At 36.6% G+C, this 576716-nt stretch overlaps 13 protein-coding genes and 8 long non-coding RNA genes across 22 annotated transcripts; 13 read left to right on the forward strand and 8 right to left on the reverse strand.

The window, feature by feature from the left end:
* Nucleotides 1-12328: 12328 nt before the first annotated feature.
* Nucleotides 12329-16267, reverse strand: LOC123315912. The gene is made up of 2 exons (XM_044901817.1): nucleotides 14695-16267; nucleotides 12329-12684 (listed from the first exon to the last, which is right to left on the reverse strand). The coding sequence occupies exons 1-2, from the start codon at nucleotides 16265-16267 to the stop codon at nucleotides 12329-12331; spliced, it is 1929 nt and encodes a 642-aa protein (XP_044757752.1).
* Nucleotides 16268-28434: 12167 nt separating this feature from the next.
* Nucleotides 28435-29227, forward strand: LOC123315913. The gene is made up of 2 exons (XM_044901818.1): nucleotides 28435-28482; nucleotides 28556-29227. Exon 2 carries the CDS (start codon nucleotides 28679-28681, stop codon nucleotides 29225-29227), a length of 549 nt encoding a protein of 182 aa, XP_044757753.1. The 5' UTR covers nucleotides 28435-28482; nucleotides 28556-28678.
* Nucleotides 29228-66273: 37046 nt separating this feature from the next.
* Nucleotides 66274-66737, reverse strand: LOC123315592. The gene is made up of 2 exons (XR_006537968.1): nucleotides 66533-66737; nucleotides 66274-66410 (listed from the first exon to the last, which is right to left on the reverse strand). It is a non-coding gene; the product is annotated as an uncharacterized LOC123315592 (long non-coding RNA).
* Nucleotides 66738-69082: 2345 nt separating this feature from the next.
* Nucleotides 69083-69469, forward strand: LOC123315779. Its single transcript, XR_006537996.1, has 2 exons — nucleotides 69083-69288; nucleotides 69407-69469. It is a non-coding gene; the product is annotated as an uncharacterized LOC123315779 (long non-coding RNA).
* Nucleotides 69470-88852: 19383 nt separating this feature from the next.
* Nucleotides 88853-91676, forward strand: LOC123314871. The gene is made up of 2 exons (XR_006537876.1): nucleotides 88853-89703; nucleotides 89758-91676. It is a non-coding gene; the product is annotated as an uncharacterized LOC123314871 (long non-coding RNA).
* On the reverse strand, nucleotides 90842-95053 carry LOC123314870 (very low-density lipoprotein receptor-like). The gene is made up of 2 exons (XM_044900265.1): nucleotides 94670-95053; nucleotides 90842-94614 (listed from the first exon to the last, which is right to left on the reverse strand). Exon 2 carries the CDS (start codon nucleotides 94468-94470, stop codon nucleotides 91786-91788), a length of 2685 nt encoding a protein of 894 aa, XP_044756200.1. The 5' UTR covers nucleotides 94471-94614; nucleotides 94670-95053; the 3' UTR covers nucleotides 90842-91785.
* Nucleotides 95054-96550: 1497 nt separating this feature from the next.
* Nucleotides 96551-98066, reverse strand: LOC123315760. The gene is made up of 2 exons (XM_044901597.1): nucleotides 96790-98066; nucleotides 96551-96588 (listed from the first exon to the last, which is right to left on the reverse strand). The coding sequence occupies exon 1, from the start codon at nucleotides 98037-98039 to the stop codon at nucleotides 97032-97034; it is 1008 nt and encodes a 335-aa protein (XP_044757532.1). The 5' UTR covers nucleotides 98040-98066; the 3' UTR covers nucleotides 96551-96588; nucleotides 96790-97031.
* A 1858-nt stretch (nucleotides 98067-99924) lies between these two features.
* LOC123315759 lies at nucleotides 99925-101534 on the forward strand. Its single transcript, XM_044901596.1, has 2 exons — nucleotides 99925-101201; nucleotides 101414-101534. Exon 1 carries the CDS (start codon nucleotides 99952-99954, stop codon nucleotides 100957-100959), a length of 1008 nt encoding a protein of 335 aa, XP_044757531.1. The 5' UTR covers nucleotides 99925-99951; the 3' UTR covers nucleotides 100960-101201; nucleotides 101414-101534.
* An 11626-nt stretch (nucleotides 101535-113160) lies between these two features.
* Nucleotides 113161-340297, forward strand: LOC123315471 (unextended protein). Its single transcript, XM_044901167.1, has 10 exons — nucleotides 113161-113690; nucleotides 171717-171963; nucleotides 198136-198810; nucleotides 265786-265957; nucleotides 292525-292716; nucleotides 292774-292920; nucleotides 297208-297348; nucleotides 297414-297680; nucleotides 318999-319231; nucleotides 338571-340297. Exons 1-10 carry the CDS (start codon nucleotides 113191-113193, stop codon nucleotides 338811-338813), a joined length of 2817 nt encoding a protein of 938 aa, XP_044757102.1. The 5' UTR covers nucleotides 113161-113190; the 3' UTR covers nucleotides 338814-340297.
* LOC123315472 lies at nucleotides 202732-205864 on the forward strand. The gene is made up of 2 exons (XM_044901168.1): nucleotides 202732-204187; nucleotides 205052-205864. Exons 1-2 carry the CDS (start codon nucleotides 203035-203037, stop codon nucleotides 205825-205827), a joined length of 1929 nt encoding a protein of 642 aa, XP_044757103.1. The 5' UTR covers nucleotides 202732-203034; the 3' UTR covers nucleotides 205828-205864.
* Nucleotides 340298-357150: 16853 nt separating the features above from the next.
* Nucleotides 357151-358013, forward strand: LOC123315651. The gene is made up of 3 exons (XR_006537974.1): nucleotides 357151-357169; nucleotides 357225-357749; nucleotides 357835-358013. It is a non-coding gene; the product is annotated as an uncharacterized LOC123315651 (long non-coding RNA).
* Nucleotides 358014-366351: 8338 nt separating this feature from the next.
* LOC123315176 lies at nucleotides 366352-367214 on the forward strand. The gene is made up of 3 exons (XR_006537924.1): nucleotides 366352-366370; nucleotides 366426-366950; nucleotides 367036-367214. It is a non-coding gene; the product is annotated as an uncharacterized LOC123315176 (long non-coding RNA).
* Nucleotides 367215-368279: 1065 nt separating this feature from the next.
* LOC123315593 lies at nucleotides 368280-369401 on the forward strand. Its single transcript, XR_006537969.1, has 2 exons — nucleotides 368280-368563; nucleotides 368682-369401. It is a non-coding gene; the product is annotated as an uncharacterized LOC123315593 (long non-coding RNA).
* Nucleotides 369402-370453: 1052 nt separating this feature from the next.
* On the forward strand, nucleotides 370454-371089 carry LOC123315915 (craniofacial development protein 2-like). The gene has a single exon (XM_044901820.1). The coding sequence runs from the start codon at nucleotides 370454-370456 to the stop codon at nucleotides 371087-371089; it is 636 nt and encodes a 211-aa protein (XP_044757755.1).
* A 6590-nt stretch (nucleotides 371090-377679) lies between these two features.
* LOC123315183 lies at nucleotides 377680-378541 on the reverse strand. Its single transcript, XR_006537925.1, has 3 exons — nucleotides 378524-378541; nucleotides 377944-378468; nucleotides 377680-377858 (listed from the first exon to the last, which is right to left on the reverse strand). It is a non-coding gene; the product is annotated as an uncharacterized LOC123315183 (long non-coding RNA).
* Nucleotides 378542-379654: 1113 nt separating this feature from the next.
* Nucleotides 379655-380290, forward strand: LOC123315916 (craniofacial development protein 2-like). Its single transcript, XM_044901821.1, has one exon. The coding sequence runs from the start codon at nucleotides 379655-379657 to the stop codon at nucleotides 380288-380290; it is 636 nt and encodes a 211-aa protein (XP_044757756.1).
* Nucleotides 380291-386880: 6590 nt separating this feature from the next.
* LOC123315620 lies at nucleotides 386881-387742 on the reverse strand. Its single transcript, XR_006537971.1, has 3 exons — nucleotides 387725-387742; nucleotides 387145-387669; nucleotides 386881-387059 (listed from the first exon to the last, which is right to left on the reverse strand). It is a non-coding gene; the product is annotated as an uncharacterized LOC123315620 (long non-coding RNA).
* A 1113-nt stretch (nucleotides 387743-388855) lies between these two features.
* On the forward strand, nucleotides 388856-389491 carry LOC123315917 (craniofacial development protein 2-like). Its single transcript, XM_044901822.1, has one exon. The coding sequence runs from the start codon at nucleotides 388856-388858 to the stop codon at nucleotides 389489-389491; it is 636 nt and encodes a 211-aa protein (XP_044757757.1).
* Nucleotides 389492-469706: 80215 nt separating this feature from the next.
* Nucleotides 469707-471206, reverse strand: LOC123315919 (uncharacterized protein K02A2.6-like). Its single transcript, XM_044901824.1, has one exon. It carries the CDS (start codon nucleotides 471204-471206, stop codon nucleotides 469707-469709), a length of 1500 nt encoding a protein of 499 aa, XP_044757759.1.
* A 31863-nt stretch (nucleotides 471207-503069) lies between these two features.
* Nucleotides 503070-505969, forward strand: LOC123315814. 2 transcript variants are annotated; one of them, XM_044901676.1, is made up of 6 exons: nucleotides 503070-503300; nucleotides 503438-503535; nucleotides 503585-503721; nucleotides 503873-504018; nucleotides 505649-505768; nucleotides 505823-505969. In XM_044901676.1, exons 1-4 carry the CDS (start codon nucleotides 503178-503180, stop codon nucleotides 503938-503940), a joined length of 426 nt encoding a protein of 141 aa, XP_044757611.1. In that variant the 5' UTR covers nucleotides 503070-503177; the 3' UTR covers nucleotides 503941-504018; nucleotides 505649-505768; nucleotides 505823-505969. The 2 variants fall into 2 exon arrangements, with proteins under 2 accessions (XP_044757611.1, XP_044757610.1); XM_044901675.1 differs by having other exon boundaries at nucleotides 505649-505752.
* A 10283-nt stretch (nucleotides 505970-516252) lies between these two features.
* LOC123315920 lies at nucleotides 516253-517500 on the reverse strand. The gene has a single exon (XM_044901826.1). It carries the CDS (start codon nucleotides 517498-517500, stop codon nucleotides 516253-516255), a length of 1248 nt encoding a protein of 415 aa, XP_044757761.1.
* Between the last annotated feature and the right edge of the window lie 59216 nt (nucleotides 517501-576716).

A 576716-nucleotide genomic window follows, 5' to 3' on the forward strand; every position in this document is an offset into this window, starting at 1 on the left:
ACCAGTCCACTTCTATAAAGCAACCTGCTGACAACTAATATTATGTTCGGCCTAATGCGCAAGCGCAACTAAGTTAGGTACACGTGCTATTAATGGTGCAGAAGCCAGTTCTGTCGGGAATGCGAATAGATAAAGGCTACTCTCACTATTAATAGTTTCAAGCGACCATCGGCCATTTTGTATTATTCACCAGTGGGTTAAATAGATCTTTAAATAAACTTTGTTAAAACCGTCTCATCAGTTTCAAAAGTATCCACCCTCACAAAATAAATCTTCTTTATTTCAAATCTTACAAAGATGTTAATATAAGAAATGAAATTACGTCAAAAAAAGTCTAATTTCTACAAATGCAGACTAATGGAATTGAAATATTCATCTTAATTATATGGTTCCAATCGAACCAGCATTTTTCTTATCAAGTTCTTAAAAAAATTCCTACATGATTACATCTCTTAACGTTGTCAGGCAGTTTATTGAACAGTTTAATACACATATAGTATGGACCCTTCTCTGTCATAGTTAATCTGTGTTGTGGAAAAAGAAGATCTAGATTTTTTGTATTATGATTACGTTCCCTATTGAATTCAAAAACATCCTTATTATTGAAAACAAAAACTAAGCACTTATAAATGTATAAACCATAAATGGTAAATAAATTCTTTTGACGAAACTTTCCTCTACAAGATTCTCTAAGGTATAATCTGTACATACATCTGAAAGTTCTTTTCTGAATAAAAAATATTGAATTAATTTTTACATTACGACCCCAGAAAATAATTCCATACCTCAAAACTGATTCGAAATTAGCATGATACATTATTTTTACAATATTCTCATCCAAGTGATTGGACAGAATCTTTATTTCATAGCCAATACTGGACAACTTCAGACAGACCTTATCTATATTAGTTTCCCAATTGAGGAATTCATCAATATGAACACCCAGAAATTTGGTTCCTGATTAAAGTGGAACACTGTTGTCATCCAGAGTAATGCTATCAAGGGAAGCATTGGGAGCCTGTCTAGTATGAAAGAGTACCAGATTGGTTTTGGTCTCATTTATTACCAATTTATCAAACCAATACTGCAGCTTAAAGAATACATCTCTTGTTCTGCAAACAATCTGATTCAAATCACCCCCCTCAATTAAAATATTCGTGTCATCAACATAATTTACATTTAAGTACTCATCTATTGCCTGTGGTAGATCGTTAATATAAACTAAAAATAAAATAGGACCAGCTATAGTACCCTGACCAACTCCAAATCCAACATTTCGAATATCTGATTTTACATCATCACTCAAGCCTTTGAAAACAACTTGCTGCTTCCTACAGGACAAAGAGGATCTGATCCAATTATTTGCTTTTCCCCTTATTCCACACTTATCCAGCTTCTGAAGAAGAAGCTCACGGTCAACACCAAAAGCTTTGCTTAAATCAAGAAAAAGCCCCAATGCAAAATCCTTATTCTCCAAAGAATGTAAAACTGCATTCATAAATTGAAAAATAGCAGTGTAGATCTGCCCTTTAGATATCCATGTTGAAATTTTGAGAATAAAGTATTTTCATTCATGAAACTTAATAGCCTAGTGATCATAACTAATTCAAAAATCTTACTCAAGTCGAGTGGATCCTTAGAACATATTCTAAGAGTGGATCCCCTTTCTTGACGATTTAGAAATACAATTTCATAATTTTCATACTTCCAAATGAATGCTTTATCTCATCTGTAGAACTTGTTCCATGAGCTGAATCATATTTATGTCTCTTGAGATTTCAGTATGAGGAATACCTATATCATAACATGGAATTGAAATATTTTAAATAGAAACTTTAAAACGCTTGGCTCCTGTTTACTTAAGCGCCCACCTTGGATATTTGTCTTCGATTCTTTCATCAATTTCAATGAATTCGAATGTTAGCATTAAGAGAACTCGATGAGTTAATGTTTTCAGTTAGTTTATTCTGAAAAATGCTTCATTTATCAAGATTTTTAGCTTCTACCTCCTTCACAAAGTTAGTATATGCTATCTCAACATTATTACCCAGGTTTACTTCAAGAGAGAATATGTGAAATAATAGAAATTTGTGTCTAGGTACAGTGGATCACCAATATATCGTCGCTCGATTTTATTCCACAATTCATCCCTTTTAAATGAAGTCTTTCCAAATAATGTTTTTCTTTCTTTACGAAACTAAATTCACTTCCGATAAATATCTTGATTTACTTGAAAACCTCTGTTAGGCCGTTCAATCTCGAAAAGAGTACTGACTGTCTATGGTACTGACAAACGTCAAAGTTTGTTTACATTTCGAGTTTTATGTTTAAGGATTTTCCGATTGCGTGGATGCCGCCAATTGGGTATTTCTGTGTTGCCAAGGAAAGTTACACAAGCGTTTTAACAGCGTACGCTTGAACTCGTGGTCCAAAATTGCCTGAATGAGTTGCCAACGCCTGACTACGCTTATACAATCAACATTGCGAAAACACCCTGTCTAACATTGGTTGATTCATTTTCAAAGCATGGACAGTGTTTCATTCTGAAAAGCAAAACGGCAGCAGAAATCGTAGAATGTTGTATTCGCTGTATCTCTAATCACAGTAATCACGGAACTCCTAGGAAAATTATGACAGACAACGAAACGGAATTCAAGAATGCTTTATTCCAAGAATTCGCGTCCATTCATAATATCGAAATTCACTACGTGACCAACTACAATCCTACATCAAATTCCATTGTTGAGAGATTTCACTCAACATTAATTGAACAAAAATCAAGGTCATTGAAGATAAAAATTTGAGTTTGAGAGAAAAATTGAATAGAGCACAAGTAACAATAATTCCACTCATTCTACTCTCAAATATAGTCCCATACAAATTATTAAATGTCAGAATAATGTCAAATAATCAGATTTGAATTATAGTCTGCCTGTTGAATACACCGATAATGAAAAAGTTTCCAATTATATCGATCAATATAATCAAAATCTCAAAGAAATTTCTGAAGTTCTATCAGATAACAACAAGAAAAATGATAATAGAAGGCAGAAAGTAAATGAAAATAGAGCTGAGGATGTTAGTTTAGACGAAGATCGAAAAGCGTGTTTCAAATTACCGGCAGATGCGAAATTAAAACCGAGATTCAGAGAGTCCAAGATTAAAATTTTGGATAATATTCTCATTAAAGAAGCCAATAAAGGGCACATTTACCATAAAGGTAAGATTAAACAAAGGATAAAGTAATTATCGTCTCTTTCAGGATGGTCTACCTTCACCTAGGAATCATCTTAATTGCTCTCACAACCACATTTTGTATGAAAACAAAAGAAATAAGAAATAATATAATCACCTTCAGTGGTCCCAAAACATATATTATAGAAAATAATCATATCCTCATGAATCATTATAACCTTGATTCAATTCAATGAACAAACATGAAGAAATTTCAAGTGACATAATTAATAAAAATGAAACAAGGTATACTACGACGCAATACTTCTATGAGTTGACATTAAATCAGATTTTTGCAAATAAGCATGTCTTGCATGAATTAATTCCATATCAAGGAATAAAAGAGGCCTTGTTTATAGGAGGAAAAATTTCATTGGCTTTTTAGATGATGAAGATGAAACTCTTTATTAAGAATATTTTCGAACATTACTAGATAATGTAGGTACCATCAAAACAAATCAAGATAGAATTATAACAATAATTAATTCAATATTTGATAGATTTCACAATCAACCACTATCATGATGAATCAAGTAGATGAATTCCTGAAAATACAGCAGGTTCTTGATAAAATCATACTTCTACAATTTGAACAAATTAAAATATCTAAAATGCTTTCAGAAATAAATACAGCCGTCCAGTTTTGCTACATGAGTCTATTTTACTCCTCAATTACTTCTGAAATTATATTCGAAATAATGATTTATTGAAACATCTAGTCTACTTGAAAGATATTTTGTCAGTATGTTTCACGCATATATCTATTATACCAATATTGATAACACGCGTTCTAGACTACGACAAAAAATGAAGCCAAATCGTTGGGAGGAATCCACTTGTACGCATGCGCGAATTATAGAAGTTCGAAAATGACAATCAAAATATTGGTTAGGTTGTTTTCATATTTGACGTTGAATGATTGAATGAATTCGAATGATGATTTATTTCAAATTGTTGTACAAATTTTGAGAGAAATTTAATGTGAGGCGAGTTAATGAATATTAAATTCATCGAGTATGTATCCGTTTTTTTTCAACTTTCTCAGTAAACTTTACTCAGTAAACTCAAGAGTGACATAATAACAAGTGCGTTTTATATTACTGTTTCATACCAGTTTCAATTATTGCGTGTACGTGTAAACATCATACTTATCTCACCTGAATTTCCCCTCTTGTAAATCTACTCAATACTCAATAAAAAATATTTTTGGGTCAACATTTAATGTAATATGTAGTTATATTATATATAAAAGTACAGAGTGCTCATTAAAAGAGCCATGCTTTAATAGGATCAATACAATAATCAATTTGGCAATAAGAACATTTAGAAGATGAGAAATTGGCAGATATTAGTAACTACAGTTGAGCTTTATAGATATAGATGTCGGTTTAGATGGTTCACTATTTCAGTGCCGAAAAAAACAATCATAAATTGAACTAGAATTATTACCTCAACTCCCAACTGAATTTCAAGACAATAACAGACTTATCTAGATACAATGCAGATAATATACAACAGTGAACAACCTAGAAAAATGTATTCACATTCCTACAATTTTGTTGATTCAACATAACTTTTGTTAATCTCCTCACTCCGCATTTCTGTGGAAAACACATAATATTTCACTATTGTTATGAATCCGAGCGTCTAGTGCTGCAAAATGATGAAGTTTCATGAATTTTGACTTCTAATTATTAGAAATCAACGATGAAATACAAATTACTACGTAATGCAAACCTGAGTTTTAACCTGATTCAAATTATTATCAATCAAAGATTATAGAGTAGAAAGATGGGAAACGAGGCGACTGAAGCGATTTAAGCGCCATCTGTGTGTCACGCGTGTTTTTAAGACGCTGGGACTGGTTAAAATATAAATTTGAGTGCCATTTGCAGAAATATATGAAATTTTTTAAGATTTCAGACGTCAATTTTGATCAAAGAGGTTTTGAATGTTTTGATTCTCATTCCGCTTTTTGTTTATCTGGCTCGTTCTAGTTGCTGATTTTTGAATTTTTTTGTCTTATTTCTTGGTGGAAACATCAAAATATTGTTCGAAAATTATTGAATGGTGAAGAACGGTGGATCAAATAATAAAATGTATTTTATGTGATTAAGAGTTTCACTCAACTAAGGAAAATGGAAGCGTAAGTATTAAAAGTCGTAACATGTGAATCGGTCATTCATTGGTTTTAATTTCCAGTGCTCCGAAGTGTATAAAATTCTCAGAGCTTGAAGACAATTAATTCAGCAAACACTACTAACTACACATGTGCAATGAAAATTTTACTGCAGGTGAAGTGAGAACTGTTCATCGACGTAAATTGTTGTATGCAGAAAGCATCCCTTGTATGAACGGCCTATTGAGGGGAAATTATGATCTTTAAGGTCGATTCAATGATTCTCAATTGCTACTCTTTCAATATATTCAGAAATGCAGAGGTTTTATTGATTTCCATTTGGAAACCGAGTGACTGTCAAATTGTTGTTTAGGAAGTCAAAGTTTTATGAAACCTGCTGTGAGTGTTTTGTTCATTCATTAATCAATTTGTATATTGTGTCATGAAGAGACCATATCATGAGGAAATTATAAAAAAGCACCAAGAAACTATACTGACATACAGGTCTTGCATATGTCTGTAAGGTTTTTTTTTAAGCGTGGTTCTGATAATTCTTTAAATAATACCTACATATGTAAGTAACTGGAATATGTATGCTATGATGGTATGTTGAATATTGGTTCATATTGATTTCTGATATATGTATATTTTACAAATTCAACTAAGTTCATTAATTCAGAACAACCTGTTATACAGAAACAACACCTTCGACGTATAGCAGATCACCATATACTTTAGTGCCCTAGTTAAAGCTTCATTTATTGCCCACTATTTCAATTTTTGTAAATTTTTTATGTATTGCAAATAAACATATAGCACATCCAACCGCGTTTTTCGTAGTTATCAATCGATTTCAAACAATGTTTAGATGAAAACTAACATCCTGATCACAAAGCAAAACCATACTTTTGTTTTGTGGCTCAGGATGTTTGTTTTCTGATAGAAACAAAGTCAATATTGGAATGCAATACGAGAAATAGAATTCGAATTTCTCGCCCCTCGATTAAAAACAGAAAACAGTTATAAAAATGTTTTCCTGTATTGACAGTGCGTTTTTAGCGCCATCTCATTGTCACGCGTGTTTTCACTGGCCAAAATGTAGTCGGTTTTTAGTACTAGCGATATGAGGGCGTTTCCAATCTTTCTACTCTATAATTTTTGATTATCAATATATTGTAAGGTTAAGGTCGAAAATATTCGAATGGTTGTGAAGTAAAATCATTTTATTCCTGTCAGTTCATAAATCGATGTATCAGAAAGAGACAGAGCTAATCAGGTATTTTTATCCTTAATATTTCTGCACATGCGCAGAAGTCGATTCCGGCCACGCGCTGGCTTCAATTTTCGAAGTCCCATTATCGATATAGAATATAATAGATATATGGTTTCACGTCAGTGAAAGTAGAGGAATCACAGATTATAATCGTAATAAAAGTACCTTTGGTAAATTCCATCCTTTATAATTCTTTCGAGTTGAAATTTGTTCCTAAATACCCACCTGATAGATCAACCTAAGTATTTGCTCATACAACAAGAAGAAATCATATGGTCCCTGTATGAAGAATGCCAGAAAGTGGAAAAATGGATGCTTTGTTCACAAGATAAACTAGCGAAACCACCTTTGCGTTTGAGTGCATTTGTGCGTGAAAAACGTGAAAATTGTACGAGGAAACGTACCCCAATTTTCAAAGACTTACGAGCCCTACCAAATGGACAATATTTATCCCTATTCAATGATTTTTTGAGAGAAAACTGTTCAGGCCATTTAACATATGAACATGAACCAAAGAAAATTCTCCTAATAGAAAGTGATTGTATAATTTCTAATGGTTTTAAAACTTTTCAATCCTTCAAAACTGATCATTTGTACTATGAATTTCACCTTGATAACTTGAATATTTCACAGATTAAAGATTTAACTATGGACCCTTTGAATGTAACGCATTTTTCAGACTTAAAATTATACGAATGGAATTTGCATCCCAACCACATTTCAACCCTCTATTTTATTTTCCTGATGATGTGTTTACTCATAATTGTTCTTGTAATGTATAAAATTTTCATAATGAAATTTCGTAAAATTGTGAATAAACATTCAAAATGAACTCAGTTCAACAAAAGGGGGAGATAATATGTAAGCCGATCCGGCACATCCCGTAAATAAAGAAGCACTGACCGCCAACTGCTGATCAGGCATAATTGGTCTATTTAAGGAGGTAAGGTGTAAAAATAAGATAGAGTTTAGTAGATAAGATTCATTGTTAAGTCTTTGAATAAACCGCTTGTAAAAGTTCTTCCTGATTTTTTTTAAAAACGTGTTGACGAGTTGAGAAAATATATCTATATCTTTAGTTAGACCTATGTTGTAGTTCTCATCTGTCGTGTGGTCCCCATACTCATCGGTTGAGGTTTCTTTGCTGGAGATGAGAGTTCAAAAAAGGTTACTTAGGTGTGTTGCAGTTAGGATGGGTACTTTTTCAATCTATATTCTCTCAGCTAGTCAAATGCGCGACCGTCTTGGACTCTCCTCCTTGAGGACGAGGAGATTTCATGCGGATGTGATATTCATAGCTAAGCTCTTTCAAGATCTTTTGTACTCTCCTGACTTGTTATCGCAATTCAATTTATACGTTCCTCCTAGACCCATCCGAAGATTTGATCTATTTCGACTCGCCCATTCCAGAACTAACGGCCGGTTTCCTAATCAAACCTAAGTAAATAAGTAAGTAAGTAAGCATTTATTTTGCCATAAAAAACTACAAAAGTAGCATTGACTACATTGTCAAAAAAATAATACAAATTGTTGTATAAGAACATCTCACAATACAAAAAAACATCCTTAATGCTATCTTTAAAAAACATAAATTGTTGGAGTCATTTTAAAATTCCCTTTCCCAAGTCGGGCCAAGAAGTCGGAACAAGCAAGTCATCCACTGAAGCTCCCTTCCTTAAAGTATTGAATAAAATCAGAGATCGAGTAGAAAGCATTTTCACACAATATAGATTTTAATTTACTCTTGAACACTCTCAGGGCCACAGTACTCTTCAATAACTTTGGTAGTGAATTATAAATAGATACGCCAGCATAATAGGGTGATTTCTTGAATTTTTCTCGATTTTGTTTCACCAGATCTGAGTTATCCTTATTTCTTGTCTCATAACTATGAATATCCGATCTTTTTTGGAATCTATTCTTATCATTATGAACACGGTAACACAACTTATAGATATAAATGCATGGAACAGTGAGAATCCGATTATCCTTGAAAGTTTCCCTGCAACTCTGTCTATAGCTCAAGCCATAGATTATTCTCAATGCTCGCTTCTGTCCAACAAATATGCGATGAGCATGACTCGAATTTCCCCATACGCAAATTGCGTAACCAACAATTGAGTATACATAAGCATAATATATGTCGATATATAAAGTCGCTCTAATTTCAAAGCTTCCTCTTTAACCCTACTATTTACAAAAATTACATTAAAAGTGACTGTTACTAGGAACTTTCAATTTTATTGTAAATAAGTTATTTGTTGCTATGATTCCTGTTAGAATCGAGTGTGTATGTTAAAAAAAAAGAAGATTGTCAAAAAAATAAAACTCTTGTCCAGACGCTAAAATTATTCTTCCTAAAATTATAAAAAATCTAAATAACAGAACGGCTTTATGGACATAAACATATAGACATGGACTGTGCCTTCCCTTTCTATCTATGCATGAAATACGGTCAAAAAAAGTGACAGAGAGAAACGCACGTCGGGAATGCAGTTGTCTCTTTCTAGAATTTTGATTGGTCTACACTCACCTCTATGTGAACAAAAAAGAGACAGGTAAATTCCCGACGATCATTTCTCTCTTTCTATAAAAAAAGCCAATTTCATGTTGACATTGCTCAGTTCATGTCTCTATACTTCATTCAATTTTATTTTAGCAGTCGGTTGGCCATAGAAATTTGACACATTTCACTCTGTATAGTACGAAAATGTGGGGTTATGAAGCTTGTCAAAACATTTTTGGGTTTTAAATCAACGCTATGTTGCCCGTTCTACGTAAAAGTTTCTGTTATTACGTATTTTATCACAATGTCGAATCTCTTCGGAAAATATGTGACGAACATAATTGAAGTTTATACAAAATGTTTGAAGGCATACCAAATCCAGTTATTTGCATGGAAAATATAAGAGGTCAGTATAATATCATAATATGCACTAGCTTGAGGAGAGGTAATGTTCGTTATCTTCTTTGGCTTACATCATTTGTAGATTTCGAAAATATTAACCCGACGATGAAATGCATATGATGCAGTGGTTGAGAATGGGTATCTCCCGAAGGTAATAACAGATAATTACAAAATGTTAAATTCTTCAACAAAAATCATCTTGCATCAATATATAAGTAAAAGGAATTAAAGAAAGTTTCAAGTTAAGATGCAACTTCACCGTTGAACAAAAATTTCACATGAATAAACAAGTAACAGGGCAACTTGCGCGTATTTGTGGCTATTCATCTTAATACATTGATGTAATAATAATGATTATAGGTATTTATTAGTACCTTGAGACATTTATATTGTATAGGACAAGTCAAATGAAAAATAGAATAATCCATTTTAGGGAACTTATTCTCCGATGACATTCATCGAAAATCCTATAGTAAACTTTTCGCATTAATTCACTCAAACATAAAATTCTCAAATGCCACCACTTTTTTGGGTCTCCCAATAGAAGGAAATTCTTTGTCATCCTCTTCATTCACAATCTTTCTGTGGAAATATTCAGCTGAAATATAAGTCTTTTAGATTCAGATGAAACATTATATAAATTCTCTTACATTGAATATGTTCGCTACCGTCTGACGTATTGTGGATTTTAGAATATCAGGGTATAACTATTTGAATGAGCGGACCTGAATTCTGACCTGAATTCCTGAAACCCTGTCTCTTTTTTCAATCACTTTCGACATTTTCGAATTTTCGTAATAAAAATTGATATTAGTTGTGGGTTGTGGCAACGGCGTTATGACATTAACGACATTTCATTTGTGCCAACCTAACTTCTAACGTTCTAGTTACAAAAACTTCCGAAAATTATTTCATGGCCAACCGACTGCTAAAATAAATTTGAATGAAGTATATGTCTATGTTTATGGAGAACAAATCTGCGAAGTCCTTACCTGTAAGAAAAAGCATACGAAATAATAAAGGCAGACCTCCAAGTAGATATGGATATGAAAAATCTGACTTTGACAACGTCAGGAGGAATGAAAATGAAAAAGGAGTTTTCATAAGGTCGGAAAAAGAAATGGATGAGACCTCCCAAAACAAGTCAGTCACAACCCGGAAAAGCAGCAAAGTTTCGAGTAGCAAATCCCAAAGATGTCAGATATTAGAAATAGAACTCGAAAGAGAACGGAAATTGGCAGAAATCGAAAAGAAATTATTGGATAAAGAAACTGAATTGAAAATGGCACAACTGAAATATAGAAACTCTAGCGATCTCTCATACGACGAAGAAATAAAATCTGTGACCAGCAAGTCCTGTTTTGTAGAAAAATGGGTGAATACGTACGATTCCAATCCAGAATACAAAGATGTAGTAAATTCTCAAAAACCTAAATATTCTAATAATCCTGAAAATATGGCGGAAGAGATGACGATAAAACAATTTATGGCTCGACAATCTTTCAGCAAAGAACTTCCAGTATTTTCCGGAAACCCAGGGGAGTGGATGAACTTCATTCATCAATTCAGGGAAACTACTAAGATTTGCGGATTTTCAACAGCAGAAAACATGATACGGTTACAAAAAAGCCTCGAAGGTAAGGCTAAAAAATTTGCAAGTGCTCTACTTACATTCACACAAGAAGTAGACAGAATAATTGGGACCCTTGAGATGAGATATGGTAGACCAGAAGTAATTATTCAAGATCTCATTGACTCTGTGAGAAAAATTCCTGATATGAAAGAAGAAAAATTAGACACTGTTTTGGATTTCTCAAATGAAGTTCAAAATTTAACAGTAACTATCCAAAGCCTCAACTGCGAGGAGCACTCCTCAAATCCTGTGTGTGTGCTTACGTTTCAAGAGAGGTTGCCGACTCTTTTACTCTTACGATTTCGGGTCTCGATTCACCAGGAATTGACAATCTATTTATTGACCTTTCGAAGGGCAGATCTTGCGTTTTCACCATCGGTTGTATTTATAGACCACGTCCCTGTCAATCTGATGAAGCAATGGCAGTTCACCTAGGCGAACTTTCCAACTCTAAGCGCAACCTAGTTATAGCTGGTGACTTCAATATGCCCGATGTTCATTGGCCTATTGCATCGATAACGCGCAATTCGCCATCCAATCCTTACATTCACTGCATCCATGAAAATAATTTGTTTCAGTTGATCGATTTCCCAACTCGCTTTCGTGGTACGCAAAATCCTTCTCTTTTAGATCTAATTTTGACAAACGATGCCAATCTTGTTTCCAAAATCGAACAATGTCCACCATTGGGAAGATCAGATCACATCATCCTGATGGCTTCTCTTCAACTGCATTTTCCGACAACTAGAAGATTAAGTAAAACTGTGAAGGTTACTGACTATCAACTCCTCAATCGTAAACTTGGTGAGGTCAACTGGAGCACACATATAACGCCCACTTGCGATGTTGAAGAGGGCTGGACCTCGTTCTCATCAATCCTCCAGAAATTATTCAAGTTCCATCCAAACCTTGGATTGATCGACACATTCTGCAGTTAATACACCATAAGAAGTCAATATGGCGTTTCCAGCGCCGAAAACGCGTGGAGGACTACAGCGAACATCGGAGATTCTCTAATTTTCTCTCTTCTTTTATGAGAAATGCTAAAAAGCTCTATGAATCCAAGTTGATTCATTCTAAGAACAGAAAAAAGTTCTTCAAATATGTTCGATCCACCCTCAATTCTAAAGTTGACATCCCACTAGTTACAAACTCCACCAGTCAACCGTCCACCGGCCCCGAAGAATCCGCTAATGTACTGGCGGATTGTTTTGCCTCCTCCTTCACCAGGGGATCTACCAATCTACCTAAACCTATTGGTCCATACAATTCTTCGGAGATCGCAGAAATAATAAGTTTTACTCCCTCTGTCGTTGAAGCACACCTCTCTGCCCTAGATGTCAACTCTTCGCCGGGTCCTGATGGTTTCTCTGCCAAACTTTTGAAGGAATGTGCTGAATCCCTTTCATACCCTCTCTCCCTATTGTTCACACGATCGTTTGAGACTTCTCGCTTGCCTTCAACTTGGCGAAGTGCACTGGTGACGCCCATATTCAAAAAAGGAGACAAGAGTAATGCTGCCAATTATCGCCCCATCAGTTTGGTTCCGATCATATCCAAGGTGTGTGAGAAGATCATTCATGAGAAAGTCCTCCAATTCGCCGTTGAAAACTGCCTTATACCGGACAGTCAACATGGTTTCCTGCCAGGTCGTTCAGTCATTACCAACCTTCTCGACTGCATCAATTCCTGGTCTAAGTCCCTAGATAAGTCCCATCCAGTTGACGTTATCTATCTAGATTTCTCACGAGCATTTGACCGCGTACCTCATAAGCTCCTCCTTCACAAGATAAAGCATTTGGGAATTCGTGGCCGTCTACTCCGTTGGATCGAGGCATTTCTCACTGACAGAGTTTTCCAAGTTCGGGTTGGCAAATCTTTGTCTTCTCCGAGGCCAGTTTTAAGCGGCGTTCCGCAAGGATCCGTATTAGGGCCTCTTCTATTTCTTCTTTTTATATCTGATTTGCCTAAGATCCTCAAATCAAAGTGCTCCCAATTTGCTGATAATAATAATAATAATAAATCGACTTTATTGGCACTACTTAACAAGAAAAAAAAGAACTATACAACTTACATAAATCGAGAAGAATCGCCGGAGCGAAGTTTAGTCTCAAAGACTACTCTTACACTTAACTCCGCCGACTCCCCTATGGTAAATTACAATATAAAAATGAAATATAGAGTGCACACATAGCAAATAGACAACCAGCAGCCTCAAAGAAAGAGAATAACAATCTCCATGCAAAAAAAAAATAGCATTCTACATTAATTAAACATAAAGGAAAATATGAGCACTACCACCGACTAAAATATAAAAAAAAAATCTGAAAAAATACATATCTATTCTCTGGTAAGCAGAAAAGATTTGAGCTGAGACTTAAATGCAAAAAACGATGTGAAATTTCTAACATCGGTGTCAAATGTATTCATTACTTTTGCAGCATTAAAGGAAAAACACCTACGAAACCCAGCTGTTCGATGAGCGGGAACTGTCAACCTGTATGGGTATCTAATGTTGACGGAGTGAACATCAGATCTAGGAACCAAATGATCCATGATCCTATTTTCTATGGGACTCTTCATAAGTTTGAACACAAAACATCCCATGTGCAGCTTCACCCTGCTTTCCATCCTCAGCCAACCCAAATCCTTGATCCTACCAGACACATGATCAAACTTACGAAGACCAAAAACAAATCTGCAACACCAATTCTGCACAAGCTGAATTCTTCTTTTATGAAAAACATCCAAACAAGGGCCATAAATTATGTCGCAATAGTTGAAAGTTGACAAAACTAGTACCTCTGATAAATTTTTTCTCATCTGAAAAGTCAAATATTTACGTGCAGAATAGAGAATTCTAAGCTCATAGAACGCCGACCTAACTAAAGTGGAAACATGCTTCCGAAATCTCAAGTCTTCATCAAATAAGACTCCCAGATTCCTGGCGCTATTACTTATATCCAACTTATCCCCGTTCAGACTGAGATCCAAACCGGCTCTGATTTTATCCCTATCCTTCCTTTTACAATAAACAATGCATTTGGTCTTCGACGAGTTAATGGAAAGATTATGAGATTTACACATTTGTAGAATCGTTTCAAGGTCCTGGTTGACTCTAGCCGAAGCCAAATTCAATTCACTCCCCCTAAACCGGAACATCAACTGAACATCGTCCGCAAATGCCTCAGCAATGCAGTGGTCTAAGCAAGAGAAAAGATCAGCCACATAAATAATAAACAACAATGGCCCCAATATGGAACCCTGCGGAACGCCTGCCCGGATTGATTTCGGTGTCGCGTACCTGCCGTCCACCAGCACCCTTAAACTTCGGAATGTTAGGAAAGATCTTATCATAGAAACAGCTGAGGCAGAGAAACCAAAATATTTTAGCTTGGCATACAGAAGGGAATGATTAATCGTGTCGAATGCCTTCGAAAAATCAAGCAAAATATGAAGTACAGAATAACCCCGATCAAGATCATGGAATATTTTATTTGTGACCGATGCCAGAGTAGTAGCAGTACTGTGATTCCTGCGAAAGCCAGACTGGTACGATGGTAGCAAATTGAAGTCATTGACGTACTCCGAAATCTGATCAGACAAAACCTTCTCCAACACCTTAGACAAAAGTGGCAGAATACTGATGATCCTCAAATCCGAACAAGAAGTAGGCTCCACTGTTTTCGGAAGCGGTATACCAATAGCGCACTTCCACTGTACAGGAAACACACCGGCCACTATGCAGCTATTGACCAGATGCTGAACATACGACTCTATTACTGGAAACGCATGAACGAGCATATCCAGCGTTACATCATCGTCGCCCACGGCTTTAGTTCGAATTCCAGTCATGATGGTCCTTATCTGTTCCAACGAAGCAATTTTGAAATGGAATGATGGCTCAGTTCTATTACTATTGCTGTTATAATACGAAATCTTATCAGTACACGCATCATCACCTGCAACACCATTGAATGCTGAGAAAAAATCACTAATAGATTCCGCATCCTTTAAGCAATCTGGAATAGCCCTTGCATTAACCTTAGCAACATTCAGAGACTTCAAAGCCTTCCAGACAGCTTCATTACCATCAGAACTAGCAGCCAAGAGATATGACTTCTTGCTACGTCTAATCTCAGCCAGAGTACCATTTCTCATTCTCTTATACTCATTCCAATCGTCCGCTGAACCAGACCGCCTGAATGTAGCAAAAGCTCGGTCCCGCTTCCTCATCAACCCCCTGAGCCGTTCAGTCAACCAGGTCGCTCTAGGCTTAGAGATTCTCCTTCGTCTAACAGGAGCATAGCGGTCATAAACGCTCAGTAAGATGTCATTGAAGATTTGCACTTTTTTATTTATATTAGGTTCGCGGGTGAATGAGTGCCACCTTTCCGATCTCAAGTCTGAAAGGAAAGCTTCACAATCAAAATCATCGAAGTCCCTATAAGTTATAAACTTTTGCACCCTCTTCGAACCAGGTACGTAGCACTCACAGAACGCTAAGCGATGATCGCTAATATGACACATGTTCTTAACTCCACTCACTCCCATGAAGTTGGCCGGACATTTCACAAAAATCGGATCCAATAGCGTACTCGATGTTAGAGTAACTCTTGTTGGCTCCTGGATGATTTGATCAAATCCATAGGAGGAAAAACATTCAGACAGAGGGTTTGATGAATTCAGCAGGTTGACGTTGACGTCACCAATACAAAAAACACAATCAGCCATAGGACACACATAATTCAACATCAGATCAACGTCGTTAACGAAAGAACTAAACTTGGACTTACGCTTTCTACGATTTGGAGGTCTATATACTACACCAATCACAATACTCAATTTTCGAATACTCAGCTGTATCCAAAGACATTCCACAGGACTCTCGGATTCGAAGTCCATATCAATTACTTTGATCTTATAATGCTCTCTCACAAACACACATACACCACCACCCCTACCTACCCTATCATTGCGGATCAACTTAAAACCAGGTAGTGACACATCAGCCGAATTCACGTCATCGTTAAACCAGGTTTCCGTAACGCCGACAATATCAAAATTATTAGAATCTACTATCTCAGCAAAATCCCCCATCTTTGAGAACAAAGAACCTGCATTCAAGTTAGCAATAATCATGATCCAGAAATACACAAAAGTTCAAAAAAAAATCAAAAAAAAAATTAATATAATAAAATCAAAATGAATGAAAAACTTTCAGAGAAATGAAAAGCAAAAACTAATCAAAAATTTTTCTTCCTACCAGCTTTTGGTATTGCTCCCGCCCCAGTTGGCACTGGTTTGAGTTTAGACCTCAACTGCCTGGTTATGTCTTCAGTGTTCCGTAGTATGTTCTCAACCTCCGCGTTCTCCCTCTGCAATCTTCCACCCTCTTCAACCTCAAGGTGTTCATATTTCTCAGCCAATTGCTTAAAACGAGATACTGGAACCGGTGTGTCCGGGGCACTCCTGGATTTTTCTTCCTCAGACAGCTCAACGTTGTCCTTATCTAGGATCTCATTATGTGGTATGTTCGTTAAGTCCTCAGTTAGAGTGGCTTTCCCATTGATGAACAAATTCCCGTCTTTTATATAGGCATTCAGCTTCTTCGATTTAGCCAGGTGGAGATGCTTTCTCAGCAGTTTTAATCGCTCTCGATCCTCAGGGCATAAATCATCATTGATGAAAATTTTTGTAGCCTTGAGCTTGTTCTTATTTTTCATCACCTTAAGTTTGTACCGGTAAGATGAAAATTCAACCTTGATAGGAGGATTGATACTTTTACTCAATCTATAAATGTCATTAATTGCATGCTCAGGCAGATCTATATTGAGCAGGTTCCTCATGTTCTGGACGAATGAGGATGCGATATCATCTCCAACCTCTAGGCCGGAGACAATTATGTTGTTTTTTCTCAAACAACGCTTCAGCGACAGTACTTCAGCTTCAACAGATGCGATTCTGCTCTCCAAAGTAGAAATCCTTCCAATCGTCGTATTGAGGCTTCTTTTAATTTCCTGCGAGAGGTTGTCGAAATCGGCCCTCAAAGCAGCAGTCTGCATCGAAAACTCCTTTTTCATGAGTCCGACGAGTTCTTGGAAGTTTTCCATGCCTGTGACGAAACTTGGAGGGTATGGAAGCCTTAGCAGTACGGGGAACGGAATACACAAGATGTTCAATCTCACTGAGATAAGCGTATAAATATAATATGGTCAAAAAAATTCTGTGGTGAATGAAACTAGTCCAATACGATTAATTATATCGACTACAATCACTCGAAAATCGGGAACGTATATATTTACGTACTATTTGAAGTCACTTTCCTCAGATAGAATCAGAAAAAATTAGAATGAAATCAACAAAAATATCGAAATTTTATCAGTGATGACACGAAATTGTTCGGAAACCCTTCAGGAGCTTCAGGAGGACCTGGAGGCGCTGACCCATTGGTGCCGAGAGTGGCAACTGCCCCTCAACCAGGAGAAATGTGCTGTCTTACACCTAGGTTCCCTCAATCCCCGTCTCCAGTACTATCTGAACGATGTACCCATCAACACCTGTAGCAGTCATTCTGATCTCGGTGTGATTATTACCGAGAATCTCAGCTGGTCCGATCATATAATTTCCATTGTGAATAAGGCTAAAAGATCTCTGTTCATGATACAGAAGGCCTTCAACGGATGCGACCCCTCAACATGTGCGGTCCTGTTCAAGACTTATGTCCGCCCCATCTTGGAGTTTGCTGGCCCTGTATGGTGTCCGGTACTGAACAGGGATTTGGCTTTGTTGGAGGGTATCCAGCGCCGAGCGACGCGTCTGCCATATGGGATTTTGCGACCAAGTTATGAAGAGAGGCTATCTCTCATGAATTTACCGTCCTTTGCTGACAGGAGGATTCGAGGAGACCTAATCACAACTTACCGTGCTCTTCACAATCTCTTTGGAGCTGACCTAAGCAGCCTTTTCACTTTGAACTCCGATGGTCGTCTACGTGGTCATGCATATAAACTGTCTAAGGAAAATTTTAGATCGTCGCAGAGGCAAAATTTCATCTCCAACCGGGTTTTTAGTGCGTGGAATAGTTTGCCGTCGGCAGTTGTGAACTCAGAGTCTGTCAATGCGTTCAAAAACAACTATGACAATTTGTGCCGTCGCGTACGTCGGTGACACTCGTGATAGTGGATTTTTGTTTTTTTTTTCTCTATTTTGATTCACACTTTTTCATTCTCATGTACACACAATGTATTCTTGATTCTATGTAGAACGTCAGTTACTGTGCGATGTCGTGAGAAAACTAAGTCCGAACCTGAAATTGGAATGGGGGAGGAAAGTTGTGGAGCTAAAAAAAGAACTCAAGAAGGTTTCTATAATGGAGTTCTCCCAATGGTTAGCTGAAACTAGCGAAGCTGTCATGTATGTTGTACCAGAACATGATCAAGAGAAAAGGAAGAAATATGTGTGTTCTACATCTATCCAACAGGAGAAAACAGTTTATGAATGTAAATATTGCAAGAAAGACGGACATAAGGTTGAAAAATGCAATTCCTTCAGGAAAATTGAAATCGATAATGTAATCGTTGGAATTGGGCCAGAGAAAATAAAGTATGTTTCACCTGCCTTTCGTCCTCCCATCATACAAAATTCTGTAAAAGTAAAAAGAAGTGCGACGTGAATGGTTGTCTCTTCAAACACAATCTTTTACTTCATAAAGAACCAGAAAGAAATTCTTATTTGGAAGAGCGAGTCAATCACCACATCAAGGGAAGAGAGAAGAACGAAGTTCTTTTAAGGGTAGCCCCCGTTGAACTCACTGGTCCTAAAGGAAAAGTTCTAACATATGCACTTTTCGACGAAGCTTCCACCATTACTATGATCGACGCCAAGTTAGCAGATGAAATTGGTGCGACCGGACCTTGTGAAGCATTGAAGATAAAATGGACAAACAGTATGACCTCTGAGGAGACAGATTCGAAAAGGGTTAATATGCAAATAAGCGGAAAAAATGAAGGAACTAATTATCTTCTGAACAATGTCAGAACAGTCAAAAATCTATGTCTTCCGGTTCAGTCAGTTGATATGAAAAGTATGTCACAAAAATTTCGATTCCTGCAGAACTTAAAATTATCATCTTTAGTCAATGGAGAACCAAGAATTCTTATTGGACAGGATAATACCTCGACCTGCATTATCTGCCAGCTCAAGAACTATAGTAAATTACGATTCACTTCGAATTCGTCTTTCCAATATAGATTGGGCTCTCCTCCTGGACACCACTGATGATGTCAATGTTGCCTGGGATCGGTTTCACGGAAGATTACTTGAGGAGATCTCCAGTTGTTCGCGAAACATAATTGTGAGGACTATACCTGGAAGGCCCTGGCTCTCAAGAAATATTTTGGATATGCTCAAAAGAAAGCGTGGTCTTTGGCAGCGATATCTCCGTCATAGGTCGAATGAAAACTATTTTGCCCATCGCTCCTTCTCCAATAGAGTCTTTGTTGCCATTCGTGAAGCCAGGAAGTCGTATGAAGAGTCACTAGTAACTTCTAGAAACCGTAAACGGTTTTACAAGCATGTGCGATCGGCACTCAGCTCTAGAGTTTGCACTCCTGTTGTTAAAACACCTGATGGATTGTTGTGTGGGGACGATGACGAGACGGCTGCAGTGCTGGGTGATGTGTTCTCGGGAGTATTTAGTTCCCAACGTGATGATATTCTGCCAACCATTGGTGTCCCCCGTTCTTCAACCAACTTGGTGAATGTGGAGATTACTGAGGAGGAGGTGGTTTGTCATTTGAGGCATCTAGATCCGTCCACTGCTCCTGGTCCAGATGGGATTGCTGCTGAAGTGCTTCAGAAGTGTGCTGATTGTCTTGCCTCTCCTTTGACGAAAATAATGCAATTATCATTGAGGACGTCTGTGGTACCTAAGTCCTGGAAAGTTGCGAATGTAACACTGATTTTTAAGAAGGGTGATAGAACTCTTCCAACTAATTACAGACCTATCAGTATGTTGCCAATTGTCTCTAGAATAGCTGAAAGGATCGTCTCCGACAAGATGTCGCGCTTCTTCTGCAGCAACGGAGCCCTACCAGGCGAACAACATAGCTTTCTGAAGGGCAGATCTGTCATCACTTATCTGCTACAATGTGTGGACGAATGGACTAAGCGGATCGACGCCAAAATACCAATACCAAATGTAATTTATTTAGATTTTGCCAGTGCTTTCGACCGTGTTCCGAAAAAACATCTGCTACACAAGCTTGAGCATTTTGGTGTTCGAGGTCCCCTACTGAAATGAATTGAGTCATTTCTGAGTTCACGTCAGTTCTCTGTCAAGGTCGGCAATTCCCTGTCCTCCCTCTTTGATGTAAGCAGTGGTGTTCCCCAGGGGTCTGTGCTCGGACCACTGCTGTTTTTGTTGTATGTTGCTGACCTTGCATCGTCCCTGAGGAGTGCATGCCATTGCTACGCCGATGACATTAAATTCTATTCGGATTCCTCGAACCTAGATCAATTGCCGAGCGATCTCGACGCTGCGTGTATAGATGGTCGTGTGAATGGTTACTACCTTTGAACGTACAAAAGTGTAAATTGCTCCATCTTGGCAAGAACAATCCATGGCATCAATATTTCCTGAACGGTGTACAGATCGAATCTGTTAGACAGCATTGTGACCTTGGTGTGACTATTTCACATGACTTGAGCTGGTCGGCCCATATTCAGAATATCTGTGCACGAGCAAATAAAACCGTGTATCTACTACGGAAGTCATTTCCCCGTTGTTCGGTGAGGACCTGTAAAATTTTATATAAAACATACATTCGACCTCATCTGGAGTACGCTGGACCTGTCTGGTATCCTTCCCTAGTTCGAGATCAACAACTTTTAAAACGTGTTCAACGTAGGGCTACCAGAATTCCTTATGGCTTCCGACGTCCTTCTTATGAAGACAGACTGCGACTTTTCGACCTACCCTCTTTTATGCAGCGTTTCGAGCGTGGTGATTTAATAGTGACATTTCGGGCGGTGCACAACTTCTTCGGTAGTGATCTCAGTGCTCTGTTAACTCTTAACAATAATAACCTGCGCGGTCATCGGTATAAACTGAAACATGAAGTGTTCCGGTCGAAATGCAGGCAGGAGTTCCTGTGTAACCGTGTTTTCGGTGTGTGGAACTCTCTTCCTGAAGAGGTGGTTGATTCTCCGTCGGTCAACATATTTAAGAACCGATCGGACAGATATTTACTCGGGTGATGTGTGTGCTCGAAATGTGAGGAAGGTAACTTTATTCAGGGTTTGATTCTTTTCGATTTGTTTTCTTTTCATATTTTTGTTTTTTGGTATCCTTGTTAATATGTTTTTCTTTTTTGTATCACCTTATTTTTTCGTTCTTTTTTTTTGTACTTTGAAAGTTTATAGGCAATTTGCCTCCTTTCTTATTTAAATAAATAATAATAATAATAATGAGCAAGTGACCCTGAACACCAGGACGATAGGGAAGAGCTCCACCGACAAGTTGACTCTGACATGAGGAGATACTTTGCCGAACTGGAAGGAACAGATCCTCTTCATCGAGTAGCACCTCCAAGACTCAATACATCCAAGAAACTGTCACTTATAATCGACATCTTGAATAAGGACGTTTTACCTGAATACCTGCAGAACGGAGGTTCATTGGAATATCTGCATCTAGTTTTTCACTGTGCAGCGCTAACGACAGCGAAAACCATGGGGGCAAAAATTCGCCGAACGAACAATGATGGTCCAAAATTACACAAATTACACGCGCCAGCATGGCAGAAACGTCTTCAACACAAAACAGAAAGGCTAAGAAGAGACATTGGACGACTGACGGAGTACTTGAACGGGAATCGAGGAAGAAAGGTTGTGAAAGCTGCCAAAGAGATCATGGATAGAAACAGGACACACACAGAACGAGAGACGGAGAATGCTACAGCTCACCACTGCCTCGACACTCTGAAGCAAAAATTAAGTCTGTATGCAGAACGCCTGAGGAGATATAAAAGCAATTATAGCCGCAAAAGAGACAAAAATTCATTCGAAAAGTCGGAAGAATCTTTCTACCGGTCACTCACATCGTCGGATGGAGAAAATGGAAAGTTACCACCAAAGGAAGCCATTGAACAATTCTGGACCGAACAATTATCAACGAAACCTCAGTTCAATGGAGATACCGGATGGATTGAAGATGAAAAATCTGAAGCTATAAAATATGAGCCGATGCAGCATAACATGATCACAATTGAAGAAGTAAAATCAGCTATCAGAGGACTGCACAACTGGAAAACACCTGGGCCTGATGGATTACAGAACTTCTGGATCAAGAAACTTTGGATCATGCATGACAAATTGACCTCCGCAATAAATGATGTCATTGAAAATCTTGAAAGAATACCAATATTCCTTACACATGGCACAACGTACCTGTTACCTAAAGACCAAAGGAATACAGAAGACCCATCCGAATACCGACCAATCACATGTCTTCCAACGATGTACAAATTAATCACATCGTGCATTTCAAATCGAATTCACAACCATTGCGAAAGGAATAACATCATCGCCATGCAACAGAAAGGATGCACCAAAGACAGCCGAGGGTGCAAAGAACAGCTAATTATTGATTCAGTTATCTGCAATCAAGCGTTCTCCAAGCGGAGGAATCTCTACGCTGCGTACATAGACTACAAAAAAGCATTCGATTCTATACCCCACGAATGGCTCTTGACGATCTTGAAGATTTACAAGGTGGATCCCAATATTATTGAGTTCCTAAAAAACGCCATGTCAACCTGGCGTACTAGTCTTCAAATGAAAGCAGGAGATTGCTCCATTACAACAGGACCTATTCCAATAAGACGCGGAATTTTCCAAGGAGACTCGCTGAGCCCTCTGTGGTTCTGCATGGCCCTGAATCCCTTGTCTCATAGATTGAGACTACGGACTACGGATTTTCCATCAAAAGCGGCAGTAGAACTATGATGAAACTTTACATGGACGATTTGAAACTCTTCGCATCTACCAAAAAACAAATGCAAATGCTCGGCACTGAGCTATTCATTCGGTATCATCTCTTGGACGACCACCGATTTAGCAGCACTACAGAGAAAAATAATGACGATGCTGACTAAACACAATAAACATCACCCCAAAAGCTCAATAGAACGGACAGAGCTGCCACGACATCTTGGGGGTAGAGGAATTGTTGATTTGTCCAACCGTATGTCCCAGGAAATTGAAGGACTTCGAAAATATTTCCTGAGCAAGGCTGCTTCGTCAGAACTCCATCAAGTAGTTTGTGTTGCTGATAGTTCTACACCGTTAAAGCTACAACAGGATCAATTGGAAACCGTCGAACATTCTGCAGAAAGTAAAATGCAGAAACTGATTGGCAAACCTTTGCATGGAAGGCACCAGAACGAGGTCAACCATGATTACGTCGACATATCTGCGTCGAACTACTCGTTGACTTCCGGAAGGTTGTTTCCTGAGACAGAGGGCTTCATGCTCGCCATCCAGGATCAGGTGATTCCAACAAGAAATTACATGAAATATATCGCCAAGGATGCCTCAGTGGCGGACGATAGCTGTCGTTATGACTGTGCGACACATGAAACTATCCAGCACATCACCGGGGGATGTCAGAAGTTCGCAGGCACGGAGTACAAAAATAGACATGATGCTGTTGCCAAGATTCTTCACCAAGAATTGGCACTAAAACACCAACTTCTAAGTTCAAAAGAGGTTCCTTATTACAATTACCATCCGGATGCTGTATTGGAAAATGAACATCACAAGCTCTACTGGGATCGCAAGGTGACCGGAAAATAACGCAGAAAAGACCAGACCTCATATTACTCTATAAGGATGAGGACAGAGCACTTTTCATCGATGTGGCGATTCCAAATAATAACAATCTTCTAGATAGGCACACTGAAAAAATTTCAAAATACAGAGATCTCGAGGAACAAACCAGAAGACAGTGGAAGCTGAAAGATATCAAGACCATCCCTTGTCATTTCATCTACAGGCCTGATACCGAAGAAACTACTGGAGAACTTGAGGAAACTTCAGTTGGACGAAAATATCTATAGAATCATGCAGAAGGCGGTACTGCTCGGAACGGCGAGAACTGTACGCAAGTACATGGGGAATGCAGAGGAACGCCGTCTGCGACGACAGGAAGTGCGGGTGGAGCAGGAATCCAACCTACAGCAGGGAGGCGAGGAGCGACCCGGACCCGACCACCACCACGAGCCCGAAAACCTGGAAAGGGCTGCAACAGAGCTTAATCCTTTTAATATCTAAGATATCTGGGATAAGTGAATTTTCCTCTGGAGAGGAGTGTGAAAGCCGCAAGGCTTAAGTCATAATATTTATTCCTTACACATGGCTAAACATACCTGTTACCTAAAGACCAAAGGAATACAGAAGACCCATCCAAGTACCGACCAATCACATGTCTTCCAACGATGTACAAATTAATCACATCGTGCATTTCAAACCGAATTTACAACCATTGTGAAAGGAATAACATCATCGCCATGCAACAGAAAGGATGCATCAAAGACAGCCGAGGGTGCAAAGAACAACTAATAATAGATTCAGTTATCTGCAATCAAGCGTTCTCCAAGCGGAGGAATCTTTACGCTGCGTACATAGACTACAAAAAAGCATTCGATTCTATACCTCACGAATGGCTCTTGACGATCTTGATGATTTACAAGGTGGATCCCAATATTGTTGAGTTCCTGAAAAACGCCATGTCTACCTGGCGTCCTAGTCTTCAAATGAAAGCAGCAGATTGCTCTATTACAACAGGACCAATTCCAATAAGACGCGGAATTTTCCAAGGAGACTCGCTGAGCCCTCTGTGGTTCTGCATGGCCCTGAATCCCTTGTCTCATAGATTGAATTCTACGGACTACGGATTTTCCATCAAGAGCAGCAGTAGAACTATGATGAAAATAAATCATCTCCTTTACATGGACGATTTGAAACTCTTCGCATCTACCAAAAAACAAATGCAACGGATGCTGAAAATGGTGGAAGTATTCTGGGAAGACATCAAAATGAAGTTTGGACTAGAAAAATGTCGACTGCTGAACATAACGAGAGGGAAAATAGAAGATGGTACGTTCAAACTCAAGGAAGGTGTAGAAATTGAAGCATTAAAGGAAGGAGACACATACAAGTATCTAGACATAAAACAGACAAGAAAAATCAATCAGACCCAGATGAAGAAAGAATTAACGGAGGAGTTCACCCGAAGATTGAGAATAAGGATAATGAGAACTGGTCTTAACAGCAAGAATCTGATAAAATAGATTAACACTTACGCTTGCTCGGCGCTGAGCTATTCATTTGGTATCATCTTTTGGACGACCACCGATTAAGCAGCTTTACAGAGAAAAATAAGGACGATGCTGACTCAACACAATAAACATCACCCCAAAAGCTCAATAGAACGGACAGAGCTGCCACGACATCTTGGGGGTAGAGGAATTGTTGATTTGTCCAACCGTATGTCCCAGGAAATTGAAGGACTTCGAAAATATTTCCTGAGCAAGGCTGCTTCGTCAGAACTCCATCGAGTAGTTTGTGTTGCTGATAGTTCTACACCCTTAAAGCTACAACAGGATCACTTGGAAACCGTCGAACACTCTGCAGAAAGTAAAATGCAGAAACTGATTGGCAAACCTTTGCATGAGAGGCACCAGAACGAGGTCAACCATGATTACGTCGACATATCTGCGTCGAACTACTGGTTGACTTCCGGAAGGTTGTTTCCTGAGACAGAGGGCTTCATGCTCGCCATCCTGGATCAGTTGATTCCAACAAGAAATTACATGAAATATAGCGCCAAGAATGCCTCAGTGGCGGACGATAGCTGTCGTTATGGCTGTGCAACACATGAAACTATCCAGCACATCACCGGGGGATGTCAGAAGTTCGCGGGCACGGAGTACAAAAATAGACATGATACTGTTGCCAAGATTCTTCACCAAGAATTGGCACTAAAACACCAACTTCTAAGTTCGAAAAAGGTTCCTTATTACAATTACCATCCGGATGCTGTGTTGGAAAATGAACATCACAAGCTCTACCGGGATCGCACAGTTCTCACAGACCGGAAAATAACCCACAATAGACCAGATCTCATATTGATCAATAAGGATGAGGACAGAGCACTATTCATCGACGTGGCAATTCCAAATAATAACAATCTTCTAGATAGGCACACTGAAAAAATCTCAAAATACAGAGATCTCGAGGAACAGACCAGAAGACAGTGGAAGCTGAAAGATATCAAGACCATCCCTATTGTCATTTCATCTACAGGCCTGATACCGAATAAACTACTAGAGAACTTGAGGAAACTTCAGTTGGACGAAAATATCAATAGAGTCATGCAGAAGGCGGTACTGCTCGGAACGGCGAGAACTGTACGCAAGTACATGGGGAATGCAGAGGAACACAGTTTGTCTATGGGAACACCGTCTGCTCCGACAGGAAGTGCGGGGGAGCAGGAATCCAACCTACAACAGGGAGCCGAGGAGCGACCCGGACCCGACCACCACCACGAGCCCGAAAACCTGGAAAAGGCTCCAACAGAGCTTAATCCTTTTGATATCTGAGATATCTGGGATAAGTGAATTTTCCTCGGGAGAGGAGTGCGAAAGCCGCAAGGCTAAAGTCATAATAATAATATAGACCTAATTATTGCCAGAGAAGTTCACGAAGGAGGAAAAAATGATCCAGTTCTATCAAAGTCAAAATTAGGATGGGTTTTACACGGAAATATCGGCAAAAATTATTTAGGGCGAGTAGACGAAGAATTTTCCTTCTTTGTTATGCATCAATATGAAGAATTGGAAGAACTTGTGAAAAATTCATTCAAAATTTACCGTTTAGGAGTGAAATATTATAATAAAGAACAAAATCCGGACGTAATTCGAGCTGAAGCAATTCTAGAAAAAACCACGAGAAGAATTGGTCCAAACTAAGATGTCTAAAACTCTGGTGTATTCACTGATTCGATTTTGTTTTTAATTTCGTGGAGATATGGGATCAGTTTCGTTTTTCCCACTGTAGGTAGCGCTGTTTAGAATTTGACAAACCAAATTATATTTGAAAATAATTTGAATACAAGTATTCAAGAATACGACTCACGAATATGAATATGTTGTATTTATAAGCGATTATTGGTGTGTGAAAATGTATTAGTTTCGAAAAAAGGATGTAGAACATTCATTTATTCAACATGTCGTTCAGTTTTCTGTATGGACAATCAAGAACTACAGCTAAGAATTCGGTGTTGTTGGAATTTGAGGCAGAACGCAGAACCAAATCAGATGAACGAACATTCGGGACGGATATTGCTTAGTTTTATGGTAACTTCAGCAATAATTCAAAGCAACTGTATTGGAAATACGTAATGTGAATTGCGAACATGTATTGAGAATCAGAAATACATCCATCTATTCGAGTCTGCTCTTCAAATATTCTGCATGAGTAGATACGGTGAAAATTCCTTTTCCGTCAACTGTGTTTTATTAAAATCATATTGAATAACCCACCTCACGAATTCAATTTGTCAAACGGAAATTATCTTGAAGAAGAGTAGTAAATACCCCTTCGAACCCTTATTCGATAGTGTTGAAATATTAACAGATTTGTTTTTACAAAGAACAATAAACTGTAAATCACAAATAATCCTTAAGCCGGCCACAGACACAGAAAGAATACGGCGTGCAACATGCAACATGCAAATGTAATAAATATCGTTTCTTGGTATTGAGGACTTAATTATATGAGACTTGACGAATTATTATTTTATTAAATGACTATTAGATGCGTACTGGTTTATTCCCAAGAACATACTGGCTTCAGTGTACATATTCAATATTCATTATGCGCATATGTTGAAATTCCTTATCTAACATCCCTTTTCTTAAGAGAGTAAGCTTAAAATTATCAAAGTAGAAAATTACAATATTTACATTTAAAATTTTTAACTATTCCAATATTCCCTTTTAGAAATTTTTATTGTACATTTTACAGCTAGCTATATACACTATCCAAATATTTCTTCTTGACAATATATATGTAAAAATGAACAGTGTCATTTTCTTTAAAAGACAACTTTCTATTTTCCTTTCTATGTTTTATTTAATTTCAACTTAGAGAATGCCTTGATTTGTCAATTATTAATTCATGTCAATTCATATTTCAAATACTGTTCATTGAAAACCTAAAGGAATAGCATTGTTTTTGATTTCTTTCAGGTTAGTAAGTTATTCTTAAGAGTTATCAGAGTTTATTTGTTATATTTCCAACTAAAGATAATAAATCTTTCAGATTGAAGACATCAAATCGTCTATTTCTTGAAGTGAGAAATTGAATTGATTTCCATTCTTATAAATCAAAAACTTAAGCTATCTGGTTGATATTCGAAGGACTGCACTGGGATTTCGAGCTATAATGACCACATCCATGAAAATTTGCATAGCTTTTGAAACATCAAATACTAAAGCGAAGAAAAATATATTCAAGTTCAAATGGATTCAGACTACAGGAACGGAAACATATTATGAGATTCCAGAAGACAAACAGAATCCACATGACCATCATGAACTTTTTGCTCTACCGAAGGTGAAAAATATCTTGAAATCCATGAAAACAAGAGGTTCATTTCGTACGTGTGTTATTTCATTGACTCCGGAATTGAAAGGAATATATTTTGATGCCGAAGAAGATGTGATGTTTAGGGATGAGTATTTACAAATGACTTATTCACCTGCATACGTGAAAACAGAATTTGGAGGAGAACTAGCAGAATCACGAAATACAACAGAACTGTCCTCAGGCAAGACCAAGGAGAATAAAAAGGATGTCAAGAAGATAAAGGACAATTTTGTGCTGAATAATTTTGATGGGAAGAATGTTTCCGTGTCTTTATGGTTGAAGAAATTTGAGTCGGAATGCATGCGTTGTGGAGTGGAAGAAGATATGGACAAAATTTTGATTTAACGTTTGTTTATTTGTTATATTTCCAACTAAAGATAATGAGCTCAAAAAAAAAGTAAACAAACCAGAGAAGATCGCCGATACAGTTCAATCAGGTGGAAATAAATCTCACATGAAGAGACTGCAACTGCCTGCTGCAACTAGTGCTCCAATTGTTCATGTTACTGAACAAACCGATGATCTCACAGTTACAGTTCCCCGTACATTCGGCAGTGTTACAAATAAACAAGCGATCGAGAATAACATAACCCCTTGCTTGTTAGATAATTCAGAAATCTCAGCTACAAAGCCTAGTGTTGGAAATGGTAAATTAGCTAATGAAAATTCAATTAATTTGGCTACTGAATGGAAAACTGTTTCAAATAAAAACCGTAAAAGAAGTCCACGTAAACCCCTAGTTGTTGGGAATTTTACTGGATCGGCTGCTGTTGAAGGAATCGTGAAATACAAGGCCCTACATGTTACTAATTTAAAACCCTCCACTAGTGTGACAGACCTCAAAGAGTTTCTTCAAAGTAATTTCACTGATGTGAGGTGTGAAGCACTCAAGTCCCGCTATCCAGAAAGTTATACTTCTTTCAAAGTTCTCATCCCGCATGATGAATATGATAAAATAAAAATAGACTCAAATTGGCCAAAGGGATGCACTGTTCATAATTTTTACCAACGCAAGAAAACATACCAAAACAGTTGATACAGGCAGTGGCGGCTGGTCTGTGAGGGCTATAGGGCTACAGCCCCCCATACAAGAAATCACAAGAAATCAACCCTTTTATGCTATTTACCTTCCCATACGATTTTCAATGAAAATATTACTTTCCACGGTTATTTATATAATTTATTAATGTAAAACTTTCATGCGACTCCTGCAGTTTTGTTTATTTCAATCATAATCTAGCAGTTCGTCCCTGCATGGGCGATGAATCGTGTAGCCCCGAATTCTTGCATTCGGACAGTCATTCGGCTCCATCCGCAACTCTTCGTGTCGGTCGTTTTAAGGAGTAAAAGGGCTACGATAAAAGTCGCCCCTATCCGCTTCATTCTAGCCGCTGCCGGCTAGCGTATAGACATCTTAGCGTGCGTTCGTATTTGTTTACGTTTTCAAATCACGGCGGATAATAGTGTTCAAAATATTTTAAAAACTGATTTCGCGAGGCTTTCGCTGGCGGAAAAAAGCCGTATTCAACTGCTGGGTAGACCGACTCCCGATTTAAATTCAACCCAGGCAGATAAAACTCCAAAAACTTCTCAAGACAAGTGTATAAAAATTGATAACGTATGGGCAAGGGCAGGATTTAGAGATTTGAAGCACCTTAATGAAAAAATTAAGAAGCATGAGCTATCTGCCAAGCATGTAAATTGTTCGACAGAATTAGCTTTTCTGGTTACGACTGCTCAATTAGAATACCGGAATAATATTATTAAGCACAACGAGCAAGTAGATAAGAACAGGTATGTTTCAAAAAGAATTATAAATTGCATAAAATTTTGCGGAAAACTGGTTTTAAAATTTCATATTTTTATTATTATTCTAAAAGTAGCCCCCTAGTGAAATAGATCACGAGCCGCCACTGGATACAGGATCAGTCAATAGTGAAAAGAGATCATGGGTTGAAGATTTTACAACTGAATGTTCAATCTTTGTCGAATAAAATTAACAGACTAGCGCTATTATGTGACGAAAAATTACCTGATATCGTCAGTATTGCTGAACATTGGTGTGGTATCAACAGTATCTCATCTATGGTCATTCCAGGCTATAAATTGGTTTCATCGTTCTACAGACCTGCTAGACAGCATGGTGGATCAGCGATATATGCCAGGATTGGACTACATATAAGTGATTTGCGAGTTTCTGATTTTTCGGATGAAATGGAATGTGAGTTATGTGCAGTGAAGTGTGTTCTTGGAGGTATTAAGGTGGGTCTAATCAGTGTCTATAGACCTCCCTCAGGAAGTATTCACGTCTTCTTGGATAAAATTTCCTATGTTTTACAACACTGCTTAAAATTGGTCGACTACATATTTCTCTGTGGAGATTTGAATATTGACTTTCTCGATAATGGTTGCAGACTCAAACTGCTCCTCTTGGAATTATTGGATTGTTACAATCTGAATGTTACCAATCTTGAACCAACCAGAGTATTCGTTAATAGAAATGGTCATCTTTCGTCAACAAAAGTTGATTATATACTTACAAATTATGACCTTAGTTTTTGTGATACAAAAGTTTTTGTTACCCACATTGGCGATCATAAGGCATTATTATTTGAGGGCAGATTTTCAGATATGTCTGGCTTACCGAAATCCAATACAATAATCAACAAATTATGTAGAAACATTTCATCACATAACTTGTGTGAATTCAGTTTATTAGTGTCTAACGCATGTTTTGACTCTGGTTAATTATATAGTGATGTAAATTTGACTTATAATTGTTTCATCGATATTATTAAGTACTGTTTAGACACAGCTTGTCCGTTAAGATACCGCAGCATTTACGTCCATGTCTCCAGCCCCCCCAAATTTGAATATTTCACTTTTTTTGACGCTAAAGTTTTGTACTAGTTTTGTACCGAAATGTACCGTTGAAAAAAAGTTTTGTACCCCTAATTAAAGTGACGAAAATACGGTTTTCAGTTTGGGGGGGCCGTAGACATGTTCACCCCCCACTTTTGAAATTGCAATTTTTTTGTATTTCAAAGTTTTGTACTAGTTTTGTACCGAAATGTACCGTCAAGAAAAAGTTTTGTACCCCAAGATTAAGGGGTCTTAGGAGGGTTTGAAATTGGGGGGGCTGGAGACATGTTTTCGAAATAATGAGATTTCTGTTTTCGAAACAAGCTAAAACATGAGTATTAGTTTTGTACCGAAATGTACCGTTGAGAAAAAGTTTTGTACCCTAATTAAAATGAAGAAAATACAGTTTTCTGTTTGGGGGTACTGTAGACATGCTCAACCCTCACTTTTGAAAATGCAATTTTTATTTATTTCAAACTTTTGTACCAGTTTTGTACCGAAATGTACCGTCAAGAAAAAGTTTTGTACCCCAAGATTAAGGGGTCTTAGGAGGGTTCGAAATTGGGGGGGCTGGAGACATGTTTTCGAAATAATGGGATTTCTGTTTTCGAAACAAGCTAAAACATGAGTACTAGTTTTGTATCGAAATGTAAAGTTGAGAAAAAGTTTTGTACCCTAATTAAAATGAAGAAAATACAGTTTTCTGTTTGGGGGTACTGTAGACATGCTCAACCCTCACTTTTGAAAATGCAACTTTTTTTTATTTCAAAGTTTTGTACTAGTTTTGTACCGCAGTGTACCGTCAAGAAAAAGTTTTCGTACCCTAAGATTAAGGGGACTTTGAAGGGTTTGAAATTGGGGGGCTGGGGACATGTTTTCGTAATAATGAGATTTCAGTTTTCGAAACAAGCTAAAACATGTGTACTAGTTTCGAACCGAAATGTACCGTCACAAAAACGTCACTTTTCTTGCAATGGTAAATTTCGGTATGAAACTAGTGCACATGTTCCACCTGGTTTCGGAAACCGAAATTTCAATATTTCGAAAACATGTCTTTGGCCCTCCTAATTTCAAACACTCCTAAGAAGACTCCTCAATCTTAGGGTACAAAATTTTTTCTTGACAGTAGATTTCGGTACAAAACTAGTACAAAACTTTGAAATTAAAAAAAAATTGCATTTTCAAAAGTGAGGGTTGAGCATTTCTACAGTACCCCAAACAGAAAAATGTATTTTCTTCATTTAAATTAGGGTACAAAACTTTTTCCCAACAGTACATTTCGGTACAAAACTAGTACTCATGTTTCACCTTGTTTCGAAAACCGAAATCTCAATATTTCGAAAACATGTCATTGGCCCCCCAATTTCAAACCCTCCTAAGACTCCTCAATCTTAGGGTACAAAACTTTTTCTTGACAGAGTACATTTCGGTACAAAACTAGTACAAAAGTTTGAAATAAATAAAAATTGCATTTTCAAAAGTGAGGGTTGAGCATGTCTACAGTACCCCCAAACAGAAAACTGTATTTTCTTCATTTTAATTAGGGTACAGAACTTTTTCTCAACGGTACATTTCGGTACAAAACTAATACTCATGTTTTAGCTTGTTTCGAAAACAGAAATCTCATTATTTCGAAAACATGTCTCCAGCCCCCCCAATTTCAAACCCTCCTAAGACCCCTTAATCTTGGGGTACAAAACTTTTTCTTGACGGTACATTTCGGTACAAAACTAGTACAAAACTTTGAAATACAAAAAAATTGCTATTTCAAAAGTGGGGGGTGAGCATGTCTACGGCCCCCCCAAACTGAAAACCGTATTTTCGTCACTTTAATTAGGGGTACAAAACTTTTTTTCAACGGTACATTTCGGTACAAAACTAGTACAAAACTTTAGCGTCAAAAAAAGTGAAATATTCAAATTTGGGGGGGCTGGAGACATAGACCTGCAGCATTTCAAGCTCTTCAAAATTAGGATGGGTAACTTTGGAGGTAAAAATGGCTAGTGAGAGCTTGAAGAATTTATATTGGCTCCATATGAATATCAAAACCCAACAAACGTTTGATATGTACAAGAACGCGAAAAAACAATATAATATGCTACTTCAAAATTCTAAACTTGCATATCATACAAAACTCATATGCTCATCCGACAACCAGAGCAGAGCAGTCTGGAACATTGTCAATCAGGAGACCGGCAGGAAGCTCAGCGCTCGGGATCATGTTACTAATTTGAACGTCGATGGCGTACTGGTGTCTGATGGTGTTCTTGTGGCTGAGACATTTGCTGATTATTTCTCATCCATAGCACAAAAGTGCCTTGAGGCTAAATACGGCCGTTTCTTGTCTCTCATGTGTACAACTTCATCCCTGCATGATGATTCGTTTTTCTTTCATCCAGTTGATAAAAAAGAAGTAATTGACACAATTAAGTCATTGAAAAATAAAAAAAAAGTCGGTGCCGACTACATCTCTGTCAAGATCTTAAACTCAATATCTGAGTTCATTGCTGAACCTTTTTCTCACATAATAAATCTCTCAATTTCTACTGGTATCTTCCCTGAGAAGCTGAAGTTTGCGACAATTATTCCAGTGCATAAGAGAAATGATGTGGAGGATGTCTCAAATTATAGACCTATCTCTATTCTTAGTGTTCTCTCCAAAGTTATTGAAAGAATAGTCCTAAATCGCATGACCAATTTTCTTAATAAATTCAACCTATTAACTAGTTGTCAACATGGCTTCAGAACACAGAGATCTACTCAGAGCGCTGCGATTGACTTCTTTGAATATGTCTATGAGTCCTTGGATAGGGGTCTTTATGTGGCGGGTCTTTTTTTCGACCTCTCCCGTGCCTTTGACTGCATTACATTCAAGTTCATATTGAATAAACTTTATCACCTTGGTTTCCGGGGAGTCTTCCTCGACTGGTTATCCAGTTTCATAACGAATCGTGTTATGTCAGTGAAGGTGGGTGGCTGTTGGTCGTCTAGTCGCATAAATGAGCTAGGTGTTCCTCAGGGCTCAATATTAGGGCCGCTACTCTTCCTTCTTTTTGTCAATGACCTACCCAAACATCTGGTCCTGACTCTAGTTCGTTTAGTCATTTTTGTTGACGATTTATCTATTGCTGTGTCCGCACAGACGATTGATGAACTCAAGAGTGTATGTGAATCTCTTATAGGACAGTTTGAGAACTGGTGCAGAATGAATGCCTTAATCATAAACATCGATAAGACTGAGAGTCTTCTCTTCACATTACGTAACTCTACTGTATGCTCATTTGACTTATACCATGGGAATGAGACCTTGAAATCAAAGAAAATTGTTAAATTCTTGGGAGTGTTCGTGGATGACAGGTTGAGGTGGTGTCATCATGTAGATCAAATTTGTAAAAAGATGAGCACTGCTTACTATGCTATCAGCCGTATAAAAGATACTCTTCCTCAACAATCAGTAATTAGTGTATATTATAGCTTAGTCTATAGTCATATGTCCTATTGCATACTTGTTTGGGGTAACTCAATTGATTTTGATAGAATTTTACTTTCTCAAAAACGCATAATACGTTTGATTTTTGGCCTTCATCCTCGTACATCTTGCCGGCCTGTGTTTGTTGCCCAGAATATACTTACTGCACCTTGTATATATATCTTCAATGCCCTAATGTACGTCAAAAGTAATCAAAGCAGATTCGACAGACTTTCAAGTTTTCATAGCTACTCCACCAGAAATACTGAGACCTTTTCTATTCCATTGCACAGAACCACAAAATTCCAATCATCTATCCTATATAGTGGAATTAAACTTTACAATCATTTGCCATTCAAGGTACGGGCAATGGGTGGACGAGGGTTCAGAACGACGGTGAGGAATTTTTTGATAAAAAAGGCTTATTACAGTATCAATGAGTATTTATGTGATTCCATTATTGTGTAGTTAACAAACTTGATGTAAAGCTGACTTGTCCTATACATTGAATGTCGAACAGGATCAATAAATTATTTTTTTTTTTTTTTTTTTTTTTTTTTTTTTCCTTCGTGTGAGGGGAAAACCCTTTATGGGCACCCAGAGGGTCCGCACTCTAGGTAGTGTGAGACTCCGAGATCTTGTTTGGCTACTCACTAAAAACCCCTCACACTTTCGACGGAGAAGTTCTTCGTCCGGCCCTTGCAGCGTCCCTTAACAAAAGAGATGAGCTGCAAGTGGCATCTAGAGTTCATGGGATCTGATGATATGCAGTGACCCAAGCAACACCGCCTTCTGCATTCTGTGCGCTAGTATCTCGGCCCAAGATCTGCAGGCCGGAATAATCTTCAATTCTTCCACGTAGTTGGCTCTCATTCCTCCGAGACATCCTATGATCAGTACAACCATCCTAACTTTATGACCCGGGTACGTAGTTCCAAGCTCGAAAACAAGATCTTTGTATTTTTGCCTTTTCTGCTCTTCCTTCATCACCATGTTGTTTTCTGCAGGGGATGAGAATTCCACGACGAACAATTCCTTCAGCTCTGGATTTGCAGTTTGCGTATATTGGGTGTGCATATTCAATCAATGTCCTACAAATGGTCTTATATATTTTTGCTGCATTGTAGATGTTGATTCCTTGTTTCTTATATGTCAATTTAGCAAAATATGTGGCTCTGGAGATAGTCTTTTTCTTTATCATCTTTGTGTGGGCATTAAAATTGTATCTATTGTCAATTTGAACACCCAAATATTTTATAGTCGGCGAAGGTCTTATGAACTCCATTGATATTAATAGATGGTGAATTTGGGTTGATTATGTGATCAAAGATGATAAACTGAGAATTTTTTGGATTTGGTTTCAACCTCCATTTGTGGAACCATAGTGTGACGGTATTTACTTGTTCTTGCAGGCTTTGTATGCAACTTTGCAATGATTTTTCATGTACTATCAGTGCTGTGTCGTCAGCAAATTGTAGTACATATTGTTTCCTAGATAGGTTGATGGACATATCATAACAGTAAAATTTATATATTGATGTTGATAGTGGAGATCCTTGAGCCGTGCCCTGCTCTGGACTGAAGTGATAGAAACAGCATTATTTACTTTAACTGTTAGTTTTCTGTTTTCTAGAAATTGCTGACATAGCTTAATTAGGTAGTTTGGGCAATTAGTTTCATTCAGTTTATATAAAAGTCCTCTGTGCCACATACTGTCAAAAGTTTTTTTGATATCCAAGCATAACGCAGCAGACTTATCTTTTCCCAACGTCGCATTCTGAACATTAGATATAAGAATTGACAGTGGGTGGTTTGTTGAGTTTTTTTCCGTGAATCCGAACTGAAAATTTGGTATGTATTTGTTTATATGTAGATCAAGCAATTTCTTTATTAATTTTTCATAAAATTTCCCTAGAACTGGAAGCAGGGTGATAGGTCGGTAATTTTCGACTCTTCTACTATCTGTATTTGGTTTATGTATGTTTATTATGGTACCTATTTTCCAAATTTTTGGGAATATGCTGTTATATATATTCTTTTGAAAAAGAGTGTTACAAACTTTTACAATCTGAAAATAACAATGAAGCGGGTGTAAAGAAATGGAACAAGAGACAGATCCTAAAAACCTGTTTCTCGTTCCAGATCTCAGTGTAAGCAGAGGAAAAATGTCAACGGGGTACCATACATATCTTCGTATGATACATGAAAAAAACAGAGATAAAAACTCGTATATTTCTATCAGTTTCTTGTGGATGCTCTCATTCAGGACTTTGACAATGGACCATGGGATGTTGTCTGCTCCAGGTGTGGTGTTTTTAAATTTATGAAGAATTTCATAGTAATCTTCCTCATTAATTTCAATTATCTCATTATTTGTGTTTCTGATCTTGTTAAAGTGATTATCATACCATGCATTCACCCTGTCAAAATGATTCTTATTAAAGTTGGCATCTTCATTCAGTTTGAAAGCATTATGGTAATGACTTGCAAATAATTCGCATTTTTCCTTATCGGTCTGATATTTTTTCACATTATCTTCTAATGTGGGAATTTGGCGTGACTGTTTGTATCTGGACAGTTTGTTAACTTCTTGGAAAAATATTTTACCTTTGGAATCGTTGATCTTATTACAAACAGTTATCCAGTTATGTTCTTTATATTGTTGTATCATTTTTTGAATGTTTCTGTTGTATTCATTCAGATTTTTTTTGAAAATAGGGTCTCCACTTTTTCGATATTCCCTGTACATTTTTCTTTTATATTTGATCATTCTAATGATATATGGAGGAAGTTCGTGAATGAATTGATGTCTCGAGATCATGGGTGTGTGTTTTTTAATACTTTCAGATAAAGCATTATTGAATTTTTCTATATACTCTTCATTTATAAGTTCATTTTTGTTCACTTCAATGAAAGCTTCCATTTCCTTGTTTACTTTTTCTGTATTGCATTTGCTGTAATTAGGTATAATCTTCTTCTGTTCTTCAGTTGGTTTCACAGTCAGGTCTACTTCCACAACCATTGCCAGATGATTTGAGCCCAAATCGGGGGTTAATTCAATTTGTTTAATATTCTGTTTTATAGTGTTTGTATAGAATATTAAATCAGGAGTACTATCTTCGTTCTCGTTGCTCAAAAATGTTGGTGGAGTTTCCGCTTTGGTAAACTGTTTGCTTCTCAAAAAGTTGTTGATCTGTTGGTTCTTGGCTTTGTTTACGTTGAAGTCTCCTATTATGATAGCATATTTGCAGAGAGACGCTCTTATGAAAATACTTTCTTCTATCTTTGATGCAGGATGAATGTATACAAGGAAAATATGTAATTTTTCATTTTTGAATGGGACAGAGAAATGGGTTACTTCATTCAAGGGGTTGTTGACTGCTGGTGCATTGGCTTTTCCACATTTTATGCCTGGATGACACTGTACAAGGCTGCCACCTCTCGTGTTCTGTATTTGGTGTCCAAACTTTTGTAGTTGTGTCCAATTTCGGTATTGCGTGTTGTCTGAACTTTTTATTTTCGCCTCAACAAACATTGTACATGATATATTGTTATGTTCTATGAAATGATTGATCAAGTGTTTTTTTGGGATGTAACTGTTTATGTTGTTGTACAAAAATTTAATTGTCGACATGAACTTGACTATTATTTTTGCTGTTGATAGGTTCAGTTGGGGAGGGCTCTTCTGGATCATCCATATCAAACATTTGCACATAAAATCTATTCCCTGTAAACACCACTGTTGTATCTACATTATATTGACTTATGAACTTCTTCTTGATCTTGAGTAAGAGTTCATTTCTATTGGTGTTTTTTGGTTTGTTGAGTTTACGACAATATGTATGTACTATATCATCGTGTATTGCTATAGGGGAGTGTACTCTGTTCATCTTCTTTGTAAGATCCTCTATTTCTCTAGTTTTTTTATTTATAGTTTTAAGATTGACGTTTGGGATGCCTTCGATTGGTTTCTTCGGATGGTTGGGACATTTTATGGACCATGCTAAATGGTCTTCAGCATTGCAAGCAGTACATTTTGGTGTATTGGTTGACCTACAATGGGACATTTTGTGAGTTCCCTGACATTTTGAGCATTTTGGTGGACTTTTGCAATTTTCAGTTGTATGATCAAATAGTAAGCACAAGGTATCGGTGTTGGTTCTGGTGCATGACTGGGGAACACCATGTAGTGACGATTCATATAAAATAGACCATTGTTAAGTAGTGTCTCGAACGCATTTACTTCTCCTGTAATTATTCGTATATAACCTGTTGGACAAGAGTGTATTCTTGATACAATTCTTTTACAGTACCGATGTTTTATTCCTAATGAAGTTAATCGTTGACTTATTTCATCGTCCTTGATATTCTTTTCAACTGATGCAATAACTACCGAATAGGTTTGTTGAGGTTCTTTTCTCTCGCTTCTTTGTTTTTGGTTTTTAGTTTCTTTGTAGCTTGTTATTCTTTTTTCTGCTTTTAGTTCGTTTAGGGCTTTTTCTAGTTGTATTTTATCAGTATTTGACTTCAAAAGAAATCCTAATTTAGTTTTCAGAATAATATATTCTGTATTCGGGAATTTGGAGTTCCAAATAATCGCCATTTGAATTCTATCTATTTCATTACTTTCAGGAATGATGTAAAATAAATTGGTGTATTCTGTGAATTTAATTTCATTCATTTTTGGAGAAAAGTATTTGTTTATGTTTTCTGTTGGGTTATTATTTATTTGTTGTTGTGTGTTTATTGTTTTTTGAGTTGTTCCTGTAGCAGATGTTGATGGTGCACTATTCGTCTCATCTATTTCCATGCGTTCAGGTTCATTTGATTTCTTTCCTTTAATTAATTGTGGTTGTTTGAAAATGATATCTGGAGATTTGTTTTCATTTTTCATCTTCGCAGTCGCAGTCTTAACATTTTTTCTCCCTCGTTTCCTTTTAGAAGCGACCTCTTTCAGATCTTCTTCTTCTCCCTCCGAAGTCCCGTAGGAAGTGTAAATCAATACAAGGAGAAGAGGCGTATTGATACCATTTTTCATTGCTTGTCAGATAGGTATTTTTGAGAATAATAATAGTGTTGTTTTTAGTTGGGATTGAAAATAAATGGTAATGAGAAAAAGGTTCGGGGTGTACAATAGGAAAATGAAGAACGAAAACAATTCTGAATTCAACAAAATATGCATCTACTTTTATCAATTCATAAAATCTGTGATATTCTCTCTCGTCGACGAATATCAGATTACTTGAACCATATAGATTTTTTGTTTTATTGATAATTGAATATAATTCGGAAAATTTAATAATGCTATGATGCAATATTCCGAGTCTGGAAAAACTAATGGCGTTTTCAATTTCATCGATTAATTCTATAATAATATTGATAGATATTCCGATTTGGTCCATGAGATTTTTAATCTGAATATATGTACATATAAAAGTTATCACTTAATTGATCAAATTTTCCTGAAATTCCTTCAAGTTGGGAAGCAATTGTTTTTTGATTATTTCTGAGGACAGAAATAGTTTTATTGAAATTTTCGATTACTTCACCGGTTAATGAAATACCTGCATTTAAATTGAACATAATATCCTTCTGATTATTTTGAAGTTCTTTTAATGCCGATTCATAATGTAATGCGTCATTTGCATCTAAATCACCAGTAATACTTTTTATTATGGTTCCCAATCCATCAATAATTCCTCTTTTTGATCTTCCTATTGGTATCAAACTTTTCAATTTTTGTTTTGATCAGCTTAATTGATATTCATAAAACTTTTTATGATTTTCCAATTCTGTACGAAACATGGAGCTTGAAGTATTTAAAATAGTACTAGATACTGTCTTATAATGAAATTCTAAATATCCTAACTGTGTGGAGATGGGTTGAAGGTCATAGTAATGTATGAAACTGTGAAATTTGCTTCTAACTTTCGCTTTCCCTAGGAGAATTAGAAGGACTCCCGGATTGTCCTTCAGGTTTATTATTTGAATATCCTGTGCTGTCACCAGAATCATTAGGATTAGCATAAAAAAGTTTCTTAGATTTAGTTTGAGGTTTTTTGAGGTTTTGTTTGTGCAAAATTTTCTTATCACTATCTATTTTAATTTTCCGATTACGTAGTACTCTCTCTTTCGAAAATTTAGGAGAAAGCTTATTTCTCATGTTGGATTTAATTTTTCTAGTACCAGGTTTATACGTTAAAGGATCATGTCTATTTTGATTTTGCTTTTCTATGATGTTCTGCTTCCTCTCCCCCATCAGTTAATTCAGTCTTTTGTAAATTTCTCTAGTTTTTTGTTTATGGTTTTCTACATAGTTATTAATAATGGCTTTGTTTACATCTATATTGAGGGGATCCTTACTATTCAAATGGCCGTTAATTATGTCAATAGGTTTCTGCTTCGTTAAGGAATGAATAGAATTATTATATCCAAATATTGCGTAGGGCATTAAGTCTTCAATATTTGATGAATCATTGTTTTTACTTTTTAAAATTCTCAAATGTTCTAATATAGTAGAATGAAATCTTTCGATGATACCATTGGATTGTGAATTATTTACCGTGATATAATGAGGAGAAATTTGGTGTAGTTCAAGAAATTCAGATACAATACTATTTTTGAACTCTGTTCCATTATCCATCACTTCTGTTGACGGTGAACCGTGATGCGTCATGAAAATTACCAGAGATCTCACTATTTCTATAGCTGTAAGAGAAATTAATGGATATATGCTTGGGCGTATTTCGAAAAGGCATCGACAATTGTAAGAAATTTCTTGTTTTGTGCTTGAAAAGTGTCAATGTGCACAATTTCGAAGGGTTTACATGGCGTGGATGTAAGCATTAATTTTTGATTTGGAGGGTCTCTATCATATTTATTAATTTGACATAATTCGCAATTATTAATATATTCCGTTACATCATTTTGGATACCAGGCCAATAATATGTTCTCTTTACTCTAGAAATAGTTTCAGAAATTTCTCTGTGGTTTGTTTTTCCCTCATGCATATTTTTAACAATTCTAACCTGCTCGTCTTTTTCTTCCACGTCTTCTAAGATTTCATTGCACTTCAATAATTTGAAAGCGGATTGTTTAAATGTTTGTCTGAGAATTTCGCATATTTCTTTATAATAATTATCTTTTTTGAAAAACAAAGCGTAAAGAATATTAGGTCTTAAGTATGTTTTGAAAAAGTCAATAATTTCCCTTTTCAAATTGTTAGTAGATATTTGAACGAAAATTCTTTGTTTGCTCGAAAATTTTTTTTTTATTCTAACCTCCGCCGGGGAATGAAAAACAAATTCAAAAACTATTTGATTGTCAAAAATATTTAAAATTTTCTCAGAAATGGGGACTTCTTGAATTGGATTTTCGTGATTGGAATGTATAGTATTACCATCCGATTCATACTGATTTTCAATATTCTTGGAATTGATTAAATCGTCTTTAGATAAGTAATAAATGTTAATATTTATGGTGGAATTTGCAAAAATATAGTTGATCATGCTGAATATTTTTCTCCATTCTAGTCCATCCAAACCACACGAAATTGTTGGTAATGCTAAGGAATTAACATTTTCTTTTTGACAGAATTCTTTGAGATTGGAAAGTGATTCGAATACTGTTTCATATCGTGGTTTATGGTAATAAAATTCCTTAGTTATTAAGTAATAAATTTTTCTTTTGTTGTGTGAAATTTTAGCCACTTCTCCAGTTCTTTTATTCTGAGATTTGAGTTCTTGAACTTTACCGAATTTTTCTTTGAAATCAAGTGCAATACCCTTATTCATATAAAAATCTTCAGATACACAATGAGCAAGGGAGTAGGATTCCGGAGCATCAAATAAATTGCCAATTTTTTCGGTCACAGTTGAACAATAATATATTTCATTTGCATTAAAAAGCTTCTCAAATTTCTCGAATGATATCTCCTCAACGTCTGCTTCTTCCAAATTAACAATCATCGACTCGTTATCGTTATTCGTATTTTTCTCGGAAAATTCTTTATTGAATTTCTCCATATAATCAAAAAAATCTTTGTTGTGAATCTCGACTCTCGATAGAGCATCTGCATTTGTGTTAGAACTACCTTTTTTGTAAACAATTTCGAAATCAAATTCCTCGAGTTTCAATCTCCATCTTAAAAGCTTACTATTAGGCTCCTTAAGTGACATAAGCCATTGTAATGGTTTATGATCTGTTACGATTTTAAATTTTCTGCCAAAAATGTAAGGTCTAAAGTATTTAGTTGCCCAAACGATAGAGAGTAATTCCTTTTCAATTTTACTGTAATTTTGCTCATTATCATTGAGAGTTCTTGATGCATATGCGACCGGCTTATCGTTACCAATTTTTCCTTGTGATAGAACTGCACCAATGGCAAAATTACAAGCGTCTGTAGTTATAATAAATTCTTTTGAAAAGTCCGGATATTGAAGAATAGGTTCGTTCATTAACAAATTTTTACAGTATTCAAAACAGTTGATAAACGATGTGGTGTGCTCGATTTTTGCACCTTTTTTTAAACAGGCTGTTAAAGGTTTGGTAATTCTCGCGAAGTCACGGATAAATTTTCTATAATATCCTAATAACCCTAAAAATCCTTTAATTTCTTTTGTTGTTTTAGGTATTGGGTAATTTTTGATAGCTTGAATTTTGTCTGGATTTGGTTTGACTCCATCTGTTGTTACAATATGCCCCAAATAAGCTACTTCCTTTTTTAGAAATTCTGATTGATCTAACTGAATTTTGAAATTGGCTTCTCTGAGCCTTTTGGAAACTTTTGAAAGATTAACAATATGTTCTTGTAATGATGTTGAAAAGACAATTATGTCATTTCAAATGGAGGTCAATCTCGGTTTAAGGAACTGAATAAAACAATGTGATTTCAGAGCGACGTTTCGGCGTTATATTTCGCCTTCCTCAGGCTACAAAGAAATTAATAACGATAATTAAGTAAATGTCAACATAGTGGCATAATATAAATAAATCTAAAACTTCAGTAAAACAATACAAAAAGAGATCTAACAGATCAACAAATCACGCTACAACACAATTCTCTGTTTGGAGACTGACTAGACTGTATATTATTTGTATAAAGTTTCAACCCGCAGCATCTCACCTTTAAAATCCCATATTCCTCAAAAGAAGAACTTGTCAGTGACAAAGTCATTAAATAAAAATCGAAATGATGAACAAAAAATGCTTGGAGGGCTCAACTTTGGAGTACTTGATAGATTTTCTTGGTTTCGATACATTGCACATTGGAATCTCGATTTTACTGATGGATAAAGGGAATGAATGAACGCCAACGCCGCAACATATGAAACATCAACACAAAAACCGGGAACAGAAAAACAGAAACAATGAAGAGGTATATCATAACTATCTGTTAATTGTTCTCTTGATGTACACCATTTCTTTAAAAATTCTCTTTTCAAAACTAGATTCTCTTGATAAAATTTCTGGTTCACCGAAATTGAAAGTGTGACCAGTATCCCTATGGTGGAAAGATAGACCAGTAGAAAAGTTACCACTTTTACAATCGTTTTCGTGTTGTTTCATTCTATTTTTAAGGTATTGTTTGGTTTGACCCACGTAAGATGACTGACAATCATTACAATTAACTTTATATATTAAATTGGATTGTAACAATTTGGGAATTTGATCTTTCAATCTGGAAAATAAGGACTTCATTGTCTTTTTGTAATAACAGACAATACGTGTGCTGTTATTTGATAAAGCATTGACGAGTTGTTTTGTAAGAATCGGAACGAACACAATTTTGAAAATTTTCACCGATGGTGTAGTATCATTGTTATCGACTGGAGTAATACTGGGATTGTTAGAAGATGAAGAGTAAAATATATTATTCACCAATTGTTTGGGGTAACCGTTCTCTTGCAACATTTTCGCGAAATAATCGAAATTTTTGCCGTGGAAACTGGGATGACTGAGCGTTAGGATTTTCTTTTTGATGTTTTTTATTATTGATATTTTGTATTTGAACTCATGAAATGACTTGAAATTCAGTAATCTTCCAGAAGCTGTTGGTTTTTGGTACATATCGAAAATTATTTTATTATCCTTTTTTATGAGTAACAAATCTAAAAAAGGAATGGTACCATTGTTCTCCAATTCGTGTGTGAATTCCAAGTCTTCATGAAAAGAATTGAACAAATCTAACATAATTTGGATCTTATCTTTGAGTAGGGCAGTGATAATGTCATCCACGTAGATGTACATGAAGGGGACAAGAAAATCTATCTTAGAAAACACAAATGATATAAGTGTGTCCATGATTATTTCAGCAAAAATTGGTGAAGCAGGATTTCCCATGGCAGATCCTTTTCTTTTTCTATAGAAATGTCCCTTGTATTGACAGTAACTATTATCAAATATGAAATTGACTAACTCCATAAACTGATTCATTGATAACACTGTGAATGCGCTGATTTCACTCCAACGGCTCTCAATGATACGTAGACGATTGTCCGTGGGTATACTTGTGAACAGGGAAACAACATCAAAGCTTACCAGCACGTAATCATTGTTAGGTAATGTGGCATCCTTTAATTTCGAAACTAAATCGATAGAATTTTTAACTATATATTTCAACGATGGACGTAATTTCACCAAAATATTTGTAACGAATTTAGAGATCTTGAGTGTGGGAGAGTTAATACAAGAAACTATGGGTCTAATAGGTCTATTATCTTTGTGTACCTTCACAAGTCCGTATAATTTAGGAGCAACAGAATTGTATGTGTGAAGGGCCTTGGATTCCAATTCAGTGACAAAGGACCTAGTTTTCATTATTTTAACTATGTTGTTGCATTTAGTTTGAATTGAGTTAGTAGGGTCATGTTTTAATTTTATGTATGTAGATGAATCCGATAATAGCTGTTCCATCTTAGCATCGTACTCGTCCTTATTCACTATCACAACTTTATTTCCCTTATCTGCACTAGTAACTGATATTCTATCCTTGTAAGTCTTGAGAAATTGTCTGGTATAAGCTGTCAATTGTAAAAAGTATTTTGTCAAAAGATTTTTACTTTCAGTGTGTTGAAGTTTGTTAAGGAAGCTGTGAATGATATTACAAGTTCTTGCTCTCAAACTGTTTTTTTGGTCATTGCTGAGATGAGTTTGAGATTTTACAATGTGCTTATCCATCAGTAAAATCGAGATTCCAATGTGCAATGTATCGAAACCAAGAAAATCTATCAAGTACTCCAAAGTTGAGCCCTCCAAGCATTTTTTGTTCATCATTTCGATTTTTATTTAATGACTTTGTCACTGACAAGTTCTTCCTTTGAGGAATATGGGATTTTAAAGGTGAGATGCTGCGGGTTGAAATTTTATACAAATAATATACAGTCTAGTCAGTCTCCAAACAGAGAATTGTGTTGTAGCGTGATTTGTTGATCTGTTAGATCTCTTTTTGTATTGTTTTACTGAAGTTTTAGATTTATTTATATTATGCCACTATGTTCACATTTACTTAATTATCGTTATTAATTTCTTTGTAGCCTGAGGAAGGCGAAATATAACGCCGAAACGTCGCTCTGAAATCACATTGTTTTATTCAGTTCCTTAAACCGAGATTGGTCTCCATTTGAAATTTCTGGAAGGAACGAGAATAGTTCATCAACACATCTAGATAGACTAAACAATTTTCAAGTCCTCTGAGTACATTATCCATTACCCTTTGAAAGGTAGAACCCGCATTTTTTAATCCGAATGGCATACGTAGAAATTCGTAGTGGCCATTCTCTACATTAAAAGCTGTTTTAGGAATATCAGCAGGATCCATCTCTTTTTGGTGAAATCCGCTAGCTAAATCTAGTGTTGTAAAATATTGACATTTGCCGATTTTATCAAGAACATCATTTATATTAGGTATAGGATATTTATCGTCAATAGTTTTCTCATTGAGTTTTCGGAAATCTATGACAACTCTCCATTTTTGTTAACCAGATTCATCAGCTTTTTTTGGTACTACCCAAATCGGCGATGACCAAGGTGACTGGCTGGGTCTGATAATACCTTGTTCTAACATAGAATTTATTTGATTTTTAACTTCCTCTTTATGAATAAAAGGATATCTATAAGATTTTGTGTAGACAGGGATATCGTCGTTAGTTTTAATAGAGTGTTTTATCTGATTTGAAAAAGAAAGGGGTTGATTTTCTAACTTAAAGATATCTGGATATTTTCGACATAATTTTAAAATATGAAATTTTTCTTCTTCATTCATATGATTGGTTCTAATTAATTCTTCTACGTTTATATATTCTGAATTATTATTAGTTTCCATTTGAAAGATTTCGAAATTATTCTGTATAGAAATTGATTCAATCGGTTTATTTAAAATGAGGATAACATCTTCAGTGGTTTCATTACAAATTTCTACGTTTGCTAGGCCATTTTAGAACAAGTTACAATCTCAGAAATTTCACAAGATTGAATAATTTGTTTCGGTATTATCACGTCACCAGATAGGTGTTTGATTGGAATTTTAGCAATGATTCTAGAATTCGCATCAATTTTAATTTTGAATGGAGCTTTATTTGCTGGTTCTTGATATTTTATTGGCATTGTTGAAAAAGGAGTGTTGAGCTTAGAACTATGAAAATCAAGAGACGCGTTCAATAGTTTTAGATTATCTAATCCAATTAAACCGTCATAAATATTATGAAACTTGAATAGATAGAATTTGAAATTTTCATTATGTCTATTAAACTCAGCAAATATAGGAATATTGGCACAAAATTGATGATGAGAGGTTTGATGGACTGTTGAGGCAGTGAATGGTTCTTTGAATATGAAATTTGAATAATATTTTTTAGCTAAATCTGGATTAATAAAAGATTTTGTTGATCCTGTATCGATTAGTAATTTAAGAGGGGGATTTTTAATTTCAATATAAGGTAATTCGCGTTTACCATTAGAAACATGAAATTCTATTATGTGCTGTGGGTCTGAAATTGAACGTTCCAAAAATTTTGTTCGTAATCTTCAGCAATTTCGTCATTTTTTAATTCTTCATTAGAGCTGTGAGGATTATTATGATACTCGGTATTTAAAAGCTCTTCACTTATAAAATTTGGTTTCTGAGGAAAGGATTGATTTTGCCTGTTTGTAAAATATCTATTATTTGTTGAGGTACTCATTGGTTGAGTTCTCTGTTTGGTATGATTAGTAGATATTCTCATTGGAGTAGGTGCAGGTTGTTGCTGCTTTCCGAAAACTTGAGCGTTACTGAAATATTTCGGCTCTTTATAACCTATATTTCTTTGAATAGTAATGGGTCTGCTAGGAAATTGCTGATTCGTAACAAAATTTTGTCGTTCGATGGGTACCATTGTGGAAAAGTTTTGACGAAATTTTGAAAAATTATTTGAATTATTTCTGTGATTACTATAATTCATGAATTTTCTGGAATTTTTGATTACCGTTTGATTAGATTTTTGGCAATGTTTTATATTGTCTTCTTCAATTATGAATTGTAGTGCTTGAGATAAAGAATTAGGCCTCATAGCCCTAATAATAGGACCCAAAGGATCTCTTAAACTGGCTAAAAAGGTTTTTAAAGCTTGTTTTTGGAAAAAATCTCTTTTACTTGCTCTAAATCCAACTTCACATTTCAAATCAATATAATTACAAATTGTATTTAATAATGTAATAACTTTTTCATAGAAGTCATGAGGAGATTGTCCGAAGTTTTGCCTCAGATTAACTAGATCCTGATTGACAATTCTCATCTCGTTGATCACCGAAATGTAATAAAAGTGAATTTTTTATGTCGTTCCAATTACTGGTAGCTCCATGAATTGCGACAACTTCTTCCGCTTCGCCGTGAAGCTTATTCAAAATACCATTCAATATCAACACATTTTGGAAGTTATTTTGATTTTCAACATCAAAATAGTGATTCAAAATTGCTTCCGAAGCTTGAATGAACCTATGTAATTTATTCGGATTCCCATCGAAATCGGGAATGATGCTTAAATTTTTGATATCAAAGTTTTCAGGTGCGTTAGGCATATTCAAAGTTGTATTATTACTATTAAGTGAAAGATTACTAAATAATTCTAACAAATCTGTCTCTAATTCAGAATTGGTTTCCGCTACAGAATCAATACTAGGATTAGAGGAGTCTGACATCAACGAATAAAAATACGCTCACCACCTTGTTATGATTATCCACAACTGCATTATCTTCTTCCTCCTAGATGGATTTTTGACTGTAACTGCTGTGGGTAGGTTCTCGTTTCACCAAAAAGAGGGTAGAACTCTAAAGTTTTTCACAATGAAAACTCCGTGAAACTCCGTCGACTGCGCCAGTTATATTTATTAAGGCAGGAAAAGCGTTTTTAAAAAGCTATATTTCGTACAATACGTTTATACAGTGAAAGTTTAAGTTTGGAGGGAGATGATATATTGTTGGGGTATTTCATTGACTTCTCCAAGGCTTTTGACTCGGGTATTCATGAGGTACTCATAACGAAGCTCGAAATCTATGGCATTAGAGATAGACAGCTGGATTTAATTAAAAGTTATTTGAGGGGACGCTTTCAATATGTTGAGTTGAACGTAAATGGAATCGACTATAGATCTACCATAACGGAAATAATAAGAGGTGTGATTCAGGGCAGCATCCTGGGTCCATTATTTTACCTTATTTATGTAAATGATATGCCAGAAGTAATTCCTCGATTGTATGATTTCTTCTTTAATTACGCGGATGACACCAATATCATACTTCGCCAGAAAATTCTGGCGGCCCTACAGGAACTTCTAAATGCCACATCCGAGTCAATTGAGCGATGGTGTCTGTCGCATAATCTTATCCTCAATGATAACAAAACCGAGTTGGTCCTTTTTTCTCACAAACTAAGAAAATCCGAAAACTTATCGATTACTCTCAATGGTAAGCCAGTTGAGCTGAAAGATCATACCAAATTCCTTGGTATAACCATCTACAAACACCTTGAGTGGACCGAACACATTCGTGAACTTCAGGGAGAACTGAACAAGGTAGTATACACACTGCGTGTACTGCGTACTGAGTTTACTGTCGAATTTCCTATGGCAGTATATTTTTCCAATTTCCAGTCCCTTTTAAGTTATGGTGTGCGAAGTTGAGAGTATATAAAATAAGAATGAGCGTACCCTCCTTCGAGAGCGACCGGGGAGAAAACTGGACGTATATGGCCAAGGTGGTTTTTCTGGAACTTTTCCGCTTTGCGTGATCTATAGGTGATGTTTGTACTGAATGAAGTAACAAGGCAGGAATAATAATTGGGCCAAAAGAAGCGCACTTACCTTGGTGGTATCCTGTACAAGGTGGAAGAGGGCCCTCTGAGCTGCCAGTTGTAGCGCGGGAATTTCCCAATCTTCTTAATCTCCAGAAATAACTAGGCCGTTGGAAATCACTCCGGTCCAAATACTCCTAAATTAATTGAACTTTCGCGGTCGCAACGAAACGTGTCACCCGTCGATACGTGAATTCAACTGACTTCTTATCGGAAGAATAATTTTCAGTTGTAAACCATATGGAGTGCGATTCTGTTTATCGCCCTCACTGCCAACAAAGTGAAAAATGCAAAACCATAGATCACGCAATAAAAAAAAGACAAATAAAATTCCAATTTTATGAATTCAAAACATACTCCCCCCCACACAAAGACACACCAAAAAACGTGGCCTTAAAAAATAAAAAACCGATGCTACCCCATATCCCTTAACAGATATGGTGAATCAAAAAAGAAAACGAGCGCTCAAAAGTGTGAAGTTAATCAACCAGAAACTTTGCTTAAAAAAAAATATAAGAAATGGAAGGAAAATTAATTGAAACTAACGCTTTCAAGCTTCAACCGGTAAGGGACATAACTTGACTAAAGGTCTGGTTATGGTGCCTCGCTGCACCTTGACAGTGGCCACTCTTATCACTTTATCCAAACCGGGATGGACTTGCAACTTGCAAGATTCGTCCCCTCTCCCACTTCAAAGGGGGTGCATTATCGTTTTTAATAAGTACTAAAGTCCCTATAGTCGGTGCGTCAGTATCACTTAACCATTTACTCCTTTGTTGGCGCGTATGTAGATATTCGCGTTTCCATCTTTGCCAGAAATCTTGTTGCAATCGCTGGATTAATTGCCATCTTTTGAGACGAGACATAGGGACATCAGTAACATCCTGATCCGGTATAGCGTGCAATGGCTCGAGTGTTAAAAAATGGCCTGCTGTCAAAACTGACAGATCATTAACGTCAGAACTCATTGGAGTCAAAGGCCGCGAGTTCAAAACCGCTTCGATCTGAACCAAGACGGTATAAAATTCCTCATATGTAAGGATTTGTTCGCCTATAACCCGTTTCAGATGAGTTTTCACGGATTTTATACCCGCTTCCCACAACCTCCCAAGGTGAGGGGCATTTCCTGGTAGGAAATGATGTTCGATATTGTCAGCGCCCGCAACATTTTCCAACATGTTACGAATTTCTTTGCGAGATCCTACGAAGTTGGTACCCTGATCCGAGTAAAGGTGAGCGCACCTTCCTCGTCGCGAAACAAACCGTCTCAAACAAGCCATAAATGCGTCAGTGCTCAGGTCAGATGCCAATTCCAAATGCAAGGCTTTAGTTGCCATGCATACAAATAGGCAGATATATGCTTTGCATGTTTTGGCACCTCTGTATCTATTCATATAAATTGAAAAGGGACCTCCATAATCAACGCCTGAATGTAAAAACGGCTTAACTTGCGATATACGAGGCAATGGTAGATTACCCATTTTTGGTTGCCAAGGAGTGGGATTGGTTTTCCAGCATTTCATACAACTCGACAACACCGATCTTATTGCTCGACGAGCGGCCAAAATCCAAAACTTTTGAGATATCAAGAATTGCGTTGTTTGTCTACCGGCGTGCATATTCTTGATATGGTAAAACTCTATTAATGACTGGACGAAACGTCCTTTTCTAGGAAGCAAAATAGGGTGCTTCCTATCGTAAGAAAGATCAGAGTATGTCAATCTTCCCCCTACCCGTATTATGTTGTCTTCGTCAAAAAAAGCATTTAATTTTCGAAGAGGTTTTGAAAACTTATTATCAGAAATTTCCGAGGCAAAGGCAACCGACTGAGTGCGTTTCAAAGCGTTGCTTAATTCGAATGAGGTAAAAAAGCCAACATTTTTTTGAAGGGGATTAATTCCTACAGTTGAAAATGAAGCGTAATATTATCAGAATAATATGCTGAAGGCGAGAAAAAGATGATATATTATTCATCAAATTATCCAAGATATTTGATTCCTGGATCGCAAAAAAAACATTTTTCCGTTCTTCCTCATTAGTTTGTAAATCAATCCCAACTGACTCCCAACTAGATTATTGTAAAAATGCAGGGCCTCGAAACCAAATTTCACAATTTAAGAGTTCCGACGGATCGAGTCCACGAGATGCCGCGTCTGCGGGATTATGTTGAGATTTCACGTAACTCCAACAGGAACAATCTACATTTTCCTGAATGTATGCAACACGATTGGACACAAAAGTTTGCCACCGATTCGGATTTGCGTTTAACCAAGCAAGAACTATCTGTGAATCAGTATATGCGTGAAGGCTACGAATCTTTACTTTATTTTCTAAAACAGACTGAACCCAACGAACCACTTTTGTAAGTAAAACGGCTCCGCAAAGTTCCATCCGAGCTATAGAAATCTTTTTTGAACAAGAAGCTACCTTTGATTCTGCGCACAAAAGAAAAGTGTTGATTTTATCAGCTTTTATGACTCTAAGATAAACCGCAGTACCATAGCCGCGTTCCGAGGCGTCAGTGAAGGCGTGCAATTCAATCACATTATCGGCGTCAAAATCAAAATATCGAGGAATTTTAACTGAGGATAACAAACGTAATTCCTCTTTGAATTTCAGCCAAATTCTGGAAATTTCCTGATCTGGGGTCTCGTCCCAGTCGAGTCCTAAAAGCCATAACTTTTGTATTAGGTACTTACACAAAAATGTAACAGGTGCAAGAAATCCCGAAGGATCGAAAATTCTCGCTCGGAGAGAAGATTCCGCTTAGTAATAGGGCGGTCAATTGGATTGACATTATAGAAGAAACAATCACTAATTGAATCCCAGTAAAGACCCAAAATTTTGATGGAAGCATTTTGTTGTAACTCAAAAGGCATAGGATTAAATGAGATCGAATCTTCTGTTAAATCTTCCAATAATCTTGGCTCATTACTCGCCCATTTGCGTAATTCAAAACCCCCTTTTGCCAGCAATGCGATGAGTTCGTCGCGTAAATTCTTCGCTTCATGTAAAGAATCACCTCCGCTGCATATATCATCAATATACGTATCCTCCACTAGGATGGTCGAAGCCAAAGGAAAAGATTCCTTTTCATCTATCGCGAGTTGTCGTAAGGTCCGCAACGCAAGGTAAGGCGCACAATTCAATCCAAAAGTCACCGTATTTATTCGTAAATCCATTAACTTATTTGAGGATGAAAAGCGGAAAATAAGACGTTGATAATCTCTGAATTCGGGAGCTACCAAAATTTGTCGGTACATTTGCTTAATGTCCGCGGTAAAACAAATTCTATTCAATCGAAAACGAATCAAAATTGATGATATATCTGTTTGAAGCTTTGGACCAACATGAAGAAAATCATTCAAGGTCATCGAATCATTGGAAATCTTTGCAGAGGCGTTGAATACAACTCTAAGTTTAGTACTCGATTTATCAGGTCGTAACACGGCATGATGGGGTAAATAAAAGCTATGCATAGTCTCCGCAGGTTCGACAATTTCCATATGAGACAAAGTTAAGTATTCCCTTATCACAGAACAATACTCTTCATATAACTGGGGACTTCTCAACAAACGACGTTCAAGACTCATGAATCGTTGCACGGCTAAATCCCGACTATTAGGAAACAGAGGAAAGGTTTCCTTGAACGGAAGAGGAACAACATATCTACCTTCATGAGTTCTATAAAAATTATTTATAAAAATATCCTCGCAAATATCCCTCTCCGAACCCCCTTCAACAATTGGTACCGATTCTAAATCGAAAACTTTATTCATTGAATCATTCAGATCATTCAAACAATGTGTTTGGCAAATTAAAGAATGAACCGAGCGAGAAGAAACAGTATTGTTATAAATTTTTCCCATCAAAACATATCCGAAAACCGTGTTAAGTGCATCTGGACCACCGTTTCGACCTTGAATACGCTCGCCCATCAAAATTCTTGAAAACACATCCGCACCTAAAAGAACGTCGATATCTCCGGGATGATAATATTTGCGATCTGCCAACTTTAAATTATCTAAATAATTCCACGATTGCGGAAGTAATTTGCGTGAAGGAAGTCTCTCACATATTTTTGGAAGTATTGTGGCGTTAATAACAAATGTTGGATCGCTTAATCCAACCGGTTTCACAAAAATTTCAACATTACCTAAATTTTCTAATTGCGTTTGATTACCTATTCCGTTTATCACGGTATTACACGATGAACTACGAAGGTACAGAGCGGAGAAACATTTCTGAGAAATTATCGAAATTTCCGAACCGGAATCCAAAACTGCGCGAAATTGCTTGAAATGTCCTTTTCCCGTTTGAATTTCAACCAGTGCAGTACATAACAAGACTTGAGGTCTCGATGAGACCGGGAAATTTCGAGCGCACATGATCATCCGTGTCGGGGACAGACCGCGTCCGCCTCTCGCGGTTTCTGAAGTAGAAGCAGTGGCGTCGACCGTGTTACATTCGCGGTCGAAATGTAAAGTGGTGTGATGAGTTTTACTATTACATTTTCGGCAGGATGACGACGATTTACAATTCTTAAGGTCGTGAAAATTACTTAAACAGCTAAAGCATAAATGATGAGTTCTACAAAGAAGGTGCCGCTCTCGGGGCGATTTCTCTAAATATTTGTAACAATTATAAGTTGGATGATCTAATTGACATATAACACATTTAGGACTTCGCGCTTTTGTTTGCGCCATAAAGGAGTTTCTTTTACGGTTATCATTAAGTGGCGTAGATTTACTCGGGGAGTTCCTCGCACACACTGTGCTATTCAAACTGATCAAACCGTTACAGTATTCTTCTAAAAACTGGAATACCGTGGCATATGCGGGTATAGCAGTTGATCCATGTTCTCTTTCAAAAGCTCGGGATGTGTCAGGATCTAATCGCGAAAGTAACATATGTGTCAAAATAAAATCGCAGTGATCTGCGACGTTCATGTTTTTAAGACTTTCTAAATTAATGGCGAAAGTATCTAATAATTTTCGTAATTGTGTAGGATTCTCAGATTTTAAGCTCGGAAAATTCTCTATTTCCAACCAATGTGCGCGAGCTTGCGCTCGAGGATTTGTGTAGCGCTTCACCAAGGTTTCGTAGGCGATCTGATAATTATCTGATGATAGATGATGCGTTAAGTCTTTTAATCAAATCCAAAGGTGTACCTTCTAGAGATGATCGTAGATAATTGAACTTTTCTACTGGCGGAATGCTATTATTAGAATGCACTACAGCATCAAACATATCTTTAAAACTGGGAAAATCACGAATATCACCGGAAAATTTGTTCAGTTGAATTTTGGGCAATTTAACATGAGCTGTATCTGAATGAGCTGGTGCGTCGGACTGAGATTTAACTGTAGTGTTGAAAGGATCTTGGTGAAATAATGATGTGTAAATAGATCTGATATCATAATAACTTTCCAAAAATGCAACCTTAATAGCGTCTTCATCTCCTAAATTATAATCTTTGTCAGCTGCCAAAGCTAGCAAGAGCGCATTATGACACTTAAAGAACTCATCCTTAATATCTTCGATAGTAGTATATCGTACCTTGAACTTAATAAAAAAAGTTTTATCCTTCTGAGCATCGAGGGCTAACTGTTTGAGGGTGTTTATTTCGTTCAAAGAACTCTGTCTTAAGGCGGAATTACGGCGTGTTTTATCGGACATTTTTTTTGAAAAAAATTAATTGCGTGTACAAGTGAGCCAATATGAAGTGAGAAAAATAGAGAATGTGCGCCTATGGGCTAGCACCTAAATACTTGATACCAGAATAGCGACCAGATGGAGCGTGAAAACGTACGTGCGACAATGCGTTTTTATGATGTGATATATTTTATCTGGTTGATTATCTTCGAAATTTATGAAGAAAAACAAGAAAACAACAAAATTGAATTTTCCTTCGCGGAAAATTTTCCCAAAATATATTCGGATAATTGAAATATATAATTTGAACTTGCACCAATAAAGCAGTTCGCGAACTTTGTAAAGTTAGACAACTGAAGAGAAAAAAAAAATTTTTTTTTATCCCCTTTTTTTTGAAAATTACCAAAATTTTAAGAAAATTCCAGAAAAACCCAGTTATTCATCCGGCCCGAAGGACCATGTGCGAAGTTGAGGGTATATAAAATAAGAATGAGCGTACCCTCCTTCGAGAGCGACCGGGGAGAAAACTGGACGTATATGGCCAAGGTGGTTTTTCTGGAACTTTTCCGCTTTGCGTGATCTATAGGTGATGTTTGTACTGAATGAAGTAACAAGGCAGGAATAATAATTGGGCCAAAAGAAGCGCACTTACCTTGGTGGTATCCTGTACAAGGTGGAAGAGGGCCCTCTGAGCTGCCAGTTGTAGCGCGGGAATTTCCCAATCTTCTTAATCTCCAGAAATAACTAGGCCGTTGGAAATCACTCCGGTACAAATACTCCTAAATTAATTGAACTTTCGAAAAAACAGCGTGAAAGGCGGTCGCAACGAAACGTGTCACCCGTGGATGAGTGAATTCAACTGACTTCTTATCGGAAGAATAATTTTCAGTTGTAAACCATATGGAGTGCGATTCTGTTTATCGCCCTCACTGCCAACAAAGTGAAAAATGCAAAACCATAGATCACGAAATAAAAAAAAGACAAATAAAATTCCAATTTTATGAATTCAAAACATTTGGCGTTATGTTCTGGGGAAATAGCCCACACGCTTTATCTATATTCAGAATACAGAAATTCGCCATTAGAAGTATATAAATATAATAATATATAATTACATAATCCTAACCCTTATTAACTTAAATTAGACTTTTGTTTGTTTCCTATTTGAATCTACATATAGCCATACAATATTAATATTACGCAATAGTGCACCTGCATCCTTATCTCTTTTAAGATAACCCATTGTTATAAATATCAATTCATTCAGGATGCAAGGGGAGAATTAATTCAGAAGTCAATCAGTTACTTTGCTTGTCTCATTACCTAGAGTAGCCTCTAGTCATTGTTGTAAATTTCCAAAATAAAGTTTGTGTTTTTAAAAACGGAATTTTCATCGTAAAAAATATAATTGGCGACGAGGATGGGATTGTGCCGATTTGTGTGAAAAGCAGAAAACCTGGAATTGTGCCTGAGAAGCCGAGAATCCAGAGCGTCCACAATTGTCAGTTTCAACTGTCCAGCACAACCAAAGAACAAGGTGAAACCCCGTAGGAGTTCGATTGATCGAGTAGCGCCCTTCGACGACTTCAAAAGACAACTTTAAGGAATACAACGTGGTGAGCAAGTCCTGAATTTTTTCCCCCAGTCTAATAACCTGGCCCAAAGTTATCATTCTTTTTCCCAGTTTTGAGCGTAAAACCGGTACCAAAGTTTTTTCTAGGTTTCTTCTAAAAAACCGATTATCAAAGTTTTTCCTAGGTTTTTCTTTATTAAAACCGATTTCAAATAGTTTTTTCTAGGTTTCTTTCAAAAAACCGATAATAACGTAAATTTATAATATTGAATAATCATTTAAAATAACGAAATCTCAAGATTACTTCAATTAAGCATTTTTCCTTCAAAAAGAATAAAAAAGTAAATAAATTTAAAATGGCTACGGAAAGAATAGATTTGTCTATTGCAGAAAAATTTGGCATGCTATTACCTCAATTTTCAGGTGTAGAAAATGAGTTGCATTCGTTCATTCAAAATGCTGAAGATTATTTAATGATGTTCGCTAATGAGAACCAAATTGTAAAAAATTATTGCTTTGCTGTTGTAAAATCGAAATTAATTGATAGAGCTCGTGCTGAAGTATTTACCTCCGATATTCCTAATAATTGGGAACTTCTCAAACAATTTCTCTATACTAAATTTGGAGATCTTATCAACCTAGACGTATTAATCCACCAGTTACAATTTTTAAATAAAAAGCCACATGAAGATTTATTAAATTTTATAGAACGTATAATTGCTTTAAAAATACGAATTAATTATCGAATTGATGCAGACCCAATGACTGATCCAGAAAAATTACTGTATAAAACGAATATTCTAAAAATTTGCAAAACAGTGTTAATTTCAAATTCACCCTCCGAATTAAGAACGCATTTAATTATGCATAATGATTATAGCTTTGATGATACTGTAAATGCTGTAAAAGATTATATTTCTAATTTAGAACAATATGAATTACTCGATAGAAGCAGACGGAATAAGCCTCAACCAATTAAGAATAACTATTCTAATAATTTTAACCAAAATAATCGAAAAATGAATTTTACACATTTTAATCGCCCAGCAAATAATTACAATCGCCCCGCAAATAATTATAATCGTCCTGCTAATAATTTCAATAATTTTAATCATTTTAATCAAAATAATCAAAGAAATGCGCAATTTCCTTCGCAACCGATACACTTCAATCAACGTCCAGTAAAATATAATTATCCGACAAATCAGCAAGTATTTGGAAATCGATATAATAATCAAAATGTTTTTAAACCAAATCCTAATTATCGAAATAATAGTCCTCCAGAAAGAATGTCCATTCAAAGTAGAAATTATCCTCAAAAACGTCCAAATTATTCTTCACAATATGATGTAAATCCTCAAAGAAGATTCGTAAATGAGAATCCTAAACCTAATTTTACGTTTGAAGAATTAACACATGTACAATCTACTTCTAAAGATCCTGATCGTTATCCTAGTAATGAAAATTTTTACGAAACGCCTCAAGAAGAGCCATTGACTTAAATAATTCATTAGATCACTCTAATCAATTACCTTATATTGAATTTTCAAATCCAAAATGTAAATTATTAATTGATAGCGGATGTTCAGTTTGTTTAATAGATCCAAAATTTGCATACAATAATTTCCCTAAAAATATTTTCAAAGAATCGACTACATTAACTGCTTGTTTTAGAAAGCAAACTTCTGATGAAAAAGTTTTACTACCATTATTTTCAGAATTTAGAACAGATGATTTTCATCCTTTTATTTTGTATAAATTTCATAAAAATTATGATGGTTTAATTGGTGCAGATTTCTTGAATAAATATGGACTTAACTTAGATTTCAAAAATCAAATTATTTTTAATGATAATTGTCAAATACCTTTTTACTACCAACAAGTTTGTCAAAATCAAACGGAGATTCCAATCGATTTAAGTCATTTAGAACCGAAATTAAATAGTCAATTAATGAAAATACTTCAAACAAATGAAGAAGTACTTCAACTCCCTGGTCAACCCCTTAATTTTTCAAACAGAGTAAAACATAAAATTCGTACGACTGATGATGTTCCAGTTCATTGTAAAATTTATAGATATCCTGAAATTCATCGCGAAGAAGTGAAAAGTCAAATTAAAGACATGTTAGATAAAAAGATTATTCGACCGAGTATTTCCCCATGGTCTTTTCCAGTTGTTATTGTTCCAAAGAAAAAAGACTTATCAGGTAAAACAAAATGGCGTATGGCAATTGATTATAGAAAATTAAACGATAAAACAATTGACGATAAATATCCTCTACCTCAAATTGAAAGCATATTGGACAAATTAGGAAATAAAAAATATTTTACCGTACTTGATTTAGCGTCCGGATTTCATCAAATAGAAGTTGATGAAGATTCAATTGAAAAAACAGCTTTTACTGTTGAAGATGGTCACTATGAATTTCTAAGAATGCCTTTCGGTTTAAAAAATGCCCCAGCATCTTTTCAAAGATTAATGAATGACGTTTTGAAAAAATATATTGGAAAAATTTGCTATATTTACATGGATGATGTTATTATATTTTCTGATACACCCGAACAACACCTAGCTGACATTCATACTATTCTTGAAGCTTTAAAGAAAGATAATTTGAAAATACAATTAGACAAATGTCATTTTTTCAAAAATGAAATTGAATTTTTAGGACATATTATTACCCCTGAAGGAATTAAACCCAATCCAAATAAATTAAAAGCGGTTAAGCATTTCCCTATTCCTAGAACACAAAAAGAAATTAAGTCATTTCTTGGTTTAGTTGGTTATTATAGAAAATTCATTCCTAATTTCGCGAAAATTACGAAACCATTAACGGCATGTTTGAAAAAAGACGCAAAAATTAATGTTATAGATCCGAAATATATTGAAGCCTTTGAAGTATGCAAAAGAAATTTATTGAATCACCCTATATTGCGATATCCGAATTTCAATGAGCCCTTTGTGCTTAGTACCGATGCATCAGGTTTTGCAATTGGAAGTATTTCATCTCAAGGTAATCCTCCGAATGACCTACCAATAGCTTATGCAAGTAGAACATTGAACCCTGCAGAAACGAGATATAGTACAATTGAAAAAGAACTCCTCGCAATAGTTTGGTCATGTAAGCATTTTAGACCCTATCTATACGGAAGAAAATTTACGATATACACGGATCATAAACCTTTGACATGGTTATTCTCTTTAAAGGAACCAAATTCACGCTTAATGCGATGGCGTATTAAATTAGAAGAATATGATTATGAAATTAAATATAAGAAAGGTTCAAATAATAATGCCGATGCCCTTAGTAGAATTGTTTTGAATTCAACTGATCATTTGAATTACGAAGAATTTTTGAAACTTTACGATAAGAAAGAAATTGAAGAAAATTTTTATGTTCAAGAAAAAGAAGGTAATTTATTTAAAGCCCCTAAGAAATACGCGTTAGCCCATTGTGTATCAAAAGATTTTCATATGAATAAAGGTATTGCTTCAACGTTTAAACAAAAATATGAAGGAATCCATGAATTAAAATCGCAAAATAAGTCAACAGGAGAAGTTGCTTTTATTAACCGAGATAATAGAAATATTTACTATTTAATTACGAAAGAATTTTATTATGAAAAACCGAAGTATGAAACAGTTTTTAAAGCGTTAATAGATTTACGGAAATTATGTGAAAATAATAATGAGAAATATTTAGCGTTACCACGAATTGCGTGTGGTCTAGACCAATTGGAATGGTCTATAATTCTCAAAATGATACAATTCATTTTTATGCATTCAAATATAAATATAATGATATATAATATTCGAAGTAAAAAGAAAAAGGAAATAAATAATAAAAATATTGATTTTAATGGTATTGAATATGAAGAATTTATGAAATTGATTAAAGAAGCTACTTATGAAGAAGTAGATGAAGACGAATTAGCGTCAATGATTAATCAAGTTACTGAAGAGGAATTAGATGAATGTTTAGAGCTCTTGAATGCTCATGATAAAAATACTAATAATCCCAATCAGAATATTAATAATGATAATAATGAAGGAACTCACTTAAATGAAAATTATAATAATGATGATAATAATGAAGATAATATTGAAGATGATTTGAATCAAGATAATAATGATGAAAATGATGATTTTACTGTCCATAGTAACGTAGAAAATCCAATTTTAGAGTTACCATATACGGAACGATGTTTAAATGCATATCCTTTGCAACGAAGTTATTTGGAGATAAAATAAGATTTCGCGTTTCGATAAATTCAATTGATAATGATTTATTTAAATTCATTAAAGAATATGTTCGTCCTGAAAAACCTTACACGATATATTTTCAATCCGAAGAGTTAGAAGAATCCCTTATTAGAATCCTACAAGATAAATTTGATTATAAAACTATTAAATTTAAAATTTCTAAAATATTTGTTGAAGATAAAGAAGAACAAATTTTACGAATCCAACAATATCATGAAACTAAAACTAGACATCGTGGTGTAAGCGAAAATTTAATTAGTTTAAGACGAAAATATTATTGGCCTAATATGAATAAAGATGTACGAAATTATATTAACTCATGCGAAATATGTCAAAAGAGTAAATACGAAAGAACTCCTATACAACTTCAATACCCTATAGGATCAAAACCCTTTACACATGTTTACTGTGATACCATAAGATTTGGTCAAACATATTGTTTAAGCATAGTAGATTCATTTTCAAGATTAGGACAATGTTATCTTCTAATTCAGAAAACAGGAACGGAAATAATTGATAAATTAATAATGTATTTTAGTCATTATGGTGTACCCTCTAAAATCACGTGTGACAACGGATTAGAATTCAAAAATAGTGTCGTTCAAGATTTTTGTAAAGTACATAAAATCGAAATTCATTATATCACAAATTACAATCCAAATTCAAATGCAATTGTAGAAAGATTTCATTCAACATTAATTGAGCAATTACGTACTATTGATGATAAAAATTCTACTTTTCAAAATAAATTAGCTCTTGCTTTATTAAGTTATAATAATTCTAATCATTCGAGTCTAGAAATGACTCCAATGCAAATAGTCAAAGCCGATTTAAATTATTCATTACCCATTGAAAAAACTCATAATGAACAAATACAAGATTATGTTGAAAATTATGTGGAAAATCTCAATGATATTTCGAAAGAATTTGAAAAAAGAAAGCATAAAAATATTAATCGTTTAGAAAACATAAATCAGAAAAGGTCCGCTGAAGAAGACCATCCATTAAATGATAATCCTACTTATATTAAAAATCCTATTACAAGAAAGTTAGATCCGGTATTTAAAAAGATAGATGCTCGAGAAATTGATTCACATCGTATTCAAGATAAAAAGAATAAGCATATTTATCATAAAAGAATTCTTAAACAACGAAAGAAAAAATAGTTTATTTTGTTTCAGACATAATGCTCCTGAAAACGAGCTTCCTTCTTATATTATGCGAAATGATAATTTTGATCACTCCCTTTGAAATAATTCCAATAGAAAATAATATTTTGCCTATTTTGCTAGGAAAGGCTTATGTTACAAGAAAGAATTTGCAATTAATCTATCATATTGATTTAAAAAAGATACAAGATATAATTTTTAAATATCAAGTAGAATTGAAGCATTGAAGCATCAACAGTTGGGTTTTGCAGCTACAGCTAATTACGAGTATTTATTACATTCTAATGAAATTAATACTAATACGTTCGAGGAACTTTTAAATGAAAAAACTAGAATTAAGAGAGGATTAATTAACATTGGTGGCAAGATTTCTAAAATACTATTTGGAACATTAGATTCTGATGATGAAGAACTTTATAGAACTTATTTTAATAGCATAGAGAAAAATGAGAAGACACTCATGAGGAATCAAAAACAGATCGCGACTATTGTAAATGACCTTAAAGATAAATATAATGATAAATTTAAAAAATTGAATGATAATCTTAAATTACTGCAAATTGTGCCAGCATTGAGGGATGTTCAACAAATGCATCTCATGACATTTGAAATCAAAGACATAAAGAATACATTAGATGAAATTCAAACAGCAGTTAGTTTTGCCAGATTACATCTCTTACATGAATCTATTCTACCGTACACAAAATTCATAGAATTAGTCAAAAATGTCACTATTATTCCAATGCATCATATAAAAGATTACTATCAATTATGTCATACCAAAGTTATTTTCAAAGACAAGATCTTACTATTTCTAATATCAATTCCAACAATTTATGAAGATAGTTTTGATTTACATAAATTTTACTATTTGCCTCAAAACAATCTTACCCTTCCCTTTACCTATCCTTATTTGCTCTCACAAGAAGAGACATTAAAATGGTCAACAAGTGAATGTCATCCAGTCGAAGATGATTTCCTCTGCGATCAAGACTCATTATCCAAGCCTCCAATATGTATGGAAAATATCTTGAAAACCCACTTCGAAAATTGTACAAGACGAAAAATGGTTCCTACGTCAAACCTCAAGTTATTAGAAGATGGAAATATCCTCTCCGTGGAAAACACAAAAATTAAAGAAGATTGCCCTCATCAAACAAAATGGCATTTTGTTCCTCCAATCGCTATTATACGCACAAGTTGTGTCGTCAGTAATGGTCAAAAAGAAATTTCCCCAACTGCAGTTATTAGTGAAGAAAAATACATCGTTTTACCCAAGATGGTACCTAAATTCAAATACTCCAAGAGAGAAGACGATGCTACAGAGGATGAAGAAATCCCTGATATACATTTAGAAGAGTTGGAAGGATGGAACTTCCAAAATAATAATCATACATTTTTAATAATTCTAATATTGATAATTTTAGCAATAATTGCATTTTCAGCTTTTAAATATTTTAATAATCATTTTAATTGTAAAGCTACTCCTTTGGGAGATACCTTTATCCAAGGTGGGGAGGAATTACATAATCCTAACCCTTATTAACTTAAATTAGACTTTTGTTTGTTTCCTATTTGAATCTACATATAGCCATACAATATTAATATTACGCAATAGTGCACCTGCATCCTTATCTCTTTTAAGATAACCCATTGTTATAAATATCAATTCATTCAGGATGCAAGGGGAGAATTAATTCAGAAGTCAATCAGTTACTTTGCTTGTCTCATTACCTAGAGTAGCCTCTAGTCATTGTTGTAAATTTCCAAAATAAAGTTTGTGTTTTTAAAAACGGAATTTTCATCGTAAAAAATATAATTATATATATAATAAACCTTATTATTATTCAAGATGAAGTATAGGGAGACCCGAGGGGGTAACCACTTCCGAAATCGATGTACTTTTTTAGTCCGAAATCCCGAAATCATCATCCGAAATCCCGAAATCATCATCGAAATCCCGAAATCATCATCCGAAATCCCGAAATCATCGCCGAAATCCCGAAATCATCATCCGAAATCCCGAAATCATCATCCGAAATCCCGAAATCATCACCGAAATCCTGCAATCATCACCGGACCTTTACAATAATTGTAATAGTAAGGATACATTCCACTTAAGGAAAGAATACATAATTAATTTAAAGAATTCTTTTAAAAAATCAAAAAAACTAATCAAGATACTGAAGTATACCTAAAGTAAAGTATGCTTTATAGAGGGTGAGTCACGAGGTACTGTATATATTCCGAGACATATTCCTACTCAGGTGCACAATTTAAAAAGGCCTTCTCTTCATACGTTTTATCGAGCGTTTTATACAGGCTGATTTTCGGTTTTCACAAAAATCTTTAATCCGTCTAACTTTTGAACGGTTATCTCTTATCTTATCATTTTTTGGGAAATTCATTTTTTAATACCTTTAGGAACCAACATATTAAAAATTCTGATAATCCAGGTTGTTTTATCTTTACCAAATTCATTCGAGGTATGATAATCGTTCAAAAGTTATGAAGGATCGAAGTTTTTGGTAAAAACAGAAAAATACCCTGTATAAAACTTATGGAGAGTAAAAGGCACTTGGTAGATAGTAATATTTCTCACTGTATTTTTTTACAGAAGATCCATTTTAGTTTTTCATAAATTTTCAAATTCTAATACTTTTTATTACTATGAAAGTTTCGACGGCATGCAGATAGGAATTTAATCCTGAAAAAAGTACCACCCAGAGCAGGAGTCGAACCTATTACCCCCTGATTACCTGTCAGGTACTCTCCCAACTGAGGCAGTAATCAGGGGGTCGTAGGTTCGAATCCTGCTCTGGGTGGTACTTTATTTAGAATTAAATTCCTGTCTGCATGCCGTCAAAATTTTCATAATATTTAATTTCAGAGATTAAACTATCTTCTCACTTTTTATTACCTCTTCAACATTTACGTTTTCGAATAAATTGAGTTGTTTGTCAGGGGTTCACTCATTTTGATAATAATATAATATTTTCTCTCCGTTGAATGATTTAAGGAAAACAAATATTTCAAAATAATCCGGAAGGATTGTATCTATCGTATCTGACACAAATTTGAAATTTTACTAATAAATTCTTCCATCAGTGTGTATGGTATTTAAAGGATGGGTGGAAAAACACACTATATGATTTATATATTTATACTTCGGCGATCGATTTCGGTTTACAGTGGAACCATCATCAGGCCAGCTGAAATTATCATTGATTAGGAATGCAAATTCTGGTATTTTTTACATTTTAGAAGTATTAAAAGTGAGGTTAAGTAATGACAACAAAAGAAGGAAGAAACAGATGCGTGCAAGCGGACATACCGTTTAGTAATTCAGCTGAAGTAACAACCATGAAAAATTCTTGTTCATAATTAAAAAGACAATTGATCCTTAATTCCAATTTGTTGGCGATATTTAATGTATTTTTTGGAGCAGGCATTCAGTCTAGAAACCAGAAAGATGTTTGAACGGAAACAGAGGTGCGAGATTACGGTAAGGAAAGGAGTGTCAAGGTTTGGCGGGTAAATTTAAATTAATTGCAGGGAGTTATCAGCTTAAAAATGTTCTTGGATGTTCGGAAATCTGATATGTCATTTAGGAGGTTCGAGTCATTCTTTTTTCTCAATATCTCGTATTGTTCTAACAGGGTTATTTTGTGGTAGTTTGTTTCTTTATGTAAAATCTCGAGGTTATCGAAATTGGTGCTGTGATCTTTTTCCTTTAGATGTTCTCCAAGAGCAGATATGGGTCTATTTTTTAAATGTTCGTTAAATCTCTTTTTCATATTTCGAGTTGTCATTCCTATGTAAAAGGATTCGCAGTCTCTGCAGGAGATTTTGTAGACACCACTCATTTCTTCTTTCTCTCTTCTCTTCTTACAGTTAATTAATAAATTTTCTAGGGTTGCATGTCTTCTGTAAGAAAGGGTGTAGTTATATTTCTTGAGAGTTGAAATTAATTTAATTAATTTAATTTAATTAATTTTGGATTTAAGTCTCTATAAAAGGGTATTGATATGAAACGATCGTTTGTTGATGTATGTGGGTATATCTTATCAATAATAATCTTTCTTTTAATGGAATTAAATATTGTATCCATGTATCTGTCAGAGTATTGATTATTTTCTCCGATCTGGTAAATGGTTTTTATTTCTTTTTTATAATTTTCTGTAGACATTAGAACGTTGAGGAGTCTCCTGAATAGAAATGAGAAGGCGGCTTTCTTTGCTGAAGGTGCGTGATATGAGTCGTGAGGAATTATTAAGTCAGTTTGAGTAGGTTTTCTGTAGATGTTATATGAGAAAATATTACCTTCTTCTAAGGATATTGTCAGGTCAAGAAAATTAATACAATTGGACACTGACTTTTCTAGAGAAAATTTGATTTTAAATTTTGAATTCATGAGGTCGAAGAATTCTGACAGCTCTTGTTCGGTGCCTGACCAGATAACAAAGATATCGTCTACGTATCTTCTCCAAAGGATAATTTTGTCACTATTTTGTAGTTGCATAATTTGTTTTTCTGCCTTGTCCACGTATGCGTCAGCTATGAGTCCACTGGATGGCAGGCCCATTGGTAGACCATCTTTCATCAGGTATATTGTGTTGTCGAAAATGAAAAAATTTTGTTCAGTAATCACTTCACATAGTTTACTAATGTTTTCTACGTCCGTATTATCTAGGTTTAAAACATCATCGGAGTTTATGTATTCCTCCAAGTATTCTTTAAGCACAATGAGGGATTCGTCTACGGGAACGTTGGTGTACAAATTTACGATGTCAAATGAAGCTATGATGTAATTTTTATCGGGATCTAATTCTGTCATCTCAATGTTCTTTATCAATTCAGAAGAGTTTTTAATTGAGAAAGTAGAACTGTATTTTAGTTTTTTAACATAGAAGCTGTTGACAAAATTATCCTTTGGAGAAGATACGTAGACGATATCTTTGTTATCTGGTCAGGCACCGAACAAGAGCTGTCAGAATTCTTCGACCTCATGAATTCAAAATTTAAAATCAAATTTTCTCTAGAAAAGTCAGTGTCCAATTGTATTAATTTTCTTGACCTGACAATATCCTTAGAAGAAGGTAATATTTTCTCATATAACATCTACAGAAAACCTACTCAAACTGACTTAATATAATTCCTCACGACTCATATCACGCACCTTCAGCAAAGAAAGCCGCCTTCTCATTTCTATTCAGGAGACTCCTCAACGTTCCAATGTCTACAGAAAATTATAAAAAAGAAATAAAAACCATTTACCAGATCGGAGAAAATAATCAATACTCTGACAGATACATGGATACAATATTTAATTCCATTAAAAGAAAGATTATTATTGATAAGATATACCCACATACATCAACAAACGATCGTTTCATATCAATACCCTTTTATAGAGACTTAAATCCAAAATTAATTAAATTAAATTAATTAAATTAATTTCAACTCTCAATAAATATAACTACACCCTTTCTTACAGAAGACATGCAACCCTAGAAAATTTATTAATTAACTGTAAGAAGAGAAGAGAGAAAGAAGAAATGAGTGGTGTCTACAAAATCTCCTGCAGAGACTGCGAATCCTTTTACATAGGAATGACAACTCGAAATATGAAAAAGAGATTTAACGAACATTTAAAAAATAGACCCATATCTGCTCTTGGAGAACATCTAAAGGAAAAAGATCACAGCACCAATTTCGATAACCTCGAGATTTTACATAAAGAAACAAACTACCACAAAATAACCCTGTTAGAACAATACGAGATATTGAGAAAAAAGAATGACTCGAACCTCCTAAATGACATATCAGATTTCCGAACATCCAAGAACATTTTTAAGCTGATAACTCCCTGCAATTAATTTAAATTTACCCGCCAAACCTTGACACTCCTTTCCTTACCGTAATCTCGCACCTCTGTTTCCGTTCAAACATCTTTCTGGTTTCTAGACTGAATGCCTGCTCCAAAAAATACATTAAATATCGCCAACAAATTGGAATTAAGGATCAATTGTCTTTTTAATTATGAACAAGAATTTTTCATGGTTGTTACTTCAGCTGAATTACTAAACGGTATGTCCGCACGCTTCTGTTTCTTCCTTCTTTTGTTGTTATTACTTAACCTCACTTTTAATACTTCTAAAATGTAAAAAATACCAGAATTTGCATTCCTAATCAATGATAATTTCAGCTGGCCTGATGATGGTTCCACTGTAAACCGAAATCGATCGCCGAAGTATAAATATATAAATCATATAGTGTGTTTTTCCACCCATCCTTTACAAATTTGAAAATTGAGTTACGTTTCTCTAATTAAATTTTGTTGAATTTTTCCTAACTCTCGTAATATAAATGATATTATAAAATTTGTAAATGTCAGTTACGATACATTGTCTAGAGGACGACGAAATATACACCTACAAACTTGAAAAGATTGAAGGACTTGTAGGATAGGAAAATATAAGGAACTTTTTTCACAGAAAATCTATATGTTCAAATTTCAAAACGTTTTTCAGTATTTCAATATTTTCGAAGAAGCAATTAATACTTCCCAAATAAATTGAGCTGTTTGTCGATGTTTTCCCTTTCAAAGATATGATATTTTTCCTCATCCCCAAAAGCATTCAAAGTGAGAACAAATCGTTTGGACTAATCCTAAATTTCTTGCCGAAATCATTCGCAGTCGTTCGAAATCATTCGAAATCATCCGAAATCATTCGCAATCATTCGAAATCTCCCGAAATCATTCGCAATCATCCGAAATCTCCGAAATCATCCGAAATCATCTTGATTTCCGAAATCGATGTACATTTTTCACAGAGTGTGGTTACCCCCTCCGGGGAGACCTGTAGAGGTGCATTCAAAAAAAACAATATACTTACTTTACCTGCCCTTTATATATTTAAATGCCTACAATTTGTTTATAAACAGCCTCAATACTTCACAAAGTTCGAGAAGACCAGTTCATATAACACAAGGAACGACTACTTCATTTATCCTCAGCATAACCTCTCTTCCATAGAAAAATCTTGTACTTATATGTGTATCAAACTGTACAACGCAAACGCACTGCCAAGACGCATAAGGGAGATTGATAAATTCAAAAAATGTCGCAGAGAGATTCATGAACTCTTAATACAGCAGGAACCCTACACCATACTTGATTTTTTGTCAGGTAATAAAGTTTATTATTATTATTATATTATTATTATTATTATTTAATTATCAATTCATTCAAGATATCGTAAAAATGATCTACATTCTTGTTTATATCCGACGAGGACAAATAACTCATCCAATCAATAGAAGAAATCTCCTCAACCAATCTATCATGATTTGCTTTCTTAAAATTATATTTAAACACATCTGGTGTTTTTAAATAATGTCGAGCACCTATGTCAAATGAAAATTCAAGACATGGATGGTGAGCGTCCTCTACTACAAGTGGTCATCGCATCTGGTGACACTCCTTTATTCTTGTTTTATTGCATAATAACAATAAATCTAAAATCCTTTTATTTTTATTTTTTATAGTTTTTAATAAACATAAACATAAACATAACTTTATTCTCATAATCAGTGTACAAAACAAAGGAAGAGAGAAAGCGTCAAGAATACAAATTCGAGAAATCACTGAAAGGGATATTCCATAAATTCCTTGATTCAATATGGTTCAACCATCACAATGAGCTTAGTTACTTCAGTTCTGAATTTTTTTAGATCTGACAATATGACAATTTTTTTCGGAAGTATATTGAAAATCCTTATGCACATATATTTTGTGTTTTTTTCAGTAAGTGCCAAGGAATGCCTCGGAAAGTGATATGGATCTGTGCGCCTTGTATTGTTTTTATTTAAGAAATCTTCAAAATATTCAGGATGTTTTTTTACAAATAGTAGACATTCCAGTATATACAGACCTGGAAGAGTGAGCATAGAATTGTCTCTGAAATAACCTCTACAAGATTCCCTATATTTTAAACCTAGTATTGCCCTTAAGGCGTATTTTTGTAATATAAACAATCTATTCAACTCGCTGCTTCCACCCCATATAACCAGTCCGTACCTAAGAACTGAAATAAAATTTGAGTAGTAAACAACCTTCAGTAGTTCCACGTCCACTCTAAGAGACAATACTCTGATCATGTACAGCACTTTATTTAATTTTTTGCTGACCTGATTCACATGATCATACCACCTCAGATGACAGTCTAACGAAACTCCAAGAAATTTTGTAGAAGTCAGAAATTTAACTGAGGTGTGATCCAAAGTTGTCATCTGAGGATAGATTTTCTTTGACTGGATCGTCCTAAAAATCACGCACTCAGTTTTACTGACATTGAGCGTTAATTCATTCTCAGTGCACCACAGCTGCACCGAATTGAAAACTGACTGAACTTGTTCAACACATGAATTCATATTTTTACTGCGTAATAAAGCATTCGCATCATCAACAAACATCAAAAGATCAAGATCATTGACGTAAATCAGGAATGAAAAGGGTCCCAGATTACTTCCCTGACAGACTCCTACATTGATAATTTTATCCCGTGACATGAAAACTTGTTCTCCGTTGTCAATGCAAACTCTCTGAATTCTATCAGTCAAGTAGCTCCTGAACAATTCTAATTGACAGTCGCGTATACCACAAAAAGAGAGCTTCGTTAGAAGCATAGACCTAATAAAATATGGACAGGCCCTGAGAGAGAGAGGTCACGAGTAGTACGTTAGAAAGAGATGGACATATGGTAGAAAACGTCAAAATCATATGTTTATTGTTTACTCTTCAGCTACTGTGTTTTCAATCGATATTTCATTCTCCTCACAAGCAATTTAGCAGAAAACTAGGTTTTTAGAATCGACTGCTACATGCTAATAAAGCGAAAGAGATTTATTTTTGGAAATAATAGACCAATAAAGGAGTTTCTTTGTTATTTCATGTACATATAAGACATGATTTACAAACAATCACAAGGAATATACCTAATCTACTTCTTATATTTCATAAGGCCACAGCAAGAATTTGTAGAGGTGACTTGAATTTCGAGATAGTATATATTATTGAATATTATAAAGAATGTTGTTCTAAACGAAGTAGTTACATATCTACCATCACATTCTATTTCAAGGCATGTCCGAAGAAAATACTAAACTCCAATCTGGACTTTTAATATTAGAAAGAGAAGAGATGTTGATATTCAGTAAACCCTGTGACATCGGCAAACTCAAAACTCAATATTTTCTGTTGATCAGTGTCACAGAAATATAACACTGTAAAGCCACACGATAAAGAAACAGGAGCAGTAAAATATTAATGCCAGGAGTGCCAGAGAAGAGCAACTAAACCACCTGATGGAGAACCTATCAAAATAATTGAAAAAAAATTGTGAATGATTAATCATCATATAAATATTTCCTCAGCAGGAAATTTTATATTATTTGTGAAAGTATCAATAAACATACTTAAAATTATTGCCCTTTTCTCTATACCACACATGTTTTTGCTCAAGGAAGGTGAAATGCTTAAAAAAATTCACTTCAACGATTAATTTTTCTCTGTGTAGCCAGAACCCAAAGCAGGGTCCTTTTATCTTTCCAAACCACGAGTAATTTCAGTGTATATAAAATCAGACCCTGGCGAATGAGATAATATTGTTGTTTTATCCAACTCTCAAGTTTTTCTACATCAATAAAAATAAAAAAAAAATTTCAGTTAGTATTTTTTTTTAATAAACTTTTTAGGGTTTTCACTAGCAATCTCTGAACTATTATTTTATCAGCACATGAAAGTTACAATACGAGAAAAATATAGTTGATTTGATAACATTTTCGAAGTTGATTTCAGTACAAAAATTGCTACAAATAAATAGAAAATCTATAAATCTACCGACAACCACCCAAAAATGCAACATGGAGGATCAGCGTACTGGTAGAATTCCCGAGTTTACTCGATAACTTGGTTGAAGCGGCAACGTTGATTTATTCTCTACCAGCAACCAGCTTGACGTTTACTACCAGGGACTGCTGTTATCTCTCTTTTCTACCACCCCCCTCTCTCTCGTGGGTATTCCTCGATACGAGGAGCTAAATGCTCATACCCGAACCGACGTTGCCACGTCTGTCGTCTACTTTTTAAGCCACAGAACATTTGAAAACTGTCAACTGTTCATCTCTGACAGCCTGTCAACTCATTTCACTTGTCTTATTTATTTTTATTTTGTTATCAAAGACGCAAAGACCGTTTATTATTTACATTTTTCACAGGGGCTTGACACTTCCTTACCCCCACCCCAAATACGGTTTTTAGTTATGCAATCAATCGCTATGTGGCACTGCATACGAAAATATATATCATATTCTCCACAGATTACTGTATTCTGACATATTGGATTTGTGAACGCCAACAGTGTCAATGTCAATATTGTCAATATGCTTTAATGCAAATTCTTGTTTACAAACGAGATCTTATACGAGAGTAAATTAAAAATACCCATTTATTGAACTCGACAGTTTTATCAGGAAATCAATTTTCTTGTAAGAAATATTTGATTCAAAGAACCACGTAATTATAACATTAATTGTTTATACTTAAACCAATCCAACCAAACCCTTTAGAAATTGTGTTAATGGAAATGAAAGTCAAACTGTGTAGTCTAGTCAGTTATTAAGCCACTCCGTGGGGTCAATGATGAAGCTCATTTCTCAATGGGGTAAGTATTTTTTGAAACATAATAATACCAAAATTTACTATTTTCCTTTTTAGAAATCAAGCATCCGCTTCAGCTTCACAGAGAGGCTATCGACACTGCTGACGTTATAACTATTCTTGGATGAGTTATTTGATTCGTTGAATGTATCCAGAGCTTGGACATCCACTGCGAAACTCTTAAAGAAGACGGTTAGTATTCAAACAGAACACAATGTTGTTTGGGAGCAGGCGATACAAATTTTCAACAGTATTTCATTTTATTGCCCTCGAAAGAAAAGATCCATTGTGGTGCCCACTTTGAAGAATATAGTGACAACATTGAACGCATTCCTTTACCTTACTCAAAAACTGTTCAATAAGATAAGATAAGATAATATTTAAGATAAGATAATATTTATTTCAGATAAAAGTTACAATGTTACTAAAGTAAACTTTGAAATGAAATTACGTCAAAAAAGAAAAATCAAAAGCACAGAGTCTGCTATCCAGCTGTATTATCCTTCCAATCTTTAGCCGCGTTGAAAAATTCTTCAACATTATAGGGTTCTATGTTGAGCAGCATCTTGTATATTTGTTTCTTATAATTCTTTGGTCTAGTTTCATTCTTTATTGTGTCTGGCATTATGTTGAAATATTTTATACATTTGTATTTGGGTCCTTTCTCTGTAGATGTTCTTCTGTGAATTGGATATTTTAGATTTGTTTTCCTTGTGTTATATATGTTGGATGAGTTCAATTCAAAAAGGTTCTTGTTTTTGAATACAAAAATCAGACATTCCTGTATGTGCATTGCTGTGATAGTCAAAATTCCATTTTCTCTAAATTTTCCTCTGCATGATTCTCTGTATCCCAGTTTGAGAATAATTCGGAGTGCTCTTTTCTGGAGGATGGATATTTGCATTGATTTAGATGCATGGCCATAAAACATGATTCCATACCTTGCTTTTGACTCAAATACCGCATGATAGATGGTTTTCATGGAGAAGTTATCCAGATATCTCGCCAGTACACTTAAAGAGTAGCAGACTGAGGCCAGGCTGCTTCCCAGGTTTGAAATATGTTCCTCCCACCTCAGTGTATCATCCACGTAAATTCCTAAAAACTTCGTGAATGAAGTTAGTTCTTGTGTTCTTGCTGTTATGTTATCATAACCTCCTTTGGGGTCTCAAAAGTTGAATGTGTAGACTTGAACAGTATTGCATTAGTTTTCCCTTCATTCATATGCAGTTTATTTTTTAAAAACCATTCTTTGATGTTTTCCACCACTTCTGATGTCCTCTGTATCAATTCATTATATTCTTTTGCTTTGATAAGAATATTTGTGTCATCTGCATAATTTGTCAAAGATGTGAAGTTCTTATTCCTGATACAATCTTCAATATCATTGAGATAGATAATGAATAATAGTGGCCCCAAAATACTTCCTTGTGGTACTCCTAGTTTCAGTTCTTCAGCATCTGATAAAGCTTGCCCTTCAGGTTTCTCTATGTAAACGTATTGTTTTCTATTTTGTAGATATGAATTTATCAGATCAGATGACTTGTCTCTCACCCCAAGTTGTTCCATTTTATGCACTAGATGTTGATGTGATAGGCTATCAAAAGCTTTTGATAGGTCTAGGAAAATGCCCATGGTCAGATCTTTTTCTTCAAATGCCTCCACTATCTCTACTATGAAATCATAAATGGCAGTATTTGTTGATTTTCCTTTAATATAGGCATGTTGTGAGGATGCTAATATATCTTTCTCCAAGAGAAATTCCAGAAGTTGATCTGCAATTATCAATTCAAATATTTTCGAAAAGGATGGTAATATACTAACCGGCCTATAATTAGACATTTCATTAGCATCTCCTTTCTTATAAATCGGTATTACCTTTGCTTCTTTTAATTGCTGTGGGAATATTCCATAGGTTAGCATATTGTTGATAATATATGTTAGTGGTTGAAGTATTAAGTCTATGGAGCTCTTGATAACTCTATTAGAAATACCATCTATGCCACAACTATCTTTATTTTTTAACTTGGAACAAGCCAATAGCACCTCATTCTCAGTTATTTGTCTGAAGATGAGTTTTTCAGTTACACGTTCAATATTATGTGTGAAAGGAACATCCCTCATTCTGTTTATGAGTTCTAATGCCGCTGTAGAGAAATGATGATTGAAATCAGTTGCTATTTGTTTTGGATTTCCCTCTAACCGTATTGACTCTCTGCTTTCCGCTCCTTTGATATCCTTCACACATTGCCATAGACTTTTGCTTTTATTATCTGAAGTAAGTATTTTTCCTTTGTATACTTGGCATTTCTGTTTTCTCAAGATAGAGTCATATTCCCTTTTCACTTTTTTGTAATCCTCATTATAGCTTTGATTGAAAGTCTTGAGGGTATAAAGTATGTCAAGCTTTTTCTTACAATTAATCTGCTCCTCATTAGGTTTCATTTTCAATAGTTTCTTTGTATTGTGTGCCTTATCAATTTTTTTCAATGGACAAGCATATTTGAAGTGTTCTGTGTAGCTTTCCAAAAAAGAGTTCCATTGCTCATTGACATTTTCTTGTGGAATTTCCCAAATTCCATCCCAATTTTCTTCTTTAAGTTCTTCTTTGAGGACTGACAGTGTATACTCATTTAAAACTCTTTTATATATGTAATTCCGACTTATTTCAGTACTTCTCCATTTTAAAGTAATGGTTTGGGTGGTATTATGATCTGACATATGGTTTGGAAATGTCCCCGCTTCATATTCTGTATAATTCGTCAAGATGTTATCGATACAAGTTTTTGTAGTTGCTGTAATTCTTGTAGGTTCCATAATCGTTGGAGTTACACCATATGAGTACAAGAGTTGCTTGAATATTTGTGTATTGCTGTGATTTTGATTCAGCATGTTTATGTTGAAATCACCCGTTATAATAATTCTCTTGTTTCCACTCAAAACATTTAATATTTTTTCAAGTGTATCGAAAAAAATGTCTGCTTCACCTGATGGCCGATAAATTGCTAATACTAAAGATGCTTCTGTACCTAAGATAATTTCAATTGCTGATATTTCCACTACCATCTTAATTGACATCCTCATTATATCCTCTCTCACCTTAAATCTGATATCATTTTTGACATAAATAGCACTACCACCATGTTCATTTTTGTTTCGACAAAATGCAGTTGCTAGTCTAAAATTTGGTATAGCATAATTTCTTAACTGATCATAAGTTTTCCAGTGCTCTGTTAAGCACAGAACACCCAGTTTTTTCCTATCTTTTGTCATCAACTCCAGTTGATCTCTGGCATTTCCTATTGATTGTAAATTTTGATGGATTATTTCCAATTCATGTTGTACTTTTATATCTAATTTTTTAGGTTTGTTTGCTCCAAAAAATGATGTCCTCTTCTGAAGTCAAAACGACTTCATCACTTTAAATATATTCTCACTGGGGCTTTCAATCAAGATTGTTTAGTAAACTTTTTTGGGTACATTAGAGCACATGGAGTAAGGAATACTAACCCAAATGTTGAACACTTTATTTCATTCAAAACTTTAGTTATTAATAATTTCATGTCGGTGCATTCCTGGTGATCTAACTGTGAGGAAGATAAAACAGGGAGTCGTTGTTTAGAGACTTTGGAATCTTTCCTGCAGGAAAATATAAATTCCACATAGGTCTTTGGGCAACTAATTTTTTCTTTTCCGAATTATTCATGCATTCTAAGCTTTGGCATGCTGTTTTTGATTTCTACTGCCGACTCCCAACAAAGATTGTGTCCTTTTTGGATAATGTTGAAGATTTCTGAACATATAATAATTTCAACCTCATTTCCTATGAACAATATTATTACTGATGAGGATAAATTCAGATGCATACCACCCGACAATATGAATATCGACAAGTGTTACGATCTGAATTGAGCTAGCCAGCTTGTCGATATTCATATCGTCGGGTGGTATGCATCTGAATTTATCCTCATTATTTTATTGATTGCCTCCCTGTTTAGGCGTGATCATTCTTTATTAATATTATTACTGTTTATTATAATTATTGTCTTACGAAGATATGTGACCCTATTGACATTTTACCTCTGCTCATATATTCATTGTCATAATTATAGCTTATGTATTTCCATTTTTTTTTTTCCTGTGCTGGGTATATCAATATATGTATATTTTTCATGACAAGTTTTATTTCTCCTTAAAATTCGCCCTAATAATCCATATTATACTATCGACGTCTAAAATACCAGTGAATGGGCTAATTTAAATTTCGCGCCATGCGATTGCAGTTTCCAGTTATACCGACATTTCTCCCGGTTAGTTGGGTGGCAGCCGCATGGGGGCGCTGAGGGCGGGATAAACTGTATTTTGCATCGTAGAACGTGAGTGTCAGATCTATTCTACTCTGTAATCTGTGCATTTTTCATTAATATTTTGTGTGAAATTGTGGTAATAGTTATATCAGAAAATCTGTATTGAATAGATGACCAATGCAACACAAATAACAGGGTTGCAATCACTTACAACATGATTAACAACACTAACAACAAGAAGTTTTGAGCGGAACGTTAAATTAAACTGATATATCTACATATAACAACATAAGGGTCCTGTAACGTTCCTCGAACAACTGAAGAACATTAGAATCATTATTTGGAAGACTGAACCTGGTCGAAAGACCCTCTCGGTCAAAACAAAGATTTGGACCGTTATAGGCCCCTCCAACCTTCTAGCCTCACAAAAATTGTGGAGGCAAGCAAAAGCGTCATTACAAGTAAAACTCCTCACTTGACGAATATTTTCGTTGTTCCAAGGTATAAAGTATTTAACTTCATCTAGAACTCTAAGAATATTTATTTGGCAATCTGTAATAGATAAATAGATATATGAAAAGTAAGTTGATATTAAACTTTTGATATGATAACTATCATCATCATATATCAAGATTTCTGAATTAACAATAAATTTTCTTTCAGTGAATACAGAATACCTAATTTATTGAAATTTTGAAAAACAAATCAAGAAGTGGCGGATTTTATTCCCAGAAGATAAGCCGGATGTACGAAAGCATTCAGAGCGTAGCAGCCTACAAATACTTTTTAATTGGCCTTTTACCTAGGTTACTCTATAAAATATTTGGAACAAAATATTCCAGGAAAGTATTTCACAAAAGGGTTAGCACAGATGAATTGATGTATATGCAGATAAAGGAATGATGACCAACCTGTAATAAAATACTGCCATGGGGATTGTGAAACCGTGGATCCATATGGATCACCATAGTAGACCATTGTTCCTGGCCTTTATTTCTACAGCGTTTGTACGGGTAATAAGAGATGGAATGAATATTTTCTCAAAATGTAAATACATAGTTTTGTGTAATTTAGTTGTATTAAATATTCTTGAAAAGATGCACCGTTTCATTGAAAAGGTGTATTCACTATAGGTATATATAACACAGGAACACGATAGTAGAAGTAATAAACTTTATTGAAACAATGTTTCCAAGCGCTAACAACTCAGGTCTTCCTGCCCAGGAACAGTATAAAAATATAATCGATACAAAATAGAACTAGTAAGAAAAACAGCATAAATATAATGAGTATAAATAAATAACTGAAATCATTAACTCATCGAGTTCTCTTAATGCCAACATTCGAATTCATTGAAATTGATGAAAAAATCGAAGACAAACATCCAAGGTGGGCGCTAAAGTAAACAGGAGCCAGAAAGGTAAACCAGTATAAGTCAGCTTTCTTAATAATAGCATTTTTGTTGTCTCCTCGTCAAGTAATTTAAGTGAAGCTTCTTATGCTAAAATACAGAAATTTCTTCCGGAATAGGAAAAAAACTTAACACTGTTTCCTCAGCCTCCACATCCAACAACACAACGAGAAAATGGCATAATTATTCACTTCCTGCTAAAATACTGTGTGACTTTCCCAAGATATTGAATACTTTCATTACCATTACTGGCATTAATAACGCACATTTAACACTGTTGGCTAAAGAATCACTAGGATTAACACCACCATCAAATTAAAAACAAAAATAATGCATTTCAATGTACGTATTTTAACTAGAAGTAAAATAATATTCCAAATTATGTGTTATTTTTGCCTACACAACACCTCCACAATTTTATTTTGACGTCTATCTGACAGCTGGTTGAAGTTTCAGTACCGAAGTTGACAGTTTCAGAATGAGAGGTAGACGTGGCAACGTCGGTACGGGTATGAGCATTTAGCTCCTCGTATTCCTCGATTCGGTGAACGGGAAAACCACGTGAAGGCCTGTCCATGTATTAGTAGGTCTATGGTTAGAAGTCGTTCATCATCTACTAGGGATGTGTAGTTCGTTCAATTTCGAGGAACCAGATCGATCTAGATCCATTGCTGAGAAGACCCGGTTCAAAAGACCCGTTCAATTGACCCATTGGTTCTTTTAGGTAGTTGGGTTTTGGGTTGTGATCCAAACATTGCGCATGGTTCGAATTCGGATCCGTAGTCCTGTCTCGATCAGTTCACTGTTCTGTTAGGAATTTCACTTCAGTTTAGTTCAGTTGAATTAAATTTTGATAGAATGGAATATGGATGCTTCTTTAGTTGCAAACAGCTGTGTTTTGTGGGCCATAATATTTTTGATCGGCTGAAAATAGTTAGTTGAGGTCAAATTCGTGAGAGAACCGAGAGAAATATTGACCCCAGTGTAGAAAAAATTCAAAAACCAAAAGTCTTTCGAAAGGAAATGGATATCGGACGATTCAAATTTTGAAATGGAGACGTCAATCATTGATTTACAGGTTCGAAATTCGTGAGATCTAGTCTCATTAATTTCGTCAAAAACTGAAATTTTTGAAATCAAGATTATGTTATTGCTGCGAATCCAAATATTTTCCTCAAATTAATCTGAAAAAAAGTTGTAGAATTGACCAATCACTTAAAATTTACTTTCATCAATATAGCCATAATAACAGAAATATAAACTTGTAATTTCTACTAGTCCTAGTTCCTAAATCTATCATACTTTCTTCAACAAAGAGCCGTTGATTCACTTGCGAAATGCAAGTAATATAAGTTCATTTTATTACGACTACCATCTGTTTCTTTTGGGTCAGTCTGAAACCCGTCTAACTATTCGGGTACCTGGGTAATGACGAGACGGAATTATGAATCATTCTTTCGATTCCAGATCTTCCGATCTCCAGATCCCATATCGATTTTGTGGGTCGCATGGAGCCGTTTGGCTCATTCGACCCAGTTGAACGAACGGGTCATTTTTCGGGTGAAGAACTGAACGAACCATTGGTTCTAACGAACCGGGTCTTTTGATTCGTTCGTTCGTGAACGACACATCCCTATCATCTACTCTGTAATCACAGATTACAGAGTAGAGTCTGTAATCTGTGTCGTTCATGATTAACGCTGTCAAATGCCTTTGACAAATCTAGAAAAAGCCCAATAGGGACTTCATCATTTTCCAGAGCGTCAACAATATCAGTGACAAGTTCAAACATCGCTGTAGTAGTACTCCTGTTCTTCAGGTAACCATGTTGCCTGTTAGAGAATATTTTAAACTTATACATGAAAGAACAAAGCCTCTCGACCAAAAGTCTTTCGAATATTTTAGCGAATGAACTGAGTAAACTAATTGGGCGAAAATTTTTGACGTCTTGTATATTCCCTTTCTTATGCAGGGGTTTGATTAGGGCGATTTTGAGTGCAGATGGAAACACTCCTTCAGTAAATGAACGGTACATAATATGAGCCAAGGGCTTCGCTATTACATGTATAGTTTTTTTTATTACTGTTATTATGGTATACCATCATACCCACAAGAGTTGGTGTTTTTCATTTTCCTTACGATGTTGATGAGCTCTGTCTCAGTAATAGGGAATATGTAAAATGAATTGCTATTCACATCATTCACAAATTGATTACGATTTGTTTTTTCTCTATCCCGTATAAGGTTTGCATTCCCAAAGAATTCACTGAAAGTATTTGCCAAGTTCTCAAGATCTTTAGTTTTTTCGAAAATATTCTTACCAGAATTACCTCTTCCAGTCAATCTATTGAGAATGCTCCGAGTGGTTTTACTTCTATTGTTACTATTATTAATTAATGTTCTGAAGTAGTTTTGATTCATTTCTCGTAGTTTCTTATCATATAAATATTTGATTCTTTTATACTCCTTCACATATTTAGAATTATGAGACGATATAGTGAACAAAGCATCCAAATGCTGTTTAATTTTCTGAACTTCAGGTGTTATAGGAATTTTGTGCCTTTTATTTTCTCGAATAAACTTAAACGGAAAAACTTCATCGAAAATGTTCTTATAAACTTCATGAAATGTGTCCCATAAGGAATCAACACTAGTGGAAAAATCGCTCACAATGAAACTGAAATCCATCCTTGATAAAGATAACACGAATGCTAAAATAGTTGACTCGTTAATCAACCGAATTTTTCTTCTTATACCCGTATTTTTTGACAATGCAGAGAAAGTAAATACCTGAGACCTATGGTCAGAAAGAAATTCATTTTTCACACACGCCGTAGTGTCATCCGTTATATTTGTTATTATGTTATCAAGGCAAGTCGCAGACGAAGAAGTCACCCTTGTTGGTTCATGAATCATTAACTCAGCACCGAAACTTTCAAGAATAGATATAAACTTGTCAGAAAAATTATTTTGTGAGAGAACATCGATGTTGAAATCACCTGAAATTATGTATTTAGTCGATTCTCTTGTGAGTTTATCAAGTATGTTGTGCAAATTCTCGAAGAAAATTTCAACGTCAGATGCTCTACCAGTACATGGGCGATATATGCAAACAATAACAACCTTGAAACTGTCAAAAAATGCTTCAATCGCGCTACACTCGAATACATATGGGACAGAATCGACAAGCCCAGCTCGCAACTTGCAATTAATACCTTTCCTACTGAAGATCGCACATCCTCCATGAGCACCACTCACACGATTGAACGCCGATATTAGTTCATAATTTTGTAGCCTATAATGGGGTAGTTCTTCTTCACTCCTCCAATGTTCCGTAACTGTCACAAACGAAGCGTCAACACTGTCTGCAAACATTTCCAATTTATTGAAGGAATTTCCTATGGATTGCAAATTTTGGTGTATCAGGGTGTATATATTTTTACTTAAGTTATTTTTTCCTTCCTCTCTAGACGAAATAAAAAATCATAAAAAATCAGCAATGTTAATTGCTTCAATTCAAGAAAAGTCAGTGCATCTACAAAACTAACAAATTTACTCTCAACATTGAGTGGGTCCAAATATTGATCAGACGTAAAATCCCCGCATACTAGCATCAAACCATCACCAATTCTCGTTCTGTTCACTTCGAGTTTATTTACGAAAGATGCTGCGGCGGCAGGTGGCAAATATTCGCAACACACGTAAATATTTACGCCGCTCACAGATAAAAACCCACACATCTTCAGCATCGCTATTGAACCACAGCCGTCTATAGAGATATCTATATACAGGGTGTCCCAGTCGTTGACGTCAAGCCGGAAAAAGCTGATAGACCAAGTCATGATAGTTATCAGAAAAATATTAAAAAAAATCTAAATTATGTATTTTAAAAATTATTCCCATATTAAAAAAAAACGAGAAAATCTACACACTGTGATGGTTTTTTAACTCCCGTTACTACAAATCTTTATTTATTTACAATTTTATTTTTATTATGTAATCTTGACTAGTGCTTCTGTAAGTTGTCGCCAAAAATTCAAAGGTAACTACGCCAGCTTGGAAGAAAATGACACTTTTCGCCCAACTAAGTATGCAAAATTAATACTTCGCCACATTTAAACTGGCTGTACTGAAAAAAAAATGTACTACGCTAGTTGGGCAAGTTACCTTAAAAGTTGGCGCATTTAATAAGGATTCCAAAATATTATGACATTTGCTAGAAAATTTGACAATTAGACTTGGACAATTTTTTTTGTAAAAAAACCCAATTTCAAACAAAATTGTATTACTAGATTTGACTACTAGATTCTAGTTTGAGTGACACGGAGAAGTGTAAGCGAGACAGAAATCGTATTTCCAGGTAGTTCAAGGCACCGCAGGCCAATCAATGACTCATTCTTATTTGCTTTAAGTTAAGGATTGGTTTTGGTTGGTTGGAAGCAAATAAGAATGAGTCATTGATTGGCCTGCGGTGCCCTGAACTACCTGGAAATACGATTTCTGTCTCGCTTACACTTCTCCGTGTCACTCAAACTAGAATCTAGTAGTCAAATCTAATAATAAAATTTTGTTTGAAATTGGGTTTTTTTACAAAAAAAAATTGTCCAAGTCTAATTGGCAAATTTTCTAGCAAATGTCATAATATTTTGGAATCCTTATTAAATGTGCCAACTTTTAAGGTAACTTGCCCAACTAGCGTAGTACATTTTTTTTTCAGTACAGCCAGTTCAAATGTGGCGAAGTATTAATTTTGCATACTTAGTTGGGCAAAAAGTGTCATTTTCTTCCAAGCTGGCGTAGTTACCTTTGAATTTTTGGCGACAGCTTACAGAAGCACTAGTCAAGATTACATAATAAAAATAAAATTGTAAATAAATAAAGATTTGTAGTAACGGGAGTTAAAAAACCATCACAGTGTGTAGATTTTCTCGTTTTTTTTTAATATGGCAATAATTTTTAAAATACATAATTTAGATTTTTTTTAATATTTTTCTGATAACTATCATGACTTGGTCTATCAGCTTTTTTCGGCTTGACGTCGGCGTCTGGGACACCCTGTATATCCTTAAATCTATATATATAGATATCCTTGAAGACGGCTGTGATTGAACTCAGCACACAGATTACAGGTTATTGCGTACCGCCACAAAGACACCACCACCGCCCTTTCTAGTCGATCTCGTCGATTCACGATCTCTACGAAAAATCGAATAGTCGTCTACGTTCAGTAATTCAAAATTAAAAATGTCTCTATTTAACCAAGATTCGGTGACAAATATCAAATCATATCTCGATGCTTGAGTTGTTGAATTCATGGAAGATAATTTAGTTCTCAAACCCCTCACATTCTGATACACAATGTGTAGAGCCATTGCTCTGATAGAGACACGAATAAAAGTTTATGACAGCGGAATCACTTTATGTTAATTTATTCAGATCAGACTCACTTCTAACCTGGATAATTTTTGCCGTCTCCGTCTTCCTCGCAAGTATAGCACAGTTCTGTGTCCACACGAAATTATAGCCTTTTTCTCTTGCTATATTTCTAGCCGCTTTAAACAATATTTTGTTGCCAGTGGTGAGATGCTCATTAATATAGAATCTGTCGGACACTCCAACTATGCTAAACCCCCTCACACCAAGCAAGGTCCGCTTAGCTTTCATCGAAGTCATAAACGCGTCCCTTTTCATCTTCGAAGTAAATTTCATGACTATATTTTTGGGTTTGTTATCAACCTTCGTCGGAACGCGTGCAATTGAGTTAATCGAAGTGGACTCGACCTCACATCCAACAAACTTTCCTATTTTCTTAACAACATCGCATAGATTCTCGTTTTTCAATTCCGGTACATCCATAATTTCCACATTATTAGCCCTTGCATTCTGCTCGATGTTGTTCAATCTGATCTGCGTTAAAGCGAGCTCTCTCTAGTCTCTCTTGAGGGTTGCGTTCTCAGCTTCTAGTTTTTTGGCAACTTTTATTATTTCTTATAAACTGCCAAGTTATTTGCTCTCAAAGACAGAGATCTTAGCTGAGCAAAAATTGACGGAATTATGTAGCTCACCGACTTCCTTTCTGACAGCGTAGACTTCGTGTCGTACTGAGCGAATTAAATTTGATAATCCAGCAATCTCATTAGCGTCGCTATCATTTCCCGTGTCGTCGTCCACCGCAGGTACCCAGGTAGCAAAGGTACGTCAAAATAACGTACTTTTTAGGTCATTTCTGACGTTAGACGTCAGTGACCATAAAATGACGTCTCTTAGAACGTCATTACGTCACTATCACGTTTTTAGAATGACGCCATTTCGACGTCATTATTTTGCCATTTTATGACGGAATAACAGAGTAGATTATTTTTCTTAACAAAATTATGTTATTCATGTAAATACCTACACGAATATTAAAATTTAAAAAAACTAAAACAGAAAGCTAACTAAATAAATTTTTTTTTTCTTTTGAAATTTTCGCTACTATGCCTATATCAGAGTTCATGCCAGAAAATAATTTCGTTTTTTCTGAATAATTTTTTCGCTTACAAACAAGGCCTGAAGGGCCTTGTGTATGGGCGGAAAAATAGATTAGAAAATATCAGAAGTATTTAATTATTTCGATATTATTTTGTCCTTGTTATATCGAAAGCGTACGACAAGGACATTACATATTTCCATTCGATTTTGCCGACTGAAGCCGAAGCAAGCCGAAGTGCAACGCGTCGCGCAGTCGCAGTTCGCACGCAACAATTTCATTTCCCGCTCGTTTCGAGTTTCGACTTGTTGCTTGTTGTTATGTGCTTGTTTTGTAGTCCCAAGTAGCCGGCGGTCTCCATACTTGTCGTCGTTGTTGGTTTGTGTGTCGCATATCCCGTATATCGTTTTATTGGAATTTTTGGTCGCCGTTTGAATAAATCTTAAACATTTAAATTTAAAAGATGTTTTCCGTGGTTGGGTTCACTGAGGAGTTTGGTGACACTCTTGCCGTTGTCCATTCAAAATGGCTCACACCATTGAAAAAGGAAGTGTTTTGGCCTCCTTATAAGGACACGAAAGTCTTTAATAAAGCGGTTCTAAGAGGAGAGGAAGTTTCCGATAAATGGAAATTGTATTCAATTTCAAAGTGTTATTACACAGCAGGTATATATGTAACTCTAACAGGTATCAGGTAGCAGGTATCTCACTCTTATCAATGTATAATATAATATTTTACTGCCATTTGATTTAAGTACTGTTTGAAAATTTTAAAAGCCCTTTACAAACATATGTTTTTAACTTTCAGACAATTTTGAGTTAGCACAGAAGGAATTAAAACTTGCTGAACTAACTTCAGATTTACAAACAGATAGTGAAGACAGTGAATCCATCACTTTGAAATCCAAGAGAAAAGTTACTCGACCAATTCGATTTGATAGCGATGAAGAATATTCAGAAAATAATATTCCTCGGCCGCCAAGCCTTAACAATCTGAGGCCAAATATTGAAGGTATTTATTATTATATATTATTATTTATGATATAACGAATAATTATTGGTTTTAACTCATTTCTTTCTAGCACCAAATGATCATCGATATGAAGCAGGTAGTGCTAGTGCTGGCACCAGTAGTAATTATTCATCAAAGGCTATCAACATTGGTAAAGTGAGAGAGCTCACTCACGATTCCATACGACCAGCTAAAGAACTAATAATTAATGGTTCAGAAGCAATTTCGAAATCAGGTATATAAAGTTTAAAAATCTACCTATATCTACGTATTTTAATAATAAATAAAAAATGTAAAATAGTAAAAAGTAACAATATTACTTCTATTTTCACTTGATTCTGTTTTATAATTTATGGGCAAGCATAATATTGAATTATTTTTTCAAGCATTTGAAATCCTTTTGACGAACCTGTTGGAAATAAAGCAACAAAACAAGAAAATTTTAAATTTATTGAATCAAAAAGAGAGCTTAGCAAAATCAGTAATACCGGATGATCTTCCAGTTACATTTTCTCTAAAGAATTTGGATGATCTTGTTTCTTTTGAAGGTTACCTAACATCAAAATCTGAAGGTGCACATGCCATTGTAAGTATTTGATTTATGAACATTTTATGTTGTTGCATTCTGGAATATCAATTTTATTGTCTCAGAGAAATTTGGAAAAACTAGGGTGTGATTTAGCTCACAGATTATTACGAACTTTTGTTTTACATTGTAAAAAAATATATGGTGTGGATTTTCTTGTTCATAATATACACGCTTTAATTCACATTGCAGATGATGCACGAAAATATGGAGTTTTAGATAATATCTCAGCATTTCCTTTTGAAAACCATTTGGGTGCGATAAAAAAATTGCCCGTCACTAAGACGTCATTCTGACGTCATAATATAGGTGAACCAGACGTCTGCAATGACGTTTCTTGTACGTCCGTTGTACGTCTTATGCTACCTGGGTAGGTACCGCGATAGGGCTCGTCGACTTCGCGTCGGCGACATCGGATGGTCCCCGGCATTCCGAGCATACCCATGTTCCTCCCGGCGTATTACACGACTCTACAAAAAAATTTTTGTTCTTTGTCCTAACTTTTATACTAGGATTTTCCGGTTAATTATGCACAAAAACGAGAAGAAAATAACTTTTTTTGATATAAAGTTTGCTTTTGTGATAGTTATAGTATTAATAGTCGTTCTTAATTTTTTTTTATAATTTTTAATATTTCAAAAAGATCGTCCGATGAGAGTGGGGTGTTTACGTTTACAAGGTGCCACTAGAGGGCATTCGAGTCATAAACAATGATCAGGTGTTGTTTACTAGCCCAGACAAACTTCAAATATCGTCAAGAAAATGTAAATACGATGCTGATGCATTTTGTTTTATATTTGGTCAATTTATTATAATTCGTGACGTGAAATACGAATTAAAGACATCTCACGGTCTCTCTGAAGCCTATGAAGCATATTTTGATTTTCCTGCTTGAAATCAAGACAAGCCATGGGCTCCACATGCTGCTTGTTTTTATTGTAAATGCTATCGTTGAATCAGTCTCCTAAACACAGAAGCAAACTTTTTCATGCCATATATTTTTTTTTCGTCTGATTAGGATCTAAACTATCGAAATTTTATGCTTTGCAGTCAAAGTCAAATTTGGTGTTGACCCGTGTTATTGATCATCTGAATTTGACTTTTTATCGCTTCGCAGCATCTGCCATTCATCAACACAGATTACAGATTACTCTGTAATCTGTGTTCATTCATGATAAAATCCTCTACATTTAATGCATTTTGTAAGGATGGTGATCTTTTGCTTATTGTATTTTTGCAAATCACGCAAGCAGGCATCTTCTCGGGGTATTTTTTCACACACAAGAGTATCGCCAACAAAATTACACACAAAATGATATCAATTTAACGTTTTTATTGATTAATGTACGGTGAAAATTTGCAAATTGTAGAGAGCAATACAGAACATCCGATACTCTCCACAACCAACACAATATGCTGAATTGTTTTGTATTCACTTATTTTTTGTATATTTTTCTTGTTGAAAAGGTCATGTACCGTTAATGAATAAATAAATAAATATTAGAAGTTTAATTTATTGTAATTTTTTCTTTATAGCCCCTGTAGTTCCCGTACACAAACCTCAAGGTTCTTGAGATATTCATTCATTGTCTCGAATTTGATGTCCTGAGTGGATAGGTAACTTTCAACTGTAAATTGTTTCGAGTTGAAAATTGTCTATCGTCTGAGAATAATCTGTAGATTCCACTTGTGGTCTTCTTGGGGAAATTCGAAATTGATTCAGACTAATATACTCCATGTAATAAGAGTGACTGTTAAGCACGAAAAAGTCAAATACAATGTGTTGTATTTTATTAGACATTTATGTGAAATGCAGAAATCTCCATCTAAAAATGTTATTCCTAAATTCAAAGATTTTTAGAAGTCGCAATAATTAATTCAAAAGTATCTTGATATCAAATTGGGGACAAATTAATTAATTATGTCCAGAATCTTGTGATTTGGACATGGAAAAGTTCGAACAAACCGTATTTAAAATTTTGTGAAGTATCCAAAAATGTAATAAAACTTGTAATAAATCCCGGCAATTCATTATAATTTACCAATTTTCAGAAAAAATCTCATTTCGTTCTCTAGACACTCCAAGTGGTCACTTTGCGCGAAATTCACTGAATATCAATGTAGATTTATGAGAGGAGGAGACAGAACTACCCTTGCTTTAAGACTGATTGAAAATATGTAAGCATTGCCTCCTTACAATATAAAAGTTAGAAATGCTTCTTTCATAATAATTTATTTTAATTCTCTAATTAATCTAATAATTGGTGCATTCATGGACATTGGACATATTTTGTTGATTTGTGGTGTATAATGTGGTGGGGTTTAGACTTCACCGCATCGATTTTCATTTGTTTCATGTATTCATTTGATTTCAATAAAGCAATTTCAAAAATGAACCATTTTTTTCATTGAGAGGGCTTACAGACATCAAATTAATTGAACTAAACACAGAATTACATGATTTTTACTATTATGTGTGTAAAAATGAAACTCACACTTCCTTAGATGAGAAGTCTGAGTGAACATGTTTCATTTTTATGACTTTTTTTTGACAGTTTTGTTTATTTAGATTTTCCGTAATTATGAGTAGTATTTAGAAGCTAATAGCATTAATTTCCAATTTATAAGATGGTTTTCTCTTCTTTTGTACATTGGAAGTTAATAACAGTAATTTGATGCCCGTCTCTATAAACAGGTTTTATTTATACAAGTTCCAACAAAATGTTACGAGAAATATCTTACCTATAAACAGAAATCGGAAATTAATGATATTAGCTTCTAAATACTACTTATAATTACGGAAAATCTAAATAAATAAAACTGTCAAAGAAAAATCATAAAAATGAAACATATTCACCCAGACTTCTCGTCTAAGGAAATGTGAGATTCATTTTTACATGTGTTTCGCTATCATCTCAAGTATCATCACCTTGGATAGAGAAACATGTATCATGGTTAAATAACTCATGTTAGCGAAAATTACGTAATTCAGTTATGGATTATCATCAATTAACTATTAAACTAATATCCACACACAAATGTCAACAGAATAACATATCTACCTCAATGAAATATTCTTTAATGAAATTCATGCAGAATTTCAGATTGATGTTTTCAGGAATATGAAACTTTAAAGTCATTTTTTACATGTATTTGCACACATTACAAATAAAATGATTTGGGAAAGTACATGAAATGTGGATAACTTATTATTATATACACTAAAAAGAAAAGGGCATTTACCTAGGCAAGAACTTTAAAATAATACTAGTGTATCACTAATGATTATGTAAAAAAGTCAGAATAAGTTTAATGAAAACAAATTGCCAACTAAATGGCTCTAAAAATTCAACAATGATGTTTATAAATTACTGATTTGACTTAAACAATAATCACAGTTACCATAGAGTTCTTATTAACAAATCTTAACCACATTAGATATGATTGAGCTTCTTATATTTTGTGATAAAAACTTAGTATAGTAAAATATCCTAGATAACAAGTTCAATGGAAATGTAGGAACCTGAAAAACTAATTAATATTAGAAAGACATAAGTTCATTTTTCATTTTCCTGATTATTGACTAACACTTTTATCCATAACCACTGGGTACCAAAAAACTAAATATTTCGAGGAAAACAACATTTTTGATTGAAAACTTTCAAATACATGTAATTTAATGACTAATTGAATGTAGTTCTATTCATGCACTGGATTTTCAAATATCACAGAGAAAGCATAATAAAACAATTTTTTCAACTATTGCTGCAAAATAATAAATTTTAACTTCAACTACCAATAATAAATTAGATAAATTATAAAAATCACAACTACTACTACGTTAATTCTTTGGGCTGAAACTCTTAACTTGAGCCTGATACAATTAAACATTGACAAATATATGCTTCAGTATATCCTTAAAAATTGATACACACTTAGTACGTTTTTTGGCAACAACCATAGAAGAAAAATCTTATCCAAAAAAAGCTATATATAAGAGAGATATTGAAGATGTACTCATCTTCAAATTCACTGCTAGAATACTTTTTGGTAAAAATTTGGACTCTTGTAACAAATGAACTAATAAGGAAGGTCGTTTGTGTTGGCACTGGTAAGGGGGTGTTGAGCTTCTTCCCCAACTGTACTAAGATATGGTCTCGTTGGCTGAAATTTACCCTTCTCTAAGGAAAATTGATCTTCTGTAGTTTTTCGATAAACAGGATTATCGAAATTCATGGACGTTATATTTCTATCTGCATAATGTTTGTATATGCAGTAAAGAATAATACCAAGAATAGTCAAAGCTACCAAGGAGATTGCTATTACAATTCCAGCAATAACTCCAGAGTTATCAGGTACTGCACTGTGTTCTTGAGTCTTATTGGTACTTTTCGGAATATAATTGTTTGTTTGAATCGTTCTGTTAGTAACTTTTTCATGATCTGTAGTAGTAGATATTTCGTCTTGTACACAAGTAAGGCTATCTGATAACATTCTCAATCCCTCTGGACAAGCACATGAGATCTTAGGAGAATGTTTGTTGATCTGAGGAGCAGGTAAGCATAAATGTGAACAGTGACCATTGACTGCTTGGCAGTGATTTTCACCATCTGGTTGTCGATATGGGTGATAAACATGGATTACCATCGGATTTTGAACCTGCAATGAGGACGTCACCGACTGGACTTCTTGACCTGTGAATTTATTAGCTTTGAATACTGCAGCCTTATCCCAGTCAGTCCAATAGACCCAATCCTCAAATGTTGTGATAGAAAATGGGTGTCTCAAATACTCTGCAGTCTTTAAAATGATTCGTCTATTATTTCCATTATAATCGCAAGATGATATGATGTTTAATTTTGCATCTACCCAATAAATACGTTTCTTCATCAAATCCAACGTTAAACCATTTGGCCACTTAACATCATAAGAAACTATAGTTTGACGATGGGATCCATCCATACCAGCTCTTTCAATCTTGGGCTTGAGACCCCAATCTGTCCAGTACATCCAACCATCAATTGGATTCAGAGCAATTGCTCTAGGTTCATCTAGTTCATCGTGAATCAATACTTTTCTCATTTTTCCATCAAAATTGGCTAATTCAATACTATTTTTTCCTGTATCTGTCCAATATATATGATCATATATCCAATCTACAGCCAAACCATCACATGTAGTGATGTCTTGGGTAATAACAGCTGATCGATCATTACCTTCATCAATTGGAGCTTTATAAATCTTTTTATCAGTAACATCACTCCAAAAAATCATTCCTGTGCGAAATACAAAATCCAAAGCTGTTGCCGAATTAGTGTCATCTACTATACTAGTCATTTCGTGATGATCAAGTGATATTTTACGGATGTCTCTTCGTCTTGCAAATAATAAAGAAGCGTGACCTTCTATGGCCTTACATTTTGTAAGATTTCTTGGATCTCGTAGATAGCCCTTCTCACAATCACATTTAAAACTTCCATTCTCATTTATGCATATTTGTGAACAGCTTCCTGGTAACTCACATTCATTTATATCTCGACAAGTTGTGTTATCAACCAATTTATAGCCTGATTTACATTCACAACGAAAGCCAATCGGCATATCTACACAGATCTGGGAGCATCCCCCTTTGTTGATCAAGCATTCATTCACACCACATTTATCTGTGGGTTCATCTTCCCATTTAGGGCAATCTTGCTGATTATTACATACTTGAGATAATGGAATACAACTACCACCACCACAATCAAAATGGGTTTTCGGATTACATTTGGTAACTGTCAAATCACATTCTAGTTCATCACTTCCATCTACACAATCTGGATGACCTGAACAATGTAAATGACCATTGATGCAAGTCTTATCACTACATTGAAACTGATCTGCGCGACATGTGATATTTGGGCAAATTTTTGAAGATTCATCTGTTCCATCCAAACAGTCTTTTCTACCATCACACAACCATTTTTTCTTAATGCAGGTTATTTTATCACTGCACTGAAACTCATCATGACCACAAATACGTAATGTACTTTCGCCAGTACAATTCATCTCATCTTTGCCATCAACACAATCTTTCTCACCATCACATTTCCATTTTAAATTAATACAATGACTTTCATCACACTGTAACTCTGTTTTAGGATCGCAAGTTCTTAATGGACAATCATTTTCATCAGACCCGTCCCCGCAATCATCCACAGAATCACATATCCATTTTTTTTGTATGCAGTCACCATTGGCACATGTGAATTCATCCGACCTACAAGTTTCATTACAAGTCCACTCGTCACTTCCATCATTACAATCCTTATGACCATCACACATCCATATTAGAGGAACACATTCACCAGAGCCCGAACGGCAAGTGAATTGATCTGGACCACAACTCCTCTTTAGGCAAACCTGCTCGTCTTCATCACTACCATCACTACAGTCTTTATCTCCATCACAATGCCAATGAATTGGCACACAGGTTCCATTGGTAACACATTTGAACTCATCATCTGCACAAGTGGAATTTTTAGAGTTGGAGCAAACCACTGGATCCTCATCAGAGCCATCAACACAGTCTTTTTCACCATCACAAAGAAACGACATTGCTATACATTCCTTATTCTCACATGTAAATTGTCGTAGGGAACATGGTATCAGATTGTTAGTAACAGATTGTGTAGTGAGATCTGCATTCCCATCTGCCAAATATATCATGCAACCAAACGCAACCACAAGAATTGCTTTTATGTCCATTGTTTTCAACATCATACCTAAGTATTCTCAAACTAGTTTCAAAACCTTATACTCTTTGACCACCTCCATGAATATCGCCTTTTTAATAAAACTTGTTTTCCAAGTATTGAAATTTCCTCATGCAAATTTCAGCAATCCTTTCGTTATGCCATTAGAATACTAGAAATAAAAATATTAAAATTTACGTTTTTGGTAATTTTTCATACATCCTTACATCATAACTTGTCCAAGAAACCTTTAAGGTAACAGAATTAGAAATTCTTGTTATATTTCAGGATCCTGATCAGCGAACTTCGTAGTATACTGCGATATTTACCAGCAAGAACAAAACCTTGAACACCAATAATTAAATATCATCATATAACGTCAATCAGGTGATGTGAATTCCTGCTTAAACCCAGCCTATTGGTAGCGCTGTAATTAATAGAAAACTGTCAATATAGTGTTATCAGTACCAATTATTATTGTATTAGTTATTTTTTTCATTTAAGAATTCAATATTTGGTCTGCGCAGATATATTTTTTGATCGGGAAAGCTTTTACTAATTATAAACATTCTATGTTTTGAAGTGACGCATAGAAAAAAGTATCAGGCACACCCATCCCATACGCTAATTGCGGCCAGTAAACACCGGTCGATCATATCTCTGTTTCTATAAAAAAGCCAATTTCATGCTGACATTGCTCAGTCCGTGTCTCTATGCCTGAGCATTCATCATTTACAACTATGGAGAGTAGAGAGAAGGAGAACGATCGACGTACTAAAGCCATATTTTGGCGATTAAGCGTCTAAAGCTGCATTCACAATCAATTCGCGGGCCGAAGTGCACTTCGGCACGAAATTTACCATTCGCAATAATCTTGGAACCAAATACTCAAATGAATCAAAAATGTAACTGATCAAAACATAAGCATCAGCATCATCTATAGCCGGCACGAAATTCCTTGCCGAAGTGATAGTTTGCAACTTGCAAGAAATTTTGTCTTGAATTTCATTGTGAAAGGTAACGGAGAACGCCATCTGCTAAGCTTCCGTGCCGAAGTGCACTTCGGCCCGTGAATTGATTGTGAATGCAGCTTTAATCGATGTCTTAAAGCGTCTTTAAGCGTGACGTCATTAATTTTGTTGTCGCAAAAATAGAATATCGCTGATGGTTGAGTCATCTGTCGTTGTCATTAGACAGCGAATCGAATTGTGAATTTTTCAATTTCTGTTCTTTGGCTATTATTTGAAAAATATTTATTTATTCTAAATGATAATGCAGAAACTGCATTATTAGCAATAAAAGCACTCTTCCCTAGTAGGAATTCAAATCAAATTCGATATAAACAACATATTCTCCCTTCTTCTTTATATTACCTCTTTCCGCTTAAGACGACACAGGCCAGAGACAAGATGACTCTATGACACAGGCGCTCTCCACAGACCGCCAGGTTCCGCTTAAAGCGTCTTAAAGACTGACGTCATGACTTATTCGCTCGAATACATTGAACTAAAGAAAGAAATGGAAGGGACCCGCACAGAACAGACTTGACTTACTTTATGGGGACCCGCAGTTCAGCAAATCGGTCGAAAGTGTGTCCAAAAGTGTGGGAGAGAGAAAGACTATTGGTGGGTATCCCTTCTCTCTCTTTTAGATGTTTTGTTTACATCAATCAGCTGACGGTTTTGTTGATTATTCAGTTTAAATTAGTTTTTGGGATGATTTCGGTTGTGTTCAATTGGAAAGAGATCTAAAAGTGTTCAGAATGCTAAAACTCACGATTAATATTCGCTTGAAACTTGAAAAAACTCAAATAAATCGGGGAATCTCTGAATCCCACTCGAAAACCTTTAAGTATCTGGATTTTCGGTTTCTGAGAAATATGGATCTAGTGAAGGGACAGATTACCTTTACCTGGCCACCCGAGGGAATTAAAAGGGTTGAAACTGTCTGAAAAGACCTCTTTCGATATTAACTGGACAGTTAAAAAAAAATCAAAGTAAGTAATCTTCAGAATTGAAGTTGTTTGTAAATTTGTGGTATAAAGTTTTAGAGAAAGTAATTGATAACTTCTCGGTTTAAGGAACTGGATGAAAACACTTTGGACTCTTAGAGCGACGTTTCGGCGTTATATTTCGCCTTCCTCAGGCTACAATTATAAAAGAAATCAAAAAAACATCAATACATGGACGATTATGTGGCTAGATCGATATCTACATAAACAGATTACAGGAACTATTACAAATTTTTTAAAATTTAGGTTGTTTAATCAACTTTACAAAAAATTCAATGTTAGGAGACTGACTAGATTGTATTGAAATCAAAAACATCATCGCCCATAATCTCTTACCTAAGAAATCCTTTATTCTTCAAGGAAGAACCAGTCAATGGAAAAGTCATAAAAAATAAAACATAATAGCAATAAATGCTTAGAGGGCTCGGTAAATACTTGAGATTTTCTTGGTAATCTATTCATAGTAAATCCAACAATCAACTAAACAGAGAGACCGGCGGGCGAGTTATCACATTGAACATATGAAATTCTTACTACCAAAACACAATTAGGAAACACTACACAGGGGTATTCATCGACTATCTAACGAGGTTTATATATATATTATTAAGGGTGGAAGTATCAGATTGAACATTGACGTTGTCTGTTGTTTTCTTGATGAAGATCATCTCTTTGAAAATTCTCTTGTCCAAATTATTTTCTCTAGATAGAATCTCAGGTTCCTCAAAATCGAAAATATGACCTGTATCTCTATGATGAAATGACAAACCCGTACTAAAATTGCCACTCTTGCAATCGTTTTCATGTTGCTTCATTCTATTTTTGAGATATTGTTTAGTTTGACCCACATATGAAGACTGACAACTTTTGCAGTTAACTTTATAAATTAAATTAGATTGTAACATTTTAGGGGTGAGGTCTTTTAACTTAGAAAAAAAGTTCTTAATTGTTTTCCTGTAATAGCAAACAATACGGACACCGCTGCTAGACAGTGCATGGATAAGTTGCTTCGTCAACATCGGGATAAAAATAAGTTTAAATGTTTTTTTAGATGGTGTAGCTTCATTGTTTTCTGGAGCGTTAACTGGATTATTGACGGATGAGGCGTAAAAAATATTATTGATTAAAGATTTGGGGTAACCGTTCTCACGTAACATTTTTGAGAAAAAATTAAAATTCTTCATGTGGAAACTGGGATGGCTGAGATTCAAGATTTTTTGCCTGATGTTTTTTATTATTGATATTTTATGCTTAAATTCATGAAACGACTTGTAGTGAAGTATTCTTCCAGAAGCTGTTGGCTTTTGATAAATGTCAAAAATAACTTTGTTGTTTTCTTTAATAAGTATTAAATCCAAAAAGGGTATGGTACCGTTGTTCTCTACTTCGTATGTAAATCTTAAATCTTGATGAAATGAATTGAACAATTCTAACATTACTTGAATCTTATCACCAGGTATGGCCATGATAATGTCATCTACGTAAATGTATAGAAACGGGATAAGGAAATCTACCTGAGAACAGACATACAAAAGAAGTGCGTTCATGATTATCTCAGCAAAAATCGGCGAGGCAGGGTTACCCATAGCAGATCCTTTATTTTGTGCAAAGAATTGTCCACCGTATTGGAAATAACTGTTGTGGAATATGAAATCAACAATATCAGTTAGCTGATTCTTTGATAACACTGTAAATGTGCTTAATTCACTCCAACTGTTCTCTATGATCTCAAGGAGTTTTTCCCTTGGAATACTCGTGAATAGGGAAACTACATCAAAGCTTACCAGTATGTACCCACTAGGTATTGTGACGTCTTTCAATTTCGAAACTAAATCTGAAGAGTTTTGTATTATGAACTTAAATGATGGTCGTAGTTTTGCTAAAATATCTGCCACAAACCTAGAGATTTTTAGTGTGGGTGAATTAATGCATGAAACTATGGGTCTCAGAGGTCTGCAGTCTTTATGTATCTTGACGAGACCATAAAATTTTGGAGCAACTGAATTGTAAGTGTGAAGGGCTTTAGATTGTACCTCTGTGATAAAGGAGTTGGATTTCATCTTTTTGACGATGTTATTGCATTTCGTCTGTATTGAACTGGTAGGATCATGTCGTAATTTAGTGTAAGTGGATGAATCTGACAACAACTCTTCCATTTTAGTATTGTACTCGTCTTTATTAATTATTACCACCTTGTTTCCTTTATCTGAATTAGTAACCAACATCCTATCTCTATAAGTGTTAAGGAAATGTTTGGTGTAAGAACTTAACTTCAGAAAATATTTGGTAAAATAATTTATGTTTGTTGTGTGTTGGAGTTTGTTAAGAAAATTGTGGATAATGTTACATGTTCTTGCTCTTAGGCCGTTTTTTTGATCGTTGTTGAGGTGGGATTGAGACTTTATAATATATTCTGTATCGGTAAGAATTTCAACCACTGGAAGGTCTCTTGAACTATATGGAAGGGAAAACTTTGGACCTAGCGATAAGAACCGCTGTATATCATCAGGAATAGTTACATCAGAACAATTGACCAACCAAGATGGTTGTGTCAATTGTTCTGATGTAACTATTCCTGATGATATACAGCGGTTCTTATCGCTAGGTCCAAAGTTTTCCCTTCCATATAGTTCAAGAGACCTTCCAGTGGTTGAAATTCTTACCGATACAGAATATATTATAAAGTCTCAATCCCACCTCAACAACGATCAAAAAAACGGCCTAAGAGCAAGAACATGTAACATTATCCACAATTTTCTTAACAAACTCCAACACACAACAAACATAAATTATTTTACCAAATATTTTCTGAAGTTAAGTTCTTACACCAAACATTTCCTTAACACTTATAGAGATAGGATGTTGGTTACTAATTCAGATAAAGGAAACAAGGTGGTAATAATTAATAAAGACGAGTACAATACTAAAATGGAAGAGTTGTTGTCAGATTCATCCACTTACACTAAATTACGACATGATCCTACCAGTTCAATACAGACGAAATGCAATAACATCGTCAAAAAGATGAAATCCAACTCCTTTATCACAGAGGTACAATCTAAAGCCCTTCACACTTACAATTCAGTTGCTCCAAAATTTTATGGTCTCGTCAAGATACATAAAGACTGCAGACCTCTGAGACCCATAGTTTCATGCATTAATTCACCCACACTAAAAATCTCTAGGTTTGTGGCAGATATTTTAGCAAAACTACGACCATCATTTAAGTTCATAATACAAAACTCTTCAGATTTAGTTTCGAAATTGAAAGACGTCACAATACCTAGTGGGTACATACTGGTAAGCTTTGATGTAGTTTCCCTATTCACGAGTATTCCAAGGGAAAAACTCCTTGAGATCATAGAGAACAGTTGGAGTGAATTAAGCACATTTACAGTGTTATCAAAGAATCAGCTAACTGATATTGTTGATTTCATATTCCACAACAGTTATTTCCAATACGGTGGACAATTCTTTGCACAAAATAAAGGATCTGCTATGGGTAACCCTGCCTCGCCGATTTTTGCTGAGATAATCATGAACGCACTTCTTTTGTATGTCTGTTCTCAGGTAGATTTCCTTATCCCGTTTCTATACATTTACGTAGATGACATTATCATGGCCATACCTGGTGATAAGATTCAAGTAATGTTAGAATTGTTCAATTCATTTCATCAAGATTTAAGATTTACATACGAAGTAGAGAACAACGGTACCATACCCTTTTTGGATTTAATACTTATTAAAGAAAACAACAAAGTTATTTTTGACATTTATCAAAAGCCAACAGCTTCTGGAAGAATACTTCACTACAAGTCGTTTCATGAATTTAAGCATAAAATATCAATAATAAAAAACATCAGGCAAAAAATCTTGAATCTCAGCCATCCCAGTTTCCACATGAAGAATTTTAATTTTTTCTCAAAAATGTTACGTGAGAACGGTTACCCCAAATCTTTAATCAATAATATTTTTTACGCCTCATCCGTCAATAATCCAGTTAACGCTCCAGAAAACAATGAAGCTACACCATCTAAAAAAACATTTAAACTTATTTTTATCCCGATGTTGACGAAGCAACTTATCCATGCACTGTCTAGCAGCGGTGTCCGTATTGTTTGCTATTACAGGAAAACAATTAAGAACTTTTTTTCTAAGTTAAAAGACCTCACCCCTAAAATGTTACAATCTAATTTAATTTATAAAGTTAACTGCAAAAGTTGTCAGTCTTCATATGTGGGTCAAACTAAACAATATCTCAAAAATAGAATGAAGCAACATGAAAACGATTGCAAGAGTGGCAATTTTAGTACGGGTTTGTCATTTCATCATAGAGATACAGGTCATATTTTCGATTTTGAGGAACCTGAGATTCTATCTAGAGAAAATAATTTGGACAAGAGAATTTTCAAAGAGATGATCTTCATCAAGAAAACAACAGACAACGTCAATGTTCAATCTGATACTTCCACCCTTAATAATATATATATAAACCTCGTTAGATAGTCGATGAATACCCCTGTGTAGTGTTTCCTAATTGTGTTTTGGTAGTAAGAATTTCATATGTTCAATGTGATAACTCGCCCGCCGGTCTCTCTGTTTAGTTGATTGTTGGATTTACTATGAATAGATTACCAAGAAAATCTCAAGTATTTACCGAGCCCTCTAAGCATTTATTGCTATTATGTTTTATTTTTTATGACTTTTCCATTGACTGGTTCTTCCTTGAAGAATAAAGGATTTCTTAGGTAAGAGATTATGGGCGATGATGTTTTTGATTTCAATACAATCTAGTCAGTCTCCAAACATTGAATTTTTTGTAAAGTTGATTAAAAAACCTAAATTTTAAAAAATTTGTAATAGTTCCTGTAATCTGTTTATGTAGATATCGATATAAGTTTGTTCTAGCCACATAATCGTCCATGTATTGATGTTTTTTTGATTTCTTTTATAATTGTAGCCTGAGGAAGGCGAAATATAACGCCGAAACGTCGCTCTAAGAGTCCAAAGTGTTTTCATCCAGTTCCTTAAACCGAGAAGTTATCAATTACTGAATTCTGGAAGGAACGAGAACTATCCACAAACATTTTAGAGAAAGTATTTTATAGGTTTTTGTGTTTCTCAAATCATTGTTGTCCCCATCAATATCAGTACTGTTTGCAGTCACGCAAAATTGGTAAATTTCAGACTCTTGTTACAACGATGGTTGTAACAAGTTGCTAAAGGATGCTCCAATGAGCCGAACAAAAATGAGCCAAAGAGTTTCCACAGGTAGGTCTATTTTAAATATTTTCATTATGAGATCCCTTTTTGCGACTTCTAAAGCATTATATGTTACTTTATTTTAGGTTTCCTTTTAAACGCCCAGATATTTTGGAACTTTGGATTACTGCTGTAGGAAGGGAAAATTGGTATCCCTCAAAGTATAGTAGAATATGTGAAGATTACCTTCATAATCCAAGTTATACAAGAAAAATATTGAAACTTGATGCTGTACCAAGTGTATTCAATAATATCCCAAGACATTCAAGGATCATGGAATACTTACAGTTTCATCACTCTTCATATACAACTCACTGTGTTATGTGCATCAGAACTGGAAGAACTTTCCGACCAATTCTATAAATCATGCATATGAAACAAGAAATAAAGACTCCTTGCAGATTCCAGTGCACCATCTGAAGCGCATACACCAGGGCATGGACTTCTGCGGCCCCAAACTATATAATAAATTTTCTTCTGAGTTTCATGACAAGTCCTAGATGAACTTTAGGAGAGAAGTGAAAAGGTTGCTTTTAAATGAAACTATATATTCTATAGAAGTTCTTATCTAGAAAGAATATGTGATGAGATTTGTTTTTTATTTTTATTGTGTTTGTATGCATGTTGTTACCACTGTGATATTTTATATTTGTTTATTACTGTCGGCACCATTTGTAATATTAATTGCAAACGAAGATCCCTCTAACCTAATCTAATCCGATGAGAAGCAGAGCACATGTAAGTTTTCGAGTGAATTTAAATTATTTGAAATCAATAATTTTCTTTTTCATTGTAGACTATTACTGAAGATATATGTAAACTATTTTATATATTGTATATAATAAAAATATAGAAAGAATTGACACTTGTTTTTTTTTGGACAACGCTCCTTAATTAACTTAAAATTCATTATAGTAGAAGGAAAATATGTATGTTCAACATGTAGATTAAAACCTTGATGAATTCCACATGATTACATTCTTTCATAATATACTAATCTAGTTAAAATGAACAAATTTCTGTTCTTTTCATACAAAAAAAGACTTATTAAATTCCGTCTACACTGCTCTGAAAAATATGATCAACGTCGCAAAATTAACTCAGAAAACGTCTTGAATTGATGAAAAATATGATTCCAATCATCACAGTTCGAGAAACGGGTCCAAAATTTCAGATATCCCCATCTCATTGTTGCAGGTGTTTGGCAAAAAAATTATTAAATTCCTTCTACAATAATATGAAAAATATAATTCACATCGCATAGAGGTTATCTATAATCGCATAATCAACTCAGAAAAAGTCCTGATTTGATAAAAAATACGATTCAAATCAGAAAAACGAAACGTCAAAAATTTAAATTCAAACTTTAATAGGTTATCTCCCCTTGCGCAAGAACAGAGAGAGAAAGATATACATCCAATTGTCTATTTCAGTCGGCCTCACTTTTGCTGACCCGAGAGTCCCTTCCATTTCTTTCTTTAGTTCAATGCTCGAATAGCACCGCTTAAAGACGCTTCACGCGTCTTAATCGCGAAAGTATGGCTTAAATGTGTCCCCGAAAACGGGAAACGTAGGATAGGTGTCGCTGCGATTGCAGCGGGTATCGATAAGGGGTGGGGATTCAAGCTTCAATTTGAAATGAACAGCCTTCATTTTATTTTAGGTTATGTGTCATCGTGGTTTTTCTGATGATTTTTCAAATACTTTTCTTCAAATCTATATTAAATATGAGTTCTCTGAATTATATGCAATAAAATGCAAGTCGAAATCAATGAAATTCAAAAGAAATCACTGATCAAAAAAATTTTACCTACTTTTGTTTATCATTGTTTATTGAAAGCAGCTATGTTAGTTGGTTTACCGTAATCTTCAAAATTATATAAATCCGTAGTGAGGAGTACTACACATCAAGACAACAAAAGGTTGCAATCTCAGATTTATCACTTAGGTATTAGAGTAGATTCTGTTTCCAATACTCAGCTGAGAACCGATATAAACCATATATTATGTTATGCCAACAAAATTCTTCAAGAATATTTACTTCTGAACCATGTAGTTTTATTGGTTAGATTTTCTTAATCAGAAGAGTCAACTTCTCACGAGGGATGACAATTTCTATTTCGTTTATAATGAATCCATCATCTTTTTGATATCTTCATCTCAAAAGTGCTCTTGACACACGAATTGATTCGGAGTCGATTCTTGGGGTAAGGTTTTTTTTCCAATTTTCTCTCAAAAATGCTCTCGGAAATTTTATCTCTTCTCCTTTTCTTTCCGATGCCAAAACACTCTTACACTAGCGCACGCTTCAACATTTCACCATGGTCATATGTTGTTCTCTTATCAAAAATCGAAAATAATAATAGTCCTATCATCTGTCACCAGGGAAACAGTTCACTCAGCCAACTACAATTTGTTTAAATTAAAATTGATGGCCAGCGCGCCTGTTGGCAAAAGCATATTGGTACATATTTTAGGGGACAAAAAATCTGTGGTCTCAAAGCAGCGATCGTTCTCCTTCTCTCTACTCTCCATAGACAGTGTGTCTAAGAGGGCTGTGGCTAAGATGTCTAAAACAGTTTTAGACATCTTAGCTGTGGCTCTACGAACCAAAGATATTATCAGAGTCTCTGATATTATTATATATTGTGTAATCATAGACAAAGAATCACTCTAGACCGCCAACTAGCGGTGAATTTCTGGTTTCGGTTTTTTAGTTCGGCATACAAACGCCAGGATATAATTTGGCAGGTCGATCGTTGCTTTTCTCTCATATTTGATGTTTACAAAGAGGTTTCCATGGATGTTTACTTTTAAGGCCATTTTGACCATAGATAAACACTATAGATGGGAAACTCTCAGATAAATATTTTGTTACGAAGAAAAGCGCCATCTCTTAAACGTTAGCAAACTAATCTCGATTAATTTGCCGAGAGCGCTCTTCACGCTTTGATAAGGTAATTTTATTTTATTGTATTTGGAGACAACTATATAACAAATAATACTCTGAGTTCATACATACAATTTATTAGATGAAATGTTCACATATGATAATTGAAAAATAATAGAATATATGATTGATAAATAAACAAAAATCAGTTAAATGAAACTTATCTATCTTTTATGAGCTGAAATACCTCAAATTTGGACAAGATTTCAAGCGCTTCATGAGAAAATCATACCTCTTCTTTGGTACTACATCCTACGTAATCAGAAAAGATTTATTCTTCGAATTCCTAATAGTCCGGCTTCTGAAGAATTATGCCAACCATAACTCTATAAGGAACCATAAGAACAGGCAATTTTTTCTCTCTTCTTTCACTTTTACTCGTTGCTCTTGAATTTAGGTACACAACAATATTTCTTCCCAACGAAAACTTGTAATAAAATGAACAAACAAACTTGAAATCGAATGTTGATCATTTGACATATCAATTTCACACACAAGCGCAGAATCAAAGATTAAATTAGTCTATGCTACAAAGTCACTCTAGTTTATGCGCAGAATTATCAGCGTAGGAAACCAACATTTTTTCATATTAATTCGCTGACCTTTCAGAGATGGCAGCAGTTCATTTGGTTCGCGTCATTACTGAGGGAGTTTCACCCCCCTGATTTTGACGTACATAAAATAGAATTTTTATCTTCGGCAATTCCTGTCTGATGAATCAATAAAAGAAAATTGAATATTATTCGGATTTGTAATTTTTTTTCATTATGACTAATAATGAAACCGATAAAAGTAGAGGATTCAGTATGTAAATGAATGAGCTAGGTGAGTACCTAATATATTTATTAATAGTTGATAGTTTATGCCAATCCGAAATTGAACTCTCGAAGTGTTTGAAATATGAAGAATCAATCCATATCCTTTAAAAATTCTTATTGGAGTGTAATATTTTTAGGTACTAATGCTGGATGTCAGGAACCATGGCACTGTATAACAGATTTTAACCAAATGTTCCCGATGTCAACCAAATGTATCTATCTGATTTCGACAAAATGTAACAGAAAGTGATGCCCCATTACTTATTAATGCTCAATGTTACGACAGTTACGCTTAGTGTTGCTGGGATCTCATTAACTATTGTGGTTAAGCTTTGAACACCATAATTTTGCCGATTCCTTGTATAAGGATATTATGTAAATGAATTTGTCCATTTTCTGCTATAATTACATTGTTCAAAGAAATTTTCACCAATTTTAATTGACAAAATTTGGATTGCTACTTCTTCAATTATGCCTATAGAAAATATTGTGTGAAAGTATATAGATTTCATCTTGTCTATCCAATGTTGAATGCGACACTGAATTTATTTTCATAATTATTCCACTTTTTTTCCATAATACATATTTCTGTACCTTATATCATTGTGGTAAATAAATCTTTCATTATATTGAATATGCTCTATTTCTTCACCCAAAATACGTTTTGTATGAATTCTAGAATAATTTTTCGGGCTAATTCCATCATTTAAATTATTTTCTAGAGAAAATGATCCAAAATGATGGAAATAGCCAAATAAAATAAAATCAATCCTGCCGTCGACAATGATTTGAATTCCTGCCAAATTACGATTAGTTCAGCATACAAACACAAGAGGCGCTGGTGTTAGCGCGACCAGGCTTTAGTACGTACGTTGGCCATCTAGAGGGATTAGTTTATCTATGTGTGTAATATCTTTGCTACGAATGGCAATCAGAGATATCTATATCTCTGACGGCAATTTGGCGGCGTTTTGCCGCCAAATTTTGAATATAAGCCCAGACAAACTTCAAATGTCGTCAAGAAAATGTAAATACGATGCTGATGCATTTTGTTTAATGTGTAATCAGTTTATTAAAAATTCGAGACGTGAGACGAATTAAAGACATCTCACCAAAGATATTAGAGAGATATGGAAGCATCCTTAACGTCATGCGGTAATAACGTCAAGCGCTAATAACGTTACGACGCATGCGTATTTCCATTTTCAGAATAGCGGGCGGTATTAGAGAGGTGAAGTGCAGCCATGAACGTAAACGTTAACGTTATAATTGACATCTACGCATGCTCATTCGTCCGTTTTTAACGTTAACGTTAGCGTCATCTTTACGGCCTACGTAAACTAGCGGTCACCCACGTATACCTTAAACATCGACGTACGTTAACCGAACGTTAAACGAGTAGCACCGATGACTTGCGAATGGCCGAATTTGTACTGTTGAATGCAATTCTCGATAACCTCAAACGGTCATTGTTTACATTTCCCGTGTATTTTCTGATAATTAACGAAAATTATAGGAAATCAGCAGTTCAGAGTACGTTCAGTACATAAGGAAATGGCTGAAACTCCACTGCGATTCTCATGTCCCTAACACTTGAACATTTCATTGATAATAAAATACTTCCAAGTTGAAAATTCTCTTTATTAGAATTAGATTTTCATTAGAACATCAATATTCCAAATATTATTTCAGCTGTCGAGGCTCAATATTGGATAAAAGAGAGTTCACGCGAAACAAAAGCAAAATACAAATAGAAAGGTTATTTTTAACGTCTGACGTTTCGTTATGGCAGCACTTCAACTCAAATTTCATCACAACCCGTAAACGTTATATCGGACGTTATTTCTCACGTTAACGTTTACGTTCAGACTAACGTACTGTGCGCACTTCAACTCTCTATTAGGGAGTTGAAGTGTGCACAATACGTTAGTCTGAACGTTACCGCATGCCGTAATAGAGAGATATGGAAGCATCCTTAACCATAAAGTAAGTCAAGGGGCGTGTTCTGTGTCCTTAACGTCATGCGGTAATAACGTCAAGCGCGAATCCAACTACCGATGAGGGCGCTGCGACTTGTCAACAAACATGGCGGAAGATGAGTAATCATCGTGAAAACTCTATTGTGAAAGCAATGTTATCGTAGATTTTATTCGATTAAAGAGATATTTGTGAAGGTAGTGAATAATTATGGGATTATTGATTGTGCTCGGGTTCCTCCAGAACTTTCCTGAACATGTTGGTGTCGTTTGATGAAGATTTTACAAGAACTTATATCCAGAAGATTTCATTCTATCATCACACTCACATGAATTATGTAATTTGTGGAAATAAATTAATGTAAATATTTGAGATAATTTATTTGGATGAAAACATATTATGCAGTTCAAAATGCCAACACAGAAATTATTTTCCAGCAATTACAACCAACTCAACAAGACCGCCTGAAAATTAATTCTACAGTTGTAATTTCATTAACGAAATTTGAAATTCTTGTCGAACGGTTTAATTATTGATCACTTTCAACTGCTTGCAAAATTCCAAGTCAAATCACTACTTTTCATTTGAAATGTTCCCAACATATCATCTCTTGAAGATTGCAAGTCCAGTAATGCATGTACAACTTCAGTTTTGTTAGAAATTTAATCTCATATACTTTCTTCTGCTCAGATTTCTCGGCACTATTGAAATCATGGAAATGAAAATTCGCATTGCCTTTCTTAATCGTCCAACACTAGAAAATTCATCTAGAACAAAGATATCTCCTAACCTAAAATTATAGTGAAAATTGGTAAATAGTTTCTCAACTGAATGACACTGATATAAATACTCGCTAAATTATTTTAATACCTATTTTTCTAGTCAGACATCCAAAAAATTTTGTAAATATAGTTCACTGGTAACCGAATATGTATTGAAAATATCTAACCCAAAGAAGTTAAACTCAAGTTCAAAGATTATAGAGTTAGGTTAGCTATAATCTTTGCTCAAGTTATTACTCACTTTCTAGGTTAGTGATTTGGCCGCTAGGCGGCGTTTAGATTTTTGGATTCGCCAATAGAGAGTTGAAGTGCAGCCATGAACGTAAACGTTATCGTTATAATCGACATCTACGCATGCTCATTCGTCCGTTTTAAACGTTAACGTTAGCGTCAGCTTTACGGCCTACGTAAACTAGCGGTCTCCCACGTATACCTTTACAGAGAGTTGAAGTGCGCACAGAACGTTAGCCTGAACGTAAACGTTAACGTGACAAATAACGTCAAATATAACGTTTACGTGTTGAAATGAAATTTGAGTTGAAGTGCTGCTATCATGAAACGTCAGACGTTAATCATAATCTATCAATTTGGATTTTGATTTTATTTTGCTGGAACTCTCTTTTATCTAATATCTATAATATTGAGCCTCGACAGCTGGAATAATACTTGAAATATTGATGTTCTAATGATTATATGCATAATAAAGAGAATTTTCAACTTGAAAGTATTTTATTATCAATGAAATATTCATGTGTGAAGAGACATGAGAATTGCAGTGTAGTTTCAGCTATTTCCTTATGTACTGAATGTAATCTGATAACACAGTACTTTAACTTAACCCTTTTGATAACTTTCAAATCACTGCTGATTACCTATAATTTTCGTTCATTATGAGAAAATACACAGGAAATGTAAACAATGACAGTTTGAGGTTATCGAGAATTGCATTCAACAATCAAAATTCGGCCATTCGCAAGTCATCGGTGCTACTCGTTTAACGTTCGGTTAACGTACATCGATGTTTAAGGTATACGTGGGACTCGTGGGAGACCGCTAGTTTACGTAGGCCGTAAAGCTGACGCTTACGTTAACGCTAATAGAGAGTTGAAGTGCAGCCATGAACGTAAACGTTAACGTTATAATTGACATCTACGCATGCTCATTCGTCAGTTTTTAACGTTAACGTTAGCGTCAGCTTTACGGCCTACGTAAACTAGCGGTCTCCCACGTATACCTTAAACATCGACGTACGTTAACCGAACGTTAAACGAGTAGCACCGATGACTTGCGAATGGCCGAATTTTGATTGTTAAATGCAATTCTCGATAACCTCAAACTGTCATTGTTTACATTTCCTGTGTATTTTCTCATAATGAACGAAAATTATAGGAAATCAGCAGTGATTTGAAAGTTATCAAAAGGATTAAGTTAAATTACTGTGTTATCAGATTACATTCAGTACATAAGGAAATAGCTGAAACTACACTGCAATTCTGATGTCTCTAACACTTGAACATTTCATTGATAATAAAATACTTTCAAGCTAAAAATTCTCTTTATTAGGCATATAAATCATTAGAACATCAATATTCCAAATGTTATTTAAGCTGTCGGAGCTCAATATTAGATAAAAGAGAGTTCACGCGAAACGAAAGCAAAATCAAATTGATAGGTTATGTTTAACGTCTGACGTTTCATGATGACAGCACTTCAACTCAAATTTCATTACAACACGTAAACGTTATATCTGACGTTATTTCTCACGTTAACGTTTACGTTCAGGCTAACGTTCTGTGCGCACTTCAACTCTCTATTAGAGAGTTGAAGTGCGCACAGAACGTTAGCCTGAACGTAAACGTTAACGTGACAAATAACGTCAAATATAACGTTTACGTGTTGTAATGAAATTTCAGTTGAAGTGCTGCCATCATGAAACGTCAGACGTTAAACATAACCTATCAATTTGATTTTGCTTTCGTTTCGCGTGAACTCTCTTTTATCTGATATTGAGCTTCGAAAGCTGGAATAACATTTGGAATTTTGATGTTCTAATGATTTATATGCCTAATAAAGAGAATTTTCAGCTTGGAAGTATTTTATTATCAATGAAATATTCATGTGAGATGACATGAGAATTGCAGTGTAGTTTCAACCATTTCCTTATGTACTGAATGTAATCTGATAACACAGTAATTTAACTTAATCCTTTTGATAACTTTCAAATCACTGCTGATTTCCTATAATTTTCGTTCATTATGAGAAAATACACAGGAAATGTAAACAATGACAGTTTGAGGTTATCGAGAATTGCATATAAAAATCAAAATTCGGCCATTCGCAAGTCATCGGTGCTACTCGTTTAACGTTCGGTTAACGTACGTCGATGTTTAAGGTATACGTGGGAGACCGCTAGTTTACGTAGGCCGTAAAGCTGACGCTAACGTTAACGTTAAAAACTGACGAATGAGCATGCGTAGATGTCAATTATAACGTTAACGTTTACGTTCATGGCTGCACTTCAACTCTCTATTAGAGAGTTGAAGTGCGCACAGAACGTTAGCCTGAACGTAAACGTTAACGTGGCAAATAACGTCAAATATAACGTTAACGTGTTGTAATGAAATTTGAGTTGAAGTGCTGCCATCATGAAACGTCAGACGTTAAACATAACCTATCAATTTGGAATTTGATTTCGTTTTGCTGGAACTCTCTTTTATCTAATATTGAGCCTCGACTGCTGGAATAATATTTGGAATATTGGTGTTCTAATGATCATATGCATAATAAAGAGAATTTTCAACTTGAAAGTATTTTATTATCAATGAAATGTTTAAGTGTTAGAGACATGAGAATCGCAGATGAGTTTCAGCCATTTCCTTACTGAATGTAATCTGATAACGAAGTTTCATAACTAAATCCTTTTGATAACTTTAAAATCAATGCTGATTTCCTATAACTTTCATTCATTATGAGAAAATACATATACATATGAGAATGGGGAATCAGATTTTGTCTATCTCCTCTGGTTCAAAAGCTGTAGTCAGAGACTCTCTATGGCTGTAGTGCTGAAACATCGAAATTTGCCCACCCTGTACATTATTTGCTGCAAGAATTTACGCTTTCTTTTTGACCGTTTGAGCAGCTCCTGGGCAGCTCCGGTGCATCTCGCTCGAGCACCGACGCCTTCTTTATTCTTTTTGATTGGGGCGTGAAGCACCGGAGCAGCTCGCGTTCCCTTCCCCTGCCCCCTCTTGCACCAACCGAAATGCTGGTGCACGTCGGGGGCTTGAAGCCCGTAAACAAACTTTTTGGTTATGTTTACATGTCATCTACTCTGTATATTCGTGTTCTGTGCTCTGTAATCTGTGCATGTCAACAAATATTAGAAGACTTGTATTGTTGAAATTTGTGGATTAATACTATAAAAAGGCTGTAATACATTAACCACCTAAGATTGATTTTTTCGTCAATTGAAGCTGTCAGTTAATTTTTTTATTGAATAAATGAATAAAGAATCAATGTTAGATGGAATTAGAACTGAATGATTTTGAATGAAGATAGGATTCGTTCTTTCAGGTTTGAAGAGTGAACTAATCATTTTTTTCATGAATGCATAATTTTTAGAGATCGATCAAATGAATAAACGACAAGCTTCAGTTAAGTAGCGCCCATCAGTGAAAATGTAGCATTTCATTTCAAATAAGTTGATATTTCACGTCCTTGAATGCAATTTTCGTAAAATCAGAACACTCTTTACCTTCTTTTACCAAAGAGGATTATAAACGAAGCTTTAAGAGATTAAATCATTGTTAAATAATTTTTTTAAGTTTTATATCTACAGACATATCCAGTATTTCGTATATTTTTACTCTCCATAGCAAAGAAAGGGTAATGTTTACCCGGTAAATCAAGTTTTTCAACCGAATATATTGCAGTAGATTTCGGAAAAATAGTGAAATTTATTAATAATCAACGACTTTAACGTCAAACTTATAACAAATAATCCAAAGAACCGCGAATCCGGACTCTTGTCATTTTGCTCAACAGCTGATCATCCAACTCGCTGCGCGCAGTTGGCGCACTAATAACCGTTTTATTTGGGAACAGCTCAGGGGCGAGAAGCCCGGAGCTGTACAGGTGCATGAAGCACCAAAAAGAAAGCGCCTAATGATATTCTGAATTCTCATGATTAACTTCTTATGGATTGAAAATATCCGTCTTCAATATTGATCAAGCTTCGTGGAAACAGGTTATATATTATTCGTTTCTTATCAATTAACATTGATTTCCAATATTGTCAAATTTGTCTTTGTTGACAATAAATGCAGTTGAATCATGAACCATGAACGAATCGATGAAATTTGTAGAATAATGTCATGATTCTTCTATATATTCAAAAAAGGCGCGAACACTGTGCATCTCTGTCAACATTGAACTCTATGGGAGTTCAATGTCTGTCAATACATCTTCTATCCTTCTCTCCTTCATTGCTTCACAGCGCCACCTGGCGTATTTACGGTTTCTTGCGGACACATTTCGTTACACTAGTTTGTTCTCCTTCTCTCTACCCTCCATAAATACACTGCACTTAACGCCTGCGCCATTAGCCCTTTCACTTCGACAACTCGTACAGAAAACCCTCTCTAACATTTCATTTCTTACTGGTGGTCTTTGATCGAGTCCACTAGAGGGCAGTCGTTATGGAAATAGCAGTCCACTACAGTAAATACTAATAATAACCAGTAAAAGTAACTCGCTTGAAATCGACTGGTGTTTGAACCAGTGAACTGAATAAAGAGTTCACCAAAGATTATAGAGATAGGTCTCTATAATCTTTGGAGTTCACTAGTTAGAAAAAAAAGAGAGCAAATATTCTGTGGGCAATCAAATGTCAAGTATAGGTTAGGTTTCTCCAGTCATTTCTTTGTTTATTTCAGTCGCGAATAATATGGCAGTGGGGCCATATCACCTAGCACAACTATGTTTTATTTTGTTTTTGACAAATAGTGCTAATGCGGAATTCAATAGTGCTTTCACCCCGGAATTCAATTCATTGAAAGTGGTGACAATAAAACCATTAAGTCACAATGCTGATTACAACAAAGTGGTGTTTGAAGTACAAGGTAGAAATATAGTCAATGGAATACGCATTAAGGCAACCAAAATTCCATCTGAAAGGAACGATTTGTGCACAGAAAACTTAGATGTGTCTTATAACATTAGTGATGTAGCAACTAGTGAATTAAAGTCACCCAGATACGTACTCATAGTGCCGAAAAGTGTCGAAGGAAAGATTTATCTATGTTTACCGCACGATATTCGCTCTGAAAAAGGAGATAAAATTCCACCTTCTATTTTTAAGAGCACAATATACAGATGGTATCATCAAGGAAATGATATTAGCATAGATCTTCCAAAAGTTTCAAATGTGAAAAGCAATCAAAATGCGTAAGTTACTCTCAAAACCATTTTCTGAGTATAATGGGGAACAAAATATGGATTAAGATTTCTGAATATATGTTCATTACATTTTCTTTATATTTATCAATCATTTCATAACTAGTAGCAGCCGGATCGATCAGGTCCAGAGAGAGATCCTAATCGCTATGGTTTCAAATCTCATTTCCTAATGGTTCTCACTCTAAAACCCTATTAATATCCCTTTTAATTTGTAGCAAATTCTATATTCTGCGTACATAATAGAGAAGCTGGACGCTACGATTCTCTCATGTCTGGCGAATATTTCATTTTGACCTTGTTTCTCTACTCTCCACTTACCTTATAGCGCCACAAGAGGAAACTAATCGATGAGTTCATTTGGATATAAGTGGCGATTTCAAGATGTATCAGAAATTGGAATCGATCAATTCAGAATGTACTTGTACGTGTAAAAACCCTGGTAAAAACTTCCATCTTGACGGGTGTGAAGACGGGTGTGAAGGCAGCAACGGTTTCCAGCAACAGTTTTTTCATTTTCGCTTTTACCATACAGAATGTAAAAATACCCGTTGTTCGGGGTTTTTCGATACAAATGGGTTATTAAGAACATAATAAACACAGTCTATAGGGTGAAATAATTTGTGCATCGAAAACTACCCCCACCAACCCCCCGGAATTGAACTATCTTGATACACAGTGAAAAAACCCCGTTGCTGGGAGTTTTTCTATGAAAATGGTTTCTTACCCACATAGTGAACACGATCTATAGGGTGAAATAATTTCTGCATCAAAAACTACCCTCTCTCCAACCCTCTGATGTTGAACTATCTTGATACAGTAAAAAGTGTGAAAAACAACCGTTGCTCGGGCTTTTTTGATGGAAATGGGTTGTTACCATTATACTGAACATGACCTATAGGGTGAAATAATTTGTGCATCAAAAACTACCCCTCCTCCAACCCTCTGAAGTTGAACTAACTTGATAGAGTAAAAAGAGCGAAAAAAACCCGTTGCTCGGAGTTTTTTTATGGAAATGGGTTGTTACCAACATACTCAACACGATCTATAGGGTGAAATAATTTGTGCATCAAAAACTACCCCTCCTCCAACCCTCTGAAGTTGAACTAACTTGATATAGTAAAAAGTGTGAAAAAAACCCGTTGCTCGGTGTTTTGATGGAAATGAGTTGTTACCATTATACTGAACACGACTTATAGGGTGAAATAATTTGTGCATCAAAAACTACCCCTCCTCCAACCCTATGAAGTTGAACTAACTTGATATAGTAAAAAGTGTAAAAAAAACCGTTGCTCGGGGTTTTTTGATGGAAATGAGTTGTTACCAACATACTGGACACGATCTGTAGGGTGAAATAATTTGTGCATTAAAAACTACCCCCTCCAAGCCTCTGAAGTTGAACTGAAGTGATGCAGTAACAAGTGTAAAAAAACCGTTGCTCCGGTTTTTTTGATGGAAATGGGTTATTACCATTATACTGAACACGAACTATAGGGTGAAATAATTTGTGCATCAAAAACTACCCCTCCTCCAACCCTCTGAAGTTGAACTAACTTGATACAGTAAAAAGTGTAAAAAAAACCGTTGCTCGGAGTTTTTTGATGGCAATGAGTTGTTACCAACCTACTGAACACGATCTATAGGGTGAAATAATTTGTGCATCAAAAACTACCCCTCCTTCAACCCTCTGAAGTTGAACTAACTTGATAGAGTAAAAAGTGTAAAAAAAAACCGTTGCTCAGAGTTTTTTGATGGAAATGGGTTGTTACCAACATACTCAACACGATCTATAGGGTGAAATAATTTGTGCATCAAAAACTACCCCTCCTCCAACCCTCTGAAGTTGAACTAACTTGATAGAGTAAAAAGTGTAAAAAAAAACCGTTTCTCGGAGTTTTTTTATGGAAATGGGTTGTTACGAACATCCTGAACACGATCTATAGGGTGAAATAATTTGTGCAGCAAAAACTACCCCCTCCAACCCTCTGATGTTGAACTATGTTGATGCAGTAACAAGTAACAAGTGTTTTTTGATGGAAATGAGTTGTTACCAACATACTGAACACGATCTATAGGGTGAAATAATTTGTGCATCGAAAACTACCCCTCCTTCAACCCTCTGATGTTGAACTATCTTAATGCAGTATAAGTGTAGAAAAAACCGCCGTTCGGTGTTTTTTGAAGGAAATAGGTTGTTACCATTATACTGAACACGACCTTAAGGGTTAAATAATTTGTGCATCAAAAACTACCCCCTCCAACCCTCTGATGTTGAACTATTTTGATGCAGTAACAAGTAACAAGTGTTTTTTGATGGAAATGAGTTGTTACCAACATACTGAACACGATCTATAGGGTGAAATAATTTGTGCATCGAAAACTACCCCTCCTTCAACCCTCTGATGTTGAACTATCTTAATGCAGTATAAGTGTAGAAAAAACCGCCGTTCGGTGTTTTTTGAAGGAAATAGGTTGTTACCATTATACTGGACACGACCTTTAGGGTTAAATAATTTGTGCATCAAAAACTACCCCTCCTTGAACCCTCTGATGTTGAACTATCTTGATGCAGTAACAAGTGTAAAGAAACCGCTGTTCGGTGTTTTTTGAAGGAAATGGGTTGTTACCATTATACTGAACACGACCTATGGTGGTGATGTTTTGGCGCCCTGAAAACATCATAAACCTAGTACCTAACAGATGCCATCCAGACCTACCCGAGTAGCGACTGTATTGTCCCTATCTAGAGAGCCAGCTTGAGGTACCAGAATCAGAAAATAATTAGCAAGCAAATCTTCGCACTCACCTTCATTATGCGCCGTATTGAGGATGTTCGGAATGATTAATTCCCGTCAAAAAACCCCGAGCAATTTTTTTTTACACTTGTTACTGCATCAATACAGTTCAACTTCAGAGGGTTGAAGGGGGGTAGTTTTTGATGCACAAATTATTTCATACTATAGGTCGTGTTCAGTATAATGGTAACAACTAATTTCCATCAAAAAACCCCGAGCAACAGTTTTTTTCTTCTCACTTCTTACTCTATCAAGTTAGTTCAACTTCAGAGGGTTGGAGGGGTAGTTGTTTTTGATGCACAAATTATTTCACCCTATACATCGTGATTAGTATGTTGGTAACAACCCATTTCCATCAAAAAACTCCGAGCAGTGGTTTTCTTACACTTTTTACTCTATCAACTTAGTTCAACTTCAGAGGGTTGGAGGAGGGGTAGTTTTTGATGCACAAATTATTTCACCCTATAGATCGTGTTGAGTATGTTGGTAACAACCCATTTCCATCAAAAAAACTCCCACCAACGGTTTTTTTTTACACTTTTTACTCTATCAAGATAGTTCAACATCAGAGGGTTGAAGGAGGGGTAGTTTTTGATGCACAAATTACTTTACACTATAAGTCGTGTTCAGTATAATGGTAACAACCCATTTCTATCAAAAAACTCCTAGCATCGGTTTTTTTTTACACTTTTTACTGTATCGAGTTAGTTCAACTTCAGAGTGTTGGAGGAGGGGTAGTTTTTGATGCACAAATTATTTCACCCTACAGATCGTCTTCAGTATGTTGGTAACAACCCATTTCCTTCAAAAAACACCGCGCAACGGTTTTTTTCCTCACTTCTTACTCTATCAAGTTAGTTCAACATCAGAGGGTTGAAGGAGGGGTAGTTTTTGATTCACAAATTATTTCACCCTATAGGGTGAAATCTATAGATCGTGTTGGGTATGTTGGTAACAACCTATTTCCATCAAAAAACTCACAGCAACGGTTTTTTTTTTCACACTTTTTACTCTATCAAGTTAGTACAAATTCAGATGGTTGGAGAAGGGATAGTTTTTGATGCACAAGTTATTTCATCCTATAGATCGTGTTGAGTATGTTGGTAACAACCCATTTCCGTCAAAAAACACCGAGCAACGGTTTTTTTTTCACACTTTTTACTTTATCAAGTTAGTTCAACTTCAGGGGTCCGTGAAGTTAGCGGAAAGTTGAAAGCACTAATTCTGAAACAATGTTGAATATTTAGTGCTTAATTAGTGCCTATTAGTGCCGTATAAATCTTTGACAGCACCATTGTAGTTTTTGAGAAATTGATAATTCAAGTTCTTGGTGCTGACTTCACGCTCAGCACCAACATTTTCGAATTGCCATGAAATTATTATTTGAAATTAGGAGTAAAATTGATGGGATAAGGCCAGAAGAAAGGACAATCAATCCGATACCACGCCGACGTTTCGGTTTATTTAAAACCTTCCTCAGCGCTCTGGAAGAGCGATACAAAATTCACATTAATTGAGGAGCTATTATTGTTTTGTCTTGAGTTGAACAATGACAACATAATATGATACAAACTAACAAGAGTCACAACATTTCAGTTAATAACAACAACGATGAAAATAGAAGGCAGATTTGTGCGATTTCTGAGGGTGTGAGAGAACACCTTCTCTCACACCCTTCCAGAGCTCTGAGGAAGGTTTTAAATAAACCGAAACGTCGGCGTGGTATCGAATTGATTGTCCTTTCTGCTGGCCTTATCCCGAGCCTTATCCCATCTCTTAATTTCAAATATAAACAGAAGGCCGTGAATATATCCTTCATGAAATTATTATACTTGTATTTAGTGCTTAATTAGTGCCTATTAGTGCTTTTGAAACCAATGAATAAAAATGAACGGTTTTCATATTATCACAGATTATTTCCTTTGGTGCTGACTTCACGACCAGCACCAACATATTGGAATTTCGTGAAAACTTTTGTTGCAATAATTAGTGCTTAATTAGTGCCTATTAGTGCTTTTAAAACAGATGCGATATCATTTTTAGTTTTACAGTAATTGCCTGTCGCTTTTCGAACAAGTCTGAAGTTAGCGAAAATTTGGAAGCACTAATTCTGAAATTATGTCAAATATTTAGTAGTGAGTTCGTGTCGAACAGTGAACGGGAGTACACGTGCGATACCAGCGATACACATTATCACTTCCGTACCATCTGCTTCAAACGAACGTAAACAAGTATTTTATTTTCATTCGGAAATTAATCAAATTCCGAATAAGTTTTCCATATAAATCGGTTGTCCTTAGGGCAACTAAATAATCGAAATCATGGCTAACACCAATCCATGGCAAACTATGAAAAAACCAAAATTTTCAAATCTTTCACCAGAAATTATCGAAAGTCCACCAACTGAAATCAGCAATAGATTTCAATATTTAGAAAAGAATGCAGACACCGATGAAACCTCACAAATCACACCAATTATACCCAAACCTCCACCCATCTTTATACACGGATTAACAAACTATCAGGAAATGAGAAAGAAATTATTAACAGTAATTGACGATGAACAATATTATTCAAAAGCACTCTCAAACAACTGCATCAAGATAAACGTCAGAATACCAGATATCTACAGACAATTAGTAAGATTTTTACGTGATGAAAACATTATTTTTCATACTTACCAGATCAAACAAGATAGAGCATACAGGGTGGTTATACGAAATCTTCACTACAGCGTCGCAATAGATGAAATAAAATCAGAGTTACAAAAATTAGGACACACAGTTAGAAACATCAGTAACATAAAAGACCGAATGAAAAATCCACTTCCACTATTTTTTGTCGACTTAGAACCAAAAACAAACAACAAATACGATGTTAAATTCATATTAAATCAAAAAATAGATATCGAACCACCAAAAAGAAAACGCGAAATCATCCAATGTACCAGATGTCAAGAATATGGACATTCTATGTAACAGACCATATATGTGCGTTAAATGCGGCCAACAACACGATTCTAAAACTTGTACAAAACCAAAAACAACTCCTGCAAGATGCGCCTTATGTGATGGTGATCACCCATCCAATTACAAAGGATGCCAAGTTTACAAACTTCTGACAAAAACGAAGAACCACAACCAAACCCTGAGACAACCTGTCAGACTACAAGACGTTCCAGAAACTACACATGAAGTAGACCATAATGCTGCTAAACTAATAAATGAACCAAAAAGACTGATTTATGCCCAAGCACTTCAACAAACCAAGGCGCAAGAAGATTATCTTCCACATAATCAAGAAGCTACCCTAGAAACCGCGATGACATCCTTTCTCTCAGACCTCAAATCAATGATTATGCAAATGATGAACCAGAATCAGATTATTCTTAATCTCTTAACAACACTCGTTAATAAATTGAAATAGCAACAAAAATGGCGGAGTTTATACGTATCGCTTCATGGAACGCCAATGGCCTTCCAAACCACAAAAATGAATTAGCAGCTTTCATGAATATTTATAAAATAGATATTATGTTGGTATCGAAAACTCATTTCACAGACAGAACCTACTTCAATCTCCCACAATATAAAATATATTCTGCTGAACATCCAAACGGCAGAGCACATGAAGGCTCAGCTATTCTTATTCGTAGCAACCTTAAACACCATGCGTTGCCCAACTATATTACTGACGAGATACAAGCAACAATTATCAGAGTATATACAACTACATGGAGCTTCGAGGTATAATCTATCTACTCCCCGCCACGACATAACATCACAGAAAATAAATACTTGGAATTCTTCAATAAATTCGAACAAAAATTCATAGTAGGAGGAGACTGGAATGCCAAGCATACTCACTGGGGATCACGACTTATAACTCCTAAAGGACGCAATGTATTGAAGGTCATAGTGAACAAAAATTTAGAAGCAGTTTCTTCAGGAACACCAACATATTGGCCGACTGATTCAAACAAAATCCCTGATCTTTTAGACTTTTTCGTCACTAAAGGATTTGCAAATGGCCACCTACAAACAGAAGCAACACCGGATCTATCATCAGATCACTCGCCCATTTTACTGAACCTAAGTACAACCCCTATATTCAGGAAGAATAAACCTACTCTCACAACACATGAGACAAACTGGAACTCTAAACAAATCCTAAGTGACAACATCAAACTGGACATTAAACTCAAAGATCATCAAGATTTGGAAGAAGCCTCCAAATTTATTGTAGAAATGATTCAGAAAGCAGCCTGGGAAAGCACAACAGCGAACTCTAAACAAGATGAAAAAACGAAATTACCTCTGTATATTCGAGAAATGGTTACCGCAAAACGACAAGCGAGAGGAAGATGGCAGAGATCTCGTAATGCGACAGATAAAAAAGAATATAACTATCTGGATAGAAAACAACATAAGATCCTACAAGAGTATTCCAATTCACAATTTCAGCACCACATAGAGAGCATCGACAATAACGGTGAATACAACATCTGGAAAGCTACGAAAAAGTACAAAAGACCTATAAAGCGGAATCCTCCGATCAGAAAACTAAATGGAGAGTGGGCTAGCTCTGATGAGGATAAAATAACTCTATTCGCAACACATTTATCGCAAGTATTTACCCCAGATGAACCCCAACCAGGAATCAATGATGCAGAAGTTGAGTCATTCTTGGATGTTGCCTGTCAAATGTCGCCCCCTGTTAAACCATTCAAGCCCAAAGAAGTTTTTTATGAAATAAAGAGGTTGAAAAATAAGAAAGCTCCTGGATACGACCTGATAACAGCAGAAATTCTGAAACAACTGCCACAAAAAGCAATCATATACATCAATACTCTATTCAATCGAATGATGAGCCTATCATACTTTCCCACAATCTGGAAATATGCAGAAATGATTATGATATCCAAACCGAACAAACCTGAACATGATGTGAAATCCTATAGACCCATAAGTCTCCTACCAATCCTAGGAAAACTGTTCGAGAAATTACTACTCAAAAGATTGAAGAAGGACATAAATATGAACGGACTCATACCCAATCATCAACTTGGTTTTAGGGAACACCACTCTGCAGCTCATCAAATACATCGTGTAGTGAACACTATTTCCACAAGCCTAGAAGAGAACAAATATTGTACTGCTGTATTCTTGGATTCATCTCAAGCTTTCGATAAAGTATGGCATAAAGGACTTTTATACAAACTGAAGAAACTACTCACTCAGCCATATTACCTAATCTTGAAATCCTATCTTACGAATCGATACTTCGCCGCAAGATATGGTGATGCTATATCAAGTCCAACTGAAATAAAAGCAGTTCCACAAGGAAGTATATTGGGTCCACTGCTCTATTTGATCTATACATCCGACGTACCAGAAAATCCAAATACAACATTAGCTTCATTTGCAGACGATATAGCAACGCTTACATCTCACGAAAATGCTGATGTGGCCTCCAAACACCTTCAAGAACATCTGACAGAATTAGGACAATGGTATCGAAAATGGCGACTTACTATCAATGAAACGAAGTCAGTACAAGTTACCTTCACCAATAAAAGAAGTATCTGCCCTCCTGTACAAATCCATGATACTCAAGTACCAGTGAGAACAGAAGCAAAATATCTTGGTATTCATCTAGACCAACGCCTCACTTGGAAACCACACATCCTAGCCAAAAAAACACAAATAAACATGAAAATCAGACAAATGTATTGGCTCATAGGAAGAAAATCCAAATTATCACTTCAGAATAAGATACTGGTCTACAAGGCGATAATTAAACCGATCTGGACATATGGCATACAATTTTGGGGATGTGCTAAAAGATCCAATATTCAAATATTACAGAGACTCCAATCCAAAATACTACGCTCGATAACAGATGCGCCGTGGTATTTATCTAACTACATTATCCATAACGATCTAATGATACCATTTATCGATGACGAAATCAAAAAACGCGCAGCAAAGTACCATCAGAACCTTGAAGGACATGAAAACATCCTCATAGACCAACTGGCACGAGATCCCTACAACATAAGAAGACTACAAAGAACTTGGCCAACTGACTTTAGTTAAAGTTTTGTACAGAAGTATCAATATTGTTTGATAACTTCTTCATGTCAATTAATAGTTCAACATATTTACTTAATACTTAAGAATAGTAGATTGTAAATTTCAATAAAGAGTTATAAAAAAAAAATATTTAGTGCTTCATTAGTGCCGTATAAATCTACGACAGCACCATTGTAGTTTTTGAGTTACACGAAAATATCTGTTTTGATACCGCGTAGCCATCTATGGAGAGGTATGCGAGTCATTCTCTGCAATAGATTCGTCGTCAGTGCGTCATTTTATTATCACCTAAAGCGGCTCACACATACAGGGTGTTTCATCATAAACTGGACAAACTCATATGACGTGTAGAGAACATCGGGAGAATCATTTTGAGAATCATTTTTTTCTTATGAAATATTTCCCGTTTTCGAAGCATAAGGGAGATACACGGTGTTAAATGTCATTTTCGAGCGTTATTATATTGAGTGTGGTCGGTTATGTATAAGACTGGAAGTAATGGTTTCTTGTCATATCGTAGTATTTTTGGATGCTTCATTCAGAAATGGTGTAAAGCACCGAAAAAAAAATTACAAAATGGCGGAAAACCTGCAATGTTCGTGATTTTTTTTTTCGGTTGCCAAATTGATTTTCATTTCCTAAATTAACACAATTTTTAAAGCATAATAGTGAAAAAAAATTTTCAGAAATCGAACACAACTTTTTTTTTACATGTCTACAGCGAAAAAAAAATTTCACTCGAAATTGATGAAATTTTTCACGATTGTACTTACTTTCATACCTAACACGAATATCAAAACAGAATCGAAAAATATCAAACGGTTTCGTTTTTACAGCCATTCAAATGTCCCGTTCGAATATCTGAAATAATAAAAAAACATGACGCAGCTTGTGTTCTTAGGCCCATAGTTTTTGAATTTGTATGTCGAAACATTTCAGATTATAAAATGAATTTAAAAAAAATCAGTGAAACTTCATTGAGAGTCGAACTCCCTACTCTGAGTTAAGTATTAATGTGAAATATGAGTCTGTTCTAAGGTTCTGAGTATACATATTAATTTTCGTTGCCGAGCAACAGTAGCTGATATAATTTGACAGGGTATTTGAATTTTACAGAATAATTCGAGTATATTGAAACGATTTGTATGCAAACGAAAATGAAATATTCACTTTTAGAAAAAAATGATATGGTTCAGGCTTATTATGAAGCGAATTCCTCAGGGAGAAAAGCAAGGGAAATTTACGCTCGCAGATTTCCAAGCCGAAACGTTCCTAATTTTAAAACTTTCATAGAAACAGTGCGTAAATTACGTGAAGAAGGTATTCTTCACCGCAAGAAGAAGGAAACAATCCGAAATAACGAAGAACGTATCCTGGATTTAGTGATAACTAAAATCCGATGGTATCAACGAGAACTCTAACAAATCATCCAAGTGTGAATAAGAGTAAATCCACTGTATGGATTTGAGAGTTTTGAAAAGAAATCGCTACCATCCGTACCATTTCCATTCATGTCAAACCTTAGAAGAAGGTGATTTTGAGAAGAGGAAAGAATTCTGTGAATTTATTTTAAGAAGGACACGTGAGAATAGGAATTTCCTACGTCTCATACTGTTTACGGATGAAGCAACATTCCACAGAGATGGTTTCTTCAACAACAAAAATAATATAATATGGCAAAGGGAAAATGCACATGCAACAGTAGCAAAAAATAGCCAGAAGAGATTTTCTGTCAATGTTTGGGCGGGAATGAAGGATGGATTCATTATAGGACCGTACATTCTTCCTGAAACATTGACTGGAAATGGCTATAATCAATTTTTGAGGGAAACTCTGCCCGATCTATTGGAAGATATTCCTTTGAGTCACTTTCAAGGAATATGGTACCAGCATGATGGTTGCCCTGCTCACACAGTGAGGAGTGTACGAGAATTTTTAGGCCTGCCGCAGACATGCAACTTTTCAGTTGCGCAACAGTTTGATTGCAAGCGGTTCGAGGGCGCACACAAAGGCAATCGCTGCAACTTTTCAGTTGCATGTCTGCGCGGCCCCATATAAATTCATTGTGCTCAATTCTGCAACTAAACAGTTGCAAAACTGAAAAGTTGCATGTCTGCGGCAGGCCTTAGACTCTCAATATCCTCGCCGATGGATCGGCCGATTGGGACCTGTCGCATGGCCTCCTCGTTCTCCAGATCTTACACCTATGGATTTTTATTTCTGGGGTCATATGAAGAGTCTTGTTTATGATAAGCGAGCTCCAGTGACTTCGAGAGAAGAACTGATTCAAAGAATCGAATCAGCCGCCGAAGAGATTCGCCGAAACCCGGAAATGGTTCGTTCAGCGGTGGATAGTGTGGCGAAAAGGGCGAGAAAGTGTATCCTGAAAAATGGCAATATTTTTGAGAACGAATTATGAATAAATTTTATACTTATAGGTTTTTTTTGTTGCGTTTGTGAAATTGTGGAATTATTCGTAGAAATTTCCGCAATAATGCCATGCCATTAATATCTGGGAAGTATTAACCGCCAATTTCTACTCAAACTGCATAAATTGGTTTCAAGATAGTTGCAATATTATATTCAGTTAAATTCAAATACTCTGTCAAATTCTATGAGCTGCCATTGCTTGGCAACGAAAATTAAAAACCTTTGAACAGTCTCAATTCAGATTCCACATTTATTTTAATAGGTACTTAACTCAGAGCAGGGAGTTCGACTCTCAATGAAGTTTCACTGATTTTTTTTAAATTCATTTTATAATCTGAAATGTTTCGACATACAAATTCAAAAATTATGGGCCTAAGAACACAAGCTGTGTCATGTTTTTTTATTATTTCAGATATTCGAACGGGACATTTGAATGGCTGTAAAAACGAAACCGTTTAATATTTTTCGATTCTGTTTTGATATTCGTGTTAGGTATGAAAGTAAGTACAATCGTGAAAAATTTCATCAATTTCGAGTGAAATTTTTTTTTCGCTGTAGACATGTAAAAAAAAAGTTGTGTTCGATTTCTGAAAAATTTTTTTCACTATTATGCTTTAAAAATTGTGTTAATTTAGGAAATGAAAATCAATTTGGCAACCGAAAAAAAAAATTACGAACATTGCAGGTTTTCCGCCATTTTGTAATTTTTTTTTCGGTGCTCTACACCATTTCTGAATGAAGCATCCAAAAATACTACGATATGACAAGAAACCATTACTTCCAGTCTTATACATAACCGACCACACTCAATATAATAACGCTCGAAAATGACATTAAACACCGTGTATCTCCCTTATGCTTCGAAAACGGGAAATATTTCATAAGAAAAAAATGATTCTCCCGATGTTCTCTACACGTCATATGAGTTTGTGTCCAGTTTAAGATGAAACACCCTGTATACGACTTGGGGCGTATATCGAAGAATAATTGTACTATTGATTTAAGGGAACACAAAACTATTTTCTGAATTATTCAGATAATGTTTATATGAAGTAAAGGTTCTTTTTCTCAGATACTGCCTAAACTCTTTTTCCTTTTGTAATAATAATAATACTTTTTGGGTCATCGAGATGAAAGAAGAATATATAGTGTATTATATGCTTAAAAAAATATTAGAAGAACCGTATTACTTTTTCAATATGGAAGTTCGAAAATTCTAACAGAAAAATGTATAGTGTTATGAAAATGGGCATTTTATCCCATTATCTCCTATAATGGGGATAATAGTAAAATTTATTTTCATGTATATCTAACCAGACATATGAAAATAAAAATGTCTTAATACGTAGGTACATAACGAAACATATAGCAATATTTTGACAAAAAAATTCTCAAACATAAACGATGCAACAACAAACTCGAAAAAACGCAAAATTTTCAATATGTAATACAACAAAAAATTGATGACTAGAAGGCAGAATCACATATCCATTTGAAAAGCAGTTTACAAAAATTTCAGCTTCATTCAAATTATGAATGTGTGTAATTTCATGCTACATATCAATCTTTTAATAGGTATACCTATATATATTCTTCCCATTGACCCTAATATTTTCTCTAAAATTAGCTGTCTCGTAAAATATGAGTTTCATTATGAATGATTGAAATAATTTCGATTCCATAAAGATAAATAGCTTATCTATCACAGACGATAAAGAAAGAGTATATTTTTGGAGTTTCGATTAATGTGATAATCGTGAGATGAGTTTCCTCTTCATTTTCTAGTTTGCTTAACATGATCAAGTATCTTTGAATATTGAAGGTTGAAGATCACGCAAATCAGTACCAGTGTGAACTTAGCAGCCACTTTCCAGCAGCCACTTCAGATCTAGCGGCCGTTTGACCAGTGGCGTCGGGTACTTTTTTTTTTCGCGTACTGTGCTTACTGAAATCGGTATTAGGTCTCGGAAATGAATGAATTCTTTCAAAACTATAGTGTTTATTCATAAGAAGATGATAAATACTATTTGAAAGATTTTTTATTCCAAGAATGTTGAAGTGTCAGTACCAGCCATAAAATGGATATTCGAAATATAATCGAAAATAGGTCTAAAAAATGAATAAAGGGTTTGAAATTCGGTGTATGTATTTATAAACCCTCAAGGAACGATATTCCAAGAGCTTTTTCATTTGCAGGACTTGGAAGGGTGAATTTCACCCCCTCTCCTCAGAGTCCACAAAATAATTCGAAAATAGGTCTTAAAAATGAATAAAGGGTTTGAAATTCGGTGTATGTATTCATGAACCCTCAAGGAACGATATTCCAAGAGCTTTTTTATTTGCAGGACTTGGAAGGGTGAATTTCACCCCCTTTCCTCAGAGTCCACAGAATAAATCGAAAATAGGTCTTAAAAATGAATAAAGGGTTTGAAATTCGGTGTATGTATTTATGAACCCTCAAGGAACGATATTCCAAGAGCTTTTTCATTTGCAGGACTTGGAAGGGTGAATTTCACCCCTATTTCTAATAATAAAAAAAACATCGAAAATACGTCTCAAAAATGAATAAAGGGTTTGAAATTCGGTGTATGTATTTATAAACCCTCAAGGAACGATATTCCAAGAGCTTTTTCATTTGCAAGACTTGGAAGGGTGAATTTCACCCCCTCTCCTCAGAGTCCACAAAATAATTCGAAAATAGGTCTTAAAAATGAATAAAGGGTTTGAAATTCGGTGTATGTATTCATGAACCCTCAAGGAACGATATTCCAGGAGCTTTTTCATTTGCAGGACTTGGAAGGGTGAATTTCACCCCCTCTCCTCAGAGTCCACAAAATAATTCGAAAATAGGTCTTAAAAATGAATAAAGGGTTTGAAATTCGGTGTATGTATTTATGAACCCTCAAGGAACGATATTCCAAGAGCTTTTTCATTTGCAGGACTTGGAAGGGTGAATTTCACCCCTATTTCTAATAATAAAAAAACATCGAAAATACGTCTCAAAAATGAATAAAGGGTTTGAAATTCGGTGTATGTATTTATAAACCCTCAAGGAATGATATTCCAAGAGCTTTTTCATTTGCAGGACTTGGAAGGGTGAATTTCACCCCCTCTCCTCAGAGTCCACAGAATAAATCGAAAATAGGTCTTAAAAATGAATAAAGGGTTTATAAATACATACACCGAATTTCAAACCCTTTATTCATTTTTAAGACCTATTTTCCATTTATTCTGTGGACTCTGAGGAGAGGGGATCAAATTCACCCTTCCAAGTCCTGCAAATGAAAAAGCTCTCGGAATATCGTTGCTTGAGGGTTCATAAATACATACACCGAATTTCAAACCCTTTTCTCATTTTCTAGACCTATTTTCGAATTATTTTGTGGACTCTGAGGAGAGGGGGTGAAATTCACCCTTCCAAGTCCTGCAAATGAAAAAGCTCTTGGAAAATCGTTCCTTGAGGGTTTATAAATACATACACCGAATTTCAAACTCTTTATTCATTTTTGAGACGTATTTTCGATGTTTTTTTTATTATTAGAAATAGGGGTGAAATTCACCCTTCCAAGTCCTGCAAATGAAAAAGCTCTCGGAATATCGTTCGTTGAGGGTTTATAAATACATACACCGAATTTCAAACCCTTTATTCATTTTTAAGACCTATTTTCGATTTATTCTGTGTACTCTGAGGAAAGGGGGTGAAATTCACCCTTTCAAGTCCTGCAAATGAAAAAGCTCTTGGAATATCTTTCCTTGAGGGTTTATAAATACATACACCGAATTTCAAACCCTTTATTCATTTTTAAGACCTATTTTCGAATTATTTTGTGGACTCTGAGGAGAGGGGGTGAAATTCACCCTTTCAAGTCCTGCAAATGAAAAAGCTCTTGGAATATCTTTCCTTGAGGGTTTATAAATACATACACCGAATTTCAAACCCTTTATTCATTTTTAAGACCTATTTTCGAATTATTCTGTGGACTCTGAGGAAAGGGGGTGAAATTCACCCTTTCAAGTCCTGCAAATGAAAAAGCTCTCGGAGTATCGTTCCTTGAGGGTTCATAAATACATACACCGAATTTCAAACCCTTTTCTCATTTTCTAGACCTATTTTCGAATTATTTTGTGGACTCTGAGGAGAGGGGGTGAAATTCACCCTTTCAAGTCCTGCAAATGAAAAAGCTCTTGGAATATCTTTCCTTGAGGGTTTATAAATACATACACCGAATTTCAAACCCTTTATTCATTTTTAAGACCTATTTTCGAATTATTCTGTGGACTCTGAGGAAAGGAGGTGAAATTCACCCTTTCAAGTCCTGCAAATGAAAAAGCTCTCGGAGTATCGTTTCTTGAGGGTTCATAAATACATACACCGAATTTCAAACCCTTTTCTCATTTTCTAGACCTATTTTCGAATTATTCTGTGGACTCTGAGGAAAGGGGGTGAAATTCACCCTTCCAAGTCCTGCAAATGAAAAAGCTCTTGGAATATTGTTCCTTGAGGGTTTATAAATACATACACCGAATTTCAAACCCTTTATTCAGTTTTGAGACGTATTTTCGATGTTTTTTTTATTATTAGAAATAGGGGTGAAATTGACCCTTCCAAGTCCTGCAAATGAAAAAGCTCTCGGAATATCGTTCCTTGAGGGTTCATAAATACATACACCGAATTTCAAACCCTTTTCTCATTTTCTAGACCTATTTTCGAATTATTTTGTGGACTCTGAGGAGAGGGGGTGAAATTCACCCTTCCAAGTCCTGCAAATGAAAAAGCTCTTGGAATATCTTTCCTTGAGGGTTTATAAATACATACACCGAATTTCAAACCCTTTATTCATTTTCAAGACCTATTTTCGAATTATTTTGTGGACTCTGAGGAGAGGGGGTGAAATTTACCCTTCCAAGTCCTGCAAATGAAAAAGCTCTTGGAATATCGTTCCTTGGGGGTTTATAAATACATACACCGAATTTCAAACCCTTTATTCATTTTCTAGACCTATTTTCGATTATATTTCGAATATCCATTTTATGGCTGGTACTGACACTTCAACATTCTTGGAATAAAAAATCTTTCAAATAGTATTTATCATCTTCTTATGAATAAACACTCTAGTTTTGAAAGAATTCATTCATTTCCGAGACCTAATACCGATTTCAGTAAGCACAGTCCGCGAAAAAAAAGTACCCGACGCCACTGGTCAAACGGCCGCTAGATCTGAAGTGGCTGCTGGAAAGTGGCTGCTAAGTTCACACCGGTCAAATCAGTTTGTTTTTTCTACTTTTCCGTACATATCTCGAACACTTCTCTGCAGTTGATATTGATATTGAAGAAATATATCATTACCAACAGAGGAACAAGAGAATGAAGAAAATACTGAATTCCCGGAAGGACTACCTATTTCACCTCTCACCATCTCTTATATTCGGAAGTGAGTAAAATGTTACGTACTGATCTTAACACGTTGACGGACAGTTGCGTCTATAGCCGTCAAGTTCAAGTTCACTATGTGACATGACGGCTTCTAATATTCTAAAAATTACAAAAACATATATTGTCAATTTTCGAATTTCACTTGTTTCTACTGTCCGTCAACGTGTTAAAATGAGAATATCAAACAGAAACTCCTGTTAATGCTCAGGTATGGTTTTTTCGCATGGGCAGATAAAACTTTTCACAAAGGCTTATTATTTTAACATTTGTAGATCGACATTGTTCGATATAAGCTTACAGAACTCAAGAAAATCCAGATTGACTTGGTGGTCATAATACGATCTTAGACAGACTAGACAAATTCGATACGAATATTTTGTTAAGTCTGTGGAACACTTCAGATTCAATAGATTGGCATTTGCGTCGGATCTCGGCTCTACCCAATCGTAATGTTAAGAACAGCTTTGTCAAACCTCAGAACTCGGTAGAAACGACTACGCAAAATCGGTAGATTTGGAAATCGGTAAAAGAATAATTTTTTCATGAATTTCAATTTCTTGAATAAAACATATAAAAAAGGGAACATATTCTCTGATAAAGGTCAGCATAGTAAAGCACGTTATTTAATTCCTTAGAATTAAGGTTTTCCCGAGGGTTTTCCAGATCCATACATAGGCGGAAATGAACATTTTTTTTGAGGGGGGGGGAGCCTTACCTCCGAACTGAATTATTTTTGTGTGATTTGATTTATAAACCATATTTTCGATTATTTTGTTGTTTTATTTCGTAAATTTGGCGCTCACTCACCCACTGCCCTCAACTTCCCTAAATGACATAACCAATTTTCCACAATAAAGCTTCAATTTTCGACAAATAACCGTACTAACTTATTTATACTCCTAATATAAGACATATAATGGAGATATAGTAGTAAAATTTATATTTATATAGGGTTATATGAAAAGAAAAATGTCTCGAAATGTATATAACAAAATATAATAGTAGTATTTTATACATCCAACATAAACAATAAAAGAGATACATAACACTTCAAAATAACATAAACTTCTCAAGTGGGCAATACAATATATCCGCTTCATTCAAATGGTGTATAGAAGTAAATGTGGGTTCACAATTATATCATTCCTCACTACATTAAATTCTTTTGACAGGTAATTATATTCTTCCAATTGCCCATCATTTCTTCTACAATAGGAATAATAGTGTCCAATTCCAGTAGCTACACAGGGAGCTTCAAAATTAGCTATCCCTCGTAAGATATAAGTTTTATTTTCAACCTTTAAAATCAATTCGATTTCGTTAAGACGAACCGATTTCCCAACATCACAATCGATTAATAAAAAATCAGCGTACGTTTTTCGAATTTCTAGTGCATTACAACAGTTATCACATTTCGAATTTGAAGGAGGCATCAAATCGATTGATTCTTGGAGCATTCCAAATCCCTTCCTTTTGAGTTGATCAACAAACACTGTGATCAAATTTGAATATTTTGTCTTCACGGTAATTCTACAATAACCGCAGAAAAACTGCTCTATTGCAGAAGGACAATTTTTCACCATATGGGAGGCAACGTAAGTGATGTTGCAGTTAACATCAATCATAATAACTCCATTGATCATTTCATTTTCCTCGAAAATTTTGCTTTCTTCAAGCACCTCACATCGGAGTTTGTAGGTACTCCGTTTACTCCCATTTTTCAAAAAAAAGTTAGAAATTTGAAAAAACTACAATCGGACTCCATGTTTCAGTGTTTGAAGAAAATAGATCGCTGTCACAATGTGCGGATGCGAAACACTGAGTTAAAGCATCGAAAGGGCATGACACGGTACGACACGGTATTTTTTGCCGTTCACCACGTTCGCAAAGTTTTGTAGATTTCCATTTTTCAAAAGTGGAATTTTAATTTTTTTTCTTTCTCGAATATGCATTATTTCGGTTGTAGGAATGCCATAATACCTTGACCTCTTCTTTTTAATGGGTTTTCCTAATCCACCCCAGTTCTCCAACCAGTCATCTATAACAAAAAATATACCTACAGTTTTTTGTCCATATTCCTAATCGAGTAGATTTACATATACATATCCTTATTCATTGGGAACGTGATATAATTTTCATTTTTTCACAATTTATCTCATGCAGAATATCAAAGATATGAGAGAATCTGAGTGTATGAAGCTTCCAAATATTTGATTAGCATTCATCAGTGAGAAGAGTGTTCATGGTTGTTTTTACGAAAATCTAATCATCCATTTACATGAAGGATTTGAACATCCGAAACGCTTTTATGGATCATACTGATCCACAGTAAAGAGAAAACAGTGTTTAAAAAATAAAGGAATGTAAGGTAATTTCTAAAAAAGCTTCCTGAACATAGGCCTCAAAACGAATAGTTGTCAAGTGTTGAATTTCTTGAAAAATAAAGTTTTCTTCAATATTTTAGGAATCTCCTAGTCGCTTTTTTGTAGGTATGTTCAGCGATAAGGGGTGGTTATTGCTTCAGTAAGATTAAGATTGTAATGTTTAGTGCGTTCAAGTAATAGGTAAATAATTTTCTAGAAAGAACAACTGGAAATGTAACTTTTTTGCCAAAAAAATCTTATCTTGTTATCTTGCTTCGTTTTCTAGAGAGGAAATGTAACTCCATATCTTGCTCTGCTTCGATATTAGTATACAGGGTGATTTATAACTATTGGGACATTGGCGCAGATTGTTGGGACCAAAATATGGCGATAGGACCCAATATACCTCAATAAAATATTGCCGTGGAAAAAGATAGAGGGCGTTAAAGCCCTTTTATTAAGGCCCAATAGTTATGAATCACCCTGTATATAAATTGATATGCGTCCCTTGAAATATGTTATACAATTAATTGTTCTCGAGAAAAAAATGAAATCTGATATTACCTATATTTTTGAAAATTTCAACACAACTGCATTTCAGGAGTTTTATCAGGGGATTACCTAATTTTTCATTGAATAATCTATGAAATCTTGAATATGTCCATGTGCTTTCTAAAAATCCTTTATATATAACTCATAAGTTGCTGAGGGGAAAAATGGATGAACTCATCAATTTCATTCAAATATCTCAGGATTATGATTTGATACACCAGATTAATGTACTTAGATATCAATTAGATCTATATTCTATATTCATCATACCATCAATGAAAGATTCAATTAATTCGATTTACATACCTTCGCGTTCATGTCCACTGTCTGATTCTGTTGTTTCCAAAGTTCTTTTAGCCGGTTGTGATTGTATGGGCTTATCACAAACTTCCTCAATTTCAGTATTTTTCTGTGTAACTGAAAAAATAATGACAATCACTTCAATTTAAGCATGTCTGATATTAAAGTGATGGTAAAATAATTTTGTATCGGATATGATATAGTTAGTTTCCTAACAATTGCGGAAAGTGGTACTTGCTCGCATGAAACTGCCGAAACCCGAAACTGCTGCGGGCGAGACATTTTCCGTAAGAGTTAGAAACAAAGAAACGAAATCTTTTCTACAAGCACTTGAAATATATAAATATATTCATTTCATGAAACAGATCAAATCTGATTTGATTAATTATATAAATTAATGACGTAATTTTGCGTGTCGTAACCATGATACGACGATTTTGACAAATCGTTAGAGTTCCCTATGATATCATAGGGAACTCTAACGATTTGTCAAAATCAGCAAAGCGTTCGTTGCCGTGGGGCACACAAGCTTTTCCCTCCATTGATTCGCATGCTGCTTTGGTCGAGTATTGTGTATATTGTGCATTCTTTTGAAGAAAATGTTCTTCCCGACGTTAGATTAGAGCGATTAGACTATAACTTTTTCAGAAATGCCTCTTTACAGTGATAATAAAAAGCTTTGTGTGCCCCACGGCAACGAACGGTCAGCTGATTTTGACAAATCGTTAGAGTACCCTATTGGCGTTCGGTGCATAGAGACATGACAGAATTCAATTTATTCTTCAACATTTGCGTGCGGGAAAAACTCTTGCTATTTCTCAAATGCGTGCGGGAAAGAAAACGCAGGCGTTTTTCCTGCACCGTTTGCAAAAGTGACTCTTTGCAACTTGAAATGGGTGCTGAAAAGGGTTGAACTCGCACGCCTGTAGAAAAAAGTAATTTTTACAGTTTAGGAAAATAATTACGAGAAAAATCATAATAAGTTATTTTCAAATTACCGTTTTCATCATCCGTATTTTCCGGATGTTGATCACAGGAAAGTGATATAGGTACAAGAGATGTGGAATCGTCATGCTGAATTTTGTCATCTCTGGACATGTCATCATGAGCTGAAAAATATTATCAAATTATGCATAAAGTATTTATAATAATATTTTTTTTCTTACCGATTGAGTGTTCCGTCTTCTCTTCTTCGCTTTTGCTTATAAGCAGCATACTCTGTATGGCCTTATAGTGAATGAAAAAAAAATCATCCACCCGTAGAGGTACATTTTCTTGTTTGAGAGTTTTAGTTTTTAAATCCGCAAAATAACTCTCCACTATAGATGATGAGTGACTTTGTGATCCGTATTTGAAAATTGGAACAGCTACACCAGACCACAGAGGAAGAGTTCCGATAAATTTTTTTAAATATTGGTTGATCTGAGGGCAGTAATGGAAATTGTCTTCGTCAGTTTCTACACGCAACACCTCAGAGCATCTTCGAGAATTCGATCAAACCAATTATAGAAATCACTCTCTATCTCATCATCGTTTACATCGAAGTCTTCAAACTCGGCATCGTTTTCGTAGGGCATGTTTTGATCAGCATCCATACAAATTAATTTTTTTAGTTGTTCACGATGTGTTTTAGCTGGAACAGGTTCACCATCCTTCAGACCAACAAACTCACTATTAGCGGTAATGAGAATTGATTTTAGAATAGCAGTTATTCTCTCAAAGGATTTGCATTTTATGATATGGGCCATTAAATGCACGTAAAATTCAATGAATCATACGACTCTTCGACCTAAAACAACCCCATCGCAGCACGATTTTAATGCAATGGGCATAATCCACCCTTATCATTACAGGTGGTATCGCTCGAGTATTACCATGCAGATTTTGGAAAATTCTGTCGATGTAATCTTTCAGAAGAATATCATTGAATGCCCAACAAGCAGCTCCAAGAAGACCCATGGAATGGTCGGTCACAACTATTTTGGGCTTTTCCACTGTTTTCAACCAATTTTTTAGCCAATAAGATATGGAATTTGTGCCATGACATTCGGATAACATTTGGGTTACTGGAATCTGTCCATGCGAATGACCTTGATGGATCACACCTGAATACAGGAATACATGGCTGGAAGTATTTTGATATGGCCTTTGCAAATTTCTGACGAGACCTCCTGTTGCATCAATAGCTAAAATACTCATTTCGCTTTTTGAACAATAATTATTATTAGGAAAGAAAGAATATATTGGGAGTGTTGGACACTGTTTATTATCTATTGTTCACTGTGTAACAATGCCGACGTTTCGAAACAAATCGTTTCTTTTTCAAGGCTGTAAATAAATACAAAAAGTATACTATAAGACACACAATATGACATAACATGAAAATAAATTACCTAGTTACGAGAACAATATTGTACGCTTCTTAAAAACATTAGGATTCAACAAAGAAATCAAAATCTCCTGGAGAGCAGACATACAATCCCATCACTTTATCCGTTTCTATATTTATGATAATGACATCAACATAAGGTTACAAAATATTGATCAGGAATGGTCTTAACACTATTGACGAGGCCAGCCATTACTTATTACTTTCTAAGTATATTATTATAGATCATGCTTAGGTGTTGCACATCTTCTCTATGATTGACGGTATAATTTCTTTTTATGTGTATCATCTCGCTTATATTACGTCTATAACCAACCTCTTCTCTATCAAGAATTTTTACATCTTCAAAATTAAATTTATGGCCCGTAGTCATTTGATGTAAAGTTAAAGCAGTTTTGTTAAAATTTGCAATATTTTCACTATCATATTTATGTTGTTTCATCCTATCGCGTAAATACTGTTTTGTATGGCCAATGTAACACTTGTTACAATTAGCACAGGGTATCTTATATACTACTCCTGATTCTAAATTATAAGGTGTTTTAAATTTCAAATTTGTGAAAAATCTCTTTGTGGTGGGTGCACCGGCAAGCCCATCATTTGCTAACTTGATTATGGAAGAAATCTTTTGTTATGTTGTTGAAACACTTAAATTTTATATCCCGCTCATTAAGTTCTTTGTAGATGATACATTATTGTTGGTACCATATGACAAAATACAGTACATTTTAGATGTTTTCAACTCTTACCATCAAAAGATACAATTCACGATTGAAGTGGAGAAAGATAACAGTTTGCCTTTTTTGGATTTGTTGATAATTAGAGAAAACTCTAGTATTATTGCTGACTGGTACACTAAAGCAATAAGCACTAACAGATGCATAAATTTTTACAGCAGTCATAGCATGCAACAAAAAACTAATATAATGGAGAATTTAATTAAAAGAGCTTTAAAACTGAGCAACAAAAAGTTTCATAGGAAGAACTTAGATAAAGTTGAAAATATTTTGAAGCAGAATAACTATCCTACATACTTAGTCAAAAGAATAATAAATAAGCACACGTCCAACCGAAGTCATATAGTTAATGTTCCTTCTAACTCGTCTATTTCTTCCTACTTTAGGTTTCCGTACTTACCTGGTCTTTCTCACAGAATAAATAAAATATTTAAGGAGTTGAGTGTCAAGTGTGCCTTTTACAACTTATTCACCACAAAGAGATTTTTCACAAATTTGAAATTTAAAACACCTTATAATTTAGAATCAGGAGTAGTATATAAGATACCCTGTGCTAATTGTAACAAGTGTTACATTGGCCAAACAAAACAGTATTTACGCGATAGGATGAAACAACATAAATATGATAGTGAAAATATTGCAAATTTTAACAAAACTGCTTTAACTTTACATCAAATGACTACGGGCCATAAATTTAATTTTGAAGATGTAAAAATTCTTGATAGAGAAGAGGTTGGTTATAGACGTAATATAAGCGAGATGATACACATAAAAAGAAATTATACCGTCAATCATAGAGAAGATGTGCAACACCTAAGCATGATCTATAATAATATACTTAGAAAGTAATAAGTAATGGCTGGCCTCGTCAATAGTGTTAAGACCATTCCTGATCAATATTTTGTAACCTTATGTTGATGTCATTATCATAAATATAGAAACGGATAAAGTGATGGGATTGTATGTCTGCTCTCCAGGAGATTTTGATTTCTTTGTTGAATCCTAATGTTTTTAAGAAGCGTACAATATTGTTCTCGTAACTAGGTAATTTATTTTCATGTTATGTCATATTGTGTGTCTTATAGTATACTTTTTGTATTTATTTACAGCCTTGAAAAAGAAACGATTTGTTTCGAAACGTCGGCATTGTTACACAGTGAACAATAGATAATAAACAGTGTCCAACACTCCCAATATATTCTTTCTTTCCTAATTCTAATACAATGGATGATAACCAAGTTACTAATAATTATTATAAACTTGTTCTTGTTCGGGGCTCCAATAATGCAAAAAAAAAATGTATCAATGGCTATCATTCTCATAGAAAACTTGAATGGCGAAGTCCATTTGTACTCAACCAATTTCATTATAGGATTAGATTCTTTACTGTTGCCAATTCTAGTTTCCTTGTTCTTTTTTTTTTTTTTTTTTTTTTGGTGTAGCAGGGGGAAAATCTGCAAGACAGACGAACCACCCTCATCTCCTGAGGGGGAACAGTGTGGGGTTTCTCACTCTCCTGAGCTCGAGACCCACTAAAAACCCTACTGCTTCTTGAATTTTGGTTCCGGGCATTTGCCTATAAACCGTTCATCTCTTGGTCGGTTTTCTTCTCGCACACTATCGTGCTGGGATTTATGTGTTTATCCTCTATTGGATTAACACTTTATTGAATTTTTCAATAAGTTGTTATTTTAATCTCTTTTTAATTGATCTCTTGGTCTCCTTCGGTAAATTCGCATTCTCCTTTTGTCTTCCTCTGGGTCGTAGTCCACTAGTCTCCTGAGTTCTTGATTCGGATGGTTTTTCGCTGTTTCGAATAATTTCTCTGCTTTTCTGTTCATGAATTCCGTTATGGTTTCCCATTTCAGGTCCTTATAAATCTGTCTATTCCTGACAAACCAAGGTGCATCTATTGCACATCGTAGCAGCTTGTTTTCAGTGGCCTGAATTCTTTTGATATGGCTCTTTGCCGCGAAACCCCAGGCAACTGATCCATAAGTCAGTTGAGGCCTAGCAACGGCTTTGATTATCTTCAATTTTGTCTCTTTCGACATGTGGCTTCTTCTTCCTATCAGAGGATAGAGTCTATTCATCGCTGCTTTCGTTTTGTCGATTGCTTCAAGTAAGTCCTTTGTCAAGTGTTATTCCTAAATATTTGGCTTCATTTTTCCAGTCGATTTCTTCGCCGTCAACATCCAGTTTCGTTGTGGGTCGCAGTCTTCTCTTCTGTAGTAATATTGCTTGGCTCTTTTGTCCATTGAGCTTGATTTTCCACTTTATGCACCAGTCATTTGTTTCGTCAATCGACTCTTGTAGAACTCGTTCTATTATTTCAGGATTTCGGTGTCGAGTTGCTATGCCTGTGTTTTCCTTGTTCTTATATTCCTGCTTGCATTTTCGTAATGTCTCCAACAAGACATGATACAAATAGCGTCAAAAAGGACGGTGGTGGAATATTGGTGGGTGTATCGGCGAGTGTGAGGGCGGAGATGCTGACTAATTAGAGTGGTGAATCTGTGATTGAGGATTTGTGGGTGAAGACACGGCCGTCTAAAGACATGGCCGGGCGCCTCAAGCGGCAACGCCGCAAAAGACGATCGTTGGGAGGTATACTGCTTACGATGCTTAGCATTGAGAGATACGATATTTCGAACGTATCATTTCATTTCCTGAAGTTATTAAATGGATGAAATCTGGAAAAAAAGGTGGAAGTATGCCCTACTCAATCAATAAATTGAATATAAATGAAAAACAAAATTGAAATTAAACCCAATTGGTTGATTTTTCATTCAATTTATTGTCCAGCAAGAACCACGGGGAGGTGTAGGGCCATCTCTCGCCAATAAATGTGAACTCAAATATAATTCTAAGAATGAAATAACTCAAATAAAATTCTCTATATAAATAACAAAATAAATCAAAATTATCCATATAAATAACAAAATAAACTGGAATTCTCTACATAAATCTTCTATATTAATAAAAGAGGATCTATGGTTTACTTCAAAATGCTTTATTGTTCAAACGATCGCACCAAATTGGACAATTCTTTTTTTGTTGTGTTTATTATTGATAGGGCAAGGTTTATATAACAGAATATTCCCAAAAAAAAAATTGTACAGAACAGAAAAAAAGGCATTCCTTTTTCTTACGACCAATCGAGCAATCACGATGAGTTAGTTATTATTATCTACCCTAGAAATAATTTAAATGGCAAAACTAGATTTGCCGGGTCAGCTAGTAAAAAAAATAAATCGGAATTCTCGAAAAAATAACCAAGTGGAAATTGATAAGGAATGAAAATTTTGACCCTTCAACTTAAGGTCTAATTTACGATTCTTTGGAAGCAAATTAAAATTACTTCCACGACTACTATCTCCCGCATGTTTCCGCTTTTTTCCACTTTTTCGGCGCGATTCTCATTATTCGTATTCTTCACGTAATTATTGAGAAGTATGTTCGAAAAAATAGAACAGAGCGAATTTAAAATGAACTTTGAATTCAAACCACAACCACAAGTTTCTGTGAATACTGAATAATAGAAGTCCAATTCAATGCTATGAATAGTCAGTTGACATAAAATTGATTTCTGTTCGGAACTCTTCAAAAAGTTTCGCCGTCGTTCAAAATATATTCTAAAATAGCGCACATGTGAACAAAAATAAAACTTACAGGGTCAGTGGCAATTGACAAACCGTTTCTCTGTAGAGCATCGAAGTATTTATTATTTATTTTAGTTCCCTTTTCGGCCTTCGGCCCGTGCTAATGAAATGCATTCATCGCATGAAAGTTTACGGGAAATGGAATCCTTCATTTTTTGTAGACGGATAATTACTTCTACACGATGGAATACAACACGTTTTGACCATTTTCCGAAGCAGATGATCTCTATTCTCTAGTTGAGTTGAATTTATAGGTTAGATACTTATAAAGACGAGTATAGTTTGTTATTCCAAGGAAAATTCACTAACACCAATATCACAAACACTTTCACTGTTCACAGCACTCCAACAATCGCAATAATCCACTTATTTTTCACATTTAGTACCAGAATCAACACTAAACCAAGACGGTGCTCTAAACGCGGGAACTATTTACCACTAGAACTGACTAGACGTATACCCCGGTCCAGTGTTGCCGCTCTTGGCAATGACCGGGCCCGGGGGTTTAGAAGGCCGTGGTGAAGATCACTATGACGGAAAGTGAGAAGAAATTTCTTTTGTGTGTTTGTTACTTCCCGCCAAAAACTTGTTTAGAAGATTACTTTCATTTTTTTGAGAGAGTTACTTCACGGTTAGAATCAAAACCTAGTGCTCCATTTGTAATGTTTGGAGATTTTAATCTTCCAGATTTCTCTTGAAGTTTCGAGGGAGGGACCGGGTTGGAATGTAATGTAATAAATAATGATGTATATAATGCTCTAAAAGATTTCATTTCTTTCAATTGTTCATTTCAATTTAATGGAGTTTCAAATGTTAATGGGAGAGTATTGGATTTATGTTTATGTAACCGTGATGGAGTGGAGGTTCGGGGTAGTACATCGCCTTTCGTGGTCGAGGGTGCTCATCACCCATCTCTGGATATTTATGTTAAAATAGCTGTCCTTAAAAATCCTGTCAAAATACGTTCAAAGTTTCAGTTCTTCAACGCTAATTATGAAGAAATTAGAGATGAGCAGTGGCGTAGTTTGCCTTAGAGGGGCCCTGTATCAAATTGTGCTGAGGGGCCCTAAGGAAGGGTAAAGTAAAAATAAAAGTAGCAAAAAATGTTCGATTAGTATCGAAATGATTATATGTACTTATAATTAGAAGTTCTAACTCATACTTGGTGCTGGGAGCGAAATAATACACAAACAAATAACATACAAACAATATAAAATAATATACAAACAACATAAAATGATAAACAAACAAATAATAAACAAAAATACCAAAAATTAAAGATACGCTTTTCTAGCATCTATTTCAGCAAATCTATTTATCAAATCAGCCATAGCTGATGACGATTTCAGTTTTTTAAGTTGTTCCCCCTCTATTGACAATAACGACATGGTTGACAGCCGTTGAGTCCCATAGAAGTCCTCAGATAATTTTTTATGAGTTTTAATTTAGAAAAACTCCTTTCAGCGATTGCAGTTGTAACCGGAAGGGTCTAAAATAAAAGGCATGCAGTAATATCGTGCGGAAATCTGGATGCAAGTGTATTGAATTTTATCAGGACTAATTCTGAAAGTTCTTTGATGGCACGAATTTTCTGAATTTCAGATTTTAAGTATTCGTATCTATCTGAATGATCGATTCGGTGTAATGAACGGGATTTTGAAATGAATGGTTGTCTTAGCAGTTATTCTCAAAAATGCTATTGTAAAACCTGTAAGAGGTTTTGGATAACATTTTTAGGAATTTTTTGCTTACAGACATTCGGGGGCCCCTAAAGCCCGAGGGCCCCGTATCACTGATACCGCTGATACCGCGGTAGCTACGCGCCTGGAGATGAGGTATCCAAGACTGATTGGGGGGTGCTGTTATCGGCCTCGGATGTGGATGTGCGTGTTGATGCTTTTTATTCTTTAATTGATAAGCTCATTGTCAAGTATGTGCCGAAGAGACCTGAGAGAGAAGTGCCAAGTTTCCCTTCTGGTTTTCCAGAGAAACTATTACTACCAAAGGACAAAGCCAAGTATCACAGGAAATATAAAAAATTTAGGAATGCGATCGATTATGAAATTTTCATCAGGCTTAGAAATGAATGTAAATTATTGATCAGAAATGATTATAAATCTCATATTTCTTCAATCGAGAAAAATATCCAAAGTAATCCGAAGGCTTTTTGGACTCATGTGAGTTCTTTAAAAAATAGTAATAAAGTGCCTCCAGTAATGACTTATAATGATTCAACTTTTGATGACGACTTTTCAATAGCTAATGCATTTTCTACCTACTTTGGAAGTGTTTTCGAATCTTCGGAAAAACCTGTACTTTATAAGAAAAAATTTATGAACACTTCAACGATAGCCTTCAACTATATAGATATTCACTCGATCAAAAATAAGATAAATAATTTAGATAAAAACAAGGGGGCAGGACCGGATTTGATACCACCCATCTTCATAAAATCTTGTGGTGCACTGTTGGCAGATCCACTACAGATAATCTTTAATCATTCTCTCCACCAAGGTAAATTCCCGAAAAAGTGGAAATTAGCTAAAAATTTTCAAAAAGGGTGAAAAAGCCGAAGTCCGTAATTACAGACCTGTCTCTATTCTCAGTCATTTTGGAAAAATTTTCAAATCAATCGTAACTGATTTTTTCTTTCAGCAGATCTCTCCTAAGCTATCAAATCGGCAGCACGGTTTTTTCAGAGGAAGGTCCGTGTTAACTAATTTAGCACCCTACATCGATTATATCACTGCAAACATCGACAAAGGTAATCAAGTGGACTCAGTTTACACAGATATGACTAAAGCATTTGACAGGGTGCATCATTCCACTTTGATGGCTATATTGGATGACTTTGGTGTGGTGGGAACATTGTTGAATTGGATTAAATCCTATCTTTCGGATAGACAGCAGTTTGTTGTTGCGAACGGCATATCGTCTGTGGTTATGCATGTAACATCCGGCGTACCACAGGGTTCAAATTTTGGCCCTCCCTTGTTTGCAGTGTATATTGATGGCATTGCTGCCTGTTTCCTATATACGCTTTTTGAGCTGTTTGCAGACGATTTGAAATTTTACAGAAGTATTTTATCCTACCAGGATCTCGTACTCTTTCAAGAGGATATTGATCGATTGGTCGTGTTCTGCGCGGAGAGATATTTCGATTTGAATATAGATAAGTGCTGTCATATAACATTCACGAGGAAGATTGACGTTATCAGATTTCCTCTGTGTGTTGATGAAAAGGTTCTGAACAGAGTGGACCAGGTAACGGATCTTGGAATAGTCCTCGATTCCAGATTTTCCTTCGATTCGCATATAGATAGTGCTGCTTCTAGGGCTTTCAGAATGCTTGGTTTTGTATTCCGTGTCACCAAGGATTTCACAAATGCGGCAACTCTCAGGTCTCTTTACTTCTCTCTTGTGAGAGGTCATTTGGAGTATGCTACGCCTATTTGGTCTCCATTTTATCATAAGTACATTGATAGGATTGAGAGAGTGCAAAATAAATTCATAAAGACTTTTAATTATAGATTTGATCGCTCTCAGTTGATGTGCAATTACAGTGATAGTTTGAGGAAGTGCAATATAATGAGTCTACAAAGTAGGAGAGTGTTCTTCGATTGTATCTTTTTATTTCGGATTCTGAATAATCATTTTAACTATCCTATGATACATTACCTGACTTTAAATGTTCCACAGTATCCTGATCGTCGGAGGGCACTCTTTTATGTTCCTAAGGCCAGAAAAAATGTTCGATATCATTCAGTTCTTCTGAGGGTGATGCGTTTTTATAATTGGCACTTGAGCAGAATTGAATTGTTAGTGCACAGGTTTATAAGAGAGCAGTGATGGCATATATACAGAATATGTAATTTAAATTGATACATTTTGGTTCGTTTGTTGTAGTTTTTTCTGGGCGCTTTTGTGTTTGATAGATAGTTTATTTTGTTGAGCCACATATACAAATGTATAATTTAAGATTTAATTTTTGTGAACCTCTGTAATTGGGATTTCCTGTAGAGGTTCCTGTTCAAATAAATAAAGAAAAAAAAACTTTGGAAGATTTTTATAGTCTTCACCTTTAAATACCTCCTCTCTCAAATAATTGATACATGATACATGGTTTACCCGAACTCAATATTGCTCCGTTTTTTTCTCTCCTCGGTCCAGACATCTTTCTCATTTTGTTCCCAGTATGCAAGACATCATTAACGGAAGAAATGTTCACATAAAACTTCAAACACCCATCCTCAGTATATCTATCATGAATAGTCCCCACTAGAGAAGCATTGCACTCCACGCACCGTCCTAAAATTTTCAGAAAGGTGTCCACTCCGAAATAATGTTTTTTGAAAGCCGATATACAATTTGGAGCTTTATCATTTTTATTCAACACATACAAAAATTCATCGCACCATCCTGGTTTCAATTGGAATTCTCCGAATCGATGATTAATTGATGGGTTGAAGGGTTCAGGTTTAATTCTAATTGCAGTTGATCCTGTTCGTCCTCGTATGGACTGTGTTCACTCACGATAAATTTTTTACGATTAAAATAGGATTCTGCCAAATTTAGGAGTTTCCAGCAGTCATGACTGTTTTTCCGTATAAAAGTGTACAAAGCTTTAGGAGTTATCTTCTCAGACAATTCTGAACTGATAGTCCGCCATATCTCATCACTCGGATTTCCAAGTTTGGGGATTAAATTCATTCTATGTGAAATTAATTTTTTTAGAATTAAGTTCACATCTGTGGCACCTTTCCTCCCTACCATCGTTCCGGGCAAATTTTTTTTACACAACGATATCTTTTACCTCTACGCGCAACTGTAAAGAACACGAAATAGCATGCGCCTGCCTTTATGTACCCTAAGGCCCGCCGCAGACATGCAATTTTTAGTTTTGCAACTGTGTAGTTGCAGAAGTGGGGCCGCGCAGACATGCAACTGAAAAGTTGCAGCGATTGCCTTTCTGTGCGCCCCCGAACCGCTTGCAATCAAACTGTTGCGCAACTGAAAAGTTGCATGTCTGCGGCAGACTACAGCCGAACACATCTGGACTATGGCGTAGAATCTGCTTCGTTGAATTCTCCACCAGCGATGCCGAACCTACCGATTTTTCGGTATTTCTGTCGATTCGAAGGCTGATTAGTTATGAATATCCCGATATGTATATCGTATATCGAAAGAAGAGAAATCTACCTATTATTTCAATTCCGAAGATATCATTTAAATTGAACCTTAAACCAGTTTATTGAACTCCGAAACATTGATATAAAAAACAGGGTCAAACTGATTTGATTTTGACATTAGTGCATGGATAACCTTGGCTATGTCGAAAACAAGCCGTGACCCACCTTCCCCTCCCCCCTCCCTGCGGTGCCACCCCTCCAGAAAAAAAAGAAAAGGAGGAAAAGATGGTGTAAAGGGCAACTACAAAGAAAAAGGGAAGAGTAAGAGCTTTTTCGTTGTTTTTAGCTATTTCTAGATTTTTCGTATATCTTCTCCACTCAACATCTTCACCTGAGGTCACCTCAGACCTCCCTTAGGCGTTAGGCGTCCCCCCCAAAACATGTTCATTTCCGCCTATGTATGGATCTGGAAAACCTTAATTCTAAGGAATTAAATAAAGTGCTTTACTACCCTGACCTTTCTCAGAAAATATGTTCCCTTTTTTATATGTTTTATTCAAGAAATGGAAATTCATGAAAAAATTATTCTTTTACCGATTTCCAAATCTACCGATTTTGCGCAGTCGTTTCTACCGAGTTCTGAGGTTTGACAACGCTGTTCTTAACATTACGATTGGGTAGAGCCGAGATCCGACTCAAATGCCAATCTATTGAATCTAAAGTGTTCCACAGACTCAACAAAATATTCGTATCGAATTTGTCTAGTCTGTCCATAGACCTAATAATACATGGACAGGCCTTCACGTGGTTTTCCTGTTCACCGCATCGAGGAATACCCACGAGAGAAGGGGGGTGGTAGAAAAGAGAGATAACAGCAGTCCCTGGTAGTAAACGTCAAGCTGGTAGCTGGTAGAGAATAAATCAACGTTGTCGCTTCCACCAAGTTATCGAGTAAACTCGGGAATTCTACCAGTCCGCTGATCCTCCATGTTGCATTTTTGGGTGGTTGTCGGTAAATTTATAGATTTTCTATTAATTTGTAGCAATTTTTGTACTGAAATCAACTTCGAAAATGTTATCAAATCAACTATATTTTTCTCGTATTGAAACTTTCAAGTGCTGATAAAATAATAGTTTCAGAGATTGGGAGTGAAAACCTTAAAAAGTTAAAAAAAAAAATACTACCTGAAATTTTTTTTTTCTGATTTTCATTAATGTAGAAAAACTTGAGAGTTGTATAAAATAACAATATTATCTCATTCGCCAGAGTCTGATTTTATATACACTGAAATTACTCGTGATTTGGGAAGATAAAAAGACCCCTGCTTTGGGTTCTGGCTACACAGAGAAATTAATCGTTGAAGTGAATTTTTTTAAACATTTCACCTTCCTTGAGCAAAAACATGTGTGGTATAGAGAAAAGGGCAATAATTTCAAGTATGTTTATTGATACTTTCACAAATAATATAAAATTTCCTGCTGGGGAAATATTTATATGATGATTAATCATTCACAATTTTTTTTTCAATTATTTTGATAGGTTCTCCATCAGGTGGTGTAGTTGCTCTTCTCTGGCACTCCTGGCATTAATATTTTACTGCTCCTGTTTCTTTATCGTGTGGCTTTACAGTGTTAGATTTCTGTGACACTGATCAACAGAAAATACATATTGAGTTTTGAGTTTGCCGATGTCACAGGGCTTACTGAATATCAACATGATTCACATCTTTTGTCTTTCTAATTTTAAATCCAGATTGGAGTTTAGTATTTTCTTCGGACATGCCTTGAAATAGAATGTTATGGTAGATATGTAACTACTTCGTTTAGAACAACATTCTTTATAATATTCAATAATATATCTACTATCTCGAAATTCAAGTCACCTCTACAGATTCTTGCTGTAGCCTTATGAAATATAGGAAGTAAATTTGGTATATTCCTTGTGATTGTTTGTAAATTATTTATTTATTTATTTATTAGCATTTAGGTTGCGAACAGTACAATGTACCAATAAAGCAACCACAAATTACAAAATATACATACAAGTCAAATTCACACTACGTAATTGATCAGTGGTTTACTGTACAATAAGAAGAGAAAAAAAAGTTTTTAATGAATTTTTTAAAACTCTCAAACCCGTCCGAGAAAACATCAGTACGCTCACTTAACCCGAGGGAGTCAAAAGCTGCCTGCATACGTATGATCGGAGAGTGCTGTCCTGTATTCGTTCTACGATAAGGGTTGTTGAATAGGCTTTTATCCCTAACATCGCGACCAGGTACTCTAAAACTGACTCTTGAAAGTAGGCACGAAGAGTTGATGTGATGATTGATGATTTTAAGGAGTGTACAGAGATCCATTACGGTTCGATCATTCTCGAGCTCCAAAATTTTAAATTTATATCTTAAAGGCTTGTTGTTTCGATCATCAATTTGAGTTTGTGTTTTAAAGGCCAAAAATTTCAAAAATTTGTTCTGCACTCGTTGAATTCTGTTGCAAATGAGAGCCTGCTATGAATAAAGGAATAGTATAGAGAAATAAGCACTATAGGGTTATTGAAATCTTTACTATTTCTATTGATGAATCCAACCAACCTATTAGATGCATTAATTGTTTTTTCAATATGTGTTCTAAATGACCACTTCTCGTCAAGTGTAACCCCCAAGTCAACCACCTCACTTGAGTATTTTACTGGCTCGTTATCAATTTCGTACGAGTAATTGATTTTATTGATTTTTTTTGTAAATGAGATGGAAAAACATTTCGAGGGATTCAATATCAAAAAGTTACGCCTACAAAATTCAGTCAAACGTTGTAAATCTTCCTGCATTCTAAAACAGTCCTCTATAGTCTTGATACGTAGGTAAACTTTCAAATCATCCGCGTAGAGAAGTATCAGGCAATGGTGGAAACAAGCTTTAATACTATTAATGTAGATAATGAAAAAGAGTGGCCCCAGATGACTTCCCTGAGGCACACCCGAAGCTATGTCGAAAAACTCGGATCTATGACCCGCAACAGAGACATATCCAACTCTACCGGAGAGATACGATTTACACCACCTCAAAAGTGAACCACCCACACCCACCTCAGCAAGCATTTCCAAAAGTTTTTCGTGGTTAATTTTGTCAAAGGCCTTGCTGAAGTCGGTATATACCGCATCCACCTGGCCTCGGGCGTCAATATTTTCGACTATGTACTCGGAAAATGAGAGTAAGTTGGTAACCAGTGAACGACCTGGAAAAAAGCCATGCTGCTCCTCGATAATGAGATTTTTAACGCTTGGCAGAATACGGTTATAAATAATCTTCTCAAATATTTTACCGAAGACGCATAGCTTGCTGATTGGCCTATAATTCTGGACATCATCCCTCACGCCACTCTTATGAATAGGAGAGATCTCTGAAATCTTCCATTTCTCTGGAAAAACTCCAGTCCTAAGCGATAGGTTAAAAATAATTTTTAGTGGCTCAATCAGATTCGGCAAGCACCCCTTAATGAACGAAGGCGGGATTCCATCTGGACCAGAACATTTGTTAGTTTTTAATTCTTTTATTACTCTCTCGATATTTTCTTGTGTAATGGGATCGAGCAAATTCATATGATCTTTCGAGGTATCTGCGGTTTCATTGTTAACAGGTTGAACATAAACACTACGGAAAAATTTGGCGAAGAGTTCAGGAACTTCTAGAGGGCCCTCAGCAGTCTCCCCATTAAAAGCGACCGAGTGAGGTATCCTTGTTTCACTTTTTTTCTTGTTAGAAATGAATTTCCAGAATTTCTTGGAATTATACGGTATTTCCTCTTCAATATTCTCTATATATGATCTATAATCAGTCTTCATCATTCGTTTAGAAAGAGAGCGGAGCTCGCAAAACCGATTATAAGCGTTTAAATCGTTATATTTTTTGAACTTTTTGTGAAATTTATTTTTTTCTTTTATTATTTTGATTAATTTATAAGAAAAATAAACCGGAAAGGTACCCCTCACCCTGCGAACAGGAACGAAACGCTGTATGGTACTGTCAATGAGAAAGTAAAACTGTTCGACTGCCAGATCCACGTCTCTGCCAGAAAGCAGCGAACCCCAATCAATTTGCGACAAGTAGTCATTAACAGCATCATAGTCTGCTTTATTGAAGTTAAAGAAAGTTGGTTGGATGCAAATGCTTACTAAAGGGTAAGTTCAGATGAAATTCCAAGGCTCTATGATGTTGATTTTCTCCCACTAGGCATTCAGATGAATGATCAAGATTTTCAATAAAATTCATTATTATTACAGAGTACCAAATCGAGGATCCGGTCATTGTTGTTATGAATATTGTTGAACTGAAGTAAGCCCAAATAGGAAAAAATATCGATAATTTCCGAAAACCTATTGGTACTCAAAACTGGATCAAAAAATAATTCACCCCAAACAGGCAGCCAACTTACAGAGTTAAGGTTGAAATCTCCAACGACAAGAACAGCACTCTCCTGAAAAGCTCTCTCGTTCGCGTACAGACTATTCACAAACACATTCATTAGACAATCAGAAGCTGGTGGAATGTAAGCACAACACAAAAGAATATTGACGCCATCACTGGACCTGATCGATATCCAAACATCTTCAGCATCGGAATCCAGCCCATGACAACGTCTTGACTGCAGCGAAGCCTTAACCGCCACCAGCACACCGCCCCCCTCGATCTTGGAAGAGGCAGAAGACTGTCGATCTCTTCTATAAACCGTGTACCGATCATCGAAGAGCTCACCAGAGAAGACTGAGTTGTTGAGCCATGTCTCACTTAAGCATATGACATCGTAATTGTTAGATGAAAGATTTTCATGAAAAACATGTGTTTTCGTTCGTAGACCCTGTGTATTCTGGTAATAAATATGCATAGTGGTTGGTTCGCTCCGTCTGCTATTCTTGCTTACAAATTATTGAGAACATTCATTGAATCTATATGTGTGATGTGAGAGGAGTCATCTTTACGCACAAAGATCAGTCCATCCTTTACCCAGGTGTACTTATATTGCTTGTTTTTAGCGACAGTTCTAGTTTCCTTGAAGAGAATCTTATTTGACAGTGTGAGATGTTCATTGATGTAAAATCCTTCTGATAAACCAGCTATCCGCATTCTCGGAGAACCATTATCTCTCTTCATGCGTTTCCTCTTGGCAGCTGCTAGAAAGTCTTCTTTACTTTTGCGATTTGAGAATTGCAGAATTATGCTCTTTGTTTTATTCTTTGGGTTTTTAGATTGAACACGGTGTACATGTTGAACCCTTTCGGGTACCACACTGAAATCAATATAGTCTCCTATTTTCTGAACTACATCCAACAGGTTCTCGTTGGGCTTCTCGTCAATACCCTGAATTTCAACATTATTGACACGGGCAGACTGCTCCAGTCGATTCAGCCTATACTCCAACGAAGTGACATTCTCCTGAAGAGCAGCATTTTGCTTCAGAATCTTATCAGTTGCACGCATCCATTCGGTGATTCTATTCAATTTCTCCTCGAAGTCAGAGACCTTGTCGGAGCAAAAGGTAACAGAGTTCGTTAAAGTGGTGTGTTGATCCCTAATTGCCTTCAGTTCGGAGTATATTCCGCTCATGGCGTCCATTAGGTCATTGTTCCTTACGCTCTCCCTCGTAGTTGAGAGAAATCGCGTAGTGGGTGGTGATGGAATACCGTTAGGCGGGGCCAGGGATCGTCTCGAGCCGGGACAGCGACATTCGGGGCAACTCCAGGAAATTCCGTCCATACGAAGACTATCGAATTGTTTGTTATTCAATCCGACACATTTACCATGGAAAAAACGCTGGCATGAAGCATCACATTGAATACCGGGGTTTTTACGGTTGACGCTTTCATTGCAGATTTTACACTGTTTGTTCATTGTTTATGTTGTTGTTTAGAATACTGAAGTTACAGAATTAAAGATCAGACTCTACTGATACACCAGTGGGAAATTTCAGAATTATATTCCACTAATAACCACTCAAATTTGAAGAATTACAGGAGCGATTGATGAACACGACTTATACGAATTACGAGATCATATGGTTCATTATGTTTTATATGTACATTAAATAACAAAGAAACTCCTTTATTGGTCTATTATTTCCAAAAATAAATCTCTTTCGCTTTATTAGCATGTAGCAGTCGATTCTAAAAACCTAGTTTTCTGCTAAATTGCTTGTGAGGAGAATGAAATATCGATTGAAAACACAGTAAATGAACAGTAAACAATAAACATATGATTTTGACGTTTTCTACCATATGTCCATCTCTTTCTAACGTACTACTCGTGACCTCTCTCTCTCAGGGCCTGTCCATATTTTATTAGGTCTATGAGTCTGTCTAAGATCGTATTATGACCACCAGGTCAATCTGGATTTTCTTGAGTTCTGTAAGCTTATATCGAACAATGTCGATCTACAAACGCTAAAATAATAAGCCTTTGTGAAAAGTTTTATCTGCCCATGCGAAAAAACCATACCTGAGCATTAACAGGAGTTTCTGTTTGATATTCTCATTTTAAGATCAGTACGTAACATTTTACTAACTTCCGAATATAAGAGATGGTGAGAGGTGAAATAGGTAGTCTTTCCGGGAATTCAGTATTTTCTTCATTCTCTTGTTCCTCTGTTGGTAATGATATATTTCTTCAATATCAATATTAACTGCAGAGAAGTGTTCGAGATATGTACGGAAAAGTAGAAAAAACAAACTGATTTGCGTGATCTTCAACCTTCAATATTCAAGGATACTTGATCATATTAAGCAAACTAGAAAATGAAGAGGAAACGCATCTCACGATTATCACATTAATCGAAACTCCAAAAATATACTCTTTCTTTATCGTCTGTGATATAAAGATAGCTATTTATCTTTATGGAATCGAAATTATTTCAATCATTCATGTAGCATGAAATTACACACATTCATAATTTGAATGAAGCTGAAATTTTTGTAAACTGCTTTTCAAATGGATATGTGATTCTGCCTTCTAGTCATCAATTTTTTGTTGTATTACATATTGAAAATTTTGCGTTTTTTCGAGTTTGTTGTTGCATCGTTTATGTTTGAGAATTTTTTTGTCAAAATATTGCTATTATGTTTCGTTATGTACCTACGTATTAAGACATTTTTATTTTCATATGTCTGGTTAGATATATATTGATATTGATATTGAAAAAGTAATACGGTTCTTCTGATATTTTTTTAAGCATATAATACACTATATATTCTTCTTTCATCTCGATGACCCAAAAAGTATTATCATTATTACAAAAGGAAAAAGAGTTTAGGCAGTATCTGAGAAAAAGGACCTTTACTTCATATAAACATTATCTGAATAATTCAGAAAATAGTTTTGTGTTCCCTTAAATCAATAGTACAATTATTCTTCGATATCAAGATTGGCGCCCCAAGTCGTATATGTGTGAGCCGCTTAAGGTGATAATAAAATGACGCACTGACGACGAATCTATTGCAGAGAATGACTCGCATACCTCTCCATAGATGGCTACGCGGTATCAAAACAGATATTTTCGTGTAACTCAAAAACTACAATAGTGCTGTCGTAGATTTATACGGCACTAATTTGCACTAATAAAGCACTAAATATTTGACATAATTTCAGAATAAGTGCTTCCAACTTTTCGCTAACTTCACACTTGTTCAATAAGCATCAGGCAATTACTGTAAAACTAAAAATGATATCGCATCTGTTTTAAAAGCACTAGTAGGCACTAATTAAGCACTAATTATTGCAACAAAAGTTTTCACGAAATTCCAATATGTTGGTGCTGGGCGTGAAGTCAGCACCAAAGGAAATACCTAATCTGTGATATTATAAAAACCGTTCATTTTTTTTCATTGGTTCCAAAAGCACTAATAGGCACTAATTAAGTACTAAATATTAGTATCAAAATTTCATGGCAATTTGAAAATGTTGGTGCTGAGCGTGAAGTCAGCACCAAGAACTTAAATTATCAATTTCTCAAAAACTACAATGGTGCTGTCAAAGATTTATACGGCACTAATAGGCACTAATTAAGCACTAAATATTTAACATAGTTTCAGAATTAGTGCTTTCAACTTTTCGCTAACTTCACGCACCCTAACTTCAGAGGGTTGGAGGAGGGGTAGTTTTTGATGCACAAATTATTTAACCCTATATATCGTGTTCAGTATGTTGGTAACAACCCATTTCCATCTAAAAACTCCGAACAACGGTTTTTTTTACACTTTTTACTGTATGTATCAAGTCACTTCAACTTCAGAGGGTTGGAGGAGGGGTAGTTTTTGATGCACAAATTATTTCATACTATAGGTCGTGTTCAGTATAATGGTAACAACTCATTTCCATCAAAAAACCCCGAGCAACGGTTTTTTTTTCTCACTTCTTACTCTATCAAGTTAGTTCAACTTCAGAGGGTTGGAGGGGGTAGTTTTTGATGCACAAATTATTTCACCCTATACATCGTGATTAGTATGTTGGTAACAACCCATTTCCATCAAAAAACTCCGAGCAACGGTTTTTTTACACTTTTTACTCTATCAAGTTAGTTCAACTTCAGAGGGTTGGAGGAGGGGTAGTTTTTGATCGATGTACAAATTATTTCATGATATGGGTCGAGTTCAGTATAATAGTAACAACCCATTTCCATCAAAAAAACCCGGGCAACGGTTTTTTTCACACTTTTTACTGTATCAAGATAGTTCAACATCAGAGGGTTGGAGGGGGGTAGTTTTTGATGCACAAATTATTTCACCTTATAGATCGTGTACAGTATGTGGGTAAGAAACCATTTTCATAGAAAAACTCCTAGCACCAGGGTTTTTTCACTGTGTATGAAGATACCCTATAGACTGTGTTTATAATGTTCTAAATAACCCATTGGTATAAAACCCCGAACAACGGGTATTTTTACATTCTGTATGGTAAAAGCGTATTGGAAAAAACCGTTGCTGGAAACCGTTGCTTCCTTATTCACACCCGTACAGTGGGCAGCATATTCATGGTAAATTTTCACTGAAAACTACTGCGATAAATTGAACGGAATTGTATCGAATTGGACGAAATTGAGTGGAATTATGATGAATTTAACGGAATTGTGAGAAATTGAATGGAATTCAAGTGAATTGAACGAAATTTTTGTGATTTAAGCGCGAAATTGGAATTTTAGTGTACAAAAAACGTCCAGTGAAAGACCCCTCGTTTTTTCTCCACTATGCCATGATGAATTCGGCCTTGCCACTGGCCTTGAATGCCTTTTATTCAATGAGATCCTATGATTGACTATTTCACTACTATTTATTTCCACTCTTATTTATTTCCACTAGTCGCTTGCACTGTAACTGTACTTGTACTTTCTACCTGCTCCTCCGCTGGGCTTATATAGGCGCCGGAAACATTCAGGTACCTTCGCGGTTGTTCCAGAACCTAGCGACCGCTCTAGTTTTCGAAAGGTCCGATCATTCCTACAGTAGCTGGAAGTAGCACTCCACAGTTTTTCCAGGCTCCCGGGTTGAAACTGCACACCAGGATCCGTATACCAGTCCCCTGAAATACCACCTCCAGCATGCTTCGCACAACTCTTCAATTCAGCTAGTCCAATCCACAACCGAGCTTGGGAACAGCTAATTTCCTAACTCCAAAGCGTTGAAGGTCTTCTTTCAAGCTATGCAGTGCCGTCCATAGATTCTGATAGGTTGGCTTCTGATGGGAATGTTGCTTGGTGACTAGGTAATAAATGAACCGACCTTCAGCCTTCAATTTCAAAACTTTTCCGATTCTTGGCTGCTGTCGCAATAATTCTTCCAGACGTCCAAATTTATTTCTGAATACTCTTGCTATTCCTTTGCTCAAACGAAGGTCCTTCGTCACACAATGAGCGAGAGAGTATTCCTCAGACACGATAAAGAGGTTTTGATGTACTTCCTGTGTAACGCCGAACCGTGCAACGCGTGTCTCACCGTAGCAATCCATAAACTTCTGGTAATCGCTGATACCTTGCATCGGAGTTTCTATAAGGCGTACTTCTTCTTCGTCCTGCGCGTACGGGGCTAATCGGTTGAAATGGACAAGCTTTGGTTTTCCTCTGGGGAGCTTCCTTATCCGGTAAACTACATCATTTATCCTCTTGATTATTTCATACGGTCCCTCCCACTGTCTCTGCAGCTTTGGTGAAAAACCTTTCCTCCTTTGTGGATTATGTAGCCACACCAGATCTCCAGTGGTGAATCCACCTTCAATAGCCTTGATGTCGTAGCGCATTTTCATTCGGTCACTTGCTTGCTGCATTTGGATTGCGTACCTTGTCATGAATGTAATCCAGCTTGTTCCTTAATTTACTAACGTAGTCCTCCCCAGCTACGTCTTCTCCAGGCTTACATCCAAATTCTAGGTCGCAAGGCAGCCTTATTTCTCGGCCGAACATTATACTGGATGGAGTTTCCTTGGTAGATTCTTGAACCGACGATCTATATGCCATGGTGAATAGATGTAAATATTCATCTCAGTCCCGCTGGTGATCAGAAACTACTTTGGCTAGATGTTTTCCCATGGTCCGATTCATTCGTTCGACCATGCCGTCTGATTGTGGATGAAGAGGTGTAGTCCTTGTTTTGTGAATCCCCAATTTGCTGCATACTTCTTGGAATAGCTTCGATTCAAAATTTCGGCCTTGATCACAATGCAGCTCTAGAGGTATTCCAAATCTGCAGAAAACTTCTTTGACCAGTTTATCAGCTACCGTATTTGCCTCTTGATTAGGAATACAGTAGGCTTCCACCCATTTTGTGAAATAATCCATCGCTACCAAAATGTACTTGTTTCCATGTTCTGTTTCGGGAAAGGGGCCAGCGACGTCGATAGCTACTCGTTCCATGGGGGATCCGACGTTATATTGCTTCATTGGTGCTTTTCCTTTACCATAAATTCCGTTAGAAGCAGCACAAACCTTGCATCTTCTACACCAATCTGTAACGTCCTTCTTACAATTTAGCCAATAAAATCGCTGCCTGACTTTTTCCAACGTCTTAGTGATCCCGAAATGTCCACCTGAAGTTCCATTATGTAGTCTGGTCAGAATGTCTATCACACGGCTCTTCGGCACAAGCAAGTCTCTGCTCAGTTCCATCTTCATTTTCCCAACAACGTTTCAGAAGACCTCCATCAATCTTCAACGTTTCCCATTGTGCCCAATACGACTTCATATTCTGGCTCAGTCTGGATACTTCTTCCCAAGTAGGTCGTCTACCGCTCTTCTTCCAACTTAGGATTACTTTCAAGTCGTTATCTTCCTCTTGTACTCTTTGAATTTCTTCAGGTAGCCAGTCGTCTTCGATTACGGTGGTCCGCCTCAAATCGATCTTTCCTTCCAGGCGCGAACAATGGCTGCAATTCTCGGGACAAAGTCTTCTTGATAACGCGTCTGCATTGCGATGGCTAGTCCCCGCTCTGTGTTCAGTGTCAAAGTCATACTCAGGAGCCATTTCAGAGCAGCATGTTCCGTTCTTAGTAAGAATTTCCTTCCGTACAAATATTTGTAGAAATGTTCTACGGACTTGATGACTGCTAAAAGTTCTCTCCTGGTCACACAATAATTCCGTTCTGGTTTGAACAACACCTTGCTTTAGTACCCGATGACTCTTTCCTGTCCATCTTGAACTTGCTATAGAACGCCCCCAATGGCTGTATTACTGGCATCGGTGTCGAGCACAAATTTACCTTCAGCCCTTGCGTAACTCAGAAGTGGAGCTGTGACCAGAGCCCTTTTCAATCGTTCGAAGGCTTCAGCGCAATCATCGCACCATATGTACTCCTGTCCATCTTCCGCCAATTTCGTCAGCGGCTTGGCAACGTTGGCAAAACCAGATACAAATCTCCTATGATAAGTGCAAGGGCCTAAGAAACTCCGAAATTCACTTTTGTCTTTCGGTATAGGCCATTCCCGCACTGCCTTGATCTTATCCGGGTCAACTTTCACACCTCCCCGTGAAACTACGTGTCCTAAATATTTCACAGCTTTAGGTTGGCATCACGAAGGCGTTGGAAAACCTCGGATAGGTTGCGTAAGTGATCTTGGAATGATTTTCCCACTACTATCACATCATCCAGATACACCAGACAAGTTTTCCAGGAGAGCCCTCTCAATATTGTCTCCATCAGACGTTCAAATGTGGCAGGAGCATTGCATAGACCGAAAGGCATAACTTTAAACTGCCACAGATCCGTTCCAATACTGAAGACAGTATTTTCCTTGTCTTTTGGATCCAAGCCAACCTGCCAGTATCCACTCTTCAGATCCAAGGTGAAAAACCAACGTGATCCCGAGAGTGTATCCAGTGTATCCATCATCAATTCTCGGTAAGGGATAGCTGTCCTTTTTCGTGGCCTGATCGAGCTGCCTATAGTCTACGCAGAATTTAGTAGTTCCATCCTTCTTCTTCACTAATACTACGGGCGATGTCCAGGGGCTATCGGCAGTTCGATTACACCTTCTCTCGCCATGTCTTCAATAATCCTTTCAGCTTCTTCTCTTTTTGCCAGAGGAAGACGTCTAGGATGCTGTCGGATAGGTTGTGCATCACCAGTATTGATTTTATGCTGCACAACATCAGTCTTCCCTGCTTTTCCGTCCGTAGCAAAAACATCGGAGAACGTTTGAACCAATTTTCTCACTTCGAGTAGTTGGTATCGGTCGAGCTCTTGACATTTTGAAGTGAGGAGGGACACCAGTTCTTCAGAATTCCTTTGCGATTTTGAGACTTCTGCAGTACCTATCCCACCCGAAATATGGTACATAGGTACACCACGTCCAATCAAGGTATCCTTCTTCAGGGTGACTGGAAACATGTTGACATTGAGCAATCAGATGGGAATGCTGTTTCTCACCCTAACCAAGGTCTTCCCAAGTAATAGTCTTTTAGCTAAGGTTGTATCGTCACAGGGCTCAATTACTCTCACGCAGCCTCGTTACATCGTCACATCTACCAGTCACTATGCCTTCAGTTCGCCCTGGCAACGTGATGTCAGTCGAATCCGATATATCTTGTCCTCTACATCATTGAATGGAATCTCTTCACTTCCTAGCCGAAGTACATCAATCTTCATATCCAATTGGCATCCAAGCTACCAGAACTTCGTGACTAACTGTTGTGTTTCCCAATTCAATAGTGGAGATGATCGATCCATAAGTCAGTATTTCTTGTCAAGACGCAGTTCGAAGTTTGATCCTAACTGGGCGAATCTTCAATCCTTCAGCAATTTCCGGACGCACAATGGTTTTGGTCGAGCCAGTGTCTACCAGTATTTTCACACTTCTATCATTTATCCTACCTGGGATAACTATGCTTGATAAATCCTTAGACTTTATTCCTCGGATTATCACTTCGGGGGCATTTTTGGCTTGGGTCGATTTATGCCCCTTATCACCGACCCCTCGACCAACCCCCATTAGTTTCCCGGCTGTGACTCTTTTTCCAGTTCTGGACAGTTTCGCTTGCCCACTTTTGATGCAGTTCCAGCACACAGCATCCTTTTTCCTAACTTGTGATATTCTGCGGATTTATTCCCTGACAATTTCCTCAATAGATTGGTCTGTTTCTTGAACTTGTCTTACACGAAGATGTCCTCTATGCGACGCTTGCTTCGCTGCCTCAATTTCTAAAGCCTGGGCTAAGGCATCAACTATGGTTCTAGGGCGTCCTAGTCTCAGGGCTTGTTGTATTTCACTATCCTTTATCCCATCCACGAATGTCTGGATTGATAGCTGTTCCAGGAAGCTATCTGGAGCAGATGGATAAGCCAGCCTGACTAATCTCGCCACATCAGCTTCAAACTCCTGCAGATTTTTCCCTGTTTTCTGCACTCGGTTCTTTATTTGTGCATGGTAAACTTGTTGTAGATGAGCATCGCCATATCTCATCTGAAGTTTCGAAGTGAGAACTTCATAACAGGCTTGTTGACTCTCCGGAATCGTTTGCAGAATGTTGAGTGCCTCTCCTCGTAGAGCTATTATTAATGCCGTGGCTTTTTCGTTATCGTTCCAGTTGTTCGCCAGCGCAGCAGCTTAAAACTGTTTTTGATATGTCGACCAGGGTATTTTTCCATCAAAAGTTGGAGGCTTGATCTTCATTCTACTACCTTCGCCGTCATTTTCCGCTTTCGCTGTGCTGTAGGGTGTTGAAGCCAGAATATCTGTTCTGTTTGACATTCTTGACATTCTTTTCAAGGAATCTATTAATTTGGAATGATGTTCAATTATTCCTGCCATTTCTTCCAATTTTCCATTTACGTCGTCATAAACTTTGTCAAACTTTTCATCAACTCTTTCATAAACTTCGTCAAATTTTTCGTTCACTATATCAAACTTCTCGTCTACTTTATCGAATTTTTCATTCATTGTTTCCAGTTTCTTATCCAATTTATCTGTAAGTTGACTCACCACATCATTACAATTTTTCTTAATCTGGTCCATTTTTTCATTCAATTTACAAGAGTTCTCGTCCATTTTCTCATTTAATTTTCGAGAATTTTCTTCCATTTGTTCATTCAACTTACGAGAATTCTCGTCCATTTTCTCATTTAATTTTCGAGAATTTTCTTCATTTTGGACCATTTGTTCATTCAACTTACAAGAATTCTCGTTCATTTTCTCATTTAATTTTCTCAAAGAGTCCATTACCGCTTGAGTCTCCATCGCGTTCTGCAGTCTTGTGGTCACTGGCATGAACTTCAAATAACCGAAAATAATGAAGAATGATCACGCCTAAACGGGGAGGCAATGAATACAATAATAAGGATAAATTCAGATGCATACTACCCGACGATATGAATATCGACAAGTGTTACGATCTGAATTGGACTAGCCAATTTGCCATCGTCAAGGCTCCAAAAGGAGTACGCTCCACCGAAGAAGAGCAGATGCTGACCATGGTTTCGGCCTCATCAGAGCAACATAGCATTTTTCTACGGTGGAGAACCTTTGGAATTGATGGAACATGCCAATATTGAATAAAGTTCCATCAATTCCAAACGTTCTCCACCTTAGAAAAATGCTATGTTGCTCTGATGAGGCCAAATGAGGCCGAAACCATGGTCAGCATCTGCTTTTCTTCGGTGGAGCGTACTCCTTTTGGAGCCTTGACGATGGCAAATTGGCTAGTTCAATTCAGATCGTAACACTTTTCGATATTCATATCGTCGGGTAGTATGCATCTGAATTTATCCTTATAACCGAAAATATCTCGGTTCATATTGCATTCAGATAGTTTTTTAACAGCTAGTTTGTTTTGTTTTTTAATAAGCTACAATTTTGTTTATAACAAGTTTTTCGATAGAGCTCATAGTTTTTCAGTTTTTCGTGAAAACCCGTTTGAAAACGTGGCTCTTTTAGGTGAAAAGTTTTAGGTTTATCAATCGCAAATAACTCGAAAACTATTGATTTTAGAGAAAAACCTTCGATACATTTTTGCCCAAATTCAATCCCCCTAACTACTTCTGAGGATTATTTCAACCTTACTGATTCAGTTATTTAGATTGTTTATAAATAAATGAATAATAATAAGCAACAATTATTTTTGGGTGAACTTTGTCAAAAAATGTACAAAAAATAATTTGCCGCAAAAATTTAATTTTCATAGATGTACCCTGGGTTCCGAGGTATAAACCTTACAGCACTCCGTTATTGTATGTCGCATTGATTTTCCTAGTATAGGTACTAGGTACGGGTGAATTGAGAAGAGATGAACGGGGAATTTTCCTCATTTGGGTTATCACTGCATATGCAAGTTCAAACTGAATAATTATGAGTTTCATTCATGATTTATTTAAAATCATTCTTCAAATATGGGGTTTTAAAATTTAAATCGCTTGGTTTCGAGTTTACGATTTGGCAACAGCGTCTACTACACAATAAAAAGAACAATGTCCGATCAGCTCGAGGATCAGCTTGTTTATAAAATAACAGCTGTTGATTTACAGGCGCGTACTTACTGGCCAGTTTCAACTGCAACCGGCCATAAAAATCCTATAAAATTTACGACCTTCCCGTTCGTCGCAGACTTCATAGACAACCATCTTTGTCTATCTCATCAAGATAATGTATTTGTTGTCCTTTATTATCAAGGTAATGAAACGCTTTAGATTTTAAATACCAATTTTGATTTTTCATTTTTAAGTGCTTAAAATATTTTTTTTTGGGAAACGGTTGAAATAGTTGCTTCAAAATGTGACGTTTCAAAGATATTTCACAAAAAAATACATCATTTTGCCCAGAAGGAGTATTCCCTATTGTGGAGGTTGCAGAAAAATTGTGATGGTTAGACAGTACTCAATATATCTGAGGCGGTAAAAATTCTTCGTAAAATTTTAACCGTCCACTACGAGAATTTTTATATGTAAGAGACATGAATTTTGAATTGAGAAGTGGTTTTTGTTCCAACAACCTCACCTTCAACCCTGCCAAGTGGCGGTGATTTTTCACCCTCAGCCCCTCCCGAATTTAATTCATTCAATAAGCTATCTAGACGTGTGCACATCCTGCGAGTGACTCCTCAATTGAATTCATTTTCTGAAGGAAATACCAATCTTTTAGTGGTGACTTTTTGAGTGGTGGTTCTTGTGCTTCCAGAGGTAGGAAATCCAAAATCATTTCTAAAAAATTAAACCCCTTCAACCGGGTTCTTGTTTTCTGTTTTTATCTTGTTTACTCTGACGTGTTTGTTAGTTGCCGGATATACGCACGTCCATTGCGCCGAACACCCCACTAGCTGCGCGTGATACCTGTTTGACTTTGCTTCGCTTAGTTTCCTTTCAGTACCTTGTTACTTCGAGGGGAACGCTGTACATTATTTCTTCTGCTAATTTATCAACTCGAGCGGCGTAAGTCTTCTCGCTGTTGGTTAGATCGTTTTCGAATTCCTTGGGCATATAAACTACTTCCTTCATCTTTTTCTTCCCTAATCCCTTCCGTGGCCTGCCTAGTCTGTGTGAGTCTCTCTTATTGGCCCAAGAGAGTGAAGTTCGTTAGCTCCTAATTTCACTTTTCCACACAAAAAGAAAAAAGGATAAGAGGACTGTGAGAAAATGCCTAAATGCCATATATGCTCCAAACAAACAGCATCTTCTAAATTTGCTAATTGTTCAAGGTGCAAGAAACATTTCCATTTGGAATGCTTGTGTTTGAAGCCTGATGAGTTGACTCCGATTGATTCTAATTGGATTTGTGGCTATTGTAAGAAGGAGGGTCGTTCACTTCGTAGTGGATCGGTATCATCGCCTTCCCAACATCTAAAACACCAGTCCTTGCTGCGGACTCACAGCCTTCCTCGGCTTCCCCACTCACTGGTGATCAATTCGCTGCCCTTATGGCAAAATTAAATGAAATGTCTCTTGATATTTCAACCATAAAATCTACCCAACTGGCGATGCAATCAGATGTATCCGAGTGCAAGTCCATACTGAAAAAACATTCTGAGGATCTACGACGTCATGACAGCCTACTCGAGAAACATTCTAGCTCCATCATCAAGCATGAAACTGACATCAACGCCTGCACATCTAGAATGCAAAGTTTAGAAGAATCTCACGAACAACTCTCAGTCGCGGTTAAAAACGCCGGTACAAAAATAGCTGAGATTCAATGTTCAAATCTTGGTCACTCCTCTGGAATTTCTACACATTCTATAATTCAACCAGCTGAAATGCTGGAACGCTTTCGTCGGTCTCACAATGTACTGATTCGAGGAATTCCTGAGGCTGGTCCTGGGGGATGACGAAACGAGTGTTTCTCAAGTTCTTGACCACGTATATCCAGTACCTTCTCACAGCGTACCTCTCGGCGTACCTCCATCGCTAGAATAGGAGTTTTGACTACCGACCGTCCAAGAATTCTCAAAGTATCTTTTAACAATCCACTGACAGTCACGAAAATCCTCAAAAACAAGCGGGTCATTGCCAACGTACGTGACTGGCGTAAATACAGTATCTCTGATGATAAAACACCTGCACAAATTAAAGAACTAAATGATTTGCGTACCGAACTCAAGCGCAGAATTGGCGCTGGTGAGACTAACATCGACATTAAGTATATTTCCGGTAAACCCACTATCATTAATATCTCCCCTACCGAGAGTGCAAAAACTAAATTCTCTTCATGAATGGACCATCTTTTATACAAACGCACAGTCTCTGTTCTCCAAGTACTTGGAACTGTTAGCTTATGTTGACGCTCATCATCCGACTTTCATCTTGATTGCTGAATCCTGGCTCCATCCTGGTATTCAAGACTCGCAGGACAGTACGACTACCGTTGGTTAAGGTGTTGTTTGCATCTATGTGGCCGCGAGCATTTACTCATCGTTCTCTTTGAAAGTAACAAATCTCGATCTTCCGGGAATTGATAATATATTCCTCGATCTCTTGGATGAGAAGTCGTGCTTCTTGACCGTTGGCTTTATTTATCGACCTCGACCTTGCCAATCCGATGCTTCTTTGGCTGCTCATCTTGGTAATCTTTCGGCAACCAAACGCAACCTTTATATAGCTGGAGATTTTAACATGCCTGATGTCGAGTGGCCTCTGACACCCAAGATCTACAATTCGGCATCTAGCATTTTTGTTGACACTGTCCGTGACCACAACCTCTTTCAGCTGGTGGATTTCCCTACGCGCTTTCGTAATTTACAGACGCCCTCCCTTCTGGACCTAGTGCTCACGAACGATGCCGACCTTGTGCCGAAGATTGAACAATATCCACCTCTGGGCAAGTCGGACCCTCGGTCGGGCCACATTATTCTACTCTCCACTATTCATCTGAAATCTCGAATTTCATCCAAGAAGTCAAGAAAACAACTTGATATCATAGACTACCATCAGCTATGTCGCAGACTTGGAGAGGTCGACTGGAGTACTCTTCTCACGCCTTCCATGGATGTTGAGGAAATGTGGGCTGTGTTCACAACGACACTTCGAAACTTAACAAATGAATGCTCGTTTAAAAAGAATATTGTTCACATACCAGCTAAGCCCTGGATCAACCAAAATATCCTCAGGCTAATACCTCACAAGAAGTCCATATGGCAACGTTATCTACGCCGTAAACAAATAAGAGACTACGAAGACCATTACTCTTCGTAATGCCAAAAAGAACTTCGAATCCAAGCTTATACATTCAAAGAACAATAAAAAATTCTTTAAATACGTCTGGTACCGGTTGTGGCGAAGGTATGTGAGAAAATTATACAGAATAGTGTCCTCCAATTTGCACTTAGCAGCAACCTTATTCCCGAATGTCAACACGGCTTCCTTCCTGGCAGATCAGTCATCACTAACCTGCTTGAATGCATTAATTCCTGGTCTGAGTCTTCAGATAAAGCTTCCCCAGTTGACATTGTTCACCTTGATTTCTCTAGAGCATTTGACCGTGTTCCACATGATCTTCTTCTCCGCAAGCTCGAACATCTTGGAATCCGTGGCCTCCTGCTTTCATGGATTAAAGCTTTTCTAACCAATCGAACCTTTCAGGTTCGTGTCGGTAAATCTGTCTCTTCGGTAAGACCTGTTGGAAGTGGAGTTCCGCAGGGCTCTGTTTTGGGTCCACTGCTTTTCCTCCTGTTCATCTCCGATCTACCTAGGATCTTCAAATCTCGGTGTTCTCAATTTGCCGATGATACCAAATTGTTCGGGAATCCCAACGTGGCGGCTCGTCTAATTCAAGAAGACCTGGAGAAATTGAACCGTTGGTGCCGAGAGTGGAGGTTACCTCTCAACTATGAGAAGTGTGTGCCCACAATCCTCGCCGTCAGTACTTCCTGGACAACAAACCCATTTTTACTTGTAGTAGTCATGCTGACCTTGGTGTCATTGTGACGGAGAACCGAGGGGGTAACCACTCTGTGAAAAATGTACATCGATTTCGGAAATCAAGATGATTTCGGAAGATTTCGGATGATTTCGGAGATTTCGGATGATTGCGAAAGATTTCGGGAGATTTCGAATGATTGCGAATGATTTCGGATGATTTCGAATGATTTCAAATGACTGCGAATGATTTCGGCGAGAAATTTAGGATTAGTCCAAACGATTTGTTCTCACTTTGAATGCTTTTGGGGATGAGGAAAAGTATATCCTCGAAAGGGAAAACATCGACAAACAGCTCAATTTATTTGGGAAATATTGCTTCTTCGAAAATATTGAAATACTGAAAAACGTTTTGAACATTTAGATTTTCTGTGAAAAAAGTTCCTTATATTTTCCTATCCTACAAGTCCTTCAATCTTTTCAATTTTGTATTAGGTGTATATTTCGTCGTCCTCTAGACAATGTATCGTAACTGACATCTACAAATTTTATAATATCTTTTATATTACGAGAGTAAGGAAAAGTTCAACAAAATATAAAATTTAATTAGAGAAACGTAACTCAATTTTTAAATTTGTGTCAGTTACGATAGATACAATCCTTCCGGATTATTTTGAAATATTTGTTTTCCTTAAATCATTCAAGGGAGAGAAAATATGATATTATTATCAAAATGAGTGAACCCCTGACAAACAACTCAATTCATTCGAAAACGAAAATGTTGAAGAGGTAATAAAAAGTGAGCAGATCGTTTAATGTCTGAAATTAAATATTATGAAAATTTTGACGGCATGCAGACAGGAATTGAATTCTGAATAAAGTACCACCCAGAGCAGGATTCGAACCTACTACCCCCTGATTACCACGTCTGCCTGGGTAGCTCAGTTGGGAGAGTACCTGTAATCAGGGGGTCGTAGGTTCGACTCCTACTCTAGGTGGTACTTTTTTCAGAATTCAATGCCTGTCTGCAAGCCGTCAAAACTTTCATAGTAATAAAAAGTATTAGAATTCAAAAATTTATGAAAAACTAAAATGGATCTTCTGTGAAAAAAGACAGAGAGTCACGAGAGTTTTTACCAAAACCTTCGATCCTTCATAACTTCTGAACGATTCTCATACCTCGAATGAATTTGGGAAATATAAAACAACCTGGATTATCAGAATTCTAAATATGTTGTTTCCTAAAGGTATTAAAAAATAAATTTCCCAAAAAATTATAAGATAAGAGATAACCGTTCAAAAGTTAGACGGATCAAAGCTTTTTGTGAAAACCGACAATCAGCCTGTATAAAACGCTCGATAAAACGTATGAAGAGAAGGCCTTTTTAAATTGTGCACCTGAGTAGGAATATGTACAGAACCTCGTGACTCACCCTGTATAAAGCATACTTTACTTTAGGTATGCTTCAGCATCTTGATTAGTCTTTTTGATTTTGCAGAAGAATTCTTTAAATTTATTATGTATTCTTTCCTCAAGTGGAATGTATCCTTATTATTAAAATTCGGTCCGGTGATGATTGCAGGATTTCGGTGATGATTTCGGGATTTCGGATGATGATTTCGGGATTTCGGATGATGATTTCGGGATTTCGGATGATGATTTCGGGATTTCGGCGGTGATTTCGGGATTTCGGATGATGATTTCGGAATTTCGATAATGATTTCGGGATTTCGGATGGTGATTTCGGGATTTCGGGCTAAAAAAGTACATCGATTTCGGAAGTGGTTACCCCCTCGCGGAGAACCTAAGTTTGTCCGACCACATTTTCCATACGGTGAGCAAGGCCAAAAGAGCCTTGTTCATGTTTCAGAAAGCTTTTGGTGGGTGTGATCCCTCCACGTGTGCTACCCTTTACAAGCTTTACGTAAGACCTATATTAGAGTTTGCAGGCCCTGTTTGGGGTCCATTATTGGCTAGGGATTCAGCGTTGTTGGAGAGCGTCCAGCGACGGGCAACTCGTATACCTTACGGCATTTCGCGTCCCAGCTACGGTGAAAGACTGTCCATCATGAAGTTGTCTACGTTTGATGAAAGAAGGCAACGTGGGGATCTCATCATAACCTACCGTGCTCTCCACAACTTTTTCGGAGTTGACCTCAGCAGCCTCTTCAAGTTGAATCTTGACGACCGTCTTCGAGGTCACGCTTACAAACTGAGGAAGGAGAACTTCAAAACACAGCAAAGGCAGTATTTCATCACAAACCGCGTGTTTTCGGTGTGGAACTCTCTACCTTCATCGGTGGTGGACTCAGTTTTTGTGAATGCCTTTAAGAATAGCTATGATGCTTGGATTCGTCGCGAGTGAGTGCTACTTGTGGAGTTGTCAGTTTCCTTTCTTTTCCTTTGTATTTCACTTTTTTTGGTGTATTTTTCATATGCTTATTTTTTTCTTTTTTGTGAGTTTATAGGCTTAGCCTCAACTCTTTACCATTGTATAATAATAATAATAAAAATTGATAAAAAATTGTTCCTTGGGGTACATAGAACTCAACCTGTGATTTTCATCTGTAGAGGCCGGTTCCTTCGATATTTTCCCAACAAATATGATTTATGGGGGTGGCGGTGATTTTCCACCCTCAGCCCCTTCCAAATTCAATGAAATTGATAAAAAAATGTTCCTTGGGGTACATAGAACTCATCCTGTGACTTTCATCTGTAGAGGATGGTTCTTTCGCTACTTTTCCAACAAATATAATTTATGAGGGTGGTGGTGATTTTCACCCCTCAGCTCCTTCCAAATTCAATGAAATTGATAAAAAATTGCTCCTTGGGGTACATAGAACTCATCCTGTGACTTTCATCTGTAGAGGATGGTTCCTTCGATACTTTTCCAACAAATATGATTAATGGGGGTGGTGGTGATTTTCACCCCTCAGCCCCTTCCGAATTCAATGAAATTGATAAAAAGTTGCTCCTTGGGGTACAAAGAACTCATCCTGTGATTTTCATCTGTAGATGCCGGTTCCTTCGATATTTTCCCAACAAATATAATTTATGAGGGTGGTGGTGTTTTTCACCCCTCAGCCCCTTCCGAATTCAATGAAATTAATAAAAAATTGCTCCTTGGGGTACACAGAACTCATCCTGTGATTTTCATCTGTAGAGGATGTTTCCTTCGATACTTTTCCAACAAATATAAATTATGGGGGTGGCGGTGATTTTCCACCCTCAGCCCCTTCCGAATTCAATGAAATTGATAAAAAATTGTTCCTTGGGGTACATAGAACTCATCCTGTGATTTTCATCTGTAGAGGACGGTTCCTTCGATATTTTCCCAACAAATTTGATGTATGGGGGTGGCGGTGATTTTCCACCCTCAGTCCCTTCCGAATTTAATGAAATTGATAAAAAATTGTTCCTTGGGGTACATAGAACTCATCCTGTGATTTTCATCTGTAGAGGATGGTTCCTTTCGATACTTTTCCAACAAATATGATTTATGGGGGTGGTGGTGATTTTCACCCCTCAGCTCCTTCCGAATTCAATGAAATTGATGAAAAATTGTTCCTAGGGGTACATAGAACTTATCCTGTGATTTTCATCTGTAGAGGCCGGTTCCTTCGATATTTTCCCAACAAATATGATTTATGGGGGTGGCGGTGATTTTCCACCCTCAGCCCCTTCCGAATTCGATGAAATTGATAAAAAAATGTTCCTTGGGGTACATAGAACTCATCCTGTGACTTTCATCTGTAGAGGATGGTTCCTTCGATACTTTTCCAACAAATATGATTTATGGGGGTGGTGGTGATTTTCACCCCTCAGCCCTTCCGAATTCAATGAAATTGATGAAAAATTGTTCCTAGGGGTACATAGAACTTATCCTGTGATTTTCATCTGTAGAGGCCGGTTCCTTCGATATTTTCCCAACAAATATGATTTATGGGGGTGGCGGTGATTTTCCACCCTCAGCCCCTTCCGAATTCGATGAAATTGATAAAAAAATGTTCCTTGGGGTACATAGCACTCATCCTGTGACTTTCATCTGTGGAGAATGGTTCTTTCGATACTTTTCCAACAAATATGATTTATGGGGGTGGTGGTGATTTTCACCCCTCAGCCCCTTCCGAATTCAATGAAATTGATAAAAGTTCCTTGGGGTACATAGAACTCATTCTGTGACTTTCATCTGTAGAGGATGGTTCCTTCGATACTTTTCCAACAAATATGATTTATGGGGGTGGTGGTGATTTTCACCCCTCAGCTCCTTCCGAATTCAATGAAATTGATGAAAAATTGTTCCTAGGGGTACATAGAACTTATCCTGTGATTTTCATCTGTAGAGGCCGGTTCCTTCGATATTTTCCCAACAAATATGATTTATGGGGGTGGCGGTGATTTTCCACCCTCAGCCCCTTCCGAATTCAATGAAATTGATAAAAAAATGTTCCTTGGGGTACATAGAACTCATCCTGTGATTTTCATCTGTAGAGGATGGTTCCTTTGATACTTTTCCAACAAATATGATTTATGGGGGTGGTGGTGATTTTCACTATTCAGCCCCTGCCGAATTCAATGAAATTGATAAAAAAATGTTCCTTTCGGTACATAGAACTCATCCTGTGACTTTCATCTGTAGAGGATGGTTCCTTCGATACTTTTCCAACAAATATGATTAATGGGGGTGGTGGTGATTTTCACCCCTCAACCCCTTCCGAATTCAATGAAATTGATGAAAAATTGTTCCTTGGGGTACATACTGTGATTTTCATCTGTAGAGGCTGGTTCCTTCGATATTTTCCCGAATATGATTTATGGGGTGGTGGTGATTTTCACCCCTCAGCCCCTTTCGAATGCAATAAAATTGTAAGGATTTGTTTCTGTTGTTGTTATTAATATTGTTTCTTATTTTCATCTGTAGAGGTTTTTTACTTCGATGGTTTTCGGAAGAAACCAGATAGTATGTTTTTGTTGAAGGGTTATTTTCACAGTTTGGGGAAAAAAATTCATCAGATATCAAGATATGGCATTAGAAATGACCTCAAAGAGAATCTACAAATTTCATGTGCGAACTATGTTCCAGTGAAAAGTTATGATAAAATATAATTCACCCGACGCCAATGGTGAAACGGCTGCTATCTCCGGATAAGGGTAATGTCAGACGCGGCGTTTTGACCGAGACGGTTCCCGCTAGCGATCGCCTGTTCGATGTCACACGCGTCGATTTAATCGCGTCGGTTTATATCCAAAATACAAGGCGGTGTGAGGTCGTGAATAGAACGATAAAACGGCCGCGTCTGATATGTTCCATATACATACCACTGATGACTGTACGAAAGGCTCATAAAAACCGAGACGGATAGTGGTCGGTTTTAAAAACGCCTGGCGATTCATACCGCTACGTCTGACATGGTCTATTTGAAACCCATTGACGACTCTCCGATACGGTTCTACTCTCGAGAAACGTCTCGGACAAAACCACCGTAGCGGTATGAATCGCCAGGCGTTTTTAAAACCGACTCGAAAGGTCGTCGGGACCACTATCCGTCTCGGTTTTTATGAGCCTTTCGTACAGTCATCAGTGGTATGTATATGGAACATGTCGCCTTGTATTTTGGATATAAACCGACGCGATTAAATCGACGCGTGTGACATCGAACAGGCGATCGCTAGCGGGAACCGTCTCGGTCAAAACCGCCGCGTCTGACATTACCCTAAAGTGGCCGCTAACTTCACATCGGTCCCCAATAATAGCATCTCGTAGGAAAGTGAGCGTACCGATTTTCAGATAACTTTGCTCTGATCGTAATAAAGCAACGGTATTGACGTAACAGATTGAAAAGATGCGATTCTGGAACGAACCAAATAAAGTCCAAACGTTTCTCTATGCGACTGAGCGCACAAAAATATAATTTCTTATAACGTCAGTTTCAAGACGATGAGTCCGCACTCGGCAGCTTGACGGAACTCCGCTCCGCGTCGCGCGTCGTTCGGTCAACTGCAGTGTCTTGCGGAAAAGTATCACTTTCCACACTTGTTAGGAAAATAACTATTCCGTAGGTGTAGTGTTAATAATGGGAATATCTGGGCCACTACGGTATAATAACATTTGTATCAGAAATAAAATTTAGTCCGATTTCGAACCCCCCCCCCAATATTATATAATATTGATAATTGTTCATTGATCACGAGTGATTTATGGAGATCATCATTATCATTATGGATCAAGGAAAAGCATAGATTGTCATCACTTAATTCATTGATGGTGAATAAAAATATCAATGTAATATTTGATTTCTCAACCAACTTCTCCTTTTTGTAGGAACCACAGAAGTAGACGAGAGGAACCGGATGATCAAAGTATTCAAGTACTGGGCCTCCGTGTGGAAATACCGCATAAAAATATAGAAATGGAAGAGGGTACCTCTAGACCGAAACTACAGGCAAATGTCGCAGAAACAATCCGAATATTCGGAATCAACTTTGAGGAGAATATGACCATTTCTTTCACTCCCGAAGAGGGTAAAAGAGGGAGTATTTGCCAACTTCAAATAGTCAAGGGAATGCAAGTGAGTAAACTTAGAATGACTCACACCTGATTACTGCGAGCATTTTGATTTTTTTCAGTAGTAATAACCGAAGGATATTGATAATTGTTCGAAAAAAATGTATAACAGATTTCGAAAGCTTGTTGCTTGGAAACAGACCTACGCAGACCGGTGTGAACCTAGCAGACCGTTTCCAGCAGACCGTTCGACGGAAACACCCGAACGCGGTGACCAGTGGCGTACAGCCAAAATTTCATAACACGGAAACTATTCGCCGGAGCATAACCATATTTGGAATGTAGGATCTTTATATCGATGTGATTAACCACAAAAAAATCAGCGACTCGCATAGGGATCCAGGGGGTGATTCGTCATCCCTTATATTTCGAAATTCGATAACACGTAAACTATTTGCCGTAGCATAACCATATTTGGTATGTAGGTTCGTTATATCGATGTGATTAACCACACAAAAAATAAGCGACTCGCATAGGGATCCAGGGGACGATTCGTCATCCCTTATATTTCGAAATTCGATAACACGTAAACTATTGCATAACCATATTTGGAATGTAGGATTGTTATATCGATATGATTAACCACACAAAAAATCAGCGACTCGCATAGGGATCCAGGGGGTGATTCGCCATCCCCTAAATTACAAAATTTTATAACATGGAAACTATTCGCTGATTTTTTTTGTGGTTAATCACATCGATATAAAGATCCCACATGCCAAATATGGTTATGCTCCGGCAAATAGTTTCCGTGTTATCGAATTTCGAAATATATCGTTAAAATTTTAGATATTCCTGAAGTAAAGGATACGTACGTGATGTATCAAACTCAGATTATCGAATCACAAGCACGAAGTCCCGAAAAATTAGACGAAGAAGTCAAGGCTTATCAAACTTTCGAAGACCTTTTTTATGAGGTTCAAGAAATAGTACTAGACTTTTTGAATGTAAGCCCTAACCTCATTCGAATATTCCTCAAACTTCCGCAGATGCAGATCGCTTTATTGCCTCTTTAATGCCCAAGTTGCGCTTAGTGGAATTTGATGGAGATATTACTAAATTTTTCACATTCATTGATATGTATAACAGTTCTGTTCATAATAATCCCGCTATTCCCACGCACGCTTAATTCAATTTACTCTTTTCCTATTTGAAAGGATCGCCGCTAAATGTCGTGAAACATTTATTTATCACTGACGCAAATTACCAAGTATACGCTATGACAATCCCCGATTAACTGCACAAACCTATTGGCGCAACATCATGAGTTTTCCGCCGCTCATAAATGAAGACTCAGAATCATTACGTACGCTCTTAGGCCCAGTTTCATAATATATGGTTAACCCAAAGTTATGTAGTGACCAGTGGTTAAATTAAAAATTCGGTTTCACAAAGTGTGGTTTATCGTTTGACCTAAAGTAAACTTGTGGTCGACTTGACCCCGAAAATTTCATGAGTTAACTATGAGTTGCCTGGACATAGAAGTTTCGTGGCGTATGCTTTTCTGCATAGATAACATATTTTGAGTTCTGTCAGAGACAAGTCAGCATTTCTTCGGGAATACTGGTTAGGAAGCGTTTCACATTTATTGGGTGTTTATTAGTTATTATTTACGATTATCGTGGACGATTATGATGAAAACTCATAGTAGTGATGAGGAAACAGTGAGGCCCAGAACATTTGAAGCTAGGAGGAATTATTTTGAGTAGTATGTCGACCTGGATTTCTTCTGTAGATTCAGAAACACAGTGGAAAGGAAGGCAGTTGGAAGCTTGGAAGCGGAGAATCTCAGCTCCTTCAATGAGAATATTAAAAGTATAGATGCAATGATGACGATTAAGTTCACAGCCTTTTTGTTGAAATAATATGTAAATTTAAGTTGAATGATACTTTTGTATGAAAGTCTCATGTTCTATGTTCTATATTTTGTCAAGGAGAATGTATTTAGAGATTTTGAAAAGTGTGTATGTGTCGAGTTAGTCAAAAAAAAAAGGAATATAATAAAGTCAGACTTGTTGAACAGAAGTTCTTTTTTACCGAAAATAGAAGACTTTAACAGGTTATGGGCCCAGAATACGCAGTTTAATCGGTAAAAAGACTGTTCAAGAGAATTGTGTGGAGTGACGCCATCTTAGCATTATGGAGCTGGCAAAACACATAAAACCCCTTTCTAGCGAGGCGGATTGGTCAATTTGGAAACATAAATTACGCGACATGTTGGATTATCATGAAGGAGCCTTAAATGTAATTGATGGCAAGTTGGTGAAACCTGAACCCTTAAGAAATGACGCTTCGGAAAGTAATATCAAGAAACACAGGCAGGCCAGTGAGTTATTTCGTAAGGCAAATAGCTACGCAAAGTCAATGATTTCGAGTTCAGTAACTGATGCGGTTTACCAGAAAATAATGGATAAGCAAACAGCGCGTGAAGCATGGGAAGCATTGAAGCTAAATTTTGAAGCATCTTCTAAAGATCAACTTTTCAAAGTGTGCACGGATTTTTTCGCATTCAGTTGGGTTATTGGAGAGGATGTCTCAACACACATCGCAAAATTAAGAAATTTATGGAATGAACTCAACAATGGTTTGAAAGCAAAGAATGAAAATATCTTACCAGACTTAATTCTTGTGTGTAAAGTTTTGAAAATCTTGCCTGACGAATTTGAGAACTTCAAGTCAAGTTGGATGTTGTTGTCGAAAAACGAAGAGAGAACTTTCGACGAGTTAGTAACTCAACTGTGCATGTATGAAAGAAATTTCAGAAAGACCACAGACAGTGGAAGTGGAGAAGCATTGTTTGCTAAAATCGATAAAACGAAGAAGTATCAAGGTTTCAAGAAGTCGAAAGCAAATGACACATGCAACTACTGCAAAAAGAAGGGACATTGGGTAAATAAATGTAAAAGGTGGATTGCTGATGGAAGACCATCGCGGATTAAGGACTCTCCACAGAGCAATACTCTGGAAACCAATGTGGCCCTGTGTGCTAGCGGTGAAGATGAGACTGGTACATCAGTATGGTGGATTGACAATGGAGCCACAAAGCATGTGACGAATTGTCCAGACCAGTTTGTTGATTTTCACAAGTTTCGAAGTCCCTGCGTCATAAAGGCTGCTGGAAAAGAAACTCTTGAGGCAATTGGGAAAGGAACTATAGAGATATCATCCTTTACTGAAGATTGTAAACTAAAGATTACCTTGAATGAAGTATGGTATGTTCCAAAAATATCTAAAAATTTATTTTCTGTATTAGCTGCTCAAGACAGAAACAAAAATAGCAGATTCTACTCGACTTCAACTAAGTGTTCGCTGGAGGTTAATGGAAAGGTAGTACTATGTGGACATCGTGAAAAGGGTGGAACTTTATATAAAGCAGCAGTCGAACCGATAATTCCTGATAAAATAGAGAGAGTCAACATAGTCGAAGCAGAAAATTCCACACTTCAGCTGTATCACGAGAGGTGGGGACATCCAGACAAGCGACACGTAAGAGAGATACTGAAGAGAGAGTTAGGTATTTCTGTTAAGATGGTAAGAGATATTTGTGAACCCTGTATTTTCGGTAAAGCACATCGTTTACCTTTTGGTACTAGAATAAAAGCAACGAAACCTGGGGAACTGTTTTCCACTGATGTTGTAGGTCCATTTTGCGAATCTTTTAACAAAAAAAAGGTTTCTAGTTGTATTCAAGGATAGCTACACGAAGTTTCGTTATGGTTTTGTAATTAAGCAGAAATCAGATGTTAAGATTGTGTTGAAACAGTTTTTAGCTCACGCAAAAACACTTGGACACAAAATCCAAGAGCTACTCAGTGACAATGGAGGAGAATTCGATTGTGAAACTGTCAAGGAGATCCTGGCTGAGAATGGAATTGTGCAGAGATTGACAGCACCATACACGCCAGAACAAAATGGAGGCAGTGAGAGAGAAAATCGAACAATTGTTGAAATGGCAAGGACTTTCAAGTACTCGAATAGTGAAGTAGAATTTCCAGATTCAATATGGGCAGAGCTTGTGATGTCAGCTATTTACATATTGAATAGAACAGGAAAATCGTCAGAAGACGGATTCACCCCGTTTGAGTTAAGGTTCAAGAAGAAACCAAGAATCAAACATCTGCGTGTAATTGGTTCATCTTGCTACGTTCACATACCAGCTGAAAAAAGGAAGAAAATGGACAAAAAGGCAGAAAAAGGATATCTTGTAGGATATGACGGAGATGAGCGTTATAGAGTCTACATTCCAAGCAACAACAAGGTAATTTTATCAAGAGATGTTCAATTCCAAGAGAGACTCAAAGAATGTGAAGAGCTAGTCAAGCTACCGTTGGAAGATAAAATTCAGGACCAGTTTGAAGAGAAAGAAAATAATTGGGAAGTACATTCTGAGGAAGAAGATGATGATGATCAACTTGAGAACACTGAAGAAAAGTTAACATTGGAAAGAAACTTGAGGGATCGGTCATCTTTGCAAAAACCAAGACATCTTGAAGATTACACAATGTTGATAGAGGAGTTCGCAAACCAAGTTACAGGTGATCCGGAGACCTATGAAGATGCCTTGCATAGAGACGATTTAGCAGAGTGGAAGAAAGCCATGGATCGTGAAATGTCCTACCTGAAAGAGAATCAGACCTGGACTTTAACAGAATCTTTCATTTCAGGGAAAGCTGAGAAAGAAATACAAAAATCCAACTCAAGAAGACGTAACCCGAGTAAAGAGAGTTTCATCGTAGAACCAAACATATTTCCATTAAACACTTCTCCATCAGAGAAAAAGTAACGGAGGGAAAATTGGTTATCCAGCAGATATCTACAGAGCATCAAGTTGCAGATATCATGACGAAGCCGTTGCAAAAAGAACGTTTGAAGATGTTATGTGCGAAGATGGGACTTATGTGAGAAGGGACAATGGACAACATTAAGAATGCCACATTATTTACCTCTTTATCTCACATATATCTGTTTTATTCAACTGTAATTTACAAGGGAAAGTGTTGAAATAATATGTAAATTTAAGTTGAATGATACTTTTGTATGAAAGTCTCATGTTCTATGTTCTATATTTTGTCAAGGAGAATGTATTTAGAGATTTTGAAAAGTGTGTATGTGTCGAGTTAGTCAAAAAAAAAAGGAATATAATAAAGTCAGACTTGTTGAACAGAAGTTCTTTTTTACCGAAAATAGAAGACTTTAACACTTTTTACATAACATATCTTGTAATGAAAATGAAAGACAACCTCCTTCATGAGGAGGAGAAGAAGCAATGAATTCATATCAAAATGTTGCTGTGCCCCCTATAGGGGATCAAGAAATATTGTCAAATAATAGAACTAGAGGAACTAGACTGAATCTTATGAATAGTTATTATGCAAATATGTTAAATTAGAGTGGTGAAATTAGAATTTTTGAAATATATCAAAGCATCTCAATTCAAACTCAAATAATCAATAAAAATAGGCTTTTGTAGAATTGTTGAGGAAAACACCTGGATAGATTTAAATTATTCAAGGAACTTTAAGTTATAATTGCAAAACTCAATTTTGTTTGAATTTTTCAATAAAGTAATAATTTCTATTGGTCCAGCACAGTTGCACTGTTTTTTCTTGTTTCGCACAAGAAAAAACGAACGCTTCATCTTCACTCAAATCAAAATCCAAACGAAAAATAACCTTTAGGCAATTATGAAACTCATATCAGCACAGAACATCAAACATTCATACGGTGCTCATACGTTTTATTCGTTTTCTGTCATACTCATAACAATTTCTATATTCTTAAGTTCTTGTTTCACAGAAATACGAAATGTCAGTAATAAATTACCCAAAAGTAGATCTATCGTACACGAAAAACATTACCAACCTTCAGAAAAAAATTTAAACCGATGGTCAAAAAACCATCACTCGTTTTTTTGTTGTGAAACGAGCATCTTTTTAAACCTTGGGTTAACTCAAAGGTAGTGGTTAATAAACCACCACTGGTTACCAATGATTGTGAAACTGGGCCTTAGACATTTTTTCTGAAAATTTAGAAGCTCCTAAAAGACTTGATTATAACGTTCAGCATTGGGGTTTTCCGCTGGCTAATATTCTTCTGGATAAATTACCTGATGTTCTATTATCTCGCTTTGAACTAGGTAATCAAAAAGCTAATGTTATGCCGACTCATCAAAAAATATATGATTTTCTCAAGACTCAGTGTCATTCACTCTATTCACTTCATTCAAGAAACAAACTTGGTGGCTTAAAACTCAGTTCGTCTAAGAACGTTCAATCTATGAATACAAAAACATTTCTTGGAGCGCAGTCGCCCAAAACCGGTATACGCGAAACAGAAAAATGTGTCTATTGTAAAGGCTCTCATTCAATTTACATATGGACCGCTTTCAAAAATAAAACAGCTCTTGAACGCTATGAGATAGCTAAAAATCAAAAACTTTGCCTTAATTGCCTCAGTAGTAAACATGATACAAAAAATTGTCGAAGTTCAAATTTTTGCCATCAGTGCCCTGGAAATATGCACCATCATACCTTACTTCACTTTGTCCGCCAAAATGTAAACAATGGTGTTCCTACTCAATATAAATTTTCTCAGACTCAAGGTCAGTCTTCGTCAACCTCCTCTGAATGTGGAGGTCCAAACATAAATACCTCAAATACTCCTCAATCGCCTGTACAAAATTCTACACGGAGTCTCACTCAATGTGGATTCATTTCTGCTCAATCTTCAGTCTTATTATCAACAATACTGGTGAATATACAGGATGTCCGCGGTAATTTTCAATCGGTTGAAGCAGTTTTAGATTATGGTTCTCAGACTACTTTTTGTAGTCAAAAACTCTCGCAACGCTTAGGTTTTCCAAAACGACCTACTCAAATCAATAGTATAGTATATTTATTTCATTTCTACAATTAATTTACATATCACAGATTAGTCAAAATAAAATAGAAACATCAAAATAACAAAACAAAACAAAAATATCTCAGGAGCAATTTTTCTTTTTACAAAATTCTCTAAATTCTTCCAAGTTATAAGGTTCACACTAAAGTATGTAGCTGTGAATCCTTCTTCGAAAAAGGTCAAACTGATCGATGCCTTGCAAATTCCTTGGTAAGCCATTAAATAATTTCATCGCTTCATAATGGACACTTTTCTCCCTTCAAGTTGAGGAGTGAAGGGATAAAAGTAGGGTTCAGTTGTTCTTGTGTTATTACCATTCTTACAGTTCTCAAAGTAATACTGGTGCTTGTGGAGAAATAGAAGTAGTCTATATATGTAGAGACCATAGACTGTCAGAATGTTGTTTTTTTCTAAAGTGACCCCGACACGATTCTCTATGTCCAAGTGATAGTATAGATCTTATTGCCCATTTTTGTATGACGAAGATTGATTCAACATGGGTGGACCCTCCCCAGAAAATTATACCATAAGACAATCTTGATTGAAAGTTTGCATAATAAAGAATCTTTAATACATTAAAGTGGACCTGCTGTTTCAACATGTAAAGAGTGTAGGAAATAGAATTTAGCCTTTTCTTAAGTTGTTCAATAGGAGTGCCCCAATTCAGCTGAGAATCAACAGTAATTCCCAGGAACCTAACAGAATTATGCACATCTATATTATTATCCTGGTTTTTGACGACTTTTGGGTATATAATCTCAGCTCGACCAGATCCATAAAATATACACTCTGTTTTCTGGATGTTCATTACCAGCCCACTATCACAACACCATTGTCCCACCAAGCTCAAAACATCAGCCAAGATTCCCAGGACAGATGACATATCTACAGACCTAACCAAGAAGTTCGTGTCATCAGCATACATTATTGGCAGAACTACATCCCCAAAAAAGGTCCAGATGAGTGAGTTCACATAGATTATAAAAAGAAGGGGACCCAGGATACTACCTTGCGGTACTCCCATTGCGATCTCTCTCTCCTCTGACTCATAGTAAAGGCCATCCACCATCATTACAACTTTCTGCCTTCCATTACTCAAGTAACTCTTCATGAGTGAAAGCTGTTTGTCTTTGACTCCATAAGTTTCCAGACTTGTCAGCAAAAGTGTATGGTCTACGCAGTCGAAGGCCTTGGACAGGTCCAAAAACAGGCCAGCAGGAATCTCTCCCTCTTCCAACGCCTTAACTATTGCATGCGTTCAAAAATGTGTCAACATTTTTGTCCTTCATAAAGCCATGCTGACATTTTGCAATGATGTTAAATTTCCTGAAAAAACTGTAGAAGTGTGTTTGCCAACAACTTTTCAAAGATCTTAGAAAATGATGTTGAGTTGCTTATTGGCCTATAGTTACCTAGGTCTTCAGTGTTTCCTTTCTTATGCACAGGCCTGATGATAGCAATCTTCAAATTTTCAGGATAGATCCCTTCTGTAAAGGAGCGGTTAATTATGTGTGCCAAAGCAGTGCTTATAATGTTCAATGAGACCTTGATCACACGCATATGCATAGGGATATCATCATGACCATATGAATCCAGGTTCTCGAAAGTTTTCACCGCCCTAGTGATCTTCGACTCTGAAACATCAAGAGCATAGAAGGACTTCCCAAGCCGAGCACCTCTAAATGTTGCCTGACTTGACAGACCACGTGTGAGGGTGGGTGCAATTTCTGTAAAGTATCATTGAATTCTTTCACAATCTTGAAAGGATCTCCACTCCTTACTGTTTCTTCTCCAGACTTGACTTTGTTAGTTAGAGTGTTAATAACCTTCCACGCAGCTCTAGCCTTATTTGATGATTCAGAAATATATCTACTAAAGTATTCTTTTTTTTGCTTTAGAGATTGCCAAATCATATTGTTTCTTTAGGGTTTTATATGTTTGTCAGAATTCAGGTTTTATATTTGAGATGACATATATTTTATCCAAGTTTTCTTTGAGGGACTTAATATGCTCTGTTTGTTAGAATGACTTAATGGTTTTGTTTGCTCTTTTTTTAACTCTGGGGAAGGATAGGTCAAATAGTTTCTCGTAGTTATAGAAGAAACGCTCCCATACCAAATTGACATCTTCTGACATGTCTTATATATCACCCCAATCTACCCGAGATAATTTCTCAAGGAAATCTTTGATACTTGCTTCATTTATGCATCTTTTTAAGATAGTTCCTCCCCTATTGGTCTTAGGAGAATTGATGCTCGTCCTGAATTTCACAGCCGTATGGTCTGATATATGGCCCTCCACCACTTCAGAGATTCCTGGAAGGCTAGTCAGCACATTATTCAGACAAGCTCCTGATACAGGACGAGTAGGTTTCCAATTTGTAATTGTGACATTGTACCTTTGTAAGAGGGACAGAAAACTTTGAATATCCTTGCAATCTGATAGAATATTGAGATTGAAATCACCCTGTATAACATATTCCGTCTTTTAACAGCAAACAATTTCTAACATATTTTCGAGCTTTTGGAGAAATATATCCACATCAGCTTGAGGAGCAGTATTAGGTCTATAGATACATACAACTAGCAGCTGAAAAGCATGAAAAGTGAACTGAGCTGAAGAAATTTCAATACAGTTTTTTATACTAAATAATTTGATGTCATGTCTTTCTGTGCATTTAAGAGAGTCCTTACAAAACAGTGCACTACCACCATGCTTTCCTTTATCACGACAAAAGGCAGATACTAATTTATAACCAGGAATATGACATACCTGCAGTTCATCTTGGCATTTCCAGTGTTCTGTGACTCCAACAATGTCAGCAGATTGTTCTGCCACAAGAAGATTTAGCTTGTTTAGTGCATTTCCCAGTGATTGTACGTTTTGGGTGACCAAGCAGATGTCACAAGATTTTATAGTTCCTACATGTTGGCCACTACCTTCTGCCGATTTAAGCTCTGTATGTTGTACACCTTTTTGATCTATTTTACCTGGCCAGAGGCCAGAGGAGAAAAAATTTCTGAAGTTGAATTCTCGCAGAGCAATTCCTTCAGGCCAGAAATCAGCATTAAAGATCTTGTCGAATGTTTGATCTGAATCGGCACTTATGCTTAAGGCTGAATTTGCACCCTTAGTAGCCAGCTTCTTTATCTGAATTTGCTCAGTGATACCCATTGTGGAGAGGTTTTGCTTGATATCTCCTTCAGTGACTTCTCCCATCACCTTGCCAACATATAACCATTTCCTCCTTTTGACACCACGAATATTCAATCCATGTTGCTCATTGCTAGGTTTATTTTTTCCAGTGCATATTATGCTTTGGGTGTTCCTCTGTTGTTTATTATTCTTGTATTTCACCAATTTCCATGAGTCTATTTTATTCTCACTTGGGACCTCTGAAGTAGGCTTAGAAAGAGTTTGTTTTTCATTCAATTTCATGCTGGGTTGTTTGTCATTCACATCAGCATCAAGAATTTCTTCTATACTATCCTTCAATATCGCATTTTGGGCGCAGACATCAATCCATTTCAAATTACTCTTAGTGTTATCAACATCAACTAACGTTGACAGAACTGACGTTGACTGTTGAGCTTGTCTGAGACCATAGAGGAGATCTTGTCATTGCTCCTTCCTTCACTGGAAGTCCCCAGTCTATGTATGGTGTTATCTTTATCATTATTTGCATGTTTTTTCTCATGTTATTGGAATTTATATTCAAATTAATTCAGATGCATAACATCCGCAGATAATGAAATCAACGAATGTTACGATCTAAATCGAACTAACAAACTACCATTGCTCGAAGTATTACCAGAAATTTCATTTCGTCGACAAAGAGTAGATGCTGACCATGGTTTCGGTCTTATTTTACCTCGTCAGAGCAACAAAACTCATTCGTCAACGAAATGCTATGAATTGCCGGCTCCTTTTATTCCATTTCAGTAGCGGGTATGAGGTATAAATACATCGTACCGACATCTGACAGAGAAACGGGAACCAACCCAATTCAATTTCCTAACTCTCAGAGCGAAGATAGCAGTGTGCATCCATATTAAGCAAGAGAAAAAGCGAGGAAAGGTTCGGCTACCCGCAACTGAAATGGAATAAAAGGAGCCGGCAATTCATAGCATTTCGTTGACGAATGAGTTTTGTTACTCTGACGAGGTCAAATAAGACCGAAACCATGGTCAGCATCTACTCTTTGTCGACGAAATGAAATTTCTGGTAATACTTCGAGCGATGGTAGTTTTTTAGTTCGATTTAGATCGTAACATTCGTTGATTTCATTATCTGCGGATGTTATGCATCTGAATTAATTTGATTATTATTTACCTGCCTTACTATGAAGGCGTGATCCATTTCTTAATTGGAATTTATATTATTTTTTTCAATAATTCTTGCTTTATTTTCAAGATATTTTACCCTCAATTTCAAGAATTTATTATTTTCAATCAATAGATCGTTCTTTTCTTGACTTTCTTTCAAAAGTTGCTCTAAGTAATGTACTTCAAGACTAACCTGGTTTTGATTCACAGCTGATATATCATTCTCATTCATGCTTGACTTTTCCGTCTGGTCACCTTGGACTTCTTCACAGCAAGTTATTCTTGCATCATTTAGAACCTTAATATGGGAAAAGTTTCTTTCCAAACATGATGAATGAAATATGCTTCCACATCTTACGCATACAAATTGCGACGAAATTTTATTTTAACAGCACTTAAAACGATTTCTTGAGGAGACGCTCGACTGTTCGCCTTCATCGCCCGCCAATATACAGGGTGTAGGTGGAAAAAGTTTATCATCCAACCTAGGATCCATTTTTATCAAAATTTGTAATATTTATCAACCTGATATTTTTGTTACGACTCAAGCCACTATTCTAGAAAAAGTTTGTCCTGAATTACCAGCAGAAAGAATAGATATTGAAAATTGGAATTTCATCAAAGATATACAATTAGCAGATCCAACATTTTTTAAACCCTCACCTGTACATTAACTCATCGGCATGGATTTGCTTCCGCAAATTATAAAGGGTGAAAAAATCATCACTTCCAATTCTGGGCATCCTATCGCTTGTAATATTATTTTCGGGAACGTAATTATGGGTCCTATCGAGGGTCCTATGCACACTCAGACCAAACCATCTACGTCGGTAAATTCGTTTTTCTGTCATACTGAAAACTAGTCACTCATGAACTTAATTTCAAAATTCTGGGATGTGAATTCGGTGCCCCAAAAAACTTTTATGAGCCCGGAAGACGAAATTTGCGAAATTTATTTCATGAAAACCGTGTCCCGAAATGAAGACGGAGTATACACGGTGTCCTTGCCATTTCGCAACAACATTCATCAATCACCACTTTTTCCTAATATGCAGCATGTTGCACTAAGCAGATTTTTATCACTTGAAAAGCTTCTGTTGAAGCATCCTAAGATGTATTCAGAATATTCTAAATTTATGCAAGAATATTTGGATTTGGATCACCTGGAACTTATCGTCAATCATGAACAGGATTTCGATAGTTATTATATTCCACATTTCGCAGTGGTAAAAAATGACGCTGTAACCACCAAATTGCGTGTAGTTTTTACCGCTAGTGTACCTGATCCTGTATCTCATTTATCTCTCAATGACATTTTATTGCCGGGTCCTAAATTACAAAAAGACATAGTTCAAATTTTACTCAACTTTCGTATCCATCCTGTAGCTCTTATTTGTGATGTACAAAAAATGTATCCAGGTATTATGGTTACTCCTGAAGATCAGAAATATCAAAAAATATTTTGGCGTTTCAATCAATCCGACGAAATATCGGTGTATAAATTACGTACACTTAGGTATAGTCCGAGAGTTGGCAGCAAAAACAACTACCTCATAAGTTACCAAAGGTTTGGATTGGTATTCTGATACAATTTTATAATGTGAACTTGAAAGCGTCCGTCTGCCGTACGTTAGTGGTCGCCTTATTGGATAAAAAAATTGAAAATATGTGAAAAAATCATTTTTGTGTCAAATTTTCAATTAATATATCACTAATCGAAGTTCAGGCAGACGGTTGCATTCTCAAGACAGACGGCCTAAAAGTATTTACTACCTGAGGTAGGTAGTACGCGTAGACTCGCGTAAATAAGAGCTAACATGTTTGTAGAAAAGCGCCATCAACTTCTTCACAAGGTACATCAATTTTGATTGCCACATCATTGTAAGTTATGAGGACGAATGGAAAAATCTTTTTCATACGGTTGCATCCTACGAACAGATGGCTTCAATTCTATGAATATGTGAGGCCTTGTGTAATTATTCGCAACAATAACAGATACCTAAAGGTCGTCAAGCAGAAATTTCATGTAAAAAATTACCAATTTAAAAGTGATCTTATTTTGTGCATATACAGTAAAATCCGGTTATAACGACATTGAGGGGACCGTGAATATCAAGTCGTTATATCCGATGGTCGTTATATCCAAAAAATTTTATAAAGAACTCAGAAATAGGATTATCTATGTATTTTATTTTGAGATCGTAATAACTGCATACATAACGAATACATATGCGAGTACATGGATAAGATCATCAAATTCATACTGTAAATAAGTACATGTTACAACATCGAACTTATTCATGTACATATACAATTAAACAGTAGTAGGCTTAAAAAAATGAGTAATTTTACTTTGTTTTTTAAATCTAAAATTTTCATAATAGACACGTTTAAGTCTTTGGTCAATCATAGAAATACTGTTCAATAATTTCTGGTCATTTAGTCCTTCATAAGTAACAAATTTTTTCAAAATCGATACTACGTGTAGAGCCTCGGCACATGATGACGTCGTTATAAACGGAAGAAATAGAACAAGCTTAGAAAATTTTTGTCGCTATAAGCGACTTCGTCGTTATAGTCGAAGTCGTTACGTCCGAATGGTTTTATGTTAAATTACTTAGAATTTCAAACAATTGTCGATAATTTCTTCGTTATATACGGATTTTCGTTATAACCGGTGTCGTAATAAACGGCTTTCACTGTATATGTGAAGACCCAACTCCAGACATGGAAGAAGATAAGTATTCCACACTGAGAGAAGTGATGAAGATTAATTGAATTAATAATTAACGTATTTAGTTGGCATATCAATTTTAATAACAATTTTTTTATAAAATTGTTTTTGGCAGCTATTCATATTTTCAATATACAGGGTCTTTCACGAGGAACCTCACCCATATTTATACGGGAAACTACTGAACGTATTTTCATGAAATTCAGCACTTATAAGTATTTCACGATGCTGATGAAATCTAAAATATTTTCAAGGCATGAGCACCTCCGGTTTTTCCGGAAATGACGTCAACTTCCGTTTTTCAAATTAGAACACCATTTTTTTTGCAGAAATAGATTCCTTAGAAAATTTCAAGTTATTTTGCTGTAACATTTTTCAGTTTTGGTTGGAAAATTCTCTCTGAGCGGGAAATTCGAAAAAAAAATCGAAAATTTCTGAGTTATTCACAAAAAACTGTTTTTCGTCTTGAATTTTCAGCTATTTCTTTTCCCTTCACGCCAAAAAGATGAAACTTTCAGGAACTGTTATTTGAACCCTTCTGTAGATTTTTCACTCCTTCTTGAAACCGACTTCAAGTTACTATTAGGAGAACCATGGCAAACTTTCGCAGTTATAACTAGAGAAGATGCTCAAAGTTTTGACCGTTAATTTCTAGACATTTATTTATACGTCTCAGGAATGCTTCGTGCGTTGTTCTTCTTATTTCATCGGGAGGAAGAGATCTGCAAAAGTGTTTAAAAACCAAATTGAGTTTCAAAACTATGAATCTAAAAATCTAAACAAACCTGAAAGCATTTCTGACTCGTTCTATGCAGTCCTCTTTATCAGTCAGGGGAGTAGACAATATTTTTTATCCTACCCCAAACATAATAGTCTAAAGGAGTTAAATCGGGAGAACGTGGTGGCCAAAGATGTGGACCACTGTTCGCCAACCATCGATCTTCAAATAGCCTGTAGAGGATATTTGACACATTGAGCGAATTGTGTGGAGGCGCGCCATCTTGTTGATACCATAAGTCATTATGGTTCTGTACTAGCGGCTCAATTATTTGAGTCAATATGTCAGAATATCTATCTCCTAAGGGAGAACATTCTTTAAATAATGCAAACATGTGTAGTGTTCTATCTTACCAGTTAAAGTCCCATCATAAATGTGAACATCGAGAATTGCATTATTTTTGATGGCGCAAAAAACATTGAAACTCCAGGTCTCTTGAAAGTTCCATTGTCTGAAGTGGTGGTTGTTCTCTTCATCCCAATAATGACTGTTATGCCTATTGAAAGAACCATTTTTTGTGAATTTAGATTCATCTGTCCAAATTATACAGTCCAAAAAGTTTTCATTCTCTTGAAATCGAATCATCATAGCTTCGCAAAACTCTGTTCTCCTGACGAAATCAGTTTTCTTCAAATAACAAATTTTATTTTTTTTTAATATTCTCCAAACACTCGATTGAGATAATCCCAGATCAATCTCGGCATCTTTGAAAGAATTTTGAGGATTCACACGAAAATATGCAAGAACTGTAATTTCGTTGTTCTCATCTTCTACTACACTTTTTTCTCTGTGTATAGTTTCCTTAACGAAAGATCCGACATTTCTCAAGTTTGTCATGGTTCTGTTAATGGTATCTCTCGTTGGTCTGGGTCGGTCAGGAAACCTCTCAATGAACAGTCGAATCGCTCTATCTACAACTTTATTACATTCTCCATGAAGTAGAATGAGATTTAGATAATCTTCATTGGTAAAATTAGGCATAGTGATCGATTTTATAACTTAATACGAATTATCACCAAATTAATAGTAAACACAAAATGCTACTGAATAAAGAGGAATTTGGCAGATGTAATTAATGAATCTATCATTATAAAAAAAGAATGTAAAAGATGGTAAGTTTTTGCATATGGTTCATAAGGAATTATTTATTTATCACTGGAGAGAAAACCGATGGCCGATTAGTTGAAATAAAGAGGTTTCCGATTCAAATTCTAATCAAAATTCGCCATCTATTTAGGAACAACCTGTAACTTTTTTCTCTTGCATATTAGGGTAGTAAAATCTAAAACATGGTTTAAGTAACAGTTCCTGAAAATTTCATCTTTTTGGCGTGAAGGGAAAAGAAATAGCTGAAAATTCAAGACGAAAAACAGTTTTTTGTGAATAACTCAGAAAATATCCACTTTAGGGCAAGGGTGTGATGCATACACTCACATTATTTTTTAACGTAGATTCAATATCTGCCATAAAAAAATGAGGTTCTAATTTGAAAAAATTCATTTTTCACGATTTTGTCATCCCTAACTTTGAAAGCGATTTTTTCACCCCCTGTATCATGAATCGCGATTTCGATTTTTAAAGTGGATACATCAATCTCACATCTTGAAAAATCCCAAAAATGAAAATTTTCCATCCAAAAACCTCGAAGTTATTCTTGTTTCAGCGGAGCTCTATTTTCGATTTTTTTTTCGAATTTTCCCGCTCAGAGAGAATTTTCCAACCAAAACTGAAAAATGTTACATCAAAATAACTTGAAATTTTATAAGGAATCTATTTCTGCAATAAAAAAATGGTGTTCTAATTTGAAAAACGGAAGTTGACGTCATTTCCGGAAAAACCGGAGGTGCTCATGCCTTGAAAATATTTTAGATTTCATCAGCATCGTGAAATACTTATAAGTGCTGAATTTCATGAAAATACGTTCAGTAGTTTCCCGTATAAATATGGGTGAGGTTCCTCGTGAAAGAACCTGTATGTTTTATTTCTGCTGAAATTTTCTGTATTTTGACTCCTGATTTCCGAACAACATCCACATAATATAATTAGGTAATTTTAAATTGCTCATTTTTCACATGAAATTTCTACTTGACGACCTCTATGTTAATGCTGTTGTTTCAAATAACTACACTAGACCTTTCACATATTCATAGAATAGAAGTCATCTGATTGCAGGCCGAAGATTTTTCCATTCGTCCTCATAACTTACAATAACATATAATTTGGCAATCTGGCAAGAAAAACTGAGGTAACGTGAAGCTCTTATTTCAAGAGACAATATTCAAATCAGGAAAAATCACAATTGGTTATAAACCGCGAGAAATTCTACTCTACGCGTACTACCTACCTCAGGTAGTAATACTTGTGGCCGTCTGTCTTGAAAATGCGACCGTCTGCCAATGTTTTCTTTTTGAACTTCGATTAGTGATATATTAATTGAAAATTTGACACAAAAATGACAGTGGTAACTTATGAGGAAGTTCTTTTCACATCTTTTCGATTTTTTTTATCCGATAAGGCGACCACTCACGCACGGCAGACGGACGCTTTCAAGTTCACATTATAAAGTTGAACCAGAGTGCCGAACCAAACCTTTGGTAACTTATGAGGTAGTTGTTTTTGCTGCCAGCTCTCGGACTAGTATAGCATCAACTGTTCACCCTATCTCGCTTTACGCACCCTCCAGCATTTAGCCGAATTAGAAAGTGAAAATTTTCCTCTTGCCGCGCAGGTTATTCTTCATGAAACCTATATTGATGACGTCACCAAGTCATGTGGGTCAATCGACGCCGCTATTGAGTTACAAAAGCAACTCACTCATCTTATGAGCAAGGCAGGACTTCATCTCCATAAATGGGGAAGCAATAAACCAGAAGTTTTATCGCATTTGGATCCTTCTCTAATTAATCCTCACATTTTTGCGCTCGATTCCAATGACTTAGTCAAAGTCCTAGGTCTTTGTTGGCACCCTTCTGATGACGAATTTAGATTTAAGGTAATCAGTGTTCAAGAGAGGTGTACCAAACGCAATATTTTATCACTCTTGGCTTGCTGTTATGATCCCCACGGTTATCTCACCCCTATTACTTTCACTCTAAAATATTTGATCCAGCAAATCTGGATTTTAGGTCTGGAATGGGATCAAACTCCTACTCTCGAAATTATAAGGCAGTGGGACCTGTATCGAATCGAATTCGAATGTTTACATAATTTTAAATTGCCTCGGCTTATCGATATTAATGATGCCGATAGTCAAAACGGCTACGCATACGTTGTTTATTTACGAGTGTTAAAGGGTAGTGATTACTACATCTCTTTCGTAATTGCTAAAAGCCGCATAGCTCGTCTTAAGGAAAGTTTTGACCATTCCTAGTATTGAGCTCCTAGCCGCTGCTTTATTAGCCAACGTTTTGAAATATACGTTGGATTGTTGGGAAAAAAGAATCTGAATAAATAAAATATACGCATTTTCTGACATTGTCTTACATTGGATAAAATCGCATCCAAGTAAATGGAAACCTTTTATAACCAATGGAATTGCTCTTATTCAGGATAATATTAACGCGGAGCACTGGCACTACGTCCCTTCGTTCTTAAATCCAGCAGATGTCGCGAGTAGAGGTTGTTCACCTAATGAACTTCTCAATCATTCGTTGTGGTGGACCGGACCTCCATTTCTGACGCAGTCATGAGCCAAATGGCCAACGATGTCAAGTAATTCAGATAATTCAAGAATTTTAGAAGATGAAAAGAAAAAATGCGTAACCTTAATCGCGACTGATTCATCGCGAAAGGAGTAAATAAAGTCATATACGCTCTAAACATACCGTTGATACAAGATGTGTCAGTTGTTTTAAGTGAAGGAAAACTTTCCATAATGACTGTCTTAACTTGTTACCCGGTGAGCTGAGTTCGATTGGCGCCAGTTGGGTTTGCAATTATTGTAGGAAGGAGGGCCGCTCGCTCCGTAGTGGGTCAGTTTCCCTTCCCGACCAACGTTCTGCTGATGCCACGAAGGTTAACTTGCAGCCAGCACTGTCGCCTGCTCTCAGTGGTGACCAGTTCGCTGCACTTGGCTAAACTTAGCCAGATATCTGGTGATATTTCTGGAATAAAGGCCGCACAGGTTGTTATTCAATCTGATCAGAGTGCAAGTCCATTCTAGAAAGACACTCGGTAGATATTATGCGTCACGAGGGCATCCTTGACGATTACACTCGTTCAATCGACAAGCATGATTCCGATATCAAAGTTTGTACTTTTCAAACAGATCACTCAACTGAATCTCATAAGGACCTTTAAAACGCTGTGGACTCTGCCAGCTCCAAAATTTCGTGGTACGTGTGATTCAAGTTCCGAAGCAGATGAAATCACTGTTTCCCAGATAGTCGACTATATAACACCAGCTGCATTTCCATGTCCAGAATTGGGAATCCAGCTGCAAACCTACCTAGAATGATCAAGGTGTCTTTCAACAACCCATTGGTGGTCTCGAAGATATTCAAGAATAAACTACTGTACCTGATTGGTGTCAAGATCTCCGACGACAAATTACCTATGCAGGTCAGAGAGCTCAATGATTTGCGCATTGAACTAAAACGCAGGATCAGAGGGGGGAAACCAATAACCTATGTCCCAGATTGTAGCAGCCAGAAAAACTGAATGATCGTCACGAGTGGACTATTTTTTACACTGATACACAATCCTTGATGTCTAAGCACACTGAACTGCTAGCTTTTGCCAAATTATATTGTACTAATTACTGAATCATGGCTTCACCCTGGTATCCCAGATTCACATGTAGCTATACCTGGCTATTCAATCTACAGACAGGACAGCACCTTAATCGTGGGTTATGGGGGCATGTGTGTTTATGTTTCTAAAGCAGTTCCTGACTGTTTTTCTTTAACGATCTCAAAGCTTGATTCTCCTGGAGTTGATAATATTTTCATTGATGTCTTTTAGGGAAAATCTTGCATTTTCACAATTGGATGTATTTATAGACCGCGTCCTTGTCAGTCCGATGCGGCAGTAGCCGCTCACCTGGGTATCTTTTCCATACTAAACGAAACCTGTTTGTGGCTGGTGATTTTAATATGCCAGATGTTCGGGGTGGCCCCTTTCATCCAGAGTTTCTAGATCTAGTGCTTACATAGATAGCATTCACGAGAACAACTTATACCAGCTCGTCGATTTTCCAACACGATTCCGTAACTCGCAAACTCCTACCCTCTCGTATCTTATATTAACCAACGATACCGACCTTGTATCCAAAATCGAGCAGTGTCCACGGATTGAGGCATTTCTAACCGATAGATCATTTCGGGTTCGTGTTGGAAGGGCCTTCTCATCGTCAAGACCTATTTTAGGTGGAGTTCCTCAGGGATCCATTTTGGGACATCTTCTCTTCATCCTCTACATCTCCGATTTGCCGAAAATTCTCAAGTCCGACTGTTCTCAATTTGCCGACGACACCAAATTGTTCGGAAATCCTAACGACGCAGCTCACGAACTTCAGCAGGACCTAGAAAAATCGAGTCTTTGGTGTCGAGACTGGCAATTGCCACTGAATCTGGAGAAATGTGCTGTGGTACACCTGGGCACCAACAACCCCCGTCGTCCGTACACTTTAAATAATATTCCGATAGCTACCTGCAGTAGCCACTGTGACCTCGGTGTGGTTGTAACTGAGAATTTGAGCTGGTCCTATCATATTCTCACTGCAGACAACAAGACCAAGCGTTTTCTTTTTCTGATTCGGAAAGCTTTCGGAATATGTGATCCACCTACATGCGCAGCCTTGTACAAGCTTTATATCCGCCCCGTCTTGGAATTTGATGGCCCTGTGTGGTGTCCTGTACTGAACAAAGATTTTGCAATGCTCGAGGGTGTTCATCGTCAGGCAATACGACTACCATATGGCATCACACGACCTACTTACGAGGAGAGGCTTTCCCTCATGAGCTTGCCCTCATTTGCTGATCGGAGGATTCGAGGTGATCTCATCATGACCTATCTGGGTCATCTCTTCAGGCTGAATTCCGACTGTCGACTCCGAGATCATTCCTTCAAGCTGGCGAAGGAGAATTTCAAAACTACGCAGAGACAGAACTTCCTGACAAATCGCGTGTTTGGTGTTTGGAATGGCTTGCCTTCATGTGTGGTGAACTCTCTGTCGGTGAACACTTTCAAGAACAGCTTCGATAGCTGGTGCCGTCGCGTTCGGTAGTGAAACTCGTGACTATTCATTCTTTTTATTTTTTGTATTTTTTTTTTCTATATCTCTTTTGTGCACTTTTGACTACTTTTACTTGTTTAATTTTTTTGTAATGATTTTTTTTAACATTTGTGTTTATAGGCCCTACCTAAACCATTAATCTGGTTATAATAATAATAATAATGAAGTAAATACGAATAAGAAATGTCCCAAGCCTATTCTCAAATTGAATGTCTTTATTGACCACGATGGACTTCTGAAGTTGGAGGTAGAATTCAGCTGGCATCTATTTCATACGACAAGAAACATCCCATTCTCATGCCGCGTGATAGCTTACTCCCTGTACGATATGTTGAGTATCTGTACCGAAAATACCTGCATGTAGGAGTCCAGACTCTACACTATTTAGTAACCGATGTCTTCTGGATAATAGCAGTAAAGAAGCTAATTAAAAACGTGTTGTCTCCATGTGTTAGGTGTTTCAAAGTGAAACCTAGCAATTATGAACCCTTGATGGGTTCCCTGCCCTCTCATCGCGTTATTCCACAAAAACCTTTCGCATTCAGCGGGGTAGATTTCCGTGTAGCTGTATCCTTAACTCTTAGTAAACATAGAGGCGTCAAATCGCAAAAGGGTTATATATGTTTATTCTTTTGCTTAGCTATGAAAGCTATACACCTTGAGCTGGTCTCTGACCTAACAGCTGAGGCCTAGAGGGCTAGACGAGGTTACGTGAAAGAGCTTTTTTCTGATAACGGTACTAATTTTGTCAAATCTAATAAACAATTTGCCCTCGCAAAAAAAGCCTCCAGTCAAGAGGCTATAGCTTGGAATTTTATTCCTCCTCCCGCGCCACATTTTGGTGGTATATGGGAGTCCGGTATAAAGTCCGTCCGAGAGGTCGGCACCAGCTAGCTCTTTTTGTATATTGGACGCCACGTGATTTAAATAGAAATAGTTATCACTCTCACAATTAGATATTAGGCATAAGAAATCACGAAACAAAAGTTATAAATATCTGGTGTATTTAATCTGAATGAATCCGGTATCGATATAATTTTTCTGGTAGGCCCTGTACACTGAAGTGCGCACGCCAGCGTATAGTTCACAAACAAATCTACAATTAGGTATCGAATGCGACAAGATAATAATTCGCTGATAGTTATGCATAAAAAAAATATTGACAGTTTTTTTTTAATGTTATTCGAATTGATGTCTTCGTAAGAAATTTATAAATGAAGTGATCTGACCTTTCTGCGGCTCAATAAGCTCAAGATTTGGTACTGAGTTCTTCGTTCGGGAACAGCTGAATCGATCCACAAAAGGATGGTAAATGAGCACCAATTTCCTCACTACTATAAACCTCGATGACCTCAGGTCGACGAATTAGGAACAGGTACTGTACTAATTTATAGCCGGTGAATACAATAAGTGGATGAAGATGTAATACAGCACAGAAAGGAAAAACCCTCTGAAAAAGTTATTCATCTAGATAGAACGATTTCGTCATAAATTTTCATCACTTACGTGGTGTTGTGCGGGCTTATTGATAAGAAGATTATGTGTTGCCAAATCCAATAAAGAAATTATTCTACTTCGAAGAGACAGGTACAAGTATGAATAATTAATAATAATGCAACCAATTCTCAGAATATACATCCGCTCAGCGTATCCAATAATCGATTAAAATAAACTCGAAATAACCAACAATCGGAGAAATTCTCTGAGAACCAATCTTCAACTGAAAATATGTTAGATTTAAACATATGCTGCAACAACGACTATTCACAGAGACATCTGTATCATCGACAAATTTTTCATTGAAGGAAACTTATAACGAGAAACAGTTTCCTTCGGAATTCATGATTGAAAGAAGGAAACTGACTCAAGCAAAGCGACCTGCGATAAATCCCCCTTCGCCTCCTCAGGAAGCAAACCTAGGAGGTTTGCTGACGATCGAACTCTCCATCAGCCAATGTATACAAGGACATATTATAGAATGGACAAAAACACAAAGTCAGACATGACTTAACGCATTCAAAAAAAAAAAAAAAAAATTACATAACCTGTTCTGAAATGTAGGGCTTCAAATCTTTGACGTGCCAAATCCCTTTATCCTGTCCGCTCTCATTTCTCAGATCGTAAGCACAGTAACCCTTTCGTTTGGCCACTCTATAAGGACCAACGAACCTTGGACCCAATTTAGCAGTATAGTCTTTGGTAGCGTCTGATATGGCCTTATTTCTCAACATGACATAATCACCTTCCTGAAATTGTACATTCCTTCGTCGAAAATTATACCGCTGACGATTTACCTCCTGAGCCTTAGCTAAACGTTTCTTAATATCCTGAAAAAGATCTTCATTACAGTCTTTCCTTCTGTGAGAATACTCATTAGGCTTTATAACTTCGCGACCGATAGGGTGATCATAAGAATTCCCACTATCCCTGTACTCTTTTCCGAAATTTACGAAAAATGGACTTACTCCTATAGTCTCCTGACGTCCAGTGCGAATAGCACAACCAATGCCAGCGATATGATCACTCCAAGTTTTGTGATTATCCTTCACGTAACAACGAAGCATAGTCTTCACAATTCCATTACTCCTTTCAGATGGGTCACAGTGTGGGCTATAGAGAGGGGTAAAAATATTCTGGACGCTATATTTCTGACAGAGAGATTTAAACTCTTTACTTTGCATCTGCACTCCATTGTCAGATATGATGAACTTAGGAACCCCAAACATCAGGAACACTTGTTCCTCTAAAATTTTACAAAGTATTTTAGCATTCGCACAACGTATAGGTACAGGAAGTACAAATTTAGAGGAATAATCCGTGATCACCAATATATATTTGAAACCATGTGAGGAAGGGAGTGGACCAACGAAATCCAAACTAATCATCTCCCACGGTTCCACAACTACAGGCCTCGTTCCCATGAAACCAGCAACTGCTTTATTTTCGGGCTTGGACTTTGCACATATCTGACAGCCCTTGACAAAACGTATTACATCGGCCTTCATCTTTGGCCAATAGTACTTTCGGAGTACCCTCCAATATGTCTTATAGACACCTGGATGGCCACAAGTTACCGACTCATGATTTGCCTTCATCAATGCTTGCCTGAAATCCTTAGGAACAACTATCTTCCAACTGTCAGCTACATTGAGGCTGGAGGGAGAAACAGGATCAACGTACTTCAAAAGAACTTCATCCTCAACTCGCCAAGACGGATACTTCTCAGGTTGCTGTTGTATATGATCCATCATATTCTTATAATAATAATAATAATAAGCCATTTATTTCCTACAGGAAGAACCCAATTACAGGAAATGAATAAAAATTAAACATTAAAGCAATATGAACTGAACCCAGACAAAAAAAACTCACAACCGATCATTACACCACTCGATGGTAACAAAGAAAACTCAGTCTACTGTTCACACTCCAAACTGCATAAAAGTACTTCAATAATACATGGTAAAGTGTCAAAATTAATATCACAAACCGCAGAGATCGTATTGAAGGTCCGGCACATAAACTCAATCGGAGATTGCAGGAGAAGATTGGTCCTGGGAGTACGCAAGCAAAAAAGTTCCTGTGATCTCGAATTCTGCCTTCTCACTATGAAGTTGAAACAAATGAAAACAAACAAATGAAACAAAATGGCGCCCGTGTGTAGCGTATGTCTTAATCCTATTAGCCGAAATTCTGAGTATTTGACTTGTTCAAGTAACAGTTTACACCTAAATCATGTCAATTGTATGGGAATCAGTTCTTCTGATTTTGATAAAATGAAAAAATCCGGTGAATATAAATCATGGAAGTGCAAATTATGTACGATACCTAACATAACCTCAACTGGTTCTGCTGATGCTATCAAATTCATCATACCAGAAGTAATGAAGGAATGTATGAAAATCATTCCTGGAGTTATAAAATCTTCAATTGAGGAAAATTTGGGGAAAGTCATCGATGAACTGCGTAAGGAAGTATCCATCTTGCGTGAAGAAAATCTTCATCTGAAAGTTTTGGTTAGTGAAATCCAAAAAGATAAAATCAATTCCATTACACCTAGAGGAAGCAATCAAAAGGTCGAAAATGTCGAACCCGGTAAAAACTTTGTAAAGAAACAAACTATGACTAAAAATCAATCTGATATAACACCTACCTTAAACTCGACGATTTTTGAGTCAACAAAGATAACTACATCAGAAAGTGCAAATCTCGAAGATGCAACCAAAAAAATAGCTAAAAACGATGAATTCACTCCTGTCATCTCGAAAAAGAAGTTGAAAAGACGTAGACAAAGTATTCTAGGCACAGGGAAAACTGAAGAATTCAAAGCAGTGACACCTTTCTCACATATACACGTCAGTAATCTCGATCCAAATGTTGCTCCTGAAAAGATCATAAAGTATCTCAGTGATAAAAATTTCAAAGATGTTAAGTGTTCCAAACTTCGATCAAACCGACCTGAAGAATATTCATCGTTCAAAGTGTCATTGATGTCTGCAGACTTCGACAAGGTGAAAAATCCTGATATATGGCCGGAGGGGACAAGAATAAACAATTTTTTATTCCATCTAATCAAGAAACCACCCTCAAAGGAAATGGCCCTATTTTTTCCCCTATTATACAGGGTGGCCATTTGAAAACGAAACAGACGAGGTTACAGACGAAATAAATTTTTTTGAATAGGGAAGATGGGGTGAGTGATACCTCATTTGAAAAGTATTTCTATACTGATTTCAGCACAGTAATTGCTTTTTCATTTTATGCATTAGTTCTCGAAATATTCTTAACTAAGTATTTGAAAATGAAGTGGTGTTTTCATGGCACTTGTAGTGTCGTTTATTTTATGGATCTGATTTATCATTATTTTTCATGTTATTTTTACCCGTCGAAAGAAAGCCGTGTGCACCGACTTATTTAAGGCGAGATTAACGTTGTTACTTGATTATTTCTCTAATTTCTATGGCAGTTACCATAGCAATCACCGAATTGAAGTTGATCCTGTCTTAAATAAGTCGGTGCAATCGGGTTTTAGGATAACAAATCGTTTTTGATGGTGTAACGCCACCATTTTATGGTGATTTGAGATATCCTATGAGAAATTAATGGAAGCGGCACCAATAAGTAACAAACCGAAAGGTTACGTTTGTTATTCATCAAAATGTTCAATCTTGTAATTCATTTTAAGTAAATAATTTATTTTCAAGGTGGACAAGTCAAGTTTCAGTCCAACGTCGGCATTGGTTACGGTGAAGCTTCCTCCTCTACCGGAGGACACAACATGCCTCTACCTTTGCGTCAAAAAGGGCGACTACCACTCCAATACCTCCTTCATCCACCAAGGGACTGATCCTGGTCTTCAGTTAGTGACGTACGAGTCGTTGCTCCCGCTCTGGTTGGCGATCGTGGTGATCTTCACGTGTTTAAGCTTTTCTTCTCTTTTTTCCGGCCTGAACTTGGGCTTGATGTCCATGGACATGACGGAACTCAAGATCTTATGCAACACTGGCACGCCTAGGGAACAAAAGTACGCGAAGACCATTATACCAGTTCGCAGGCATGGAAACTACCTCCTGTGCAGTATACTGCTCGCGAACGTGTTCGTGAACAATATTTTCACCATTCTGCTGGACGATTTGACTTCCGGGGCGGTGGCGGTGATTTCTTCGACGTTGGCAATCGTGACGTTCGGAGAAATCTCGCCGCAGGCGATATGCTCGCGCTTCGGCTTGGCGATCGGGGCCAAAACTATTTACATAACCAAGTTCGTCATGATGCTGACGTTCCCGATGTCCTATCCCGTGTCGAAGTTCCTGGATTGGTTGCTTGGTGAGGAGATTGGCAACTACTATAACAGAGAACGCCTGAACGAGCTAGTCAAGGTAGGAATTTCATCTTGTCTTTATGTCTTAAGAATAAATTCGAAATGAGAGTCCAAGTTCTTCTAAAACGGACGAATCTGCGTACATTGAGAGGCGCTCAGTTGTTTGAATTATCATATTATCTCTACATCAAATTCTCCAAAAAATAATCGAACTGCAACATGGAAAATATATCGACTTTTTTATTCACATATAATGAAAAAATTATCGGGTAAAAAGTCTGTTTGGTCTTTGTCACAATTCTTTATTCAATACTGCCAAGCTTTCGGCCATTTATATCTTTACATGGCCATCCTCAGGGCACTAAAAATCAGTAGAATGTAAAATAAATCAATGAAAATCAGTGAAACCTCACATTCAAACTGAACCTAACAGAGTAATGAACAAGTAGAATAACAACCGCGGTAAATACATCTACGCATCAAAAACACTCAGTTAAAACATTAAAATCTTTGACAAAGGGCAGAAGAAAATCAAACTTATCTCATCGAGGACAGACATAACTCAGATTGCAACCGGAATGCGAGAACGCAAAAAAACACATGATCGATAAAAATATATGTCAACCGATAGGCACGTCATAAATGTCAAACTTCAAGATGTCAAAACCTACTCAAAGTAGAATTTATACCAGGGTCGTTCGCAACTCCATCCTTACCCATTATTATATCCACGATGTTACAATAAATTGAATTAATCTCCTGTAACTCCGTGGCCAGATTCAAGGGATGGGACAGATATTTACTCTCAAGAGACTCCAAGAACATACGTTTATAACTGTTACCATTGCTCCTCAAAACTTCCACACTGTCGAAATTCATTAAGTGACCAGTTTCCAAGGTGTGAGTGAACAGATAAGTCGATGGTTTTTTATTCTGACAGTCTCTCACATACTCCACAGTTAATTAGATCCACTAGATGAAGAGGCCCTAGCAACAAGGGAACATATTTTGTTAGTAAGGTTCCGGATGTATGGATTTTTTTTTTTTTTGGTGTAGCAGGGGGAAAATGTGCAAAACAGACGAACACAACCTCTGCTGAGGGGGAACAGTGTGTGGATTCTCACTCTCTGAGCTCGAGACCCACCAAAAACCATTAACTGCTTCTTCATAGGTTCCGGGCATTTTGCCTATTAACCAGTTGACTCTTATGGTTTCTGGACTCTCACACGATCATAGTCGTGTTGATAGTTGTATACTGCCTATAGCTTTTATAGGTTAAGCTCTTCTTTGGTTACATTTAAATCCTTAACTGATCTCTCGGTCTTCGGTGGTAGGATCTTGACCTTCTAGCTTCTTCCGTTGGATCGTAGTCGACTAATCTTCGTAGTTCCTCATTTGGATGTTGTTTGGCTTTGTCGAATATCCTTTCCGCCTTTCTCTTCATAAATTCTGTAACTGGTTCCCATTCCAAGTCCTTGTAGATTTGTTTGTTCCTAACAAACCAGGGTACGTCCATCGCCATTCTAAGGAGTTTATTCTCAGTGGCCTGTATTCTCTTGATGTGGGTCTTGGCTGCGAAGCCCCATGCCGCCGATCCATTTGTGAGTTGTGGTCGCGCAATAGTTTTAATCATCGTCAACTTGATGTTCTTATTCATATTACTTCTTCTGGCTATGAGTGGATAAAGTTTACTCATTGCGGCTTTTGTTTTATCAACTGCACATTTGATGTGGTTTTTCCATGTAAGTCCTCTGTCAAGCGTCACTCCTAGGTATGTTGCTTCATTTTTCCATTCAACCTCTTCTCCATCAACTTCAAGGTTTTCTTCCATCGTCAATCTTCTCTTTTGCAGTAATATTGCTTGAGTCTTTTTTCCATTGATTTGGATTTTCCATTTGATGCACCATTTGAGTAATTCATCTATGGCTTCCTGCAGTCTCCGGTGTATGATCTCTGGGCGTCGATGTCTGAACGCTATTCCTGTGTCATCTGCGTACAAGGTGAGCATATTTCTAGCATCCTTCGGGATATCATAAACGTATATTACGTAAAGCAGAGGTCCAAGTACCGATCCTTGAGGCACTCCCGCTTCCAATTTTCTGGTTTGAGAGGTTGCTCCATCTATCTTCATATAAAAGTTTCTCTTCCTCAGATAGTTCCTTATAATATTGCATAGCTTGGTCGAATATCCTGCTTTTTTCATCTTGTAGATTAGGCCTTCGTGCCATACTCTATCAAAAGCTCTCTCGATATCCATCAGAACTAATCCTGTGGCCTGTTTGGTCTGCATTCCTTCGGTGACGTATTCTATGAGCCGTAGTAATTGGAGTTCAGTCGAGTGTTCTCGTCGAAATCCAAATTGTTCGGGTGGAATTATCTTCAACATTTCTGTTTCCTCATTCAGCCTTTGGGCGATAACCCTCTCGACGACTTTTCCTAGTGCTGATAGTAGGCTGATTGGTCTATAATTTTGAGGACATTTCCGTTCCTTTCCAGGCTTGTTGAAAACTATCATTTCCGCAGTTTTCCATCTCTTTGGGTAGTATTCGGTCCTCATCACTCCGTTTGTTATATTCGTCAAGGCTGCTTTTCCTTTTCTAGGCAATTTCTTCAACATATAATTCATTTTCCTATCTTCTCCCGATGCTTTCCGGTTTTTCAGTTTCATTATGATCTCTTTGATTTCTGTTGGTGAAGCCGGTTTTGGAATGATTTCGGTTTCCGGTGGTTCCATCATCAGTTCTTCGTTTGCCTCCACTTCTTCTTCTAGATCTTCATTGCCATCATCATTTCTGTAATTTATTCTGGCTTCTCTCTCAATTGAGTCGGCAAGTGCTTCGGATTTTTCAAGTCTCGTATATACTATTCCGTTTGCTCCATGCAGTGGAGGTATAACTGTCTGTTCTCGTCGTAACCCTTTTTGCATTTTCCAAGCCGAGTGATCTATTGTATTCAGTTCCCTTAATCTCTGGTGCCATCTGTTATTACACAGTTCTGTTAAAGCACTTTTCAATATCTGACTATGCTTATTCAGTTTCTTCTTGTCTTCTTCTCTTTTTGTTGTTCTGTAGATTTTTCTGAGTCTTCTGTTCTTTTCTATAAGTTCCTTTATATCCCTTGGCGTATCTTCATGTGAATGTTTCGGAATTGACTTCCTTATTCTCTTGATGCTTTTTTCATTGGCTTCTTTTATTTGATTTTCCAATTTTTCAAATGCTTCATCTAATTCATCCCGGGTGTTCATTTGGGGAATTTCCGTGATTTTCTCCTGAAGTATATTCTTATATTTCTTCCAGTCTGTGCGATCCTTGGTTTGTGTCTCTTCTTCGTTTCTTGGGCCATGACCCACTATGAATTCTATGGGATTGTGGTCTGAAGTTCCGTCTTCTATTGTGATGGAACGTCATGGCGCATAACAGTGAATTTGCTAGTGAGCTGTTAAAGTTCAAAAAAGAATATTTAATCAAAATAATAATTACCAGGAAAGTTCCCGAGGGTGTAAATGTGTCTCCAGGATTACGTAAATTAATAGAGGTGGGCTCCGAAGAAAATTTTAGCGAGCCTGCCGATAGTTGCAAAAATCTAAGCAAGAATAACCTTCAAAGTGAAACATCAACAAACACTTTGTTTACTGGCGAGGACAGATCACAATTAATGGAATTGGAGATAACTTACCTGAAGAAGACGTTGAACACACTGGAACAGATGATAAGTGACAAGAATATGATTATTGATTTATTGAATAAGAATCAACAAAATTTGAGAACATTTTCTTTCGATGTCAGAAGCGACGTTGCCGTTGTTGACAAACAGGCGGTAGATCTAACTAATGTTCCAGATAAGCAACAGGAGAAGCAGGTCAAGTCACAACATTTAAAAGAACACAAACCCGAGGAAATCTCGAGGAAGATTTACACATATAAGGAAGGGAAGACTGAACAAACAAAAAAGAGACCTAAATATTCAGTTGTACAGGGAACAGCCAAGTCATCGTCTTTTAGTGGCGCTCCAAAATATGCCTGGATTCATGTGGGTAGAGCAGGTTTGGAAACGGACGAGAAAAGTGTCGAACAGCATCTCAAGTTGAAATTTCCTAATAGAAAATTCATTGTGGAAGCACTACCACAAAGGGAAGGTGCAACTAGCCGCTCATTTAAGGTAGGTGGTGATTTGGACATGGTCGAAGAACTTTATAAGAGTGAAAATTGGCCAGAGAATATATCCATAAAAAGATATAAATTTCTTCGAATCAGAGATAATATCAGGGATAAATAGGCGTACAATGAACCAACCACAAAAAAAAGAACCATTTTCAATAGCGAACGTTAACCTGCAATCCTTAAAAAATAAAATTGATTTTTTCTCGAGTATTCTAAATGATAATAATTATGATTTGTGCTGTGTTTCTGAGCATTGGGCATCAGAGGATATTCTGAGCCGGGTAAATATTGCTAATTACGTAGTTGCAGACTCTTATTCCTGCTCTGACGAGGATTATGGTGGGGCAGCAGTTTTCATTAAGAACACAATACATTACAATAAATTACCTGAAATAAAACAAATGAGTATTGATCATCATTTTGAGGTAGCCGCTGTAAAAATTCCAGACAAACATTTAGTGATTGCTAGTATATATAGACCACCTAAAGGCCAATTTGATCTTTTCATATCGGGATTGTCTGCATGTTTGGATGAGATGACGAGGGGGACGTTAGAGAAGATTTGTGTTGCAGGCGATTTCAATGTTAATTTCCTGGAAAGTAATAAGTATTCAAATGAAGTCTTGAATTTGTTCGAGTCGTACGGATTATTCCCGGCTTTCAATGAGCCTAGCAGAGTTAGTCGAAAATCAAAAACTTGTGTTGACAATATATTTATTACGAACATATGCAAGGAAACTTACAAAAGTAAAACATACGACCCACACTTGTCGGATCATTCAGTACAAGAAATTAAATTGCTTAATGAGACATCTGTAACAAAAAGGAAATATATAACTAGGCATATGATAACGAGGAGAAATATAATTAAATTTGAGGAGAAACTAAGTGATATTGACTGGGATTCACTCAAATCCGAAAGAGCTGAAGAGACTTTTGATAGATTTCATGCAGTATTTAAAGGCTGCTTCGATAGCTGTTTTCCTTTGAAGACAGTAAATGTAAACAGGAATAAAAAATATGTTCACAGAAATGCTTCAAATGTGGCTTTGAAGAAGGCAGTTGATGCGGCTCTGACAATCCACAGTATTCGTCAGAGTGATGACTCCAAGAAACTCGTAGAATTGTTGAAACGATCTCTGAGAGAAAGTCACACTGCAGAAAAGAAGAAAGTGAACAGTGAGTATATAAGTTCATCAGAGGATAAAACAAAGGCCATATGGAGAGTAATAGGGGAAGAAACTGCTGAGTCGAGAGAGAAGAGGAAAGAAGAAGGTAAATTGACCGCAGATGAACTCAATTGTTTCTTTTCTAATATAGGAGCGACAATTTCAAATCAGTGCTCACCTTCTGCCATAGAAGCAATAAATTTGATGAGAAAGACTGCTTCGAGGGTACCCAGATCCTCAGGTTCAATGTTCAACTATCCGGTTACAATCGATGAGCTGAATCAGATTATTAAAAGGTTAAAAAATAAAAAAACTGCGGATATCTACGGAATGAATGTGGTATTGATGAAGAGGATTTACCCAAAAATCTCTAAGTTTATGTGTGATATCTTTAATCAATGTCTCGAGCAGGGAGTTTTTCCTGAACCACTAAAATTTGCAAGAATAATTCCCGTTTATAAAAGTGGAAATGAAGACGAATGCACTAATTATAGGCCAATATCTATTCTGCCTACTTTTTCGAAAATATTGGAGGAAATATTGAAGGGAAGATTGTTGGGTTTTCTCGACAGGACACTGGTTCTCGATCAATGCCAGCATGGATTTAGATCAGGTAGATCAACTATGACAGCGCTGATTGCGTTGATGGATAATGTTATTGAGGCATTTGATAGAGGTAGATTAGTTGAGGTTTTGGCCTGCGACCTATCCAAGGCATTTGATAGTGTGGTAGGAGAAATACTACTTCAAAAGTTGGAAATTTATGGAGTTAGAGGAAATGCGTTGGCTATTTTCAAATCATACCTGGAGAATAGAACACAGGTGGTCTCGTGGAATGATGCAGTATCACGGGTGGGGGTTCTTAGATATGGAGTGCCCCAGGGATCAATTTTAGGTCCCTTATTGTTTTTGTTATACATAAATGACTTACCGCTGAATGTACCGTGCTCCCTTACCTCGATGTTTGCAGATGACACCAGCTTTGTAAATGACTCGTCCAGGAGAGCAGAACTAGAAATTAGAGGTGCCAAGACCTTGGCTTGTGCTGAAAAATGGTTTAGCGTGAATGGATTAAAACTCAATGTGGATAAGTCCCACCGTATGATAGTAGCCGACAATGAGGCTCCGCAGTGTATCAGATTGTTAGGTGTGACTGTGGACAATCGACTTACCTGGAACACTCACACAACATCACTATTGAAGAGGCTTTCGACTGCAATTTTCACCATACGTAGGATGAGGGAGGTTGCAGGCACGGACATATCTAGGTTGACCTATTTCGCCAACTTCCACCAGACTGCTACATACGGCATAATATTATGGGGTCATAGTTCCGGACTGATTGATGTACTCCTGAAACAAAAGGAAGCTGTCAGAGCCATTCTTGGAGTCCCAAGAATCATTTCATGCAGAGAGTTGTTTCGATCATTGGGTATACTCACCGTAACATCTGTGTATATACTTAACTGTATAATGTATGTCCATGATAATAGAGCTAAATTCAGGAAAAATGATGACAATCATCACTATGGTACACGGAACAGAAATGAACTTAGCATTGAGTATCATCGCCTCAAAAAAACACAGACTGGCACTAATCATTTTGGGGTTAAATTTTATAATAGACTTCCATCAAAAATGCGGATGCTTCCACGAAATAGGTTGCTGAAGAAGATTAAGGAAACGTTAATTAAAAACACTGTTTATAAGTTCGAAGAATTCTGGAACATTAAGTTCGATGAATAACCGTGCTTACATTTTTACATTTATATGTTTGGACCTTTTGTATGTGTATTCAAATGTTTCTCGTCTTTTATATTTATGTTTTATACTGTTCTATTTTTGAACTTATTGTATTTTGACCTGCCATGTAATATATTTTGATGGTGAATAAATGATGATGATGATGATGATGATTGTATCAATGCTGATTACTTCAGTGATGTCTTTCATTACGACAATGTCCAGTTTTCGGGTAGTCCATTTACTCTTGGTATGTAGGTCGGTATATCAGGTCCTATCACAACTGCATTAAGTTTTTCAGCATAAATCTTTAGTCTTCTCCCGTTGGTATTTTTCACCCTACTGTTCCATTCCTGCGATTTGTAGTTAAGATCACCAATTATGATTTTCGGGTGTCTTCCTTCTAGTAGCATTTTTAGATCCTCTTCCAGCATGTCCTTATCCGGTGATTTATAAGTCGAAATAATTTTCACTTGTCCTCGATTGGTATTCACAATAATCGATATTGCTTCTACTTCTTGACCATTGAATATTTGGTCGAAATGGTGATCCATATTCCTTCTAGCCAGTATAGCAACGCCACCTGTGCTGTTAGGTCTATCATTTCTGTAGATATCGTAATTGGGAAATGCTATCCGAACGTTGGGGTTAAGTCTTGTTTCTTGGAGAGCTATGACATCCGGTCTCTTCTCTTCAATCAGTTCTTCGAATTCTGGTCTGCGGGCTCTCAATCCTTCGACGTTCCAAGAGACGATTATGAGATTGTTCTTTATCGTTGTATCAGCCATTAAATATTCTTAATAATTTGCTGCATCTTCTTCTCAATCTCTTTCTCCAGATTCTGCATCATCGAGCTGAGGAGGTTTTTCGTGAACTTATCCAGTTCCCCAGTGATTCCAGAAATTCCTTTTCTGGTTTCGGCTTTTTTGACGGTTTTTGCCTTTTCCGTCTTTTTCTCTGGTTTCTTCGTCTCTTTGACTGCTTTGGTTGCAGTTTCCTGGGGTTTCTTTACTTCCGAAGAGTTTTGGGCTGGCTTCGGAGTATTTTGTGTTGGCCTTGAGCTGGTTTGGTTTGATCTTGGCGATCTCTTGGCCTTTTTAGTGACCAATTTCCATTCGCTACATCCCTTGTAGCTGGCTGGATGCCCTTGCTTACCACAGAGAACACAAGAAGCATTTCGCTCCTCGTTCTCCCTGGTAAGCGTACACTCCTTGGAGCTGTGATTACCGGAGCATTTCACGCACCTCCATGGAAAAGTGCACTTACTTTGGGCATGTCCATATCGCTGACAGCGATAACATTGTCCAGGCCCGGTCGTCCTTCTCTTAGGTTCAACAACACAGTTCATGTTGTAGAGCCTTCTCACCTAGAAGATACCCTTATTCTGGGTTTTAACCAGCAATAAGGGCATCGGTTTTTTTGTTATATTTGAGGTCATCCTTATGACCTCAGCATCGACGATCCCTTGATCCTTGAGGTCGTCAAGGATCGTCGGGATATCTGCATCCAGCGGTAGGTATCTCACTACCGCGTAGTTTTCTTTTCCTCCTCTCGTTGGAGAGTGTAAAACTCTCTGTTGATTTTGTGGAGGAATTCAGTCATCCTTCGATGATCTTGTGGAGTTTGTGGGACGACCCTAATTCCGTCCTTCACAGTTGTCGCTCTGCTATAATTAATGCCGTTTCGCATTAACGCGTTGGAAATTGACGTCCATTCGGACGTACCTCTCAGGGTGACTGGGGGGATTTTTTCCTTCCTCTCCTCCACTGGAGTGGTTTTCTGTTGGGCTTGGGTTTCCAAGACTCTTTTCTTGTTCGAGTCTTCATTGGACGAGGAGCTATCCTTTCTCACTCTTTTGGCGGGTGGGGAAATTTTGTTTTGAGTGGTTTTGACCACCTCCATCTTCTGTTTTTGAACCGGTAAGGTCACTTCTTGGACATTTTCCAAAATAATGTTCTTTTTGAGTGCTTTGGAGTAAGGACTTTCCTCATTTCCCTCCTGCAACTCGAGCCTCTCCCTGAGATTTTTAATCTCAGCAACTAAGCTAGATACGCATCTATCTAGCTCATTAACCCTCGCTTTCAAACTTGCGTTCTCCTCTCTCAAAATATCGTGTTCGGACACGACATTAGCGATTCCTGGCGCGTCTTCTTCCATTACGGAATCGCAGTCCGAATGGTCAGACATTTTAAAATCTAATTGATAATTACTTTGCTACTCAAAGAAATTGGAAATAAAATTTTTCAAGACAAAAAAGAAAAATGTATCTCATGCATAAAAACAAAACGACCCATCAAAAATTCTCTACGCTATGAGAAAAATCAGAAAAAAGATACGAAAAATAAGCTCACCTGATGTTTTCTGCAGAACCATCGATCGAAACCTGGACGCCGCAGATGAACACCAACTTTTTTAACGAAATGAAAAATAAATAAATGAAGGATCATTAATTAACTGGTGAAGTAAGACACTTGTTTTTATAATAATATACTTTGACTATCGATTTCGGCACTAGGCCATCATCAGGTCAGCTGAAATATAAATAATACATAGATAATAAAGTTAACAAGACGTCAAATAACGTAAAATATTTACAAGTGTTTTGTTCACATTAATATTTTCTGATAGACACGAAGCAATATATCACAAACTCACCGTCAATGAAACATGTACAATTAAAAGACATTAGATGTAATATAAAATTATAGTTTTCCTTTGAATATTCGTTTTCTACCCTATTTTAGATGTTCTAGGTTAAGTCGGTATAATCTCTAATTCCCTAAGACCAACACCTCGACAGTTTTCAATTCTTCTTCTTGATTTTATGTATTCACGTACACATGAACGCGTATATGGAGGCAGGTGGAAAAGACTATATAGCAGGAGGGTGAATCATCTTGAATAGATTGACCGTCAGGAAATCTTTAATATCATTGAGGAGATATGCGTCGTTCTTGCATTTTAGAATTTTCAGTTGTTCCAGGAGTGTTAATTTATGGAAATCACTATGCTGATGAAGTAAAGTTAGTTTATCGAGAGAAGTAGAGTGTTTGCTCTCAATTAGATGGTTACCCATGGCCGAAGCAGGTCTATTCTTGATATGTTCGTTGAATCTGATCTTTGAAGCTCTAGTTGTCATACCGACATAGAAAGCAGGGCAGTTACCGCAGGTTATTTTATATATTCCGCTTTTTTGGGTTTTGTCTTTTTTGGGCTTATTATTGATAAGTACTCTCTCTAGTGTCCCATGTGAAGTATTAACTAGATTTAAGTTGAAGCCCTTTAGTAATGATTGTAGTTTGCTGTTGAGGTTGGAAAAGTAGGGGATGGCTATGTATGTCGTCTTGACAGAAGTATGTGGATATATCTTCTTAAGAAGTTTTTTCTTCATTACAGTGGCTAAGATGTCATAGACAAATTGTTTTGAATAGTGATTTTCTGTTGCTACTTTACAAATATTATCTAGTTCTCTTTGATAGTTCACTTTAGATAGTGGGATGTTGACTAGGCGGTTCAAAAGAAAGTGGAAGGCGGTCTTCTTGATTTGAGGAGAATGGTAAGAGTACTTAGGAATTACTATATCGGTCTGAGTAGGCTTTCTGTAGATGTTAAACTCGAACGTATTATCAGGTCTTAGGGTTATGTTCAGATCTAAGAAGTTGATGGTATTTTCTTCTGAAATTTCTGAAGTTAATTTAATTTTGGAGAGTGAATTGATGAATTCTAGGAAGGATTTCAACTCTTGTATTGTTCCACACCACACACACACCTCAAATCAAGAAGACCGCCTTCCACTTTCTTTTGAACCACCTAGTCAACATCCCACTATCTAAAGTGAACTATCAAAGAGAACTAGATAATATTTGTAAAGTAGCAACAGAAAATCACTATTCAAAACAATTTGTCTATGACATCTTAGCCACTGTAATGAAGAAAAAACTTCTTAAGAAGATATATCCACATACTTCTGTCAAGACGACATACATAGCCATCCCCTACTTTTCCAACCTCATCAGCAAACTACAATCATTACTAAAGGGCTTCAACTTAAATCTAGTTAATACTTCACATGGGACACTAGAGAGAGTACTTATCAATAATAAGCCCAAAAAAGACAAAACCCAAAAAAGGGGAATATATAAAATAACCTGCGGTAACTGCTCTGCTTTCTATGTCGGTATGACAACTAGAGTTTCAAAGATCAGATTCAACGAACATATCAAGAATAGATCTGCTTCGGCCATGGGTAACCATCTATTTGAGAGCAAACACTCTACTTCTCTCGATAAACTAACTTTACTTCATCAGCATAGTGATTTCCATAAATTAACACTCCTGGAACAACTGAAAATTCTAAAATACAAGAACGACGCATATCTCCTCAATGATATTAAAGATTTCCCGACGGTCAATCTATTCAAGATGATTCACCCTCCTGCTATATAGTCTTTTCCACCTGCCTCCATATACGCGTTCATGTGTACGTAAATACATAAAACCAAGAAGAATAATTGAAAACTGTCGAGGTGTTGTTCTTAGGGAATTAGAGATTATACCGACTTAACCTAGAACATCTAAAAAAGGGTAGAAAACGAATATTCAAAGGAAAACTATAATTTTTTATTACATCTAATGTCTTTTAATTGTACATGTTTCATTGACGGTGAGTTTGTGATATATTGCTTCGTGTCTATCAGAGAATATTAATGTGAACAAAACACTTGTAAAAATTTTACGTTATTTGACGTCTTCTTAACTTTATTATCTATGTATTATTTATATTTCAGCTGACCTGATGATGGCCTAGTGCCGAAATCGATAGTCAAAGTATATTATTATAAAAACAAGTGTGTCTTACTTCACCAATTAATTAATGATTCATCAGACTCACTCATGGAGTTTTTCGTTCAAAAAATTAAATAAAGGATGTATGGAAGTGTGAAAGTTCTAATGTTATTTTCAATGTTAGGTGTGGGAGCCTCTCCAATCCGACCACCACGCTGCACTTCTGATCAATTGGGAGGTGTTAAACAATGAAATCTATTGACCAATCGCGGACAGTATGAGTTATCTAACAGTAAAGTTTTCAATTTACAAAGATTGGGGTGTATTAGATCGGGATTAACAATTCTCTCAATGCTCGATGAGATGAATTTGATTTTATTCTGCCCTTTGTCAAAGATTTTGATGTATTTATGTATTTACCGCGGTTGTTGTTCTGTTAGGTTCAGTTTGAATGTGAGATTTCATTGATTTATTTTACATTCTACTGATTTTTAGTGCCCTGAGGATGGCCGAAAGCTTGGCATTATTGAATAAAGAACTGTAACAAAGACCAAACAGACTTTTTACCCGATAATTTTCTCATTCATCAAACTGCATCTTTACAAAAAATTTTCAACTTTTAACATATTGTTTTCGGACATGTCGTCAAGAGGAATAATCGGCGCAGTTACAGTGAATGCAGGACGACGGAAAATGGTCAAAAACTTGAAAAACAGACAAGTTCGACCTGAAAATAGGTTATATTCATGTTTAAAATGAACATACGTAATTCAAAGAAAAATGAAATTCATTCATTCATTCATTGCTATATCCCGTTGCCGGGAATGAACCTACAAAAAGACGAAAAAAGGGAGAAAAAAAAAAAGAAAGGAAAAAAAGGTGCGAACAGACTTATAATTTTTCAGGGCTAATTTCGACTGTGTGCTCTCCTGTGACTGTAGAGTCCCAACCGTGACCTACATATCCTACCACACTCCGGGCATGGATAGTCACCAACCAGATCTGGCCGCCGCTGTATCCTTCTCGAGTCTCCATTATAACTGTGTAAAAAGCTTCCACACGTCATCCTCTGTGAATCACTCGATGTCGCGAACGTGTTAAATAACTCGAATAACATGGTTTCAGCAAAACGATTACACAGCAAAAACATCTAATACCGGATGTGAGAACATCTACGGTTACAATCTGGCAACGCCGACGACGGTACTGTACATACTGTACAAAGAAATGTACTGTTCTGAGGGTATATATATATATCGATATCCTCCATTCAAAAAAGTTATCGAATTATTTCTCATAAACTACCTCCTCCCAACCCACTGACGACCTGTCAAAAGAATAGGGGGGGGGGGGTATTTATTTCGTTTTTTATGATGATGATTATGATTACATTGCACGAATTGAACCTAGCAAACCGTTCGACGTAAACACCCGAACGCCAATTTGAACTTGAAAAGGTATAGTCGCGTACAGAAAGCTAAAACTTGTATTGAAATTACTTTACAGCATGCAAAAGAGAATGCATGGAGATCTTACAGTTGTTGAAATTAGAGCGAAATAATAAAAGCAGATAAAAACATCAAGTCAATTAATTTTTTATCTCCTTTTATTATTCCACTCTAATTTCTCTGAGATCTACATGCATTCTCCATTGCTACAACGTAATTTCAATATAAATTTTAATATCTAAGGAAGGGGCCATGTCATCTGCCACCCTTCCTTAGGTATTAGTTCTTAGTTACTTTTCATAAACTCCATTAATTCTCAAAGAGATGCTAAATGTGTGTATTGTTCTCTTCAAGGAATGCACGGTATACTTACTTATTTCTTAGTGGCAAGTAGCTTAGTTAGTCGAAGTATTTCACATGGGATGCTCCTCCGCACTTTTATCCCTCCGGAGTCTCGTGCCTGGTATTCAAACCTTTTCGGATAGAAATGGAGAGTCAAATGGGGAATGTTTTTTTTTTTTATAGCAGGGGGAATCTGCGACCGTGAAAACACGGGGCTCTATCTCTCGCCCAGAGGAACCCATTTCTAGGGAACACTGTGGGGTTACTCACTCTCCTGAGTTCGCGACCCACTAAACCTAACCTGCTTTTTGTTGGTTCCGAGCATTTGCCTATAAACCATTTATCCCTTAATCGGTTGATTTCTTCTTGCACATTGTCGTGCTAGGGTTTTCATGTTCGTCCATTTCGGATATCTCTTCTTAGTATAGTTTTAATAAGTTCTCGTACTCATTTTAATCTCTCCTCAATTGATCTCTCGGTCTCCTTTTGTAAATTCTCATTCTTCTTCTGTCTTCCTCCGGATCGTAGTCCACTAGTCTCCTGAGTTCTTCGTTTGGATGTTCCTTCGCTGTTTCGAATAACTTTTCAGCTTTCCTCTTCATAAATTCGGTGATGGTTTCCCACTTCAAATCTCGATATATCTGTTTGTTCCTGACAAACCAAGGCGCATCTATGGCACATCGTAGTAGCTTGTTTTCTGTTGCCTGAATTCTTTGTATATGGCTCTTTGCCGCGAATCCCCAAGCACCTGATCCATAAGTCAGTTGCGGTCTAGCAACGGCTTTGATTATTTTCAATTTTGTCTCATTTGACATGTGGCTCTTTCTACCTATCAGCGGGTAGAGCATATTCATCGCTGCCTTGGTTTTGTCAACGGCTTGTTTGATATGGCTTCTCCATGTTAGACCTTTGTCTAGGGTGATACCTAAATATTTTGCTTCGTTTTTCCATTCGATTTCTTCTCCATCTACCTCTAGATTTGTCGTAGTTCTTAGTCTCCTCTTCTGCAGTAATATCGCTTGGCTCTTTTGTCCGTTGAGTTTTATTTTCCATTTAATACACCAGTCATTTATTTCATCTATAGCTTCTTGTAACATTCCTTCTATAATTTCTGGCTTGCGATGTCGCATTGCGATTCTTGTGTCGTCGGCATATAGTGTCAGCATAGTCCTTGGAGATTTTGGTATATCGTGAATATATATGTTATACAGTAACGGCCCAAGTACTGACCCTTGAGGCACCCCTGCTTCCATATATCTGGTTGTGGAGTTTTCTCCTTCCACTTTCACGTAGAATCTTCTGTTCCACAAATAATTCCTAATCAACTTGCACAGTTTCATTGAATATCCAGCATATCTCATTTTGTAAATCAATCCTTCATGCCATACTCTGTCGAATGCTCTGGCGACATCTAGTAGTACAAGACCGGTTGCTTGTTTATTTTGGAATCCTTCTGTTATGTATTCTGTGAGTCTCAGTAATTGCTGTTCAGTTGAGTGGTCTCTTCTGAATCCGAATTGCTCTGCTGAAATGAGATTCAGATTTTCAGTTTCTTCTGTAAGCCTCCTAGCGATTACCCTTTCTACTACTTTTCCTAGGGCGGACAATAAACTTATCGGCCTGTAGTTTTGGGGGAATTTTTTATCTTTGCCTGGTTTGTTGAACACTATGACTTCTGCAGTTTTCCACTTTTCCGGATAGTGTTCAGTCCTCATTATACCGTTTGCATTATTTGTGAGAGCAGCTATACCTTTTCTAGGTAATTTCTTCAACATAGCATTCGTTATTTTATCACTTCCGGGAGCTTTTCTATTTTTCAAGCTTCTGATTATATCTTTTATTTCAAATGGAGAAGTTGGTTTTTCTATTTTGTCGTCTACTGGTGGTTCGTCCATTTCTTCTTCGTTGTTCTCTACAAGATCTTCCAGCTCGTCATTATCGTCATCAGGTCTGTAATTTATTCTCGATTCTCTTTCTATCGAGTCCGCCAGTGCTTCTGCTTTATCGATATTCGTATATGCCATTCCTCTTTCTCCGTGGAGAGGTGGTATTTTAGTCTTTTCTCTTCTCAGACATTTTTGCATTTTCCATGCAGAATGATCGATAGTATTTAGTTGTTGAACTCTTTTGTTCCATCTATTTGTTCTCATGTCCTTCAGGGCATTTTTTAGAACTTGGCTGTGTCGGTTTAGATTTCTCTTATTTATATCTGTTTTGTTGAGCCTGTATGTTTTTCTTTGTCTCCGATTTTCCCTGATGAGATCTTTGATTTCTCTGGGTGTATCACCGTGTGGATGTATCGGTGCTGGTCTCGTTATTTTCTTTGTGCTCTTTTTGTAGGCATCTATTATATTCCTTTCTAGTTTATCAACTGCTCTTTCTAGGTCTTCCGGTGTGTTGATTGTCGGTATTTCTGTTACCTCCGATTGTATCAGATGGCTATATTTCGTCCAATCGGTGTATTCTCTTGTTTGCATTAGTTCTCTTCTTGGCCCATCTCCTATTGTTAATTCGATGGGGTTGTGGTTAGAGGTTCCGTCCCACAAGGTCTCTATTGAGAATTCTCTAGTGATATTTTTCATAATTGCGATATCAATTATATCTGGTAATCCATTTCCGAATGCTAGGTATGTTGGTTCTTCAGGTCCAATAACGATAGCTTCATGTTTTTCAGCGAGATCTTTCAGTTTTCTGCCATTTCTGTTTTCCATCCTGCTGTTCCATTCTGGAGATTTGCAATTAAAATCTCCGATGCAGATTTTCGGGTTTGTTCCATCTAGTAAGTTGTTGATTTCTTCTTCCAATAGGTTATTTGGGGGTCTTTTATATGCCGATGTGACTTCGACTCTTTGTCGATTTATTTCAGCTACAATCGTCACTGTTTCTATTTGTGACTCGTCAGATCTTCCTTTAAAATAGTGTTTCAGATCTCGTCTAACCAGTAAGGCAACACCTCCCCCAGTGTTTGCGATTCTGTCACATCTATATATCTCATAATTCATGATATTCAATCGCGTATTTGGTTGTATTCTTGTTTCCTGTAAGGCTATAATATCAGGTTTTCTCTCTGATATTATTTCTTCTATCTCGGGTTTTCGAGTTCTGACCCCGTTTATGTTCCAGGAGACTATTTTAAGGGAATTTTTCCTAGTTGTATGTTCCATTATTTCAGTTTACTGAACATTCCTTGGAGTTTTTTCTCCATCTCTCTTTCAATTTTCAACATGATTTTGTTGAAAATTTTTTCAGTAAAAGTGTCTAAATCGTCGGCGGATTCAGAGACTTTTCTGTTTTCTTTTGTTTTGTTGATCGTAGGTTTAGCTTGGGGCATTTTCGGTGTCTCCTTCTTCTGTACTGGTTTGGGTACTTCTTTTTTCTTGTCGTCTACTTTGGAGGGGGTGGGCTTCTTTTTCTCCTGGACTTTTAGAGGAATCGTGCTCTGCTGAGCCGATTTCTGGCCTGTTTTCCTCTTCCTTGTAACTAATTTGAATTCGCTACATCCTTTGTAGCTTGCTGGATGGCCTTCTCCACCGCACAGAACGCATGTGGCATTTCTCTCCTCACCTTTTCTGGTAAGTTCGCAATCTTTTGTGCAATGATTGCCCAAACATTTGACGCATCTGTATGGAAAAGAGCACTTGTTTTGGGCATGTCCGTACCTCTGACATCTGAAGCATTGGCTTGGATTTTCTGCCCTTCTTTTTGATTCCACTACAATGCAGAGATTGTAGAGGCGTCTTATTTCGAAAATCTCCTTTCTCTGAGTTTTTACCAGGTATAAGGGTATAAACTTTTTGGTTTTATTGGATGTCATTCTGGACACCTCGGCGTCATGGATTCCTTGGACCTTTAGATCATTTTTTATTAAATCTAGGTCAGCATCTATTGGGAGATGTCTTATAACTGCATATATCTTTTTCTCTTCCTCCATCTGGTACGTGAAGTACTCCTTACCAATCTGGTCAAAATATTTTGTTATGTTCCTGTAGTCGTCCACAGTCGAGGCTACGATCCTGATCCCGTCTTTTACGACGGTTGCTCTGTTGTAGCTGAATTTCTTCAAGTAGAGAGCTTTTGAGATCTCTACCCAATCGGCTGTACCCATCGTCGTGATGGGTGGAATTTTATCTTTTTTAGGTAACTCCGTTGCTTTTTTTGCGGTCTCTTCGTCTGAAGATGAACTTTCTTTACGCGCGCGTTTTGTGGGCGGCGCGTTCTGGGTTTTAGCAACTTGAGTTGCAAAATTTCTCTTCTTCTCCGGTTCTGGAGCTACTTCCTGTTTGGAGGAATTTTTGGGGACCGCTACCGGCTTTGCAATTTCTGCAAATGTGGGGGATTTCTGTGCCGTATTCTGTTTTGCAATTTCTGCAAAACTAGGGGATTGAGGAGCTTTATTCTTGTTAACTTCCTCTCTCAAGAGGCGTATCTCCCCGACCAACTGAGACACGGTTTCAGTCAGTTTATTTATTTGAGCCTTCAACTGCGCATTCTCTTCTTTGAGCCTTACAAGCTCCTCTGCATCTCCATCGCTAAATTCTTCGGTGTCCGTAGCTTCCATGTAGGAGCTCTCATTGTCTGAGACCTCCGACATGGCTTTTTGTCCGTATTGAACTATATGAGGTATTTCGGAATAATAATGAATATTGGAAATCCTTACTACTATGTTACTATTAAGCTATGTGGCTATATTAAATATTTTCTATACTATCAGAAAAATAAATCGACTCACCAGTGATATCCGTGGAACCAGCTATCTTGGGATCTGGACTCGACACTGAATACACTGAATTTGAACGAATTTCCGCTCTATAACACATACACTTATAGAACTTACGAAAAACTTCGGAAGTTTCGTAGACGGAATCATAAATTCCGCAGCTTCGCCAGTGTACACTTTCACCTCCGCTTTCACTTTTACGGCACTGTGACACTTCGACTTTCTCGTCCGCTTTCTCTTTTATGACGTATGGGGAATGTTTGGAACCAACGTCAAACGTTGCCCAACGCGACACTTAACACTCCGACAACCAATAGAACAACCGTTTCAGACGTCGGACGCACACCGGGCGATAATTCTGAACGCTACCATGGTGTAGTTTACCCCATCTGGTGAACCCACACAACCCTTGTTGGACATAGATTTTCTGAAGGCTGGCTGTAAAAACTTGAAATTGTTAAATTTTCATTTATTTATTCAAGATAATACCCATTAAACGAACTACACATCCTGCGAACAGGTGAATTCTTAATCCGGCGACAGACTTCGTTCTTTTTCATCCGTTCGTATCGCCGCGATTCAAACCGTCCTTCCAAAAGCGCCAAAATCCGATGTGTGTGGTGAAAAACCATCGTGCCGAATCGTCGGTTAAAATATCTGTCGGAGCTGGATTTTTGGAACGACGGTTCATCGGTTCTCGTTCCAAGCGGACAGTGTGTGGAGATTTCGTTCACAACCGACGGTTACTTTTCATTATCGGAGAACCAAACATTAGGGAGTTAATCTTTGGTTGAGAACGTGTCGCGTATAGCCTTAATTTCATTCTGTTTTCTATAATTTTATTTAGTAACTTCAACTACGATGGCCAAGAAGACAGCAAACGAACAATTTATTACGAATTTCATCAATTTGTACAGGCAATTTCCTGGCTTTTTTATTTTTATTCAACACAATAACCGCGGCCGCTATTGCTAAAAGAAACTTTGATACTTTGAAGTGTAGAAATCTTACAAATTTATTCTGAAGCCTCTCGAGTTTACGGGTGTGAAACTAGCAACGGAATATTCATCCACACTTCTACCGCTATGCCGTCTCGCATCAACTAGGATTGAAAATTGAAATCTTCGATGAAAAGAATGTTGACCGAGGGCTGTATATTGAAGATGATTACTCGTGTGTATAATTACCTTTGTATTCCTTATTGATCGTTTAGTTTAATCCATTGTCGGGACGGGTGAAATCGAAAATTTACGTTACGTATTTCTTTGAAATGTGGCGAAAATGGAAATAAGCGCCATATCTCATGAAGAGATGTTGGTGTTTTGTTAATATTGTTCAGTATTTCCTTGAGTAGCACTGTCCTGTTGGCAAGATAACTAGATTGACTTCTCTGAACCCTTTGACGTTCACCATATTGATAGTGAATAGAAAATAAAGCCTTATTTTTGGTGAAACTTTATTTGGAGACTGCAAAGACAACGTCCGCTCGACCGGTTTCGGTGAATCAAATCACCGTCCTCAGGAGTCAAGTAACAGGACGACTGCAACGGAAGAAAATAGGTTCAAGATGAAAGATTTTTAAGAAAATGGGGAGTAAAAAACTTACGCTGCAGCAGCTCTGTTATGATCTTTCAAGCAAGCAGAAAAATCAGAGACAATACAAATACACAATAATGTAACGAGCACAGCGCGCAGGAATGGACCGCGACCATCGAAGACAGACCGACGGATGACATCGGGAGTCAACCATCAGTCAACACATAGGCAGGGGCACAGAAGGATAAAAGGTGCGGGGGCCTGGGGTCATCAGTTTCTCTCTACCAGGGTTGTCTCCTCCACAACCGGTTCCATCTTAAGCACATCGAAAAGGCTGGGGAAATCGTGCGTGGACAAAGAACTTAGGGCAAGCAAAGTCTTGTCTTCGATGTGGCAGAAAATATCCATCTCCTCTAACACACACTACCTCAAACCGAAGCTGGACGGGTGATTTTGGCATCCTTTTCCGGATCGGAAGGGTGATTGGTGAATCTCAGGTGCTTACCTAATTAGAGAAAAAACACTATGAAGCATTACTCTTGGAATCGAAAATCTCTTACATTCAAAAGAAAGTGGAAACTTCAGATAATAAATCAAAAACAATGTGGTCATTGGTGGGTGAACTTACTGGGAAAACTCACAATCACAATTGTGGTGTACAGGGATCACCATCTGAAGTGTCCTCTAAATTTTCGGAATTTTTTAAAATGCTTGTTCCTCAATTGATGGACAAAATACCCAATATTCCTTTCTTGGATTTTTCACCCAATATACAGGAGATGTTTAGTATAAAACCTGTAACTCCTGAGGAAATCACAGAGATTATTAAAAAATTCAAAAATAAAAATTGTAGTGGTTATGATGAAATTCCTTTGAGGCTGGTAAAGTCTTGTAGTGAAGAATTGAAATGTATCCTGTCTTATATAATTAATAACTCCTTTATATATGGAATTTTTCCTAATCAATTGAAAATTTCTATTATAAAACCCATTTTTAAAAAGGGTGATAAGTGTGCTGTTGAAAATTATAGACCTATAAGTCTTCTACCATGTTTTTCGAAAATATTTGAGAAAGCAATGTTAACTAGGCTTTTAGAATTTCTTGAAGGAAATAATATATTCAGTGACTCTCAGCATGGATACCTCGGGGGTAGGTCTCCGATCACAGCCATTTTCCAGTTTACTCAGGAAATAATCCGCATAATTGAAGAAGATAAACTCGGATTGGGTTTATTTATTGATCAGTCAAGAGCTTATGATTGTTTGAACCATTCTTATTTGCTCCAAAAGTTAGAGAATATGGGAATTCGCGGTGTGGCAAAAATGTGGTTTGAGTCTTACCTTAGAGGTCGCCATCAGAAGGTGTCTGTTCAAGTAGATGGTGTGATGTCAGAGTCAGATCAGGTAGAGGTGAATATTGGCGTACCTCAGGGAAGCGTGCTGGGTCCAGTATTGTTTATTCTTTTTATGAATGATTTATGTCTTTTGATTGAAGCCCTGTTGGTCATCATTTCTTGTTTCGTAGATGACACCAATATTTTAGTGGAGGGCAATGATTTTTTAAGTATCAGCAAAAAAGCGGATGAGATATTTGCAATTGTGAAAGATTGGCTCGATTCTGATAGACTTCTCATGAATGAAGACAAAACCGCAGTTCTAGTATTCAGCACAGATAGATCCCGTAAAGAGTTGGACGATTCAATACAGTTAGCCGATAAAAGCATTATTTTGAGTCAATCGACTAAATTCTTAGGCCTTCAAATCGACAGGTTCTTGAAATGGTACGATCATATAGAATTCTTATCGATGAAATTAAGTAAGATATGCTATGGAATAAGGGTATTGGTGAAATATTTGAACCCTATTAGCTTAAGATCAGTTTATTTTGCTAATGCAGAGTCTGTCATGAGATATGGAATAATGTTTTGGGGAGCTAGCTCGGCTGTTGACTCTATCTTTAAAATACAAAAGAAAATTATGAGAATCATGTTTCATATGAAGTTCAGAGATTCATGTAGAGGAGTATTCAGAGAAAAGAATATTCTGACTTTGTATGCCCTTTATATATTTGAATGTTTAATGTTCTTTATGAAGAATAGGGAAAAGTTTATAATTCATACTTCTCAGCACCACTATCCAACTCGATCTATCGATCTTCATTTTCCATTGCATAAATTAGCAATTACTGAGAAACATCCATCTTATATGTGCATTAAACTATTTAACTCTCTTCCATATAATGTGAAAGTGTTGACAAACTTGAATAGCTTTAAAAAATCATTGAAAACTCTCCTCATTAAGATCGAACCATATTCCTTAGAAGAGTTTTTTCATGCAGTGAGAATGTTGTAGTTTTTTATGTAATTGTTGTATTTCAGTTAAGTTTAGACGTGATTTCATTTGCATCTTTGTAATTTTTATGGAGATTCCTTGAAATAAAGTATATTATTATTATTATTATTATTATTACCAAATATTGAGCTGTCGCAGTTGCTTCTTTTTTGGCTTCGAAGGTGTTCGTTAATTCACTGTTGAAGAGGTCCACCAGTTCTACCAATAAAAATTACGTTGCAGTTGGGGTCTCCACATGTGTATTTGTATACTCCGCATTGCTTTAACGGTGATATGCTATCTGTATTGTGTACTAGGAGGTAATATAGGGTGTAAGTAGATTTATAGGCCACTCTGACATCGTAGTTGTGGAAAAAATTGCCCACTCGGGAAGATAGAGACCCAATGTAAGATAGTCTCATGTACTTAGTGTCAATCTTATGTTGTTGAAGAGCCGAAGCTTCGCTGTTCAGACGTTTCAGTTCCTCCTTCCTCATCATGGAGTCCATCCAGTTGAGATCGTACCCATAATAGTTGGGGAGCTGAAGAGGGAACTTCGGGATTTACTCGAGCGTGTCAGATTAATATAAGGGGACATACCTTGGACCCTGTAGAGTACCTCTACCAAAAATTAGACCTGTATATAGGGGGAATTGTCTAGGGCAGCCTGTCAGAATAGTAAAAAAAAAACGATCATTCTACATACTCGAGCGTATCAGATTAAGATTTATGTGGTTAATTACATGTTGAAAAGGATAAAATCTCTTAATCTGACAATTTAAGAATGTCGAAAATTTGTGGTAGGGTGCCAAAGTTTTTGAGATATATGGCGATTAATGCGAGGTGTTTAGCGATACATGCTAAAGCGAAAATTCACTCGTTGGAAAATAGTAGGACATTCCTAGCAAAGATTATAGAGTAGAAAGATAGGAAGCGCCCTCATATCGCTAGTACTAAAAACCGACTACATTTTGGCCACTGAAAACACATTTGACATTGAGATGGCGCTGAAAACGTATTGTCAATACAGAAAAACTGTTTAATAACAGTTTTCTCCTTTATAATTGAGAGGCGCGAAATTCGAATTATATTCTTTGTATTCAATTTCAATATTGACCTTGTTGAGACCAGAAAACAAACATCCTGAGCGACGAAACAAAAGGATGGTTTTGTTTTATGACCAGGATGTTAGTTTTCATCTGAACATTGTTTGGAATCGATTGATATCAATGAAATACGCTGTTGGATGTGATAAATTTTTATTTGCAATCTATAAAAAATTTACAAAAATTTGAAATTATGGACAACGAATAGAGCTTTGACTACGATACAAGAGTACATGGTTATCTGCTATAGTTTCGTCAAAGGTATTTTTTCTCTGAAAACGTTTTGAATTAATAAACTGAGTTGAATATTTACAATTTTTATCAGAAATTGATATGAACCAGTATTCAATTTACCGTCATAGGATACACATTTCCGTTACTTACATATTATTTACAAAATTTTCAGAACCACAATTGAAAAACACCTTACAGAGGTATACAAGCCTTGTATTCAAGCCCGACAGTATAATTTCTTCATGCTTTTTCATAATTTCTTCATGGCCTCTTATGACACAATATACAAATTGATTAACGAATGAACACTCATAGAAGGTTTCATAAAACTTTGACTTTCCAAACAACAATTTGACAGTCACCCGATTCCCAGTCGAAATCCATAAAACTTTTGCATTTCTGACTATATTGAAGGCAATTGACAATCTTTGAATGGACGTATAAAAGTCGATCATAATTTTCCCTAAATGAGCCCTTCATGTAAGGGATGCTTCCCGCATACAACAATTTACGTGGATGAACAGTTCTCAATCGACAATCGACGAAGCAGTAAAATGTTCATTGCACATGGTGTAGTCAGTAGTGTTTGCAGGCCTTTACGCCTGAAAATTTATCCACTTCGTAGCACTGAAAATAAAAATCAATGAATGACCGAGTCACATGTTATCAGTTTTAATACTTACATTCCCATTTTCCTTAGTAAAATTCGTTTTATTTTATCCACAGTTCTTCACCGTACAATAATTTTCGAACGATATTCTGAGGGTTTCGCCAAGAAATCAGACAAAAATTTCAATAATCAGCAACTAGAACTTGCTTGAAAAACAAAAGGCGATACGAGGTTGTCTATGGATACGAGAATCAAAACATTCAAAACCTGTTTGATCAAAATGGCCATATGACTCTGACATCTCGCAAAATTTCATATGTCCCTCGAATTGATATTTTAACCAGTATTAGGGCCTTAAAAACACATTTGAAACACAGATGGCGCTCACATCACTCTAGTCGCTTCGTTTCCTATCTTTCTACTCTATAATCTTTGATTCTAAGGTTCAGTCACAGACAACACTAAAATTTTCGTGACTAATTACGAAATTGTCATCATGGAAATACCTTGTCATTTTGACAATTATTGTAGATTAGGCTGGGATTCTACATTGACCTTGCCCTTTCGCATATTAGGCTAAGCTTCTCGCCCTTATCGCCCTCTAACTCGAGAATGGTTGAGAGTATGTAAAATTGCTACAGACAAAAGATTCAGACCCAGATTAACCATCTGTGTGAAAATCTGACAAAATCTGACAAATCTGACGAGATCCCCCGACGCCTAAAGTACAAGTCGAAAATAACATTGTCGATTGAACCGCTCAACTGCGTCCATATTCCGTTCGCTAAAACAGCGAAAGAAGCATGGAACAACCTCAGGACAGCGTTTAAGGATTCCGGATTGACTCGACGTGTAGGTAGGCCTTCTCCGAGTTTTAATTTCGACAACCCTTGAAAAGCTGAGTCGATAATAACGTGAACACCATCGTCACAACTGCGCATAAATTGAACGGAATCGGTCTCGTCGTGAGTGATGAATGGTTTGGGAATATTCTCCTAGCTGATTTACCGGTCAAATATGAACCTATGATTATGGCAATAGAGAGTTCTGGCATCAAAGTTAGCGCGGACTCCATCATAACAAAGCTACTGCAGGACATTTCGATCGCCGGATCATCAAACTCGGTCTAAAACTTGGCGATGTATGGAACAGGTTCCGGCAACAGTTCATCTCGACGTTACAAGAAAAAGTGCGTTGTTACGAGTGTAACGGCTACGGTGATCAAAATCTCTGGCACAGTAGAATGGCCCACTTTAATTTCAACAGCCTATTTGAATTGAAAAGTAGGCTTGTCCATGGGATTGATTTTTCGTTATCTAGACAACTCAATGTCTGCGAAGTGTGTGTTGTTGGAAAAAGCCAACGTTCACCATGTTCCTGCCGAAAAGCGCAAAAAGCTTGACCGTCGAACCATTCCATGTATCTTTGTGGGGTATAGCCTTGAATCTAAGGCATACAGACTTTATGACCCGTGTAAGAAGACTATTTTAGTCTCCAGGGATGTCACATTTGTAGAGGACGAAAAGGAATGCTCATTGTTGAAGAAATGTCGTGAGCCGCAAGAAGAATCTTTTTATCACTGCGATGATCTGGCAGAAATTGAAGACCCAGTTCATAATGATCCTGTGCCGCCACATGTTGATGTCCCATCTACTCCAGAAAGCATACAAGCTGAAACTATGACTCAGATCAAGAGGTCTCTGGAAATCCCCAATATTCAACTATAACGGTTAACAATAGTTATTCCATCGAGGATGATTTACCAGGCGGATGACCCAAATTTTGTGCCACCAGCCCATATCGAAAATCCAGCTCCAGATGATTCATCTCGACTGCAACCCAACATATCTGAAAGACTTCGAAAACTACAGCTGTATCAGTGGAGAATCTGGCTACCCAAACAATGTTCATGAAGCAATGGAACGTGTAGACTGGACTGCACTGGATTGGAAGAATCCATAGACTTACAAATAACATGGACTCCGCATGTGAGGAAGAAGTCGGTTGGTTGAATGAGATGGAGAGTTTGTGGGCAAGCTGTCAAAAGTTTATCGAACTCACTAGAACTTGGAGTATTTTCCGTAGTTTCCGCTTGTTTATATTGTTTATTTTGTACGTGTTTCGTGAGAAGAAATAGTGTATTCGTTTTTCAGTTATTTTGAGAGCTAATCATAATGCCACAATCTTGCGTAGCTTACAACTGTTAAACATATAAACAATATTTATCAGACCCACAAGTTCATACTAAATGAATTATATCGAAAAAGGCGAATTCCGAGAAGGCTAACAAAAATTCGAAATTCCGATAGGAATTCCTTAACATTCCTTCGAAAGGAATTATATCACGACTTATATGAGTTTCATTTCCGAAAAATATAATGAGAAAAATACTCAAGCATTCAACGAATCAAAACCTTGTGGGCAAAGTCTGCGTCACATTTTTTTTTTTTGGTGTAGCAGGGGGAAAGTCTGCAAGTCAGACGAACCACCCTCTCCTGAGGGGGAACAAGTGTGGGGTTTCTCACTCTCCTGAGCTCGAGACCCACTAAAAACCCTTAACTGCTTCTTGAATTTTGGTTCCGGGCATTTGCCTCTTCTCTTAGTCGGTTTTCTTCTCGCACACTATCGTGCTGGGATTTATGTGTTCATCCTCTATTGGATTAACACTTTATTGAATTTTTCAATAAGTGTCTGTTGTTATTTTAATCTCTTTTTAATTGATCTCTTGGTCTCCTTCGGTAAATTCGCATTCTCCTTTTGTCTTCCTCTGGGTCGTAATCCACTAGTCTCCTGAGTTCTTGATTCGGATGGTTTTTCGGTGATTCGAATAATTTCTCTGCTTCTCTGTTCATGCATTCCGTTATGGTTTCCCATTTTAGGTCCCTATAAATCTGTCTATTCCTGACAAACCAAGGTGCATCTATTGCACATCGTAGCAGTTTGTTTTCAGTGGCCTGAATTCTTTTGATGTGGCTCTTTGCCGCGAAACCCCAGGCAACTGATCCATAAGTCAGTTGAGGCCTAGCAACGGCTTTGATTATCTTCAATTTTGTCTCTTTCGACATGTGGCTTCTTCTTCCTATTAAAGGGTAGAGTCTATTCATCGCTGCTTTCGTTCTGTCGATTGCTTGTTTGATATTACTTTTCCAAGTAAGTCCTTTGTCAAGCGTTATTCCTAAATATTTGCCTTCATTTTTCCAGTTGATTTCTTCGCCGTTTCTAGACTTCTAGATTCGTTGTGGGTCGCAGTCGTCTCTTCTGTAATAATATTGCTTGGCTCTTTTGTCCATTGAGTTTGATTTCCCACTTTATGCACCAGTCATTTGTTTCGTCAATCGTTCCTTGTAGAACACGTTCTATTACTTCTGGGTTGCGGTGTCGAGTTGCTATGCCTGTGTCGTCAGCATATAACGTTAGCATGGTTCTTGGATTCTTCGGAATATCGTGAATGTATATGTTGTACAGAAGTGGCCCAAGTACTGACCCTTGGGGGGGTACTCCAGCCTCTATATCTCTTGTTGTGGAGCATTCTCCTTCCACATTCACGTAAAATCTTTTATTTTTGAGATAATTCCGGATCAACTTGCATATTTTGATCGAATATCCAGCACATCTCATCTTGTATATTAATCCTTCATGTCATACTCTGTCGAATGCTTTGGCGACTTCTAGTAAAACAAGACCTGTAAATTGTTTATTTTGGTATCCCTCTGTAACGTATTCTGTGAGCCTTAATAATTGTTGCTCTGTTGAGTGCTCTCTTCTGAATCCGAACTGTTCTGGTGGTATTAGTTTTAGAATTTCGGTTTCCTTTTTAGCCTTTCTTTCTACTACTTTTCCTAACGCCGACAGTAGACTTATCGGTCTATAGTTTTGTGGGAACTTCTTCTCTTTGAATGGTTTATTGAACACTATGACTTCCGCTGTTTTCCATTTTTCTGGTAGTGTTCTGTCCTCATAATTCCATTCGAGATATTTGTTAGAGCGGCTATACCTCTTCTAGGTAATTTCTTTAACATAACATTCGTTATTTTATCGCTACTGGGAGCTTTCCTCTTTTTCAAACTTCTAATTATTTCCCTGATTTCATTTGGCGATGTTGGTTTGTCTATTTCAGAAGCCGCTGGTAATTCATCCATTTCTTCATCATTTTCTTCAACCAGTTCTTCCAGATCATCATTATCATCGTCTATCCTGTAATTTATTCTCGATTCTCGTTCGATCGAGTCCGCCAATGCATCTGCCTTATCAGTATTAGTATACGCCATCCCCCTTTCTCCGTGTAGGGGTGGAATTTTAGTCTTTTCTGCCCGTAGCCTATTTTGCTTTCTCCATGCAGAATGATTGTATTCAGTTCTTGAACCTTTTTGTCCCATCTGCTTGTTCTTAGATCTTTTAGGACATTTTTCAGAACTTGGCTATGGCGGTTGAGGTTCCTTCTATTCAGATCATTTTTATTCATCCGATATATTCTTCTGAGTCTTCGATTTTCTCGTATAAGATCTTTTACTTCTTTAGGCGTATCGCCATGCGGAAAACTTGGTGCTGGTCTCTTCACTCTTCTCGTGCTTTTTTGTAAGCTTTCAATATAATCTCTTCCAGATTATCAGCCGCACATTCCAGATTCTCTGGAGTGCTTATTGTTGGAATTTCTGTTAATTCCGATTGTATTAAATCGCTGTATTCAACCCTATTGGTATATTCTCTTATTTTCATCGGTTTTTCCCTTGGTTCTTCTCCAATTGTCAATTCCAGGGGATTGTGGTTTGAGGTTCCATCTTCCAAAGTTTCAATCGAGAGTTCTTGAGTTATATTTTTCAATATTGCGATATCTATCACATTTGGTATTCCTATACCAAAAGCAAGATATGTCGGTAACTCTGGTCCAATCACTATGGCATTTCGTTTTTCGGCGAAATCCTTGAGTTTTTTGCCATTTCTATTCTCTGCTCTGCTGTTCCATAATGGTGATTTACAGTCGAAATCTCCGATGCAGATTTTCGGGTTTGTCCCTTCCAACATGTTGTTTATCTCCTCTTCCAATAAATTGTTTGGTGGTCGCTTATATGCCGAGGTAATTTCGACTCTTTGACGATTTAATTCGGCAACAATCGTCACTGTTTCTGTTTCTCCTTGTGAGAAGGTCGTCCTTAATCAACGCAAGATCAGCGTCGATTGGTAAATGCCTGATGATGGCATATATCTTCTTCTCGTCCTCCATTTGGTAGGTAAAAAATTGTTTACCTGCTGCTCGAAGAATTTTGTGATTTTTCTAAATTCATCTACGGTTGACGCGATGATTTTTATCGCTTCAACTACAGTTGCGCGGTTGTAGTTAATCTTTTTTGTGTAGAGAGCTTTAGATATCTCTACCCAATCTGAGGTGCCCATCATCGTGATGAGTGGAATTTTATCCCTTTTAGGAACTCCCGTTGTCTTCTTGACAGTCTCCTCATCAGAAGAGGAGCTTTCTTTTCGCGCTCGTTTAGTTGGGGGCGCGTTTGGGGCCTTCGCAACCTGCGTTGAATCATTTTTCCTTGTTTCGGGTTGTGAAACAATTCCTTTAAAGGAATTATTTTTGGAATCCGCTACCGGTTTTGTGATTGCGGTGTAAGTATGAGGTTTCGGCATATTATTGCGGGTCATTTCCTCTCTCAAAAGGCGCATCTCACCGACCAACTGTGACACAGTTTCAGTCAGTTTGACAATTTGAGCTTTCAACTGCCCATTTTCTTCTTTGAGCTTCACAAGCTCCTCGTGTTCGCCTTCGCTTCAGCATTGGTCGCTTCCATGTAGGAACCCTCATTATCTGAGGTTTCCGACATGGTCTTATACTCAAAAATCTCAAAATATCAAACGATTTGAAGATAATAAAATATTCAGGAATCTTCGCTGAAATAGTCTAATATAACTATGGTATAAAGCCAAAAGTTTTCTACGCTATGAGAAAACTCACAAAAAAGATTCGAAAAATAAGCTCACCTGATTCGAAAAATAAGCTCACCTGATGTTTTCTGCAGAACAACTATCCGGGACAAGACCTGGACTCTGGAGATGAACACCAACGTCGAAAATTTTAACGAATAAAAATTTCGATAACACATATACGTATACAACCTACACAAACTTCACAAACGGAATCAAAAATTCCGTAGCTTCGCTAGTGTACACTTTCACTTCGACATTCTCTTCCACTTTCTCTTCGAAAAATGACGTATCGCACTGGTATCATTCAACACGTCTACTCGCTTCGATGTCTCGAGGTGAACTGTCACATATTTGTTTACATCCATCATATGATTTTGATATTGCTCACACGGAATCAGTTCATCTTTTTCTTGTTCGATTAAAACGCATAAGCCCTTCTCTCTCTAATGCATACAACCCCTCGATCTACTGAAAAGTCACGTGACAGTTAGTCCATGTAATATTATAATTCTATAGAAGAATGACACTTGGATTCTGACCGACTTACCTCCTGGAAAGGAGGCATTGAACTGTAAATGGGTTTTACGGACCAAAAGAAATACTTCAGGAAAAATAGTGAAACAGAAGGCACGCCTTGTTGTCAATGGTTGCGCTCAGAAAAAGGGTCAAATGGATGCAGTCAGCGCATTCCAGCAAGGCGATCTGAAGGATGAAGTGTACATGCTTCAACCAGAAGGATACAATTCTGGCAATAAAGTTTGCAAATTGCTGAAAAGCATTTATGATCTGAAACGGGCTGGTAGAATTTGGAACCAAAAATTGGATGAAATTCTGAAAAGTATTGGATTGAAGCAGTCTAGTTTTGACCCTTGTGTTTACTACAAAATAACCAAGAGCAGTACATTGATTGTGGCCATATGGGTTGATGTCATTCTGATATTTACTGATAAAAACAGAAATGAACAAAATTTTGGAAAATTTAATATTCAACCTTCTGCCCAGTTGCAACTCCGTCAACTTCATGAGAAAAGCTGCAGAAATCGTCACCAGGAAATGAAGAATTCGCAAGAAATTGGCCTTGTCAAGAAGTTGTGGGAAGCCTGGTGTTCGCCTTTCAAGTTTCACGTCCTGATATTGCCCATGCCGTTAGCAATGTAAGCCGCTTCAGTTCAAACCCAGCCCCTGAACATTGGACTGCCGTCAAGAGAATTCTGCGTTACATCAAGGGGACCACATCTGCCAAATTGGAATATGATGGGAAAAAACCTTCTCCAATTCTGAGCTACTGTGATGCGGACTAGTCAAATGATCTTGAAGACAGGAGGTTCACTACAGGATACATCTTCATGAAATGTGGACCAATATCTTGGGCAACGAAGAAACAACCAACTGTTGCATTGTCGACCATAGAGGCAGAACACATGTCTGATAAAAAATTATCGCATTTTTATTGCATGTATATGTTGTTTTTAATTAATGCAAAAGGGTGTATTTATGAGGTACTGAATAAACTTCAAGATATTTGAGCATAATTGAATAAATTATTATTTCCGCCGATCTAATAATAGGGTGGGCAAATTTCGATGTTTTAGCACTACAGCTTTTAAACCAGAGGAGACAACTCTGATACCCCATTCTCGTTCCCTTTTTCTGAGAATCTAACAAGAGTAGTAGTAATTTTTGGCCACTTTCTCTTGTTTTCGAGTTATCTCCGCTAATACTGGTGATAGAGCTCTGAAATTTAAACATTATACAGGCACTTTTTCAAGTAGAATCCAGTGGCGTGCTTGCCTTTTTAGCAGGATTTTTAACTACGAAGCTATGACCCAAAGTTATGTTTTTTTAAATGGGAACACTAGATTTCTGTGCAATTTTTCAATTTTCAACGATTTCAAAAATATATATCATCATATGGTTTTTATCAATAAAAATACTAGAAAATGGTCAAAAACCTTTTTTCTCAATATTTCTACGGTTTCTACTTTGGCTGTGACTAGAGTCCTGACTAGGGATCTGTGTCCAGTCCCGACTTACGAAATCAAATGACGCAATTACCGAACAATCCTCTTCGCCTTACTCGCGATCCTTATTCAGTCCTAACATTGTAAAAGAGCTAATTATACGATTCGCGAACATAACGCGAATCGTATAATATTATTTATGAATAGTTACGACATAATTCAAGGCGTGATTCCGTATCAAAAAATAGTGTTGGCTTTTTCTGAATCAAGATTGAAAAGACAGGAGGAAATAATATCTTGGAATTTGAGAATGGAAGGAGCAGCAAAGTATGCTATTCCAACTGGTGAGAAAGTTCAGAATTGCTTGGTGTGAATTGATCCAGAAGAATTGCCAGACGTAATTTTTGATTTGAACCTCTTCCTTACGGCCATTCTTGACTAAAGAAATTTGATTCAGAAAGGAAGCTGCCAAATATATTTGCGAAATGTATGATATTTTATACGAAATAACGATACAATGCTGCGGCACCTCAATAAAATGTATTTTTATTTGTAGTGTATGAAAATTTAGCCTAAAAGATAAAGGTTGTGGTTCTGTTTAAAATGTTCACCTTAGATGTTTAATTTCAAGCTTGCTCTTTTTTCCTTTATAAATGTGATTTTATTTGAAAATAATACTTTAACAACTCATCTACATGTACATGCACGATTGAAATATGAATCATTGTTTCTATTTGACTGGGTATAGGCTCATGATTTGTACTGAAAATTATTTTTTATTATTTATATTGATACAAACCATATGATGTTATATATTTTTGAAATCGGTAAAAATTAAGCTTTCCAAAAATTCTACAGAAATCTAGTGTTCCCATCTAAAAAACATAACTTTGGGTCATAGATTCGTAATTAAAAATCCTTCTAAAAAGGCAAGCACGCCACTGGATTCTACTAAAAAAAGTGCCCGTATAAAGTTTTAATTTCAGAGCTCTATCATCAGTATTAGCGGAGATATAAATTTATTTCGAAATCGCCATTTTTCCAATTTTCGCTTCTAACTCGAAAACAAAAGAAGGTGGCCAAAAATGACTACTACTCTTGTTAGACTCTCAGAAAAAGAGGACGAGAATGAGGTATCAGATTTTGTCTATCTCCACTGTTTCAAAAGCTGTAGTGCCAAAACATCGAAATTTGCCCACCCTTTACACAAAATTATTCATTAATGACCAGTTTTAATGGAACATTTCGTCATGGATAACTCAACATAGTATTCAGCAGCCATCCGAATAATTGTTTTATTTCAATGTCGCAAACCTTTCTGCGCAAAAACTTGCTACGATCCATGGTTTTTGTATATTACATTCTTACGGAAAATAATTCCAGAGAAAGCAAATAATAGCCAACGTGTAAAATTTGCAGCGTTTTTTGTATGCAGGGTTGTGCATATAAAACAATCACAATGCATTTGTTATAATTGCAATAGGGAAATTTGTCTCCTGGCAGTAACGAACCTATTGGTATTTTATTCTTCCCATAGAAAAATAACGTACGGTTATCGGTTCAGAATAAAAACATTGATTTTCACCGAACGTAAATTGCAGTTCGCTTTTCATCAATACCGTTATTCTTTTATCCTGACCAGCTGCATGCGGAATACGTAGCATTAAAAAAAGTAATTCAATCGTTATTATCACAGGGTTTCTCGATAAGCATTTGTAAATTACATCGAGTTTCGACGGACTATAATGAAAGGCATTGATTTAGCAGTAAACTGAGTGAAACGACGCTTTTATGCCTTCATTATAAGCATCAGCCTCAACTTTTCCGTTGGTCAATCTTGGCGGGAGCTATCCCTTGGGTACAACTGATGGAGTTATATATAGGTTTCCTGTAAATTACTAAGGTCACGATTGCGTCATTCGCAAACTTGTGAGACATTTAGGAGCGTCCCCATTTTTCCTGAATGAAGGAAATCGTGCAAATGTGCGAATTTGGAATATTGGAATATACACCTACATTTTATATAAATTTGAATCTTAGATAGAGCTCTCATCGACTAGAACACGTTTTTTATGCACTAAGTAATGTCCTGGATTCATTGGAATTTAATAGATGTTTAATTGATGAGGCATTGATTATTTCCGGCCGAGCTTAACTCTCAACTTCCGAGAAAAAGAGCCGAGAATTGAAATTTTACGGGTAGGTATAGGTTAATGGACAAAATGATTCTGAATTGACGATCTGAATTCCTTTCAATTTGAATATAATGAAATGAGACTCAGGATAGTTGTATATATATATATATATATATATATATATATATATATATATATATGGTGAAGAGGAAAAAAATAAAAAATTATATATATATTTATATATATTTTTTCGAATGTCAGCAATACATTTTTAAGTATCAAACAATAAAGCATATGTGTGAGTTTTAGCAAAGGTTAGTGTAACGGGGTACCATACAATTTGGAGTATGATACAAGAACTAAGGGAAAAACCTCAGTAAAAAAACCCTGTCTTCCCGTGAGTAGTTTAGTGATGTCAAATTTGTTTACAGAATGAACTTTTAATACTGAAGGGCTTCTTTTCCATCGATATAAAAATTTCTTTATCCTCTTTCCCATTTCGAAATAATATCTGAAACAAAGAAACAGTGAAGAAAACGAGAAAAAAAAGTGAATAATAAAGCTTTCATCAAAACTTATTCGAAGACTTGATGATGACTGAAGAAAAAAAAATCATAGGTACATATCTTGTCCTTCAATTGCACTGGGTGGAATATCACCTCTCTCTACGTCAAAAATCTTCTGCTGATCTTGGTGGGGGATCACCCTCGTCGTTAGAAATGCCTTCAGTACTCAAATTAATAATAGTTAAATCTTGCTTTTGACTGGGAGGGTCTTTCGTCCAGGTCCAGTCTTCCAAGTGATGATTCTTCGGTCTTCAGTTGTTCGAGGAACGCTACAGGACCCTTATGTTGGGGAATCATCTCCCGTAGATATACCAGTGGTTATCCAGTATAAAATTGAAAAAACGAGAAAGAAATTCAAAAAACTTCTGACACTTCATTGAACACTATGACTGTTTTCCATTTTTCCGGGTAGTGTTCTGTCCTCATTATTCCATTCGCGATATTTGTTAGAGCAGCTATACCTTTTCTAGGTAATTTCTTTAACATGACATTTGTTATTTTATCGCTTCCGGGAGCTTTACTCTTCTTCAAACTTCTAATTATTTCCCTGATTTCATTTGGCGATGTTGGTTTTCTATTTCAGCAGCTGCTGGTAATTTATCAATTTCTTCTTTTTCTTTAACCAGTTCTTCCAAATCTTCATTATCGTCGTCTGTCCTGTAATTTATTCTCGATTCTCGTTCGATCGAGTTCGCCAGTGCATCTGCCTTATCATTATTGGTATAAGCCATTTCCCTCACTCCGTGTAGGGGTGGAATTTTAGTCTTCTCTCCTCGAAGGCTTTTTTCCATTCTCCATGCAGAATGATCAATTGTATTCAGTTCTTGAACCCTTTTGTTCCATCTGCTTGTTCTTAGATCTTTTAGGGCATTTTTCAGAACTTGGCTATGGCGGTTGAGGTTCCTTTTGTCCGGATCATTTATATTCATCCGATATATTCTTCTGAGTCTTAGATTTTTTCGTATAAGATCTTTTACTTCTTTAGGCGTATCGCCATGCGGATGACATGGTGCTGGTCTCTTCACTCTCTTCTTGCTTTTTTCGTAAGCTTTTAATATAATCTCTTCCAGTTTATCAACCGCACATTTCTGATCCTCTGGAGTGCTTATTGTTGGGATTTCTGTTATTTCAGATTTTATTAAATGGCTGTATGTATTTAGCCCAATTGGTATATTCTCTTATTTCCATCAGTTTTTCTCTTGGTTCTTCTCCAATTTTCAATTCCACGGGATTGTGGTTCGAGGTTCCATCTTCCAAAGTTTCAATCGAGAGTTCTTGAGTTATATTTTTTAATATTGCGATATCTATTACATCTGGTATTCCTATACCAAAAGCAAGATATGTCGGTAACTCTGGTCCACTCACTATGGCATTTTGTTTTCCCGCGAAATTCTAGAGTTTTTTGCCATTTATATTCTCTGTTCTGCTGTTCCATAACGGGGATTTACAGTTGAAATCTCCAATGCAGATTTTCGGGTTTGTTCCTTCCAACATGTTGTTTATCTCCTCTCCCATAAATTATTTTGTGGTCGCTTATATGCCTATATAGGTAATTTCGACTCTTTGTCGATTTAATTCGGCAACAATCGTCACCTTCTCTGTTTCTTCTTGTGTTTCGTCGGATCTACTTTTGAAGTAGTGTTTCAGATCTGTTCTCACCAATGTGGCTACTCCTCCTCCGGTGTTTGTAATTCTGTCACATCTATACATTTCATAATTCATGAAATTCAGTCGTCTGTTCTGGTTTATTCTTGTTTCCTTTAGGGCCTTAATATCAGGTTGTCTCTCTGATATTATTTCTTCTATCTCGGCTTTCCGAGTGTTGATCCCGTTTATGTTCCACGAGATTATCTTGAGGGATTTCTTCTTAAAATCCGTAAGGTCCATTAATTCAGTTTACTGAATAATGCTTGAAGTTTTTTCTCCCTTTCAATTTTCAACATTATCTTGTTGAAATTTTTTTTCCGTGAAAATATCTAAATCGTCGGCTGATTCGGATATTCTTCTTTTATCTTGTTGACCATTTACAGTCGGTTTTAATTGAGGCTTCTTTTTTTCCTTTCTTCTGCATAGGCTCAGAAGTTTATTTCTTGTTTTCCTGTTCTGCAGGAAAAAAAAAGAAAGTTGCCTGAACTTTGCAGGTTGCAAGTTTGCAACTTGTGCAGTTGTTGCCATATTGGACGACTTTTTCTGTTCTATCTCTTTTTGGCCGGCTCTCTTCTTTCTGGTCACCAGCTCAAATTCGCTACATCTTTTGTAGCTTGCTGGAAGGCCTTCTTCTCCACATACAGTCCCTGGCCATATTATTAGACGCATTGATTCGATGCAAAATCTCAATTAAACACGCTTTGAAATCTGTTATCAGGTTATTGGTTTTTGAATATTGAATTATTAAATTGAATGTATATGTTACATATACTTCATTTGTAAATGGTTTTCACATATAATATATCATATTCAATAAAAAATATTGATTTATTGATGATTAAACATGAAATTCTAATATTTTGCTGAGCCACCCTGTGTAGCTATGAGAGCTTCATACTATCAATGCAAAATTGTTCGGTTTGCTGCATTCGATGATGATACCATATGTGGATTATCGAAATAACGTCCGAACCTGCAGCATGGAAGACGTCCACTGGAAGACATACTACTGATTCATACTTAATTACTAATATTACAACATCGAAAAAAAAAATGCCAAATAGAACAATTTAATGAGAGTCGCAGATAAAACTGACATTCTGTGGAAATGAAATTCAAATATTCTGCATTTTCCTCGGGCAATACCAGTAAATATAAAAAAATCCTCAGTGAGTGTAATAAACTGGCCAGGGACTGTAAAACCGAGCATAAAACGCATGTAGCGATTTTTTCTTAACCTTTCCTGGTGAGTTCACAATCTTTGCTGCTATGGTTTCCCGAATACTTCACACATCTCCACGGGAAGGAGCATTTATTTTGTGCGTGTCCGTACCTTTGGCATCTGAAGCGTTGACCTGGACTTTCTGCCTTTTTTTTGGGTTCGACTACAATACAGAGGTTGTAGAATATCTCCTTCTTTTGCGTTTTAACCAGATATAATGGTATCGGCTTTCTCGTTTTGTTTGATGTCGTTCTAGACACCTCAGCATTATCGATTCCCCCCATCGATTCAGATGCCTAATGACGGCGTAAATTTTCTTTTCCTCCCCCATTTGGTATGTGAAGTACTCCTTTCCAAGTTGGTCGAAGAATTTAGTTATTTTTCTGTAGTCATCTACATTTGTGGCTATAATATTGATTCCGTCTTTCTCTACTAGCCCGATTGTAACTGAATCTCTTGGTATAGAGAGCTTTTGAGATCTCTACCCATTCTGATGTACCCGTGATGGGTGGGATTTTATCCCTTTTAGGCACTCAGGTTGTCTTTTTGACGGTCTCCTCGTCAGAAGAGGAGCTTTCTTTTCGCGCGCGTTTACTTGGGGACGCCTTTGGGGCCTTCGCAACCAGCGTTGCATTATTTTTCTTTGTTTCGGGTTGTGAAACAATTCCCTCAAGGGAATTATTTCTGGAACCCGATGCCGGTTTTGTGATTGCGGCATAAGTGAGGGATTTCGGCATATAATTTCGGGTCATTTCCTCTCTCAAGAGGCGCATCTCACAGACCAACTGTGACACAGTTTCAGTCAGTTTGACAATGGGGAATCTCCTCAATTTGGGTTATCACTGCATATGCAAGTTTAAACTGAATAATTATGAGTTTAATTCATGATTTTTTCTAATTCACCGCGGAAACTATTTAAAATAATCCTTCAAATATGGGGTTTTAAAATTTAAATCGCTTGGTTCCGAGTTTACGATTTGGCAACAGCGCCTACCAAACAATGAAAAGAACAATGTCCGGTCAGCTCGTTTATAAAATAACAGCTGTTGATTTACAGGCGCCTACTTACTGGTGAGCTTCAGCTGCAACCGGCCATAAAAATCCCATAAAATTTTACGAACTTCCTCATTCTTCGCAGACTTCATAGACAGCCATCTTTGTCTATCTCATCAAGATAATGCATATGTTGTCCCTTATTATCAAGGCATATTTCAGTCGATGTTGCCACCTTGTGCAATTCTCACAAAACGCTTTAAATACCCATTTTTATTTTTCATTTTTAAGTGCTTAAAATAATTTTTTTTTGGAAAACGGTCGAAATGGTTATTTCAAAATGTGTTCATAAAAAATACATCATTTTCGTCAGAAGGAGTATTTCCTATTTTGAGCTTTCAACTGCCCATTTTCTTCTCTGAACTCTACAAGCTCCTCGGGTTCGCCGTCGTTGAATTCTTCAGCATCGATCGCTTCCATGTAGGAACCCTCATTATCTGAGGTCTCCGACATGGTTTTATACTCAGATTTCTCAAAATTTCAAACAATTTGAAAATAATAAAATATTCAGGAATCTTCACTGAAATAGTCAGGTATAAAGCCAAAAGTTTTCTACGCTATGAGAAAAATCAGGAAACAGAAACGAAAAATATGCTCACCTGATGCTTTCTGCTGAACCGGCGATCTAAACCTGGACTCTGGCAGAAGGAACACCAACTTTGAAAATTTTAACGAACAAATAATTAAAATTCCAATAACGCATACACATATAGACAGTCTACACAAACTTCACAGACGGAATAAAAAATTCCGTAGCATTGCTAGTGCGCACTTTCACTTCTACTTTCATTTTCACAGCACTATGGAATACGTCTGCTCTGGTTAAGATCTCACGAAAAACTGTTTTTTTTTTCATTTTTAGTACAGTTCTTACGTAAATTTTCAAAATTCGATTTGGCTCCTCCTTACGGCTCGGCAGTGGAATCTATCGATTAATTAGCATCAAGTGCTTCATTAAAAATCTAGGAAACCATACCACATCGCGAGCCATCGCATATTTTCATTTTTAGCACAGTTCATAGAAATCTCACCTCATATTTCAAAGTTCTTGGTGATGAAGTTCTAGTTCCTAGAAGAAACGAACAAAAATTGATCAGACATTTAATTAAAGAACCGATTGAAGTAAACGGAAAACCTGTTACCAAAGATCAGGAAATCGCCGATGCCTTCTCAGCACACTTTCAGAACGATTTTGGTGTAAATGAGGATCCGTCATTTGAGGCTGATCACAGGGAATTAACTGAAAATTGGTACAAGAACATTTTTCCTACCTTGCGAAATGAAGTTGATGTCACACCAATTGATCAAAATGAATACTTTGAAGCCCTTAATTATGGTAAGAACACTGCTCCAGGACATGACAATATTCCCAGAAGTATTCTAAAAAGGCTGGACCTACCAATACACCTTGAAATAATACGAATCTACAACTATTGTATTCGAGAATCCGGTTTTCATAATATTTGGAAAAGAGGCATATTAATAACAATTCCTAAATCAAGAGCTGACACCAAGAAGCTAGAAAACTATAGACCAATTACCCTACTTCCTGTGATAGGAAAGAACCTCGAGAAAATAATCAAATCCAGGATGATGAAGATACTAAACCACAAAATTCCAAATTTCCAATTCGGTTTCAAACAGAAAACATCAACTATCCATCCACTGATTATACTCACACAGAATGTACAGTGTAAAAGAAAAGAGGGAAATCATACTGCAGCAATATTTGTGGATATTCAAAAAGCATTTGACAGTGTTTGGCATGCTGGACTGATTTATAAGCTACATAGCTTGGGCTGTCCCATATATCTGACAAGATTGATTAATGAATTCCTCACAGACAGGTCAATTCAGGTAAAAGTCAAGAACTCGCTTTCCAACAAATTCACCCCCAGACAAGGACTTCCACAAGGCTCTCTTCTATCACCACTTCTGTACAACCTGTATTGCTCGGATATCTTACCAGAACATCCTACAAACAAAAGCAGTTATATTTTACAGTTTGCAGATGACACCACACTTATTGCTCATGGTAAAAGTACACAAGAAACAATTAATAGATTGGAACAATTGAAGAACACCTTGGTTATATGGTGAAGAAAATGGAGAATAAAACTCAACCCAAAAAAATCAAAATTTTTGCTCTTTCACCATAAAAGCAACCAAAACTCACCGACTCTAACCTTGGACAACACCACTTTAAAACCAAGCACAAATTGCAGATATCTTGGAATGATAATTGATCACAAATTGAATTTTAAAATGCATATTAAATCAACTAAACAAGCAACTATCAACAGAGCTGACCATTTCAGAAAACTGACATACAAAAATGAAGGTATCAGCACAGATACAGCCAGCAAAATTTATAAGATGATCTGCAGACCTCTGCTAGAGTATGGTCACCAAATCCTGGGACAATGCAATAAAAGTGCGATCAAAATGATTGAAGTGGCTGAACGCACTAGTCTGAGAAAGATCACCAAAATAAGACATCCGAACAATCCACTATATAACCCAGCCAACGAATATCTTTATGAGAAAACGAAAATAGAACCAATAAGCAGCAGAATACAGAAACTAAACAAGAAATTCATCAGTCAACAGCATAACATTGATACAATAGAACCACTATCACATAGCATATCTCACCTTGAAAGACCCAAAAGAAAATTACCAGAACAACCTATATTTCAATACCTACTTAGCCTACTTTAATATCCTAGACATTTTATATTGCACAGACTCACATACAATTCACATATCATTATATTATAAAATATATATTGTACATGGGCAGGAAGACCTCGGTCGTTAGCCCTTTGAATAGCATTCAATAAAGTTATTTTCTCTCTCTCTCTCTCTCTCTCTCTCTCTCTCTCTCTCTCTCTCTCACATTTAATTAATCAGTCGTTCAAAATGAAGTATTCGAAGGGAAATGACAATGGTAGCTGTTCAACGAAGCATTTATCTTTTTTGGCTAAAGGTTGAGGACGGTACATCACTGTTGTAGATTACAATTCTGTTCTGATGTTTTCGCATTCGTTCACCCTAAAATAAAATTCTCAAAAGACACCACTTTTGTGGCTCTCCCAATAGAAAGAAATTTTTTGTCATCCTCTTCATTCACAATATTTCTGATTGTGGAAACATTCAGCTAAAGTATAGGTTGATTAGATTCAGATAAAACATTGTATAAATTCACTTACATTGAATATGTTCGCTACCGTCTCATATATTGTATATACTAGAATATCAGGGTTACCTACTATTTGAATGAGTGGACCTGAATTCTAAATCTTCTCTCTTTTTCAATCACTTTCCTCATTTTTGTAATATTTTGTGGCAACGGCGTTATGACATAAACGACATTTCATAAGTACCAACCTTACTCCGTTCTAGTTACAAAAACTTGAGAAAATTATTTCATGGCCAATCGAGTGCTAAAATAAAAGTGTATGGAGTACGCAATGAATACCTCTCAATGGTTTCAATGTAATTATAGCTTATATAGTGGTAACGTACACAAAAATACTGCCATCAGTCGAGACAAACTGATAGCAGGTGTCTCAGTAGGTCATCGAAGTTGTCGTTCCGGTCAATGAAATTACTAAGGCTGAAAAAAAATAAACAAAATTCGGAAAGCACTTACGGTGGTCTGACAAATTCATAACGATCACCCAAACATGGAATCACCGATGGCTGTTTGGCCCAAAAAAAATCTATTTTATCATTTTTCCATTATGTTCCTTCAAAAATACAGATACACTTGGCTTCAAAATGACGGTTTGAAGGATCGTCCAAAATTAAAGAGACATCTGACGAATAGTTTTTGACAAGCAACTGTTTTCGAGATTTTTTTGTTTTATATTTGAGTGACGTTCCCCCACGAAACTTTTCAGAGAGTTTCGAACCGGTAGATTAGTACTTAAATTAGATTAGTACTTAAATTAGATCGGTACAATTGGGTTAGAATATAACTTGTTATCTTTTCATCATGTACTGCCTATGTAAGTTTTGAATCGAACAATCTATTTCACGTTATGTGTGTTTTTGGCGGATATTCAAATATTTGGTATATAATATATTCCTTGACAATTTTCAGTAACACGTTAATCAATTTATATCGACATCTAGTAGGGATTTATGACACAATTTCACGATCTCGATATCAGTTCATGAATAGGTATAAATTATTGCGTTTTTATCAGAAACTTGTGTTTATTCAAGATATCCGTCACTTTTGTATTTATATATACTTTATATCAGGGCTTTGATCTGGTGTTGACCCACATAAACGATAGGAATCGGTTTCCATAAAAGTGTAATAAACTCAATTTTTCTTGTTAGCTGAATATTTTGAATCAACAGAATTGATGGACGGTCAACTTGTCCGACAGTTCTAGTTGGTTAACAGAATTATACAGGGTTATCCGGGGGGTGATCGATGCATACTTAAATGTTTTGGATGTTGCCATATTGATCTTAAACTTAATGCCAAGAGGTTTTGGATTTGGACACTAATCTATTTGACTGAAATATTTTTATGGAAGATTATTTTCAGTTATATCGAAAAAGAGCATAATACTCTTATCTCAAATGGAAAAACCAATATTTTATGCTGCTATAAGAGAGACCACTCAGAGGAAATTTCTCGAGGTATAAAATGAATAAACGATTCGCAACGTCTCCGGATTTTTGCAAAAAAACAACTTTGGAGGGGTTCTCATCGAATATCCATGGCAAAAAGTAGATTATCAGAAAAAAAAATTGGCATAGACTAAGCCCCTCAACCTTACTGGTTCAGGGCTGAATAATCAATAATAATAGTTCTGTTAAGAACATCTAGAAGAAAAGACTATTTCTGGAAATAGCACCTTCCTGTTTGAAAGACACGAACCTTCGTGAGAAGATTTTTTAGTCTGCGGAGAACATACGATGGATTCTACATAACAAGCATGAATCACTATTTTTTTGATTCCGTCGTTTACATCACTTGTCCATTTTGAGTTAAGAAAAAGGCCATTTTATAGAACTATCCTCTACTATGTATGTTATATAGGATAGTTTATAGGATTGTATATAGTATATAGGACTTAAGGCCCCTGCTATATACTAAGGCAAAATGAGTATAAAGCTATTCAGCAGACGACAGATTAACCTTACAAGATCAAGTTATGTTTACGACTTTATATGTATAATCGAAGAAGAAGTGACAGGTTTTGAGGTCGAATTATAAAGAAAACCAATTATGTTTAGGCCGACGTTTCCTTCGTTTTTATAAATATCCTCAGTACACTACAAGAGATAGCAGAGAACTTTGTGTGATGACTCAATTAAAACATGAAAGTTGTAGGTATAATAACAATTAATTAACACGTGGAATACAATTTAAAAAACAAGCAGAAACAACCGACGTTGAAGTTCAAAAATCAACTAAAATAGGTAGGTCAACAAAATATGACGTGTATAAAAAGTAAAATAACAATTAACCTTAAAATACTCACTCTACTGTATGATTTTTCTTCCAAACAAAACGGTACCTCAATACAACAATGAACCATACTAATTAGCATAAACACATTCATTACTCGGCAAGACAGCGAAACTGAATGAAGAACCCAGACATGAACTGAATACATAGCAAGGGTTCATCATGGATATAAGAAAATAATATGAAGTATTCAAATTTTCGATGTCAGTTCTTCTATTAACAACATTCAAGCCATTCCTAATTTCAATCATTTCATGTAACAATCTTTTTCGAATTTGTTTGATTGCCATTGACCTCCCTTTCATCAAAGTTGAAAATATGTTAGGAATCTCTACTATGTTCTACCAAAGCCGTATAGTTTTCTTTATATGCTATTCATCATATGTTCCGATATCCGAAGTTTTGTAACGTCCTGTCTGTTCTATGTAAGTCTTTGTACCGTTCGAACATAAAATCCGGTAAATTACATCTGTCGAGAAATCCTTCAGGGTCCTAGTCTTCAGTACCGTAGAAACGTCTAACTTAGGCCCGTAAGATTAATCGTAGTTTAAACTTCCGATTAAGAAATCTCCGATTAAAGTTAATCTATGGTTTAAACCGTCGTGTTAAGATCAAGTAAAAAATGAGAAGAGATTAACTAATCCTGTGCAGTTGCCAAAATAGATGGCTATTTGAACTAATTGTGACTCATTGGTTGTCATTTCTTAGTTTTCTGTGTGAATCTTTGGATCAGTGCTTCTGTCGGACTGCAGCGATCAGTTCATTTATTTATTGTGTTCTGTTGTGATCTTTGTATCCGCATTATTATTGTTATATTACTGAGGTGTGAGGTAAAACCTATGATTGATACATAGCATTCAGTGCTTCTTTTCTGAAAATATCTATATTTAGTATCTAACGAAAGGCAAATTTCGAAGTGGAAATAAGGAATTGCTTTTGAACATATCAATTCAGAAGATGGATTGCAATTGGGACAAAATAAGAAATTGAATGTTGGTGTTTCACCTTGAGGTGCGGTGGCTTATTTTTTTCTCAATCTCACTCAAAATTGCTCTTGCAGAAGTTTTGGAGATCGAATGGATTCGATATCATCCCATTTATCCCAATGATTTTCTCGATCACGGATAATATGTATATGGTCTATCATGATACCTATCGAAATCATTCAACTCGTGCAAGATTTCAATATCTGAATCCGAATCACTATCATATTCCAATTCCATGTTCATTTTCAAACATTGAACTCAATAGTTCTCTAATCGGCAACGCAAACCTTAACACAATTTCTTGAATCAAAACAAACAAGAAACTTCAGAAAACAGAAGCAGGTAGAAAATAGTTTCATAGAATATATAGGGTTTAATCCCTTTTGGATGGCTTAAACCTACCGTCCCGAAGGTTTAAACTAATCGATAGTTTGAACCATCCTTGATGGATTAACTATGTTTGATCTTAAGAAATAATCGTTATCCAAAGTTTAAACCCCCATTCTTGGTATAAACTACCATTAATCTTACGGGCCTTAAATGATTGACACTTAAAATAGTATATTTAGGCCGACCGGCCACCGAATGCTATGTTGAGCGAAGCTGAGCGTTTTCAATGCTAAATGACAAGCTACGTCGAACTGTTGGTCCTTGTTCTGTAATGGTCGTAATTTTGCCAGGATATTTATTTCCATCAAACAAAACAACAACAAAATCTCCAATTCTCAACTCATCAGGATTCAACTTCATTTTTGGAACATGGGCAGTTTCTTGTACACTCTTCTAACCTCTAGGCAGTGTAATTGACATATGGTCTTCCATCAAATCGTTTTTGGGACATTCGGGGCATGATGGTTCAATCTGTAAAAAAATATTTTATTACTTGGAAGGCCAAAGTTGTCCCAATTTAAATAAAACGTTATTAAACCCAACGTTATCACAATACACCCAAAAAACCTCAAAAAGTTTATAACCACATACCAAAAATACGCTATTGATACCAATCATGAAATTATTAATCGCCAGAATCTTTCAGCTGGGAAAAGTTGCCCCGTGTTTAAAATTCGCTTCACTGTTGCGATGCTTCGAAGGTTGCCAAGCTAATGCAGTCAGCCGACACGAAGCTTGCCTGCACGGCAGTGCATTCCACCGCTATCCTACTACCGTTTCTCGTATCACTTGAAAAATGAAGGTACGTTGAAAATAATCTTTTCCGGACGAGTGGGCCAATGTAACCCGCGAAAGGTTAAAGTTACCCCATTTGACCGGTACTGGATCAGTAACCGTTGGATTTCTTGTTGCTATTTGAATTCGTCAATTCGAACAAGCAATTTTTCTGCCGAATAAATCTTCATTTTTTGTTTATCACGAAAGCAAAATATACATTATTATGAATGGTTATATTACTTAGAATCAATCACTGATTATCCGTAGTCATATGAAAATTCCTGTAGTCTTTTCTTGAACCGAGAATTAGAAAGATTATTTCGAGTACCCAGATATTTGAAATAATGTTTTCCTCGGGCTTACAAAAAGAAGTACTTTTGCTCACGTATTGGTGTGCCTGAAATTACACTTTCTTTCTCGCAGTGCGCAAAAGTAAAATCACAAAAGATCAGATTGGCAGAGAAAATTCATATTTATTTTAGTTTTACATTTTTATACTCATATTTTTATTTCATCTTGAAACTAAGAAAAACTAATATTTTTTCATATTACCATTCAATGGTTAATCGGTTAATGACTACAATGCGTCTGTCGACTTTGATACATGATGTCAGATTGGCCCTCCGTCTCTTTCTTTAAGAATCTACAAACATAAACACTTATTTCTGTGTAAAAATTTTTAAAAACTGTTGGAATGAGCAACTTTTGTTAAGATAAATATATATTGTGTATGAAGAATTTATCTATGATTTGCCCTCTATGGTATGAAAGATGCGTCGGTAAAAATATAGGTTATGTAAGAAGAGTAAAATTCAACGTGTAGTCGATTTAGTCTTGGGAACTATAATTAATAAAATCAATAAAAGGAAGCGAGGTGTCTCATTCCACGACAAAAACCATAAACCAATAATAGGTTATGGGCCCAGTTAGTATTTGAACAAGATTCAAAACAATTGTAAAATTTTGAAAATTGGAAGTTACTTCAAAGTGAATGATGGCCAGCACTACAGTAAATCTGCCACAGTTAACGAGTTCAAGCAACTTCAATAATTGGAAATTCAGGGTCAATACACTATTAGAGGAACGACAAATTGCGGACGCTTTAGTGAGCAACGAAGAAAATTTTACAGGCGATGAATTGAACAAATTCAAGGTACGAGATGCCAAAGCCAAAAGTGTCATCGTCCAGTGTCTCACCGATAAACATCTAGATTTGGTTAAAGATGCTAAATCAGCAAGGAACATGATGAAAGCTCTACAAGACGTTTTCGAAAGGAAAAGTGTTTTCACAAAACTAACTTTGAAAAGGAAACTACTTACACTTAATGTCAAGAAAGGAGATAAACTGGAAGACCATTTCCTTATTTTTGATACCATCATTAGAGATCTTGAAAATGCCGGATCAAAAATGGAAGAAGAGGACAAGATCTGTCATCTTTTACTTTCCTTGAATGAAGAATATGAATCTGTTATTACAGCGATAGAAACAATGAATACAGGAATAACAATGGACTTTGTTAAATATCGACTTCTAGATGAAGAGATAAAACTGCAAACAAAACAAGGTCAAACAAATAATAATGAAATGTCATTCTATACCTGTTTCAAATGTGGTAAAAATGGCCACAAATTTTCCGAGTGCAAGCAAAATATGAGAGGTAACTTCAGAGGCCGAAGAAGAAATGGAAGAGGAAATTATGGGGGCTCTACAAGAGGTCAATCTAGAGGTAATCATCAGCAACCAGGACAATACACAGAAGTAGCAAATAAAGCCGGTGATATAGCATTCATAGCTCTGAGCACAGTTACAGAATTAAATGAAATTGGGAACTTCATTTTGGATTCTGGATGTACCCAACATATGGTTACTGGAGAACTAGAAAAATATGTAACAGACATTGTAGAAATAGCAACAGTTAGAATAGGTACAGCTAAAGGTGATCAAACATTATACTCCAACAAACGAGGTACACTGAGAGGATATTGTCAAAATCAACAAATAAAAATTGATGTTCTCATAGTCCCAGGTATGTCACACAACTTACTATCTGTTTCAAAATTGTTAAAGAAGAATTTTAGTGTTACTTTCGAGGCAGATAAGCATAGCAAGAGACATGCGATGATATTTAAAAATGACTGTTTCTTCCATTGTTACACAAAAAATGATTTATTCTTACTTAATATACAATTCAAATGTGGAAATGTTAATTCAAATGCTCTTGAGAATATTATGGATAATTAATTATTCAGTGACAGACAATGCTGATGAGAATATTTGGCATAGACGATTAGGACATGTTAATAGATACAACTTGAAATTATTAAATTTACCTTATAGCACAGAAATTTGTGAAATTTGTATGAAAGGTAAAGGTAAAAGAAATCCTTTTCATAAGAAGGATAAGCAAACTTCAAAGATTGGAGAATTAATACACTCAGACATTGCTGGTCCTGTAGTTACACCAACTCCAGAAGGTCATAAATTCTTTCAGGTTTTGATTGATGATTATTCTCATTTTTTGGTAGTTAAACTTTGAAAAATAAAAGTGAAGGTGATCAGAATATTATAGATTTTGTAAAACTGATCAAAACACAACATAATATGAAAACAAAAAGAATCAGAGTTGACAATGGAGGAGAATTTACTTCAAATTATTTTAAAGACTTTTGTAGGAAGAAGGGTATTGTGGTGGAATATACAATGCCATACAGTCCTCAGGAAAACGGCGTAGCTGAACGCATGAACCTCAGTTTACTGGATAAAGTACGTACCAAATTTGTTGAAACAAATTTACCCAGAAAATTGTGGGGTGAGGCTATATTATGCTCTGCTTATGAGATTAAAAGGACACCCACTACAGCAAACAATGGAGAAACCCCAGCCTCAAGATGGTACAAAAGGAACGACCTATCAAAGTTAAGAGTTTTTGGAAGCCAAGCATGGGCGGTTATTTTACCAAGACAGAATAAATTGGAAAGACGAGCACAACCATGCATAATGGTAGGATATACAGGAGCTGGGTACAGATTATGGGATTACGAGAAAGACGAAATAATTTGTTCTCGAGATGTGAAGTTCAATGAAAAACAGGCAAACTATGAAGAAATAACGAAGAAACAAACAGAGCAAAGATCAATGGATTTTAAAGAAGAAAATGAACAAACTGAAAGAACCAGAGAACACAATATAGAAACAAATAATGAAGAAGAAGATAGAGAAAGTATTCATTCAGGTAACTCAGAAGAAGAATGTCCATCAAGAATAGAGACTACAAGTAGAGGAAGAAAAATTACAGCACCGAAATATCTAAACGAATATGAAATATATACTGCCTATTGCCTATTGACGACAAATGAAAATGACCCGACCACATATGAAGAAGCAATCAAAGTGGAATCATGGAAACAAGCCATAGAGAAGGAGTTATCTTCACATGAAAAATTACAGACATGGACCGAATCCGATTTACCGAAAGAAAAAAATGCAATTCAAACCAAATGGGTCTTTCGAACAAAAGAGGATGGAACCAAAAAGGCCAGATTAGTCGCTAAAGGATTCCAAATGAAGGAGAACAACCCATTTGAAACCATTTATTCGCCGGTCGCGAGAATGTCAACAATTAGGTTAATTTTATCAATTGCCTTACAGCAAAACTGGGATATAATACAACTGGATATACCTACTGCATTTTTAAATGGAAAATTGCAGAAAGAAATCTATATACAAAAACCAGAGGGCCTGACATGCAAATCACCAGTATTAAGATTAAATAGAGCCCTTTATGGACTGAAAGAGTCACCAAAAGTATGGATCGAGACGTTTAATGAATTTGCCTTGAAGAGTAATTTCAAAAGATCACAACACGATTGCTGTTTATATACAAATGGAAAAATATGGATGTTAATTTATGTTGATGATATTTTGATTGTTGGAAAATCTGAGAACATAGAAGAAATATGTTTGTTGCTGGAAAACCAATTTAAAGCAAAGAAATTGGGTCAAATTAAGCGTTTTTTAGGTATGGAAGTGAAAAGATTTGAAGATAAAATCGAAATTCGACAAACTAATTTTGTTAAAAAACTAATTTCATATTTCAATATGGAATCATGTAATGCTATCAAAACACCAATGGAGAAAGGATTTTATAATGCAGATGAGATAATAAATGTACCATACAGACAATTGATCGGAGGCCTCATGTATCTGAGTACAACAAGCAGACCGGACATATCATATGCAGTTGGATATCTGAGCAGATTTTTAGATAAACCAACTGCACAATTGTAGAAAGCAGGAAAACGTATACTAAGATATCTGAAGGGAACCAAGGATATAGGGCTAACATACTTCAAGAATCAGGAGCTAAACACAATATTGAATGGATATACAGATGCAGATTGGGCTACTGACAAACTAGACAGGAAGAGTGTGAGTGGATGTCTGATATTTTATGGTAAAAATCCAATTTCATGGTTCTCGAAGAAGCAAAGCTGTGTAGCTTTGTCGACGGCAGAAGCCGAATATATAGCAGCAGCAGCGTGTTCTCAAGAACTTGTGAATTTGAAGGGAATTTTAAGTGACTTTAAATTGGACAATAAAGCAATACTTTATTGCGATAATCGAAGTTCTATCTTAATGGCTAAAAGCAATGAGAACTCAAAACGAGCCAAACATATTGATATTAAAGTTCATTTTATAAAAGAATTAGTAGCATGTGATGTAATACAACTCAAATATGTATCAACTGATCAAAATTTAGCAGATGTTCTTACTAAAGCATTACCTAGGGAAACATTTGTTCATTTAAGAAATAGCTTCTATATAATGTGATATTTAGACGATTTTCATTTTTGTTTGTTAACCATTTCAAATCGAGGGAGGATGTTAAGATAAATATATATTGTGTATGAAGAATTTATCTATGATTTGCCCTCTATGGTATGAAAGATGCGTCGGTAAAAATATAGGTTATGTAAGAAGAGTAAAATTCAACGTGTAGTCGATGTAGTCTTGGGAATTATAATTAATAAAATCAATAAAAGGAAGCGAGGTGTCTCATTCCACGACAAAAACCATAAACCAATAATAACTTTGTCGAGGAGCTACCGATTCGAAATGTGTGTAAATTTTGCCTAGCACTTTTCGAATTTTTTTTGTGCTGAATTATGTTATGTTTGTGCTATTGCAATTATTTTTTTATAAAGCACTTTTCGATAAAAATGGGTATTGATGGCTGAAATAGTTTCTGTTGTTCATGTACTGAGTAGTGCTGTTTGAATTCATGCGAAAGTATCTCTTATTATTTCTCGGAAAATCGAAAATTAAGAAAAAATTCAGCTTCGCACTTTTGATTTTTCTTCTAGACAGTTGGTTGGATTTATCGGGAAATCGCTAAATTTGAATAGAAAGTTATCCCAGCACTTTCGTGTTTTTTTGTTGTTGATATTCTCTTAAGTAGTTGGCTATCATCAGATAGCGTTTTCTATTGGTTGAACTAGTCCTGCAAAACATCTTTATTAATCTTTACATCAAATATGAATTAGGATATTTTAAAATTATTGCTGTGTTTTCCTAACACGCACCCAATGCACCGGTTTTACTGATGAAATTTACTGTTACAGGGAATTCCATTGGAAAAACTAGCTCCTTATCCTTTAGAATGATTGTAGTGACATCAAAATATGCACTCGCACTGCAAATTTCAACGGAACAAGCTACCATATGTGTAGCACAATTTATTGCATATGTTTTTGTTAATTAAAAATGAAAGCGCTGGGCTTATTTTGTTTTTCAATTTGGCGTTTTCCCAGAAAGTCCGCCGCATTTTCTAGAAAATATTTAGGACAAATTTTTCCACTTATTCGCGGGAAGGGAGAACAAAAGAGAGAAATGGGCAGCTTTTGAGTGGGGGGTACCGGGGATATAAGAAGAATAGGATATTTAATCTGCGATGAGGTTTTAGATTTTATTCCTCAAACTCAATTTTTGGACAGCTTCCATTCCCTTGAAATATGAAGCCAACGACTTCGAGGAAAGGGTATCCTCATCGTCAGCAGTTGCGTTTTCATATTTTTTTCTGGAAAGCAGCACTTCATTCAATTAGATTTTCCACAGAGTCCATCCTGTCCAACGTTCGATAGCGCCATCAAAACCAAACTTGCTTGTTCTGGAGCGATCAATCTCATTGACCGCTCGAAGTCGGTTACCACTTCGGTCACAGCTCACAACCCTTTATATAAGTACATTTATGAAAGGTTTGTATCTCAGGCGTTGAGGCGATGTACTCGACGCGATATCGAAATAAACAAGGGCGAGCGTCCTCCTCATCGCGCGAGCCAATTTGGTGCTGTATTAGGACATTTAGCTTTATTTTGATTTTTTATCGTGCGATGCAACTACCAACACCATCGCCTGATCGCGCGATCCTTTGTCAATTAGGACATATGGTAATAATTAATAATGTTATCATATAACCGAGTACGAACGCATTATGATGGTATTTGGGTGGTATTCAACACGATGAAAGTAAACATATTTGTTCATTTTAACCAACGTGACTCCGGATTACTTTCATTAATTATTAAAATTCATAATATTGGACATGTTCTGAATGAGAAAATCTTGATTCACTTGCCTAATTTTATTGAAGGATAAAATGGTCATCTTAATGAAATTATCACTATGGTCTTATATACCATATTCAATTTGCAGTGCCTATCCTCTTAAGAAATACCGACGTGAAACTATGGAATTTGGAATTATGAATTGGTTTGCTCGAATGTTATCCGCTCCCTGATTGTCATAACATGAAGATCCTTTTGAAATAAATAAAAAGGGAACCTGGAGAGACAATCCGTCTCTCTTAGCACAACAATAATGCAAATCTGGTTTCCTGAAGATGACCCCATTTTTCTCAGGGTCGAAACATATGTAGCATTTTAATAAAGAAAAATTTAGAGCAGACATTAAGATTTCTATTGCATTACCATAACAATAATTGATCAATATTGTGTCGCGACTTCGCAGTTGTGTTGACGGCGAATCGGAAACATACATAGGATATTAATTTGTCTATAGACAATCTTGAATGTCTGCCAGCAACGAAAATAACTGAATGGATTCTATTTCTGTTACGACACGCTCTCATGTCATTAATAAATGATAATCTTTCCTGTTTTTAACCAATATCTTCACTTGTAGGAGTAGCTTCACTTTCATTGAAGTTGAAGTAAAGTCGTTCCCTGCACACTGTAAAATTTCACATGAAACGCTTCGGCATTTTTTGAACGAAGAACGAAGCTATTCCTTTAACTATGTCTTTGCCGTGAAATTCTTGGAATAACATATGAATGAACCATTGAATCAAGAAATATGTGATAATTCGGTATTTCATCAATAAGATATGATATATTTCTTACGTTTTTTTTTTGTGTAGCAGGGGGAAAATCTGCAAGACAGACGAACACACCCTCCCTGAGAGGGAAACAGTGTGGGGATTCTCACTCTCCTGAGCTCGAGACCCACTAAAAACCCTAAACTGCTTCTTCATAGGTTCTGGGCATTTTGCCTATTAACCAGTTGACTCTCATGGTTTCTGGACTCTCACACGATCATAGTCGTGTTGATAGTTGTATGCTGCCTATATCTTTTATAGGTTAAGCTATGGTTACATTTAAATCCTTAACTGATCTCTCGGTCTTCGGTAGTAGGCTCTTGAACTTCTAGCTTCTTCTGTTGGATCGTAGTCGACTAATCTTCGTAGTTCCTCATTTGGATGTTGTTTGGCTTTGTCGAGTATTCTTTCCACCTTTCTCTTCATAAATTCTGTAACTGGTTCCCATTCCAAGTCCTTGTAGATTTGTTTGTTCCTAACAAACCAGGGTACATCCATGGCCATTCTAAGGAGTTTATTCTCAGTGGCCTGTATTCTCTTTATGTGGGTCTTGGATGCGAAGCCCCATGCCGCCGATCCATATGTGAGTTGTGGTCGCGCGATAGGAGGAGGACATGTTAGTCCTCTGTCAAGCTTCACTCCTAGGTATGTTGCTTCATTTTCCCATTCAACCTCTTCTCCATCAACTTCAAGGTTTTCTTCAATCCTCAATCTTCTCTTTTGACGTAATATTGCTTGAGTCTTTCTTCCATTGATTTGGATTTTCCATTTGATGCACCATTTGAGTAATTCATCTATGGTTTCCTGCAGTCTCTGGTGTATGATCTCTGGGCGTCGATGTCTGAACGCTATTCCTGTGTCATCTGCGTACAAGGTGAGCATATTTCTAGCAGTCTTCGGGATATCATGAACGTATATTACGTAAAGCAGAGGTCCAAGTACCGATCCTTGAGGCACTCCTGCTTCCAATTGTCTGGTTTGAGAGGTTGCTCCATCTATCTTCACATAAAAGTTTCTATTCCTCAGATAGTTCCTTATAATTTTGCACAGCTTGGTCGAATATCCTGCTTTTTTCAACTAGATTAGGCCTTCGTGCCATACTCTATGAAAAGCTCTCTCGATATCCATCAGAACTAATCCTGTGGCCTGTTTGGTCTACATTCCTTCGGTGACGTATTCTATGAGCCGTAGCAATTGGAGTTCAGTCGAATGTTCTCGTCGAAATCCAAATTGTTCGGGTGGAATTATCTTCAACATTTCTGTTTCCTCATTCAGCCTTTTAGCGATAACCCTCTCGACGATTTTTCCTAGGGCTGATAGTAGACTGATTGGTCTATAATTTTGAGGAAATTTCCGTTCTTTTCCAGGCTTGTTGAAAACTATAATTTCTGCAGTTTTCCATCTCTTTGGGTAGTATTCGGTCCTCATCACTCCGTTTGTTATATTCGTCAATTTGCGATTTTCTAGGCAATTTCTTCAAGAATCTGCATCATTGCGCTCAGGAGGTTTTTCGTGAACTTATCCAGTTCCTCCGTGATTCCAGAAATTCCTTTCCTGGTTTCGGCTTCTTTTACGTTTTTTGCCTTTTCTGTCTTTTTCTCTGGTTTCCTAGTCTCTTTGGCTGCTTTGGTTCCAGTTTCCTGGGGTTTCTTCAATTTCGAAGAGTTTTGGGCTGGCTTCGGAGTATTTTGTGTTGGCCTCGAGCTGGTTTGGTTGGATCTTGGCGATCTCTTGTTCTTTTTTGTGACCAATTTCCATTCACTACATCCCTTGTAGCTGGCTGGATGGCCTTTCTTTCCACAAAGGACGCAAGAAGCATTACGTTCGTCGTTCTCCCTGTTAAGCGTACACTCCTTGGAGCTGTGATTACCGGAACATTTCACGCACCTCCATGGGAATGTGTATTTGCTCTGGGCATGTCCATACCGTTGATAGCGATAGCACTGTCCAGGCCCTGCTGTCCTTCTCTTTGGTTCGACAACACAATTCATGTTGTACAGCCTCTTGATTTGGAAGATGCCCGTATTCTGGGTTTTCACCAGTAGTAAGGGCATTGACTTCTTAGTAATGTTCGAGGTCATCAACGATTCCTTGATCCTTGTGGTCCTCAAGGATCGAAGAAATATCTGCATCTATCGGTAGGTATCTCACTACCGCGTAAATTTTCTGCTCCTCCTCTCGTTGGAGAGTGTAAAACTCTCTGAAATTCAGTCGTCCTTCGGTGATCTTGGGGGGTTTGTGGCACGATCCTAATTCCGTCCTTCACTGTTGCCGCTCTGCTATAGTTAATGCCGTTTCGCATTAACGCGTTCGAAATTGACGTCCATTCTGACGTTCCTCTAAGTGTAACTGGGGGGGACTTTCTCTCTTTTCTCCTCCACTTGAGTGCCCAGACTCTGTGAGGCTATGTGTGTCACAACTCTCTTCTTATCGAGCTCTTCATTTGATGAAGTGCTGTCTTTCCTCACTCTTTTGGCAGGTGGGGAAATTTTCTTTTTAGGGGTTTTGACCACCTCAATCTTCTTCTTTTGAACCGGTAAGGTCACTTCCCGGACATTTTTGGACACGTCATGTTTTAGTGCTTTGGAGCACAACCGACCATTTCTTAACCAACTCTGGAATAAAACAAGGCTGCGTGTTAGCGCCTTTACTGTTCAATATTTTCGCCATAGCTGTCTCGATAATTGCTGACATGAGTATGCCTGTAAAAGGTGTTGGAATAAGATTCAGATTTGATGGAGGCCCATTTAACCTGAAGCGCCTCAGAGCAAAAACCCGTTCAAAGTTTATCACGGAACTTCAATATGCAGACGACTGCGCACTTATCGCTAGCAACCCAGAGGATCTACAGATAATGCTGGACACCTATGAACACACATAGTACAACGTTCACTGTTGAAGGCAGACGTGTGTACCGAAGTTCCTATCTTAATCTTCGTTTTCGTAGTGAGTTCTCAGTTATCATCTCATACAAGGTAAAGATTTAGTTTCAGACGTGAAGACTGTTGCATTTTGAAGGGAATCTGAATTGATTTTAGTTTCATAATTTGTTTTCATTCAGTTATTTTTTGTGCTACTCCGCATTCAATTGTTTTGTTTTGTATCGACGCATACCGCGGAGCTAACACAACAGACGACCGGCCGGCGCATCACGCGAGTTGTTTTCTAGCGGCTGGTGCATCTGAGGATCCCGAGTCCAGTAGGGGAATTAATTGTGTCTGACCCCTGCAAGAACATTACTTACGTTCCATCTGTCAACCATCCTTATTCCGTGGCTTACCCAATTATCTGTGGAAGACTTTCTTACGGGCCCAAGAAAGTGAAGAGTTATTTCTTGTTTCCTCTGACCCTATCTTAATCGATTGATTTAATATTATAATACGGATCATTACGAAAGATGCCGCGAACATGTTCAACATGCGCCAAGTCTATCTCAAATTCTCACAGGTCAATTTCCTGTACAAAATGTTCCAAGTATTTTCACCCCAATTGCATTAATCTCACTGATCGCGACATTGACTACCTGGTGGAGAGAAATGAGAAGTGGAACTGTCCATTGTGTTCCAAAAACCAGCGATTACTTCGTAGCGACTCAGCAAGCTCTAGCCAAATACGTAACGATACCTTGGTCAATTCTCAAGGAGACGAACAAAATAATAATCCTTTAACCTTACAGCACTTCAATGCTCTAATGGAGATGATGAGAAACATAACGTCTAGTATTGAGCGCATAGAGAGTCGACAAGGCGATTTGTTTTCTGAACTTGCGAATTGCAATGCTGCTCTGGCAAATCACACAGAGATCTTAAAACAACATGACTCTTCGCTGAAGGTTTTGGGGTCTAATATGGACGATATGCAGCGGGAACATAATACATTATCAGAAAGGGTTTCTGATATTTCTGCCGAGGTGGCAGAACTTCATTCAAAACTGAAGCCCGCTAGCTCCGACAGTTTTTCTGCGGATGTATCTGAGGTAGTGGACCGTGTAACCAAGTCCCATAACTTGATAGCTTTGAACGTACCAGAGACGGCTAACAGTTCGGAGGACATGACGGTGGTTTCGGAAATGGTTGATTTTATTTGTGATTCAGCTAGCCGGTATCTGGTGAATGCTGTGCGATTACCATCTAAAGATGAGAAGCGACCTAGGTGGCTGAAGATAACTTTCTCGAACCCAGAAATTGTAAGGAACCTCTTGAGAAGCAAATCGCGTCTTCATGCCAGCCAACAATATCGCAGGGTCTCAATACGAGACGATAAGACGAAATATCAAGTGGTTGAACTCAATAATCTTCGAGAGGAGCTGAAGAGAAGGCAATCGCTTGGTGAAGACCATATCACCATAAAATATGTGAAAGGAGTTCCTAAAATAGTGTCCGTGGCCGGGTCATCGAGTATTAACAGTTCAAAAAACTAAATGAGTTCCAAATATGGCCTTTAGTATATAGTAATGTTCAATCGTTGTCGTCTAAATTTCCTGAAATTTTAACATATGTTCAATCGTATCAGCCATATTTTTTATTCTTTACTGAAACCTGGCTTAAACCTACATTAGGTGATAGTGCGTTCTCCATTCCTGACTACACTCTATATCGCGACGATAGTGACATAACGGTGGGGCACGGAGGAGTCTGTATCTATGTGAAAAATTCTATCATGGAGAACTTCAGACTTGATGTTTCCCACTGTGATTGGGCAGGAGTTGACAACCTATTTCTCAAGGTATCCAGTAAAAATTTTTCTCTACTTTTGGGCTGCATTTATCGTCCGCGCTCTTGCCCAGCAGATCTCCAAGTTGTTCAGTTCTTGTACGATTCTTTGTCCACTAACGAAAATGTATTCATCACGGGTGACTTCAACTGCCCAGATATTGTATGGCCTCTTGGACATCTGCCTTCATCCGGTTCGCACAGTTTTCCATATGCTGAATTAGTCAGTAAATCAGCATTTCAACAGGTTATAGAACAACCTACAAGGTTCAGATCTGGTCAGGCGCCTTCCCTGCTCGATTTGTTCCTAGTCTCAGACTCCAACTTAGTTTCTGACATACAATACCTACCACCCTTCGGTAGGTCTGACCACCTTACGATTTCTACAGAGTTGCAGTTCCATCTTCCTTCAGTCAGCAAGAATTGTTCTAAGGTCATTCGAAATACCGATTACAGGAGGGTTAATGAGATGCTGCTGGCTGAGGGCTGGTCGGGTGTCTGCCGGGGCGATGACAACGTGGAGGAGATGTGGAGCGAGTTCTTGAATGTGGTCAACAGAACTGTTTCGGCTTGCACTACGACCAGGGTCGTCAGACACAATAAAGTGCGTCCTTGGATTGATTCTGGGGTGTTGAAGATGGCCCGACGAAAGAGATCATTATGGCAGAGGTATCTCCGCACCCGTTCCGACAGAGATTACCAGGCTCATCGTTCATACTCAAACCACCTGTCAACTTATATACACCAAGCAAAGCTCGAATATGAGAGGAAAATTGCATCTTCAGGAAACAGGAAAAGGTTTTTCAAGTACCTACGATCCTCCATGAGCGGCAAGGTTGGCATTCCATTGATCCGCAACGGTTCTGGTGAGATGTGTGGTAGCCATTTGGAAGTCGCGGATGTGCTGGCTGAGACATTTTCATCCTCATTCTCCACAGAGCCGGATGGTCCGTTCCCTGAAGTCCAGATCCCCCATTGTGCTGCTGAAATATCTGAAGTCGAAATAGACGAGGAATTAGTGAAAAAATATCTCCTGCAGGTTAGAGTGGACTCAGCTCCTGGTATCGACGGCATAACTTCTCGACTGCTGCTGCATTGTGCCGACTCACTAGCGGCACCCTTGAGCATGATATTTTCAAGTTCCCTGAAGGCTTCCAAACTTCCCTCCGACTGGTTGAAAGCTTCCATAACTCCTATTTTTAAAAAAGGAGACAAGTTCTCTCCTTTGAATTATCGGCCCATCTCTTTGCTTTCGACAGTGGCGAAGGTATTGGAAAGAATATTGTGCGATCACATCGTTCGGTTTGCATCGGAACACGATATAATCCCCAAGGAACAACACGGCTTCACACCAGGACGTTCTACATTGACAAACATGATGCACTGTGTGGACGATTGGACGAGAGCATGGGATGCGGGTTTTCCGGTGGATGTGCTGTATCTGGATTTCTCCAGAGCCTTTGACAGAGTCCCACACCGACGTCTGCTACATAAGCTTCGACATCTTGGTATCACAGGCAGAATATTGACTTGGATAGGGGCCTTCTTGTCCAACCGCTCATTTCGAGTAAGAGTGGACAAATCGTTCTCTACGAAGGATATCTTTGTCACTTCTGGAGTCCCCCAGGGCTCTGTCCTTGGTCCATTGCTGTTTTTGCTGTACACCTCTGACCTCCCTCGTCTGATTCGCTCAAGTTGCTCACTATTTGCGGATGATACAAAAGTCTACAACTTTCCGCTGAGTCACTCGAACATTCTGCAGCGTGATCTCAATACAATCTCTGCTTGGTGCAGGGATTGGCTCCTTCCCCTGAATGTTGATAAATGTTGTGTACTGCATATTGGGAGGAACAATCCTCGTAGATCGTATGACATCGATGGAACAACTTTGAAAGATGTAGCTAGTCATTGCGATCTGGGACTCACAGTGACTGGGGATCTGCGGTGGTCTGAGCATGTCTCTAACATCTGTGCTAAAGCCAGGCGAACAACCTATGCTCTACAGAAAACTTTCAGGGGGAGTGATGTGGCCACGGTTCGGATGCTCTATACCATGTATGTAAGACCAATCCTCGAATACTTGGGTCCAGTATGGTGGCCTTCTACCAAGGGTGATGAGGACCTACTCGAGTCGGTCCAGCGCTGGAACACTCGTATTCCGTATCGTGGATATCGTCCCTCCTACGAACACCGCCTTCGCATTTTCAACCTTCCTTCATTCGGAGATCGGCGTGAAAGAGGAGATTTGATTATCACCTACCGATCGCTCCACGGCCATTTTGGAGAAGATTTCTGCCGCATGTTCGAGAGAAACACGAACAACCTGAGAGGCCATAACTACAAACTGCGTAAAGAAAAGTTTCGGACAACACAGCGCCAGAGTTTCCTGTCTAACCGGGTTTTCGATTCTTGGAATCGTTTGCCTGTAGATGTGGTGGGGGCCGAGTCTGTGAATGGGTTCAAGAACTCTTTTGATGGGTGGACTGGTGGTGGGGCGAATGTGTGATTTTGTTTTTCTTTTTTTCGTTTTTTTTTTTATTTGTATTCAGCTAAGTTTCAGCATGTGAACGCTTTATATTTTCTTCTATTTTTGAGTTTATAGGTTAGACCTAAATTCTTATTGTATAAATAATAATAATAATAATAATACATATATTCGAAGCTTTAGGCCTTAGACTCAATATCGACAAAACCAAAATCCTGGTAAGTCCGCCAGAAAGCCTTCAAACACATATCAGCCTGGAGAATGAAACCCTAGAACAGGTCGACCTGTTCAAATACTTAGGAAGCTTCATAAATACTTGAGCTAACCTAGACACGGAAATACACAACCGTATCAATTCGGCATCACGGCATTCTGGAAGCTTTAGGTCAGAGTGTTTCAAAATCACGACCTCAATCTGAAGACCAAGACAGCTGTTTACAAAGCAGTCGTCCTCCCAACGCTTCTTTACGGAAGCGAAAGCTGGACGCGACATATTAAACAGCTTGAACAAAAACGCAACAACGTCATCTAAGACAGATAATGCACATCAGATGGTTCCACAAAGTTTAGAATGCAGAAGTCTTGCAACGCGCGAGTTGTACAACAATTGAGACTCAAGTAACGAGGGCCCGACTCAGATGGAGCGGCCACATTCTGAGGATGCAAGACACAAGACTCCCCAAAATAGCTCTGTATGGCGAATTGACAGGGGGAGCCCTGAAACCAGGAGGCCAGTATAAGCGGTTTAAGGATACAGAACATCAATCCCTAAAATCAGTTAATGCCAATCATAACTGGAAACAACTAGTGTTAGACAGGTTACAGTGGAGATATATGGTATCGATCGAAATTTATTCTGGGAGGATTTTGCATCTCTTCATAAACTTTTTAGGGTTTTCACTCCCAATGTCTGAAACAAAATCAATTAAAAATGAAATCAACGATTTGCTCCTGCGTAAATTCTTGCACTAATTTGTCAGGAGCAAATTAACTAGAAGAAATTGTTGCCTGACAATGAACTCAAAATAAATAACGTTGAAATTATAATTCTTTGTAACGTTTCGGAGTCTATATCAGACACCTTCATCAGACGAAAAAATCTACTTTTGAAAATCTTCTGAATTGTCGCTTTTTGTCTGACATTAATTTTCAACACACAGAAACAAAGACTGCACAGAAACGTTGATTCATTTAATTTTGAAATTACCGTTTCTGTGCAGTGTCAGACACCTTCATCAGACGGAAAAATCTACTTTTGAAAATCTTCTGAATTGTCGCTTTTTGTCTGACATTAATTTTCAACACACAGAAACAGAGACTGCACAGAAACGTTGATTCATTTAATTTTGAAATTACCGTTTCTGTGCAGTGTCTGTTTCTGTGTGTTGAAAATTAATGTCAGACAAAAAGCGACAATTCAGAAGATTTTCAAAAGTAGATTTTTTCGTCTGATGAAGGAGTCTGATATAGACTCCGAAACGTTACAAAGAATTATAATTTCAACGTTATTTATTTTGAGTTCATTGTCAGGCAACAATTTTTTCTAGTTAATTTGCTCCTGACAAATTAGTGCAAGAATTTACGCAGGAGCAAATCGTTGATTTCATTTTTAATTGATTTTGTTTCAGAGATTGGGAGTGAAAACCCCAAAAAGTTTATGAAGAGATATATGGTGCACAGTTATAATGAGAGAATTAAGCGGTGGCCAGATCTGGTTGGTGACTATTCATGCCCGGAGTGTGGAAGGATCTGTAGGTCACGGTTGGGTCTCTTCAGTCACAGGAGGGCACACAGTCGCAATTAGCCCCAAGAAATTATAAGTTTTTTTTTTATGTCTTTTTGTAGATTCATTCCCGGGATACAGCAATGAATGAATGAATGAAGGCCGAAAACAAGGTTTATCACATATTACTAATATCTGTATGAGAGCTATGAAATCCAAATTTAATTAGTCTTCGATTGATGTCATATGCCAAGTATTCTATTCATATAGCCAATTCTAGCGTAATTCAAAACCTTCAAACCCACTCATCAAGCATTTTGCGATAACGCGATTCCATTCCCTATTTCCTAAGCCACGTTTAGTGAGAGAGTTAGAAATTCTATGCGTAAACGTGGTTTAAGAATTCAATCATTATTTTCTGGTGCAAACGTGCATTCGAGTTTCAAGGTTAGAGCGCATTAGAACATTGGAATCTTATTCTCACAATAAAAAGACGTTTTTCGCTTTGTGAATTCTCTGAAATGTTGAAAATACGGAGACGAAATGTTCATTTCTGATCAAAAGCTTGTCCCACTATTTTTTCGTGCCTGTTGATGTTTTGGTCGGTGGGGTCAAAATCTACAAGACACCAAGAATTCAGGAGTCCTTTCAGGATCCTTTTTTTTGTATAGCTGTGCTTTGATGGGGGAGTTCAATACTCACAATGGATCACCACTGTGATTCTGAATTTGAAAGAGGTTTCCCAATATTGTGTTATGAGAAGGTTCTAATTCTCTTAAAAACATTTCAGTCATATGAGATATCATCACACATATCTGAGATATGTGTGATAGAAATGAATCTATTTAGATTTGAAGTGTTTTCCGTTGAAAAAATTCCCAAATTTCATATTCGCGAAAATTATATGTTTCAGTTATCCAGATTATCATTTATAGTCGCGATTTTTCCATTCATGGTTTACAACAAGTTACGTTAGGATTAAAGTGTTTATTTTTCGCTTTCTACATACATTAATCGTATAAAGGAACAATTATACTAGGTGATTTTTCAATCTAATACCACTCATTTTTCTATTATACGATACTGAAAAATATGGAAAGATAATATGTATCCATATCAGTGGCGGCTCGTGATCTAGTTCACTAGGGGGCTACTTTTAGAATAATAATTTATTTATTTATTTATTCATTATGCTTCTCATAATTTATGAACGGTACAACCCATTTGATACATAATAATATAAAGAAAAATAAAATTTAAACTCTACAACAAACTCAAAACTAACACTTTAAACAACGATAATGATAAACCAAAAAACTGAAGAGTAGGTGACATACTGTTACAGCGTGTTAAACATCTATTAATATAAAAATGCTTGCGGTAGTTGGTACGGACAGGATCAGGATAAAAATACAAGACTACACGAGACGTCCTCGAAGGTGCATTGAAACTGAATAATAAAAATATGAAATTTTAAAACCAGTTTTCTGCAAAATTTTATGCAATTTATAATTCTTTTTGAAACATACCTGTTCTTATCTACTTGCTCGTTGTGCTTAATAATATTATTCCGATATTCTAATTGAGCAGCGATATTAGTCGTAACCAGAAAAGCTAATTCTGTCGAACAATTTACATGCTTGGCAGATAGCTCATGCTTCTTAATTTTTTCATTAAGGTGCTTCAAATCTCTAAATCCTGCCATTGCCCATACGTTATCAATTGTCTTGCTTAAGAAGTTTTTGGAGTTTTATCTGTCTGGGTTAAATTTAAATCGGGAGTCGGTCTACCCAGCAGTTGAATACGGCTTTTTTCCGCCAGCGAAAGCTTCGCGAAATCAGTTTTTAAAATATTTTGAACACTATTGTCCGCCGTGACATCAAAACGTAAACAAATACGAACGCACACTAGGTTGTCTATACGCTAGCCGGCAGCGGCCATAAAGTAAGTCAAGATGGGTCTGTTCTGTGGCAGCGGCTAGAATGAAGCGGATAGGGGCGACTTTTATCGTAGCCCTTTTACTCCTTAAAACGACCGACACGAAGAGTTGCGGCTGGAGCCGAATGACTGTCCGAATGCAAGAATTCGGGGCTATACGATTCATCGCCCATGCAGGGACGAACTGCTAGATTATGATTGAAATAAACAAAACTGCAGGAGTCGCATGAAAGTTTTACGTTAATAAATTATATAAATAACCGTGGAAAGTGATATTTTCATTGAAAATCGTAAGGAAAGGTAAATAGCATAAAAGGATTGATTTCTTTTGATTTCTTGTATGGGGGGCTGTAGCCCTATAGCCCTCACAGACAAGCCGCCACTGATCCATATGTAAAATTGAGTTTGAGTATTTTTTTCTTCCAATTAGATAAAGATTAATGTCTCATATTTGAAATCAAAATTTTTTTATTTTCATTCTTGTATAACTTATCAACTGATGTACATTATCCATTATAGAAATATGAACCTACCCAAAAATTTCACAAATGGAGTGTACTGATTTTCTTAGTTATTATGTCGTAAAAAAGGGTAAATTGATAGTGATAGCTATTATCCTGATTTTCCTAGTTACCAGGGTGATACCTCCCAGAAGCTTTTTGAAAAGCTTGGAGAACTAGTTAAGTTCAATGTAGACTTATGCTGCTTTCCAGTCATGTGCACGAAACCCCGGAGCTTAACGCACTAAAGCTTCATGCCCTCGCTATCACGGGAACGCGCTAAACAAATTAAACTATCCTAACCTCAGTAAATATGACAAATACCGCGCTCCTCATCTGCCAGTGTGTGAAGCCCAGAAATTCGGGTGGTGCAACCGGGTAGACGTACTGACGCGGAGCTTCAAGCCCCTCTACCGTTACCTCCGAGAAGAAAAGGCCTAGGTGCTTGTGACGTATAGCGCTGTGACGTCAGCACTGCGAGGTCTAACGTTTAACCCTCTCACCTTACGCGGATCGCGAATCGACGAATCAAAGCTTCGAACGCGAAAATCACGTGAGAGCGTCTATGGTCTTAATTGGTCTATGCAAGAACCCGCCAAAAAATGGCCTGCCGCCTGCCGTTTATAGACAACTCAGTTTGGCGAGTCTGAATTGCGCGTGACGGTGAAAGTTTAAATCTTTTTCGAATAATTTAGTTAAAGAATAGTGAAAAGTACTTTTCAATACTATTTGTGTTGTGAGTGATATTAGGACATAATTTATAATGCCGTACTCATGTTGTTTTCCTAGTTGTAGAGGAAACTACAAAAATGGACCAAAAGTGCATGCATTCCGTTTTCCTACAGACACCAAAATGTGTAGCAAGAGGATGCTTGCTATTCCTATCCTAGAAAAAATTTCAACCCATCTGTACATAGCAGATTCTGTGAGTTGCATTTTTCAGAAGAAAACATAGTCAAGTTTTCTTCAGCAACGGACTCGAAGAGTGGTGAGACCTTATCGGTTAGATTAAATTTATAATGACGAGTTAGTTGTCGAAGATAATTACACCCTTATAAAAAGTTTGAGTCGAGGAAAATTGCTCTATCCAAAAGATTCTATTGTTCAAATAGTTTTATATGCCTATATAATATTCAACAAAATTCTTCTCGAATTTGAAGAAACATTCCTGAGCCTTCATAATAAGCATGCATGTTTAACGCAATTCATTTTGAAATTCTTTTTTGAACACGAACTTTTGCCGGATAATAAGTGTCAAATCCATACTGGTGAACGCATTGCTAATATAGTGATAACCTGAACCACCAACACACTATTAAAAAATTATTGCGGAAAGACAAACGACTCTTCAAGTAAAACCTATAACAGCAGAAAATTGAAAAAATTTGTAGCTTGATTACATTCGAATTTTTGTTTCCAATGAGTTTTGTCATTCACCTATGATTCTTTTCTCAGACTGTATGATGAAATTCTTGTCGTTTTTTTTCGCAGTATTCTTTAGACTGATAAGAAAATGGTTTTTGTTTTGAAACTTCGTTTTCCCATAATGAAATCGAATGGGAGACAAAGAACGACTGGCATCCTCTTTAATCCGAAAGCCCTTCCATTGCAGAATTATTGACAATAATTTCCGAATGATAAACATCCCAGAAAACCGAAAAAATTGGACAATAGACGTGAATGCCGCGCCAAAAACGTTCCACGTCTAGTTCTCAGAGCTTCGTAGTGTCGCCTCGCTATGCTGACGTCACACGAGAGCGCCCAGGCCTTTTCATATCGGAGGTAACGCCTCTACCCGTTCCAGTGAACGGTGAAAATTAGGAGCGGTACGCTCATTGGGGGCACCCGGTGCGCCCCAGCCAATGACTGGAAGGGTCTTATAGTTGCGTTTTATTGCCTTTTATGATTTCTGGATACATGACCAAGTTTTTTTTTTCAGGTTACTACTGGCGTCAACGATCTTGATAAAGATGAGGTTAATATCATCAGTGGCGCTTTAGAACTGAGAAAGAAGACTGTTGCTGAAGTTATGACCAAAATCGAGGACGTTTTTATGTTGGACTATGAAGCTGTATTGGATTTCGAAACTGTTTCAGAAATAATGAAATCAGGTAATGAGCGAATCAATGTAGTATTGTTGAAATCAAGAGTAGCTCGTCAGAGTAGGCAAGGTAGGCTGAGCCTCTCCATGCAGCTGAGTATATAATTTTCTTGTCTGATCTCTTTTCTCCTTAGATAGCAGATATTTTGTTTTTCTTTGTACGAGCTTTACTGGCCACTTTTTAGGAAGTTTCGGCAAGGGCACTCCTCAGGTTTTCTTTTTCCCTATTCATATCTTGTAGTCCATCTCTATTTCTAGTAAACTGTTGTTTTAGTTCTGATCTGTATTCTTCTCTTCTTTTCCTTAGCATGTTAGTATAGACGTTGGCGTGAGTTCTTTGTAATTTTCTAATTCTATTTTATCTCATTTCTATGGTTATCTTTGATCGGACCATAGGCAGGTGGTCACTGCCTGCATGGAAGGATTTGAGGACTGTTACATCTTCGACGATATTTTTCGAGTTTGATAGTATACATAGGCCGAGCGCCGTAGACAAAAAAAGTTCCATAGGTCCAACAAAATTGCAGGAAGCTGAATTTTTGGTATATTGTTAGGACATATGTGAGTAGTATTATACTAATTTTGCAACTTCGAAATACACTGGGAAAATTTTTGGTGGCCAAAAAATCGCGAAAATTCCGGACTTGTTTCAGTTTCTTGCTTATTTGTGAAAAGTTTGTTTTTACACGAAAAATCACTGTCTCCTTTCAAAAAGTTCATTTTTAAATTTTTTCAAAAAGTGTGAAATTTCATTTTTAGTCATTTTTGGGCTAGAATATTTGCACTAACACTCACAGCACGAGAGAAGTTGAAGAGCATTTACATATTTGCCTTTAATTCAAGTATAAAACGAAGTATGTAGGTCTGATAGATCTTGAGTTATTCAAAAAAAAAAAAGTATTTTTCAATAAATAGATTCAGGTCCTTCATTTCTTCAGAAAAAACGGCACACTCAAAAACAAGGTGAGAACTTTGGGTACCACCACAAATAGGGTGTAGAACAAGCAGGGTTCTATAGACCCCTTGACAGTTTTTCGAAGGCTGTGCATTGCTAAACAATCAGATGAGAACTTGAAAGAGCACTTTGCCTTCGAGCTGGCCCCATATCCTATGGCTCTGTTTTCCGAAGAGGGTATGCGGAAGGGCACAAAATCAACCTTATACAGCGCTTTCACCCCTCTCCCTGGAAATATCTCCATAACATATTATGTAAACTACGTTTGTTGCTGTTGACGGAGGGTAGATGACTTCACTGGGTCATCTGGCAACGTGACCTCTCTATCTGCGTTATTGTTTCGGCCTACATTTCGCACTCTCCGTCACTTTAGGAATCATGTAGCTATAGCGTTTGATAGCTACTCAGAGGAAGGGACACGCAACAGCACTAAATCAGTAAAGCAATTTCATCGTTATGCGATATCTGGATGTAGCGACATAATTTTTGAAAACGAAACACTTATAAAAGTTGCTCAGGAGAAATTTCTTTCCAACTGTAATAACAAGCAGCGTTTGATCAGCTCCAGCTGCTCTATGCAGAGCCAAGGTATTGAGACAAAGCAAGTGCGGGACGACGCAGACTGCCTTATTGTCAGGACAGCACTGAAAAAGAGCCAACAATAATATGAAAACGTCATAATTGCGGAAGATGATATTGACTTGTTGGTTCTACTCAATGGGTTGGGCTCCAACATAAAAAACGTATTCCTCCAGAAAGGCGACAGAGGTGGAGCTAATTATCAACAGTTCTCTTCAACATCATTTAATGGAGAAGACAGTTGTCCCTCCCCCCTGGATAAGAACTATTCATCCACGCCTTCACTTGTTGTTAAACAACCTCTGCTCTTTTCGGGCAAGGAAAAACTGAAATCCTTGCCATCATGGCGAAACAACAGCTGGCTGGTGTAGCTGCTAACTTCCTCAAATCTGACGCCACTCATGAGCAGATATTATCCGCTGACAGTGCTTGGTTGCCCTATACGGTGATCGGGAGGACGATACTCTTCATGCCATCCGGTACGAGCTGTTTATTAGGTCCGCTGCTAGTGCCAGAGTCCAACTTGCTCGTCTGCCATCAACCCAAGAGGCTGCAAAGCAACATTCATACCGAACGTACCACCAAGTTCAAAAGTGGAATAGGTGTAAACAAAGAGGCAACCAACTGGGGTTGGAAAAAGAGCCCGGTAGGTCTAGCTCCAATCGAAACGAATCAGCACCCCCAGCACTTCTAAAAATGATTTCTTGCAAGTGCAAGAAAGGGTGTGGGGGTGGGAAATGTTCATGCCACAAATCAGGACTGAAGTGCTCTGCACTGTGCAAGTTTTTCCAGGGAAAGACGTGCCCCAATACGCCTCACGTTTTCATAGCATATAGCGAAGATGAAGATGAGTTGGATGACGGAACTCCACTGGACGTTCACCCTGAAGAAGAAGACGAGATAGAGCCCGAGCCAAGAAAGAAACCCAGGCATGGTTAGCATTCTTTTTTGTTTCATTTCAGATTCGATATTGACACCGCCAAATCATAAATACAATTTCATGTTTCAGGAGTCACCTGGCATCCTACAGCTAGAAATAAAGTACCTGATATACAGGGTCTTTCACGAGGAACCTCACCCATATTTATACGGGAAACTACTGAACGTATTTTCATGAAATTCAGCACTTATAAGTGTTTCACGATGCTGATGAAATCTAAAATATTTTCAAGGCATGAGCACCTCCGGTTTTTCCGGAAATGACGTCAACTTCCGTTTTTCAAATTAGAACACCATTTTTTTTTATTGCAGAAATAGATTCCTTAGAAAATTTCAAGTTATTTTGATGTAACATTTTCAGTTTTGGTTGGAAAATTCTCTCTGAGCGGGAAAATTCGAAAAAAAAAATCGAAAATAGAGCTCCGCTGAAACAAGAATAACTTCGAGGTTTTTGGATGGAAAATTTTCATTTTTGGGATTTTTCAAGATGTAAGATTGATGTATCCACGTTGAAAATCGAAATTGCGATTCATGATACAGGGGGTGAAAAAATCGCTTTCAAAGTTAGGGATGACAATATCGTGAAAAATCAATTTTTTCAAATTAGAACCCCATTTTTTTATGGCAGATATTGAATCTACGTTAAAAAATAATGTGAGTGTATGCATCACACCCTTGCCCTGCAGTGAATACTGGACCTAAAGAGATGCAATTGGCTTTGGATTGTTGATAATTTCAAAGTTTCAAAAAGGAGAGAGTGGTCTTTCGAGAAAAATTAACTTTTCACAAGTTATAAGCAAATAACTGAAACAAGTCCGGAATTTTCCAGGTTTTTTGGCCACCAAAAATTTTCCCAGTGTATTTCGTTGCAAAATTGGTTCAATACTACTCACATTATGCTCAGGAATATCATGTTGTACAGGAGGTGTTTCCGTTCACGGGATATGCACTTGGACCAAAGAACAGAATTCAAGCAACCAACAACATGTCTTCCTTTCATGATCCGATGTTTATGTTCATGGGAATTAACATGAAACATTTTTTTCATTGCCCCTTCTTTCCGAGAATTCTTCATGCTGAGGTTGAGGTTAAGTTGGGTGATGAGAGAATTTCATCCTCCTCCTGCAGTAGAAACCTTGGAATCTTTTTCGATGGCCGATTGACATTTAGGGAGCATGTCTCGATGCTGTTGAGGAGTTCTTTTCTGGCATTAAGATCGCGGGTTCGAATCCCGCCGCGCCCATGGATGTTTGTGAATGTTTGGTATGAATGTGAAATATGAAATACGTCAAATAATGTGTACCTGACCACATAGCCAAAGTAGCTGAGGTCATTAAAGAGAGAATGAATGAATGAATGTTTTCTGGCATTACGTTATTGTTGTATCGCCTGAGTTTTAAGTATGGGTATATTGGGCTTAAGACATTATTTTCGTTTGTTATTTTGTCGGGAACATGCTCCATTTCATACGTTGTTTCTGGAAAGTTTTGTGGTCTATCAGGTTGTCTGAGGGTTTTATTGTGATTCTTTGTTCTTGTCAGAAGTTTGTAGACTTGGCATACTTTGTAACTGTAATGTGATTTCCTTTACATACTGCATATAGTTTTAGACTCACGTTGTTGGCCGCATTTAACACACATAAAAGGCCTGTTGCAGTTTGCACTCAATCTCGACATCTGGTAAATTGAATGATTTCGCGTTTTCTTTTTGTGGGTCGACATCTATTTTTGCATTTCGTATCGTATATTTATTTGTTGTTTGCTTTTGGTTTTAAGTGAACATAAAAAAGTGAAAGTGGATTTTTCCTTCGGTGTTTTATGTTGCTGATGTTTCTGACTTTTTGTAATAATTTTTCAACTTCTGTTTTGATTTCATCTTTCGCGATGCTGAAATCAAAATTTCGTACAACCATCCTGTAGGCTCTTTCTATTTTGATCTGATAGATATGGAAAATAACGTTTTCATCACGTAGAAATCTTATTAATGCTCTGTAAGTGTATGATAGTCGTCGACAGAAATAGAGAAGTCGTTGGCTTTTCAACGTCTTTATTAAAAAGAAAGGCAGTAGTCCGAGAGCTGGCAGCAAAAACAACTGCCTCATAAGTTTTCAAAGGTTTGGTTTGGCACTTTGGTTCATTTCAATAATGTGAACTTGAAACCGTCCGTCTGCCGTTCGTGAGTGGTCGCCTTATTGGATAAAAAAATTGAGAAGATGTGAAACAAGCGATTAGAACTTTCTAATTATTACCAAGATGAATGTTGTGTCAAAATGGTCTAAGATCTTATCTGAATTGAAAGCGTCTGCCAACAGGGGTGGTCGCTATTTTGAAACAGACGCTGTCAAATACAGGCTGGTCCAGATCATAAACAAGAATAACCACGTATTCTACATCAAAAATAAGCCCTACTTTGTCCTATAAACATATGTCGAGAAATGTTTCCTCTCCGAGATACGGGGTGTTAAAATTATAGAAAAAAAAATGTTTTTTATTAATATCTTTCACACTGCTTGAAATATTTTTATGAAATTTGAGACATAGGTTTTGAGCGTCACTTTTTGCATGATATCATTTCTTTTTTATTCTACCAGTGGCGTCCGTACTGCAGCGAGACTGAATATTTTCAGATAAAAAAATGATACGCCACTGGTTTTTCCGACAATGAAAATTACTTTTTAAATCCTTATTCAATTTGGAGCAAATTGGGTCTCTTGACTTTTTGCTGTACGAGGCGCCGTTTCCGGGTGAAAAAATAAAACACATTCTCATGCATGAAGAAATCGCCAAAATTTGATATGGTAGGTACATAATAATAATAAGACTATTTTTGTGAACGAAACGTGTAACTAAAAAAAAATAAGCATTAACAACCACACTCAAACCGCACTTAAAGAAAATGTTCGAAATATGAACCATTTTGCTGAACACATAATTCACATCGACGTCCAACCTGTGGCTTGTTTATTTTGGAATCCCTCTGTAATGTACTCTGTTGAATGCTCTCTTCTGAATCCGAACTGTTCTGGTGGTATCAGTTTCAGATTATCGGTTTCCTCATTCAGCCTGGTGGCGATAATCCTTTCTACTACTTTTCCTAACGCCGACAGTAGACTTATCGGTCTGTAGTTTTGTGGGAACTTCTTCTCTTTGAATGGTTTATTGAATACTATGACTTCCGCTGTTTTCCATTTTTCTGGGTAGTGTTCTGTCCTCATGATTCCATTCGCGATATTTGTTAGAGCGGCTATACCTTTTCTAGGTAATTTCTTTAACATAACATTCGTTATTTTATCGCTTCCGGGAGCTTTCCTCTTCTTCAAACTTCTAATTATTTCCCTGATTTCATTTGGCGATGTTGGCTTGTCTATTTCAGCAGCCGCTGGTAATTCATCCATTTCTTCATCATTTTCTTCAACCAGTTCTTCCAAATCTTCATTTTCGTCGTCTATCCTGTAATTTATTCTCGATTCTCGTTCGATCGAGTCCGCCAATGCATCTGCCTTATCAGCATTAGTATACGCCATTCCCGTTTCTCCGTGTAGGGGTGGAATTTTAGTCTTTTCTCCCCGTAGGCTTTTTTGCATTCTCCATGCAGAATGATCGATTGTATTCAGTTCTTGAACCCTTTTGTTCCATCTCCTTGTTCTTAGATCTTTCAGGGCATTTTTCAGAACTTGGCTATGGCGGTTGAGGTTCCTTCTATTCAGATCATTTTTATTCATCCGATATATTCTTCTGAGTCTTCGATTTTCTCGTATAAGATCTTTTACTTCTTTAGGCGTATCGCCATGCGGATGACTTGGTGCTGGTCTCTTCACTCTTCTCGTGCTTTTTTCGTAAGCTTTCAATATAATCTCTTCCAGTTTATCAACCGCACATTCCAGATCCTCTGGAGTGCTTATTGTTGGAATTTCTGTTATTTCCGATTGTATTAAATGGCTGTATTTAGCCCAATTGGTATATTCTCTTATTTCCATCAGTTTTTCTCTTTGTTCTTCTCCAATTGTCAATTCGACGGGATTGTGGTTTGAGGTTCCATCTTCCAAAATTTCAAAAGAGAATTCTCGAGTTATATTTTTCAATATCGCGATATCTATTACATCTGGTATTCCTCTTCCAAAAGCAAGATATGTCGGTAACTCTGGTCCAATCACTATGGCATTTTGTTTTTCGGTGAAATCCTTGAGTTTTTTGCCATTTATATTCTCTGTTCTACTGTTCCATAATGGGGATTTACAGTCGAAATCTCCGATGCAGATTTTCGGGTTTATCCCTTCCAACATGTTGTTTATCTCCTCTTCCAATAAATTGTTTGGTGGTCGCTTATATGCCGAGGTAATTTCGATTTTCGATTTATTTGACGATTCAGTTCAGTAACAATCGTCACTGTTTCTGTTTCTCCTTGTGTTTCGTCGGATCTACTTTTGAAGTAGTGTTTCAAATCTGTTCTCACCAATATTGCTACTCCTCCTCCGGTATTTGTAGTTGTGTAACATCTATATGTTTCATAATTCATAAAATTCAGTCGTCTGTTCCGGTTTATTCTTGTTTCCTGTAGGGCTATAATATCAGGTTGTCTCTCTGATATTATTTTTTCTATCTCGGCTTTCCGAGTGTTCATCCCATTTATGTTTCACGAGATTATCTTGAGAGTTTTCTTCCTAATATCCGTAAAGTCCATTAATTCAGTTTACTGAATGATGCTTGGAGTTTTTTCCCCATTTCTCTTTCAAATTTCAACATTATCATTTTCTCCGTGAAGATATCTAGATCATCGGCTGGTTCAGATATTGTTCTTTTTTCTGGTTGACTATTTACAGTCGGTTTTAATTGAGTCTTCTTTGTTCTTCTTTCTTCTGCATAGGCTTAGAAGTTTCTTTCTTCTTTTCCTGTTCTGCAGTTTTGGTAATTACAGTTTCCTGAACTTTTCGTGCAGGTGTTGCTTTATTCGAGGGCTTTTTCTGTTCTGTCTGTTTTTGGCCGGCTCTCTTCTTTCTGGTCACCAGCTTAAATTCGCTACAAGCCTTGTAGCTTGCTGGATGGCCTTCTTCACCACATAAAACGCATGTAGCGTTTCTTTCTTCACCTTTCCTGGTGAGTTCACAATCTTTGCTGCTATGGTTTCCCGAACACTTCACACATCTCCACATTTCTCCAGCATTTATTTTGTGCGTGTCTGTACCTTTGGCATCTGAAGCATTGGCTTGGACTTTCTGCCTTCTTTTTTGGTTCGACTGTAATACAATGGTTGTAGAGTCGTTGGATGTCGAATATCTCCTTCTTTTGCGTTTTGACCAGATATAATGGTATCGGCTTTTTCGTTTTGTTTGATGTCATTTTAGGCACCTCAGCATCATCGATTCCCTGGAATCTCAGGTCATTTTTAATCAATTCCAGATCTGCGTCTATTGGAAGATGCCTGATGACGGCGTAAATTTTATTTTCCTCTTCTATCTGGTTTGTGTGTCCTTTCCAAGTTGGTCGAAGAATTGAGTATATACTACAGTAGCCCGGTTATAGCTGAATTTCTTGGTATAGAAAGCTTCTGAGATCTCTACCCAATCTGATGTACCCATCATCGTGATGGGTGGGATTTCATCCCTTTTAGGCACTCCCGTTGTCTTCTTGACGGTCTCCTCATCAGAAGAGGAGCTTTCTTTTCGCGCGCGTTTAGTTAGGGGCGCGTTTGGGGCCTTCGCAACCAAAGTTGTATCATTTTTCCTTGTTTCGGGTTGTGAAACAATTCCTCTAAGGGAATTATTTTTGCAAACCGCTACCGGTTTTGTAATTGTGGCGTAAGTGGGGGATTTTGGCATATTATTTCGGGTCATTTCCTCTCTCAAGAGGCGCATCTCACCGACCAACTGTGACACAGTTTCGGTCAGTTTGACAATTTGAGCTTTCAATTGCCCATTCTCTTCCCTGAGCTTTACAAGATCCTCGTGTTCGCCGTCGCTGAATTCTTCAGCATCGGTCGCTTCCATATAGGAACCCTCATTATCTTAGGTTTCCGACATGGTTTTATACTCAGATTTCTCAAAATATCAAACAATTTGAAATTAATGAAATATTCAGGAATAAGTATGCTGTTAATGACCTCTGTTGATTAATTGAATTGATGATGGGCTTAAAGGTCTAGAAGGGTTTAAAGAAAACCAACTCAATAAAATGCCGACAATTTCGGTCTATATTTAGACCATCTTCAGGGCTATTATTTTCTGGTTTTCCGTGTTTTCACTTTCAAATTCGAAGAAAAACACAGTGCGGTGGAATTGAACATACCAGCAGTAGGAGAGCATCGATCACGACAGTCGTGATCGATGCTATATTTCTACCATCTTCAGGGCTATTATTTTCTGGTTTTCCGTGTTTTCACTTTCAAATTCGAAGAAAAACACAGTGCGGTGGAATTGAACATACCAGCAGTAGGAGAGCATCGATCACGACAGTCACGACAGTCGTGATCGATGCTCTCCTACTGCTGGTATGTTCCATTCCACCGCACTGTGTTTTTCTTCGAATTTGAAAGTGAAAACACGGAAAACCAGAAAATAATAGCCCTGAAGATGGTCTAAATATAGACCGAAACTGTCGGCATTTTATTGAGTTGGTTTTCTTTAAACCCCTCTAGACCTTTAAGCCCATCATCAATTCAATTAATATTCAGGAATCTTCACTGAAATAGTCTAATATAAAACTATGGTATAAAGCCCAAAAGTTTTCTACGCTATGATGAAAATCAGAAAAAAGATACGAAAAATAAGCTCACCTGATGTTTTTTGCAGTACCAACGATAAAAAATCTGGACACTGGAGATGAACTCCAACTTTGAAAATTTTAACGAATTAAAATTCCGATAACAAATATAGAACCTACACAAACTTCACAGACGGAATAAAATATTCCGTAGCTTTATTAGTGGGCACTTTCATTTCGACTTTTTCTTCCGCTTTCTCTTTTATAGCACTAGGAGCACTATAGCACGTCTTCTTCTGTCAAGATTTCACTCGAGACTGTTGGAAATTTCTTGGTCGAATGGGATGTGGATTTTCGTGGGCCCATACATGCTGGTTATGAAAGTTCACCACGCCCCGACGAGTAAAACACGATTCATCGGTCTATAATATGGTAAAAAAATCTCTATTCTGCTCAATTTAACGAAGAATCCATTGGCAAAAAAATAACCTTCGCTGTCCATCACCTTCTCGTAAACCTTGGACGGGTTGTAAATGGAAAACATGTCGACGGTCCTTTTTTAAAACTCGAAAAATTTTTGACTTAGAAAATCGAAGTGTGCGAGCTGCTATTCGACTGCTTGTTGTTGGATTCCTATCAAATTCACGAAGAATCCTGTTATTGTTCCTTTCTTGTCCAATATTCACCCTATTCTGCCGTTCATCAGATCTAGTATTAAGTCCATTAGTTCTGAATCGTTGGTGAATGTTGACAAACACTGAGGAATGCGGATGGCGTCTTCTCGGAAATCTTCTACGGTACTCCCTAGCTGCTTCCGCCGAGTTTCCATTTGCCACTCCATAACAGAAATGGATATCGGCTTGTTCCTGACTCGTAAAACAAAAAGGCATTTAGTTGTTGAAGAGAAACTGACTTATCACTGTGATAAATAAATTACTGTCAAACTTCAAATAAATGTTCGAAGCTGACAACAGTTTTTTTCTCCATGGCACACTTCGCTTTCCACAATAAGGAAATTATAGTCTTATATGGTTATGCCTGTATTGAATTTAAACAAGTAATTGGAAACCGAAACTGTCATTTAAGTTTTTTCATCACATTATTCTACCCTAAAAATAGGAGTTGGGTGTGTGTTGAATTCATCTAATCTTAGAAAATTGCTACAAAACCGTAGTAAGCTTTTTATTGCTATATCAAATATTGGCGATTTCTTCATGCATGAGAATGTGTTTTATTTTTTCAACCGGAAACGGTGCATCGTGCAGCAAAAAGTCAAGAAACCGAATTTGCTCCAAATTAAATGAGGATTTAAATAGTAATTGTTATTTTCGGAAAAACCAGTGGCGTATAATTTTTTTATCTGAAAATATTCAGTCTCGCTGCAGTACGGACGCCACTGGTAGAAAAGAAAGGAAATAATTTCATGCAAAAAGTGCTCCTTGAAGCTCAAAACCTATGTCTCAAATCTCATAAAAATATTTGAAGCAGTGTGAAAGTTATTAATAAAAAACATTTTTTTTCTATAATTTTAACACCCCGTATCTCGGAGAGGAAACATTTCTCGACATATGTTTATATGACAAACTAGGGCTTATTTTTGATGTAGAATACGTGGTTGAAATTTCTTTGTTATGATCTATACCACCCTGTATTTCAAAATAACGACCACCCCTGTTGGCAGACGCTTACGATTTCAATTCAGTTGAGATCCTAGACCATTTTGACACAACATTCATCTTGGTAATAATTGTAAGTTCTAATCGATTTTTTCACATCTTTTCAATTTTTTTATCTAATAAGGCGACCACTCACGGACGGCAGACGGAATGTTTCAAGTTCACATCATTAAAATGAACCAAAGTGCCAAACCAAACCTTTGGTAACTTATGAGGTAGTTGTTTTTGCTGCCAGCTCTCGGACTACAGAGGCAAAAAATGTATGACAAATCAAATTATTAATTAATTCCTATTGTCTAGGCAACCATTTTCCTTCAAATATGAACTCAATGTCGCCTAGATGTCGAATATGTAACATTCTCCCCTTGGTGGCAAATCTAATTTTCATCAGCATCTTCCGTTTTCAAGGGACTCAGCTTTGAAACCGGACGTTTATATAGTCCGTTTGACTTCTACATTCCATGTGGTCCTGGAAACAATTTCTGCACTACTGCAAGTTTCCAACTATTCTTTGGAGCATTCTCGTCTACAATTATCACGATTCCCCCTTCTTCGATAGAATCATTATTATCAATCTATTTTGTTCTACACATTAGTCTAGGAATGTACTCTTTGACCCACCTACGCCAAAAACAATCTATCAATTGCTGTGACTTTCTCCACTGTTTCTTAAGATTTCTTCCATCTTCGAATGACTTCATCATATTTTCAGGAATATCGTTTCCAAGAGATTTTCCCAAAATAAAATGATTTGGTGTCAGCGGTTCCGGGTCGTCTATATCCACTGATACATGTGTTATCGGTCTACAGTTAATGATATTCTCAACTTCACCAAACAGTGTCAAAAGAAGTTCATCCTTGAGGGTCTGGCTATTCAAACTCGCGTGAAAAGTCTTCTTTACGGATTGTATCCCTCTCTCCTAAGAACCGCCCATGTGCGGTGCTCCAGGTGGTATAAACTTCAATTTTATTCCTTTTATAGCAAGTTCTTCTCCAAATTTATTGTCAAATTCATCTCTAACTGACAAGCATGTGAAAATAACTCCCCATCGTTTCCCTTTTCTTCTTCCAACTGAAACATACATAGGGCCAAAATAGTCAATTCCGGTAAATGTGAAAGGAATAACGTTGGAATTCAATCTTGAAGTAGGTAATTGTCCCATTATCGGAATATTAGGTTGTGCTCTACGCTTCCTACATTTCAAACATTTTGAGAAAGTTGTGCTTACTGCTTATCTGGCATCGGTGACCCAGAATCGTTGTGTCAAATCACTCAGTTAGATACCATGATGTCAACATTTCTCATGATAATACTGGAGGAATAATTTTGTGAAGGCATTTTTCGGATCCAGTATCCAGGTCGTTTCGCTGTGTTATCTAAATCTCATACTGAGGCCCGGTACTTTCACGTGCGAATAACTAAATTTATTCCATAGATACATAAGTCTTATTCTTAGGATAAATAAAAATGCAGTCTTTTCACTTTTAGATAGTGTTATTCATCGAATAAATCTGTCATTGAAACTCGTTAATAAGATTTTATTTGTCATAGATCGAATGTCGGTACGTCATTATTGGTTGAATTGTTTAGATTCTGGATGTATGCATGGTTATTCTGTGTGTGATTTTCACGAAATATTTTCTTTCTAGTTGGAATTATGACAATTTCTATAATGCGGTGTCTTATTTTACATTAATCTGTGAAAAGTAGTATACCGTGTTTTCATAGAATTGTTATTCGTCGAATAATTTCATCTGAAAGCACCGAAATCAAAGATATAGAGTAGAAAGATAGGAAACGCCCACATACCGCTAGTACTAAAAACCGACTAAATTTGGGCCAGTGAAAACACATTTGACAATGAGATGTCGCAGAAAACGTATTATCAATACAGAAAAAATGTTTAATAACAGTTTTCTGTTTTATGATTGAGGGGCGCGAAATTCGAATTCTATTCCTTGTATTGAATTTCAATATTGATCTTGTTGAGATCAGAAAACAAACATCCTGAGCGACAAAATAAAATGATTTTTTTTTGTTTTGTGACCAGAATGTTAGTTTTCATCTGAACATTGTGTTTGGAATCGATTGGTATCAATGAAATACGCAGTTGGATGTGATAAATTTTTATTTGAAATCTATAAAAAATTTACAAAATTTTGAAATTATGAACAACGAATAGAGCTTTTATTATTATTATTATTACATAAGTATAAGAGTAGAGGAAAATTTCCTATAAACTCAGACAGAAATTTACAAAACGAAGTTCACACAAAAGTAGAAGTAGAACTTGCTCCAAAAAGATCCAGTCCATTCTTAAATCCGTTGACAGTCCCAGCATCAATCACGTTACTCGGCAAACGGTTCCATCTCTCGAATATTCTGTTTGTTAGAAAACTGTGGCGTTGTGGGGTTACGAACTTGTCCTTAAGCAATTTAAACTGGTGTCCTCTCAAATTGTTGGAATTAAGTGTATATAGGCCACGATGTCAATCGGAAAATATTGAGCCTGTCCTCGTAGGAAGGACGAATTATTCCGAATGGTATTCGAGTAATCCAACGCTGCACTGACTCAAGACGACATTCATCGGCACGTGTGGAAGGCCACCAAACTGGGCCAGCATACTCTAAAGTTGGTCTAATGTAGCTGGTGTAAAGAAGTTTCAGGGTGTCAACGTCACATCCACAAAATGACTTCTGGATGGCATAAGTCATCTGTCTGGCTCTGGCAGTGATAGTGGAAATATGATTTGACCAACGTAGATCTTCGGTAATGGTCACACCAAGGTCACAATGACTTGATACACTTCCTAGCTTTACACCACTGATGCTATACTCTCTTCTCGGGTTGTTCCTACCGATATGAAGCACACAACACTTATCCACATTCAAGGGCAGTAACCAGTTGTCACACCAAACACTAATTGCATGCAGGTCACGTTGCAGTGTATCGTAGTTAGAAAGAGGAAAGTTGTAAATTTTAGTATCATCTGCAAACATAGAACAAGCAGAGCGGAGCAATCTGGGGAGATCGGAAGTGAATAATAAAAATAAGATAGGGCCAAGAACGGAACCCTGGGGGACACCAGATGTCAAAGGCACATCTTGTACGGAGAGAGAGCGATTAACCCTAACTCGAAAAGTTCGGTTGGATAGATAAGCCTTAATCCAAGCAAGTATACTTCCCCTGATTCCAAGATGTGAAAGCTTAGCAAGCAGTCGACGGTGGGGGACCTTATCAAAGGCCCTGGAAAAATCAAGATAAAGTACATCCACCGGCATCCCCTGGTCCCAGGCTTTAGTCCACTCATTGATGCATAAAATGAGGTTGGTTATTGTGGAGCGACCAGACAAGAATCCATGTTGTTCATTAGGAATAACGCCATTAGCCAAAGCAAACTGGGTAATATGATCGGACACGATTCTTTCCAGGACTTTCGAAGCCGTTGATAGTACACTTATGGGCCTATAGTTGTGCGGTGATAGTTTGTCCCCTTTCTTGAAAACCGGTGTTATGGATGCAGTAAGCCAGTCTTTAGGGAGGGTAGAATATTTGAGGGAACAGGAAAATATTTTGTATAGGGGCAAAGCCAGGGAATGAGCGCAACAACGGAAAAGTTTAGAAGAAAGGCCATCCAGGCCAGGAGCAGTATCCCTGAGCTGAAGTAAGTACCCACGAACAACCTCCTCACTGATCACGATGTCGGAAATTTCACCAGAGACTCGAGGTAACTTAACTTCTGGAGGAGGGCCATCAGGCTCACTAACGAATGCAGAAGAGAAGACATCAGCAAACACACCGGCCGTTTCGAGGGAATCCTTACAGAGACGGCCATCCTTGTTGCGAACGGTTGGGAAACTAACTCCCCCGCTCATCGTAGACTTGAGGTATTTGAAGAATTTCTTCCTGTTCACAGAAGTAGCCAGTCCCCTCTCATACTGAACTTTAGCCTGCTTTAGTGTGGCGGAAAAGTAGTTGGAGTAAGTACGATGATTCTGAAAATCACAGGTTGATCTTGTCCGAAGGTATTTCTGCCATAGGGCCTTCTTTCTTCTAGCCATTCTCAAGACTCCATCATTGATCCACGGTTTCGCAATGTGCACCCTAACCGAGCGAACGGTCGTGCAAGACGTAATAACCTCGTCAACCATCTTCAAGAAGGAACACCACATTGCATCAACATCTTCCTCATTCTCAAAAATCAGAGACCAGTTTATAGATTGCAGTAGTTCGGATGCTTTGTTATAATCGATATTGCGGATTTCTTTAGTGGATTTAGAATTTGGACACAGAAGTCGGAATTGTAGTTCCGTTGACAAGGTGATATGGTCAGATTTTCCAAACGGTGGTAAATAGTCAATATTAGAAACGAGGTTGGAGTCCGTCACCAAGATAAGATCGAGTAATGAGGGCACCTGACCGATTCTGAATCTAGTCGGTTTATCTACTAATTGTTGATAGGCCGTCTTGCTGATGAGGTCCGCATAGGGATAGGAGGGGGAACCAAAGGGCGGTAAACCGTTGAGAGGCCATTCAATATCTGGACAGTTACAAAAATATTGCTATGATGAATTGTAGCATTCTGGAGAAATTCCACGAAATCTGAGTCACCAGGACAAGGACGGGGGCGATAAATACACCCAGTTAAGAGGGAAAATCTGCTTTTATGGATTTTCAAAAAAATACTATCGATACCCGACCAGTCGTAGTGTGCAGCTTCAACAGTGAAAAAATCAGCAATGGTGTCCCGCACATAAATACACACTCCACAGTGCCCTATGGTTACGTTGTTATCATCACGATATAAAGTGTAGTTTGGAATATGGAATATGCTGCTAGGTAAGGATGGTTTCAGCCAAGTTTCGGAGAAAAAAATAAGACTAGGTTGATGTAATTGGACATAAGTTAAAATTTCAAAAAATTTAGAAGAGAGGGACTGGACGTTACTGTACATTATTGGCCACACCTGGAGTCCCCCGAAGCATCAGGAAGGGATGGGGAACTTTTAGTATCAGTCGTCTGTATTATTGTTGGAGATCCCTTTACATACTTTATCGTGATATGCTTTTCACCATTGGACTGTCTTCTCTTGAGCTCCCTTCGCAATGAATCGAGCTCAGCCACCTGACTCTTCGTTTTGTCATCCCGCAATATGATATCACGAAATCTGCTATTTGCGATTAGACGCGATTTGTTTCTCAGCAGACTAGAGACCACACGAGGGTAGGAGAACCTTAACCTCAACCATCCAGGTCGTGATTTGTCCTTGGATGGTAATCCATCGACACCGAGCAGGTTTTGACAAGCCGATTCGGATATGCAGTTAACGATATCAGAGGCCACGGAGAAATCATCAGATGGATCAGTCCCTTCAGGGACATTGAGGGCAAGAAGATTATGGGATTTTTCAAAACGCTCGAGAACCTCAGGGATGACTATTGACTGAGGACTAGCAGCCGAAAGCAACCCAGGCTTGATTTCGCCCAGACCCCTCGAAATATCAGATATCTTGTCCGATAATACCTCCTGATCACGCTGGATCAACTCAATCTGGGAACGTTGGAAAGCTAGGGCCGATTCATGGTCAGACAGGGTCTTGGAATGCTGAGACAAAGTCTCAGTACATACGGAAAGCTGATCGAACAATTCATTCTGGCGTTTCTCAATCCGCCCAACACTTGATGATAAATCCACAATCCGCTCCATCAACATATTGAAATGTTGAACAGTCAAAGGGCCATCCGATGGTAACTGGGGAGTGGGAGGCCGTGAAGGAGACGGTGAAATCGGGTGTCCACCACCAGAGTTACTACGCAATATACGTTCGTTCGTAGTACAAGCAGAACAGCACCACACGTTAGAGGCTCCCTTGAAATAATTTAATTCCCTATCAGTTAGATTTACACAACCCAAATGAAAATCCTTGCTACATTTAGCGCACGAAATATGTTTATGGTTGGTCGAGATAGATTTGGCGCAAACGGAACAAGCACGAGCCATATCGGAAACAGCGCTTTCGAGAATAAAAAGGAAGATACAATTAGGACTCTTCACTTTCTTGGGCCTATAAGAAAGACTTACACAGATGTTGGAGGGCCGCGGATGAAGGAAAGTAAGATTAGAATGGATCAAGGATCAACGTAACACACCGTGAGGGAACCGTCAGATATGTACGGCGCGCTGAGCTGGATGTATGTTCTCACGCGCTGATAATAATCGGCGAATGTAAATGAAAACAAAAAATTGAATGTAAATACCCTCAAGGATCTAATAACTGCGGCCAATCGGTTTGAAAATGTAAGTAGAAGTCAAGAGATAATCTATTCTTTACCTGCTTACACACTTAAGTAAGAACGGTACCGAATAATAGAAGAACTCGTGGAGCACAAAGTATACGTCTGTATTCTACAATATGCGAACTGATAATTACTTTCACTAAGATAGAAGAGTATATGGTTATCTGCTATAGGTATGTCAAAGGTGTTTTTTCTGTGAAAACGTTTTGAATTAATAAACTGAGTTGAATTTGTACAATTTATATCAGAAATTGATATGAACCAATATTCAATTTACCGTCATAGGATACACATTTCCGTTACTTACATATTATTTACAAAATTTTCAGAACCACAATTGAAAAAAAAACCTTACAGAGGTATACATGCAAGACCTGTATTCAAGCCCGTCAGTATAATTCCTTCATGGTATGGTCTTTTTACATAGACATAGAGACATGGACTGAGCAATGACAGCATGAAATTGGCTTTTTTCATAGAAAGAGAGATGACCGTCGGGAATTTACCTGTCTCTTTTTTGTTCACATAGAGGTGAGTGTAGACCAATCAAAATTCTAGAAAGAGACAACTGCATTCCCGACGTGCGTTTCTCTCTGTCACTTTTTTTAACCGTATTTCATGCATAGATAGAAAGGGAAGGCACAGTCTATGTCTATATGTCTATGTCTTTTTATGACACAATATACGAATTGATTGATGAATGAACAAAACACTCACAGAATGTTTCATAAAACTTTGACTTTCCAAACAACAATTTGACAGTCACCCGATTCCCAAATCGAAATCCATAAAACTTTTGCATTTCTGAATATATTGAAGGCAATTGAGAATCTTTGAATGGACGTATCAAATCAAACTTTATTAACAAGTTAAATAAATCAAATAGTTTTACAGGCAGATATACTTACTACTTACAGAGTACTCAATAACAAACATTTTTTTCTACTCTGTAAAATGAAGGAATTCATCCAGCCTAAGATGCTAATCTTGTGTGCTGATATGAAGTCATAATTTCCCCTAAATGAGCCCTTCATGTAAGGGATGCTTCTTGCATACAACAATTCACGTGGATGAAAAGTTCTCAATCGACTTGCAGTAAACTGTTCATTGCACATGGTGTAGTCAGTAGTGTTTGCAGGCCTTTACGCCCTGAAAATCAAAAATTATAGAGTAGAAAGATAGGAAACGAAGCGACTAAAATGATGTGAGCGCCATCTGTGTTTCAAATGTGTTTTAAGGCCCCAAGACTGGTTAGAATATTAATTCGAGGGACATATGAAATTTTGCGAGATGTCAGAGTCATATGGCCATTTTGATCAAACAAGTTTTGAATGTTTTGATTCTCGTATCTATATCAAATCAAATCAAATCAATTTATTTCCCTCAAAAATCTTACAGGGTATGTCAAAAAAGATAAACAATTGTATGACTTGATACATACAAAAGTAAGGTTTCAAATTTCAAGATATACATATAAATGTATAAGACAATCAGACAAATAACACACAAAGACATACAATGTGACAGACTAGAACCGATGAGACATGAACTCATCCATTGAGTAGAAAGCATTCTCGGCAAGAAGGGACTTGACCATCCTCTTGAAAGCCTCACAACGAAGGGAGGTAACCTGAGCTGGAAGTTTATTATACATTCCCACTCCGTGGAAAATGTGGTTATTCTGCGTCCTCTTCAATCGATGTCTGGGTATTATGAATTTGTCTTTAGCTCTTGTTTAGTGATCGTGTATAGCGGAGTGTTTCAGAAGAGTATTCTTATTTCTATGAATGTACAGGAGGCACTCGAGAATATAACAGCATGGAGCTGTGAGTATGCCATATCTCTTAAAAAACGGCCTGCAGCTGGTCATCCTATTAACTCCAATCATCACCCTTAATGCACATTTTTGCTTCATGAAAACCCTATCAGCATCCGGAGACCCTCCCCATAGGATTATACCGTAGGTCATTCTTCCGTGGAATTGCGTAAAATAGGTGAGAAGCGCTTCCTTTTCAGTCAGTAAGTTCTTAAGCTGTCTTATGGCGAATATTGCAGTCGACAGCTTGCTACACAACTCATTAACATGTTGTGTCCATGTCAAATTTCCACCGACTGTTACTCCCAGCAGATTTATATTCTCGATGTTGTGAAATTTTGTTGATATTACCAGTTCCTGCGTTTTGTCTGTGTTCACTTTCAAGTCATTGCTGTTGAACCATTGAACAGCTCCTTCCATCGAATTTCCTGACTTTTCACGGAGTAACTTCTCATCCTTTGCTCTGTTTAGGAATGAGACATCATCAGCAAAAAGCACCTCTTCATCCGTCGTCACGTTATCCACTAGGTCGTCGATATAAATGAGGAATAAAATTGGTCCGAGTATTGATCCTTGGGGCACCCCTGACGTGATTTCTCTCATAGATGACACGCTCCCATTTAGGTCCACAACCTGTTTTCGATTTTCCAAATATGCTTTCATAAATTTCAATGGTGTACCTCTAACGCCAATATACTCCAACTTAGAGAGTAATTTGCTATGACTGACACAGTCGAAAGCTTTGCTGAGGTCCATGCAGGTTAGTACGGCCTCTTCAGAGTTATCCAACGCCTCAACGAAAAACTCCATCATTTTGACTAGCGCGGTAGTAGTCGACCTCATCCTCCTAAATCCATGTTGTTTGTCGCTGAGTAGGTTATTCTTCTCAAGGAACGAAACAATTCTTGTTTTGAAAAGAGATTCAAAAATTTTCGACATAGCTGGCAGTATCGATATTGGTCTATAATTGTTGTGATCTTCTTCGTCCCCCTTCTTATGTACCGGTATGATTTTTGCCACCTTCAACTCGTCAGGAAAGTAGCCCTCCTCAAAACAGCGATTCACGAGGACTGTAAGTGGATCAGCCAGGCAGTGAATGCACCTTTTCAGCAAATTTACCGAGAAACCATAAATGTCCCGCGACATTTTCATTTTCATATCGGCTACAGCTCCCATGATTTCCTCAGGTGTTGTCGGCGCCAGAAAGAATGAGCCGGAATCTTTAATCCTTTTGTTTTTCAATAAGTTTCCGCTGATCTCTGGATGACTGCGGTATACTTAATTTGTCAACTACTGTTGAAAAATATTCATTGAGGTCCTCCGCTGACAATCTCGTCAGGTTACTATCCACTTTTCTGCTCTTTATCTTAGAATTGATGATCTTCCATATAGCGCGGTTTTTATTGTCGGATTCGTTCACGAACTGTATATTTTTATTTTTTATTGTCATGGTTATAAGTTGCTTAAGTTCTTTTTTCAACCTCATGTACAATCTTCTCGAGTCATCATTTCTTTTGACCATAAAAATAGTGTGGGCTGCGTCCACTTTCTTTTTCAATTCGACAACCTCAGGACTATCCCAGAATTGTTTTCGAGAAACTCGAATACTCTTCATTGGAAAACATTGTTTGAATATGTCAGTTGTTATTTCATGAAATTTTCTGTAAGACGCAGCCACTGAGTTCGTTCTAACAAAGCCCCAGTCTGTGCCTTCCAACCGTTTACAGAAGAGAGATATATTGTTCTCATTTACGATATGAGTAATTCTGCATTCATGTTTTTTAGGAATGTCTACCCGCTGGATATCTAATCTTTGCGACAGATGATCCGATAAGTGATGATTCACCGTGGATGCATTATAAACATCAGGGTTTATATTTGTAAATATGTTGTCAATGCAGTTACTCGACGTCAGTGTTATACGGGTTGGCTCGCTGAGTGCAATGTGCATACCGAATGTTGTCAGCATTTCCTGCAGTTTCATTTTCTCGTTGTTTGCCTCATCGAAACAAACATTGAAGTCACCCGCAACCACGACATTATGATGAGGTTGGTCGAATATAAAATTCAGAGCCTCGCACAGTCGCTCCAAGAACAAGTTGAAGTCGCCCTTTGGGGGTCTATAAACGCACAAATAGTGGGTATCAGAAGACCTCTCGAAGACAGCACACATTTCAATATGTTTCTCAACAGACATTTTGTTTATTGCTACAACTGGATCACACTCGTAATTATCCCTGATCAGTATCAGGCTGCCACCATGTTCGAATCTTTCGCGGGCGAAGAAAGTCGCTACCCTATAGTTCGGAATATTAACACATTTCAATTCGTCGTCAGGCATCCAATGTTCAGTTATACACGCTATTTTATAATTTTCTGTGTTCAGTACGAAATCCGCTGTTTCGAGTTTATTTCTCAGACTTTGGAGATTGGCATTCAGTATTGCGTCTTTAGATGTTTTTTTAAGCGTCCTTTTTTTAGATTTTTGTAGTCTCTCCTTGACGTTTCTGTCCTTCTGATTCTCTCCCTCCACGAAAAAACCTGAATCTCCTCACAACCACTCCCAGAGGCCAGATCTCCGACCTATAAAGCTTCTCCACAAGAGCCAAGTTAGCACCAATCCTAAATGATGAGCTTCTAGATTCATCTCGTTTGGGGAGTTTCTCGACTATAAAATTTTCATCGGGAAAATGATTTTTGAGATGGCTCTCAATTTGATTCTCCTCCACATTCTTGCTTACTCGTCCCAAATAAATCCATGCGAGTCTTGGGGCTCCCGAAAATTGGGCCAAATTGTCTCCGGTTCCAGTAACGCCAGCTTCCTTCCTTTTCGCAGATAGATTTTCCTTTTTAGTTCTTTTGTATTTTGATTCTGTTTTATAGGAGTTATCTTTTTTCCTTCTTCTCCTTTCTATAATCTCCATACTCGTGTCGATTTCTGTTTTATCTGCAGTTTTCTCTCTGGATTCAGATTTATTAACTATTGAGGTTGGTATTGCAGATTTCTCTACGATGATAGTAGGAGCAGTCTTATCAATGTCAGATTGTTGACAAAGTTTTCTATTCCATTCCGGCGATATTGGTCTAGAAGATGGCGCCTCGTGTTCTACATCGATTTTTTCGAGTAGTGATGTATACTTTTTCATAACTTTTATTTTATCCTGCAATTCTTCGACTAGCTTCGTTTTTTCTTCTATAATTATATTAAGATATTTCACCTCCATAACTGCGTCCTCTTCTCTCACATTCTCTGGTTCTGGTAGAGTGGCAGACCCATCATCAGTGCAGCAGTTTTCAGCCTGCATCGATGTTTGTTGTCTACTGATTGATTCTTCAAAACAGAATTCGTTTAATTCTGAAATACGACTTTTCAGTTTTTGTATTTCGACATCCTTCTCTTCGCACAAGCATTCTCCAGAACGTTTAGAGGTTATGTCGTCACAACAAATTATTTCTCCGCAACCTCCTACGTATAATCCACAAATTTTTAACACACAACTAGGATGGTATGTCTTATAACACTTGGCACAAGTTACGAAAATTTTCACTTCTTTGGCACATTTATTACAAACGTTTTCTCCACTGTGAGTTGAGCGTGGCGCCATTGTTGTTATTCAATTAGGGGTTAGACAAACCCTAGACAACCTCGTATCGCCTTTTGTTTTTCAAGCCCGTTTTGGTTGCTGATTATTGAAATTTTTGTCTAATTTCTTGGCGAAAACCTCAGAATATTGTTCGAAAATTATTGTATGGTGAAGAACTGTGGATCAAATAAAACGAATTTTATTAAGGAAAATGGGAATGTAAGTATTAAAACTGGTAACATGTGACTCGGTCATTCATTCATTTTTATTTTCAGTGCTACGAAGTGGATAAAATTTTTAGGACGTAAAGGACTGCAAACACTACTGACTACATCATGTGCAATGAACATTTTACTGCAAGTCGATTGAGAACTATTCATCCACGTAAATTGTTGTATGCAGGAAGCATCCCTTACATGAAGGTCTCATTTAGGGGAAATTATGACTTTTATATGTCCATTCAAAGATTCTCAATTGCCTTCAATATATTCAGAAATCAGAAGTTTTATGGGTTGAGTTCGGCTTAGCGACTTTTCGACTCTGAGCATGTCAAGTGTATTTCAATCGCGTTCGACTTCGATCTCTGAGTATTCTTTTTTCTGTTCGGGTCGAGACGGAGCATGTTCTCCGATCACGCTCGCACTTCCCCGAGTTTGCTGATAGAGAACGATGAGGATCTGTCAAGTGTGAAGTTGTGACTGCCGTCAGTGACAAAAACTAACGAGTACCTCTGAAAAACTGCCCCTGCCGCCGTAATAGAAAATAAAGTGATTTTTTCGGACGGTTCAACTGAATATGAAGCAAAAATCTCGCAATTATTGACATTGGAATGATGCCCTATTTGAGAAAATTTGAAGATATTTTTCAGATTTCAGAAAAATTTTCTGCGGAATCATTGAAGCAATGTAGAATTCAATCTGATATTGAAGACTAAAGTTGGTACCATTTCAGATGCCTTTACTTTCCTCTTCCTCATAATCCAAAAAGAGTTCAACACTAAATCTTATAATAGCATGGTTCAAATTCATTTCGCACTTTCAAATATCAGATAAACTTTCAAACAAACAAAAATCAAATAGTACAAATAATACCATATAAATAAATGACTAGGATATTACTATTTATTACTTGGTACATAATTAAATCACACAAGCTAGCAGCACCTCTAGTCAATGGTGACGGCAAACTGAGCTCAGCACAATGAGGCCAGTGTACCCAGTACCAAATTTCTGTCAAACGTTGGTCGTTGTTTTCTTGAGCTCCGAGGAACTGCGGGAATCTTGAAAGCACCCAAAACAATTTTCAAATCTTCTCATTCTTACATATGTCTTGTTCTACCATATTTCGAAATGATCACTAATTGTTTTACAAATTGCACTTATCGAATTCATATTATGCATATTACGTCGTTGGTTTTCACCAATATTTCTATACAATTATTTTCGGAGTGCCAAAATAGGACGCGGCAAAAAGTTGTCAACTCGTCTTGACAACCATTTGAAACTCCTAGGTGATGTCGACAGGGAACTCCCAGTACGTTTGGGTTTGAAAATGACCGGGAACGAGATCTAATAATGACGTCACGTTCCCCGTGCTCTCTCGGTTCGATCTGTAGAACTTCAAGCCGAACTCAGCCATGGATTCCGTTTTGGGAATCGGGTGACTGTCAAAATTGTCGTTTGGAAAGTCAAAGTTTTATGAAACCTTCTGTGAGTGTTTTGTTCATTCATCCAGAATATTCATTCTGGACCATACCATGAAGAAATCATAAAAAAGCATGAGGAAATTATACTGACGGGCTTGAATACAGCTCTTCTATACCTCTCTGAGGTTTTTTTCAATTGTGGTTCTGAAAATTTTGTAAATAATATGTAAGTAACGGAAATGTGTATCCCATGAGAGTAAATTGAATATTGGTTCATATCAATTTCTGATATGAATTGTACAAATTCAACTCAGTTTATTAATTCAAAACGTTTCCACAGAAAAAACACCTTTGACGTACCTATAGCAGATAACCATGTACTCTTGTATCCTAGTCAAAGCTCTATTCGTTGTCCATACTTTCAAATTTTTGTAAATTTTTTTATAGATTGCAAATAAAAATTTATCACATCCAGTAGCGTATTTCATTGATACCAATCGATTCCAAACAATGTTCAGATGAAAACTAACATCCTGGTCACAAAACAAAACCATCCTTCTGTTTTGTCGCTCAGGATGTTTGTTTTCTGGTCTCAACAAGGTCCAAATTGAAATTCAATACAAGGAATAGAATTCGAATTTCGCGCCCCTCAATTATAAAACAGAAAACTATTATTAAACAGTTTTTCTGTATTGAACATACGTTTTCAGCGCCATCTCATTGTCAAATGTGTTTTCACTGGCCAAAATGTGGTCGGTTTTTAGTACTAGCGATATGAGAGCGTTTCCTATCTTTCTACTCTATAATCTTTGCTGAAAATTTTATCCACTTCGTTGCACTGAAATAAAAATCAATAAATGACGACTTTTAATACTTACATTCCCATTTTCCTTAGTAAAATTCGTTTTATTTGCTCCACAGTTCTTCACCATACAATAATTTTCGAACGATATTCTATGACGCTCACATCACTTTAGTCGCTTCGTTTCCCATCTTTCTACTCTATAGTCTTTGACCGAAATATGGTATCCTTCAGATAGGAAATTATTTAACAGATATTTATTGACATTGAATAAAATTTATTCGAAGGTGAAAGTACCGGGCCTAAGTCTAGTCTACCTCTGAGGACCAGTATATCTTCGTTATTGATTTCGGGACATAATTTTTTCAATCTGCTTTTCTTGTTCAAGTTTTTAGCATCTTCCAGCAAGCTGATATCCTCGGAACAACTATCATACTGGCTCTTCTCAATCCATTTCGGTTCAGCGTCCTTTATCTCACCTGCAGTCAAATAATCTGGAAAATCGATGCCTTTTTTTCTGAGTCTCTTAACCCAAATTCTGCAAATTCTCATTGTCCAAGCTGTTGTTCTTATTAATCACAACCATTTAGAAAAACGTTTCATGTCAGGTAAAAATTCAAATTTCGTAATTTCCGAAGTCAAATTCACGGAAGCATTTTTCGTTAACTCTTCATCATTCTCCTTGGCCATTGTTCAGGGTCTATTTCTTTCAGGAATTCAGGTCCAGTAAACCATTCGAAATTGATCTGTCGAGAAGTGATCGAATATGTACTTGCAGCTTAGTCTGCTATGTTAGAACCAGTAGCAACCCAATGCCAATCAGAAGAATTCGTCAACTCTAAAATTTCTCCGATTCTGTGTAATGCAAACTTTGCAAGTTTTTTCCGTTTCCTTTTATCCAATGTAAAATTGTTGAAGAATCAGTCCGTCCAAAAATTGGACGGAGGCAGTGAAATTAACCCTTCCAAGTCCTGCAAATGGAAAAGCTCTTGGAATATCGTTCCTTGAGGGTTTATAAATACATACACCGAATTTCAAACTCTTTATTCATTTTTTAGACCTAGTTTCGATTATATTTCGAATATCCATTTTATGGCTGGAACTGACACTTCAACATTCTAGGAATAAAAAATCTTTCAAATAGTATTTATCATCTTCTAATGAATAAACACTCTGGGTTTGAAAGAGTTCATTCATTTCCGATACCTAATACCGATTTCAGTATGACAGTACACGAAAAAAAAAGTACCCGACGCCACTGATCAAATGGCCGCTAGATCTGAAGTGGCTGCTAAGTTCACACCGGTGATGATTTGGGTCGAAATTGCTACATTTGTCTCTATTGAATCTGAAGATACAAAATAGAGCCGAATGTCAATATTCAATATTGAATTTTATTGTTTTTAAACTTCAGGGCGCGAGACCGACTATTCGATTATCCTAACAATCGGCTAAATAATCCCCCCTACACTGGGTCTCTCGTATGTTTATTTTTTCTATGCTTCACATCTGGGAGGCGTTCTTAGAAGATGAAATTTTTTATCTAACGAGTTTACCTTTTGATAACCACATTCTTATTCATCCACAGGTTTCTCTAGGATACCAGTTTTCGAAGGCAATCGTCAAAATATAGTGACCATGCTTTACATCAAGGACTTGGCGTTTGTGGATCCTGATGATAACACCCCATTGAAAACTTTGTGCCAATTCTATCAGAACCCTTGCAATTTTGTTTTCGAAGATGTTACCTTGGATGTCATGTTCAGAATTTTCAAAGAAGGTAAGTTAATTCTTACGAAGCAATTTTAAACAGCCTAGCTTCCATTCATTTTTTTAGGTAACAAAGGTCATATGGCTTTCGTACACAGAGTAAATAATGAAGGCGAGGGTGATCCATTTTATGAAACCATTGGGCTGATTACACTAGAAGATGTAATCGAGGAGCTCATTCAGGCTGAGATTATGGATGAAACTGATGTGTTCAGTAAGTATTCAATATGGATTGAAATTTATTCTGGGGGGATTCTGCATTTCTTAATAAACTTTTAAGGGTTTTCACTCCCAATCTCTGAAACAAAATCAATTAAAAATGAAATAAACGATTTGCTCCTGACAAATTAGTGCAAGAATTTATAGAGTAGAAAGATGGGAAACGACGCGACTAAAGCGATTTGAGCGCCATCTGTGTGTCACGCGTGTTTTTGAGACGCTAGGACTGGTTAAAATATTAGTTTGAGTACCATTTGCAGAAATATATGTAATTTTTTAAGATTTCAGACGTCAATTTTGATCAAACAGGTTTTGAATGTTTTGATTCTCATTCCGATTTTTGTTTATCTGGCTCGTTCTAGTTGCTGATTTTTGAATTTTTTTGTCTTTTTTCTTGGTGAAAACATCCAAATATTGTTCGAAAATTATTGAATGGTGAAGAAGGGTGGATCAAATAATATAATTCATTTTACGTGATTAAGTTTTTTACTCAACTAAGGAAAATGGAAGCGTAAGTATCAAAAGTCGTAACATGTGAATCGGTCATTCATTGATTCTAATTTTCAGTGCTCCGAAGTGAATAAAATTCTCAGGACTTGAAGACAATTACTTCATCAAACACTACTAACTACACCATGTGCAATGAACATTTTACTGCAGGTCAATTGAGAACTGTTCATCGACGTAAATTGTTGTATGCAAAAAGCATCCCTTGCATGAACGGCCTATTAAGGGGAAATTATGATCCTTATAGGTCCATTCAATGATTCTCAATTGCTACTCTTTCAATATATACAGAAAAGCAGAGGTTTTATTGATTTCCATTTGGGAACCGAGTGCTTGTCAAATTGTTGTTTGGAAAGTCAAAGTTTTATGAAACCTGCTGTGAGTGTTTTGTTCATTCATTAATCAATTTGTATATTGTGTCATGAAGAGACCATATCATAAGGAAATCATAAAAAAAGCACCAAGAAACTATACTGACATACAGGTCTTGCATATGTCTGTAAGGTTTTAAAGTGTGGTTCTGAAAATTCTTTAAATAATACCACATATGTAAGTAACTGAAATATGTATGCTATGATGGTATATTGAATATTGGTTCATATTAATTTCTGATATATGTATATTTGACATATTCAACTAAGTTCATTAATTCAGAACAACCTATTGTACAGATACAACACCTTCGACATATAGCAGATCACTATATACTTTAGTGTCCTAGTTAAAGCTTCATTTATTGCCCACTATTTCAATTTTTGTAAATTTTTTATGAATTGCAAATAAACATATAGCACATCCAACAGCGATCTTCCTTGATATCAATTGATTCCAAACAATGTTTAGATGAAAACTAACATCCTGATCACAAAGCAAAACCATACTTTTGTTTTGTCGCTCAGGATGTTTGTTTTCTGATAGAAACAAAGTCAATATTGGAATGCAATACGAGAAATAGAATTCGAATTTCGCGCCCCTCAATTAAAAAACAGAAAACTGTTATCAAAAAGTTTTCCTGTATTGACAGTGCGTTTTTAGCGCCATCTCATTGTCACGCGTGTTTTCACTGGCCAAAATGTAGTCGGTTTTTAGTACTAGCGATATGAGGGCGTTTCCTATCTTTCTACTCTATAATCTTTGCATTTAGAATTTATGGCTCTTACATATGAAAATTGTCGAGGATGACAATGACAGTTCGAACACAAAACAACACTCAACTCGGCAATCGTAGAGTAGGCTCATGCATTTGTTTGACTGTACTTCCCCAAATCTCCATTTCTGCTGATATCTATTAAGTTGTTGATATATTTCTGTTGTCGCTGAGGACCATCTATATATTCTATATATTTGGTTTTCTTTGTATTAAACCGTAGACTGATTTGTCGGCTATGGTCTGTTACCACTGATAAGAGTAACTACAAATCATCCTATCTGTTGCTAGTAGGAGAGCGTCGTCAGCATATCTTAGATTGTTGGTGACAATTCCATTCCCAGTCAATGGGAGAGAGCACGGAGCCTTGTCGTAATCTAGAGCTGCAGGTTAGAACTAAGCAGTATCGAATTTTAACCATTTGACGTTCAAATTCCACTCTTACTATAAGAAACCATAAATATCGGATGATACCCGTTTTATAGCAAATTCAGCAATACTGTATTGGTTATACACATCATGAATTCTGAACATGTATTAAGAAACAGAAATAATTCTATTCGGTCAGTTCTTATATTCTTCACGAGTTTGCTCGTTGAATGAAATCTTTTTATGAAGACCTACGTATCGTGCTACTAAAATGTTGGATATTTTGTCAACTTTGTTTTATTGAATTCATCCCACAGTGAGTACCCTTTGTCAACTGGAATTATCTTAAAGAAGAAAAATGTTGTTCGCCGATGCTGTTGAAATTTCTGCACGCATCGGAATATCTTCAAAGTTGCAGTTCATCTGTTTATCCCGTGGATCGATTGAGATTACCTACAGATGAGTTTTATGTGTGATCGTTATCAAAGCAAAACAAAATACAACCAAAGATAGCAGTATTTTACGATTTCGACCATTTTATTAATATTTCGAAAACATAATAATATGTGACCTTGATATTCACCTGATGTCGTTAATAGTTATTTATGTATCAAGGACGAAAAACTGTATTACAGTCGAGCCTGCAAATTGATAGACGAGGTGCAGCCGAGGATAGCAAGCAGGCAAGACAATATAGACAGATGGCGTCATCTAGGTGTCCGCAATTGCCAATTCCCTGGGGTCTGGTGAAGTGTTACTGTTATCCATATCGCTATCACTATCCATTCTTGATTATAATGAAGTCTAACATTCAGACCACGCACCTAATTCACTGTAAAATCTAGCCGATTTCGTAAAGAATTAATTTGACAACACAGGTACATCAAATTCTGTATTCACAAAATTGATTCAATCGCCCCGAGCCGGACGAAAAGTAATCAGTACAAAATTTCGGGTTCATTGCCAAAATGTTATTTTTGCATACGATAGCAAATTCTTCAAAGGTAATTTTGCTATAGAATAAACAAAAATAAAATACGAGGTAAGCTATTTATAGTTTGAATATGTGGTCTATACATTGTTTCATTTCGAACACCTAGTAGAGTTTTAAATAATTATGATAGTTGCAGTGTCTTTTTCCATTATTTTTGTATTCACAGCCAACTCATTCCACCAAATTAATTGATTCGAAGTTATCGAGGTTTTTCTCTAAAACCACAAATTCCCCATCATATATTTGGTTCCTACTACTTTCCTTTATATTCAGAAACAATTTCAAAATATAGTCCCAACTGACCCTAATGATTCCGTGTTGAAAAATATTCGAAAATTTTACTGCTAAAGCGTAATATATAGTACTCCAATCTACACATACACTACTACTTAGCACTGGATTACTTGAATTATCTAAAAACAAAAGGTGGAAGTGGATATCTTTAAATAATGGCTCAAATACACATATACATCCCAGTTCATTTCATGATTCAGTTCAGTACATACCAAATTATTGGCAGAATCTTGATAAAGTGGAAGTTAGTTCAGACTGGATTGCTTCTTATAAGGTATAAATAAATCCAAAATTATATGAAATATTCCAAATGAAAATATTTGTTAGAAGAGAACAAGAGAATATGTAATCCTGAATCTGCTTATGTTTTTAAACAATATGAAGATTGAACGATGATAACATAACAAAGTGGTATATTTTTTCTTAGATTGAATGCTATATTAAGCAACACCTTTGAATCTTATTTCATCAACATTTTTCAATAGAATTTAACCCCAAGCTTGAGTATTGAAACATGACTGATATGGTACATACAGAGGAGCATAAAACATTTGAAGAGTTTTTCACGTGAAGTGTTGATGTCAATTAAAATACCCAACTATCAATACTCTTCTGTAAATCAATGAAAAATTTTGGTAGCGTTCAGAATCTTCGCCCGGTGTGCGTCCGACGTCTGAAACGGTTGTTCTATTGGTTATCGGACCGTTAACTACCGTTAAAGAGCGCGTTCGACGTTGATTCCGAACACGATACTTGCATTGCAACTCCAATTCACTATTAGACATCTTAGGACGTTTCCTCCTTTGTCTCACCGACCATTTGGCTTAAGAGAAGGTTAGTTATCGTTAGGATTTTCGACGAGGATACCCGCGATAGAAGTTTGATAAAGCTCAGTTGAAATCGTAGCTCTTCAGTTGCTCGAATTGTAAGAAAAATTGATAAGTTCCTAATTAGGAATTTTTTTGTTTCAGCTGATAACCGGTCTAAAAGAAAACGAATAGCAGATCGAACAAGACAAGATTTCAGTATATTTGCTGATCGCAAGACTGACTCATACAAAATACGTATAAGTCCACAATTAACTCTTGCAGCTTACCAGTTCTTGAGTACAAGTAAGTGATAAATAATCTTCCAAGTGTGGAATTTTGTCCTCTTATTCATAAAAACTTTTTTGTAGGTGTGGAATCCTTCCATCCTAATGTATTATCAGAAACGATTCTGAAAAGATTACTGAAACAGGATATCGTCTGCTTGATAAAGAAGAATAAAAATTGGAGAACAGATCCTAACTGTATTATATACCAGCAGGGCAAATCAGCTGATTACTTTGTTCTGGTTCTTGAAGGTCGTGTCGAAGTAACTGTTGGCAAGGAAAATTTGACCTTTGAAGGGGGGCCTTTTACTTACTTTGGAACACAGGCTCTCATTCAAGCTATTGGTGTCGGTAAGTAACTTTGATGCACCTTAATAAACTGCTCGTCAAGAAGTTGTAATATTGATGTTTTCCGAAAATGCCCATCAATATATTTTTTCATTCACATAATCTTATAACGATTATAGAAAAGTATTCTGGTTCATCGTGAAGCAAGTTTTTATCGAATTCAATCATTGTTTGTCCGTGTGTGTACAAAAAGCAAATTTTTTCTACTGGTGCTGTAGCTTGTAACACTCCGTCTACCCATTTTGGATCTTTGACGAATATTTTCAGTAGCAAAGTACCCTGAGAGTGAACTTGACATCACACATTAGTTAACATAAATCAATTGGTCATAGTCCTCTTGGGCTATGACCAATTGCGGGCTCTTGCCAGCAACAGCCAGGCGCACATCATTTCATAAAACCTGAAAGTTTGTCTGCACACGTCACGAACACAGGTAAGAACGATGGTCGACTATGTAATTTACTTATGTTAGTTACTTTGCAAGGTAACTGGTAACAAAGATGTTAAAAACTGCACCTCAATTACTTTAAAGTATAAAAGTCAGTTTTTTGATATTTCCTCTAGAATAATATTTAAAATGACGTCATCCATTGTACCCTTAGTATGGTTTCAACCCCCTGCCGGACATCTCCAAATTCTAAAAAATTGTAGGTACTTGCACTTACATTATAATAATAATAATAATAATAATTAGTCCTTTATTTCCAACAGGTTAACACCCAATTACAGGAAAATTGTGAGAAATCATCAGAAATTTATACTAACGTATGACAGCATAGGCATGAAACAAAAATTTGTAATGTTAAACATGAAAAATGACCAAACCCATTAACATAAAAAAAATCCAGCCGAATATCAACTGACCCCCATGAGAAAAAAAAAATTGTACAGAATATTGCGAACAAAAAATTTCTACTCAATAGAATTAACATATATGTCCACTATTTCATCTATAGAATCAACAGTTACATCACACTTATCAGCCACAGTATTGTAAATATAACACATAAAATTAATTGGTGATTGTAGGTTCAGATTAGTCCTACCAGAGTTCAAATAAAACAAATGTCTATTTCTAGTTTCTAACCGTGGAATAAAAATTGGTAACATCTCCAACAATGCCGGGCAATCAATCCTGTTATTCAGCAAATTGTAAACAGTTTTAAGGGCTAATATACCCCTCCTGTTCTCCAATGTTTGTCCATTGAACCTTTCCAGTAGACGTCTGTGATTACACCCTATTGGAGGATATACAGAGTCTTCCCTCCAAACTAGAAATTTACAGAATTTACGCTGAACGTTCTCCAACTGATCCCCATGACACCGGTATATAGGTCGCCAAATAAGGCTGGCGTACTCGAGTCTACTTCTTATCAACGAATTGAAAAGGGAAAGAAGAGTTTTAGTGCTTGCGAAATACACACTGTTACGAACTATAAAACCGTATACTCTGAATGCTGACGATATCAGATTTTCAATGTGAGGTACAAAAGAACATTTTTCATCAAATATCACACCTGAATCCCTAATCTATGTAACACCTGCCAGCTCTTTTCCATTAATATTATACGGATACATAATAACATTTTTTTTACGAGTATAAGACATTACCTGACATTTATTTATATTTAAGTCTAAGTTATTGAGATTGCACCACCGAGACAATTGATCAATTGCTAGTTGTAATGTGGCACAGTTGAGAATTGACATTATCCTGAGATAAAACTTGAAATCATCCGCAAATAATAAACCCAAAACTTTAATTTCATCCAGTAAGTCATTTATGAACAGTATAAACAATAATGGGCCCAAATTTGAGCCCTGGGGAACTCCGGATGATGCAAGAAACAAAATGAATTAGAACTTCACCCTGACATATTGTCTCCTGTTTGAGAGATATGAAGTGATGAGTCCCAACAAACTGTCCGAAAATCCATAGATATACTTCAACTTCATAATAAGCCGTCGATGATCCACACTATCAAATGCTCTACTAAAGTCAGTGTAGATAACATCTAGTTGCCCAGACTGGTCTAAGATCTCGACCAGTGTCTGTGAAAACACCGCCAAGTTTGTTAGACTCGAGCGATGCGGCAAGAATCCATGCTGTTCACATATTATTTTGTTTTTAATTTCCGGAAATATACGTCTATGCAAGGTTATCTCGAAAATCTTAGAAAAGTTTGACAATATAGAGATGGGTCTATAGTTGGTCACGTCAGATTTGTCTCCCTTCTTCAAAACTGGAATGATTTTTGAAAGTTTCCAAATTGAAGGATATACACCCGTTCTCAAGGATAAATTAAAAATGTGCATGAGTGGTACCGCCAATACACGTATACAATCCTTAACAAGAAAACTCGGTATTCCATCGGGACCAGCTGTATTTTTGTTTTTCAATTTCTTGGCCGCCGATATTAAATCATCTTCACATACGGAATCAATATGAACAAGAGATGAGTCAGCCACGCGGGCAAAATCTTCAGACGGCACAGACCGCGGACTCCGATAAACACTCTCAAAATACCTAGCAAACGTGTCTGCAATATTACGCGCTCCGCTATTAACATTTCCATCAGTATCCCTCAACTCACCCGGAATACGAGAATTACCCTTTCTGTCATTTATGAAAGTCCAAAACTGAGCCGGGTCCGACATAATTTTCTGTTCTGTTGATTGAACATAATTAGCATGAGCAATGGATATACTAGATTTCAACAATTTTCTTAGTTGCTTATATTCACTGTAATAAGAAATCATTTTTGTATTTTTGAACCGTTTCAAAGCTTTCTCTTTCCTGAACACAAGACTGACAACCTCAGCATTGTACCACATAGAAAAACGTCTCCTTCTAGAAGACTTACGAGGAATTGTTCTATTAAAAATTTCATGAAGCATGGAGTACAAAACTTCGCAGGCCTCCTCTGAATTGACCTGATTTAACAAAATTACTGACCAGTCAACATCGAGAATCATCCTATACATCGTCAAGAAATCAGCTTTTCTAAAATTAAATTCATAAGTATTATTATAGTGATCAATTCCGATAACTCGACGACGCACAGATACATTCTCAAGAACGAAATGAATAGGAGGATGGTAGGGATCAACATTTACAAGCTAAAATGTATCCTCCAGAATATCACATTTTATGTTAGAAAATACAAGATCCAGCAGTCTCCGCTTTACATTCAAGATGTTATTGAACTGCCTCAATTCCAATATTTGGGAAAACAATTTTAAAGCTAAAGTTTTACTGTCCAATGAATCCTCGATATACAGTGTGGCATTAAAGTCGCCAACAATTAATAAGCCACCACTGAGCAAAATATCCTGTGATGCCAGAATATCAAAAAATAACTCATATGTACGGTTCTCAGTACTTGGAGGAATATATAAAACAATTATAATCAAAGTAGAATAATTGAATTCTGAAAAAAGTACCACCCACAGCAGGATTCGAACCTACGACCCCCCGATTACCGGTCATGTACTCTCCCAACTGAGCTACCCGGGCTGACGTGAGGATCCATCTGCATTGTCTGGAAACCACTATCTTCAGAATTCACATGTTAGTATTATCACTTCCGAACTCCGGCGTTCGAAAGCGATTGGAAATGTTATAGGTGGAGGGGATACACATTCGCTTTCAATGATCTTTGGGATTCTACATATCCATTTCCCAGTGCGTCGTCGACATATAGCGACATCAGCGGGGATCGGATGCGAACCTCCGATCATTGAACAAATTAAGCCGAAAATATAAACTGTGATGATAGTTTTTTGTCTAAAAATATAATGAAAATGAATGTTTTAGCGGCATACAGACAGGAATTGAATTCTGAAAAAAGTACCACCCAGAGCAGGATTCGAACCTGACCGGTAATCGGGGGGTCGTAGGATCGAATCCCGCTCTGGGTGGTACTTTTTACCTTACAACAGACAAAATCAATAGTTGGAGCACACCTTCTCACATTATTCAAGTCAATAAGAGTTGCATTATATTTACTATGTACAGCCAGCAATACACCACCACCTCTCTTCGCTCCAGTTGCTACTTGATCTCTATCACAACGAAAGACATCATAATCCACAGGAAACAGCTCCGAATTCGAAGTCTCATTCTGCAGCCAAGTTTCACTTATGGCCACCAAATCAAAATCACCACTCAAAATGTTTTCAAAAAAATCTCGCACTTTCGAGTTAAGTCCTCTAACGTTTTGGTAATAACAGTGAAATTGGTTGTGTCTGCAATTGGGTGCATCTAGTTTAACGAAACGCCACCATCGACTGGAAAACTGAATATAAACAAAGCTCAATTTTTTTCATTGTAGATCACTAAATTGTTGATTGTGGCGGCGTTCCTCAACCCGTTTCCATACAAGAGTATATCAATGTTGAGCAAAATTTCAGAGATATTGTCGTTTACTGTCCATGACCACGAAATGGTCTATGACGTTTTAAATCTGAAATCTTCACGAAAAAATTGTATTTGTGTAATGAACGCGTGTTTTCAATCGATGTGAAATTTAATGCCTTACAACTTTTTTATACGTTTTTTTACTTCTTTCATATATAAGCTGCTTCTAAAGATTTTTCCGGGAAATCAATATGAAATATAACATTTTAAAATGTTTCAGGAAATTGTCCCAACTTTGGGATCCATTAATGAGAAAAAGTACTCACTTGATCTCATTCGACGTGGAATTCAGTACTCTATAGCTTTTCTCGCAAGTAATCAGTCGATATCCGTATTTCTTGAAGACATATGAGTGAAAAACTACAAAAAATCCCATTTCTTGGCCGCCAAATGTTATGCTCAATTCCTTTGAAGGAAAAAAGCCAAGATGATTTAATTCGGTCACTGATGAAGCCATTTAAGCAACAGAAATCTTTTATAGGCACAAAATCCTTACTGAATCTCAATTTAACCGGACTGAAATGAATGAGCCAACGGGCGTGCACGCGCTACACTAGCTACAGATCCCATTTCAGGCGGATCGCGCGTACGAGCTCGTAGCCGCTTGAAAACGCCCGCTCGAAGTCGCCTGCAGTGGACAACGCTGTATTGAAATACGTTACTTGGGATCTGTAGCGGCTTGCCGGACTTGCTCGTTTCGCGTTTCGCTTGCTCGTTTCGCGTGAGCGCGTAGCCGCTCGAATACGCTTCCAGTGGACACCCGGGCTAATATCTCCGGAAACCGACTGGACAGATGTTTTGAGTTCCTTTATTTCTTTCTGCAGTGATACAATCACTGACTTTAACGATTGTATGTCATTGCCGATTTTTTCGCAATCCTCACAACTCCGAGAAATTGACTTCTTCGAGCTTATAATGCGAATTTCAGAACTTGTTAAACCAATACATAAATTCCCAAAAATGCCATGGCATATACAGCAGGTAAGAACAAGATGATCCCCGAAAAGGCGATTGCAGCAATGACAGTTTACTTTATTAACCATTTTAAAACGAAGGTATTATAATTATAGGATGTTTGTATCTGCGACTGTACTTATAGCATGCAGATGTTATATCTTATCTGGCAGTTTCTTACGCTATCTCCTTTCACCACTACTTCAACACAATTAAAGTAGTATTTTCAGTTCAAACTTAGGGATAAAAATTCACGGACACTTCGGAACCAATCTGATGATACTCCATAGAAAATAACGAAAATGTTACTCAGAAATATTCGGAAATAATCGACTCATAGGGATAAGCGTTCAACGAGGAACCTCACCCATATTTATACGGGAAACTACTGAACGTATTTTCATGAAATTCAGCACTTATAAGTATTTCACGATGCTGATGAAATATAAAATATTTTCAAGGCATGAGCACCTCCGGTTTTTCCGGAAATGACGTCAACTTCCGTTTTTCAAATTAGAACACCATTTTTTTATTGCAGAAATAGATTCCTTAGAAAATTTCGAGTTATTTTGATGTAACATTTTTCAGTTTTGGTTGGAAAATTCTCTCTGAGCGGGAAATTTCTAAAAAAAAATCGAAAATAGAGCTCCGCTGAAACAAGAATAACTTCGAGGTTTTTGGATGGAAAATTTTCATTTTTGGGATTTTTCAAGATGTAAGATTGATGTATCCACTTTGAAAATCGAAATCGCGATTCATGATACAGGGGATGAAAAAATCGCTTTCAAAGTTAGGGATGACAAAATCGTGAAAAATCAATTTTTTCAAATTAGAACCCCATTTTTTTATGGCAGATCTACTTTGAAAAATAATGTGAGTGTATGCATCACACCCTTGCCCTAAAATGGATATTTTCTGAGTTATTCACAAAACACTGTTTTTCGTCTTGAATTTTCAGCTATTTCTTTTCCCTCACGCCAAAAAGATGAAATTTTCAGGAACTGTTATTTGAACCATGCTGTAGATTTTTCACCCCTTCTTGAAACCGACTTCAAGTTACTATTAGGAGAACCATGGCAAACTCTCGCAGTTATAACTAGAGAAGATGCTCAAAGTTTTGACCGTTAATTTCTAGACATTTATTTATACGTTTCAGGAATGCTTCGTGCGTTGCTCTTCTTATTTCATCGGGAGGAAGAGATCTGCAAAAGTGTTTAAAAACCAAATTGAGTTTCAAAACTATGAATCTAAAAATCTAAACAAACCTGAACGCATTTCTGACTCGTTCTATGCAGTCCTCTTTATCAGTCAGGGGAGTTGAGTAGACAATATTTTTTATCCTACCCCAAACATAATAGTCTAAAGGAGTTAAATCGGGAGAACGTGGTGGCCAAAGATGTGGACCATTGTTCGTCAACCATCGATCTTCAAATAGCCTGTAGAGGATATTTGACACATTGAGTGAATTGTGTGGAGGCGAGCCATCTTGTTGATACCATAAGTCATTATGGTTCTGTACTAGCGGCTCAATTATTTGAGTCAATATGTCTATCTCCTAAGGGAGAACATTCTTTAAATAATGCAAACATGTGTAGTGTTCTATCTTACCAGTTAAAGTCCCATCATAAATGTGAACATCGAGAATTGCATTATTTTTGATGGCGCAAAAAACATTGAAACTCCAGGTCTCTTGAAAGTTCCATTGTTTGAAGTGGTGGTTGTTCTCTTCATCCCAATAATGACTGTTATGCCTATTGAAAGAACCATTCTTTGTGAATTTAGATTCATCTATCCAAATTATACAATCCAAAAAGTTTTCATTCTCTTGAAATCGAATCATAATAGCTTCGCAAAACTCTGTTCTCCTGACGAAATCAGTTTCCTTCAAATGCTGTACCCTATTGAATTTATATGGGTGCATTTTATGTTTTTTAATATTCTCCAAACACTCGATTGAGATAATCCCAGATCAATCTCGGCATCTTTGAGAGAATTTTGAGGATTCACACGAAAATATGCAAGAACTGTAATTTCGTTGTTCTCATCTTCTACTACACTTTTTTCTCCGTGTATAGTTTTCTTAACGAAAGATCCGACATTTCTCAAGTTTGTCATGGTTCTGTTAATGGTATCTCTCGTTGGTCTGGGTCGGTCAGGAAACCTCTCAATGAACAGTCGAATCGTTCTATCTACAACTTTATTACATTCTCCATGAAGTAGAATGAGGTTTAAATAATCTTCATTGGTAAAATTAGGCATAGTGATCGATTTTATAACTTAATACGAATTATCACCAAATTAATAGTAAACACAAAATGCTACTGAATATAGAGGAATTTGGAAGATGTAATTAATGATATCTATCATTAAAAAAAAGAATGTAAAACATGGTAAGTTTTTGCATATGGTTCATAAGGAATTATTTCTTTATCACTGGAGAGAAAACCGATGGCCGATTAGTTGAAATAAAGAGGTTTTCGATACAAATTCGCCATCTATTTAGGAACAACCTGTAACTTTTTTCTCTTGCATATTAGGGTAGTAAAATCTAAAACATGGTTCAAGTAACAGTTCCTGAAAATTTCATCGTTTTGGCGTGAAGGGAAAAGAAATAGCTGAGAATTCAAGACGAAAAACAGTTTTTTGTGAATAACTCAAAAAATATCCACTTTACGGCAAGGGTGTGATGCATACACTCACATTATTTTTTAACGTAGATTCAATATCTGCCATAAAAAAATGGGGTTCTAATTTGAAAAAATTGATTTGTCACGATTTTGTCATCCCTAACTTTGAAAGCGATTTTTTCACCCCCTGTATCATGAATCGCGATTTCGATTTCTAAAGTAGATACATCAATCTTACATCTTGAAAAATCCCAAAAATGAAAATTTTCCGTCCAAAAACCTCGAAGTTATTCTTGTTTCAGCGGAGCTCTATTTTCGATTTTTTTTTTTCGAATTTTCCCGCTCAGAGAGAATTTTCCAACCAAAACTGAAAAATGTTACATCAAAATGACTTGAAATTTTCTAAGGAATCTATTTCTGCAATAAAAAAATGGTATTCTAATTTGAAAAACGGAAGTTGACGTCATTTCCGGAAAAACCGGAGGTGCTCATGCCTTGAAAATATTTTAGATTTCATCAGCATCGTTAAATACTTATAAATGCTGAATTTCATGAAAATACGTTCAGTAGTTTCTCGTATAAATATGGGTGAGGTTCCTCGTGAAAGACCCTGTATATGTTACTTGGGGAAATATCAAAATAAGTTACCGCAGTAGACAGACAGTTTTCATAGTTTTTACATCTTGCCAGAGGCCTTGAGTCAGCTGTAAGTACGAGGGCGTGGCAGTATATATTCAGGCGGGTTCGATTGATATGGTGAGTTTGTTCTAATGCTGAACTATTTTTTATACTTGACAAAAAATAAAAATAATACCTAAAATAAATAATTCCATTCACTGTTGGGTTCAAATTAGCAGTGCTGTGCCTAAGGTGGCGACACCGTTACAAAGCCTACACAGAACACAACTGATTCTCCGAACTCAAAAAAGACACAGAGCTTCTGAGGGGTACTTCGATACCTATGGAGAATCAGGATAATATGAATGAATGAATGAATATGACTGAAAAATACATGTACATTAATAATTTCATTATGAATGATTCAAGATGGCGACGATTGAGGACGAACTAAAATTGCGTCTCGATAAAGGTGACAAAAAACCCGAACAAAAGTGTGCAGGTTGTGACCGTAAAGTTGTGAATTCGGTCCAGTGCGGGAAGTGTTTTGAAAACTTCCATCCATCATGCATTAGGCTGGCAGGAGATCGCAAGGATGCAATTTGTAAGCACGTACCAGTGGAGAAAAGTTCAGAAGAACTGTCATTATCTTATGATGAACTGATTGTTCAAAATGAGTTATTAAATTTAGAAAATGAGTACCTGAAAAGATTGCTAGAAGAGTGCCAGGAAAACAACAGAATCCTCCGAAAAAATAATATACTCCTTTCTGATAAGGTCAGTTTCAAAATTCAAAAGTCGGATCATGAATCCTACAATCAAATGTTGAAAAAAAATGTAAATGTTGATAAATATGAAAACACGTCAATGGAGAAGAGACAGACGCAGAAACAAACAACTGACCTACGACCATCGAAAGACAAATTAACTTCTGATACCCAACTCCGCCTTGAGACTGGTTGCATTGGATACAAAATTATTCCCTGTGAGCAGTTTAGTTAAACTGCCCATGTCCGCCTTCAGTATAGAAAAAAAAAAAAAGAAAAAAAAAAGGTTCTCCCAATTATAAAGACCATACAAGTACAAGGTTGATATAACTAATACAACAGAGTTACATTTACAAAAAAAAAAAATTAAAAATTTACAGGCTAATGATGCATCTGCCCAAGATGCAGCAATTCCCTCAGTTTTAGCTTAAAGGCACGCACACTATCATTGAAGACATCAACATCAGCACATATACCATTGAATTGTCGACATATAGCATATAGAGGTGATTTAATCATCATATTAGTCCTGGGTTTAGGAAGGTACATCACCTGCTGAAGTCTACTACCATTGCGCGGAATACGAAAATTTAGCTTGGCCAGCAAATCAGGGCAATCCATATAGAAATTGAGCAGCTTGAAGAGCACAAGACATTGGCAGTAGATTCTTCTGACAAGAACGAGAACCTATTCAGAAGCGTGTTATGGTCAAAACCCCGAGGCGGGTAAACTCCATCCAACCTAAATGCCAAGAACTTTAAGAATTGCCTCTGAACAGATTCCAGTCGATCGACGTGAACTTTGTATATTGGACCCCAGACAATACATCCATACTCAAGCCTGGAGCGAACAAACGAATTGAAGAGGACAGTAAAACAGTTGGGATCCTCAAAATCACGACACGCCCTAAAAATGAGGCCAAGCATTCGCTTTGCAGCTGTTGTGATAGAGTTATTATGGTGAAGAAATGTTAATTTATGGTCAAACTCAACTCCCAAATCCCTAATCTGCCGCACTCTTTCCAATACTACCTGGCTTATAGTGTAGACATGCTCAACCAATGTGCTCTTTAGAGTGTAGCTCATGGTTTTGCACTTATTAATATTTAGTGGTAGTTTATTTACAGTGCACCATTGGTCCAGCACATCCAGATCTTGTTGGAGTAACCTACAGTCATTCAAAGATGATATAGTCCTGAAAAGCTTGAAGTCATCCGCAAACAACAAAAAGTAACAGCGCAATTGGTCACCAATATCATTTATAAAAATTAGGAATAGTAGGGGTGCCAAATTACTGCCCTGAGGAACGCCGCTGAGTGCAGGGAAGGAACGAGATTTATGACCTCTAAATTCCACATATTAAATACGATTGGTGAGGTAAGAAAGAAACAGCAGGAGCAACTGACGGTCGAAGTCAAAGCCTTCCAACTTCTGCAATAGAATTGTGTGATCTACTCTGTCAAAGGCCCTCGAAAAGTCGGTGTATATAGCATCCACTTGCAACTGATTGTCCATAGCCTCACAAACAAATTGTGTAAACATTGCTAAATTAGTAGACGTAGATCTTTTGTTAATAAAACCATGTTGTCTATCCGATATGAGGTTCCTGACAAGGGGAAAGATTCTGTTATATATACACATCTCGAATATCTTTGCAAAGTTGGATAGAAGAGTAATAGGTCTGTAATTCGAGATGTCATTTATTTTCCCGGATTTAAAAACTGGACATATCACGGAAGTTTTCCATATATCTGGGAAGCAACTACTCTTCAAAGCCAAATTATAGATTGTCTGCAGAGGCCTGGAAAACACATGAGCACAGTCCCTCAGAATAAAAGCTGGTATACCATCAAAGCCACTGGTAAAATTAGGCTTGAGCGCCCTCAGGCAGTACAGGACCTCATATTCATCAAAGGACCTCAGTGAAATAATTTGACTGTTTTCTGAGATAGGATACGAATGTTGGGAAGGATCACCAGCTGATCGATCAGTATATGCCCTACAAAAAAAATCAGCAAAAGCATTAACTATCTCAGGAGGATTGTTGTATTCGACATCGTTCAAACGCAATATACCCGGAATTCTCGAGGTTCTCTTTTTATTGTGGAAATAACTCCAAAACGCAGATGGATCACTTTTTATAGAATTTTCAGACTTGCGCTTATAATCTTCATAGGCAGCCGCAACCTTGCTCTTTACCAAACTTCTCAGTGATTTAAACCGGGCTTTCAAGGAATCGTTGTTGTAGGTTTTCAGTTTTTTGAATACTCTACTTTTCTCTTTGATGAGGTTAATTATTTCTTTGGTGTACCAGGCAGGATATTTGCTATTGAAATTTTGCTTGAGAGGAACACACTCGTTGAAAATATTGAAAAGGGTATTGTAGAATGATTCTACTGCTGAGTTGACATCATTGTGGGTCTCTAAGAATGCCCAGTCTGTGCCCAAAATCAGGGAGTAGAGAAGTGGAAAATTGGACCTTGCAAAATTGAAGTTTATTACTGACTCATCAAAAGTGATACCAGCAGTTGGCTTACGATAAGTCAATGAAATATCCAGAGCAGGATGATAACCGTCTTCAGGGACAAATGGAAACTCACCTCGACGGACACTGCAATCTATATTTGAGAAAACCAGATCTAGAAGTCTGCCCGAGCAGTTAAGGATGGAATTGAACTGCTCCAAGTTGAAAAAACCAGCGAATTGATCAAGTCTAAACAACTTATCACCATGCCTGTTTCTTTCATCGCAAAACTCTGGTTGATTAAAATCCCCGAGAACTAGAATTTTGCTTCCGTATAGACATTCCAACGACTCCAGCATATCAAACAGATTCAAAATGTGCAACATATTTGCCTTCGGAGGTATATAGACAACAAATATACAGAAAACATTATGTTTGTAAAGTATCTTGCAGCCAACAACGTCAACGGAATAGAAATCAGCACTAAAACCCGCCAAGTCAATTTCACAGTCACCTCTAATCGCCACCAGCACTCCACCACCACGAGAAACCGAATTGGCCTTTAGGTTTCTGTCACATCTATACACTGAATAATTGCCGGAAAAAAGTTCCGCGCTATATACATTAGGCTGGACCCATGTTTCAGCTACTGCGACTATGTGATATTCACCTATTGAGGCAGACTGAAGAAAGTTGTGAGTTTTTGTATTCAGTCCTCGAACATTCTGATAGTAGCAACGGAGACTGTGTCCCGCCTGTTTAGACCCCTCAATTAGTTTTCCTGGACGATTTTAGTATAGGTTCATTCTGTGAGAACAGGTGTTAATGTAAATCAGTTAACTATTTGCGAAAGAAAGATGTGATTATACATAAGTTAACTTGAAATTATACGGAAATAATTTTAAAAAGGAAAAAAAAACTTGGGTATTAGAGTGTTAAGTCAAAGTCAACTGACGGAAGTGAATGACAGCAGAATGAAATAACACAACCGAACTACGATATCGGACGAAAGTAAACAAAACAATAATACGGAACAAGAAAACACGGGGAGAAATTCAAGCAATTCGGAAATTCCATGGAGGACGATTAAACCGAAACGCCCAAAAATTATTGGTACAGCGGTAAGTACAAACAATGAAAACCAAACTACATTTCAAGGTAGGGACGTTCGCGTAAAAAAAGTATGGCTATTTCTTTCGAAAATTAAAACAGGTGTAACGGAAGAAATAATAAAAACCTATATAACAGATAAATTGGAAACGTCGAAAGAAGAACAAATTATTGTGAATAAAATAAACACATATCACCAAATTGCTGATAATGAATGTTTCCAGGTAGGACTAGACTTTAAGCATAAAGAACAGGTATATGACTGTAAATTCTGGCCGTCAGGGGTTGCTTTTTCGAGGTACCGATTTAATTATAATAAGAAATCGGTAGGCATTACATCGTTTCCGACAATTTTTCAACAGGAATCTACGAACCCCAAGTAAATTAGCACCAACTAAAATAAAAATAATCAATCTCAATACACAATGTCTCAAAAATAAAATCAGTCAGTTGAATTTGCTACTGAATGAACTAAACCCAGAAATAGTGTGAATTACTAAGCATTGGTATAGTCGAGATGAGAGTATCCTTTCCCCTCATATTATGATTGACAATTATAATATTGCTGACTACTTCTGCAGATCAAAACTTAAATGTGGAAGAGCCATGATAATGGTCCGAAATTCGCTATCATATAAATTAATTGGAAGTATCAACGAATTTAAGGAAGAAATCAGTTTAGAAATAGCAGCAATAGAAATCCCCGAACAGAAGCTAATAGCATTTACTGTTTATAGATCACAGAAAGCGAACTTGTATAATTTTTTGAACAAGTTAGAACAAGTTTTTGAAAATATCATTATGAACAGAAAATACTCAACATATAAGTGGATTATTTGCGGTGATTTCAAACGTAAATATGTTGAATGAAAGCAAAGAGAAGAATAAATTATTGGATTTATTCAGATGCTACAATGGTCACCATAAATTCGAAGAACCATCAAGAATAACTGCCGACACATCGACTTGTGATGATAACGTTGTCTGCAACTTCAATCCCAGTAATACAAGTACTTCGAACTTGCACATGGGAGATCATTCTGCGCAGATTATGTCATTCATATCTGAAAAGAAAAATCCAACCTCAAATGAGTGTAACAAGACCTACAGGAAAATCACAAATCAAGGAATAAATAACAACAAACTCAAACTAAATTCAATTAACTGGAAAAAAATACTCACCCCCTTAGCGGCAGAAAAAAGTTAAGTGTTCTTCAATCAGCTAAGAAACTTGTTCGAGGTTGAGTTTCCTGAAAAGAATAGAAATAATAAAAACAAAAATAAATATATCATTGAAAATAATGATGAAACAAAAAAAAAATAAAAAATAAACTGGACATACTGGACACCATATTCAGAGTGTCTAGATCTAAAGAAGTTCTTAGAGAATATAACCTGTGTGAAAAAGAATTGAAAGAGTGTTTGGAAAACACCAAGAAACAAAGAAATGAAGAACTTATAAAAAATTCAAACAACAAAACTAAAACAATATGGTCTATTATTAAAAGGGAAACTGCAAAAAATAAGAATACACAAACTAACTGAATATTAGACGCTAACGCCTTCAATCGATATTTCTCTTCTGTGGATGAGCGGATGTTGAAGATTCCTTCAAATTGCAAGAGTGAAGCTATCAAGATATTAGAGCAGAAAAATCTTAAAAGATGTGAATTGGTAATAATTCCAACGAATTAGAGATAATAAGTATTATAAAGGAAATCAAAGGCAAAGAAACACCGGATATATATTGTATGACAACCACATTCATAAAATCCATCTGTATCGAAATTGCAGAACCACTAGCCATAATTTTCAATAAGTGTCTTTCTGAAGGTCACTTTCCAGAAGCACTTAAGACTGCTAGAGTATTGCCTATTTACAAAAAGGGCGATGATAATGATCCGTCGAATTACCGTCCGATTTCGATTTTACCGACTTTGTCGATAATTCTAGAAGAAATAATCATAATAAGACTCTCAGCGCATTTTGAAGACAACGTCATTCTTGGCAGCCATCAGCATGGATTCAGAAACACGAAATCGACAACAACGTTGCTGTCAGGCCCGCCGCTAGCTGTCCGAGCGCCCGCGTGCAAATACTGTTATGCCGCCCCCAATAGGGTGCTACATTAGCGGCGTATCCAGGGAGGAATTCAGGGAGGGGGGGGGTAACGCCAAGTTTTAGCGAGGGATCTGAACTGATCTTGAGTGAAAAGCGGGGAAAGGGGGGTTTAGATCGTTCCCATTCGAAGATTTAGTGTGAAAAACTCTTTCCTGGGGAGGAGGGTTAATTACCCAAGTACCCCCCCTAGAGTCTTCTCTAGAAGATGGTGTTCAATTGAAATTAAAGCTAAATTACTTAATCGGGGGCGGCAGTGCCCCTCCCGGAAATATACCTGAAAAAAACACTGCAGTGAATTCACTGAATTCCGTGGATATACGGAAATTATCGATGTTGGACGCCTGTCCTCCTGTACCTCCAGAGAAAAAGTCTCTCTTAGGAGAATGGGGAGACCTTGCCGCCCCCAATGTTGAACGGAGTTGGAGAAATTTCAAAGCAGTTGCCAAAGTTTCGATCGCATATGGCAAAATTTCTATGTTTCTATGACAGTTGGCAAAATTTTAAAGCAGTTGGAGTTGCCCTCCCTTTTTTTTTCTCTCCCCCCGCTCACCACGTTGTTTGTCCCCTCCAAAAAAAATTTCAATTTCAATGGATTTGCCGCCCCCTGAATGTGCCGCCCTTGTGCCGGGCACGCCTTGCACGCCCTCTTACGGCGGGCCTGGTTGCTGTTGGCGCTGCTGAAGGACATAGTCAGCGCACTTGATTCAAAGGGGATAGCGAAGATTTCTTCACGAGATTTGTCGAGGGCTTTCGACACTGTAAACCATGATATTCTTATAGATAAGCTCAAATATTATGGACTGAGGGGTCCAGCCTTGAATTTGATCTGCTCGTTTCTTTCAAACAGATCACAGTGTGTTCACTGGAATGGTGCGATGTCGAAGAAGGGAAGCGTGGGGTCTGGAGTTCCTCAGGGTTCGAAGTTGGGTCCATTGCTGTTCATAATCTTTATGAATGACCTGGATTTGGAGTCTGATGGTGTCGAGAGATTTGTCAGAACTCTTTTATTTGCTGATGACACCTCCTTTGTCATGAAAGCCTCAGAGGAGGCAAAACTCCAGCTGACAACTGAATATGTGCTACTGGCCTCTGAAATCTGGTTCCGGTTTAACTCCCTCTCCATCAATGAATCCAGAGATCAATTTCTCCAAATCAAAAGCCACAAAAACAATTCAATAAAATTACTCGGATTGATGGTGGACGGAGCTCTATTTTGGGAAACACATATTGTTGAAATTAGGAAGAAACTCACGGTAGCCCTGTACTCTATTTCAATAGTGAGTAGATTTTATTCTGAACAGGCAGCTCTCATTACCTACTTCGCCAATTTCCATTCAGTTGTTTCATATGGAATTCTCCTGTGGGGTACATCAGTTGATGGGAAGGATCTCATGATTCTCCAGAAAAGGGCAGTAAGAACAATCTTGAACCTAAAACATACAGACAGCTGTAGAGAACTTTTCAAAATCCTCAAAATACTTACCATACCAGCAATATATATTTTGGAATGCGCCACATATGTTCACAAGAATTTGGAAAACTTTCCTGCCAATGGTTTGTTCCATCGGATTGACACAAGGAGTAGAGATAAACTTACCATCCCTTATCATCAGAGAAAATTCGTCCAACAAGGAGTCGATTACTGGGGCCCAAAAATTTACAATAAACTTCCCCTGCCATAAAGCAGCCTAACGGAAAGAAATTCAAAAACAATTTGAAAAATATGCTACTTAAAATTACCATATACTCTCTGGAAGAATTTTTCCAAAATGAAATTTAAAAATTTGTATTTTCTGACGTGACATGTAATGTTTTGATGTTGAAATAATTGTTATTATTATGATCTTAGCCTTGCGGCTTTCACACTCCTCTCCAGAGGAAAATTCACTCATCCCAGATATCTCAGACATCAAAAGGATTAAGCTCTGTTGAAGCCCTTTCCAGGTTTTCGGGCAGATCGGGCTCCTTGGCTCCCTACCGCCGGTTGGATTCCTGCTCCACCCGCACTTTCTGTCGGAGCAGACGGTGTTCCTCTGAATTTCCCATGTACTTGCGTACAGTTCTCGCCGTTCCCAGCAGTACCGTCTTCTACATGACCCTATAGATATTTTCGTCCAGCTGAAGTTTCCTCAAGTTCTCTAGTAGTTTCTTCGGTATCAGGCCTGTAGATGATATGACAATAGGGATGGTCTTGACATCTTTCAGCTTCCACTGTCTCCTGGTTTGCTCCTCGAGATCTCTGTACTTTGAAATTTTTTCAGTGTGCTTATCTACTGATGGAGTTCCGTAGAAGTAGCCTTGCTTAGAAAATAATTTCGTAGTCCTTCAATTTCCTGGATCATACGGTTGGACAAATCAACAATTCCTCTACCCCCAAGATGTCGTGGCAGCTCGGTCCGTTGTATTGAGCTTTTGGGTTTTATTGTGTTCAGTCAGCATCGTCCTTATTTTTCTCTGTAAAGCTGCTAAATCGGTGGTGGTCCAAGAGATGATACCGAATGAATAGCTCAGCGCCGAGCAAGCGTAGGTATATCAATACCTACGCTTGCTGATAAAAAATCTGATAAAAGCTATCAAGCTTTTATCAGATTCTTGCTGTTAAGGCCAGTTCTCATTATCCTTCTCAATCTTCGGGTGAACTCCTCCGTTAGTTCTTTCTTCATCTGGCTCTGATTGATTTTTCTTGCCTGTTTCATGCCCAGATATTTGTATGTGTCTCGTTCCTTTAATGCATCAATTCCTGCACCTTCCTTGAGTTTGAACGTACCATCTTCTATTTTCCCTCTCGTTATGTTCAGCAGTCGACATTTTTCTAGTTCAAACTTCATTTTGATGTCTTCCGAGAATCCTTCCACCATTTTCAGCATCTGTTGCATTTGTTTTTTGGTAGATGCGAAGAGTTTCAAATCGTCCATATGAAGGAGATGATTCAGTTTCATCATAGTTCTACTGCCGCTTTTGATGGCAAATCCGTAGTCCGTAGAATTCAATCTATGAGACAAGGGATTCAGGGCCATGCAGTACCACAGAGGGCTCAGCGAATCTCCTTGGAAAATTTCGCGTCTTATTGGAATAGGTCCTGTTGTAATGGAGCCATCTGCCGCTTTCATTTGGAGACTAGTGCGCCAGGTTGACATGGCGTTTTTCAGGAACTTACCAATATTAGGATCCACCTTGTAAATGTTCAAGATAGTTAAGAGCCATTCGTGAGGTATGGAATCGAATGCTTTCTTGTAGTCTATGTACGCAGCGTAAAGATTCCTTCGCTTGGAGAACGCTTGATTGCAGATAACTGAATCAATTATTAGCTGTTTTTTGCACCCTCGGCTCTCTTTGGTGCATCCTTTCTGTTGCATGGCGATGATGTTTTTCCTTTCGCAATGGTTGTGAATTCGGTTTGAAATGCACGATGTGATTAATTTGTACATCGTTGGAAGACGTGTGATTGGTCGGTATTTGGATGGGTCTTCTGTATTCCTTTGGTCTTTAGGTAACAGGTACGTTGTGCCATGTGTAAGGAATATTGGCATTCTTTCAGGATTTTCAATGACACCATTTATTGCGGAGGTCAATTTGTCATGCATGTTCCAAAGTTTCTTGATCCAGAAGTTCTGTGATCCATCAGGCCCAGGTGTTTTCCAGTTGTGTAGTCCTCTGATAGCTGATTTTACTTCTTCAATTGTGATCATGTCATGTTGCATCGGCTCATATTTTATAGCTTCAGACTTTTCATCTTAAATCCATCCGGTATCTCCATTGAACTGAGGTTTCGATAAAGGAATGGGACTGCGGACAGCAAGTGTGGCTGGCTGCACCGTCTACGTCGTTGCGATGGCTACCCGGCAGGCCAGACATTATTATTATTATTATATTATTAATTATTTTGTTAAATTATTATTTTTATTTTTGTCAAGTATAAAAAATAATAGCAGGGCCGCCGCCGTCAGGACCGGCAAACCGGGCACCCTGCCGGGGCGGCACATTTTGGGGGCGGCAAATCAGTTGATAAAACGATACCAATTTTTTCACACCAAATTTTGTTTTCTTCAAAAGCGAAAAGACGAACATTATGAATTATTAGAGTGAAATCGAAAAGGCGATTTTTGCGCTTGGTCGCCAAACAATTCACATATGTTCTTCTCAAAGTACCGAATAAAAATGCATATCAACCAGAAACAAGGGGAATACCGCCAGATGGAAAACGATCAAAGATGCCGCATTCTACTCATAAATAACTATCAAAGTCAGCCTGTAAATATCTCCACCGCAGCGGCCACTTACTGTGCCTTTTTTTGCTCTCTAGCAAGTCGGTCTCTTTGATAAACGTATAGTTTCTGGGACGGCTTTCAAGATAATTCAGAAATAATTTTATATTCTGTTAACCAATCTGAATTCGAAATGTTTATTTCTGGGAGGAATTTAAAATAGTTGAGAAGCAAGAATACCTATCAAACCTTTACAATAGTATATCGTGTTTATACGAATTGAGGCAGTTATGTAGATTTTCATATCTCTTTATCTATGTAGTTTAGAATTTCAAATTGCATCATATTGAAGGTCCGTTCTATATCTGTATTTTTCAAACGATCCACTGTTAGTAGATATATAACCCACTCTCTTGTATTCTTTTTTTCTTATCTTTTTTTTAGATTCAACATTTACTAAGGCATATCAATTCATAAAAAAGACTTATCTCTGAATATCTAACTTTTGAACATGCTGTACGTTATTCCATAAAGAATGATGTACTTAAACTCATTATAGTGTCCCAGCAAGGTGGCAAAATATCATTTTGCGGGGGCGGCAAATATCTGGCGGCCCTGTATAATAGTAAGTAAGTGAAAAAAAAAACAGTGAAAAATAGCATTAGAACAAACTCACCATATCAATCGAACCCGCCTGAATATATACTGTCACGCGCTCGCACTTACGCCTGATTCAATGCCTAGTAAGATGGACAACTATGAAAACTGTCCGACTACTGTGGTGACTTATTTCGATAGTTCTCCAAGTAACATATAAAAAATTCAGCTTTTATACTATAACGTTAGTTTAAGTAGATACATTTTTTTTGGGGGGTGTCCGGCAGGGGGTTGAAATCATACGTTTCCGGCAATAGATGAAGTCTTTTTAAATATTATTCCAAAGAAAATATCAAAAAACTGACTTTACTATTTTAACATAATTGTAGTGCTGTTTTTTACATCTTTGTTACCTATTACCTTGCAAAGTTACCACTACCCAAACCACATAGTCGACCCTCGTTCGTCTGTGTTGGTGACGTGTCTGTGTTGGTGACGTGTGCAGACAAACTTTCAGGTTTTACGAAATGATGTGCGCCTGGCTGTTGCGGACTCTTGGACTATGACCAATTGATTTATGTTAACTAATGTGCGATGTCAAGTTCACTCTCAGGGCACTTTGCTACAGAAACTGTTCGTCAAAGACCCAAAATGGTTAGACGGCGTGCTACAAGCTACAACAGCAGTAGAAGTTTTTTTCCACATTTTCGGAGAGAAATCAGCCTTTCAGTACTTGCAGAATGATTAGTCGATATCTTCGAGATGTTACAAATATTTCAATTTCCCTAAGCACTAGCACAGTTGGAAAGCGGGCTCATAAAATCAATTCAACTTCGAGAGGTTTGTTGATAAGAGTTCAACCCTTTCCCAAACACAAGCGTCAAAGACTAGAGTGTGCGATGGAGCGTGATCAATGGCAATGCGTAGGTTCCTACTCTTTAATGACGTGCCCAAATATAGCATTTTTTTCATAGTCGACGGTACGAGCGTGGAAACGGCCGGCCATTCATACGAAAAAACCGCCGCTGTGTACAGAGGTCCATCCTTTTCCAGGAGACACGATTATGGTTGGGAGTGGTGTTTGCGTCGATATCAAAACTAATTTATTAGTACTTCCAAGAACTCTCAGCCATATGTTTATGAAGCTGCCCCAGAATGTCATGCAGATATTGACAAAGATTGGGTGATAATGCTACATAGATCCCAACACCACCATATATGATTACTGCCAGATATAATTAAGTTATTACACATAACATTCAAGATCCCCTTACCGGAATCCAATTGAGCACGCTCGAGACTAATTATAAAGAGGACACAAATTAATTCAGTATCCTCAACTTACAGCAAGCAGTTTATTTGAAAGGCTGGTTTACATCAGAGCATCTGTCGCCATTTTAAGAAAACAAGTTCAATTCAAACATTTCTGTTTCTTCCAGCTGAATCACCATCAATCCCCACTTCTACATTGGGCAGTCTAGAATCTTTAAATATTGACAGTTTATTGAAACATTCATTCCAACCGGACTATACTGTGCGGGCATGCACAGAAGTTTTATACCTTTTGATCAAACGTAGCTTGTATCTTGCTGCTAAGAGAGCTACTTTAATGGAAAAATGCCAGAAAGACAATCAAACCACGGGTGAACAATTCGATGAAGAAGTTGATAAGGTATGTGCTTATGAGTAGAGATGATATTTTATTTTGCAGTACATAAGTGCTCACCGCTTCATCCGTGTTTCGAGCGGTGCGTGCCGCCTCATTTGTTTCTGAAGGAAATGGGGAGGTTCCAACATCTCGCAACGTCTCGCAACACATCGCAACAAAATGTTGCATCCGATGCGTTTCCAGACTGATAATCGCGTGTTTTACATTTTGTAACATGCGTGATCAATAAATTCGGCACTTTTGATTTTTTGTTTTCTTCTAATGTCAGCGGAGAAAAACGAATTGTTTTCAAATAATGTACGCTAATGGAAATCGGATTATCCAAATTTTCTGCCAAAATTTCTCGAATACAACAAATACGGTAGACAGAAGCTCACCTACTGCCCCAAACGACGTACTGGATGTGTGTACCTACGTCAGCTAAATACTGTGGACTGTTACGGGACGTGTGGGGCGCGAGAGGTAGCTGCTGCACCAATCAAGGATCAGTTCGAGAGAGCAGTGTACTTGCCGCCGTCTAGCGTCTACGCGTATATTTGCATTGGCGTTCAAAGAAGTTGTCAAGTAGGTTCGCCCGTTATCTGGAGTCTGAAATACATCGGAAATGAAAAATAAAATTGAATACCCAAATAAAAAACGTTACGTTCACGTGAAACACAAAAATAAATAAGATATTAGTTGGGGGTACACGTGTACATGTGCACATATTGGGCAGCCGCCATTGAATGGACCTTATATTTTAAAATATTTGCAACGATTCATGACCTCCGGTTATACTGGATTCATGATGAATCATCACTCTCAGCCTTGAAACGTCCATTGCTGAATATAGGCCTCCCCAAGGCATTTACATCTTTATCTGTTCTGTGCCGTTGCCATAAAATTAGTATGGATTCTTTTCAGGTCATCGGTCCATCTGGTTGGAGATCGGCCTCGGCTTCGCTTATCTGCTCTTGGTCGCCATTCTAGAATTTTCCTCGTCCACCTGCCGTCGTTTGATATTGCAATATGTCCTGCCCAACTCCACTCAGCTCTTGTTATTCTGTCCAGAACATCATCCACACCCGTTCTCCTACGGATCTCCTCGTTTCGAATTCTGTCTCTTAGACTTATTCCTAGCATCGATCGCTCCAACTTTGTCAGGGTTAAAGTCTCTGCCCCATAGGTGAGAACTGGTCAAACGCACCTGTTAAAAGCCTCCTTCTTCAGTTTGATCGGAATATCGCTCTTGAAGACATCACGAAATTTGCCATATGTTGGCCATCCCAGTATTGTTCTTCTGAGCAGTTCTGCTGTTTGGTTGTCTCTTATCAGTCCTCACTTTATACCCCAGATATATGTAGCTATGCACCATTTTTCTGATTGTTGTCTACACTTAATAGCTTATTAGGGACTAGATTGGTCATCATTTTTGTTTTTTTGCAATTTATCCTCAGTCCGACCATTTGTATTGCATTTTTAAGTTCTTGGATCATATTCTATTTATTTATTCATTTATTTGTATAGAATACATGCAGTGTGAACACCAAAATAGAATTTCTCTATTTTGGTGATGTATGCTTTCACAGTATGCATTGTTCAATTAATGGTGTAAAAAAATAAACGCACCATTTGTTCTTCAAATATTTCAATTCTAGGGCGATCGATTTCGATTTTTAAATCATCATCAGGCCAGCTGAAAGACATATACACGTTCTGTTCTGTAAGAGCATGCAATCATATATAATTATGACTATACCCTAATCAATAGAAAACACAAAACTATAGAGAACATGTTAATTGATAATAAATCCAAAACAAAGTAAGAACTAAGCGGAATATATAAAATTGATTGCGCCGACTGCCCAGCTTTTTACATCGGTATGACCACACGTAATGTAAAAAAGAGATTCAAAGAACACCATAGGAATCAACCGAGATCAGCTTCAGGTTGCCATCTAGAAGAAAACAAACACAATACCAGTTTTGAAAATCTAAGAATACTAAACAGAGGAAATAATTACCACAAACTATAACGTTACTTGAACAATTGGAGATTTTAAAAAATAGAGATAAACAATTCCTACTGAACGAGATATCAGATTTCAATCTGCGCGATAATAATCTCATCAAGTTGATAAATAGAGCAAACCAACCATAGCAAGAAGAACTGTACAAGATTTGGCATCTGACAGCTCGGACATTTGACAGCTCATCCTCAATTTCCACTACGTCTCGAAAAAGCAGTCACATATTTCACGTCGTACGAATTTATAAAATTTATATAGAATACCACACCGATAACAACTTTTTTATGATTATTACACCAAAAATCAAAGATTATGAAATATTCAGAATATACCGCTAAGAACGGTAGGTAAAATATATATAATTGCATGCTCTTACTTAACCCTTACCTACATAATTACAACAGAGAACAGAACGTGTATACCTATGTCTTTCAGCTGGCCTGATGATGGTTTAAAAACCGAAGTCGATCGCCCTAGAATTAAAATATTTGAAGGACAAATAGCGTGTTTATTTTTTTACACCATTAACAAAAATAGAAGTATATAACAAACAGTACACATATAAATATAGAGCATAAGTATACTAAGACAAGCTACATATAAGACTAACTAAATATTGATATCTAAGTTTCTAATCCATGTTAGTGCTGTAACATCATATTAACGGCTTCTTTTAGATTTTCAGAGATGAGTACGAAATCGTCGGCGAATCTAAGATGATTGAGTTTCTCCCCATCGTTACTGATGCCCTTGTTTTCCCATTTTAACTTTTTGAGGACAGTGAAGAATAGTTCAGGTGATGAAGTATCACCTTGCCTTACGCCTCTTCCTATTCTGATTTCCTTTGTCTGGGGTGGAAGTTGATCGTTGTATATATTTTTGAAGACATTTGTTATCAATGGTCGATTCGGCATTCAAGCACTGTAAGTGGTCGTTGGTGCCGTAACGAGCTCGAAATCTGGCCTGCTCTCTTGGTTGGTACAGTTCAAATTTTGATTCTAGTCTATTTGTGAGAATTCTGGTGTACAACTTTTAGAGATGATTGAGCAAGCTAATAGGCCTGTAGTTTTTTAGACTCGTAAATGAGTCGTTCCATGAGGTTGGGATTTTCTGATTATGTAGGCATAGATTCCAGTATCTTTTGTATCAAAATTGGTCCTCCCAGCTTTATAGCCTCCGTTTCTCCCTCATCCTGTTCAGGAGCTCTGTTATTTTTCATTTTATGAAGTGCGTAGTATAATTCATCGCGGGATATATCGGGTATCTCTTCGGACCTTGGTTTTGTATCTTCTGTAGTAGTTATTCTCTAGTCTGATCAATTTGAGACTTATATAGGGTTGTGTAATACTCTTATACATGAGTGATAAGCACTTGCTTTTTATGGCCGTATGCACCGTTTGATTGAAGCTTAAGCTCTAAAACTACGTCTTAGCATAGAATCTCTATGGAAAAAAGGATGTTTAAGGAATTGATCTCGTTTAATGAAACGCTGCATATGGCCATTAGTAAGTTAATAAGCAAGTGCTTATCACTGTATGCATATTATAATTTTCCAATGCATTTTCAAATTCTTTGATTATTTTCTACAGAATTTCCAATATGATATGTAATTCGTTGCTGATTAGATGAATTATTAAACAAACCTATATACACATATAAAAGAATAATAAATAAAGATACCATCAAGGACCTATGCAACAGATTAGAGGAGCAAGATTGGAGGACAATATCTGACGTGGAGGAATCGCAAGTTGATAAGCAATGGTACAACTTCATGCAATGCTTCACAACAGCTTTCAATATGGCGTGCCCCAAGAAAAAAGTGCCCTTACAAAGAACAAATAAGCCATACCAACATAATACAGAGGTGACTGAATGTAAGAAATGGCTAGATATTTTGCTTGCATGTAAAACAATAAATGAAGCTTTCACGAAGGCATACAAAAAAACAAAAAAGAATATGATTTGCTACTAACGAAAGAAAAGGGGGATGAATACAAGCAGAAAATATTAAATTCCGATAATAAAACAAAAAGTCTAATTCAAGCTATAAAAGAAATAAAAGGTGAACTCAATCAACAACATATTTCAATAGAAGGCCAAATTGAGGACATTGCTAATGATTTTAATAATGTAACGGGTTTTCCTCGGTGCACTCGAGCGCCAGCTATTCTTTGGGAGAATAGCAGATCTACCCTGGTAGCTACTAGCCGAAGACAAGGTTCCTTGGTGTCTGGTGTGTTAGCGACAACCAATGAAATTAAAAATCAACGCACACAAATTATATTTGTCGACTCTTACAAGGAAACACAAATGGCACTATTACAAAATTCGTACAGTGACTCGAAATCAGTGAATTTACAGGGCAAAACGGACGGAATGAAACGGGATCCGATCTCAAAAGTTATACGGGGGTTTACGGACTTGTTCGCCAGCCAGAACCTAAGACGCACACTTAACGGACAGATATCGGACTTCAGCCAGGTTAGGGGATGAAAAATTACAAAACAGAGTCACGACGGCTCACCCCAAGGCTCGTTCGGCACTCCCCGGGTATCCACACCAGCAGAATGCCTCCCTAACCTTAGGGGTGAACACAGGAACGAGGTAAAAGACGGGAACTGAGAAAAGGGTGCGCCACCCCACAGTGTCCTTGGTACCCCCCGGGTATCCACACCAGCAGGGTACTTTAACGACAATAGGGGTGAAACTAAGAGAGACGGGAAATTTCAGGGAAGGGTGAGCCACCCCAAAGTGCCTTCGGTACCCCCCGGGTATCCACACCAGCAGGGTACGTTAATGACAGTAAGGGTGTAACTCAGACACGGGTATAAGAGGGATGCAGACGGAGACTGAAGTTCCAATTATATATAAAAAAAACGGAGTGTCGTCTTACCTATCGGTTTGGCCACTTGCACTCGCAAAACAAAAAGAATCGCCCAAGTACGGTGAACAAGAAAACAAAAAAAAGAAAATTGGAATTCTATTCGTTGAAAAAAAACTAAAAGAAATTTTCTGATTAGTACGGCGGACGGCACTAGTCGTAGGCAAGTTCTCGTAACAGGCGAAAAACTAAGTGACAGCAGGTTAATCGTAAGTGAACACTCGGTGAGTAAATCGTAAGTGAAGTGACCCGCGGGGGAACATCTGATTTTATACCCACAGGGGGGTGCGGAAATCAGATGTGTCCGACAGTCGAAATTCGGTAAATTTGTGTCGATGAAAACGTCTTAATTTCGACTTATCTAGCTAGCGACCAAAAAAACACGGTTATCTTCCAATTCAAGATGTTTTATACGGTACGACATCGTTTTTTCAGAACTGAAAACGGAACAAAAACGGTGCGGTATGTTTACAATTCCGAACGATGTCGGAATCCTGAATTGGAAATTGAAAATATTTTTCTCCAAAATTAATTCGAAAATGAAATTACTTGAAAATGAAAACTAAAAGATTCTTCTAAAATGAGGGGGTAGGTTTGAAAAACCATCCTCTCATTACAATATCTACTTCTCAGAGGCAGACAAAAACCTCATAAAAGGACTTGAAGAACATTCCTTTCACTAGTGAAATCAAAATAAATAAGAAAAGTTTAATATTTGACACCATAACAGAAAAACAGATCCAAAACATATGTTCATTATTAAAACACACAACGAAAGTTGTGTTCATCTATACATCTATACCACATAGATGAACTTCCAACAACTGTCGTCAAGGCTACCATAACTTATACAAAGTATCCACTATTGACCATTGACTATCAACAATTGTTTAAAGTATGGAATCTACCCTAAAAAACTGAAGGAGACAATAGTGATACGGCTATTTATGAGTTCATGACTGTAATATTATAAGCTTTGAAAAACTCAAAAATGATCTTCGGCCTCTTCTCAGACTTATCAATCAACTTATCACTCTTTTCATAAATTACCTGCACACCATCGTGGATGAAAGAGATGAAACCATCAATTAATGAATGAAGATGAAGTCAATTACGCTGATAATACAAATATATTATTGAAAGCAAACACTTTTCTTGAAATGACCATCAAGGCAGAAAAAGTAGTGAAGAAGTGGTTTATCAAGAACAAATTGTGTATGAATGTAGACAAAACAAGCATAATTCTTTTCAAAACTAATCATGCCGTTATGACACCCCAGAATATCTTAATTTGTCAGACTCTAAGATACAATTCAATGAAACAACAAAATTTCTTGGTATATGCATAAATGAAAATTTGAGCTGGGGAGAACCTATTCAAGAGTTATCAAAAAAACTTTCAATAACCTGTCATCTTCCGAGGGTAGTAAAACAGTATTTGGACATAAAATCTTTAAAAATAATCTATAAAAACTCTTTCGAATCGAAATTGAGATATGGGATTCTATTCTATGGAGCAAGCTCAAATATAAGTAATATCTTCAAGATACAAAAAAGAGCACTAAGAATCATCCTTGGCATGAAGTCGAAGGACTCTTGTAGAATTAAATTTAAACAGAATGGTCTTTTAATAACAACTGCTATCCACGAACAGGCGAATCTACTTTTCTTTAAGAACAGACATTATTATACCGAAAACAGAAGTCAGCACTACAATACAAGAACATCACAGATTTTGTACCCAGCTCACAGGTTTACAACAACAGAAAAGGGGTCACAATACCAATCAGTAAGATATTTCAACCATTGTCCAATAGAAATCCGAAAAGAAACTAATATTAACGTATACAAAAGAAATATCTAAAATGTTCTGGAAATTGAATCATATAGCGTAGAGGAATTTTTTTTAGGAAGGTTGAAACCTTCCTAAATAGACGTACAACTTTGACACAATTTCATTTCTAATTGTTTGTAGCATGATGATTTGAAATAAAGTGAATTATTTATTTATTTATTATGATTCCTATTTGTTAGATAGCAGCAATGATTTAATTGACAGCTCAACAGGATCTATGGTTTACTTCAAAATGCTTTATTGTTCAAACGATCGAACTAAATTGGACAATTCTTTTTTGTTGAGTTTATTATTGTTAGAGCAAGGTTTATATAACAAAATATTCCCAAAAAAAATTGTACAGAACAGAAAAAAAGGCATTCCTTTTTCTTACGAGCAATCATAGAGTACTTATAGGTTTTCGACATTTGGACAAAAAGTTAAGTTATATCGAGTAAATCGAAAATTTAAAATGATGAGTTCGTTATTATTATCTACCCTAGAAATAATTTAAATGGCAAAACTAGGTTTGCCGGGTCAGCTAGTAGTTTAATAGTTGTAGAGACAGCGACGAAAAATCTCCGAATTTACTCAAGCTAGCCTTTTCAAGTTTATTACAGTGGTTGTTTACATAAACATACTGCTTTCAGTCGAGCTAATCTGAAAAAGAGTGGGCTATCGAAGCTGTCGTACCTATCGAGATCACCAGTGTACATATTGTATATAAATGAGAGTTATTCTGGTGAACTGAAAGTGGAAACAAAGATATTCCGTCGGTCCCAATGTATGTGTAACTCTCGTCAGTTAGTAAAAAATAGTAATTTAGAGTGTGAGTAGACTTTGTTAATCCTAGCAGTAAAATGACGTCAGCAATTTTCTTGAATTGTCCCCAAAATTTTATCCAGTTCTTGACATTCCCATCAAATTTTTGCAGTTCTAATTTTGGATAATTTCAATTGTTCGATTTTTCACGCACTGATTTATTTAGCGTAAATACCATTTCTTGTTTGATCTTGATAATTTCTTCTCGTAACATTTCTTGCTCGGCGAGTTCTTTCATCAATTCGTCTTAATTCAGTGATTCTTCTGACATCAAAATTTCTTTGAAATTACTGTCAAGGTCGAAAATTCTTTTTGCTTTATCATCAATCGTTATTTTCCAAATTTCAACCGCATTTTCATCCTTCGTCCCACCAGAACTGGAACGCACATCAGTAATAATTTTCTTGATTCCTGTTCTCAGGGTTTCCCGTTCCAACCGCCAATAATTCAACATATCCTGGCAGGATCGCCAAATATAAAATCTATCAAAGCAGGAATGAACTCGCCTGTTATATGGACGAAAGGAAAAATGTAACTTTTAGAGTCTCTCAAACCTTTTTATTAATTGACAACTACTGTCTCCACAATTGTTCATATAACTAGATGCAAAGATTATAGAGTAGAAAGATAGGAAACGCCCTCATGTCGCTAGTACTTGTAGTGGACCTACCTATGTTAGACAAAGAATATTATTGAGCTATTATCACAGAGCACTAATGCACGTAGATTAATGGTGATTGTTCTATTTTCCATGGAGATGATAATATCAAAGATTATAGAGTAGAAAGATGGGAAACGAGGCGACTAAAGCGATTTGAGCGCCATCTGTGTGTCACGCGTGTTTTTAAGACGCTAGGACTGGTTAAAATATTAATTTGAGTGCCATTTGCAGAAATATATGAAATTTTTCAAGATTTCAGACGTCAATTTTGATCAAAGAGGTTTTGAATGTTTTGATTCTCATACCGCTTTTTGTTTATCTGGCTCGTTCTAGTTGCTGATTTTTGAAGTTTTTTGTCTTATTTCTTGTTGAAAACATCAAAATATTGTTCGAAAATTATTGAATGGTGAAGAACGGTGGATCAAATAATAAAATATATTTTACGTGATTAAGTTTTTCACTCAACTAAGGAAAATGGGAGCGTAAGTATTAAAAATCGTAACATGTGAATCGGTCATTCATTGATTCTAATTTTCAGTGCTCCGAAGTGGATAAAATTCTCAGGGCTTGAAGACAATTACTTCAGCAAACACTACTAATTACACCATGTGCAATGAACATTTTACTGCAGGTCAATTGAGAACTGTTCATCGACGTAAATTGTTGTATGCAGAAAGCATCCCTTGCATGAACGGCCTATTAAGGGGAAATTGCGAAATTATGATCTTTATAGGTCCATTCAATTGCTACTCTTTCAATATATTCAGAAATGCAGAGGTTTTATTGATTTCCATTTGGGAACCGAGTGACTGTCAAATTATTGTTTAGAAAGTCAAAGTTTTATGAAACCTGCTGTGAATGTTTTGTTCATTCATTAATCAATTTGTATATTGTGTCATGAAGAGACCATATCATTAGGAAATCATAAAAAAAGCACCAAGAAACTATACTGACAAACAGGCCTTGCATAAGGTTTTTTTTTAGTGTGGTTCTGAAAATTCTTTAAATAATACCTACATATGTAAGTAACTGGAATATGTATGCTATGATACTATATTGAATATTGGTTCATATTGATTTCTGATATATGTATATTTTACAAATTCCACTTCATTAATTCAGAACAACCTTTTGTACAGAAACAACACCTTCGACGTATAGCAGATCGCCATATACTTTAGTGTCCTAGTTAAAGCTTCATTTATTGCCCACTATTTCAATTCTTGTAAATTTTTTATGAATTGCAAATAGCACATCCAACAGCGTTTTTCGTTGATATCAATTGATTCCAAACAATGTTTAGATGAAAACTAACATCCTGATCACAAAACAAAACCATACTTTTGTTTTGACGTTCAGGATGTTTGTTTTCTGATAGAAACAAAGTCAATATTGGAATGCAATACGAGAAATAGAATTCGAATTTCGCGCCCCTCAATTAAAAAACAGAAAACTGTCATCAAAAAGTTTTCCTGTATTGACAGTGCGTTTTTAGCGCCATCTCATTGTCACGCGTGTTTTCACTGGCCAAAATGTAGTCGGTTTTTAGTACTAGCGATATGAGGGCGTTTCCTATCTTTCTACTCTATAATCTTTGGATAATATATTAATTTAGCGTCGATTGTGACGGACGGAATAAAGTTTGATAAAAATACATAAGAGTTTTCCTTCGAAGAGTAGAGAACATTACAAATGGCGACGAGGTGAAAAAAACGTGGTGTTGAATTGTGGAAAGGTGGCAGTTTCTTCCAATAGATTTTACTGAGAACGCACAAGAGTTTTCAAGCCATGGAGAGTTATAAGTCTCCGTTTTCTCCATTTTCCGTGCGAAATGCAACTTCTGTAAATGACTGGGATCGTTGGAGGCAAACTCTGGAGTTCTACTTCACGGCCGAGAAAATTGATGATGCCTAAGTAAAACAAGCAAAATTACTGTTGCTAGGTTGTCCAGAAATTCAGGATTTATTTTTTTCGTTGCCAACGGTGACTGAATATCCAGAAAACTATGAAGCATATTCTTACACAGTGGAATGTCTTGAAGCCAAGATTAAGCCAAAGAGTACCAAATGGTATGAACGCCATATATTGAACCATATTCGTCAAGAAAATGGCGAGTCCATTACTACCTTCCTAACACGGGTTCGTAAGCAAGCAAAGTTCGTTCGTTCCGAGATTCCTCGGCTCTCGATGAAGCCATTCACATGCAGATTATTGAAGGTTGCCTTTCTATGGAACTTCGTAACCGTTTACTAGAAAAGGAGGATATGACGCTAGATCAAGTCGAAAAGCTAGCCAGAACCTTGGAAAGTGTTACTCAGCAGTCCAATGCTATAACAGGACATTCTGTATCTCCATCTCAAAATTCTTCCTCAGTTTGCCGCACTCCTCATACAAATTCACAAAAGAGTGGTAAGAAGGAGTCTGATAATTCGCAGTCTTTCGGTTCATCCACAAGGTTTACTTGTTTTTGTTGTGGAAATGAAGGACATCGGTCACGGGATCCTCAATGCCCTGCTCGAAGTGTAATCTGCAACAAGTGCAAGAAGAAAGGTCACTTCGCAAAAGTTTGCAAGTCTCGTTCCCAGCTTAATGAGTCGAAAGCAAAGGAGTCACAGCCATCTTCATCCTCCGTCAAAGTAGTTTGTGATGAAAACGTTTTTTGCGTACGAAATCTTATTGAGCCAAATGACGAATTGGTTACTTGTCACTTCGGTGGAGTTCAAAAAAAACATGATGTCAAAAAAAACATGGAACATGTTGTATCGTAAGGGTGTTCGATTCTTGAGTTACGTCCCAAACCCAGATGTCAATTTCTTCGATTCTTCGATGCTTCAAACGGTTCATATAGAATATAGAACTGCAGATTGGTGAAAATATCCAGACAGCAGAAGTAATCGTTGTCAAAGAACATATCCAAACACTTCTTGGCCGTGTCGATGCTAAGGCCCTCGGAGTTCTTCGAGTTGGTCTGAATGCAACCAAGGACCTTTACGTTCGAGTAGTTTCGACACCAATAAAAGAGCCCTTATCCAAATTGAAAGAGTTTCAGCTCCAGATTCGACAATCGACAAATCCGTTCCTCCAGTCATCCAGCCCTTTCGAAGGATACCTTTCGCATTACGCACCCGTATAGAAGAGCAAATTAATGAGTTGCTTCGATTGGATATCATTGAGCGCGTCGAAGGTGCATCTCCTTGGGTTTCTCCCATTGTTCCGGTTCCGAAAGGACCAAATGAAATTCGTCTTTGCGTTGACATGCGTCGTGCAAATGAAGCTGTACTACATGAAAAACATCCAATTCCAGTGATCGATGATATTGCACCGTTGTTGAAGGATGCTACTGTCTTCAGTAAGGTTGATCTTAAGCAAGCGTATCATCAGATCGAGTTAGCACCCGAATCAAGAGAAATTACAACTTTTGGTACACATTTGGGGCTGTTTCGTTATAAGCGACTAATGTTTGGATTAAAATGTGCTCCCGAGATGTTTCAACGCATTTTAGAGAATATCTTATCAGGGCTGAAAGGTGTCTTCAATTACTCAGACGATCTTCTCATTTTTGGACGCACACTGGAAGAACACGATGCCTAATCTTAAAGCAGTCCTTTAACGCTTATCAGATGTTGGTTTCGTAATCAACCCTGGAAAATGCCTGTTTCGAAGAAATGAAGTAACTTTCCTTGGACACATCATCAGCAATAATTCTATTCGTCCAATGCTTGACAAGGTACGTGCAATTAAGGAGTTCCATGCACCACGAACAGCAGAAGAACTGCGAAGTTTCATAGGGATGGTGTCCTACCTGGGCCGTTTTATTCCTCACTTCTCCACAGAATTTGATGTACTTCAGAAAGTAGCTCGTCATAATCCGTTCAAGTGGACAGCAGAAGCGGATCAAACATTCATTCACGTACAATCTTTGCTTTCTGAAGATACTTATCTCAGTTTGTTTGATCCTGAATTGCCAACAATTGTTATGGCAGATGCAAGTCCAGTAGGTCTTGGCGCAGTGCTACTACAAAGAAAGAATGATCAATTTCGAGTGATATGTTATGTCAGCCGTTCTCTTTCTCCAATTGAACGACGGTACTCTAAAACGGAGAAAGAAGCTTTAGCTCTGGTATTTGCAGTGGAAAGGTTAAAAATGTATTTAGTTGGTCGTGAATTCGACCTGGTTACGGATCATAAACCGTTTTAAACCATTTTTGGTTCGAGGTCAAAACCGTGTGCAAGACTAGAACGGTGGCTTTTGCGAATTCAAGGTTACAAATACAGAATTATACATGTACCAGGCAAGAACAATATTGTCACGCTTAGTTCCACCTACAAATATCGTAACAGAAAATGATATGTACGAGAAGAATTTAGTAATGGTTGTACACAGTTTAGTTCCAAGAGCTATTACCTTGAAAGAGATTCGTACTGCATTAGGAGCAGATGAAATTTTAAAGTCTGTTTGTGAAAGCCTTCGTTCAAATCGACGAGTCACTGAGAAGCCATATTCTGCATTAGTCGAAGAATTATGCATTGTCAACCACATTCTTCTACGGGGTTCTCGCATTGTCATTCCAGCATTACTACGGAGACAGGTATTAGAGAATGCACATGAAGGTCATCCAGGTATTATAAAGATGAAGGAACGCCTCAGAAGCAAGGTGTGGTGGCCTGGGATTGATAGGGAAGCAGATACATTTGTTCGCACCTGCGACGAGTGTCAGAAGGTTGGTAAGTCAATCACTTTGCAAGAGATGTCTCGTCGTACTCTCCCTGATGGACCTTGGCAGGACTTAGCCATTGATTTTAAACCATTGCCATCAAACAAACACTTATGTTTTGTAGTAGATTACTTCAGCAAATTCATCGAGTGCAAGGTCATGAACAAGACCACAGCTGAAGCCACGACGGCATTCCTGCAAGAAGTTTTTGCGAGGTTTGGCTATTGTTATTCAATAACATCCGACAATGGTCCTCCTTTCAATTCTGAAGAGTTTTCAAATTTCTGTAAAGAGTTAGGTATCATTCATTACAGCACTCCACCTAATTGGGCTCAAGCCAATGGAGAGGTAGAAAGGCAAAATCGCAGTATTAACAAGATTATCAAAATTGCTATGCTGAAAGATAAAAACCACAAGCGGGAGTTAAACAATTATCTCCTGATGTATCATTCAACTCCTCATTCTGTAACTGGTATTAGTCCGGCAGAACTCATGTTCAATCGCAAACTTCGAGACAAAATTCCAACGATGAGAGAACGGATCGAAGTTCCAGGTGTTCGAGAACGTGATGCATACCAAAAAGCGTTGTCATCAGAAAGACTCAAATATGACTCAGTTCCTGACAAAGCATTTGAAGTTGGAGACGAAGTTTTGGTGAAAAGACCTTTTAGTCATCTTAAATCCGATTCCAAGTTTGAAGGGGATACAGGAACAGTTACATCAGTAGATGGTCCATTGGTCTCGGTTAATACACCTACGCCTTCAATTCAACGTCATAAAAATCAAGTGGAATGGTATGATCATCGTCCAACTGAGAAGTTAAGAGAAGATACATTACCTGAAGCGATCAAAAGTGGAGAAGGTTCACCACCTGCAGCAGTTTCGTCACGTCCAGTTCGCAATAAGCAGAAACCAGTTTGGCAGAAAGATTATGATTTGTCATAATCATTTTCTGCTTTGTTTATTCAGTTCATTTGTTTTTGTTTTAACTTAAACGTAAAAAAGGGTTTGTAGTGGACCTACCCATGTTAGACAAAGAATATTATTAAGCTATTATCACAGAGCACTAATGCACGTAGATTATGGTGAGTGTTCTATTTTCCATGGAGATGATAATATATTAATTTAGCGTCGATTGTGACGGACGGAATAAAGTTTGATAAAAATACATAAGAGTTTTCCTTCGAAGAGTAGAGAACATTACAGTACTAAAAACCGACTACATTTTGGCCAGTGAAAAAACATTTGACAATGAGATGGCGCTGAAAACGTATTATCAATACAGAAAAACTGTTTAATAACAGTTTTCTGTTTTATTATTGAGGGGCGAGAAATTCGAATTCTATTCCTTGTATAACATTTCAATATTGACCTTGTTGAGACCAGAAAACAAACATCCTGAGCGACAAAACAAACGGATGGTTTTGTTTTGTGACCAGGATGTTAGTTTTCATCTGAACACAGTTTGAAATCGATTGGTATCAATAAAATACGCTGTTGGATGTGATAAATTTTTATAGGCAATTCATAAAAAATTTACAAAAATTTGAAATTATGCAAAACGAATAGAGCTTTGACTAGGATACAATCTGCTATAGGTACGTCAAAGGTGTTTTTTATGTGAAAACGTTTTGAATTAATAAACTGAGTTGAATTTGTACAATTTATATCAGAAATTGATATGAACCAATATTCAATTTACCGTCATAAGATACACATTTCCGTTACTCACATATTATTTACAAAATTTTCAGAACCACAATTGAAAAAACCTTACAGAGATATACAAGACCTGTACTCAAGCCTGTCAGTATAATTTCTTCATGCTTTCTTATGATTTCTTCATGGTAAGGTCTCTTTATGATACAATATACAAATTGATTGACGAATGAACAAAACACTCACAGAAGGTTTCATTAAACTTTGACTTTCCAAACAACAATTTGACAGTCACCCGATTCCCAAAACGGAATCCATAAAACTTCTGATTTCTGAATATATTGAAGGCAATTGAGAATCTTTGAATGGACATATAAAAGTCATAATTTCCCCTAAATGAGACCTTCATGTAAGGGATGCTTCTGCACACAACAATTTACGTGGATGAACAGTTCTCAATCGACTTGCAGTAAAATGTTCATTGCACTTGGTGTAGTCGGTAGTGTTTGCAGGCCTTTACGCCCTGAAAATTTTATCCACTTCGTAGCACTGAAAATAAAAATCAATGAATGACCGAGTCACATGTTACCAGTTTTAATACTTACATTCCCATTTTCCTTAGTAAAATTCGTTTTATTTGATCCACAGTTCTTCACCATACAATAATTTTCGAACGATATTCTGAGGTTTTCGCCAAGAAATTAGACAAAAATTTCAATAATCAGCAACTAGAACGGGCTTGAAAAACAAAAGGCGATACGAGGTTGTCTGTGGATACGAGAATCAAAACATTCAAAACCTGTTTGATCAAAATGGCATATAACTCTGACATCTCGCAAAATTTCATATGTCCCTCGAATCAAAATTTTAACCAGTCTTAGGGCCTTAAAAACACATTTGAAACACAGATGGCGTTCACATCACTTTAGTCGCTTCGTTTCCTATCTTTCTACTCTATAATCTTTGACTAGATGAAAATATAGTAACTAAGAACATATAACAATGGATCCAATACAGATCATGCCACAAATGAACAAATTCGCTAAACTCATTTCTTTTTGAAGATATATGATTCACTCACATTTCCCGCCTTCGTCGACGAATCAAAGGTGAAAATTCTAAAGCAATTCTTCATCTGAATCTATTACACTTTGCGAAAGAGGCATCTCATCCTGCTCTGAATTCGGATAAATACTGTGGCAATGGACTATAGACATCGCACCAATTTTGAGAAACGGCGATCGCACGAAATCGGATTGAATCGCAGTTCGCAGCTTTCCGGTCTCAATGAACGGCTAGCCTAATATGTATTATGACTTGTGAGCATGTATTAAGAAACAGAAATACATAAATTTATTCGAGTCTATTCTACAAATATTTTTTACGAGTATAGCGAAAACTCGGTTTCTGTCAGCTAAATATATTGCCTATTTCAATAATCAATGTTTTATTGAAATCGTATTGAACCCTCCTCGTGAATACAATTTGCCTACAGAAATTATCTTGAAGAAGAATAGTAGGTACTCCTTGGATAGTGTTGAAATATCTGCAGATTTGTTTTCACAACGAAAATTAAAGTGTAAATCACTAATATTCGTTAACAGCTGACAAAAAGTTCCACTTCATTTTTAGATTTCGTTGATCGATCGAGATCACAGATTATGGTAATCTGTGATCGATATCAATGCAGAACAAAAAAAAATAGAGAGTATCATTGCACTTTTCTTGATAGAAAAAGGGTAAAACGAAGCAAATGACATGTTGGCGTCGCGTCGCCACGAAACAATTCTCTTATTCTCGATTTGGTGCATTTAAAAATTGACGAGAAACATTCACCATGTTTTTAGACATCTTAATGCCATTGCATTGTGACGTATAATATTCGTAATTCGAGACTCCAGAACTGCGGAGTAACCAGTTATCGCGAAACTCGTAAACTTGCCATGTTGTAAATGACAAAAACAGTATCTAAAATGTGAAACTCTTGTGTGAATCGATCGATTGTGTTGAACTCAGATTAGTCAGCGCTGGGAGAACATGACTGTAATTCACTCTTGTTGCTGGAAAAGCATAGTCAACGGCCATATATCAGCTATAGCTTCATATGCATTTATTTTTGTTTTGGCGGTATCGAGTCTACCACATTGAAAACCGAACCTAATTCCTATCCTTGACTTCCTTCCAGTTCATTATCACCCTGTCGGATAAACTGATTACCGATAGTACATCAGTTTCTATCGCTGAAGAACCTGTATATCAAGACTACAACGATGAAGATTCGTAAGGAGGAGATTGTAGGTAATCTTTATTCAGTACTCCGCAAAAATGATTTTTTTTATCGTTCCACAAACACGAATGTGTTATTCGAGGAAAAAACAGAAATTAACACAATCAAAAAGTGGATTTAATGTCTGTGAATATTGAATTCTGAAAAAGTACGCCTCTGGGCAGGACTCAAGAGTTCGCGGGTTCGAGTCCTGCCCAGAGGTGTACTTTTTCAGAATTCAATAATTTGTCTACATGCCGTCAATTTTTCTTATATGAACGTTAGTTCAAAAACACTACAGTAAGTTGTTCGAGTCACTTCTGACAAAACGGAAAAAATTTAGCAATAAAGGCTTTGATCTTTCAAAAAGGAATTGCACGTATTGTTTTACACAATGGTACTATCTAACGCCCATATTCATATTAAATTTTAAAATCTTTTCAATTCAAACCAAGTTTCATAATCAATTCCAATGTCCAATGTTTAATTTCAAAGCTTCTTTCAGTTTGAGTGTTTTAATATAGATAATAGCCAGTTTCATAATCAATTTCAGAGATGCTTTAAATTTGAATCTTCTTCCTTTCCCACTCAAATGAGAATCTAAAAAAAAATTGATATTGAATGAACTCCTCATTTCATTACTTTTAATAATTGGCTCTCCAATTTCCCTATGAAAGATGCTAACATATGCTGTTTGCTTTGCGAATGAGATATAAGTATCTATAGTCCATTCAAGAATGATTGACATCTCGGGTGGCTATGGAAAATCGTATTTAAGTTGGTAATAGCCCATAAATTCAGATTTTGTGTTGCGGAATTCAGGTTGGTATTGTGAATGAAAGGCAATCCACAGACCAATTATTCTGAATCTATGCACTGACCGAAGATAATTTGGATTTTGTACAGCTGTTTACATTCTTAACTTAATCCAACAAATCGGAAATATAATTAAATTAAATTTTGATTGCTGATAAATATGCTCTGAATTTGAATATTTCTTCTTTTCGAATACTCTTCTAGGTTATATTTAAATATTCCACTTCTGTGATTGAAACAACAGAAATTATTGAATATATTTTATGACCAGATTTAAGTTGCGTCTGGACTTTCAAGTCCTACTGGGATGTCAATCATTCTTGAATGGACTATATTTTGAATTATTCGACACATGAATAGGAACCCATTCTATCAACCACAAAAAAATTCATTCAATTTTTCAACAAATTTCAAAAAATTAAAAACTTTTACGTTCGGCTGAAACTGGTAACTTGGAATATGAACATAAGATACATCTTTGTCCCATTCTTGAATGCGCCAGAGTAACTTGGAACAAATTTTGAAATGATGAATCGACCATATTTCAGTGGAGAGGACATTTGAATATGAAATTTCTTCTTTGAAAATAAATATGATCGGGTGTCCCAAGGTGAGTGGCCTATCAACTCATGATGTTCTTCTTCAGATCAGTTTATACCTTAGAAGGCCCATTTACGAGATAATGGCGAAAATGGTTTACTAGTTTTGAATTAAAAATTCGGAAATTGCTCAGAAACTATCAGGTTTAGATGTAGGAAAATTTTATAAGGATAGAGAAGGAAAGATTTTCAAAATATCGTCATTTACTCCCTCAAAATGAGCGCCGCGTCTGGGGTGGGCCACCCGTATATTATTTTGATACAGAGTGTTACAATCTTTAACAGCAAACAATAATTATAGCATGTGTATGAGATACAGTTTCTCCCAAAAAACAATTTTTGTTGAAAATGCTGAAAAGCGTTGATTTACATTTCTGCTAAAACAATATTTGACATTCATGCGAATATATGAATTCATATATATATGAGAAATTCAAGAGAATTTCATCACTGATATGGCCGTGATGACCTCATCGATGTTTTTCAATATAGGTATGTCATGTAACACCTCAATTCGAAGGCCTTCCTTCAAATTTAATTTAATGGTACAAATAATTGTATATATATAATCGTCAAAATGAATACAAACATGTTTATTTGTTTTATTTTCGTATTTTGTTATAGCAGTACTATTATTATCATAGTAATTGAAATTACAACAAATAAGCTCGAACTGATGACCAGCTATAATTCAATGAGAAAGACGGGGCAATTAACTCTCTTTCAACATTGTTCAAGAGTTTTTATGCTACAATAATTTGTATCATTTAATACGTAATTGAAAGATCTTCAAATTGAGGTGTCACATGACATACTTCCCCATTAAAAAACCTCGATCATGGACATATCTCTTTCGCAAGAATGTTCTCGAAAATTGGTTTTTCGATAGAAAATGAATTTATTTTATATATGTATTTGCACTATACTGGATATGGAAGGAAATTAATTTTGCAGTTAGAAGACTTTCAATATCATTTTGTGATTTCTTCAATATACCTAATGTTCATCAAAACCATTTATTGAAAAGGAATTTATTTGGTAGTGGTTATTCGCATATTGAAATCCAATGTTTTGCAGCTTTTACATTCACTTGAGGAGGATGGGAGCACAGGTGCTGCTACTCCAAGAAAAACATCGAAAAACGTAATCCAAGCTCAGGGGGAAGCGGAGAATTCAAAGATTACGACTCCTAGGAACGCCTCGATATTCAGTAACACGAGTCCCCAAAAAGACATAAATGGGTTACTTAGCAATTCCGACTTGCATAATGAATTGCAAGGAAAAGAAGAGGAAATGTCCCTGCTGTCGAACAAATCATAACACAGATGTTTCGACCTTGCTCCATCAAGGTCAAGTTTTACCTATTCTGCATGTTCTTTGTATATGAGGTTTTTGTGAGAAGAATGAGGCATGAAATTGAACATTGTTGAAGGGTGTTTCTGTGTGTATTGCAATATTTCTTTAAATCGGAGAGCTCTGGGAAATTATTCTCGCATGAAAGGCAGTATGTTCCTCCTGGGGAATCTCAGATTTTACAGTTATGTGGATAATTGAAAGAATTTTGAATAGTTCTAAACAATGAGAGTTATATTTTTACTGATTTGCTTTCACTCTTCGAATCGATGAGTGTTCTAGGTAAATTGGATATATGCGACAGAAAAACACGAAATATGTACCGATATAATGTTTCAATACAAACTGCAGAAATTGCTTTGATGGGTGCTAATGCTATTTTACTTAACATAGGATACAACGTAGTTTTAATTATTAATATAAATATGTCGAAATTGTTGAATTTTAGATCAATTATAGATGTTCCAATTATACAGTACAAAGTTAAAATTGTTGAATATAATAATGGGATAATATCATATGTCTGCAATAAAACATTTTCATATCAATTTGTAAACATTTTTAATTATTTCATGGAAGCAATTTTATACTTTATTATTGACAGCTATGGGTTTTGAACTATAAACATCATTATGAATTGATAGAATCAGATCCTCAACACATTAATATTATTTTAGGTGAGATTATAACATTATTGCTGACAATATGTGTATCTTATATAGAGCCAAAAGTTTTGGGAGTATTCAGAGATATCTCCTTTCAATACCCCGTAACCTTGTCCAGTTAATCACACAAATTGTTTTTTCGCGAACCTATTTTTCCATTCATAATATTGAATATTTAATATCTAATTCATTCAGCCTCAATACTCCAGTTTTTTTATTATCATCACTCTTATCATATTGTTCAACAACAGACGCTGAAAGATAACAGAAACAAATGGATATTTGACAAATAAACAATATAGGACTATATGATGGTCAGTATTCTAATTTCGAAAGAAGAATTATATGGGTTTATAAAATATTCTGTTCCGTAGAAAAAATATTTGTAACAACTCTATTTCTAAAATGTTTCGATTTTGAAGGGATTCTTCTTCAATACCTTAAAGAGCATACCACAATAGAATTGACTTGAAGTTAGTTGATATTATTAGAAAGGCCACAGTTTTGGTCTGATACTTATTTTCTTTGAATTTCAAGCTTTGTTTTAATCTGTAGTTCAGCAAGCTTAAAAAAATGCTTTTAAATCTCTCTTCTGGTTCAATTTGAAATGTACTTTTTATTTAGTTTTAAGTTATTCAAAGCTTTGTTTTGTACTTAAATGCTAACATATTTGCTCATTTTATTTTGCTGTTATAATTTTTTTATTTTAAATTTGTTATTTGGAGTTTTTCATATTTTTCTTGTTATGAACCCAAATTATACACATAATAAAAGTAGTTTATGAAGCTGGAAGTTTTTTCATTCAGTTATTTCAGAACCCCTCTCTCCTCGCCCATTTTCGTGAGGAAAAATACCTGAAAAAGTCAATATCACCTGAAGAATTTTTAGTAGTTAGGTTGTGTATCCGAAAGCTGATATTTTCCTTGAAGATGTGAAAAACTAATTACACTGAGAAAAAAAAGCATTGTGGCAATTAAAATATTTAACAAATATAGCCTCAAGTAGCCAAGTTAATAGAACCAACTAAATAATTGCCATTGCTTCCAAACTATTGAGACAATATTTTTTTTTAGTTGTATCAATTCAATATTATTTAATTATATGTATTACTTCATTACTTTATTACAACTAATTCGGTTTATTTGATTTCATTAAAATAGTTTGATTATTAGAACCATCTTTCCTCTTCCATCAAATAATTTATTCGATTATCACAAAAAAAACCCTTATTTGCATCGAAGAACGCATTCAGTTATCACAATAAAACCCTGTATTAATCCAATGCAATTCGTTATCTCTTCACAAACCTTTTAGGGCTTTCACTCCCAATCTCTGAAACAAAATCAATTAAAAATGAAATCAACGCAGGATTTGCTCCTGCGTGAATTCTTGCACTAATTTGTCAGGAGCAAATTAACTAGAAAAAATTGTTGCCTGACAATGAACTCAAAATAAATAACGTTGAAATTATAATTCTTCGTAACGTTTCGGAGTCTATATCAGACTCCTTCATCAGACGAAAAAATCTACTTTTGAAAATCTTCTGGAATTGTCGCTTTTTGTCTGACATTAATTGTCAACACACAGAAACAGAGACTGCACAGAAACGTTGATTCATTTAATTTTGAAATTACCGGATGACAGTTCCTTCTTTAATAAATTGATCCAAATATGATCTATTCCTACCGAACAATTTGCCAAATTATTATCCTGATCTAATAGAATACACGTAGACTCTTTAATTTTTCGTTTATAATGGTCTGGTTCTGTCATTAAAATTTTTGTGTTGTCCCAATCCATCATGTGGTCTCCCGTATTAGAACAAATGTGATCTGCGATTTGCGATCGATTAATTTCTCTATTTTTAATATTATTTTTATGTTCGCGTTTTCTTATTTCTAGAGGTCTGGACGTTTCACCTGTATAAGTTTTACCACAAATACAGGGTATGTTGTAAATACAATTTTTTGATTTTTGTTTTTCGTTCAAAGGTTTAGTTTTTGTTAATATAGATCTTAAATCATTTTGCGTTTTAAAAACAGTTCGTATGTTGAACTTCGAACCGATTCTTCTTATTTTTTCTGAAAGGCCATTAACATAAGGAATTACATTCAACAAATTTGGTTGTTCTTGACGGTTTGTTGGTTGTTCCTGATCATTATTACGATTTTGGTTAGTCATTTTTCTCTCTAAATTTAATATTGTTTTTTCAATAAAATTTTTTGGGTATTGATTATCCCTAAGAAAATGTTTAATGAAGTCAACTTCATTATTTCTAATTTCGGGTGTAGATGAAATTAAATTAGCTCTATCATAAAGTGTTTTAATGATACCTCTTTTGACACTTACTTGGTGATTGGAATAAAAATTTAAATATCTATTAGTATGTGTCTTTTTTCGGTATACGCTCGTTTCAAAATAATTCGGAAACTTTTTTATTGAAACATCTAGGAATGAAATTTTGTTATCCTGCTCTAATTCCATTGTAAATTTTATTGTAGGTTCTTTGTTGTTGATATGATCAAAAAAATTCTCTAGTTCATCTCTACCATGTTGCCAAATCACAAAAATATCGTCTACATATCGCCACCAAGTCTTTGGTTTTAGTGGGTATGTGTCTATATATTTTTGTTCGAAAGATTCCATGAATATGTTACTCATTACTGGTGATAAAGGAGAACCCATAGCCATACCAAATTTTTGTTTATAGAAAACATCATCTAATTGAAAATATGTGGAATTCAGGCAAACTTCTAATATCTCCATTATATCATCAATAGTCAATTTCGAATTTTCATAAATGGTTCTATCATTAATCAATTTTGTTCTCACTATTTCAAGAGTTTTATCCTCCCAAAATAAATTTCAATCGATATCTGCAATTCGTTATGTTTGTGATAGGGTAGACAAAAATTTGGTTTATCAAAAATTTTATTTTTTGAAAATAAAATACACAAGGAATGTTCAAAACAATGAAAAACTCAAACTATCCTCCATAAATGATCTATAATAACAATAACAATAATTTATTCATTTTGTGAAATCCTTACAAGAATGAAACACAAACAAGTCAAAAAATATACATAAATGACAATGAATACAGAATGTAAACCCTACAAACTGCTCCCAATCAACAAAAACGGTCACGTAATATGGTTCCGAATCAATTAACAAATTGAATGTCTTCCTTTTGAAGGTTTTGAAATCTTTTATTTCGCGAATATTATGAGGAAGGCTGTTATATAGTTTCACTGCCATGTAAGAGCATCCCCTTTCGGTAGAAGATAGTCTATGCAGTGGATACACCAACATATTGTGACGGGTAGGATAAAGATCAGGGCGTATGAAGTTCCAAAAATAGTGGGGATTTTTGTGGAAAAATTGCATTAACTTGTCAATGTACAGACCAGACAGTGTAAGTAGTCCGTTCATTTTGAAGATGCCTCTACAGGATTGTCCGAATCCGAATGTTGTCCGAACCGCCATTTTCTGCAATTTGAAAACTGATTCCGCATGCACACTGCCACCCCAGAAAATCAATCCGTATGACAGGATGGACTGAAAATTCGCATAATAAACAGCCATCAGAAAAGATTTAGAAGAGTCAGATCTCAATACCCTTAGAGCATAGATCTAAGTCTGGCAATAAAATTCTCTGTATGATGCTCCCAACTGGTCTGTCCAGCAAATTCTTCAGGGAGAAAGCAGACACATCGACTGATCGGGAACGACAATGAGAAAACAAAATGCGGTTGGTCTTTGATATGTTAATTCGCAAATTATGGGCTAGACACCACTCATCCATTGAAAAAATTTTATCATGTGCAAGGGTCTTCAATAAAAGTGAAGTTTTGGCTTTTATCAGGACATAATGTCGTCTGCAAAATTGGTGAAGAATTCTTTCCACATGGGAATGACATTAGGCAAATCATTAACATATATTAAAAACAAAAGGGGTCTAAGAATACTTCCCTGTGGAACACCCTGATTCATGATGACGCTTGATGAGCGGTATGTTCTTCCATCAATAGTTACCGAAACAATCTGTGGTCGATCCCTAAATAGCTTCTGAAGAGATCTAGCTGTTTATCTCTAACACACTAATTTATTTATTTATTTATGAACATGAGCATTCGTCAGTACATTGAAGGGTACCTACAACCCATTTGAAGATGAATGACTGCCAGTGGCGGCTCGTGATCTAGTTCACTAGGGGGCTACTTTTAGAATAATAATGAAAATATGGAATTTTTGAACCAGTTTTCCGCAAAATTTGATGCAATTTATAATTCTTTTTAAAACATACCTGTTCTTATCTACTTGCCCGTTGTGCTTAATAATATAATTCCGGTAAGCTGAATCTAATTGAGCAGCGATATTAGTCGTAACCAGAAAAGCTAATTCTGTCGTACAATTTACATGCTTGGCAGATAGCTCATGCTTCTTAATTTTTTCATTAAGGTGCTTCAAATCTCTAAATCCTGCCCTTGCCCATACGTTATCACTTGTTATACACGTTATACACTTGTCTTGAGAATTGTCTTGTGTAATAAGTTTTTGGAGTTTTATCTGCCTGGGTTAAATTTAAATCGGGAGTCGGTCTACCCAGCAGTTTAATACGGCTTTTTTCCGCCAGCGAAAGCCTCGCGAAATCAGTTTTTAAAATATTAACACTATATTGTCCGCCATGATTCCGAAACGTAAACAAACACGAACGCACGAGTTAAGTTTTGTGGGAGAGACTGTAATTAGAAAAAATTATTTTATTTCAAATATTACAATGTATGATAACCCAGCAAACCAACATGTTACATGCATAAGGGTGCTACATAACATTTGAAACACAACTGTAGATTTATAAATGAATATTCCATATACATAACGTTCTCATTTCACGTGATACATATCAAACATAATATAATATTTATGTATCATATACATTAATTTGTTATGTTTTTCATGAAAAGTATTTGGTATATAGTTTTCGTATCATCTATGATATGTATCATTTTGAATGAGAATGTTATGTATATGGTATATCAATTAATAAATGCACAATTTTCAGTCAAATGTTCTGTTAATTTTATGTAGCAATCAGAGCATTAAATTCATATTATTACGATATGAGAGTATACACATAACATATACTTATAAGTATTAATTTTCAGCAGTCATCCCGACAATGAATCTTACGGTATGGTGTATTGAATCGTAAAAAAGTACAAACATCAGTACTGAAAGTAGCTGTTATCGAAACTGTTTTATTCAATTTCTTACTACTAGCGGATAGAATCCGCCAAAATAGGCGAATTATAAATGAACTTTGATAACTCAACTTTCATAACCTCAATTATTGACGTTCGGAGGAAAAAGAAGGGTTGTGTGATTATGCTGAATGTTCATATTCATGCATCAGTATGACAAATTTATTATATATATTATAATATTTGCAAGGATAGTAAACCTGATTCCATTCGTCAGAGATACAATATTGTGTATATCTGATGATTTTGTGTGACAAATGAAAAGCAAATACTCGAGTTATTTTTTAGAACATAAAGAGTGCGATTTTAGTTCGAGTTTTGAGAATTATTTGGTTTCCGCATTGATATAAGAAGCAATTTTTATTCCATACAGTTAATATGGTGCACTTATATGAAAAGTCACATGTTTCCATAGCTAGATAGGTTGGAGGGACCACCCAGGAACAAGAGATGTCGAAAAGTAAGCAGGTTCGAGCCCGGAATGAGAAGGAATTTTAGGTCGGAGCGGGAGACTACCACGGATCGTAGACATAGGTTACTACTAAAGAAGTCTCAAGTATGAAAACTGACAATTAATCAGGTGCAACAATAAATTATCGTTTTGGTACAGTGATGGCCCAAAATAAGTACATATTTCATCAAATATGGCGATCCATTGAATTTTGGATGTCCTTGTATTTATTGAGGTTATATTTCAAATTGGTAGCAGATGTTTTTTACCAGAGCTATCATCCTTTGCACATAGCATGTAAGGTACAAAGTACCTATATGTGTACCGAACATGTAATATTGCAGTTTCGTTACAATATATGTTTATATGTACATAGCGAAAGGCGGAGATAGAGCTCTCGTTGGACAGATAACGGATAGATCGTGTACGGAACTTTGCTATGTAACACGGAACGTTGCAACATGTATGATACGTTGATGTTATGCAATTGTGTTTGCTGGGAAACAGGTATTACTACCCAACAAAGCACCAACTAAAGCGCCAAACTACAATTTCCATACATTAATCTAATTTTAAACTAACAAATACAAAATTATTTCCTAATTACTACTTTGAAACACTAACAGCAACAATTTGCAAAATAAAAGAAACCTGAATGACAAAAACCCAGGGAACAATAGAAAGCAAAAAACGGAACTAAAGATTGGACTGAACCCGAAGGAACCTTTTTTTTAAATTTCTTTTGAAAGTTGCGTGAGAAACCTGGAACACATCCACATCGAAAGTGAGTGCGTTGAGGGATGCCAACATTCTACACACTGGGAAATTCTGCGTGAGGTTTATTCTCCTGAAAGGTACACTGAAGATTTCTCTACCTCTCGTTCCTCCCCTCGGGACCCTGAACATTGACTCCAATAAGCTAGGCACCGAAAGAGAGTTGGTTAACACTATATGAAGCAGGCACAAATCACTCATCCTACGCCGACTTTCGAGACTCAATACATTGAATCTTCTACGTGCTTCCGTGTAGTCATGGTTACGTATGGGAATCTAAAAGACAAATGTCTTCTTCTGTTCTGTTCTGAACACTTTCCAAACGTTGAATGTAGAATCTGTAGCGTGGATTCCATACTGTTGAAGCAAAGCATAGTCTGCTAAGGACAAATGAGTAGTACAACCTTAGTATAGTATTGCTTTCCCGGAAACATACACTGTGTCGCGTTATAAAACCAAGCATCCTGTTCGAAGTAATGATAACCTTTTCACCCTGAAGATCGAGACAATCATCAACGCTTTTTATCTGGTAAAAATCTTCAGATCATCCGCATAAAGGAGAAAGAATGCATGCTCAAAGCAAGATGATATATTATTCAAGTAGATAATGAAGAATAGTGGTCCCAGGTGGGAACCCTGAGGTACTCCAGAGGTAACTATAATTTATTGTTTTGGATCTCTTTCCATTAACTTCAACAAACTGGAAACTATTCGAAATATAAGATTTTACCCATCTCAACAGATCCCCAGCAATTCCAATCTCGGCGAGCCTTCTCAATAGCAAAGGATGATGTACCTTGTCGAAAGCTTCCTTAAAGTCGGTGTAAACTGCATCTATCTGGGCCTTCGACTCAATACCCGCCTGAACACACTCCAAGAAAGTTAATAAATTGGAATCGATATTGCTGCCCTTAACGAAACCATGTTGATTATCAATGATTATATTTTTTACATGGAAGGCTATCTGTTTATACAAAAGGGATTCAAATAATTTGGGTATGGTGGATAAAATAGAAATTGGCCAGTAATTCTCAATATAGTTCTTTCGGCCACTCTTGAATATTGGAAATATTCTGGAAAGCTTCCACCTCTGGGGAAAGACGCAAGAAGCTAATGATTGCTCGAAGGGAATCCGCAAGGGAACCGCGAGACCACAAGCACAATTCTTTAGCCAGGTCCTTTCGATCCATCTAGATTTCTTAGTGCAGCAGCAACCTCCCCCTCACACTCAACCTCATCATACCACATTCTGGATGGAAACACAACGTGCCCCATCCTAGAATTGATAAATTTGAAAAAATTACCAGAATCTCCTGCAACCTGCACTTCAACAGATCTCAGATAGTTTTGCCGGTCTTCGGATATCATCCTTTTCGATAGAGTTCTGAGAACTCGGAATTGAGCCAAATCAGAGTCACTGCCATATATTTTCCATCTTGAATGGAAAATATTAATTTTATAGTTTTCTTGGAGTAATAAAAAGGGTGTTTTTTGCTGACTTTAGTAAGTGGTACATATCATCTAAAGATTCCAACAAGTATAAATTCTCACATATCATTGAATCATTCAATGCTAAATTGCTTATCAGCACTCCTACACGAAAAACATCATGTATCGACAATATAATTACAAATCTCGACAATGTACAATCAGCCTATACAGAACAACCACACCTATCAGATCATTTGGCACAAATTGTATCCTTCGAGATTGTTAGTTCGCAGAAGTCATACAAATCAACAACTGTACGTACAATAAATGAGGTAGGCCTTACAAATGAATATTTGTCAGAACTTAACTGGGAGTTTGTATTAGTATACCTCCAGAAGATGTAAATTCTCAATGGGACCAATTCATAGCTTTATATAAAGATATGTTTCAGATTTATTTTCCAACAAAAGTGATCAAATTAACACCTAAAAATAAATTCGCACCATTGAATAATCCAGAAATCGAAAGGCTCAAAAGTATATTAGATATTTTTTATGTAATTTCAAGCAATAATACGGAACTGGAACCAGCTTATAAGAAACTTAAGTTAACATAGATGCGACAAATTGGGATTATTGAAAAATGAAATGCCTGGAAATGTTACACATCTTTATGTGAAAAATTAAAATAAAATAAATAACAAGTAAGTATAATTTGAACATTGGACTACTGCCCCTTAGCAAAAAAAAACTAAACTATAAAAAACTGAATATCAAAGAAGCAGATATATAGGTATATATACACTGAACAGGAAACACTTATGATATATTTTCTATCGTTGGCTCCTCGAACCCATTTAGAAATAGCCTCTTCTATCTCCTTCCTGTCCCCTCTACTGGAGTGTATGGCCGTTTCTGTGAATTTATTTCATTGAAATTTTGCTGTTGTCATATCAGTACATCACCATACTATAATTATAATAGAATGGTGATAATACCTATTGAAAATTGAATTTCTGGATGTTTGCTCGTAATTCCGTTTCATATTCTCACGAGTATTCTTATATTGTTGTATCCCAATAACCAAATAATAGATATTCATGGTTGTGAAAAGACAAAAATATATTTTTTACGATAGTATGAATATAATCATAACTAATGAAATCATCAAATTAACATGAAACAGAGATGAACATTCGTGGTTCGTATAAGCATTCAACATTCAATTCCTTCAACATTTCTACCCATTAGATTATATTTTTCTATCTACACGTAAATTTGCCACTTCCCTCAAGAATAAAAACTTCGACTCACCTCGTTACTATCCTATCATATATATTCACCACACACTGGAACTAGAACTAGACACTATACCTCAAATGTAGTTCAACAAGCTGAAGCCAAAATATTCACAAATTTACAAAATTTGTCGAATCCACTTCAAAATCCACTGATGACAGATTAATGAATTTCTCTAAGATATTCTGTTCTGATTCAATATTTCGCTGTGTGTCACTCAAATGAAACTCAAAAAATAAATGTTTCGGTCTTTGGGACGAAAGTTCAAGAGTAAAAAAAGGAATAATTATGAGAGGGCAGAACATCTGGGTTTCAACAGAGTCAGTATGTACCTACTCTCAATAAGAGCCGAGACCGACATTGCATCAATACAAGGGTATGTCCTTGCATACAAATTCCTGTTATTTCCAACATCCCTTATTTAAAGTACAATGGACATCCATAAAACGTCCATTTTTGAAAGTACAGTAAATGTCCAGAAATGTACATCCTACGAATGTTGAGAAATGTATAATTATAGATACTAGAAAATGATACATCCAGTTGTCGTACAGAAAAGTACAATTTCTGGAAGTACATTTTTATATCCAGATCCGAACATCCAAAAGATGTACATCCATGGATAATTTACGTTGATCCAAAATTGTACGTTGAATGGACGTACACTAACGTACAATTTCTGATAGTACAATTAAGATCCAAATTTATATATCCAGAGGATGTCCAATAAAAGACGTATATGGTGGTTTGCCAACATCCTATTTAAAGTACAATGGACATCCATAAAACGTCCATTTTTGAACGTACAGTAAATGTCCAGAAATGTACATCCGACGAATGTTGAGAAATTAATAATTATAGATACTAGAAAATCATACATCCAGTTGTCGTACAGAAAAGTACAATTTCTGGAAGTACATATTTGTATCCAGATCCGTACATCCAACAGATGTACATTCATGGATAATTCACGTTGATCCAAAATTGTACGTTGAATGGACGTACACTAACGTACCAATTTCTGATAGTACAATTTAGATCCAGATTTGTATATCCAGGGATGTCCAATAAGGGACGTATATGGATATATGTCCAACATCCCTTATTTAAAGTACAATGGACATCCATAAAACGTCCATTTTTGTACGTACAAATGTCCAGAAATGTACATCCTACGAATGTTGAGAAATGTATAATTATAGATACTAGAAAATGATACATCCAGTTGTCGTACAGAAAAGTACAATTTCTGGAAGTACATATTTATATCCAGATCCGAACATCCAAAAGATGTACATCCATGGATAATTTACGTTGATCCAAAATTGTACGTTGAATGGACGTACACTAACGTACAATTTCTGATAGTACAATTAAGATCCAAATTTATATATCCAGAGGATGTCCAATAAAAGACGTATATGGTTGTTTGCCAACATCCCTTATTTAAAGTACAATGGACATCCATAAAACGTCCATTTTTGAACGTACAGTAAATGTCTAGAAATGTACATCCGACGAATGTTGAGAAATGAATAATTATAGATACTAGAAAATCATACATCCAGTTGTCGTACAGAAAAGTACAATTTCTGGAAGTACATATTTGTATCCAGATCCGAACATCCAAAAGATGTACATTCATGGATAATTCACGTTGATCCAAAATTGTACGTTGAATGGACGTACACTTAAGATCCAGATTTGTATATCCAGAGGATGTCCAATAAGGGACGTATATGGGTGTTTGTCCAACATCCCTTATTGAAAGTACAATGGACATCCATAAAACGTCCATTTATGAACGTACAGTAAATGTCCAGAAATGTACATCCATTGGACTTCCATATAAGGTCCCTGGACGTTTGTACTTCATTTGGACGTCCATTGGATATAGTTACGGGGTTTTTGAGATTTAGATATTATTATGAAGTGTTGGATTGAATTATTGGAGAAAATAAATAAAACTTTTTTGTGCTAAGACGTGTGATTATTGACTTATATTTGGAGTAGCACATATACTAGGTTCAAGAATGTTTTTGAAGGGTTAGGTTGTATTCCGGGTTCAGTTGAAATAAAAGTAAGACATGATGCAATACCAGTTATTCAGTCTCAGAGAAAGATTCCGTTAGTGCTTCATGAAAGATTGAAGCAGACATTAAATGACCTTGAAAAAAAAGGTCTTGTTTCTAAAGTTGGCTATCGAACTGAGTGGGTAAATTCACTTATGATCGTTGAAAATCCTAATGACTCACTCCGCCTGTGTCTTGATCCAAAACCCCTAAATAAATTTATATGTAGAGAACACTATATAATTCCCAAATGTGATGATATTTTAACTAAATTGGAAGGAAAAACAGTCTTTTCAGTAATTGATATGAAAGGTAGGTTTTGGCAAATCCAGCTATCAAAGAATAGTTCAAATCTATGCACATTCAACACACCATTTGGCAGATATAAATTTAACCTATTGAACTAAAGAAAGTTAGTTCAATGATTTAACCGAGTCCCCTTTGGGCTAAAGGCTAAACAGTATTGGCGAATCCAAAAATCTAGACGCCCTCTGCCGACTGAATTCCGAAACTACTTTGTCAGTACTGGAAAGTCAAAACAAGTTTTGATTCTTATGTTTTCTCTCATCTCACGTTGTCCAACAAAGTATTATAATTATTATTTGGGGAGGTTATATTGGAATTATTTTCTGGGTTTCTGAATAGAAGATTTAATTCAGAAAAAATATTGGAAAAGGTATTTATACCAGTGCTTTCAACTGCCAGGAGTTAGGTTAAACGATTTTTCTTTGCGAGAGTTTTTGCTAAATCCAATTGATGATTTAGAAATACAATTTCATAATTTTCATACTTCACACCATTTGGCAGATATAAATTTAACCTATTGAACTAAAGAAAGTTAGTTCAATGATTTAACCGAGTCCCCTTTGGGCTAAAGGCTGAACAGTATTGGCGAATCCAAAAATCTAGACGCCCTCTGCCGACTGAATTCCGAAACTACTTTGTCAGTACTGGAAAGTCAAAACAAGTTTTGATTCTTATGTTTTCTCTCATCTCACGTTGTCCAACAAAGTATTATAATTATTATTTGGGGAGGTTATATTGGAATTATTGTCTGGGTTTCTGAATAGAAGTATTAATTCAGAAAAAATATATTGGAAAAGGTATTTATACCAGTGCTTTCAACTGCCAGGAGTTAGGTTAAACGATTTTTCTTTGCGAGAGTTTTTGCTAAATCCAATTGATGATTTAGAAATACAATTTCATAATTTTCATACTTCACACCATTTGGCAGATATAAATTTAACCTCTTCTTCTTCTTCTTTCTCTTTTCTTAAGACTTAGTCTTGTTTCTTCCACTATTCAGCCTCCTGGGAAACAGATGTCCAGCTTTCGTGCCATCTCTTCGGAGGTCGGCCGGGGGGTCTCCGTGAATTTGGTCTTCCATCCTTTGCCCATTTTGCCCATCGATCTTCCGTCATCCTGTCGACGTGGTCTCTCCAATAACGTCGTCTCGATCTCGTGAATCGGACTACGTCCTGAATGTTCAGATCTTCCCTTATAGCGTCACTCCTTATTTGGTCTCTTAAGCTCACTCCTTTGATAGTTCTCAACGTTTTCATCTCAGCTGCCCTCATCATGTTCTTTGTTTTTGCTGTATCCGCTCGAGTTTCCACTGCATATGTAAGTATTGGTCTTACGACTGTTTTGTATATGCGGACTTTACTATCGGTAGATATATATTTGTTCTTCCATATGAGGTCCCTGAGGTAGCGAGAGATTCTTGAGGCTTTATTTACTTGTGTTCGTACTTCTTGTTGTAAGTTTTTGGAACTTGTGATCTCGACTCCTAAGTATGAGCATTGCATACATTGGTGAATAGGTTTGTCGTTCACAGCTAATTTACATCTTGTAGGCTCTTTTGCTATGACCATTGATTCAGTTTTTTCCAAGGATATCTGCATATTAAGCTTTTCGGCTGTTGTTTGGAACCTATATAGCAGTCTCTGTAAGTCGTCCTCGTTATCCGCCATCAAGATTACGTCATCAGCATAGCATAATATCTTTATTGATCGTAGCCCCATTCTGTATCCACCACAGACTTTTCTCACATCATTAATTATCCGGTCCATAATTAAATTAAACAAGAATGGGCTCAGACAGTCTCCCTGGCGAATTCCTGTTAGTATTGGACCTTGCTCGGTGAGCTCCTGCGATGTTTTGATTTGTGTTCGGTTGTTTTTATTGAGCTCTTTTATCACATTAATGTAATTTACGGGTGTTCTGTGTTCCTGAAGTAACGTGCATTCAAAAAAATTCGTCGTCAAGTAGGCTATGGAATTTTGAACGTCGATATTTCGTGCCTAAACGTAATTCTTAGCTCGTGCTATACTATTTTCCAGGTGAACTGTCATTTTAGCATTTTGGATTGTTGTTGAATTAAAATTATGAGCAAATTATAAAGATGGTTTTTACGGACGTGTTAAAGGCTTTTACTATTGAATCCTACTTCAAAATTGGAAAGAAAACTGAATGAGAATGGAAATATTCTGTTCCGGCGACTTCATAGAAGCCTATGTTGCTGTAGATTATTAAGTATGAATTTTTCCATTGTACTGTTTTGCGATGTGTTGACGAAACAGGTATGTTCAAACAAAAAAGGAAGTGGTCGACCAAAGAAGAAAACTCCAGAGTTCAGCAATAATGAAAACATCAGGACAGAAGCTCGACAAACCTCTGTTCAGGTTTTATCTCAAGTGGCTGGAGTATCCGTTGGCATGTGCCACCCGATTTTGAAAAAAAGATATCCATTTGTTTCCATATAGATTGACATGTTATCAGAAAACTGAAAAGGTTGTGATTACCTAACCTTGTAGCATCCAAGAAAAATTGGAGTTCAGTATGCATCAGTCAGAGGCAAAATGTGGACCTACTTTCTTTTATGGAACTTTAATAGCAGAACGTTATGAAGGAGAAAACATCATGCCTTCTTATAGCTGAATTGGATTTTAATAAATTGTCCAATAGCTATTTTCATGTAATTCAGTTCTTTTAGTTTAGTCATGGATTTTCAGTAATGACTGAATCAATTCAATATTTATAGAGAATTAATAAACATATTATTGAGATTCTTACTGTGATTTATTCATATGACTGAAGTAGCTAGAACCTTCTCACAAAAAAAACATAATACCACGATCAATTCGTATGAAAATAGTGGACGGTTAAAATTTTTACGAAGAATTTTTCTAACCGCCTCAGAATGTTTGCATTCTTGTCATCTTACTCAATGAAAGGAATGCTTTTCGCACGTTGGGTGAAATTTACAGGTAACTTTTTCTTAAAAGTGCCTTTCCTTACAAAATTACGATATATAGGTTAATGTCATCATTGTTTACATTTTGGGAAGATGAAGTAATTCAAGGAAAGACATACGTTCGGCCACCGAACATCAGCCTTCAAAATTTCATAGCCTACTTGACGACGAATTTTTTTGAACGCACGTTATATCAATGATGTCGGCTATCCGAACTCTATCAAATGCCTTCTTGAGATCGACAAAACAGAGGAACAGAGGTTTTTGAAATTCGATGGACTTTTCAATCATTTGCCTGAGGATGAAAACTGCGTCTATTGTCGATCTATTTGGTCTGAATCCTTGTTGTTCTTCACTAATTTTAATTTTATTCATAATTTTTTTTGTAATTATTTTGGTCAATAGTTTACTTATGCTGTTTAATAAACATATCATCCTATAATTGTCCGGATCATGTTTGTTTCCCTTTTTGTAGATTGGTATTGTAATGCTGTTTTTCCAATCATCAGGCACTTTTTGGGTCGAGATTATTTTTTGGAAGAGTAGTGTGATCGCTCTCTCCAATTCAGTTCCTCCGTACTTCAGCATTTCATTGACGATTCGATCCGGGCCAGGAGCTTTTCTGTTTTTCAATTTTGATAGTGCCTCATGTACTTCTTCTAGTGTTATGCCATCCTCTTCTGGAAGTTCTTCAATGTAGGTATTGTCTTCGTTATCATTATCTTCGTTATTACCTGGTCGCGATCCATACAGGTCTCTTACGTACGTTTCCCATTTTTCAGGTGTAATCATGTTTACTTGCACTTCTTCGTTGACTGTTCGTTTTCTGTTTCTTAATGTATTCCAAACTTTCCTCTGTCCTCCGTAAAGATCATGTTCCATGTCAGCAGAGAATTTTTCCCAGTATGTCTTCTTTATTTCTTTTATGGCATCATTCACTCTGTTCCTGGTCGCTTTATATCTTTCGTATTCTTCTGTTGTTCTTCTGTTTTTATACTTGATGTATGCTTCCTTTTTTTTCGATGCCAGAGTTTTCACCTCGTCTGTGAACCATTCTTTTTTGTTTTTCTTTCCATTTATGTTCACTTTCCTTACCCCAAGTGCTTCAGTGGCACTTTGAATTATATTTGTTTTAATTTTATTCCATATTTGCTCAGCATCTTCTTCCTCTTCTATAGGGTTGGAGGCTATTTTTTCATCTAATCTTCTCTGATATAATGCCCTCGTTGAGCTGTCTTGTAAGGATTCCACGTTGAATTTCTCAATATACAGTGGCTGTTTCTTCTTTATGGGAATGGCTTTGAAGCGGTATTTGCACAGCACTAAGCCGTGGTCTGTGCCAACATTTGCTGACGTAAGTGTTCGCACGTCGAGTATTTGACTTGGATGTACTGTTCTATTAGTGATAATATAGTCGATCATTGAATTTTGGTCTCTTGTATTACCGAAGGTATATTTTTGTTGGATTTTGTGTTTAAAGAATGTATTATTTATTCGTAATTCGTTCTGCGCGCATAGTGTTATAAGCATCTCTCCATTGTTGTTGATAACATCTTCATTAAATCTTTGCATAACACCCGGCAGAACTGTATTACCAATCCTAGAGTTGAAGTCTCCCATTATGAAGATCTTCGATTTTTTAGGTATTTCATCTATTACCTGCTGTAGTTCTTCGAAAAAGGCAGTTCTCTCTTCATTAGGTCTGTTTACATCCGGTGCATATATGCTTATGAAGTACGTTCTCGTTGTTTCGTCTTTGAGGGAAATGTACATGATATTACTATTTATGTATTGCACTTCATCGATATGGTCTTCAAATTTATCGTGTATTAGGATCCCCACTCCGGCTTTGGCTCTCTGGTGTTTCTCTCTTCCGCTGTAGAATAGTATATGGTGTTGGTATCTTATGTTGCCTTTTCCTTTCTTCTTCAGCTCAGATAGTGCACATATCTCGATATTATGTTTGTTCACCTCTATCATAACCTCCTGTTCCCTGCCGTTCCATGATGTTATGTTCCAACTTCCAATTCGTAATTTTCGCGATTTCCATAGTCGTTTTTTCCTTTGTCTAGCAATTTAACCTATTGAACTAAAGAAAGTTAGTTCAATGATTTAACCGAGTCCCCTTTGGGCTAAAGGCTGAACAGTATTGGCGAATCCAAAAATCTAGACGCCCTCTGCCGACTGAATTCCGAAACTACTTTGTCAGTACTGGAAAGTCAAAACAAGTTTTGATTCTTATGTTTTCTCCATTGAACTAAAGAAAGTTCTTTAGTTCAATGGTTTTCTCTCATCTCACGTTGTCCAACAAAGTATTATAATTATTATTTGGGGAGGTTATATTGGAATTATTTTCTGGGTTTCTGAATAGAAGATTTAATTCAGAAAAAATATTGGAAAAGGTATTTATACCAGTGCTTTCAACTGCCAGGAGTTAGGTTAAACGATTTTTCTTTGCGAGAGTTTTTGCTAAATCCAATTGATGATTTAGAAATACAATTTCATAATTTTCGTACTTCACACCATTTGGCAGATATAAATTTAACCTATTGAACTAAAGAAAGTTAGTTCAATGATTTAACCGAGTCCCCTTTGGGCCAAAGGCTGAACCTGAAATATTTCAAAAGAAAAACATAGAAATATTTGGTGACATTCCAAATGTTTACACGCTGCGATCTGTTAATACTCAGCCCTTAGCTTGGGGATTCGTCTTGTCGATTAGACGAGACCCCGGTGGTAAAGAGACCGCGACCGATAAGGAATACCCATTGAACTCTATGGGAACTGGAATGGCTTCGTAGGTAGCAAAATTCGTCGAAAATTGTGACCGAGAGAGAGGGAAGAAGTAGAGCAACCTTTCTCTCTCTAGCGTGTTTTTGTTTACACTATTATAACCTAAATTTAAATGTCATTTTCGTAGATAAATTTTAATTTACATTGTTTAATGTCTTTTTGTCACTATTTTAGTAAAAATCAAGGTGAAAAATTGTTTAGAAGCCATATACTTCCGATTTACATTCCTAAGAAACTCGAAAAATGTCTATATATCAAGTCAAGTTAGCTGTTGAACAGAATTTCTTGTGCTTTTTCAAAGCTTAAATATAGTTTTTTGGTGAGTGTTTTTTAAGTCTATGTGTTTCCCAGAGTGACAAAAGTGGTTTTTGCAGTAACAAAAAACATTTTGAATAAGAAGAATTTCATAACAACAATGGTCCAGTATTGTGTTGGAAACGGATGCCATAATGCAGGGGACATAAATATAATATAATATTTTTTCTGTGAAGTGTTGGTATCACATAAACCAATCCATCCTGAACAGTCTAACAGAAGTGAGAATCCACAAAAGGAGAGAAGCAATAAATAATTAGGAATTATGCCTTATGTTTTTCATTTTTTTAGGTTCCCTCTCCGAAAACCATTTACTTTACAACTTTGGACCAAAGCTACAGGAAGGAAAAATTGGTATCCGTAGAAATACATTTGCAGAAAAAAATTTGCAGTCCCCCACAGGAAATATTTCTTGGCAGTTTGTCAAGGAATTAAAAAAGTTCAAATGGAGGAAGGTCTAAGGTTGGCTAATTCCCTCTCATCTCAGCATATCAATTATAAAAATAGAATTATGAATGTCAGATTAGCTACTCGAACAATTAGTAATGGGGTAGCAGATGCTATGGAATTTCTTGATAACAAATGTAAGAACTTACAATTCGAAGATAGTGTCGCTGCCGTTGAATTCATTAGAAAAATTGATAGAGTGTTTGACATTCTTAATTCTAGAAATCTGTTCCGGAGAGAGTTTAAAGCTCCAATTAGATCTTCTTCCCTGAAGTATGTTGAGGAAATTTTCAGTGAAACTATAGAATATTTAGAATCATTGGAAATTGATGATACCAACATTCTTGGGGATCCTCTACTATTCGTCAGAAAATGACTAAATTAATTTTATTTAATAATTGTTAAGCAAATGTAACATTTTTGTCCCAATTATGTTAAATAAAAATATTTCAGCAATTTTGTTCTTTACTTTTTGATATGATTCCTTTTATATATTGAACTATTTGGAATATTTAAAATCTCTCGCACTGACACCAGAGACGACTGTCTCTGCTCCAGAGAGCAGACTCTGTCTTTGCTGACACTGCTTTTCATATGATTCCAAAGCTTTATCCGAGGCTTTTCAGAAGATCATTTCCTATATTCTTGCCTCAAGATTATAATTAATCGAATCGTCGTCGCAATTCAAACGCTTGTAACGGAGAAATATGCGATTTTCACCTCTAGGAGCATAAACAATGGAAAAGTGGTAAAAAATCGTAGTCCAAATCTCGAGAAAAACTCCGAAAAATGAAAATTTTCTTACGTGTAGACCACAAACTGGTACTCTTAGAGGCTTAAGACACAGTTTCCACAAGAATTTACTTCATTACTAGGGAAAAAACTTAAAATCAATCTGATAACTCGGAATGTACGTGCACCATCAACTTTTGCATATTTGTCAAAATATCTTCTGTGAGAACCAGCAACCCTAACCTTTATCAAAGGAAAAGCCAAATCAAAAATGGTTTTGAACCTGCCGAAAAAATTATCCCAGAGGCGGTCAACATCACACTGATTCTCCTCAAAAGTGAGACCATTCCACTCCTCAGTCGACAACAGTTCTAGGAATCTCAACATTGTTTCCTCATTAATCAGCCGAACATGTTTCTTTATAGATTTCGGTATGGATTCAGAGATATGAAAAGAAAATTTTTGAAAGGTGATTAAAAATTTACTATGCGCCCTCGTGCGATCCCCGAATTTACGGCTTCAAAGACCGTAAAAGGAGGACCGAGACGGCCGAAAGTCATACCCGCTCCGAACGCGAAGTGTTACGTCTTCGAGACGGAGCTGCGGTATTCCCATTGAACTCTATGGGAACTGGAATGGCATCGCGATACAGGCAAAATGAGGAAGAGTGAAAGGGAAGAAGTAGAGCAACCTTTCTCTCTCGCACGCCGTTGCTATTAGCAACGTAAACATTTCATGTGCGGGAATGAAAGAATGAACTATTCGAACCGAAAATATTTGAAGGTTTGATACTGATTGGAAAAATTCAGTTCTTTCTCTATTTCCCAAATTGTTCAAATCTTTCAACGAGTCGGTTCGTACTAAAAATAATTAATCATTAGTTTGTCTTTCCAATCGAAATTTCTAAAAATTTTGCATTTTTTTTAGTGATTTATGATGTTAATCATAATTTCCTGAATTTCGGGAACGAAATTTTTAATAATCACCCTTGCAGCCTTGATGAATTAATAAAATAGAGGCTTTAGAGTAATTTGAATATAAATATTAATTATAATCTTGAGGCAAGAATATAGGAAATGATCTTCTGAAAAGCCTCGGATAAAGCTTTGGAATCATATGAAAAGCAGTGTCAGCAAAGACAGAGTCTGCTCTCTGGAGCAGAGACAGCCGTCTCTGGTGTCAGTGCGAGAGATTTTAAATATTCCAAATAGTTCAATATATAAAAGGAATCATATCAAAAACTGTTTTATTCAATTTCTTACTACTAGCGGATAGAATCCGCCAAAATAGGCGAATTATGAACTTTGATAACTCAACTTTCATAACCTCAATTATCGACGTTCGGAGGAAAAAGAAGGGTTGTGTGATTATGCTGAATGTTCACATTCATGCATCAGTATGACAAATTTATTATTTATAATATGTATTTGCAAGGATAGTAAACCTGATTCCATTCGTCAGAGATACAATATTTTGTATATCTGATGATTTTGTGTGACAAATGAAAAGCAAATACTCGAGTTATTTTTTAAAACATAAAGAATGCGATTTTAGTTCGAGTTTTGAGAATTATTTGGTTTCCGCATTGATAAAAGAAGCAATTTTAATTCCATACAGTTAATATGGTGCACTTATATGAGTAGTCACATGTTTCCATAGCTAGATAGGTTGGAGGGACCACTCAGGAACACAAGATGTCGAAAAGTAAGCAGGTTCGAGCCCGGAATGAGAAGGAATTTTAGGTCGGTGCGGGAGACAACCACGGATCGTAGACATAGGTTACTAAAGAAGTCTCATATATGAATACTGACAATCAATCAGGTGTAACAATAAATTATCGTTCTGGTACAGTTTTGCCCAAAATAAGTACGTATTTCATGAAATATGGCGATCCATTAAATTTTGGAGATCCTTGTTTTTATTGAGGTTATATTTCAAATTGGTATCAGATGTTCTGTACCAGAGCTATCATCCTTTGCACATAGCATGTAAGGTACAAAGTACCTATATGTGTACCGAACATGTAATATTGCAGTTTCGTTACAGTATACATAGCGAAAGGCGGCCATAGAGCTCTCGTTGGACAGATAACGGATAGATCGTGTACGGAACTTTGCTATGTAACACGGAACGTTGCAATATGTATGATACGTTGATGTTATGCAATTGTGTTTGCTGGGAATTGTGACGAATGATTCGTACAATAAATCGCGAAGACTAAGTCAAGACTGATCAATTAGTGGCCCTGAATCTTATTTATAATGACAATGAAAAATAATTCGATAACGGAAAGATTCCATGGACGGATGCTCCGTAGGTGCTTGGTCAGCATCCTTGCCACGTGCTGGAATATGTGGGATATGTAACTCCTCCCTCCTCAGTACTTCCATTATGGGGTGAAGAATGGAACTCTTGGTTGAGATGTTGGAGCTTCTGCCTGGTTTTCTGAACGTGTTGTTTGGGCTTCGACCTGGTTTACTGGATTTCGGTCCTTCAGCCATTGTCTCATTTTTTTGGAACAGAAAGAGAGAATAATTAATATCAGAATAAAATAGAGTATTGTGATGAATGTTCCATGGGATGATCGTGAGGTCTCGTGGTTAAATACCAGTGGCTGAATTTCCTATTGTTTCTTCTTAAGTTTATGGATTCGGTCTAATGGAACATTTTTCAATTGAATTTTGAGATCATTCATTTTTGGCGAAGTCCAATTGGTTGTTATTTTTGGGAGTAGCATCGGTTGTGTGGCAGTTACTTCCTTGTCGTTGAAGTATTTTCTTTCTTCAGTTCCGAAGTAGCATCCTTTTGGAATTGAAATCAGATAGTTTCCCTTGAGAGTGGTAAAGTCTTGATTTTTGCACGACGTTTGAATTTTGGTTTCTTCAGGGATTATTGCGATGAATTTTGAATTGTCTATCCTCTGAATGAAATTTTGATTGGCTGTTACTGAATGATGTTGGCAATTTACAATTGGTTTCTTCAACTGCATCAGTTGAAAAATACAGTCTTCCACTTTGGAACCCTTAACCAGGTGGTTCTCATCGCAATAGAATTGTTTTTGCAATTTTACACAAGATGAAGAGGTATACTGATAAAACTTTTCATTCATTGTCAGATAAGTGTTTTTGGGTAGAATTATGGTATTATTGATTGTCGGAATAGAATAAAGATGATAGTGGGAGAATAATTGAGGGAGGATAATTGGAAAGTGCAGAATGAAAACAATTCTAAATTGGGCATGGTTTGCATCTACTTTGATCAGTTCATAAAAACTATGATATTCATCTTCATTCTTGAAGATTAAACTATCCTGAGAATATTTTTTCGTTATTTTCGCAATGATCGATTTCAATTCAGAAAATTTGATGATGCTATGATGTAAAACTCCTAATTTAGAGAAACTAATAGCGTTTTCAATTTCATCGATCATTGTCATAACGATATTGACTGATGTTCCAATTTGATCCATAATATCTTTGATTCTCATGAATCCAGAAAAATTATCTTTAAGATTTTTGAATTTTATAGAGATTTTTTCGAACTTAGAAGTGATAATTTTTTGATTCTGTTGAAGTATCGAAAGAGTTTTATTAAAATTCTCAATTATTTCTCCCGATAAAGAAATATCAGAATTTAATTTAGTTATAACTTCTTTCTGCTTATCTTGGAGATTTCTGAGAGCATTTTCATAATAAACTGCATCGTCAGCGTCCAAATTTCCAGTTATACTTTTAATGATTGTACCTAATCCATTAACAAGACCTCTCTTCCTTCTTCCCTTTGGAATTAAGCTATCCAATTTTTGTTTAGCAACATTAAATTGATATTCGAAAATATTTCCTTCATTTTTCAATTCGGTGTAAAATATACTTTTGGGTTGATTAAGAAGAACATCTTTCACAGCCAAATATTGATTTTGAAGGTAATTAAGTTCCTCGAGGATAAGTTTGATATCGTAATAATGTATGAAATCGTGAAATTTTCCCTTAATTGTAGCTTGGCCCAGGTATATCGGAAGAATCCCTGGATTCTCTTGGAGGTTCATTATTTCTATCTCCTGAGCTGCTACTAGATGCACTAGGAGCATCCTGTAAAAGTATTTTGGTTTTAATTCTTTTTTTTTCAAATTTTGCTTGTGAATTATTTTAGAATCACTTTGTATTTTAATCTTACTGCTACTCAAGACCTTTTCCTTCGCGAATTTGGGAGTAAGCTTGTTTCTAATATTTGACTTAACTTTACGATATACAACAGAATCTGGTTCATAATTGAGGGGTTCTTGCCTTTTTTCGTTATGTTTGTCTATGATGTGTTGTTTTCTATTTTTCAAGTCTTCATTTAATTTTTTATAAATCTCCTTAGTCCTTTCTCTATGATTTTCAATATAATTATTTATCAATTTTTCATTAATATCTATATCGAGGGGATCTTTAGTATCAAGATGGCCGTTTATAACATCAATGGGCTTCTGTTTAGTGGAAGAATGGATGGAATTATTGTAACCGAAAATAGCATAAGGCATTAAATTTTCAATGTTAGTAATTTCTTTTTCTTGGATTTTCACTATTCTCAAATGTTCTATTAATGTCGAATGAAATCTTTCGATCAATCCATTCTATTGAGGATTATTAGGAGTTATGTAATGTGGAGTGATCCGATGGACTTTCAAGAATTCCGTAACTACACCATTTTTAAGTTCTGTTCCGTTATCCATAATTATTGTTGTAGGTGAACCATGATGGGTCATAAATATTAAAAGTGAGCGAACGATCTCAATACCTGTTAAAGAAATCAATGGATAAGCCTGAGCATATTTGGAAAAAGCATCAACAATTGTGAGAAACTTTTTATTTTGAGCCTGGAAGGTATCGATACGAATTAGGTATTTCGAATGGCTTTGAAGGTGTTGGTGTGAGCATAAGCTTTTGACAAGGAGGATCTCGATCGTATTTGTTAATCTGACATATTTCACAATTATTAATATATTCAGTAACGTCATTTTGAATGCTAGGCCAATAATATGTCCTTCTGATTCTAGTAACTGTTTCGGTTATTCCTCTGGGATTGGTTTTGCCCTCATGCATTTAGTTGGATAGTTTGAATTTGTAGATCTTTTTCCGTTACATCTTCTAATATATCATTGCATTTCACTAGCTTAAAAGCAGAATGGTTAAATGTTTTTCTTAGGATTTCACAAACTTCGGAATAATAATTTTCTTTTTTGAAATGAAGGGCATAGAGAATTTTTGGTCGTATGTATTTCTTGAAAAATTCAATAACAGCTTTACTTAAATCATCAGTTGCAAGCTGGACAAAAATTCTTTGCTTGTTTGGAAAAATTCTATCTAGTTTAACCTCAGCTGGGGAATGCAAAACAAAATCTAAAACTACTTGATTGTCAAATATATTCAATACCTTTTCGGAAATAGGAATTTCTTGAATTGGATTTTCACAATTTGAATGTATGGTATTACTTTCAGATTGGTTAATGGGTTCTTCAACACTGATTGTTTCTTTCGGAGAAAACTGATAAATAACAATTTGGATTTCTGAATTCATGAAAACATAATGTATCATCTTAAAAATTTTTGTCCATTCCAATTTATCTAATCCACAAGAAATTCTTGGTAATGCAAGATATATTTCGCTATTTTGTTCACATATTTTAAGATTCAAAAGAGCTCGAAAAACATCCTCATACCTGGGTTTGTGATGATAACATTCTTTTTTACAAGGTAATAAATTCGACGATTATTGCTTTCAATTTGGGCTACTTCGCCAATTCTTTTATTTTGGGATTTCAGTTCCTCTACTTTACCAAACTTTTCTTTGAATGAAAGTGCAATACCCTTACTCATATGAAAATCTTGAGATACACAATGAGCCAACGAATAAGCTTCTGGTGCCGTAAATAAATCGCCCTCTCATTCCACTATGTTAGGTAAAAGTGTAATGTTATTGGAATCAAGGAGTTTCAGAAAATTTTCAAATGATAAACTTTGATGTTCATCCTGTTCATGAATTTCCGAGTCGTCGAAATTTACAATCATAGATTCATTATCAGTACTTGGATTCAATTTGGAAAATTCCTCGTTAAATTTTTCCATATATTCAAAAAAATCTTTGTTGTGAATTTCAATTCTAGAAAGTGCGTCTGCATTAGTATTACAACTTCCTTTTTTTCAAATGATTTCAAAATCAAATTCTTCCAATTTCAATCTCCATCGTAAAAGTTTACTATTTGGTTCTTTCAGCGACATTAACCATTGAAGAGTGTTCGCACGTCGAGTATTTGACTTGGATGTACTGTTCTATTAGTGATAATATAGTCGATCATTGAATTTTGGTCTCTTGTATTACCGAAGGTATATTTTTGTTGGATTTTGTGTTTAAAGAATGTATTATTTATTGGTAATTCGTTCTGCGCGCATAGTGTTATAAGCATCTCTCCATTGTTGTTGATAACATCTTCATTAAATCTTTGAATAACACCCGGCAGAACTGTATTACCAATCCTAGAGTTGAAGTCTCCCATTATGAAGATCTTCGATTTTTTAGGTATTTCATCTATTACCTGCTGTAGTTCTTCGAAAAAGGCAGTTCTCTCTTCATTAGGTCTGTTTACATCCGGTGCATATATGCTTATGAAGTACGTTCTCGTTGTTTCGTCTTTGAGGGAAATGTACATGATATTACTATTTATGTATTGCACTTCATCGATATGGTCTTAAAATTTATCGTGTATTAGGATCCCCACTCCGGCTTTGGCTCTCTGGTGTTTCTCTCTTCCGCTGTAGAATAGTATATGGTGTTGGTATCTTATGTTGCCTTTTCCTTTCTTCTTCAGCTCAGATAGTGCACATATCTCGATATTATGTTTGTTCACCTCTATCATAACCTCCTGTTCCCTGCCGTTCCATGATGTTATGTTCCAACTTCCAATTCGTAATTTTCGCGATTTCCATAGTCGTTTTTTCCTTTGTCTAGCAATTTAACCTATTGAACTAAAGAAAGTTAGTTCAATGATTTAACCGAGTCCCCTTTGGGCTAAAGGCTGAACAGTATTGGCGAATCCAAAAATCTAGACGCCCTCTGCCGACTGAATTCCGAAACTACTTTGTCAGTACTGGAAAGTCAAAACAAGTTTTGATCTTATGTTTTCTCCATTGAACTAAAGAAAGTTCTTTAGTTCAATGGTTTTCTCTCATCTCACGTTGTCCAACAAAGTATTATAATTATTATTTGGGGAGGTTATATTGGAATTATTTTCTGGGTTTCTGAATAGAAGATTTAATTCAGAAAAAATATTGGAAAAGGTATTTATACCAGTGCTTTCAACTGCCAGGAGTTAGGTTAAACGATTTTTCTTTGCGAGAGTTTTTGCTAAATCCAATTGATGATTTAGAAATACAATTTCATAATTTTCATACTTCACACCATTTGGCAGATATAAATTTAACCTATTGAACTAAAGAAAGTTAGTTCAATGATTTAACCGAGTCCCCTTTGGGCCAAAGGCTGAACCTGAAATATTTCAAAAGAAAAACATAGAAATATTTGGTGACATTCCAAATGTTTACACGCTGCGATCTGTTAATACTCAGCCCTTAGCTTGGGGATTCGTCTTGTCGATTAGACGAGACCCCGGTGGTAAAGAGACCGCGACCGATAAGGAATACCCATTGAACTCTATGGGAACTGGAATGGCTTCGTAGGTAGCAAAATTCGTCGAAAATTGTGACCGAGAGAGAGGGAAGAAGTAGAGCAACCTTTCTCTCTCTAGCGTGTTTTTGTTTACACTATTATAACCTAAATTTAAATGTCATTTTCGTAGATAAATTTTAATTTACATTGTTTAATGTCTTTTTGTCACTATTTTAGTAAAAATCAAGGTGAAAAATTGTTTAGAAGCCATATACTTCCGATTTACATTCCTAAGAAACTCGAAAAATGTCTATATATCAAGTCAAGTTAGCTGTTGAACAGAATTTCTTGTGCTTTTTCAAAGCTTAAATATAGTTTTTTGGTGAGTGTTTTTTAAGTCTATGTGTTTCCCAGAGTGACAAAAGTGGTTTTTGCAGTAACAAAAAACATTTTGAATAAGAAGAATTTCATAACAACAATGGTCCAGTATTGTGTTGGAAACGGATGCCATAATGCAGGGGACATAAATATAATATAATATTTTTTCTGTGAAGTGTTGGTATCACATAAACCAATCCATCCTGAACAGTCTAACAGAAGTGAGAATCCACAAAAGGAGAGAAGCAATAAATAATTAGGAATTATGCCTTATGTTTTTCATTTTTTTAGGTTCCCTCTCCGAAAACCATTTACTTTACAACTTTGGACCAAAGCTACAGGAAGGAAAAATTGGTATCCGTAGAAATACATTTGCAGAAAAAAATTTGCAGTCCCCCACAGGAAATATTTCTTGGCAGTTTGTCAAGGAATTAAAAAAGTTCAAATGGAGGAAGGTCTAAGGTTGGCTAATTCCCTCTCATCTCAGCATATCAATTATAAAAATAGAATTATGAATGTCAGATTAGCTACTCGAACAATTAGTAATGGGGTAGCAGATGCTATGGAATTTCTTGATAACAAATGTAAGAACTTACAATTCGAAGATAGTGTCGCTGCCGTTGAATTCATTAGAAAAATTGATAGAGTGTTTGACATTCTTAATTCTAGAAATCTGTTCCGGAGAGAGTTTAAAGCTCCAATTAGATCTTCTTCCCTGAAGTATGTTGAGGAAATTTTCAGTGAAACTATAGAATATTTAGAATCATTGGAAATTGATGATACCAACATTCTTGGGGATCCTCTACTATTCGTCAGAAAATGACTAAATTAATTTTATTTAATAATTGTTAAGCAAATGTAACATTTTTGTCCCAATTATGTTAAATAAAAATATTTCAGCAATTTTGTTCTTTACTTTTTGATATGATTCCTTTTATATATTGAACTATTTGGAATATTTAAAATCTCTCGCACTGACACCAGAGACGACTGTCTCTGCTCCAGAGAGCAGACTCTGTCTTTGCTGACACTGCTTTTCATATGATTCCAAAGCTTTATCCGAGGCTTTTCAGAAGATCATTTCCTATATTCTTGCCTCAAGATTATAATTAATCGAATCGTCGTCGCAATTCAAACGCTTGTAACGGAGAAATATGCGATTTTCACCTCTAGGAGCATAAACAATGGAAAAGTGGTAAAAAATCGTAGTCCAAATCTCGAGAAAAACTCCGAAAAATGAAAATTTTCTTACGTGTAGACCACAAACTGGTACTCTTAGAGGCTTAAGACACAGTTTCCACAAGAATTTACTTCATTACTAGGGAAAAAACTTAAAATCAATCTGATAACTCGGAATGTACGTGCACCATCAACTTTTGCATATTTGTCAAAATATCTTCTGTGAGAACCAGCAACCCTAACCTTTATCAAAGGAAAAGCCAAATCAAAAATGGTTTTGAACCTGCCGAAAAAATTATCCCAGAGGCGGTCAACATCACACTGATTCTCCTCAAAAGTGAGACCATTCCACTCCTCAGTCGACAACAGTTCTAGGAATCTCAACATTGTTTCCTCATTAATCAGCCGAACATGTTTCTTTATAGATTTCGGTATGGATTCAGAGATATGAAAAGAAAATTTTTGAAAGGTGATTAAAAATTTACTATGCGCCCTCGTGCGATCCCCGAATTTACGGCTTCAAAGACCGTAAAAGGAGGACCGAGACGGCCGAAAGTCATACCCGCTCCGAACGCGAAGTGTTACGTCTTCGAGACGGAGCTGCGGTATTCCCATTGAACTCTATGGGAACCATAGAGTTCAATGGGTATTCCTTATCGGTCGCGGTCTCTTTACCACCGGGGTCTCGTCTAATCGACAAGACGAATCCCCAAGCCAGAGACAAGAGACAAGAGAAAAGAGAGACTGCCGAATAGATAGGCAACACGGGGGACACGTTTTTAGAATTAGGTTAAGAATTTTTGGAATCCCGTCGGAAATGGCGCTAGTGTTTGATGGCCAGTTCAAGAACTAGTGGATGTGGATGAAAGAAATCTGTAATCTATGACAGAACTCAAGTCAGCTGATTTCCGTCATTCCGTCTGAGTTTGTTTTGTTTTTTGTTTAATGCAAAAAGTTAGAGTATTTCGAGATTTTTGTTTATTCCCCGAAAAAGAAATTGTTTGCTTTCGAACACATGGTGAGTTTTTGTATATATTTCTATTTTATAATCAATTAAAATTATGTATTGCTTGATTTTACAAAATTGCGAAATGTTATTCATTTTTTGGATACCAAAATATAGAACATTTTTTCAGATCCCATGCCCAGAAGAAACAAGAAAGACTCAAATGGCTTTCAAGTCTGGATGGCTTTAAACAATAAATGCCACACAAAAGTTGTAGGGACCAGGGATTCAAGTTTTTGAGAACTAGAAGTCTCAATCTAGGGGATCCTCCAGGAAATATGTTTGCTGCTTTTCGAACTGTTATTATTACATCATATAAAACTGCAATAATTTGATATTTGACCATTTCTAAATCTAACAAGAGTTATGAAAATGATGAGATTGGCATATTGTACCGCCATTTGGACATATTGCATCGATAACCCCTAAGTTGAAATTATTTTTAAAGTCGCATGTAACATTTTTCTGGTTTACATATGAAGAACATGTGGACTCGGTTGTTCATGATTAATTGGATTATGGTATGTATTTCTCTAATAATTGTAAAAAAGTATTACGATAATATACAATATGATATGACCACATAGAAATAAAGCCTGAATCCATCAATTTCAGTTATTCATGTAAATCAAAGTTCAGTTTTTGTGTTTAGTTTGGCCCATATTATTTATCCATTCAACCCTTTAAAAGATCAGTTCCTTTATATAATGTATCCTGTACAATATTGTAATTATAGTTGTTATTGTCAAATATTTCTATTATATATTCATTTCGGTTAAATTTCTGTATATTCTTTCTATACAAATGTAATTTTCTAATATTTTCCTGAATATATATTTATTTCAGTTGATTTTCTATTTTATTACACTATTTCATGATTCGTCTAAAAATCTATAATTACCAAGTTTGAAAAATACACTCCATCGACTCTCTCTACTCCTATCGTTCTTTTAATCGAATCTTTCCCACTAAACTCGATAAAAAGAACAATAGGAGTAGAGAGAGGCGACGGAGTGTATTTTTCGAACTTGGTAAATATTTCAAAAACGAGGCCGTTATTTGAATTTCCCGCGCAAATTTTTTCGGATTAGTTTCTCCAGTAGCCAAGGGGGGCGTCACAAAACGTGTCGCCCATGAATAACACTGAATTGACTACTCTCCTCTTTCCCTTTCTCTATGCCCCAAGCTAAGGGCTGAGTATTAACAGATCGCAGCGTGTAAACATTTGGAATGTCACCAAATATTTCTATGTTTTTCTTTTGAAATATTTCAGGTTCAGCCTTTGGCCCAAAGGGGACTCGGTTAAATCATTGAACTAACTTTCTTTAGCTCAATAGGTTAAATTTATATCTGCCAAATGGTGTGAAGTATGAAAATTATGAAATTGTATTTCTAAATCATCAATTGGATTTAGCAAAAACTCTCGCAAAGAAAAATCGTTTAACCTAACTCCTGGCAGTTGAAAGCACTGGTATAAATACCTTTTCCAATATTTTTTCTGAATTAAATCTTCTATTCAGAAACCCAGAAAATAATTCCAATATAACCTCCCCAAATAATAATTATAATACTTTGTTGGACAACGTGAGATGAGAGAAAACCATTGAACTAAAGAACTTTCTTTAGTTCAATGGAGAAAACATAAGATCAAAACTTGTTTTGACTTTCCAGTACTGACAAAGTAGTTTCGGAATTCAGTCGGCAGAGGGCGTCTAGATTTTTGGATTCGCCAATACTGTTCAGCCTTTAGCCCAAAGGGGACTCGGTTAAATCATTGAACTAACTTTCTTTAGTTCAATAGGTTAAATTGCTAGACAAAGGAAAAAACGACTATGGAAATCGCGAAAATTACGAATTGGAAGTTGGAACATAACATCATGGAACGGCAGGGAACAGGAGGTTATGATAGAGGTGAACAAACATAATATCGAGATATGTGCACTATCTGAGCTGAAGAAGAAAGGAAAAGGCAACATAAGATACCAACACCATATACTATTCTACAGCGGAAGAGAGAAACACCAGAGAGCCAAAGCCGGAGTGGGGATCCTAATACACGATAAATTTGAAGACCATATCGATGAAGTGCAATACATAAATAGTAATATCATGTACATTTCCCTCAAAGACGAAACAACGAGAACGTACTTCATAAGCATATATGCACCGGATGTAAACAGACCTAATGAAGAGAGAACTGCCTTTTTCGAAGAACTACAGCAGGTAATAGATGAAATACCTAAAAAATCGAAGATCTTCATAATGGGAGACTTCAACTCTAGGATTGGTAATACAGTTCTGCCGGGTGTTATGCAAAGATTTAATGAAGATGTTATCAACAACAATGGAGAGATGCTTATAACACTATGCGCGCAGAACGAATTACCAATAAATAATACATTCTTTAAACACAAAATCCAACAAAAATATACCTTCGGTAATACAAGAGACCAAAATTCAATGATCGACTATATTATCACTAATAGAACAGTACATCCAAGTCAAATACTCGACGTGCGAACACTCTTCAATGGTTAATGTCGCTGAAAGAACCAAATAGTAAACTTTTACGATGGAGATTGAAATTGGAAGAATTTGATTTTGAAATCATTTGAAAAAAAGGAAGTTGTAATACTAATGCAGACGCACTTTCTAGAATTGAAATTCACAACAAAGATTTTTTTGAATATATGGAAAAATTTAACGAGGAATTTTCCAAATTGAATCCAAGTACTGATAATGAATCTATGATTGTAAATTTCGACGACTCGGAAATTCATGAACAGGATGAACATCAAAGTTTATCATTTGAAAATTTTCTGAAACTCCTTGATTCCAATAACATTACACTTTTACCTAACATAGTGGAATGAGAGGGCGATTTATTTACGGCACCAGAAGCTTATTCGTTGGCTCATTGTGTATCTCAAGATTTTCATATGAGTAAGGGTATTGCACTTTCATTCAAAGAAAAGTTTGGTAAAGTAGAGGAACTGAAATCCCAAAATAAAAGAATTGGCGAAGTAGCCCAAATTGAAAGCAATAATCGTCGAATTTATTACCTTGTAAAAAAGAATGTTATCATCACAAACCCAGGTATGAGGATGTTTTTCGAGCTCTTTTGAATCTTAAAATATGTGAACAAAATAGCGAAATATATCTTGCATTACCAAGAATTTCTTGTGGATTAGATAAATTGGAATGGACAAAAATTTTTAAGATGATACATTATGTTTTCATGAATTCAGAAATCCAAATTGTTATTTATCAGTTTTCTCCGAAAGAAACAATCAGTGTTGAAGAACCCATTAACCAATCTGAAAGTAATACCATACATTCAAATTGTGAAAATCCAATTCAAGAAATTCCTATTTCCGAAAAGGTATTGAATATATTTGACAATCAAGTAGTTTTAGATTTTGTTTTGCATTCCCCAGCTGAGGTTAAACTAGATAGAATTTTTCCAAACAAGCAAAGAATTTTTGTCCAGCTTGCAACTGATGATTTAAGTAAAGCTGTTATTGAATTTTTCAAGAAATACATACGACCAAAAATTCTCTATGCCCTTCATTTCAAAAAAGAAAATTATTATTCCGAAGTTTGTGAAATCCTAAGAAAAACATTTAACCATTCTGCTTTTAAGCTAGTGAAATGCAATGATATATTAGAAGATGTAACGGAAAAAGATCTACAAATTCAAACTATCCAACTAAATGCATGAGGGCAAAACCAATCCCAGAGGAATAACCGAAACAGTTACTAGAATCAGAAGGACATATTATTGGCCTAGCATTCAAAATGACGTTACTGAATATATTAATAATTGTGAAATATGTCAGATTAACAAATACGATCGAGATCCTCCTTGTCAAAAGCTTATGCTCACACCAACACCTTCAAAGCCATTCGAAATACCTAATTCGTATCGATACCTTCCAGGCTCAAAATAAAAAGTTTCTCACAATTGTTGATGCTTTTTCCAAATATGCTCAGGCTTATCCATTGATTTCTTTAACAGGTATTGAGATCGTTCGCTCACTTTTAATATTTATGACCCATCATGGTTCACCTACAACAATAATTATGGATAACGGAACAGAACTTAAAAATGGTGTAGTTACGGAATTCTTGAAAGTCCATCGGATCACTCCACATTACATAACTCCTAATAATCCTCAATAGAATGGATTGATCGAAAGATTTCATTCGACATTAATAGAACATTTGAGAATAGTGAAAATCCAAGAAAAAGAAATTACTAACATTGAAAATTTAATGCCTTATGCTATTTTCGGTTACAATAATTCCATCCATTCTTCCACTAAACAGAAGCCCATTGATGTTATAAACGGCCATCTTGATACTAAAGATCCCCTCGATATAGATATTAATGAAAAATTGATAAATAATTATATTGAAAATCATAGAGAAAGGACTAAGGAGATTTATAAAAAATTAAATGAAGACTTGAAAAATAGAAAACAACACATCATAGACAAACATAACGAAAAAAGGCAAGAACCCCTCAATTATGAACCAGATTCTGTTGTATATCGTAAAGTTAAGTCAAATATTAGAAACAAGCTTACTCCCAAATTCGCGAAGGAAAAGGTCTTGAGTAGCAGTAAGATTAAAATACAAAGTGATTCTAAAATAATTCACAAGCAAAATTTGAAAAAAAAAGAATTAAAACCAAAATACTTTTACAGGATGCTCCTAGTGCATCTAGTAGCAGCTCAGGAGATAGAAATAATGAACCTCCAAGAGAATCCAGGGATTCTTCCGATATACCTGGGCCAAGCTACAATTAAGGGAAAATTTCACGATTTCATACATTATTACGATATCAAACTTATCCTCGAGGAACTTAATTACCTTCAAAATCAATATTTGGCTGTGAAAGATGTTCTTCTTAATCAACCCAAAAGTATATTTTACACCGAATTGAAAAATGAAGGAAATATTTTCGAATATCAATTTAATGTTGCTAAACAAAAATTGGATAGCTTAATTCCAAAGGGAAGAAGGAAGAGAGGTCTTGTTAATGGATTAGGTACAATCATTAAAAGTATAACTGGAAATTTGGACGCTGACGATGCAGTTTATTATGAAAATGCTCTCAGAAATCTCCAAGATAAGCAGAAAGAAGTTATAACTAAATTAAATTCTGATATTTCTTTATCGGGAGAAATAATTGAGAATTTTAATAAAACTCTTTCGATACTTCAACAGAATCAAAAAATTATCACTTCTAAGTTCGAAAAAATCTCTATAAAATTCAAAAATCTTAAAGATAATTTTTCTGGATTCATGAGAATCAAAGATATTATGGATCAAATTGGAACATCAGTCAATATCGTTATGACAATGATCGATGAAATTGAAAACGCTATTAGTTTCTCTAAATTAGGAGTTTTACATCATAGCATCATCAAATTTTCTGAATTGAAATCGATCATTGCGAAAATAACGAAAAAATATTCTCAGGATAGTTTAATCTTCAAGAATGAAGATGAATATCATAGTTTTTATGAACTGATCAAAGTAGATGCAAACCATGCCCAATTTAGAATTGTTTTCATTCTGCACTTTCCAATTATCCTCCCTCAATTATTCTCCCACTATCATCTTTATTCTATTCCGACAATCAATAATACCATAATTCTACCCAAAAACACTTATCTGACAATGAATGAAAAGTTTTATCAGTATACCTCTTCATCTTGTGTAAAATTGCAAAAACAATTCTATTGCGATGAGAACCACCTGGTTAAGGGTTCCAAAGTGGAAGACTGTATTTTTCAACTGATGCAGTTGAAGAAACCAATTGTAAATTGCCAACATCATTCAGTAACAGCCAATCAAAATTTCATTCAGAGGATAGACAATTCAAAATTCATCGCAATAATCCCTGAAGAAACCAAAATTCAAACGTCGTGCAAAAATCAAGACTTTACCACTCTCAAGGGAAACTATCTGATTTCAATTCCAAAAGGATGCTACTTCGGAACTGAAGAAAGAAAATACTTCAACGACAAGGAAGTAACTGCCACACAACCGATGCTACTCCCAAAAATAACAACCAATTGGACTTCGCCAAAAATGAATGATCTCAAAATTCAATTGAAAAATGTTCCATTAGACCGAATCCATAAACTTAAGAAGAAACAATAGGAAATTCAGCCACTGGTATTTAACCACGAGACCTCACGATCATCCCATGGAACATTCATCACAATACTCTATTTTATTCTGATATTAATTATTCTCTCTTTCTGTTCCAAAAAAATGAGACAATGGCTGAAGGACCGAAATCCAGTAAACCAGGTCGAAGCCCAAACAACACGTTCAGAAAACCAGGCAGAAGCTCCAACATCTCAACCAAGAGTTCCATTCTTCACCCCATAATGGAAGTACTGAGGAGGGAGGAGTTACATATCCCACATATTCCAGCACGTGGCAAGGATGCTGACCAAGCACCTACGGAGCATCCGTCCATGTAATCTTTCCGTTATCGAATTATTTTTCATTGTCATTATAAATAAGATTCAGGGCCACTAATTGATCAGTCTTGACTTAGTCTTCGCGATTTATTGTACGAATCATTCGTCACAATTCCCAGCAAACACAATTGCATAACATCAACGTATCATACATATTGCAACGTTCCGTGTTACATAGCAAAGTTCCGTACACGATCTATCCGTTATCTGTCCAACGAGAGCTCTATGGCCGCCTTTCGCTATGTATACTGTAACGAAACTGCAATATTACATGTTCGGTACACATATAGGTACTTTGTACCTTACATGCTATGTGCAAAGGATGATAGCTCTGGTACAGAACATCTGATACCAATTTGAAATATAACCTCAATAAAAACAAGGATCTCCAAAATTTAATGGATCGCCATATTTCATGAAATACGTACTTATTTTGGGCAAAACTGTACCAGAACGATAATTTATTGTTACACCTGATTGATTGTCAGTATTCATATATGAGACTTCTTTAGTAACCTATGTCTACGATCCGTGGTTGTCTCCCGCACCGACCTAAAATTCCTTCTCATTCCGGGCTCGAACCTGCTTACTTTTCGACATCTTGTGTTCCTGAGTGGTCCCTCCAACCTATCTAGCTATGGAAACATGTGACTACTCATATAAGTGCACCATATTAACTGTATGGAATTAAAATTGCTTCTTTTATCAATGCGGAAACCAAATAATTCTCAAAACTCGAACTAAAATCGCATTCTTTATGTTTTAAAAAATAACTCGAGTATTTGCTTTTCATTTGTCACACAAAATCATCAGATATACAAAATATTGTATCTCTGACGAATGGAATCAGGTTTACTATCCTTGCAAATACATATTATAAATAATAAATTTGTCATACTGATGCATGAATGTGAACATTCAGCATAATCACACAACCCTTCTTTTTCCTCCGAACGTCGATAATTGAGGTTATGAAAGTTGAGTTATCAAAGTTCATAATTCGCCTATTTTGGCGGATTCTATCCGCTAGTAGTAAGAAATTGAATAAAACAGTTTTTGATATGATTCCTTTTATATATTGAACTATTTGGAATATTTAAAATCTCTCGCACTGACACCAGAGACGGCTGTCTCTGCTCCAGAGAGCAGACTCTGTCTTTGCTGACACTGCTTTTCATATGATTCCAAAGCTTTATCCGAGGCTTTTCAGAAGATCATTTCCTATATTCTTGCCTCAAGATTATAATTAATATTTATATTCAAATTACTCTAAAGCCTCTATTTTATTAATTCATCAAGGCTGCAAGGGTGATTATTAAAAATTTCGTTCCCGAAATTCAGGAAATTATGATTAACATCATAAATCACTAAAAAAAATGCAAAATTTTTAGAAATTTCGATTGGAAAGACAAACTAATGATTAATTATTTTTAGTACGAACCGACTCGTTGAAAGATTTGAACAATTTGGGAAATAGAGAAAGAACTGAATTTTTCCAATCAGTATCAAACCTTCAAATATTTTCGGTTCGAATAGTTCATTCTTTCATTCCCGCACATGAAATGTTTACGTTGCTAATAGCAACGGCGTGCGAGAGAGAAAGGTTGCTCTACTTCTTCCCTTTCACTCTTCCTCATTTTGCCTGTATCGCGATGCCATTCCAGTTCCCATAGAGTTCAATGGGAATACCGCAGCTCCGTCTCGAAGACGTAACACTTCGCGTTCGGAGCGGGTATGACTTTCGGCCGTCTCGGTCCTCCTTTTACGGTCTTTGAAGCCGTAAATTCGGGGATCGCACGAGGGCGCATAGTAAATTTTTAATCACCTTTCAAAAATTTTCTTTTCATATCTCTGAATCCATACCGAAATCTATAAAGAAACATGTTCGGCTGATTAATGAGGAAACAATGTTGAGATTCCTAGAACTGTTGTCGACTGAGGAGTGGAATGGTCTCACTTTTGAGGAGAATCAGTGTGATGTTGACCGCCTCTGGGATAATTTTTTCGGCAGGTTCAAAACCATTTTTGATTTGGCTTTTCCTTTGATAAAGGTTAGGGTTGCTGGTTCTCACAGAAGATATTTTGACAAATATGCAAAAGTTGATGGTGCACGTACATTCCGAGTTATCAGATTGATTTTAAGTTTTTTCCCTAGTAATGAAGTAAATTCTTGTGGAAACTGTGTCTTAAGCCTCTAAGAGTACCAGTTTGTGGTCTACACGTAAGAAAATTTTCATTTTTCGGAGTTTTTCTCGAGATTTGGACTACGATTTTTTACCACTTTTCCATTGTTTATGCTCCTAGAGGTGAAAATCGCATATTTCTCCGTTACAAGCGTTTGAATTGCGACGACGATTCGATTAATTATAATCTTGAGGCAAGAATATAGGAAATGATCTTCTGAAAAGCCTCGGATAAAGCTTTGGAATCATATGAAAAGCAGTGTCAGCAAAGACAGAGTCTGCTCTCTGGAGCAGAGACAGTCGTCTCTGGTGTCAGTGCGAGAGATTTTAAATATTCCAAATAGTTCAATATATAAAAGGAATCATATCAAAAAGTAAAGAACAAAATTGCTGAAATATTTTTATTTAACATAATTGGGACAAAAATGTTACATTTGCTTAACAATTATTAAATAAAATTAATTTAGTCATTTTCTGACGAATAGTAGAGGATCCCCAAGAATGTTGGTATCATCAATTTCCAATGATTCTAAATATTCTATAGTTTCACTGAAAATTTCCTCAACATACTTCAGGGAAGAAGATCTAATTGGAGCTTTAAACTCTCTCCGGAACAGATTTCTAGAATTAAGAATGTCAAACACTCTATCAATTTTTCTAATGAATTCAACGGCAGCGACACTATCTTCGAATTGTAAGTTCTTACATTTGTTATCAAGAAATTCCATAGCATCTGCTACCCCATTACTAATTGTTCGAGTAGCTAATCTGACATTCATAATTCTATTTTTATAATTGATATGCTGAGATGAGAGGGAATTAGCCAACCTTAGACCTTCCTCCATTTGAACTTTTTTAATTCCTTGACAAACTGCCAAGAAATATTTCCTGTGGGGGACTGCAAATTTTTTTCTGCAAATGTATTTCTACGGATACCAATTTTTCCTTCCTGTAGCTTTGGTCCAAAGTTGTAAAGTAAATGGTTTTCGGAGAGGGAACCTAAAAAAATGAAAAACATAAGGCATAATTCCTAATTATTTATTGCTTCTCTCCTTTTGTGGATTCTCACTTCTGTTAGACTGTTCAGGATGGATTGGTTTATGTGATACCAACACTTCACAGAAAAAATATTATATTATATTTATGTCCCCTGCATTATGGCATCCGTTTCCAACACAATACTGGACCATTGTTGTTATGAAATTCTTCTTATTCAAAATGTTTTTTGTTACTGCAAAAACCACTTTTGTCACTCTGGGAAACACATAGACTTAAAAAACACTCACCAAAAAACTATATTTAAGCTTTGAAAAAGCACAAGAAATTCTGTTCAACAGCTAACTTGACTTGATATATAGACATTTTTCGAGTTTCTTAGGAATGTAAATCGGAAGTATATGGCTTCTAAACAATTTTTCACCTTGATTTTTACTAAAATAGTGACAAAAAGACATTAAACAATGTAAATTAAAATTTATCTACGAAAATGACATTTAAATTTAGGTTATAATAGTGTAAACAAAAACACGCTAGAGAGAGAAAGGTTGCTCTACTTCTTCCCTCTCTCTCGGTCACAATTTTCGACGAATTTTGCTACCTACGAAGCCATTCCAGTTCCCATAGAGTTCAATGGGTATTCCTTATCGGTCGCGGTCTCTTTACCACCGGGGTCTCGTCTAATCGACAAGACGAATCCCCAAGCTAAGGGCTGAGTATTAACAGATCGCAGCGTGTAAACATTTGGAATGTCACCAAATATTTCTATGTTTTTCTTTTGAAATATTTCAGGTTCAGCCTTTGGCCCAAAGGGGACTCGGTTAAATCATTGAACTAACTTTCTTTAGTTCAATAGGTTAAATTTATATCTGCCAAATGGTGTGAAGTATGAAAATTATGAAATTGTATTTCTAAATCATCAATTGGATTTAGCAAAAACTCTCGCAAAGAAAAATCGTTTAACCTAACTCCTGGCAGTTGAAAGCACTGGTATAAATACCTTTTCCAATATTTTTTCTGAATTAAATCTTCTATTCAGAAACCCAGAAAATAATTCCAATATAACCTCCCCAAATAATAATTATAATACTTTGTTGGACAACGTGAGATGAGAGAAAACCATTGAACTAAAGAACTTTCTTTAGTTCAATGGAGAAAACATAAGATCAAAACTTGTTTTGACTTTCCAGTACTGACAAAGTAGTTTCGGAATTCAGTCGGCAGAGGGCGTCTAGATTTTTGGATTCGCCAATACTGTTCAGCCTTTAGCCCAAAGGGGACTCGGTTAAATCATTGAACTAACTTTCTTTAGTTCAATAGGTTAAATTGCTAGACAAAGGAAAAAACGACTATGGAAATCGCGAAAATTACGAATTGGAAGTTGGAACATAACATCATGGAACGGCAGGGAACAGGAGGTTATGATAGAGGTGAACAAACATAATATCGAGATATGTGCACTATCTGAGCTGAAGAAGAAAGGAAAAGGCAACATAAGATACCAACACCATATACTATTCTACAGCGGAAGAGAGAAACACCAGAGAGCCAAAGCCGGAGTGGGGATCCTAATACACGATAAATTTGAAGACCATATCGATGAAGTGCAATACATAAATAGTAATATCATGTACATTTCCCTCAAAGACGAAACAACGAGAACGTACTTCATAAGCATATATGCACCGGATGTAAACAGACCTAATGAAGAGAGAACTGCCTTTTTCGAAGAACTACAGCAGGTAATAGATGAAATACCTAAAAAATCGAAGATCTTCATAATGGGAGACTTCAACTCTAGGATTGGTAATACAGTTCTGCCGGGTGTTATGCAAAGATTTAATGAAGATGTTATCAACAACAATGGAGAGATGCTTATAACACTATGCGCGCAGAACGAATTACCAATAAATAATACATTCTTTAAACACAAAATCCAACAAAAATATACCTTCGGTAATACAAGAGACCAAAATTCAATGATCGACTATATTATCACTAATAGAACAGTACATCCAAGTCAAATACTCGACGTGCGAACACTCTTCAATGGTTAATGTCGCTGAAAGAACCAAATAGTAAACTTTTACGATGGAGATTGAAATTGGAAGAATTTGATTTTGAAATCATTTGAAAAAAAGGAAGTTGTAATACTAATGCAGACGCACTTTCTAGAATTGAAATTCACAACAAAGATTTTTTTGAATATATGGAAAAATTTAACGAGGAATTTTCCAAATTGAATCCAAGTACTGATAATGAATCTATGATTGTAAATTTCGACGACTCGGAAATTCATGAACAGGATGAACATCAAAGTTTATCATTTGAAAATTTTCTGAAACTCCTTGATTCCAATAACATTACACTTTTACCTAACATAGTGGAATGAGAGGGCGATTTATTTACGGCACCAGAAGCTTATTCGTTGGCTCATTGTGTATCTCAAGATTTTCATATGAGTAAGGGTATTGCACTTTCATTCAAAGAAAAGTTTGGTAAAGTAGAGGAACTGAAATCCCAAAATAAAAGAATTGGCGAAGTAGCCCAAATTGAAAGCAATAATCGTCGAATTTATTACCTTGTAAAAAAGAATGTTATCATCACAAACCCAGGTATGAGGATGTTTTTCGAGCTCTTTTGAATCTTAAAATATGTGAACAAAATAGCGAAATATATCTTGCATTACCAAGAATTTCTTGTGGATTAGATAAATTGGAATGGACAAAAATTTTTAAGATGATACATTATGTTTTCATGAATTCAGAAATCCAAATTGTTATTTATCAGTTTTCTCCGAAAGAAACAATCAGTGTTGAAGAACCCATTAACCAATCTGAAAGTAATACCATACATTCAAATTGTGAAAATCCAATTCAAGAAATTCCTATTTCCGAAAAGGTATTGAATATATTTGACAATCAAGTAGTTTTAGATTTTGTTTTGCATTCCCCAGCTGAGGTTAAACTAGATAGAATTTTTCCAAACAAGCAAAGAATTTTTGTCCAGCTTGCAACTGATGATTTAAGTAAAGCTGTTATTGAATTTTTCAAGAAATACATACGACCAAAAATTCTCTATGCCCTTCATTTCAAAAAAGAAAATTATTATTCCGAAGTTTGTGAAATCCTAAGAAAAACATTTAACCATTCTGCTTTTAAGCTAGTGAAATGCAATGATATATTAGAAGATGTAACGGAAAAAGATCTACAAATTCAAACTATCCAACTAAATGCATGAGGGCAAAACCAATCCCAGAGGAATAACCGAAACAGTTACTAGAATCAGAAGGACATATTATTGGCCTAGCATTCAAAATGACGTTACTGAATATATTAATAATTGTGAAATATGTCAGATTAACAAATACGATCGAGATCCTCCTTGTCAAAAGCTTATGCTCACACCAACACCTTCAAAGCCATTCGAAATACCTAATTCGTATCGATACCTTCCAGGCTCAAAATAAAAAGTTTCTCACAATTGTTGATGCTTTTTCCAAATATGCTCAGGCTTATCCATTGATTTCTTTAACAGGTATTGAGATCGTTCGCTCACTTTTAATATTTATGACCCATCATGGTTCACCTACAACAATAATTATGGATAACGGAACAGAACTTAAAAATGGTGTAGTTACGGAATTCTTGAAAGTCCATCGGATCACTCCACATTACATAACTCCTAATAATCCTCAATAGAATGGATTGATCGAAAGATTTCATTCGACATTAATAGAACATTTGAGAATAGTGAAAATCCAAGAAAAAGAAATTACTAACATTGAAAATTTAATGCCTTATGCTATTTTCGGTTACAATAATTCCATCCATTCTTCCACTAAACAGAAGCCCATTGATGTTATAAACGGCCATCTTGATACTAAAGATCCCCTCGATATAGATATTAATGAAAAATTGATAAATAATTATATTGAAAATCATAGAGAAAGGACTAAGGAGATTTATAAAAAATTAAATGAAGACTTGAAAAATAGAAAACAACACATCATAGACAAACATAACGAAAAAAGGCAAGAACCCCTCAATTATGAACCAGATTCTGTTGTATATCGTAAAGTTAAGTCAAATATTAGAAACAAGCTTACTCCCAAATTCGCGAAGGAAAAGGTCTTGAGTAGCAGTAAGATTAAAATACAAAGTGATTCTAAAATAATTCACAAGCAAAATTTGAAAAAAAAAGAATTAAAACCAAAATACTTTTACAGGATGCTCCTAGTGCATCTAGTAGCAGCTCAGGAGATAGAAATAATGAACCTCCAAGAGAATCCAGGGATTCTTCCGATATACCTGGGCCAAGCTACAATTAAGGGAAAATTTCACGATTTCATACATTATTACGATATCAAACTTATCCTCGAGGAACTTAATTACCTTCAAAATCAATATTTGGCTGTGAAAGATGTTCTTCTTAATCAACCCAAAAGTATATTTTACACCGAATTGAAAAATGAAGGAAATATTTTCGAATATCAATTTAATGTTGCTAAACAAAAATTGGATAGCTTAATTCCAAAGGGAAGAAGGAAGAGAGGTCTTGTTAATGGATTAGGTACAATCATTAAAAGTATAACTGGAAATTTGGACGCTGACGATGCAGTTTATTATGAAAATGCTCTCAGAAATCTCCAAGATAAGCAGAAAGAAGTTATAACTAAATTAAATTCTGATATTTCTTTATCGGGAGAAATAATTGAGAATTTTAATAAAACTCTTTCGATACTTCAACAGAATCAAAAAATTATCACTTCTAAGTTCGAAAAAATCTCTATAAAATTCAAAAATCTTAAAGATAATTTTTCTGGATTCATGAGAATCAAAGATATTATGGATCAAATTGGAACATCAGTCAATATCGTTATGACAATGATCGATGAAATTGAAAACGCTATTAGTTTCTCTAAATTAGGAGTTTTACATCATAGCATCATCAAATTTTCTGAATTGAAATCGATCATTGCGAAAATAACGAAAAAATATTCTCAGGATAGTTTAATCTTCAAGAATGAAGATGAATATCATAGTTTTTATGAACTGATCAAAGTAGATGCAAACCATGCCCAATTTAGAATTGTTTTCATTCTGCACTTTCCAATTATCCTCCCTCAATTATTCTCCCACTATCATCTTTATTCTATTCCGACAATCAATAATACCATAATTCTACCCAAAAACACTTATCTGACAATGAATGAAAAGTTTTATCAGTATACCTCTTCATCTTGTGTAAAATTGCAAAAACAATTCTATTGCGATGAGAACCACCTGGTTAAGGGTTCCAAAGTGGAAGACTGTATTTTTCAACTGATGCAGTTGAAGAAACCAATTGTAAATTGCCAACATCATTCAGTAACAGCCAATCAAAATTTCATTCAGAGGATAGACAATTCAAAATTCATCGCAATAATCCCTGAAGAAACCAAAATTCAAACGTCGTGCAAAAATCAAGACTTTACCACTCTCAAGGGAAACTATCTGATTTCAATTCCAAAAGGATGCTACTTCGGAACTGAAGAAAGAAAATACTTCAACGACAAGGAAGTAACTGCCACACAACCGATGCTACTCCCAAAAATAACAACCAATTGGACTTCGCCAAAAATGAATGATCTCAAAATTCAATTGAAAAATGTTCCATTAGACCGAATCCATAAACTTAAGAAGAAACAATAGGAAATTCAGCCACTGGTATTTAACCACGAGACCTCACGATCATCCCATGGAACATTCATCACAATACTCTATTTTATTCTGATATTAATTATTCTCTCTTTCTGTTCCAAAAAAATGAGACAATGGCTGAAGGACCGAAATCCAGTAAACCAGGTCGAAGCCCAAACAACACGTTCAGAAAACCAGGCAGAAGCTCCAACATCTCAACCAAGAGTTCCATTCTTCACCCCATAATGGAAGTACTGAGGAGGGAGGAGTTACATATCCCACATATTCCAGCACGTGGCAAGGATGCTGACCAAGCACCTACGGAGCATCCGTCCATGGAATCTTTCCGTTATCGAATTATTTTTCATTGTCATTATAAATAAGATTCAGGGCCACTAATTGATCAGTCTTGACTTAGTCTTCGCGATTTATTGTACGAATCATTCGTCACAATTCCCAGCAAACACAATTGCATAACATCAACGTATCATACATATTGCAACGTTCCGTGTTACATAGCAAAGTTCCGTACACGATCTATCCGTTATCTGTCCAACGAGAGCTCTATGGCCGCCTTTCGCTATGTATACTGTAACGAAACTGCAATATTACATGTTCGGTACACATATAGGTACTTTGTACCTTACATGCTATGTGCAAAGGATGATAGCTCTGGTACAGAACATCTGATACCAATTTGAAATATAACCTCAATAAAAACAAGGATCTCCAAAATTTAATGGATCGCCATATTTCATGAAATACGTACTTATTTTGGGCAAAACTGTACCAGAACGATAATTTATTGTTACACCTGATTGATTGTCAGTATTCATATATGAGACTTCTTTAGTAACCTATGTCTACGATCCGTGGTTGTCTCCCGCACCGACCTAAAATTCCTTCTCATTCCGGGCTCGAACCTGCTTACTTTTCGACATCTTGTGTTCCTGAGTGGTCCCTCCAACCTATCTAGCTATGGAAACATGTGACTACTCATATAAGTGCACCATATTAACTGTATGGAATTAAAATTGCTTCTTTTATCAATGCGGAAACCAAATAATTCTCAAAACTCGAACTAAAATCGCATTCTTTATGTTTTAAAAAATAACTCGAGTATTTGCTTTTCATTTGTCACACAAAATCATCAGATATACAAAATATTGTATCTCTGACGAATGGAATCAGGTTTACTATCCTTGCAAATACATATTATAAATAATAAATTTGTCATACTGATGCATGAATGTGAACATTCAGCATAATCACACAACCCTTCTTTTTCCTCCGAACGTCGATAATTGAGGTTATGAAAGTTGAGTTATCAAAGTTCATAATTCGCCTATTTTGGCGGATTCTATCCGCTAGTAGTAAGAAATTGAATAAAACAGTTTTTGATATGATTCCTTTTATATATTGAACTATTTGGAATATTTAAAATCTCTCGCACTGACACCAGAGACGGCTGTCTCTGCTCCAGAGAGCAGACTCTGTCTTTGCTGACACTGCTTTTCATATGATTCCAAAGCTTTATCCGAGGCTTTTCAGAAGATCATTTCCTATATTCTTGCCTCAAGATTATAATTAATATTTATATTCAAATTACTCTAAAGCCTCTATTTTATTAATTCATCAAGGCTGCAAGGGTGATTATTAAAAATTTCGTTCCCGAAATTCAGGAAATTATGATTAACATCATAAATCACTAAAAAAAATGCAAAATTTTTAGAAATTTCGATTGGAAAGACAAACTAATGATTAATTATTTTTAGTACGAACCGACTCGTTGAAAGATTTGAACAATTTGGGAAATAGAGAAAGAACTGAATTTTTCCAATCAGTATCAAACCTTCAAATATTTTCGGTTCGAATAGTTCATTCTTTCATTCCCGCACATGAAATGTTTACGTTGCTAATAGCAACGGCGTGCGAGAGAGAAAGGTTGCTCTACTTCTTCCCTTTCACTCTTCCTCATTTTGCCTGTATCGCGATGCCATTCCAGTTCCCATAGAGTTCAATGGGAATACCGCAGCTCCGTCTCGAAGACGTAACACTTCGCGTTCGGAGCGGGTATGACTTTCGGCCGTCTCGGTCCTCCTTTTACGGTCTTTGAAGCCGTAAATTCGGGGATCGCACGAGGGCGCATAGTAAATTTTTAATCACCTTTCAAAAATTTTCTTTTCATATCTCTGAATCCATACCGAAATCTATAAAGAAACATGTTCGGCTGATTAATGAGGAAACAATGTTGAGATTCCTAGAACTGTTGTCGACTGAGGAGTGGAATGGTCTCACTTTTGAGGAGAATCAGTGTGATGTTGACCGCCTCTGGGATAATTTTTTCGGCAGGTTCAAAACCATTTTTGATTTGGCTTTTCCTTTGATAAAGGTTAGGGTTGCTGGTTCTCACAGAAGATATTTTGACAAATATGCAAAAGTTGATGGTGCACGTACATTCCGAGTTATCAGATTGATTTTAAGTTTTTTCCCTAGTAATGAAGTAAATTCTTGTGGAAACTGTGTCTTAAGCCTCTAAGAGTACCAGTTTGTGGTCTACACGTAAGAAAATTTTCATTTTTCGGAGTTTTTCTCGAGATTTGGACTACGATTTTTTACCACTTTTCCATTGTTTATGCTCCTAGAGGTGAAAATCGCATATTTCTCCGTTACAAGCGTTTGAATTGCGACGACGATTCGATTAATTATAATCTTGAGGCAAGAATATAGGAAATGATCTTCTGAAAAGCCTCGGATAAAGCTTTGGAATCATATGAAAAGCAGTGTCAGCAAAGACAGAGTCTGCTCTCTGGAGCAGAGACAGTCGTCTCTGGTGTCAGTGCGAGAGATTTTAAATATTCCAAATAGTTCAATATATAAAAGGAATCATATCAAAAAGTAAAGAACAAAATTGCTGAAATATTTTTATTTAACATAATTGGGACAAAAATGTTACATTTGCTTAACAATTATTAAATAAAATTAATTTAGTCATTTTCTGACGAATAGTAGAGGATCCCCAAGAATGTTGGTATCATCAATTTCCAATGATTCTAAATATTCTATAGTTTCACTGAAAATTTCCTCAACATACTTCAGGGAAGAAGATCTAATTGGAGCTTTAAACTCTCTCCGGAACAGATTTCTAGAATTAAGAATGTCAAACACTCTATCAATTTTTCTAATGAATTCAACGGCAGCGACACTATCTTCGAATTGTAAGTTCTTACATTTGTTATCAAGAAATTCCATAGCATCTGCTACCCCATTACTAATTGTTCGAGTAGCTAATCTGACATTCATAATTCTATTTTTATAATTGATATGCTGAGATGAGAGGGAATTAGCCAACCTTAGACCTTCCTCCATTTGAACTTTTTTAATTCCTTGACAAACTGCCAAGAAATATTTCCTGTGGGGGACTGCAAATTTTTTTCTGCAAATGTATTTCTACGGATACCAATTTTTCCTTCCTGTAGCTTTGGTCCAAAGTTGTAAAGTAAATGGTTTTCGGAGAGGGAACCTAAAAAAATGAAAAACATAAGGCATAATTCCTAATTATTTATTGCTTCTCTCCTTTTGTGGATTCTCACTTCTGTTAGACTGTTCAGGATGGATTGGTTTATGTGATACCAACACTTCACAGAAAAAATATTATATTATATTTATGTCCCCTGCATTATGGCATCCGTTTCCAACACAATACTGGACCATTGTTGTTATGAAATTCTTCTTATTCAAAATGTTTTTTGTTACTGCAAAAACCACTTTTGTCACTCTGGGAAACACATAGACTTAAAAAACACTCACCAAAAAACTATATTTAAGCTTTGAAAAAGCACAAGAAATTCTGTTCAACAGCTAACTTGACTTGATATATAGACATTTTTCGAGTTTCTTAGGAATGTAAATCGGAAGTATATGGCTTCTAAACAATTTTTCACCTTGATTTTTACTAAAATAGTGACAAAAAGACATTAAACAATGTAAATTAAAATTTATCTACGAAAATGACATTTAAATTTAGGTTATAATAGTGTAAACAAAAACACGCTAGAGAGAGAAAGGTTGCTCTACTTCTTCCCTCTCTCTCGGTCACAATTTTCGACGAATTTTGCTACCTACGAAGCCATTCCAGTTCCCATAGAGTTCAATGGGTATTCCTTATCGGTCGCGGTCTCTTTACCACCGGGGTCTCGTCTAATCGACAAGACGAATCCCCAAGCTAAGGGCTGAGTATTAACAGATCGCAGCGTGTAAACATTTGGAATGTCACCAAATATTTCTATGTTTTTCTTTTGAAATATTTCAGGTTCAGCCTTTGGCCCAAAGGGGACTCGGTTAAATCATTGAACTAACTTTCTTTAGTTCAATAGGTTAAATTTATATCTGCCAAATGGTGTGAAGTATGAAAATTATGAAATTGTATTTCTAAATCATCAATTGGATTTAGCAAAAACTCTCGCAAAGAAAAATCGTTTAACCTAACTCCTGGCAGTTGAAAGCACTGGTATAAATACCTTTTCCAATATTTTTTCTGAATTAAATCTTCTATTCAGAAACCCAGAAAATAATTCCAATATAACCTCCCCAAATAATAATTATAATACTTTGTTGGACAACGTGAGATGAGAGAAAACCATTGAACTAAAGAACTTTCTTTAGTTCAATGGAGAAAACATAAGATCAAAACTTGTTTTGACTTTCCAGTACTGACAAAGTAGTTTCGGAATTCAGTCGGCAGAGGGCGTCTAGATTTTTGGATTCGCCAATACTGTTCAGCCTTTAGCCCAAAGGGGACTCGGTTAAATCATTGAACTAACTTTCTTTAGTTCAATAGGTTAAATTGCTAGACAAAGGAAAAAACGACTATGGAAATCGCGAAAATTACGAATTGGAAGTTGGAACATAACATCATGGAACGGCAGGGAACAGGAGGTTATGATAGAGGTGAACAAACATAATATCGAGATATGTGCACTATCTGAGCTGAAGAAGAAAGGAAAAGGCAACATAAGATACCAACACCATATACTATTCTACAGCGGAAGAGAGAAACACCAGAGAGCCAAAGCCGGAGTGGGGATCCTAATACACGATAAATTTGAAGACCATATCGATGAAGTGCAATACATAAATAGTAATATCATGTACATTTCCCTCAAAGACGAAACAACGAGAACGTACTTCATAAGCATATATGCACCGGATGTAAACAGACCTAATGAAGAGAGAACTGCCTTTTTCGAAGAACTACATCAGGTAATAGATGAAATACCTAAAAAATCGAAGATCTTCATAATGGGAGACTTCAACTCTAGGATTGGTAATACAGTTCTGCCGGGTGTTATGCAAAGATTTAATGAAGATGTTATCAACAACAATGGAGAGATGCTTATAACACTATGCGCGCAGAACGAATTACCAATAAATAATACATTCTTTAAACACAAAATCCAACAAAAATATACCTTCGGTAATACAAGAGACCAAAATTCAATGATCGACTATATTATCACTAATAGAACAGTACATCCAAGTCAAATACTCGACGTGCGAACACTCTTCAATGGTTAATGTCGCTGAAAGAACCAAATAGTAAACTTTTACGATGGAGATTGAAATTGGAAGAATTTGATTTTGAAATCATTTGAAAAAAAGGAAGTTGTAATACTAATGCAGACGCACTTTCTAGAATTGAAATTCACAACAAAGATTTTTTTGAATATATGGAAAAATTTAACGAGGAATTTTCCAAATTGAATCCAAGTACTGATAATGAATCTATGATTGTAAATTTCGACGACTCGGAAATTCATGAACAGGATGAACATCAAAGTTTATCATTTGAAAATTTTCTGAAACTCCTTGATTCCAATAACATTACACTTTTACCTAACATAGTGGAATGAGAGGGCGATTTATTTACGGCACCAGAAGCTTATTCGTTGGCTCATTGTGTATCTCAAGATTTTCATATGAGTAAGGGTATTGCACTTTCATTCAAAGAAAAGTTTGGTAAAGTAGAGGAACTGAAATCCCAAAATAAAAGAATTGGCGAAGTAGCCCAAATTGAAAGCAATAATCGTCGAATTTATTACCTTGTAAAAAAGAATGTTATCATCACAAACCCAGGTATGAGGATGTTTTTCGAGCTCTTTTGAATCTTAAAATATATGAACAAAATAGCGAAATATATCTTGCATTACCAAGAATTTCTTGCGGATTAGATAAATTGGAATGGACAAAAATTTTTAAGATGATACATTATGTTTTCATGAATTCAGAAATCCAAATTGTTATTTATCAGTTTTCTCCGAAAGAAACAATCAGTGTTGAAGAACCCATTAACCAATCTGAAAGTAATACCATACATTCAAATTGTGAAAATCCAATTCAAGAAATTCCTATTTCCGAAAAGGTATTGAATATATTTGACAATCAAGTAGTTTTAGATTTTGTTTTGCATTCCCCAGCTGAGGTTAAACTAGATAGAATTTTTCCAAACAAGCAAAGAATTTTTGTCCAGCTTGCAACTGATGATTTAAGTAAAGCTGTTATTGAATTTTTCAAGAAATACATACGACCAAAAATTCTCTATGCCCTTCATTTCAAAAAAGAAAATTATTATTCCGAAGTTTGTGAAATCCTAAGAAAAACATTTAACCATTCTGCTTTTAAGCTAGTGAAATGCAATGATATATTAGAAGATGTAACGGAAAAAGATCTACAAATTCAAACTATCCAACTAAATGCATGAGGGCAAAACCAATCCCAGAGGAATAACCGAAACAGTTACTAGAATCAGAAGGACATATTATTGGCCTAGCATTCAAAATGACGTTACTGAATATATTAATAATTGTGAAATATGTCAGATTAACAAATACGATCGAGATCCTCCTTGTCAAAAGCTTATGCTCACACCAACACCTTCAAAGCCATTCGAAATACCTAATTCGTATCGATACCTTCCAGGCTCAAAATAAAAAGTTTCTCACAATTGTTGATGCTTTTTCCAAATATGCTCAGGCTTATCCATTGATTTCTTTAACAGGTATTGAGATCGTTCGCTCACTTTTAATATTTATGACCCATCATGGTTCACCTACAACAATAATTATGGATAACGGAACAGAACTTAAAAATGGTGTAGTTACGGAATTCTTGAAAGTCCATCGGATCACTCCACATTACATAACTCCTAATAATCCTCAATAGAATGGATTGATCGAAAGATTTCATTCGACATTAATAGAACATTTGAGAATAGTGAAAATCCAAGAAAAAGAAATTACTAACATTGAAAATTTAATGCCTTATGCTATTTTCGGTTACAATAATTCCATCCATTCTTCCACTAAACAGAAGCCCATTGATGTTATAAACGGCCATCTTGATACTAAAGATCCCCTCGATATAGATATTAATGAAAAATTGATAAATAATTATATTGAAAATCATAGAGAAAGGACTAAGGAGATTTATAAAAAATTAAATGAAGACTTGAAAAATAGAAAACAACACATCATAGACAAACATAACGAAAAAAGGCAAGAACCCCTCAATTATGAACCAGATTCTGTTGTATATCGTAAAGTTAAGTCAAATATTAGAAACAAGCTTACTCCCAAATTCGCGAAGGAAAAGGTCTTGAGTAGCAGTAAGATTAAAATACAAAGTGATTCTAAAATAATTCACAAGCAAAATTTGAAAAAAAAAGAATTAAAACCAAAATACTTTTACAGGATGCTCCTAGTGCATCTAGTAGCAGCTCAGGAGATAGAAATAATGAACCTCCAAGAGAATCCAGGGATTCTTCCGATATACCTGGGCCAAGCTACAATTAAGGGAAAATTTCACGATTTCATACATTATTACGATATCAAACTTATCCTCGAGGAACTTAATTACCTTCAAAATCAATATTTGGCTGTGAAAGATGTTCTTCTTAATCAACCCAAAAGTATATTTTACACCGAATTGAAAAATGAAGGAAATATTTTCGAATATCAATTTAATGTTGCTAAACAAAAATTGGATAGCTTAATTCCAAAGGGAAGAAGGAAGAGAGGTCTTGTTAATGGATTAGGTACAATCATTAAAAGTATAACTGGAAATTTGGACGCTGACGATGCAGTTTATTATGAAAATGCTCTCAGAAATCTCCAAGATAAGCAGAAAGAAGTTATAACTAAATTAAATTCTGATATTTCTTTATCGGGAGAAATAATTGAGAATTTTAATAAAACTCTTTCGATACTTCAACAGAATCAAAAAATTATCACTTCTAAGTTCGAAAAAATCTCTATAAAATTCAAAAATCTTAAAGATAATTTTTCTGGATTCATGAGAATCAAAGATATTATGGATCAAATTGGAACATCAGTCAATATCGTTATGACAATGATCGATGAAATTGAAAACGCTATTAGTTTCTCTAAATTAGGAGTTTTACATCATAGCATCATCAAATTTTCTGAATTGAAATCGATCATTGCGAAAATAACGAAAAAATATTCTCAGGATAGTTTAATCTTCAAGAATGAAGATGAATATCATAGTTTTTATGAACTGATCAAAGTAGATGCAAACCATGCCCAATTTAGAATTGTTTTCATTCTGCACTTTCCAATTATCCTCCCTCAATTATTCTCCCACTATCATCTTTATTCTATTCCGACAATCAATAATACCATAATTCTACCCAAAAACACTTATCTGACAATGAATGAAAAGTTTTATCAGTATACCTCTTCATCTTGTGTAAAATTGCAAAAACAATTCTATTGCGATGAGAACCACCTGGTTAAGGGTTCCAAAGTGGAAGACTGTATTTTTCAACTGATGCAGTTGAAGAAACCAATTGTAAATTGCCAACATCATTCAGTAACAGCCAATCAAAATTTCATTCAGAGGATAGACAATTCAAAATTCATCGCAATAATCCCTGAAGAAACCAAAATTCAAACGTCGTGCAAAAATCAAGACTTTACCACTCTCAAGGGAAACTATCTGATTTCAATTCCAAAAGGATGCTACTTCGGAACTGAAGAAAGAAAATACTTCAACGACAAGGAAGTAACTGCCACACAACCGATGCTACTCCCAAAAATAACAACCAATTGGACTTCGCCAAAAATGAATGATCTCAAAATTCAATTGAAAAATGTTCCATTAGACCGAATCCATAAACTTAAGAAGAAACAATAGGAAATTCAGCCACTGGTATTTAACCACGAGACCTCACGATCATCCCATGGAACATTCATCACAATACTCTATTTTATTCTGATATTAATTATTCTCTCTTTCTGTTCCAAAAAAATGAGACAATGGCTGAAGGACCGAAATCCAGTAAACCAGGTCGAAGCCCAAACAACACGTTCAGAAAACCAGGCAGAAGCTCCAACATCTCAACCAAGAGTTCCATTCTTCACCCCATAATGGAAGTACTGAGGAGGGAGGAGTTACATATCCCACATATTCCAGCACGTGGCAAGGATGCTGACCAAGCACCTACGGAGCATCCGTCCATGGAATCTTTCCGTTATCGAATTATTTTTCATTGTCATTATAAATAAGATTCAGGGCCACTAATTGATCAGTCTTGACTTAGTCTTCGCGATTTATTGTACGAATCATTCGTCACAATTCCCAGCAAACACAATTGCATAACATCAACGTATCATACATATTGCAACGTTCCGTGTTACATAGCAAAGTTCCGTACACGATCTATCCGTTATCTGTCCAACGAGAGCTCTATGGCCGCCTTTCGCTATGTATACTGTAACGAAACTGCAATATTACATGTTCGGTACACATATAGGTACTTTGTACCTTACATGCTATGTGCAAAGGATGATAGCTCTGGTACAGAACATCTGATACCAATTTGAAATATAACCTCAATAAAAACAAGGATCTCCAAAATTTAATGGATCGCCATATTTCATGAAATACGTACTTATTTTGGGCAAAACTGTACCAGAACGATAATTTATTGTTACACCTGATTGATTGTCAGTATTCATATATGAGACTTCTTTAGTAACCTATGTCTACGATCCGTGGTTGTCTCCCGCACCGACCTAAAATTCCTTCTCATTCCGGGCTCGAACCTGCTTACTTTTCGACATCTTGTGTTCCTGAGTGGTCCCTCCAACCTATCTAGCTATGGAAACATGTGACTACTCATATAAGTGCACCATATTAACTGTATGGAATTAAAATTGCTTCTTTTATCAATGCGGAAACCAAATAATTCTCAAAACTCGAACTAAAATCGCATTCTTTATGTTTTAAAAAATAACTCGAGTATTTGCTTTTCATTTGTCACACAAAATCATCAGAGATACAATATTTTGTATATCTGACGAATGGAATCAGGTTTACTATCCTTGCAAATACATATTATAAATAATAAATTTGTCATACTGATGCATGAATGTGAACATTCAGCATAATCACACAACCCTTCTTTTTCCTCCGAACGTCGATAATTGAGGTTATGAAAGTTGAGTTATCAAAGTTCATAATTCGCCTATTTTGGCGGATTCTATCCGCTAGTAGTAAGAAATTGAATAAAACAGTTTCGATAACAGCTACTTTCAGTACTGATGTTTGTACTTTTTTACGATTCAATAAATCATACCGTAAGTTTCATTGTCGGGATGACTGCTGAAAAATTAGGTATATGTTATGTGTATACTCTCATATCGTAATAATATGTATTTAATGCTCTGATTGCTACATAAAATTAACAGAACATTTGAATGAAAATTGTGCATTTATAAATTAATATACCATATACATAACATTCTCATTCAAAATGATACATATCATAGATAATACGAAATTGATATACCATATACTTTTCATGAAAAACATAACAAATTAATGTATATGATACATAAATATTATATTATGTTTGATATGTATCACGTGAAATGAGAACGTAATATGGAATATTTATTTATAAATACACAGTTGTGTTTCAAATGTTCTGTTTATGTTATGTAGCACCCTTAAGCATGTAACATGTTGGTTTGCTGGGTTATATGTAAAGAATAAAATAAAAATAATTCTAATGTCTATATAATATACATCAAAGTGTATGGGTTTATAAGTAAAAATAAAATAGAAATAATTCTAATGTCCATATAATATACATCAAAGTGTATGGGTTTATGAGTACAAAATAAAATAGAAATAATTCTAATGTCCATATATACATCAAAGTGTATGGACTTGATAGGAAAAAAATAAAATAGAAATGATTCTAATGTCGATATATACATCAAAGTGTATGGGCATATATGTAAAAAATAAAATAGAAATAATTATAATGTCCTATGGGAATTATTGGTTATAGGACTGAAGGAAAATACTGTTTTTTTTTAACTTAGTCGACGTTTCATCAGTACTTTGCTGATTTTTTCAATTCAATTCAATTTGGGAAAACCCTTCATCATAAAGCACTAATATTCATGTAACCAATAATTCCCATATATATATATAAAAAATAAATTCACACTTTCACTCAAAATAGGATTTTCGTATTTGTTCAGTACTTTTAGTCATTGAACTAAAGTTCAATGCTTTTAGTAGTCAACAAGGGATTACAAACTTTTTCCATCCAAAGTTGATAATTTCCGGTTGTTTATTATCTGCTTCAGGAAACCGATGACGTCTACTAGTCTTATCACCACAGTTCGGCACACAAAAATTATTGCTTTTAATATTTCTATTTTCCGACATCTTATTCAATTATCAGAAAAAACACTTAGGAATCACGATGCACTTCTCACTGCAGACAAAGACGAAAAGAATGAGGTTATGGAAATGTTTACAAACGTAAAATCAGCGATGGAAGCGACCCCATGCGGTGGTCCAACAAACTAAATAAGGGGTCCAGTTTTCCTAGCTCAGTTTCCCCTCTATCTTGACTTACTTTATGGGATCGTTCTGTCTCCGTGTCCTAGTCGCAGAGCCGGCCTCATATTCTGTGATCATCGACATTAGCACAGAATATATTCTTCTTATTTTTACTATATAACACGCTTTCACATTTTTTTTGTTTGTTTGTATAAACTTATATAAATCTTAACCTAAATTTAAATTTAATACCTCTTATAATCTCTGAAATAGTATGGCACCCTTCTTTCCCTTATTTTACAATTATGACTGGTTTCAGTCGATGTCGAAGGTTGTGGAGGGTGTGAATCAGTAGAATGAGCATTTTCACCAGCCCTTGACATTTGCCTCGTTCCAGAATCGCATTTTTTCCATCTGTTACGTCAATACCGTCCAATCAGAGCGTAGATCTACGTCTATCTACGAATCAGAGCAAAGTCTGCTCGCTCTCTTTCCTCCGAGATGTAATTCTGGAACTCTACTAATGTCGCACCAGCACTGCAACAGAGATTAATAATAATAATAATAATAATAATAATAATAATAATAATAATAATAATATTTATTTCCATAATAAAATAATATTGAAAAGAAAATACGTCAATATAAGAAGCAACTGAACAAATATAAAACGCTCAGATTTGAAATTTATGATTTAGGTACTCCTTCACATCGTACGGTTCCAATTCTATCAATAATTTCTTGATTCTAGTCTTGAACTTATTACCATCGAGAATTTGATAATCTCTCGGAAGTTTATCAAATAGTTTTAGGCACATATATTCCACATTCTTTTGGGTCAAAGTGAGCGAACACTTGGGAAAGAGAAACGGATGAATGCGCCTTGTTCTATTGCCGTTCTCATACTCCCTGAATAGATTATAATTGCTTTTCAAAAAAATCAAGCATCTAAAAATGTCCCAGCAGTTGTGAGTATACCTTGACTCTTAAAATGTCCTCGACAAGATGTCCTCGCTGTTAGACCAAGCATAGCTCTGATAGCCTTTTTCTGGACCAAAAAGGTTTTTCAAACATCCGAACCATTACCCCACGCCAAAATTCCATAGGACATGACCGAATGAAAATTAGAAAAATATACTGTCCTCAGCAACTCAGAGTCAGACTGCAGTGCCAAGACACGGAGTGTGTAGAGAACAGAGTTCAATCTACTCTGCAATGATTTTATATGTTCAGACCAATTAAGTTGATGATCGATAATCACACCCAGGAAACTAGTACTGGTGGAGATCTTGACAATTTGTCCAGAGAGAACAATATCTTCAGGAATATGAACTCTTGAATGAGAGGTACCGAAAACAACACACTCCGTTTTATTCGAGTTGATTGTAATTCTATTCGAATTACACCAAATCGAAATATCATAAAATCCCCTAGCAGCTATCCCAATAACCTCTGAAATACCAGATGCCGCCACCAGTAGATTAGTATCGTCCACAAACATGACGACTTCCCCCTCAGATTGAACTTCGAAATCTGCAAAGAGATCACCCAGATAAATAATTTCTTCATTTGCAGGTCTGCTATCAATAGCCAAAATACTCTCAACAGCCAGAGATTCTTCCTCCACCAAAATATTTTCTGGTAGGTCATTGATATATGATAAAAACAGAAATGGACCGAAAATACCCCCCTGAGGCACACCCACCAAAACTTCTGAATCTAACGAAACATACTCTACACCCTGGATCACCAGAGAAACTCTCTGTCGACGATTGCGCAAATAGCTCTTCATAAAATCCAACTGTTTATCTCTAATCCCATAAAGGAACAGTTTTCTTAGTAGATCTTCATGCACGACGCAATCAAATGCCTTAGAGAAATCTATGAAAAGACCGGCAGGAACATCACCACCCTCCAGGGCCCGAAGAACAGAGCGGATCATCTGATTGCAGTCTCAGTACTCTTAGATCTTAGGTATCCGTGTTGACACTTAGAGAATATTCGATGTTTGTTGAAAAAACTTAGGAGCCTATTAACAATTACCTTTTCAAAAACCTTAGAGAAAGATGTCAACAAACTGATTGGTCGATAATTACCGAGCTCTTCTATTCTCCCCTTCTTAAAAAGAGGTTTAACTACAGCAATTTTCAAAGAATTAGGAAAAATGCTTCTTTGAAAGATGTATAAATAATATAGGCCAATGGTTCAGCAAACAATTTAATAGATTTCTTGATAACCGTCATTGGTATACCATCATATCCGAATGAACTCTTATTCTTCATTTTATTCACCGTACGAATAACCTCATCAGCTGTAATTTCAAAAAGGAAAAATGATTTCGGGTTTCGACTGACAGGGCGAACATTAGATGTCAATGTGTCAACAGGATTATGTACTGCCGTGGAAGAGGAAATTTCAATGAAATGTCTGGGGATTATCTGTGTTGATTAAATTACCTGCATTCACATTTCCACGGCCAGTTATCTCATTTATAATCCGCCAAACGGTTCTGCTTTTGTTATTAGAGTTATTTATACGATTTTTTATATGATCCTTCTTAGGACCTGTTCCGATATTGCTGGTTTTACTGGCCCGCAATCGAATAACAATAGAATTCGAATGACTAGGCCAATAGGCATCGTTTCTGAAATACTGACAGTACTGTTCAGGAATATCGGAACAGAAGGTTATATTCTTTAGGAGTATGCCGTCATATAGCTTTTCAGTCTGCTTGTATAGATAAGCAAATTCAGGTCGAAAAAGGGAAACTGTATAAAGGTAATCCAATCGCCTTTTTATTTCAATTACTTGAGGTGATTTATTATTATTATTATTATTAAACAAAAAATTGGAGCTGAGGCAAGGCCTTTAGGTAGCTCTAAATGACATTCTATAAAAAAATAAAGTTGACAGCACACTTCCAATTGAACATCACAAAAACAATCGATTGACAGAAATCATATTTCACACCACACATCTCAAGTCCTCCGGACCTCCACGAAATAGTCATAAGAGTTCTTGAAAACGTTCACTGAGGAAGCACCAACGATCTCCGAAGGCAAACGGTTCCAGGCATCGAACACTCGATTAGACAAGAAAGACTGACGAGGGGTTGTCCTAAAATTTTCCTTCTGCAACTTGAAGCTATGGCCTCTCAGGTTGCCAGTATTGAGAGGGAACAGAGAGGACATATCGGTTCCAAACTTGCCATGCAGAGATCTGTAGGTCACAATCAGGTCTCCCCTCTCTCTTCGATCCTTAAAAGTAGTCAAGCCAAATATCTTGAGACGTTCGTCATAACTGGGGCGATTAAGGCTATATGGAAGACGAGTAAAAGATCTTTGAAGCCTCTCCAGCTTGTCCATATCACCCTTGAGGTTTGGAAACCATACTGGTCCCGCAAATTCCAAAATAGGCCTTACATAGGATTTATAGATTCTGCAGCAAACGTCGGGGCTACAACCATGGAAGGCCTTTGAAATCATGTAAGCCACCCTCCTCGTCCTGTGTGCTATCTTCTGGACGTGCATCGACCAAGAGAGATCGTCCGAGACCGTTAGACCCAAGTCATCGTGGTGTTTAGTTGCAGACAGGACTCCTCCGCTCAACATGTAAGGTTTTCTGGGGTTCTTTTTTCCAATATGTAGCACAGTACACTTATCTAAGTTGAGCGGAAGCAGCCAATCCTCACACCATTTGGAGACAACATCCAGATCGCTCTGTAAAGTTGAAGAATTTTCTGTTTTATTATAAAGCTTGGTATCATCGGCGAACTGGGAACAGGAAGACTGCAAAAGAAGTGGCAAATCGACCGTGTATAACAGAAACAGAATCGGACCAAGGACCGACCCTTGAGGAACACCACTGATGACTGGTCGTGGACACGAAATATCCCCGGAAACGCGCACCGAAAATTCTCTGCCACTCAAAAATGCTCTAATCCACATCAGTAGCCCACCTCTAATACCAAGATGTTCAAGTTTCATTAGGAGTCTTTTTATAGGTACTCGGTCAAAGGCCCTAGAGAAGTCCAAGTAGACCACATCGACAGAGGTACCGGCGTCGAGAGCTCTCGTCCAATCATCCACACATCGCAGTAGATTTGTGATCACTGATCTACCTGGCAGGAAGCCATGCTGCTCCGGTGGAATGATGTTGTTAGCCAGAAGAAAGTCTAACATCTGGCCAAGTATCACCCTCTCACAGATCTTTGAAGCCACAGCAGTCAGACAAATTGGGCGATAATTAGTTGGAGAAAGTTTGTCGCCTTTCTTGAAAATTGGTGTCACTGTCGCCTTCAGCCAAGACGAGGGTAGAGCATTAGTCTCGAAGGACTTCTCGAAAATAAGTGCTAGAGGTTCAGAGAGGGAGCCAGAGCAAGTCTTGAAAATAAAAGGTGCAAAACCATCAGGTCCGGGTGAAGAATGCGCCTTCAACGCCATCAGCTCTTTCTCAACAATCTCCTTACGGAATAAAATATTGCATAGGTCAAAACTGCAGCGTGCACATCTAACAGCTGGTAATGGCCCATCAGGCTCGAGTGTTAACGATGAGGAAAACGTGTCAGCCAACACCTCAGCCGACTCCTGGTAATCAGTACAGACGGTTCCGGAGGAATTTCTGACCAAGGGGGCAGATACTTTAGTGTTCAGAAATGACCGAACGTATTTATGAAACTTCTTGGCATTCCCCGAAGAAGCAAGCCCAGACTCGTAGTTCCTTTTTGCCTGGCTGATGGCTTTGGATAAAGTGTTCGAATACGATCGATGAGCTGCATAGTCCTCTGGTCTTCCACGCCTGGTAAACCTCTGCCAAAGCCTCCTCTTATGGCGTATCATACTGCATAAGATCTCGTCGATCCATGGTTTAGCAGGATTGATGTTGACTTCCTTCAAAGATCTATTAGCCTGTATAGTGGAGTCCAGAACATCTGAAAAAACTCTCCACATGTCGTCCACACCAGAATGTGGAAGACGTTCCCTCCAGTTAATACTAGCCAAGTCTCTATTAAGATTGGTAAAATTGATGATCTCAAAAGTTTTGCGAACCATTCTCTTGCTCGAAGGAACATTGAACTGGATTTTAGTTTTGAGGGTGAGATGGTCTGATTTACCGAAAGGGGGGAGATACTCGACATCTGAGATCAGGTTATCAACATTCACTAAGACGAGATCAAGCAACGATGGGACTTGGTTTTGACGATATCTTGTAGGCTTCAAAATGAGTTGTTCAAAACTAGAATCATGCACCAGTTCAGCAAAGGGAAGTGAGGGTGACAAAGAGGAAGGCAGGGTGACCAGAGGCCAAACAAGGTCAGGAAGTTTAAAATCCCCTGCTATCACACAGTTACCGTGCTCCGAAAGCTGAGACAAATGAGCAACCAGAACAGAATCACAGGCACAGGGACGGGGGCGGTAGATACAACCAATAGTTAAGGAGAAATCATTGATTTTTATATCAATGAAAATATTATCAATGCCAGGGGAATGAACATGAGAAGCTTGAACATTGAAAGAGCTGACGATTTCCTGCCTAACATATATGCACACCCCACCGTAGCCAATAGTAGTGGAGCTGTCACTTCTGTGCAGCTGATAACTCGGTATATTTACCACTGAATCTAATATGTTGGGATGAAGCCATGATTCAGACAGTAAAATAAAAGATGGACTATGAAGATGTGCAAATGTAAGAAGTTCACTGTGTTTAGAACATAGGGACTGAACATTGGAATATACGACTGTCCACTCAGAGAGCTGACCTATCAGTTTTTCGAGACCTTTGAAACATCCGCTCTGACAATAGCTGGTACACCCTTGATGTATTTAATAGTCAAATTTTTTTCTCCAGCCGACTCCCTAGACTTCAAACGGTCACGGAGATCCTTTAGTTCACTGATCTGCTGGGGTGTTTTATCGTCAACCAGAATGATGTTCTTGTATTTTGGTATATTAAGTAGGTTCTTTTTTTTTCATAATAGGGAGCTGACTATATCAGGACTAGTGAACGTTACTTTGATCATACGTGGTTGGTTTGATCGAGATTTTCCAAGCCGAGTAGCCTTAACAGCAATAGTACAATCAACGGGTTCTATAGTCTTCAGCACATCAATGGCAATGTTTAAATCTTCGTCTGGGCTTTCTGGTTCTGGTACATTCTTCAGTATCACATTGAAAGAGCGCCTAAAGCGATCAAGGATTTCGGCCGACACAACCTGGCCCTCAAGAGACACGGGAGAAACCGAGGAAGCAGATGCCAGAGCATTACTATCAATATCTCGTTTAATTTCGCTAACATCTTTGATTACCGATTCAAAGTTCGAGGCAAGAACCCCATGTGAACTTTCGAGAAAAGTTATTTTACTTTCGCAATCGGAAATTGCATTTCGATGTACTTCAAGTGTCCGCGAATGATCCTCAAGTGTTTCCCTACATTTTCCGAGTTCGGAAAGAATAGAGGACTGATCATTTTTTATCGACTTCATGTCGTCCGCCATGGCTGTGATCTTGCTCATAAGAAGTGAAAAATGTTCTAGAGTTATAGGCTGTTCAATGCCAGTGGAAGACTGGGAACCGCTACGTAATGAACGCTTACGTGTATCACAACTAGGACAATACCATTTCGAGTACGACTCCCTGAGAAAATCTACCTCCTTGGTGGAAAGATTTGCGCATTGGGGGTGTACACATTTTCGACATCCATAACATTGAAGTTGACCGTCATCAACGACCGACTTCAAGCACACTGGACAGTTACCCGGCATAGTTTCTTTTCCTTTCTATTACCTATACTTATCTAATTATTTCAAAGATATATTTGTTGGGATTGGAAGTAAGGTGAACTCTTCACTCTCGTGGACCTTTACGAGAGACTTTCACAGAAAGGGAGGGCCACGGAAAAGGAGGAAGACGAGGACACAGGAAGAAATAATGAGAAGGATTTTACAAATACGCAGCGTCTTTGTCCAGCAGATGCAAATAATCTAACAACAAGCAGGGCTGCGTTAGCTGCGGAGAGCAGACTGGGCTGAAAGTTGAAATGTTCGGCGTTAGAAACGGGTGGGGAAGCGCGCAGATCAGTGAACTAAAGGATCTCCGTGACCGTTTGAAGTCTAGGGAGTCGGCTGGAGAAAAAAATTTGACTATTAAATACATCAAGGGTGTACCAGCTATTGTCAGAGCGGATGTTTCAAAGGTCTCGAAAAACTGATAGGTCAGCTCTCTGAGTGGACAGTCGTATATTCCAATGTTCAGTCCCTATGTTCTAAACACAGTGAACTTCTTACATTTGCACATCTTCATAGTCCATCTTTTATTTTACTGTCTGAATCATGGCTTCATCCCAACATATTAGATTCAGTGGTAAATATACCGAGTTATCAGCTGCACAGAAGTGACAGCTCCACTACTATTGGCTACGGTGGGGTGTGCATATATGTTAGGCAGGAAATCGTCAGCTCTTTCAATGTTCAAGCTTCTCATGTTCATTCCCCTGGCATTGATAATATTTTCATTGATATAAAAATCAATGATTTCTCCTTAACTATTGGTTGTATCTACCGCCCCCGTCCCTGTGCCTGTGATTCTGTTCTGGTTGCTCATTTGTCTCAGCTTTCGGAGCACGGTAACTGTGTGATAGCAGGGGATTTTAACCTTCCTGACCTTGTTTGGCCTCTGGTCACCCTGCCTTCCTCTTTGTCACCCTCACTTCCCTTTGCTGAACTGGTGCATGATTCTAGTTTTGAACAACTCATTTTGAAGCCTACAAGATATCGTCAAAACCAAGTCCCATCGTTGCTTGATCTCGTCTTAGTGAATGTTGATAACCTGATCTCAGATGTCGAGTATCTCCCCCCTTTCGGTAAATCAGACCATCTCACCCTCAAAACTAAAATCCAGTTCAATGTTCCTTCGAGCAAGAGAATGGTTCGCAAAACTTTTGAGATCATCAATTTTACCAATCTTAATAGAGACTTGGCTAGTATTAACTGGAGGGAACGTCTTCCACATTCTGGTGTGGACGACATGTGGAGAGTTTTTTCAGATGTTCTGGACTCCACTATACAGGCTAATAGATCTTTGAAGGAAGTCAACATCAATCCTGCTAAACCATGGATCGACGAGATCTTATGCAGTATGATACGCCATAAGAGGAGGCTTTGGCAGAGGTTTACCAGGCGTGGAAGACCAGAGGACTATGCAGCTCATCGATCGTATTCGAACACTTTATCCAAAGCCATCAGCCAGGCAAAAAGGAACTACGAGTCTGGGCTTGCTTCTTCGGGGAATGCCAAGAAGTTTCATAAATACGTTCGGTCATTTCTGAACACTAAAGTATCTGCCCCCTTGGTCAGAAATTCCTCCGGAACCGTCTGTACTGATTACCAGGAGTCGGCTGAGGTGTTGGCTGACACGTTTTCCTCATCGTTAACACTCGAGCCTGATGGGCCATTACCAGCTGTTAGATGTGCACGCTGCAGTTTTGACCTATGCAATATTTTATTCCGTAAGGAGATTGTTGAGAAAGAGCTGATGGCGTTGAAGGCGCATTCTTCACCCGGACCTGATGGTTTTGCACCTTTTATTTTCAAGACTTGCTCTGGCTCCCTCTCTGAACCTCTAGCACTTATTTTCGAGAAGTCCTTCGAGACTAATGCTCTACCCTCGTCTTGGCTGAAGGCGACAGTGACACCAATTTTCAAGAAAGGCGACAAACTTTCTCCAACTAATTATCGCCCAATTTGTCTGACTGCTGTGGCTTCAAAGATCTGTGAGAGGGTGATACTTGGCCAGATGTTAGACTTTCTTCTGGCTAACAACATCATTCCACCGGAGCAGCATGGCTTCCTGCCAGGTAGATCAGTGATCACAAATCTACTGCGATGTGTGGATGATTGGACGAGAGCTCTCGACGCCGGTACCTCTGTCGATGTGGTCTACTTGGACTTCTCTAGGGCCTTTGACCGAGTACCTATAAAAAGACTCCTAATGAAACTTGAACATCTTGGTATTAGAGGTGGGCTACTGATGTGGATTAGAGCATTTTTGAGTGGCAGAGAATTTTCGGTGCGCGTTTCCGGGGATATTTCGTGTCCACGACCAGTCATCAGTGGTGTTCCTCAAGGGTCGGTCCTTGGTCCGATTCTGTTTCTGTTATACACGGTCGATTTGCCACTTCTTTTGCAGTCTTCCTGTTCCCAGTTCGCCGATGATACCAAGCTTTATAATAAAACAGAAAATTCTTCAACTTTACAGAGCGATCTGGATGTTGTCTCCAAATGGTGTGAGGATTGGCTGCTTCCGCTCAACTTAGATAAGTGTACTGTGCTACATATTGGAAAAAAGAACCCCAGAAAACCTTACATGTTGAGCGGAGGAGTCCTGTCTGCAACTAAACACCACGATGACTTGGGTCTAACGGTCTCGGACGATCTCTCTTGGTCGATGCACGTCCAGAAGATAGCACACAGGACGAGGAGGGTGGCTTACATGATTTCAAAGGCCTTCCATGGTTGTAGCCCCGACGTTTGCTGCAGAATCTATAAATCCTATGTAAGGCCTATTTTGGAATTTGCGGGACCAGTATGGTTTCCAAACCTCAAGGGTGATATGGACCAGCTGGAGAGGCTTCAAAGATCTTTTACTCGTCTTCCATATAGCCTTAATCGCCCCAGTTATGACGAACGTCTCAAGATATTTGGCTTGACTACTTTTAAGGATCGAAGAGAGAGGGGAGACCTGATTGTGACCTACAGATCTCTGCATGGCAAGTTTGGAACCGATATGTCCTCTCTGTTCCCTCTCAATACTGGCAACCTGAGAGGCCATAGCTTCAAGTTGCAGAAGGAAAATTTTAGGACAACCCCTCGTCAGTCTTTCTTGTCTAATCGAGTGTTCGATGCCTGGAACCGTTTGCCTTCGGAGATCGTTGGTGCTTCCTCAGTGAACGTTTTCAAGAACTCTTATGACTATTTCGTGGAGGTCCGGAGGACTTGAGATGTGTGGTGTGAAATATGATTTCTGTCAATCGATTGTTTTTGTGATGTTCAATTGGAAGTGTGCTGTCAACTTTATTTTTTTATAGAATGTCATTTAGAGCTACCTAAAGGCCTTGCCTCAGCTCCAATTTTTTGTTTAATAATAATAATAATAATAAATCACCTCAAGTAATTGAAATAAAAAGGCGATTGGATTACCTTTATACAGTTTCCCTTTTTCGACCTGAATTTGCTTATCTATACAAGCAGACTGAAAAGCTATATGACGGCATACTCCTAAAGAATATAACCTTCTGTTCCGATATATGAAGGATCATATAAAAAATCGTATAAATAACTCTAATAACAAAAGCAGAACCGTTTGGCGGATTATAAATGAGATAACTGGCCGTGGAAATGTGAATGCAGGTAATTTAATCAACACAGATAATCCCCAGACATTTCATTGAAATTTCCTCTTCCACGGCAGTACATAATCCTGTTGACACATTGACATCTAATGTTCGCCCTGTCAGTCGAAACCCGAAATCATTTTTCCTTTTTGAAATTACAGCTGATGAGGTTATTCGTACGGTGAATAAAATGAAGAATAAGAGTTCATTCGGATATGATGGTATACCAATGACGGTTATCAAGAAATCTATTAAATTGTTTGCTGAACCATTGGCCTATATTATTTATACATCTTTCAAAGAAGCATTTTTCCTAATTCTTTGAAAATTGCTGTAGTTAAACCTCTTTTTAAGAAGGGGAGAATAGAAGAGCTCGGTAATTATCGACCAATCAGTTTGTTGACATCTTTCTCTAAGGTTTTTGAAAAGGTAATTGTTAATAGGCTCCTAAGTTTTTTCAACAAACATCGAATATTCTCTAAGTGTCAACACGGATACCTAAGATCTAAGAGTACTGAGACTGCAATCAGATGATCCGCTCTGTTCTTCGGGCCCTGGAGGGTGGTGATGTTCCTGCCGGTCTTTTCATAGATTTCTCTAAGGCATTTGATTGCGTCGTGCATGAAGATCTACTAAGAAAACTGTTCCTTTATGGGATTAGAGATAAACAGTTGGATTTTATGAAGAGCTATTTGCGCAATCGTCGACAGAGAGTTTCTCTGGTGATCCAGGGTGTAGAGTATGTTTCGTTAGATTCAGAAGTTTTGGTGGGTGTGCCTCAGGGGGGTATTTTCGGTCCATTTCTGTTTTTATCATATATCAATGACCTACCAGAAAATATTTTGGTGGAGGAAGAATCTCTGGCTGTTGAGAGTATTTTGGCTATTGATAGCAGACCTGCAAATGAAGAAATTATTTATCTGGGTGATCTCTTTGCAGATTTCGAAGTTCAATCTGAGGGGGAAGTCGTCATGTTTGTGGACGATACTAATCTACTGGTGGCGGCATCTGGTATTTCAGAGGTTATTGGGATAGCTGCTAGGGGATTTTATGATATTTCGATTTGGTGTAATTCGAATAGAATTACAATCAACTCGAATAAAACGGAGTGTGTTGTTTTCGGTACCTCTCATTCAAGAGTTCATATTCCTGAAGATATTGTTCTCTCTGGACAAATTGTCAAGATCTCCACCAGTACTAGTTTCCTGGGTGTGATTATCGATCATCAACTTAATTGGTCTGAACATATAAAATCATTGCAGAGTAGATTGAACTCTGTTCTCTACACACTCCGTGTCTTGGCACTTCAGTCTGACTCTGAGTTGCTGAGGACAGTATATTTTTCTAATTTTCATTCGGTCATGTCCTATGGAATTTTGGCGTGGGGTAATGGTTCGGATGTTTGAAAAACCTTTTTGGTCCAGAAAAAGGCTATCAGAGCTATGCTTGGTCTAACAGCGAGGACATCTTGTCGAGGACATTTTAAGAGTCAAGGTATACTCACAACTGCTGGGACATTTTTAGATGCTTGATTTTTTTGAAAAGCAATTATAATCTATTCAGGGAGTATGAGAACGGCAATAGAACAAGGCGCATTCATCCGTTTCTCTTTCCCAAGTGTTCGCTCACTTTGACCCAAAAGAATGTGGAATATATGTGCCTAAAACTATTTGATAAACTTCCGAGAGATTATCAAATTCTCGATGGTAATAAGTTCAAGACTAGAATCAAGAAATTATTGATAGAATTGGAACCGTACGATGTGAAGGAGTACCTAAATCATAAATTTCAAATCTGAGCGTTTTATATTTGTTCAGTTGCTTCTTATATTGACGTATTTTCTTTTCAATATTATTTTATTATGGAAATAAATATTATTATTATTATTATTATTATGACTTTAGCCTTGCGGCTTTCACACTCCTCTCCAGAGGAAAATTCACTTATCCCAGATATCTCAGATATCAAAAGGATTAAGCTCTGTTGGAGCCCTTTCCAGGTTTTCGGGCTCGTGGTGGTGGTCGGGTCCGGGTCGCTCCTCGCCTCCCTGCTGTAGGTTGGATTCCTGCTCCACCCGCACTTCCTGTCGGAGCAGACGGTGTTCCTCTGCATTCCCCATGTACTTGCGTACAGTTCTCGCCGTTCCGAGCAGTACCGCCTTCTGCATGACTCTATAGATATTTTCGTCCAACTGAAGTCTCCTCAAGTTCTCCAGTAGTTTCTTCGGTATCAGGCCTGTAGATGAAATGACAATAGGGATGGTCTTGATATCTTTCAGCTTCCACTGTCTTCTGGTCTGTTCCTCGAGATCTCTGTATTTTGAAATTTTTTCAGTGTGCCTATCTAGAAGATTGGTATTATTTGGAATTGCCACGTCTATGAATAGTGCTCTGTCCTCATCCTTATTGAGCAATATGAGGTCTGGTCTATTGTGGGTTATTTTTCGGTCTGTGAGAACCGTGCGATCCCAGTAGAGCTTGTGATGTTCGTTTTCCAGCACAGCATCCGGATGGTAATTGTAATAAGGAACCTTTTTCGAAGTTAGAAGTTGGTGTTTTAGTGCCAATTCTTGGTGAAGAATCTTGGCAACAGCATCATGTCTATTTTTGTACTCCGTGCCCGCGAACTTCTGACATCCGCCGGTGATGTGCTGGATAGTTTCATGTGTCGCACAGCCATAACGACAGCTATCGTCCGCCACTGAGGCATCCTTGGCGATGTACTTCATGTAATTTCTTGTTGGAATCACCTGATCCTGGATGGCGAGCATGAAGCCCTCTGTCTCAGGAAACAACCTTCCGGAAGTCAACCAGTAGTTCGACGCAGATATGTCGACGTAATCATGGTTGACCTCGTTCTGGTGCCTCCCATGCAAAGGTTTGCCAATCAGTTTCTGCATTTTACTTTCTGCAGAGTGTTCGACGGTTTCCAAGTGATCCTGTTGTAGCTTTAATGGTGTAGAACTATCAGCAACACAAACTACTCGATGGAGTTCTGACGAAGCTGCCTTGCTCAAGAAATATTTACGAAGTCCTTCAATTTCCTGGGACATACGGTTGGACAAATCAACAATTCCTCTACCCCCAAGATGTCGTGGCAGCTCTGTCCGTTCTATTGAGCTTTTGGGGTGATGTTTATTGTGTTTAGTCAGCATCGTCCTTATTTTTCTCTGTAAAGCTGCTAAATCGGTGGTCGTCCAAGAGATAATACCAAATGAATAGCTCAGCGCCGAGCAAGCGTAGGTGTTAATCGCTTTTTTCAGATTCTTGCTGTTAAGACCAGTTCTCATTATCCTCCTCAATCTTCGGGTGAACTCCTCCGTTAATTCTTTCTTCATCTGGGTCTGATTGATTTTTCTTGCCTGTTTTATGCCTAGATACTTGTATGTGTCTCCTTCCTTTAATGCTTCAATTTCTGCACCTTCCTTGAGTTTGAAGGTACCATCTTCTATTTTCCCTCTCGTTATGTTAAGCAGTCGACATTTTTCTAGTCCAAACTTCATTTTGATGTCTTCCGAGAATCCTTCCACCATTTTCAGCATCAGTTGCATTTGTTTTTCGGTAGATGCGAAGAGTTTCAAGTCGTCCATGTAAAGGAGATGATTCAGTTTCATCATAGTTCTGCTGCCGCACTTGATGGAAAATCCGTAGTCCGTAGAATTCAATCTATGAGACAAGGGATTCAGGGCCATGCAGAACCACAGAGGGCTCAGCGAGTCTCCTTGGAAAATTCCGCGTCTTATTGGAATAGGTCCTGTTGTAATGGAGCAATCTGCTGCTTTCATTTGAAGACTAGTACGCCAGGTTGACATGGCGTTTTTCAGGAACTTAACAATATTGGGATCCACCTTGTAAATCTTCAAGATCGTCAAGAGCCATTCGTGAGGTATAGAATCGAATGCTTTTTTGTAGTCTATGTACGCAGCGTAAAGATTCCTTCGCTTGGAGAATGCTTGATTGCAGATAACTGAATCTATTATTAGTTGTTCTTTGCACCCTCGGCTGTCTTTGGTGCATCCTTTCTGTTGCATGGCGATGATGTTATTCCTTTCGCAATGGTTGTGAATTCGGTTTGAAATGCACGATGTGATTAATTTGTACATCGTTGGAAGACATGTTATTGGTCGGTACTTGGATGGGTCTTCTGTATTCCTTTGGTCTTTTGGTAACAAGTATGTTGTGCCATGTGTAAGGAATACTGGCATTCTTTCAGGATTTTCAATGACATCATTTATTGCGGAGGTCAATTTGTCATGCATGATCCAAAGTTTCTTGATCCAGAAGTTCTGTAATCCATCAGGCCCAGGTGCTTTCCAGTTGTGCAGTCCTCTGATAGCTGATTTTACTTCTTCAATTGTGATCATGTCATGCTGCATCGGCTCATATTTTATAGCTTCAGATTTTTCATCTTCAATCCATCCGGTATCTCCATTGAAGTGAGGTTTCGTTGATAATTGTTCGGTCCAGAATTGTTCAATGGCTTCCTTTGGTGGTAACTTTCCATTTTCTCCATCCGACGATGTGAGTGACCGGTAGAAAGATTCTTCCGACTTTTCGAATGAATTATTGTCTCTTTTCCGGCTATAATTGCTTTTATATCTCCTCAGGCGTTCTGCATACAGACTTAATTTTTGCTTCAGAGTGTCGAGGCAATGGTGAGCTGTAGCATTCTCCGTCTCTCGTTCTGTATGTGTCCTGTTTCTATCCATGATCTCTTTGGCAGCTTTCACAACCTTTCTTCCTCGATTCCCGTTCAAGTACTCCGTCAGTCGTCCAATGTCTCTTCTTAGCCTTTCCGTTTTGTGTTGAAGACGTTTCTGCCATGCTGGCGCGTGTAATTTGTGTAATTTTGGACCATTGTTGTTGCGAATTTTTGCCCCTATGGTTTTGGCTGTCGTCAGCGCTGCACAGTAAAAAACTAGATGCAGATATTCCAATGAACTTCCGTTCTGTAGGTATTCAGGTAAAACGTCCTTATTCAAGATGTCGATTATAAGTGACAGCTTCTTGGATGTATTGAGTCGGGGAGGTGTTATTCGATGAAGAGGGTCTGTCCCTTCCAGTTCGGCGAAGTATCTCCTCATGTCAGAGTGAACTTGTCGGTGGAGCTCTTCCCTATCGTCCTGGAGTTCAGGCTCACTTGGGTTGCAGGATGGACTTTCAGTATCAATGTCTTCTAGGTGTTGTTGCCCAGGCATGTGAATTTCATCAGAGGTATTGGTGTTATTCTCTATTGCTAGCGGACGCTGAAGTTCCCGTTTAATTGCGTCGATTCGGGCCGTTGGTATTAGTTTATTTCTCAGAATTACGCGGTACTGGTCTGCCACTCGTTGTTCAGTGACATTGAGATTTGGGTAGGCGTTGCAGAATTCCTCATGGAGCCTTTTCCTATAGTTGTTCGTGTTCTGCCCTAGTCCCGTGATGGAGTTATATATGCGCACTATAGTTTCATTCATGGACGTTGTCCACTTCATGCGCTTTCTAACTAACCCCGCTTGGGTGAGCACTGGCTGAATATCCTGCGCAGCACCTTCAGCGGTTTGAGTCGGCAATTGAATTGGACTCGTTGGTTGCTGTTGTTGCTTTGGAGCTGTAGCTTCTTTTGCAGCAGGAGCCCGCTTCCTCAACATCCTGCCACCGACGTCCCGCATGCTGTCATGTCCAGCGCCGGCTCCAGACATGCCCTGACGATCCCCAGGCAGCGACTTGTTTCCGAGGCTTCTCGTAATCACCATTTCCATGGGTTTGTGCTCCCCTTTCTCGGTTTGGGTGAGGGGTAGAGAAATGGGAGCAGAAAGAGCACCCCCATAAAGGATGTGAAAGAGAGAGGAAAAGGGGATGGGACTGCGGACAGCAGGCGTGGCTGGCTGCACCGTCTACGTCGTTACGATGGCTACCCGGCAGGCCATCTACCAGATAGCTGCCAGGCAGGCCAGACATTATTATTATTATTATTATTATTATTATTAATCTCTGTTGCAGTGCTGGTGCGACATTAGTAGAGTTCCAGAATTACATCTCGGAGGAAAGAGAGCGAGCAGACTTTGCTCTGATTCGTAGATAGACGTAGATCTACGCTCTGATTGGACGGTATTGACGTAACAGATGGAAAAAATGCGATTCTGGAACGAGGCAAATGTCAAGGGCTGGTGAAAATGCTCATTCTACTGATTCACACCCTCCACAACCTTCGACATCGACTGAAACCAGTCATAATTGTAAAATAAGGGAAAGAAGGGTGCCATACTATTTCAGAGATTATAAGAGGTATTAAATTTAAATTTAGGTTAAGATTTATATAAGTTTATACAAACAAACAAAAAAAATGTGAAAGCGTGTTATATAGTAAAAATAAGAAGAATATATTCTGTGCTAATGTCGATGATCACAGAATATGAGGCCGGCTCTGCGACTAGGACACGGAGACAGAACGATCCCATAAAGTAAGTCAAGATAGAGGGGAAACTGAGCTAGGAAAACTGGACCCCTTATTTAGTTTGTTGGACCACCGCATGGGGTCGCTTCCATCGCTGATTTTACGTTTGTAAACATTTCCATAACCTCATTCTTTTCGTCTTTGTCTGCAGTGAGAAGTGCATCGTGATTCCTAAGTGTTTTTTCTGATAATTGAATAAGATGTCGGAAAATAGAAATATTAAAAGCAATAATTTTTGTGTGCCGAACTGTGGTGATAAGACTAGTAGACGTCATCGGTTTCCTGAAGCAGATAATAAACAACCGGAAATTATCAACTTTGGATGGAAAAAGTTTGTAATCCCTTGTTGACTACTAAAAGCATTGAACTTTAGTTCAATGACTAAAAGTACTGAACAAATACGAAAATCCTATTTTGAGTGAAAGTGTGAATTTATTTTTTATATATATATATGGGAATTATTGGTTACATGAATATTAGTGCTTTATGATGAAGGGTTTTCCCAAATTGAATTGAATTGAAAAAATCAGCAAAGTACTGATGAAACGTCGACTAAGTTAAAAAAAAACAGTATTTTCCTTCAGTCCTATAACCAATAATTCCCATAGGACATTATAATTATTTCTATTTTATTTTTTACATATATGCCCATACACTTTGATGTATATATCGACATTAGAATCATTTCTATTTTATTTTTTTCCTATCAAGTCCATACACTTTGATGTATATATGGACATTAGAATTATTTCTATTTTATTTTGTACTCATAAACCCATACACTTTGATGTATATTATATGGACATTAGAATTATTTCTATTTTATTTTTACTTATAAACCCATACACTTTGATGTATATTATATAGACATTAGAATTATTTTTATTTTATTCTTTACATATAACCCAGCAAACCAACATGTTACATGCTTAAGGGTGCTACATAACATAAACAGAACATTTGAAACACAACTGTGTATTTATAAATAAATATTCCATATTACGTTCTCATTTCACGTGATACATATCAAACATAATATAATATTTATGTATCATATACATTAATTTGTTATGTTTTTCATGAAAAGTATATGGTATATCAATTTCGTATTATCTAAGATATGTATCATTTTGAATGAGAATGTTATGTATATGGTATATTAATTTATAAATGCACAATTTTCATTCAAATGTTCTGTTAATTTTATGTAGCAATCAGAGCATTAAATACATATTATTACGATATGAGAGTATACACATAACATATACCTAATTTTTCAGCAGTCATCCCGACAATGAAACTTACGGTATGATTTATTGAATCGTAAAAAAGTACAAACATCAGTACTGAAAGTAGCTGTTATCGAAACTGTTTTATTCAATTTCTTACTACTAGCGGATAGAATCCGCCAAAATAGGCGAATTATGAACTTTGATAACTCAACTTTCATAACCTCAATTATCGACGTTCGGAGGAAAAAGAAGGGTTGTGTGATTATGCTGAATGTTCACATTCATGCATCAGTATGACAAATTTATTATTTATAATATGTATTTGCAAGGATAGTAAACCTGATTCCATTCGTCAGAGATACAATATTTTGTATATCTGATGATTTTGTGTGACAAATGAAAAGCAAATACTCGAGTTATTTTTTAAAACATAAAGAATGCGATTTTAGTTCGAGTTTTGAGAATTATTTGGTTTCCGCATTGATAAAAGAAGCAATTTTAATTCCATACAGTTAATATGGTGCACTTATATGAGTAGTCACATGTTTCCATAGCTAGATAGGTTGGAGGGACCACTCAGGAACACAAGATGTCGAAAAGTAAGCAGGTTCGAGCCCGGAATGAGAAGGAATTTTAGGTCGGTGCGGGAGACAACCACGGATCGTAGACATAGGTTACTAAAGAAGTCTCATATATGAATACTGACAATCAATCAGGTGTAACAATAAATTATCGTTCTGGTACAGTTTTGCCCAAAATAAGTACGTATTTCATGAAATATGGCGATCCATTAAATTTTGGAGATCCTTGTTTTTATTGAGGTTATATTTCAAATTGGTATCAGATGTTCTGTACCAGAGCTATCATCCTTTGCACATAGCATGTAAGATACAAAGTACCTATATGTGTACCGAACATGTAATATTGCAGTTTCGTTACAGTATACATAGCGAAAGGCGGCCATAGAGCTCTCGTTGGACAGATAACGGATAGATCGTGTACGGAACTTTGCTATGTAACACGGAACGTTGCAATATGTATGATACGTTGATGTTATGCAATTGTGTTTGCTGGGAATTGTGACGAATGATTCGTACAATAAATCGCGAAGACTAAGTCAAGACTGATCAATTAGTGGCCCTGAATCTTATTTATAATGACAATGAAAAATAATTCGATAACGGAAAGATTCCATGGACGGATGCTCCGTAGGTGCTTGGTCAGCATCCTTGCCACGTGCTGGAATATGTGGGATATGTAACTCCTCCCTCCTCAGTACTTCCATTATGGGGTGAAGAATGGAACTCTTGGTTGAGATGTTGGAGCTTCTGCCTGGTTTTCTGAACGTGTTGTTTGGGCTTCGACCTGGTTTACTGGATTTCGGTCCTTCAGCCATTGTCTCATTTTTTTGGAACAGAAAGAGAGAATAATTAATATCAGAATAAAATAGAGTATTGTGATGAATGTTCCATGGGATGATCGTGAGGTCTCGTGGTTAAATACCAGTGGCTGAATTTCCTATTGTTTCTTCTTAAGTTTATGGATTCGGTCTAATGGAACATTTTTCAATTGAATTTTGAGATCATTCATTTTTGGCGAAGTCCAATTGGTTGTTATTTTTGGGAGTAGCATCGGTTGTGTGGCAGTTACTTCCTTGTCGTTGAAGTATTTTCTTTCTTCAGTTCCGAAGTAGCATCCTTTTGGAATTGAAATCAGATAGTTTCCCTTGAGAGTGGTAAAGTCTTGATTTTTGCACGACGTTTGAATTTTGGTTTCTTCAGGGATTATTGCGATGAATTTTGAATTGTCTATCCTCTGAATGAAATTTTGATTGGCTGTTACTGAATGATGTTGGCAATTTACAATTGGTTTCTTCAACTGCATCAGTTGAAAAATACAGTCTTCCACTTTGGAACCCTTAACCAGGTGGTTCTCATCGCAATAGAATTGTTTTTGCAATTTTACACAAGATGAAGAGGTATACTGATAAAACTTTTCATTCATTGTCAGATAAGTGTTTTTGGGTAGAATTATGGTATTATTGATTGTCGGAATAGAATAAAGATGAAAGTGGGAGAATAATTGAGGGAGGATAATTGGAAAGTGCAGAATGAAAACAATTCTAAATTGGGCATGGTTTGCATCTACTTTGATCAGTTCATAAAAACTATGATATTCATCTTCATTCTTGAAGATTAAACTATCCTGAGAATATTTTTTCGTTATTTTCGCAATGATCGATTTCAATTCAGAAAATTTGATGATGCTATGATGTAAAACTCCTAATTTAGAGAAACTAATAGCGTTTTCAATTTCATCGATCATTGTCATAACGATATTGACTGATGTTCCAATTTGATCCATAATATCTTTGATTCTCATGAATCCAGAAAAATTATCTTTAAGATTTTTGAATTTTATAGAGATTTTTTCGAACTTAGAAGTGATAATTTTTTGATTCTGTTGAAGTATCGAAAGAGTTTTATTAAAATTCTCAATTATTTCTCCCGATAAAGAAATATCAGAATTTAATTTAGTTATAACTTCTTTCTGCTTATCTTGGAGATTTCTGAGAGCATTTTCATAATAAACTGCATCGTCAGCGTCCAAATTTCCAGTTATACTTTTAATGATTGTACCTAATCCATTAACAAGACCTCTCTTCCTTCTTCCCTTTGGAATTAAGCTATCCAATTTTTGTTTAGCAACATTAAATTGATATTCGAAAATATTTCCTTCATTTTTCAATTCGGTGTAAAATATACTTTTGGGTTGATTAAGAAGAACATCTTTCACAGCCAAATATTGATTTTGAAGGTAATTAAGTTCCTCGAGGATAAGTTTGATATCGTAATAATGTATGAAATCGTGAAATTTTCCCTTAATTGTAGCTTGGCCCAGGTATATCGGAAGAATCCCTGGATTCTCTTGGAGGTTCATTATTTCTATCTCCTGAGCTGCTACTAGATGCACTAGGAGCATCCTGTAAAAGTATTTTGGTTTTAATTCTTTTTTTTTCAAATTTTGCTTGTGAATTATTTTAGAATCACTTTGTATTTTAATCTTACTGCTACTCAAGACCTTTTCCTTCGCGAATTTGGGAGTAAGCTTGTTTCTAATATTTGACTTAACTTTACGATATACAACAGAATCTGGTTCATAATTGAGGGGTTCTTGCCTTTTTTCGTTATGTTTGTCTATGATGTGTTGTTTTCTATTTTTCAAGTCTTCATTTAATTTTTTATAAATCTCCTTAGTCCTTTCTCTATGATTTTCAATATAATTATTTATCAATTTTTCATTAATATCTATATCGAGGGGATCTTTAGTATCAAGATGGCCGTTTATAACATCAATGGGCTTCTGTTTAGTGGAAGAATGGATGGAATTATTGTAACCGAAAATAGCATAAGGCATTAAATTTTCAATGTTAGTAATTTCTTTTTCTTGGATTTTCACTATTCTCAAATGTTCTATTAATGTCGAATGAAATCTTTCGATCAATCCATTCTATTGAGGATTATTAGGAGTTATGTAATGTGGAGTGATCCGATGGACTTTCAAGAATTCCGTAACTACACCATTTTTAAGTTCTGTTCCGTTATCCATAATTATTGTTGTAGGTGAACCATGATGGGTCATAAATATTAAAAGTGAGCGAACGATCTCAATACCTGTTAAAGAAATCAATGGATAAGCCTGAGCATATTTGGAAAAAGCATCAACAATTGTGAGAAACTTTTTATTTTGAGCCTGGAAGGTATCGATACGAATTAGGTATTTCGAATGGCTTTGAAGGTGTTGGTGTGAGCATAAGCTTTTGACAAGGAGGATCTCGATCGTATTTGTTAATCTGACATATTTCACAATTATTAATATATTCAGTAACGTCATTTTGAATGCTAGGCCAATAATATGTCCTTCTGATTCTAGTAACTGTTTCGGTTATTCCTCTGGGATTGGTTTTGCCCTCATGCATTTAGTTGGATAGTTTGAATTTGTAGATCTTTTTCCGTTACATCTTCTAATATATCATTGCATTTCACTAGCTTAAAAGCAGAATGGTTAAATGTTTTTCTTAGGATTTCACAAACTTCGGAATAATAATTTTCTTTTTTGAAATGAAGGGCATAGAGAATTTTTGGTCGTATGTATTTCTTGAAAAATTCAATAACAGCTTTACTTAAATCATCAGTTGCAAGCTGGACAAAAATTCTTTGCTTGTTTGGAAAAATTCTATCTAGTTTAACCTCAGCTGGGGAATGCAAAACAAAATCTAAAACTACTTGATTGTCAAATATATTCAATACCTTTTCGGAAATAGGAATTTCTTGAATTGGATTTTCACAATTTGAATGTATGGTATTACTTTCAGATTGGTTAATGGGTTCTTCAACACTGATTGTTTCTTTCGGAGAAAACTGATAAATAACAATTTGGATTTCTGAATTCATGAAAACATAATGTATCATCTTAAAAATTTTTGTCCATTCCAATTTATCTAATCCACAAGAAATTCTTGGTAATGCAAGATATATTTCGCTATTTTGTTCACATATTTTAAGATTCAAAAGAGCTCGAAAAACATCCTCATACCTGGGTTTGTGATGATAACATTCTTTTTTACAAGGTAATAAATTCGACGATTATTGCTTTCAATTTGGGCTACTTCGCCAATTCTTTTATTTTGGGATTTCAGTTCCTCTACTTTACCAAACTTTTCTTTGAATGAAAGTGCAATACCCTTACTCATATGAAAATCTTGAGATACACAATGAGCCAACGAATAAGCTTCTGGTGCCGTAAATAAATCGCCCTCTCATTCCACTATGTTAGGTAAAAGTGTAATGTTATTGGAATCAAGGAGTTTCAGAAAATTTTCAAATGATAAACTTTGATGTTCATCCTGTTCATGAATTTCCGAGTCGTCGAAATTTACAATCATAGATTCATTATCAGTACTTGGATTCAATTTGGAAAATTCCTCGTTAAATTTTTCCATATATTCAAAAAAATCTTTGTTGTGAATTTCAATTCTAGAAAGTGCGTCTGCATTAGTATTACAACTTCCTTTTTTTCAAATGATTTCAAAATCAAATTCTTCCAATTTCAATCTCCATCGTAAAAGTTTACTATTTGGTTCTTTCAGCGACATTAACCATTGAAGAGGTTTATGATCAGTAATAATCTTAAATTTCCTGCCAAAAAGATAGGGTCTGAAATACTTGGTTGCCCAAACGATGGATAATAATTCTTTTTCAATAGTGCTATAATTTTGTTCATTATCATTCAATGTTCGAGAGGCGTAAGAAATTGGTTTGTCGGATCCTATACTACCTTGAGATAAAACGGCACCAAGAGCAAAATTACTCGCGTCTGTAGTTAAAATAAATTCTTTGGAAAAATCAGGATATTGAAGAATAGGTTCATTCGTTAAAAGTTTCTTACAATATTCAAAACAGTTGCTGAATTCAGGAGTATGCTCAATTTTGGCATCCTTTTTCAAACATGAGGTTAACGGTTTGGTAATTTTAGCAAAATCTCGAATGAATTTCCTGTAATAACCAACTAAACCTAAAAAACCTTTAATTTCTTTAGTTGTACACGGTAGGGGATACTTTTGAATAGCTATAATTTTGTCGGGATTCGGTTTCACTCCCTCCGGGGTGACTATGTGCCCTAGATATGCTACCTCCCTCTTTAAAAATTCGGATTTATCTAATTGGATTTTGAAATTTGCCTCTTTAAGTCTTTGAAAAACATTATTAAGATTGACAAGGTGTTCTTGTGAAGAAGTTGAGAATATTATTATATCATCAACATAGACCAAACAATTGTCTAAACCTCTAAGAACGTGGTCCATAACACGTTGAAAAGTGGAAGGAGCATTTTTTAAGCCAAAGGGCATTCGCAAGAATTCGTAATGTCCATTTTCCACATTGAAAGCTGTTTTGGAAATATCGTCCGGATTCATTTCTATTTGGTGAAAACCACTTGCCAAATCTAATGTAGTGAAATATTGACACTTTCCAAGTTTATCTAAAACGTCATTAATATTAGGGATAGGATATTTGTCGTCTATCGTTTTTTCATTGACTTTCCGAAAATCGACAACAATTCTCCACTTTTTCTTTCCAGAAGCATCTGACTTTTTAGGGACTACCCAAATAGGAGATGACCACGGAGACTGACTAGGCCTAATGATTCCTTGTTTCAACATCAAATTTATCTGGTTTTTTACTTCTTCTTTATGAACGTACGGGTCTCTGTAAGATTTCGTATAAGCAGGGATGTCATCTTTGGTTTTGATGCAATGTTTAATTTTATTCGAAAATGAAAGGGTTTGATTTTCTCTGTGGAAAATATCGAAATATCTCTTGCATAATTTAAGAATATGAAATTTTTCTTCCTCGTTCATATGTTCAGTTCTAATAAGTTTTTCTATGTCACTATTATCTGAGCAAATGTTGGTATCTATTTGATATATTTCGAAATCATCAGCAATAAAAGGAAAAGAGTCTATTGGATTATTCAAAATTAATATTATATCTTCATCAGTTTTATTTGAAATTTCTACGTTGGCCAATCCATTGCATGAAAAAGTTCAGGTATTTCACAATTTTGTATAATTTGGTTGGGAACCATGGTTTCACCTGATAATGGTTTCACAGGGATTTTAGTGATAATTGTTGAATTGGAATCAACTTTAATTTTGAAAGGAAGTTTCGCAGCGGTTTCATGATAATGAATCGCTACAAGAGAAGATGGTGTAATTAACTTAGAATTTTGAAAATTCAGAGTTGCATTTAAAAGTTTTATGTTATCTAAACCTATAAGGCCATCATAAAAGGTGTGAAATTTGAATAAGTAAAATTCGAAATCGCCACGTTGGTTAAATTCAGGAAAAATTGGTATATTAGCACAAAATTCATGGTGTGAAGTTTGATGGACAGTGGATACAATGAATGGTTTCCGGAAAATGAAGTGGGAATAAAACTGCTTTGCGAGTTGAGGATTAATAAAAGATTTAGTGGAACCTGTATCTATAAGTAGTTTCAAAGGAGGATTTTGAATAGATATGAAAGGCAGTTCTCGTTTATTGGAAACATGATATTCTATCAACTCGATGGGTTTTTTGTTGGTAAAGTCCGAAAATTTTCTTCAGTAGTATGTTCCGATTCGATACTTTCGTAATTCAAATTTTCGGTGTTGAATAATTCCTCGCTGATAAAATCTGGATTACGGGATCTGTTTGGAAAATCGCGTGAAGTAGAGTAATTTTGACGAAATTTGGAAGCAGTATTATTGGTAGAAATACTCATTGGAGTCGGAAAGTTTTGGGCCGGTCTTTTGAACACTTGAGAATGGGTTGGAAATCTGGAAGGAGTATAATTTGGGTTTCGTTGTAAATTTATTGGTCTACTTGGAAATCGTTGTGCATTTTGTGTACTGGAAAATTGATTAGGTCTTGGAAAATGAGGTGACGAAAAATGGGGAGATGGAAATCGTGAATTCATGTTGAAAGATGTTTTAAAGTTAGCTCTATTTTGGTTTGGTCGTTTAGGAATAGTAAAATTATTACATTTTTGAAGGTGTTTGATATTGTCTTCCTCAAGGATGAATTGAAGTGCCTGTGCTAATGAATCTGGCCGCATAGCTCTTATAATAGGGCCTAAAGGCTCTCTTAATCCTGCCAGAAAGGTCTTTAAAGCTTGATTTTTGAAAAATACTCTTTTACTTTCTTGATCTTCGGCTCTGCACCGAAGGTCAATATAATTGCAAATAGTGTTCAATAAATGTAAAATTCTTTCATAAAATTCTTGAGGGGATTCATTGAAATTTTGCCTAGAATTAACTAAATATTGGTTCAAGCAGTTCTCATCTCTTTGATCACTAAAATTTTGAATAAGAGCGTTTTTAATTTCAATCCAGTTTGTAGCCCCATAAATAACTACTATTTCTTCAGCTCGACCATGCAATTTATTAAGAATGCCATTTAATAAAAGCAAATTTTGAAAGTTATTGGTGTTATTTACATCAAAATAATGACCTAATAAGGCTTCCGAGGCCGCAATAAATCTATAAAGTTTGTTAGGATTTCCATCGAAATCAGGAATAATGCTCAAATCTTTCGAATCAAAATTCGGAACAGTAGCCATCTTATTTGTATTTAAATTAATAGAAATTGGTTTTATACTAAGATTTTTGAAAGAGTTTAATAAATCTTGCTCTAAATCAGAATCGTCTTCAAGGATTGAATCGGACCGTATTTTAGAGGAGTCTGACATAAAATGCAAAAGAATCAATATATCAGTATAACTCACCACTTATTAAACAATGCTAATTCCATGCTGTTTCCTGGATGGACCCAATGGATGATAGGTTCGGATTTTTGCAGGTTTCTGGATAGAACGTCACAAAAACTCCGTTGACTGCGCCAGTTAAGTTTTGTGGGAGAGACTGTAATTAGAAAATAGTTATTTTCCTATCAAGTGCGGAAAGTGATACTTGCCCGCACGAAACTGCCGTTGCCCGAACGATGCGAAGCAGAGTTCGGGTAAGCAGTTGAGTGCGGGCAAGACACTTTCCGCAAGAGTTAGGAACAATATTTTTTCTACAAGCGCTTGAAATATATAAATGTATCCATTTTACGAAACAGATCATATCTCATTTGATTAATTCATATATAATGACAGACGTTATTCTGCATGTTGTTACTAAGGGTTTCTCATCGTTGACGTTCAGTCCATAGAAAGATGATAGAATTTAATTTACTCTATAATATTTGGGAAAGTGACTCTTTGCAACTTGGAATGCGTGCGGGAAAAAGGTTGAACGCGCACGTTTGTAGAAAATAGTTATTTTCCTATCAAGTGCGGAAAGTGATACTTGCCCGCACGAAACTGCCGTTGCCCGAACGATGCGAAGCAGAGTTCGGGTAAGCAGTTGAGTGCGGGCAAGACACTTTCCGCAAGAGTTAGGAACAATATTTTTTCTACAAGCGCTTGAAATATATAAATATATCAATTGCACGATACAGATCATATCTCATTTGATTAATTCATATAAAATGACAGACGTAATTCTGCATGTCGTTACCATGGGTTACTCATCGTTGACGTTCGGTGCATAGAGACATGATAGAATTTAATTTATTCTATAAGATTTGCGTGCGGGAAAAACTCCTGCTAATCCATTCCCGCACGCAAATGCGTGCGGTAAAGAAATAGCAGGCGTTTTTCCCCCACGTTTTGGAAAAGTGACTCTTTGCAACTTGAAATGCGTGCGGGAAAAAGGTTGAACGCGCACGCTTGTAGAAAAAATTATTTTATTTCAAATATTACAATGTATGATAATTGTGACGAATGATTCGTACAATAAATCGCGAAGACTAAGTCAAGACTGATCAATTAGTGACCCCGAATCTTATTTATAATGACAATGAAAAATAATTCGATAACGGAAAGATTCCATGGACGGATGCTCCGTAGGTGCTTGGTCAGCATCCTTGCCACGTGCTGGAATATGTGGGATATGTAACTCACGCTATGTTGTCTATACGCTAGCGGGCAGCGGCTAGACTGAAGCGGATAGGGATAGGGGCGACTTTTATCGTAGCCCTTTTACTCCTTAAAACGACCGACACGAAGAGTTGCGGCTGGAGCCGAATGACTGTCCGAATGCAAGAATTCTGGGCAAAACGATTCATCGCCCATGCAGGGACGAACTGCTAGATTATGATTGAAATAAACAAAACTGCAGGAGTCGCATGAAAGTTTTACATTAATAAATTATATAAATAACCGTGGAATGTAATATTTTCATTAAAAATCGTATGGGAAGGTAAATAGCATAAAAGAATTGATTTCTTGTATGGGGGGCTGTAGCCCTGTAGCCCTAACAGACCAGCCGCCACTGATGACTGCAGAGTCCAACAATACACCGAGGTCCCGAACCTCACTCACTCTCTGCAAACAACAGTTGTCGATATGATAACTATGGTCTAGGGCTCGGGCGCAATGAAATCATATAAGGTGACATTTATCAATATTTAACGACAATCTGTTAAGCTCACGCCAAATGTAGAACAGGTAAAGGGCATGCTGCAAAGCGAGGACATAGTCTATCCAAGCCATGGATATATTACGTAATTTCTTTCTGGCTTGCTTGGTGATGATGCTGTTAACTACCAGGAGCTCCTTACAGCCCATTGCATCTCTACTACATCCATTTTGCTCTTCTGCAAGTATATTGTTTGCATTAACGTGTTTCCACAAGTGACGGGTTATGGTGCCAGTTAAGATTTTATATATAGTGGGTAAGCACGTGATTGGTCTATACTTTTTGGGTTCCTTGGCATCGTTCTCTTTTGGCATATTAGTGAGTCCCAGGGTGAAAAACTCAGGGATCTTGACTGGGTTATCCAGTGCCTCTTGCAAAGCCAACCTCAGAAAAGGTTGCAAGCCAGGGAAATGCTTCCACCAGTAATTGTGGAGCTTGTCCACTCCAGGGGCCGACCAATTATTCAATTTCTTCAGTACACAGCTGAGGTCAGATATTTGAATGCAGTGCATACGATGTTCAGGCGTGTTGGCTTCGATGTTTTCTGTCACAAATCCATCAATATGAGGTTCATCATCAGCCCATATGTTGTTCCAGTAGCCATGCATCTCTTCAGGTTTTGGTGGTTCTGAGTTTGCATCAGGTCCAGCCTCAAGGCTACGGTAGAATTGCCTTTGATTTTTGTAAAACAGCTGGTTGTTCTTAAATCGCAACACCCTTCGTTATAACGCCTGAGCCTATTTCCCCGAGCCTTTTTTTCATTTTCCTTCGTTACCATGACACCGTGCGCGCAGTAGTGTGCGAAATACTTACTTCGCACACTGCATGTAAATATGGGATTTTTATATCTTAACCTTTAAATTCCATAATCAAGCAAAAATCCAAGAAATCATTCATTTATCAATGTATAACAATAATTAAGGCTTTCAAATTGTGAGAAAATTTAACACTACCTCATTTTATTTATTATTCACAATGTTAACATTAATGGTGCAGCCAGTGCACGAACCAATTATTAGGTATGTATTCCTAAACCAGATAACTCAGATTCAGCTCGTGATATCGTAGATTTAGGAGTTGGATAAGACATTTTTGATTTGCAAGCAACTGCCGTAGAGGTGACAGCCCTTGATCCTGAATTTTCAATACTCTTTTTCATATTAAGCTAAGCATGTTACTTATTTTAGAATGATATTTTTGAAGTTTGTAGAAAAAATTTTGTTTGCATCTCAAGCGCGAAATACTTTGGTGATCTCGACTATTCAGTCATAATCAGTTCTCAATCACCAAAGAAGCATTTCGCGCACTAGATACTGTAGGCATAAAAATAAAATATTAGTCTTTATTGTAAAGAAAACGAAGTGCTCTATGTTTAGTAGAAAAAGAGAGGTTAAGTTGATGTAAAAAGACGACAAGATTGTAAGATGGTTTTTGTATGTTAATAATAAAGATAATCCAAAAACATCTACAAGTCTCATAAATTAAATAAAATAAAAAGCAAGAATAAAAAAATAAAACATGGTGTCAGGTGTTTTCACATCAAGATATTTGTGATTAACGCGTTATTTGGAAAATAGACGACATCGATCGCACGTGTAACACAAAGTATCAAGAACAATGGAATTCAAAACTCCGGAAGAATTTAACATCAATGAGGTAAATCTTTGGCCCAGATGGAAGCAAAAATTTTACATTTACTTGAAAGCCAGTGGTAAGAGTAATGCCGAAGAAGACATAAAAATTGCATTGCTATTACATTCAATTGGAGATTTGGGATTAGACATTTTCAATACTTTCCCTACTGCAAAAACAAAGAAGCTGGAAGATGTGTTTTGATAGCCATTTCATCCCCAAAGTAAATGTTACAATGGAAACATTCAAATTCAACAACATGCAGCAAAAACCTGATCAAAATATTGATGCATTCAAAACTGAACTAAAAACTCAAGCATCAAAATGTGCATTCATATGTACTGTAATGTTCTCTACTCTTCGAAGGAAAACTCTTGTATTTTTTATCAAACTTTATTCCGTCCGTCACAATCGACGCTAAATTAATATGAAATTAATATCAAAGATTATAGAGTAGAAAGATGGGAAACGAGGCGACTAAAGCGACTTGAGCGACATCTGTGTGTCACGCGTGTTTTTAAAACGCTAGGACTGGTTGAAATATTAATTTGAGTGCCATTTGCAGAAATATATGACATTTTTTAAGATTTCAGACGTCAATTTTGATCAAAGAGGTTTTGAACGGTTTGACTCTCATTCCGCTTTATGTTTATCTGGCTCGTTCTAGTTGCTGATTTTTGAAATTTTTTGTCTTATTTCTTGGTGAAAACATCAAAATATTGTTCGAAAATTATTGAATGGTGAAGAACTGTGGATCAAATAATAAAATGTATATTACGTGATTAAGTTTTTCACCCAACTAAGGAAAATGGAAGCGTTAGTATTGAAAGTCGTAACATGTGAATCGGTCATTCATTGATTCTTATTTTCAGTGCTCCGAAGTGGATAAAATTCTCAGGGCTTGAAGACAATTACTTCAGCAAACACTACTAACTACACCATGTGCAATTAACATTTTACTGCAGTTCAATTGAGTACTGTTCATCGACGTAAATTGTTGTATGCAGAAAGCATCCCTTGCATGAACGGTCTATTAAGTGAAAATGATGATCTTTATAGATCCATTCGATGATTCTCAATTGCTACTCTTTCAATATATTCAGAAATGCAGAGGTTTTATTGATTTCCATTTGGGAACCAAGTGACTGTCAAATTGTTGTTTAGAAAGTCAAAAATTTATGAAACCTGCTGTGAGTGTTTTGTTCATTCATTAATCAATTTGTATATTGTGTCATGAAGAGACCATATCATGAGGAAATCATAAAAAAGCACCAAGAAACTATACTGACATAGGTACAGGTCTTGTATATCTCTGTAAGGTTTTTTTTAAGTGTGGTTCTGAAAACTCTATAAATAATACCTACATATGTAGGTAACTGGAATGTGTATGCTATAATGGTATATTGAATATTGGTTCATATTAATTTCTGATATATGTATATTTTACAAATTCAACTAAGTTAATTAATTCAGAACAACCTATTGTACAGAAACAACACCTTCGACGTATAGCAGATCACCATATACTTTAGTGTCCTAGGAAAAGCTTCATCTATTGCCCACTATTTCAATTTCTGTAAATTTTTTATGAATTGCAAATAAACATATAGCACATCCAACAGCGTTTTTCGTTGATATCAATTGATTCCAAACAAAATTTAGATGAAAACTAACATCCTGATCACAAAGCAAAACCATAGTTTTGTTTTTTCGCTCAGGATGTTTGTTTTCTGATAGAAACAAAGTCAATATTGGAATGCAATACAAAAAATAGAATTCGAATTTCGCGCCTCTCAATCAAAAAACAGAAAACTGTTATCAAAATGTTTTCCTGTATTGGCAGTGCGTTTTTAGCGCCATCTCATTGTCACGCGTGTTTTTACTGGCCAAAATGTAGTCGGTTTTTAGTACTAGCGATATGAAGGCGTTTCCTATCTTTCTACTTTATAATCTTTGATTAATATATTATCATCTCCATGGAAAATAGAACAATCACCATAATCTACGTGCATTAGTGCTCTGTGATAATAGCTCAATAATATTCTTTGTCTAACATGGGTAGGTCCACTACAAACCCTTTTTTACGTTTAAGTTAAAACAAAAACAAATGAACTGAATAAACAAAGCAGAAAATGATTATGACAAATCATAATCTTTCTGCCAAACTGGTTTCTGCTTATTGCGAACTGGACGTGACGAAACTGCTGCAGGTGGAGAACCTTCTCCACTTTTGATCGCTTCAGGTGATGTATCCTCTCTTAACTTCTCAGTTGGACGATGATCATACCATTCCACTAGATTTTTATGATGTTGAATTGAACGCGTGGGTGTATCAACCGAGACCAATGGAACATCTACTGATGTAACTGTTCCTGTATCCCTTTCAAACTTGGAATCGGATTTAAGATGACTAAAAGGTCTTTTAACCAAAACTTCGTCTCCAATCTTGTTAAAACTGCGATTTTGCCTTTCTACCTCTCCATTGGCTTGAGCCCAATAAGGTGGAGTGGTGTAATGAATGATACCTAACTCTTTACAGAAATTTGAAAACTCTTCAGAATTGAAAGGAGGACCATTGTCGGATGTTATTGAATAACAATAGCCGAACCTCGCTAAAACTTCTTGCAGGAATGCCGTCGTAGCTTCAGCTGTGGTCTTCCTCATGACCTTGCACTCGATGAATTTGCTGAAGTAATCTACTACAACATACATAAGTGTTTGTTTGATAGCAATGATTTAAAATCAATGGCTAAGTCCTGCCAAGGTCCATCAGGGAGAGTACGACGAGACATCTCTTGCAAAGTGATTGACTTACCAACCTTCTGACACTCGTCGCAGGTGCGAACAAATGTATCTGCTTCCCTATCAATCCCAGGCCACCATACCTTGCTTCTGAGGCGTTCCTTCATCTTTATAATACCTGGATGACCTTCATGTGCATTTTCTAATACCTGTCTCCGTAGTAATGCTGGAATGACAATGCGAGAACCCCGTAGAAGAATGTTGTTGACAATGCATAATTCTTCGACAAATGCAAAATATGGCTTCTCAGTGACTCGTCGAAGGAAAACTCTTGTATTTTTTATCAAACCATATCATATATATCATATATATATCATATATCAAACCATATTGATGTTTATGTTCTGTGTATCAAACTTTATTCCGTCCGTCACAATCGACGCTAAAATAATATATTATCATCTCCATGGAAAATAGAACAATCACCATAATCTACGTGCATTAGTGCTCTGTGATAATAGCTCAATAATATTCTTTGTCTAACATGGGTAGGTCCACTACATGTATCAACGAAACCTGTGAGTCAGATTATTCAGACCGAATGATTAAAGACAGAGTAATCTTGGGAATACATGATAAAGACATTCAGCAGAGGCTAATTAGAGAAACAAAAATGTCTCTCGAAAAAATCCAAGAATATTGAAAATCTATCGAAATGTCGAAGGAACACATTGAACTGTTATTACCAGAGGAAACTGAAGTAACAGCTGACATGCTGACCAAAGGAGATCGATCATTTAAATGTAGAAGATGTGGAACAGAACATGAAGCAAGAAACTGTCCAGCATACAATCAGATTTGTAAGTCATGCAAGAAGAAAAACCACTTCGCAAAAATGTGCGAGACTAAGAAGGAAGCAGCAAATGGAGCAGGTCCAGATGAAAAAGATGCAAATGAAGTAGAAGAAGTTCGAGCAATTCACCAGAAGAGTGACCAAGAGAACTTATCTGGAGATCTGATGTTTGTGAGTGAGCTGAAAGCAAAAGAAACTGATATGAAAATATTTCTATAAATAATGTTGAGATTTCTTTCAAATTAGATTCAGGGGCTGAATTAAGTATACCACCCTTAAAATTTTTCAAACTGATAGGCATTCATAACAAAAAACTTGAGACGTCAAAGATAACAGTTGTATCATATGGAAATTTTAAGTTGAAATCTATAGGTCAAATAATTTTACTGTGTAGAGTTAAAAATATTATCTCTAATGTTAGGTTCACAGTTATAGACTGTGATACTGAACCATTGTTAGGACTAGGTGATTGCGTAAGGTTAAAACTAATAGCTCGTGTAAATTCAGTAGATAAGATTTTACCAAATGATCCAAATGCATTATTTGATCAATATACTGAAATATTTCAAGGTGCAGGGCAAATTCCAGGTAAAATTGAATTAAAGCTAAAGCCAGATTCTAAACCTGTTATTCAAACACCACGTAGAGTACCACTAGCTTTATATGATAGGTTGAAAGCAGCATTAATCCAATTAGAAAATGACAAAATTATTAGCAAAGTAGATTATCCAACAGAATGGGTCAATTCATTAGTTATTATTATTGAAAAACGAAATGGATCGTTGAGATTGTGCTTGGATCCAAAACCATTGAATAGGCCACTTTGTCTTGAACATTATATTATGCCAAAAACTGATGATTTGATTCACAGATTGTCAGGTAAAAGTATATTTACAGTAATAGATATGAAAGATGGCTTTTGGCAACTTCTACTAAGTGATAAAAGCTCTGATTTATGTACGTTTAATACACCATTTGGTAAATACAAATTTAATAGGCTACCGTTTGGGATAGCATCAGCACCGGAAATATTTCAAAGAAAAAATTTTGAAATTTTTGGGGATATACCTAACGTAGAGATATATTTTGATGATCTGATCATATCGGGTGATAATAAAGAAGAACATGACCAAACACTCAAATTGGTATTTGAAAGAGCAAAAAAATATGGAATCAAGTTTAATTTTAAAAAATTGCAATATAAATTGAATGAAGTCAATTTTTTGGGTCAGATTATTTCGCAAAAAGGTATAGTACCATGTGAAAAAAATATAGAAGCAATTAAAGCCATAAGTAAACCTACAAATAAAAAAGAAATTCCTCACAATACTAGGTTTATTCAAATTTTTTAGTAAGCTTATACCTAACATGTCACAATTAACATATCACATGCGGCAATTGACAAAAAAACTGACCTCTTTATTTGGAATGATGATCATCAAAATGAGTTAGAATTACTTAAAACAATAATAACTAGTAAACCAATTCTTAAAATATTCCAACCTAATAAACCTATAATCATACAAACAGATAGTTCAAGCAAGGGTATTGGGTGTGTACTCTTACAAGAAAATAAACCTGTAGCATTCAGTTCAAGATCACTCAATAGCGCAGAAGAAAGGTATGCACAAATCGAAAAAGAACTATTGGCTGTTGTCACGGCTTGTGAAAAATTCCATTATTTTATTTATGGACAAGAATCATCAATTGAAAACTTCGTAGATGCCGGTCGTTGATTTGTGCTCTCGTCGTTTTCCTAAGTTTTATCATACAAAAACAAGTGCATTTTGGAAGAAATTTATACCATTTTGTGTCTTAAGCATCGGTTTATACGTTTTCAGTCTCCAGGTGAGCTTAACACCATGCCTTCTTGTGAAAATTGTACAACTTCCCTAAACCGAAAATCTCCGGGCATCCAGTGCAGTAAATGCAAAGCGTTTTTACACGCGAACGGCAGATGCTCCGATATGACAAAAAATCAAATATCTCTGATTAATGCAATGCCTGGTGGTAGGTGGGAGTGTGTTGTGTGTCGTGGTGACCATAAATCCGGGGACACTTCTTCCTCGCCGATGACTCATGTTTCTCCCGCTTCTCAGCGCGGTCCTTCGCCGACCTCGGTGCGATGGGATGCTGCGAGCGACGTGGCCGGCGGTGTTGTGTTGCCGGCGGACTCGGCGAACGTGGACATGGGAGCGTTTCAGTTGATAACTTCAATAAAATCGGAAGTTTCAGCTATGCGATGCGATATGAGAGAGCTTCGAAATTCTGTCACCTTTTGCTCAGACAAAATAAGTGATTTCGAAAATAAGTTGGCTAAACTTAATGAAGTCCTGAAGTTGGCCAATCAAATTAAGATGGAGAATGATCTCCTTAAAAAAGAAGTATCCAATCTACAGGTAAGATTGGATATAATTGAACAAAATTCCAGATTGAACAACATTGAAATTATGGACATACCTGAGAAAAAGAATGAAAATTTGAATGATGTTGTTAATAAGATTGGGGAATGTGTTGGAGTTGTTATTGAGCCTAAGGAAATATCATCGATCACTCGGGTACCGACGAGAATTGTTAACAAACCCAAGAATATAGTGGTCAAATTCGTCTCGAAATCTTTAAAAGATAAATTTATGTCCGCAGTTAAGGCAAAGCGTGGCGACTTGGGTGGAAAGAATGGATTCAAGATCGATGGGCTAGCGGAAAAATTTTATGTGAATGAACATCTCACTACTAGAAACAAAGTTGTTTTCAGATCAGCTCGTGAATTCGCCAAACAAAAAGGTTACAAATTTGTGTGGGTCCAGAATGGAAACATCCTTATTAGAAAGAACGAAACGTCTAGGATCCTACAGATACAAAATGAAGCTGATTTAAGCAGGCTTTCTCAGTAACGATTTCTAGAATATTAGTAATAATTAAATAAAAATCTCATTTAAAATGGCTTTACACATTTTATATCAAAATGTACGCGGACTGCGTACAAAATTACCTAATTTCAAGTTGAGTGTGATATCCGGTTCATTCGACATAATCGCTGTGACTGAAACTTGGTTGAATGATAATATATCCGATGACGAATTAGCTGACGATAATTACAACATCTTCAGAAGAGATAGAGACTTAATTCAAACCAGGAAAAAAGACGGAGGTGGTGTGCTTTTGCTTGTGCGTGATAATTTGAACGCCAAATGTGTGCCGGAGTTGAGCAGTGATTTCGAGGATCTTTGGGTAGTAATAGACCTTCAAAAAATTAAAATTTTTATTTGCTGTGTTTACATAGCACCTGGTAACGAGGCGGCCTATAGGTCGTTCACAGATAAGCTGGAGGAAAACTGTTTGAATATTCGTGATCAAGACATAATTGTGCTTTGTGGGGATTTCAATTGTTCTTCCCTAAAATGGGCGAGGCAAACATCATGTGATGTTTTGGTTGCTACAGAAATTGAAAGTAAATATGCTCATTTTGTAGATACTTTAGATTTTTTGGAAATGAAACAATTCAACAATATTTGTAACAAAAACGAGAAAATTCTTGATTTGATTTTGTGTAATAAACATAGAGTTGATCGCATCAGTCGAAGTGATGCTCCTTTGGTTTGTGAGGATGATCATCATCCAGCAATAGAATTCTTTTGTAATGTTGGTGCTCGTGGTTACTTGAGAGAGACGAGCTCTTATAATTTCAATTTCAGGAAGGGGGATTATGATGCGATCAATTCTGAACTTTTGGGAATAGATTGGTGCTCCCTCTTGGAGGGTGTAGATGTCAACGTTGGTGTGGATGTTCTCTACAAAATGCTCGAAAAAGTCATATCAAAATACGTACCGAAAACTAAAATAAATAAAAAATTTCCTTATTTTTTCTCACAAGAAACGATACGTATTATTCGAAAAAAACATAACGTTCACAACAAATATAAAATATATAAAAATCCATATCAATATTATCGTTTCAAAAAGTTGAGAAAACTCTCAAAAAACCTCATTTCTAGGGATTTCTATAGCTACCTTTCTAATATAGAGCAAGAACTACCTAAAAATTCTAAAAGCTTCTTCAAGTATGTATCTCGGAAGAAAGGTCACAGTAGGTTTCCATCGGTTATGTATAGTGGAGATGTAGAGGCAAGGTCACCGAGGGAAATTTCTGAGTGTTTTGCAGATTTTTTCGGTTCTGTTTTCGAGCCACCTTCGGGTCCGGTTTATGGTTCACAATATGAGAACATCTACAGCAGCGTCTACTTGAGCGAGGTTTCCCTATCTGAGGAGGTTGTTGAGGAAGGTCTGAAATCATTAGATCCTAATAAGGGACCAGGTCCAGATAATATTCCACCAATCTTTTTGAAAAATTGTTGTAAGTCTTTAACTAAGCCTCTCTCAATTATTTTTAACCGATCGCTTCGGAGTGGAGATTTTCCACAGCACTGGAAGCTGTCGAGAGTCGTTCCGATTCATAAGGACGGTCGAAGAGATCTCGTTCAGAACTATAGACCTATCAGTATTCTCTCGGCTATACCGAAGTTATTTGAGTCCTTAGTTTACAAGACAATAATGCATCACGTAAAACACTTGATTATTGAAAATCAGCATGGGTTCGTGAAGGGTAGAAATCTCGAAACCAATTTAGTCCATTTCCTCGAAATTCTACATGATGGTATCGAAGCACATAATCAAACAGATGTAATATATACGGACTTCAAAAAAGCTTTCGATAAAGTTAATCACACTGTACTTTTTCGACGACTTGCGGAAGTGGGAATATGTGGTAGCCTCTTGAGGTGGGTGAGGTCGTATGTGTTGCGGAGATCACATTATGTGTGTGTCGGGGGACAGAAATCAGGAAACTACACCAGTACATCAGGTGTACCTCAGGGTTCGCACTTGGGGCCCCTACTTTTTATAATTTATATCAATAATATATCTTCCTGTTTTCGTTCTGCAGGATTTCTGATTTATGCAGACGACCTCAAAATATTCCTGAGGATAAGATCTATTGAGGATGCTGCTTTGCTTCAGGAGGACTTGGATAGGTTCTGCCAATACTGTAGAGATAACTTTCTTTTCCTCAGCCTGAATAAATGTCAGGTAATTTCGTTCACGAGGAATACAAATGTCCTGTTAAATACATATTCAATGAATCAAATCAATTTGCCAAGGGTCGACAGTATTAGGGATTTAGGAGTAATTTTGGATACCAAGTTGAACTTTATCCATCATATCAATAATGTTATATCATCTTCGAACAAACTGCTTGGATTCACCCTTCGTCATGGTAAATTGTTCAGGACTAACAAGAGCTTACTCATTTTATACAACTCCTTTGTTTTGAGTAAATTGAATTTTGCCTCTCCGACCTGGAATCCTCACTATCAGTGTCACATAAAACGATTAGAAAGCATACAACACAAATTTCTCAAACACTTGTCATACAGGAATAATTTGGTTATAACAGATCATGATTACACTCAAGCTCAATCAAGGTTCAATATTCTAAGTTTGGAAAACCGCAGAAAAATGAATGACATGAGTTTTCTATACAAGGTTCTGAACGGCATCTTTTTGGCCCCCTCAATACTACAGTTGATATCCATCAAAGTACCCGAGAGAAGATTAAGATCAAGGGAGACGTTTGCTATTTCTTTTCGTCGCTTGAATGTTACGCAGAATTCACCAGTATGTAGATTTTTGACCACATTTAACAATGAGTTTGGAGACACTGATCCGTTTTGTACGTCTCTCTCCCAGTTCAAGGGAGTTCTCAGGCGAAAGTTATCATCCGGTGTTATAACATAGATTGTAATATTGATTACATAGAAAAAACTGTTAATTTGCACTTTGGTTATATTAGAATTATATATAAGAATTTATACTTAAAATTGTATGATTATTTTTTGTTAATAATTTGTGAGTACTATTTTTGGGTTTCAATGCCCGTTTGTATTCCTATATGCAATAAATAAAATAAAAAAAAAAAGAAAATGTAATAGTTCAAACGGATCACAAACCCCTTATAAGTATATTTGCGAAAAATTTGGATCAAAATTCTATGCGGTTGCAAAGAATGTTGCTAAAATTGCTAAAATATCGGTTTACTTTAGAGTATCTTCCAGGGTCACAAATGTATGTTGCTGATACTCTTAGTAGGTTTTATCAGAAGAATATAGTTGGTGAAGTAGATGATGATATGGAATACGCCATACACTCATTATCAATTAACGCTCCAATGTCAAAAGAAAAGAAAATTATATTTGAATCAGCAATTGAAAAGGATTCTGTTTTGTCTGAAGTCAAGTTATATTGTCAAACTAAATGGCCGAATCATAAGAAGTTAGAGGGAGAACTAAAACATTATTATGCACTGAGAAATGAAATAGTCTTATCAAATAATCTCTTATTTTATAATTCTAAAATAATTGTTCCGACTGAGTTAAAAAAAGAAATGCTTGAATTTGTACATGCTGCTCATTTGGGACTACAAAAATCTAGAGCAAGAGCGGGGCAGATTTTATACTGGCCAAAAATGTCTTTGGATATAGAGATGTTTATTAATAAGTGTGAAGCTTGTCAACTAAATAAACCGGCAAATCAAAAAGAGCCATTAATTAATCATGATGTGCCTAGTCGCCCATGGCAATATCTATTCTCTGATTTTTTTGAATTCAATAAAAAGAGTTATTTGGTAATTGTTGATGCATATTCAAATTGGTTTGAACTACATCCGGTTGAAAATAAAACTATTGACGTGGTAATTGACATATGCAAGGAGATTTTTGCGAGGTTTGGTATTCCTGACAAATTTTTTGCCGACAATGTACCATACAATTGTCAACAATTCAGAGACTTTGCTAAATCTTGGAATTTTGATATAGAATTCTCTGGTCCATACAACCACCAGTCAAATGGATTAGCAGAAAAATATGTAGACATTGCTAAAAAGATGCTTAAAAAAATAAAACATGTGAAGGATATACAATTATGTTTAATGGAATATCGCAGCACTCCATTACCAAGTATAGGATACTCTCCTTCTGAGTTATTACTGAATACTAGATTAGTCAAGACCCGAATTCCTAATAAAATGTTAGAAACCAAGATAATTAATTCAGAAATTGTACAAGATAAAATATGTAAGAAACAGGATGTTCAAAAAGAGTACTATGATAAAACATCTAAAACTCTACCTGTTCTGAATAAAGGCGAAAAAATATTATTTCAAAAAAACAATAAGTGGGAAAAGGGATATATTACAGAAAAATAAAATGAACGATCTTATATAGTGAAAGATTTGTATAATAGGAAATATAGAAGAAATAGAAAATTGATCAGAAAAACAATGATTCCATTTTATAGGTCTCATAATAAATTAATACATGATGATATTTCTTTAATGAACATGGAAGAAAAAATAGATATAGACAATAACACTGATTTTAACCTAGATATATGTAGACAATAACACTGATTGTAACTCAAATGTAGACGATAATAATAGTAATAATTCAGGTATTGACAATAATATTACTGATATGCAAGGGAATGGTGAGAATTTAGAGAATAAGAGAATTATAAAACGTCCACTGTACTTGAGAGACTATGTAGTTTAATATTAAGTTGATTGGTTATAGATAGATATGTATATATTATAAAAAAAAATGAAAGCGTGTAGGCATAAAAATAAAATATTAGTCTTTATTGTAAAGAAAACGAAGTGCTCTATGTTTAGTAGAAAAAGAGACGTTAAGTTGATGTAAAAAGACGACAAGATTGTAAGATGGTTTTTGTATGTTAATAATAAAGATAATCCAAAAACATCTAGTAGTCTCATAAATTAAATAAAAAGCAAGAATAAAAAAATAAAACAGATACAAAAATAACTATTTCTGATAAATTTACAAATTCATGAAATTCAATCCAATAAATAATAACTCCTCACCTTTCAGTTATAATTTGTAATCAACTATTGCACAATAAGATAATTATTGAGATCATTGGCTATAAAAAAGAAATATTTAGGAAGTAAGAAAATTTTCCAGAATGCTGAAGATCATTATACTCAAATCAATTATAAACATCTGATCTCGAGGCATCTTCATTCAATCATCCTTGATTCTTTTTTTTTATATTTTGATCGAAGTATAAGGAGAATTTCTGTATTTGCAATATGTTCCTTCAGTCTGCTCATCCAGTAAATCGAAGGCAGTATCATCAATACATTTATCTGTAAAAGAAATCACTTTTGAAGAACTTTCGATTTCCACTATAACAACTGTAGGTAGATATTCAGTATAAAATCCAACCATATAAACATGAACAATAGAAATAAGGAATCTCAAACCTACACACAAAAAACAAACCAGCTCAATAATGAAATAGCTATTTTCGTGATATTTGATGTAACATCGGAAAATATTTTTGCCAAAACCAAAACCATGCACCTGCTAATATCGTTTTTTCACGTATTTCCGCGTATCGCATGTCGCATATACTTATCTCTGGCAGGAGTCTGGATCACTTCTTGGCGTACGGTGTAAGGTTGTCTAAGAAAGTGAACCGTTAAATTCGTTCTGTGCCAGCAGGGGGGGAAAGTGTAATAAAACCGATTATTTGGAAGAAATGTTCTATTTAGTAACGCCCTTTTCCCGGTATCTCGTGGGCCAGCTATTCTTTGAAGGGGAAAATAGCAAACCTACCCTGGTAGCTTCAATTCGAAGACAAGGTTTGGCGTTATCTGGGGTGTTAGCGATAACCAGTGAAAGTCAAAATCGGAGTTCACAGATTTATTCGTTAAGGAACACAACAGGCATATCGGGTGATAATAAAGAAGAACATGACCAAACACTCAAATTGGTATTTGAAAGAGCAAAAAAATATGGAATCAAGTTTAATTTTAAAAAATTGCAATATAAATTGAATGAAGTCAATTTTTTGGGTCAGATTATTTCGCAAAAAGGTATAGTACCATGTGAAAAAAATATAGAAGCAATTAAAGCCATAAGTAAACCTACAAATAAAAAAGAAATTCCTCACAATACTAGGTTTATTCAAATTTTTTAGTAAGTTTATACCTAACATGTCACAATTAACATATCACATGCGGCAATTGACTAAAAAACTGAACTCTTTATTTGGAATGATGATCATCAAAATGAGTTAGAATTACTTAAAACATTAATAACTAGTAAACCAATTCTTAAAATATTCCAACCTAATAAACCTATAATCATACAAACAGATAGTTCAAGCAAGGGTATTGGGTGTGTACTCTTACAAGAAAATAAACCTGTAGCATTCAGTTCAAGATCACTCAATAGCGCAGAAGAAAGGTATGCACAAATCGAAAAAGAACTATTGGCTGTTGTCACGGCTTGTGAAAAATTCCATTATTTTATTTATGGACAAGAAAATGTAATAGTTCAAACGGATCACAAACCCCTTATAAGTATATTTGCGAAAAATTTGGATCAAAATTCTATGCGGTTGCAAAGAATGTTGCTAAAATTGCTAAAATATCGGTTTACTTTAGAGTATCTTCCAGGGTCACAAATGTATGTTGCTGATACTCTTAGTAGGTTTTATCAGAAGAATATAGTTGGTGAAGTAGATGATGATATGGAATACGCCATACACTCATTATCAATTAACGCTCCAATGTCAAAAGAAAAGAAAATTATATTTGAATCAGCAATTGAAAAGGATTCTGTTTTGTCTGAAGTCAAGTTATATTGTCAAACTAAATGGCCGAATCATAAGAAGTTAGAGGGAGAACTAAAATATTATTATGCACTGAGAAATGAAATAGTCTTATCAAATAATCTCTTATTTTATAATTCTAAAATAATTGTTCCGACTGAGTTAAAAAAAGAAATGCTTGAATTAGTACATGCTGCTCATTTGGGAATACAAAAATCTAGAGCAAGAGCGGGGCAGATTTTATACTGGCCAAAAATGTCTTTGGATATAGAGATGTTTATTAATAAGTGTGAAGCTTGTCAACTAAATAAACCGGCAAATCAAAAAGAGCCATTAATTAATCATGATGTGCCTAGTCGCCCATGGCAATATCTATTCTCTGATTTTTTTGAATTCAATAAAAAGAGTTATTTGGTAATTGTTGATGCATATTCAAATTGGTTTGAACTACATCCGGTTGAAAATAAAACTATTGACGTGGTAATTGACATATGCAAGGAGATTTTTGCGAGGTTTGGTATTCCTGACAAATTTTTTGCCGACAATGTACCATACAATTGTCAACAATTCAGAGACTTTGCTAAATCTTGGAATTTTGATATAGAATTCTCTGGTCCATACCACCACCAGTCAAATGGATTAGCAGAAAAATATGTAGACATTGCTAAAAAGATGCTTAAAAAAATAAAACATGTGAAGGATATACAATTATGTTTAATGGAATATCGCAGCACTCCATTACCAAGTATAGGATACTCTCCTTCTGAGTTATTACTGAATACTAGATTAGTCAAGACCCGAATTCCTAATAAAATGTTAGAAACCAAGATAATTAATTCAGAAATTGTACAAGATAAAATATGTAAGAAACAGGATGTTCAAAAAGAGTACTATGATAAAACATCTAAAACTCTACCTGTTCTGAATAAAGGCGAAAAAATATTATTTCAAAAAAACAATAAGTGGGAAAAGGGATATATTACAGAAAAATAAAATGAACGATCTTATATAGTGAAAGATTTGTATAATAGGAAATATAGAAGAAATAGAAAATTGATCAGAAAAACAATGATTCCATTTTATAGGTCTCATAATAAATTAATACATGATGATATTTCTTTAATGAACATGGAAGAAAAAATAGATATAGACAATAACACTGATTTTAACCTAGATATATGTAGACAATAACACTGATTGTAACTCAAATGTAGACGATAATAATAGTAATAATTCAGGTATTGACAATAATATTACTGATATGCAAGGGAATGGTGAGAATTTAGAGAATAAGAGAATTATAAAACGTCCACTGTACTTGAGAGACTATGTAGTTTAATATTAAGTTGATTAGTTATAGATAGATATGTATATATTATAAAAAAAAATGAAAGCGTGTAGGCATAAAAATAAAATATTAGTCTTTATTGTAAAGAAAACGAAGTGCTCTATGTTTAGTAGAAAAAGAGACGTTAAATTGATGTAAAAAGACGACAAGATTGTAAGATGGTTTTTGTATGTTAATAATAAAGATAATCCAAAAACATCTAGTAGTCTCATAAATTAAATAAAGAGCAAGAATAAAAAAATAAAACAGATACAAAAATAACTATTTCTGATAAATTTACAAATTCATGAAATTCAATCCAATAAATAATAACTCCTCACCTTTCAGTTATAATTTGTAATCAACTATTGCACAATAAGATAATTATTGAGATCATTGGCTATAAAAAAGAAATATTTAGGAAGTAAGAAAATATTCCAGAATGCTGAAGATCATTATACTCAAATCAATTATAAACATCTGATCTCGAGGCATCTTCATTCAATCATCCTTGATTCTTTTTTTTTATACTTTGATCCAAGTATAAGGAGAATTTCTGTATTTGCAATATGTTCCTTCAGTCTGCTCATCCAGTAAATCGAAGGCAGTATCATCAATACATTTATCTGTAAAAGAAATCACTTTTGAAGAACTTTCGATTTCCACTATAACAACTGTAGGTAGATATTCAGTATAAAATCCAACCATATAAACATGAACAATGGAAATAAGGAATCTCAAACCTACACACAAAAAACAAACCAGCTCAATAATGAAATAGCTATTTTCGTGATATTTGATGTAACATCGGAAAATATTTTTGCCAAAACCAAAACCATGCACCTGCTAATATCGTTTTTTCACGTATTTCCGCGTATCGCATGTCGCATATACTTATCTCTGGCAGGAGTCTGGATCACTTCTTGGCGTACGGTGTAAGGTTGTCTAAGAAAGTGAACCGTTAAATTCGTTCTGTGCCAGCAGGGGGGGAAAGTGTAATAAAACCGATTATTTGGAAGAAATGTTCTATTTAGTAACGCCCTTTTCCCGGTATCTCGTGGGCCAGCTATTCTTTGAAGGGGAAAATAGCAAACCTACCCTGGTAGCTTCAATTCGAAGACAAGGTTTGGCGTTATCTGGGGTGTTAGCGATAACCAGTGAAAGTCAAAATCGGAGTTCACAGATTTATTCGTTAAGGAACACAACAGGCACTATTATAAATTCAGCTGAGTGATAAGCGTAACACGATGAGTGAAATAATACAGTCTACTTTACGCACTGAATAAGTTTTTCTCGAAATTAAACGTAATGATTAATACAACAGTGGTAAGGTGAAACGGAAAAAAAGGGGGTATCCGATCTCAAGCGTATAACGGGTAGTACGGATTCGTTCGCCAGTCAGAACCAACATACACTAAACGGAGACGGGGCTCAGTCTCAAAATTACAGGATCGCAGGTATGGGGGTTACGAAGTATGGGACAAGGAAATGGTTCTCTCCTCTGTTTTCTGCTTCCATGGGTTTGCACGCCGACAGAAATCGTACTCACAGCAGAGAGAAACCCAAGAAGGATGAAGGCAAAAGGGTGAAATAGGGGTTTACCACTCTGGTTTTCGCCTTTCAATGGGTTTTCACGCCGACCGGAATTTGTACTCCCAGAATGGGGTCAGGATTAGGTTGATTGAAACCGAGATTCCCAGAAAAAAGTACGAGTGTAGTCTTACCGCTGGGTTTCTGGACGGTGGCACTTCAACTTCAACAAAACACTTTTTATTCCCAAAAAAAAACCAAACGAAAAGAAAATTACTGCTTCTAAATTAAACCGATAAACCACCCCGTAAAATAAAATAAGAATTGTAAAGAAAATCGGAAAAAGAAAGTCGCAGCAGGCAGATTAGACGAGTCTCTTGATTAGTCGACGAACTATGCGAATTCGGAATTAATTGACCTGCGGGGGGACATCAGGCTTTATACCCACAGGGGGGATGCGGAAATCAGATTAGCCCCGGCTGTAGTCCCTAATGTTTACAGTCCTCAACGATGCCTGAATCCTGAATTGGAATTAAAAATCAATCAAATCGGAAATGAAACGAAAAATTAGTATTCTGTCAACAACTCGGAAAGAAAATACACCATTATTCAAAACGAAGAAAAGAAAACAAACAAAAAAATTCACTCTAAAATGGGAGTTCATTTTTGAAAAAAAAAATGAAACCTCATTACATCCCCTCCACTACGCAAAAAAAATTCAATCCACGATAAATAGTGGGTTGAATTTTCCGGATACGAATTCACCAAGTCCTGTCCGGTTCAACATTAACGGAAAGTCGATTGAGATCGGATTTACATTGAACGAATTCACCTAATCTAATTTAGGTCATCTCGATCGCACAGAGTACTCTTTCTCCACCTCTATGGTCCGGATTGGCCGTTGCCATTGAACTCTATGGGTTCCCATAGAGTTCAATGGCCGTCGCACTCGGCTCATGCTTCGATGGTGCTGCGGTGACGAAAGGCGCATTTTTTTTGGTGCTTCATGCACCGGTACATCTCCGAGCTTCTCGCCCCTGAGCTGTTCCCAAATAAAACGGTTATTATATTGCGCGTCTCGTCCTCTAGATCATAATTGTAGTTTACTTGTTTCCGTAGGAATTCACCACAGTTATTTATTTATTTATTTATTGATACAACTCATACAGATTCCACAATACAAGTATTCTAGTTTCCGATTCTTGAGTCGGCTATTACTAATAACAATTGTACACTAATAATTATCAATCCGATTCAATTTTAACCATTACGGTTCTTGAATATACAATACATAATTGAAATCATCAACAAAAGAATGAAAAAAAAAAAAATTGAAATCAAGTTTGAACTCTCAAGTTGCAATTATTGAATCATAGAAGTAGTCATACAGTTTTCGCTTTATTTGAGATGTTGAGTGCGAAAACAAATCACATACATCCTGAACCCTATTGTACTTATCACACATTGAATGTATTGGAGAAAATTTCATATAATTTGTTCTAGGGCAAGGTAAATAGAATGTAGAATGAGATCTCACATTAATCCTCGGTACTGAGAAAAGTAATTTATCAAGTGTAGCACTGTCAGTATTTTCATTTGTGATAGTTTTATGTAGGTAAACTATTTCAGCAATAAATCTTCTATTTTCTAGTGTTATCAAATTATAATTTTTTAAATTATTGTTAAAACTATTTTTACTCTTACGTAATATAAAGTTAACATTATTAAGAAATTTCTTGATTACACCTTCAATCTTTCTTTGTTGACACAAATAACTAGGATTCCAAACAACCGAACAATACTCAAGTCTAGATATAACATATGAATCAAATAGGATTTTTAATGTTCTAAAGTTTGTGAACTCTCTAGTGTTCCTCAAAATGAACCCAAGCATCTTATAAGAATTTTTAACTACCTCATCAATATGATCATTAAAGGTTAAAGATCTATCAAATAATACACCTAAATCTTTGATTTTCTCGAGTCTAGTCAAGGGATCACCGTCCACAGCATAATTATAGATAAGGTCCACCTTTTTTCTAGAAAATGTTACAAGATAACATTTCGCACTGTTAAATGTCAGTTTATTTCTTTTAGCCCAGGCCACAACCCTATCCAAATCAGACCTCAGTTCCTCTGCATCATTAGGATTTCTAATAATCTTATATAACTTCACATCATCAGCATAGAGACTCATCTCAGAGAAAGTCACAACATCAACAATATCATTGATATAAAGAAGGAACAACAAGGGCCCAAGGTTTGAACCCTGTGGTACCCCTGATGTGGCTTCGAAGTTTTCAGAAAAAAATTGATTTATCCTCACAAACTGAGTTCTCCCACCCAAATAAGAACCAAAAAAAGAAACCAAATGAGGTGAAAAATTGTGTATATGCAGAAGCTTAAAAAATATAATGTCATGGGGTACCCTATCGAAGGCTTTAACTGCATCCAGATAAAGCACATCTACTTGAGAATGATTAGAAAAGGCATTCAAGGAATATTCAACAAACTCGATCAAGTTTGATGATGTAGACCTACCAGCAGTGAAACCATGCTGTTGAACTGGGATTTTGTTCTTCACGTGAAACATAATATATTTATATAAGACCGATTCAAACACTTTTGCAATATTTGAAATGATAGAAATAGGCCGGTAATTCACTATTTTTTCTTTTTCACCCGTTTTATATACTGGGCATATGAAGGCTGTTTTAAGACATGTCGGAAAACTAGCTGTTTTCAAGGATAAATTAAATAATATGAAAAATGGTTTCGCAAAAATATCTGCACACTGCCTAATTACACATGCCGGTAAATTATCAGGACCCATACTTTTTTTTGGTTTCAAATTTTGAATAGCCTCTTCAATATCTTCCACAGTTATCTGACTTATATGGAAAAACCCACCACGATCAGCATTGCAAACATTATCTAAACCACCCGGTTCCTGCCTTGTATAATTTTTAGAGAAGTGATCTGCAAATGCATTTACTATTTGTGAACCGTCTGATAAGATTTCACCCCCATACTCCATCTCACCTGGTATCCTAGTGATATCTTTTTTGTTATTGATAAAATTCCAAAACTTTTTAGGGTTTTCTTGAAGTTCTACTTCTACATTCATCAAATATTTTTTATAAGCAGTTCTAATATCTTTTTTAATTTTGGATCTTAATTCATTGAATCTTTCATAGTAACAACTTAGTAAATGCCTCTTATATAGTCTATGATATTTATTTTTTTGTTTTATATTATTAATTATATCACTACTGAACCAAGGAGGATATAGAAATGCTCTGGAAATAGTTTTTGGAACACAAACATCCACCACATCAAGAACAAGTCTATAAAATCTATCAAATGCCAAATCTACATCCGAAAAATGCTTAAGAACATCCCAGTCAACCTGTGAAAGCAGGTTTTTCATCAGCAGTATATCTGCTTTTGCATAGTTATAAGCAGGACAGTTATTTGTATTAATTTTTTTCGGTTGTGTCAAAGAAAATGAAAGGATTATATCAAGAGCAGGATGACAGGCATCCTCCCTTACCAAAGAAGATTCATGTCTTAAAACTGTACAGTGAACATCTTCACTACATAGCACCACATCCAAGAGTCTATTCTTGTTGTTTAAAACAGAATTACACTGTGTAAGATTAAAAAGACCCTGAAAATTGAGGAGTGCGTTTACTATTCTAGTAGACTTGCCAAAATTGTAATATTGACTAAGTTCTGTTATGTTTAAGTCTCCAATTATAACGAAGTCATTCACTAATGCAAAGGGCAGAGTCTCAACAAAAGAAAACAATAATTCATAATTTTCAAAAGTGGACCTATCAGGCGGTAAGTATAGAGCAAAAATGTAAAACTTATAAGAATGTGTGAGGAAAACTTCAATACATTCAATTTCAAAATTCGATATCTCAATATTTAAATTAATTAAGCGTGAGCTAAACTTCCTTTTAATTGCTATAAGAAGCCCACCAGACTTACATTTTTTATTAGCTAATTTAATGTTTCTATCTCCTCTATATACCGAATAACTATCTGAAAAGAGTTCATTATTATATGTGTCACCCTGTAACCAAGTTTCGGTTATAACAAACAAGTCTGTTCCATCATTGATCAACGTGTTCAAAAAAAATTCAGTCATCTTTGTGTTTAGACCCCTAACGTTTTGATAATATACCGAAATTTCACTTCCTGGCATAATCAAGCTAAAAAAAAAACATATTTACCCCAACATGAAAAAAAAAGTTATGGAGAGTAGAGAGAAGGAGAACGATCGACGTACTAAAAATGTGTCCCCGAAAACGGGAAACAGAGGATAGGTGTCGCTGCGATTGCAGCGAGTATCGATAAGGGGTGGGGATTCAAGCGTCAATTTGAAATGAACAGCCTCTCTTTATTTAAGGTTATGTGTCATCGTGGTGTTTCAAATACCTTTCTTCAAATCCGAGTTCAAATCTATATTAAATATGAGTTCTCTGAATTATATGTAATAAAATGCAAGTCGAAATCAGTGAAATTCAAAAGAAATCACTGATCAAAAAAATTGTACCTACTTTTGTTTATCATTGTTTATTGAAAGCAGCTATGTTAGTTGGTTTACCGTAATCTTCAAAATTATATAAATCCGAAGTGAGGCGTAGTACACATCAAGACAACAAAAAGTAGCAGTCTCAGATTTATCACTTAGGTATTAGAGTAGATTCTGTTGCCAATACTCAGCTGAGAACCGATATAAACCATATATTATGTTATGCCAACAAAATTCTTCAAGAATATTCTCTTCTGAACCATGTAATTTTATTGGTTAGAAATTCTTATTCAGAAGAGTCAACTTCTCACGAGGGATGACAATTTCGATTTCGTTTATAATGAATCCATCATCTTTTTGATATTTTCATCGCAAAAGTGCTCTTGACACACAAATTGATTCGAAGTCGATTCTTGAGATAAGGTTTTTTTCAATTTTCTCTCAAAAATGCTCTCGGAAATTTTATCTCTTCTATTTTTCTTTCCGATGCCAAAACACTCTTATACTAGCGCACGCTTGAACATTTCACCATGGTCATATGTTGTTCTCTTATCAAAAATCGAAAATAATAATATTCCTATCATATGTCACCAGGGAAACAGTTCACTCAGCCAACGAGCCAACTACAATTTGATTTGTGTTAATCAAAATTTCGCACTCTCGTGATGGCCAGCGCGCCTGTTGGCAAAAGCATGAACTACCCTATTGGTACATATTTTAGGGGACAAAAAATCTGTGGTCTCAAAGCAGCGATCGTTCTCCTTCTCTCTACCCTCCATAACCACAGTTTTCAAAGTATATGACCATAGAGTCATATTTCAAACCTAAAAAACTGCGCACGCATCTCCTATGCTTCCTCGGTGCTCCTTCAGCCTTGAGCCGTCATTATTTGTTTTTTGCGTTGGAAGAACCACACGTGTTTAAATTTTTGCCTTTACTAAGGCCAAAAGTGTAATTATCGATTCTTCAGAATCATAATTTATTGACAGCCATAATGTGACGGAAAATCTGTACATTAGAAATGGAATTGAGAAGATTTATTAAGCTACGTTCGTATTGGCAGGAAAAAGATGCAACAACTGAAATATGTTTCAGCTAGAAGATCCCGAAGCCTCCTGGATTCCCGTTTTAACCGATGTCCCTTGTTATGATAAAACGGATGACTGTCTGTCAATAGATGGCCGTTTTGGAAAAACGGATTGCCCGTCCCCAGTACGGATGCCTGTCTGTCAATGTAAATTATTTGTGTTCTGTGATGTACAGATAGATGGCCGTTTTGGAAAAACGTATTGCCCGTCCCCAGTACGGATGCCTGTCCAGAGACAAACGCCTGTCTGTCAATATACACATAAATGGCCGTTGTTAAAACGGATGCCTGTTGTTATGACAGATTGCCTGTCTGACATAGTCAGACAGATGCCCGTTTTTACAACGGATGATGGACCCTTGGCCCTTGCTGAACAGACCGCTGTTTTCATAGCATATTGTAAGCCCACATTATTGTACAGTACAGATATGTATGATTGGTGATTATTATTTTACAGAAAACCGTTGTTACGAAGGATTGCCTGTATATACAAATGCCTGTCTGACTATTGTCAGGAAGATGCCTATTGTTATAACAGATGCCAGCTTACAGTATGGTTGACTGTCTCCATGCAGATATATATTGTTAATGAATGTTATTATTACAGTTCCCTTTATTGAACACATTGCCTGTCTTGCTATTATCAGACAGATGCCTGTTGTTTAAACAGAGCACCTTACATTCCCATGGATTTAATGGATTGACCAAACATCAGTCAGAAAATGAGATCGAGATATTCAAGAGGAACAACATGGATGGGCTTGCATAAACTCTATGTGAATTTATTTAACCCTATTTTCACTTTAAGGATTATCTTAGATGCTCTGGAAACCTCATGAAAGTAAAGCTTATTATATTATGAGCTCCTATCTCACTATTATCAGACAGATGACACCCTTCAATATGGATGACTGCCGTCTGCCATCATACTCTATGTGATATTGATGACTTTTATTATTTCAGACCCCCATTGTTACCATGGAATGCCTGTCTGTCTGTCAGATAGGTGCCTATTGTTGTAATGGCTAGCTGTCCACGGTACAGTCTGCAGATTATGTTGTATAACTTTCATTATAGATGCCTATGGTCAACATGAATTTTTTATCTGAAGCATGGAACCTGTCATCAGATGGATCTTCATGCCCCTAATGGATTAACTATCCGCAGTTTGGATGCTTGTTTTAGAGAGTTGTCGGCCCTCAGCATGGATGGCTGACGGTAGACTAATGACAATTCTCACAATGGAGTGACTATCCAAAGTGGAATGTCAGAATGGCGTTGATAGGGCACATAAGTCGCAGAGATGCCTCATAGAGGCAATATAGGTGAAATCCTTGATGGTCACTTGAAACAGATATACATTGCTAGAGCTAATTTCAGGTCAAATTACACAAAATGCTTAATTGTTTCAAACAGGTGTAAGCAATCAATGAAAAAGGAAGTAATACCAAAGACACTGAGTTGTCATGAGCATTTTAAACAGTGATAAGTTATTCAACAAATTGTTGAAATACAACTTTAAAGTAGGAACACCATAATATGGTTCCGAAGTGAACATCTTTTCAATGTTCCCTAGCTGTGCTTAGCATTCAATTCCGATTTAAAAGGCAGGAAAAGAAATACCTTAGATTTTCGAAAATACAATTTCAATAAACTGTGTACCTGTGGGTCTCAGTATAGCACATTATCCTTTAAACAAAGGTCATGAAATCCTTACTAGCTACCTAAGAAGTCTCTGTTTGCAGACATTAATGATTAACTTATGATCCTCCCTAAATTACCAATACTGTTCGTGACTGGAAAAATATGACCTTTAGTTAGGAGAAATTCATAGCCAAAAACAGTCTGATCTAATTATGACATGAAAAAAAAAATTTAATTTTTCCAGCTCTATTGTCGAAGGTAGCAGAAAAATATTGCTCACCTTTCTCCTCCTGTTTTTCCTTGGATCGAATGGTTTGCAAATTGCACAAAATTCAATTTTAATGTTCTATTAAGAACCGAGAATACCACAATTAAATTTTATTTCAAATTAAGGGGGGGGGGGGTAACTCCTCACTTGAATGTAATAGCAAGAAGCATTTGTAAGTGGCGGAAAGAGAGAAACCCATCATTCACTTACCCATCATACATACAATCTTCAAGATAGAGAAGTAGATCAGTGATCTAGAAGTAACCTTTAGTAGTTATATATATATGCCTTTGGATGAAAAATACTCATAATTTATGTATTATGACTATTGTTGCGTTAAAACAACGCCATGTGAGGGATTGATCTCTGGTTATCCAAAAATTGAGGCTGTATGTTTAGGATAGAGTTTCTCTCCAATTTTTGATCCGAAAACGTGCAAGTAATTGTAATTGATGGAACCCAGGTCCATTCTATTTCATATTTATTTGAAGACTTACAGGATTTCGTGTTTTTTACTTTTTTACAACTACTTGTAGGATCGTTCACAGAACAGACCCTTTACTTTATGGGATCGTTCTGTCTCCGTGTCCTAGTCGCAGAGCCGGCCTCATATTCTGTGATCATCGACATTAGCACAGAATATATTCTTCTTATTTTTACTATATAACACGCTTTCACATTTTTTTTGTTTGTTTGTATAAACTTATATAAATCTTAACCTAAATTTAAATTTAATACCTCTTATAATCTCTGAAATAGTATGGCACCCTTCTTTCCCTTATTTTACAATTATGACTGGTTTCAGTCGATGTCGAAGGTTGTGGAGGGTGTGAATCAGTAGAATGAGCATTTTCACCAGCCCTTATTGACATTTGCCTCGTTCCAGAATCGCATTTTTTCCATCTGTTACGTCAATACCGTCCAATCAGAGCGTAGATCTACGTCTATCTACGAATCAGAGCAAAGTCTGCTCGCTCTCTTTCCTCCGAGATGTAATTCTGGAACTCTACTAATGTCGCACCAGCACTGCAACAGAGATTAATAATAATAATAATAATAATAATAATAATTAATAATAATTTTAATTTTTTTAAAAAACCGCACGGGGGTACTACTTAGTAGTATACGGGTGTGACAATCCCGCGGACCCCGGTCACTCTCAGCCGATGTCGGAAAGAAATCAGCTAAGCCTCGGAAAACAGTCGCTGCCTGGGGATCGTCAGGGCACGTCTGGAGTTGGTGCTGGACGTGACAGCATGCGGGACACCAACGGCAGAACGCTAAGAAGGCGGGCGCCTGCCACACAAAAAGCTACGCCTTTAGACGAGGAGGACATCGACGAGGAGAGAGTTCAGGTTGTCGGTCGCATAGGGATTCAAAGCTCGCAAGAGCACCCCGTAGTCGGAACCGGCAGCCGAAACAGGACAGCACAAAGGGGACGCCACAAGTGGACGCCCGAGCAACATAGCCTGCTGTCTGCGCTATACAGAAGATCAGGACCCGACAGAAGGGGATACATGAATAGGCTGCATGGTCTGTGGTGCGAAAATTGTCCAGACCTCAACTACATGACGCAGCAAAACCTGAGAGATCAGATCAGTCATCTCAAAAGAAGAGGAATCTTGCAGCGGTCTCAAGAGCAAGGAAGGTTGGAACAACAAGCTGAGGAGCAGGTGACAGATGCTTTGAGCCAACATCAGCAATTGACGGTTGACATAACTCAAGAACAAGCTGTAGCCCTTTTGAGTGATATCGCGGGCCGAACCAGGACTGGTACACGCTCCAACAGGCCAACAACGGAACATGTGAGAGATGTTCCAGATATAGAACGCGCTGAAGAGCAGGTGACAGATGCTCCAGGCCAACAACACCAAGCGATGACTCACAGAGGTGAAGCTGTAGCCCTAGAAGCAAGGCCAAGAACGGAACAAGTGAGAGAAGTTCCAGAGATAGAACTAGCTGGAGAGCAGGTGACAGATGCTCCAGACCGACAGCAACAAAGGCCAAGGACAGTGAGAGATTCATCAGAATTAATCGACAATACGAAAGAGGCATTTGAGGCTGCCGGTAGAGACCCACTGATCAAACCCACCCGGATAAAATCCAGACACAAGGCTGAAGATCTAGCCGTTTTGAATAGCATCATTCAAGATCATCTTAACGAGACCTGTTCACTGGAAGAGGTGGAGGCTGCAGTGAGAGCAGCCGCTTATCTACTATGTCCACCGAAAAGTACAGCTGCGAATAATAATAATAATAAGCATAGGAAAAGGCTAAATCAACTTGACATCAAAATAAAATCAATGAGGCAGCAGGCATCTTGGTACCAATGTGTCATAGATGTTCTGAAAGGAAAAACTAAACCGAGCAAGAGAATGAAGGAGATGATTGAGGAGCTTCGCGCTACACATGGTACCGTTAACTTGCCCACAGTCCATCTACTGAAGCAGAAAGCTGTAGATAAAATAAGATCACTTGCAGCAGCACGAAAGAAATTGATAAGGAGAAAAAGATGGATCGAAGATAACAACACCTTCACCGCGGAACCATCGAAATTATTTCAACCTCAACAGCAAGAGGTGCAAAACCCACCATCACCTCAGGATGTCGAAGAGTTTTGGAAAAGCCTGTACGAACAACCAGCAAAAACCAGGGATACTCCAGCACTTCCCAGATTCCAGCAGATGTGTGATCAAACCCTACAGCACAACGACGAACTTTCTGAAATATCAGCCGAAGATATTAGACAAGCCCTTAAGAACAAGAATGATTTCACAGCACCCGGACCAGACGGTAGTCAGAACTACTGGTGGAAGAGCTTTCCGGCTACACATAAACACCTGGCAAGATTATTCAGCGGAATGCTGATTCGCCGTGAGCCCATTCCTTCATGGTTGGTGGAGGGTAGGACAGTGCTGATACCAAAATCAGGGGACTTAGGGCAACCCAAGAACTATCGCCCAATCACTTGCCTCAATACACTGTACAAGATACTCACAAGTGTTATTCAAGATCGAATTCTGAGGGTCATTGGACCAGTGTGGGACAGTATCTACGAACAGAGGGGAGCAAAGAAAGGAGTACAAGGATGCAAGGACAACTTGCTGATCGACAAGAGCGTATGCCTAGACGCCAGACATTACAAGCGCGACCTACATACATCATGGTTAGACTACGCGAAAGCATTTGACACCTCGCCGCACGACCTGATCATACGGCTATTAAAAATGCTGAAAGTCCACCCTAACATCATCCATGCGATAGAAAGCATCATTGCGTTGTGGAAAACGAAGTTTGCCATCCGAGCAGAGGGACGAACCGTTTATACGGGATGGGTGAGGTACAGAAGAGGAGTGTTCCAGGGAGATTCGCTAAGCCCGTTATTATTCTGCATAACACTCATGCCACTATCAATTGAGCTGAGGGCAAGCAAAATAGGATACAAGGCCGGTCCACCAGGCAGAAGGAACCACCTGATCTCCCACCTTATGTACGTGGACGACTTGAAACTCTACGCTCCCTCCAGGACCGCACTACAGCAACTATTGAATATCGTTTCCGACTACACCTCTGCAATGGGAATGTCATTTGGCTTGGACAAGTGTGCTGTTTTTCATCTCCGCAGGGGAAGGGCTGATGATCCAGGAGAAGATATCCAACTGGAAGATGGAATGACTTTTCGATGTCTCGAAGAGGGAGAAACTTACAAGTTTCTCGGGATGAAACAGAGGGGAGTACTGGAGACAACCCAAATAAAGGACGCCTTATCAGCCAGCTACAAGAAGAAGCTGAGAGACATCTGGAAATTACAGCTGTCAGGAAAGAACAAAGTATCAGCTACAAATATGCTAGCCATCCCGATACTTACCTACTCTTTCGGGGTGGTAAACTGGACAGTGAACGAACTCCTCGATCTTGATAGGTCAACAAGAAAAACGATGAACATGAATCGTAGCCTTCACCCAAATAGCTCGATTCAGAGGATATACCTTCCCCGAAGCCAGGGGGGTAGAGGATTGCAATGTTTGGAATACCAACACTATCAACAAACATTGGAAACAGCAGTAAGGGTCCTAAGAAGTGAAGATCCGCTTCTGAAGTTTGTAGCTCAGCATGAACTCGCGAATCACGGAGCCTTCCTATTCCGAGCTGGACAGAGAGCCCTGGAGAAGCTCGGTATAACCGGCGTGTCGATTGATCCTGAGCGTGCTGGAGCACCGATCACTCAAGCGGACCAAAGAAGGCTAGCAAAACTGATCCGGAAGTCTCAATCGAATACATTACTCGAACATCATATGAGCCTGCACTCCATATTTTTCAGGAGTTTAAAAGACCAAGATCTGTCGGAAGAATTGTCTTTCGCCTTTCTAAAGTCGGCTAGCCTCAAGTCAGAGACGGAGGGATTTGTGATGGCGTGTCAGGATGGAATAATAAATACCAGATGGTATAAAAAGAACATCATGAAAATGGACACCCCAACAACGTGCAGAGCGTGCCATAGTCAACAAGAAACGATTATGCACATTCTTTCCGCCTGCAGAGTCCATGCTCCATCGGGGTATATAGAGAGACACAACGCGGCACTCCGAGTTCTCTACTTCCATCTGAGGGCGGCATATGAGATAGACAAAGAACCGGTGCTACCATATGTGCCTCTGGAGATTGAAGCGGTGGTCCAGAACGAGAAAGCTCGAATATACTGGAACTACCCTGTCTCAACAACACGGCAGATCAATGCAATAAAGCCAGACATACTTCTTTTGGACAAAGGGCTGAAGGAATTGTTCGTCGTGGAATTCTCATCCCCTGCAGAAAACAACATAGTGATGAAGGAAGAGCAAAAAAGGCAAAAATACAAAGATCTTGTTTTCGAGCTTGGAACTATGTACCCGGGTCATAAAGTCAGGATGGTTGTACTGATCATAGGATGTCTCGGAGGAATGAGAGCCAACTACGTGGAAGAATTGAAGATTATTCTGGCCTGCAGATCTTGGGCCGAGATACTAGCGCACAGAATGCAGAAGGCGGTGTTGCTTGGGTCACTGCATGTCATCAGATCCCATGAACTCTAGATGCCACTTGCAGCTCATTTCTTTTGTTAAGGGACGCTGCAAGGGCTGGACGAAGAACTTCTCCGTGGAATGTGTGAGGGGTTTTTAGTGAGTAGCCAAACAAGATCTCGGAGTCTCACACTACCTAGAGTGCGGACCCTCTGGGTGCCCATAAAGGGTTTTCCCCTCAAACGAAGGAAAAAAAAATTAATAATAATATTTATTTCCATAATAAAATAATATTGAAAAGAAAATACGTCAATATAAGAAGCAACTGAACAAATATAAAACGCTCAGATTTGAAATTTATGATTTAGGTACTCCTTCACATCGTACGGTTCCAATTCTATCAATAATTTCTTGATTTTAGTCTTGAACTTATTACCATCGAGAATTTGATAATCTCTCGGAAGTTTATCAAATAGTTTTAGGCACATATATTCCACATTCTTTTGGGTCAAAGTGAGCGAACACTTGGGAAAGAGAAACGGATGAATGCGCCTTGTTCTATTGCCGTTCTCATACTCCCTGAATAGATTATAATTGCTTTTCAAAAAAATCAAGCATCTAAAAATGTATGTCCCAGCAGTTTTGAGTATACCTTGACTCTTAAAATGTCCTCGACAAGATGTCCTCGCTGTTAGACCAAGCATAGCTCTGATAGCCTTTTTCTGGACCAAAAAGGTTTTTCAAACATCCGAACCATTACCCCACGCCAAAATTCCATAGGACATGACCGAATGAAAATTAGAAAAATATACTGTCCTCAGCAACTCAGAGTCAGACTGCAGTGCCAAGACACGGAGTGTGTAGAGAACAGAGTTCAATCTACTCTGCAATGATTTTATATGTTCAGACCAATTAAGTTGATGATCGATAATCACACCCAGGAAACTAGTACTGGTGGAGATCTTGACAATTTGTCCAGAGAGAACAATATCTTCAGGAATATGAACTCTTGAATGAGAGGTACCGAAAACAACACACTCCGTTTTATTCGAGTTGATTGTAATTCTATTCGAATTACACCAAATCGAAATATCATAAAATCCCCTAGCAGCTATCCCAATAACCTCTGAAATACCAGATGCCGCCACCAGTAGATTAGTATCGTCCACAAACATGACGACTTCCCCCTCAGATTGAACTTCGAAATCTGCAAAGAGATCACCCAGATAAATAATTTCTTCATTTGCAGGTCTGCTATCAATAGCCAAAATACTCTCAACAGCCAGAGTTTCTTCCTCCACCAAAATATTTTCTGGTAGGTCATTGATATATAATAAAAACAGAAATGGACCGAAAATACCCCCCTGAGGCACACCCACCAAAACTTCTGAATCTAACGAAACATACTCTACACCCTGGATCACCAGAGAAACTCTCTGTCGACGATTGCGCAAATAGCTCTTCATAAAATCCAACTGTTTATCTCTAATCCCATAAAGGAACAGTTTTCTTAGTAGATCTTCATGCACGACGCAATCAAATGCCTTAGAGAAATCTATGAAAAGACCGGCAGGAACATCACCACTCTCCAGGGCCCGAAGAACAGAGCGGATCATCTGATAGATTGCAGTCTCAGTACTCTTAGATCTTAGGTATCCGTGTTGACACTTAGAGAATATTCGATGTTTGTTGAAAAAACTTAGGAGCCTATTAACAATTACCTTTTCAAAAACCTTAGAGAAAGATTTCAACAAACTGATTGGTCGATAATTACCGAGCTCTTCTACTCTCCCCTTCTTAAAAAGAGGTTTAACTACAGCAATTTTCAAAGAATTAGGAAAAATGCTTCTTTGAAAGATGTATAAATAATATAGGCCAATGGTTCAGCAAACAATTTAATAGATTTCTTGATAACCGTCATTGGTATACCATCATATCCGAATGAACTCTTATTCTTCATTTTATTCACCGTACGAATAACCTCATCAGCTGTAATTTCAAAAAGGAAAAATGATTTCGGGTTTCGACTGACAGGGCGAACATTAGATGTCAATGTGTCAACAGGATTATGTACTGCCGTGGAAGAGGAAATTTCAATGAAATGTCTGGGGATTATCTCTGTTGATTAAATTACCTGCATTCACATTTCCACGGCCAGTTATCTCATTTATAATCCGCCAAACGGTTCTGCTTTTGTTATTAGAGTTATTTATACGATTTTTTATATGATCCTTCTTATTCTTTAGGAGTATGCCGTCATATAGCTTTTCAGTCTGCTTGTATAGATAAGCAAATTCAGGTCGAAAAAGGGAAACTGTATAAAGGTAATCCAATCGCCTTTTTATTTCAATTACTTGAGGTGATTTGTCAAAATATCTTCTGTGAGAACCAGCAACCCTAACCTCTATCAAAGGAAAAGCCAAATCAAAAATGGTTTTGAACCTGCCGAAAAAATTATCCCAAAGGCGGTCAACATCACACTGATTCTCCTCAAAAGTGAGACCATTCCACTCCTCAGTCGACAACAGTTCTAGGAATCTCAACATTGTTTCCTCATTAATCAGCCGAACATGTTTCTTTATAGATTTCGGTATGGATTCAGAGATATGAAAAGAAAATTTTTGAAAGGCGATTAAAAATTTACTATGCGCCCTCGTGCGATCCCCGAATTTACGGCTTCAAAGACCGTAAAAGGAGGACCGTCGCGAGAACGATCTTCGTCGTCGATACCGAAGTATTCGAACGACGAGACGGCCGAAAGTCATACCCGCTCCGAACGCGAAGTGTTACGTCTTCGAGACGGAGCTGCGGTATTCCTTATCGGTCGCGGTCTCTTTACCACCGGGGTCTCGTCTAATCGACAAGACGAATCCCCAAGCTAAGGGCTGAGTATTAACAGATCGCAGCGTGTAAACTGCTCTACCGAGTACAACACCCTGCCAGGTACGTAAGTCGTCTACAGACAATTCAAAGCTTCAACATCGAAATAGTTGACCCATGATCGACCGTCAAGGGGCCAGGTCGAACGTGGCAAGAATCGATCCCGCCGCCGACCATCAGCCCCAAACGGCAACCTTGGCTCGTGCGACACCAGACGAACACGTCTGATGCCTAGTAAAGTCACATTGTTTTGAGCCTTTCGACTCATAGAAGCTCAAAAAGGTATCGTTGCCACCTTTGACTAGACAGGATACGGCCTTAGAGGCGTTCAGGCATAATCTCACGGATGGTAGCTTCGCACCACCGCCCGCCCGAGCGAGTGCGTGAACCAAATGTCCGAACCTGCGGTTCCTCTCGTACTGAGCAGGATTACTATCGCAACGACGAGTCATCAGTAGGGTAAAACTAACCTGTCTCACGACGGTCTAAACCCAGCTCACGTTCCCTATTAACGGGTAATAGATGTACAGCGGATTTCATAAAGCTTTGATTGTCCGATCAACGATTTGACAGTCACTCGATTCCTAAAACGAAATCACTGAAACCTTTTCATTTCTGAATATATAGAAGAAATAGTAATTGAGAATCATTGAATGGACGTATGAACATTATAATTTGAAGCGAGAATGATATTCTGAATGATCATAACTGAATTATCGATTGAAAACAAATCGACGTCTATTCGTCAATCAAGCGTTGATTCCCCGATCAAGCTTTATGAAACTCAGGGTATGTGATCTATTGTCTGTTGTACATAATGTAGTTTCATAAAGTCAGTCTTCCAGATATGGATCTGATGTCTTAACACTAACATTAGTTTTGTTCATAAATTTCCTGTTTCTTCTAAATATTTTTCCTTTTTCGTCTTTTATTATATACGACCTATCATTGTATCTATCAACCACCTTATTTCCTTTATTCCACTCATCATTTTTTCTAAACAATATATTGTCATTCTTTTCGAGAAGTGGTAGATCTTTCGCACTTTTGTTGTATAGTTGTTGTGTTTTGTCTGAATTTTGAATTAATTTTGAAACAATTTCTTTTTGATCAATTATTTTTGGCAATAATTTGCTAGAAGAAACAGGAAATTTGTTTTTTACAAGCCGATTCAGCAACAATTGAGCGGAGCATATCCAATTCTAGACAGGGGAGTGTTACGGATACTCTAACAAATAGTATGGTAACTCCTCTGTTTTGTTCATTTTTTCAACATGTTTTTAGCAATAGCTACACATTTTTCTGCAAAACCATTGGACTCGTGATGAATTGGACTGGAAAATTCAATTTCAAAATTCCATACCCTAGAGAAATTTTTGAATTCTACACAGTTGTAGGGCATATTATCAGAATAAAAAATATCAAGAACACCAAATTTTGAAAACACTTCCTTGCAACAGTTTATTACACTTTTTGCCGTTTTATCATTTGTCGGAAAAACCTCAAGCCAATGTGAGGAAGAGTCTACTATGATTAAATAGTTTTTTGATTTATATTCAAAAAAATCTGAGAACAAAATTTCCCATGGTCTTTGTGGAATTTTATGGGGAACAAGCGTTTCCTTCTGATTATTTGCTCGATGAGCTTGACATATTTCACAATTTGAAACAAAATTTTCAATATCACCAGACATGCCTGGCCAAATTAGTATTTCGCGAGCCCTTAATTTACACTTTTCAATACCAAAATGTGCTGAATGAATTAGTTTGAGCATTTCAGCTCTTAGTTTGAAAGGAACAACAACCCTATGATTATAAAGTAACAAATTATCTGATAGGTAAATATTATCTTTCAGTTTATAATATAGTATTGCAACTCAGAACAATATTTTACTTCTTATTGGCCAACCTTTCATACAATACTCTTTAATTTTTGAAAGAGTTTGATCAGTGTCAATGCAATTTTGGAATTGATTGATTGTTTGATTTTTTCTTTTGTCATAGGAACTGCTAATGATAGAGAATGAATTGTATATTCGAGTTCTTTTTCTATTGGTACTTCTGATTTGATGTAAGAACAACTTAGAGTGTCAGCTACATACATTTAAGATCCCGGTAGATATTCAACTTTGATGTGATATTTCAACAATTTTAAGAGCATCCTTTGTAATCTGGCACTTACATTATCAAGGTTTTTATTGAATATGGAAATCAGTGGTTTATGGTCAGTCTTGATAACTACTTTCCGACCATGAATCCAGTAATGAAATTTCTCATAGGGAAATACTATGCTCAACAATTCCTTTTCAATTTGTGCGTAATTTACTTAAGCTTTATTGAGTGAGCGAGAAGCAAATGAGATTGGATGCCCGTTTTGAATCATACATGATCCTATATCCCTTTGCTTGACGCATCTGTCTGAATCTCAATCGGCGAATTTCTATCAAAAATTTTTAAAATGGGTTTATTTGTAATCAATGTCTTTAACGTCTCTAATTCATGTTGATGACATTCAGACCACTGAGATTTTGTGTCATTCCTAGTTAAATTTCTCATGTTTTAAGTCAACTGAGACAGATTTGAATAAATTTCGGGAAAAACTTGAACAATCCCAAAATTCTCAATAAATCCTTTTTATTAGACGGAGTTTCAATTGCCAATAGAGCTTCTATATTTTTCTGGGAGGGTTTGACTCCAAGTTTCGAAATGTTTTGACCTAAAAATTCTACTTCAGCCATTTTGTATTGTAATTTGATGAAATTGAATTTTATATTATAATGAAATGCTTTTTCAAGTACTCTTTTGAATGCAGTGTCATGCTCAGACTCATTTGAGCCATATAATTATAATTAATTATGTCATCAAAGTAAACGCTGACATTTGGAATGTCACCAAATATTTCTATGTTTTTCTTTTGAAATATTTCAGGAATTCGCGGATCCAATTACCGTTGAGGGCGCTGCGAAATGTAAATAAACTTTGACGTTTGTCAGTACTCTTTTCGAGATTTGTACGGCCTAACAGAGTTTTTTTAGTAAATCAAGATATTTATCTAAATTATGGGAGGTGAATTGATTGACTTTTAGTTTCGTAAAGAAAGATCAAACATTCTCTGGAAATACTTCATTTGAAAGGGATGAATTGTGGAATTAAATCGAGCGATGATATTGGTGATCCAATTCCTATTATTTCACATATTCTTCCTTGATGTGAACCTAGATAATAATGTTGAGATAACATATACTGAGTTTGTGAAGGAGGTAGAAAATAAACATCTTGATAAGTAACGCGTTTATGTGGAAGTTTTAAAGTTTCTTTTTAAAATATTTCAATTCCATGTTATGATATAAGTATTCCTGATACTGAAATATCAAGATATGATTAAGCTCATGGAACAAGTTCAACAGATGAGAAAAAGCATTCATTTGGAAGTATGAAAATTATGAAATTGTATTTCTAAATCATCAATTGGATTTAGCAAAAACTCTCGCAAAGAAAAATCGTTTAACCTAACTCCTGGCAGTTGAAAGCACTGGTATAAATACCTTTTCCAATATTTTTTCTGAATTAATACTTCTATTCAGAAACCCAGAAATAGAAAATAATTCCAATATAACCTCCCCAAATAATAATTATAATACTTTGTTGGACAACGTGAGATGAGAGAAAACATAAGAATCAAAACTTGTTTTGACTTTCCAGTACTGACAAAGTAGTTTCGGAATTCAGTCGGCAGAGGGCGTCTAGATTTTTGGATTCGCCAATACTGTTCAGCCTTTAGCCCAAAGGGGACTCGGTTAAATCATTGAACTAACTTTCTTTAGTTCAATAGGTTAAATTGCTAGACAAAGGAAAAAACGACTATGGAAATCGCGAAAATTACGAATTGGAAGTTGGAACATAACATCATGGAACGGCAGGGAACAGGAGGTTATGATAGAGGTGAACAAACATAATATCGAGATATGTGCATTATCTGAGCTGAAGAAGAAAGGAAAAGGCAACATAAGATACCAACACCATATACTATTCTACAGCGGAAGAGAGAAACACCAGAGAGCCCAAGCCGGAGTGGGGATCCTAATACACGATAAATTTGAAGACCATATCGATGAAGTGCAATACATAAATAGTAATATCATGTACATTTCCCTCAAAGACGAAACAACGAGAACGTACTTCATAAGCATATATGCACCGGATGTAAACAGACCTAATGAAGAGAGAACTGCCTTTTTCGAAGAACTACAGCAGGTAATAGATGAAATACCTAAAAAATCGAAGATCTTCATAATGGGAGACTTCAACTCTAGGATTGGTAATACAGTTCTGCCGGGTGTTATGCAAAGATTTAATGAAGATGTTATCAACAACAATGGAGAGATGCTTATAACACTATGCGCGCAGAACGAATTACGAATAAATAATACATTCTTTAAACACAAAATCCAACAAAAATATACCTTCGGTAATACAAGAGACCAAAATTCAATGATCGACTATATTATCACTAATAGAACAGTACATCCAAGTCAAATACTCGACGTGCGAACACTTACGTCAGCAAATGTTGGCACAGACCACGGCTTAGTGCTGTGCAAATACCGCTTCAAAGCCATTCCCATAAAGAAGAAACAGCCACTGTATATTGAGAAATTCAACGTGGAATCCTTACAAGACAGCTCAACGAGGGCATTATATCAGAGAAGATTAGATGAAAAAATAGCCTCCAACCCTATAGAAGAGGAAGAAGATGCTGAGCAAATATGGAATAAAATTAAAACAAATATAATTCAAAGTGCCACTGAAGCACTTGGGGTAAGGAAAGTGAACATAAATGGAAAGAAAAACAAAAAAGAATGGTTCACAGACGAGGTGAAAACTCTGGCATCGCAAAAAAAGGAAGCATACATCAAGTATAAAAACAGAAGAACAACAGAAGAATACGAAAGATATAAAGCGACCAGGAACAGAGTGAATGATGCCATAAAAGAAATAAAGAAGACATACTGGGAAAAATTCTCTGCTGACATGGAACATGATCTTTACGGAGGACAGAGGAAAGTTTGGAATACATTAAGAAACAGAAAACGAACAGTCAACGAAGAAGTGCAAGTAAACATGATTACACCTGAAAAATGGGAAACGTACGTAAGAGACCTGTATGGATCGCGACCAGGTAATAACGAAGATAATGATAACGAAGACAATACCTACATTGAAGAACTTCCAGAAGAGGATGGCATAACACTAGAAGAAGTACATGAGGCACTATCAAAATTGAAAAACAGAAAAGCTCCTGGCCCGGATCGAATCGTCAATGAAATGCTGAAGTACGGAGGAACTGAATTGGAGAGAGCGATCACACTACTCTTCCAAAAAATAATCTCGACCCAAAAAGTGCCTGATGATTGGAAAAACAGCATTACAATACCAATCTACAAAAAGGGAAACAAACATGATCCGGGCAATTATAGGATGATATGTTTATTAAACAGCATAAGTAAACTATTGACCAAAATAATTACAAAAAAAATTATGAATAAAATTAAAATTAGTGAAGAACAACAAGGATTCAGACCAAATAGATCGACAATAGACGCAGTTTTCATCCTCAGGCAAATGATTGAAAAGTCCATCGAATTTCAAAAACCTCTGTTCCTCTGTTTTGTCGATCTCAAGAAGGCATTTGATAGAGTTCGGATAGCCGACATCATTGATATACTTCAGGAACACAGAACACCCGTAAATTACATTAATGTGATAAAAGAGCTCAATAAAAACAACCGAACACAAATCAAAACATCGCAGGAGCTCACCGAGCAAGGTCCAATACTAACAGGAATTCGCCAGGGAGACTGTCTGAGCCCATTCTTGTTTAATTTAATTATGGACCGGATAATTAATGATGTGAAAAAAGTCTGTGGTGGATACAGAATGGGGCTACGATCAATAAAGATATTATGCTATGCTGATGACGTAATCTTGATGGCGGATAACGAGGACGACTTACAGAGACTGCTATATAGGTTCCAAACAACAGCCGAAAAGCTTAATATGCAGATATCCTTGGAAAAAACTGAATCAATGGTCATAGCAAAAGAGCCTACAAGATGTAAATTAGCTGTGAACGACAAACCTATTCACCAATGTATGCAATGCTCATACTTAGGAGTCGAGATCACAAGTTCCAAAAACTTACAACAAGAAGTACGAACACAAGTAAATAAAGCCTCAAGAATCTCTGGCTACCTCAGGGACCTCATATGGAAGAACAAATATATATCTACCGATAGTAAAGTCCGCATATACAAAACAGTCGTAAGACCAATACTTACATATGCAGTGGAAACTCGAGCGGATACAGCAAAAACAAAGAACATGATGAGGGCAGCTGAGATGAAAACGTTGAGAACTATCAAAGGAGTGAGCTTAAGAGACCAAATAAGGAGTGACGCTATAAGGGAAGATCTGAACATTCAGGACGTAGTCCGATTCACGAGATCGAGACGACGTTATTGGAGAGACCACGTCGACAGGATGACGGAAGATCGATGGGCAAAATGGGCAAAGGATGGAAGACCAAATTCACGGAGACCCCCCGGCCGACCTCCGAAGAGATGGCACGAAAGCTGGACATCTGTTTCCCAGGAGGCTGAATAGTGGAAGAAACAAGACTAAGTCTTAAGAAAAGAGAAAGAAGAAGAAGAGGTTAAATTTATATCTGCTAAATGGTGTGAAGTATGAAAATTATGAAATTGTATTTCTAAATCATCAATTGGATTTAGCAAAAACTCTCGCAAAGAAAAATCGTTTAACCTAACTCCTGGCAGTTGAAAGCACTGGTATAAATACCTTTTCCAATATTTTTTCTGAATTAAATCTTCTATTCAGAAACCCAGAAAATAATTCCAATATAACCTCCCCAAATAATAATTATAATACTTTGTTGGACAACGTGAGATGAGAGAAAACATAAGAATCAAAACTTGTTTTGACTTTCCAGTACTGACAAAGTAGTTTCGGAATTCAGTCGGCAGAGGGCGTCTAGATTTTTGGATTCGCCAATACTGTTTAGCCTTTAGCCCAAAGGGGACTCGGTTAAATCATTGAACTAACTTTCTTTAGTTCAATAGGTTAAATTTATATCTGCCAAATGGTGTGTTGAATGTGCATAGATTTGAACTATTCTTTGATAGCTGGATTTGCCAAAACCTACCTTTCATATCAATTACTGAAAAGACTGTTTTTCCTTCCAATTTAGTTAAAATATCATCACATTTGGGAATTATATAGTGTTCTCTACATATAAATTTATTTAGGGGTTTTGGATCAAGACACAGGCGGAGTGAGTCATTAGGATTTTCAACGATCATAAGTGAATTTACCCACTCAGTTCGATAGCCAACTTTAGAAACAAGACCTTTTTTTTCAAGGTCATTTAATGTCTGCTTCAATCTTTCATGAAGCACTAACGGAATCTTTCTCTGAGACTGAATAACTGGTATTGCATCATGTCTTACTTTTATTTCAACTGAACCCGGAATACAACCTAACCCTTCAAAAACATTCTTGAACCTAGTATATGTGCTACTCCAAATATAAGTCAATAATCACACGTCTTAGCACAAAAAAGTTTTATTTATTTTCTCCAATAATTCAATCCAACACTTCATAATAATATCTAAATCTCAAAAACCCCGTAACTATATCCAATGGACGTCCAAATGAAGTACAAACGTCCAGGGACCTTATATGGAAGTCCAATGGATGTACATTTCTGGACATTTACTGTACGTTCATAAATGGACGTTTTGTGGATGTCCATTGTACTTTCAATAAGGGATGTTGGACAAACACCCATATACGTCCCTTATTGGACATCCTCTGGATATACAAATCTGGATCTTAAGTGTACGTCCATTCAACGTACAATTTTGGATCAACGTGAATTATCCATGAATGTACATCTTTTGGATGTTCGGATCTGGATACAAATATGTACTTCCAGAAATTGTACTTTTCTGTACGACAACTGGATGTATGATTTTCTAGTATCTATAATTATTCATTTCTCAACATTCGTCGGATGTACATTTCTAGACATTTACTGTACGTTCAAAAATGGACGTTTTATGGATGTCCATTGTACTTTAAATAAGGGATGTTGGCAAACAACCATATACGTCTTTTATTGGACATCCTCTGGATATATAAATTTGGATCTTAATTGTACTATCAGAAATTGTACGTTAGTGTACGTCCATTCAACGTACAATTTTGGATCAACGTAAATTATCCATGGATGTACATCTTTTGGATGTTCGGATCTGGATATAAATATGTACTTCCAGAAATTGTACTTTTCTGTACGACAACTGGATGTATCATTTTCTAGTATCTATAATTATACATTTCTCAACATTCGTAGGATGTACATTTCTGGACATTTACTGTACGTACAAAAATGGACGTTTTATGGATGTCCATTGTACTTTAAATAAAGGATGTTGGACATATATCCATATACGTCCCTTATTGGACATCCCTGGATATACAAATCTGGATCTAAATTGTACTATCAGAAATTGGTACGTTAGTGTACGTCCATTCAACGTACAATTTTGGATCAACGTGAATTATCCATGAATGTACATCTGTTGGATGTACGGATCTGGATACAAATATGTACTTCCAGAAATTGTACTTTTCTGTACGACAACTGGATGTATGATTTTCTAGTATCTATAATTATTAATTTCTCAACATTCGTCGGATGTACATTTCTGGACATTTACTGTACGTTCAAAAATGGACGTTTTATGGATGTCCATTGTACTTTAAATAGGATGTTGGCAAACCACCATATACGTCTTTTCTTGGACATCCTCTGGATATATAAATTTGGATCTTAATTGTACTATCAGAAATTGTACGTTAGTGTACGTCCATTCAACGTACAATTTTGGATCAACGTAAATTATCCATGGATGTACATCTTTTGGATGTTCGGATCTGGATATAAATATGTACTTCCAGAAATTGTACTTTTCTGTACGACAACTGGATGTATCATTTTCTAGTATCTATAATTATACATTTCTCAACATTCGTAGGATGTACATTTCTGGACATTTACTGTACGTACAAAAATGGACATTTTATGGATGTCCATTGTACTTAAAATAAGGGATGTTGGACATATATCCATATACGTCCCTTATTGGACATCCCTGGATATACAAATCTGGATCTTAATTGTACCATCAGAAATTGGTACGTTAGTGTACGTCCATTCAACGTACAATTTTGGATCAACGTGAATTATCCATGAATGTACATCTGTTGGATGTACGGATCTGGATACAAATATGTTCTTCCAGAAATTGTACTTTTCTGTACGACAACTGGATGTATGATTTTCTAGTATCTATAATTATTCATTTCTCAACATTCGTCGGATGTACATTTCTGGACATTTAATGTACGTTCAAAAATGGACGTTTTATGGATGTCCATTGTACTTTAAATAGGATGTTGGCAAACAACCATATAAGTCTTTTATTGGACATCCTCTGGATATATAAATTTGGATCTTAATTGTACTATCAGAAATTGTACGTTAGTGTACGTCCATTCAACGTACAATTTTGGATCAACGTAAATTATCCATGGATGTACATCTTTTGGATGTTCGGATCTGGATATAAAAATGTACTTCCAGAAATTGTACTTTTCTGTACGACAACTGGATGTATCATTTTCTAGTATCTATAATTATTAATTTCTCAACATTCGTCGGATGTACATTTCTGGACATTTACTGTACGTTCAAAAATGGACGTTTTATGGATGTCCATTGTACTTTAAATAGGATGTTGGCAAACCACCATATACGTCTTTTATTGGACATCCTCTGGATATATAAATTTGGATCTTAATTGTACTATCAGAAATTGTACGTTAGTGTACGTCCATTCAACGTACAATTTTGGATCAACGTAAATTATCCATGGATGTACATCTTTTGGATGTTCGGATCTAGATATAAAAATGTACTTCCAGAAATTGTACTTTTCTGTACGACAACTGGATGTATCATTTTCTAGTATCTATAATTATACATTTCTCAACATTCGTAGGATGTACATTTCTGGACATTTACTGTACGTACAAAAATGGACGTTTTATGGATGTCCATTGTACTTCAAATAAGGGATGTTGGACATATATCCATATACGTCCCTTATTGGACATCCCTGGATATACAAATCTGGATCTTAATTGTACTATCAGAAATTGGTACGTTAGTGTACGTCCATTCAACGTACAATTTTGGATCAACGTGAATTATCCTTGAAAGTTCATCTTTTGGATGTTCGGATCTGGATATAAATATGTACTTCCAGAAATTATACTTTTCTGTACAACAACTGGAATTATCATTTTTTTGTACCTTTAATTATTCATTTCACAACATTCGTAGATGTACATTTCTGGACACTAACTGTACTTTCAAAAATGGACGTTTTATGGATGTCCATTGTACTTTAAATAAGGGATGTTGGAAATAACAGGAATTTGTATGCAAGGACATACCCTTGTATTGATGCAATGTCGGTCTCGGCTCTTATTGAGAGTAGGTACATACTGACTCTGTTGAAACCCAGATGTTCTGCCCTCTCATAATTATTCCTTTTTTTACTCTTGAACTTTCGTCCCAAAGACCGAAACATTTATTTTTTGAGTTTCATTTGAGTGACACACAGCGAAATATTGAATCAGAACAGAATATCTTAGAGAAATTCATTAATCTGTCATCAGTGGATTTTGAAGTGGATTCGACAAATTTTGTAAATTTGTGAATATTTTGGCTTCAGCTTGTTGAACTACATTTGAGGTATAGTGTCTAGTTCTAGTTCCAGTGTGTGGTGAATATATATGATAGGATAGTAACGAGGTGAGTCGAAGTTTTTATTCTTGAGGGAAGTGGCAAATTTACGTGTAGATAGAAAAATATAATCTAATGGGTAGAAATGTTGAAGGAATTGAATGTTGAATGCTTATACGAACCACGAATGTTCATCTCTGTTTCATGTTAATTTGATGATTTCATTAGTTATGATTATATTCATACTATCGTAAAAAATATATTTTTGTCTTTTCACAACCATGAATATCTATTATTTGGTTATTGGGATACAACAATATAAGAATACTCGTGAGAATATGAAACGGAATTACGAGCAAACATCCAGAAATTCAATTTTCAATAGGTATTATCACCATTCTATTATAATTATAGTATGGTGATGTACTGATATGACAACAGCAAAATTTCAATGAAATAAATTCACAGAAACGGCCATACACTCCAGTAGAGGGGACAGGAAGGAGATAGAAGAGGCTATCTAAATGGGTTCGAGGAGCCAACGATAGAAAATATATCATAAGTGTTTCCTGTTCAGTGTATATATACCTATATATCTGCTTCTTTGATATTCAGTTTTTTATAGTTTAGTTTTTTTTTGCTAAGGGGCAGTAGTCCAATGTTCAAATTATACCTACTTGTTATTTATTTTATTTTAATTTTTCACATGAAGATGTGTAACATTTCCAGGCATTTCATTTTTCAATAATCCCAATTTCCTTATAATTGTCAATAAATATATGTATTGATAGGTGGGATTTTAAAATACCTTTTTCGAATCAAACTTAAAAAATGCTAACCCCAATAAAATGGGCATTTGAGACTCCCAAATAACGTCCACTTATGTACAATGAATGGTCCAGAAAATGTCCGAACCTCACTGGATTTAACATCCTATGGACGTACATACAGGATGTACAATGGACGAACATACAGGTATGTCCATAAGATGTTAAATCCAGTGAGGTTCGGATGTGCAATGGACGTACCTGTATGTTCGTCCATTGTACATCCTGTATGTACGTCCAATGTACATCCTATATGTACGTCCATTGTATATCTTGTATGTACGTCCAATGTTTATCCTGTATGTACGTCCAATGTACATCCTGTATGTACGTCCAATGTACATCCTGTATGTACGTCCAATGTACATCTTGTCTGTACATCCATTGTACATCCTATATGTACGTCCATAGGATGTTGAATCCAGTGAGGGTCGGACGTTTTCTGGACCAAACATCGTACATAACTGGACGTACAATGGATGTCCATGATGTCCATTTTGTACGTCCAATGGACATTCAATGGATATACATGTGCTGTATGGTAACAACTATAAAAACTCAAAATCTCCTTCCTTAACATTCCTGTCGACCATAGACACTTTGCTGCTGACACGTTCCACTCATACTTCAGTCTGTACAGTGCCACATTCCCTCCATTTTTTTCAGCTTCAGTAACGGCAGTTTTCCTGATACTTTAGATATTTCCTTCTCTGGTTCACTTTCGTTGATAAACTTCGGAGATAAGGGATTTGGCGATTCTGACCTAAGATCTAGTTTGTTTCTGGAAATATCAGTTTCTTCGCACCCCTGTATTGGTTCGGGGAGTTTCTTCAAGTGACTAATGTGCCTTTTTAATATCTGGTCATCTTCACTTGAAAGGGTTACTTCATTTCCCTTTTTTCCACTACAGTGAACTCTTCGTTATTGAATCTCGGTATCAGTTTGTTGGGAATTATCATATTCTTCGCTAACACTTTGTCCCCTTGTTTTATTTCGATCATTTTTGCTCGTCTTGATGAATCTTCCTTTTCCTTTCCTTTTTGTTTATTCACTTTGTCATTTTCGCGCGCTTCTTCGTCTACCGGCTCAACAACTAGATCTGCCATTGATGGGATTTTGTCACGAATGGTTCTGTTGAACATCAGTTCTGATGGTGATTTACCGGTGGTTCCATGTGGCGTTACATTATACATCATTGTAAATTTTTGAAGTTCCGTTTTAAAATTTTGTTTATTTGCCTGAGCTATTTGTAACCTCTTTAATATAGCCCTATTCATGTTTTCTACCTCGCCGTTTGCTTGAGGCCAATATGGTGGTGTGTGGATCAATTCAATATTATTGTGTGAACAATAATTCTTGAACTCTCGACTGGCAAATTGGGGTCCGTTGTCCGCTCTAATAGATGTTGGTATTCCTAGGCGACAAAATATCTCTGACAACTGATTTATAATGACAGCGGAGGTAGTCGTTCTGAGAAATTTTATTTCTTGGTACCTTGAATAGTAGTCTATTATGACCAAGAGTTGATCTTGATTTGGCAAGGGTCCCATAAGATCTATTGCTACACATTGCCACGGCCCTTCCGGGAATTTATGCCTTTTCATCGGTGGTGGTTTATCCGGAATTGTAACTAATAAGTAGCCTCTACAATTTTTTACAAATTTCTCGACTTCTCTGTCCATACATGGAAACCAAACCTTGGCTCTCAGACTCCTTTTCATCACCGTCTCTCCCGGATGCCCCTCGTGGGCTAATTGTAATACCTCGGCTTTCAACGAATCAGCTATAACTAGACTACTTCCTCGCAGAATTACTGATCCTATTGTCATCAGCTCTTGGCGAAAGGGGTAAAGAGCATTTTTGTCTGCAATTTCCCAACAATCATCCTTGATCTTCTTTACTGCATCACTTATTTTCCGATCATGTTGACTCTCACTTATAATTTTGCTAATATTCATAGCTGCAGGTGAGCCAATTTCAAGCAGAGCACGGACGTGATATTCGTTTTCCTTGTCGAACGATGACTCTTCATCGAGTTGGCACAGTCTTGATAATGAATCGGCTATATTTAGTTTCCCCGATTGGTAGATAACTTTGAATTTGTAAGCCTGTAGCCTGAGAACCCATCTTTCGATTCGAGCTGGAGGCTTCGACGATGGTTCGAAAATTACCTCTATAGGCTTGTGGTCCGTAACTAATTCAAATTCCAAACTCGCTAGATAATAATGGAAACGCTCCACGGCCCAGACGAGAGCTAAGCTTTCCTTTTCCGTTTGCGAATAGCGTTTTTCTGTAGCCGAAAGACTTTTACTAGCGAACGATATAACTTGTGGTGTTCTTTTTTCATTAAACTGTAGCTCCCAGTACCACAGGGCTAGCATCTGCTACTGAGACGGGCTCTCAGCTGAGGATCAAAGTATGATAATATCGGTAGAGTCGCCAGCGATTTTTTTATATTGTTAAAACTTTCTTGCTGGACTTGACACCATTCAAACTTCTGGTTTTCTCTAATCAGCCTCCGGAGTGGTTTCGTTGTGGTTCCCAGATCTGGTATGAACTTCCTTAGATAGGTGACGAGCCCAAGAAAGCCTCTTGTTTCTTTTTTTGTAGTCGGTGGTCGGAACTGTAACATTGTTTTTATTTTCGCATGGTCTGCTTCGATTCCTTTGTCGGAGAGCTTGTGGCCGAGAAAATAAAGCTCCTTGACCTTTTTTATACATTTTTCTCTTCGTTTAGGAGGACATTGTTTACCTTGAATACCTCTAATACGTTATTCAGACAGTCATCCTGTTCTTTTTCTGTTTTTCCATAAATAATTACATCATCAATACGTCCTAACCTGATTCGAAATTAAAGTTCTGACATTTTTTGTAGTTTGATGTTTTTTCATATTTCTGTCTTATTGTAATGTGATTTAAGATATGGATTATAATTGTTCTGGTCGAACTTCTGCGACAAAATTAGCGTTCTGATGATGGTTCCGTCCTTTTTTTCAAAAATTCGCATTGATTGTGAGTATCATATGTAACATAGGGTACAATGTCCATTGACTTTGGTGTTTTATATGTTTTTAGTCCCTGAAGAAGTTCAGAATTGTGAACGAAAGCTAGGAAAACTTCAATAAAGAATAATTTAAACAGTTATTGCAGGATGCAAGCATTTCTTCAAAAACTCTCTGAAAAATTTCCGGTGCCAAGTTGACTCCAAACATTAATCGTTTGTAGCGAAACATACCTTTGTGGGTAATGAAAGTAGTAATAGGGCGGCTTTCCTCATCAAGTTTAAGTTGGTGGTACGCGTTGGCTAAATCAAGTCGAGAGAAAAACTTTTCTCCCCGGAGTTTAATCATGAAAGAGTCGAAAGTTGGAATGGGGTAATTCTCCCTCAGAACTGCTTCATTGGCACGGCGCATATCCACACAAATGCGAATGTCATCGTTGGGTTTCAAAACCACTACTATGGGTGAGATCCATGCACTTGGTTCAGTAACTTTCTCTATGATATCAGACAGAAGAGCATCTTTTAGTTTTCTCTCTACTTTAGCCTCTAATGTAATTGGGACTCTTCTGACTTGTTGTTTAACAGGTTTGATTTGATAATTGATTGTCAATTTGACTTTGATATTTTTAATCTTAGGGAACGATTTTATTTCCTCGATGTGGTTAATGTTCAAGCCTAATTTCAGGATACCTAATCGTTTTGCGACATCTTTACCTAGAATCGAGATGTCTCCCTGTTCTACAACATAAAAGTTTGTAATTATTTCGGGCTTAACTGTAAACTATCAATACGGTGATAGGTACACCTTCTATGTTGCATTCTATAAGGTCATCATTCTGGTCTTCTGGACATATACCTACCTGACACCTTGAAGCATTGGAAATTTCTAATGCCAACTGCCCCTTCCATTTCTGTTTCTTCTTCCTCTGTACGGTTAACCCTAGAGCTCGTCTTCCTACGTTTGTTTTGAGGTTCATGTGAAGAATTTCTGTTATAAGAAAACCGTTTCCTTTGTAGGTCGGTTCTGCATAGAAATGCATAGTGGCCAACAAACCCGCATTTATTACATTTGGAATTTTTAGCAGGGCATTCTTTTGAAGGTACAGAATGGTTGCGTTTTCCACATCTTGTACAGTGGGTACCAGGTTCGTTGTTATGAAGGGTTCAATTTTGTTGACACCGAATGATGTACAGGTCCAGTGTCAGCTAAATCCATAGCTTTAGACTGACTACCAATTTGTTCGTGAATTTGGCATAGGTCGAGTACTTCATCTATAGTCCGAGAGCTGGCAGCAAAAACAACTACCTCATAAGTTACCAAAGGTTTGGTTTGGCACTTTGGTTCAACTTTATTACCAAAACTTGAAACCGCCCGTCTGGCGGGCGTGAGTGGTCGCCTTATGGGATAAAAAAAATTGAAAAGATGAGAAAAAATCGATTGGAACTTCCTAATAGTTACCAAGATGAATGTTGTGTCAAAATGGTCTAGGATCTTAACTGAATTGAAATCGTAAGCGTCTGCCAACAGGGGTGGTCGCTATTTCGAAACAGACGCTGTCAAATACAGGGTGGTCCAGATCATAACCAAGAAATTTTAACCACGTAATCTACATCAAAAATGAGCCTTAGTTTGTCATATAAACATATGTCGAGAAATGTTTCCTCTCCGAGATACGGGGTGTTAAGATTATAGAAAAAAAAAATGTTTTTTATTAATAACTTTCACACCTCTTGAAATATTTTTATGAAATTTGAGACATAGATTTTGAGCGTCAAGGAGCACTTTTTGCATAATATCCTTTCTTTTCTTTTCTACCAGTGGCGTCCGTATTGCAGCGAGATCGAATATTTTCAGATAAAAAAATAATACGCCACTGGTTTTTCCGAAAACAAAAATTACTTTTTGAATCCTTATTTAATTTGGAGCAAATTCGGTCTCTTGACTTTTTGCTGTACGAGGCACCGTTTCCGGTCAAAAAAATAAAACACATTCTCATGCATGAAGAAGTCGCCAAAATTTGATATGGTAGGTATATAATAATAATAAGACTATTTTCGTGAAAGAAACGTGTAACTAAAAAAAATAAGCATTAACAACCACAGTCAAAACGAACTTAAAGAAGATGTTCGAAGTATGAACCATTTTGCTGAACACATAATTTACATCGACGTCTAATAGATCCGACAGCAGCAGCTAAATTTCGATTTCTTAATTCGTCGCAAGTATTTTGAATACGGCCAATAAGTTTTTCCCTTGAGTTCACAGGAGTCATATGTATATACGATTTCTTTCAAAAACCCCCATACGAAGTAGTCCAAAGGGGTAATATCGGGGCTCCGTGGAGGCCAACTGACTGGCCCATTACGTCCAATCCATCTTTCTGGAAAATTATTATCCAACCAGTTCCTCACATTTCTATGAAAGTGGGATAGACAACCGTCAAGTTGAAACCAAGCCGCTAATCTTGATTCTACTGGAATATTTTCCCACATATTTGCAAGCTCTGCCATTAGAAATTGTGAAAAATTTTCACCACTAACTCGTTCTGGTAAGAAACAGGGTCCAAATAGGTGATTATTATAAACTCCAAGCAAATATTAACACTAAATTCTACTTGGAAATTTCTTGATCGAATGGGATGTGGATTTTCGTGGGCCCTTACATGCTGGTTATGAAAGTTTACCACGCCCCGACGACTAAAACACGATTCAACAATCCATAATATGGTATTTAAAAAGTCTCTATTCTGCTCAATTGAACGAAGAATCCATTGGCAAAAAAATAATCTTCGCTGTTCATCACCCTCTCGTAAACCTTGGACGGGTTGCAAGAATTTTTAACTTAGAAAATAGAAGTGTGCGAGCTGCTATTCGACTGCTTGTTGTTGGATTCCTATCAAATTCACGAAGTATCCTCGATGGCACACTTTGTTTTCCACAATAAAGAAATTACAGTCTTTTATGATTATGCTTGTATTGAAACGAGTAATTGGAAACTGCATTTAAGTTTTCTAATCAAATTAATCTACCCTAAAATAGGAGTTGAGTGTGTGTTGAATTTATCTTATCTTAGAAAATTGCTACAAAACCGTAGTAAGCTATTTATTGCTATATCAAATTTTTGCGATTTCTTCATGCATGAGAATGTGTTTTATTTTGTTAACCGGAAACGGTGCCTCGTACAGCAAAAAGTCAAGAAACCGAATTTGCTCCAAATTAAATAAGGATTCAAAAAGTAATTTTTATTGTCGGAAAAACCAGTGGCGTATTATTTTGTTATCTGAAAATATTCAATCTCGCTGCAATACGGACGCCACTGGTAGAAAAGAAAAGAAAGGATATTATGCAAAAAGTGCTCCTTGACGCTCAAAATCTATGTCTCAAATTTCATAAAAATATTTCAAGAGGTGTGAAAGTTATTAATAAAAAACATTTTTTTTTTCTATAATTTTAACACCCCGTATCTCGGAGAGGAAACATTTCTCAACATATGTTTATATGACAAACTAAGGCTCATTTTCGATGTAGATTACGTGGTTAAAATTTCTTGGTTATGATCTGGACCCTGTATTTGACAGCGTCTGTTTCGAAATAGCGACCACCCCTGTTGGCAGACGCTTACGATTTCAATTCAGTTAAGATCCTAGACCATTTTGACACAACATTCATCTTGGTAACTATTAGGAAGTTCCAATCGATTTTTTCTCATCTATTCAATTTTTTTTATCCCATAAGGCGACCACTCACGCCCGGCAGACGGGCGGTTTCATGTTTTGGTAATAAAGTTGAACCAAAGTGACAAACCAAACCTTTGGTAACTTATGAGGTAGTTGTTTTTGCTGCCAGCTCTCGGACTACTAGTGATCTTTCTTTTTCCAGCAGTTTCTTCTTCAAATCTAGAGGTGCCCAACTATCAATTATCTTGTCTTTAATATTTATTTCATTCGATTCTTGTGCCGAATTTCCGAATGAACACTTGCTCGCTTGGTTCCTGATTTTTAGAACAAATTTACTAAAGTTTTCATTTTGTTCAGGTTTGATGTTTCTGAATATGTGCCGTTCGAAAGTTGAGTTCTGTTTTGGTGAAAAATAATCGGTCAGTTTTTCAACAAGGGTTTTGAAAACGTCGTTATTTATATCTTTATCGAAGATTCCTAATGCTCCTGGAAGATTATATGCTAATTCTTGGAGCTGCGAGCCTCCAAGATGTAGAAGTTTGTTCTTTTTCTTAACAATATTTGTTATATCCTCCGAAGCTAGATATATAATTCCAAAGAACGTAACCATTTTTCTCATTCTCCCCTGATCAAAGCCTTGTCGAGGTTATCGCAGAGGAAGGGTTTTACATTGCTGTCTGTCATGATCAGTAAACTTTTTCGACTCTTCTGAGCTCGTTGTCTTGGACTGCCCTGAAATAGGGTAACAGTTTGATTAATTCTGTTATTTTCTTGAACTGCCCTGTAAACCAGGGTAACAGTTATTTATGGACTGCCTGTAGAAACAGGTAACAGTTCACATTTTTTTCAACTGCCCTGTGATAGGGTAACAGTTTTTTTCTGAACTGCCCTTCGAAAGGGTAACAGTTATTTGTGTTGAACTGCCCTTCGAAAGGTTAACAGTTATTTCTGTTGAACTGCCCTTTGAAAGGGTAACAGTTATTTCTTTATTAGTCATGACTAATTTTATAATGCATTATAAAATCGTATCGATATAATTGCTAGCACTTGGGAAGGATTAAATGTCACGAATGTCAGTATCCGACCCACCTTGTTCAGAAATCAACGTTCTGCGGGTAAAATTACCACTTCTCGTCGCCAATTGTGCTACTCCAAATATACGTCAATAATCACACGTCTTAGCACAAAATAGTTTTATTTATTTTCTCCAATGATTCAACCCAACAATTCATATCTAAATTTCAAAAACCCCGTAACTATAACATAGAAATACCAAACGAGAAGAAGTCCGACCCCCGTACTAAATTTGTTGATACTGTTTTTAATCTATGGTTCTAGGCTCTAGAACAGCGCTGCTCTAAAATCGCACCGGTGGAAATCGAAACTACTGCTCTGCGGCATCGGTCGTAGGTGGCGGGACAAAACCTATTCATTTGAAATTTGAAACCCCAGTACTTTGCGTCGTCTTATAATTCACAAATGAAACTATTTCATTCATTTGCAACAGAACTAAAGATACTACATTAGGTACAGATAAATCGATGACAAATTTGTTGATTGAAAAATGAATCGTGATTTTTTTTCAACTATTGGATTGTAGGTACAGAAACAATCAAAATTGAAGACTGAAATTACTCACCATGGAACTAAAAAGGTATACCACCTAATAAAACGACTGCATTGCAGGGGGTGTTGTAAAAGTATTCAAGTACAAATTATTGGAAAATAAAATAAGAGCAGCTTAGGAAGGAGCGGAATTTTTATTAACCCTTAAACCATATCTCTAAGGAGTTGTTCTGTAGAAAATGATATTGGTTAGGAATATATCGACATAACTATTACAGTAAACCAGAAATGAATAATAGGTATTCTTGTAATTGCTCCTGTTGACTGGATATTCGAAGTATTCTCTTCGGTAAACTCTCTGTTTCTTCTGGTGAACCATTTTCGAGAAAAATTTGTTGAAGGAATGTTGAGTTCTCAAATACTGAAAATACATCCATAAATAAGTAGGTACTCAGTTGCAAAATTGTACTTCATCTCAGATTAGTAGGATTTTCATAATAAATAACGCTTGGTTTTGTATGAACTTTGAGTATTCAACTCGGTCGTATTCAAACTCAATGGTATTATTTTTTTGAACGAATATGATATAGAATCATATTTTCCAACTTTTTCGACAACCCAAAAAGAAATACAAAAAGAGTGGGTTATATATCTACTAACTACGCCGGCGCCGGTATCATACATTAAAATATATACAGTGAAACGTTTGAAAAATACAGATATGGAACTGACCTTCAATATGATTCAATTTGAAATTCTGAACTACACAGATAAAGAGATATATGAAAATCTACAACAGTCGCAATTCGTATAAACACGATATACTATTGTAAAGGGTTGATAGGTATTCTTGCTTCTCAAGTATTTTAAATTCCTCCCAGAAAATAACATTTCAAATTCAGATTGGCAAACAGAATATAAATATTATTTCTGAATTATCCTGGAAGCCGTCCCAAAAACTATACACTCTGTGAAGTTTATCAAAGAGACCTACTGGCTAGAGTACGAAGGCGTATTCCGACTTTGAAGTCGGAATTTAGTTGAATTCCGAGTTCAGAGTCGGAATTTAACAAAATTCCGAGTTCAAAGTAGGAATTTAACTAAATTCCGAGTTCAAAGTCAGAATTTAACAAAATTCAATATTTATTAAAGAACAACGCGTGTTTATTTTGTGAGATCTGAATCCTCTCGTGAATATCTCAGCATATTTGGAAATGAACCAATTCGTCATAGAGCTGCCTATATGAGGTTTTCTCACCGTTGTAATGGCCTCTTCATGTAAGAAACATCAAAGCACACCGGGTGTACCTCGGGGTGTACTGATTTCTTGTCCATTGAGCCTCACGAGTACATATGAGAAGGAAATTTATTCATAAAATATCCGGAATATACCTAAAAACCAGTTATGTCTAGAAAAATATTCATGTCATGTCATGTCATGTCTGTAAAAGGTTGTAATATCATTGTTATGACCTCTCATAGAAGAAAACTCAAATAATAATGTACAACCTGTGTACATAATTATTCATTCATCATAAATGTGGGAACACCTTGTTATATGAATTTGACTATTTGTAGAAACGCAAACTGTAATTCAGGAACAAATCTACGTCGTCGTAGAACACCCTGTAGAAGTTCGGAAGTGAATAAAATTCCGAGTTTGAACTCGGAATATAACAAAATTCCGACTTTGAACTCGGAATTTAGGTAAACTCCGACTTTGAACTCGGAATTTAAGGAAAAATATTTTTAAAATATTATGTGGCCCTTCTACGCCTTCGTACTAGAGAGCAAAAAAAGGAACAGTGAGTGGCCGCTGCGGTGGAGATATTCACAGGCTGACTTTGATAGTTATGTATTTATGAGTAGAATTCGGCATCTTTGATCGTTTTTCATCTGGCGGTATTCCCCTTGTTTCTGGTTAAAATGCATTTTTATTCGGTACTTTGAGAAAAACATATGAGAGCTGAAGCGAACCAAGTCCATTCAGCTTAATTTTGAGATGAATGGCGTAGAAGTTCTTTATCACCAATTAATTCAAAAGTTATTTATTATTATTCTTATGTAAGCATATGCTTAAATTTTAATCTTTTAAAATCTGAAGAAGTCACTTTTGAATTAGTGGGTGATAAACAACTTCTAAGCCATTCATCGAAACTAAGCTGAAATTTGGTGTGAAAAAATTGGTATCGTTTTATCAACTGATTTGCCGCCCACAGAATGTGCCGCCCCGGCAGGGTGCCCGGTCTGCCGGTCCTGGCGGCGGCCCTGACGATTATAATTAATATTTCTATTCAAATTACTCTAAAGCTTCAATTTTATTAATTCATCAAGACTGCAAGGGTGATTATTAAAAATTTCGTTCTCGAAATTCAGGAAATTATTATTAACATCATAAATCACTAAAAAAAGTGCATATTCGTGAAAATTTTTAGAAATTTCGATTAGAATGACAAACTAATGATTAATTATTTTTAGAACGAACCGACTCGTTGAAAGATTTTAACAATTTCGTAAATAGAGAAAGAAGTGAATTTTTCCAATTAGTATCAAATCCATAATCAAACCTTCAAATATTTTCAGTTCGAATAGTTCATTCTTTCATTCCCGCACATTGAAATGTTTAGGTTGCTAATAGCAACGGCGTGCGAGAGAGAAAGGTTGCTCTACATCTTCCCTTTCACTCCTCCTCACTTTGCCTGTATCGCGATGCCATTCCAGTTCCCATAGAGCCATAGAGTTCAATGATTCCGTGTGGGCAATGTCAAAATCATATGATGGATATCTTAGAATATAGAATAACAGGAAGGAGCATACTGATCATTTCAATTTGACCGGAATAAAGGAGGAATATGGCCGACATATATTTCCGTCAGTCAGTGGCGTAGGACAATGAAGTTTCCAAAAAACTAACTTCAATAGTCAGTTGATTCTGATTAATCAAAAAAATTAGGAAAGCACTGACGTAAAGTCAGAAGCTTTTTCAAGCTCGTTCAAATTGAAAATCAAAGCTGAAATTCATCCCGCCCAACACTGCTTGGCTATATACTTAATGGTATCAAGGTCTATGACTTATGACTTAACATCTACCTACTTAACATCTACCTACGCCCATGGAGTGTTATTGTCATGGGATAACCTTGTTATGTCATGAAATTCAGGAACTCATAATTAATACCTAATATTCAGCTTAAAAAAATCACCAACCTATGAATTATTCACGATAAAATATCCAAAATCCTTATTTCCAGCAAATTTCAAGAATCCAAATTACCAAAATTAAGTTAAAACATCACTTAGTTCATTTGGCCACAGAAAACAGAATCATTTGACTTCCAAGTCTGCCACTTTTCAAATTAAAACTTGGAAGACCAATATGGCCGTTCGACATGACAATTCCTGTCACATTTATTCGAAAAAGCTCCTTCCTGATATTCTATGTTCTAAGATGGATATAAACAACTATGTGACGCAGACCTTGCCCACAAGGTGTTCATACGTTGATTATTATTCAAATTATTTTATTCTTGAATGAAACTCACATAATTTTTATATTTTCCATTCTGAAGGAATGTTAAGGAATTCCTGTTCGCCTTCTCGGAAGCTTGTTGAACATTTATTATGGAAAATTTTTACAATTTTCGCAGACTTTGCCCACAAGGTGTTGATACGTTGATTATTATTCTCATTACATCTATTCTTGAATAAAACTCACATATTTTTGGACATAATTCATTTCGAAGGAATGCTATGGAATTCCTATGTGTCTTCTCGGAAGCTTGTTGAAAATTTATTAAAGAAAATTTTCGCATAAACTTGTGTTCTATAACCTTTTGACAGCTTGCCCACAAACTCTCCATGCGTATGGTCCGTATATACACATTTGGTAACCGAAAGTTACCAGAGCGGTTACTGATCTGTTACTGTTACTGATTGCTGGGTGTGTTTGATGGATAAACCCAAACCTGCCACTGCGACCAAGCGGTCTATTGTAGCACACAGGCAAGCTCATTCTTGAGTTCCTCTAGGATCATCTTCGGAGAGCCAAAAACTCCATGTCTGACCCCGTCTGCCGCCGGGCAGTCACAGAGGATATGCTCAATTGTTTCGTCCTCCTCTAAGCAGAGTCTGCAGAGCGGGTCATTGACGATGCTAAGTTTTTTGAGGTGGGCTCTGAGTCTGCAGTGTCCTGTGAAAACCGCTATTATAGATCTCAGATTAGTTCTAGAAAATCCTAGCCAGCGACTGGTGTATGGGCTGGGAGGCACTGAAATAGCCCTGTGCAAGTGACGCAGTCCAGGACGGTTGCGCCAGTGCTCCAGGACCTTTTGCCTTAACCAGCTGTTGTTTCGGTCCTATACTATACTGGGTTCCGGGCCAATAAGCGTTGATGTTGCGCCTTCTCTGGCTAGAACATCCGATGCATCGTTGCAACTGAAGCCAGAGTGTCCAGGTACCCAAATTAGTTGCAGTCTGTTTGAACTTCCCAATTCGGTGAGTTCAGATCTGCATTCAAATACCTGTGCCGAGTTGCATTTGTCTGCCGCGAGAGATTTAATCGCAGCTTGGCTATACGTTAGGATTTTTATTGATCTGCCCGCCCAACCACTGTCAAGTAAATGGCTTGCGCACAGATCAATGGCGAAGATTTCTGCCTGAAAAGCGGTCGCCGACTTTCCCAGACTGGCACTGAGTTTAGTCAGCGGTCTACGGCTGTAGCCTCCGGCTCCAGATCCCTGACTGGTTCTGGAGCCATCAGTAAACCAGCAAGAATTCCTTGTGACGGAGCCATTCGTCTCTGCTTGGAATCAGAGAAACGAATGCTCCATCAGTGCTGGTTCTAGTGATTATTTGATCAGTTCTCATGCCCATCACCTCGTCAGCTTCCAGTTGGACTGACAGACGACTGGGCACGAAAGTGAGTTTGTCAGGCTCATTTACGGTAAGGTGGTGGAGAGTGTGGGTTGCTAGTCTTGCCTCTCCCTGGACAAAAATATGAAGGGGAGGGAGGTCTAATAGCATCTCCATGGACGCAGTTGGAGTAGAGCGGAATGCCCCCGAAATCATGAGGCAAGCCGTTCTCTGGAGTTCTGAAAGTTTATTTTGGGTTAGAACGCGTTCAGTGCAGGAACACCAGGCGACACAGCCATAGGTGATCAATGGTCTGATCACCGTGACGTACAGCCAGCGGAGCTTCTTCGGCGCTATCCCCCAAGTCTTTCCACAAATCCTTTGGCAGGCCCATAGGGAGTGTCTGGCTTTGTGGATGACTTTTTCAACATGGGAGTTCCATTGAAGCTTCCTATCTAGGGTAATGCCTAGATATTTGGCCTCCTCTACGTGTGGAATGGTCTTGCCGTAGAGAGTTGGAGGAGAGCGGTTACTCAGGTGACAGATATTGAACCGAATTGTCCGGAATTCGACATATACGGACCGCCCACTTACTAACCAGAAGAAACCAAAGTGTATATACGGACCACAGCTCCTATTCAACCTACCGACCTCTCTCTCACAGGAGGAGTCCATGTTATTATAAGTCTATGATTTCTGCCTATATAAGGCTGTGGTCCGCATATACACTTTGGTTCCTTCTAGTTAGTAAGTGGGCGGTTCGTATATGGGCCTGTTCCGATATTGCTGGTTTTACTGGCCAGTAATCGAATAACAATAGAACTCGAACGACTGGGCCAATAGGCATCTTCTCTGAAATACTGACTCATTCATTCATTCATTGCTGTATCCCGTTACCGGGAATAAATCTACAAAAAGAAGAAAAAAAAAAAGAAAAAAAAAACGAAAAAAAAAAAAATTGCGAACAGACTTGTAATTAGGGCTAGTTACGACTGTGTGCCTTCCTGTGACTGAAGAGACCCAACCGTGACCTACAGATCCTTCCACACTCAGGGCATGGATAGTCACCAATCAGATCTGGCCGCCGCTGTATTCTTCTCGATTCTCCATTATAACTGTGTACTAAAGACCTCCACTGTGACCTGTCTGACGCTAGTTGTTCCCAGTTATGATTGGCATTAACTAATTTTAGGGATTGATGTAGTGTATCCTTAAACCGCTTATACTGGCCTCCTGGTTTCCGGGCTCCCTCAGTGAATTCGCCGTATAGAGCTATTTTGGGGAGTCTTGTGTCTTGCATCCTCAGAATGTGACCACTCCATCTGAGTCGGGCCCTCGTTACTTGAGTCTCAATTGTTGTACAACTCGCGCGCTGCAAGACTTCTGCATTCGAAACTTTGTGGAACCATCTGATGTGCATTATCTGTCTTAGATGACGTTGTTGCGTTTGTTCAAGCTGTTTAATATGTCGCCTGTAGGGCGTCCAGCTTTCGCTTCCGTAAAGAAGCGTTGGAAGGACCACTGCTTTGTAGACAGCTGTCTTGGTCTCCAGATTGAGGTCGTGATTTTGGAACACTCTGTCCTTCAGCTTCCAGAATGCCCGTGATGCCGAATTGATACGGTTTTGTATTTCCGTGTCTAAATTAGCCCTAGTATTTATGAAGCTTCCCAAGTATTTGAACTGCTCGACCTGTTCTAGAGTTTCATTCTCCAGGCTGATATCTGTTTGAAGGCTTTCTGGTGGACTTACCAGGATTTTGGTCTTGTCGACATTGAGTCTAAGGCCCAAAGCTTCGTATATATGTTTATAGGTGTCCATCATTATCTGTAAATCCTCTGAGCTGCTAGCGATGAGTGAGCAGTCGTCTGCATATTGAAGTTCCGTGATAAACTTGGTACGAGTTTTTGCTCTGAGGCGCTTCAGGTTAAACAGGCCTCCGTCAAATCTGAATCTTATCCCAACAACTCTTACGGGCATACTCATATCTGCAATTATCGATACGGCTATGGTGAAAATATTGAACAGTAAAGGCGCTAATACGCAGCCTTGTTTTATTCCGGAGTTGGTTGGGAAATGGTCGGTTGTAGAGCCATTATGCTGTATTCTGGCGGTGTTGTTGGTATGAAGGCTTTTACACACAGCTAAGAATTTTTCGGGTACTCCAAGACGTTCCATGATTTTCCATAGCGCTCTCCGAATCACCGAGTCGAATGCCTTACTTAAATCGATGAAGGCTGTATAAATCCTTGATTGTTGTTCACGGGCCTTCTCTTGTAACTGTCGCAGTGTAAAAATTAGGTCCACCGTACCTCGATTTGGTCTAAAGCCGCACTGGGATTCAGGTAATAGTTTTTCTAAGAGTGGAACCAGACGATTAGCCATGATCTTCGAGAGAATTTTACCGGCCACACTAAGCAACGATATGCCCCTGTAATTGTTGCAATTCGACGTATCGCCTTTGTTCTTATAGAGGTTGATAACTAAAGCGTCTCTGAAGTCTTGTGGCACATCTCCCTGTTCCCAGATCTTGCGGAATAGTGTTAGGAGACTATTGACAATGTCTTCATCCAAGGCTTTGAATATCTCCGCTGGAATGCCGTCTAGACCAGGTGACTTATCATTTTTCATATTTTTAATCGCATTTATGATTTCCGACGTTGAGATTTCGTCATCAAGCGATGTCATCGGACTATACGCGGGGAGCTGGTCTAAAATGGATAAATCCGATTCGTTATTTTGATTCAAGACCTGTGAATAATGCTCCTTCCATCTCTCTGACAGTACTGTTCAGGAATATCGGAACAGACGGTATGTCGAATTCCTGACAATTCGGTTCAATATCTGTCACCAGAGAAACCGCCTTAACTTCAGGTTACCAAATGTGTATATACGGACCATACGCTAAGTTGGAAGGGGTTGACTATAACAACTAACGCGTTCGGCATTGACATCTCAGATCAGAGAGATTTCTTGTCACGTGACTGCAGATATATCTGACAAATCTGAAATAATTGAACAATCTAGATTAAAAATGGACAACTGACGAATTGTTTACAACTGCAAACCACATTTTGAACGAATTTCCAGGATAGTTTGGAATAAAATTTAATCATTTTGGAGATTCATATATTATAATAATAATAATACATTTATTCTCAACAGGTTACACCCAATAACAGAGAAAAATGATCAAACAAACAAATGCGATTGAAAAACTCAAACCAGACCACATATGTGATCCTTATAATAGCATATAAAAATATATCCAATGGTGCCTTGAAATTACTACATGAAATCCCACAAAAAAAAATGTTATTCCCCCAATACTCGAAAAAAAAATAATTCAACAGCATACCAATCACATCCTTATCCCAAGCGTACAAAATAAACCGAAAAAGGTCACGAACCCCCACCACGATTCTCCAAATGGCACATCAAAATTACCGGTAGTTCATCGTAGTAGATATCACATCGGCCACAACAACTGTCATATAAGTTACACATGAAGTTAATAGGAGACCGTGACATAACATTTGTCCTACCAAAATCAACATAGAAGGTGTTATATTCCCTCAGACCAGGTCTAGGTACATGAATGTTAACCTTACTCAAGAGAAATGAACAATCAATCTCACCACGCAGAATCCCGTAGGTAGAGGGATGCGCTACGCTCACATCTTAACTTCAATACCTCAACTCCAAGGCTCCCGGTGAGGACCGAGTGGTCAAATCCTCTCGAAGGGTTTCGGTACTGTCCGAAACATTTAAAATAAATATATTTCAAACACCTCCTCTGGACGGTCTCCAGGATGACGACAGCATTATTATACACTCACTTTCAAAAGTTTTGCACCCCCCCTGTAGTGGAGATAAAATAATCAAGATTCACAACAAATTGTTACTGACAACAACAGAAACTTGTTGACCACCAAATAAAACGATAACATTACGAAAAAAAAAATGTTCTTGTGTATAAATATCGATTTTGTCAAATGTGTGCCTTTCTGCGGATCAGTAGTTTTTCGTTTTAAGTACCGGTTAGTTCAAAAACTGTGTAATATGCCCAGAAACGAGTTGTCTGAGTTTGACAGAACTAGAATTATTGCTCTCTGGCAAGAAGGGCTCTCACGCCATCATATAGCCAATAGACTGAACATTATTCGAAGCACGGTTAGCAAAACGATTAGGCGCTATGAGGAAACTGGTGGAGTGCATAGAAGACCTCGAAATGGTCGTCCTCGTGTTACCACGATTCGGGAAGATCGGTATATTGCCTAATCAGCCCTTAGAAATAGGTCAGTGACGGTACCAACACTCAGGTCGAAATTCCAAAGAGCCCACAACCTATAATTTTATGTGCTACAATTCGTAGAAGAATTTTAACATCAGGATTGCGGTCCAAAAGGCCTCTAAGAGTTCGTTTATTAACTGTTCGTCACCGAACCGCTCGTCTGCAGTGGTCGCGAGCTCATCAAAACTGGCATTCAGAAGAATGGAGGAATGTGCTATTTACAGATGACTCACGGTTTGGGTTAGTAGGTGATGACTACCGCTTAAGAGTTTGGAGGGAACCAGGATGTCGAAATAGACCTGAGAGAGCTATTCAAGTTGCTCCTTTTCGCGGTGGCACTGAAATGTTTTGGGGAGGCAAAATGTTTGGAAGAAGAACGCCAATAATTCACATATCCGGGACGGTGACTGGTGCATATTGCCTCGAAAATATCATAAATCCTGTAATTATACCCATGGGTAATGAATTAGGGACTCAATTTATCTTTATGGACGATAATGCCAGGCCACATCGCACTAGAGGTGTTCAAGAAGCCCTGGAAAACCAAAACATTATCAGATTAGAATGGCCCGCGATGTCTCCTGACATAAATCCTATAGTGCATATATGGGATCATGTCTCCAGAGCCGTTTTCCGTCGAAATAATCCACCACAAAATTCACAAGAACTTATTGTAGCTGTTACCGAGGAATGGATGAATATACCGCAGGAAATAATCAATAATTTAATTTTTGGAATGCCTAGACGAGTGAATGCATTGCTAAGCAGCAGAGGCTCGAATACTGCATATTAGTTTGCTCTTTTATTGATTAACATTAAATTTTCCGTTTGAATTTAATTTTTGTTTTTGAAATTTTTGATTCCTAATTTGTATTTGTTGTTTCAACACCAGACTATAGAGGCATATTCTAATCTACTACGAATGAAAGAATAGTACAGTATTTTCATAGTATAGGGGTTTACAGAAGTGTTCCAATTTCTAATAAAATAACCAAGTGTCTTAGAGGCAGAAGAGGTAACCTGACTTATGTGCCCGGAAAAGGACAATTTACCATCAAAAACAACACCCAAATCCCTATACTCATCACATCTCTCCAGAATCTGATCACCCACAGCATAGTCATAGTGAACTGGGGTTAATTTACGAGTGAATGATATAACTCGACACTTATTGATGTTCAGGCTCAAACCGTTCCTGAAACACCAAAGACTGATCATATCCAAAGCAGCCTGCAACCTCACGCAGTCATCAAGATCCCCAATAGCAGCAAATATTTTCAGATCATCAGCAAAGAGGAGATGGAGACACTGAAGAAGCAGAGACAGGTCATTAATATATAATAAAAACAGCAATGGGCCCAAATTGGAGCCTTGTGGCACTCCAGATGTGGCGAGATAAGGTCTCACAACCCCCATACTGAACATATTGATAACGATCGGAAAAGTAAGATCTAACCAACAGTAAGAACTCTGATGAGAATCCAATGTATGCAAGCTTTGAGATCAATATCTGGTGATCAATCTGGTCGAAGGCCTTCTGAATATCTGTGTATATAACATCCATCTGACCACGATCATCCAGCGACTCTGATAGACACTGAGTAATGCTTGCCAAATTGGTCACCGCTGAACGATTCTTCATAAAACCATGCTGATGTGGTGAAAATAGTGCACGAACTGAGGGATAAATTGAGTCATATAAAATTACCTCGAAGATTTTAGCGAAGTTACATAAGATTGCTATAGGCCTATAGTTAGTTATAAGGGACGGATCTCCGGACTTTAACACAGGACAAATTTTTGTCATCTTCCATACTTTTGGAATATGCATTCTCCTCAAAATTATATTGAAAATTACGGATAAAGGTTTAGCTAGAGAACAAATGCAGTCCTTAACTAGAAAACTAGGTACATTGTCGACACCAGATATTAACTTGGTCTTAAGCTTCCTCGAAGCCTTAATTAGGTCATCCTCAGTGATAGTCGGAAGCGATATTGAGCTACCATTGCAATACAATCTATCACAATGCTCAGGAATGAAACCAATGTCTGAGGTAGTAAAGACACTGGAGAAAAAAGTAGCAAACCCATCAACAATCTTCTGAGGTTCCTTGAGCTCAACACCCAGATATGACATAACTCCGGGAATACGTGATCTAGACTTTTTTGTCTGCACAAAAGCCCAAAAGCTATTTGGGTCCTCTCGAACTCTAGTCTCAACGTACTGAATATATTGCGAATAAGAACTAGCGATATCTCTTTTAATTCTACCACGTAGTATTTTGAGTTGATGAAAATCTGAGTCACGTTGATACCTCCTATATAGTCTACGATGACGATCCTTCAGTCGTATATTGGAAATGATTTCATGTGTAAACCATGGTGGATAACGGCGACCCCCAGTTTTATAAACTGGCACATAAGTATCAAAGATACTATCGAGCTTAGCATACATCACCCCACATGCTAAATCAGGATCATCCATTTGGTGAATTACAGACCAATCAACAGAATCAATTAAATAATACAAAAGGGGAAAATTTGCCCATCTAAAATTATAAGTTTTTTTCTCATGTTCACAAATGAAATTTGGACCAGAATTCGTAGTAATCAACTGGAATGAGCAAGCCAGAGCAGGATGATGAACATCCTCTTTTACTAGAGGATGTGAATCGTGAGCAACATCACACGAAAAATTTGCGAATATCAAATCCAAAAATCTATTGTTCGCATTAGGTATACTATTGCGCTGCTGAATCCCCAATAAACTACTCATATTTCCTAAAACTCCACACTTTCCATCACCCCTCCCTGAACCATAGACTGGTACGTTGAAGTCTCCGCACATTAATATACTATACTGCGAGAACGAACTCGCGAAAGCCTCAACAGCGTCAATAAAACCTTCGAATGCCTCCAAGCTGGTGGCATGGGGTACATAAATACTAAATACTAATAACTTAAGTCTAAAATTACTAATTTTACATACAACAATATCCATAGTTGGAAATAAATCACATATATAATTGACGTCAACACGTGGAGCCTTTAAGCCACCCTTAATAGCAACAAGTGCACCTCCACCTACAGATAAGCCAGAACGAGCATGATCACTAGGGAATAGCTCCGAACTGCATACGTTATCAGAAAGCCAAGTTTCAGTTAAACATATGATGTCATATTCGTAAACTGATGTATTATTGAAGACTGCAGTTACCTTGGTGTTAAAACCGCGGACATTCTGATAATATGCTTCGAAACTACTTTTATAGTCATTGGGTGCGGCTAGCGGTTTAAATTCACGATTCTAGGGTTGCCATTTCTATATTTTATAACCAAATTTTTTTCGCCATTTTCGAGTCTTTCACTCAGTGTAGTCTTCAACCTCTTATAATATTCCACCTGCATAGGAGTTCTGTCATATGACAGAGATATGCCCCTGAAACGCTCGGTGGCTCTAATGTCCTTCACCTTCGCCAATATTCCACGCACAACATCAGGAGAACTCATAATTACCTTGATCGGTCTAATCCTACCATCAGTGCGTCTCCCCAAACGAATCACCTTGATACCATCGGAACTCATGGACGGAATCACCAACCTGCACATGTCGACAACTGCGGCCTTGTCTGCAGATATTTGCGTCTGTGATGATGTATGATCGCGTTCGTCCAGTCCGAACACAATCAGGTTAGATCTTCTCATCTCTCTGTCAGACATCTCCTGCACAATATTTTCAATTATGTTATCATCAGACTGGGGAGAACCAGATACCGTACTCAGTCTGGCAATATCATCCTGCATATTCGCGATGGCGGACTTCAACTCCATAAACTCCGATTGAGTGGTATTGAAAATGGTCTCCTCAAACCTAGTGAACCTGTCATTCAAATCCACCAGAATCTTCTTGAAATCTCCCAGCTCTCCCATGCACAGACCACACTTTTTACACAAAATTTTAATGGACTTAGACTTATTCCTGGTCATACGTACATCATCCGCGTTGAGCCCCACACAGTTCAAGTGAACTTCAACTTTACACCCATCACAAACAGTGCATGGGGCAGATCGAGATGCATTACCACAGTTAGGGCACTTTCCGGTACTCATTTTGGGCACAGTCAGAATTTGTCTGGCAAACTCAGGAATATTCAGCAAAAGCGGCAACACCGGAGAGACAAATTATACAGATTTCGAAACGGCAATATGTGCACTTCGTACGGAGAAACTTGACTTCTTATCTCAAGTAAACAGGTGTTGCCTTACTTGTTTTCCCGAAATATTTAAGGATTTATCCGAAAATTCAAGAACAAAACATTCAAATTAGACGAAATTAAAGGATCCGGGACTCCACTCGCGGCACAACGAATTGGCTGAATTGCCTGAATTCAGGGATATCTCACGTCTTTACACTCTGGAATTAATACTGGATATTCGCTCTAAATTAAATTGAAATCATCAAACGCATTCACACACTTGTTGACTCGCGAACGGTCGAATGTCGAATATACACTAATGTTACTGTTCTTCATTTTAAAGTATTAGTCTATGATTATTTCATTTAATTTCAATTCCAGAAATACCTAAGCTAACAATAACCGATTAATCTTTTCTCTTCGTCTCCATTGGCCGAGCAAAATGATTTCATACGGAAACTCTAGACGTCAAATTTCGAACGAAACAGATTTACCTCCCCTACATCCAGATGTATGAAATAAGAAAAGATTTTCTCAATTTTTTTGCCTTTCTGTGAACTTCATGGCACATTCGCTTGTCCACGCCAATTTATAGAATTTTCTGAAATATATGTAAAACCAATTTTTCCTTAACAATTCAACTGAAATTATAAATAATAATAATAATAATAATTTTATCGCCGAACTGGAAGGGACAGACCCTCTTCATCGAATAACACCTCCCCGACTCAATACATCCAAGAAGCTGTCACTTATAATCGACATCTTGAATAAGGACGTTTTACCTGAATACCTACAGAACGGAAGTTCATTGGAATATCTGCATCTAGTTTTTTACTGTGCAGCGCTGACGACAGCCAAAACCATAGGGGCAAAAATTCGCGGAACGAACAACAATGGTCCAAAATTACACAAATTACACGCGCCAGCATGGCAGAAACGTCTTCAACACAAAACAGAAAGGCTAAGAAGAGACATTGGACGACTGACGGAGTACTTGAACGGGAATCGAGGAAGAAAGGTTGTGAAAGCTGTCAAAGAGATCATGGATAGAAACAGGACACATACAGAACGAGAGACGGAGAATGCTACAGCTCACCATTGCCTCGACACTCTGAAGCAAAAATTAAGTCTGTATGCAGAACGCCTGAGGAGATATAAAAGCAATTATAGCCGGAAAAGAGACAATAATTCATTCGAAAAGTCGGAAGAATCTTTCTACCGGTCACTCACATCGTCGGATGGAGAAAATGAAAAGTTACCACCAAAGGAAGCCATTGAACAATTCTGGACCGAACAATTATCAACGAAACCTCACTTCAATGGAGATACCGGATGGATTGAAGATGAAAAATCTGAAGCTATAAAATATGAGCCGATGCAGCATGACATGATCACAATTGAAGAAGTAAAATCAGCTATCAGAGGACTGCACAACTGGAAAGCACCTGGGCCTGATGGATTACAGAACTTCTGGATCAAGAAACTTTGGATCATGCATGACAAATTGACCTCCGCAATAAATGATGTCATTGAAAATCCTGAAAGAATGCCAGTATTCCTCACACATGGCACAACATACTTGTTACCTAAAGACCAAAGGAATACAGAAGACCCATCCAAGTACCGACCAATCACATGTCTTCCAACGATGTACAAATTAATCACATCGTGCATTTCAAACCGAATTCACAACCATTGCGAAAGGAATATCATCATCGCCATGCAACAGAAAGGATACACCAAAGACAGCCGAGGGTGCAAAGAACAACTAATAATAGATTCAGTTATCTGCAATCAAGCGTTCTCCAAGCGAAGGAATCTTTACGCTGCGTACATAGACTACAAAAAAGCATTCGATTCTATACCTCACGAATGGCTCTTGACGATCTTGAAGATTTACAAGGTGGATCCCAATATTGTTAAGTTCCTGAAAAACGCCATGTCAACCTGGCGTACTAGTCTTCAAATGAAAGCAGCAGATTGCTCCATTACAACAGGACCTATTCCAATAAGACGCGGAATTTTCCAAAGAGACTCGCTGAGCCCTGTGTGGTTCTGCATGGCCCTGAATCCCTTGTCTCATAGATTGAATTCTACGGACTACGGATTTTCCATCAAGAGCGGCAGTAGAACTATGATGAAACTGAATCATCTCCTTTACATGGACGATTTGAAACTCTTCGCATCTACCAAAAAACAAATGCAACTGATGCTGAAAATGGTGGAAGGATTCTCGGAAGACATCAAAATGAAGTTTGGACTAGAAAAATGTCCACGCCAATTTATAGAATTTTCTGAAATATATGTAAAACCAATTTTTCCTGAACAATTCAACTGAAATTATAAATAATAATAATAATAATAATTTTATCGCCGAACTGGAAGGGACAGACCCTCTTCATCGAATAACACCTCCCCGACTCAATACATCCAAGAAGCTGTCACTTATAATCGACATCTTGAATAAGGACGTTTTACCTGAATACCTACAGAACGGAAGTTCATTGGAATATCTGCATCTAGTTTTTTACTGTGCAGCGCTGACGACAGCCAAAACCATAGGGGCAAAAATTCGCGGAACGAACAACAATGGTCCAAAATTACACAAATTACACGCGCCAGCATGGCAGAAACGTCTTCAACACAAAACAGAAAGGCTAAGAAGAGACATTGGACGACTGACGGAGTACTTGAACGGGAATCGAGGAAGAAAGGTTGTGAAAGCTGTCAAAGAGATCATGGATAGAAACAGGACACATACAGAACGAGAGACGGAGAATGCTACAGCTCACCATTGCCTCGACACTCTGAAGCAAAAATTAAGTCTGTATGCAGAACGCCTGAGGAGATATAAAAGCAATTATAGCCGGAAAAGAGACAATAATTCATTCGAAAAGTCGGAAGAATCTTTCTACCGGTCACTCACATCGTCGGATGGAGAAAATGAAAAGTTACCACCAAAGGAAGCCATTGAACAATTCTGGACCGAACAATTATCAACGAAACCTCACTTCAATGGAGATACCGGATGGATTGAAGATGAAAAATCTGAAGCTATAAAATATGAGCCGATGCAGCATGACATGATCACAATTGAAGAAGTAAAATCAGCTATCAGAGGACTGCACAACTGGAAAGCACCTGGGCCTGATGGATTACAGAACTTCTGGATCAAGAAACTTTGGATCATGCATGACAAATTGACCTCCGCAATAAATGATGTCATTGAAAATCCTGAAAGAATGCCAGTATTCCTCACACATGGCACAACATACTTGTTACCTAAAGACCAAAGGAATACAGAAGACCCATCCAAGTACCGACCAATCACATGTCTTCCAACGATGTACAAATTAATCACATCGTGCATTTCAAACCGAATTCACAACCATTGCGAAAGGAATATCATCATCGCCATGCAACAGAAAGGATACACCAAAGACAGCCGAGGGTGCAAAGAACAACTAATAATAGATTCAGTTATCTGCAATCAAGCGTTCTCCAAGCGAAGGAATCTTTACGCTGCGTACATAGACTACAAAAAAGCATTCGATTCTATACCTCACGAATGGCTCTTGACGATCTTGAAGATTTACAAGGTGGATCCCAATATTGTTAAGTTCCTGAAAAACGCCATGTCAACCTGGCGTACTAGTCTTCAAATGAAAGCAGCAGATTGCTCCATTACAACAGGACCTATTCCAATAAGACGCGGAATTTTCCAAGGAGACTCGCTGAGCCCCCTGTGGCTCTGCATGGCCCTGAATCCCTTGTCTCATAGATTGAATTCTACGGACTACGGATTTTCCATCAAGAACGGCAGTAGAACTATGATGAAACTGAATCATCTCCTTTACATGGACGTCTTGAAACACTTCGCATCTACCAAAAAACAAATGCAACTGATGCTGAAAATGGTGGAAGGATTCTCGGAAGACATCAAAATGAAGTTTGGACTAGAAAAATGTCGACTGCTTAACATAACGAGAGGGAAAATAGAAGATGGTACGTTCAAACTCAAGGAAGGTGCAGAAATTGAAGCATTAAAGGAAGGAGACACATACAAGTATCTAGGCATAAAACAGGCAAGAAAAATCAATCAGACCCAGATGAAGAAAAAATTAACGGAGGAGTTCACCCGAAGATTGAGGAGGATAATGAGAACTGGTCTTAACAGCAAGAATCTGATAAAAGCGATTAACACCTACGCTTGCTCGGCGCTGGGCTATTCATTTGGTATTATCTCTTGGACGACCACCGATTTAGCAGCTTTACAGAGAAAAATAAGGACGATGCTGACTAAACACAATAAACATCACCCCAAAAGCTCAATAGAACGGACAGAGCTGCCACGACATCTTGGGGGTAGAGGAATTGTTGATTTGTCCAACCGTATGTCCCAGGAAATTGAAGGACTTCGAAAATATTTCTCGAGCAAGGCAGCTTCGTCAGAACTCCATCGAGTAGTTTGTGTTGCTGATAGTTCTACACCATTAAAGCTACAACAGGATCACTTGGAAACCGTCGAACACTCTGCAGAAAGTAAAATGCAGAAACTGATTGGCAAACCTTTGCATGGGAGGCACCAGAACGAGGTCAACCATGATTACGTCGACATATCTGCGTCGAACTATTGGTTGACTTCCGGAAGGTTGTTTCCTGAGACAGAGGGCTTCATGCTCGCCATCCAGGATCAGGTGATTCCAACAAGAAATTACATGAAGTACATCGCCAAGGATGCCTCAGTGGCGGACGATAGCTGTCGTTATGGCTGTGCGACACATGAAACTATCCAGCACATCACCGGCGGATGTCAGAAGTTCGCGGGCACGGAGTACAAAAATAGACATGATGCTGTTGCCAAGATTCTTCACCAAGAATTGGCACTAAAACACCAACTTCTAGCTTCGAAAAAGGTGCCTTATTACAATTACCATCCGGATGCTGTGCTGGAAAACGAACATCACAAGCTCTACTGGGATCGCACGGTTCTCACAGACCGAAAAATAACCCACAATAGACCAGACCTCATATTGCTCAATAAGGATGAGGACAGAGCACTATTCATAGACGTGGCAATTCCAAATAATACCAATCTTCTAGATAGGCACACTGAAAAAATTTCAAAATACAGAGATCTCGAGGAACAAACCAGAAGACAGTGGAAGCTGAAAGATATCAAGACCATCCCTATTGTCATTTCATCTACAGGCCTGATACCGAAGAAACTACTAGAGAACTTGAGGAAACTTCAGTTGGACGAAAATATCTATAGAGTCATGCAGAAAGCGGTACTGCTCGGAACGGCGAGAACTGTACGCAAGTACATGGGGAATGCAGAGGAACACCGTCTGCTCCGACAGGAAGTGCGGGTGGAGCAGGAATCCAACCTACAGCAGGGAGGCGAGGAGCGACCCGGACCCGACCACCACCACGAGCCCGAAAACCTGGAAAGGGCTCCAACAGAGCTTAATCCTTTTGATATCTGAGATATCTGGGATAAGTGAATTTTCCTCTGGAGAGGAGTGTGAAAGCCGCAAGGCTAAAGTCATAATAATAATTATTTCAACATCAAAACATTACATGTCACGTCAGAAAATACAAATTTTTCAAATTTCATTTTGGAAGAATTCTTCTAGAGAGTATATGGTATTTTTAAGTAGCATATTTTTCAAATTGTTTTTGAATTTCTTTCCGTTAAGCTGCTTTATGGCATCAGGAAATTTATTGTAAATTTTTGGGCCCCAGTAATCGACTCCTTGTTGGACGAATTTTCTCTGATGATAAGGGATGGTAAGTTTATCTCTACTCCTTGTGTCAAACCGATGGAACAAACCATTGGCAGGAAAGTTTTCCAAATTCTTGTGAACGTATGTGGCGCATTCCAAAATATATATTGCTGGTATGGTAAGTATTTTGAGGATTTTGAAAGGTTCTCTACAGCTGTCTGTATATTTTAGGTTCAAGATTGTTCTTACTGCCCTTTTCTGGAGAATCAGGAGATCCCTGCCATGAACCGATGTACCCCACAGGAGAATTCCATATGAAACAACCGAATGGAAATTGGCGAAGTAGGTAATGAGAGCTGCCTGTTCAGAAGAAAATCTACTCATTATTGCAATAGAGTATAGGGCTACTGTGAGTTTCTTCCTAATTTCAACAATATGTGTTTCCCAAAATAGAGCTCCGTCCACCATCAATCCGAGTAATTTTATTGAATTGTTTTTGTGGCTTTTGATGTGGAGAAATCGATCTTTGGATTCATTGATGGAGAGGGAGTTACACCGGAACCAGTTTTCAGAGGTCAGTAGCACATATTCAGTTGTCAGCTGGAGTTTTGCCTCCTCTGAGGCTTTCATGACGAAGGAGGTGTCATCAGCAAATAAAAGAGTTCTGACAAATCTCTCGACACCATCAGACTCCAAATCCAGGTCATTCATAATGATTATGAACAGCAATGGACCCAACTTCGAACCCTGAGGAACTCCAGACCCCACGCTTCTCTCCTTCGACATCGCACTATTCCAGTGAACACACTGTGATCTGTTTGAAAGAAACGAGCAGATCAAATTCAAGGCTGGACCCCCTCAGTCCATAATATTTATTTATTTATTTATTTATTGATACAACTCATACAGATTCCACAATACAAGTATTCTAGTTTCCGATTCTTGAGTCGGCTATTACTAATAACAATTGTACACTAATAATTATCAATCCGATTCAATTTTAACCATTACGGTTCTTGAATATACAATACATAATTGAAATCATCAACAAAAGAATGAAACAAAAAAAAAATAAAAAATTGAAATCAAGTTTGAACTCTCAAGTTGCAATTATTGAATCATAGAAGTAGTCATACAGTTTTCGCTTTATTTGAGATGTTGAGTGCGAAAACAAATCACATACATCCTGAACCCTATTGTACTTATCACACATTGAATGTATTGGAGAAAATTTCATATAATTTGTTCTAGGGCAAGGTAAATAGAATGTAGAATGAGATCTCACATTAATCCTCGGTACTGAGAAAAGTAATTTATCAAGTGTAGCACTGTCAGTATTTTCATTTGTGATAGTTTTATGTAGGTAAACTATTTCAGCAATAAATCTTCTATTTTCTAGTGTTATTAAATTATAATTTTTTAAATTATTGTTAAAACTATTTTTACTCTTACGTAATATAAAGTTAACATTATTAAGAAATTTCTTGATTACACCTTCAATCTTTCTTTGTTGACACAAATAACTAGGATTCCAAACAACCGAACAATACTCAAGTCTAGATATAACATATGAATCAAATAGGATTTTTAATGTTCTAAAGTTTGTGAACTCTCTAGTGTTCCTCAAAATGAACCCAAGCATCTTATAAGAATTTTTAACTACTTCATCAATATGATCATTAAAGGTTAAAGATCTATCAAATAATACACCTAAATCTTTGATTTTCTCGAGTCTAGTCAAGGGATCACCGTCCACAGCATAATTATAGATGAGGTCCACCTTTTTTCTAGAAAATGTTACAAGATAACATTTCGCACTGTTAAATGTCAGTTTATTTCTTTTAGCCCAGGCCACAACCCTATCCAAATCAGACCTCAGTTCCTCTGCATCATTAGGATTTCTAATAATCTTATATAACTTCACATCATCAGCATAGAGACTCATCTCAGAGAAAGTCACAACATCAACAATATCATTGATATAAAGAAGGAACAACAAGGGCCCAAGGTTTGAACCCTGTGGTACCCCTGATGTGGCTTCGAAGTTTTCAGAAAAAAATTGATTTATCCTCACACACTGAGTTCTCCCACCAAATAAGAACCAAAAAAAGAAACCAAATGAGGTGAAAAATTGTGTATATGCAGAAGCTTAAACAATATAATGTCATGGGGTACCCTATCGAAGGCTTTAACTGCATCCAGATAAAGCACATCTACTTGAGAATGATTAGAAAAGGCATTCAAGGAATATTCAACAAACTCGATCAAGTTTGATGATGTAGACCTACCAGCAGTGAAACCATGCTGTTGAACTGGGATTTTGTTCTTCACGTGAAACATAATATATTTATATAAGACCGATTCAAACACTTTTGCAATATTTGAAATGATAGAAATAGGCCGGTAATTCACTATTTTTTCTTTTTCACCCGTTTTATATACTGGGCATATGAAGGCTGTTTTAAGACATGTCGGAAAACTAGCTGTTTTCAAGGATAAATTAAATAATATGAAAAATGGTTTCGCAAAAATATCTGCACACTGCCTAATTACACATGCGGGTAAATTATCAGGACCCATACTTTTTTTTGGTTTCAAATTTTGAATAGCCTCTTCAATATCTTCCACAGTTATCTGACTTATATGGAAAAACCCACCACGATCAGCATTGCAAACATTATCCAAACCACCCGGTTCCTGCCTTGTATAATTTTTAGAGAAGTGATCTGCAAATGCATTTACTATTTGTGAACCGTCTGATAAGATTTCACCCCCATACTCCATCTCACCTGGTATCCTAGTGATATCTTTTTTGTTATTGATAAAATTCCAAAACTTTTTAGGGTTTTCTTGAAGTTCTACTTCTACATTCATCAAATATTTTTTATAAGCAGTTCTAATATCTTCTTTAATTTTGGATCTTAATTCATTGAATCTTTCATAGTAACAACTTAGTAAATGCCTCTTATATAGTCTATGATATTTATTTTTTTGTTTTATATTATTAATTATATCACTACTGAACCAAGGAGGATATAGAAATGCTCTGGAAATAGTTTTTGGAACACAAACATCCACCACATCAAGAACAAGTCTATAAAATCTATCAAATGCCAAATCTACATCCGAAAAATGCTTAAGAACATCCCAGTCAACCTGTGAAAGCAGGTTTTTCATCAGCAGTATATCTGCTTTTGCATAGTTATAAGCAGGACAGTTATTTGTATTAATTTTTTTCGGTTGTGTCAAAGAAAATGAAAGGATTATATCAAGAGCAGGATGACAGGCATCCTCCCTTACCAAAGAAGATTCATGTCTTAAAACTGTACAGTGAACATCTTCACTACATAGCACCACATCCAAGAGTCTATTCTTGTTGTTTAAAACAGAATTACACTGTGTAAGATTAAAAAGACCCTGAAAATTGAGGAGTGCGTTTACTATTCTAGTAGACTTGCCAAAATTGTAATATTGACTAAGTTCTGTTATGTTTAAGTCTCCAATTATAACGAAGTCATTCACTAATGCAAAGGGCAGAGACTCAACAAAAGAAAACAATAATTCATAATTTTCAAAAGTGGACCTATCAGGCGGTAAGTATACAGCAAAAATGTAAAACTTATAAGAATGTGTGAGGAAAACTTCAATACATTCAATTTCAAAATTCGATCTCTCAATATTTAAATTAATTAATAAAAAATTAATCAGCTTATCTATAAGAATATCATGGTTTACAGTGTCGAAAGCCTTCGACAAATCTCGTGAAGCAATCTTCGCTATCCACTTCGAATCAAGTGCGCTGACTATGTCCTTCAGCAGCGCCAACAGCAACGTTGTTGTAGATTTCGTGTTTCTGAATCCATGTTGATGGCCGCCAAGAATGCCGTTGTCTTCAAAATGCGCTGAGAGACTTATTCTGATTATTTCTTCGAGAATTTCCGACAAAGTCGGTAAAATCGAAATCGGACGGTAATTCGACGGATCACTATCATCGCCCTTCTTGTAAATAGGCAATACTCTAGCAGTCTTAAGTGCTTCTGGAAAGTGACCTTCAGAAAGACACTTATTTAAAATTATGGCTAGTGGTTCTGCAATTTCGATACAGATGGATTTTATGAATGTGGTTGTCATACCATATATATCCGGTGTTTCTTTGCCTTTGATTTCCTTTATAATACTTATTATCTCTAATTCTGTTATTCGTTGAAATTCTACCAATTCACTACTTTTAAGATTTTTTTGCTCTAATAACTTGATAGCTTCACTCTTGCAATTTGAAGGAATCTTCAACATCCGCTCATCCACAGAAGAGAAATATCGGTTGAAGGCGTCTAATATACTGTTAGTTTGTGTATTCTTATTTTTTGCAGTTTCCCTTTTAATAATAGACCATATTGACGTACTTTTTTGATTACCCTCTACATGGTTTTGTTTTTCTGAAGCTACCATATTTATTCTCATGGTATTGTAAGTTTTAGCCTAAAAGAATTTGAACTTTTGTTATGAGATCTTCGTATTTTCCAGTTGCTCCTGAAGAAGTCAACGATAGTTGACGAAATATATAGAGCTTTAAAACAATTTGACTCTCATTGGAATTTTGCCCTGAAAAATAGTCGAAACACCCTTAATTTGAATCTTTTTTTTTCCACCGTACCAACACGGGAGATAATCAGCATCTGCCGGGCAAGAACTGCCAAGGCAAAGGCTGCCGCTACGGTCCTTGCAGAACCTTCCGTATTATTCTTGTCGTGTGCAGGATGACCTGTTTCTGCGAAGCGGAGATTATGTCCTTGTCCAAACAGAGTCGCTGGGTATTCTCAAGTAAGTGCCGCTCCACCATGGGTAGAACACTGACCGCCTCAAGTGCGTACATTTCTTGGAGTTGGAAGGCCAGATCTGTGTACTTTGAGATCTTTTCCGAGTAAGCCCTTGTGATATTATCGTCTGCGGGAATGGTGAAATCTATCAGGAGACAAGTTTTCCTCACATTGTCGAACAGAGTGATGTCTGGCCTATTATGAGCAACCGATCTATCCGTTACCATTGTGGCGTCCCAGGAAAGTTTGCAGCTGGCGTTTTGCAACAGTGTTTTTGGCACATATAAGTGCTGCTGTGTTTCGCTCAGAAGAAGACCGAGCTTCAGCGCCATCTGCTGATGAAAAATCTTGGCCATTGAGTTGTGTCTATCGAGATAGTCCTTTGGGGCTAGAATTGGGCACGAGGAAGTCAGATGTTGAATTGACTCTGGTCCTTGGGAGCACCTGCGGCATCGATCGGTGGGGATGTCGTCGGTGGGGATGTCCTGCTGAGCTTTGTGCTTCAGGTACACTCTTGTCGGCACCTTGTCGCATATATATATATATATATATATATAAGCCCACTGCATCGGGCAGATATATATATATATATATATATATATATATATATAGTTAACAGAACTAAGAGCCTTTTCTTTTTAATACTGCTAGTTCACATTTATTACATCAGATACCTGAGTCACTACACCCTTAACCTAGCAGTATATATATATATATATATATATATATATATATATATATATATATATATATATATATATATTTTTTACTTAACTTTTTTTTACTTAACGGAGGTCACACCGAACTACGGGTTCATATATATATATATATATATATATATATATATATATATATATATATATATATATATATATATATATATTTTTTTTTTCACCGCCTACACGGGTTGGTAAGTGAGAGTGCCGAGCACAGATGCCAAGATACTCTCACAGGCTTGTCAGGAACTTCCTCACTGTTCTGGCCGTTCCCAGGATGACTTCCTTTTGAGCTAGGCTGACGAGTTTCTCTTCGAGTCCTAGCCTTAGGGTGTTTTCCGGTAGATGTGATTCGACCAACCCATTCACAGACAGAATTAGGGGGATGACAGAAGTTGTTTTTAGCCTATATATCTCCTTCATCTCAAATGCAAGGTCATGATACTTGGTAAGTTTATCGGTGTACGCTCTCTCCATATTATCATCCGCGGGGATTGTTACATCGATGATCTTGACCTCACTCTTTTCACGATCCAACAGGACGATATCGGGTCTGTTGTGCTGTACCGGCCTATCGGTTATTATTGATGTGTCCCAGTACAGCTTGTATCTATCGTTCTCCAGAACCTCACTTGGCAGGTAAGTATGATTTTGAACTATATCCTTTATTAATCCAATGGATCTTCCGATTGCCTGGTGGTATATCTTACAAACTGCGTTGTGACGTTCCAGGTATTCTCTTGGAGCCAATATGGGGCAAGAGGAGGTAATATGTTGGATATGTTCAGTAGCCTGGTTGCATCTCCTGCATTGATCGGTCGGTAAGTTCTGCCCCGCGATGCGCTTTAGGAAAGCTCTAGTGCCAACAACCTGGTCCTGCACTGCTAGAATTCGGCCTTCAGTCTCGGGAAACAGGTACCCAGATGTAAGGTAAGTTGTCGATTCCTTTTCATTCACTGATTTACTTTTCAGGTTTTTTGGGTACCTGCCATGCAATGGCTTAGAGTACCATTCCTCTCGGAGTTTCTCCACAGTAACACCCAGCAGTGGCGTGGTTGCAGATGACAAATGCAATGGTGTAATGTTTTCATCCGCTTCGCATATTGTCTTTTTGAAAGGTGAGTTGTTGTTATTCAAGAAATATTCTCTGAGGCTGCTCACTACTCGGTCATAGGCTATAGCTAGGTGTTGCATACCTCTGCCACCTTCATATATATATATATATATATATATATATATATATATATATATATATATATATATATATATATATATATATATATATATATATATATATATATATATGTTGCATACCTCTGCCACCTTCATATATATATATATGTTTTTTTTTTTTTTTTTTTTTTTTTTTTTTTTTTTTTTTTTTTTTTTTTTTTTTTTTTCACCTTTCAGGGTTAGGCTGTTTGATGGTGCCGGATCAACTCTGATCAAGACACTTCTCTCAGCAACTTGTTAAGAACCTTCTCACTATTCTGGTGGTCCACAAGATGACCTCCTTTTGTGCCTCTCCGATTAGCTTTTCATCTAGTTCCAGCTTAATGGTGTTTTCGAAAAGATGTGCCTCCACTAATCCGTTTGTGGTTATGACGAGGGGTAGGATTGATGTAGAGGTAAGTCTGTATATTTCTTTTAGTTCGAAAGCCAGATCGTGGTATTTTATCTTTTTTTCATTATAGGCTCGCTCAGCATTGTCATCTGCTGGAATCGTGATGTCTATTATAATTAATTCTTTCTTTTTCTTTTTCAGTATCACAATATCCGGCCGGTTGTGCGCAATGGGTCTGTCAGTGACGAGTGGATGGTCCCAATACAGTTTCATCTCCTCATTTTCCAGTATTTCTTTAGGTAAGTATTCAAAGATTTTCTTTTGATGTTTTATTAACCCATTTTTTAGGGCGATGGCTTGGTGGTATGCCTTTGCCATGGCATTGTGGCGGTCCGTGTATTCCCTTGGAGCGAGGATGGGGCAGGATGACGTGACGTGTTGGATTGTTTCAGTCGCCTGGGAGCATTTGCGGCATTTGTCATTAGGTAAGTTCTTATTCATTATCTGTTTTTGATATGCTTTTGTAGGTATCACCTGATCCTGAATTGCCGCCAGTCTGCCCTCCGTTTCTGGAAACAGGTATCCTGCCTTGAGGTAATTGACAGATCTTACTTTGTCTATTTTGTTCCATTTCAGGGCGGTGGGGTATCTTCCATGGAGAGCTTTGCCGTGCCATATTTCGGATAGTTCTTCGATGCTTTTAGGTTCAATGGGATGGTTGCTCGATGCCAGATTTAATGCTGTGATGTTGTTGTCTTCATCAGATATGGCTTTGAAAAAAGGTGAGTTTTTTGATCTGAAGTATTCTCTCATCTCGCGTACTACTCGGTGGTGTGTGGATTCAATGTTTTGCAGTCCCCTTCCTCCATCTTGTCTGGGCACGTATAATCTGTTCACAGAAGCGTGGGGGTGGTGCATGCCATATTTTGTCAGTGATACTCTTATTTGTGTGTCGATGGCCCTGAGGTCTGTGACGGACCATTTTATTATTCCGAACGAGTAAGATAAGCAGGGAATAGCCCATGTGCTGATAGCTGTAAATGTTGATTTAGCATTTAATTTGCTTTTCAGTATCATTTTCAGCCTTTCCATGAACTTGTTTCTGAAAGTTGTTTTGGCTTCAGTATTCCTTATTTCTAGCCCTTGTTGGATGCCTAGGTATTTATAGGATTCATCTGGCCCTAGTCTTTGAATTCTTAGTTCGTCTTCTACAAGCATCGCTTCTCCAGTTATGAGTTTTCCCCTTTTAATATGCAGCACTGCGCATTTATCAAGTCCCATTTGCATCTTGATTGTTTCTGTGAAAGATTTTACTATCCTTAGTTGCCTTAATAGCTGATCTTCGTTCGCTGCGTAGAGTTTGAGATCGTCAATATACAATTGGTGGTTTATTTTGATGTTGTTTCTTTTTTCTATTAAGTACCCGTATCTCGTTTTGTTGAGTAATTTACTAAGGAAATTTATTGCTAAACAGAACCATAATGTGCTTAACTTATCACCCTGAAACAGTCCCCTCTTGATCTTAATTTCGGCTGTTGTGTAAGTTCCATTGTTGGTGTTGACCCGTAGATTTGTTCTCCATGTTGCCATGAGATGATTTAGTAGATTGATTAAGCACTCCGACACTCCATATAGCCTTAAGGTTTTTAGCAGCCATGTGTGTGGTATCGAGTCGAAGGCCTTTTTGTAGTCAATCCACCCCATGGAGAGATTTCTCAATTTCTTTTTTGCCTGCTTCGTGACGAGTGCATCAACAATAAGCAGTTCCTTGCACCCTCTTGCGTCTCTTCGGCATCCGTTCTGTTCACGGGCTAGTATTTTATTTTTTGCCACATGTTTCCAGATATGGTGTGTTAGTGTTCCGGTAAGTATTTTGTAGATTGCCGGTAGACATGTTATTGGCCTATAGTTCGTAGGGTCTCCGTTTTTTGTTCCCTTAGGGATCATGTGAGTTATTCCAAGTGTGCAGAATTCAGGTATTTGTGACGGGTCCGTTAGCGCCTTCTGGAATAATTTCGATAGTTGTTCATGTGTGGAGTCAAAGTTTTTCCACCAATAATTATGGATTCCATCTGGTCCCGGTGCAGTCCAGTTGTTTGACTTTTTCAATACGGCTTTTATGTCGTCTTCCGTTATGGTGATTTCTTCCATGGCATATTTCTCCGCTTCCGTCTCCGCTTCCCTGATCCAAGAAGCTTCACCATCATGTTCCACTGCGTGACCCCATATTTCCTTCCATGTCGCATGCATGTCTTGCGGTGTCGGAAATTCTTCCTCGGTTGTTGTTGTTCCTTCAAGTTGTCTGTAAAATTGTTTTTGGTTCTTATAAAACAGCTGGTTGTTTTTGTACCGCGTGGATCTTTCATTATACCTCCTGATTCTATTACCTAATGCTTTAACTTTTTGTTTCAGGGTGTCACATAATTTGGTGAGATCTTGTTTGAACCGTTCCCCGATGCTTTTGATGCGGAATTCGGATGCTATGCGTGCGACCTTTTTGGATGTTTTTCTGCTTGGTGAGTTCGTGTTCAGGTAAGTATGAAGCTTTCCAATTTGTTTTCTAATAGTATTTATCTTTTTTTCCAGGCGTTGTTTCCATGGTGGTTCCTTGTCTTCTTTTGGTTTTGGCTGTCTACTGGTGATATGTATTTTATTTTCTTGACAAACTGTAACAGCTCCAGCAAATACACAGTCTACCACTTCTTCGAGGGTGGAGTTTCTTTTTAGGGTTGATTTTATTATTTTATTTACCTCCTTTACACTCTCATGGATGTTGCGTGACCCCTTCAGTCTTGGAATTTTTGGTCTATTTTGTGGGGAAATTTTTGTGTAGAGTTGCATATTCTTCTTGAAGAGGTTTTCCAGTTGGGTTGTTTCCTGGTTTTCGATCTCAGGCTGTTCTACTTCCGTATAGTTGGTCTCGTCGGATGGAGGTGGAGCAAAAGGTCTTATGCTTCGTTTTATGGCTTCGAGCTCAACACTTGAAAATTTCTCATGTTCCATAATCCATCTGACTCTATTCGCCAGTAAGTTTGGATATGAGTGTCTCTCTGGGTTTATCTCGTTCCAGGTACTCGTTAGGAGATCTCTGTAGGTTCTTCCGGATGTTGCTTGCAGTTCGATTGCTATGTAGTGGACACGCATTATGAGGGTATTTTCCTCTATCGTCCATCGTGTCCGTCCATCTCGTGTGATAGGAACATCCGCGGAACGGGTTCTAATTCCGTCCAAGCTGATGCTTCTTCGTACACTTCTTACGTTCGAGCTTTGGCTTACGGTGCCATCTCGGGGGGCTGCGCCGCTTGCCCCACAGCTGACCCCATCAGGCTCTACCTCTGGACGGTTCCGAAGAGGGCCAGCCCGCTGCCCTCTACCGCCCTGATTCATACTTCTGGTGACAGGAGCGAGAATTTCTTCAGATCTTCAGGTTGCTAACCTGAAGACCAGGGTGACTCAGGTACGCGGGGTCGTCACTCCCCGAAAGCTTACGCCTCCCTGCGTATATTATATATGTATATATATATATATATATATATATATATATATATATATATATATATATATATATATATATATATATATATATATATATATATATATATATATATATATATATATATATATATATATATATATATATATATATATATATATATATATATATATATATATATATATATATATGAAGGTGGCAGAGGTATGCAACACCTAGCTATAGCCTATGACCGAGTAGTGAGCAGCCTCAGAGAATATTTCTTGAATAACAACAACTCACCTTTCAAAAAGACAATATGCGAAGCGGATGAAAACATTACACCATTGCATTTGTCATCTGCAACCACGCCACTGCTGGGTGTTACTATATATATATATATATATATATATATATATAGATATATATATATATATATCCTCCTATCATTATGGCTTCATGTAACATGCAAGGACCATTCATTGTGGCTTCAGGCGAATTATGACTTCAGTATATGTGAAGCCATAATGTAATTCACGTTTTCCGCTCAATGAAGCTACCGATTTGACTCTGGTTTACGTGATTCGAAGCACTGAGTGATGTGGAAGAACCTTGAATACAGATATCTGCTTAAATTGTAAAGATGACATCACTATTACGAAATGAAAATTTCTTCTCGTGAAGCCCTAATGGTCGGAGAATGGTAAATATTGTATATTTTAGTTTGAGACATTGCCACCGGGGTCGTGACTGTAATATACATGTCCTGTATATTGTAAACTACACCTTGTACTTTATGGACTCAGAGATGTGGCAACATCTCCTTCGTGTTTTTATCTATAGTGAATAGAGAGAATTCTCATCCAGCGGTTGAATTTCGAATATCTCTTGGGGATGCAGAATTCTTATTGCGCGTCAGAGTTAGGTACTCATCTTGTGGCCTTTCAAAGCTTCTATGAAGGAAAACGTCATATATGGATGTTAAAATTCTAATCAGTGATGAAAATTCGTGGTTCATTTTTTTATCAGTCAAACGCACATTCTAGTTGAATACTGAAGAATAACTGATATGTTAATTCAGCCCAAATGCTATCTCAAGCCGAAACTATGTGATAGGCCAAAACATAATGGCTTCCAGAAATTTTTTTAGGTGTTCTGATGATTCGAAGAAAATCAGGAACTTCTTTACATTAACTGAAAAAAAAATGAAATGCTTGAATTGCAAACTTATTTCCAAAATTAATAAAATTGTTTTTCGCTTCATATAAAAAATTTTAATCTGATGGAAAAAACAACTTTCCATAAAAAACAAAAAACCTGTTCTTCTCATTTCATAATGAATTTGCAGTTCAAATGTCGTCGAAGTTAGTAACAAGACCTTCGAAATAAAGGAATTTTAACAACGACCAAGAGCTCAGGAAGATATTCCTAAAAAATGTTGCAATGAAATGAGTTTAATATAACAAATACCTAGTTGGTTTAGTTGGTTTTAGTAAAACACAACTACATAATAATTTTCCCACATTTGATCCCGACCTCGAATGATATAAAATTATTTATTAGCATAGTAGTCTATCAGCATACTGCCAAAGTATTATCATTTGGTGGGTAAATATTGAAAAAAATCCCAAATGAAGATTCAGTTTATTATTTAAACAATAATATGAAGTCAAGGATAACAGAACAAAAGTAGGTTATACATAGTGTTTGTTCATTAAAATTTTGAGTCAGTATAAAAACCAACATATTCTCAACCTTAGGAAGTCTTTATTTACAGCTCATGAGAATAAACGTTGAGATATCGTCACAAACTCGATTATCTTCTAAATTACATCAAAAGTCAACGATTTGAAAATTTTTACAGTCGAATTGTATCAATATTCTCTAAAAGCCCTTATTATAATTCGATATTCAATCTTGATCTTACTCTATATAAGTATTATTATTTGGTAATGAAAAATAGTAAATATAGCTAGGGTTTTTAGCGAATATGGAAAACTCGGTCAACCGTTTTCAACATCTCTTCACTTCATTTATTTTGATGAAAAATAGTAGGTTTGATCAACTCTTTTCAGTGAATATTGATATTATTGATGATAATTGATAAGAATGAAGGCTTTTATAGTAATGGAAAACTCTGTCATATTGGAATACTTGTGGCGTTGTTTCACTCCTGATGAGAGTTTTCAATTCTCTTATTTTTTTTCGTGTTGAGTAATACTGAATAATGATTCTACTATGGCCTTAAATTTAGAGCCAGCTCGTCCAGCATGGAAGAAAATGACACTAAAAATAAAATACATACTGTGCGAGTTTGGCAAATCAAAAACGGTATGAGATTTTCTAAATTATTATTCTTTAAATGGTTGAAAATTTCATTTTCTGCAAAAAAACAGGCTTCATCAAGGCTGATTCGTGTTTGACTGAGGTAGGAAGAATCACTTCACGATGTGGGAGCGAGACCGATGATGACACTATTATAAAATTCATTTAATATGTTTCATTTAAATAATAAGGTTTATAGCAGATGTTCGAATTGTTTTCCTCAGCCGCAATGCAAGCTTGATATCTCCTTAAGAGGGATCTATACCGTTCTAGTGGTCAATTCAAAAAGAAAAAATGGATATCTCACGTCAGAAAGAGCTAATTTATATGGGGTATTCATTAGAATTCAATTCAATCAGTTCGTCACCTAGAAAATTTAGAATTTTTTTTATTCGTCAAACGGAAAAATTTTTTTTTTTTATTGAAGAACAAATATTCATTCATGTTATTAACTTTCCGATGTGCATTTATCTCTTCTATGAAATTCCACATGAAAAAATTTCTCCAAAAGTCTCGCCATTGGCTACAATTCGTATCCTGGTGAAATTGGAAAAAGACGTTCGTCTTTTCGACGAAAGTGGAAACTATTGTAATATTCGTAACTTCTACTGATGGAAAGACCCCACATTCTGGTAGTCTTTCCCCCTTTACGCCTTATACGGATGGCGAGGAATTCCCGTGGTATAAACTCCTCTATAAGATCGTGTTATCAAACGTTTGTTTCTTCCAATGTTAACAAATTCAGCTGCCTCCATTTATCTCTGCAGTAACTCAGATATTTTCGATTGGCTAAACAAACCTTTACTTTCTCCGCTCCCAATAAGATGGATCTTGCAGATTTGAATCTGGTGAACGAGATAGTAACCAATCGCTAGAGTACACCTCATCAAGATACTTTCTAACTGCCACTCGTGCAAGTTATGCGTGCTCAGGTAACCATATTTTTCCAATGTGGACTCATCTGTCCATAAATTTTTCTCTGCGAATCACGGATTTTCCTGATGGTGTTGTTCCACAAAAGCTACACTGGGTTGATGGTTCCGGGACAGCAAACATTTGTACTCGCGCGCCTACTCGCGTCTAATTTAATTGCGTCATTCTCAGTCTCGCTCCCACATCGTAAAATACTTCTTTCTGTTCAACTCAAACTACAATAAGCCCCAAAGAAGGCCTTGGCACACAAGAATTATTTTCAAATAACTAAGAAAAATGTCTTGGAAACTATTTTTTGCAAAGAATCAGATCGTCCACTATTCAAGGAATGATCTAGTATTTTTTCAAGAAGAGTCAGATGGTCGATGAATTGATCTCCCGGTTACAGCTTGCCGTCGACATCTGGGACACCCTGTATATATATAAGTGCTTACTTTATTATGACTATCATTTTTAACAAAAACCGTCCAAAATTGAATAAACAACCCCTTCATGGTGGAAGCTATGCCAGAATTTGATTTCGTTGAATTTGCAGCCCTCGTAAAACTCTTTAGATACAATCAAACTTCAAATCACAAAAGCAACATGGATCCGAATAAGAAGAAGAAACCACATATAATACCTACCAACCGCACTAGCATTTGGAGATATCGATAATCGTTTGTGGATGAAAACAGTTAAAACAGATGATTCAAAGAAAAACGCCAGCCTAGCAAAGCTTCCCTGACATTCTGATCTACCAAAAATAAATCTTCAGTGTGAAATTTCTAAAGAAAAAAAAAGAGACCTCCAACAAATGTTCATATATCTCGGGAATGAATACTGCTGATTTCATGAGAATCTTCTCACTGTTCCAAGAAACGCAGGGAATAAGCAGTTGATGTGGATCGCAGGTTGAGAATATGAATAACTATTCATGGTTAGGTACAGTTTTCCCATTCGACTTTCAGAATTTAGTTTACTCATTGAAACTTCTTTCTTATTATTCAGTATATTTTCTTATCGGACTGTTGACTGAGCATATTCTCGTTGTTTTAGTTAACATTGTTTCTCCAGGACAGATGTCCCTGCAGTTAAAACAAATTTCCGATACTTCTTGTTGTGTTAATATTCATTACACAAATTTTGAGTATTATGTCAACAGTAGTTTGAATCGTGACAGCATAGTAAACATGGCACGCAAAATTGAAAAATAGTAAATTTTCTTGTGTAGATAAAAATATTCACACGGTGCATGAATTTCTGGGTTCATGGGTTGAAGCTTGCATAGGTATATTATATTGCCATACAATGAAAAAATTGATCAGATACGTTTCGGTATATTGAATTCTCAATGAAATAACCTAATGTGATTTGGTTGACAATGAGAGGTTATAATTGTTTCGATTCAATTCCATATACAATTCGAGTATTTCAGACATCTCACTTGGTAGACAGTTGAATAGAGTAGAAATTGGAAAAAAACTGTCATCAGCAGTACCTACTAGCCACTAAATCTTCATAAACAAAAATGTCGGTTCATCAAGAGATCGAAATTTAAGTTATGCATAAGCGATCTTGAATAAAGAAAGTGTGAAATTTTTAGAGAGAACTGTATCGAAAGCATATGAAAATAAACAACAAACAGCAGCGATATCGGCACCAGTGGTTCAAAATTAAATAAATAGTATTCAAAATAATACATTTCAATATTCAACTCATAATACTGAAAAACAAGGAACCAAAGATAGAACTCACTCACTATCGAAACGAGATAGCTGTTGCGATATATCAAAATCTATAATTGAAAAACAAAACTGTATAAAATTTTGTCAGTATTTTCTCTGAGCGTGCTAAGTAAAGGTATTTTTCACTAAATCTTCCAGACGAAACAGTCAAATTCCATGAGATGGGTCTTTCCTCTGATTGAACTATCGTATACTAGTTGTAGGAAACTAACGGCCGTTTTCGATAAAACTATTTATCCATCGTTTCACTTACTGACGATTAGTAACCATTGGTAACCATTCTAAAAAATATCTACAGATAGATCATAGTAACGAAATCAGATGTATTGTCTATCTTCAGTAGCTGAAACAATGGATATAAGTTTATTCAAAACGGCCGTTAGTATATCGACACAAAGAAAAAGCAGACTTCATATTTCAAAAACTTATGGCTTTGAAAAAATCAGAACGAATTTTGGATGTGGACAAATCATGAATATCCACAAAGAAATCTCTTTAATATTGAATCTTCATAAAAAGACACTTTCGAGTTTTTACATACAGTGTTTTTCATATCCGGTACATTCATACATACGACACGAAAACTGTGAAAATGGACTCTTCAGAAAATAAATCAGCAGAAATATGCTTATCTCATACCGAAAATATTCCTACTAATTCAGAACTGAATTTAAACTCAGATTTTGTTTGCTTTTTATCGAAATCATTTATCTAGCAGCTTTTTCCATTTACACTCCAGAATAGTTGTATTATGGAAACCTTAAAGGTATTTTAAGTAGATAATTTTTTCATAAAATGATCAGCACCGGCTTTCGAAAAAATATCAGTTGAATATTTCAGGTCGAGTAGTTTTCACAAAATTAATTATTTTGGATAACAAAGTAGAAAAAGTTCAAAAATTTGATTCTATATTCCAGTAACCATAGATTTTTATACTGAAGTACTAGAGGATTCTTTCTGGTCCATTTTTATAATGGATAAGATCGCGATCGTGACCAGATGGATAACGAACTCAACTAGACACGTGAATATTCAATTCGAACTGGAAACGAAGCTATAAAATCTACCTCATAATTGTCGAAATAGCAATCTCTCTGGCAACGCTGTGAGGGAATTAAACGCAACTTACATGAGTCCGTAATGTTATCTTCTTGTACAAGAAGCGTATATTTGACGCCACAATGTTATGAACTTATACTGAAGCCATAACATACGCCAGATGTTGAAAATTCGTATATTCATTTTTCATCGTACGCTATTCTTCGTAGACAGGGAGTATAATTGGTCGTTTTGGTTGAATATACACGAATCAAAACCGACATAGGTCGTCTCTTTCTAGGTGACGCCATAATGGTTGGTCTATGGTCTGAAGCCATAATGTTCTGAGATGTAAATATATATATATATAATGAGGATAAATTCAGATGCATACCACCCGACGATATGAATATCGACAAGTGTTACGATCTGAATTGAGCTAGCCAGTTTGTCATCGTCAAGGCCCCCAAATGGAGTACTTGACGATGACAAACTGGCTAGCTCAATTCAGATCGTAACACTTGTCGATATTCATATCGTCGGGTGGTATGCATCTGAATTTATCCTCATTATTTAATTCATTGCCTCCCTGTTTAGGCGTGATCACTTTCTTCATTATATATAATGAAGATATGAATATCGACAAGTGTTACGATCTGAATTGAGCTAGCCAATTTGTCATCGTCAAGGCCCCCAAATGGAGTACGCTCCACCGAAGAAAAGCAGATGCTGACCATGGTTTCGGCCTCATTTGGCCTCATCAGAGCAACATAGCATTTTTCCACGGTGGAGAACGTTTGGAATTGATGAAACTTTATTCAATGTTGTTATGTTCTAGTGGGTATTATTTATTTACCCACAGCGCCATCCAACATAAAACGGTATCCGATTCAATCCCCCCCAGATAGAAACCAAGACGAAGACAATAGCATATGTCCCATATTTTCCCTAGTCGTATTCGGGTTCGGCTTTCTGACAGTCCGAGAATTGTTCTAGGACTGCGCAAAACTCTTGCGCCCTAGTATTAAATCCTCTGCGCAGTTCTAGAACCATCCTCGGACCGTCCAAAAGCCGAACCCGAATACAGCTCCTAATTCAGTACGCCGGTTCGCCTTGCGAACGTCGGACGTGTGATGGGAAGTCTGAGACGCGCTCGGTTATCGACAGAGTACGATGCCGGCGATACAATAATGAAGAAAGTGATCACGCCTAAACAGGGAGGCAATGAATGAAATAATGAGGATAAATTCAGATGCATACCACCCGACGATATGAATATCGACAAGTGTTACGATCTGAATTGAGCTAGCCAATTTGTCATCGTCAAGGCCCCCAAATGGAGTACGCTCCACCGAAGAAAAGCAGATGCTGACCATGGTTTCGGCCTCATTTGGCCTCATCAGAGCAACATAGCATTTTTCCACGGTGGAGAACGTTTGGAATTGATGGAACTTTATTCAATGTTGTTATGTTCTAGTGGGTATTATTTATTTACCCACAGCGCCATCCAACATAAAACGGTATCCGATTCAATCCCCCCCAGATAGAAACCAAGACGAAGACAATAGCATATGTCCCATATTTTCCCTAATTCAGTACGCCGGTTCGCCTTGCGGACGTCGGACGTGTGATGGGAAGTCTGAGACGCGCTCGGTTATCGACAGAGTACGATGCCGGCGATACAATAATGAAGAAAGTGATCACGCCTAAACAGGGAGGCAATGAATGAAATAATGAGGATAAATTCAGATGCATACCTCCCGACGATATGAATATCGACAAGTGTTACGATCTGAATTGAGCTAGCCAATTTGTCATCGTCAAGGCCCCCAAATGGAGTACTCTGTCGATAACCGAGCGCGTCTCAGACTTCCCATCACACGTCCGACGTTCGCAAGGCGAACCGGCGTACTGAATTAGGGAAAATATGGGACATATGCTATTGTCTTCGTCTTGGTTTCTATCTGGGGGGGATTGAATCGGATACCGTTTTATGTTGGATGGCGCTGTGGGTAAATAAATAATACCCACTAGAACATAACAACATTGAATAAAGTTCCATCAATTCCAAACGTTCTCCACCGTGGAAAAATGCTATGTTGCTCTGATGAGGCCAAATGAGGCCGAAACCATGGTCAGCATCTGCTTTTCTTCGGTGGAGCGTACTCCATTTGGGGGCCTTGACGATGACAAATTGGCTAGCTCAATTCAGATCGTAACACTTGTCGATATTCATATCGTCGGGTGGTATGCATCTGAATTTATCCTCATTATTTCATTCATTGCCTCCCTGTTTAGGCGTGATCACTTTCTTCATTATTGTATCGCCGGCATCGTACTCTGTCGATAACCGAGCGCGTCTCAGACTTCCCATCACACGTCCGACGTTCGCAAGGCGAACCGGCGTACTGAATTAGGGAAAATATGGGACATATGCTATTGTCTTCGTCTTGGTTTCTATCTGGGGGGGATTGAATCGGATACCGTTTTATGTTGGATGGCGCTGTGGGTAAATAAATAATACCCACTAGAACATAACAACATTGAATAAAGTTCCATCAATTCCAAACGTTCTCCACCGTGGAAAAATGCTATGTTGCTCTGATGAGGCCAAATGAGGCCGAAACCATGGTCAGCATCTGCTTTTCTTCGGTGGAGCGTACTCCATTTGGGGGCCTTGACGATGACAAATTGGCTAGCTCAATTCAGATCGTAACACTTGTCGATATTCATATCGTCGGGTGGTATGCATCTGAATTTATCCTCATATATATATATATATATATATATATATATATATATATATATATATATATATATATATATATATATATATATATATATATATATATATATATATATATATATAGTTGAAGTTATAGGATACTAGTCGTATGTGAAATTATTGATTTGAATTAAGGGTGTTTCGACTATTTTTCAGGGCAAAATTCCAATGAGAGTCAAATTATATTAAAGCTCTATATTTCGTCAACTATATATATATATATATATATATAATATATAATATATTATATAATATAATATATTATATTATATATATAATATAATATAATATATATATATATATATATATATATATATATATATATATATATATATATATATATATAAATAAATTAGTTTTATCGGGTATGTGGTCTAATTCCAAGTAAAACAGCCAATAAGTTCTGTATTTATCTTTACTTCTCAATATTTCGTTGACAGTTGTCAACTTCTTCAGGAGAAACTGCAAAATAATGAAACGTGAAAAACAAGACAAAAACACAAAACGGCATTACTTACAAGATGTACCAAAACATTAATCAATAATATCGACTGCAATTAACATTAATAATGACAAATTTCTCAGAAATCAGCTTAAAAAACATGAAAAATCCCCAGTCATTATACATTACATAGCTAACGGTGGAACGATACTACGCTGTAGGCACAATACGCCATCTCATGAGAAGACAACAAAATGAAGACACAGAACCATCTATGTTTTAATTTTCAAACCACTATAAAATATTCAAGAGGTCACTATAAATCGCACTCATACGGTCCGTGTCCGATTTAAAGTTCACTGCATTTTGCTGCTTGCCAATCTGTAACATTTCGAGGAATAACCTATTTCTGTAATTCGAATCTGTCTCCAACACTCTGATATCATCAAACTCGAAAGTAAAACTGTGCCCAGTTTCTTGGCAGTGTCTAACTAAAGCACACGAGTTCTTTCCAATACGGCAATCACTTCTATGTTGTGTGATTCTTTGTTTCAACCATTGTTGCGTTTGGCCCACGTAACAACCATCACAATGTTGACATGAGATCTTATATACTGCATTAGTGCATAATTCTATTGGTGTCCTTTCCTTGGTCCTCGAGAACAGGTCACCTACCTTCGTCAAATTATATTTGGCGAGTTTGATGTTTTCAAATTTGTTCAAAACTCCTATAAGGTTGGGTGTCAAATCTTTAACGAATGGAATCCTCATGAATTTGAAACTGTTTGTTTGTTCAGTTGTTGTTGTCAACCTTGATTCCCTATTGTGTATCAATCTGTTAAGGGTATTTTTAGGGTAACCGTTATTCTGAAAAATCTCAAACAACCTACGTAGGTTTTTTTTCAGCAATGATTCATCTGAGATATAGCATACTCTATTTTTTAATTCTTTAATCATGTTTATTTTTTGATTATAAGGGTGCTGGGAGTGAAAATTTATGAATCTGCCCGATGCAGTGGGCTTCTGGTACCAATCCAGAAGAATCCTATTATTTTCACTCCTAATTACTCGAGTATCTAAGAAGGGTAGGCTGTTATCCCTTTCAACTTCCATAGTGAATTTCAAATTTGCGTTAAATCCGTTGAATGTATCCAAAATGAATGCTGTTTTATCCGCTGGAATTGCACAAAACAGATCGTCAACAAACTTGTAAAAGAAGGGTATGTGGAACCAAATTGTTGGTAAAATCATGTCTAATAGATAGTCTAAGATGATGGTTGCCAAAATGGCGCTCAACGGTGACCCCATTGGTGTGCCGAATATTTGCTCATAAAATTCACCGTCAAAGACAAAGTATGCGTTGTTGAATATGAACTCAATGATCTCAATGAAGCTCTCCCTGCTTAAGGTAGTGTGGGGTTTTATTAGATCCCAGTTTTTTCGCAGAATTTCTAATATGAGATCCAACGGGATATTCGTAAAAAGGGATACTACGTCCAGTGAAATCAGGATATATCCTTCTGGCAGGGTTACATCCCTCATTTTGTCAACAAACAAACATATAAGATTTCAAAATTCATCGCTGACATCTTGAAAGTTTCATTCCATGATAGAAATGAATATAACATTAAAGATACGTTTGCGTTTGTTGACAAAATGAGGGATGTAACCCTGCCAGAAGGATATATCCTGATTTCACTGGACGTAGTATCCCTTTTTACGAATATCCCGTTGGATCTCATATTAGAAATTCTGCGAAAAAACTGGGATCTAATAAAACCCCACACTACCTTAAGCAGGGAGAGCTTCATTGAGATCATTGAGTTCATATTCAACAACGCATACTTTGTCTTTGACAGCTTCACCTTCAAACAAAACAACTGCCTAGTATTCATGTCTGTTTATTTTCAGTACATTGATATAATAATAATAATTATACAGGGTGTGGCGTAATGAATGGATAATATGGAGCCTGCGGGTAGAGTACTCTATGGGGGTTCAAATAAATATATTTTACGTTTGGCGAAAGTGCCTTGGTTTTCGAGATATTGGGGATTTTCGATGAATCACCCCAAATAATAATAATAACTGGATATTGACATTTTTCATCATAGCGGTTCAAAAGAAACTCCTTGATTTAATGGCATTTCTTAATTGCTCGAGGAGTCTTTTGAAATTTTTCAGTACACAGGGTGTTTCACAAGTAAACGGACAAACGAAAACCGTGAATAGAGGGCATTGAGCTCAGTTCAAAAACACCTCATATGTGTGTCTTAGGCATTCCGTTTCCGATATAGAGAGGAGTTTATTCAAATTTCCCTAATTTTTGTTCGGCCATAACTCCAAATATTTTAGTTGGATTCGGCTAAAAATTCATTATCCGCTTAAACTTGTAAGTTTCAATAAAACAGAACATTAAAAGTTGACGAACACAGGACCGGACTCATTGAGGATATATTCAAATTTAAACTCATGCAAAACACTCTGTTTGTAGTTTTTCTCGTCATAATTTTGAATTTTTCAGGTATCTTCATTGATTTTCTCAAAATCAATGAAACTTTGGTATGCCTTTTCAGATTATTTCTAATGAATAATTGTTTGATCGTGAAATGTCTGGAAAAAACAGCGCTGCATATTGACTTTTACTTCACATTAATTAATGGGATGAATATGATCGCCAATCAACTGAGGAAATCTAAAAATGGAATTGGAAATGTTCAACTGAATTTTTTCGTTCTCAATATATGTCTTGCATTTGTTTTTGATATTTATAGCATATCTGGTTATTCAGATAAGTGATTAACAGTGATAATAAGCTTCATTATTGATAATAAACAAAAATAGAAAAAACTACCCTATCATGATCATGAAAATAATAATTATAATTCGATATCTTCCGAATGAATCGCTTTTTATGGACAACGTGGAACTGAAGTAATTTTCCGAACTGATTTTCACCTCATTTGGTCTTTTAGTGAAGGTAATGATTGGCACTTCGAATAAGTGTGATAAATGCACTTTCGAATTCTTTACTGATTCCGTTATAGTCATTATTGGATCTATGGAAATCTATGGATTGTTCTGGTCCTATTACAATTTGTTATTGAAACATTGATGATATTCATGCACCAGCAAAAGTATTTATCAGTATTTCAGGTCATTTTATTAGAAGGGTAGGACCACAATATTGGACTGCTAGATCTCCAGATCTGACACCCCGCGATTTCTTTCTTTGTTTTTATTCACACAACTAGTTGTCCATAGAAAAATAGATTCATTCTGAAGATCAAGTTTTAATTTTTAGTTTCAAGATAGCGTAGTTTTTCGATCCATATATGGGTATCATCAATTTTGAAACATTTTATCCTTGTGAAAGAGTATTTTGAAGACCGAATATGGTATAATTGTTGAACACATTCAACAGAATATTCTTCGAAAAAAAATCAATTAAGGATTTCTAAATACATTTTCATGAAGTGCTCTATTCCTTAGAGGCGTCTGACCAAAACAATTATTTCTAGAACATGATCAACAGGTGGGGCAACCCAAAAATCAATTCAATTTGAGACAATAATAATGCAGATAACAAAAAAGTTGAAATTATGATTAAAAAACTACATACACGGTGTTTTTATGAGTTTGAAGTTAAGTAAAGCCTCACTGAGCCCGGTCCAGATTTTTTTCGAATTTTAATGCTCTGTTTCAATGAAATTAACAACTCAAAGCTAATTATAAATTTTCAGTCGACTTGATCAGAATTTCAGGAGTTATAGCCAAACGGAAATTCGAGAAATTTCAAAAAACCCCGAAGAAACCTATATATAGGGTGCCCAAAACTATTGAATCAAACGTCACACCACGATAGAGTAGATCAAATACTATCGAATGACACCAACATTAGTTGAGCGAAAATGTACCGTTTCTAAAAAAACCTAACCTAAAGTTGCCGATTTTCGAACTATTTTTTCAGTCACAAGGCCAATTTGTTATTAAGGATAGCGTTTTTCTCCCATATTATCACCCCTGTTTATTCTGAGTATTAAAAATCATGTAGAAAAAACAATTGTTTTAATTTACATTTACTTAGGTTATGGTTATCGATTAACTACTTAAAATAATTTCAATTAGGGGAGATGAAACAATAATATTACTTCAATATAATTTAAAATCGATATCCTTTTTCACAAACTGGCCCTGTTATTAAGAAAACTAGTTCGAAAATCGGCAACTTTATGTATTTTAATAAAATTCTGATTATTTTGGAAACGGTACATTTTCGTCGAACTAATGTTGGTGTCATTCGATAATATTTGGTTTACTCTATCGTGGTGTGACGTTTGATTCACTAGTTTTGGAACACCTTGTATATGGTATGATTCTGAACTCAGCTCAATGCCCTCTATTCACGGTTTTCATTTGTCTGTTTACTCGTGAAACACCCTGTATACTCCTTGTACTCTGAAAATTTTAAAACGAATGCCCTCACCGTCATATGAAAATTCAAATTCTTCTTGTTGTAAGAACCGTTCATCCTTTCACCCAACGCCGACCCTAGTTACATGGCCCGTTGAAAACGAAATCGGCATCTGTTTACTGCAAAACACGTGTTCGCTGATATGAAGGGTTCAAAATTTTCTACCTGATTCGGGCTTTTTAGGAACGAATTGCTCAAGATGCCGAGTTCGAATAACATTTCGTTTTGCGTGTTATATTGGATAAAATTGAATTTATTGCATGGATGATTCGAGAATTATTGATGTCCAGAATGCTCCAGAATGATGAAAATTTTCAGATTTCATTGAAATTCTTGCAAAAATTATCTCGTATATTTTCAAGTTTAGATTTTAATTCATTCAGAACTTTGAATTTCGGCAAATAATGATGTAAATGATATAGATAACAGTCAATCACATTTCCTTCAGCGCAGTTGTTGTTTTGAAGAAAAAGCAGTAGATTCTCGCAAAATCCGAAACTCTACATGTATAGCAGTTGTTCAGTTCGGGATTAAAGTTTATCCTAGATTGATTTTGACATTTCAGTTCAGTTCTGTCAGATTATCTAGGATCATCAAATCTCTGCCTCATCCTGAACTGAACAACCGGGCCTTATAGTAATAGCAACGTAGCATTCATTAAGTCGGTATATTATTGGAATAATACTAATTTTTTATAGCGGAGAATAGTGGTTTTCAGCCTCGGTAGGTATTCACGAAATTCATTTTATTATGTTTTTTTAAGGTGAATCGGCCCGAAATCTTGGATCCCCCGACCTGCTAGTTTCGTATACTTCTATGACAATAGCATAATAACTCAAATTTCAACATTTTCACAGAAATTTTTGAATTTAAGGGAGAGACACATTGAAAAAATCGATAGCAATTTACCGCCTAAACTACGAGCTTGCCGAAGTTGAAACTGGTAACAATCTACTCAGTGCTTCATAATATGTATAGTTTTATGACTCAGTGTTTTTCAGAACCTGTTAAAAAAATTAAAAACTGTAAACTCGTCATCGCCTTCCAAAGGCTGTATCTTGGAAGGTCTGTCGATTTGGAAAATTTACAGGAAATACCCCCGCTTATTTTCATTAAGGAATCATCTCCCTTATTCCTTCCCATTTGTTTACAGATATCCTGTATATAGCTATATTTTATCTATGTACCTTTTTATTTTAGATAGTAGAAGTTAATCAATCATCTGTATCTCAATCATATGTATCCGAGTATGTATCTATATTATTAACTTCATTTTGAAGATTCATTATATCTTGACAAAAATATGGTTGCAATTTCAAAATATGTTGACTCGAGGCCTTCCAAAGACTTCAATATTGTTTATTTTTTCCCTTACACCCTGTATGATCTATCGAAAAATGCAAATCTGTTTTGGCGAATTCTTCATAAAATCTTACTTGTTTCGATATAATTGGTAATTTTCTTTATGATACATCACTGAAATATTTAAACCAGAGAGATGCTAAAAGCTCTTAAAATTTTTGGGAAAATCCAATATTTAAACATAATCGATAATAAAAGAGATGTTTCTGAGCAAAGGATTCCTCAAAATCTTTGAGAAATCTGATTCAAGAAAAATATAAAGAGCGTTCCATTTGAAATAACACAATGTCAAACATTCGGTTTAGCCGACGTTGTTCATTTCTGTGATATTGTGAAATTTGTAGCATTTTTTTCTCCTGATTCTGAAATAAAAATTTTCGGATTGGCTCATTGTCCTTGAATATTCATCACCATTAACATCTGAATTTTCTTATCCAAAAAATGTTTCTCTCTGAACAGGTTATTTTATTATATGCAATGATACAATACTGATTATTCGTTATACTAATAGGTAGTATTATCTATATGGATCATTTCCATAGAGAGAAGAAATATCATTATGGACAAGACTCAAATCGATTCGTTTTCAGATAGGTAATGAAATAGTTCGCCAAATTCAGAATTATAGTGTAAGCTTGAGATGAAAGAAGTTCAACGGATGCATAGATATACGCACGATGAAATATAAACAGTCATAATCCCATTCGAGAGAGCCAAGATTGGTTCTCTTTCACGTGATTCTTTCCCCTACAAAGGAATGCGATAAAAAATCGTTGAGATATGCCGCCTGGCTTGCAATAATGGAGGAGAAAACGCGCTGCGCCTCTCATTACTTAATTCCTCCGTATACTGATATTCCGCCTGTCTACATCTGCTTGCACAGTACAACGTTGCCATTTTCGGAGGTGCAAACGAGCAAAGAGTCTTTCAGAGTAATTCTCCGATATACAGCTCAGCACACTAGCGCCAGTGATATACACTCGAACTAAAAGATTGTTCAGTACATAAAGGGGGTGCGTTGTGACCTCAAAACGATTTTTTGATATGTTGGTCCCTGAAGCCTCCTGAATCTAACAAGCTAAAAAACAAGGCAAAACGTTGTCACCTCCGATTTCGGAGGTGACATCGATATATATGAGGTGAGAGCGTTAAACGAGTTACTATTTTGGAGGTGGTATTAACACTTTATAACTATATATATATATATATATATATATATATATATATATATATATATATATATATATATATATATATATATATATATATATATATATATATATGTTAGAATTAAGTAAAACACGTGGTTGATACTTTTTATTCACAAAGTAGGATGGCGGTCGGTTATCTAGCACGAGGAGGTGCTCTAACAAAGGGTCAGGTACAAAGCGTATCGCCCGACCAGATAGTTCAAGTAATTGTGTGTTCGGTCTGTGCAGAAGAGAGAGCCGGTAACATTGGAGCACAGAGTTCATAGAGCATAGGTTCTATACTCTTATTCTTCCTTCGACATTCGTCGTCGGACATTATCAGTATATTTTAAGGGGGGTCAAATTAACATTTGCTAACACGGCCATACTGACCACTGAAACGTCCTCGTTTCACTTAGTAGGCATAAACAATATCTTAATATCAAACAACATTGTTAAACGGAGCTTGTAAACATAAAACAGTTGAATCTTTGTGTACATGGCTCTGTTTGATGCGCTGGCTCGCGCTGCGGCATTATTATAGGTGGAAAAAAGAGCCAAGCGAGAAAAAAACCACCACCGCTTACTGTTTACAGATCAGGTCAGCAAAACACTTGGAATTTCAAAAGTTGAAAAAATTGTCATTTATCACATATAAACTGTTAAATTAGGTTTGTGACATTGCACAGAAGTTAGCCTCTACTAGGGACTCCCGTCCGGGCCTTACTTGTCAATTGCACAGAAGTTAGCCTCACTAGCGACCTCCCGTCTAGGCCTTACTTGTCAATATCACAACTGTGAAATTGCACAGAGGTTAGCCTCAACTAGGGACTCCCGTCCGGACCTTACTTCTCAATTGTACAGAGTTAGCCTCACTAGCGACATCCCGTCTGGGCCTTACTTGTCAATATCACTACTGTAAAATTACACAGAAGTTAGCCTCTACTAGGGACTCCCGTCCGGACCTTACTTGTCAATTGCACAGAAGTTAGCCTCACTAGCGACCTCCCGTCTAGGCCTTACTTGTCAATATCACAACTGTGAAATTGAACAGAGGTTAGCCTCAACTAGGGACTCCCGTCCGGACCTTACTTCTCAATTGCACAGAGTTAGCCTCACTAGCGACATCCCGTCTGGGCCTTACTTGTCAATTTTACATATTCGTATTTAAAGTACCGAAAACTTATCATGGAATTTCAAGTGCTTTGGAAAACATTCAACATAAAATGAAAATGAGACAATACAATGGATCATAACATAACAATAAGAATCTCATAAGGAACAGTATAGAACATAAAATCTGATGGACATGGGAATATTTCACTTCATCATGGCGCATCATTGAAACTAGCACTCACTCATCACTATTTGCTTTTTTTAGGCCAAGATCTCATTGGTTCTATTCTGGACTCCTACTCTTCTCAAGGCATAGAGATCGTTTGGTAGGACTGCTTGCACTTCGAAAGGTCCAATAAATGTTGGCTTCAGTTTTTCTTCATTCGATAGATGTCACCTTCATGGAAATTTTCTGATTAACATCAATCGGTAACCTAACCTGATGTTCGAGACCTGCCAGCGTTATACTATACTCCTGGATTGCTCAACGGGAACATTTTACATTCTTGAGAGCGCTTGTCTTGTGTAAATCTTCATAAGAATTCACGTACAAAACAGATCAAACTTTTGCAATTGGTTTTGATTTTCCTGAAACATAACAAAGCGCCAGTATCTTATTTTCACTAGGTATGTTTCGACTAAGTTAGTCGACATGCTTGATATTTTTGTTATTTGACAACATTCGATTTATTCAATACTTTACTAATCGCTCGTCCAATCCTGACAAGTCTAGATTCTAATCTAATGTGCTAATCGATTGTTACAAACACTGGGTAACTAGAGTTTGACTGAACTTGTTTCTCTCTTTTTCTTAACAAAATAAAAATCTTCAGTATGTCCCTTTCTATCACAGAAATTACATTCAAGACTGGAATTTTCAGGATTAGAATTAAAACAACGTTTCTTTACAATAATCTAACTTTCTATGCCTAAATTTTTCACAGTTCCTACAATTCCCATGAAAGGTTTTGTCTGATTCTGTTTTCAGTAGCTGCTTCATTTTTCTAGTGTTCTACTATTATCCACTAATATGGAGCGTCGGAATCCTATGAAGAAGGCAATTTCAGCTGCTGCATTTCATTCTTAGATTCTTGCACTAATAATCTATTCTAAACTTCTACATTTGTGATATCATGTGCTATCAAGCTCAACACTATTTCCCACGGAAACTTTTCACAAAGTTTCCTGATCGAATTCAACTTGGCATGAGCATACTCTACTAACGAACTAAAATTTGCACTACTTATCAACATGCTAGCTTTAAGCCTCGTGGCCTGAGTTCCTTTCTCAGGGAACGCTATCTCTAAATTCCTAGAAAATGTTGACCAATTTCTAACTATCGGTTTCCAATTTTGATAAATTTTGGCTGCACGGCCTTTCAGGGCTTGCCCACAACAGTATCAGACGTACCTGTTTACGAATTTAATTTGATCAACTTCCTCACTCCACTCCTTGGTTGAAAAGGATGTATCATCGGGGTCAAACTGGGCTAACGATAATTATGCGGTCACCACGTGGTCGGTGTCGTTCCTTAAACTAAACATGTTGGCTAGCAACTCCATCATCTTCATTTGAAGTTGGGCCTGGTTCTCCATTATCCGCATTACCGAAATGGCTTCACTTTCTTCGGGAGCTTTGTTGAGATTTTGCTGGTCCATTTTTTCTTATTCTTGTAGATTCTCACAAAACACAAACAATTTTCACTCACAAAATAGGATCCTCAATTTCTTGTCTCGAAAGAAGAAATTTAATCCCACTTCTGATGTTAGAATTAATAAAACACGTGGTTGATACTTTTTATTCACAAAGTAGGATGGCGGTCGGTTATCTAGCACGAGGAGGTGCTCTAACAAAGGGTCAGGTACAAAGCGTATCGCCCGACCAGATAGTTCAAGTAATTGTGTGTTCGGTCTGTGCAGAAGAGAGAGCCGGTAACATTGGAGCACAGAGTTCATAGAGCATAGGTTCTTATTCTTCCTTCGACATTCGTCGTCGGACATTATCAGTATATTTTAAGGGGGGTCAAATTAACATTTGCTAACATATATATATATATATATATATATATATATATATATATATATATATATATATATATATATATATATATATATATATATATTTATTATCAAGCTATAATCAAACTAGTCAAATAATCAGTTTTTCACAAGGGCGAAGAGCATATCACATTATACAAGATTTCGAAAGAATTAATGGTTTTCCAGGTAAACAATATCCCTTTTTTGTGTTTCCTATCACAGTCGTCTAAGAACTAGAAAGGTTGCGTTCACAAACTTACTCTGAGCAAAGTCTGAGTGAGCTCTGATTACTCGAAGCGTTACCAAACGTACTTTTAGTTCCTCAGAATATGCTCTCTGATCATGGCCATACTCATACTCTACTCTCGGAGTAAGTTTGTGAACGCAACCAAAGACGGCTGTGTTCCTATCGCAGTTTTTTTTTAAGGAATTCTGGGTGTGATTGATGGGACTCACATTAGAATCAGCAAGCCCCCAGAAGGCAATGCTTACATAAATAGAAAAGGCTATGCCTCTGTCCTACTGCAAGGAATATGAGATTCCAAAAAGAGATTCCTGGATGTTTATTCTGGTGAACCTGGTAGTATTCACGACTATAGGCTCTACTCAAAGTCAGACTTCTATTACCGAATGAGACAAAATGAAATAAGATTTGAGAATGATTCACACTTGATTGGTGATTTAGCATATAAGCTGTGTCCAACTTTAATGGTTGGATATAAAGATAATGGCTATCTAGATGCCACTCAAATGTTTTACAATCAATGTCCTAATAAGAACAGGGTGGTAATTGCCTTTGACTTGTTAAAAGGACGTTTCAGAAGGTTGAAGATGCTAGATACCAAAAGATTGGATTTAATACCACTTCTCATCATATCTACTTGTATACTCCACAATGTTTGTCTCACTAATGGGGACTATTTTCAAGAAGTTCACATTGAGGAAGATGATGCTCATATGGAACAAGACAGTGATGTGGATGAAGTAGCCATAATCAAACGGGAAAATATAAAAAACTTATTATTTGTTCGAAATAGATCATTTCAGAATTGAAAAAATTTTAAAGTCATCTGATTTTTATTTCTCCAATAAACTGATTTTTAAACAAAAATTTCAAGAAGATGCTGAAAAACAAAGAATAAATAACTCTACCACTTTCATTACGTATACCTCGAGTATTCAATTTATTCAAAGATTACTCAGCAAAAAGATTCAAACGGTTTTTTATTAAACTAAAACTAAGGAACATAAATCGGAAAGTGAATAATACGGAGATTTCACATTATGGAGAGTTGTTCTTATTATGCAGCCAACTGAGTAATTGGTTGACGGATTCTTGAAGTGCATCCAACTTTTGCATTTTCTCGCGATGTCTTCTTTCTACACTATTCTCCTTCATTTTTCTTTTTTGCATGAATGATGATGTAGGAGGAGTAGATGCACCAGAGGAGCAAGCAACAGCATCATTTGTTCTGTCCAAATCTTTATTTATTATGAGTCCTGAAGAACTACTACATGTAGCGGGTGCTACTATTTCAGCCTTACTGAAGACAATTTCATGGATGACATCCCAATATCTCCAATTTTTTCTGTTTTTTCCAGACTCTTCATTATTTTTTTTTGTGGCTTTGTACATTCTTATTAAAGTTTTCCACTTAGATTCCACTTGGGTTAAACTATGAGTGTATCCCTGTGTCGACATATCGGTAGCAATTTTTTGCCAAACTCTTTTTTTGATTTTCGTTTCTAATTCTTTATCATATTTCTTAACTAAACTTATCAGCAGTAGAGTAGCTTCATGACTCCAAATTTTCTGATCTTTTAAGGATGATTCTGTACTACATTGTAGCTCTGTAAAATGTTGACACATTCAAAAAAATATTAGTTCAATAATCGATGAAATGATTCAAAGTTGTATTAACCTTCTGGTAGGCTTTCTACAGATGCAGTTGCATCCGCAACTCTTTGTATTTCAAGAGTGGAGAACTCTTGATTTAGAAGTCCTGCAACCACTACTTCTTCTCTTCTTTCTGCAAAACTTTGCAGGACGCAGGTCTTCGTCATCTGAATGTGAATTTTTCATGTATGAAATGTTAGATATAGTTTTAGATATTTCACTTACCATTTTGTAATCGATTTATTATCGGTTCAATATCCGTAAAAGTTATGAATATATTGTTAATTAGTAAATTAAATCTTTTTGTCCCATTCATTTCTGACAACTTCTCACAATACTTTTCAAGAATTGAAAATGGGGAATCAAAACTGTCAAGGAAATTAAATTCAAATCAAAATCCCAACCTCTAATAATGCACCAATCAGAATTCAGTATTTTAAGAGTTACTCTTCTCATTCTAGATTATGAAGAGGAGCTCGGTTCAGTCCGCTCTGTCGTAAAAGGACACAGAGTCGAACGAGCGGAGTGAGAGAGATTCAATTAAAAGAACGATAGGAGTAGAAAAAGCGGACGGAGTGTCTTTTTTGAACTTAGCATATATAGTTTATTCAAAGACTCACAGGATTTCGTGTTTTTTACCTTTTTACAACTACTTGTGGATCGTTCTGTCTCGGTGTCCTAGCCGCAGAGCCGGCCTCATATTCTGTGATCATTGACATTAGCATAGAATATATTTTTCTTATTTTTACTATATATAACACAAATAATCTCGAATAAAAACAAAAGGCTGCTTCGCTAGAAAAGAAAAACAAAGTGGAACGATTTCAAAAACCTTGTCAGTAGGCCTTTACCATACTACAGTAGGAAAATAAGCCTTATTAGACTTTTGCATACATGAATCATCAAAATAGGCTCATTTCATTTGGTAACTGAAACCAATATTTAATTATCATGCATGAGTTATGTTCAACTCTCAAAAAAAGAATCAAATTTGCAGCAGCCTTCAGTACACTCAAAATCAACTGCATTATCCGATGACTAGCTAACGCACTGCTCACGATATCACATTCCGCATTTGATACGCACTCTGATACCACTGATTCTCGCGTAATGGCCGCTTTGTGGCGCAATCTATATAAATCTATATAAATGATCGCTACCTGCGACTGTGATGTTGGCTTTGATTTATAGGGAAAGGAGTGTAGAACTAAATCTATAAAACAAATATTATATTTTTAACAGCCAAACATTCAATATCCGGTCAGCAGGATTTGGTTGCCTTCTCTTGTACATGCAATAAATCGGAATAAGAGAATTCGAATTAATTTGGGATAATTGAAACGAAGTATCGCTGGAACCTTCATACATTGTGTTGCAGTGTTGCAAAAATATTGATTATGCGGAAATATGACACTCTGAGGCGCTTGAGATCAGGCGGTTTAAGTCGCAGGAATTTGAATAATAACCGGCCCGATAAGAGTTGAAAGTGTTCATGATACTCAGGGAGAAAGTCTGAAGATAAAGATACAATGTACGTTCGAAGACAAATCGGCGATCGGCGGCCTGTGTAATTGATTCCAATATCCGGTGATAGGGACTTCAGAACGGGTGAAAACGGTCAGTCATGTTGATTAAGGAGATTTATTAGTCTGGAGACCCTGAGAGGAAATCAGATCGCAGAATTCGAAGTAGCCGAAATTTTCTTGTAACCACCGAGCTTGGGAACGCTGATTTTTCAACTCAGCAAGAATGATCGTCCAATGATATCGATTTTGGAACGTTTGGTACCACCCATAGCGTGGGAGAGAAAGACCGGGAGCAAAAGTACCTCGGAAAAGTTAGTCAGTCGGTCCGAGGAAAGTGATCTGTAAAATATCGAAAAAATATACCCCTTCGAGTCGATACAGAACAGTAGAGAAAATATAAGTTTTTGTAGAGTCAGTCAGCCAGTAAAGAAAGAATATAGGGAAGTAGAATAAATAGGTTTTTCCGAAGTTAGAGATAAATATAGGTAGATCAAGGAAGAGGATAGGAAACTCGGTCGGCTCATAAATATTGGAAAAGTTGCGAATACAGAAAAGTCCAGTCCTTTGTTTTTGTTGGTTTTGTTCAAGTAGAAACGGCATATCGGGAAATAGATAGTTAAAGAGAACGGAAGTAAGAAAATTGGAGTTAAAGACGTTAAAGTCAGTTTTATCCGGAATCAGTAAAGTAGTATTCGAGGAGTGTTTATTTTTTATTTGTAGTAAGACCGGATATAGAATTGTGATAGAATTTTGGATAGGATCGAAACATAAAGCGTTAAACGTATGCGACGGAAAAATGCGGAAGTTCGGTTGAGTGTAACGAATTCGCCGATTTGTGCGGGTAAAGTCTGGTGTCGAAAAGTTCTTCATCGGCAGCGTCAGACAAACAGCAGTCGCAGAAAAAGGTGGAAAGTTTCAATTTTTGTTTGTCCAGAGTCCTGAAACCTCCTCTATAATTCATTGATTATTATTGCACGCTAAGTTGGGAAGTTGAATTTTAACCCAAGATTTTGTTACGAAAAATATGGTTTATTGTTTTGCGCTCGTTGCATGTGATTTGAGAAATTGAGATTCAAGTTGATCGTCATCGACCCAGTACTAGTGTTTGTAGAGAAGTTCAAATTTCATTTTGCCAATAGATTGATTTGTTAAAGTTTTCATGAGTTTCATTTAAACTTTCTCCCCAGAAATAATATCAACTTCAAGACCTGTCTTTCGCGCGACGGGCCGAATCCACATTTTTTCCCCCTTCGAGGGCCTTCAATTTTGTGTGTTTTAACATCTTAAAAATAACCACCCCATGACCAGTGGAAAGCCGCTCTTCCATTGTTCAAGGTACGGGGTGCATTATTACATACATATCAGCTGGAACAGTAACTCCTTTGCATTCTGTAATATATCCCGCCCAAATTTTAATTCATAAAGATAATTTAATCATAACAGTCTGTGTTCAATCGCGATAACGAACACACGTATGTTTTGAGATTTGTAGCGAAGTGAATTAGCGTCAAAATTCCGCGTCCGACACTACCGTGCAGGAGTCAGATTTTGAGGCGTTCTACTCGTCGGAAATGTCTCAAGTCAGCGAAAAATCGCAAGCTTCGACCGATGATTCAGAAGAGGATTCGAATTTTCAACCAGTGGAAAGAAGGAAAAAACGGAAAAAGACAAAAACAAGATTATCTGGCAACAAAAAAATAGATGATAAACCGTCTCCCGAACCGCAGCACGCCGATTTAACACATATGGAACCTATCTTTCCGTCGATAACAAAACACAAAATTACGACACAGAAATCCACGGAAAATATGGAAATCGACAAAATAAACACAACACAAACACGAACCAGCCCAAAGGTTCTCACACACCGCCCAATTTATAAACATCTTTATTTTGTTGCAACAAAAATGAATACAACAAGAGTGCAACTCGCTGATGTTTGCACTTCTATCTTTCCTAATAATCAAGATATCATCATCCAAACAACACAGGGATTTCTCATAAAATCGGATAACAACAAAACAAACTTATTGAATGGATTGGAATATCTCAAAACCAATAAAGAAATTGAGACATAGGTACATAGAAACCACAACGAACACAACGAAAGAAAGACGAAGTAAAACAGCTTTCTATTCTGCTGTAATTTCTTATGTTGAGACAGAAATAAATGATACCGAAATAAGTCAATTGCTGAACCAACTAAACATTATTCATCGCTATTGCAAGCGTATTATTTCGAGGAAAACAAACAAACCATCATTATTCATTAGGATAATAACCGGTGATATTCATGCTTATGAAAGATTAATAAATGAGGGTATATACTACAAATGTAAACATTACAAGGCAAACCCAAGCTGTCCACCAGATCCACTACCTATTCCATGCAACAGGTGTTCACAATTCAGCCATAAAACTGAAGATTGCACTTCACCCATTAAATGCACCAAGTGTAATGAAGAACATAGAGACCAGGACTGCAAGACAAGCCTACCACCAAAATGTACTGCATGTGGCTCACCAGAACATGTACCATGGTCTCTAAAATGCCCCAAACGGCCCACAAAACCTATTGAAGGAATCCCGAAAGTTAAAATACGATCGATAAACAAAAAGAGTGCAGAAATTGATAAAAAAAAACAAAGAACAGCAGAATTAACGTAAATTTCACTATTCATGACCACATTATAGAAACTTTCATCAGTAAACTCAACAAGCCGAAAAACACTGATAGACAGCAATTAATCATGAAATTACAAAAGCGGTTCATTGATCTATACCAAATAAGTACAGTCCCAACATTTGTAGGTAGCCGGCTCTACATTCTAATGTTTGACCTTGAATAGGAACCTAAAACAGTGGATACAGAGCCTTCGGAGGGGGTCCAATTAGATAGAGAAGTTCATGGTTAAATGCTTGTATGCCAATATCAACAGCCTAAACAACAAGAAGGAATTACTTAGGCATTATGTGAAAAAAAATGGCGTCCAATGCTTGATGATGGTAGAGACAAAAACAAAAGTGAATCAAAATGTGAAATATAGGAACTGGGATATGATAATCAGACATGGCAATATTTTAAATGAAAATACAAGAAGAGGGAGCATGGTTCAGGCTGCAAAGGAAATCTCAATAGAAAAATCAAACCCACCGCATCTCAACAACCCTTGGAATGAAGTTTTACATTTTACAATTCCGTTCAAAAACGGAAAAATACATGTATTTCTAGTATACATGCATCACACGAGTAACTATATCGAAGAAAATTTGCTGGTGAAGGCGTCTCAATTCAAGTACTCCATAATAATAGGAGATTTTAACATGAATAATCGAAGGAAAAAACAACTGAAAACCTTCACCAAGAACTCTGACTTTGTCGAAATATGGACTCCACCTACCTTTCTGATAGAAAATAATCAAGATAGTACTCCAGATAGGTTTTTATGTACCAAGAACATATTAAAAATCATAAAAAATATCGAACTAACTCCAGACTTGAGATCTAACCACCTGGCAATACAATTTTCCCTAGATCTAGACTCTATCCCTATGCCATACCCGATAGAAATCAAATATGACTTCTCATCGTGCAGAATCCCAGCGAGCACAAAAACATCTCAGAGATGTTAAAAGTAAGAGATTTCGAGACATTGAACATCCACTGCGATGTTCTGTTTATACATGAATAGAACTTTTATAGAACAGCCAATGTCCGCCCGGGCGGCTATTATATGGATGTCCCTGGGATGTTATAAAAAGAACTACTCAGAAGTTTTTTTGATAGCCTTTTCATGTACACAATAGAACATTTTTGAAGCGCTTTGCGCACACGAAATCGCTGTTTGTAAGACTTTGTATGAAATTCTTTTGTGAGGCCTTTTTTCTTTCATTTGAAAGTTTGAGGATACCACATTTTATTTTAAATGAACTACAAAGTTTTTAAATGAAATACAGAATACTATATAAGAATAAAAATATTTTAATGATACTTCAACAGGTACAAAAGGAAAAGAAATCACATTTCACATAAAAAATTGAACAACAAAAAACAATTGATAAATATTATGCTACAGAAAGGGAGAATAAACAGAAAAATATATCACATTCAATAAAACAAACATAAATAACCAAAAAGAAATATCACATTCAACATAAAAAAAACAGAAATAATAAAAAATAAACTGATTATAATATTAGATGTAGCGAAAGGGAAAATGCAAAAAAATTTATGAAAAATTTATTTTCCCTTCATTTTATCGTCCCTCCTCCTCTGCCTAATATGACTAAACCAATCTGTGGCATAGAGTTCGAATACTTTCCTAGTGATTTGGAATTTTTTATGGATCACATCTACAAAATAAAAACAATTCAAACAATTAATTCACAAAATATATGAAGGTTAAGATTATTTTTTCCAATTAAAATAGAAGAGAAAATAGCTGCATGAAAGGATCTGGAAGATTTGAGTTGTATATAGCTCCTGACCAGGTTGATTTGCGAAAGGATTTTATTTATTTAATTATTTGAACTGGTATTTAAAGATGGAACAATTTAAAGGAGTTTTCAAAAACAAGAACTTTTCTGGGACAATTTGAATTATTTTGTGATTCACAAGTGAGGAATGATTATTATCATCGTCGGAAGAGTTCTCTTACAAAATATTCTGGGAATTATCAACGGCAGAGATAGATTATCGAAATATGTTGAAATCCTCGATAATATGGCTTTAAACTTTATAAAGTTATTTCTTGAATAATTATAATAACCTTCCATATACCATTCGATTATTCCAACCAAAAGACAATGATCTCTAGTCCCAAATACACAAATAATATTAACCACGCAGCGTGGATTCTTTTGAGGTTATATGTATGTTTCTGGACATTATGCTTTACATTTAATTCATGTAATACTTACTTATTAATTGTATTTGGTTACTATGAAGAGATCGATCCTAAATTCACAATCACAACCAACACAGAAGTAGTTAATATTATACAAATCACCAATCAACTTTCAACTCCGAACAGTCCACAGTCCAATCTACGAAGATAGTGGAAATGGCGGCAAAATGAAATAGGTGAATTGTATATTGTTTATTTGGAATAAACCTCCCAAGGCAAACTATGCGACGCCAAGAGAAGATATCCACACGTTTACATTATTTTCAACACGACAGTACCTCTCAGTAGGTAGACGAAGAAATGCCACAGATGGCACAGATCAGAACAAATAAAGATTTCCAATAGCCTTTGGAGACCTCTTTGGGAAGTGCATATTACGTTTCAAAGAAACATCCTCATGCCAACATTTTCGAAACACCCCAAAACATCCCAGGGATGTTTGCGCTCGCTGGGTAAAGACGGTGAACGTAAAAATGTGTGGAATTATAAAACCAGAAACACCTATAACCCTTGATTATGTTGCATGGTTCACAAAACAACTCTCGGAGACAATACTAGCACATATTGAAGCTCATAAAGATAAAGAAACAATTGTATCGAGAAATCCGTGAAAACAGCGACCCCAACCTGAAAAGGAAATTTAATGTGCTAAATAAAGACATTCACAAGCTCATAGGAAATTATCGATCCCATAAATACTTGGAAGCTTGCAAAGAAATTGAAAACCAGAAGGGAAGGACGTACTGGAGAACAATTAAAAAGCTGACAGTGTATAACTCCCACAACATCACAGAACCGATTGAAGTAAACGGAAAACCTGTTACCAAAGATCAGAAAATCGCCGATGCCTTCTCAGCACACTTTCAGAACGTTTTTGGTGTAAATGAGGATCCGTCATTTGAGGCTGATCACAGGGAATTAACTGAAAATTGGTACAAGAACATTTTTCCTACCTTGCGAAATGAAGTTGATGTCACACCAATTGATCAAAATGAATACTTTGAAGCCCTTAATCATGGTAAGAACACTGCTCCAGGACATGACAATATTCCCAGAAGTATTCTAAAAAGGCTGGACTTACCAATACACCTTGAAATAATACGAATCTACAACTATTGTATCCGAGAATCTGGTTTTCACAATATTTGGAAAAGAGGCATATCAATAACAATTCCTAAATCAAGAGCTGACACCAAGAAGCTAGAAAACTATAGACCAATTACCCTACTTCCAGTGATAGGAAAGAACCTGGAGAAAATAATCTAATCCAGGATGATGAAGATACTAAACCACAAAATTCCAAAATTCCAATTCGGTTTCAAACAGAAAACATCAACTATCCATCCACTGATTATACTCACACAGAATGTGCAGTGTAAAAGAAAAGAGGGAAATCATACTGCAGCAATATTTGTGGATATTCAAAAAGCATTTGACAGTGTTTGGCAAGCTGGACTGATTTATAAGCTACATAGCTTGGGCTGTCCCATATATCTGACAAGATTGATTAATGAATTCCTCACAGACAGGTCAATTCAGGTAAAAGTCAAGAACTCGCTTTCCAACAAATTCACCCCCAGACAAGGACTTCCACAAGGCTCTCCTCTATCACCAGTTCTGTACAACCTGTATTGCTCGGATATCTTACCAGAACATCCTACAAACAAAAGCAGTTATATTTTACAGTTTGCAGATGACACCACACTTATTGCTCATGGTAAAAGTACACAAGAAACAATGAATATATTGGAACAATTGAAGAACACCTTGGTTATATGGTAAAGAAAATGGAGAATAAAACTCAACCCAAAAAAATCAAAATTTTTGCTCTTTCACCATAAAAGCAACCAAAACTCACCGACTCTAACCTTGGACAACACCACTTTAAAACCAAGCACAAATTGCAGATATCTTGGAATGATAATTGATCACAAATTGAATTTTAAAATGCATATTGAATCAACTAAACAAGCAACTATCAACAGAGCTGACCATTTCAGAAAACTGACATACAAAAATGAAGGTATCAGCACAGAGACAGCCAGCAGAATTTATAAGATGATCTGCAGACCTCTGCTAGAGTATGGTCTCCAAATCCTGGGCAATGCAATAAAAGTGCGATCAAAATGATTGAAGTGGCTGAACGCACTAGTCTGAGAAAGATCACCAAAATAAGACATCCGAACAATCCACTATATAACCCAGCCAACGAAAATCTTTATGAAAAAACGAAAATAGAACCAATAAGCAGCAGAATACATAAACTAAACAAGAAATTCATCAGTCAACAGCATAACATTGATACAATAGAACCACTATCACATAGCATATCTCACCTCGAAAGACCCAAAAGAAAATTACCAGAACAACCTACTTAGCCTACTTTAATATCCTAGACATTCTATATTGCACAGACTCACATACAATTCACATATCATTATATTGTAAATTATAAATTGTACATGGGCAGGAAGACCTTGGTCGTTAGCCCTTTGAATAACATTCAATAAAGTTATTTTCTCTCTCTCTCTCTCTTTAATCACAACATGTGAAATGTAAAATATGTTTTCGGTCGGACGATCGATTCATTCTTCGCCAAGATCTTAATGAGATTACATCTGTGCACCCCCCTTATCTTATATAAAATAATTCCGTATATGTTGGCGTAAATATCAAAGGCTGGTACTGAAAACTGTGACATTAATAAATGGCATAAAACTACAAGTGTTATTGCATTGAATATTAATTACCAATCCAAAAGAAGAAGATATTACAAGTGGCGCAGTCGGAAATTAAACAATACCCTAACAAAATGGCTCAGTCAACGGTGAATGTACATGGAAACATTGGTTCAATGTGAGAATTCGACAAGAATGAAGATTGGGAAGTCTATCAGGAACGCTTGGAACAATATATGCTGGCTAATGGAATTGCGGAATCTAGAAGAACTCCAGTTGCTGACCGTTGTGGGCTCAAGAACATATCAAGTGCTACGAGATCTCTGCGATCCAGATCAGACTAGTACAAAAACCTATGAGCAGTTGGTTCAAATCCTGTCAAGACAGTTTTCTCCGAAGTTAGCAGTTTTTAGAGAGAGGCAAGAATTTTACACCATGCCACAGCAACCCCAGGAGCCAATCAACGAATGGTTTGCACGTATTAAAAATGCGGCTAATTCATGTGAGTTCGGTTCATATTTGGAAAATGCTCTTAAAGACAAATTTGTGACTGGTTTAATAAGCGGTCCTATTCCAGAAAGACAAGTTAACAAAATCAAATCATTCAAACAAAACTCTAGAAACAATTTGTCAAGTTGCAATACGAAGGTTAATTCTAATGTTAGAGATGAAGGTAAAAGTAGAATTCAAAATTCTCAACAATCTTGGTGTAATGCATGTGGTAAATCTAATCACAATTTCTCTTATTGTCGTTACAAGAAGTTCAAATGCAAAAAATGTAAACATATTGGACACATTGCAAGGGCTCGTAAAAATGTTAATTTTGTTAATATTGGAGAAGGAGAGGCATCAGGTACAGGAGAGACACAGATAATAGAAGAATCAATCAATGATATAGATATTTTCGAAATTTCGAACTGTATAAACTTCGTTGAGCCTTTTTCTACTGAGGTAAAATTGAACGGAAAGTCAATATTGATGGAAATTGATTCCGAATCTGGAATTACGGCGATTCCAGAAAAAAATTTTTTGAAATACTTCGGTAACCTTCGGCATTTGTTGAAGCCGGCTCAGATGAAGTTAACAACCTATAACGGTGGTGTGATAAATTCAGTTGGTAAAATAAATTTAACTGCAACATATAGCAACCAAAATAAAAATTTAGAGGTAATTATAGTGAAAAATGGTATAAGACCATTAGTAGGTCGGGATTTCATGAAATTGTTCAATATCACAGTGAATAGTTTGGACTCTATTTCTACAAATGAGAATGTTATGCTAGATAAGGTTTTGAAGAGATACGAAGAGGTTTTTAAAGCCTAATTAGGGCGCTATAAATTTGAAAAAGTGCATCTTTCCCTGAAAGAAAATGTTCACCCGGTATTTTGTAAACCTCGTTCTGTAGCTTTTGCTTTTAAAGAGAAAATAGAAATTGAATTGAACAAGTTGGAAAAACAAGGAGTTATTTATAAGGTCACTAATAGTAAATTCGGAACGCCGCTGGTGCCGGTGGTAAAACCTAACGGTGATATAAGACTTCGCGCAGATTACAAATCTACAATCAATAAATTTTTGGAAGATTTCAACTATCCCTTACCTAAAATCGAGGAACTTTTTCAGAAGTTGAGAGGTGGAAAATTATTTACGAAATTAGATTTTCTAAATGCCTATAATCAGTTAGAATTAGATGATGAAACTTCTGAACTGTTGAGCTGGAGCACTCACAAAGGTATTTTCAAAGTCAAAAGGCTTCCTCATGGAACAAAGCCGTTGTAAAAAGTTTCAGAGTATTGTTGAAAAGGTGTTGCAAGGTCTGGACAATGTAGTTGTATTTATTGATGACATTTTGGTCACAGGAGCAACCTTGCAAGATCATCTCAACAATCTTGCAGCCGTGCTAGAAAAATTAAAAGAAGCAGGTTTCAGGCTGAATTTGAAGAAATGTTCTTTTCTCCAAAACGAAATTTGCTATTTAGGTCACATTATAAGCGCAGAAGGACTTCGTAAAAATCCTTCCAAAGTTAATGCAATTTCAAACGCTCCCATTCCGAGTAATGTTGGTGAAGTAAGGTCTTTTATTGGATTGATAAACTATTATGGAAAATTTGTTCCAAATTTATCATGTACGTTAGCACCGTTGTATGAACTATTGAAGAAGGGAAAAACCTTTAGGTGGGAGGAGGGATGTCAAAGAGCTTTTGAAAGTGCTAAGAAGGCAATGATATCAGACTCAGTTCTTTGTCATCTTGATCCCACGCTACCAATCCGTCTATATTGCGATGCCAGTGACAAAGGTATCGGAGCGGTGCTTTCACATGTACTAAGAGAAAATGAGGAAAAACCTATTTGTTTCATTTCGAGAACATATGCAAAGGCAGAAAAAAATTACGCCGTGATTCATAAAGAGGCATTAGCAATATTTTGGGCTGTCAAAAAGCTGTATCAATATCTTCTGGGTCGTAAATTTACAATACCTACTTACGGACCACAAACCTATTTTGGCTTTGTTCGGAGAGAATAAAAATATTCCGGTAATGGCTTCAGGTAAAGTGCAACGATGGGCAGTATATTTGTCAGAATTCGACTATGAATTGAAATATACACCAGGTCCTACAAATATGGCCGATCTGTGCTCTCGTTTGCCCCTTCAAATGTCAGATATTGTAGATGATGGAGCGAATCACTTCAACTTCATAGAAGAAGGATTGCCTATCAAATTTAACGAAGTAAGAGACAAAACTCGAAGGGACCCCGTCTTAGGAAGGGTAATATCATGTTTAGAAAGTACTTGGCCCAGCGATATCCCAAAGTTATTAAAGCCTTTTTATATCAGGAAACAGGAACTGTACGTAAATAAAGGTGTTTTAATGTGGGGTTTTCGAATAATAATCCCAGAATCGTTACAACAGCGATTATTACGAGAGCTTCATTCCACCCACATGGGGATCTCAAAAATGAAGGAAAGGGCGAGAACCTATTTCTGGTGGCCAAGTTTGGATGACCACATAACCAAATGGGTAAATGGTTGTCATATTTGTATGAGTGAGAGAGCAGATCCTCCAAGGGCACAGCTGATTAAATGGGATCCAGCACATGGACCTTGGGACAGGATTCATGTTGATTTTATGGGTCCATTCAGTTTAAAAAATTTTCTAATTATCACTGACGCATATACAAAATTTCCAGAGGTTTTTATAATGTCGAAAATGACTAGTAAAGAGACCTTGGAAAAATTAAGGGAAACATTTGCAAGATACGGCTTGCCCAATGTTATCATATCACAAAACGGTACATAATTTACATCATCAGAATTTGAAAAATTCTGCGAGCTTAATGGCATTAAACATATTATGTCTCCTCCTTGGCATCCTAGTTCAAATGGTGCGGCGGAAAACGCCGTTAAGTCGATTAAAATTGGTCTACGAAAAGCACTTAAGGACCCTGCTAATCGACAAATATCTCTAGAAACACTTCTAAATAGATATCTTCTCAGCTACAGAAATACACCTCATTCCGAAACCGGTGAGGGTCCACCTAAGCTGCTATTCAATCGTAAACTTAAAACAAGATTCGACCTATTGAGGGACGATCCGAAAAATTTCAGGGAATAACAGGAAGTTTATTATAAGGGTAAAAGAAATACCAATTTTCTTCCGGGGCAGGTGGTTTATGCAAAAGATTATCGAAATCCGTCGAAACACACCTGGACTAAAGGCACTATGTTGAAATCACTAGAAAATCGTCTTTATTTGATAAAGCTTGTGTATGAACCTCTTATTTGGCGCAGACATTTGGATCAAATTTTAGCTATAAATGAATATATCTACAAAAGAAACATTTCAGAATTCAAAATCAGATCTTTCATCTCCTTAGGGAATAGTAGGCGATTCTTTCACAAATTTCCCAAATACTCCCTCGGATGATTTTGGAAGTAAAACAGTGGAACTCCCTTCTACGTCTGAAATAATGGCTTCACCAAAAATTGTACCAAATTATGACACTGAAATTGGAACATCACCGTCAAAATTTCAAACACCTAAGCATAATTCATTTCCGGCATCACCACGATATTCAAGTTCACCGGATTCGAGTTCAAATCCCAATAATTCCGTTCCACCATCAGATATTTGCAAAAGTAAGGTTGTTTCTCCTGGGCCAGTTTCTGTTTCTTGTCGACCTAAAAGAAACGTAAGACCTCCTGAAAGATTGAACTATGCTTGATTGAATAATTGTGAAATTGTAGTATATTTTATTGTATTTTTTTTACTTTTTTTTGCATTTCTATATACATGGTGATTTAATGGTTATTATATATTTCAAATAAATACTTTTGTTTGCTTGTTTTTAATTGATAGGTGAATACATATATGTAATTGGGTATTTATGAAAATTGTATTTAATTTGGATATCTGTACTAGGGTTAGGATATTTGATCCCTTGTAAAAAAAAACTTTATATAAGTATTGTCAGTTAGTTCTAACTTGGGAGGAAGATATGTAATATATCCCGCGCAAATTTGAATTCATAAAGATAATTTAATCATAACATGTGAAATGTAAAATATGTTTTCGGTCGGACGATTGATTCATTCTTCGCCAAGATCTTAATGAGAATACATCTGTGCACCCTCCTTATCTTATATAAAATAATTCCGTATATGTTGGCGTAAATATCAAAGGCTGGTACTGAAAACTGTGACATTAATAAATGGCATAAAACTACAAGTGTTATGGCATTGAATATTAATTACCAATCCAAAAGAAGAAGATATTACACAAGCTGAAAATGTAATATATGAAAATTATGTTATTGAGTACTTTCAATCAGTTACCTTTATTTAAGGTGCCATAAACATCCTTATGCGATGCATCTATCTGGTCATATAGGTACATACATTTAATTGTATACAGGTTAGAACTATTCAAGAGGTTGACTATAGGAATATCGAAAACCGTTAAAAATAAAGGGTGGCTTAAATTACAAAAAAAGTAGTAATTTAAACTACCCTGTATTTCTAACGGTTTTCGATATCCCTGTAGTCCCCCTCTAAATAGTTCTAATCCCTTATATTCTTTCATCATTGGGATGGACACCTGCTTTTTTGTAAATTGTTCGCATGATTTTTGGGCCGAGAATTTCTAATCCTTGTTCTGGATGGTGTCGCAGATTTATCATTTCTTGTAGCATAATTTCTGATTTTCGTTGTACTCTTTCAAGTTTCAATAGAATATCTGAAAGTTTTCAGCAACTTTCTATTCTCTCAGGAGTCTACTGGTTTTCGATATCCCTGTAGTCCCCTTCTAAATAGTTCTAATCCTGTATATTCTTTCATCATTGGGATGGACACCTGCTTTTTTGTAAATTGTTCGCATAATTTTGTGCCGAGAATTTCTAATCCTTGTTCTGGATGGTGTCGCAGATTTATCATTTCTTGTAGCATAATTTCTGATTTTCGTTGTACTCTTTCAAGATTCAATAGAATATCTGAAATTTTTCAGCAACTTTCTATTCTCTCAGGAGTCTACTGGGAAAGATGAATAATCATGAAAAAAACATTACAGGTGCTGAATTAGAACTGATAAGCTGATTACAATATTAGAAATGTACTCACATTCGGTTGAAAAATTATAATTTGCCCGTAGTTTCATAACTGCTTACACAAACATTCAACAAATAATAAATTCGAATTACACCGCGGTTTATTCACGAAAACGAACAAGATCTGGGTTAAAATCACTGAACATATTCGTTTTTTTTATATTCAAAATCAACTGATTGTTAATATTTGTTCAATAGTTGAATTTTACTGCTTGTCAGTCTACTATTTCAAGTTTATTGCGCACACTTTTTGTCCCAAAAAGCCTCGAAGTTTATTCTCCTTCTCTAGCTCTTACACTCTATATCCAGAATGTAAAAGAACAGGTTAATAAACTAATTTCATAATAGCTTGTATAGGTATATTGAATCTCATCATCCCTCTCGTATGAATATAACATCTATTATTCGAATATTCATTACGAGTATATACATGATTGTGTATGCTCGTAACGTGTTATTTGTGAAATATCTAGAAAATGGTAAATCTTTCATGAATATCATTGTATAAGGACATCTTTCATTAGTTTTCAGGAGTACAAACATAATTCGATAAAAAAAGGTTCCCATTTGAAATAAGAAAGTTTTTGATGAAAGCTTGAACCAAAATTGCAATTTTTTGTGAATTCTCAACAAAATTTTTCATCGAGGTTACAGCAAAAACATATACCTATACTTCATTCAAATTTATTTTAACAGTCGGTTGGCCATGAAATAATTTTCTCAAGTTTTTGTAACTAGAACGAAGTTAGGTTGGCACTCATGAAATGTCGTTAATGTCATAACGCCTTGCCATCAAAGATTATAGAGTAGAAAGATAGGAAACGAAGCGACTAGAGTAATGTGATCGCCATCTGTGTTTCAAATGTGTTTTTAAGGCCCCTTAGACTGGTTAAAATTTTAATTCGAGGGACATATGAAATTTTGCGAGATGTCAGAGTCATATGGCCATTTCGATCAAACAGGTTTTGAATGTTTTGATTCTCCCCAGGTGACCAGTAACATATCTGTTATGTTTTCTCGGGAGATCGAATGGGGAACTTTGTTATGTGTTATTTTTCTGTAACCATTACGTGTCTGATACGATATTTGGGATGTACCTGTGCTGTATTTAAATTATATCCACATTTTGTAAATTTCATGTACCCGCTCCAAGATATCCACGTAACATATTTGTAACATTGTTCTTTATTTGCCATGTATCATTTTGGGATCATCGACAGAGCATGACACCATAAGCGTTTTAACTACCGTCGAGGGCGCTGTAAAACGTAAACAAATATGGAGGATTGTGAGAAATGCTATTGATACTGCTGTCGTTTCAATATTTATATATTATCATTTAGACGTTTTGTCATTTGAATAGTGGATTACTGAAAGTGAAGTGCAGATATTTAAAGTTTGATAAGTTATTTGTGTGTCATAGTGATTTTCCAGTGAAATGGTGAATTACTGAAAAGAAAGTGCTATGGATATCGAACTGTAGGTCAATAAATCATTTCTCGTATTTTCATAGCAGTCCTATAAAACATAATAGGCTATGGTTTTATTATATCCAGCATATAAAAATTATATTTGAATTTTTGAATAAATAATGTCCTGTTTGATGTAAATTTCGATATAGGTAGTTTATTTTCTCACGTGTTGCATGTACCTCATATGTAGAAATAAATGAATAAATCATACACCTATATTGAAAATTTTTTCTTCAGAAAGATATGAAATATGCATATAGTATTCTTATCATTTTCATAACGCATAACATGGACAAAATTCTTCTAAAAACTTTTTGACCTAAGCCAAAAGATTAATGAACTGTTGATTATTCTTTTTATGGAATGTAGGAAAGTGCAAAGACCAGAAATACATGTCCTAATCTTTCTTGGAGAATGGAGAACAATAATCATGAACCCAGCAGTTTGCATGATGAAATTTATTTTTTTTAGTTCTATTAACGTGTGCACTAATTTTGTAATCTGAAATGTATGAAAATATATTGTTTTTGAACATTAGTTCATTCGTTCACATACCTCACCGAACTGATGTGAGATGTTTTTGAATTTTATTTTCAAAAATTATTGATAAACACACTATTTGAAAAATCAAAATTCGAGTTCATTATTATTGCAATAGTTTATATAATTTCCATAATATTTCATCTTTTTGTTGAAAGCGTTTTTAATAACAAATGAAACATAATAAACATAACACATGAAGGTAATATATATAGATCTCCCATGAAACAAATATTTGCATGATCCATGTTTGAACTATTTATGCTCCTTTCAGAAAGGAGATGTGTTCCTTGTTTGAGGCGGACATAGGAGCATAGCTGCTACATAAGCGTTCTGTATTTGTACTCTTAGTGTGATATATCGGTTATAAAACAAGGAGCGCGGGATACATTTCTGCTTCATAACTGTTATGAGATATGGTCACCTGGGTCGTATCCATAGACAACCTCGTATCGCCTTTTGTTTTTCAAGCCCGTTCTAGTTGCTGATTATTGAAATTTGTGTCTAATTTCTTGGCGAAAACCTCAGAATATCGTTCGAAAATTATTGTATGGTGAAGAACTGTGGATCAAATAAAACGAATTTTACTAAGGAAAATGGGAATGTAAGTATTAAAACTGGTAACATGTGACTCGGTCATTCATTGATTTTTATTTTCAGTGCTACGAAGTGGATAAAATTTTCAGGGCGTAGAGGCCTGCAGACACTACTGACTACACCATGTGCAATGAACATTTTACTGCAAGTCGATTGAGAACTGTTCATCCACGTAAATTGTTATATGCAGGAAGCATCCCTTGCATGAAGGGTCCATTTAGGGAAAATTATGACTTTTATACGTCCATTCAAAGATTCTCAATTGCCTTCAATATATTCAGAAATGCAAAAGTTTTATGGATTTCGATTTGGCAATCGGCAAATCGGGTGACTGTCAAATTGTCGTTTGAAAAGTCAAAGTTTTATGAAACCTACTGTGAGTGTTTTGTTCATTCGTCAATCAATTTGTATATTGTGTCATAAAGAGACCATACCATGAAGAAATCATAAAAAAGCATGAAGAAATTATACTGACCGGCTTGAATACAGGTCTTGTATAACTCTGTAAGGTTTTTTTCAATTGTGGTTCTGAAAATTTTGTGAATAATATGTAAGGAACGGAAATGTGTTTCCTATGACGGTAAATTGAATATTGGTGCATATCAATTTCTGATATAAATTGTACAAATTCAACAGAGTATTAATTCAAAACGTTTTCACAGAAAAAACACCTTTGACGTACCTAACCATGTACTCTTGTATCCTAGTCAGAGCTCTATTCGTTGTCCATAATTTCAAATTTTTGTAAATTTTTTATAGATTGCTAATAAAAATTTATCACATCCAACAGCGTGTTTCATTGATACCAATCGATTCCAAACAATGTTCAGATGAAAACTAACATCCTGTTCACAAAACAAAACCATCCTCTTGTTTTGTCGCTCAGGATGTTTGTTTTCCGATCTCAACAAGGTCAATATTGAAATTCAATACAAAGAATAGAATTCGAATTTCAATTATAAAACAGAAAACTGTTATTAAACAGTTTTTTTGTATTGATAATACGTTTTAAGCCCCATCTCATTGTCAAATGTGTTTTCACTGGCCAAAATGTAGTCGGTTTTTAGTACTAGCGATATGAGGGCGTTTCCTATCTTTTTACTCTATAATCTTTGGTTGCCATAACTTATATCAATTTTTATTACGAAAATGCCGAAAGTGATTGAAAAAAGAGACAGGGTTTCAGGAAGTGCTATTTAGAATTCAGGTCCGCTCATTCATTTAGTTATACCCTGATATTCTAAAATCCACAATACTTCAGACGGTAGCGAACATATTCAATGTAAGAGAATTTATATAATGTTTCATCTGAATCTAAACGATTTATATTTCAGCTGGATATTTCCACAATCAGAAAGATTGTGAATGAAGAAGATGACAAAGAATTTCCTTCTATTGGGAGATCCAAAAAAGTGGTGGCATTTGAGAATTTTATGTTTGAGTGAATTATTGCGAAAAATTTACTCGATAAATGTCATCGGAGAATCCTAAAATGGATTTTTCTATTTTTCATTTGACTTGTCCTATACAATGTAAATGTCTTAAGGTACTAATAAATACCTAATTATTATTATTACATCAATGTATTAAGATTTTAAGAGAATAGCCACAAATACGCGCAAGTTGCCCTGTTACTTGTTTATTCATGTGGAATTTTTGTTCAAAGGTGAAGTTTATCTCAACTGGAAACTTCCTTCAATTCCTTTTACTTATATTGATGCAAGATGATTTTTGTTGAAGAATTTAACATTCTTGTAATTATCTGTTAATTCCTTCGGGAGATACCCATTCCCAACCACTGCATCATATGCATTTCATCTTCGGGTTGATATTTTTGAAATCTACAACTGATGTAACATATTCAAACTCTAGCCAAAGAAGATAACGGACATTAACTCTCTTCAAGCTAGTGCATATTATGATATTATACTGATCTCTTGTTTTTTCCATGCCAATAACTGGATTTGGTAAGCCTTCAATCGGTTTTTATAAACTTCAATTATGTTCGTCACATATTTTCCGAAGAGATTCGACATTGTGATAAAATACTCAATGACTAAGACTTTTACGTAGAACGGGCAACATAGCGTTGATTTGAAACCCAAAAATGTTTTGACAAGCGTCATAACCCCACATTTTCGTACTATACAGAGTGAAATGTGTCAAATTTCCATGGCCAACCGACTGCTAAAATAAAAGTGAATGAAGTATACATGATCTCTGCCCCTTCTGAAGTTCAAGGATAAGTCGTTATGATCATCTCTGTTCTCATCCCGAATAGGGAATACATATTTTTTTAAGGGCCGAAATATCTCTGGAAAGCTTGGAAATATCTATGCGGTCATGATCGAAATCGCATCACAATTCTATAGGAATCCAAAAATGTGATAATTTATTGGGTATACTTAAGATGTCTTAAAACATGGTGTATGCACTGATTAGATTTTGTTTTTCCATCTGTGGAAATAAGAGATAAGTTTCGTTTTTCCCACTGTAGGTAGCGCTATTTAGAAATTGACAGTTGTCAATTGATATTTGAAAATAATTTGAATATATTCCTACGACTTGCTAATATGCTGTATTTATAAACGATTATTGGTGTGTGAAAATGTATTAGTTTCGAGAAAGGGTGTACAACATTCATTTATTCAACATGTCGTTTAGTAAGTTCAGTTTTCTGTATGGACAATCAAGAACTACAGCTAAGAATTCGGTGTTGTTGGACTATCACCCTTTGTTGTTGGAATTTGAGGCAGAACCAAATCAGATGAATGAAGATTCGGGACAGATACAGCTAAGGGTTATTATGAGTTATGGCAACTTCAGCGATATTTAATCAAAGGTAATGTATCGAAAATACGTAATGTGAATTGTGAGCATGTATAGTGAAAACTTCGTTTCCATCAATTGAATATATTGGATATTTCGCCAATTAACTGTGTTTTAATGAAATTATGTTGAATTATCCTCCTCATGAATACTTGAAGAATGGCAAGTACTCTTTCGAACCCTTCGATAGTGATGAAATATCTGCATATTCGTTGATCGATCGGGATCGCAGATTACTGTAATTTGTGATCAACAGAGAACAAAATAAAACGAGAGAGTATCATGAGACATTCTTTAAAAAAACAAGGATAGAACATGGTGGCGCCGCCACGAAACAAATCTCTTATTTTCGATTTGGTCTGATGTCATTGCATTCAAAAATTGACGAGTGCATACACCATGTTTTCAGACATGTTAGGTATACTATTCGAAAAAACCGAGTTGATAACTGTTGAATTTCAGAAACGAAGTGTTTCGACTATATTTTCTGATAAAATATCTTTATATTATGCTTAACAGCTTTATTATTAATACAATTTGATAGATAAGAATCCGGCCATTTCATAAAACCTCCATTTTTTTCTACTAATTTAACCTAACTTCCTAATCACTGAAAAATATAGAAAAATGAAGATTGACAGTTCAACAATAACTACTTTTTTTACAACCGACAGAAATTCTAAAATATTTTCAATTTTCTCGTAATCCCGTATAAAACACTGGAAATATCATTTGTTATTCTCCGTATAATTAGTTATGTTAAGAAAGAATTACCCTTCATACCAAACAAAAATGTGTTCGGAATTGTTCAAGCAACTACCGAGTTGAAGGATGGAAATTATAACCATGTAACAAATGGAATAAGAGCCTACAGCGATATCCTCTTCTGCATTCTAAATATTTATGATCATCTCGTAACCACGACAGAAAGAAGGTGGGAGATGTCTAAAAATAATCAGTTCGCTTTTAAGTATAGGTTTCTGTTTTAGTGGGAAACTCTAAACCATGCAGGAGCCACCTTATAAGGGGACTCAATATGATATTGTGAATTGAATCTCTGAGATGTGCACACTTTCATGAACGACTTTATTAATGACAAATGAATGAAGTTTCCTTAAAATTTGTCACATCGTCTTAACATTATTCCACTCGATTAGCCATGAATTTCTCTTATTTTCTTCAAAATTAATTTTGAAGTAGGGGAATGTAAATATGAACAAATCATAAATTTTCATCTTGATTATTGATTAATCCGTACCTATACGTCTTATTGTCTTTCAATTGAAGCAATTATTCATTAGGTGTAACTCATATACTCAAATATGTACTTATAAAACACCAACAACTTGGTGTAATTTTGCAATTACAGATTATTGAAATGCATTTTTTCAATCTACATGTATTGGTCGTACATTTCTTGTGTTGACATAAGAGTTGTCAACAATGAAACAAAAAGTAAAATGAGTCCAATTTTCTAAATTATATGAAGCAAAATACCATATTTGTGATCTAAGAAATCTTACAGTTCCTATTTGACTGATTATATTCATAAGATTCCTTTCATTATAGACTTTCCGTTAAACATTATAGTTTATATTATAAGAGTGCATTCGCAAAAACAGGTCTATACCAACAGGATGGCCAGGCACTACGTGACTTTTTCTCTAAAGTGTAGGTAAATGAAGTACATCGGGTGTTTCAAACTTGAGAGTACAGGTTGAGCAAAATTCGTTGTCTGCTGACGGGATCTCGAGAACTATAAGAGCTAGAGGAAAATGGATGACACATTCCCAAGTTCTTTTTCAGAAAACCGCAGCCTCCTACGATTTTTCTTTTTTGAGTTATTAGCATAAAACAAGATTTTGACGATTTCTAAAAGTTCTCATAACTTTGTTGTCTTTGAACTTACAGATCTGAAACTTGAACCTTCTTAGGCACTTTTATAAGTAGAATCTAACTAAAGATTTTTTCCAATTCAATGAAAAAATATTTCCGAGTTCGTCCGAGAAAGTTTCAGATCTGTAACTTCGAAGACAAAAGAGTTATGAGAACTTTTCGAGATCGTCAAAATATCACTTTTTGCTAGTAACTCAAAAATGAAGAATCATAGGAGGCTGCGGTTTACACCATTCTCTGATTCTCTGAAAAAGAGCTCGCAAAGTGTTTTTTGTTGTTGGTGTATCAGGGGGAAAACCTGCAAGTCATACGAACTTCCCTCTCCTGAGGGGGAACAAGTGTGGGGATTCTCACTCTCCTGAGCTCGAGACCCACTAAAAACCCTCAACTGCTTCTTGAATATTGGTTCCGGGCATTTGCCTATAAACCGTTCATCTCTCGGTTTTCTTCTCGCACACTGTCGTTCTGGGATTTATGAGTTTATCCTCTATTGGATAACACTTTATTGGATTTTTCAATAAGTTTCCCCAGGTGACCAGTAACATATCTGTTATGTTTTCTCGGGAGATCGAATGGGGAACTTTGTTATGTGTTATTTTTCTGTAACCATTACTTGTCTGATACGATATTTGGGATGTACCTGTGCTGTATTTAAATTATATCCACATTTTGTAAATTTCATGTACCCGCTCCAAGATATCCACGTAACATATTTGTAACATTGTTCTTTATTTGTCATGTATCATTTTGAGATCATCGACAGAGCATGACACCATAAGCGTTTAAATTACCGTCGAGGGCGCTGTGAAACGTAAACAAATATGGAGGATTGTGAGAAATGCTACTGCTGTCGTTTCGATATGTTTTCATTATCATTTAGACGTTTTGTCAGTTGAATAGTGGATTACTGAAAGTGAAGTGCAGATATTGAACATTTGATAAATTATTTGTGTGTCATTGTGATTTTTCAGTGAAAGGGTGAATTACTGAAAAGAAAGTGCTATGGATATCGAACTGTAGGTCAATAAATCATTTTTCGTATTTTCATAGCAGTCCTATAAAACATAAAAGGCTATGGTTTTATTATATCCAGCATATAAAAATTATATTTGAATAAATGATGTCCTGTTTGATGTAAATTTCGATATAGGTTATTTTCTCACATGTTGCATGTACCTCATATGTAGAAATAAATGAATAAATCATATACCTATATTGAAAATTTTTTCTTCAGAAAGATATTAAATATGCATAGTATTGTTATCATTTTCATAACACATGGACAAAATTCTTCTAAAAACTTTTTGACCTAAGCCAAAAGATTAACGGACTGTTGATTATTTTTTTTATGGAATGCAGGAAAGTGCAAAGACCAGAAAGACATGTCCTAATCTCATGGATTAGGACATCATCATGGACCTATTGGACCTAGCTAGTTTGCATAATGTAATTTATTCTTTTTAGTTGTATTAACGTGTGCACTAATTTTGTAATCTGAAATTTATGAAAATATATTGTTTTTGAACATTAGTTCATTCGTTCATATACCTCACCGAACTGATGTGAGATGTTTTTGAATTTTATTTTCAAAAATGATTGATAAACACACACTATTTGAAAAATCAAAATTCGAGTTCTTTATTATTGCAATAGTTTATATTAATTTCCATGATTTTCCATCTTTTTGTTGAAAGCATATGAAACATAATAAACATAACACATGAAGGTATTATATATAGATCTCCCATGAAACAAATATCGGCATGATCCATGCTTGAACTCTTTATGCTCCTTTCAGAAAGGAGATGTGTTCCTTGTTTGAAGCGGCATAGGAGCATAGCTGCTACATAAGCGTTCTGTATTTGTACTCTTCTTCTTCTTCTTCTACGTGCGGTGCCCCACCGGGCTGAACTGAGGCCTCGTGACCCATTGTTCGTCCGCTTGTAGTTTTTGTACTCTTAGTGTGATATATCTGTTACAAAACAAGGAGCGCGGGATACATTTCTGCTTCATAAATGTTATGAGATATGGTCACCTGATTCTGTTCTTATTTTTATCTCTTTTTAATTGATCTCTTGGTCTCCTTCGGTAAATTCGCATTCTCCTTTTGTCTTCCTCTGAATCGAAGTCCACTAGTCTCCTGAGTTCTTGATTCGGATGGTTTTTCGCTGTTTCGAATAATTTATCTGCTTTTCTTATCATGAATTCCGTTATGGTTTCCCATTTTAGGTCCCTATAAATCTGTCTCTTCCTCACAAACCAAGGTGCGTCTATTGCACATCGTAGCAGCTTGTTTTCAGTGGCCTGAATTCTTTTGATATGGCTCTTTGCCGCGAAACCCCAAGCAACTGATCCATAAATCAGTTGAGGCGTAGCAACGGCTTTAATAATCTTCAATTTTGTCTCTTTCGACATGTGGCTTCTTCTTCCTATAAGAGGGTAGAGTCTATTCATCGCTGCTTTCGTTTTGTCGATTGCTTGTTTGATATGACTTTTCCAAGTAAGTCCTTTGTCAAGCGTTATTCCTAAATATTTGGCTTCATTTTTCCAGTCGATTTCTTCGCCGTCAACATCCAGTTTTGTTGTGGGTCGCAGTCTTCTCTTCTGTAGTAATATTGCTTGGCTCTTTTGTCCATTGAGCTTGATTTTCCACTTTATGCACCAGTCATTTGTTTCGTCAATCGACTCTTGTAGAACTCGTTCTATTATTTCAGGGTTTCGGTGTCGAGTTGCTATGCCTGTGTCGTCAGCATATAACGTTAGCATGGTTCTTGGATTTTTCGGAATATCGTGGATGTATATGTTGTACAGAAGTGGCCCAAGAACTGATCCTTGGGGTAGTCCAGCCTCTATAGCTCTTGTTGAGGAGCATTCTCCTCCCACTTTCAGGTAAAATCTTCTATTTTTGAGATAATTCCTGATCAACTTGCATATTTTGATCGAATATCCAGCACATCCCATCTTATATATTAATCCTTCATGCCATACTCTGTCGAATGTTCTGGCGACGTCTAGTAAAATAAGACCTGTAGCTTGTTTATTTTGGAATCCCTCTGTTATGTACTCTGTGAGCCTTAATAATTGTTGTTCTGTTGAATGCTCTCTTCTGAATCCGAACTGTTCTGGTGGTAGTAGTTCCAGATTTTTGGTTTCCTCATTTAGCCTCGTGGCGAAAATTCTTTCTACTACTTTTCCTAACGCCGACAGTAGACTTATCGGTCTGTAGTTTTGTGGAAACTTCTTCTCTTTGAATGGTTCATTGAATACTATGACTTCTGCTGTTTTCCATTTTTCTGGGTAGTGTTCTGTCCTCATAATTCCATTCGCGATATTTGTTGGAGCGGCTATACCTTTTCTAGATAATTTCTTTAACATAACATTCGTTATTTTATCGCTTCCGGGAGCTTTCCTCTTCTTCAGACTTCTAATTATTTCTTTGATTTCATTTGGCGATGTTGGCTTGTCTATTTCAGCAGTCGCTGGTAATTCATCCATTTCTTCATCATTTTCTTCAACCAGTTCTTCCAAATCTTCATTATCGTCGTCTATCCTGTAATTTATTCTCGATTCTCGTTCGATCGAGTCCGCCAATGCATCTGCCTTATCAGTATTGGTATAAGCCATTCCCCTTTCTCCGTGTAGGGGTGGAATTTTAGTCTCTTCTCCTCGTAGGCTTTTTTGTATTCTCCATACAGAATGATCGATTGTATTCAGTTCTTGAACCCTTTTGTTCCATCTGCTTGTTCTTAGATCTTTCAGGGCACTTTCCAGAACTTGGCTATGTCGGTTGAGGTTCCTTCTATTTAGATCATTTTTGTTCATCCTATATATTCTTCTGAGTCTTCGATTTTCTTGTATAAGATCTTTTACTTCTTTAGGCGTATCGCCATGCGGATGACTTGGTGCTGGTCTCTTCACTCTTCTCGTGCTTTTTTCGTAAGCTTTCAATATAATCTCTTCTAGTTTATCAACCGCACATTCCAGATCGTCTGGAGTGCTCATTGTTGGAATTTCTGTTATTTCCGATTGTATTAAATGGCTGTATTTAGCTCAATTGGTATATTCTCTTATTTCCAGCAGTTTTTCTCTTGGTTCTTCTCCAATTGTCAATTCCACGGGATTGTGGTTTGAGGTTCCATCTTCCAAAGTTTCAATCGAGAATTCTTGAGTTATATTTTTCAATATCGCGATATCTATTACATCTGGTATTCCTCTTCCAAAAGCAAGATATGTCGGTAGCTCTGGTCCAATAACTATGGCATTTTGTTTTTCGGCGAAATCCTTGAGTTTTTTGCCATTTTTATTCTCTGTTATGCTATTGCATAATGGGGATTTACAGTTGAAATCTCCGATGGGGATTTTCGGGTTTGATCCTTCCAACGTGTTGTTTATCTCTTCTTCCAATAGATTGTTTTGTGGTGGCTTATACGCCGAGGTTATTTCGACTCTTTGCCGATTTAATTCGGCAACAATCGTCACTTTTTCTGTTTTTCCTTGTGTTTCGTCGGATCTACTTTTAAAGTAGTGTTTCAGATCTGTTCTCACCAATATTGCTACTCCTCCTCCGGTGTTTGTAATGCTGTCACATCTATATGTTTCATAGCCCGGTTATAACTGAATTTCTTGGTATAGAGAGCTTTTGAGATCTCTACCCAATCTGATGTACCCATTATCGTAATGGGTGGGATTTTATCCCTTTTAGGCACTCCCGTTATCTCTTTGACGGTCTCCTCATCAAAAGAGGAGCTTTTTTTTCGCGCGCGTTTTGGGCCTTCGCAACCAGCGTTGCAACATTTTTCTTTGTTTCGGGTTGTGAAACAATTCCTTTGAGGAAATAATTTTTGGAACCCACTACCGGTTTTGTTATTGCGGCGTAAGTGGGGGATTTCTGCATATTATTTCGGTTCATTTCCTGTCTCAAGAGGCGCACCTCACCGACCAACTGTGACACAGTTTCAGTCAGTTTGACAATTTGAGCTTTCAACTGCTCCTCTGTTATGCCGTCGCTGAACTCTTCAGCATCGGTCGCTTCCATGTAGGAACCCTCATTATCTGAGGTCTCCGACATGGTTTTATAATCGGATTTTTCAAAATATCAAACAATTAAAAATCAAATATTCAGGAATCTTCACTAAAATAGTCTAATATAACTATGGTAGAAAGCCAAAAATTTTCTACGCAATGAGAAAAATCAGAAAACAGATACGAAAAATGAGTTCACCCGATGCTTTTCACAAGGGCTCACGAAAGAATGATGGAAATAAAATGTGTCATTTTTTTTTGGTGTAGCAGGGGGAAAATCTGCAAGACAGACGAACACACCCTCCCTGTGGGGGAAACAGTGTGGGGATTCTCACTCTCTCGAGCTCGAGACCCACTAAAAACCCTAAACTGCTTCTTCATAGGTTCCGGGCATTTTGCCTATTAACCTTGACTTTTATGGTGTCTGGACTCTCACACGATCATAGTCGTGTTGATAGTTGTATGCTGCCTATATCTTTTATAGGTTAAGCTCTTCTTTGGTTACTTTTTAAATTACTAACTCATCTCTCGGTCTTCGGTGGTAGGTTCTTGACCCTCTAGCTTCTTCTGTTGGATCGTAGTCGACTTATCTTCGTAGTTCCTTATTTGGATGTTATTTGGTATTGTCGAATATCCTTTCCGCTGGTTCCCATTCCAAGTCCTTGTAGATTTGTTTGTTCCTAACAAACCAGGGTATACCATCGCCATTCTAAGGAGTTTATTCTCAGTTTTTCTGATTTTGACATATAAATTGGGACTCTTTGAAACTAATATTATTTCGAGGGGGGGGGGTTGAACCCCCGAAACCCCCCTCCCCCTGGCTACGCCCGTGGCTCCATCTATATTCACATAAAAGTTTCTATTCCTCAGACAGTTCCTTATAATCTTGCACAGCTTGGTCGAATATCCTGCTTTTTTCATCTTGTAGATTAGGCCTTCTTGCCATACCCTATCAAATGCTCTCTCGATATCCACCAGAACTTATCCTGTGGCCTGTTTGGTCTGCATTCCTTCGGTGACGTATTCTATGAGCCGTAGCAATTGGAGTTCAGTCAAATGTTATCGTCGAAATCCAAATTTTTCGGCAGGAATTATCTTCAACATTTCTGTTTCCTCATTCAGCCTTTTAGCGATAACCCTGTCGTCGATTTTTCCTATTGCTGATAGTAGACTGATTGGTCTATAATTTTGAGGAATTTTCCGTTCCTTTCCAGGCTTGTTGAAAACTATATAATTTCTGCAGTTTTCCATCTTTTTGGGTAGTATTCGGTCCTCATCACTCCGTTTGTTATATTCGTCAAGTCTGCTATTCCTTTTCTAGGCAATTTCTTCAACATATAATTCGTTATCCTATCTTCTCCCGGCGCTTTCCTGTTTTTCAATTTCATTATGATCTCTTTGATCTCTGTTGGTGAAGCCGGTTTTGGAATGATTTGGGTTTCCGGTGGTTCCATCATCAGTTTTTTGTTTGCCTCCAATTCTTCTTCTAGATCTTCATTGTCATCATCATTTCTGTAGTTTATTCTGGCTTCTATCTCAATTGAGTCAGCAAGTGGTTCGGCTTTTTCAAGTCTCGTATATACCATTTCGTTTGCTCCATGCAGTGGAGGTAAACATTTTTGCATTTTCCAAGCCGAGTGATCTATTGTATTCAGTTCCCTTAATCTCTGGTTCCATCTTTTATTACGCAGTTCTGTTGAAACATTTTTCAATATCTGACTATAGTTATTCAGTTTCTTCTTGTCTTCTTCTTTTTTTGTTGTTCTGTGGATTTTTCTGAGTCCTCTGTCCTCTTTATAAGTTTCTTTATATCCCTTGGCATATCTACATGTGAATATTTCGGAATTGGTTTCCTTATTCTCTTGGTGCTTTCTTCATAGGCTTCTTTTATTAGATTTTCCAATTTTTCAACTGCTTCATCTACATAGTTCATCCCGGGTGTTTATTTGGGGAATTTCCGTGATTTTCTCCTGAAGTAAATTCTTATATTTCTCCTAGTCTGTGCGATCCTTGGTTTGTGTCTCTTCTTCGTTTCTTGGGTCATGTCCCACTATCAATTCTATGGGATTGTGGTCTGCAGTTCCGTCTTCTATTGTATCAATGCTGATTTCTTCAGTGATGTCTTTCATTACGACAATGTCCAGTACATCGGGTAGTCCATTTACTCTTGGTATGTAGGTCGGTATATCAGGGCCTCTTAGAACTGCATCAAGTTTTTCAGCATAAATCTTCAGTCTTCTCCCGTTGGTATTTTCCACCCTACTGTTCCATTCCTGCCATTTTCAGTTAAGATCACCAATTATGATGTTCGGGTGTCTTCCTTCTAGTAGCATTTTTAGATCCTCTTCCAGCATGTCCTTATCCGGTGATTTATAAGTTGAAATAATCTTCACTTCTCCTCGATTAGTATTCACAATAATCGATATTGCTTCTACTTCTTGACGATTGAATATTTGGTCAAAATGGTGATCCATATTCCTTCTTGCCAGTATAGCAACGCCACCTGTGCTGTTAGGTCTATCATTTCTGTAGATATCGTAATCGGCAAATGCTATCCGAACGTTGAGGTTAAGTCTTGTTTCTTGAAGAGCTATGACATCCGGTCTCTTCTCTCCAATCAGTTCTTCGAATTCTGGTCTGCGGTCTCTCAATCCTTTGACGTTCCAAGAGACGATTATGAGATTGTTCTTCATCGTCGTATCAGCCATTAAATATTTTTAATAATTTGCCGCATCTTCTTCTCAATCTCTTTCTCCAGATTCTGCATCATCGTGCTCAGGAAGTTTTTCGTGAACTTATCCAGTTCCTCAATGATTCCAGAAATTCCTTTCCTGGTTTCGGCTTTTTTGACGGTTTTTGCCTTTTCCGTCCTGAGGTTTCTTCACTTCCAAACAGTTTTGAGCTGGCTCCGGAGTATTTTGTGTTGGCCTCGAGCTGGTTTTGTTCGACCTTGGCGATCTCTTGGTCTTTTTAGCAATCAATTTCCATTCGCTACATCCCTTGTAGCTGGCTTGATGTCCTTGCTCTCCACAGAGAACACAAGAAGCATTTCGCTCATCGTTCTTCCTGGTGAGCGTGCACTTCTTAGTGCTGAGATTTTCCGAGCATTTCACGCACCTCCATGGAAAAGTGCAGTTACTTTGTCAGTAACTTTTGTCAGCGATATAATGTTATCACTGCCAGCGATAACATTATATCGCTGACAGCGATAACATTGTCTGGGCCTGGTCGTCCTTCTCTTAGGTTCAACAACACATTTCATGTTGTAGAGCCTTCTCACCTCGAAGATACCCTCATTTTGGGTTTTAACCAGGAATAAGGGAATCGGCCTCTTTGTTATATTTGAGGTCATTCTTATAGACCAAAATTGAAATTTGAGCGATTTCAACTTCGGTCATTATCTCCGTTCCTGTTTGTGCTAGGATGTTGAAATGACAACATTATACAGACATTTTTTTGATAGCAACCCAGTAGCGTACTATGATTTTTCCCAACAGGTATATTTGCTGAGCTATAACATAAATTGGTGGTTTTTCTTATCGAAACAGTCTTTTAAAATGACCTAGAAATAATCGCCATTTTTTTCTCGTTTTAGAAATATATTATACATCATACATGGCCCTCGTTCAGATATTATGAAAAATATAGTTTGTATGTGAATTTTGAATGATTGAATATTAAGTAGGCTGAATCATAGAATAATATGTGTCTACGCATGGTTTAATTATTTTGCATTTGCGTTTGAATACTTGAGTCAATCCTCTATAGTTTGATCTCGATTCAGAACAACTGTCAGTTATGAAAATTCTAAGTCATTATTGGCGGCCTCATGAAAATATTCGAAAATTACGAGAAATATGATATGTTGAAATGTTTTATTATATTATACATATATCATGTTATATTATCTTGGTTGTATTTTTTCATATTTACTCGAACATGGCTTTTTGAAAGAATCAAACACAGCTAACTCATCTGCTAAGTGTTTGAAATACCTAATATTCGGTTGATTACGTTCGGGGTAAAAATGGAGATATGCACTTGCTGCCCTAATATCCCCATGCGTCAAAATAAAACATTTTAACCTATCATATTTCTCGTAATTGTTTTTCCAAAATGTCGCAAATAATGACTTCTAATAAGTAATAACTGTGAGTTGTTCTAAACCATGGAGGATTGAATGAAGTTTCAAACGCAAAATAATATTATAATTAAATCATTCGTAGACACATATTATTCTGTGATCCAGCCTAGTTAATACTCAATCACACAAACTATATTTTTCATAAAATCTGAACGAATCTGAGGGCGATGTATGATGTATGATATATTTCTGAAACGGGAAAAAAATGGCGATATTTTCTACGTCATTTTAAACGACCGTTTCCATAAGAAAAAACACAACTTTATGTTACAGCTCAGCAAATATACCTGTTGGAAAAATCATAGTACGCCATTGGATTGCTATCAATAAAGTGTCTGTATAGTGTTTTCATTTCAACATCCTAGCACAAACAGGAACGGAGATAATGACCAAAGTTGAAATCGCCCAAATTTCAATTTCGGCCTATAACTCGAAAACAAAAGAAGATAGAGGAATGCAGTTGATGGCATTATTAGTTTCTCGAAAAAAGACGAATGGCACAATCATTTTCCCCTATCTCGTTGCGTAAAGAAGTTGTAGTTCAGGTATCACCAATTTTGCCCACCCTGTCAATGACGGCTCGTCCGGGTATGCAGGGTCGGCCAGGCCGACCCAAAAATAATCGAGAAATGGAAAATAATTATAATTATTTTATTCTTCAAAACTTATTCCAAATGATTAATTTCGATATTAAATTCTCGATTAATTCCCTAGTAATACGTACGACAACTTATTTCGATCAACGTGACGCCCCTGTCGCCCTGAGTTAGTTTATTTCGAAGTTCTCTTTCCTTACGATAAACACGCTACACGCTAGGTCGGCCAGCCGGCAGTAGCCTAGCGAAACGCTTCAAGTTATTGTACTATACAGCACCTACGTCGCTCGCAGTTATCACCAAGTTGAACATCGTATTACGTCGCTGCTAGATACATACACGGTCGCCAGCACGAGTTGGGCCTACCTTGCTATGGTTTGGTCGTTTAGTTGTCATATTTCTAGATTTCCTCATTGTCTATTCTAAGATATTATATTATCAAATGAATAGTTAATCATTAAATATTATGTCTATTTTAGAAAAGAGCGTATTCGCTCCTTTTAAGTTAAGAGTAGTTTAGTCAATGAAAATATAATATATCCCTTATTATAGTTAGATTTTTTTATTATTAAATGAATAGTTAATTTTTGAAAAAGGGTATTCCGACCGTATAAGAGTAGTTTAGTGATTTTTTGACCATAAAAATTCGTAATTCGTAGTGAATTTATAAGGGCACGGTGATTTCGAAGCTTCTTGAATACGCTTAGGTCGGCCGGCCGAGCCTCGGAGTGGGGATATAAGAATCGCATCCGCATCGCTGTTCCCATATTATGTTATGAATTGAATTAGGTCAGTGTCGTAGAATAAGAAAAAGGGGTGCACGTGTTTATCAGTTTTCTTCGATTCATTTCGTAAATTTCGATAATCTGAGTGGATTCTTATTTTTTTTAATTGTTGAATAATTGGAGTAGTAGCAAATCGAAAAAAACTTTGCATCCTGTCACAAGATCATGTGACAGTAGAAGGAAGAATGGTGAAATAAAGAAAGGAAAAATTAGTACATTTTCACTTAAAATCAAAATTGTAGATGTGTGAACTTAAAATTTTGATTCGTATTGACGTTGATGTTTTTTGTTGTAATAAATTTGTTATCGGTATTTACAGAGAGACCCCGAAGAAGAATAAAACTATTATTCAAAAGCTGGGCAAAAACAAAGAAGTGTAGTACATTCTTTCTCCAAAAACAAGCCTTTATATCGCATTGAAAACGAAACTTTTATACACTGTTGTATAAAAAAAATCAGACTATATCTACAGGATGGGGCATAAGTCTGGAATAAAATTAATATTTCTTCAATATTAATCAACCACTCAAAATGAAGACACTGAAACCCACCAATTGCTTTTCAATTACCTTCTTCTTCTATCAATGAGTAGTTTCCCAACCAATAACTTAACATCAAGATGCTGAAAAACATGTCAATTGATTTCTGATTGCATTTATTTTTGGAAAATAAAATTGAATATTTTTTACCATCCCTTAGCCGCAACCCTATCCAACTTATCTTTAGAAACTAAATCGACAAAATTATATCAATATTTAATTTTAGAAAAACAGAGATTATGTTGGGATTCTGCGTTTTCATTTTCAGTTATTGGTTGAAAAAATAGATATTAATTTTATTTCAGGATATTCCCCTGTATATCCTGGGTCTGGCCGACCCACACCTTATGAGCACGAGCCGTGACCCTGTACAGTCTACGATGCCTATTGTACAAGATACAGGGTACTTTATTCATTTGGTTTAATTGCATGCAGGTGAAGGCAGCATTCAATAATCGTAATTGTGAACAAGTGTACGTTTATAGTTCGTTATTATTTGTTGTCGTTTCCCAACTCGTTTTAATATTTTTATTCCAGTTATTTTCCTTTTAAGTTCACAATACCACGCACCCATACGTGTCATAATAGGTGCAATGAGTAAATAAAAGTGTATTAGAGGTGTAGAAATCCAAATGTTTCACAATTAGGTAGCCATATGTGTTGTATCTAGATAAGTCTGTTATTCGTTTGAAATTCTATTGGCAGTTGAGGTAATAATTCTTTTCACAAACCTTTTAGGGCTTTCACTCCCAATCTCTGAAACAAAATCAATTAAAAATGAAATCAACGATTTGCTCCTGCGTAAATTCTTGCACTAATTTGTCAGGAGCAAATTAACTAGAAAAAATTGTTGCCTGACAATGAACTCAAAATAAATAACGTTGAAATTATAATTCTTCGTAACGTTTCGGAGTCTATATCAGACTCCTTCATCAGACGAAAAAATCTACTTTTGAAAATCTTCTGGAATTGTCGCTTTTTGTCTGAAAAAAAGCATAAATAGTCTGAAGGAGTTAAATCGGGAGAACGTGGTGGCCAAAGATGTGGACCATTAGTTGAGAATAAAGAGGTTTCCGATACAAATTCGAATCAAAATTCGCCATCTATTTAGGAACAACCTGTAACTATTTTCTCTTGCATTTTCAGTTCCTGAAAATTTCATCTTTTTGGCGTGAAGGGAAAAGAAATAGCTGAAAATTCAAGACGAAAAACAGTTTTTTGTGAATAACTCAGAAAATATCCACTTTAGGGCAAGGGTGTGATGCATACACTCACATTATTTTTTAACGTAGATTCAATATCTGCCATAAAAAAATGGGGTTCTAATTTGAAAAAATTGATTTTTCACGATTTTGTCATCCCTAACTTTGAAAGCGATTTTTTCACCCCCTGTATCATGAATCGCGATTTCGATTTTTAAAGTGGATACATCAATCTTACATCTTGGAAAATACCAAAAATGAAAATTTTCCATCCAAAAACCTCGAAGTTATTCTTGTTTCAGCGGAGCTCTATTTTCGATTTTTTTTTCGAATTTTCCCGCTCAGAGAGAATTTTCCAACCAAAACTGAATAATGTTACATCAAAATAACTTGAAATTTTCTAAGGAATCTATTTCTGCAATAAAAAAATGGTGTTCTGATTTGAAAAACGGAAGTTGACGTCATTTCCGGAAAAACCGGAGGTGCTCATGCCTTGAAAATATTTTAGATTTCATCAGCATCGTGAAATACTTATAAGTGCTGAATTTCATGAAAATACGTTCAGCAGTTTTTCGTATAAATATGAGTGAGGTTCCTCGTGAAAGACCCTGTATATAATATAATTATTATGTATGTACTATTTCATTGAATTTTGACCCAAAATAGCTATTTATGTAACAAGTACATAAATTAGGTCTTTATGGACGAGTCCAAAAGAGACCAAAGAATATGTGTCCTTGTGTCCTTGGACTCCTTAAGGGCTGAAAATATAATATCTCGAGAGACCATAATTTGAATATTATACATCTGAATATCAGAAGCTTGAATCACAACTTCCATGAACTATTGATTTATTTAAATGATTACGGTATAGAAAATATAGATTTAATTGTTCTCTCGGAGACGTGGCATTTACATGAGACCGGTTACTTTAATATTTCAATTTTCAATGTAGGTACTATACAATAATTCTACAATCAATCAGAATGACGGCTTGGTGGTGTACATAAGGGAGACAATCGAATACGAGGAAAGCATAATTGAACTAACAGAGACTAAATTAATAAGATTGACCTTCGATGTAGAGGATATTGCTTTCGGAGTTATAGCTTCATATAGACCACCTTCTATTAATAAAAACTTGTATATATCGGAATTAGCTGATATTTTATCACAGATTAAGTTTCAAAAGCAAAGAGTGGAATGGTTCATTGGGGATATTAATATAAATTTATTGGAAAGATTCTCTTTCTTTTCAACTGCTTTGAATGATTATTTGGGTCTTCTGAGTGGATTTGGGTTCAGTTTTTATATTAATAAGCCTACAGGAGATATTGAATCGCAGAAGCCATGTATTTTGGATCATGCATTTGTGAGGATCGGTCAGGGAGACATTGGCGTTAAACCGGCGGTGATTAAATTAAATCTAACCGATCACAATATGCTTTTTCTAAGTTTTCTAGGTTTCAGCTTCAAGGAGCGAAAGGAGGAACAATATAAGTTGAACATACAAACAATAATTGACTATGAACAGTTGAATCAAACCCTTGCGGAGGAGAACTACGAGGAGATTTTCGCGGAACGGGATCCCCAGGTGGGTTATGAGCAATTTTTGTCTAAACTTAAAATGTACGTCGAGCGACATACGAGGTTAACCCTCTAATGCCCAAGTTTTTCTCTGACAACAGAAAAAGATGTAGCAAATTATTTCTGAAAATTTTTCAGTAGTATCGGTGAACACATGGCAAGTAAATTGAGAAAATCTGATGAGGTGCCAATTCAACGCATTTATGAAAATTGTGATTTTTTGTCTTTGAATCCAGTTACTGAGAATGAAATTACAAACATAATTATTCATTTAAAATCAAATTCTTCTCCCGGCCCAGATGGAATTTCGGTGAGAATTATCAAGAGCTGCCATCCTTATATTCTAAGGCCACTTGCACATATTATTAATTTATGTTTTGAAAGGGGCATGACACCAGCACATTTCAAGGAATCATTCACAATACCCATTTATAAATCAGGTTGTAAGAAAAAAGCAACTAATTATAGACCTATAACACTTATTAATAATTTCGCTAAGATATATGAACATTTCTTGAAGTCTCGTTTACTAACTTTTCTGAATAAGAATGAAGTTTTGAGCGATAATCAATTTGGCTTTCGGACAGCAGATTTATTCAATCGATTGTACCCAAAAAAGCACATCTGCAGAAAGTTCGTTTTAGAACCGCATTCGTTATTCTTGAAAAATAAAGAAATAATTTCAAATCTTTCTGAAAAAGAATAAACCATTTTCACCTTAATTGTTGAAGGAAGTAATTACCAATAATAATTATTTCGTTGTCTAATGTTGACAATTAACGGTTACCATCGTAAACACAGAATGAATTAGTCAAATAATTGATGATTTGACATAGCATGGTTAGCAGAATGATTGGTACTGTACGAAATTCAAAATTGAATATCTCGAAAACGAATGCATAAAATGAGAAAAAAATTAATACGCTGAATTCTTCCGGCGATTCCCCATTGTAGCAATTTCACTCAGAAAAATATTTTCTTTCTATTATGGACCAAGATTCTATGGCCTTCTGCCAAGAAATATTTTAAACGAAAAAACTTTGTCGTCGTTCAAAGCCTAGTCGAAGAGGTACATTTCATTATATGCGAAAGATTTTTTGAAGTTTTTTGATACCTAGCTAACTTTCAGCCGTTTGTTCTTTGTTTTTTTTTTCTTTTGTCTCTGAAATGATACCATATTGGTCTCGGTCTCTCAGTTACTTGGTTTTTTTCATGTTGCAGAATAAGTAAATTTGTTTTGCGTTAATGCGTCAATTTGCACAGATTACCTTGGGCTCTCGTAATTCGGTCACACACGAGCGCGAGCTCATGTGACGAGTTGCTGGGGTTTGAGGAAAAATAATAAAGTTAATTCTGAAATGTATACCTAATAACTGGTCTGTGTGAATTTGTATTGTAGAAAAAGGAATAAATGAATGAATGAAACAAATAAATAAATAAAGTGTTGCTACCTGAATATTGGGCAAGAAAGTAGTTGATGCAGCATCAGGAGTATTGCTGATCGAAAACTGTGCTTCCACTTCGAGGTCGACTTCCTCATGAATTTTTATAATAACGAAGAATGTATTTTTAAAATTCACTACCACACTAATGCTAAGAATAGTGATTCATAATTTTGTTTTTAGGTCGAGGTTCAATTCTTCTTCCTATAAATTCCAATAAAGTGTTGTTTGCATCTATACTTCATTCACTTTTATTTTAGCAGTCGGTTGGCCATGGAAATTTCATTTCACTCTTTATAGTACGAAAATGTGGGGTTATGAAGCTTGTCAAAACATTTTTTGGTTTTAAATCAACGCTATGTTGCCCGTTCTACGTAAAAGTTTCTGTTATTACGTATTTTATCACAATGTCGAATCTCTTCGGAAAATATGTGATGAACATAATTGAAGTTTATGCAAACTGATTGAAGGCATACCAAATCCAGTTATTTTCATGGAAAATACAAGAGATCAGTATAATATCATAATATGCACTAGCTTGTTCGTTATCTTCTTTGGCTTACATCATTTGTAGATTTCAAAAATATTAACTCGAAGATGAAATGCATATGATGCAGTAGTTGGGAATGGGTATCTCCGGAAGGAATTAACAGATAATTACAAGGATATTAAATTCTTCAACAAAAATCATCTTGCATCAATATAAGTAAAAGGAATTGAAGGAAGTTTCAAGTTGGGATGAACTTCACTTTGAACAAAAATTTCACATGAATAAACAAGTAACGGGGTAACTTGCGCGTATTTGTGGCTATAGACATTTACATTGTATAGGACAAGTCAAATGAAAAATAGAATAGGGAACTTATTCTCCGATGACATTTATCGAAAATCCTGTAGTAAACTTTTCGCATTAATTCACTCAAACATAAAATTCTCGAATGCCACCACTTTTTTGGGTCTCTCAATAGAAGGAAATTCTTTGTCATCCTCTTCATTCACAATCTTTCTGATTGTGGAAATATCCAGCTGAAATATATGTCGTTTAGATTCAGATGAAACATTATATAAATTCTCTTACATTGAATATGTTCGCTACCGTCTGACGTATTGTGGATTTAAGAAGATCAGGGTATAACTATTTGAATGAGCGGAACTGAATTCTAAATAGCACTTCCTGAAACCCTGTCTCTTTTTTCAATTACTTTCGGCATTTTCGTAATATAAATTGATATTAGTTGTGGCAACGGCGTTATGACATTGACGACATTTCATGAGTGGCAACTTAACTTCGTTCTAGTTACAAAAACTTGAGAAAATTATTTCATGGCCAACCGACTGCTTAAATAAATTTGAATGAAGTATAGCATATTTACTTGGCATAATGTGACAGTTGAGTCCAATAAAGTAGTCAATTATGGACACTTAACGAATTCATAAATAAAGTGTTTATGATGCAGTCGAACATAAATATTTTTTATTGATTATTGAGATTGAGCATATTTACAAGAGGGGAAATTCAGGAGGTGAGTTAAGTATGTCACTCTCGAGTTAACTGAGTATGGACAATACGATTCCTATTCGGCACTTATTATTTCACAAATTATAATATTGGGTAAATAGTTTTTATGGACTTATTTGGTTTGATCTCTTTCCCTTGATTCATCCTAAAATAAAATTGAAAAAACGGATACATTCTCGATAAATTTATAATAATATTCATAAACTTTCGCTTCATATGAAAGTATCCTCAAAATTTGTACTGAACATTGGTTTCGCAACGCAATCTAGATAGATAGAATACAAGTGTCGTCGCCAAACAAAATCAATATACAGGCGACCACATAGGCTGACAGATCATTGACAAACAGCAGAAATAGAAGCGGGCCTAAAATGGAGTCTTGAGCAACACCCAGGTCATTGGAGAACTCGCCTGATGAATTGCCGTCCAGTTCTACGTATTCTGCGATCTGATAAAAAAACTCTTGACACAGTCCAGAAACAGGCCTCTGAATCCCATTCAGTATATTTTTTTTACATGAACACATGCTGGAGCGCAGTGGCGGCTGGTCTGTGAGGGCTATAGGGCTACAGCCCCCCATACAAGAAATCAATCCTCTTATGCTATTTACCTTCCCATACGATTATTAATGAAAATATTACATTCCACGGTTATTTATATAATTTATTAATGTAAAACTTTCATGCGACTCCTGCAGTTTTGTTTATTTCAATCATAATCTAGCAGTTCGTCCCTGCATGGGCGATGAATCGTGTAGCCCCGAATTCTTGCATTCGGACAGTCATTCGGCTCCAGCCGCAACTCTTCGTGTCGGTCGTTTTAAGGAGTAAAAGGGCTACGATAAAAGTCGCCCCTATCCGCTTCAGTCTAGCCGCTGCCCGCTAGCGTATAGACAACCTAGCGTGTGTTCGTATTTGTTTACGTTTTGAAATCGTGGCGGACAATAGTGTTCAAAATATTTTAAAAACTGATTTCGCGAGGCTTTCGCTGGCGGAAAAAAGCCGTGTTAAACTGCTGGGTAGACCGACTCCCAATTTAAATTTAACCCAGGCAGATAAAACTCCAAAACTTCTTACGCAAGACGATTCTCCAGACAAGTGTTTAACAAGTGATAACGTATGGGCAAATCAAGGATTTAAAGATTTGAAGCACCTTAATGAAAAAATTTAGAAGCATGAGCTATCTGCAAAGCATGTAAATTGTTCGACAGAATTAGCTTTTCTGGTTACGACTAATATCGCTGCTCAATTAGATTCAGCTTACCGGAATAATATTATTAAGCACAACGAGCAAGTAGATAAGAACAGGTATGTTTTAAAAGGAATTATAAATTGCATCAAATTTTGCGGAAAACTGGTTTTAAAATTTCATATTTTTATTATTATTCTAAAAGTAGCCCCCTAGTGAACTAGATCACGAGCCGCCACTGCTGGAGCGTGTCAAACGCGCGCGACAGGACGAAAAATGTGCCTGCTACGCAGTAGCCAAGCTGGTGTACACTAGCAAAGAGGTCTCTTTGACACTAGGTCGAAGAACTCACAGCAAACTGTTTGGGTTGACCTATCAATCCTGAAACCATGTTGGCGGCTGGATAATATGGAATGCATTGTCATATGATTACACATGCGACCATGTATTATCCTCTAGATAATTTTTGATAACTGGCTTAAGATGGAGATAGGTATGTAATTGATTATATCATTGGTATGTTCCCTTTATAAATAGGAATAACCCTTACCAACTTAAGGACAGATGGAAACCTCCCAGAAGACACCGATTCATTCAGCAGGAAGGCGATGGGTTCGAAAACTAGATTCTTGGGCAGAGATCGTTTTAGATCCAGCACGACTACTATTCTTCAGACTATATATATACAGAATGGCCATTTGAAAACGAAACAGACGAGATTACAGACGAAATAAATTTTTTCGATAGAAATGCTCGGACAGGTCGATTTCTGTTTCGAGGGGGACAACTTAAGATGTAGGTTACGGACGCATAGCGCTTCAACCCTTGCTACTACAACCCTCACCCCCAATTTTTGAATAGGGAAGATGAGGTGAGTGATACCTCATTTGAAAGGTATTCTTACACTTCTCAGCACAGTAATTGTTTTTTCATTTTATGCATTAGTTCTCGAAATATTCTTAACTAAGTATTTGAAAATGAAGTGGTGTTTTCATGGCACTTGTAGTGTTTTTTTGTGAAAAATCGACATTTTGAGCTTCAAAACAACCATGACTGTGGCTTCCTTCCTCCAATCCACTGACATAGAAATCTTTAATCAAGATGTCGAACAAACAAAGCGTATTGCGAAGGAGCTCAATCTTGCTGAAACTAAATCTAAATTATCTTCGATATAATTTGCAGTATTTCCAATAACATGCGGTAACACTTGATCGATAGAAATCTCCAAAAAGTCCAAATACGTACATATCTCTAATCAGATTACCAGGTAAGAAAATCAAATCATTAATGATGCCACAGAAATATTCCAGTCCCAATTCGTGAAACGATTTCCGACTTAATTATGAAGTGTTTTCTCAGTTGGCTTCAATAATGTTTTCATTTTGTTGATTATTGAATTCATATCTTTTTCAAAAAAATGAGAACCGATAATTTTTTATTTATTACGAACAGATCATTAAGTTGGCTTACTGATTAGAGATATGTACGTATTTGGACTTTTTGGAGATTTCTATTGATCAAGTGTTACCGCATGTTATTGGAAATACTGCAAATTATATCGAAGATAATTTAGATTGAGTTTCAGCAAGATTGAGCTCCTTCGCAATACGCTTTGTTTTCTCGACATCTTGATTAAAGATTTCTATCAGTATCTAAGTATCAGTTCGAAAATGACACTGATTACTCTACCTCTAGGTAATCAGTAGCACAAGGTTATCCGCAAAGGTCATATCCCAGCCCCCCCCAACTCTACAAGGAGCAGATGATGATGTAGCGGTGACTAAGCAGTGCCCTTGGCCCATATCCTTGAATTTCAGGGAGTAGAACAACAAGAGAAGAGTGGGAAGAAACTCAATCGATCTGCTATAAAATAAGATGAAAGATCTGCTTACTATTATATTGAGTTTTTTTTTTTTTTGGTGTAGCAGGGGGAAAATCTGCAAACAGACGAACACACCCTCTCCTGAGGGGGAACAGTGTGGGGATTCTCACTCTCTGAGCTCGAGACCCACTAAAAACCCTTAACTGCTTCTTCATAGGTTCCGGGAATTTTGCCTACTAACCAGTTGACTCTTATGGTTTCTGGACTCTCACACGATCATAGTCGTGTTGATATTTGTATGCTGCCTATAACTTTCATAGGTTAAGCTCTTCTTTGGTTACATTTAAATCCTTAACTGATCTCTGGGTCTTCGGTGGTAGGTTCTTGACCTTCTAGCTTCTTCCGTTGGATCGTAGTCGACTAATCTTCGTAGTTCCTCATTTGTATGTTGTTTGGCTTTGTCGAATATCCTTTCCGCCTTTCTCTTCATGAATTCTGTAACTGGTTCCCATTCCAAGTCCTTGTAGATTTGTTTGTTCCTAACAAACCAGGGTACGTCCATTGCCATTCTGAGGAGTTTATTCTCAGTGGCCTGTATTTTCTTGATGTGGGTCTTGGCTGCGAAGCCCCATGCCGCCGATCCATATGTGAGTTGTGGTCGCGCAATTGTTTTAATCATCGTCAAATTGATGTTCTTATTCATATGACTTCTTCTGCCTATGAGTGGATAAAGTTTACTCATTGCAACTGCAGATTTGATGTGGTTTTTCCATGTAAGTCCTCTGTCAAGCGTCACTCCTAGGTATGTTGCTTCATTTTTCCATTCAACCTCTTCTCCATCAACTTCAAGGTTTTCTTCCATCCTCAATCTTCTCTTTTGCAGTAATATTGCTTGAGTCTTTCTTCCATTGATTTGTATTTTCCATTTGATGCACCATTTGAGTAATTCATCTATGGCTTCCTGCAGTCTCCGGTGTATGATCTCTGGGCGTCGATGTCTGAACGCTATTCCTGTGTCATCTGCGTACAAGGTGAGCATATTTCTAGCATTCTTCGGGATATCATAGACGTATATTACGTAAAGCAGAGGTCCAAGTACCGATCCTTGAGGCACTCCCGCTTCCAATTGTCTGGTTTGAGAGGTTGCTCCATCTATTTTCACATAAAAGTTTCTATTCCTCAGATAGTTCCTTATAATCTTGCATAGCTTGGTCGAATATCCTGCTTTTTTCATCTTGTAGATTAGGCCTTCGTGCCATACTCTATCAAAAGCTCTCTCGATATCCATCAGAACCAATCCTGTGGCCTGTTTGGTCTGCATTCCTTCGGTGACGTATTCTATGAGCCGTAGTAATTGGAGTTCAGTCGAATGTTCTCGTCGAAATCCAAATTGTTCGGGTGGAATTATCTTCAACATTTCTGTTTCCTCATTCAGCCTTTTAGCGATAACCCTGACGATTTTTCCTAGTGCTGATAGTAGGCTGATTGGTCTATAATTTTGAGGAAATTTCCGTTCCTTTCCAGGCTTGTTGAAAACTATCATTTCTGCAGTTTTCCATCTCTTTGGGTAGTATTCGGTCATCATCACTCCGTTTGTTATATTCGTCAAGGCTGCTATTCCTTTTCTAGGCAATTTCTTCAACATATAATTCGTTATCCTATCTTCTCCCGGCGCTTTCCTGTTTTTCAATTTCATTATGATTTTTTTGATTTCTGTTGGTGAAGCCGGTTTTGGAATGATTTCGGTTTCCGGTGGTTCCATCATCAGTTCTTCGTTTGCCTCCACTTCTTCTTCTAGATCTTCATTGTCATCATCATTTCTGTAATTTATTCTGGCTTCTCTCTCAATTGAGTCGGCCAGTGCTTCGGCTTTCTCAAGTCTCGTATATACCATTCCGTTTGCTCCATGCAGTGGAGGTATAACTGTCCGTTCTCGTCGTAAGCGTTTTTGCATTTTCCAAGCCGAGTGATCTATTGTATTCAGTTCCCTTAATCTCTGGTGCCATCTGTTATTACGCAGTTCTGTTAAAGCATTTTTCAATATCTGGCTATGCTTATTCAGTTTCTTCTTGTCTTCTTCTCTTTTTGTTGTTCTGTAGATTTTTCTGAGTCTTCTGTTCTTTTTTATGAGTTCCTTTATATCCCTTGGCGTATCTCCGTATGAATGTTTCGGAATTGGTTTCCTTATTCTCTTGGTGCCTTCTTCATAGGCTTCTTTTATTTGATTTTCCAATTTTTCAACTGCTTCATCTAATTCATCCCGGGTGTTTATTTGGGGAATTTCCGTGATTTTCTCCTGAAGTAAATTCTTATATTTCTCCCAGTCTGTGCGATCCTTGGTTTGTGTCTCTTCTTCGTTTCTTGGGCCATGTCCCACTATGAATTCTATGGGATTGTAGTCTGAAGTTCCGTCTTCTATTGTATCAATGCTGATTTCTTCAGTGATGTCTTTCATCACGACAATGTCCAGTACATCGGGTAGTCCATTTACTCTTGGTATGTAGGTCGGTATATCAGGTCCTATTACAACTGCATCAAGTTTTTCAGCATAAATCTTCAGTCTTCTCCCGTTGGTATTTTCCACTCTACTATTCCATTCCTGCGATTTGCAGTTAAGATCACCAATTATGATTTTAGGGTGTCTTCCTTCTAGTAGCATTTTTAGATCCTCTTCCAGCTATCCGGTGATTTATAAGTTGAAATAATCTTCACTTGTCCTCGATTAGTATTCACAATAATCGATATTGCTTCTACTTCTTGTCCATTGAATATTTGGTCGAAATGGTGATCCATATTCCTTCTAGCCAGTATAGTAACGCCACCTGTGCTGTTAGGTCTATCATTTCTGTAAATATCGTAATTGGGAAATGCTATCCGAACGTTGGGGTTGAGTCTCGTTTCTTGGAGAGCTATGACATCCGGTCTCTTCTCTTCAATCAGTTCTTCGAATTCTGATCTGCGGGCTCTCAATCCTTCGACGTTCCAAGAGACGATTATGAGATTGTTCTTCATCGTCGTGTCAGCCATTAAATATTCTTAATAATTTGCTGCATCTTCTTCTCAATCTCTTTCTCCAGATTCTGCATCATCGTGCTGAGGAGGTTTTTCGTGAACTTATCCAGTTCCTCAGTGATTACAGAAATTCCTTTTCTGGTTTCGGCTTTTTTGACGGTTTTTGCCTTTTCCGTCTTTTTCTCTGGTTTCTTCGTCTCTTTGACTGCTTTGGTTGCAGTTTCCTGGGGTTTCTTCACTTCCGAAGAGTTTTGGGATGGCCTCCGTGTATTTTGTGTTGGCCTCGAGCTGGTCTGGTTCGATCTTGGCGATCTCTTGGTCTTTTTAGTGACCAATTTCCATTCGCTACATCCCTTGTAGCTGGCTGGATGTCCTTGCTCTCCACAGAGAACACAGGAGGCATTTCGCTCCTCGTTCTCCCTGGTAAGCGTACACTCCTTGGAGCTGTGATTACCAGAGCATTTCACGCACCTCCATGGAAAAGTGCACTTACTTTGGGCATGTCCATATCGCTGACAGCGGTAACATTGTCCAGGCCCGGTCGTCCTTCTCTTAGGTTCAACAACACAGTTCATGTTGTAGAGCCTTCTCACCTCGAAGATACCCTTATTCTGGGTTTTAACCAGCAATAAGGGCATCGGCTTTTTTGTTTTATTTGAGGTCATCCTTATGACCTCAGCATCGACGATCCCTTGATCCTTGAGGTCGTCAAGGATCGTCGGGATATCTGCATCCAGCGGTAGGTATCTCACTACCGCGTAGATTTTCTTTTCTTCCTCCCGTTGAAGAGTGTAAAACTCCCTATTTATTTTATGAAGGAAGTCCGTCATCCTTCTATGATCATCGGCGGTTTGTGGGACGATTCTTATACCGTCCTTTACTGTCGTCGCTCTTTGGTATTTAATACCGTTTCGCATTAACGCGTTGGAAATTGACGTCCATTCGGACGTACCTCTCAGGGTGACAGGGGGGATTTTTTCTTTCCTCTCCCCCACTGGAGTGTTTTTCTGTTGAGCTGAGGCTGTACCCATCGTCGTGATGGGTGGAATTTTACCTTTTTTAGGTATCTCCGTTGCTTTTTTTGCGGTCTCTTCTTCTGAAGATGCACTTTCTTTACGCGCGCGTTTTGTGGGTGGCGCGTTCTGGGTTTTTGCAACTTGAGTCGCAAAATTTTTCTTCCTTTCCGGTTCTGGAGCTACTTCCTGTTTGGAGGAATTTTTGGGGACTGCTACCGGCTTGGCAATTTCTGCAAATGTGGGAGATTTCTGTGCCGAAATGTGTTTTGCAATTTCCGCAAAACTAGGGGATTGAGGCGCTTTATTCTTATTAACTTCCTCTCAAGAGGCGTATCTCCCCGACCAACTGAGCTACGGTTTCAGTTAATTTATTTATTTGAGCCTTCAATTGCTCATTCTCTTCTTTGAGCCTTACAAGCTCCTCTGCTTCTCTATCGCTGAATTCTTCGGTGTCCGTAGCTTCCATGTAGGAGCTCTCATTGTCTGAGACCTCCGACATGGCTTTTTGTCCGTATTGAACTATATAAGGTATTTCTGTGTAATAATGAATATTGGAAATACTCACTAATATGTTACTTCTAAGCTATGTGGCTAAGTTATATATTTTCTATACTATGAGAAAAATAAATCGACTCACCAGTGATATCCGTGGAACCAGCGATCTTGGGGGTGATCTGGATTCGACACTGAACACACTGAATTTCAACGAATTTTCGCTCTATAACACATACACTTATAGAACTTACAAAAAACTTCGGAAGTTTCGTAGACGGAATCAAAAATTCCGTAGCTTCGCTAGTGTACACTTTCACTTCGACTTTCTCTTTTACAACACGAGAGATGACGTATCGCACTGCTTCGCTAGTGTACACTTTCACTTCGACTTTCTCTTTTACAACACGAGAGATGACGTATCGCACTGGTATCATTCAACACATCTACCTGCTTCAACGTCTCGAGGTGAACTGATTATATTGAGCGGAGTCTTGCGGACGTCCCCTTCCTGGTGTATTCCAAATGGTCGACTCGCCCAGCCAAGCCCCGCCCAGCTGGTAGTGTAGGTTTAACACTATGTTTGGACAACGCGGCCTGTATCACGCCTAACACAGAGCTGTTCAATGAATCCTCTATATCCAGTAATTCTGTGATGTACTGGGTTCTCAATGCAGTTAACAACCGAGTTCAGAGCAGAATCTACTGATTCGCTCAACTTGTATGCTTGCTGGGAGGGGTGCAGTGGATACGCCGCTAAAGCACCATGCCTGATGCATCTTTCTACTCATCTCTCCAGACTCTTCACTCAAAATGAAAGTTGATCGCTTTTATATGCGATAGTTTACCAGGTTTGTGTTTTAAAACAGCCCGCATCTTTCTCTATGATAGCAGTATTTGTCATAGAGCCAGACTTGATCTGAATCGAATAGGTCTAATCGTTAAATCAAGGTGAAGGTGAAAATGATATAATTATGTATTAATTTTCGGTCAATCAATCTATTGAAACTTTTTGAACAATCTTGGAGAATGATGAAATATTTCACCCAATTTTATGCATTTTCAGGTCCACCATTGAAGTTTTCAATTCTTATAGAAATATCTTGGAAGAGAAAAGGGTTGATCCCGAATTATTCAATGGGCTGGAAATTTTGGAAGCTAAAAGTTGTTTTACGGTTCATGATTTTACAGAAAAAGAAATTTGGAACGCACAGGATAACTTGTTGCTAACTTCAAAACTATTAAAAGCAATGGTAAATGCTCCATCAATGAAATTTCAATTCAATGTCAATTATTTCTTTCAAGGTTTCAGTTATCAAGGATCACAGTGAATGCTCTCATGAAAAGGATACATCTATCTCGTAAGAATCTTCGTAATTGATTGATGGACTCATAGAAAAATTTTCTTTCAGCAAGAGCGTTAGTAAATTTACATTGCGACCTTCGAACTATCAATCGATTTCCAAGTCGTAATCCAGATATTTCTTCTTCTTCTACCGAAGATAATGAACAAGGTCATACTGAAGATGCTGAAAATGACGAATTGATAGAAAAAATGGTAAGTGTGTCCCACTTTTATATGAAATGCATATACATATGAAATAAATACAAAATTTTTTATAGATTTGTATTGAATTGGGTGGCCAAAACTTTTGCACCCTTGTAGATTAAGAGGTGGAGGAAAAAATAATGTTGTTTTCGAGTTTTGCTTCGAAATTATCATTTGTGCAGTTTCAACTTTGGTCCCTATGTTCAGGGCTCCGGTGGTGATAGGGATGAAACAGCGGAGCAGCCGTTTCAGGGATCTCATTTAAGCGGTAGCCGTTTAATATTACATCTTACACCATGAATTGAAAAACGTCCTGGTTGTTTTCAATATATATACTCGTATGATCGTCGGGATTCTAAAAAGAAGGGAATCACATAGTACACCACCTATTTCTCATTCGCATACTATTGCGAGGTAAACCTATTTTTGTCTCGCCGATATAGCACTAGGCGGTGGTTCGAACCCAGTTCACTAAACTCGTTTCTAGTCATTCTTTTCATCAACAAAATGAAAACATTATTGAAGCCAACTGAGAAATCACTTCATAATTAAGTCGGAAATCGTTTCACGAATTGGGACTGGAATATTTCTGTGGCATCATTAATGATTTGATTTTCTTACCGGGTAATCTGATTAGAGATATGTACGTATTTGGACTTTTTGGAGATTTCTATCGATCAAGTGTTACCGCATGTTATTGGAAATACTACAAATAATATCGA

This window comes from Coccinella septempunctata, chromosome 6, assembly GCF_907165205.1.
Source record: "Coccinella septempunctata chromosome 6, icCocSept1.1, whole genome shotgun sequence".
NCBI lineage: Eukaryota > Metazoa > Arthropoda > Insecta > Coleoptera > Coccinellidae > Coccinella > Coccinella septempunctata.

Coding starts and splice junctions, on each gene's coding strand:
- LOC123315912 (XM_044901817.1), bottom strand. CDS start 16,267: ATGGGGGATTTTGCTGAGATAGTAGATTCTAATAATTTTGATATTGTC. Junction 12,685..14,694: donor TGGCTTTCGCAGGAATCACA/GTACTGCTACTA, acceptor GATAATTGGCAG/CATTACTCTTGTCTCCTTTT.
- LOC123315917 (XM_044901822.1), top strand. CDS start 388,856: ATGATAGAGGTGAACAAACATAATATCGAGATATGTGCACTATCTGAG.
- LOC123315916 (XM_044901821.1), top strand. CDS start 379,655: ATGATAGAGGTGAACAAACATAATATCGAGATATGTGCACTATCTGAG.
- LOC123315920 (XM_044901826.1), bottom strand. CDS start 517,500: ATGAGGGATGTAACCCTGCCAGAAGGATATATCCTGATTTCACTGGAC.
- LOC123315919 (XM_044901824.1), bottom strand. CDS start 471,206: ATGCTAGCCCTGTGGTACTGGGAGCTACAGTTTAATGAAAAAAGAACA.
- LOC123315760 (XM_044901597.1), bottom strand. CDS start 98,039: ATGGGTAACCCTGCCTCGCCGATTTTTGCTGAGATAATCATGAACGCA.
- LOC123315814 (XM_044901676.1), top strand. CDS start 503,178: ATGACCTCCTTTTGTGCCTCTCCGATTAGCTTTTCATCTAGTTCCAGC. Junction 503,301..503,437: donor GGGGTAGGATTGATGTAGAG/GTAAGTCTGTAT, acceptor TTTCTTTTTCAG/TATCACAATATCCGGCCGGT. Junction 503,536..503,584: donor ATTTTCCAGTATTTCTTTAG/GTAAGTATTCAA, acceptor CCCATTTTTTAG/GGCGATGGCTTGGTGGTATG.
- LOC123314870 (XM_044900265.1), bottom strand. CDS start 94,470: ATGATGTTGAAAACAATGGACATAAAAGCAATTCTTGTGGTTGCGTTT.
- LOC123315472 (XM_044901168.1), top strand. CDS start 203,035: ATGAACCAACCACAAAAAAAAGAACCATTTTCAATAGCGAACGTTAAC. Junction 204,188..205,051: donor AGAGAAGAGGAAAGAAGAAG/GTAAATTGACCG, acceptor CGATGTTTGCAG/ATGACACCAGCTTTGTAAAT.
- LOC123315913 (XM_044901818.1), top strand. CDS start 28,679: ATGACCACATCCATGAAAATTTGCATAGCTTTTGAAACATCAAATACT.
- LOC123315759 (XM_044901596.1), top strand. CDS start 99,952: ATGGGTAACCCTGCCTCGCCGATTTTTGCTGAGATAATCATGAACGCA.
- LOC123315471 (XM_044901167.1), top strand. CDS start 113,191: ATGGCAGTGGGGCCATATCACCTAGCACAACTATGTTTTATTTTGTTT. Junction 292,921..297,207: donor GGATGAAACTGATGTGTTCA/GTAAGTATTCAA, acceptor TTTTTGTTTCAG/CTGATAACCGGTCTAAAAGA. Junction 297,681..318,998: donor CATTCAAGCTATTGGTGTCG/GTAAGTAACTTT, acceptor TGTTTCTTCCAG/CTGAATCACCATCAATCCCC.
- LOC123315915 (XM_044901820.1), top strand. CDS start 370,454: ATGATAGAGGTGAACAAACATAATATCGAGATATGTGCACTATCTGAG.